General features: G+C 42.2%; 5 protein-coding genes and 1 non-coding gene across 11 annotated transcripts; 3 read left to right on the top strand and 3 right to left on the bottom strand.

Annotated features, from left to right (window-relative positions):
- Positions 1 to 13,627: 13,627 nt before the first annotated feature.
- On the bottom strand, positions 13,628 to 53,516 carry COPB1 (coatomer protein complex subunit beta 1). Of its 3 annotated transcripts, none has more exons than XM_030560449.1 (22): positions 52,993 to 53,516; positions 44,504 to 44,654; positions 41,428 to 41,657; positions 34,908 to 35,077; positions 34,068 to 34,182; positions 32,811 to 32,903; positions 32,098 to 32,235; positions 30,951 to 31,070; positions 30,021 to 30,128; positions 29,785 to 29,931; positions 28,925 to 29,070; positions 27,592 to 27,688; positions 26,768 to 26,928; positions 25,458 to 25,578; positions 24,774 to 25,001; positions 24,439 to 24,618; positions 23,088 to 23,232; positions 21,382 to 21,501; positions 20,754 to 20,899; positions 17,337 to 17,426; positions 16,166 to 16,321; positions 13,628 to 13,962 (listed from the first exon to the last, which is right to left on the bottom strand). In XM_030560449.1, the coding sequence occupies exons 2-22, from the start codon at positions 44,592 to 44,594 to the stop codon at positions 13,903 to 13,905; spliced, it is 2,862 nt and encodes a 953-aa protein (XP_030416309.1). In that variant the 5' UTR covers positions 44,595 to 44,654; positions 52,993 to 53,516; the 3' UTR covers positions 13,628 to 13,902. The 3 variants fall into 3 exon arrangements, with proteins under 3 accessions (XP_030416309.1, XP_030416308.1, XP_030416310.1); XM_030560448.1 differs by having other exon boundaries at positions 52,989 to 53,516; XM_030560450.1 differs by lacking the exon at positions 52,993 to 53,516 and adding an exon at positions 52,656 to 52,783.
- An 8,887-nt stretch (positions 53,517 to 62,403) lies between these two features.
- Positions 62,404 to 79,634, bottom strand: PSMA1 (proteasome subunit alpha 1). The gene is given in 15 exon segments (XM_030560451.1): positions 62,404 to 62,729; positions 63,250 to 63,354; positions 65,975 to 65,995; positions 65,997 to 66,055; positions 66,810 to 66,939; positions 67,824 to 67,873; positions 67,876 to 67,893; positions 68,636 to 68,661; positions 68,663 to 68,722; positions 68,859 to 68,860; positions 69,510 to 69,574; positions 69,577 to 69,608; positions 70,213 to 70,313; positions 76,427 to 76,471; positions 79,476 to 79,634. Coding segments are annotated over 15 exon segments (774 nt in total). The 5' UTR covers positions 79,479 to 79,634; the 3' UTR covers positions 62,404 to 62,672.
- Positions 79,635 to 122,534: 42,900 nt separating this feature from the next.
- On the top strand, positions 122,535 to 411,538 carry PDE3B (phosphodiesterase 3B). 2 transcript variants are annotated; one of them, XM_030560452.1, is made up of 16 exons: positions 122,535 to 125,815; positions 262,848 to 262,898; positions 290,978 to 291,226; positions 298,071 to 298,213; positions 336,662 to 336,768; positions 346,906 to 347,116; positions 347,634 to 347,710; positions 351,215 to 351,366; positions 351,744 to 351,881; positions 353,598 to 353,709; positions 375,544 to 375,657; positions 391,290 to 391,489; positions 398,137 to 398,340; positions 399,230 to 399,391; positions 408,710 to 408,959; positions 409,357 to 411,538. In XM_030560452.1, exons 1-16 carry the CDS (start codon positions 124,805 to 124,807, stop codon positions 409,584 to 409,586), a joined length of 3,411 nt encoding a protein of 1,136 aa, XP_030416312.1. In that variant the 5' UTR covers positions 122,535 to 124,804; the 3' UTR covers positions 409,587 to 411,538. The 2 variants fall into 2 exon arrangements, with proteins under 2 accessions (XP_030416312.1, XP_030416313.1); XM_030560453.1 differs by lacking the exon at positions 375,544 to 375,657.
- A 26,207-nt stretch (positions 411,539 to 437,745) lies between these two features.
- LOC115650454 (vitamin D 25-hydroxylase) lies at positions 437,746 to 474,340 on the bottom strand. Its single transcript, XM_030560455.1, has 5 exons — positions 474,128 to 474,340; positions 453,710 to 453,851; positions 443,485 to 444,117; positions 439,488 to 439,817; positions 437,746 to 438,105 (listed from the first exon to the last, which is right to left on the bottom strand). The coding sequence occupies exons 1-5, from the start codon at positions 474,338 to 474,340 to the stop codon at positions 437,930 to 437,932; spliced, it is 1,494 nt and encodes a 497-aa protein (XP_030416315.1). The 3' UTR covers positions 437,746 to 437,929.
- Positions 474,341 to 488,411: 14,071 nt separating this feature from the next.
- On the top strand, positions 488,412 to 494,424 carry CALCB (calcitonin related polypeptide beta). 3 transcript variants are annotated; one of them, XM_030560457.1, is made up of 5 exons: positions 488,412 to 488,482; positions 489,791 to 489,886; positions 490,255 to 490,386; positions 493,382 to 493,569; positions 493,944 to 494,424. In XM_030560457.1, exons 2-4 carry the CDS (start codon positions 489,801 to 489,803, stop codon positions 493,542 to 493,544), a joined length of 381 nt encoding a protein of 126 aa, XP_030416317.1. In that variant the 5' UTR covers positions 488,412 to 488,482; positions 489,791 to 489,800; the 3' UTR covers positions 493,545 to 493,569; positions 493,944 to 494,424. The 3 variants fall into 3 exon arrangements, with proteins under 3 accessions (XP_030416317.1, XP_030416318.1, XP_030416316.1); XM_030560458.1 differs by having other exon boundaries at positions 493,385 to 493,569; XM_030560456.1 differs by lacking the exons at positions 493,382 to 493,569; positions 493,944 to 494,424 and adding an exon at positions 491,217 to 491,768.
- Positions 494,425 to 511,134: 16,710 nt separating this feature from the next.
- Positions 511,135 to 511,250, top strand: LOC115651762. The gene has a single exon (XR_004000432.1). It is a non-coding gene; the product is annotated as a U5 spliceosomal RNA (small nuclear RNA).
- Positions 511,251 to 571,635: the final 60,385 nt, after the last annotated feature.

Raw genomic sequence — 571,635 nt, forward strand, 5'->3', positions numbered from 1 at the left:
CCCCGTGCGGAACCGTGTCGAACGCCTTACTGAAATCTAGGTAAATTATATCTACCGCATTTCCTTTATCTAAGTAATCCGTCATCTTCTCAAAGAAGGAGATCAGATTGGTTTGACACGATCTACCTTTACTAAATCCGTGTTGCAATTCGTCCCAATTACCATTGACCTCTATGTCCTTAACTACTTTCTCCCTTAAAATTTTTTCCAAGACCTTGCATACTACAGACGTCAAGCTAACAGGCCTATAATTACCCGGATCACTTTTATTCCCTTTCTTAAAAATAGGAACTACATTAGCAATCCTCCAGTCATATGGCACAACCCCCGAGTTTATCAATTGCTTAAAAATTCTCGCTAACGGGCTCGCAATTTCACGTGCCAGTTCCTTTAATATCCTCGGATGGAGATTGTCCGGGCCCTCCGACTTCGTCCCATCGAGCTGTTCAGGTACGGCCTCTACCTCAGTTGCGGTAATATCCACTTCCATATCCACATTCCCGTTTATCATCCCTCCATCATTGCAAGGTACCTCACTAGTCTTATTAAAAACTGAAGCAAAGTACTTGTTTAGATGTTGGGCCATGCCTAGGTTATCCTTTACCTCCATTCCATCCTCAGTGTATAGCGGCCCCACTTCTTCTTTCTTTGTTTTCTTCTTATTTATGTGGCTGTAGAACCTTTTACTATTGGTTTTGATTCCCTTTGCAAGGTCCAGTTCAATGCGGCTTTTAGCCTTCCTCACTTTATCCCTACATGTTCTGACCTCACCAAGGTAGCTTTCCTTACTGATCCTGCCTTTCTTCCACTCCCTGTAAGCTTTCTGCTTTTGTCTAATCCCCTCTCTGAGTTGCTTGCTCATCCAGTTTGGCCTACAACTCCTGCCCATGGTTTTTTTCCCATTTCTTGGGATGCAGGCTTCCGACAGTCTCCGCAGCTGCGACTTAAAGTAATTCCAGGCCTCCTCCGCATTTAAATCCACTAATTCCTCCGTCCAATCCACTTCCCTAACTAATTTCCTTAACTCTTTAAAATTAGCCCTCGAGAAGTCAAAAACCCTAATCCCAGATCTACATTTGTTTATCCTTCCATCTAGTTTGAACTGAATCAGCTCATGATCACTCGAACCAAGGTTGTCCCCTACCACCATTTCTTCTACGAGGTCCTCACTGCTCACCAACACCAAATCTAAAATGGCATCTCCTCTCGTAGGTACTTCAACTACTTGATGAAGAAATCCATCCGCTATCACATCCAGAAAAATCTGACCCCTATTATTCTTGCAAGTACTCGTCCTCCAGTCTATATCTGGGAAGTTGAAGTCCCCCATAATCACACATTTCCCCTTTGTGTTTACTTCATTAAAGACATTAAAGAGGTCTCTATCCATATCCCAATCAGATCCTGGCAGTCTGTAGCACACGCCAAGCACTATCTCAGGGGAAGCTCTAGTTGCTTTTTTACCCAGTGTGATTTTTGCCCAGACAAACTCTGTCTTATCCATTCCATCGCTTCTTATTTCGATACCGTTAATTTCATCATTGATGTACAAGGCTACTCCACCACCTTTGCCTTTCTTCCTGTCTTTTCTAAACAGCACATAGCCTTCAATAACCGTGCTCCAGTCATGAGCCCTATTCCACCAGGTTTCAGTTATCCCTATAATATCCGGTTTCACTTCCTGCACCAGTAACTCCAGTTCCTCCATCTTGTTACCTAGGCTCCTCGCATTAGTGTACAGACCTTTTAATTTTCGGCGTTTGGCACACAGGCACAAGGATTACCCCAGGAACTGTGTACAATAGAAACCTCTCAGAGATAGCACTACGCAGTGGGAACTGTTTGACCCAGCTCATAGCAAAACAGCTTTCCAGCAAGTGGAAAGAAGATATAAAAGGAGGAAATGACATCATGATGGTACTGCACTCTCCCTACAACACCACACTTGGAAACACCTAAAGGGCAAGGACTGAACTGTGGGAAGTGATGGTCCCAAGTTAAAAGGGATCTCTAGCCTGTGTATAAAAACCTGGAAAACCCAAGCTGCACAGCCAAGTAGCTTGTGCATTAAGAATCTGCCATCCTGTTTATCAGTCAGGGTGAGAATTTGCTAATTCATATTCTACGCATCTAGTTTTATTAAGCTCAGTTTGCGGCTTTGTTTATTTACTAGGTAATCTGTTTTGAACAGTTTGCTATCACTTATAATGACTTAAAATCTATTCTTTTGTAGTTAATAAACTTATTTTATGTTTTAATTTAAATCAGTGAGCTTTTACTGGAGTACTTGGGGAAAATCTCTGCTTGGTCCCCACAAGCATGCATTGTTCTCTTCACGTTGAGGGAAAGACAGACCAGGTATTAAACCTATATAGTGGCCAGATTTAACCAGAGCAGGACAGTAGTGCTCTGGGGTCCTAGGCTGGGAAGCTGGTGGTTAGAGAGCCTGCGTGTAACTGCACCTGGGTGTATCCCTACCTGTACGAATGCTGGCAAAAGTGCAGGCTGGAAGGCTTTGCAGCTTGTCACAGCAGTACAGTGTGAGAGGGAGCAAGGCTGTGGGTCAGGAGGGCTCAGTGGTACTCCAATTCCAGGTGGCACCCCAGGAGGAACCCATCACAATAGGATATTGTATTATAGCACAGTGAGCCAAATTGTACAACTAATTGAAATAGTCCCTGTGCAGGCAATCAGTAGGAGGTTTATAGTGGCCAGAAAACAAAACCAAAATGGTTTTGATATTTGTTTTCATTTTGCATTGGAACAAAACTGAAACCTTTGGAAATTTTTTATGTCATAACACAAGAGCCAGAGCCAACCCAGAAGAGCCAATAGATCAGCAGGCAGGGCAATCAACAAGGATGGAGAAGAGTCACCTTCAAGTCCCTGTTCTGAATCAGGCAGAGCTTGGACCTGAACTTAGGTATTCCACACTGCCAGTGAATGCTTCAATGTAAAGCTATTGCTATTGTGACATGGGCAATATGCCCCTTACTGATATCGTGTATTGAAACGGACACATTTCCACAAAACCTTTCAGTTTGACAGAGAAATGTTTTTTAGAAAAGTTTTTGTCCAGCTCTAGGCCTATACACCACCAATATCTTATTTAAGCTCTCAACATATGACTTAATTTGGACTTAAATGGTGCATGGGCCTTTTGCACAGGGGCAATTTTCAAAGGGAGCATTTCAGTGGCTGTAACTCAAAAGAATTTGGACCAGTAACGTCATTATATGCAAATGTTTATGGAAAATAATGATAGACTTCATATGAAAAACAAGCAGAAAGACTAGTCAAGTGAGTTTCTATTCAGCATGCTGTGTTATGCTGGGACATTGCATGAAATGACGTATCAGGTAATTCTTGTCACTGCCATAAAATATTCAAACAAAAGAAAGGAAAAATCAGAGCTCAGACAATGCAAAGGCCATAGGGAATCCTGTCAAAAAAGTAAAGATGCTGCATATGGTTAAACGCTTATAGAATCACAGAACCATAGGGTTAGAATGGACCACAAGGGTCGTTTAGTCTAACCCCCTGCCAAGATGCAGGATTTGTAGTGTCCAAACATCCACAACAGACAGCTATCCAGCCTCTTTTTGAAAATCTCCAGCGAAGGAGCTTCCAAAACTTCTCTAGGCAGTGCGTTCCATCGTCCTACTGTTCTTACGGTTAGGAAGTTTTTCCTGAGATTTAATCTAAAACTGCTATGCGGCAGTTTGAACCCATTGCCTCTTGTCCTGCCCTCTGTGGCAAGAGAGAACAATTTTTCTCCATCTTTTCTATGGCAGCCTTCCAAGTATTTGAAGACTGCTATCATATCCACCCTTAATCTCATCTTTTCCAAACTAAACATACCCAGTTCCTTCTGCCTTTGCTTATGTGGCTTGCATTCTATCCCTTTGATCATCTTCATCATTCTCCTGTGGATCCTTTCCAGTTTCTCTACCTCCCTTCTATACATTGGTGACCAAAATTGGACACAGTACTCCAGCTGAGGCCTATCCAGTGCAGAGTAGAGCGGTACTATCACCTGCCGTAACTTGCATGCTATGCCTCCATTAATGCAATAGAAAATTGCATTTGCTTTGTTTGCAACAGTATTGCATTCTTGACTCGTGTTGAGATTGTGATCCACCACAACTCCCAGATCCTTCTCAGCAGTGGTGCTACCAAGCCAGTTATTGCCCATTCTGTATTTGTGCATTTGTTTTTCTTCCCTAAGTGTAGCACCTTACATTTGTCTTTGTTGTCTCTAGCCCAGTTTTCCAATTTATCAGGATCCCTTTGAAATTTATCTCTATCCTCCAAAGTGCTGGCAACCCCCCTAACTTTGTGCCATCTGCAAATTTGATCAATATGCACTCTGTTCCTACATCCAGGTAATTAACAAAGATGTTAAACATCACCAGACCCAGAACAGATTCCTGTGGAACCCTACCTGAGACCTCCTTCCAATTAATAGTTTCTCTTTGTTTGCAGTTGTTTAACCAATTATCTGTCCACCTAATGGTAGCCACCAAGCCTATATTTCTCCAGCTTACTTATGAAAATGTCATGTGGGACTGTGTCAAAAGCCTTGCTAAAATCCAGGTATACTAAGTTCATTGCATTCCCCCTATCCATCAAACCAGTTACCTTGTCAAAGGAAATGAAGCTGGTTTGGCATGATTTGGTCTTAGTAAATCCATGCTGGCTGCAAGTGACCACCCCTTCATCCTCCAGATATTTTCAAATTGAATATTTTACACATTGCTGTAGTACAGTGGTTCTGATCCCACGGCCTGCGGGCCGCTTGCAGCCCAATCAGCACACAGCTGCAGCCCATGTGACATCCTCAGGACCATACAGTTAGTATAAATATTGTGTGGATGTGGGTCACCTAAAGATGGGCACTACGTTAGGTCCCGGAAGACTGAAGAAGGGCTAACTTATCATCCATGAGTTTGCAAATATTATTGCCAATGGTGCAAAGATTTCTTCTGCACCCTGGGTGAACAGCTTCAAGCTCTGCTGACTCAAATTCATTCAGATTAGTCAGAAGATCTGTGATGTGTTTTTTACTTATCCTGATCTGCATCCCTTCCCCTTTATTGTCTATAATAACTTTGCTAGTCATCTGGCCGCATTATTTTTTGTGTGCAGACTGAAGCAAAGTAGGCATTGAGCAGCTCTGCCTCTTATCTTCCTTTGCCAGTTCATCTTCTCCATTGAGCAGAAGACCCACATCATCCCTGATCTTTCTTTTTTGTCTGACAAATTTGTAGAACCCTTTCTTGTTGTCTCTAACATTTCTTGACCATTGTAACTCATTCCTTGCCTTGGCTTGCCTGATTTTTGTCCCTACATTCTTGCGCTATTCCCATGGATACTTCCTTGGTGACAAGCCCCTCCTTCCATTTCCTGCATGTATCCCATTTGGTTTTTAGATAGCTGAAAAGCTCCTTGGTCTCCTGTGACTGTTCCTATCTTTCCTCTGTGTTGGAATAATTTGATATTGAGCCTCTATTATTGCATCTTTTAGGAACTGCCAGCCCCCTTCATCTCCTTTTCTTCCTAATTGGTCTTTCCATGGGACCTTGCCTCCTGTTTCTATGCATTGATTGAAATCTTCCTTTATGAAGTCCAGTGTCCTTGTTTTGCTGTTCTCATGTTCTCCTTTCCTTAGGATCTTGAATTCTATTGATTGTGATCACTTCCTCCCAAGTTCCTGACTATTTTGCTGTAATAGTCTTCCAACAGATATCAGGGAAATTAAAATCCCCATTAATACTAGCTCATAGAATCATAGACCTGGAAAGGACCTCGAGTCTCATCTACTCCAGGCCCCTGTGTGTTAGCTAATCTTGTTACCTGCTTGAAGAATGTCTGATCCACTTCCTTTTCTTGATTTGGTGGTCTGTAATAGACCCCCACCATAACATCACTACCATTCTTTTTCCTTTTTATCTTTACCCAGATACTCTCAGTAGGGCTTCTGTTCACTTCCTCTTGGACCTCGGAGCAAGGTGTATATATTCTTGACATATAGTGAACAGTGCAATGCCTCCTCCTTTTCTCCCATACGTATCCTTCCAGAACAAGCTATATCCCTCAATGCTAGTATTCCAGTCATGGGAGTAGTCCCACCAAGTCTCTGTAAAGCCAATTAAGTCATACATTTCTTCATATACCATGATTTCTAGTTCATCCTGCTTGTTCCCTATACTCCTTGCATTGGTATACAGTCATCGAAGATATTTAGCAGACTACCTTGTTGTTTTTCTTCTCGCTTCTTTAATGCAGTTTCTAGTCCCTTCCCCAGAATTTAGCTCCTTCTCCTTGTCTTTGTTACTTGAGCCTAGATGCGCATAGCTGGATTTTTGTCACCATCCCCCATAAGACTAAGTTTAAAGCTATCCTTATAGAGTTAGCCAGACTGTGTCCAAAGATTCTCTTCCCACAGATGGAGCCCATCCCAACAGAGTAACCTTCTTTCCTGGAACATCAGCTCATTGTCGAAGAAGCTAAAGTCCACTCACCGACACTACCTGCGTAGCCACACATTTACTTCCACGATTCAATGGTCCCTGCTTCGGCCTTTTCCTTCAACAGGTAGGATGGATGAGAACACCCCTTGAGCCCCAAACTCTTTTATTCTTCTTCCCAGAGCCATGCAGTCTACAGTGATCTGCTTAAGATCATTTTTGGAGGTATCATTATGTATTCTCAAGAAATAAATCTGCAGTTTAAGGACAACCTAGTGTGTGCAGATCCTGTCTTTTAATACATGTATTAATAACTGCTAAAATGAATTCCAGGAAGTTATTTGGAACCATGGGAGATCAAAGGGGAAAACACTATTTTTTGAGATTCAAGAATAAATCTCATATATGAAGTTTTGATGTTCAAACATTTCTAAATATAAATCTTTCACAAAAATGAAAATGCATTTCCAAGAATCCTGTCAGTGAGCATGAACAAGAATTAGAAATGCAGAAAAAAATCCAACACAATTCTACCACACAGAACCTCAATTAGAAAGAGGGAGAAAAAAGCAGTTTTTTTTTATCAAATGGTATTACTATCACAACCCATCAAAAAAGTAGATGTATTTGTTCATGTGGGTTACTTGGTTATGTAATGCTTTCATAAAAACGCCTACAATTTAAAGCCTCTGGGTTATTTCTAAGTTTAGAGATACTGGCCCAGTCCTTAGATGTGCAAAAGCTCTGTCTGCACACTTGGGATCAGGATCCTCAGCTCACACATGGGATCCCACACCCAGTCTTGGGATAACTAGTGGCACGTTAAAAATATTACTTATCTAACAAAATCAAGATGCCATTCTATTGCTAACTCTGTATACTTGGTGGTTCTGGATTGGAGCTGGTCTGGAAATTTTTGACAAAACTATTTTCATCAGAAAATACCAGTTTATTAAACAAAATTTATTAGTTTCTATTAAACCTTTGTTGGGAAGGTTTCTTGGGGCCAGGACAGAATTTCTGGTCAGACAGATAGAGAACCCCCTTCCCCAACCCAGATTAGTTTATAGTCTGGCAGTTAGGGCACACATCAGGGATGTAGGAAACAAAGCAATTTGAGCAAATATCACCCACATCCCAAGTGAGTGCCCAAACCACCAGACTCTTGGCTGTTCTAAAGAGGGGTGTCTGCATGCGTTCTCTCTTTCTAAATTTTGAAAGGTCTTTGTTTCACGCTAATGCAAAACAGGAAAAACATCTGAAATCTCAATTTTTCTCGTGATGGAAAAAAAACCCCATTTCCTGCACAGCTCTATTCTGGATCATTCTAGGTAATACATTCAAGTTGCAAACAATACACTAGAATCTGAGAGAGGCTAAAATACACTATGCAAAATGGTCATAAAAGGGGATTCTCAGGGGACTGGGAGAAAGGTCCAGTCCAGTGAGATAAGTTGTATATTTGCAGCTTTAATCAAAAACAAAAATTTGCCTAAAATTTATGTGCAAAATATGGTTAGGACTACGTAAATTTAATCTACATCCCTCCCACAATGAAATCATTGTCATGTCCTTCATATATGAGAGACTCCCTAATCCATATGTACACAAACAAACTATCTCACTGTGCTTCTAAAAATTACAATCTCTAGAGGAAAAAGTCAACCCTGACACAGATGCATTATACTAGTATGCTGAGCTGTCAGTACCATCATGCACTGATTATGCAGGTAGGCAACCTGTAAATATACCTAAAACAGTGAAAACGTTCCAAACTATAGGGAAGATTCATTCTATATCTGTTTCGTGTCAAAAACCAAACCAAACAAAAACCCACAAACATCCTAGATTTTAAGGGTATTTCCTTGATTTCTCTCCTCCTCATTAATGCTTTAAAATACTAAATCACCAAATTTCAGACGAGTTGTAAGATAGCACCCTCTTATGCAACCTTTATAAATTTGGGGCTTGTATTTGGGCTTTTTGTCATATGTATACACACATTGTTGCTTTTTTCCATACATCTGTATAGCAAAACAGAATCATCATCTGTCACCAGATATTGTTTCTAAAATATGCCACTGGCTTATAGCTGCTCCAGCTTCTTTCCTGAGTTTCATAAGCCAAGGCTTTAAAAGGCATTTACCTTCTGTAGGTATTTACTGTGTGGGTGTTACATAGTGTACATAATTTTATGACCACCAGAACAGGTTGCTATGCTCCAATGCTGGAGTTTTATAAAACGTTGAGTATCCATGTTCCAATACCTGCTTTGCATAAATTTTATTTCAATTTAAAAAGTTGTATGTTGGGTGACTGGATCCTAAAGCAAAGCGGTCTTCTTGATTTAGTAATTTCTCTATTGACAAGCAACAAATGCTCTTGTAGGACACACCTAATTGAGATCTGGGAACCTATGACAAGGTTTGCATGCCCATTAAAGCCCATCTTATTTTTCCATACCAATTACTCAGATTCACAGTCTCTTGCACCCCTTAGAACAGGGGTGGGTAGGTGGGCAAACTACAGTCCAGAGGCCGCATCCAGCCCTTCAGACATTTTAATCTGGCCCTCAAGCTCCCACCAGAGAGCAGGGTTGGGGCTTGCCCTGCACCACATGAGCCTTGGCTCCTGGAAGCAGCAGCATGTCCCTTCTCCAGCTCCTACGTGTAGGGGCAGTCAGGGGGCTCCACAGACTGCCCCCGCCCTAACTGCCACCCCCCCCCCCAGCTTTCATTGCCTGGGAACCATGGCCAATGGGAGCTGCAGGGGTGGCGCCTGCAGACAGGGCAGCGCTCAGAGCCACCTAGCCAGAGCCTGCACCTCTGATCCCCTCCCATGCCCCAACCCCCTGCCCCAGCCCTAATCCCTCCCTACTGCCCTCCAAACCCCAGTCCCAGACCAGAGCACTCTCCTGCACCCCAAGCCCCTCATCCCCATCCCAAAGTCTGCATCCCCAGCCAGAGACCACCCCCCCCAACACCCCAGTCCCCTGCCCCAGCCTGGAGCCCCCTCGCACACTCTGAATTCATTTCTGGCCCCACCCCCGAGCCCACACCCCCTCCCACACCCCAACCCCTAATTTTGTGAGTATTCATGACCCTCCATAGAGTTTCCATACCCAGATGTGGCCCTCAGGCCAAAAATTTTGCCCACCCCTGCCTTAGAACAGCAGTTTTCAAACTGGTCTACAAGATCTTTGTTGGTCACATGCTTCTGGCTCTCTTCATTTCCAGCTAACTCTGGAAATATAAACTCTTGTGTCTGAGGCCCAGTCTGAAGCCTGAACCAAAGTACTTCCAGGCATTGCTAAGCAAAAGCTGGGCCGTGAGCCAGAGGCAGGCCTCACTCACAGAATGGCGAGAAGAGGGCTGCTAGAAGCAGGTGCATCTTAAAGACAGGGTCAAAAGGACAGCATGATGGATAGATCAGTCTGAAACAACATGATCAAAGGAGAAGACAGGCCCCAATGAGTCAAGGGGCTGTACTTCAATACATCAGGAGGGATGAGTAATCTGTCCTGTAACTGTATAAAAGGAGGTCCCAGAGTGCACATCTTTGTCCAGCCTAGGGGGCAGTGGAGTGTCCCACCACTGACTGAGCTGTGTCCATCGCTAGGGAACACATATTAGTAGTATGTCCTGTAGAGTCTATAGGAAACTATTACTGTGCTTCATATGACAATCAACCTGGCTCGGGTTCCTTCATACCTTACTAGAGTCTGTAGTCTGCGGGGGTTCTCTTGGGGTCTGCTCTGTCAGCTATCTGAGCAGAACTGGGGCAGCACACAAAGGGAACTCACACGCAGCCGATGTTATCATCATCGAACAAGAGCAGAGCACCACATTGGTAACTACTGACGACAGTTTTGTTTAAAAGCAAAATAATGTTTTTAGTTCTCCTTTTTTAAAAAAAAAAGCAGCTTGATAACTTGACAATAAATTTTGCAAACAGCCTAAAACAACAGCTGAGAGATACAGGCTGTTTCAACCATTTTACTGGGGTGTTGACTCTGAAGCCCACTGGAGCAGGTGGTCTGCTCCATCCCAGGAGAGAAATTGGGGTTCAGGAGGGGTGGTGGGTGGATGAAAGGGATTCTCCCAGCCACTGCAGTTCATGCAGAGTTCTCCCTCTAGGTGAGTGGGAGCTAAAGATAGAACGAAAGTTTGGGAAGCAGGGAGGCCCCCGTTTTCTCAAAGAGGAGCGGTGGGCTCCTCACCCCCTCAGCAGATGGCCAATAGCACTGCTGCCCAAGCAGGGGGCAAGGCCATGAGGGGGGTGTACTTAGGCTCTTAAGTTATTTTAATATAGCTCTGCCATCTACAATATTATTGTATGCAAACATTAGCAGAATGATATGCTTATACCACCATTTAGATTCCCTCCTAAACCTTTTCCATAATTTGTGTACCACACAAATGCAGTGCAATTTATTGTTTTTCAACTCAAGATCACACACAATCTGAATCCTTTCTTGCTGAGCTAATGAAGGTGGCTATGTGCACTGCATCTAGTTAAAACATTGCTCACATTTCTACAGCTTAGTGCTAACACACCACTTTCCCTTTCTGGTATTCTGAGATGAGCAAAATATGCTACTAAAAACAGACTCATAACAGATAAAAAGAAACACCAAGATTTTCCTAATTCATTATTCCAATTTCTCTCAAACAGAATCAGTTTAAAGAACATGATTTAGTTTAAATTTCACCCATTGCTGGCAAGAGCTGGGATTTGCATTAGCTTTTAGCATTGAAGTTTTGCCAGTGACAGGTGATTAAAGTACCAAAACCAACTGCATAAAAGATAGTCTTTGATTTAATTCTGAAGTTTAAGTTCCTTTGGGCACATCACAAGGTATGTCTACGCTATGGGATTATTCCAATTTTACATAACCGGTTTTGTACAACAGATTGTATAAAGTCAAGTGCACGCGGCCACATTAAGCACATTAATTTGGTGGCGTGCGTCCGTGGTCCGAGGCTAGCGTCGATTTCTGGAGCGTTGCACTGTGGATAGCTATCCTATAGTTCCCCCAGTCTCCCCCTCCATTGGAATTCTGGGTTGAGACCCCAATGCATGATGGTGCAAAAACAGTGTCGTGGGTGATTCTGGGTAAATGTCATCACTCATTCCTTCCTCCGTGAAAGCAACGGCAGACAATCATTTCGCACCCTTTTTCCCTGGATTGCCCTGGCAGACGTCATAGCACGGCAACCATGGAGCCCGTTCAGCTTTTTTTTTTTTACTGTCACCATATGTCTGCTGGATGTTGCTAACAGACGTGGTACTGCAGCGCTACACAGCAGCATTCATTTGCCTTTGCAAGATAGCAGAGACGGTTATCAGTTGTTCTGTACCGTCTGCCATGCTATTGTAAATTGGCGATGAGATGACGGTTATCAAGTCATTCTGTATCGTCTGCTGCTGTCATGGGTGCCCCTGGCTGAGGTCGGCCAGGGGCGCAAAGACAAAAATGGGAATGACTCCCTGAGTCAATCCCTCCTTTATGGTATCTATCTAAAAATAGAGTCAGTCCTGCCTAGAATATGGAGCAAGTGTACTAGAGAACCAGTGTACCAGAGAACCAGAGAGCACAGCTGTTCTGTTTCAGATCCTGCAGAAATGATGAGCTACGTGCCATTCTAGGGGATGCCCCTGCAACCCCACCCGCTGCTTCCCTGCTCCCCCAACCCTCCTGGGCTACTGTTGCAGTGTCCCCCCATTTGTGTGATGAAGTAATAAAGAATGCAGGAATAAGAAACACTGACTTGTTAGTGAGATAAAATGAGGGAGAGGCAGCCTCCAGCTGCTATGATAGTCCAGGCAGGACATTAAACGGTGCGGGGGAGAGGAGTCCAGCATCCCGCTCCTATGATAGTCCAAGCAGTACAGAATCTTTTCTTTACACATGAAAGGGAGGGGGCTGATGGAGCTCAGCCCCTAGTTGCTATGATGAAGACAGTTACCAGCCGTTCTGTACCATCTACTGGGAATGACCAGGAGTCATTCCTATTTTTACCCAGGCACCTCCGGCCAACCTCACCTGAGGCCAGCCAGGAGCACTCATGGGCTGATGATGACAATGGATAGCAGTCATATTGTACCATCTGCCACCGGGGAGGGAAGAGGAGGGGAGAGGATACTGCTGTTCACTGCCGCAGCATTGCATCTACCAGCAGCATGCAGTAGACATAGGGTGACACTGAAAAAAGTCAAGAAACGATTTTTTTCCCTTTTCTTCCGCGGGGGTGTGTGTGTGTGTAAATTGATGAGATATACTCTGAACCACCTCGGACAATGTGTTTGATCCTACAGGCATTGGGAGCTCAGCCAAGAATGCAAATGATTTTCGGAGACTGCTGGGGACTGTGGGATAGCTGGAGTCCTCAGTACCCCCTCCCTCCCTCCCTCCATCCATGAGCATCCATTTGATTCTTTGGCTTTCCGTTACACTTGTTACGCAGCACTGTGCTGTGGACTCTGTATCATAGCCTGGAGATTTTCTTCAAATGCTTTGGCATTTCGTCTTCTGTAACGGAGCTCTGATAGAACAGATTTGTCTCCCCATACAGCAATCAGATCCAGTATCTCCTGTACGGTCCATGCTGGAGCTCTTTCTGGATTTGGGACTGCATCGCCACCCGTGCTGATCAGAGCTCCACGCTGGGCAAACAGGAAATGAAATTCAAAAGTTCGCGGGGCTTTTCCTGTCTACCTGGCCACTGCATCTGAGTTCAGATTGCTGTCCAGAGCGGTCACAATGGTGCACTGTGGGATACCGCCCGGAGGCCAATACCGTCGATTTGCGGCCACACTAACCCTAATCCGATATGGTAATACTGATTTCAGCGCTACTCCTCTCGTTGGGGAGGAGTACAGAAACCGGTTTAAAGAGCCCTTTATATCAATATAAAGGGCCTCGTTGTATGGACGGTGGCAGCATTAAATCGGTTTAACGCTGCTAAAATCGGTTTAAACGCGTAGTGTACACCAGGCCCCAGTATTAATTTAAGAGTCACATAGCTGCATATTTACAAACTTCAGAGTTATTCATTCACAATAAACACTGCAAGCAATGTAACTTTACTTTCTTGATATATAAAAAATAGTAATCAAATAATACTGAGTTTATTTGTAAATCAGAAAAAAACAGCCTGGCTTAGATTTGTTTATTGTACTATGAAATAGTCAGTATATATTAGAGACAAAGTATACATGACTTCTAAGACAAAGAGAAAAAAAATTGATGTTTTAAAGTTTTACTCAATATTGATCAGAAGAATCTATAAATTATCCGCTGGAAGGCATTCAGCGCAAAAGCTCTGCTTCTACAATTACAGAACATGGAAAAATACAAGATGTTCTGAATTCAACAAGCCACATACCTAAAATTTAATTGTAAAAGCTCTGAAAAGACTATCTGGAAAGTTTATAAACTCGTTTTCTTCTGAGACAGATTGATTTTATCTCCAAGACTTAGGGCCATTCCCTGTAAGGAAATAAAAAAGGAAAGGTATTCACACCTGGGATATTTCATAAAATTACTGTCATGTCAACGTCTCACCCCAAAAAAACCCAAAACACCACCATCCCTTTGTTACCAGTATTAACCTACAAGTTCAGTATATAAAATTCATGGAACTAATTACATGGAAAAGAAAATATTTCTAATTCAGCAATGACAACATTTTATTTATTTGTAGCTACAGTTGAGCATATAGTTTCCAAAAAGCCTGAATAAACTAGATTTGCGTACAATATCTTGCTGAAATAATGAACCATAAATAAACTATATCTTTTGCTACTAGAAAGTTGTAGCATCACCCCAAAAAAGCAAGAGTCAAGAATTTTAACCCCTTGAGGTTGCACCATTTTAAAAAGTAGTCAGTCCAGCTGTTACAAAGGTCAGTCCAAATGGCTGAAATTGAAATTAGAGTGTTGGAAAAGCTCAGCATATCATAATACACACAAAATAATAATTATAAATAGACACACCAGCTCTCAATATGCTGAGCCCCCAAAAATCTTTTCCGCCTCCACAACAAATGATACTAGCCCATAAACAGAAGAGAGTATGTGTGTGTGTGTTTGTTTGTTTGTTTTAGGGTCTCAGTAAAACTAACATCAGTAAGGAAATTCAAAGTTCCAGCTGCTACTCAATCAATAGTGAATTACTCTCTAGGTTAGACCAAGTCGCAGATTTAACTGAACTTAGCATCTTATGTAAGAGTTTCATTGACATTATCGGTTCCACTGTAAACATACTACCCACTTCTATCAAAACCATTTCAAAATTCTTCCAATAGCATCATGTAAAGTAAATGGTTCTTTTGAATCAGAAAGTCCTAAAGGAACCCTTATGATAAGCTATATAATATACTTTTAGTTATACATTAGTTTCTTCTTTATTCAAGGTTACATTTTCTAAGGACTAAAAAACTCCCACAAAATCTCTTTTTTTTTTTTTTTTTTTTTGCAAGTGAGAATATTTTATATAAGTAGACTTCTTTTATATACACAGAAAATACATAGAAGACCATAAGAATGATCATTCTGGACCAGATCAACGGTCCATCTAGCCCAGTATCCTGTCTTCTGACACCAGCCAGTGCCAGATACTTCTAATGAAATGGACAAGGTCAATTACTGAGTAATGCAACTGTCATTGAGTCCCAGCTTCTGCCAATCAGAGGTTTAGGGACACCCAGAACATGAACTGCATCTTTGACCATGTTGGATAATAGTCACTGATGGACCTGTCCTCCAGGAAATTATCTAATTCATACTTTTAGCCTTCACAACATCCCCGGCAGGTTGACAGTGCATTGTGTGAAGAAGTACTACCTTATGTTAGTTTTAAACCCACTGTTTACTAATTTCATTGGGTGATGCTTAATTTGTGTGTTATGTGAAGGGGTAAATATCCCTTCCTATTCACTTTCTCCGTCCATTCATGATTTTATAGACCTCTATCATATCCTTCCTTAGTTGTCTCTTTTCTAAGCTGAACAGTCTCAGCCTTTTTAATCTCTCCTCAGATGGAAGCTGTTCCATACCTCTAATAGCTTTTTTGAGATGGGGTGGCCAGAACAGCATGCCATGGCATACTATGAATTTATATAGCGGCATTATGATACTGTCTGTCTTATTATCTATCCCTTTCTTATTGGTTCCTAACAATGTTGGCTTTTTTTTTTAATAGAATCCTTTATTCCAACATGAGTTGAAAATTACAATGGTTGTTTCAACACTTTGAGAAACAGTATGAGGGGCATATTGGTGGTACATTATGTTTTTTAATAACAAAAGAACTTAGGTTTGCAAATGGAATGTGTTAATAATACAGCAAAATCTTGGACTATAATAATGCACTGCTGTATGAGGCACGTTAATTTGGTTTAAGGTACCCTGTTCCACCTAACTGTTGAACTGGTCTCCCCTCCAAATAATATATATATATAAAAAGTCAACAATTGTGCTGTCTAAGGGGAGTGGAGATGAAAACTTTTCATTCAGAAAATCTAGTTTTAAAATTGAGACAGGGATTTCCTTCTTCACTTTTCCTGAAAGTTGGGAATCTAATTAATAATACTAAAAATTAACCATAAACTACAGTGCAAGCTCTGCAAATGTTTATAGAACTCATAATAAAAATTATGGATACAAAGCTTTAAAAAACTATCATTCATTACCTGACTCTTTGCACGAATTCGTATGTGGCCAGTGACGGGAGCATCTGGTCCAAGATGAATTGGCTTTTCAATGCTGACATTTGCAAGTGCATCTTCTCCAAATATGGAACGCGCATACAGATTGGCAGCCATAAAGCCACAATAACCAGAAAGCGCCTAGAGAAAGAACACTTAAATTTAACTCTTTGCAAAAGGCTAATTGTCCTTTAACAGAAACATTTTGTTCCATATTAAGCACAACTCAATAGGTTTTTATATTTAAAACCTATCCTTCTAAATACAGCTTTTTGTAAGATAACTGAACTCTGGTTCTGAAGGAAACATTAATAGAGCTTTCTAAAATGAAAGCTGACATTTAATCAAGTCATTTAAACGAGATATAAGTGGCATTTTCAGGCTCTGAAGTAATGCATAGCAAAAAGGTTTTAAGAAAGATTAATTCCTACTGAAAGGAAGGAAGTCTTGACCTATTGAAAAAAATTGTGCAGACCATTCTGAAGCAGATATATTAGCTGACATTTTATTAACTGCTTCTTGCTCAGCTAAAGCAAGAAAGTGGTTGAAAATTACTCAGTTACCAAGAATTTCCTTTTAGTTTTCTTAGAGCATACATTTCTAACGTGTATTAAATACTAAAGAATACTAAAATCTTCCAGACTAAACAAAGATCTATATAATTGGCAGAGGTATACATTTAGAAACTAGACCAGGTAAATAGTCTAAAGAACACAAACTCCAAAAAGGGTACTGGAAAATACTATTCTACATAGGTTCCTATACTACGTTTATCATCATTAGTATCTTAGTGCCTTCTAGTAGTGAATTAATCAACCGGACTACACATCTGTGATTTATTGTTTGTTTTCTCATCCTCTCTCTAGAGGGAGAAGTCTGTGCAGGAGTGTCTGTATGATAATGTGTGTTTTTGTTTTGAATTTTTAAAATATATAAATATATCTGATGTGAGTTCTAAGAAACTTATCCTATGCAACACGTGGCTTCCGAAGTTAGAATAACTCAACATTATTCAAAGAGTGAAATCAATGCCCAAGAAGAATTCAAGAGGTGGGGAAAAATATGCTATATTTTGGCATCCAAATCTATTTATACTCGCACAGTAATTTTACTCCAGTTTAAAAAGTGCTTGAAGAATTTTCAGCAAGTATCTTACCTTCTCTGGGGTAAGGCATTTCATGTTGGTTGATTTTAGTATGTGCTGTAAGTATTCATTTAGATCAAGGATGTTTGTATTAACTGTAACCTTCAAGAAAGAAAGAATAAGGTGTGACCATTTTCATCAGCTTCTCTGACACGTTTTAAATCATTTTTGTTCTAAGACCATGGAAAAGAAAGTGTCACTGTCAATTATCCTGTAGTACCATACTGTACTTGTTGATGACTGTAAGTCCTTTTGTATTGGAGAATCTTACAAAAAGGTTTCATCTTCCACCATCCAGCGCTGAAGTAGGGATGGCCTCTTACTTAAATATATGGTACAAAGTATCAGTCAAAATAAGTGTACATCATACGTTGCTAAACATGTGGAAAGAGTCTTTATCATGAATGGTTGCTTCAAGTCTAGTTACAGCCTAAATGTGTACATTTGAATTACCATACCAGAATAAGTCAAAGATACATGTAGTCCAGTAGCTTTTCTCTGACTGACCAATGCTAGTGTTTTACTTCACTCTCCAATGAAATATAGCCACCTCTTGAAAAAAACAGCCATTCAATAGCGTACTATGATACTGTTCAACACTGTACAATGATACTGTGACGGTTTAGGACAGAAAGTGAAGAAAAGTATTGTATCCAGCTGAAACTGCCAGAGAAATTTAGGTAGGATGATCATAATTAGGGTGACCAGATGTCCCGATTTTGTAGAGATAGTCCTGATATTTGGGGCTTTTTCTTATATAGGCACCTATTACCCCCATACACTGTCCCGATTTTTCATACTTGCTATCTGGTCACCCTAATCATAATTAGAGCAGGAACTTGGAAAAGACACAAAAAGCTTATACTCTTAAGTGGCATTGGAACTTTAATGACTACAAGTGTTCAGGACCTGTTTTATATGTCTTAGCGGCAAGTGGGCTTTAGATGTTTGCTTTAAACTCCATGGGAGAAGGGATTTATTCTGCTAATTGGCCAACAAAAGCCTGAGTCAGGTAGAACTGCATGGAGGACAGGTTACTGCAAGAAAGGTTGTGTGGAGCAGTGAGAGCGAGTGTGCATCCATTTTTCCGTTTTTCATTGCTAGAAACTTTCCTGTGCCAGAATCAAACTGCCTCTGCTTTATCTCATATTGTGAAGATCCAGGATTACTCGAGGCTCAAGACCCAGGGAAGGAACTCTCAGACAAACTGGATGATGAAGTCAAGGGGCGTGAGGAAGAGAAAAGACACAGGTACGGAGGGCTTTAACTGCCTCACTATTCCAGGAAGCGCACCACACAGCCTCTTCTCAAAGATCTTTTCATGATGGCTGCCCTAGCACATCAAAGCTTACACAAAACATTATGATTTTAGCTCAAACCTTGCCAAAAAATCCAGGTAACTGCTGAAAAGCAGTGCTCAAGGAGAAGGGTGCAGCTACCACAAACAGCCAACCATAGGAACCAGTCCCTTTGAAATTGCTCTTGGGCTAGCTCAACACTGCCTATGCTAACAGAAGAGGACTAAAGATATATCATTTGGACGCAGGGAGCTCCAAGCCCCGATGTTTAGACTCTTATTACCAGACAGAAGAAATCTAGAGTGAATAGGGAGAAAAGAAAAAAAATGAGGGGAAAAAATCTGCCTGAAAAGTATGTTAGCATTCCTTTTAGTTGAGTACAATTGTAATTTGTTGTATTACAGACTGGGATTGTACACTTTTTTTCTATTTAATGACCCTAATGAGCTGCCCAATTTGATGTGCGTATCACATGCAAATTGCTTCAACATTTTGACAGGGTTACTAACCTGTTGGATATCCAGGAAGCAGTAAACAAGATATATTTTGATTTAAGCAAGGTTTTTGATTATAGTCCCACATGACATTCCCACAAGAAAACTATGGAAATGCATTCAAGATTAAAGTTATAAAGTGGTTGGAAGATGATTCTCAAAAAGTAGTTATTGGGAGGGCAAGTCTAGGCAGTCCTGCAGGGACCAGTACTATTCAATATTTTCATTAATAACTTGGATAATGGAGTGGAGAATAGCCTTATAAAATAGGCAGAGAGGGGTTGAAAACACTGTGGAGGACAGCATTAGAATTCAAAACTGCCTCAAAAAAATGTGAAAATTGGTCTGAAACCAACACGATGAAATTCAATAAAGACAAGTGCAAAGTTCTTCACTTAGGAAGGAAAAAACAAATGCACAACTACAAAATGTGGAATAACTGACCAGGCAGTAATACTGTGAAAAAGGATCTGGGGGCTACAGCAGATTACAAATTGAATATGAGTCAACAATGTGATGCCCCCGCAAAAAAGGCTAATATTCTTGGGCGCATTAACAGGAGTGTCATATGTAAGACAAAGGAGGTAACTGTCCCACTTTATTTGGCAGCAGTGAGGCGTTACTTAGAGTACAGCACCCAATTCTGGGTGCCACACTTTAGGAAAGATGTGATCAAACAGAGGACAGCAGCAAAAATGATAAAAGGTTTAGAAAACCTGACCTATAAGGAAAAGTTAAACTAACTGGGCATGTTTAATCTTGAGAAAAGACGACTGTGGGGAGACCTGATAGTCTTCAAATATGTTAAGGGCTGCTATAAAAAGGATTGTAATCTATTGTTCTCTGTGTCCACAGAAGGTAGAACAAGTAGTTATGAGCTTAATCTACAACAAGGGAGATTTAAGTTAGATATTAAGAAAACTTTCTTACTATAACTGTAGTTAAGCTCTGAAATACGGTTCCAGGTGAGGTTGTGGAAACCACATCACTGGAGGCTTTTAAGAATTGGTTGGACACCTATCATGGATGGTCACCTTGTTCCTGCCTCAGCGTAGATGCCTGGACTTGATGACTTCTTGAGGTCCCTTCCAGCCCTATATTTCTACGATTCTCTGAACCCTGAAAGACGCTGAGCTTGTAAAGATTTCTGCAAAGTCCACAAGAATAAGTGACAGGCTTCATACACTGTACTGCACCGCCCTCTAAGCCAATTTGTGCAGCTGCAACTGAGCCTCCCTTGGATTGGAGGTAAAGCTCTACATGCACCTCAGACATAAAGCAAGGCCCAGCTTCAGTAAACAAGTGACAGGAAACCAACAGAAGAATCAGACTTTTAAAATGAATGAGCTACATATTTTACAGCTAGGAGACTTCCTTTCATCTCCTGGAGCTGCTTTTCAAATGAGGAGTTTGGCAGAAGACAACAGTACACTAACTTATATAGGGCAAGCTATCTACAGAATGGAAACAGCTGCAACCTTCTAGTTTTAAAATGAAGCTTGGGTTATGTAAAATAACCAATGTGTTACTGAAATCATTTTTCAGTGATGGTTTTAGTTGAAAACTGTTGAGATAAGGTACTAGTGTAAAGCTAGTAACAATGGCAAATAGAATAGATCATAACCAAAAAAACTAACTTTGTTTTCCCATTCAAATTCTGCCCACATCTGGCGGAACTCTGCATCAGTACAAGAAGCAGGCTGGATGTAATCCATGATGTCAATGTGAATATCACTGAGGACAACACAGTTTCGGTCACTGGCTGCTCCAGATACATCATACACTGCAAACAAGAAAAACAAAACCACAGGTTTGCAAATTGAAAGTGGCTACAGAATCGTCAACACAAAATGAGTGTTCAATTGAGATTTGTCGGTATAACCAACACATGCAGAGTGTTGGTCTCCTCTGTCCTTCTAGTGGCTGGCTCCCAGAGATTTAAAAGTTTCCTACAGCCTTTGAATTAACAGATGTGGGTCTTTTAGCTCAGGCAGAAGAGGCTCATGCTTTTAGATCCAAAGAGTCTTAGGTTCAATCCCCACTGTAACCGCTCACAGGCATTGCGTTACACCAGCATGCTTTTTAAAAAATATTAAAAGTTATGTTCACAATGAATTTTTTTAAAATTCAGCAATAAAACATTCTCATATTGTAGAATATTTCACTTATCTTCCAGCATTAAATGTTTTTAAAATAATTCTGCTTCTCCACAGAAAGTTAAGTATTCTAATTTTTTTAAGGTTGCACACAGAATTTTCTACTTACCAATATTACCAAAAATGATTCCATTTTCTGTTGATGCTACTTTGACATTAGCCTTAATGTTTGCAAAATCATGAGGAGCAAGAGTCAAAGGAGATGGTTTTTCCACTAATTTCAAGTCACCTGTTAAAATTTTTTTTTAAAGAACAGTTTACGAACAGACAAGAGATAACGTCCAATTAAAATCAGTTTCAGGACACAGCAGATTACCATTTCTGATCTGAATTCTAAAATCTTACCAAAATTGCAATGAAGTCAATAAATTGTAAAACACTGAACTAACATATTTGAAAGCTGAAGCACTAATGAAATGTACACATTAATTAAAACATTAATGGCCTGATTCAAAGCCCACTGAAGTCAAATGGTGCTGGGCTTTGGCCACTGGGCAGGAAGGCGGGCCCCTGGGCATAGGCACAGTTTAACTTCTATTTTGGGGAGTAGGCAGGGCCCACCAGAGCTCGGCCCAGCTCTGCATGGTGGGGCCTGGGAAGGGAAAACCACTTCCACCTGACTAATCTCAGCAGGCTACCCTGGGTCTAGATGGGTGGGTGTGCAACCACATATTATAACTCAAAGAGGGGAAGCTCAGCTCAAAAAGTTTGAAAACCACTCAGGGTGCAGGGAGGGGCTAACTAGGGACTGTTAGGGAAGAGGTAGATAGGGGCTGTGTGCAGGCGGGGGGGCGGGGGTAGCTCAGTGTGCATGAAAAGGGGCAGATAGGGGCTGTTTGCTGGGAGGGCCTTCCCCTTCAGTCACTGCTCCCCTAGGGCTCTGTCAGCCATGGAGCCGGGTCAACTGCCCAGGTGGCTCTTACTGGCTGCATGAGCAGTAAAAGGGGGCTGGGAGCTGAGGAGCAGCTGCAGCCTCTGTAACCAGCAGGAGAAGGAGATGGGGGAGTGCTGTGGCTGCCTGCTCCATGGCACAAACCAGAGCAGCAGCTGTCCTGCACTGCTGCTTCTTGACTCTGACATGGCCAGGTAGTGGGAGAGGAGCAGGAAGCAGGGAAGTGTGGAGCTGGCTCCTGGAACTGCCCTGCTCTGGCACTGCAGTTGGAGGTGGGGGCAAGGCCCCCTAGGCACCCTCCAACACTGCCCATGGGTTTGGAGCTTCTGCCCTACAAGGTATCAGGGCTTGGGGCGCCCCAGCTGGGAACCACTGGTCTATAATATCAACATATTAAATATATAAAACTGATGTGAAGGAAAATAAAGACAGAAAAAAGCTTATTTGACACATACCCTGCAGCCTCCATGTGAAATTCAAGTCATGTGCCCATTCTGACCCCCTCCCCCCCCCCCAGATTTTAGTCTGAATTTAGTGCTTATGAAAGGTGATGGAAATGCCTAGGTCCCTTATTCATCCATAGAGTAGATAAAACATGTGCAACAGCAGTCCAAGTTTCCCCACACTGCCTTGCCAACTTGCCTCAACCCTGACTGTGAAGCAAGTACAGGAAGAAAACTGCCCAGAACACACTTGATCACATTATCAGTACCAGCAGAAGAAAGTTTACTTGCTCCATGAAAAATCAATTCTTTAAAAAGCATTTTAAAATACCTTTTAAGATAAGTAGTTGGTTTTATTAAACAATTCTTTAGGCATTTATAATATGAGATGCAATTTCTTGTACTTCAACAATATCCACTGCTTAATTTCAGACCTAATTATATCAACAAATATTCTTGTTGCACTAGATTATTCCTTACCCAGTGTAGCTAGTTCTAATGTGCAGTTCTGCAAAGTATCACTGGTCTGGTTTACTACAAGCACATCCAATACAATATCATACTGGTTGACATGAACATATGCTTCTGCATAGACAGGATCTGAGAAACCTGTCAACTGAGTAACCTGCCAAGGAAAGAAGATTAATATACATTGTTGAAGTATCTTTCCCCATTGCCAGTTTAAAAAGTTGAACATGGTCACACAAGTGCAGAGACAGAACAAAAACAATAGAAAAAGAGAAAAATATTTGCTAAGACAGATGAGACTGGTAGTCTAAGACAAAATTGCTAATTAAACAAGAGATCTGTAACAAAGACCACCTTTAGTTTTGTACTATTAGCTTATTGTTTTTGTATTTAAACTCCTGCCTCTGAAAAAACTAACTCTTCACCTTATCAATAGAAGTTTTGTCAACAAACTGATTAATGATTTTTTAAAAGTAATCAATTTAAGAACCATTAAAAGTTCATAAATTTCACTGTTAAGAGAGAGTCTTCAAGTATGAAAAGATTAACTGAATAGGCAATAGACCCCCCCCCCCCATATGCACATACTTTTTTTTTGTAAAATGTGAGTTAAAGTTCAGAATACATATCAGAACCTTAAGGATTAAAAAAATCCCCTTTAAACCACAGAATCTCTGCCACTCCAACTTACAATAATATTACAGTTATTGTTTAAAAATGCAAACATTAGAACCCCAGCAAATGCTGAGTTATGATTAAACTGAATGAAAACCAAATATTGGAAAGTCTTCTCCGGGAAGTTTCTTAGGTTTGTTTTTGATTTTTTAAGATATTTCTGCTTCCTGGTCCCCAGAGTGGGTAGCGAAGTAGGGGTTCTTTCCCTTGGACCCTCCTGAATGGCTTCTGGGGAATAGAAGGCAGGAAAGTGGAGCAAAAAAAATACTGCATGGGACCAAAAAAGCCTCAGGATACGGGGAGGAAGGAACAGGATCTTCACTCCATGGCACTCCCTGTCGTCGTCCTCTCACCACCCTAATAAACCATACCTGGCTTTTGAGCCATCCACCAAACTCAAGGTCTCCACATCGCACCACCTCACCACTTCCTGGTTTCTCCTCTCCAATTCCCACCTTCCCCAACCTACAGCATGGGGCCAAGAGAGCATCATGAAGCACAGGGACAAAAGGATTCTTCACTTCTCAGGGCCCCCCACCTTCCCGTCCAACAACGAAACCTAAGAGAACTTTTCAGATACCTGATGAGCTTAATTAGGTTCCTTAGCCCTCATAAACCCAATCGTCAACATTTGACGCTAGGTGTGAGCAATACACTTACAAAAATAAGATACTGAACTATACATTACCTTGTTGAGTTTGGATGCCAAAGGATCAGCAGCTTCTTTTCTTTGTGTGGTCCCCATTGCTGCCAGAAGGCTCAGCTGAAATTGGTCTTCCTTTGAGTTCATTTCATTTTTAGCAGTAAGCTGCATGAAGGAAATGGGGTCATCTGGCTGAACTGTCACATTCCTCTTCTCTGACTCTTTCTGTGGTAAGAAAGCAAAGTATTAATTCTATCTTCTAACGTACACTGAAGTAGTGAACTTCATGCAGCTCCTGGAGTATCCCTGGATGCGAGCTTACTTCAAAATTCAAGCATCCAAAAGTTTATGATTACACAATGGAATTTACAATATCTCACCTTCTGAGAAAGTTTCTCCTCTTCTAGTTTAGCTGACAGCATATGAGAAAGGGACTGTCTGCACTCCTTGTTGAAAATATCATTCATTAGAGGAGAACATTCTGACAAAACCTTCAGACATAGAGAGATACGATCCACGTCGTCATCTGTAATTGGCTTCTTGGGAAGAGAGGACTTACCCAAATGGAGAATAGTGGCCATTAGCAACATAGCCTCGGCAATAAAAGACTAAAGGTAGAAAGGAGAGAGGAAAGGGGTTATTAAATCTTACATATTCTTAAAATTGTAGAAATATTTACATTTGTCTTAACATTCAAGTTTAAAATATAGTTAAAAATTAAAACTATATCCCAGCAGGTAAGATGATTTGTGTCAGTGACTTGTTGCTTAGAACCCAAGAGACCTGCCAGTCACACCAGTCGGAAAGTAGTAAGAAATATTTAGTTGAAGTTGGTCCTGCTTTGGTCCCCAACTGATTTAGCTGGGGTTGGCCCTGCTTTGAGCAGGAGGTTGGACTAGATGACCTCCTGAGGTCTCTTCCAACCGTATGATTCTTCTATGATTCTATCTGGGACTAGATTAATTATCATCAAACACTTAAGAAATGTAGGCATTTCATTTTTGGGCCTCTCTCAAAAGCTTATGATCAGACCTGTAAGACCTGCAAGAGGAAGTATGACTTACATTTTGTTTCTTCTTTTCTTGAACAAGAGCCACATAGCGTAGAGCAATCTTAGTTAAAGTTGTGGCAAGGGAGGCAGCAACAAAGAAATCCCCATCCAGCAAGAATCCTCGTAATGGAGGTCTGCAAAGAAAGTCAATCATGGGGTGTTCGTGTTCTCTCCTCCTTTTTTCCACATTTTACTTTAGCTCTCATATTGTGAGACCAGTGTTGTACAGACAGTTTGGAAGGTCTCAGAGACTAAGTGAAGTTTTACATACACTGGTAGTGAGATGGGAAGTGGAAAGAACAAAGGATAACTTTCACTTTTATCATCAAAGGATCTCACAGCTTTGTACCAGTATGAGCTAACTAAGCCACAAAATAACTCATTGTGAAGTATATAAGAATATAGTAATCATTTCACCCAATAGTGAGATAGAACATGCAACTGTTTAGCAGAGCACAGGAACATTAAGCAATAATTTAGGTAACAAGTGACGAACACCATACCCAATTAAAATTGCAGGGGGAATTTAGGTAGACAGAATGTAATTTACCCAAATTGGAATTTGGCCAGTACATTAGAGTTAACAAATGTACTTTTACAAGAAGTGCCATGTGTTGACTAAAGATCACAAGTGGTCAAAGTATCATCTGGAAGACAATAGCCTTCAATAGGGCAACGGTCTTTGCCATAAAGCTCTGGTATTAACTCAGCACTGAACAGAGAGGGAGAGACTAAAACAGAAAAGGAAACAATAGTAAGACTTATGGATAAAATTATGGAGAAAAATGGAGGAAAAGAAAGAATGACAGATGAGAAGACAGAAAGTGGAGAATGTAATAGAGGAAAAAACTCATTTTCACTGCCAGTCCACCTCATAAAGCTACAGACCAACCCAGGATTAATAGAAAATATGAAACTAGATCAGTCTGTATCACAGAAAAATGGATTTCAGCCTAAATGAACTATTTTCTGGAAAAGCGGAAACAACTAGAAAATGTGGCAATTTCCATATTTTATTGCAGCTACAGTGCCACACTTTGGCCAAGTATCAATCCACTCTGTTTTGTTTGCACATCTAAGAACTAAAGGGGTGATAGACACGAGTTTTGCTATTAGAGATTGATGTAAGTAAGGAGGATATGGAGGGGCAGCAGAGCAATGAATGTTTCAAACACAACCAAAACCCTCTCCTAGGAAGAAATGTTTAGCTGAAGAATACGTGCAGAAGTTCCTTTTCAGATAGAGAAGAATTCTGGAAAGGCTTTAGTATTTTAACCATTTTTAATGTAGCTACCACTAATAAAATATAAAATGCCTAGTTACCTATCTTCTTCCTTTTTGGCAGGTCGGGAACTACTGAGGGCACTCTGCGTAGCATAGGTGCCCATCTCTGTCACCAATTTTTGGGTTGGACTCACAGTCACCTCCTCTTCAGGTTTCAGATCACCAGCTTCTTTCTTTATTTCAGATTCCACTATTGGGATCTGACAATGAACAACAGAAGACATTAAATATATGTTAAATTAACAAAGAATTCAGTAAAGAATCTGAATATAAAGACAATCTTTTTGTTTTAAGGAAAGCAGCCTTTTTTTCATAGAAGTGTTGTCACTTCTCCATCTCTTAAACAGGGATAGGTCAATTACAGCATAATAATTTGGAGAGTTTTAAAAAATTTCTTTTAGAAGGGGGCGTTAATGTACCCAGGAGCTCATTCCAAAACAGGAATAAGCCTTGCCCCCACTAAACTGTCTTGGATGCCTTTTACAATTAAAACCTCATGTACTCGCCATTTGTAAGCAGACACACACTAGTCAATGTGTACCCTATAATTTCAAATTCGCTGTATTCTTTCCGAATAAGGATTCTTGTTTCCCCTTCTGACAATGAGATTATCAGATAATCAAATATCGCTTCCTCAGAGTATGATGATGATGGTTTACTAGTTTATCAGAAGTAAATGATGCATGAAGTCATGAATAATTATTGTTCCAGAGTAAGACTACACATGACAGAGCCTGCAAAGTCTTGAAGTTCAAAATACTATTGCATCTTATATCAGTTGTTAAATCTTCTCTTGAAAAATACATTACACATAAAAATATAGAAATGAAAGCAGAAAGTGTTTTTAGACAATACACACATACCTCTCCCAGTGATCTGCGGACTTCTGTCATTACACTTTGTATATCTTCCTTTGTGCTACAATATTCTCCAAGGATCCACAAAGCTCCCCTGTAAATCCTGAGATAAGAAACATAATTAAGACACGTTTTCAAGCACTACTGGTAATTATTCTTCCACTGTACTCTAATGCACAATGAGGAAGTGCTACACTGAACAGCTTCACGGGGCTATAAGTTAAAGCATGAGGAAAAAAAATACATTGTGCTTACAGTATGCATCAAGCTAAAAAATATATAACGTGACTGGTCAAGACAATCAGCTTTTTGGCACTACTATCCTATCCCACTGAATAATTATAAACTCAATATTCAAATTAAAATAACTATACAAGGAGAGTTTTCTGCTAAGGATTTAGTCTTAGCTACATTAATCTTAATACATGTAAATTCAATTCCAACACTTTACAATGTTTAGCTGAACCGCTATTTTATTATGAGATCAGTTGTAATGTTTCTAATAAACCATACACATTGAAATTGGGTCGGATTTTAAATCCGCTATCAGGTCAATAAGGAAAAATATATTCTAGGAATATTTCAATCAAAACAGGTATTGAGGATGAACACTCCCCAATTGTTCAATTTAGACCATTTTCTGCCCAATAGGAGGTTACAATTTTATCTGGATTGTAATGAAGTTATGATTCTGATGTGCGCTAGGTATCACCATAATAAAAGTGGTATAATGTCATAGAAAAACGTGATTACTTCTGCTATGATTGAAGCTCTCTTGTTCCATCAGAATACTAAACTTTTAGTGCCTGGCAAAGGAAGTGTGGACTCCTTGCAGCCACCACTTATTTCATATTCTGCTATGTGGATTGGAATTCTTTTACAGTGAGTTCTCTGATAACATACAATAAGCAATTTCTAGTTTCCTTCAAATCAAATGCATTTAAAATCATGTTGTGGTCATCCGTTGGCAACACTAGGTTATTTTAACGATTACAACATTTTAGATTTAGCCTTCATCATCAATGTTGCTGTCTAGTAAACGTAAAGCAAACAACTAACAATTGCATCATAAAAATGAGATTTATTAAGTCAATGTTCCTCAGTCAATGCGATATTAATTTATTATGTTTTTCATACAAATTTGGAGGGAAAGAAATTCCCCAGAAATAATTTCCTGGCAAATATAAATTCAATTTAAGTAGGGAATGTCTGTAGTCTGAAGTTTGCTCAAAATAAAATTCTCTCATCTAATTTCCCCTTTCAAACAGTTTCAAAGTGCATGAGAATTCTTGAATTTAGTTGATGTGCAGTGTATTCTTTAAAAATATTTTAAACCTACTTGACACTTTTAATGGCATGAAAGACTTCCAGCATCTTTTCAACAATAAGTAGTCTGAGATTATCAAATCGCTGAATTGCTTCACGCACAAATTCCAAGACATCAGCAGCTGCAGCTTCATTATTATCACTTAGGAACTCCATCAACTAGGACAAACAAGAGTGAATACGAGCTCAAACAGCAGAGTTATATAACTTTAAACGGTCACAACCTTTACAAGAACTATTACAGCACCAAGTGCTGAACAGCAACAGAAGGAACAAGGACAAGAAACAAAAGTAATGTAGTATTTTGCCCGTCATTTGCAAACTGATGCCAAACCAATTTAAGCTGAGCTACTCCAAAGCTCTCTCTACTAATTCAGAAGAAAAAAGAGAACAAACTATGTATCTTTTATATTCGTTCCCTATAGATCAAAGAATTCATGCCTTCATACTTTATTCAGCCAAAACTTGCTCATTCCAATAAATAAGCACCTTGGAACATTTTTTCTATTTGCATGGGTTAGTGTGTACTGATTAAAAAAAAACAACAAAAAAACCCCAATTTTCCAGTTTGTGTTCATCAAGAACAGTAAAATAAAATTATATAATTTATTTTACTGTTCTTTATATACTCTCTCTCTCTCTCTAGTAATTTATATATAAAAATAAAACTTACAGAAGATGGATAACTGGCAAATGACAAAGAAGCCCTAAACTTTTTAGGGGAATAGTAGTATAATTTACAATAACACCTTTACAAAGAAGATATTAAAAGGTAAGATCTAAGCGTCAGTTATTTTCTTGGAGAAAGTAGCAAGGATCTTGGAGATCAGTTAAAACACATTTACTGTAAATATAATTAAATATTTTGCATACCACAGGAATAACATTTGCAGCCATATCTGGAAACCGAACGCTACAGGAATGCAGTGTCCGAACAAGCAACTGCCTGTATTTGTCAGTATCTTCATGCTCTGTCACATTGTTTGTTTTAATCACTTCTTTCTTCAAAACAATCACCAGCTATAAAACACATCAAATAAGTTTCAGCTGAACCACATGCTTTACTGAAGAACAAACTAGAATTAAAGCATAAAAAAATACATATTTACCTCTTCCACATTTCTGGAAGACACAAGATCGAGAGCTAACTGAAGGGTTTTCTTGCGCACTTCTAAATCTGGAGTACTCAGCACTCTCAGTATGTCCATAACCAGATCCTGAAATCAATAAACGCACTTAAATTAAAGTTTCAAAACCAATAATCAGACAAAAAATAATTTTCTTGCTTTAATTAAGTCTTCTTTCTTTTTTGTGCAAATATACAATTTCCAAGCTATAGTACAGAATTACTAAAGAGATCATTCAAAAAATGTGTAAGTTGTGTATAGCATATTGACAGAAAAGTATAATGATAAAATGATTCTTAGTCTCAATTAAGATTTTTTATCTTTTTTTTCCTGTTCTGAGATTAGTATCTGAACCCTGGCTGTGCATTAAGGAAATTCAAAATATTTGTTTAACATACTGTAATTTTATGTAGTATTTTTCCAACAAACTGAATCATTGAAGTTTTCCAAAAAAAGGTCACCCTTTATCGCCAGGGCCGGCTCCAGTTTTTTTGCAGTCCCACGTGGCAAAGAAGGGGGGGGAAAAAAAAAAAAAAAAAAGGATTAAGCCGTGATAGGCAGCACTTCGGCAGCAGCTCTACTTCGCCATTTCATTCTTCAGCGGCAATTCGGCGGCCAGTCCTTCCCTCCGAGAGGAACTTTCTATTGGCCGCCCCAAGCATTTGCTTCCTGCGCTGGTGCCTGGAGCCGGTCCTGTTTATCGCTGCTAGTTCTCATGCTATCAAATAAAACTAGACCTAAACATAAAATACTGTCCAGCAGCATTTTATAAACAGGCCGATTATTTTAAATATTGAAAGTACATTATTTTTTCTTACCATAGTGACAGAATTTTATTTTTATTTTAGTTAAAGTAAAATCTAAAATAGATTTTCCCAGGGCAAACAAAAAAAACAACAGTAGAGCACTTACTTGTAATACTCGTTCATGAGCAGGATGGTCTTTCAGTTCAATCAAGCGATCCAACACAATCAGTTTCACATTGTTATCACTCTCTTTAATAATTAAGTCAATGTAACACTGAGCCGCTGCCTAAATAATAATAAAAAAGAGTGAAAGCATTTTTTCAAAATATTTTAGAAACTGTGGGAAAAGATAAGAACAACTATTCGTAGGAAACACCAATTCCTGGGGGAAATCCAATGAAGGAACACACTCTAGAAACGTATGAAGGGTTATTTTAATAATAAGTAAGAGAAACTAGGCCGCTGAACAGTTTTCTAGGAATTCATTGCTGGAACCGTTTTCCAATTTAGGGCTTACCTGATGATGCACTATTGGTAGCCTTTTCTATGCTACAAGGCAGTTTTGCCTATTGAGGAGACACGCTGGCCAGAAATACCCAGAATTTTTATTTAGTTATTTATTTATTTATTTTTACTAGCACCCCACTCCAGAAAGTTGCAAGGGCAATGGTGAGATTGAAGCTCATCTAAATTAGCTTTGTTCTTACAGCTCACAAAGGTAATCTCACCAGCCCATATAACATGATTTATACTCAAACTACAAATTTTACAGGCTGAAGATAGGGTCTGTTTTTATGGTTCCCTCTTCCAAAAAGATCAAATAAACAAAATATAAGCCCAGCTGCACATTAAGGGGCCAATCTTGCAAGCTTTACTCAAATGGGTAACCCATACTTAAGACACTGCGGTAAGTAGACCTAAGTATGTCGACTTCAGCATTGTAGAACAGGGCTTAGTCCGTAACTATTCAGTATTTGGCTTCATTGCTCAGAGCGCCAAGATGACTTCATGTTAGTATCAACTGTGGAGGTGGTTTGTGTAATGTTTACATCTGTCCAATGGCAATTGGATAGAGACCACAAACTCATTTCCTACTGGCCAGTGACAAACATCCAGAGGCTCACGTTAGCCAACCACTGAAAAGGGTGATATTCACAAGATGGTTGAGTCATTTGTCTAGTGTCAAAACAGTCATGCGACAAAGAATGTCAATCTTTCAGACATTACACATGTTAAATTGTAATATATGCTAACCCAGTGTAATGCAGACAAGTTATTAAAGCATTCTTAAACATCATAAATCACTGCAATACCTTGATTGCTGTTGGTGCACTGGAGAGTGTAACTAGTGTTCCTGCTGCTTCATATTTTACTGCAGGACTAGATGACTGCAATAAGTTGTAAATACAGCGTATAAATCGAGCTCTTTCTGATGGATTAGCATGGCAGACCTAGATGAAAAAGACAACAATAGATGGAAAGCATACTGAAGAAAAATAAAAAGCTATTGTAAAAATACAAGAACTCTAGTTTATCTCCTTAATTACCTCGCTGCAGGAGGCAGTGAAAAGCAGGAATGCCTTTGTCTGAGGATAAGAGCCCCTCAGTCTAGATTGATAGGAACCAGGCAATATGAAGCGAGAGAGTATTATACACCTCTTAAGATCTCAACTTGTAAAGAATGTCCTGCACTAGCTAGTATTATGGAGTACTCCATAAGAGGGAAAAACACAGAAAACAAAAAAATACTTATTCCCAGACCAGGTTAAAGCAAATCAGATGTGTGCCAATTTCATTGCATTAGCTTGCACCTTCTAAGCTTGACCAGTCCATTGCTTTCAAGAGAAATTATATCCAGTTCAGCTAAACAGTGAGTCATCATTTCCAAATGGACTAGCTGCTCACTTAAGACTAGATTTCTAGTTATGAAACATCTCACTATCCAGCCAACCTTTCTGAACTGTATTTTTTCAATATAGAGTAAAAATGCACATTTATTTAAATGACTGCAGTCATTTCCCCATACCTTGTAAATTAGTTCAACAATAACCAGTTGAAGAATGTCACCAAATGTCTGGACTTGGTCAATGCAGGTACTCAGATAATCCAAAGCTCGATCCTATGGAAATAAAATACAAGTAATCTGGTTTGTTTTAAGTGTTATATTTGAATACAAATTTTAAAGTGATCACAATATAAAAATTAAAAGCACAGGATTATTCCTTCTGCTACATTCAACTTAACACTTGTAGAACAGTGCATAAAACAATATACAAAATTACAAAATAATGAATTCATTTAGGCCCTAAAGAGCATTATCATCACACAATTAGTTTCTTATTTGTTGCCACCAACCAGGCAAATAGGTCAAAACCATCAAAAAATTGCTGCATAACAAATATTTCAATTTTTGAGCCAATGAGGGAAAAGGTTTCTGAGTCAAGTCTGGAGATGTCATTTGAGAAATAAATAGCTAATATAAGTTACAAAATGGTAAGTAATGTGGCAAATCTTCACACGGCTAAAGATGATTATGCCTCTCAGTGCCAGTGTATCTCCCTTCCACATAAGGGGACGGCACTGTTTGAAAACAGAGAGGTGTAAAGGTCTCATGTAGCTTTATTCTTCTTCTTCAACATTTCCAAATACTTCACAAATCTATGAATAGTCTCTACATGAGGGAGGATGGGAGGCATATTTGTTGTATTAAAAGATCTGCCATATCCAATTGTTTACAAATATCTCCATTAGTTCTACGTTTAGAGTTTTCACATGCTTAAAAATCCTGAAAATCCCCAGCAACAGAGATGGACAGAACTGCAGAAGCCAGGGAAACTTTAATATTTTATTTATTAAGCTGTTCCTCCAAAAATAATGTTGGAAGCCCGTGTAAACTCATATTCTGATATACAGGAACCCATCTTCGGTCAAAATAAAACATTCAGCTACCTCTGCCCCCAAGTTAAACAGCCAAGGTATAACCAGGGAAACTAAGCATATTGTACCTCTCAAAAATTTATTCTTTTGCATGATCTGAGAGCTTTCCCACTTTAAATTTCTGTACCATGTATTTTTTATTACCAAATTAAACCTTTAAAAATATTTCAGTTCTAGTTTATAATTTTCATAGAACTAACTAAATTGCACTTATTTTATGCAAAAGTACCTTGATAATTTACACCACCAACAAATCAAACAGGCTAGTCAGTCATTAACTAGGTGTTCAAAAATAATTTTAAGGAAAATATCAAAACCATAAGAGAATTAGGACAATCAATTTTACCTGATCTGCATGAATTAGCATCATAAATGCATTTCTTTTGCAGCTTGCATCTTTCTCATTCACCAGGAAATCATGGATCAATTCGGGAGCATCAGGTATAAGATGTTCAAAGTTTCTTTTAAAAAAATATTTTGGAAAAAAAATGTAAGAAAGGTAAACAGAATGATATAGCTAAATACTTAACTGCATGTGTTCTATACAAATGTTTAAAATGAAGTGTTAATAGATAAGATCTTCATTTTTTTGTCCAAAAATCTTTGTGCACTTATGTTAAAAAGTGAATGGATGTAAGATATATACACATTCATATTTAGTGAATTATTGCTTGTTACTCTGGTAACTAAGACCCCCCTCCCCAACTGGTTTTGGTTTAATTTTAGTTTATTTGTATTATTCAATCACGCAAATACAGTTTTCCTTTGAGAACAACTTTCACATTACTGCTTCTGCATATATAACTAAATCATAATGTTGTACTACTTAATTAAAAAATTAAATTAAATTAGCTGAAAGTTGTCCCACTTTCTATGTATTCATAGCAGCTGTACAATCTTCATTCCCAACAACCTTAACTAAGCTGATTTCAGTGGCGCTCTGGGCAGGTGCAAAGGTTTGCCCACTCAAAGTGGCTTGCAGGATCAAGCCTTAGTTATATTTGAGAAAGCTGTAATGGTAAAAGGTACTATGTATACTAAGTCTACTGAACTGAGCAGGATCTAAAATAAAATTCAAATGAATCTCATATTAGACTTCTTTTTTATCGGGACTTCCCAGGTGAAATCCATTGACATTAGCCTGGACCTCTGAGGTCCAAAGGTTTAAATAATTCACAATTTTTACCTGTAAATTGTGTAGATTGCCAGGACTGCATTTCTGCGCACATAGCTGTGACGATGTTCCAAACACGCACGAATAGCTGGCATCAAAGGTTCCAGTAATTCTGCTTCTTTCAGCTTGCAGAGAAAACGAAGAGTAGAGCCCCGGATAAATTCATTGGGGTGCTGAAGATCCTAAAATAAGAAAAGTAAAGTATTAGTGTTTGCTGAAATACCAAGTATTACCATTTTACAATTTTCCCTGCTGTTAAACATTTGCCCTCTGAACAAGAGCTAAAATGACTGATAATTTTATAATTAAACTGCATTGAGATACAGGAAAGATTATTTTATTTTACTCCCTATATATAGATTTTAATTCTTCATGACCATAGAAACATTGGGGGGGGTTTAAAACCATTACCACATGTGGGATAACAGATCTCTCTCTCTTCAGTGGAGAAAGAGGAATAAGGGAAATCAGAATGTCTGTAACCAGAACATAAAGGGCATGTCTACATTGGCAAAATTACAGCGCTGCTCAGACAGCGCAGAAGGAAAACCGCTGTTGTGTGTTCACACTGACAGTTGCCTGTGCAACAGCATGTTCACACTTGCAGCACTATTTGGAGCGGTGCACTCTGGGCAGCTATCCCACAGAGTACCTCTTTCTCTTTTGCTGCTAAGACTTGTGGGAAGGCAGAGGGGGTCAGGGGCATGCTGGGTCCAGTCCCAATACCCCGTGATGCATTGCTTTGCGTCCCAGCAATTCCTGTGCTTCCGTCCCCATTTGGCAACATCCTTCAACTGTTTGTGTACTGCGCGCCCTGCCTCTTTCAGGTTGCAGGAATGGATCCCGAACTGCTGACCAGTATACTGCTCGCACTGACTAACATGTTATGAGTGGCAGTGGAATTATTCCTTAAACTACAAAGGCAAGAGGAGTGCGACACTGATCTTGCCACACAACGTAGCTACAACACGATATTGCTTGTGGCATTCACAGAGGTGCTGATCACAGTGGAAAGCCACTTCTGAGATTGGGAAACAAGCACTGAGTGGTGGGATCACATCATGATGCACGTCTGGGAGGACGAGCAATGGTTTCAGAACTTTAGCATAAGGAAAGCCACATTTATGGGACTGTGTGATGAGCTTGCCCCAGCCCTGCGGCACAAGGACACGAAACTGAGAGCTACCCTGTCGCTGGAGAAGCGCGTGGCGATTGCACTGTGGAAGCTGGCTACTCCAGACTTCTACTGATCAGTCGCTAACCAGTTCAGAGTAGGAAAGTCAAATGTTTGTGTTGTGTTGATGGAAGTGTTCAGGGCCATTAATTGCATCCTGCTCCGAAAGACCGTGACTCTGGGCAACGTGCGTGACATTGTGGATGGCTTTGCACAAATGGGCGTCCCTAACTGCAGAGGGGAAACAGATGGCGCACACATTCCAATTCTGGCACCAAACCACCTAGCCAGCGAGTATATTAATCAGAAGTGGTATTTCTCAAATGGTTCTCCAGGCGTTTGTGGATCACCGTGGGCATTTCAGACATTAACACAGGCTGGTCCGGAAAGGTGCACGACGTACGCATCTTTCGGAACACTGGCCTGTACAGGAAGCTGCAAGCAGAGTCTTTCTTCCCGGACCAGAAGATCACTGTAGGGGAAGTCGAAATGCCCATTGTGATCCTTAGAGATCCTGCCTATCTCTTAATGCCATGGCTTCTGAAGCCATACACCGGAAACCCTGACAGCAGCAAGGAGCAGTTCAACAACAGGCTGAGCAAGTGCAGAATGACTGTTGAGTGTGCATTTGGTCATTTAAAAGCCCACTGGCGATGCCCGTATGGGAAGCTGGACGTGGCCGATGACAATTTTCCTATGCTTACAGCCACGTGCTGTACGCTCCATAATATGTGTAAAGGGAAGGGTGAAAGCTTCACTCAGGGCTGGACCACAGAGGTTCAGCGCCTGGAGGCTGAGTTTGAGCAGCCAGAGACAGGGCTATTAGAGCTGCACAGTGCAGGGTCATAAGGTTCTGGGATGCCTTGAGGCAGCAATTTGAAGCTGAAAGCCACTAATATTTGCTGCTATGCTCAGGATGTAATGCTAGGTGATGACTGGTGCACATGATGCAATAAGGGGGTTTAACATAACTGCAAGTTGCTTTGCAGTGCTCTTTTTGCTTTCATTTAATAGAATAAAGATTGCTTTCAAACCAACACAATTATTTTATTAAAAAGACAACAACCGGAGGAGAGAGTCAAACAACAAAAACAGATCAACAGGGAGCGGGATGAGGGAAGGGAAGGTCTCTGGAGGAGGGGTCCCAGGACAGCTACAGATTTGTGTATATCCAGGGATCGTAGCCAACCTTCTCCTTTGGAGTACAATGCAGTGGGTGCTGTACTTCAGCAGGGCCAAACTGCAGAGGGATGGGTGTTAAGTGCAGTGGATAGTGGGAGTCCACACTGCTGGACTGTGAGGAGGGAGGAGCAGAATGCTGTGGGTAGAGTGTGGAGCCAGGAGGTTCCTAACAGTGTGTTGGCAGGGCAGCGGTGCATAGGAAAGAGTATTGTGACAGCGGCTGCAGGGGAGGGCGGGCACGGAGCCGCTCGGTTTGAAGAGCTAGTACCTCCTGGAATGTGTCCACTTGGCTCTTCATATAGTTTAAGAGCCGCTCTGTGGCTTCCTTCTAGTGCAGTACCTCTGAAACTTTTTTACTGGTGATCCCTTTCACTTCAAAGCCTTTGAGTATGACCCCCCTCCTTATAAACCATTATAAATGCTGGAGGCAAATCAGGATTTGAGATGGAGGTTGACAGCTCACAGCCGCCATGTAATAGCCTCGTGATCCCCTGAGGGGTCCCGACCCCCAGTTTAAGAAAACCTGTTCTAGTGTGCCGCATTCTCCTTTCAGTCCCTCTTCTCGCTGTCCTGCCACTCCAATTTCTGTTTTTCAGCGACAGCATGCATCATAACCACACGGAGAAAGTCCTTCTTAGTTCTTCGTGGCCACTTTCTAATTCTGCACAACTGTTCTGCTGCCAGTAAGGGAGGCTGGCCTCCCAAGGTCATCTCTGTGAAATTTAAAATGCAACATTTTGCAGAAGCAGTATTGTTTGCAACACAGACAACACTGATTCAGTGTTTTAAAACACAGCCAGTACTCACACACCTGTCACTAACTGGCTGTCCCCAGGCAAGCACACATGAGCCAGAAGACTCCCAAAGTGGTGAGCAGCCACAGGGGCAGGGAAAATCACTCTTCCCAGACCCTGCTGTACACTGGGCACCTGGCTCTTGGAGAGAGCCAGCACTGTAGGGGAGGCTTGATAATCATTCCTGTCCCCACACTTTCCACAGGATGTGATCATTATGGAAGATCTCGCTGGTGAGGGTGAGCAGGGAATCAAGTGAAGGTCTTCTCCAAGCCTGCAGCTTCCACCCTGGCCTCTATGTGGCTTGCCTCTGTGCAGCGATGTTGTCCCCTCCCGCTGTGATGGCACAGTGCCTCGGGAAAGTTACCATTAATGGGGCAAGCAAGAGAGTTTCCTGGACATCTCTGAGGGAGAGTCTCGTGAAGTGACGGAGTCTATCAACAGCCTGTTCCGCATCTCAGAATAGGCATGTGGTGGGAGACAAGCCTGCTTTCTGCAACCTTCCTGCTCCCAGCAAATTGCTTGAGCAATTCCCAAAATCAGATCCATTTATCCTGTTTGCGCTTTGCCAAGATCTGACTGCTGTGACTGGCTAGGCCCCTCTGGAGTAGAAAAGAGCTGACTGCATGCATACTCTGCCTCTGGGTCCCCCCTCCCCCTCTTCATCCAAGATTTCCTCCTCCTGGCTCAGTCCACTCTTGACTGGCACGTGAGCCAATGAAGTATCCACAGAGGCCTTAGCGGTGGAGATGGGGTTGCCACCAAGTATCGCATCCAGCTCTTTGTAGAACCGGCAGCTTGTAGGTGCAGCACCAGAGTGGCAGTCGTTCCGCAGCTCCTTCACTTTTACCCTACACTGCAGTGTGTCCCAGTCATGGCCCTTTTCTATCATGCATTGTGAAATCTGTCCATAGGCATCATAATTCTTATGGTTGGAGCGCAGCTGGGACTGCACAGTCTCCTCTCCCCAAATGCCGACATGGTCCAGCAGCTCGGCATTGCTCCAAGCGGGGGATCACTTGGTGCGTGGAGCAGGCATGGCCACCTGGAGAGAATCACTGAGACCATTGCATGCATCACCAAGCAAACAGGAAGGGTACTTTCAAATTTGCAAAGGAATATACTTGTTATAAATGGAAAACATCCAGACACTTGTGTGGCATTGCTACACTCCTTGGGCTCAAGTTTTTAAGCTTTTACTGCTATTTGTGGGATTCCAATGTAGTTATTTTTCCAGATCAACAAAAACAAGCAAATTCCTAGTGTTTCAGACCCAGTGGCAACCATGCTGAATGATTCATTACATTACTACATTATTCTGACTGAAAATGGCAATTTAAAAAAACCTAGGAAAAATGACTCTCTGTATTTTCATAATTTGAAGATTTCATTGGAAAGCGTATGGTCTAGCAATGCCATTGTATTACTCCAGACAGTCAACCAGATCTCAAAGTCAAATGTTTCTGATAGCGAAGTTTTCTCACCATATTTCAAGGATAATGTTAATCAGATTCAGGACAGTCTCAGTTGCACCAAAGTAGTAGCATCAGTGCAGAAAAGAATGAATGTACTCTCTCTTCCAACAGTTTCAGAACAGTAAGTTTCAAACGCATTGGAAGAGAAATGCTCATTCAACAAGCTGACGTTATGACCCTCCTAGTGTAAAATGTTTGTGCTCTTTACTGATAGAGATAATTAATGCCTCCTTGAGGAAAGGCAATTGTGACCACCCTTAAACACTATAAAGTCTGGTCCCTGCTCAAACAAACTTGCCAATTTCTGCCCTATTTCTAAACTCTTTCTGAGGGATAGGTGACAGAATGCCAAAATCTAGCAGCACCCAATATCCTCCTTTCTTGGACCATATTCAGTTGGGTCTCAAACCTGGACACAGCACAGAATCTATTAATCTCAGCAGTCAATCTCCCCAAAAAGATAAAGGTCAGAAATACAGGATGATTCTATTAGACCTATGCCACTGATCTTGAGATGGCATCCCATTTCTGCTCTGCCAATGATGCCAGCCTTCACTGCCCACTTGTTAAATTTCTGAACAAGTACTTTCATGCTTTCTCTCATGCTCCCACTTTGTATGGGAGGAGTCCCCCATAAAGCCTTGCTTTCTTTCTTATCCCTTCTTAAAACTTCTTTTTTGCAATGTCTATAAAATATTTTTTGACAACAGTTGGGCAATGAATGTGCTGAGACCACTGTCTATCATAATAACCAGTATTGTCTCATTGTTTCTCACCAATGGAATCCCAAAGGGTTGCAAAATTGAGGCCTCTTTTATTCAGTGTTTGTGAATCCACAGAGGGAAACAGAAAAATCACTATGACGACACTCAGGTGTATGCCTCTCTCTTTTATCTGGACAGTGCTATTTCCTGGAACTTCCAGCAAGTGGATGAAAACTAGCTCATTGGCTAAATCTGATTAATACAAAGGATATTAGAGACACAAGATGAGTGAGGTAACATCTTTCATTGGACCAACTTCTGTTGGTGAGAGAGTGAAGCTTTTGAGCTTACATAGAGTTCTTCAGGTCTCTGTAAGCTCGAAAGCTTCGCTCTCTCACCAACAGAAGTTGGTCCAATAAAAGATATTACCTCACTTACCTTGTCTCTCTAAAACCCTGGGACCAACATGGCTTCAACAACATTGCATAAGACAAAAGATATTAGCAACAGCCAGAATCATCGACTTTTATCTGCAACTGGCCAAGACATTACCACCTTTCCTCTCAAATGCAGAGTACGCCACAACAGTCCATGCCATTAGCACTTAACTACACAAATACAACGAACTCTATCCAGGGCTACTCTTGAAGGTTACCTGAATGTTCCAGCTAGACCAGACACATATGCCATCTTTTAGAAGGCAAGAGAAACTGGTAAGTGCATATTACAAATGGACATGTGTGCTGCAATTTCATGTACAGGTATAACTGAAGGTGCTGGTTACCATCTGAAAAGTCCTAAATAGCATAGGATACAGTTATTTCAAAGATAACTTCTTCCTTTTATACTCCCTCATAACAATTGCATCAACGTTGTTAATCCCTAGAGAAGATATCACAGGAAAAGGTAATAAGGTTGATCCTCACCACTCAGCTCCACTTCTGCTGGAAAGCAGACAGTGCACATCTTTGTTTAGGCATAACTGAAAATATTTGTATTTTCTTGGCAACAGATCTTCCAGATGGCAATTCCTCAGCTCTGACCCACGCAGGCAGAGTGGTTAGGTCACTGAGGAAAGGAATGCGGTGCATCTACTCATTTGGATCAAAATATTACATTACCTGGTTATGCTTTATGTAGAGATTGGTCAGATACAAGGGTGATGGGGCATAAAAACACAGACTAAATAACAAACATGTTTACCTTTCTATAGGCATCACAGACAAGGATCATTTCTTGCAATAGTTTGCCATCTGGAGTGGTCTTCGGAACTATCTCCCAAAAGACTAACAGCAGTTTCTTGATGGTATGATCTTGAAGAGGCAGTACAAAACGAATAATAGTCATCAGAAGTCCAGGTAGTTTTTCACCATTCAGGATCATGATAATTACTTTCTTCAGGGCCTCTGTCTTAGACTTTACATCTCCTTTTTCTGGTAGAGGGAAGCAGGAGTTCAAAAGTAAGCACAGCAATTACAGAAAGTGACAAATAACAGGTGCCCCCAGAATTACTTAAATAATCAAGGCTTGTTAAAACAATCTAACAGAAATATTGACACTTGATGCCAGCAAATATAAACCTTGCCCTCAGGACACCACCACATTATTATTTTTTTTCTATTACCGTAGCACGTGGCTCTTGGTCTGTGACTAGGGCTCCTGACTGTGCTAGAGATTACGCTAATGAATTCATACTCCTAAATTTAAGAGAATAATAAAGAGCATGGGAGGTTTAATAAATACAGCTGTAATTTAGCTTCCACTGAAGCTCAGTTAATTCCACTACACAGTTCTAATGAAGGGAATTTCATTACTGACACAGACCATATTCACACCAGGAAATCACAATGCATTATGGTGTTGCAGTCATTCTTGCATATGCACTTCTTACTGGGGGGGAATTCTGCACCGCTGTGTATGCACAGAATTTATGTCCCCTGCAAACGACTTTGTTTGCTCACAGAAAAGTGACTTTACAGGGAAGCAAAGGGAAGCCACAAGAGTGGTCATGCAACCCTTCCTAGCAGTATGTTTTGGGTGCTAAGGGAAGGGGGCAGGACTGGGGAAGACCAGGCTCAGCTGCTAGTCCCGGCTGGGCTGGGGAGGACAGAACTTCCTCTTCACCTGCACAGCATCTGGGGTTGGGTCAGATCCACTCTCAGTTTTCTTCTCTAGCTGCAGGAAGTTCTGCAAACTTCTCCTGCCCCCACTTCCTGCACCCATTGCTCCTCAACTGCAGGGTGAGGGATCCCTCTACAGGGAGCTGCTCCTCCATCCCCCCCAAACCTCTGTGCAGCCAGACTCCCTCATACCTAGACACTCCTGCCAAGCCACACACCCTGCACTCAGAAGCCCCCCAATGAGTTCCACTCCCCCTGCACCTGGACCACCTCGACAAGCCACCAGCACGCAGACCCCCATGCCACTGAGCCCCAACCAGGTGCACCTGGATCCCCACCCCACTTCTGCAGCATCTGGACCCCCCCCAACCCCCATGCCTAGACACCCCCCTTCTGAGCTCTATTGCCCTACACCCAGACACCCCCACCGAGACCCCACCACTTTCACCTGGAGTTCCACTTCCATGCAGTCTCATTACCATTGCACACAGAACCCCCTAACAAGCCCCTGTGCATCTAGATCCCCGACTGAGCTGCCCACACCCAAACTGCCCCATACAGAACCCTCTCAACCCACACCTGGATCCCCCCACAATAAGCCCCTCCACATTTGGATATTGCCTTTCTGAGCCTGCCTGCCCACACCTAGTGTGCCCAGCACAGAGGGGCAGGGCCCTGGGGCGTTTCTGGGGCGGGCCCGGTCCTTGCACTGTGTCAGGATTGGGTGCAGCCTCGTCGCTGAGTCCAAGTCCGGGGGGAGGGAGGGAAGCGCTGCACAGTGATTTCCCACCTCTGTGCAGCCAGTGGCGCGTGCTCCTCAATGTCATGCTGGAGCCTCCACATTTAACAAATAAAATTTGCAGAATTTTAAACTATTGGTGCAGAATGCCCTCAGGAGTAACCTCTGAGTTAGTAAGAATGCAATAGTGTTGGCAATATGTACTGAACTACAAAGCAGCAAAAACTTCAAGACTCCAGTATGTCAGTGCATTCCTTATTAAATCTAACTGAGCATAAACACATAAATAGGAAAAGAGAGAGAGAAAGAGAGTGTTAACAGACATAAAAAGAGAGACTTGCTCAGATACAATAAAGATAGGAGCTATATGAATGACAGGTCATCAGTGGACAGTTACTACCAAAACACTGTAAACAGAGGAAATTTTCCCTCAGATTTCAAAATCCAACATTAATCCAGCAAACCTAAATTCACAGATTGCTGTATATATCAGTATTTAATTAGAAGAGATTGCTAGGGCCATCAGACATTTATTTTGCAATGGACGGACTTCCAATCCAACACATACAAATGTAGGTACTCTTGAATTATTGGGAGGAAATGGTTGCTAGAGTACCACTGGCTTTGGAAATGTTAATTATTTCCAATGGTTTTTGGAGGTATTCTCCTCTTTCCTTTCTCTGCTTTCAGAATGGTTGAAGTATTCCAACATGTGATGTGGTAGAACAGAACTTGGAACCAGGAACTCTCCTTGAAATCTGCATAGTAGGAATACTTCGACTCTCACTGAACTCAATAGGAAGTGCTATCTTTCTACATACACAATACAGAAAGGTATTAAATTTTACCTTTTTAAGCATGGGAGAAAGTTTACTTAGTGGTTTGAATTTGTATTTGAGGTGCCAAAAAGAAGGCTTTACCATGAAGTATCCTCTCTCTATTTCCCATCCTCAAAAAGGTCTTAGGACACTTGAAAAGTATTCAAGTCATAAAACAGAATGATAACTTTGCCCCAAGTTTTCTTGCTTTTACATTATAAGGCATATTCTGACAGGTGCTTTAGATCCTATATTAACCAACTAGGGCCTCAATTCAGCAAGGTATTTAAGTGAGTGAGTAGCCCCATTGGACTCCCATGCTTAAGTACAGGTCTGTATCCTGACTACCTTTTTATTGGATTTAGAATAGCAATGTTATGGATAAAGGTTCTGTTTTTCAATTACCAAATTAGGTTTATTTAAATATAATATTACAGTTGTGTACTTTTTAAAATAACTATAAAAGCAATTAGTTTAAGAGATAATGGTTTTATAATTTAAAGTAAGTATTATGTTCAAGGTTATCATATAATGAGAAAGAAAAACCAGAGTTAATTCAAGTAAAACTGAATCGCTTGCTAGCCATAAAGTATATTACTTGCCTAGGTCATTTTTTAAGCTGATTTCAGATGGTGGTTCTGAATCCATTGGAACATTAATCAGTGTATAACATACATTCTCTGCGGCTGTCATTGTTCTTGGTTACAAATACTTTCTTAATAGAAGAACTACTTCCGACAAATATCAGGCACTCTAGAAAAAACAAAATGAAATTAATGGAATGTGATAATAACTGCATAACAAACAGCACAAAAGTATGCTATTGCAATTTCCACAAAAATATTAAATAATATTTCTCTAAAAATTTGGATTTAAAGAACTTTTAAACTACATTATTCAAAACCTCTCCCCAAAGAGTGAGATCCCCTTTCACTTTATAAATGTTCTTATTAATACTGTGTATTAAAATGTTAAAACAAGTATGCAAAATCCTCAAATAAAAAGTAACATGCAAAATTCTAATGAACAAGTGTACTACTTGTTCATATGAGTCAACAGTGTGATACTGTTGCAAAAAAAGCAAACGTGATTCTGGGATGCATTAACAGGTGTGTTGTAAACAAGACACGAGAAGTCATTCTTCCGCTTTACTCTGCGCTGGTTAGGCCTCAACTGGAGTATTGTGTCCAGTTCTGGGCACCGCATTTCAAGAAAGATGTGGAGAAATTGGAGAGGGTCCAGAGAAGAGCAACAAGAATGATTAAAGGTCTTGAGAACATGACCTATGAAGGAAGGCTGAAGGATTGGGTTTATTTAGTTTGGAAAAGAGAAGACTGAGAGGGGACCTGATATCAGTTTTCAGGTATCTAAAAGGGTGTCATCAGGAGGAGGGAGAAAACTTGTTCACCTTAGCCTCCAATGATAGAATAAGAAGCAATTGACTTAAACTGCAGCAAGGGAGATTTAGGTTGGACATTAGGAAAAAGTTCCTAACTGTCAGGGTAGTTAAACACTGGAATAGATTGCCTAGGGAAGTTGTGGAATCTCCATCGCTGGAGATATTTAAGAGTAGGTTAGATAAATGTCTATTAGGGATGGTCTAGACAGTATTTGGTCCTGCCATGAGGGCAGGGGACTGGACTCGATGACCTCTCGAGGTCCCTTCCAGTCCTAGAGTCTATGAGTCTATGAGTCTACTTAGATACTAATGAACAAGTTTTATAGGGACAGCTAGGGTTTAGTGAATTGAGTATAAGGCAGATCTAAGAATGAAGAGTGCTGTAAGAGTAAAGTATTATAGTAAATAAAATAGTAACAAATACTATAACCAAGATTATAAAATTTCCTTTAACCCTTTAAAGATTAATTTAAACTGGAACAAGTGTAAAGAAGAACTACTGAAACAAGTTAATTTAGTTTAAACCAGAACAAATTGCTTAGGGTGGTTATGGAATCTCTGTCATTGGAGGTTTTTAAGAACAGGTTAAACAAACAGCTGTCAAGAATTGTCTAGTTATTATGTACTCCTGCCATGAGTGCAGGGGACTGGAGTAAATGATCTGTTGAGGTATCTTTCAGTCCCCCACTTCTGTGATCAATGGAATGAAGAGCCTGTCTTACAGACTGGAAGAGCCTGGCTTGTTTACTTTAGCAAAAAGGCGTCTGAAAGGTGTATGATTGCTCGCTATAAATACATTAGAGGGGGTAAGTACCAGGGAGAGTAAAGAGCTATTTAAGCTAAAGGAATAAGACTATTCGTATAAACTGGCCATGAACAAATCCAGGCTGGAAATTAGAAGGTTTCTAACCATCAGACGGATGAAGTTCTGGAACAGCCTCCAAATACGAATTGTTTTGCAATATGTAAGCTCTCACTTGGGCTAAGCTAACTTGAGAGAAGCTAACTATGCCATGAAGCTAAACCCTTAACTTAGGAGAGTAAAACTTGTAATGTTTGTTAGGCCTTTCACAAAAATCAGAACACATATTGGAGATCCCCCTGTAATAACTGAGCATTTTTGGTGTAAGAAAAGTCATTTTCACTAGTTCTTATTAAGACCTCATATATAAAAAAAAAGTTTGAAAGCAATGTTTTAATTAGGAGAAGATTTTTTTTTAAATGAAAAACTGTCACTTTTCCAATATTTTGTAACCATCTGTTCAATTAATTTCAAATTTAAGAATTCTCTGGGCAGAGATTACCCATGATAAATTTATGCAGAAAGTAGCTTTTTATTCTGGAAGTTATATGTAAGTAGTTCAGAATTGGTCTCAAAATGGAAATTGATATATACACTTTACTACGGAGTTTGTGACTCTCTATTTTAATATTTATTAAGCATTGCCATAGAGCATGAAATTTTTAGCCACTAAAAGTAGTAATCTTGATCATTTGAGCCCCAAAGCAATATATATCAGAAGTTATAAACTGTGTGAAAACAGGTGCAATCGAGTTAGAGTTTAAGGGCAGAAGGATCATTTAGTCTGACTTTCTATATTACAGGCCACCAATACTAACTAGCACTCACACACTAATCCAGCAACTGAAATGAGATCAAAGAATTACAGCCCACAGGAGACTAGACTATATTATGTGCCACAGTCAGAAAATAGGAGGGACCAAGGAGCACTCAAGGAAAATAAGGCCACTGCGAGAAACGTAATGAATTCTTTGCACAGGTCTTCATGACTGAGTAGGTGAGGGAGATTCCCAACCCGAGCCATTCTTTTTAGGTGACAAATCTCAGGAACTGTCCCAGATTAAGGTGTCATTAGAGGTGGTTTTGGAACAAATTGATAAATTAAACAGGAATAAATCACCAGGACCAGATGGTATTCACCCAAGAGTTCTAACTTCGGTACCAGGCAAATTGGTTGAAACTATAGTAAAGAACAGAATTATCAGACACAGATGAACACAGTTTGTTGGGAAAGAGTCAAAACGGTTCTTGTAAAGGCAAATCATGTCTCACCAATCTATTAGGATTCTCTAATGTGGTCAACAAGTACGTGGACAAGAGTGATCCAGGGGATATAGTTTACTTAGATATTCAGAAAGCCTTTCACAAAGTCCCATCACCAAAGGCTCTTAAACAAAGTAAGCTGTCATGGGATAAGAGGAAAGGTCCTCTCATGGATCCATAACTGATTTAAGATAGGAAACAAACGGTAGGAATAGTCAGTTTTCAGAACGGAGAGACGTAAATAGTGGAGTCCCCCAGAGATCTGTCCTCAGATCAGTACTAATTCAACATATGCATAAATGATCTGGAAAAAAGGGGTAACAATGAGGTGGCAAAAATTTGCAGATGATACTGCTAAAGATAGTTACAAAGAAGTTACAAAGGGATCTCTCAAAACTGGGTGACAACAACAAAATGGCACATGAAATTCAATGTCGATAAATGTAAAGTAATGCACATTAGAAAACATAATCCTAACTATATATATAAAATGATGGGGGTCTAAATTAGCTGTTACCACTCAAGAGAGAGATCTTGGAGTCATTGTGGATAGTTTTCTGAAAACATCCACTCAATGTGCAGCGGCAGTCCAAAAAGCTAACAGAATGTTGGGAATCATTAAGAAAGGGATATACAGTAAGACAGAAAATATCATATTGTCTCTATATAAATCCATAGTACACCCATATCTTGAATACTGAATGCAGATCTAGTCACTCCATCTCAAAAAAGATATTTTGGAATTGGAAAAGGTACAGAAAAGGGCAACAAAAATTGTTGGGGGTGTGGAACAGCTTCTGTATGAGGAAAGATAAATAAGATTGGGACTTTTCAACTTAGTGTTATTCGCTCCTCATCATAACACAAGAACAAGGATTCACCAAATGAAATTAATAGGCAGTAGGTTAACAAACAAACAAAAGGGAAGTATTTCTTCACACAACGCACAATCAACCTTTGGAACTCTTTGACAGAGGACGTTGTGAAGGCCAAGACTACACCAGGGTTCAAAAAAGAACTAGATAAGTTCACGGAGGATAGGTCCACCAATGGCTATTAGCCAGGATGGGCAGGGATACAAAACTATGCTCTGAAGTGTCCCTAGCCTCTGCTTGCCAGAAGCTGCGAATGAGCGACAGGGGATGAATCACTTGATGATTACCTGTTCTGTTCATCCCCTCTGAAGCACCTCGCATTGGCCACTGTCAGAAGACAGACTACTGGGCTGGATGGACAATTGGTCTGACCCAGTATGGCCATTCTTATGTCCTAATGGCAAGGAAATGGTTGAGATACACCCAGATAGTCCTAGCAAGTGATCTGCACCCATATGCTGCAGAGGAAGGCAAAAACCTGCCAATCTGACTTGGGGGGGAAATTCCCTCCTGCTCCCACATCTGGTGATCAGTTAGCTCTTGAGCATGTGAGCACGAACCAGCCAGCCAAGCACCTGAGAAAATGCTCGATGTTATGCAGAATCCTGGACGACCCGCACCCCACAACATCCCGTCTCCACCCATGGCCACCTCCTGATGCTTAAGAATATTAAAAAATAAAAACAAAAAAAACCCTTCTTCCATAATACATGGGGTGGAGAAGAATCCCTTCTTGACCCTGGTGACAAGTTGAAACCCTTTAGGATACGCTGTAGGAACATCTGTGTAGGTGACGGCAAGGGCTGCCTGATTTTTCGGCCCTTGACTAGGTCTTCGCTATCACACAAACAAAAGGATGAAGCTATACCGTATATACTCGTTCATAAACCAATTTTTTTTTAGTAAAAAAGGGAAGCACCAGAGATGGAGGTCAGCTTATGAACAGGTATAAAGAGGGAGAAGTGGGACACAGCCCCTGCCCCCAACAGAGGGAGCCAAGAGAGGCAGCACAGCCAGCAGAGACAGAGGGGAAGAGGCAGGGCCAGAGTCTCTCCACTTCTGGCCACATTGCTCTACCCCCAGCCTCCAAAGCAGCTGCAGCTCCAGGGCTGACAGGCTGCAGCTATGCTGCTTGGTCCCAAGCCCCAGAGCAGGCTGTGGCCACACCGTTTGGGCGTCAGAGCACACTGCCGCCATGCCGCCTGGCCCAGCCTGCGGCCGCACTGCCCAACCTGTCGGAGCTGCTCCAGCCAGGTCAGAGACATCCTTCCCTGGCCCTCCCCAGATAAGTTGGGAAGGGATGGGATGGAGAGAGTGTGGGGGTCCCGGTTTAGGGGTGAGGTTATGTGGGGGTTGATCACAGGGATTACTCCCTTGACTCCCAGCTTCTCCCCCCCAAAAAAATTTCCCCACCAGTTGCTGTCCTGACCCATTGGAGTAAGCAGCTGGTGTGCCGGGACACTTTGTTTACTTAGCTTTTCCTCCATGCCTGCAGATGCTTGAGGTAAACAAACCATCTCAGACCACCATCCGCTTATCCTGATGGCCCGGAAGCCAAAGTTTGCTGACCCCTGAATTATAGGGTCAGCTTATGAACAGGTTATAAAAAATTTCCATTTTTTACTTATCCATCTTGAAGGGGATCGGCTTATGATTGAGTATATACGGTAGATTTAAACTTGTTTAACTGACAAATTCAACTACTCATAAAAAACCCTATTATATGAGCATTCCTCCAGAACTTCTGGGATATCAAATTTGCTAAGCACTGTCAGAGCTCCGACTGTTACATAAGCATTTCGTAATAGAGAGAGGGACCGCCTTTGGTAGTTCCTGTTTGGAGCACTAGGTTCCATGCTGTATTAAGTCTGAAGGTCTGTTAAAAGCTGTAGCTGCATCAGAACTATGATAATGGATTACATTAATGCCAACTGTCCCTGTAACCCTGTACATCCCAATGAGCTCACCTGCTGGAACTTACTAATTTTGAGAAATTTGAAACATGGTGCTCATGGTCATAAGCTCCAAAAATATGCAGCTTATAACTTCTACATGGTCTCTACAATGGCTCTCCTACACCAATTACAAGCCTGTAAATGTCGAGATCATGAGGCTTCAAGAAGGTATACTCAGGTTTTGTTGATCAGTGTATGTAAAACACTGCCAATATACAACATTTCATAAATGCTGAAAATTCTCAAGAGTTGAGCTGTAAGACTCAATTGTTGTATTTCTTGGTTTTACACATTTTAGGTTTTCAGTGTTAACTTTGCATGGACACAGATTTTTGCATTTAACTCCTTTATTTTTAAAATAATATCCCTCTGCAAATTTGCGTACAGAGTCAATCCCTTACCCCTCTCTAAACGTGCAAAGTATCAAAAAGTTCAATGAATAGAAGATTGTTGGGGGCAAAATAGATCTGGACAAGGAGAAGTCTGGAGATAAAGGAAGAAGGGAGGGACAGGCAGTAAACAAAAGTTAAACTATTTGAGCAACATATTCCAGAAGTCTTGGGGTCTTTCTGAGTGCAGCCTTCATTGATTGAGATCTACCATACCATTCTCTCACTAGAAGGGAAAATCTATAATGGCAGCAGGCTGTAAAAGAGACTCAGTTTGGGAATAAGAACCATTCAAGAAATATATGTTTGCTGATGTTTTAAAGAAAGTCACCCCAGTGAACTGGAGGAAGTCTGATTTGTCTTGCGTACCCCAAGCTTCATCTCACTTAAAAACCACTTGCTCACAAAATCAGACATAAAAATACGAAATTGTCACAGCATACCATTACTAAAAAATTGCTCACTTTTTCATTTTTACCAATTATAAATAAATCTATTTGAATATAAATATTGTACTTATATTTTAGCGTATAATATATAGATCAGTATAAACAAGTCATTGTCTGTATGAAATTTTAGTATGTACAGATTTCATTAGTGCTTTTTATGTAGCCTGTTGTAAAACTACGCAAATATCTAGATTGGGGTCAGCAACCTTTCAGAAGTGGTGTGCCAAGTCTTCATTTATTCACTTTAAGGTTTTGCGTGCCGGTAATATATTTTAATGTTTTTTAGAAAGTAAGTCTATATTATATAACTAAACTAGTGTTGTATTGTAAAATAAACAAGGTAATCAAAATGTTTAAGAAGCCTCAGAGGGCTGTGGGCATGTGATGAGTTGATGAACCCTCCCTGGAAGACCTCTGCATATCCCCAGTGATACACGCACCCCTGGTTGAGAACCATTGCCCTAAAACAGGGGTTCCCAAACTTGGTTCGCAGCTTGTTCAGGGTAAGCCTCTGGTGGGCCGCAAGACGCTTTGCTTACCTGAGTGTCTGCAGCTATAGCCACACACAGCTCCCAGTGGCAGCGGTTCGCCGTTCACGGCCAACGGGAGCTGTGGGAAGAGGCGCAGGCCACAAAAGGTGGCTCCGCTGCGCTCACGCCCTGGCAGGGAACAGCAAACCACAGACACTGGGAGCTGCAAGCTGACGTACCTACAGATGCTCAAGTAAACAAAGCATCTTGTGGTCTGCCAGGGGCTTACCCTGAACAAGCTGCGAACCAAGTTTGGGAACCCCTGCCCTAAATCATTAGCCCTAGAACTACAGAGGTGCATAACTGTGTTTTTCACCAACTTCACTTGTTTTAAAACTCACTGCTCTGAAGATACAGGATAAAAACATCAACAATGCGAGGCAAAGTTACAATTGCTTATAACATCAGTACACAAAAAGTTCTCTTTTCATTTTTCCAAGTGACTATTCCTTGATGAAAACTAGCCACATAATTAGTTCAAAGTTTTCAAGTTCAGTCATTTTTATTTCACATTTTTCCTAATCTTTATGAAAAAGATGAATGGCTATTAAAAAAAATTACCATGTCCTCAAATCTGCAAACTCATATGGACTCAATTTTAATCATGTGCCACTGACTTCAATGGCAATGCTCCAGCACAAAGCTATTTAAATATATGTCTGCAAAATGAGACACTTAAATAGTAAATAGAAATAAAGGCTTATTTCATAACCTCTATTATAAATATCGATAGCTATAACTTTTAATTTTGTTTGTATTCATACTGACTCCATAGATTTAACAATATTGCTAAATAACCATACAAAACACATATGTTTAAGAACCGAGAAAGAAAACAAAACAAACATCGGTTGACTGGATCTTTGTTGAAACTTTCCGCAAACAATTTTGGCACAAAGTTTCAGGACAAAGAGAATGAGAATTTTTAGAAAAGATGAAAAGAAATTGTAACAAAGTAAAGCTGCAAACTCACGCCCTGACCCTGCGCTGAGTTTTGGGCAGGCGGCCTCAGGTCCAGAGGAGCAAAGCCAATCGCAGGGACAGGGGAGCTCAAGTTTAAACCTCTCTACATCACCTCCCCGAGAGCCTCACCAGCGCTGTACAGACCCGGCCCGATGGTTCCGCGGCTGCCCCCACAGCTCACGAAACAAATCGGTGCAGACTGGGAACAGGACCCGGCGGCTGCACGGCGACCGTAACCCCCCGGACCGCCGAGAGCAGGGACCGGACTGGACCGGCTGCCCGCCCAGGGGACTCGCTCTCATCCTCGAGACTGCGGCTCAGCCCAGACCGAGGCCGCTGGCTGCGAGGGACCCGGGGCCGCGGGCTCCGGAAGGGGGGCGGGGGCCTCGGCCCTCACAGCGACACGGGCCCAGCAGAGGCGTTCGCGCCCTCCACGCTCCGCAGCCGCCCCAGGCGCTGTACCTGCCTCCCGTGCTGCCCACGGCAGGGCCCCTCCAGCCCCGGCTCTACCCGCTGCTTCGCTCCGGCTGACGTGGAACCGCTCCCCGCGACAGTGACGGACCACATCGGTAGTACGGCGGCCGCAGCGGGACACGCCTCCTCCGTACGCAGCAATGCACAAAGGGGGCTTCGCCGCGCGAAAGGAGGGGCCGGGGCGGCTCGGTCCTGTGCGTTTGAATGGGCCAGTCTCAGCCCCGCGCGCAATCCTCACTCGCTGCGTGACCCCTGACCGTCCGATCCGCCGTCTTAGGCACGAAGCAGCCACGTCACTGCCCCCGGGTGTCCTTGGTAGGGCTGGGCAGGGCGCGTTGCACGGGCAGGCGGCTGTTCGCGTGGTGGGGCCCGGCCCATGCCGTGTAGGAATGTGCTACTGGTAGCAGCTACTGATATATTAGCTTGTAAGAAACTGCTGCGGTAAAAAACTGCTGCCTGATGCAGCAGTTCTCGATTCTCCCCCTTTGAACCCCTGTAAATAGCGGTCAGCAGAATGTTACGGCTAATGCGGGCAGGGTGAAGGGCAACGGCTTCACCAGATGTTACTGAGCATGCTCAGTTCGTCTGACCATACAAAAAAGCCACTCTGATCAAATTAATAAAGGCTCCTTTGCCCTCACCCCCTAACTATTTTACCAAGCATTGGTGTCTCAGTCCCACTGGGGTAATTGCTAGCCCCTGTGCCCCTGCCAGCACCTCACTCCTGGGCTTCACTTTACTTCCTCCCCCTATCGCTGAATTTGCCATTTAACCCCTCTCCTAATGCTGCCTCCAGCTGCTTGACCCCCGTGACGAGTAAATTTCCACCCTCTGCTCAGACCCTGGCCACCCCCCTGCTCCTAGTCGCCCCCTTTGCCAATTTTTAACCCATCAAAAGCGGTCTGCAGAGTCTTACGGCTAATTAGGGCAGTGGCTTCAACAGATGAACTGAGCATGCTCAGTACACGGTGGTAGCATATTCCTCTGCAGAACAATTTACTACACTACATCAGCTGCTAATGAAACTTGGGTCTGGGCCTGAGTTTCTCTGCTGCAAATAGAGTGACCAAACATCCCAATTTTATAAGGCCAGTCCTGATTTTTGGGTCTTTTCTTATATAGGCTCCTATTATCCCCCCCCCCCCCGTCCTGATTTTTCACACTTGCTGTCTGGTCACCCTAGCTGCCAAACAGAGAACAAGCCCCACTAAAAACAATGTGCGCACCACACAGACAGCTCACCAAAAAAAAAAAATGGTCAGAGCTGGTCCAGTTGCCCTGCAAGCTAGCTGGCACGCTGTCCCAATGACTGAGCCTCCTTGGGTCACATCGCACACAGCCTGACTAGTCAGTCTCTGTTAGCGATCAGCTCTCCCCTCGGCTAAATAGGTAAAAGAAATATTTCTGGGAAAGAAGACTAGCAAGTTGTACTGATTACTTAAAACAGGAAAAAGAAAATGCAGGAAAAAAACTACATATGCTTAGAAAACAAACAATGTGACGAATCCATTGCTGATTGCACAAAGCAGGACTGTACAAAGTTAATGCCACAGTCAGAAACTGAACGTCCAGCTATAGACACAAACCTGAAGATTTCAAAGAAAATGTGAAACCTTTAAAAATCAACAAGACTATTACTCATACTATTAACACAAACATCCTTCAGGCATCTTACCTGTTCCCTCAGTATATCACACCAGACTATAAGGTGCAATATCACTTCAGAAAATCTTATCCTGTTTCAAAACTTTCAAAAGTTACAGTGCCTGAAGCAGCTACCAAATTAAAAACTCTATTTTCCCCATATCACTGCAGGTAATAGAGCAACTGCTTTTAAACCCCCAGGAAGAGTGTCTAGCATGTAATTCCAGATAACCGATAAACCTGTTCCTGTACAACTTTTAATGTTCATGAGGCATACACGTCTGATGGTTCTCTCTTGGGGGAAAACAAAAAAAACACACTTGCTGTTTGGCATAGATGTTCCAGAAAAAAAGAAAAGACTTATTTAAGATATTTGTGGAAGCAAAGATTTCTCATGTTCAGTGAGGAGAGGGAATTCCCTGTGAATAGAGGCGGCCAGCAATATCAGAATAGCAGATGAGTCATATGGATCCAATCATAGTAGTTAATACAGTGTGCATTCACTGTCTCTTACACCATCATACTATACTCCCCACACTGAGCCCTAACTACCGTCACCTGGACTTCCCTGCAGAGTCTCATTCCCCCTGCACTCAGAACCCCACACCAAGCCCCTGTGCATCTAGATTCTCCCCTGCACCCAAATCCCCCAACCCACGGTGGATAAAAATCAATGATTTAAAAAAAATCTGATTTTTGTTATTTGTTATTTGGATTTTTTTGATAAAATGCTTTTTGAAGCAAAAACCTATCTAAAGATAAAGAAATTATGGCTAAAAGATATCTTATCATGTAATAGGGATTATAAATTCTACCGTATGAGACAATACATTCAAATAATGTTTAAGAAAAGTTTTGTAAATGAGTTCCAATAGTTCATGGATTAGGGACACAATTTTATGAGGTTCCAGGGGCATCTGTATAGATTATATAGGTTAATCTAGCTACCCAATGTAGGGTGACCAGCTATCCCAATAAAATCGGGACAGTCACGATATTTGGGTGGTTGTCCCAGGTCCCAACCGATGTTTCGTCAGGACGCTATTCGTCCTGATCGATATTTTGCACCGCTGGCAACACTGGCTTTATTTTTTTTCCTCCACCAGCAGCACTCGGCTTTTTTTTTTTTTTTTGTTGCTCCACCGGCAGACTCCCCCATGTGCCCCAATATTTTCTTCATCTCATCTCACCCTAACCCAATGGCACTCAGTGCTCATTCTAGAAGATACTATGAGAGATGCTTAGTTTTGCAGTTTTCAGACTGGATTTGTGTCTCCAGAAATAACATGCTTGTTAACAGCAAAAATGTTTTTAAATTAATAATATTTAGAGGTGAGAAACAACAGACCTATTATCCCTCTGCAAATTTGTGTACAGTCCCTTACCCCTCTCTAAATGTGCAAAGTATCAAAATGTTCAATGAACAGAAGATAGTTGGGGGCAAAATAGATCTGGACAAGGAGAAGAAGTCTGGAGATAAAGGCGAGAAGGGAGGGACAGGCCGTAGAAACAAAAGTTAAACTATTTGAGCAACATATTCTAGAAGTCTTGAGGTCTTTCTGAGTGCAGCCTTCATTGATTGAGATCTACCATACCATTCTCTCACTAGAAGGGAAAATCTATAATGGCAGCAGGCCGTAAGAGAGACTGGGAATAAGAACCATTCAAGAAATATATGTTTGCTGATGATGTTTTAAAGAAAGTCACCCCAGTGAACTGAAGGAAGTCATTTAAGCACTTGGATTCAGAGACTGTTGAAGTGATAATCTCACTTTTGACAGCAGTAGCTTCTTCTGTTGATAGAAGAAGAATATTTTCTTCATTTGGACTAATTCATTTCAAATTGAGAAGACATTTGGGACCTGAAAAAGCAGGAAAGCTCGTTTTTCTTTTCCAGATTATGAACAAACAGGAAAATGATGGTGAAGATGACTGAGTTAGCTCCAGAAGCCAATATTTTAGTTTCTCAGGTTGACCTGGCTGATGTAGTCAATTTAATTTTTGTATTTTTAAAAGAACAACACTATTTTAGTTAAAAACCATTAACAAAACAAATCTGATTTTAAAAAACTTAATGTTTAATTAAATTAAAAAATTCATGCACGTGTTTTGTTAAAATATTATGTTTGCTGTTGAATACATAATGTTGTTGTTTTACTTAAATAAAAAAATTTAAATGTCTGTCTGTCGGGTGATGTTCTCCTCCTAATACCGCATGGCAAGCAAATCCTCCAAATATTAATGATTAATCTGTTGAACTGGAGATAGATCACCTCCCAATGACTCCATAAATATCTGCTTCAATTACCTTTGGTATATGAAATAACCAATCATTCATTTTCTGATATAGCTGTAAAACTAATCTGAAGTTTTCAAAATAAATCACTTTAAAAATGTATAGTGTGTACCCTTCTAAAATGAAACCTACATGTTTATCTCTGAGTTGTGAAGAATATGTATTAAGGTTATAACAACCAACAAGAATGCACTTTTACGTAGAAATCCATGATTAAATTGAGTCTTCCTGACTAGTGATTTAAATCAATTTGATTTAAATCAAATCCATCCTGTCCCACCGAGCTGTCCACACCCAGATTGCACTTCACAGAACCCTGGTACTCTTGAGGGAATTCTGTACAAAAAAAAATTAAAAAATAAAATTCTGTAAGTTTCTGCATATTTTAATTTTCAAAACACCACCATATAATCACACCATTTTCAATTATTTTGGTAATTTATTTCAAAATACTTGTCAGCAAATTAAAAATGATGTGATTATATTGTGTTATTTTGATAAATAACATTTGCAGAATTTTAAAATTTTGTGCACAGAGAATTTAATTTTTTTGGCACAGCATTCCCTCAGTAGTAATACTATTATTGTTGAGGAAATGCCTGAAAAAAAATCACCATGAGGTCCTGCAAGAAGTTGACAAAATAGAAAACTTAATTCATGAGAGACAAAGTAATGTTTTTTACTGGACCATCTTCTGTTGGGTGGAAGGTACAACCTAGCTTGGTGCTGCTTGAAAGTTCACCAGCAGTTTGTCCAATATTCTCTTACCTACCTTGTCCCTGATATCCTGGGACCAACAAAGCCACAACACTGCAAACAACTTAATTCATAGCTATCTAATGAATTCTTGTTCTGTATTGCTTCTTGATGGCATAGGTTTCTTTAACCAGTAACTCTTCTCTCATACTTAAAAGATGTGCGTCTCCCATAGTAAAGTACTAACTGAACCCAAAGAGTGCGTAAGTGCAGGTTTTCTCAAAGAAGCAGCATTTTCTACTTACTGATTCTTTCAATTCATCTTGAGTAGAATGCTTAGCCTACCTTGCTGACATCTCTGGACATCTAGACAGGTTGAACTCCTCTCTTCTGGGATGGAATATGAATGTACTGTCCATGTTTAACAAAGTAGAAGCATTCAATAGATATTTTGGAAATTAGAGTTCTGAATATGAAGAGGAGACTTCTAGTAATTTCCCGTTGTTTCAGGTTTTGAGGAAACAGAGAAGCCAACTTGAAAGCACTCATAAAGCCTGCAACTGACTTCCACTATCCAGGAACTCAGATTTTGGCTGTCTCTGAATTGGCACCATTTAGCTTTCTTTAGTTGCTGAAGTTCAAAAGTTCACATTTCTTTTACATCTTTCTATTTTCATAAGTCTTAGATAGCCAAAGTAAAAACAGAATACTTACCTTGTGCATGGCATCTTACATCACCAAAAAGGCAAATATAGTGCCTATATTTGAAAGTGTGTGGGGGAGCGAGGGGAAGAGAAGAGAAGAGAACAAGGAACTACAGACCAGTCAGCCTCACTTCAGTCCCTGGCAAAATCATGGAGCAGGGCCTCAAGGAATCCATTTTGAAGCACTTGGAGAGGAAGGTGATCAGGAACAGTCAACATGGATTCGCCAAGGGCAAATCATGCGTGACCAAACTGATTGCCTTCTATGATGAGATAACTGGCTCTGTGGATTTGGGGAGAGCAGTGGATGTGATACATCTTGACTTTAGCAAAGCTTTTGATAGGGTCTCCCACAGTATTCTTGCCAGCAAGTTAAAAAAGCATGGATTAGATAAATGGACTATAAGGTGGATAGAAAGCTGGTTAGATTGTCGGGTTCAACGGGTAGCGATCAACAGCTCGATGTCTAGTTGGCAGCCAGTATCAAGCGGAGTGCCCCAGGGGTCTGTCCTGGGACCCATTTTATTCCACATCTTTATTAATGATCTGGATGATGGGATGAATTGCACCCTAAGCAAGTTTGCAGATGGTGGAGAAGTAGATACGCTGGAGTGACCTAGACAAATTGGGCCAAAAGAAATCTGATGAGGTTCAACAAGGACAAGTGCAGAGTCCTGAATTTAGGAAGGAAGAATCGCAAGCACTGCTACAGGTTGGGGACTGACTGGCTAAGCAGCAGTTCTGAAGAAAAGGACCAGGAGATTACAGTGGACGAGAAACTGGATATGAGTCAGCAGTGTGCCCTTGCTGCCAAGAAGGCCAATGCCATATTAGGCTGCATTAGTAGGAGCATTGCCAGCAGATCAAGGGAAGTGATTATTCCCCTCTATTCAGCACTGGTGAGGCCAAACCTGGAGTATTGTGTCCAGTTTTGGTCCCCGCACTACAGAAGGGATGTGGACAAATTGGAGAGAGTCCAGTGGAGGGCAATAAGAATGACTGGGGGCTGGGACACATGGCTTATGAGGAAAAGCTGAGGGAACTCGGGTTATTTAGTCTGCAGAAGAGAAGAGTGAGGAGGGATTTGATAGCAGCCTTCATTACCTGAGGGAACAAGGGAGAAGGAGTGCAAGCCAAAATAGGGAAAAAAATATTTAGATACATGAGATGTATTCAAGTCAGCAGAGCCAGATGAAATTCATCCTCACCTATTAAGGGAATTAGCTGAAGCAATCTTGGAACCCTTAGCAACTATTTTTGAAAACTCGTGGAAGACAGGTGAGGTCTCAGAAGGCTAGAGAAGAGCAAATATGTACCTGTCTTTAAAAAGGAAAACAAAAAGGACCCAGGTAATTATACACCAGTCAGCTTAACTTAGATACCTGGAAGGATACTGGAACAAATTATTAAATAATCAAGTTATAAGCACGTAGTAGAAAATAGAATTACAAGGAATAGTCAGCATGGATTTGTCAAGAATAAATCATGCCAAACAACCTAATTTCTTTCTCTAACAGGACTATTGACCTAGTGAATACGGGGGAAGGAGCAAACATGATGTACCTTGATTTAAGTAAGGCATTTGATGCAGTCCCATATGACATTCTTATAAGCAAACTAGGGAAATGCAGTCTAGATGAATTTTCTAGAAGGCGGGTGCCCAACTGGTGCAAAAACCTTATTCAAAAAGAGTAGTTATCAATAGTTTGCTGTCAAAATGGGAAGGCATATGTAGTGGGGTCCCTCAAGGGTCAGTCCTGAGTCCAGTACTGTTCAATATTTTCATTCACGATTTGGATAATGGAGTAGAAAGTATGCTTATAAAATATGCAGATAACATCAAGCTGGGAGGGGTTGCAAACATTTTGAAGAACAAGATTAGAAGTCAAAACTACCTCAACAAATGGGAGAATTGGTCTGAAATCAACAAGATGAAATTCAGTAAAGATAAGTGCAAAGTACTTCACTTATGAATTGAAAAAAAAAAAATCAAATGCACAACTACAAAATGGGGAATGACTTGCTAGGTTAGAATGAGAGTCAACTGTGTGGTGCAGTTGCCAAAAAGGCTAATATTGTTCTGGGTTTTATTAAAAGGAGTGTTGTATGTAGGACACGGAATGTAATTGTCCAACTCTTCTTGGCACTGGTGAAGCCTCCGCTGGAGTAGTGCATCCAGTGCTGGGTGCCACACTTAAGGAAAGAGATGGATAAACTGTAGAGTGTTCAGAGGAGAGCAACAAAAACAATAAAAGGTTTAGAAACCTCACCTATGAGGAAAGGTTAAAAGAACTGGGCATGTTTAGTTTTGGGGGTGGTGGGGGCAGAGGGAGAGAGACTGAGGGAGGGACCTGATAATTCTTCAGGTATGTTAAGGGCCGTTTTCAGAATGACTGATCAAGTTGTTCCCCATGTCCACTGAAGGCAGGACAAGCAGTAATGGGCTTAAATCAGGAGCAAGGTTAGATATTAGGGAAAAAACTAACTATAAAGGGAGGTAAGCTCTGGAATAGGCTTCCAAGGGAGGTTGCGGAATCCCCATCACTGCAGGTTTTTAAGAACAGGTTGGACAAATACCAGTCAGGAGTGTCTTGGCTTACTTGATCTTGCCTCAGTGCAGGGGGGCTGTACTTGATGACTTCGAGGTGCCTTCCAGCCCTACATTTTTATGATTTTATGAAAATACAAATCCCACTAAAATTTTTGAAATAAAAATGTTTAAATACTTCTTAAGAAAACACTCCCATATAGTTTCTGCAACCCAACATGACAGCATTGTGCGTTACTGCACAAGAAGCAGAAAGTGCAAATAATCAATGTGGAGTTAGTAACTTACACAAGAAAATATGTTGAAGAACTTAATTTTAACCTGACATTTAAGACAAAGAATGAATCCACGACCCCACCCAGTTATATCTTACAAATACCTTTCTTACAACACTAAAATCTAATACAAAGGATATGAGTGTGAAACACCGTGGAAATGAAAAATAATGCTGAGTTCATTTGCTTATCACATTTATAGAGCTCCATTGTGTTGAGTGCAAAATGTATTTGAAACTCACTAACTTCAGTTGGCATATCAGAATGTATAGCTAGTGGCAGCAGTCTCATTGAAAAGCAGCTTCATTAGAGATGTCCCATATAGCAGCACAATATAAGAAACTGCAAACTGTTTTAATGTTACTTTATCAAATTAATATTAATCAAATAAAATGCCTAATGTTGATATGATTTATGGAACCTCAATGAGAAACCTGAGATAAGCTGATCTGTAGAACAGTGGCATGGAAAGTCTTGTTATTTAAAGATAATTTAGATTCTACGGCATTCAATTTAAACCCAAACTGTGGCTAAACACTGACTGTGTCATGTGCTGCAGACTGAGATCCATAAAATGCACATGCTTAGTAAGGCGCAACACAGTCAGGATGGCTTTGGGGGCTGGTAATGTCTCTCGTCCCAATCTCGCAACTCACCATTTATTTGGTATAAGAAATGGCCTGTTTCCTCATGACTGTTCGTCATCAGTTCATTTTAGCCGAGTTAGTGCTCTGAAAGTCCCTACCCACCTGATGATTGTTTAGTGGCTCTTGTGAAATGAATTTATTGACTCAGTTCATTTCTAAATGAGCAGGTATCCAACATCATTAAAACTGACATCAGTAAAAACTGAGAGATTATCGAATGGAGGCCTCACCGGAAATGCCAAGAACTGACAGCACAGAGTGGCGAACAACCCTTATTATTAGACTTTCAGGTCAAGGTTGAGACATTGATAAGATGCAGAGACACTTGTGCTTCTGGATCTATTTTCAAGATAAATAGACCTTCATTTCCATTTGTCAATTCAGCACCTTTTAAGAGCACTAAATTCATTTTTAAGAAAGTGATGAAGTCCACTGATCAGCTACTATTTTTGTAGCTAACATAACAAATGGTCAAATATCTATTGGTACCTAGACACCAGTCTGATGTGTGTCGTAAAATATATATGAAGAGAGAATGCGCGTAATTTGACCAATTATTCTTTTGTGTAACAGATTAAAAACAAATCAATGTAGCAAGTTTCAAGAAAGAAAAATTTATTCCAGATGCCCTTACAAGACAATCTGCTCTTCATACAAAACAGATAGCATTCGGGTACTTTAAAAAAGAAAAGGTGCCCAAGTATGACTTCTCTGATGTCAGTTTAGGGATATCTGAAAATACTCTAGGACTAATTCCCCATAATGTATTATTATAATATGCATTTGGTTCAGGGTAAAGATTAATGGATGAACATTTCTATATTGTTAAATATAGGTTAACACATGGGCTTATCCACAAACATTAGTGCTCCATTGGTTCTTCTGCCTTTTCTGCAGGTTCCTCAGCAGGTGGAGCAAGCTTAAGGAGGGGGGGGGAAAAGAAAAAAAAAAGATTTTACTACATAAGGGCAGAAGTCAAACAGGAAAGAGACAGCTTTGCACAGGAATTAACTGTGTGAGAAAGTTGGCAAAAATAAGCCCACAGATGTACGAGGCTCCCATAACCCCCTCATGAATATGGAAACAAGCCAAGCAGAGGTCAACAGGCCCCAACATGTAATACTCCACTTTCATCAGAGGAATGGCAGAACTGCGTGTTGGGACTTACAGAATCTGCAAGCTGCATCTTTGAGTTAAAAGGTCAGGATAAAAATATTTTATACTTGTATAGAGCTTGACGTGTTCAAAGCACATGTAGCCAGGCACAGTCAAGGTGAGAAGATGGAAACAACTTGAGAGGGCTTTCTGCTAATTCAGACTAGTCTGGTTAAATAGACTTCTTGTCCCTCATCTTCAGTCTTATTGCAGAGGATTAGATATGCCATCTCAAACAGGAAGCAACTCAAACTATTTTTAAGATCATTAACTAAGTCACATACCTTCCTCTGCGGTCTCTCTTCAAGTCCCTCCAGGAATGGAGACACATCATCATCATCATAGATAGTAAACTCCATTTCTTTGCCAACAATTCCAATGGAAACATTCTGTTAAGTACAATGTTGAAAGAACTGAGAAACTGTCTCTTGTGAATCTCTAACATTATGCAGCTTTTACTTGGGAAATGTATCAATTACAGCTTCCTCCTTAGATACATTTGGCACAGTGAATCAAATTAAGAAAAGAAATTCTCTATCAGGTCTACTTTATGACAGGCTTCCTTAGAAAAAACAAAGTGAGAGAGGCTTACTCTCTACAAGGATGCTATTATGTTCCAAAATGGTATCAGCCAAAAATGCAGTTTGATGATTTCAGACACAACAGGTTCAACTCCCTTTGTTTTTTAGTTGCGTTTCAGCATTTATAAACAAACGTAGCATATGATTTTTCAATATTGCTGGTTTCAGCATATATTTAGTATAAATATTTTAACAAACAACACTGTCTAAGATGAAAAGCTTTTATTAACCCTGATTCAAAACCCACTAACGTGCATGACTCTTCCTTTTGGAATTCAATGGATCAATCCTGAAGAGTACCTCAGGAAAACATTACTGTTTTAAGTTTCCTGACACCAAAAAAAAAAAAAGCAAGACTTATCTTAACCTACCCTTTAAGATAATCAAACAGACCTAGGGCCAGATTCTGATTTTAGCTATGCCAGTGTAAATCCAGAGTAATCCCAATGCATTCAACAATCTAGATTTCATTTCAATTAAAATTAATGGAATTTCAAGTAATTTATCTGATTACCCAGAGTATGAGTCATCTTCCATAAAGCTTTAAATATAAAATATGCAGCCTTCTCTCATTGTCTCTTATCCTATGTGTGCACTTGAGTTTCTCAAAGGATATGGGAATGTGATCTAAACATATACTTTAAGAAAAAAATAGTAAAAACCTATTGGACTATATTATCAGATTGCTAGTAAGGCTAAAATTAGTAACAATTTTAAATTCTGCATAGAATTTACTGGACTTCTGCACATCTAATTCAATAAATGATGTCAGTGTGGGATTAAGTATGATTATTTCACATTTTATTTGGCATTGTTCTAATATTAGATATTTCCCAGGTGTTAAGTTATGATTCCACAGTATTTTTATATTACCTGCTGAGTAAGAATTATATCAATTTTTATCAATACATGGAACTACAAAGCCTTTTAAGGAATGGGCTAAAATTGTCCTAAGTTGTTCAAAGAGATGGATCCTTCGAAAGTGGCATGACACTTTGGTAAATTAACATGACAGAACCTGGGTAAAATTAATGATCGAACTGAAGAACTTGACGTGACATGGAAAAAAATTCTGAAAGCAGAGTTACAAATTATCTAAGGATATGGCTTTTTGGTAGAGGTAACAGCTGTGGAAATTGGCTGAGAAGTTCAAGACTTTATAAAAATGTCTGTTGTGTGTTCGTGGTTTGTTATTCACAGGTGTAGGTTTAGTTATTTAAAAATCCATGAAAACTTTTCTTTAAGTTCTCCATATGATGCACGATGACAACAAATGGGAATCGTGCCAAATCTCTGCGCATCCCACCAGACATATGCCTTTTATCAATAACCTTGTACTATACCTGAATAATATTACTAGACAAGTAAAATATTTAATGACTGCTTGGACATAGGCATGAATGAATGAACAAATTTCACTACTACTTTAGAAATCTTAAGATTAACTCTAGGAATTAAGTATGTGAAATTCAAAGTATAAATAAGAAAAAGCACATCAAAAACAAAGAAAGATGACCAACATAACCATTTGGGATTTGCTTCATATTATGACCAACATACTGCTTCATATTATGCTCCAGGAGCTCTGCAGCAGCTCCAGAATGTGCAAGACTAGGGTAGGCCAAACAAATTAGGTTTTGGAATGGGGCTAGTAGCCAGAAAGGGGACAAAAGAAATTACACAATAAAAATTTTGTTAAAGTTTACCTTATATAAGGATGTTTAAAAAAACTGGTATCAGATGAAAATTCCTCATTGACAGTATTTTATGAGCCCCCTAGAAAAAATGTTAGATACTAAATTTTCCCTTACCTGGAACAAATATATAAAACCTATCTATAAACTAAGACAAGGTACTCATGGCCAAATCCCAAGATAAAAATCACTCATGCTCAGCCCCCTTAAATGTTTTGTAGGTGAACAGTACAGTCATTTAAAAAACCCCACAAACATTCGGTAAATACTTTATCTTGAGAAAGCACACAGCAGATTCCGTTAAATAATGAACAGTTTAAGCACGAAGCTGAGTCACTCTATGCTGTAACTAATTTTTTATTTTCAACAAATCTTAATTCATCAATAATTACTACGTAAAGAAGGGCTATCTTACACAACCGAAATTTATGAGACTAACAAGGGAAAACTTCACTAAAAGTGAAATAGTCTTCTGTTTTCGCAATAGCAATATATTTGTTAAGGTCCAAACATCAAAGTTCGAAATTGTTCGAAAGATTCACTGTATCTTCATAAGTTAAGACTCAAACTGATAGTACCCTGATAGTATATGACATTAGACTCTCACTTGAATATATTTTACCTAAATACTAATGTTGGACTCCCATACTTAAAATGATAGGATACAGTACCACCCATATATTTAACACCAACTCTGTCCATTGTAATTTCTAGTAAGAGATCCTGGTGTTTACCCTGTTGGTCAGATCCTGTTCCTGCAGGAAGAGTCTCTCTGAGAGCCCGCAGACCATGTTAACTAGTCCTCATTCAGTTACCTACAACATACACTGTCATCAGAAAAACAGTTAAACAACAGTATGATTTCCCGAGACCCTTCCCCTCCCCTCACCTTCCATTCCTAGCTGGAAAATAGTCTGGCTAGCTCTGCTCCCAAACTGCTTTACACATGTTGCTTCTTTGATAGGTAACTGGAAATCCAATATAAGTATGCCATAAGGAAACATCCTCCCTTTCATTCAAGACAATTAATTAAATCACAAAGTAAATTAGACTCTAGCTAAAGCAGATAAATCCATCTAGGTACTTATGGTGTCTGGGCCATGATATCTGAGCTGCTTTACTCCCCCACCCTCTTCAGTGCCTCTGATAATTATATAAAAACAAATTAATTTGAGATTTAAAATCCACTTCTTATTTACAGATTAAATATTAAGCAGACAAAACATGTATATCTTGAAATACTATCCTCTCTCTGAAATGGAAGGAACATCACTTTCTCCAAAAACCAAATTCATTCTTCCTATTTAACTCTTTCTCAGGTTCTCCAGGCAGATACTTCCCTCCATTTGGCCTGCTAAACAACTGAAATAAGTTAGATATGAAACCTTCATGTTTTGAATCTAGTTTTCTTTCTTCTCCTGATTTATATTGGATATTTCTATTCAACTCTTATATCTTCCCCTTCTGCACAGCAGTAAATAAATATTACCAGATAAGATGCAATATAAACAAGCAAGCATATATTTTAAAGATTATTAGAAAATCTAACAGAAGAGTCTCATCACTCACAGTCAGCAAACTCAGTCATGTGCCTCTCCAAATAAGTTCGAGCTGATTGTGAACGAGCACCAATGGACATAGCTTTGCAGTCAAAATAGTTTGCAGAAGGACAAGTTTGAAAGATGTGAGGACCCATATCCTGGCAAAAAAAGGTGTGAATTTTTCAACTGTTCATAGGAGGGCATGCAGTTTTCTAAAATATTTTTAGCACTAACTCTGTCACATGATGTATGTGTCATATATGCATGAAGATATGTTTTATACTGTGCTTCACATCGCAGTTCTTACATAGTTGCTTCAAGCCTAAATTTTCTAAATTGCCCCTTTTCACTACGTCCTTTAATCAGAAGTTTTTATGTAAGTTCAATGGAGGCCACTGAAAACCCTGTTTCTCTATAAAATCCTATAAATTGTATTGATCTTATATTATGAATAGATCCCATTTTATGACCTGGAATAAATATTAAACACATTTCCCAGTGCTTCCCACATGTACAAATGTCCAAACCTGTTCAGGGCTGAACCTTGGCATGCAAGATTTAATCAGGCTGCCCACTACCTTCACTTGCTTAGTTTGTAAGATCATCAGGGCAATGACTTATCTGTGCTATACAGAACAAACGGATAACCACTGGAGACACCTTAAAGGAGCCCTGATTTTCAGAAGTGGTGAACACTCACCCTCTGAAGTCAAGCCCCTTAAAGTGTCTCACCTTGGGCCCCAAAATCATTAGCCATTTTTTTAAATTCTACGCCACATGGGTAAAGCCACGTATACATATATACATCATCCGCTCCAGGGACCTGCAGAAAAATTACCTTCATTTAACATTTATGAGAATTAAGTTTCAAGGTCAAAAAAGAGTTTCCTCTAGCCATATGAATATTGATAAGTACTGCTATAGTCCGCCTCCTTCCCTCTCAACAAAAGGTTAGTTGCTACAAAAGTGAAATATTTTCTGGCTGCATTTTTCGTTTGGATAAACTGAAATGGAAACACACACACACACAGAGTGTACTTACATCATAACCTGCAATGAGCAGTCCTACACCATATGGTCTTCTGCCATACGCTGTGTTGGTATCTGGGTTTCTTAAACAAGCTAAGGTTCTTTGTGAAGATTCAAGTTAATACTTTTAAATTTTTATTCTTAATCCAAGTAAAACTCCATCAGAACTGCTATAGGTTTGTTAGCCATTTCCTGTGGTGAAAAAATTTGTTCCAGAGAAACAGATCTCATCATCTGTCTTGAGCACCAATGGTAAGGTCTTCTTCATCTCCAGTCAGACCTATAGCAATTAGCTTCCCCAAACAAAGTGACTGGTATATTCAGGCAAGTAATATAGTGACTGATTTTATGCTAGTCTGGCCTATTTCATCCCCTTTTCATTTGACACACTTGCTTTTATCAAGTACAATCGACGTACAAAATGCTTAGTGTGTTCCAGAGATGGGCAATTAAGGTGAATGAGGCAGTAACATTAAATGTTCTTTTTCCATCAGAAAGTGACATTATCTGGGGTTTTTTAAGTGTTCCAGAAAACAAGTTAAAAAAATTGTTTCCAGTTCTACAATAGGACTCCTGCATGGCACATCATTGCCTTGTCTACTAATTCCATGGATGAAGAAAGGATGTCCTCCCAAAAAACAAACAAGATCTTTGCATCTATTTCCTGTAACTTTCAAAGCATCTTTGCTTGAAATAAAACAAATATTTTGATATAAAAGAGTTCTAAACACATCAACAAAGTGAAAACTGAACTGAATTTTAAGAAAAGCATGGAGTCATTACATATCAAATATATACACACATCTCTAAAACATAAAAGGATACTGCTTCCAATTAGAGACACTAGACGGACACGGAAGAGGTCTGTCAAACACAAATCTAGAATCCAGACACTCCTGACGCATGAAATTACTATAAGAAGAGCAAATAAAAATATATGGATCACAAACAGAAGGAAGCTTCTCCAACTTGATATTTTCCTTTTTAAGCTTGTGTGCATGTATTATATTTATTACTGTTTCAGCATTGCTACGAAGACCAAAAATGCCACTATAAAATTTTATGACTCATCATTGTTGATTAGAAGACCATATGCCTGAAAGAATATTGACAGAGGAAACACTATGAATGAAGGAAAAATGGATGTTTATAGAATATGCAGTGAAGAGGGGTTATTTGGAGCAAAATGAAAAATTAATAGGAAATATTCCTTTGGAATGTTATTGCAATTAGTATGTAAGTGGTCCTCAGTATGCCTTTTCTGTCCCTTTCTACGCAACCGAGGAATCCTTCTTGCTCATTTTATATTTATCTCATTTGCCAGAACCACACCAGCCAGCTGAGAGTTCAAAAGTATACCTCTCTAGAATTTATGATCTACATCACTAGCTGAAGGAATTGTTTAGTAGCCAATGTGTGATGTTACACTTCTGAGACTGCTCAGTCTCGACCAGCTTGGGGAAGCAAGACATTGGACAGAGAATAAATCCTAGCAGTTAAACCCTGGTCCATGGGAATTTTGACATTTACTTTAATAAGACAAGGCATTCACCCCTGGTCTCTTGCATATTAGTGCAGGACCAGTAACCATAGGCAAGTTCTTTTAGCATTGCCTCATTAAATGACAGTATGAGAAGTCTGTTTTTTTACTTCATTACTACTAGAGTATTGTACACATTAGTCATTAGAAACTCACCACAACAGTCCTTGCATCAGCAGTAAGCCCAGCAATTGAGATGCCAATATGGTTGTCAACATACAGGATTTTTTCTGATGAGCTGCCAGTTCAGACTGTGCTCTCTATACATAAAAAAAGCCATATTAGTCATGAAAATTATTGCAGCAGACTTTAAAACAATGTGTTAATCAATAGGGACAATGCTTTTAAAAAAAAAATTGTGAGCAACTATCAAAAAGGACTGAACTTATAGCCCAAAATCTGTAACATGTAATAGACATAAGACATAAAGGGCTGATCCCATCCCAATAAGAAATGTACTGAAGAAAAAAAAGTGGGCTTTTCAAGTAAAAGAGATAGGAAATAAATACAGATAAAATATTTACACTTTTTTTGGGGAGGGTCAGTTGAACCACATATATTTGGCTTTTTAACTAGACAATGTCATCAATTTCTTCCATTTCCACCACAGGATTAAGACCCATTTTATCACAGATTAATCGAAATATTAGTAGTTCTACACCAGTGCTAAAACATATGAAAATATGTAAATCTTACTTTCTAATGTACAAAAGAAAAAAGTTATAAAATTTGTCTCCCCCAGACCAGAAATTTACCTCTCCTTATCTGACATTTTAATTTAACAACAATAAAGGCCTTGAATTGACCATGTTTGCGCTTGCAAGAAGAAAAAAGTAATTCCAATGTTTTTTTCTTAAATTACCTTTAGAGCACCAGAACAGCATGGGTTTTTGATTCCAGCCCCACAGTAGCTGAGCCTTGCTTCACAGCTTCCATAGCATATTCTATTTGATGAATTCGGCCCTACAGAATGAAATAAGTTAACAACTCTAAAATTGACTCTCCATATAAGAAAGGTAGAGACTCTGCAAAAACTACACACAAAGGGTAAAAGCCTGGCCCTATTCAAGTAAATGAGAATTTTGCCATTGACTTAAGTGGGCTAAGATTTCACTCAAGATTAATTAAGAACAGAGTTTTCAGTCTCAACTGAAATCAGACCTTTAACTGATTGGTGCGTTTGCTGGTTTTACGTTTATCACAACAGTGAAAGATCTACCAGAAGTATCTGAAACACTCCTTTATTTTCCACTGAGATAAGGAATTTCAGTAACAGGGGATAAGACATTTTCTGTCACAGAGTACTTTGAAACCATTATGGGCTGTCCCATACACATCTATTTATTGACTAAGAACTGCATGGTTGACACAGAAGATCACAACTCATGTCAAAATCCTTTCCAGTCATTGAAGTGTATATTCTTGACTCTAATACAAGATTGACAGCATGCACCATTAAGGCCTGATTACTCCTTTATGCCACCATAAACAGTAACAGATCCAAAAAAATTATTGTGGTGTTTCACCACTGCATCTGCTGCACCACTGCCTTAAGTCCACCTACTAATTTTATGTATTTTATTTAAAAAAAAAACAAAACACAAGAGTCTGTGGAGAAGTAATTTCAACGTGTAGAGACTAGCTAGTTTTCCCTTTTAAAACACATCTTGTCCATAGTATCAAGGTACTTACAACAAAGTGTAAATAATATCAGATAAAAAATAAAACTGAGCAGGAGTTAAGGCAAGTAATTAGGCAATCAGTAACAAATATCTTAAGGAATGTTAGTTTTAAAAATAAAACAGGAAATTCAAAATTAAAAGTCACACAGATGAAAAAGCTGGAAAGAACTAAAATGCAGAATTCAGGAACATAGAACGTGAACTCTACACTTAGTTCTCACCCCATATAATGTCTGTATATCACTAACAAGTACCAAATCTGATTAACAGCAATTACTTGGCAGTTCATCCTAAAACACTGGTGCCTGGGGGCATATTAAATCCCATACACTTCTGCATTTCACATGCAGCTTCAAACCATATTTGCTGCAGTTTTTATATGGCTCAGTATATGTGGCATAAACACAAAGGCATATCAAGTTTAAGATTTCTTCTGTGGATAGTTAAGTTGCAACACAGCACTAGCGTTTTATATCAGACAAGCAAGATAGGAATTGGGTAGGTCTTTGGCAAACAGTAGTAGTATAGCACATACTATGGTGATGGGCAACTTTACAGAAGACACAGTGTAGTAACAAAACACCTTTAATTCAAGGATGTGACGAAGTGGGAAATGTTTTTGATGTGTTATTTGCATGCTGAGTGGGAGTATTAACATGAGAAGGTCGCAGGGGAGTTTTGCTCCGATTGCCTGCACTGGGGAAGGGAGCATACCTGAGCACGTAATGAGAACCCAGGAGGTGGGCTGGAGGCCAGGTAACCAGGAAACTGGACAAAGGACACAAAGGCTGAGGGAGGAGCTGGGGGGAGGCTGATGGCTAGAGGGAGTTTCAGTTTGGAACTGGCTGGGAAATGGAGAGGGCCACCCCGACCAACAGGGCTGTGGCTCCCTGGGGCCCCCAGATGGACTGAACTAAGCGGGTCCTGTTGTCTGTACTGGCAAGACCTCTTTTGGACTGTGTTCCGTCGTCTAAATAAACCTTCTGTTTACTGGCTGCCTGAGAGTCATGATGAATCGCAGGAAGCTGGGGGAGCAGGGCCTTGTCTTCCCCCACACTCCATGACAAAGGATCTCAACACCATAGCTTGAAAATTTTACCAGACACGTACCAGTCTGCAGTCAACACTCCAGAATAGGGAAGGCTCAAGGGCAAACTTGTAAGATTGTACTGTGGCAGTCTGGCTTCTTGACACTACCAATTTCACTTGCCTCAAGAAAACACCCTGCCCAACTGGTTAGCTGCTTTGAAATGAGATCTGTCACTCATACAGGGCATATGATCTCACAGTAAAGATCTGTGAAGGTAAATCTAGGCCTCACAATTTTGAAATAAACTTGAAAACTCAATAAAAAGTAAACAGACAACCCTGCATTGCTTTATGCTCAGTTCAAGTTTCAAGATTATTTTCACAAGAGGCTAGAAACCATTATTAGTTGAAATTTACTTACCAAATTTGTATTTGATGACAATTTTCACTAATAATAATTGCCGTGCAGAAACAGTAATTTTAAACACTTTATACTAACATTAATAAACTTTTAAAAATAGTGTACATCTCTGGTTTTGCTAAAATCTAGAAGTGAGTCGGTTTTCAGATCTCAAAATTTCTGTAATTTGCTACAAGTATCTGAAAAAGATTGGACTCCCAAAACTTGCAAAGGAACCTCTTTAAAAATCTTAAAGTAATTAAGAGGTTTGATTGTTAGTTTCAGAAGATTCATTCTCCACTCAACACTAACCTCTAAGTTTTGAAAAGGTACAATACATTATTCATATCAAAAGGTTTTAATTCCTGCTACATGTAAATCTCAATGCAACCTTACTTAGAGCCACTATAGGCCTCCATAATTACACATTGTATATTACAAGCAGATACCAGGTAAATAAAAAATTAATAAGACACTGTAACTACTGCATCACAGAGACAACTTGTCCTTTTATAATTCAATTCTTCACATTTTCCCACTCTCCATTTTATGTTTGTAAATATCTCATTAAATACATTAATTTGGGTGGACAGAATCAATGATTTTTTTTCAAAATCTGTTTTTAATTAAATCAGATTTTTTGATAGAATGCTTTTTGAGGAAAAACCTATTAAAGATAGTTTTAATTAAGATACATTATAGCTCAAAGATATCTCATAGAATAGGGATTATAAATTCTAATTCTATAGTATGAGACAATATAAGAAAAGTTTTATAATAAGTTCCAATAAATTCATGGATTAAGGACATAATCTTATGGGGATCCAGGGGTTTCTGTATAGAAAGATTAACCTAAATAATCTATCTACCCAATGGGACTCAGTACACAGCCTAGAAGATACTATCAGAGATGCCTAATTACACTTCTCAAACTATGGATTTGTGTCTCCAGGGATAACATGCTTATGAACAGCAAAAATGTTTTAAAATAAATAAATAATATATAGAGGTGAGAAATAACAGACCTCAACCCTATTGTCCCTCTGCAGATTTGTGTACACAGCGTCAATCCCTTACCTCTCTATAAATGTGCAAAGTTTCAAAAAGTTCAGTGAATAGAAGATTGTTGGGGGCAGAATAGATCTGGACAAGGAGAAGAAGTCTGGAGATAAATGTGAGAAGGGAGGCGACAGGCAACAGAAACAAAGGTGAAACTGAGCCGCATATTCCGGAATGCACTTTTATGTAGATATCTGTGATTAAATCGAGCCTTCCTGACTAGTGATTTAAATTAGTTTGATTTAAAACAAATCCATCCTGATATTAGTCCATAAAGTTGCTTGTGTACACCTATTATGTAACTGAATGTTTCTGCATTTCACATTACAAAAGCAAATCTGAAGTGTTGGATGACTGCCCCCCAGCAATACTCCAACACTGGAGTTTGAAAAGAACTAAATATACTCCTACAGAACATATCTAGTATATAGTTAGAGAGAGAGAGAGCAAAACACTGGTTAATAAAATTATTGTAAAGTCCAACTATAAAAACAAAAATCACAAAATTCATCCTCAAAACTGTGTATTTAACAGTTTCTTGGTGTGTTAGGCACATAGCATTATTCATACTACGCTTTAAAACATTCGAAGGCTGCTTTATGGAACAGCCACTAGCAGCATCATAGGCCTGATCTACACTACGTGTTAAAATGAATTTAGCAGCATTAAACCGAATTAACCCTGCATTCGTCCACACAACGAAGCCCTTTATATCGATATAAAGGGCTCTTTAAACCGATTTTTGTACTCCTCCCCGACGAGGGGAGTAGCGCTGAAATCGGTATTGCTATGTCGGATTAGGGTTAGTGTGGCCATAATTGGACGGTATTGGCGTCCGGGCGGTATCCCACAGTGCACCATTGTGACCGCTCTGGAAACCGATCTGAACTCAGCTGCACTGGTCAGGCTGACAGGAAAAGACCAGCAAACTTTTGAATTTCATTTCCTGTTTGCCCAGCGTGGAGCTCTGATCAGCACGGGTGGCGATACAGTCCCAAATCCAAAAAGAGCTCCAGCATGGACCGTATGGGAGATAATGAATCTGATCGCTGTACGGGGAGACAAATCTGTTCTATCAGAGCTCCATTACAGAAGATGAAATGACAAAGCATTGAAAAAATCACCAGGCTATGATAGACAGAGGCCACAGCAGGGACTCAGCACAGTGCTGCATGACAAGCGTAATGGAAAACCAAAGAATCAAATGGACGCTCATGGAAGGAGTGAGGGGGACTGAGGATTCCAGCTGTCCCCGCAGTCTCTGAAAAGCATTTGTGTTCGTGGCTGAGCTCCCAACGCCTGAAGGGTCAAAAATATTGTCCATGGTTGTTCAGGGTATATCTCATCAATTTACACTCGGGTGAAAGAAAAGGGGAAAAAATCGTTTCTCGTCTTTTTTCAATGTCACCGTATGTCTACTGCATGCTGCTGGTAGACGCAGTGCTGTGGCACTGAACAGCTGCATCCGCTCCCCTTCCTTTCCTGATGGCAGACGGTGCAAAATGGTGGAAAACCATCCTCATCATCCCGTGAGTGCTCCTGGCTGGCCTCGGTGAGGTCAGCCAAGGGCGCCTGGGTAAAAATGGGAATGACTCCTTGTCATTCCCGGCAGACAGTACAAAATGCTTGGTAACCGTTCTCATAGCAGCTGGAGGCTGAGCTCCGTCAGCCGCCCCCCACACTCCCTTCATGTCTAAAGAAAAGATTCTGTACTCCCTGGACTATCACAGCCGTGGGAGGCTGCGCTGCTCTCCCCCACACCCTTAATGTCCTGCCTGGACTATCATAGCAGCTGGAGGCTGCCTCCTCCTCATTTTATCTCACTAAAAAGTCAGTGTTTCTTATTCCTGCATTCTTTATTACTTCATCACACAAATGGGGGGACACTGCCATGGTAGTTCAAGAGGGCTGGGGCAGGAGGGAAGCAACAGGTGGGGTTGTTGCAGGGGCACCCCCTAGAATGGCATGCAGCTCATCATTTCTGCGGGATCTCTGGGTCTCTGACACAGAGCGGCTGTGCTCTCTGGTTCTCTAGTACACTTGCCCCATATTCTAGGCAGGACTGACTATTTTTGACAAAACAAAGAAGGGAATGACCTGGGGAGTCATTCCCATTTTTGTCCATGCGCCCCCCGGCCGACCTCAGCGAGGCCAGCCAGGAGCACCCATGACAGCAGCAGATGGTACAAAAGGACTGATAATCGTCATCACCAATTTCCAATTGCCAACCTTGCAAAATGACTGATAACCATCATCTCATCGCCAATTTACAATGGCAGACGGTGCAATAGGGATGGTAACCATCTCTGCTACCTTGCAAAGGCAAACGAATGCTGCTGTGTAGCACTGCAGTACCGCCTCTGTCAGCAGCATCCAGTACACATACTGTGACAGTGACAAAAGCCAAAATGGGCTCCATGGTTGCCATGCTATGGAGTCTGCCAGGGCAATCCAGGGGAAAAAGGGCGCAAAATGTTTGTCTGACGTTGCTTTCCCAGAGGAAGGAAGGAAAACGACATTTACCCAGAACCACCCGCGACACTGTTTTTGCACCATCATGCACTGGGATCTCAACCCAGAATTCCAATGGGCGAGGGAGACTGCGGGAACTATGGGTTAGCTACAGGATAACTACCCACAGTGCAATGCTTCAGAAATCGACGCTAGCCTCAGTACATGAACGCACACCGCCGAATTAATGTGCTTAGTATGGTCGCATGCACTCGACTTCATACAATCTTTTAAAAAAACGGTTTTGGTAAAATCGGAATAATCCCGTAGTGTAGACATACCCATACTCCTTGAGCTACCAGAACAGGTCATCCACTGCCTTCATGCCACTACCATAATAGTGAAAAAAGAGAAAAGGAAAAATGGAAAGCAAGTAACACAATTATATTCTTTACCTGAGGGCTCCAGACAGTGACATCATTGTCATACTGGTTGCGAAACTGTGAACAAAACCAATTCATTAGTATGAAAGAATATGCAGCTGGGAAAAGATAACCTTTGAGCTTTCAATGATATTAATTTTCTTTGCTTAATACAACATACACAATTTCTCTAATCTAAAACAAGAGCTCGACCACAATATATTTTTCTGCACATTTATCATTATTTAGTAAACACAACATTACTGAATCAGCACAATACTTACTGTGATCTGAATTACTTTAACACAAAATGACACCTCAAAATATTTCAGCATTAAACACAAAGCACACATTTAACTTGCATTGTGACTCTATATCCTCTCTACAGTACCCTGGCAACAAGAAATTAAGAGAAAAATGCTTTTTAAAGATATTTAACCCAAAAGGCATCACCAGCCTCTTAACATATTGATGTGTCTGCATCTGAGCAGCAAACAGCAGCAATTGTAACTGGGCATCTTGATATAGCTAGTTTGGGGGCAGTGGAAAACTTCGCTGCACTATAATCCCCAGAGAAACATGCAGAAATTCCTATTAATTTCCTGCATGGGTTAATGATAATCGTGTCTGCATTAACTAACACCAATTCCAGATTGTCTACAGATTTCTTGGGTGGGAAGCCAGAGTGTTCTGCCAATCAATTACAACAAAGCTCTCTTAGGAGCCTCTTAGGAGGAATGCCAAGCTGCAGCAAAAAGAAAATTGTGTAGTCTTCACTGCTAGTATTCATTACACAGACAACTGTAAACCTGACAAGAATCAGGTCAATTTCATTCCGCTGTTGCTTGAAAAAGTAGTACCCAGGATAATAGTTCTAGGGTCTAACTGTGGTGACGGAGAAATATTTACACAAAGCCTGGGGGAAAGTTGAGTAGAATACGTGTCCCCCTTCACCTCTCACCCACCAGAAAGTTGCAGAGGTTGATGTAGCAGACACAACCTCAGGGCAGCAACAGGAGGCTGGGGAAGGTAAGCAGAGTCCTCACTCACCCTAGCTACAGACAGGTGGCAAGGAACAGGGAGATGTGGGGGTACAGAAAATACTCTTTTCTACAATCTAAAGGAGGAAGTGCTTCACATTTATCTTGACACCAGGTCTTATCTGTACTCCATAATTTATTGTGCTATAAACTTTGTAGGTCCTCTGTAGACTTATAAAACAGTCAATTCACTCACAAACATGTTACAAATGATTTGCAATTTGACATACATTTTGGATTAGACTTGCTTTTTCCAGGGGGTAAATACTGATTTATACTTCAGCCTGCATTGGTTTAGTGCAAGAATGAACAGTACTAAAACATCGAAACTAGAGCAATTCAGACCAGTCCTCCCACTACTGTTCCACATATGGCCTTTCAAAATCCCCCAGCTCAGTTGTTCTGTTCCAGTTCTGTCTACACATTACTTTTGGTGAATAGAGATGCTGTAGACCCAAAAATAGACTATACACTGACTGAACTATAGCTATTCCTGTGATCTCTGCTATAAGAGATTCTAGTGTTGGATCTCATTGCAACACAATATGATCTGTAAAATACAAATGTGTCTTACACTGCTGCAGTTTTCTACTACATTCTTGATGGGTCAATTAGAAAAAAATATTGCCTAATGAATTGTAAGTTTCTAAAGCCAACTGTGATTAAGCTGATAGGCAATGCTAGCTTGCAATGTAAACATTAAAACTTTAGGCCCCTTTCCTGCAACAAGTACCCTACACACAGAACCCTGCGCACAGTCAAAATCAAAGGATTACTGTGCAATGCAGGCACACAGACCATTAACCCAACAGTTCATTGTTCCTAAACTAAAGTCCCAGTTCAGCAAGGTATTTAAGCATTTGTAACTTTAAGTAAGTAAGTAATGGAGCTACTCACATGCTTAGTTAAGCACATGCTTAGGTACCTTGCTGAATCATTCATGGCTCAAAACTCCAGTCCTGCAATTGTTTCATTTTCTGCTCTCTGATTTTTGTTCTACTGAAAAATAAGTGTTTGTTTTTCCTCAAAGGAAGTTAGTTAACTAATGATTTCAAAATGCACTGAAATAAAGAGTTGTTTGCATTTGAAACAACTGTAAGAAATTATACAACAGCTACAGGTATGTAATTTCCTTATAATGGCATTTTGTACATAGCTACCATGAGGATTGACCTGAAAGGACAGCAAAAAGCTACTACTGACACGGCATAAAGCATAATAAACTCCTGGATTTACATGATAACTCACACCACTAGTCAGGTACATTAACGTTACTCACAAGTGCAAGTATCTGGGCCTATTTTTTATGTTTATATACACTGACTTGTAAATATTCTCTATTGCATATTAAAGCATATCTAAAGTATACAGGGTTTGATTTTATGCTCCCTGTTATTTCCACTCCTCTTTCGGAATTAAGACATTAAAAAAAGCTACTATAATTAAATTTGGCTCACGTGGAATGGAATCAGATGGGGAAACCTATATACAGTTTGGCTTGGTGGGCTTAGAACATGGAGGTTATATATGGGACGGGGTAGGCCTGTGTGTGGAGAGAGAAGGGGGTTACGCTGGGCGCGGGGATGGGGGGGGGTGCTGTGGAGAGGAGAAGATCTATGTGAAGCAGGGAGGCTGAGACTCTGTGGGGAAGAGAGTCAGTTGCTCTGGGGGAGGTCTCCGACGGGAGGAGGATGCCTCTATGGTGGGGCAGGTGGCCTCTGAGCGGAGGGAGATCGCTCTGTGTATGTGTGTGGGTCGGGGTCCGCTGTGAAGAGCGGGGGCGGGTTTCGCTGGGCTGGCGGCCGGGAAAGGGAGGAAGCCCAGGACCCGCTAAGGGCCAAGCCGGGCCAGGCTCTCCCCGCCGGTTGCCGGAGCTGCGCCGCGGAGATCCCCCGGCCTGGCCTGGCCTGGCGCACAATGAGAAGCGCTGACTCACGGCCCCTCCCACATCCGCATCGGTTCGGGCCGGGCTTGGCAGCGGCCCACGGCTCGACGGGGGCCCGCTCCCTGGGCCCAGCCCGCCCCAGCGACCCCTTCCTCACCATCTTCCTTCCCCCAACTCCGGCGCGTGCTGCTGACCGGCGAGCAGTTCAGCGAGCGATGTCTCGGCTACGAGACTAGAACTTCCGCCCTCTCCCCAGGGAAGAGCAGCCGCTCCCAGATTGATCGATCGAAGGGCGGATGCGGCTGTGACTCCACCTCCGGCCGCCCCTAGCCCAGAGAGAGGCTCCAGCAGGGGCCCTGTGGAGGTGGAACTCGCTACTGCTTACGCGAACCCGCGCGTGCGCAGTGCTTAGCTGGAGCCTCTGCCTCGCCTGGGGAGAGACGCCAGCAAAGCGCGGCTGAGCTGCGGGTCGTCTTCTGGAAGGAGGCGCGGGCAGGAATCCGCCGCTCTCTCCACTGAGAGCAAACCCGTGACTGGGCCCCCAGCCTGCACAGACACAGTCACTGCCCCTGCCCCTGCCCCTGCCCCGCGCGTTTGTGAAGGGGCAGTGAGAGGCCGCGTCACCCTCTATCCCTTTTCAGTGCAAACTCGCCAGTGACCTCGCTGCCATCCTTTGTCTTGCCAGGTCCTGCACAAACCAGCCAGGGGACGTAAGCGTCCTGGGCCGCAGCAGCGAGCCACACTCTGATGCGGGCCAGCTTCCTGCAACTCCTTTTAAGCTTCTCACCCAGACACCGGCAATGGGTGAAAACGTTCCTAGAGCTGTGTGTGCGGCACTGACAGTGAGGTGCAGTCTTGTTCTAAATGGCAGTTCATGTTCTTTGCCAGAAGCAGAGTTGAAAATTTTTTTTCAGATGCACCATTTCCGATGGAAAGTTCTATCTGAGATCCATAGGAGAAGTAGACATTGCATGCTGCTTTCAGTTCTTCAGGCTCCACTGTGACATACCTTAGAAACAAAGGGAACGTAAAATGAATGTCATTAGTTGCTTTGTAGCAGCGCTTCAACTGACTGATAACATTGGCCAGAACTGCATAAAACACATTCCTTCTGAATAAAGGCTCAGAGTCATCTTCTGGGGTGACAGAACATTATTCCTCAGGTGTCTCATAATGAAATTGTTTCAGTTCCTACCTTTCTTCTGCAGTAATGGTGGCAAATTCTCATACCTTTTGTCACAAGGCATGCTTCCAATAGAAGTTTGGGACACTGATCTTGAAGTTGCATTAATTCTTCAATACATCAGCAGTTAGAGATTACTCAGGCTTGTAAAAATCTTTTTTCCTCATCATACTTAGAAGACTTCATGTTGATGGGCTTGTGCCTTCTGGCTGATCCCTACCTTGAACTATGGTAGGGGTGGGCAATCTTTTGGCCTGAGGGCCATATCTGGGTATAGAAATTGTATCGTGGGCCATGAATGCTCATGAATTGGGGGTTGGGGTGCAGGGGAGGTTGAGGGCTCTAGGTGGGGCTAGGGATGCAGTGTGTGGGGTGCAGGAGGCTGCCCCGACCAGGGATCAAGGGGTTTGGAGGGCGGGAGGGAAATCAAGGCTGAGGTGCGGGGGGGTTGAGGGCTCTGGCTGGGGGTGCAGGCTCGGGTGGGGAGGAGCAGTTTGGGGTGCAGGAGGGTGCTCTGGGCTGGGACCGAGGGGTTTGGAGGCAGGAGGAGGATCAGGGTTGGGGCGTGGGTGGGGGCTCAGGTGGGCAGGCTCCTGGCAGTGCTTACCTCAAGCAGCTCCCGGAAGCAGCAGCATGTCTTCCTCTCCAGCTCCTATGCTGCGGCAAGCCCCTGACCCTGCTCCCCAGTAGGATCTTCACGACCAGATTAAAAATTCTGATGGGCCGAACATGGCCCATGGGCCATAGTTTGCCCACCCCTGGACTAGGGCCTGGGAGAGTGTATCCATTTTCCCCACTTTACTTGGGGCCTGTGTGAGACTTTAGTAAAAGCCACTGGCAGCTGTGAAATTCATAGATATTTTGTAATAACCGAACAATTTGTGAAGAGTACATATTATGCAAACAATCCTGCTGCTGCTATGTATTGTGTGCATACAAGAATGACACAGTTCTACAGCACTATTCATATCTACTGAAACAGAAGAGAGTGATACAGGCTTTTACAATAACAGTCTCTGGACTGAATTTATTCTTATTTCCCATGGCGAGTGCTTACTTTCCATACTCATATTTAACAGGTTCCCATTGCAGAATTCCACCCCCGCTCCCAAACATTTAAAATCATTAAGACCTAGTAAAGTTTTTTTTTAATTGCCTTATGGTTTCAGAGCCATTAGAGTACACTCAAGTCATGTTTTCAGATTTTTCTCTGTCACCAGCAGAGGTAAAAATCTACTTTTTAAAAAATGGAAGCTGAGATTCTCACATAATCACTTTACTCCAGGAGCTGGACCTTTAATTTAAAAAAAACAACAAATGATATGATACATGACAAAATTACAAGAGTTGGCAACACTCGTTGTACAACAGCACTATTGTTGATCTTGCACAGTATTGTAGGTAGCAAGGAATATCTTAGCACCTATGCCTTTACACTGCAAATCTAGGGCCTGGGGTGAGTTTCAGAGGAACAGTATGGATCTTTGAACTCATCACCTCCCTCTCAAAAGCCTCTGTACCCTCAGCATTATGATCCTTTAGAGATGCTAGTTCAGGTCTCTGTTTGCTCATAGACTCATAGACTCATAGGTCAGAAGGGACCAATCTGATCATCTAGTCTGACCTCCTGCACAAGGCAGGCCACAGAACCCCACCCATCCAATTTTATAACAACTCCTATCCCAGGACCGAGTTATTGAAATCCTCAAAATTGGTTTGAAGACCTCAAGCTGCAGAGAAACCACCAGCAAGCGACCCGTGCCCCACGCTGCAGGGGAAGGCGAAAAACCTCCAGGGCCCCTGCCAATCCGCCCTGGAGGAAAATTCCTTCCCGACCCCAAATATGGCGATCAGCTAAACCCTGAGCATGTGGGCAAGAGTCACCAGCCAGCACCCAAGAAGGAATTCTCTGCAGTAACTCAGTTCCCATTCCATCCAACATCTCCCCGCAGACCATTGAGCAGACCTATCTGGTGGTAATCCAAGATCAATTGCCCAAAGTAACAATCCTATCATAACATCCCCTCCATATACTTATCAAGCTTTGTCTTAAAGCCAGGAAAGTCTTTTGCCCCCACTACTTCCCTCGGAAGGCTGTTCCAGAACTTCACTCCCCTAATGGTTAGAAACCTTCGTCTAATTTCAAGTCTAAACTTCCTAATATCCAGTTTATACCCATTCGTCCTCGTGCCTACATTGGTACTAAACTTAAATAATTCCTCTCCCTCCCTAACGTTAACCCCCCTGATATATTTATATAGAGCAAGCATATCCCCCCGCAGCCTTCTTTTGGCCAGGCTAAACAAGCCAAGCTCTTTGAGTCTCCTTTCATAAGGCAATTTTTCCATTCCTCGGATCATTCTTGTAGCCCGTCTCTGAACCTGTTCCAGTTTGAATTCATCCTTCTTGAACATGGGACACCAGAACTGCACACAGTATTCCAGATGGGGTCTCACCAACGCCTTGTATAACGGTACTAACACCTCCTTATCCTTGCAGGAAATACCCCGCCTGATGCATCCCAAAATCGCATTTGCTTTTTTAACAGCCGTATCACATTGGCGACTCATAGTCATCCTGCTATCAACCAGTACCCCAAGGTCCTTCTCCTCCTCCGTCGCTTCCAACTGATGCGCCCCCAACGTATATCCAAAATTCTTATTATTAATTCCTAAATGCATAACCTTGCACTTTCCACTATTGTATTTCATCCTATTTCTATTACTCCAGTTTACAAGGTGGTTCAGATCTTCCTGAATAGTATCCCTGTCCTTCTCCGTGTTAGCAATACCCCCCAGCTTCGTGTCATCCGCAAACTTTATTAGCACATTCCCACTCTTTGTGCCAAGGTCAGTAATAAAAAGGTTAAATAAGATCGGTCCCAAAACCGATCCTTGAGGGACTCCACTAGTGACCTCCTTCCAGCCTGACAATTCACCTTTCAATACGACCCTCTGGAGTCTCCCCTTTAACCAGTTCCTTATCCACCTTACAACTTTCATATTCATTCCCATCTTTTCCAATTTGACTAACAGTTCCCCGTGCAGAACCGTGTCGAACGCCTTACTGAAATCTAGGTAAATTATATCTACCGCATTTCCTTTATCTAAGTAATCCGTCATCTTCTCAAAGAAGGAGATCAGATTGGTTTGACACGATCTACCTTTACTAAATCCGTGTTGCAATTCGTCCCAATTACCATTGACCTCTATGTCCTTAACTACTCTCTCCCTTAAAATTTTTTCCAAGACCTTGCATACTACAGACGTCAAACTAACAGGCCTATAATTACCCGGATCTCTTTTATTCCCTTTCTTAAAAATAGGAACTACATTAGCAATCCTCCAGTCATACGGCACAACCCCCGAGTTTATCGATTGCTTAAAAATTCTCGCTAACGGGCTCGCAATTTCACGCGCCAGTTCCTTTAATATCCTCGGATGGAGATTGTCCGGGCCCTCCGACTTCGTCCCATCGAGCTGTTCAAGTACGGCCTCTACCTCAGTTGCGGTAATATCCACTTCCATATCCACATTCCCATTTATCATCCCTCCATCATTGCAAGGTTCCTCACTAGTCTTATTAAAAACTGAAGCAAAGTACTTGTTTAGATGTTGGGCCATGCCTAGGTTATCCTTAACCTCCATTCCATCCTCAGTGTATAGCGGCCCCACTTCTTCTTTCTTTGTTTTCTTCTTATTGTAAGCAGAGTCAGGATAAGCTCTACCCTGACATCTGGTGGAAAGAATGTCAGAGAGTGTATTTGCATAGGCACGCCCACCCTATCCCAGACTCCCAAGCTGTGGGATTGCTTGGTGACAAATTGCTCACCCTCAGTTGGGTGGTACTGGCTAGACATGGGACATGGGTTCCAAAACCCAGAGAATTGAGAGAGGCTGGGAACAGGTATTTGTGCCTGGTGGTGTAGTCTCCTTGTGGAGCTAGAAGCACCAGTTGCACTCCCTACTCTCTCCACTGTGGAATGTCAGAGTTGATTTTTTTATTCCCTTAAGAATCCAGATCCAGCTTACTGAGCTGAAATCACTTTGGGCTAATGGTGCACTAGCACTGGGGCTCCCCTACTATGAGCTGGAATCACTAAGAGCTGAAAATCACTAAAAAGCTAAAATCACTGAGCTGAGAGCACTGAGTACAGTGCTAACTAGTGGGGAGCCCAAAGCTATACTGTGGAACAGAGCTGTTGGCGGAGTGGAGCAATTTGTGGGGACGGCTGGAGCGGATCACGGGACAGCTGGTGGCAGCGGAGCGGCTGGCAGAGTGGAGTAGCTGTGAGATGGGTGGAGTGCCCACAGAGCGAGCAGAGCTGAGCAGTCTGCAGGGACAACTGGAGCAGCTCACAGGGTAGCTGGTGGAGCAGAGCAGCTGGCGGAGCGGAGCAGTTTCTGAGGATGGCTGGAGGAGCAGAGTGGAGCGGCTGGTAAAGCGCAGCAGTTCGTGGAGAAGGCGGGAGCAGAACCCACGGAGAGGCAGGGCAGTTGGCACTGGACCACGTAAGGTGCCCCTTTCTACCAGGCTGGGGCGGGGGAGACCTCTGCAGATAGACTCTCGAACTTTGGGGCTGCACTGACCCAGGACAGAGACTTTTGGGACTGTGGGTGATTTGGGGGTTGCTGGACTCAAAAGCCCAGGAAAGAGGACACAGCTCAATTTCCTGGGGTGGGTCTTGGCTCACGGTTTGGTCTATGAACTCTAGTAGAGGTGTTTTTCCCAATTTAGTGTTTGTTGTTTATCTCATGTATTAAATCTTTTCTGCTACACCAAGACTCTGTGCTTGCGAGAGGGGAAGCATTGCCTCTTTGAGGCGCCTAGGGGTGTGTGTAAGATTTTCCCAGGTCACTGGGTGGGGGCTCGAGCTGGTTTGGAATTGGGTTATTGAAACGGAACCCCTGGATACTGAACCCGGCCCTTGTTGCTGCCAACTCAGAGGGGCAGAAGGGTTACATTATTTATGTGGCTGTAGAACCTTTTACTATTGGTTTTGATTCCCTTTGCAAGGTCCAGTTCAATGCGGCTTTTAGCCTTCCTCACTTTATCCCTACATGTTCTGACCTCACCAAGGTAGCTTTCCTTACTGATCCTGCCTTTCTTCCACTCCCTGTAAGCTTTCTGCTTTTGTCTAATCCCCTCTCTGAGTTGCTTGCTCATCCAGTTTGGCCTACAACTCCTGCCCATAGTTTTTTTCCCATTTCTCGGGATGCAGGCTTCTGACAGTCTCCGCAGCTGCAACTTAAAGTAATTCCAGGCCTCCTCCGTATTTAAATCCACTAATTCCTCCGTCCAATCCACTTCCCTAACTAATTTCCTTAACTCTTTAAAATTAGCCCTCGAGAAGTCAAAAACCCTAATCCCAGATCTACATTTGTTTATCCTTCCATCTAGTTTGAACTGAATCAGCTCATGATCGCTCCCCTGCAGCTGCACCAAGCCCTCTACTGGTAAGCTAAAAATGTGCTCTATTATACCTCTCCATGGATGGATGCACAGTGTCCATCTTTACTATAAAAAAGTATCTTGGATGTTTTTTATGAGAAATTATTGATGAATTGAAATATTAAGGCTTTCTTATGGCCTTCTTTCCATGCAGGCTTTTAACATGATGGACAGGGCTTAAATTCAGTCAGTGCTGTCCAGAGCAGACCTGCGGTAAATATTTTCAGGCACCTCCTGCAGAGTAGAAGCTCCAAACCCCAGTGTGCCCTGTAGGACTGAAGCCTCCACGCTGGATATTTTCAGGCACACCCTGCTGGGCAGAAGCACTGACCTCCAGCATGCCTTACGGGGCTAAAACCCTGAGACCCATCTGCCCTGTAGCTGAAGTCCAGAGCCCCGAATGGGGAGGAGGGTGTGTGGTGGGCTCCAGGAAATTCTGTGTGAGAATTTAAGTTCCAATGATAGGTGTATCTCATAAGAGTTGTGGATTAGGACTAGTATATCTACTTTATATGTTCAATATTTTCTGTGCTAAAAGTATGACCTATTCCTTCATATCATGTTTCCTGAGACCAGTGCTGTCTGCTGGCTTCGCAGTGAGTTTCTCTCTCCAAAGCAGGGACTCTCCCTAGGAGAGAACTACACAAACGTGGTTCTATGGTGATGAAAGATTGGAACTTTTAACCAGGAATGCTGCTAGTGTTTCCTTTTATAATCACCCCCTTTTTCCCACACTATTGTCTGATGGGGCATTCTTCGTTATCACAAAGGTGATTTATAGGGCCTTCATTGCTGTACCTCCAAAATTTGCAGGCTTGTCCCAGATGCAATTCCTCTGGTTGCTGCTAGGTGGCAATTATTACCTAGAAAAGCAGATTTATTTAAACTATGATATTTGTTATGCCTTTGTTTAAGGTATGTGGGCACCTAGAATCAGTGTCCTCTCTCAACAAATAATTTTTCCATCTTTCCTATCTTGTTTCCTGGTTATATTTACTAAACCATTTTTTTTTCTTTAGTTGTCAAGCAACAGCCATCCAATCTACATCCTTTACGCCAGCAGCCGCCTAAGGAAGAAGAGCAGATGGTCTAGTTTCAGAAACAAAGAGTGCTTTCATTGTTTATGAAACCCTTTTACTTATATAACATTGTAATGCAGTGTTTGACCTTTGCAAAAGATTAGAGGCAATAATGTTTGTGTTGTTCTTTAACTTTTAAAAATACTTGCTGATGTCCTGGTTACTTTTTAAAAATTTTGGCTCCACTATTATGGTACATATGTGTTCCCCGTGAGGTACTCCCACCATTTATTACAGTGTGTTACAGGTTGTCAGGATTTAGGTCTCTGAAGAAAGAGATCAGCAGAACTATTCTATTGACTCATATTGGAAGCCATACCAGGCAGGACACATTAGCTGCTGTCCCAGGTATGAGAGGGATTGTATCTCCTTTAAGGAGGAAGAAGGAAAAAGCCGGGGATGCAGGGAAAAAGCCTAGGAACACACCATGCTTAGAAAGAAGTTTTGTCATTCAAGTTAACTATAAAAAAACCTCAGGCAAGAGGTAAGTTCTCTACACTATGACAGCGTGTGTCTGTAGTGTGAGGGACTCTTCCCAGCCACATAAGGTTTTACAAAATAGTGAATATCTGTCACAAAATTACACATGCATGTACTTCATTTCAAACTATTTTACAGCTTGAATATTTTGCTTTTCATGAAATGGTATCAAACTGACATTCCCAAATTTCTGAGTTCAATATGAAAAATGATCTGTTTGGAGAAGAAAATAGTTTAGAATTCAAAAATATTGATGTTTGTGTGGAAAACATAGCAATTTTTGAAATTTTATCAATTTGTAAAAGCTGAAAGAATTAAAAACAATGAAGGTATCCAGATTTTGTAATAAAAATATTGCACATCTACTACAGTACACACTCGCTATATTGCCCTTCATAATCATGAATCTTTGGATATAATGAACCTGGTCCCTGGATTCCATCTCCAGCCCTTCAGCTGCAGCGGGGGCTGGCAAAGCTCTCCCCCCCAACAGCTACGGAGCTGGATGAGCTGTCCCCCATGGTAGCTCTCTTGATATAATAAACCCCTGGCTATAACGATCAAATGGCTTGGATCCTGAGGGGTTTGTTATAGCAAGTGTGTACTGTAGTTGCTTTGTTCTTCATTGTCACATATGTATTATACTCTGAGAAAATTCACTGGGGTTCTTTTCACTTTCTATCCCCAGTGCATAAGGAAAGTGTGAGAACAAACCAAAGCATTTTTCATCCTAAAGGCATTGTCTAGCTTATAAAAAAATGTTTCTAGTACTGGTGCTAACATACATGCATCAGATAATTCAGGTCTTAGTTAGTCTTTTCACTGAACACTACATATTAAATACTGACAAACACAAATCCTTAAAACAGGTATCAGCTTTTGCACATGAAAGTCTTAGATTTCTGTGCACACAAATCAGATAGCCATTAACTATCCGATGGGCATTCACAGATTAGAGTGTGTACATTTTGGAATAGCAATTTTTGTGGGCAAAACATATTGCAGATTATGAATAAAACGTTCAGGGCAAAACCACATAGAATCAGAGAAGTTAAAGTTGGAAAAGATCAGTTAGGTTATCCATTCCATCCCTTCGCTGAATACAGGATTGCTACCTCCACTGATGTTTTGCCCAAACTAGTTTCAACATCTCACGTGAAGATGCTTTCACCACTTTCTCATCTATTAAAAGAATATCTATTTAATGTATCAGATGTTTATAAAATTTATTTTTTTTTAAAACCTTTGCTTTCTTCACTGAAGAGTTTTTTCAGTCTGCAAACTAATAACTGACTCCAGATGTTTCACAATGCAGAGAGCTCAAAACTGTAAACAAGTGTTGAGGAAGGATGGTCTTGTGGGTAAGGCACTAGATGTTGATTCAATTGCTACCTCTTCCACAGATTTCCTGTGTGACTTCAGGCAAGTCATTTTTTCTTTGTGTCTCAGTTCCCTGGTTGTAAAATTGGGATAATAATGCTTTCTTTCTCTCATCCTGTGTCTTAGTCTGTAAATTCTCAAGGCCTGGTGTATCTCTTACCTACCTGCAGCACCTTACACAATGGGGCCTTGATTTCAGTTTGGACTTCTCGGTACTACTGCAATACAAATAGTAAACAATGGAGTTATACCTAAAATGGATTTTGTTCTTTCATTGTACCTTTCTCCTGGGACATTTCATGTTTCTGTCTTTACTTTTATTTCCTTCTAGTATGAACATAGCAGGTAACCATACTTTCCCCCAGAACTGAGTAGTGACTTTGTGTATTGTTTGTCAGTGGAATGGCGTCTAGATTTGCTATCAGTAAAAAATAGACCACACTGGAGAAGAAACCCATTACTTTTTTTAAAATATAGAGATAAGAGAGGTCAATAGAGGAGTCAACAAAAGAGGACAGGGATAAGGAGAAGGGGTAGAGAGGGAAGAGGAGCAAGGGGGTGGAAAAGGAGAAGAATGGAAGAGTAACACATTGCAGAAATAAGGCCAGTCTCTATCAAGATTCCATTTTGAAAGTTACATATTTGGACTTAGGGCAGTTGAAAGAGACATGATGTCAACTTCCAATTCAGACTATCCACACACAAGTTGAAATCCACTTTTGTGCAGATAGCCAATGTAAAACCTATGTATCACTTAAGTCCTCTTGAGAGGACTTGTTATAAGAGCTCAATCCTGATCAGCAGGCTGTAAAGTTAAAGGGTTCTAGCTATAGCTGCATGCCAGAGTGGAAATATCTTCTTTTATTGTACTCTGCTAATTATTGTATCAGCCAAATTGTAGTTCAGCTTGAGTTTTTATACAGTATGCTGCTCAGCAAAGAATACTAAATGTACAGGAAGTCAAGGACAAAATGGGAAAACCATGGCATTGTGGTAAAATTTGTTAACCAAATGTAACAAATTGAGAATCACACAGTTTTTCTGTTTTGAAAAATGGAAAAACTCCAGTTTATAAATCCCAGGAATTATATTAAATATTAGTGAGAATTGGTGTTAGCAATGGTGTTAGAATAATATTTCAATTTTGTCTTCATTTCTGTTGAGGAAAAATTTGTTTCATTTATGGATGGGTTATTAATTTGATGCCAAATTAATGATTGACTGAAAACTAACGCTGCTGTTAGTGTATTAGTTACCACATCTTAAAATATAGATTAGTTTGTCTATGAAGAGTTTAATACCATTTACATCCACAGCAGAGAAATAACTGCTAGGATGAATGTATTTGGCTCAATGGTGTAATCACTCTGTATATGGGATTCTCATTCAGTGGGAGCGTTGCATCTGGAATTGCCTCAGCCATTCCTGATTATGGGCATCTTTTTGATATTCCAAATTCTGGACCTGATCCTTCTGGGTGCTGGCAGAAATTAACCAAAGCAATCTCATAGTGATGGAAATGACATAATTATTGCATCAGTGTTATGTAATAATCACATACATTCTTTTATTTTTAGCAGGTTTTTCAAATGTTTTTGTATGCAGTGTTTTCACAAGGTGCCTCACTGAAGACCTTAAAGGCACAGCACAAATAGAGCACCGGCACAAGATCCTTTACACTGCCTCATCAATATGCCTTAAACCTATCCAAGAGGGAACCTCCTGAGGTATGTTTTTATGCCCATTCAGTCCTTTGTCTCTCTGCTGAGACTGTGAAGTAGAGCTAATAATGGAGGTGGTTTGAGATTTGCATCTCTGTCCACTGAGAACTGGATTAAGACCAGCAACTCTGCCAACTGTTGTGATCCTTTAAATGAATACAAGTATTTGATCCTCTCTCTGTATATCTCAAAAGTGGTTCAGAGAAGGCTTATATAGTATTTGTAAATCAAGCATGGCAAGAGAGACAAATAAAAATAATGTATTTAAAAAAAAAGATTAAACAAGCATATGGCTGCTACAGTGTCAATCATTCAAATCAATAATAATATGATATTGGCTCTAGATTATTGTAATCTAGATGGCAATTTATTTATTTTAACATTTGAAGTTTTTTATCTACTACATAACTTGAGACTATACTTACAGATTCATCCGCAAAAAGTTTAACACAGATATGATTACAATAGACCTAAGCTGTTTGGGGTTTTTTAAGATTTGTGATTAATGAAATTGTATGTGATATGGAATTATTTCCTGTATTCAAAATTGTTTCATCTGCATTGAAATGGAAGCTGTGAACATTTTGATAAGTGGGCTGAGAAGTTTTCAAGTTTTACTTGTTGCAGTAAGTACTCCTGTAGTCTTTGCTGTAATGCTGTTTTGTAATAACTTCCTACAGCAATAAATGACTCCCAACAGATCTCCCTACACCTCCTACAGTAATAGAACAATAGACAGATACTTCCTCTCTTTTGACAAAAGCACATTAGTTCTACAAAATGCTATACTATGCCAAGATTCTCCTCTATTCATCTCCGTATTGATAGCATTATTTCCTGTGCTTAGGAAGCACATGAATGGCAGTAAAAAAAGCATTATTAAACCTTTAAAGTCTAAACTTAGAAAATGATAAATTAAAGGTAAAGTTATATAAATAAAGATCTTTTGGATTTTTTTTAACATAACATAGGTTTATTAGACTATGACTTTAGAATTACACGAGTTTGTTTGTTATACATGCATGAAAAAAGGACAAAGATAACGTAGCAATAAGTCCACCTATTAAAATGCTCATTTCCAGGCAACCTGTGACCCAGCTAGTGTGGGGACATGCCCCCACTTATGCTCCTGTGCAAGCTACTCACAGAACAGATAGCAGCACAGGAGGAAAGCAGACTTCATGGAGCCACTATGTCCTCCACTTTCACTAGTAGGCTAGAAGAGTGGAGACTTTGTGGAGTTTGATACAGTTGCCAACCCTTCAGGATTGTCCTGGTGTCTCCAGGAATTAAAGATTAATCTTCAATTAAAGATTATGTCATATGATGAAATCTCCAGGAATCCATCCAACCAGAGTTGGCAACCCAAAGCTTTGACTAATTCCCCCAACAATTCAGCTAGCATAGCTGTTTCAGGTATAGACCCAGCAGCAGGGGAAGAGAGACCTAGAGGAGGAGACAAACTTTAGGAGCAAAACACAGAGTCACAATCTTCCTTCTAGATTTCTCCTGAGACAGCAGATATACATTGCCCCTCACTCTGGGTTCCTGACAACATAACAGCCGTAGGTAGGCCTATGCAAACATGGATGAAGCCAATGTATAGGTATTGTATTTCTACACTGTATCCTAATACATTGATTAAAAAAATTCAACATCGTTATTACTGATGCACTCAAATAAACCTGACATTCAGCTTTTAAATACAAAATAATAAAGAGGCAAAGCAAAGAACAAAGAAAAAACAAGACTTGGGGCCAGCTGTATGCAGGCAGACCCTCTGGAAATGTTTGTGTTGATCTTCTCTTGAGACACAAGGATCATGCTGCTGCTGCCAGATGTCTCCAAGAATCAATGAATTGTAGTGCCTCCCAATGATCCTGAAATACGACCTCTAGGGCTACTGTTCCCTGCATCACTATCCCCAAGGACAGGTGCAACACGTCTATTGTCTCAACGAGAACTAATGTAGGCATTAAGTGGAGGGGGATTTGTAGGGCTTGAGCGACTTCAGCATCTATGAAATTATCGGCAGCCCCAGGAATTGATCAGGGCCCACTAAGGGGAAAATGAGCTTGGTCCCATCCATGGTACATAACTATAGCTGTACTTGGAAGTGTGAAGAGGACCCACATGCCCTGGATCAGGTTTCCCTCAATGGCTGGAGGATAGTTCTGGAATATAGTGTTCCAGTGGTGCCCAGGCTGTCCCCTGGGCTTGCTTATTTCCTGATTCCTTGCTGGTTGAGGTCTGTGATGGGCAAGGGGTGAGGTCATGTCCTGGGGTTCTGCAATAAAAGCATAAGTTTTTGCACCATTGGCATTCCTTTTCTTCCAGGGTCAAACATCGGCAGACCAGATCAACCTGCATCAGTTCATGGGTGGGCCCTATGGTTTTTGGCATGGGGTATGGGTGAGGCTGCAGCAAGATTCCCATCCTCTCCTTGTTTTGCACACCCAGCTGGTTGTCGATGTGGAGTGAGAGGTCAATAAAAGCATCGAAGTTTGTCTGAGTCTCAATGTGGGCTAGCTCATCCTTTACTGCCTCACTAAATCCATATCAAAACTGGTACAATTGGACTGTTGTTCCACTCAGCATCCACCATAAGTTGTATGAGGGCAGTGTATAAGGTAGCTGTCCCTTGCCCTTGCTGGAGACTTTATAGTGTGACTTCTGCTGAGAGAGTGTGATGAGAGTCATAGATAATTGCGGAAATACCTGCAGGAGGCCCGGGAGGGCATTTCAATTGGTTAACACTGGGGTGCCCTGCTCCAGCATAGGGGAGGCCCAATTCCAGTGCTTCTCTGGCTAGCAAAATGATCACTAGTCCCACCCTGGCCTGGTCAGGGGGATATATTCAAGGGCGGAGCAGGAAAAAAAAAAGACAGCATTGGTTCAGGAACGGCAGTTACCATCGAAAGATTTGGGTAGCAGTACTGCAGGACCCTATAGGGAGGACAGTGGTTCAGCCCAAGCCTGGAACATGGACTTCTCTTCCTGGGACCATGCTAGCTGCTCGCAGAGTGTCTTATTCTCAGCTCGGAGCTGCACCACTTGGCACCTCAATACATGGTTCTTGATTTGGAGTTGAGCAATCCACTCCTGTGGATCTGAGATACCCCATGCTGTCCAAGGGATGGTGGCAGACTCACTCTTTCCATATCCCTGCTAAGGGAGTTCTGTGGAGGGGATCAAAAGTGGTCTGGGCTAGCAGTCAGGGATCAGGCTGTAAGTGGTCTGGTCTAGTGGTCATGGCTGGACTGGTGTTCACAAGTCAAGACTGGCCATGAAAAGTAGGCAGCAAGCAAGAATCAGAGCAATCACTACAGTAATCAATAGGCAAGTCGGGGTCAGGCCAGAGTCAGAAATTAGAGATCAGAGGCAGTTACCAGGCTAGAATCAGGAGGCAAAAGTCAGAGTCAGGGTCAGTCTGGGATCAGAGGCTGTAGATAGGAGATAGTCACAGGGTTCAGTGGCCTGTGTGAAATGATCTGATGGTCTGAGACAGTGAGACAAGCATCCACATCACAAAAGTCACTACTGCTAGCAGTAGTAGTATGAACTACTAACAGTTTTAAGTAAGAGTTAAAAGGGATTGTTGTATTTAACAACATCTGCATAGCAGTAAGTATACTTCAAAACAGAGTTAATAAAAAAAAAACTAATTAATATATTTACCTGCAGAAATTCAGTGAAAAAATCAAATGATTTTTCAGCAGACAGGAAGCTGTGCAATAATCACCATGACTCAGATTATGGATTACAGAAATCACAAAATACAAGAATAATAGTAAAGGTCCAGGACTGCAAAGCTCTGTACCTCTATTTTAATAGTATAGAACACTTTAGGTGAAGTATAGTAATATTTTCGTATATATATCTTTGCACATGGCACCTTGCTAATCAGGATAATTTCAGAACATGAATACGTATGTTTTCTAGACACTAGAAAGGCTCTGCTTTTGGGGAAGAAAGAACACAGGTGAAGTCCACCACCCTAACAATGTCACTGTCCTTTCCAAAGAAAAGTCCCACAGACAGGTGTCTGTGATGGCATGGAAAAAAACCTATTACATCAGTAATATGGCAAGAAGATACTATGTATCATAAGACACTATGACGTGTGTGTGTGTATATATATCTATAAAAATCATGTGTTCTTCTGTTATAACTAATATGTCATATAAGGCATTGAGCGTTGACAGACCCTGTTATCTATTATGTTTTGTTTTCCGGTCTTTAGTGCACCCTTCGTTGCATTACATCATATTAGATAAACAGGGATACAAAAACAAGCTATAAAAATGTAACTTTAAAATACTTTAATAAAATTAAACTTTTGAAGGGAATAAAGTTGCTGTGGTAAGGTCCATGGCTGTATGCCGTGTTATTTGCTGTGCATACTTAAGAATTAAGTGTGTGACAATCTAGGAACCTAATGATGGTACAAGTCTGAGATGTGAAGGATTTAGTTCACTCAAAGTTTGGCTCCTTGCTTCTTAGTCCTGTAGAGAAAGAACCCTCAGATTCTGAGCAATGAAGCACCTTCTAGGTCAATACTAGGAGTGATAATAGCATTCTCCTTGGCTGAAGGGTAATAGGGCCTTTTTTTTGCAATGAAGAAAGGGAGTGAATAAAAAAGAAGAAATCTTAAAACAGTAGTTCGCAATCTTTTTATAAATAGTCCGTTATCCATCATAGTCCACAATCCTTTGTGGACAGAAATATCAGTCACAATTGTAAGGAAAGAGCCTTCGGTTTGGTTTGACCATTCTAGTTGGATTAGATTCAGGCCTAATTTAATCTTAATGAACCATTGTTTCTGACCACCGAGGTATTCTAGTACCACCTAACATTAAGAGCTTGATACTCTTCAGGTCTGTGGTAAGACTCTTTTTTACTTCAGTGGTGCAGGATCAGGGCCTTTATGCCTAGAACAGGTTTGGGTTTTTAAGGAACAAAGTGTCCTCATCCCTGCCTGAAAGAAAACATTCTAATTTTTTCCCAGGGGGTGGGGTGGGCTTTGTCAAAATAAACCAGCTGGGTGTTGGGCTTTGTCAAAATAAGATTAAGGTAACTGAAGCATTGAAGACTTAAATCAATAGGATGTTGTTATAATATATTCAGGGTTAGTTATTCAGATCAAACAGGTTTTATAAGAGGCCAATTTTATTTTTTTGACCATGTGAACAATCTGTATTTTGATAAAAGAAGTTGATGAATTCCCTCTCCATTAATAGTTGTTTTCTGTTGATGTTGTTGTTGGGTTTTTTCTTTGTTTATTTGTTTGAATGTTGTTTTTGTAAATGTAGAAAGAGCATTTCATTCTAAGCATCTGTATAGGACATTGGTCATATCTGATAACACTTGCATTAACTGGATTAAGGTCTAAGGCAAAATTTACAACAGCTCCAATAACAAATAATAGTCTGCCTTTAAGATTGTTTAAAGGTAACCTGCAAAAGGTCTTAAAAGAAAGAAAACACTACAATTTTGTATTAAACATTCCAAACAGCAAGAGAAACATTGACTCCATAAATGACCCTAAACTTTTCCCCCTCTTCTGCAAGCCCCCATAGTGACAACAGCCAGTATGTGTTCCACTGTGACACTCAGCATACACCTTGCTATAGTTTTAAATTTTTTTTAAATTACTTACTTACCTTTATAAAATACTTTGAGAATCTAAGATTAAAGATGATAGATAAATGTAGTTTTAAAGAGTATACTTTATTTTGAAAGAAGCTATTTGTAGCATGCAATGTGTACATTTCTGGGTGTAACAATAATCATAACATGTTTATACATATTGCTTGAGGAAGGACCTTTGCATTTGCTGTACCAGTTATAGCAGAAAAATACTTGAAGACACAAATATAAAAAGTTTGGCTTGGATATTCATAATGCCATAAAAAAAATTCCTGTAAGGAAATATTTGGAGGCTTTTTGCACATGAATGAATCATGAACAGCTACCTTCAACCTGTGTGCTATAGACTATCTTTTTAATATTTGATGAGAACCTGTGAAGCTCCAAAGAAAAGGAATGACAATCTTTATTTTAAAGTCTTGTGCACACTGGTATAAATGGTCATAAACTCTTAACAGGCACAGTCTTGGTAAATTAATTTTTTTATTATGAATGTGATAGGATCACTTTTGACATGTGTGTTGAATGATTTTTCTCCTATAATTGGTACCAGTTTATTAAAACCATGTCTCATCACACACTCAGCAAACACAGGATGTAACGTATCTTGAGACTGGTGATTCAGACATTAGTTCATGGTTCAGTGATGCAATTCTTAGAAGAGACAGTTGTACTCAGCCATGAAACTGAAATTATTTGTCATACTAGTCAGCAAGGTTGAAGCTGTAATGAGGTAATAGTCTTTGTAATCCATGAGACTGCTGATGGAGCCCATTTCCTTACCACATAGACATTCTTACCATTCTGAGCTAAAGAGTAGACAAGTAGCAAAGTATTGCCTTCTTAACTGCCCATAACTATCTTATAAATATCCTACCAGTATGCACATATGCATAGCTCAGACAATCAGTGGTTCACAGTGTTTTTCTATTCTGACAGAAGTCCTGGCTTCAAAAGGAGGGAATACATTCACAACACTGAATAATCAGCTTTGCCGTATTCTATGAAACCTGCACCAAGTCATTGCACATTTTTAAAGAGAGAAAACTTCCAGGAATGATGTAACAGTCAAGAAGGCACTTCATGTTGGTTCCAAAGGTAGTAGTTTATATTTGTATAGCATCTCTCAACCAAATATCTAGAAGTGCTATAGATGTAGTATAGTTGTGGACAGCCAACGGTTGTTTCATATCTAGATGCAGGTTCTCTGGTATTTGGAGATACCAAAACTTTTCAAAAAGTGATTTGGTCCATTTCTTACCACATATTCAGTTTTTAATTAGGAACAACTCTAAAGTACAATTATTATACAGGAAAAAAATATTAATCTGAATGAACTTTAGTCTTGGAAAGTCTAATTGTCATCATTCAGCTGTTCATGGTGTTTGCCAAGTTCCTGAAAGATTTTGCTACTTTGACTTTAACAGCTTTCTTCTCAAGCAATTCAGTATTTTTACAGGACATGTTTTATTTGGCACTGCCATCCACTTCACAAATGCTCCAAGACTCTCAGCACTGGGAGCAGAAATCTGAACCTGTTTTAAGAACAGCAAGACAGCTTCTGCCAATATAATATTCTTCTCCTTCAATTGTTTTGACAGATCACTAAGATCAGACAGTGCATCGTACATGATGCCTAAATTATGAACAAATTCCACTGATGTAAAGATATTTTTAAATCCAGCATATGTGGCTCAATCCTTGTCTTCTCAAAGTCCTGCCAATGGAAGATCCAGAGACGTGCCTGCAGGGTTTTAAATGAATTCCAGACAGCATTCATAGATCCCATACTTGAAACTACCCAGTGAATATCCAGAATATTTGCTACAGCTTTTATGTTCATCAACATATTTGCGCAGCTGTTATTGATTCTTGGAAGAAGTACTAAATAGAATACAGCTTTTACAGGAAATGTGCAAATTATTAATCTAGTTCTCAACAGCTACTCTGTCACCAAACAACAATACCGCCAAATGAAGAAGGACCAGGATATTTTCAGGAAATAGGCTTCATCATCAGATGCTTTGCACAGCATGGTAAAGACATCATGTGAACAAAATTTTTAGGAAGATTCCACAGTGGAAAATGTAATTCATAAAAAATTAATACTTTTCATGTGTATAACACCTTTCATTTGACTATCTCAAAATAATTTATAAAGGCATGTAGCCATTATTATCTCCATTTTACAGATTGGAAAATAGGCACATATAGGTTAGGACTAAAAGTTTCAAAAGTGATTAGTGATTTTGGGAAGCCTCAAGTTTTGATTGTGCAACCTGAGACACCTTAAAGGGCTTGGTTTTCAGAAAGTGCTGAGTACTTGTGTCAAATTGGACACCCAAAATGAACAGTCATTTAAAAAAAAATTGGGCAAATTACTTAGGCAATACACAGCAAGTCAGTGTAATATATGCAGTTCTTGTGGCTCCAATTTCTCTGCTCTAATTATTAGTCTTCATTGTCTGTCAGCTTTATATAATCCTCAGCAGATATCTGTTAGTTAAATTAGTTTCAGGAAAAAAGCGGTCCTAAAGACTCTCCTGTCAGCACTAATGCAAATAGTGAAGATTACTTGTTTACACAGGGCCTTATGCAAAGCCCATGGAAATTAATGGGAGTATGACCTCAATACTGCTTATTTATCAATGATTATTAATAGTTTTGCCACAACTTCTCTTTTTTCCCTTAATGTGGCTTTTTACTGAAGTTATATCCATACATCTTTCTTAGGCAAATCAGGCTAATAATATACTTTTGCAAGATATATATTCAACTTGTGTATCAAACTTGAACTTCTTGGGAGTTTTGCCATTGACTTCACTGAAGCCAGGATTTCACCTATAGTTTTTCCTTTGTCATAACGTCTCTGGTCTGTATTTATCAAGGAATTTAAATGAAAGCTCAGAATAACAAAGACATTTTTCAAATGAAAATGTGTTTTATCTACAGAGGCTTATTACACTACAGTGTCCACTTCATGCATTCCGTTGATCCATTTAGGTGCAGTCTGTCAGCAGCCAATGACAAATCTACACAGTATTTTGGACCGAGTAGAAGCGAGCCTCCCAGATTGGGTCCGCAGACTTGGTTTGTAGGGCTCATACTAGTACTCTAGGAACAATTGTATAGACAGCACTTTGAAATTGTAGCTTGGGCTGGCGCTCAGGCTCTGAAGCCGAGGGATCAGGTAGGCTTCTGAGCCGCAACTTCAAATTGCTGTTTATACAGCTATTTTGAGAACACTAGCATGAGCCCCACTAGCCTGAGTCTGTTGAACTGGGCTGAAAGGCTTGCTCCCAGTTAGTCCAAAATGCTGTATAGACATATGAATAGTCTTTTGTTTCCTGGCCCCCATCTGTTCAGCTACAGAAAAGATCAGCAACTCAACTGTTTAAAAAAAATCAGACAAAATATCATCAGTGGGTGTATGCATCGATATTTGTAAAAAAAAATATCATACCATTGTATTCTGTGCCTGCAGTATGCAAGCATTTGTGCTAGCTTGATAGCAGTAATTTTCATTTCTCAGATTCAGGAGTGATTTCACTCTCTAATAAACGTGTTGGTTTGTGTTTTTAGGGGCAGGATTTTTACAGCAAAACTAGATGATAGTTTGCCCATGTTTCTTCCATTTCTGATTAGAAATAAGCTCACAGCAATATCAACTTTCTAATAGCATGAGGCAGATGGGAGATGTTCATATAATGCTCCTGGGCATGAGAAAGGTCACAGTTTAAGTGCCATCACTTTCTAAGCATCACTGTTTTGCTGTTTTTTAAAATCAGCCAGTATCAGTTCCAATATACAACTATGCTTGCCTGTGAGCTTTTTCTAATTCTGGCCTACACTATGGGTTAGGTTGAATTTAGCTGCATTAGGTCGATTTAAAAGTGACCTCGTACACACAACCAACCCCATTCCATCAACCTAAAGGGCTCTTAAAATCTACTTCTGTACTCCTCCCCAGCGAGGGGAGTAGTGCTAAAATTGACTTTGCTGGGTCCAATTTGGGATAGTGCGGATGCAAATCGATGGCATTGGCCTCCGGGAGCTATCCCAGAGTGCTCCATTGTGACCACTCTGGACAGCACTTTGAACTCTGATGCACTAGCCAGGTACACAGGAAAAGCCCCAGGAACTTTTGAATTTCATTTCCTGTTTGGTCAGCATGGCGAAGTCAGCAGCACACGTGACCATGCAGTCCCCCCCAGAATCGTCGAGCGTAGAATGTTTCTATGCTCCCCTTATCATCTCCGTCTCTGAGGTTATCGCAGATTAGAAGGTAAAAAAAGCCTCACTCGTAATGACATGTTTTCTGAGCTCATGCAGTCCTCCCGCACTGATAGGGCACAGCTTAATGCATGGAGGCATTCAGTGGCAGAGGCCAGGAAAGAATTAAGTGAGCGTGAAGAGCGGAGGCAGGACGCGATGCTGAGGCTAATGGGGGAGCAAACGGACATGCTGAAGCATCTGTTGGGGGAGCAAACGGACATGCTGAAGAAAAGCCAACAAGAGCACAGATCCTCACTGCATTCACTGTATAACTGCCTACCCTGTTCCCCATGTTCTATAAACTCTTCATCCAGATGCCCAAGAATGCGGGAGGGGGCCAAGGGGGAGGCTCCGGGCACCTAGCCACTCCACTCCAGAGGATGGCCCAGGCAACAGAAGGCTGTCATTCAAAATTTGATTTTTAGTGTGGCAACAATAAGCAATGTGGCTTGTTCTTCCCTTTTACCCCACCCCACCCAGGCTACCTTGTCCATTATCTCATTTTTTTAATCATTAAAGAATGCATGGTTTCAAAACAATAGTTACTTTATTTCAAACGGGGGAGGTTTGATTGGCTTACAGGGAATTAAAATCAACAAAGGGAGCAAGTTTGCATCAAGGAGAAACACACACAACTGTCACACCAAAGCCTGGCCAGTCATGAAACTTGTTTTCAAATCCTCTCTAATGCGCAGCACACCTTGCTGTGCTTTTCTAATCGCCCTGGTGTCTGGCGCAAAACCATTGTCTGCTGTTGCTTTCACGAAGGGAGGGGCGACTGACAACATGTACCCAAAACCACCCAGGATAATGTTTTTGCCCCATCAGGAATTTGGAGCTTAACCCAATGGGCTGTGGAGACTGCGGGAACTGTGGGATAGCTACCCACAGTGCACCACTCCATAAGTCAATGCTAGCCATTGTAGTGAGGACACACTCCGCTGACTTAATGCACTTAATGTCGCCATATGCAATCGACTGTATAAAATCAATTTTTCAATATCGACTTCTATAAAATAGACCTAATTTCATAGTGTAGCCAGTTATTCCTCATTTTGTATTTGTGCATTTGATTTTTCCTATGTGTAATACTTTGCACTTGTCTTTACTGAATTTCAGCTTGTTAATTTCAGATCAATTCTCCAATTTATCAAGATTGTTTTGAATTCTAATTCTGTCCTCCAAAGTGCTTACAACCCTTTGCAATTTGTATCATCCACAAATGTTATTAGCATACTCTCCACTGCATCTACCCCTTTAAAGTGTTTCTATTCAGAAATGTGTTATTTGTTTGGACCCTGATTATGTATGATGATTTGTTGGATGCTATTGAATAGGAAGAATTTCTGGATGAATGCTGATAAAAATCATAATTGTTAAAAATGCATATCAGTTATTCCAGCAAAGCAGAGCATAAAGTATTCAGTACATAAATTAGGGTGATTCTCAGAGAGTAACAATTTATTCTTTTGTTATATTTTCTAAGCTTCCTTGAATTGTCAGATTTCTTTTAACACCGGAATGCTGCTTTTCTCTTCTCTCCACTCTTTCCAAGATTTGCATGCATAAAAGAGATGTGTCCATTCATATGGGGAAGGGATATGTTAATAAGTCAAATAAAAACATACTTTATATGCAGAAAATGGAGTCCACATATTCAGTGTTAAAGAAAGCAAACATACCAATATATACATATTTTTTATGAATAGGGCCATTTATTTAGAACTCCACAGTGGGTAAACTATGCAAAATTAAAAAACATAAAGCCTAGATTAAGTCCAGCCTTTACCAATATTACCTGATATTTGACAGCCTATTTTAAATGAAAAGTACTGTAGAATTTACAGCACCAATTTGAATACACACTGTAAGCAGCCCACAGTCAAAGTATGTCACTCAGTTCCTTTGGTATTTGGCTAATCCCCAGATACATGGCTGCTTCTAGAGTTTTTATATATCAAATAATGAAGGTAGTGTGTGGTGATTTTAAATCCCAGCGGCTATCTGCATCTATGTAACTACATTTGGAAAACAGCTAAATTTTAGTAAGCCTCACAACAATAATGGTGTATAACAAAATGGCTACAAACAGCAAAATTGTTGGACAACATTATCCTCTACGAGCTGTAACCTAACCAATAATTTATATGAAAGTCTATTTTAATTACTATAGGACCTTAATATATCACTAGTGACAGGGAAATGATTATAAATTACTGAATTTTATAAATTAACAAGTGAATAAAGTATAATAAAGAAAGGTTAAATATGACCACATCATTAAATGTGCTTTGTTCACTACTATTGCCAGTCATAGCTCAGAATTAATTATAATAAATCATAATGTTCTAGGAATAGTTTGTAGTAGGTTCTATAAACAAAATGAAGTTTTAGTGATATAGCAACTCACTCTAGCTTCTGCTATTAAAGCTTCTGGGACATGGGGAGATGCACCCAGTTTGTTGTGTAGATCAATGTTTGAAATAGTGAATGTGTATTAGGTTCTACTGCATACCTAATACACAATCCACTTAAAAACAACTATTTGACATACTAAATAGATAATAAAGTAAACAAGCATATCCCAGATGATGGTAAATGTTATGTTAATACATATGATAAAATATGTGATAAAAATAGGTCTACAGATCTATCTTACGTTACATGAAATCATGACAACTCAATAACATTTTCTTTTTTTGTTAGTAGTTTTCCCCCACATGAATCAAGCCAGGTATGAGGGCATTTACGGACCTGATACTAAGCCAGAGGAAGTCATGGGGCAGTATCTGCTGGGGAGGCCCCACCATTCAGCAACTACAGGGCATGCTCCAGGTGGAGGGGCAATTTAAAAGGGCACTGAGAGCCCAGAGGAAGAGGAAGGGGGTTTGGGGGGAGCTATAGGCTGCACCAGGAGTGGAGGCTGTTCACTGAAGGTGTAGGAAGAGTGACCAAGGCACAGGTGAGGTCGCTCCAGAAGCAGGAGTCCAGATCACCCTTTTGGAGTTGGAAGAAGTCAAGGGAGGCAACGAAGAATGGGATGCCATCTCCCTGACAGACTAAACTGCCACTAATAAGACTGTGACCATGCCCCAGATGGAGGAGCTCCAGCCAAGTAGGAAAGTGACCCAGGGGACAACGTGACTTTGGGTGGGCTGACAAGTGGTCTGGACACTATAACCTCTCTTTTTAGGGTCTTGGGTTGGGACCCAGTGGAGTGGGAGGGCTCCACATCCCCCTCCCGTTGCTCCTCCTCACCACTGCTGTGACAGAATCCCCAGGGAAGAAGAGGGACAGACGGGAGGGACTAAGACCTGCTGTATATGACCAAGCAGAACACTTCCAGAGCAGAGAGACTGAAAGAAACTGAGGCCACAGCTTGACCACTAGGCCAGCTGACCTCAGAACTGACCTGCTACACCAGGTCAAGGCAAAACTAGACAGATTTCCAGTTCTCATTACGCCACCCCTTATCCATGTATAAGCATATATACATTTAAGCTACATTATAAGTACTCTAATTTTGGAAACTGTTAGTCTCACTCCTTGATCAATCAGTGCAGAAGGGTATAAATTATAGAGCAAGTGCACAAAGCAGTATGAAAGTGGTTATGAGAAAACTTATTTTTTGAGTTAATGCTTGAATTAGGCGTATTAGGCACTTCAGAGCATCAGTCACTGCCACCTATTTCATGCTAGTCAAGTACCACTGCCCTGATGTCATAACTGTTCATAGCTGTTACTTTGTGTTCCTCACATCTATTGTCTCTCATCTTAGATGCAAGCTCTGTCACAGTTTCAGAGCTAGCTGCACCTCTGTCCGCTTGCTGGCCTCTGTGAGTTTCAGGTCTCATGCCTTTACCTCACCTGGGCTGAAATCACACGATTCTCCCACGCTAAGGCTACATCTACACTTAAATAACAGTGTAGCAGTGGTGGCATGGCTAATGGCTGTGGAGGCATGGCTACATTGCTATTCACACTCATGCTAGCTTGATGACAGCTAGAATGAGTATGTGTATATGAGCAGGAGAATCACAGCCCTAGTTTGTAGTTGTAGTTGTAGCCTTACATTGAGTCCTGGGCTGCATCCTGCATATCCACCGTGTTTACCCCACAACTATAATGGTTTGGCACATGCCATTTTTCCCTTCAAGAGTGTATGACCTATAGTGAATAGAGTGACCAGACAGCCTTCTTAAACCAGAGACTTATTTAATTGTAACAATAGGAATAAAGCAGAACATAAGGGAAACTTATTGAACTTGAAATGCTACCATACTGTAATGGTGGGCCAGGCAGGCCTAAGGTCTTCAGACACACTAGTGGGTCCTGAGTATCAGATTGAACAGATTCTCAGAAACAACTGCCTCTCCATTAGAGAGAATCTCTTGTTATTAAGTCCCTTTGTCTTCTAAGTTCCTGGGCTTTTTGGCCCTGCTGTCCAAAACCAGTCTGGTGGGCTCAGTGGGAGGTTGAACCCGTCTCCTCAGAGCCAATGGTTATCCCATTGTCCCATAACAACTCTCAGCTGCTCACTGACAGATGTCTTTTCTCTAGTCAGCTTCCCCTTTCTGCCTCTTTCCCAACATTGTGGATTTAACCCAATATAGTCATTGAGTAAACATCCCAATAAGTAGGTCAACCTACAATATTAATAAATTATTACACAGCAGCTCCATGTCCATCACAAGGTCTTTTGGGCCGACATGTAAAACCAATATAACCTGTCATTGTTATATGATTATACAGTGTCTAGACCAATGGAGCCCTGACATTCTAGTTTCTAATACAATACAAATAATAACATATGGCAAAGTTATTGTACTATAAATTGGTATATAACAGTGAAAGAACATGTAGAACTTGATACATTCTATGCTGTTCATCTAGGTTCCAAACCAACTCCCATTTGATATTCTGGACTTCACTGGGAACTGGATCAGTCTTCTTGTTTCAGCTAGTTGTAATGAATGTTGAAAAAAATCTATAGCAACTCAAAGACATGGAGAAATGAAAAAAGTAGAATGAAGGAGAAGATGGGAGTGTAACTGGTATAACAACTTGGCTATGGGCCAGATTGTGAAATACAAGATATTGAGGCTTGTAACAGGGTGTAACAACCCCACATTGGGCCAACTGGGCCTGACCAATCACTGTGGGCCTAGGAGATCATGCTTCCTTGCCCCTGCTGTGCATGCTCCAGGTGGAAGGGACAGATTAAAGGAGGCAGTCCAGCTCAGTCTGGGCTGGCTGAGGAGAAGGAAGGATGTGTGTTGCAAGCTCCTGCTGAGGCACCTGCAATTCTCCAAGCTGTAGAAACGATGGACCCGGACTACACAGGGCCCTCTGTGACAAACCCCACTAAAAACAAGTGATAGACAAGGGAAAAAATGAGATCTCAATCTTAAAAAAGCAAGTACACTTCTGGGGCCAAATGTGTTGCTGAAGTCAATGGGATTGCATGGGGTGAGAGCAGCCACAGTGTTTGGGCCAATGTATATGGTTTGTATATGCATGGTTCAGTAGATATGTCCAACATATTCAAAGATATTTCAATAAGGGCCCTTATCTCAGAATGGTTATGGTTTGCTTTACTACTATAAAAATGTTTTCCACATTTAGTCACTATGTTCACAGTAGTGACATCAATACTGTAGACAGGAAAAATCCACATCTGAAAGAGAAGACTAATATTTTTGCTGTCAAGGCACAAGCAATGAAGATATTGAGCACCAGCAACTTCACTTGACTTCAACTGGAGTTGCATGTACTCTGCACTCTGAAAATCAGGCTGCAAGTTTATTCTCCTGAGTAAAGTAAAAATAGAAGATGAGTAAAAATGTGACCTTTCCACTTTCATCTTATGTGTTATGTTCAAGGCCTTGCTGTGAACTTTTAAATTCACCTTGGTGCCCTGTCAACAGTGAACATTTGAATGTGTTTAGAAGTGAGGTTCAATCTTTAAACCATTTTTAACACAGTTTGGCTGACCAGTGTGAATGAAATTGAACAACTCTAAAAAATAATGTTTAAAAAACTGTTTTCTAGTTTAGCATACTGCCAAATTCTATGGAGGTTTTATTCCCAGGTAAAATAGGATTTCCTAATTTTATGGTTCTCCCTCAACTAGATCTTCCCTGGCTTAAAGCAAAATACTTTTAATGCTGCTTTAAAGTGGTTTGGCACTTTTCACTGGACAGAAAAAGTATATAAGAAGCTATTTTAATGGAAACATCTTCTTACACAATGTTTTAAAATGTTTCAGCTATTAAAGACCTGCATAAGAATCTAGGGTATCCCTACTGAATCACCCTAAACTTAGGTGCTAAAACCTTGCATTGAGAAGAAAGTTGGCTCTTTCTGGCATATAGATCTTGTTGGCTCCAACCAGGATGTAAGATGATTTGAAGGGAACCGGCCAATGGGAGTGCAGAGCCGGTGCTCGGGGTGCGGGCAATGTGCGGAGGCCCATGGCCCCTCTGCCTCAGAGCCAGATCTGCTGTTGACCACTTCTGGGGCATTGCATGCAGTGTCAGAACAGGTAGGAACTAGCCTACCTTATCTGGGCAGCACTGCTGATGTGACTTTTAATGGCCCGGTCGACTGTGTTGACCAGAGCCATCATGCCCAGTCATGACCTGTAGTTTGAAAACCACTGTTGTAAACTATGCTTTAAATAGAACATAGGAATTGCCATACTAGCTTAGATCAAGTATCTGATTAATTCAACATCCTCTCTCTGACAGTTGCCAGTACCAAATGCTTCAGAAAAAGGTTAAATACAAGTTGTATAAAAATATTTCTTTGTTTTAAATTTGTTGCCTTTTATATTTGTTGGATGAAAACTTGTTCTTTCACTGGGAGAGAGCAAACAGGAGCACCTGACTGATCTTTTCTATGCCATAATTTTATCTGGTAAATTAGCATTTAAGATTTTGATTATTTATAGTTGATAATCTTTCATTACTTATAGATTTGTAATTTCCAAATTTTACATAACATTCCCTCATTTCTGCCTACATAACCAGCAATGATAGTGTTTTAAAGAACAGGTATTAATGTGAATAGTTCAATGCAATTTAGGAAAATCTCCATGTGATTTAGCAAAATTTTCTATAGGTTTATGTACCCATAGGATAAAGAACTTCAGATAAGGAAAATGAATTTTTTTGAAATAAAGTTTTCATCCTCAACCCTGATTCTTCTGTCAAAAATAAAAATGTCTGTTAAATACATTCCCCAACAGCAACAGGTCACAAATTTTATGCACAAAATAAATAGTTAAAGTTATTTTATCAGTGCCTCTCATTGTGCTACTTGATCTTTACTATGCACTGTCAAACAGCCAGGTATGCTTCATCTCCCTTTGTATGAATCTGATAATCATATACATTCTCTCGCTATTTGAAAATGATCATGTTGTGTCTGATTATGAAGCACAGAGGAGACAGAACAGGCAAAGCTGTTGAAAGCACACATCCTGGTTCAAGTATCAGAGGGGTAGCCGTGTTAGTCTGGATTTCTAAAAAGCGACAAAGAATCCTGTGGCTCCTTATAGATCAACAGAAGTATTGGAGCGTAAGCTTTCGTGGGTGAATACCCACTTTGTCGGACGCATGTAGATCCTGGATCAAGTAGCACAGCTAGTGCCGTAACTAGGCATTTTAGTGCCCAAGGTGAGAAAGCATATTTTCACGCCCTCCTGGTTTTTTTGTTCATTTTTCCACCCCTGCAGCTTTGTGCTCTGGCCAGCTACCCCACTCACCCGGCCGTGGTTACAGCCCTTAGCACAGCAAGTGAATGACAAAGGCATCTGAAGTCTTCATTTAGTGTATGTGATGGGGCACTGACTCACCTGAAAGAGTTAAGATAGCTGAGAAGGGGGTAGTTAACCTGATATGCTACTGGGAGGGTGGCTGCAAGGGGGAGGGAATTAGACTGTATAGGCAAGCCCTAGCAGAGGATGGAGCCCCGTTGAGCAGGAACAGACTGCGGCTGGTCTAAAACTAGGAAGATGAGAATATAAGGGGCTGCAGTATGGCGGCCTGCAGTCACTCTCTAGCATTAGAAGGGAAGGGAGGAAACCAGGAAGAGAATAGAAGCCCTGGGATCGTAGCTCTGAAGAAAGGGTGTACCCACAGGAGGGTGGAGAAAGAGCCTGATAAAGATGAAGTAGGAAGCAGCCCAGGGACACAGTAGCAAGGTTTGGGATAGTGCAGATCTTAGCTGCTGGTTACAGGTAGGGTCCCTGGGCTAGAACCTGGAGTAGTGGGCAGGCCCTGGTTCCCCTACCAGTAACTGGAAAAGTAGCACAGACCTGGCAGTGGAGCAGAAGACTGCCTAGGAAAGCCATCCAGTAGGACTTTGGTAGCTGGGAAGGGGAGAACTACAGTGATCAGCCTGGAGGGCCAAGGCACTTAAAGAGAGCTCCCTGAGTCTCAGAGACAGAGGCAGCAGGACATACAAACAAGTGACAGGAGGAGATGTCAGACCTGGAACGATCAAATCCCCAGAGCATCCAGGAGGAGGCACCCTAGTGGTGAGTGTATCCTGTGACAGTGTACAATTTGCTTGTGTACTGAATTCACATTCTCACTTGCCATAATGAGCAATAGATACTGCTCCTGATAAATTGTGTAAGAGAGTGGAAGCTTCAGATAGTTAAAACAGAGGAGCGCTAATATTCACTGATAAACATTAGCAACAGAAGAATTAAAAGGTAAACAGAATACCGATTAAGAAGCTTAAATAAAATATATGTTCTGCAGCCTGTAAAGGGGAGAAGTTACTTTTAGCTCAGTCCATAGATTAAAAAAAAAATTAATTGGTAGGTCACTGAGTCAAATTAATTTAGTTTCATATACCGGTTTGTAATGGATTTTTGAATTAGAACAATGGCTGATCAGAGGATCAGCATGCCAAACTGCATAAAATTATTTCCTGGATCTAGGACATGGGTGGTGAGCAGCTGGGTCATAACTAATGTTTAAAATTAGACTGATCTAAAAAAAATGCAGGTGGGTGTACACGTGTGGTGCCGGGGCTCGACCCTCTCTGGGAAGGAGAGGAGCCACGCCGGCCTACTCTACTCCAGTTGGTCCGGGAAACTGGCTTGGTGGTCCTGGCAGTACTTGTCCGCCCGGCAGGCGAGGGGCTCAGGCCCTCCGGCAGGGCGGAGCTGTAACAACTGCGAGGCGCCTACGTCAGGGTGGACAGCAAACACAGAGTCAGTAAGCTCAGGCCTGCGTCAGGGCTGAGCAACAATAATGGTTCAAGGCCCAGCCCCAGGTTAGGGCAGGCAGCAAACTCTGAGTTAGTAAGCTCTGGCCTTCTGTCAGCGCTGAGCAACAGTAGCAGTCTTAAAGGCCCAGCACTAGGGCAGGGTGAGGCAGCAAACACGGGGTCAGTAAGCTCAGGCCTTGAGTCAGGACTGGGCAATAGTAGCAGTTTTAAAGGCCCGGCCCTAGGTCAGGGCGGGGCAGCAAACACTGAGTCAGTATGCTCAGGCCTTAAGTCAGGACTGAGCAACAGTAACAGTTATCGGCCTCCTCAGGCCAGGGAGAGGGGGAGTCTGCCACCCCGGACTGGGGGTGGCAGGGGGAACGCAGGCCCTCCCACTCCACTGCGTCCCAGCCCGGGGCCCTAACAGTGGCTGTCACTCCGCTTGTCAGTCAGTGGGGATCCCGGCCGCAACACACTGACATAGGCTCCAGCAAATCCGCAGCCTGAATAGGGTTGGCTGCCCCCAGGCTGCTTCCGCACTCCCCCTCGGGACCTACCTGGGTCCTAACGTCGGCCTCTGAAGGGTCCACGAGCTTAGGCTCATCACGACTGGGGCTGGGTGGTAGGTCCGGGAGTTCCTTGGGATAGTCGGGCCAGGGTAGCGCCGGTGGCACCTCCGGGTAGCTGCAGGCGCGGGGGAGCCCCGTTGGCTCCTCCAGGTAGCAGGGGCAGGGAAGCTCCAGCGGCTCCTCTGGGTAGCAGGCACGGGGAAGCTCCAGCAGCTCCTCCTGGTAGCGAGCGCGGGGAAGCTCAGACAACTCCTCCCGGTAGCAAGCGCGGGGGAGCTCCGTCCAGTCGGAACGGCTCCCCTGGGTTGCCGGAGTCTCGCAGTTTCGGGCTCCCTGAGGGACGTCTGATCTCTCCGGCTGCTGGGGCCTGACTGAGCTCTGAGGGCCGGCTTTTATAGTTCCGGGTCGCTGCCTGACCCTTTGGGGGCGGGCTCAGAGCTCCATAGCTCCGCCTACTCTGGCCTCCGGCGGGGCTCAACACTCTCCGGGGAAGAGGGAAGCCACGCTGGCCCACTACAGTGTGATTTCTAGGTTTCAGAGCATTGACATCTAGCACATATACCTGTTATTCTGAGGCCTGTTGATTTTTTTCCCCTATTCACTATTTATTTCCATTCATACCCTGAGTTCCTCCCTTGGCTGGAAGGATGGAATGACAAATACCTCCCCATTAATGAGCTAACTTGCCTTAAAAATGGTTTCCCACCTGTACTGTAACTGTTGCTCTTCGAGATGTGGATGCCAATGTGTATTCCACTCAGGTGTGCATGTGACTAGTGCACCAAAGCTAGAGAACTTTGTCAAGCAATACCTGTGGAGGTGGGGCTCACACCCTCTGGCCCTCAGGCTCTCTCATGGCTATATAAGTGTGGTGGCACCCTGACTTCCTTCAGTTCCTTTGCACTGAATGTCAAGAGTAGAGAGTCTGATGCAGGGGGATGTAGGGTGGGTCATGGAATACATGTCTGTACCAATCTCTTAAAAAACAGTTACAGTACACATAGACAACAGTTTTTAGTTCTTCAAGTGGTTCCAGATGCGTAGTCCACTCAGGTGACTTACAAGCAAAACTCGTAGGAGGTAGGCTTGTAGTCTAGTTTAATAACAACTGGAGAACTCTCCTCCTCAAGTTTGCATGTGACTGGATGTCAGAGCAATAGCATAATGCTTGGTAAATCTGTGTATGGAGTACCATGTAGAAGCTCTGCAAATGTCCAAAATTAAAACATTGTTCAGAAATGCCACTGAAGTCACTTGAGCCCTTGCTGAATGAGCCCATATAGTTTGTTACAGTTGAGTTACTCTGTAAGCTGTATTAATGCAGGAGGTTATCCATTTGGAAACTGACTGTGCTGACATCGGCTGACCCTTCATCCAATCTACAAAAGAAACTAAAAGCTGAAGTGATGATTGAAAAGGCTTAGACCTTTCCAAATAATGGTCAGATGTTGTCTGATGTTTAAGGTACGTAGGCATTGTTTGTCAGGATTGGAATATGATTTGGGAAATAATATGGGTAAGCAAATAACTTGGTATAGGTGAAATTGCAATGCTACTTTTGATAAAACTTTGGATGTGGTCTCAAGGATACTTTATCCCTGAAGAACTGTGTCTACAGAGGCCCTGCCATAAAGGCATGCCTTTCACTGATTCTTCTTGTGGAAGTTATTGCCACAAGAAAGGCAGTCATCTGGGAAAGAAGGGAAAAGAGTGGGTTGCTATCAGCTCAAATGGAGGACCCATGAGGGCTGCCAGAACAGTATTAAGATCCCACAATGGACCATTTCCTTCATTGATGGGAACAAGTGGATGATATCCTTCAGAAATCTCCCTACCATAGGATTTGAGAAAGGTGACTTTCCTTGGCTAGAATGGAAAAACTGAGATCACCCCCAAGTGAATACTTAACAAGCTAAGAGCTAGCCCTGAAGACTTCAAATGTAGTCGGTAATCTAAAGTGTCCTGAATAGGAGCTGACCTGGACTGGAGTCCTTTTGACATCACCCAGATCAAAAAAAGGTTCCACTTGGCCAAAGAAGTAGACCTAGTAGATAGTTTTCTGCTATTAAGCAGAATTTTTCAAATTCCTTGCAAGCATCACCCTTCTTCTTCATCTAGACATGCACCAACCATTCCATGAAGTGTAGACTGCTCAGCGCCAGATGGGTAACTTGACTATGGTATTGAGTCAGTAAATTGGGTAATGGTGGAGCTATCCCTGCTTGGTACCACACACTCCATCTATTAGCAGTCCAGCTGGTACCAAAGATTGCGCCATCACAGATCAGCTACTTGAAGTCATAACATTCAACCCCGGGAAAGACATCGGCACCAGAGTCACCACTGGTACTTTTGAAGATTTAATTTATTTTTAGTATTCGAGATAGTGAAGGTCTGATGGCACAGTACACATGTCCACAACCTCCCTTTCAATACACTTTAGTCCTGAGAGATCTGGACCCTGATCTTCAAGGAGAAAAATTAGCCTATAACACCACTTCATATTATGAATTAAACAAGTAGCATGAATATATTAACATTATTGTCCCTTAAAGGACATTCTTCTGCATAGTGCTTTTTTGTGCCAGTTGTAGCATATTATGAGGCAATGAAAACATCAAGGCATTTAAGTTTTTTACAGGCATAACTGAATGAAAGTAAATCAGCCATATATAATAGCTGAATTAGAGGTAAGAACGTACTGAAACATGGGACAGATCCTCAACTGGTATAGATCAGCTCAACTGCATAAATATACCAATTTACAACAGCTGAGGATATGGCCTATGATGCTGTCAAACACATGATTTTTTAGTGGAGAATTATTTTGACAGACTTCAAGACAATGTGGATTACCAGGAACCCATCTTAACAATTTGGGTTTAAAAGAGTGCCAGAAAGATATGGAGGCAGGGGTGGCTCTATGTTTTTTGCTGCCCCAAGCATGGCAGTCAGAGTGCCTTTGGCGGCGTTTCTGCGGGAGGTCCGCTGGTAATGCAGATTTGGCAGCGGTTCTGTGGGTGATCTGCCGGTCCCGTGCCTTCCACATATCTGCTGCCGAATTGCTGCCAAAGCTGTGGGACTGGCGGACCTCCTGCAGAAATGCCGCTGAAGGCTCCCTGTCTGCTGCCCTCATGGTGACCAGCACACTGCCCTCTCTGGCTTGCTGCCCTAGGCATGTGCTTGCTGTGCTTGTGCCTGGAGCTGCCCCTGTATAGAGGAGTAAGGGAGAGTGATTGAATATCTCACCACAACACTTATTTTTCCCCCTCAAATAAATGATCTCTTAAATTGGATTGCTCATTTGTGCTTTTATGGAATATAATAATGAATCTGGTACTTCTGTGGCAAGAAAGACCTCCGTGGCAAACAGATATGAGAGAAAGCTGATCCAGGTATTCCAGCAAGATTTAATCTTCAGTATTACTGGATTCCATGAAAAGTTTCCATTACAATTTGAAACTGTAACTTCAATGAATCACAAAAGTATTATTACTATGGTTTCTCATATCTACAAGTGTAGACTTCATAATTAAACATGATTCAAAATACAGAAAACTTTTAAGACTATTTGCTTGCATGTTACATAGCATTAAATACAGTAATCTATTCTATATTTTATTGGTAATCTTTAATTCCATGCATGCATTGGTTTATTAAGTCTACTTAAATGGTCAGTTTTCAAAAAGTGGTAGCCTAGCAAACATTTCACTGCTACAGCACCAATTACTTTTCAGTGTGTTTTTTGCTGTCAAGTAATTATACTACATCTTTATCCTACAAGTGAGCTCCAGTGCAGAAGATGAATCAGACATAATTAAATGATTGAATGTTAACTCTTCAGATGGGATTTAGAGAGCTAACTATGAAATTTGGATGCCCCATTCACCTTAGTTTTACGTAAGTTAGAGATCCAACTCCGTCAGTTTTGAACAAAATCTTAGCCTAAGAATTTTTATTAAGAAGTGTCTTCTGAACAGCATTGAAAAAAAGTCATTTATGGATAGTTTATACAGTTCTCAAGATAATCAAAGTGTGTTATGGTTAAAAAGAAACTTTCATTAAGCCAAATTAAAGTATTAGAGAGGTTTAAGGGAACACAGAGGCCATCTGCAACCTAGCTGTATTGCTGTGACAATAGGACTGGCGGTTTCTGTTTACCTAAAGGAAGAGGACTGAAAAATCAGCTATTTGCCCAGGTCTATTAAGGAGAACCTGGGTTTTTTCCCTGCTGAACAGGAAAACTGAAAGACCAACAATGTCCTGGGTAGTTGGTTCATAGAAATGTAGGGCTGGAAAGGACCTCGAGAGGTCCTCTAGTTCATTCCCCCATGCAGAGGCAGGATTAAGTATACCATTTTTGTCTTCTTTTATTTTGTTCTGAGTTACAGACTAACACAGTTGCCACTCTGAAACCAGGTTTAATTAGGTTAATTATAACCTTTCTATTCCAGGCTCCAGTGTTCCTGGAGTAAATCCTTGCTGATCTACAGTTTAGAGATTGCCAGCTCAATGATGTTGCCTCCACTAGTCTCTGCCAACAAAAGAAAAGGGAATCTTCATCCACTAATTGGATTTCATACCTGCTCTAGCCTTCCAGCCTCATCTTAGTCACACCATAGTGCTCTAGTCACTCAAGAGAGACACCACATCCAGGGCTGGCTCCAGGCAGCAGCGAAGGAAGCAGGTGCTTGAGGCGGCCAATAAAAAAGTGCCTAGGGTGGCACGTCTGGGTCCTAGGCGGCAATTCTGTGGCTGCTCCAGCGGTCTGATTTACTCTTTGGCAGCAATTCGGCAGCAGGTCCTTCACTTCATCTCTTCCTCTTCAGCGGCACTTCGGCGAGAGCTCAATCGTGTTCCTCCCACCTCCACCCCCCCGCTGCTTGGGGCGGCAAAAATGCTAGAACCGGCCCTGACCACACCCTAGTTGTAGGATCATTCTTCTCTCCTTTCCCTTCTTTTTCCTGTCTCAGTTTTCTTCACACTGTGCTTGTTTTGGGAAAATCAGTTAACAAAACTGAAAGCATGAGTAAGCCTCTGGTTTGTTATAATATAGTGTTTTCATATAACAGGGATTACGTTTTGATTTTGTAACTTGCAATCTTTCCTGCACAAAGGTCAATGAAGACAGAGGTTTTTTACTATTTATTTAGGAAGTTAACAGGTTTATATAAACTTTGTGATGTAAATATCAGAGACAAAACAATCATTACAGTGCACTTTTGTTTAGAGATATATTATACAGTAATATAATCAGATCTCTCTTTTACAGGGTACTACCATATTATAGAGTGAGCATCTTTACTCACAACATGTTGTTTTTGGTGATTTTTATTAAAGTGAGGGAAATCTGTGATTACACATTTAACAAAATTAGGACTGTCTCTCAAAATGTTAATATTTAAAAATTAGCCAGGGGTGAAAGGTTTTTTTTTTGTTTGTTTGTTTTGCAGGTGAATATACTTTGAGTATTAAATAAATCTCTTCTGCCTCTCTCTTCTGTGTGGAACATAGAACCTTCACTACTGCCTTCCATCTTTGCCAGTCTCCTGCTGCTGTCTGGGCTTTTTCTCATGTCATTTTGATAGCTTCTATCAAATTCTGCTTCTGCTGTGTGTTTCCATGTTATCCTTAGTCCACCTTGTTGCCTCTTGCCCTGGGGGCTCCAGTCCAATGCTTGTCTCGTTATGCTATTTGGATCCTTCCTTCACGTTTTGCTGGAGCAGAACACTGAGTAATAGACATTTCTGGAAGTTTGATACTATCAGACCCATGCTTTTCTGTGTACATAACTGGCATTTGGTAGTCCAAAATACAGTAGGATGGGTCCAGTTGACAAAATTATTTGGCTTGTTACCCATCTCCTTCCACTTAGGCCAAATATAATCTAGTTTATATCCATCCATTTCTTTTATTACTTTTGACCATTTTGCCAGGCTCATATAGTGTCCACACATTCCACCTACCAGGTCTGGTAATGGATTTAGGTCAAAGTAAATTCATCAAACTTCCTTGTGGGTTTGGCCATTTCACGTCATCATCTCTCTTCTAGGTTTATTTGAGTTGAGCTGGATTGCATTTATTGAATTGAGCAGTAATTTAGGTTTCCATAATGACTGCCTTTAAAAAAATACAAAACAAAAAAACAAAAAAACAGGAGCAGGCTGTTAGTGCACTCCCAACCCCTGCTATTAGGGCCTGTGAACTGGCATTAGTCTGGCTCATACTCTTTGACCTGTCTGGCACAAGTGATCCTACCAGCAATGATGGTCTTGCCAGCATAGCTCTTAGGGGCACCCAAGCCTTTCCGCCACATGGAAGTGCCCTCCATGGGGAAAGATTGAATAAATGGTAACCAAATATCAAAGTATCTATGTATCCTCTGTATATTTTAGTAAGTAAGTACATGGTACATCATTTTTCCATAACAACCTCTGTTATTTTTTTGAACCATTCTTCTATAGTTGGAATATTTTTCATTTTTCCACTGAGAGGCTACATATAGCCTAGCAGCTGCTAGAAGATGAGAGATTAATTCTTCATTTCCTTGTGTGTGACTATTTCCATTAAGAAGCCACAGGAAGATTACCAAAGGATCACTTGCAAAGGCTGCAGAGCAACATTTAAAGTGTGAATGTGGGAGGCCACCTGGGGAAAGGTCAACTCCTGCCTTGACGATGAGCACATGATGCAGAGTGGTTGGGACTTGTCCCCAGGGAGTGGAAGGCCCCCATGGGTTGGAGAGTGACCCCACTCCCCACTCACCCTGCAGTAGGGGTGGCCCAGCTCCATATACTGGCCCATGGATCTCACCACAATGTGCAGGCAGGGGTTTTCTCCAGCAATATCCAGCACTGATCCCTTTCTAACCGTCGTTGCCAGATTGCCTGCTGGTCCCAAACTGGGCTGTAGTGTCCCAAAAAGTGATTGGGCCATGGCCAAGCAGTCCCCAACCACCTCACCAGACTTCTGATTTGGTAATAAATAGCAAACAATTTGTAATATTTGATTACTAATTCACATCTGATATTCTCTAGCAGTTGGACACATCCACCATATATGCATAAAATCTTCTTCTACCAAACTTTCTCCAACAGTCATCTCCCTTCAAGCTCTTTCTCTCTCTCTAAACCTGACAGGAGCCAGGTACCACTGGAACAGTATGTTCAAGAAATTTTCTTTTGTCATGCTATAGACAGGTTGGTAGCCTTCTTTTCCAGATCAGATCTCATTCCTCTGGGGTAATTTGTCCATCCAGCTTCTTTACCCAGAATGTCCTATATGGACTTTTTCAGTTACGAAAGTTGTCTGTAATGAGTGATTAGTTATAATTTTTGTTTCTTACTTGACAAGATGCCATCACTTCTATTAAAGTTAGCATTCTGTAGAAGAACTTTTCTTATTTTGTGTTATTAAGGAGTGTAATAAGGTTTGTCCCCCAACTCCCCATTCTTTGCGTGCCAAAACACCTGTTCCACTCCTTTCAGATCTGGCAAAAAGCAATAACAAAACCCACACACACTGTAACTGTATTTCCAACAAGAAGTTTACCCTCTCATGATCTGCTTTATTATTGTACCAAACACATATCTCAGTATTCTTACAGGACAATGCTCCCATCCATATCTTGACATCCACAGGCTTCTGGAGCTCTCTCTCTAGTCCTTCACAATCGGGGCGGCAGGTTTGTATAATTTTGGTGGTGCCCAGAATGGGTCCAAGTCTTGCCCCTCCCACACCTGCATATTGGTGCACATAACAAAATTAATGGGGTGCGGCCAAGGGATTTGGAGAGTGGGAGGGAGCTCAGGGCTATGGCAGAGGCTTGTGGTGTGTGTGGGAGGGATGAGGGCTCTGGCTGGAGTTGGGGATGAGGGGTTTGGGGTGTGAGAGGAGCTCAGGGATGGGGCAGAATGTTGAGGTGCAGGGGGGTGAGGGCTCTGGCTGGGGATGAGGGGTTTGGGGTGTGGGAGGGGCTCAGGGCTAGGGCAGAGGGTTGAGGTGTGGGGTGAGGGCTGTGGGGTGGGGCCAGAGATGAGGAGTTTGGGGTGTGGGAGGGACTCAGGATTAGGGCAGAGGGTTGGGGTGAGGGCCGCGGGTTGGATCCAGGAACGAGGGGTTCACGGTGCAGGAGGGGGCTCAGGGCTAAGGGAAAAGGTTAGGGTGCGGGAGGGCTGAGAGCTCTGGCTGGGGGTGTGGGCTCTGGGGTTGGGCAGGGCTGGTGATGAGGAGTCTAGGTTGCAGGCAGGCTGCCCTTGGGCTGGGGCCAGAGAGGAGGGCTCCACAGTCCCCCCAGCCCTCCCCTGGCAGCACATTCACCTGGCACCGTCACTGAATATGCTCCTAGGGGCCACACCCGCTCAGGTCCAGGAAGTCCCCTCGCCTCCCCTGTGGTTGGTGCCGGGGGATGAGGAATGGCATCATGTGTGCACCTCCTCCCCCCCTGCAGGTGGTGCTGCTCCCTTTTCTAGTTGGCAGTGGCTGATGAGGGAGCGCAGCGTGGAGTGGCAGGGCCTCCACCTGCTGTCCAGGGCGCAGGCAGGGATGCTCTAGGGGAGGCAGGTGGGGCTGGGGGATGCTGTGGGGGAGGCACGCCGACTGCAGGAGGGGCCCAGGGAGAGACCCGGCCCTGAACATTGGTGGAACCAGGCCCTTGTGCCCTGAATTTGCTGAAGCATGGGCACCACAGGCCCATATAACTTGCCATCCCATTCACAACTCAAGTCTTGCAAGTAGTCTGACAGCTGCTGCCCCTTCCTAGAGTATTACCTGATAAAGCTTACCACATAGTTGGTGAGCCCTGATAGAGGGAGAAAAAGAGAACCCTGTGAAATATCACTGGAGAAGGCCACAGGCAGTAATGCCTAGTGGTTGCAGTCTGGTTGACAGAGCCAAGGGATGAGACAGGGCCAGAACCAGGGCCAAAGGTCTGGACCACTGAGTCCAAATGCCAGAGCCCAAACTGGATTACCCAGAATCAGGGAAAGCAGGTACAGGGCTGGTTCTGAGGCAGGAGCAAGGCTAGTACAGGACTGGATGGGAACAAGGCTAGGTGTAGAGCAAGATCTGGGCTAAAGCCATGGAGGAACAAAGCAGGAGAAGGGCTTGGAGAGAAAAGGACAGAAGATGGGAGTGGGGCAGGGACAGAGAAGACATAGACACTGAACAGCCAGTGAACTACTGCTGCTGGGCTTAAGAACTGGTCTGCTCAGACAATCCAGAAAGACAATCCATCAGGCAGCCTAGCTGATTTATTAGGGTGTCAGCAGTCGGAGCAGGTGCAACTATAGTGCCTGACTCCTGAGACCAACACAATTTTCTTCTCCCTTTTGCTCAGAAGAGTTTAAAGCTTTTCCTCCCTAGAAATAGCACACCTCTCCGTGTCAAGCCCTTCCCTTCCTAGAACCTTCTGGGGAGTTTTCTATATAGCCCTCTCTACGGGGAACAATTTACCCTAGGAGATCTCAGTTAGCTGACCTCACTCCAAACACTGACAACTCCTGTAGCCTGTTTCACAATCCCCAGCCAATCTTGCTTACTCCTAGTTACATAAGCCCTCACAATCAGGTGCTCCCTCAGGAGACTACATCCAGCCAGGGTGTGTGGCCTTTAGGGAGCCAAGGCCCCAGCGTAGGTATGCTGGGTTATACCTGTCTTTAAAGGAACAGAACGTGCTGTTGTATGGAGTTAAGTTTGAGATAATCAAAAGAGCCTGTCTAGAATTTTCTGCGGGGTGAAATAAGTTTCATCTGGCTATTCAATAAGTAATGACAGTGTGTGTTACCAGATAGTGTAGGCCTGTAAACATATTTAGGTGTTCTTGAGTTTTTGCCTGCAGGTGATCTACATTTTGGGGCAGATGGCTCCACAGCTAACCCAACAGACTAACCACAAAGTCTGTTTCTGTACATACTCTGAAAAATTATGCTGAATAAGCAAGAATTGGTACTTTTGGAATGACTTAAGAAGTGCAAAACCTGATACTCGTAAGTATAACAAACTTGCTTTTTTTCCTGAAGTTTGGAGGTGTAATATTTTTTAATCTCACTGCTAAATGATTGTTATAATAATTCAGTTTATCTTTATCTATTTTTATACAACTGAAAATGTCAGTTACACAAGAGAGATAAGGTGGGTGAGGTAATATCTTTTATTGGACCAACTCCTGTTGGTGAGACAGACAAGCTTTTGAACTTAGTAAACTTTAGCAGACATTTACTAAACTCAAAAGCTTGTCTCTCTCACCAACAGAAGTTGGTCCAATAAAAGATATTGCCTCTAAATCTTGGGACCAACATGGCGACAACAACACTGCATACAAGTTACACTAGAATTAGTACTACCAGTTATAATATCTTAGTGTACATCTGGAACAGGTGTTAATATTAGCATCTAAACTGAACAGAAAAGTTTAAAAACAAAGGCCCAGATCCACAAAGGGATTTAGGCATTGTGATGCTGAGTCATTTGCGCCTTTCAGGAGTCTAGAAAAATCACAGGAACAACAAAGCCTGAGTTAGGTGCCTAGGCTCCTGTATAAGGAATAGGGAGAGACAGACATCCTAGACTTTGATCCACAAAACCAGAATGCTAGGCAGGGATCATCTAAGCTAGCCACTTGGAAACGCTGATGAGACATGTATGTGGTAGGCCCCACCTCTCTCACAAAGATATGTACCTAAATCTGGGTTGCAGGGAGGTGCCTTGCTTTGCTTGTAATCCACAAACTAGTGGAAGATAGGTAGCAGAACTCCTAAATCACATATGGGGCCTGAAACAAAACAGCTAGAGGAGGATGACCACCTTCCTTATAATCTTTAACCTAGTGCATAGGGTACTCATGCAGGATATGGGAGACCCCCACTGTCTGACAAAGAGAAGGGATTTGAAGAGGGATCAGCCACCCCTAAAGTGAGTGCCCTGACCACTACTCTATGGAATATTCTGACTGAGGGCTACCTCAATCTCTCCTATTGAAGTTGTTCCACTTCAGTTAAGTAATGGAATCATAAACTATGAATTGAGCAAGTGAACATGTTAGAATGATTCTGTAGCTTTGGGGTTAGGACATCTTATTTATGAAGTAATTATAAATTACCTGTTCAAATTCATTCAGATGTGTATGTAATAGTTACAAAATAAGCCCATGCAGACAAACGTGCAAGTAAAATAAATATTTTATATTGATCATACCATCTAACATTTTATTTCAGTAAGAGTGCACTTCCATGAGTGTATACTTAAAGCTGAATTAAACAGAACCTAATATTGAAGGATACTTATATAGTAAGAATACGGTTCACTTTATAATATTAGCCCCTGGTCATCCCAACATTTATGCAGATGCTTAACTTTACTCATGAAGTCTTACTGATGTTAATAGGACTACTCATGTGGGTAAAGCTAAATGCAAAAATATAACATTGACTAGATATGTGTTGGGGGAAAGTATTTTTTCCCTTATTTTTAAAACATGATTTCCAATATGGACTCTGAAGAATGATACTGATAACACGTATACTAACACAGGATTTAAATCCTTCTTTCAAGGAAACTTTGAGCTTTCCACAAGAAAGCTATGGTACAAGAACACTAAAGACTCCACCAATTGGATTTGCTTTCTGGAAAGCAGAGAGTTGCTTCTTCCCAATTTCTTGTGAATTCCAGTTATTCTAAAAATAAGATCTTAACAAACAGTACCGAATTTCAAATATGTTTTATTTCTGATTAAAATGGTAAATATTAGTTACTTGCCTCTGCTGTACTTTCCAAATTTGAAACTTGCATTTTGGTTACACTGAATGCTGTTGTAGAACTTTTTAATCCCTTCAGTAATCCTGCTAGCTGACTTTTATGCACATTATTGAGTCATAGGCCCTTATTCTGAAAACATTACTTCATGTGCACAGCACATATGTACAGAGCTGCCCGGGGGGTGATGGGAAGGGCAAGTGGGGCAATTTGCCCCAGGCCCCGGGCCCCACAGGGGCCCCCACGAGAATATAGTATTCTATAGTATTGCAACTTTTTTTTATGGAAGGGGCCCCCAAAATTGCTTTGCCCCAGGCCCCCTGAGTCTTCTGGGTGGCCCTGCATATATAAGCATTTGCAGGAGTGGGGCCTAAGGCCTTGTCTACACACAAACTGCACTGGTTTAATGAACTTAGTTAAATTGGAAAAACGTTAGTGTGTAGACAAGGCCTAAAGGACAAAATTTTAAAAGTATTTAGGTATCTACTATTGAGCTTTTGAAAATCCCAGTAGATGCCTGTCCGTACCTTTTAGTTGCTAAATACTTAAAATCTTGCCCTAAAAGCAATTAATTCCATTCACTTCAGAAGGACTAGTCACATAAGTAAGACTTTTGGTATTGGGCCCTAAATCTGTTTTTTCCAAGAATTTAATTTGCAAGATATCTTACGTAACTTTCAATCCTAGGTGCACATCTGTGACTTCACTACATCATCATTTTAAAAAGGCATGTAATCCATAGACCTATACTATGAACTCTTCTGACTGCACACTTTGCTGAATACATATTTAAGTTAAAAATGAGAATTTCCCCAAATTAAGAAAATATAATACCGTTAAAGACTCAGTTGAGTCATAACTGTGCTTATTTGTAAAAAATCCTTTTTTCTTTCAGTGTCACCAAGGCCCTGATTCTGCTAGCTATTGCACCTGGTCAGATATTTGTGTTTGTGCAAAGCCCATATTATAGGATCAGGGCCATAGTACAACCAATGGGAGTTAAATACGTATAAAGCTAAGCACACGTGTAAATGCTTGGAAGATGTGGTCTTCAAGGCTTACTCAAATGAGGTCCAGGATCAGGTCCTTACTGTTACAGTATTTAATTATAAAACATTATTACCACAGCTAAATTATTTGAGGTTCTAGAGAGATTTTATGGCCATCTCATCAAAAGAACTGAAAAGGAGATCAGAGACTACAATTGCCACCAGGCAGACAGCTAAGAGGGGTGTAGAGGATTAAGTGGAAAAGAGAAGAATCCTTAGCTGCTTGAAGTATGTATATTGTTTATGGCTTTTAGGTACTCCCAGTAGTGATGGGGAAGCTTTATATGAATTTTTAAAAAAGAAAATTAAGCAAACTTTGTTTTGTGGCTCTTCAAGCCTGGTTTAACAATTTAATCTCATCTGTACATATGCGTAAACATTATGCCAAAAACTGAAAAAACCAAGAGAAATTACTATAAATCAAACCTACTCCTCATGTATTTTTATAGCAATGAAAAGCCTCTAATTCTCTTTATATGCATGCCTACTATTTCCAAGAGCCAGTACATTTTAAAGCACTTGGCCACTATCTCTCCACAAATCTATTTGAATGTCCCTAGTTTTTTGCCCCCCAATGTCCCTATTTACAGCTTCAGGTAGTTGAAAGACTATAAACACCTCCAATTTGTGCTGGGAGCGAGGCAAGCAAGTAAAAAGAACAATAGAAGCGAGAGAAGGTAGTATTCAAAGGCAAGAAGAGTAAAAATTGAGTCATCTGTCCAGTTCTCTCCAAACGCTGTGTGGCCACCGTTTTTAAGAGTCAAGTATCAGGGGGTAGCCGTGTTTGTCTGTATCCACAAAAAGAACGAGTTTTTTTAATCCACCAAAGCTTATGGCCAAATACAGCTGTTAGTCTTTAAGGTGCCAGGGGACTCCTTGTCGTTTTTAAGAATGGCTGCCTAAATATGCCAGTCTAGATTTTTATATAGGTTTGCAGAATTCCCACAGCCCCGTTCGCAGGTGAAAATGCTGCTTTCTTTGCTCTGTGAGAGGGGATCCCGGATCATGGGACCAGCGCGTGTAGGCAGGGGGCCCAGTCCGAGTAAGAGCTGTGAGCCGCGAACACACCTCGGGCCGCCAGCCTGTGTAAGAGTCCGGAGGAACTGAGCCGGGGAGCCCGCGGAACTACTCTAGCTAGGGGGTGCCACGCCAGACGCTACCCGGCGGGCGCTGTAACCCACCCGCGGGGATTCGCGCTCTTGAGCGCACCCCGGCCCTGGAGCGGCCCGAACTAGGGCTGGCGGCGCGCGCGCTCCCGTTTCCTCAGCCTGGCAGGCCAACCACCGCTACTGTGCGGCGGCCGTTAGAGTCCAACCGCTCTTTAGGCGCGTGCCGCCGCCGCTTCCGCGCACGCCGTGTGCAGCTGCAGGAGGGAGCAGGGAGGGCTCCGTCCCGTTCTCCCCCTCCCCCTCCGGGGTCCTGCCAGCCGCCGCCGTTGCAGCCGGTGGGCGCGCGGAGGCGATAGCGAGTCCCCAGTGCCGAGCCGCCTCGCGCAGAGACTTTTTACCTTCTCTCGCTTTCCCCGTCGTTACCCACCATGCTCCGGACTCCGCCGCTCGGTCGGGGAGAGGAGCCCGCGGCTGACCCGAGAGCCTGTCCCCGACGGAGATGAGGGAGGCAGCGCCGAGCAGAAGGAGACGGAGCTGACTAGACCCACGCTCTCCCCACACCACCATGAGGGAAGAGAGAGAAGCCGTCGCCTCCCAGCATGGACCTAGCAAACTCCCCCAGCAGCCGCCGCAGGACGGCGGCGGGGTGGCTGCCCCCCTGGCCCGCCCCGGGAGCGGCCCGGAGAGCCTGCGGAACGGCTATGTGAAGAGCTGCGTGACCCCCCTGAGGCAGGACCCCCCCAGGGGCTTCCTCTCCCTGCTGCTGCTCCCCGCCGCCCCCCCTCGGGCTCTGCTCAGCCTGGGCGCCCTGGCCGCCTTTGTCCTCTCGCTCCTGCTCTCCTACGGCCGGAGCAGCCCCTGGGGCCAGCAGGGAGAGAGCGGCTGGCGGGGCCCTTCGGCGCTGCGCACCCTGCTGGGACTGTCCCACTGCCTCAGTCCCCTCTTCAGCATCGCCTGTGCCTTCTTCTTCCTCACCTGCTACCTGGCCCGGGGCAAGCGCGAGGAGCCCGGCGGCGGCGGCGGCACCGGCACCAGCCTCTGGTGGCTGCTGGCTCTGCCGCTCTGCTGTTACTCTGGGGACTTCGTGGCGCTGCAGTGGTTGTTACCCGCCGAAGGGCACCGAGACTCGCCGCAGGGCCCCGCCGAGCTGCAGATGGTGGCAGGCCGGCTGCTGACCGTGCTGGGCTCGGTGGCGGTGCTGACCCTGCTGCAGAGCACCCTGAAACTCCGCCGAAGCCTCCTGGTCTTAGTCTTCTCCAGCCTGGTCTGGCTGGTCTCGCTCACCAGCCTCAGCTCGCTGCCCCCAAGCCTCAGACCGCTGCTGGCCGGCTCAGTCGGCATGGCCGGCTGCCTCCTGGCATTGCTGGGTTGGCAGCGCCGCATCTTCTCCGCTCAGAGTCAGGGAGCGCAGCACCAGCATCACCACCCGCGGCTTCCCAGCGTGGAGGAGAAAGTGCCTGTGATCAGACCCAGGAGGAGGTCTAGCTGTGTGTCCTTAGGGGAAACGCCAACCAGCTACTACGGCAGCTGCAAAATGTCCAGGAGACCCTCGTTGCCTTGTATTTCCAGAGAACAGGTAAGTCCCCCCGAAACTGGGGGAGGGAGGGGGCAGCGCTGCCGGGGCCTCGGGGCAGAGGAAACCAAACTTCAAAACTTTCCGAGGAGCCAGTACAAGTGTCACAGTCTAACGTGTGTACATGCGCGCGCCCGCGCATATACTGGTATGTGTTTGCAGGGGGACGTGTCAAGATGCCCCTAAAATAATAAATAGAAAGATAAGACGTTAGGCGCGCATTAGTTCATCTCTGCGCTTGTGCGAGATCATTTTTCTGGGCATCCCTTAAGATTTAATTTGTCAATAGACGCTGTGATGTGTTCCCTGCAGGAATCAGGGACGTTGGACGTTGTGCATCGGTTGGCAGACCTTACCTCTATAAAAAGTAACTTTTTTTTTAAGCATAGCCCTCTTAGGTATCCCATACCTCTTTATTATTATTTCGATTGTGATGTTTCCACTCCCTCGGCTTCCCAGAGACTACACTGGAGGATGAAACTTTCTAGTTGCATAGCACTTTGTTTCTTCCCACCTTTTTGACCAGGTGACTGCAAGTATCCGGGGAAAACCAGGCTTTAGAAGACATTACTTTAAACTGGCTGGCACAGATGTGTACATCACGAATGTCTGCTTTTCTACCAAGTTAATGTAGTTTCTTTCCAAATAAGGCAATATCGCGTTTAGATTGATTTGGTTTAGGAACAGTCTTACAGTTAGAGAACTGTTGAGTCAAGTCTGGAAGGAAGCATGAAATATTCAGGTTTTATAAGGCAAGTCTTGCTCGTTTCTACTTTGGGCAAAACCCTTTGCGGTGCAAAGCGTGTAGTGCAAACTCCTTGTGGGGGTTGAGTCTGTTTGTATCTTGGAAATTGCACGTGAACTCTAGGAACACTGAGTTGTGCTGCTGATGGAATTGGCCCGGGGCTACTTGAAGTGGAAAATCATCCAGTCACAGAACGGAGAATACAAATGTGTATGTGTGTGTGTTTAAATAAACATATAAACAAAGCCTGGCTTGTAAGCCAAGAGGCCATTGTTACAGAAAGTCCCGTCTATTGCTGCAGCTGAGATTCGGAGGTTCTAAATAAACGAAGCTTGTCTAGTTTTGCTCTCGTGTGTATTTCCTAATGCATCTGGTGTAATTGTTTCCCAGAGCTCCCTCCCCTACTGTAATTTATTCGGTGAGTCTGAAGCGAAGCAGGGAAAGATGAGCCAAGCTGAGAGAAATCCTTGACTTGGGCATTTACATTGCAGAGGAATACAGCATTAGTCGGTTTAGAAATACATTCAAATTCTGAGGCTCTTTATCAGTATTACAGAGTCATTTAAAAGTTAAAGTAAAGGGTTTCAGAAATAGTTTTATGTAGCCAGTTTTAAGCTTGTACGTTGGTAAGATTCATCATGTGAACAAGCATTTAAACACTGTATCATGCCTTTCAAATGTCTAGGGAATATGGTATCTTAATTAGAAGTTTACTTGCCTTTCCCTCTTTTATTCTAGTTACATAGTAAATATAGTACTTTACTTCAGGTGAGTAGCTTCTGTGTCAGGAATATCTGCAGTATAGGAAAAATACAAATTGTACTAGTTTTTTTTTAAAACCTTTTTATGGATGGTAAAGGATATTAGCTTTATTTAATCAAATACTGCCTTAGGTATTTAGATGACTTTCTAAAAGTTTCTATAAACTTCAAGCCAAACTATAGGTATTTAGTGTTTGGAAAAATATGATAAATGCCAACCTTAGCAAAATACACTGAATGTTCAACAAATGCTGAAATCATGGGTGTTTGCTTGTAGAATCTAGGTTTTGATGTTTTCCATGTCCATAAAAGTGAATAAAAGTAGTATGTTGTACACTTCTAGTTTCCTACATTTTTAAACAGAAGACTATGTTTTACAATAAATATCTCTTAAGGAAAATTTAAATAGTATTAACAGATTTTTTCACAAATTTGAGGTACTTTGATTTAGGGATACATTTCCTTCTGTTCAGTATTTTATCAGTGCTGGTGCAAAGACAAAGTTTGCATCTGACTCAGAGAAGATGGTCATTGCAGAGCTAATAAAATGTCAGATGTATCCACTTAAAAAAAATCAATACCTTGAGACTTTATCTGAAAATTTAATAAACACTATGCTTATTTGAATGTTTTTTGCTATTCTACTACAGTGCAATTATTGAAACAGAGGGAACACATGGAATCAAAATGTAATACCTTTAATTCTCTCCCAAATATTTTATCTTAAAGAATTGTGGTTACATGTTAAAACATTTAATAAAGATCTGTAATATGCATTTTTTTGCAATATTAACATTTTCAAGTAGTTAATTTAAATAGAGATTAATTAGTACTGTTTAAAAAGTTCAGAGAAATACAAAGAATGCAGTATAAATCCATAATGGTATGAATGTGTTTTAGTAATCTGAGAGGGCTAAGTTACTATCGTGATATTTTGTAAGAATATTAATATATTATACTGAAATTGTAGAGTGCTAGGAAAATAAAACTGCAGAGTTGACTGAGTCTGGAAAAAATTGTGAATAGTTATGTCTGACAACCTGTGTTCTGGTTAGTTAGTAAAATCCTGTGAGAAAACCATTGTATTGGGTTCATATTCTGTTTTTTTCAGTAGTAGGCGAAAGCTAATACTAGGAAAGAGGTCTGTGTACATATGGGGAGGGGAGATAAGGGGAGGAGAAACAGCTTCTTGTGTATGTATTCTGTCTACTCCAACAGAAATCAATTTGAGCAGTCTTTGACTTCAGTGGGAGCAGGAACAGGCCCCATGAACCTGATTCTGTAAATGCTTCCTAACTTGAGTAACCCATGTAGTAAATGTCTGCAGGATCACGCTCTGTTTTGTTTGTATGGGAACTAAACTTTGAAATATGCTTAAAAATTACATATGCTTTTGCCATTTGGCAATGAATATCCATGCTGTCTTAAGATATCACATTCTACAGCATTTTGCCTCCTGCATCTGCTACAAACATCGCTAACAACATAGTTCTGGAAAACTGACAACTCGTGTACTTGTTTTCCTCATTTAAAATAGGTTATACAGTAATGGTTTATTTTTAGAAACCTCAAATAAAACTTAAACAGGTTATTAATGTGAATAAAAATGAATACAAAACTGCAAAAGGGTGATGTAATATGATTTAATTTTAAGTCTAAATTTCAAATAAGCACAATTTTTTCAGACACTCAAGCACTGAACATATTAGTGTTTTTCTACTCTTCATTGAAATAAAATAAATGTTTTAAAAATCCTGCACTTATAGTAAACAAACTCATGTAACTATTTCTGTGTTCATCTTGAACCCAATGTTACATTCATTATTTATTATTGTTTCATGTTATAAAATAAATATTTACAGAACAAGTAATCAAAACAGTTCCTACCCTAAAGATGTTAATCTGGTAGTCCAGTTCTATTCCCATTGAAGTCAAGGGGAGTTTTATCTTGTCATTACTGGGAGCAGGAGTAGGTTTTAAGGGCTTGATCCTGCAAACAATCGCAGGACCACTCCCATGGACTTCAAAGGGACTGGTTGCCTGAGTATAGTATAATATATTCCAGCTCCAGTTGGGATCTGTTGAAACATGAGAAATTCAGAGTTGGGACCCTCTGTAGTCCTGGACACTACTACAGATCTTGTAAATATCAAATATGTTTGTTTGGCTTATTGTTCTGAAAAGTACTTGTCTTTAACCTATGTATTAGGGAGAAATACATTTACCATCCAAGATATATGTATGGGATGTGATTGGGCTCACTGAGTTAACGAGATCTACTGTGTAAAAGATATTGTGTCTTGCAGGAAAGGAATTTTTTTTTCCTGATTTTTTTTTTTCCTCTCCATATCTGGGTCAGGCGTGACAGAAATAGTGAATGCTCTAAAAAAATGGAGCAAATTTTTCCTCGCTATTTGACTTGTTCAGATGTGCAGGAAGCTTAGTGTTTCACGAAGCAATTACTTTCATTTCACCCTATTCTGCTTAGATGAAGGATAGTCATGTGGTTAAAACACTGCCCTGGAAATCTGGGTTCAGTTCCATAGATGTTTGTTTGTTTGTTTGACCTTGAACAAGTCATATAGGTCCTAATGCAAGTTTAAATAGGTTAGTAATTCCATTAATTTCACGTTACCTATGTACTTGAACACCTTGTTGCACTGCGGCCTTAGTCTCTATAGTTCTGTTTCCTGTTTGTAAAATAGACATTAAAAAGTTCATATTTTCCTACTTGCTTGTTTAGATTGTAAGCCCTTTGGAGTAGGGAATATCTGTTACTATATATTTTTACAGTGCATTTTAAAAAAAAGTAGAACACTGAAATCAATTAGAACCCATAACAGTACAGTAATACATATAATAATAATAATTAATAATAAATGTCATTTAACTATTTGGTGCAAATTTTAGAGGCTGGCTTTTTAAAATGATCCCTCTTTTAAAATGGTTGCAATGACTGAGAGAACAGGTGTAATTATACAAAAATATTTGTGATATTGTCATTAACAGAAGCTCTGTATTAAATTATTATTGTTTTCTTTTGTACATAAAAACAGTATTTACTAGCTTCATTTTACATTTTAAAATATGAGATTAGCAGTTGGGTACCAATGTGCACACACTGTCTTACTCCAACCAGCAAGGGAAGTGTTCACATATTTCCCTTTGCTTAGAGACAAATTGCATTATGTCTCATTTTATCCACTTAATCTTAATATAACAAATTTGACTTCATACCAGAACAGTTAAAGAGGATAATATTTAAACAGATATACAATAAAGCAAAGTAATAAGATGAAGCCTATCTACTCTTTGCTGGTGGTGTTGCTTGGTCAAATAATGTAATGTGTATTCAGAATATAGCATTTATTTTCAGTCCTCTTCCTTACATTTATATACTTTCTCAACTTTGAGGCCCAGAGATGTCTGATCTCTACCACCTACCCCCACATTAGTACCCATTTCTCTAAACTCTGCTTGCCTGTCATGCTCTCAAAATGACTTCTCCTCTTCCTATGCTGCCTCATAAACCCTCATGGTGCCATGTGAGCTCGCTGTTTTTTTTTAAATCGTCGTCAGATCACACTACTTGTTTAAGATTCCAGTTTTAACCTCAGCCCCACCCTCACACATATGAACATTAATATATTAAAGAGAAAAGAACATGAGAGACTTGTATATAACAATGAATATTTTATGCTAATCACTACTGTAATCCTCCATTATATAGTACCTCCACCCACTTATTATCCTTTGCTTTCAATGTCTGGTTTAAACTGTAAGCTTCTTGAGGTGGGCTCCTGTCTTATTCTTATAGGTGTGCTTATATTAATATTATTAATTTGTATTATTGCAGTGCTTAGAAACCCTAGTCATGGACCAGGACCCCATTCTGCTAGGTGCACTGTACAAACACAGAACAAAAAGATGGTCCCTACCCCCAAAGGGCTTGTAATATACATATAAGACAAGAGCCAACAGATGGATATAGAAAGATCAAGGAGAGTACAAGAAACCCCACAAGACATTGATCAGTATGATAGGCACTCAGCACACCAGCAGCCTAGCCATCGTCAATTTTTTTTGTAGACTTTATGGCCGAAGAGAATTTTAAGGAGTGATTTGAAGGTGGGTTATGAAGTAGTTTGTTGTTGTTTACAGGGAACACTTCCCAAATGTGTGAGGCAGCATGGGAGAAAGCACAAGAGTGCTTGTTTGAAAATTCGATGAATGGGCTGTGGAAGCTGTAATCGTGGTTCACTCAGAAGTAAGCAATGATGGCTTGATAATGAATGAGAGATGATAGGTAGGATGAGGACTGACTGTGAAGGGCCTTGAAAGTGAATACAAGTAGCTTATGTTTGATGCAAAAGTGAAGGAGGAGCCAGTGGAAGTATTGAAAAAATGGGCTGACTTGGTCAAAGCAATGGACTAGGAAAATGACCTTTGCAACAGTGCTCCGAATAGATATGAGTAGGGCAAGATTGCATTTCTCAAGGCCAAAAGAAGAATGTTGCAGTAACTATGATGCGTATTTGGATAGGAGTTTTAGCTGTGTGGATGGATAAGAAAGGGCATATCTTACAGATGTTAAGCAGAAAGAATTGGCAAGATTTAGATATAGCCTGGATAGGAGGACCTAGAGAAGGGTCTCAGTCAAAAATAATGCCTATATTATGGACCTGACTGACAGCCAGGATGGCAGTGTTGTCCACAGTGATTGAAAAAGGAATTAGGGGGACGATTAAGAACTCTGTTTTAGCCATGCTGAGCTTGAGCCAATGGCTAGACATCTATGAGATATCAGAGAAACAGAGTGAGATTTTAGTTTAGATAGAAGGAGACAGGTCTGGAATAGAGAGGGTAGATCTGTTCATCAGCATAGAGATTATCCAGAGATAAGGAGTAGAGAAGGGGACCAAGGACAGAGCTCCGTGGAACCCACCCAGAAGGTTGGAAGGGGAATGAGGAAGATCCTTGGAAGGACATGTTGCTGCATGAGCAATTAGAGGTAGGAACAGAACCAGGAGAGGACAGAGTAATGGAAGCCAAGGGAGAACGAGATTTCAAGAAGAAGAGCATGGTCAAAGGTGGCCAGCATGTCAACGCGGATGAGGATGGAAGACTGGTTCTGAGCTTTGGCCAGGAAAAGAGAGGCCATTAGAAACTTGGGTGAGAGGGGTTTCAGTGGAATACAAGGGGCAGAAGCTGGATTGGAGAGTCTTTAGAATGGAATTGGAGGAGAGGAACCTCAGACAGCGATTATAAACAGCACAACCAATAAGTTTAGAGATGAAAGGAAGAAAGGAGATGAGTCTGTAATTGGAGAGGCAAGTAGGGTCAAGGATGGTGCTTTTTAACATTGGAGAGACTAAACTTTGCTCGTATTGTGAAGAGAAAAAGCCAAAGGAGAGTGAGAGGTTAAGAAAAAGAGTAAAGCAGATCAGAAGATAGGATGGGGTCAATGGAGTTAGAGAAGGGTTAGAGGAGGAGATCAGACAAACATCCGTGTCTTTGTCACGGGAGAAGGTGAGAGTTTTAGGAGGAAAAAGGAAGGAAGGAAAGCTGAGGGGCGGGATAGTTTGTCATATTTTATCACTTTTTGCTGGGGGGGGGGGGAAGAAATCAAGATTCTGTGTGGAGAGAGAAGAGGAGGTGGGAAGAATTTAAAGAGTGAATCAAAGGTGATGACAAAGTGGCTGTGGTTGTATAGGATTCAGTTTAGTTGGAGAAGTGGTGTTGTTTAGCTAAGAATATGGCAGAACTGAAAGAAGAGAGAATGGAGAAAGTTATCCTGGTCACGGAATTTTTGCCAGAGATGGTCCACCGCATGAGTAGAAGTAGTGGATGTTGACGGGGTTAGGGGGCAGGGCTGGGGGAGAGCGGCAAAAGAATCAAGGGTGCAGGAGAGTGAAACACAGAGAATCAACCACCATGTCGATGGAAGAAAGGAAGGAGATATCTGAGAGTAGATGAGAAGTCAACATTAGGGTATTGGCAAGGTTACTGAAAGGTCAGATGAGAGGGTCTAGGTTATGTGTGGTGGTGGAGTGATGCTGAAAGAGAGCATGTGAGGGTCAGAAGGAGTAACTCAGCAGAAGAGAGATCTGATAGAATGCAATGCTTGGTGAAGACCAAGTCAAATGAACAGCCCTGCTGGTGAGTGGGACAGTTGAACCAGGCTACAGGTTGAACAAAGAGGTTAGGGCAAGGAAAAGTTCAACTAAGGGGTTGGATGGGTCGTCAACATGGAGGTTGAAGTCATCAAAGATGTGTGGTGATTGTGAGGACAGGAAGTGAGAGAGAGCACTAGAGATTGAAATCAGAGACAGCAAGAGACAGGGAAGATGGATGGGGGAAGCAGAGGAATGGGCAGGAGGCTAGGAATGGTGGCATGAAAGGAATAAAAATGGGGGTCAGGATGAGAGATGGAGAGGGAAGGAGGGCCAGGATCGGGGTGAGGGAGACGCTGGGACAGGAGCCATTCAAGTGACCTGCCTGGCAGGGGAGATACTGAACAGCTGTAAACTTAGACAAATGATTCTATATACATGAAAATAAAATAAATAGTAGATATAATACTTACAAATGAATCCATTAAACAGTCCTTCGAGAGAGAGAACACATGAATTGGTCTCGTCTTTATAATCTGCACCTACTTTCCTCATTTCTGAGCAGAGGTTGCATCCAGAAATAGGAAAGCTTAATTTTCATGAATTCCCCATCTACAAAAGGGGATAACATTTTTTATTCTAGTTCCTTTATGTTAATACTACTTCAGAAAAAGGAAAAAAGCCTGTGTGAGCTTTGTCTTCAATACAGATTGCTGATTCAAATGGTCAGTACTAAAATCGCAGTCTGTATAGTGACCATCAATGCTGATGATCTAATATTTGGTAAAGGGGACACAGAAAATCTGAATTCCATAAAAGGTAAATATCTTAACCTTATTGCACATTTTTCATATTTTTCTTTAAAAGGGGCACTGGCAAACCATTTAGGCATGAACTTCAATGTAAAAACACTCATATTTGTTGTAAGTTTAATTCCCTTGTGATTGCTTATAGGCTGCAATAATATAACCGTTTACACAGGCCTTTCATTATAAGAAAAAACACAAACTGAAGTCCAAACTCAAGCAAAACAGTTTACATTTTCATTGATAAATTCAGCCTTACAAAGTTGTCATCAAAATCTACTGCTCCAAGTGCAAAATGTACTCAGCCCCGTCATCATTCCTTACCCCACATTGGAGTGCAAGTTGAGTTTTGCCAGTCTGGATAGAGCAGGGGTCAGCAACCTTCCAGAAGTAGTGTACTGAGTTTTCATTTATTCACTCTAATTTAAGGTTTCACGTGCCACTAATACATTTTAACATTTTTAGAAGGTCTCTTTCTATAAGTCTATAATATAGAACTAAATTATTGTTGTATGTAAAGTAAATAAGGTTTTAAAAATGTTTAAGAAGCTTCATTTAAAATTAAACTAAAATTCAGAGCCTCCCTGGACCGGTGGCCAGGGCCCAGGCAGTGTGAGTGCCACTGAAAATCAGCTCATGTGCCATCTTTGGCACATATGCCATAGCTTGCCTACCCCTGGGATAGAGCATGTTTTCTGTCACTCTTTTAAGGAGGTACCTATAGTTTTATGCAATGTTGTTGTCCTGGTTTTTAAAAAGAGAGAGTGTATTTCTAATTCAGCTATTACAATTTCGTATAGATTAATAATTTCTATTTAAATTTTGTTCATTTAATTTTGGAACGTGTAAAGGGTTGTTTTTGTTCATTTAAAGCCATGTTACCTTAGAGCAAAACAGTCTCAGAGTATCAGTAACTGCACAAGATACACCTGATGAGATTCATACACTTCATTTTTGCATTTCTGTTAAATATATATTGCTAGTGAACAAAGTTACATTTTTGATGCTATTATACTATAACAATATGATGAAATTTGTTAGGTGGTTTTGATCCTCCTGTATTTCAAAATATCAGTGTCTTGGGTTTAATTTTTGTGTTTGGAGTGTTTGTGTGAATGTTTCTCTTGCACTCTTTTTAAAATGGTGTTGATGGAAAGATTTTTAGGGTGAGTTTTATTTCAGGGTGTCATAAACAGATAGCTAAGGGTTAATGTCTCTTTCACCTGAAGCACCTGACCAGAGGACCAATCAGGAAACCGGATTTTTTCAACTTTGGGTGGAGGGAAGTTTGTGTCTGAGTCTTTGTTTTCTGTCTGCCTGCTTTCTCTGAGCTTTGGAGAAGTAGTTTCTACTTTCTAGTCTTCTGTTTCTAAGTGTATGGACAAAGAGATCAGATAGTAAGTTATATGGTTTCTTTTCTTTGGTATTTGCATGAATATAAGTGCTGGAGTGCTTTGATTTGTATTCTTTTTGAATAAGGCTGTTTATTCAATATTCTTTTAAGCAATTGACCCTGTATTTCATCACATTAATACAGAGAGACCATTTGTATGTATTTTTTCTTTCTTTTTTATATAAAGCTTTCTTTTAAGACCTGTTGGAGTTTTTCTTTACTTCAGGGAAATTGAGTCTATACTCACCAGGGAATTGGTGGGAGGAAGAAATCAGGGGGAGATCTGTGTGTGTGTTGAATTTGCTAGCCTGATTTTGCATTTCCTCTGGGTGAAGAGGAAAGTGCTTTTTGTTTCCAGGACTGGGAACGGAGAGGGGGAGTTACTCTGTTTGGATTCACAGAGCTTGTGTCTGTGTATCTCTCCAGGAGCACGTGGAGGGGGGAAGGGAAAAAGGATTATTTCCCTTTGTTGTGAGACTCAAGGGATTTGGGTCTTGGGTTCCCCAGGGAAGGTTTTTCAGGGGGACCAGAGTGCCCCAAAACACTCTAATTTTTTGGGTGGTGGCAGCAAGTACCAGATCCAAGCTGGTAAGTAAGCTTGGAGGTTTTCATGCTAACCCCCATATTTTGGATGCTAAGGTCCAAATCTGGGACTAAGGTTATGACATGAGTAGCAGCGGTTGGGATATAGACAGAATCCAGAAGCCAGTAGGAATATTATATTTTTCTTTTCTCTGCTAAGGGCTTTTTAGCAGAGAGAAACAGTTGGTTTTAAAAGGGAACCAGAGAGAATTTTTTTTTCTGCTCTCTCTGGCAGTTTGTAGCTTGCATCTTAAGCAAGAAACCATTAAGGTGCTATTAAGAGTCTTTTGTCACACAATAGCACTCCCATTGAGAGTCATACCAGCACTATATACATGCAAATAAAGTGGTTTTTCAGGTTTACTTAACATTGAAGATTAGCTAAAGGCACTGTTGCTAGGCAGACTCCAGGAGGCAACAGAGCCTGCAGTTCAGAAGAGAAACACCGGAGGGCACCCCAACACAAGAAAACAGGAACCATGTCTACCAAGACAAAAATGGAGGCCGAAGAACAAATCAAAGAAGCTGTACACAGGCGACAACTGGAAAAAAGACAAAAAGAGGTGGAGCTGAAAGAAAAGGAAGAAAGCATCAAACTGGCAGCCTACCAAAGAGAATAGGCAGCCAAAGAGGCAGCACACAAAAGAAAACTAGAAGAAGAAGAGGTGGCCCACCGAAGGAAGCAAGCAGAAGAAGAGGCAGCCCACAGAAGACAGATAGAACTCCAGAGGGAAGCCCATCAACAGGCCATGGAATTAGAAAAGGCTAAGCAACAGACTCCAGCCAATCCTAACAACCCATCACCCATTATTGCTCCACAGCACAGGAAATTTCCCACCTACAAGGCAGGTGATGACACCGAGGCCTTCTTGGAAAATTTTGAAAGAGCCTGTCTTGGGTACAACATCCCCGAAGACCAGTACATGGTAGAATTAAGGCCACAGCTCAGTGGACCTTTAGCAGAGGTGGCAGCTGAAATGCCTAAGCAGCAAATGAATGACTATAAACTTTTTCAAACCAAGGCCAGATACAGAATGGGGATAACCCCAGATCATGCCCGTCGGCGCTTCAGAACCCAAAAGTGGAAACCAGAGGTGTCATTTTCCAAACACGCCTACTACATTGCAAAAAACTATGAGGCCTGGATAACAGGAAACAACGTTCAAACCTTGGAAGAACTGCACCTCCTCATACAAATGGAGCAGTTCTTGGATGGTGTTCCTGAAGACATCACACGGTACATACAAGATGGAAAACCCAAAGATCTCGCTGAGGCGGGGGAGATTGGAGCCAAATGGATGGAACTGGCAGAAAGCAAGAAAGCTACTGTCAAGGGGAATGATTACCCCAGGGGCCACACAGACCATAAACCCTACAACCGAGGACAGCCAAAGACCCCACATACCACCCAAGTAAAGCCACAGACACCCTACCCTTCCACCTCACCAGTCTCCAGTAACTCACCTCGGCCCAGTGACCCATCAGATGGAAGATGCTTTAAGTGTAATGAACTGGGACATATCAAGGCCAACTGTCCCAAGAACACCATGCGAGTGCAATTCATTACACCTCCATCACACCAAAGATCCCCAGGCCCAGATGCCTCTCAAATACCCTTGGAGCGAAGGGAAAATTTGAGAGTGGGCGGAAAGAAGGTTACTGCGTGGAGAGACACGGGGGCACAAGTGTCAGCTATCCACCAATCCTTCGTTGACCCCAAATTCATCAACCCAAAGGCCAAAGTTACAATTTACCTTTTCATGTCACAAGCTGTAGACTTGCCTACAGCTCAATGAATAAAATATTGTAATGGTAGCTGAAAACCACAAATGTAATCTCCCATCTCTGCTGAGATGAAGCTATGAAGTTTGAATTTGTCTCTCTTTCCCTTGAATTTGCATTCTATCACTATTGCACTGTATGTTTTTTCTTTTATTCCCTTCCTCATTTACCGGTCATCTTAGTTTGTCTACAAGGAAATGTTGCATTGGGTTAACTTGGTTTACTCACATTAAAGAGCCTTGAATCCACACACATTTTTTACACTGAATTATTTGTTGTCTTAATTCACAGTAATTAATCCTTACCTTGTACAATGCAATAAGCTGGGTTTATAGAGGCTGAATCTCCCACTGAAAGGCTGACAAACCTCTGAAGGAAACAGAAAAAAGATGACAGTAGCAGTAGGAACATAGGACTGGAAGGCACCTTCTGGATCTTTGAGATGTTCAGGGAAGTAGTAATTGCGTACATGGCCCCAGAGAGAGAGGGCCATAAAGGCAGAAAGGTGGAGGGATAGATTACTCCGGGAAAGCATCAGAAGTCTCGGAAGGATGCACAATCCAGAAAAGAGGGTATGCACAACGCATAGGAAAACGGCTGTGCTGGAGCACATTTTCCTACAAATATCAAGTGCAGCACATGCGTAGCCTGGGCCTGCAAACTATTGAGAAACACTCCATACTGGAACCTTCTATTCAATCAACCAAACTGATGTGGAAAGAACTAGCAATCAACCAATGTGGAGGTGTAGAAGAACAGTTTTGAGTGCCCGACCTAGAAGCATTTGTGAATACTCCACTCTTTGCGCATGCCACACTTCAGTGATCTTAAGTTTGCACTGTGCTATTAACGAACTTTTTTCATTCAAGTAGCATTATTTATTATGTATGTTATTTAACTCAATACACTTTTTTTTTTTGTACAACTCCGATGAAAAACTTCATTGAGGAATTGCTTCCTCCATCAGTTACATATCAATCCCCTCCCCACCCCCCGTGTCAATGACCCATCAGTCATTTCCTTGGATATTTTCTTGGTTGTTGATCACAACTATATCCTGTCCTCAAAAAGAGGAGCACAATATATCTCTGACCCTGTTTCTCTGACCATTTTTAGCATTTTTCAGAAGCAACCTCTCCAGCTGTCTATGGTATTCAGAAAGTCTCTCCATCTCCTCCTCCCATCCACCTGTGAGGCTCTCGCCTGTGCTGTCATAGATATGGAAAATATACCAAGCAATTATAACACAAGACACACAATGATAAGCATCTGGCCTTGTCATAAGGCACCTCCATCTTCCCTTCATTCTTCCAAATGCGTATGCCATTGTCATTCTGCAACTACTCAAAATATAGTGAAATAGTTCCTTTCTCCTTTCCTAGTGTCCTGTAAAAGGCTTCATAAACCAGGGAAGCAGAGGGTAAAATGACAGGAGGAATCATAACTCTATTAATGTCCATAATGAGGAGCAACAATTTCCTTGTTCATTCTAGAAAACATGCCAGAGTTTCTAAAGATTCTGGCTTCCTGGACTTTTCCAGATCACACCGTATAAATGTATGTTGAACCTTCTATGGTGATCAACCAGGCCTTGCAGCACCATGGGGAAATACCTCTTCCTGTTGAGTCTCTCATGCGGGGTATTTGTAGCAAAAATAGGCATGTGTATCCCATTGGTAGCCTCTGTACAGTTCAGGAACCCTACCCATGGAAAGTTGTCAATAACCTCTTGTGTACTACCAAGCTTTATGAGCTGGCACAGCAGCACTGCCTAAATAGTTGATCTATCAATGCCAGACAAGTTACAGCAGACCAGTAGCTTTTGCGCTTCCAGATAGTAAGGGCCACATGCTTCTCCATGCTGAGTCATATGTTGGTAGTCTGCTATTGCAGCTTTAGAGTGAGTTCTGCACAGGCCTCTAGGAAAGTAACCTTCTGCAGCCACTGCTGGCCATCGTAGTTCTGCATCATTACTTTGTCCCACCAGTTGCTGCTAGTTGACTGTGACTGGAAGTGGTGCTCCTCCAACTGAAGCAGCTCCAGATAAATGCCCTGTGGAGGTAACTGCTTGATTTAATTCTTTCGTAATGCCTCCATCTGTAGCTTTACTGGGGTGGTATCCAAAGCTGTCTGAATCTGCCAGTCCAAACTCATCTGGCTGCACGACTGCCAATACATGTGCATTATCCTGCTCATAATAATGACTGTTATGATTGTGGCAGTCAGCAGTGTGTCCTCCATGCTGCCTGACAGCAGTTTGAAAAATATAGATGAGTTAATGGATGCCAGAGAGGAATTATAGGAGTTTTAGTTGGAGTCCAAGTTCCAGAATTGCTGTAGGTTTCAGTAGGCATCTCACAGTGTGCTGTTAGGAGAAAGCCCAAAATGCACGGAGGTGAACAGTGGATATTTGAACCATGGGATATCTTCCCAACATGCTGGGCAGTTAATTCAGAGATGTGCAGAGCTGGTTAACAAGGGAAAAATGTTAAACTGGCGTAACATAACAGTGGGGACACACTTCAGCTTAATATAATTAATTCTGGGCATTTGGAGCGAACAAACTAACCCAATTTAACCGTGCCCTTAGACTCCCTTTTATCCTTTTCTCCCAAAAAACATGCATTGTACTGATCCTCCCTCTGTTTGGCTGAGAAGACTGAATGTAACTCCTTAAAATTGTGCTGTTCTTCGAGTGCTTGCTCATATTGATTCCAATTAGGTGTGCATGTGCCGTGTGCATGACTGTTGGAGAATTTTTACCCTAGCTATACCCAGTGGGTCGGCTGTGGAACCCCCTGGAACGGTGCCTCAATGGTGCTGGAAATATACCCCAGCTGACCCAGCGCGGCCACAGTTCCTTCTTACCGCTCAGTCGTTGGAACTGTGGAGCGTGGCATGGCTGTCCTCCGCTCTCCCTAGCTTTTGCTTCCTGGTTTTAGATCGTTGTTCTAGTTGTTATAGTTAGTATACTGCAGTAGATGTTAAGTTCATAATTAGATTTAGTGGGTTGGAAGGGGTCCTCCCACTCCTCCCTGCCTACCGCCCGGGCTCATGCCCAAGGCTTCAGGTTTTAAACTGTGTTCAGCCTGCTCAAAGCCTGTTCCAATGGGAGACCCTCATGACTCTTGTTTGCAGTGTCTCGGGGAGTCTCACCAGGCTGACAAATGTAGGATCTGTAAGGAGTTCAGGCCTCGAACCAAAAAGGAGCACGACTTTAGGCTCAAGCATCTTCTTATGGAGGCAGCCCTTCGCCCGGATCCCCCATCGAAACTCCAGGTTCCGGCACTGAGTGCATCGGTGCACAGTGCCCCGGCGGCAGCTTCAGGTACTGCACCGCGGGTGGACTGGGATAGAGGCCCATGGCACCGGACCTCTCCAGCACCGTGTCCAGTGCAAGTGACTCAGCACCATTCCCTGTCTCCAGACTAGAAGAAACAGCGCAAGCCAGAGTGACTGTCTCTCAGCAACGGGTGCTGGAACCTCCTTTGCCAACCTCAGAGTTGCGGCCGGCACCGGAGCGACCGAGGGTACAAGCGCCGATATCGGCACCGTTGACTCTGGCACCAAGGGATGAGCCATTGAGTCTGGTGCACACTGGCTCCCCAACCCAGACAGTGGTCGACGCCAGAGACATTTGCAACAGCGAGAGACCTCATTGCCTTCACAGAGCCGGCACCACCGCAGACTATGGCACCGCCTCCGACTCGTGCGGTACAGTCTAGGGGCAAGCCAACCCTAATACGTCCATCATCTCCTAGCGTGGAAACATGGCTCTGCTCCTGATCCCAGAGCAGGCCCCGATCCCGATGTTGCTCGGAGTCCCGATGCCGTTCCCTCTCACGGCACCGGTCGTACTCGCAGCACCGATCTGCCTCACGGCACGGCTCCAGGCTGTGGTGCCATTTGGACTCCCAATGTTGCTCCTGTCACCGATCAGAGCACTGATTTCCTTCCCAGAGCTGATCCCAGTACTGCTCCTGCAGGCGGTCGTCATCACAATCCAGATCTGGATCCTGGTACTGGCTCGGTCATCGACACCGATCTCGATCCTGGTACTGCTCCCCAGCACCTTGCCGGCACCACTCTCCAGTGACTCGGTACTGGTCTGCACCATGCCCTGGAGAGTCGACACAGACACGTCCACGCCACTTTGCTCCTCGCTCTCCGCCTCATGGTCATTGCAGTCCGAGGATGCCTCACGCTCAGCCTACCCTGCTCCAAGCCAGGGTGCAGGTAATGTGGGTCAATGGCAAGATGAAGGCCAAGACCCTAATCAGGAGCCTGCACAGTGGTCTTTCTGGACCCAGTGGGCTTATCACCAAGCCCAAGGGGTTCCATCAAGGGCCTCCCGCTCAGCCCATTCAGAATCGCGGGTACCAGAAGCCACCATAGGTTGTCCTTCTCTAGGGGGTATGGAAGCGTCTACACCCACCCCAGCGCAGGCCCTAGACCCCAGTGTAGCAGATCCTGGGCAACAGGACCCCTCGCAACATGCTCTGCCACAGGATCCCCTGGCTCCTGTGGCATCAGTCTCATCCTCTCCAGACGAGGCAGTGGCGGGGACAACAACGTCGGGTCCTCTCTCGAAAGACCTTCGTGCCCACCAAGACCATTTACGTAGGGTGGCACGTAATATGGACCTCCAAGCTGAGGAAGTAGTGGAATTGGAGGACCCAATGGTGGACGTCCTTTCAGTGGAGGCCCCGTCCCGAGTAGCATTGCCCATCATCCGCACCATCTAGACCGACGCCAAGACAATCTGGCAGACCCCTGCCTCTATCCCACCAACGGCCAGAGGAGAGGAAATACTTTGTACCCTCCAAGGAGTACGAGTACCTTTATACTCACTCTCAGCTGTGTTCACTAGTGGTTTCCTCAGTGAATGAAAGGGAACGGCATGGTCAACAAGCTCCAGAGCCCAAATCAAAAGACGCCAGGCATCCAGATTTGTTTGGGCACAAGATTTAGTCAGTAGGGGTGTCTTCACTCAGGATCGCAAACCAACAAGCGCTCCTGAGCCGACTATAACTTGTGGAGCTCCATGGTGAAATTTAAGGATTTAATTCTGCGGGAGTCCAGGGACAAGTTTGGGGCCTTAGTGGAAGAGGGCAAAAAGGTGGCTAGGACCTTCTTACAGGCCTCCTTAGATGCGGCAGACTCTGCGGCTAGGACCCTGGCATCGGGCAGCCAGGAGATGCATCACATGGCTATGCAGGTATCTGGCCTACCGCCAGAGCTACAACAGATCCTGCAGGACCTGCCATTTGATGGGCAGGGCGTGTTCTCAGACAAAATTGACTCTAGACTACAGAGCCTGAAAGATTCCAGGGCTATCATGCGCTTCCTGAGAATGCACAACCCAGTTACCCAGCGGAAGCCCTTTAAGCCGCAGCTTCAATGGTTCTACATCCCCCCACGGTCCAAGACAGGACTTTTATAGAAGACATGGGTGAGGTGGTAGAAAGAAATCCACCAGCCACCAACCCAGTCAGAAACAAGGCCCTCCCAAATCATCAACGGGGCCCAGGCAAAACTTTTGAAGGTGCGCCCGAGGATGGTGTACCAGTCACCATCCAAGATCCTTCCCCTCCATTTCAAGATTGTCTCTCCCATTTCCGCCATGCGTGGTCCTGTATAACTTCAGACTGATGGGTTCTTCACACCGTGGAAAAGGGATATTCTCTCCAGTTTTCTTTCTCCCCTCCCTTCCATCCTCCCTCCCCATCCCTCTTCAGGGGCCCCTCTCACGAGCAACTCGTTATACAGGAGGTCCAAACGCTCCTGTCCCATCGGAGCGATCGAGAAGGTTCCAAGGGAGCTAAGGGGCAGGGGTTGTTACTTCCGCTACTTCCTAATTCCCAAGGGTTGGGCTTCGGCCCATCCTAGATCTGCGCGGACTCAACAAATTCATGGTAAAGTTGAAGTTCCACATGGTTTCACTGGGGACCATTATTCCTTCCCAGGATCTTGGAGACTGGTACACGTCCCTCAACATGAAGGACGCGTACTTCCGCATAGCGATTTGCCCAGCGCACAAACGCTTCCTTCATTTTGTGGTCAATCACGAACACTACCAATTTGCTGTCCTTCCCTTCGGCCTGTCCACGGCTCCCAGGGTGTTCACCAAGTCTATGGCCATCATGGCAGCCTACCTTCGTTGACAACGGATCCAAGTGTTTCCGTATCTCGACGACTGGCTCATTCGGGGCCACATCAGGGACCAAGTTCGACTCACCCTAAGCACATTCCGCCAGCTTGGCCTCCTGCTCAACAACGAAAAGTCGACTCTGGAACCAACCCAGAGAACAGAGTTTATTGGAGCAGTCTTAAATTCCAGACTTACCCGAGCCCTCCTACCAGACGCACACTTTCAGTCAATGGTGAACATCATCTGTAGCCTTCAAAACTTCCCGACTTCCACGGTAAAGACGTGCCTCAGCCTTCTGGGGCACGTGGCTTCGGGGTAACCAGACGTGCCAGACTTTGGCTTTGCCTGCTTCAGGCCTGGTTATTAACAGTATATCGAGCATAGTGGTAGCTGTCCCAGAATCAGTTTTGACCTCCCTCCATTGGTGGTTGGACCCCACGTCGGTGTGCGAAGAGGTACCATTTCACACTCTGCAGCCTTCCTTGTACCTAGTCACAGATGCATCATCTCTGGGATGGGGCGCCCACCTCAGGGAGCTCCAAACGTAGGGCCTTTGGGCCACCTCCGAACTAACTCTGCACATCAATGTACGAGAGCTGATGGCAGTACGCCTAGCGTATCAGGCATTTTGTGGGCACCTACATAGCCATTGTGTGGCAGTCCTCACAGACAACACCACAGCCATGCTCTACATCAACAAGCAAGGGGAAGTCCGGTTGTCCGCCCATGCCAGGAGGCCATTCGCCAGTGGGAGTTCTGCATAGTCCATTCGATACATCTGGTGGCGTTGCTTCTCCCGGGGGTCCAGAACACGCTGGCAGACCGCCTCAGCAGGTCCTTCCAGCCTCATGAGTGGTCAATTCGCCCAGATGTCATCCACTCTATCTTCCTGAGGTGGAGGTTTCCCCAGGTTGACCTATTCGCCTCGTGCAGCAATTGGAAGTGCCAACTGTTCTGTTCTCTCCAGGGACGTTCTTCGGGTTCCCTACTGGATGCTTTTCTACTTCCGTGGAAAGACCAGCTGTTCTATGCCTTCCCTCCATTCCCGCTAGTCCACAGAGTCCCCTCAAGTTACGCAGGGACAAGGCATGTATGATTTTGGTCGCCCCCGCATGGCCCAGGCAGCACTGGTATACCACGCTCCTTGAGTTATCGGTAGAGCCTTGGATCACACTCCCACTGTGGCCGAACCTGATCTTGCAAGGCCACGGGCGCCTCTATCGTCCCGACCTGCAATTGCTCCACCTTACAGCGTGGCTAACTCGGTCAGAGTTACTCTGCTCACAATCGGTGCAGCAGGTTCTGTTAGGCAGCAGGAAACCCTCCAATCGGGCCATGTACCTGGCTAAATGGAGGTGATTCTTGTTGGTGTGAGCAGTGTGCCACTCCCCCTTTGCAGGCATCGATACCTCTCATCCTAGACTATCTCCTACCCCTAAAGCAGCAGGGCCTGGCAATATCATCTGTCAGGGTGCACCTGGCAGCCATCTCGGCTTTCCATCCAGGAGAACATGCTTCCTCTGTCTGGGTTTAGATCGCCTCTACCCACAAGTGTGACAACCAGTTCCGTCGTGGGACCTTAACCTGGTCCTTTCCAAGCTCACAGGGCACTCATTCGAGACGATGGCCACCTGCTCACTTCTCAACCTATCTTGGAAGACAGCCTTCCTTGTAGCCATCACTTTAGCGAGATGCATATCTGAGATCAGAGCCCTCACGTCGGAGCCACCCTATACAGTTTTCCACAAAGTGCTGCTTCGCCCCCACCCTGCCTTTCTCCCCAAGGTGGTATTAGCTTTTCATGTGAACCAGGACATTTTCCTCCTGGTCTCTTATCCGAAGCTGCATGCTATGTAGCAGGATCAACATATGCACTCCCTTGACGTTCGTAGGGCTCTTGCCTTCTATATCGAGCATACAAAGCCGTTCAGGAAAACGACCCAACTTTTCGTTGCAGTGGCCAACCAGATGAAAGTCCTCCTGGTCTCCTTGCAATACTCTTCCTCATGGATCACGGCCTGTATCCATGCTTGCTACAACTTGGCCAGTGTTCTGACCTCACCGCCAACTCCACGAGGGCTCAAGCCTCACCGACCACTTTCCTGGCCCTGGTTCCAATACAGGAGATCTGTAGAGCTGCCACTTGGTCATCGGTACATACCTTTGCTGCTCACTATGCGTTAGTTCAGCAGTCTAGAGGCTATGCCGCATTTGGTTCAGCAGTTGTGCACTCAGCGATGTCTCATTCCGACCTCACTGCCTAGGTAAGGCTTGGGATTCACCTAGTTGGAATTGATATGAGCAAGCAGTCGAAGCAGAAAAGATGGTTACTCACCTTTGTAACTGTTGTTCTTCGAGATATGTTGTGCATATCCATTCCCAACCCACCCTCCTTCCCCTCTGTTGGAGTAGCCAGCAAGAAGGAACTGAGGGGGTGCTGGATCGGCTGGGGTATATATCCAGCACCATTAAGGCGAAGTGGGGCACTCCAGGGGAAGTGGGTTGGATAGAGGCTTACTCTAGGTTTAGAAAATTTAGTTAGTCTGGGACTAACGTTAGTCTGGAATTCTGGTCTACTCAGCTTGAAAAATTTGCTCCAGCCCTAAAAGACTTTAGGGTAAAAATTTCAATAGCATCTAAGGTGACATAGGTTGCTAAGTTTCATTGACTTTCAGTGGAACTTAGGGCTTGTCTGCATGGGAAAGTTTTATATGTATAACCGGTAATAGTTAAACTCGTATATTTAAACTGGTATAACTCCCTATATGGATATTCTTATTCTGGAATAAGAGTGGGTTTTTCAGTTTATCTTAAACCCATTCTAAAGCAACATGTGCTAAACCGAAAAAAAGGCATTCATACATGGGAATAAAAGTTTCCCATGTAGAGAAGTTCTGAGACTTCTAAGTAATTTAGATACTTTAAAAAAAATTCCTTACACTGCAAGCCAGAGTATCTTAGACAGAAGCCTGCTCCGGCTTTGGAAGAAATGGTCATTGTGGGAGCCTGATGTAGATAAAGACCTAAAACTGAGTTTAGCCTAGAAACCTGAGAGTTTTGCACTAGGCCAGTAAGACTTTTGGTTAACCTTAGACAAAGTTGTGTTCTAACTTGGTGGATTTTTATTTTATCTGGGACCGGTATTATAAAGTTGTTATGGGAATTTTTGTAACTGTTATTTCAGTTCCTCTGGGACAGAAAATTAAGAATATTTTTTTTACCCTATATCTTTGTAATGCTCCTGAATCTTTCCTGCTGTTTTCCCTCTCCCATGTTGCTTTTGAGTTAACAACTAGAATTTACACATTTCAGACCCCCCATGTGGCAAATCTTATTTTCAGATCAGTTTTACTTGGGAAAGCAATACTGGATAGTGGCTGCATCTGGAGTGTAATTGTGATTCCCTTCTCTGGAAGAGGCCTACAGGGCAATTTTTAAAAATGCAGGGGGAATTTAAATTGTTGTGTTGGATAGTAATGTGACTTTGAGAACTGGTACCGAACAGTTTTTTTCCCCAACAATTTTGGCTTTTCTGACCACTTTGTATCCTTTCATACAAACTCAAACCTACCTGCTTTTTCTAACATCCAATGATTGATCTACCTTAGATATAGGAGAGAAGAGACTTCCTTTTCTTAACATGCTAAATATGAATGAATGAAATGGTGGTAAGGATTCTAGTGTACTTGCTTTCCAAAGGTGTTAGACAGCCTCTTAATAATAAGGTTGTAATTGTTGCAAGGAGTAGAAATGAGAACTATTTTTATAGCTTTGTGAGTATGCTCTGGAACAGGAATTGTCTTTGTATTGTTAGTGCTTAATAAATAACTTCCACACTAAAGAATCCCTCAGTGATGTTAGAGTTAAGAAATGTACTTGAGCAGACTTTAAACTCAATGTTGCTTTATCTGAGAGACAAAGATATTTTATTGGACTAGTTTCTTTGATTAATGTCCATATCAACCTCAATTCACATGCATTACCATCCAAATTTACTCAGACTCCTCAACTCCTCCATATATGCTCTTGCAATTCCAGTATATAATCAGTCTCAGTGTACACATCCAGTTCCTCATAACTGCTCTCAAATGTGTAACATGAGTTTCAACTTCATCTAGATGAGAATACATTCCATATAGACAAACAGATAAGGTCTCTATAATGTACTTTTTGTACACGGCAGGTGCTGGGGGGAAGGAAGTATGAATTCAGGTTCAAAAGTCCTTCTTCTGACTGGAATAGTGCACCAAGCAGCCTAAAATCTGCACCGTACTGGTGTTATGGCTGAGGCATTTTATTGTTTGTCAGTCACAGATTAGATGAAACTTTTTTTAAAGACACATTAGATCTCCTTCCCCCCCCATATTTTCTCTCATGGCTAAATTAAGGTTGGGTGCCTTAGCTGTGTATTTACATATGTTTACTTAACATATAGGATTTATTTCAAGTTTAACCTTAACTCTGCATTTTATGGGTTTATAATGCTTATTTTGGGTTTAAAACATCTTATTTTGGGGATTAAAACCATTAGGGTAATGGTTTTTACCCTAAATTACGTATATGCACATTCCACCTTCAGTCCATTTTAACGTCATTTTTGCTGGGAATTTGCTTCGTATTTTTATTAATGATTAGAAATGGAGAGAGACTGTTATGTTGGGAGATCTCTAATGGTTTGAAGAAATGTAATATCAGCATAAATTATTTAGGGTCATATAACCAGTATGCTTTGTTTAGCTGCTTTTATGCTGCTCTGGAGCAGCACAAAGTAGCCAGAGTGTATACACATCCTAGTTGCCTGCTACTTTCTTTCCTTGACATTACCTTGTGTGCGCACACCACAGGTTTCCTATTTTGTCTCCAACTTTCCTATGTGCATATACACACAGACCCTATCTTTCCATTCACTTCTGCCCTCCCTGTTGAGATCTGGTACAATGGGAAGATTTTTTTTTTAAAGAAATTAATGGTTATTCTCTTGCTATTATTTTTCATAACTGAAAGCTTGTCTGTCAGCAGAGACTGAAGAATTAATTCTTCAGAGAAACTCATAAAGAATTGCCTTCTTTTGAAATGTCCAATGCTTCCTAGTGTTTGCAGTATTAGAGCAGCCAAGCTGCTGTCATGGAAGAAGGTGGCTTCCTATGTTGTCAAAAGAGAGAGAAGAGCCCTATGAACAGAGGAGTGGAGTAGTTATTTCTTCTAAGGGCCACCCATGGTGGTCTCAGCACCATGGTGAATAATAAGAGATGGCAGCTGCTTTGAAAATTCTTCATGGAATTCTCAGAAGTAGAACACAATTCTGTAGCCTCTTATCAAGAAGGAACTTCCAGTTATATAGAATAATGGCAAAAAGATTATTAATCCTTAAAAAAATCAAACATAGATAAAACATAAGATTTGAGTGGATTTTAACTACAGAGGAAGTTCTGAAATCTCTTATCCATTGGGAAGATCATTAGGACAAAAGAACCTGATACAAGGTTCTAAATTTCTTAAGAAATTTTAACAAAAATGAACATTTATTTGTAAATACTCAAAAAATTATTTTTACTCAGAGTAAGTATTGTAAGTTGGGAAGGATAAGCTTTATTTTTCATATGTAACGAAGGCCTGGATTACCTGTGTCAATTGCAAAACTCAATTCATTCTTAACAGTGGAGCTGTGACTGGCACTTCCATAATGTTATATTGGTACATGGTGGCTCTTACCTTACCTCATTTTCTCTCTTGGGCTTTTAGTTGCTTTTAACATCTCATTGTTAAAGATTTGTGGACTTTCTGTACTTACCTAAAAATTTCCTTCTAGTGGGATGGTCCACAAAGCTACCAATCTAATTGCATCATTTTAGCCTTCAGGTAGAAGAGGACATATATTCTGATATGTTTAAGAGATGAGATTATGTTCCTTGTTTTTTAAAAGTGTACAAGGTTTAATGTAACTGATAATTCTAACACCTGCTACTACAAATCTAACTTATCACAAACCAATGGGCTCCTAGAGACTGTCAGTTTCCCCTGTGCAAGTAACTGACAGAGCTAGTTGTGCCACCTAATGTTTAGACTTCTTGCTTGACTTTTAAGTATCTGTGGACCTTTCAAGTAGAGTAAAGGAAATTTTCAGGTAAGCTTGGATAAAAGTTTTTAATCTAAGAATATAGCTCATCCCTATCTCTCTCTTTGTTCTGAATGTTCCCTTGTTTTTCTGTTTTTTTTGTCTGCATAGCCTTAGCATTTCCTAATTTTAAAACTATTTAACTCTTGCTCTTATTGATGTAAACCTTGCCTCTTTCTACATGTTGTTTTATCAGTAATCTTGTTACTGCTGTTGCTTGTGGATCATTCTGTAAAACTGCTTTGTGAAGACCAAGATGTAGGCAGAGGAACAGACAGGCTAGTAAAGGGAGTGTGCGGTGTTCTAGCAGTGTTTTGGGGCTCATTGGGGGTTTGTTTTGCTGTGGGTGGTGGTGGTGTGGTTTGTTTTGTTTCCCAGATTTATAGGGTTTAGATGGGAGGCCTATAACAGATACAGAGGCAGCAGTGGTAGTGACCCAAGCAATGGAAGACGCAATGAAGATGACTGGATGTGGAAGCTGTGGCATGTACATGATCCTGGAGGGGGTACCTGAAAAGAGTCTCCTCTGCATGAAGTGCCGCCTGATAGAGCGGATGGAGGAAAAGATCTGAGGACTGGAGCTGCATGTGGAAACTCTGGTTGAGTTTAGAAGGGGGTTCGAGCAGATGATGGTGCAAAGACCTGAGGAGTCTGAAGGGAAAAGCTCAGACTTGCAGATGGAAGCAGGACCAAAGAACTATGAGGTGAGACTGCTGGGTGAGGAATGTGGAAGTATATGACTAAGGGAACCAGGCAGAGGAAAGAACCGCCTAGTGAAGGAGAAATAGAGCTCAGGAACAGATTTGCGGAGTTGGAAAATGAAGAAGGGGTACAACAGGTGGTCACTGAAGGTGAGAGGGCAATGAAGAAGAGAAGAGCAGCTAGTCCTATAGGAAGAGGGGAAGAGTCAATGGAGAGAACACCAAATATGAGCCCCAAAAGGATACGGGATGGGTTGCAGAGGACTGCAAGGGTGAATAGGAATCGAGAGGACTTGCAGCCAGAGGGAACAGGGGATAGACTGGAGAATTGCACCATCACCAGGAAAAGGTAGGTCTACGTGATTGGAGACTCCTTGCTGAGAAGAATAGACAGGCCTGTAACCAGAGCTGACCTAGACAGCAGAAGGGTCTGCTGTCTGCTGGGTGCTAAGATACGGGATGTGGACCTGAGGCTGAAGAGGATCCTAACGGGAGCGGGAAAGAATCTACTGATTGTCTTCATGTGGGAATGAATGGTATGGCTATATTCTCGCTGGAACGTATCAAGGGAGACTATGCCAGGCTGGGGAAGACGCTTAAAGAAATCGAGGCTCAGGTGATCTTCAGTGGGATTCTACCTGTTCCTAGAGAAGGGCAACAAAAGTGTGACAAGATTATGATGATCAACAAATGGCTCAGGCAGTGGTGCTATAAGGAGGGCTTTGGGATGTATGGCCACTGTGAGACATTCATGGACAGAGGACTGTTCTCTCAGGATGGACTTCACCTGAGTAGGGAGGAAAATAGACTCCTAGGATGGAGGCTGGCACAACTGATTAAGAGAGCTTTAAACTAGGAATTGGGGGGGGAGATGGTTGGGAGATGTCCAGGTAATCTCCACACTGGATTTTAACATTGAGAGAGAAGAAAACGAAGTAAGAAAGGGTACAGCCGTGGGTAGGAGAATGGACATAAGGAGGAAGGGTAGTGTAGATACTATTCCAATAGATACTGGGGGAAGAATGTCTGGGCCTAATCGGATACAGAATGTGAGTGAAGCCAAACAGCAAAAATTAAGATGTTTGTACACCAATGCAAGGGCTCTAGGTAACAAAATGGAGGAACTAGAGTTACTGGTGCAGGAAGTGAAACTGGATATTCTAGGGATGACAGAAACATGGTGGAATAGTAGTCATGACTGGAGTACAGATATTGAAAGGTATATGCTGTTTAGGAAAGACAAATAAAGGCAAAGGTGGTGGAGTAGCATTTGTATATCAATGATGAGGTAGACTGTAAAGAAATAAGAAGAGATGGAATGGATAAGGCAGTTTATCTGGGCAAAAATCACATTGGGGAAGAAAGCTACTAGAGCCTCGCCTGAGATAGTGCTTGGGGTGTGCTTTAGACCACTGGGATCTGATTTGGATATGGATAGAGACCTCTTTAATGTTTTTAATGAAGTAAATACTAATGGGAATTGTATGATCATAGGAGACATTAACTTCCCAGATACAGACTGGAGGACAAGTGCTAGTAATAATCATAGGGCTCAGATTTTCCTAGATGTGATAGCTGATGGATTCCTTCACCAAGTAGTTGCTGAACCAACAAGAGGGGATGCAATTTAAGCCCATTGCTTGTTGTCCTATCCTCAGAGGTTAAGGAGAACAATTTTTCTCCCTCTTCCTTGTAACTACTTTTTATGTACTTGAAAACTGTTATGTCCACCCTCAGTCTTCTCTTCTGCATAAATAAACAAACCCCTCTCCCCCAACTTTTTCAATCTTCCCTCATAGATCATGTTTTCTAGGCTTGTAATAATTTTTTGTTGTTGTTCTCTGGACTTTCTCCAATTTGTCCACATATTTCCTGAAATGTGGCACCCAGAACTGGACACGTTACTTCAGTTGAGGCCTAATCAGCGCAGAGTAGAGTGTAAGAATTACTTCTTGTGTCTTGCTTATAACACTCTTGCTAATACATCCCAGAATGATGTTTGCTTGTTTTGCAGCAGTGTTTTGCAGTTGACTCATATTTAGCTTGTGATCCACAATGACTCCCAAATCCCTTTCTGCGGTACTCCTTCCTAGGCCAATTTGTTCCCATATTGGTTCCCTGATTGTTCCTTCCTGAGTTCCTTATTTGTGTGTCCTATGCTTATTCCCATTTGGGTTGTGCCAGCTGGCAAAGGCTAGGCAGTGGAACTTTCTCTCAGCAGTGCGCATTAATGTGTTCACATGCCCCATCTACCCTTTCCTGAATGGTCTTGAACATTCTGAGGTCAAGGCTATAAAAGATGACATGACACCCTTCACTGCCTCAGTTCCTTCCAACTGCAACATCAGACAGATCTGAACTTCTTCAGATCCTTTGGATCAGGATACTTTTCTCTAAGATATTAGCTCCTGAAGGCATGTAAGTATCATCAGAATAGACTGTTCTCCTACTTCAGAAAGCTTTAGCAGCAAAACTTCTGATCCAGTGTTTCTAAAGGTTCCAAATATAAGATAAAAAGACCTGTGTCAGCTTTTTCAGAACACTGCTTCTCTGAAGGCTTCAGATTCAGTGCCAGGGTCAATTTCCATGCCTGCCTCACACTTAGCACACAGGACACTGAATCTGTCACAGTGGAAAGCCACTAAGGTTCTGAAACAAAACCGAAGCCATGGGAGAAGCCATGAATTCTGAGACATATGGCAAAAGTTAAGAGCCCCTCTTATCAGGGCCATGTTTCATGTGGGAGATTCTTTAAATCCATCAGACCTGGATGTAACTACATTGGTTACAAAACTGAAAGTTAAGATCTTGAGTCCATCAGGAAGAATCTTGCAATAGATTGAAATTGGTGGATTCATTAATAGCTTTGGATCGTGAGATAATACCAGAGTTGTTGTCAGTTCTGGCAGCAGGTCCTTCAACACTGTTGCGTACAGGAACCACAGTTGTGTTCTTCAACTACAACCATCACACAGATCCAGAGGACATACAGTCTAAGGAAGGGAAGGATACTACTCAGATCTCCACCTCCTGAAAAATAAATTTTTTCTTTAGAGTTTTATCTACCTCCTTTTAAAACTCCTTCAGGCTCACAGGAAATTATCTTACCATTCACAGTTACACACTTTCTGGATCCTGTGTTTCCTCTCATTGTATCAGCATTGGATCAGAGGTTGGATCTGCAATCAGAAGAGCAACAAGATTGGGCTAAGTTACAGGAACCAGTTTCTGATTTCAGTCTCAAAGTTGACGTATGCTTCTAGACCTGATGTTTTCAGAGTTTCTCACCCTCTGGGCTGTGAATCGCTAACAGACAGCAGATGCTGCAAGACTGGCCACTATGAGCTGTGACACCATTGGCCATTGTCTAGATACTGTACGGAGACGTCTCAGTATTTTTTTTTTTTTTTAGAAACATGAATCATCTTTTGAGTAAAAAACAAAAGACTCATCCATTGGCTTTCCAGACATGACTATTTCTGTTTTTCTAAAGCACTCTTCTGCTATTGTGCCTGATACTGTTTTAGTGGAGATGGAGGAACTAGTTCCTCAGGTGGAGTACTAATCACTAGAAACAGAACTGGAAACAGATTAATAACACTGGTCTACAATTTTTGAGAAGTCGTCTGCTTCAGAGATAAAATGTGTTATTTATTATGTATTTTGATGTGCTGAATTCAAATATGACAATTAAAACAACTGGCTACTATTTCTAAGATATTTAAGTTTTTACATTTTATGTCTATGTATATTGTGTAGATAGTAGAGTTTTAATCATAAATTGTAAACCTAGGTCTTTTCATGTGTTTATGGTTGTTTTACATGATAATATTTCACCTGTCCTGTTTATGTAACACTTTAAAAATCAGCAAAAGGGTTATATAAATAAAATTTATTATGAAACAAAAGGCAAAACACTATTATGTACCTAGTTTAGTCCTATTCAGTGTCTACTCAGCGCTTCTTGGCTTGTCTCTTGTATTCATTAAATGGAGCTGTCATAACCTATTCCCAGATTTGGACCTTAGCGTCCAAAATATGGGGGTTAGCATGAAAACCTCCAAGCTTAGTTACCAGCTTGGACCTGGTAAAGCTGCCACCACCCAAAAAATTAGAGTGTTTTGGGGCACTCTGGTCCCCTCCAAAAACATTCCCTGGGGACCCCAAGACCCAAATTCCTTGAGTCTCACAACAAAGGGGAATAAACCATTTCCCTTCCCCCCTCCAGGCGTTCCCTCCCTGGGTTCCTGGAGAGATACACAGAAGCAAGCTCAGTGAATCTAAACAGAGGGACTCCACCCTCTCCTATTTCCAGTCCTGGAAACACAAGCACTTCCCTCTTCACCCAGAGGGTATGCAAAGTCAGGCTAGTAAATCTAACACACACAGATTTCCCCCTGACTTCTTCCTCCCACCAATTCCCTGGTGAGCCACAGACTCAATTCCCTGGAGTTCCCCACTAAAGAAAAACTCCAACAGGTCTTAAAAAGAAAGCTTTGTGTAAAAAGAAAGAAAAATACATAAAAATGGTCTCTCTGTATTAAGGTGGCAAATACAGGGTCAATTGCTTAAAAGAAATATGAATAAACAGCCTTATTCAAAAGAACACAATTCAAAACACTCCAGCAACTACACACACGTAAATACAAAATAAAAAAAACCATATAAATCACTATCTTATCTTTTGTACTTACAACTGGGAAACAGAAGATTAGAAAGCAGGAGACAGAAATCCTCTCATAGCCGAGAGAGAGTACAGGCAGAAGACAAAAACAAAGAACTCAGACACAAACTTCCCTCCACCCAGATTTGAAAAAGTCTTGTTTCCTGATTGGTCCTCTGGTCAGGTGTTTCAGGTTGCTCCTTTCCAGGTGTAAGAGACATTAACCCTTAGCTATCTGTTTATGACAGGAGCATCTCTTGTCACTGTCCAGCAATAGTCTGCAAGCATTGATGGGCTCCATTTGCCCTGATAGTCTGCCAGGAGATTCCACTACTGTAGTCTGGAGCCCAACAGCTCTGCCTTACTCTTGGGTAGTTCCAAATCCCTGACAAGGTCATTCAGTTCACCTTGTGTTAGGAGGTGTGGTTCAGAGGAGGAGGATGGGAGAAAATGTGGGTCCTGTGACATTGATGGTTCAGGACCAGAAGTTTCATCCTCTTCCTCTTCCTTGTCTGACTCAAGTAAGAATGATTCTGGTGCATCAGGAACCGGCAGTCCTTCTCCGTGGGGTACTGGGCGTATAGCTGATAGAATATTTGGATAATGCACAGTCCACTTTTTTTCTTCTTTGACACACCTTTCCCAACTGGAGGCACCATGCAGAAGTAACAATTACTGGTATGATGTGTTGGCTCTCTCCAAATCATTGGCACTGCAAAAGGCATAGATTTCCTTTTCCTCTTCAACCACTGGCGAAGATTTGTTGCACAAGTTTTGCAGCATACGTGTGGGGCCCACCTCTTGTCCTGATCTCCAGTTTTGCAGCCAAAAGAAAGGTGATAGGCTTTCTTAACCATAGTGGTTATACTGCGCTTTTGTGATGCAAAAGTCTCTTCACCACAAACATAGCAGAAGTTATCTGCACTGTTCACACAAGTACGAGGCATCTCTGCTCACTTTGGCTAAATAGAAATGTGTCCCTTTGCAAAATCAAACACTGACAAATAAGAGAGCACGACACTGTATGATTTCTAGAGCTGATATAGGGCAATTTGTTCAGCAGAGTGATGTAAGCTTCGTTATGATTGCATCATCCATGACTTCTAGGAATAACATAATGCAATTCATATCATGTATGACACAATACCAGCTTCAGATTGCATCATTCATTGTTTTGCCTAAAAAGCAAGTACTGTCCAAACCCAGTCATAGATTTATTCGTAGATCCAGTCAAAGGTGTATTTTAGTCATTTCTGGTTTAAATTGAGATCCCTTCCCGTTAGAACTCACTTATCCTCCGCCATTCCCAAGTCAAGGGTCGTATATAGTGACCCAATAGCATATCTTGAAAACTAGAGCCAATCAACAATTTTAAGCATCATTTTCGTTCTCAGTGACCCAGAATTAGTAAAGTTGGACTACATTTATTTCAGAAGCATTTTGGCTGTAGAGCAGTGTAATCCCTCTGTGAGAATGTGGGAATGACATCTGCTTCCTTTCATTCTGAGGATGTACTGAAATTTCATTCATTTGTAGAAAGGATGGCTATAAATTTAAAATTTCCATTTCTGGCATCAGAAGAAACCTTCCATGCAGTTTTCAGCATTATTAGTGTCTCATCAAAGAATAAAGTCTGTCTGTCCTGTCCTGTCCCTGTCTTGGACAGATTGTTGCAACGTGCTATGATTATTTGGTCCACGCTGGCATTCTCAACCAATTTCTAAAAAGGCAGACAAATTATCAGTTACATATGGAGGATTCTCCTTTTTTCACATGCACCACAACTCAAATTATCTTGTTGTTGCAGCAGCAATTAACAGATGCAGTGGAGGACAAGCGCATTCTATGTCTCATGATAAAAACAAGAAATTGGAAGCATTAGGAAGAAAAGTGTTTTCTGCTGCTGCATCCTTTGGAATGGACTGGCAAACTACCAGGCAGTAATGTTGCTATCAATTCTATTTATGGGAACAGATTACTAATTTTGGTAAAATATTGGCAGGAGCCAACACACTGGCTAATGCTATAATAACAAGGATCAAAATATAGCAAAACATGCCTTCAGAGAATCTTCAAACACTTCAGATTTTGCAGTTAGAGCAGTACTATTTGTATTCACATTAAGAAGGCATGCATGGTTGAGATGGCCTACTTGTCTTCCTGAAACAATGTTTAGGATAGGGGACCTCCCATTTGAAGGAGATAGATTAGTCAGTAATAAGACCAATGAGATACTGGAAAAAATGAGGTACTGTATTTACTGCCCAATCGTTGAGTACGTTTCCCTCTATGAGGAAGACCACCTGAGGTCCTACATTAAGATATCACAGACAATTTATCCACTGTTGTTGTCTTTATATTATTTCTCTGAGGCAGTTCCACCAGTAGCAGCCTGTTTCTTCACAAACACAGCAGAGAAGGAAGTCTTTTTCAGCCATGAATGAAAGGAAGTAGCTTTCAGCCTCGACTTCTGCTTGAAATTCCAGACCATGACATATGAATTGAGAGCTCCAAACCAATCAATGCAGACCCTCTTTATCAATTATTCAGGAACAGACTATCTCCATTTTTACCAAAAAATAGAAGTCAACAATATGAGACAAGTGGATGGATACTGGAAGTAATAGAAGTGTAAACAGTTCAAGGGTATGCAATTCAATTTGAAACCCTACCTCTACCCAACTCCCCCAACTGTCCCTAGACAGTGTGTGATTAATATCAGAGTTCTGATCTCTGCTATTAGCAGGAGCAATAGAGGAGGTTCTGAGAGAAGTTAGGGATTTTACTCAAGATATTTCCTCATATTGAAGAAAGATTAGGGCTCATCTGATTCTAGACTTAAGGAAGGCCAGTGCCTTCATCAGGAAATTTTGCACGTTGACAGTAGCATCCAGAACAGTAACTCCTCGCTTAACGTTCTAGTTTGGTTCCTGAAAAATGCTACTTTAAGCGAAACAATGTTAAGTGAATCCAATTTCCGCATAAGAATTAATGTAAATGGGGGGAGGGGTTAGGTTCCAGGGACATTTTTTTGTCAAACAAAAGACATTTACATACATATACAGTATAAGTCATAGGTGCCGACTCCATGGGTGCTCCAGGGCTGGAGCACTCACGGGGAAAAATTGGTGGGTGCAGAGCACCCAGTGACAGCTCCCCATCCGCCCCAGCTTACCTCTGCCTCTGCTCTGCCTCCTCTTGTGAGCAGACCGCGGCATCCTGCTTCTCCCCCCTCCCTCCCAGCGCTTGCTCTGTGAAACAACTGTTTCGTGTGGCAAGCCTGGGCGGGAGGGAGGAGGAGGAGGAACACAGTGTGCTTGGGGAAGAGGCAGGGCCAGGGCAGGGATTTGGGGAGGGAACCAATAGGGGCAGGGAGGGGGTGGAGTCGGGGTGGGGTTGGGGCTGGGGCGGGGTGCGAGCATCCACCAGCGCCAACAAAAGTTGGTGCTTGTGGTATAAGTTTTAAATAATTTTAAACAATTTAATATTGGACTCCCCAATGATGAATGTGAAGTTTGGTTGAGGCAGGGGTGTAGAGGGGTCAGGGTGCGGGGGCTTACCCTTCTCTGCTCGCCCGGTATTGGGGCACGGGAGCTTGCTCTGTTTCACCTGCCTGGTGCTCTGGCGGGGGGGTGGGGTTGGGGGCTTGCACATTCCCTGGCTGGAATGACAGATGGTGGAGTGGGGTAAGCCCCCGCACCCTGACCCCGCCTCCTGACAGGAGCGCCAGGCAGGTGGAGTGGGGCAAGCCAAACAACCTTATAAGGGAACGTTGCGCGACTTTAAACAAGTATGTTCTCTAATAGATCAGCAACCTAATAACAAAACAATATTAACTGGGATGACTTTAAGTGAGGAGTTACTGTATAACCTCACTTTCCAGTCTAAGTTGGTTTGCTGCTATTGTTCTAAAGGATGCCTATGTTCATATTTCCATAAGGTCAAGTCATTGCAAGTACCTCTGCTTCCTGATGGGTCAGGGACATTTTGAATACAAGGTCCTTCCTTTTGGCTTTCCTTCTGACCTCACAGTTTTTACAAAGTGTCCTTCTAATGTAGCAGCTTACCTACGGAGATGGGACATTTTTGTTTACCCATATTTAGATAGTTGACTGCTCAAACTGACATCACATGAGAGCCTTCTCAATGACATTCAGTATGTGTGTCCCCTCTTCAAGGACCTGGAGCATTCAATAAATGTAAAGAGGCAGGTCTGTGCCCCAGACAGAAAATCTTATTTATACGGGTAATTCTAGATGCTGTGAAAGGCAGCAAATAAGAGATCTGGGAAACTTCAGGTAATTATAGGTATGCTTCATCGGTGTATTAGAAAGCTATTCTTTCCCGCCCCCAGCACATATGGGCCTAATGGTATTAGCAACTTATGTCACACCTTTTGTTCATCTCAGAATGGGAGCTCTACAGCACTTGTTGGCAGTAATTTACAGACCAAGTATGGACTGTGTGCAGACAAGTTCTAACCATACCAGGAAATGTGCTGATTTGCTTAACATGGTGGACTCGGAGTGCAAATAGTTTAAGAAGGAAGTTATTTAGCCATACAGCTCGATCACTGATGAGTTCCCCCACCCCCATCCACTGCTGGATGCCTCCAATGGGATCATTTCATTCACATTCACATTTCTCTATCATTCTGAGGGCATTAGAACTCTCAGGAAAAGAGGGTACATGCAAGCATAGTAGGGGTTACAGGGATTCATCTGGCTCTCAAGTCTTTGCTGCTTCACATCAAAGGGAAAGTAGCTCAAGTTGCTTTGGACAACATGACTGCCATGTGTTACATTAACAAGCAACACATAGCCCATTCATTCATCCCAGTTGCATGCTGATGCAGTCAGATTAGGGGCTGGTGTATTCAGCATGATATTTATCTTATAGCCTTTTATCTGTCAGGAAAGGACAACAACCTAGCAGATCAGTTAAGAATGGTTGATAAAGAGAGAAATAAGATATCTTCAAGATCTGGGGATTTCCAGATATAAATCTGTTCTCCAGTAAGCACAACACAAAGTGTTGCTGATTCTGTTCTGTCCATATCAAACATTTTTCTACTAAATTGGGCAAAAGGCCTGTTGTATGCTGCCCCCCCCCCCGCGCAACTGATGCAGAAGAAGGTGAGAAAGATAAAACAGGGTGGAGCCAGAATGATATTAATTGCTCCTGCATGGCAAAGATATCAATGTATAGGAATATTCAGAGGACATGTGAAGAAATTAGGGTTGCTTATCTATAACTGGAATTCTTTGGACTCTGCATATACATACTCCTCGCCCACCTTCCCCTCTTCTTGAAGTCCTAATAAATCTGTCTTCTGAGGCAGTAGTGGAAGGAACTGAGACAGCAGAGGGCACACCACACCCACTCAGAACATTCAGGAATGCTGAAAGGAGACTTAGGGGTGTGTGAGTGCTCTAACAGGCACTACTGGGAGGATGTTCCACTGTCTAGGCTGGGCCGGTTGGTGCATCCCATTGAGCGTGAATATGCAGCATCCACCTTAAAAAAATAATCTCCAGTTACAGGTAAGTAACCTGTATTTCTTTTTAGATGAGCTCTAGTTGGATCTGAGTACAAATTTCATGAAGGCACAAGTCTGAGTTAGGAGCTGTATGACTTATTCCCAGTACTTTTAGCGCTTTGTTTTGTTTTTGTTGGATCATCATATTTCTTGGTTCCATAGATCTGCCTGTCTGCAGGGACCTTCAGTCAGGAGACTAGCATAATGCTTCTGTGCTACAAGCTCTCACCAGACCTACTTCAGAATGTCTGGGGGAGGCGTCCCCATACTTTTTCTGTTAAAGTGGTTTTCCCATTAGTAATTACATCAATCAGAGCAATTAGTGAATGGGATTGGTGTGTGTGTGTGTGTCTGTCTGTCTTTATCAGTAAACTTTACATGCTTTTTTCCTAGATAAAATGGTTCCGAGGCCTGCACCAGAGCTTGTCCCCTCAAAATATGGTTTTTCATTTGAATCAATCAATTTGCATTCTCTGTTCTGTTAAAGCCTTCCATAATATGGAGAAACAGCTAAAATTTCAAATGGGATTGAAACAAATATTGTTTATAAAGTAGGCAAGGTGGAAGTTGGGTGTATTATATTTTTAAATTTAGAGGCCTAAAATATCCAAATCCATGTTAAATTTTAGAATAAACCCCCTCAGTAACCTTCACAATGGTCATGTAAAATTATTTCAGACAAAGAAAGAAGTATATAAATGTTGGTTACTTTGTTTGCTACTTTAACATGGCCTTAGAACTCAGCAAGCATTTATCTTAGAGTGTAGCTCATCAGTGGTTTGGACCATGCTCTCAAGAGTTTTCCGGGCCAAATATCAAAATATCCAAATTATTCAGGTTTAGAAAAGTGTATTGAGCATGCTCAATAACTTTTGAGGATTTTTTAAAAATATATATTTGTTTTATAAATCCTTGTGGATAAAATGTGGATAATATTCTAGTTTAATAAAAATATATTAAAACTTTTTTGCAGGTTTCTCTATAAGGTTTGGCAGGCCTTCTTACAATATATATTGTGAGTGCGTAGTAGGAATAATATGTAAATGTGAGAAATCAAGGAATTGCACAATTAAAACTGAAGCGCTATTGCTCACTTCTTTTTTTCCATCTGGATATTACACGGTATTCTGAACGTTAGGAATGTTGTGTATGTTACATATTCTGCAGTACATACACAGAAAAACCCATATTGTTCTGTTAAATTTGTTAGAAGTTTGCTATAGTTTGCTGTTTTTGTGGTTTAAGTGCATGTGTTGAGAGTTATACTTAGTTTACAACTTTACAGATGTTTTCTTATCTCATTTTTCTTGTGGGTACAGTATTTTGTTTTAAAATATTTATTATCTGTGCATGCATTTTACCTCTTGCATATGCCTGTGAGAAAATAAGAATATACATAAAATATTGCTATGAAAGATGACCTACAGCAGCAACTGTATCTTTAGAGTAAGTGTAAAGATGTTTGTAAAGGGTTAAGCTGTGTTCTTGATATATTTCAGTGGCTGCTGAGTGAAACAGGATGCAGTGACTACATTGTCAGACTGCTGGTGTGAGTGCAAACAGATGAGGAAATGCTGGAACAGACACTCCAGAACTTGGGCTGTTGCCTAGGAAACAGTTTGCGTCATACTTGCCAGCAATTAGCCTACAGTTCTTTTATTTTTGATAGCTGTGCAAGCTGAACTTGACTGTAGTAAAGAAAAAGACTGGCCTCAGCTCAGACTGCTAGTGCATGACTCTGTAGCTATGGTGCTTGTGAGACTTGGATGTTAGCAAAATACAACTTTAAAAAAGATTGTAACCCTACCATCTCAAATAATCCGGTAAATGTGTGTCATCCTGAGAAGATACATAGAACTTCACTAATCTACACAAAACAGGTGGTCTCTTCCCAAGTCTCAGAAATATTAGCAGAACGCTGTAGTAAGGTCTGTCACTGGTGTTGAATTTCAAATTTTACCCATACTTATTGTGGTGATCATTCTCTGCTTGGCCTGGGACTTTTCCACAGGACACTTGCCTCATTTATTTCACAGAGTAGACTGTGCATAGAAAATGAATGGGTTTTGTGTAGTGAATGAACCTGTTGACTATATGCCCCCTGTCTCATTTGTTGCAGAAGTTGAAAAGCATGTATTGAATGAGGCAGTGAATGGCCAGAAAAGATTAGATTTTTTTTTTTTTGGTTAAAACAACTGAATGCCACCCCAGAGAATTGGATTTTATTCCTGTCAGTCCCACAAAGTTCCTATGTGATGTTCGGCAAATTACTTAAAGTAGTTTTTTTTCAAATATGATTACAAATCATGTGCTCCTCACTTTATGGGCACCCAACTTCAGATGCCTCAGTTCTTTTGCAAGTAAGTAGTGCAAGTTCTTCTGCATGACAACTTCAGCTGAAGTCAATGGGGACTAGGCTTTCAACCTATAAAGTGCTGATAAACTACTATATATTCTGAAAAAGCAGGACTTAGACATTGCAAGGTGAGCACCCAAAATTAATGGGTACATCTGCATATTTTTCTTAATCTCTCTCTGCCTCAGTGTTCCCCATCTGTAAAATGGAGATAGTGCCATCTTTCCTTACAGGTATATTATAAAAATTAATTCAGTAATGTTTGTGTAGCACTTCAGCACTCTATAATGAATGCTATATGAAGAAATTAATGCTGTATTCAGAATGACCTACAGGATATGCACTAAATAAAGATGGGGGCCACAAACTGAATGAGGAGGGAAAAAAACTGAATAGTTGCACATTCAGTGAGCACTGTCCATCCTATGCATTGAATAAGGCAGGGGTAGTGTGGGAAAAAAAGTATGAGATCATGTAATTAATTACAGTATCCTAATGCATGCAGAGCAGAGCCACATTTAGATTGCCTAGCCAACCTTAATTTCTGGCCCTTTAAAAAAAATTAGTAGATTCAATAAATTGTTATAGAAACATTTTTAGAACTAATTCTAAAAATTCTGCGAAGGTTTATGTATAAGTTACAATACATAAAGTGGCCTTCTGAAGTCCATAACACTAGGTGGCGGTGGCTGACTAGGAAGGTAGCAGTTTAACAATTTCTCCCATCTTCAGTATTCAAAAATATCCTCAGTCTCTCAGCTATCCTGGTGGGAGATGATTCTTTTTCAGTGAATTTCAGGAAATCCCACCAGGTTTCTAGGTAAATATAGTTTTCTTTCTTCCCCGCAGAACTCTGACCTGGTGGGCCAATTTTTCTAATGTTAGTATTTTCTGTACTTTTTTTTAACCAGTCAGTTGATCCAGGAGAGTCACATCTCTTCAGCTACCTTGTGATTGTGATTCTTTATGCAACAAATGAGTATCCTATTCTTTGTAGTTCTTATACACCATATAATTTTCAGAAAAATTCAACGCATACGAGTGGTGTATCTGACAGCTGGCAAACCATCATCTCCTTATCTTGTGTATATAGGGTGGAAATTGCTAACTGTTGGATTACTTTATTGGTACAAAGTTCTGGGTCAGTTAGTTTTGGTTCTAGTGTTTTCAATATTTACTATGTATATATATTTTTCTGTTTACACGGTTGTTCCCCTAAGGAACCTTAATATTTTTTTAGATCGCGAACATCATTTGGATTGTACATAACTTTCCCATTCTCTAAGATTAGTACTGTTTGCTTGGATCTGTATTTTTAAAAAACTTTTTATTCCCCCAATCTGCTGCCCTGCAAATTTATTTTTGTTTCTCTAGTTCCCTCGCAACAAAATCATTGTAAGTAATAGAAAAAACAATGCAGTGTTCTGTTTTTGTTTTGTTTATCTAGACTTCCCCCCTCTCCCTCCAAATCCCCGAACAATCCATGATATAAAATTCACCCCTCACACCTTTTCCTACAATGTGGAGTTTCTGTATAGACCTGGAAAGAGCTAGGTGGTTAGTTCGCACTCTGCCAGTGTGGTGAACTTCTTCAAGAGAATCATGACTTCCTGGTGATGTTATGGTACTCTTTTCTTTAGAGAACAATACAAATGGCTTGGATGAGTTGTTCAGAGCCATATTTCAAGCCCCCCTCCGACCTGGCTTAAATCATATATATATGTGGGAGTTGTTGCTCAGAGCCATATTTCAGCCCCCATCTCTCCCCTTTATATCCTGACTTAAATCACATCTCTGGAACCACCCCTTCTTCACCCTTGTTCATTGTTATCAACACAGATTAATATTCTTTCCTCTCCTTCCTCCTTATGCTTCAATTCCAGTCCATAATACCATTTCCTTGAGCTTCAAGGGGTCTTTTAAATTTAAAGAGCCACTCACTGATTGTAACGTTTCCTCATGACTTCTATTATCCATTCTTGAATAGCATTTGGAAGTGTAAATTGAAAAGGATACTCCTTGATATTTTTCTCAATTGGTAGAGGTGGCTGAAAACGTTTTTGCTCTGTTTCTTCAGATTCATCGTTAGTGTCAACGTCCTTATGGTTCTGTTTCTTAGCATTTCTGTTTCTCTCTCTTAGGCCTGGTCTACACTACGCGTTTAAACCGATATTAGCAGCGTTAAACCGATTTAACGCTGTACCCGTCCACAGTACGAGGCCCTTTATATTGATATAAAGGGCTCTTTAAATTGGTTTCTGTACTCCTCCCCGACGAGAGGAGTAGCGCTAAAATCAATATTACCATATCGGATTAGGGTTATTGTGGCCGCAAATCGACGGTATTGGCCTCCGGGCGATATCCTACAGTGCGCCACTGTAACCTCTCTGGACAGCAATCTGAACTCGGATGCAGTGGCCTGGTATACAGGAAAAGCCCTGCGAACTTTTGAATTTCATTTTGTGTTTGGCCAGCGTGGAGCTCTGATCAGCATAGGTGACCACACAGAGCTCATCAGCACAGGTAGCAACGCAGTCTCCTGAGTATCAAAAAAGAGCTCCAGCATGGACCACACGGGAGGTACTGGATCTGATCGCTATATGGGGAGAGGATTCAGTGCTAACAGAACTCTGTTCCAAAGACGAAATGAAAAAATATTTGAAAAAATTTCCAAGGCTATGATGGAAAAAGGCCACACCAAGGACTCAGTGCAGTGCAGAGTGAAAGTTAAGGAGCTCAGACAAGCCTACCAGAAAACCAAAGCAGCAAACGGAAGGTCTGGGTCAGGGCCGAAAACATGCCGCTTCTACGCTGAGCTGCATGCAATTTTAGGGGGCTGCACCACCACTACCCCACCCCTGTCCGTGGATTCCGAGGTGGGGGTTGTAATCTCAATCATGGCTGAGGATTCTGCGGAGGGGGAAGATGAGGAGGAGGAGGAGGAGGAGGAAGAGGAGGACAACCTTGCAGCGAGCACACAGCACTCCGTTAGCCCCAACAGCCAGGAGCTTTTTGTGACCCAGACGGAATTACCCTCCCAAGCCACTAGCCCAGACAGTGAAGCCTGGAAGTGACCTCTGGTGAGTGTACCTTTGTAAATATAAAACATGGTTTAAAAGCAAGCATTTTTTAATGATTGATTTGCCTTGAGGGATTGGGATGCATTCGCGGCCAGTAAAGTTACTGGGAAAGTTTAACATGTTTGGGGATGCAGCGGAAATCCTCCAGGGACATGTCCATGAAGCACTCCTGGAAGTACTCCAAAAGCCTTTGCAGAAGGTTTCTGGGCAAGGCAGCCTTGTTCCGTCCACCATGGTAGGACACTTTACCACGCCATGCATGTAGCAAGTAATCGGGTATCATTGCATGACAAAGCATAGCTGCGTATGGTCCCAGTGATTGCTGGCATTCAAGAAACATCCGTTCTTTATCTTGCTCTGTTATCCTCAGCAGAGTGATATCGTTCATGGTAACCTGGCTGAAATTCAGGAATTTAATTAAGGGGACAGAGATGGCCATTTTCCTACTGTGCTGTTGCTTAAAAGAAATCCTTCGTTGCACGTAGCTAAGTGGGGGCAGGGAAGGAAGGATAGCGCTGAGCTTTTTTGCATTTGGCTAGCAGGAATCTTCACAGCTACCAGCCACGCGGTGGGGGGCTGAATGGGGGGTGATTAGCAGTGATCTTCCATGATACCAGCCATGCGGTGGGGGGGAGGGGTAAAGCAATCATCCTAGAGAATTGGATGGGGGGATTGGCTTTTTCTGCTGCATGTTAACAGGAAAGAAGCATCAGAGGGCACTGTGTATGTGAAGGCTGGAGAAGCCGAAAGACAATGGCTTACCATGTCCGCATGCAAGCTGAATTCTGACACCCGGACCTGCGTCTGTGAGATATGTAACACCAGAGCTGCAGGAACTCAATATTAAGATGCAAAATGCAACCTTGTAGTGAAATCACATGTGCTATGTAAGGTGAATAGTGTTGTTCACTGTGAAAGAGTATGACCATTGTTTTGTAAAATGTATCTTTTTAAAATACTTCTCTCTCTTTTTTCCCTCCCTCATGCAGCTGCACATTTTTAAAGCCTCCCTACTCCATCCCGAAGGCTCTCTCAGATAAGGCGGAGGAAAAAGAAGACGTGAAACGAAATGTTCTCGGAAATCATGGAAGTAACCCGCAATGAAAGAGCTCATCTGAGTGAGTGGAAGGATGTGGTAGCAAAGTACAGGAAAGATGCCAGTGAACGTGAGGATAAGAGGGACCAACGTGAGGATAGGAGGGACGAACATGAGGATAGGAGGGACGCTCGAGATGAGAGGTGGCGGCAGGAAGATCAGTAGTGCAGGCAGGAAGATCAGCGGTGGTGGGATGCAACGCTGGAGCTGCTGCGTGATCAAACTGATATCCTCTGACGTCTGGTGGATCTTCAGGAAGAGCAGCGGGGTCACAGAGTGCTGCTGCAGCCTCTGTGTAACCACCCTCACCACTCACCATGTTCCATATCTTCCTCACCCAGACGTATAAGAACGCATGGGGGAAAGCTTCGTGCACCCGTCCACTCCACCCCCGTGGACAGTCCAACCAAAAGGCTGTCATTACATTGAAATGTGTTTAATGGCCTTTTCCTTCCCTCCTATCCTCCTCCCAAACCACACCCAGGATACCTTGTCAGTTCTCTGCCTCTTTTTATAATTGCTTTTTAATAATGAATACATGATTTTTAAATGATAGAGATTTTATTTCCTTAAGCAAGCTGTAATGAAGGGGGAGGGTGGGTTGCTTACAGGGAAGGAGTCAATAAACGGGGGGGGATTCATGAAGGGGGAACAAACACAGCAGTCACACCGTACCCTGGCCCGTGATGAAACTTGTTTTCAAAGCTTCTCTGATGCGCACCGCTTCGTGATGTGCTCTTCTAATTGCCCTGGTGTCTGGCTGCGCGTAATCAGCAGCCAGGTGATTTGCCTTAGCCTCCAACCCTGCCATAAAGGTCTCCCCCTTACTCTCAAAGAGATTGTGGAGCACAGAGCAAGCAGCAATAACAAAGGGGACATTGGTTTGGCTGAGGTCTGAGCGAGTCAGTAATGTGCGCCAGCGTGCCTTTAAACAGCCAAATGCACATTCTACCACCATCCTGCCCTTGCTCAGCCTGTAGTTGAACAGCTCCTGACCACTGTCCAGACTGCCTGTGTATGGCTTCATGAGCCATGGCATGAAAGGGGTAGGCTGGGTCACCCAGGATAGCTAAAGGCATTTCAACATCCCCAACTGTTATTTTCTGGTCTGGGAAGTAATTCCCTTGCTGCAGCAGTTTAAACAGAGCAGTGCTTCTGAAGATGTGAGCGTCATGAACCCTTCCTGGCCATCCCACGTGGATGTTGGTGAAACGTCCCTTGTGATCCACCAGTGCTTGTAGCACAATTGAAACGTACCCCTTGCGGTTTATGTACTGGGTGCCCTGGTGCTCCGGTGCCAAGATAGGGATATGGGTTCCATCTATCACCCCCCCACAGTTAGGGAATCCTATTGCAGCAAAGCCATCCACTATGACCTGCACGTTTCGCAGAGTCACAACCTTTCGTAGCAGCAGTTTAATGATTGTTTTGGCTACTTGCATCACAGCAGCCCCGACAGTAGATTTTCCCACTCCAAATTTGATTCCTGACTGACCGGTAGCTGTCTGGCGTTGCAAGCTTCCAGAGGGCTATTGCCACTCGCTTCTCCACTGTGAGGGCTGCTCTCATCTTGGTATTATGGCATTTCAGGGCAGGGGAAAGCAAGTCACAAAGTTCCATGAAAGTGCCCTTACGCATGCGAAAGTTACGCATTCACTGGGAATCGTCCCACGCCTGCAAAACTATGTGGTCCCACCAGTCTGTGCTTGTTTCCTGGGCCCCAAATCGGCGTTCGATGGCTAGAACCTGCCCCATTACCAGCAGGATCTCCAAAGCGCAGGAGCCCGCGGTTTGAGATAATTCTGTGTCCATGTCCTCATCACTCTCGTCGCCGTGCTGCCGTAGCTGCCGCCTCCTCCTCGCTTATCACTCCTTAGCATACTCTTTTTGTGCCTGTATGGCTTTTTAATTGTTGTTAACTTTACGTAAGGACTTAAGTAATACCCTCTGCTGGTTGTTGGTATTTTTAAAACTCTCTCTCTTAAAGGAATTTTGAAATGTTCTAGAAATTCATTCCAGATTAAAACAAAGTCTGTTATCCAGTAGACAGAATTATCCAGATAGAATTTCTAGTTTTCCCAAGTTGTACTCAGGTCTATGGATTGAATCACTGATTTATTCTGATATATGTTGAATATTGTTAAATGCTTTCTTTATTTGAGTGTAAATTTTAATAATCTGGAATCATTTTAAAAATATACTTTCTTCTTAAAAAAATGGATATTTGCATACATGGGTAGCATTGATAGAAACTTTGAAGAGGACAGTCAGAAGGTTAAACTTGCAACTTTTATCTTTGACATTTAGAACACGTTGCTTAATATTCTGTCTAGTTTTATAATCTGTGTAAAGTGTATACACTGCTTTCACTTAAATGTTTACATAAATTACATGTTGAAAATGATTACAGGTGAAAATACTACATACTCTAGTTTTTTGTGTACTGAGATAAAGTACTTTTCCTTTTCTTACTATAAAGTAAAACTGGTTACATGTACAGTAACTCCCCACTTAAAGTCCTCTCGCTTAACGTTGTTTCGATCTTACATCTCTGCTCCATTACAGAACATTCTCATTTAAAGTTGTGCAATGCTCCGCTATAACGTCGTTTGGTTGCCTGCTTTGTCCGCAGCTGGCAGCCCCACTAGCAGCTCCCCTATGCGCTGCTCCCACCCTAGTGCCTCCCGCCTGCTGTGGACCCCGCAGATCAGTGCCTTCACCCTCCTCTCCTGCCTTCTACCTGCAGCAATCAGCTGGTTTGCAGTGTTCAGGAGGCAGGGGAGGGAGGGGGGGCCTGCTTGCTGAGTCCTCGCTCCTCCCTCCTGAACGCTGCAAACCAGCTGATTGCTGTGGGCAGGGGAGGGATGGGGGAGGAGCGAGGATGCAGCATGTGGAGTAAAGGGGGAGGAGGTGGAGGGGGGGAGAAGAGGCGGGTTAATTGTGGGGGCTTGGGAGAAGGGGTGGAGTGGGCAGGCCGAGGGTTGAACCCCTTGCCCCTGGTGCTTGCACACTAGGGGAAGCTGCAGCTGCTGCTGTGCAATGTGCTTCTTGTAGCCTTCGGCACCTTTAGCCTCCCCTGCTTCATTGTCTGCAGTGCCAGTGGGCTGTGCCTGTGTGGGGTAAAGTGGGGGCACCTCCTATTGCTTCATACTCAGCAGTGATGTTCCCATTGCTTCATACTCAGCAATGATAAATGTTCCCATTGCTTCATACTCAGCAATGATAATTGTAGTATTAAAATTGTTTTGTTTAAAACTTAAACCTGTATTAAATTGCGTGTTTAAAATTGTTTAAAATGTATATAATGCCTTTTGTCTGGCAAAAAAAAGTTTCCCTGGAACCTAACCCCCCATTACATTAATTCTTATCAGGAAATTGGATTATCTTAACATCGTTAGTCGCATTTTTCAGGAACATAACTACAACGTTAAGTGAGGAGTTACTGTAATACACCAATGTGCTACAGTAAAACACTTTAATTTGATTCATCGTTTTTGCGAGGAACTGATGTGATTTACTGGTGATGGGCAGAATCAAAAATGTTATCAAAAAACGTCTGTTTAAATCTCTCCAATATGCACACTTAAATTGTCTTTAAGATGGTTTTTCTGTGAATGATCAGCTCAGCTTTGCAACATTCCAAGGTGGTGTCTTTAGACTTGTTTTCTATCCCTGAAGTTTTAGATGGAATCTTGAAATGCTTTCAGGAAGCAGTCTTCCTATCCTATTGTTCTAATACTGTTCATACACAGGAAAAGGTATAGCATATTTTAGCTGTGTAACAAGTTCTCCAAACTTACCTGACAAGGCAAATCTTTGAAGAAATCAGCTTCTCTTTGTCTCCTATTGTTACCTTTTTACTGCAGTAAGGTACAAAGGGTCAGTGCCCTATGTTGCCATGTATCTGCAATTGTTTTTCTCCAGGTATTGCAAGCTAGTTATACAGGCTCCTACAGATAAATTTCAGCAGAGAATCCTTCTTTTTAAAAAAAAAAAAATAAAAAAATATAGCTTAACGTTTGTACATATTTATTTAACTTTCAAAGTCTCTCCACTGGATTTTTGCTGCTGCAAAAATTCTACACCAGGAATCATGAATCTGCCTACATAAATGAGAGAGTGTGTGTGTGTGTGTGCATATAAACCTGATATTTTCTTTTCTCTGAATCTCTGGGTTTGCTATTCTGCATATTCCTGGATGGGCTCTTTCAATGCAGTTTTGACAAGATGGTCTTTTAAGCTCAGTAGAAAGTGTATGGTTTTTCCCCCCCTTCACGGGAGAAGATTTAACATCTGTATTTAAAGTTAGTAAGTACTTCAGTATGTAACAATTCCAGAAGCATGCTAACTGAGGGTGGGAATTCCAAGAGGAACCAAGTCCTCTTTCTTACTGATGGTTCTGATCATGCCTCTAGGCCTTCATAGTGTAAATTGTAATAGGAGAAAAAACTATGAGAAGAAAGTGACTACTTCTGTCTGGGGATTGGTCCTGCTTTGAGCAGGGGGTTGGACTAGATGATCTCCTGAGGTCCCTTCCAACCCAGATATTCTATGATTCTACTTGCTGTCATGATCAGGAGGCATTTGATTGAAGAATTGTTGACTTAGTGCAAAGTAGAGACGATACTGTTTCTCCACAGTTGATGGTGGGTTGTAAAAGAAAGCTGCATAGGTTCCACATTAGGTCAAAGAGTAGAAGAATATCCCATTAGTCCGATTTGGGGATACCTGAGTAGAAAGAGAGGGACTGCAGGAAAAAGGAGAGGATAGGCTGGTGGTGTTTCCCATGCAGTGGAAGGGAGTGAAATTCTTACTTGATGTTCTCTTCTATGAAAGGCTAGAAAGTATGAGGTTTAAGTAGTAGGTGAGATTCCTGTGCATTTTTTCCCTATATTTTTTTCTTCTATTGCTATGAAAAGGAATTTATGAAAAAGTCAATTATCATCCATTGTACAAGGACATGTACTGCCAGCTGGTAACGTGGTTAATTGGTTCAGACTTTCAGCTTGGGATAGCCTAACTCAAAAGTTGTGGTTATTTAAAAATTTCTTACGATTTATTTTTTTGGGGGAGGGAGAGAAGAGTGCACCCATCCAAAGCTTGAAGTGTCCCCAAACTAGAACAGAACAAACAAAAAGGCAGCTTATCCCTAACAGCCAACACCTCCCCTGACAAAAGATGAAATTCTTCTTTGAGTAGTTTTCCTATGGGTGCTCCATTTCAGCTGTGCATGCGCCCCCTGTGCATTTGATCAGAGATTTTCAATAGTATTGTAGTGTCTGTTCAGCCTGTGCATGTGCCCTACATGTTCTCATACACCATAGCAAGGATATATAGGTCTGTGTTGGCAAACTACCCTCAGTTCCTTCTCAGCCTCCTTCAGCCTGAGATGCAGCATTTAGTAGGCCCTCTTGGCTTTATTTAGTATACTTAGTTTAGTTTAGATGTCCTCCTCCTCCTCCTCCTTGGGATCCCTAGTCTTTAAGTGTTGTCTTCTATGCCTAGAAAGTTATCCTAATTTGCAATGGACACTCTCTGTGCCTTTGGTGTTTGGGAAACTCCTGTATACCATTGAAGTGTAAGATCTGCTCTTTATTCAAAAGCAAATCTTGAAAAATCTGGGAGATGAAGTTCCAGTTCCTCCATGATGGAACAAGCCCTATGATCAGCTTCTGACCTGGATTCTGAGAAGCACCCTGTCCATAGTGCCCTATCAACCTCCGGATCCCAATCACAGAAACCAGAGAGTAAGGCTGCTGCTACTCTGTCTACCTTTGGGTCTCAGTCACTGAGAGCCTCAAGGTAGAAGTCTACTGCTACCCTGTCCACGTCTGGGTCCTGGTCACAGATCCAGTATTGACACCATGATAGTGGTACAAGAGTCCCATGGCTGCTCTAGATCTCCTTCCAAGAAGTCTGTCCTTGGGATCTCAAGCCCCAAAAGGAGTCCTACTGAGGCTCCAGAGAAAGATGGAGGTAATTGTAGTCCTCTGTTAAGAGGGGATTGGAGAGCTAATAATGGACAGCACCAAAAAGGCTGAGGTATTTTATACCTATCTTGCTTCAGTTTTCACTAAAAAGGTTAGTTGTGACCAGTTGCTTAACACAGTGAATAGTAACAACAAGGGAGAAGGAAAAGAAGCCAGAACAGGGAAAGAACATGTAGAAGAATATTTAGATAGATATATTCAGTTAGGCAGGACCTGATGAAATTTATCCCAGGGCATTTAATGAACTAGCTAAAGCAATCTTAAACCTTTAGTAATTTTCTTTGAGATCTGATGGACAGGTGAGGTCCCAGAGGACTGGAGAAGGGCAAGCACAGCACTTACCTTTGAAAACAGAAACAAAGAGGACCTGGGGAATTGTAGACCAGTCAACCTAACTTGGTTACCTGGAAAGATACAAATTTATTATACAATCAACTTATAAGCACCTAGGCTATAATAGGATGATATACAATAGTGAACTTGCATTTGTCCCGAATAGATCATGCCATACTAACTTAATTCCCTTTTTGGACAGGACTATTAGCCTAGTGAATGTGGGGAAAGCCATAGACATGATGTATCTTGATGAATCCACATGACAGTCTCAAAAATAAATTAGAGAAATGTGATCTAAATGAAATTATTGCAAGGTGGCTACACAACTGCTTTAAAGACTGTACTCAGTAGTTATCAAGATTTGCTGTCAAACTGAGAGGGCATATCTACTGCGATCCCACAGGAGTCTCTCTTGGGTCCGTTACTATTCAAGATTTTCATTAACAACTTGAATAATGGGATAGAGAGCATGCTTATAAAATTTACATATGACACCAAGCTTGAAGGGATTGCAGACACTTTGGAGGACAGGACTAGAATTCAAAGTGACCCTGATGAATTGGAGTATTGGTCTGAAAGCAGCAGAAGAAATTCAATAAAGACAAGTGCAAAGTAATATACTGAGGAAGGAAAAAAATCAAATGCAACAATACAAAATTAGAGAATAAAAGGCCAGGCAATAGTACTGCAAAAAAGATTCTTGGAGGTTATAGTGGATAACAAATTTGAGTATGAGCAACAATGTGATACAATTGCTTAAAAGGCTAATATAATTCTGGAGTGTAGTAATAAGAGTGTTGTATCTAAGATATGGGCGATAATTGTTCCTCTCTACTCAGCATTTTTGAGGCCTCATCTAGAATACTGTGTTCAGTTTTGGGCTCCACATTTTAGGTAAGATGTGGACAAACTGGAGAGATTCCAGAGAAGAGCAACAAAAATTATAAAAGGTTTAGGGAACCTGACCTATGAGGAAAAGCTAAAAATACTGGGTCTGGATCACCAAGGAAGGTTGTGGAATTCCCACTGTTGGAGGTTTTTAAGTACAGGTTAGACAAATATCTGTCACATATGGTTTAGATTAATTGGTCTTGCCTTAATGTGTGGGGACTAGATGCCTCTCAAGGTTCCTTCCAGCATTAAAGTTCTGTGATTCTACAATTCTTTTATCTCCTCCCTACCGATCCAAGATTGGTTTAGAGTTCTTGATTTCCAAGATGCATATTTCCACATTGCTGTCAGACCTTCACACTACAAAGAGAGAGAGAACACTAGGCTAAAAAAAGCCAGATGCAAAAGAAAGAGTCTGGGTTTGTCATCTGACATCCTAAATGCCTCCACATGATTTCAGAAGCAATGCTAACATGGGTGGACAGTATGAAAAATATGGTCTTTGTCAGAGTAAAAGTGCATGGCCTGAGAAAAGAGAGTGAGATACAAATCCATTTCTTGCAAAATTATGGATCTTTGGTCTTTGAAAGCAGATGCTTAGGCAAATGAGTTCCCAGTTCTCTTTGACTAGGTCTGTACTACAAAGTTTTGTTGGCGTAGGTATGTTGCTCAGTTTTGTGTTTAAAAATAAATAAATACACAACACCACACATGCCTTTGCTGACATAGCTATGCCAACAAATTCCCCTGGTGTAGATGGTAAAACAGTGCTTTTGTCAGCATAGCTAATGTCATTTGGGCAGATGGTATTACTCTACTGGCGGGAAAAAACTCCTTTTAGAATAAGCTGCATTTGCACAAGGGAATTCTGCAAACATAACTATGCTGACAAATTTCAGAGTAGCAGTCGATTACAGACCTAAAAGTCACAATATTACAACAAAAAAACTTCAAAAACAGACTTCGAGAGATCGCTGAATTGGAATTAATTTGCAAATTGGACACCATTAAATTAGGCTTGAATAAAAACTGGGAGTGGATGGGCCATTACATAAAGTAAAACTATTTCCCCATGCTTATTCCACTCCTCCCCCGCCACAGTTCTTCACATCTCCTTGTCAATTACCACTACAAATAGTTCTTTTTCTCTCATGCTGATAATAGCTCACCTTAACTGATCACTGTCCTTATAGTGTGTATGGTAACACCCATTGTTTTGTGTTGTTTGTGTGTGTGTGTGTGTGTGTGTGTGTGTGTGTCTTCCTAAAAAGAACAGGAGTACTTGGGCACCTTAGAGACTAAGGGTATGGCTACATTTGGAATTTCAAAGCGCTGCCCAGGCAGCGCTGCGGGAGCGCTGCCGCAGCAGCGCTTTGAAGTGTGAGTGTAGTCAGAGCGGCAGCGCTGGGAGAGAGCTCTCCCAGTGCTGCATGTAAACCACATCCCTTACGGGTGTAGCTTGCAGCGCTGGGAGCCGCGCTCCCAGCGCTGCTGCCCTGATTACAGTGACGCTTTACAGCGCTGTATCTTGCAGCGCTCAGGGGGGTGTTTTTTCACACCCCAGTTGCAGCGCTGTAAAGTGTGAGTGTAGCCAAGGCCTAACAAATTTCCAAAAGTACTCCTGTTCTTTTTGTGGATACAGACTAACATGGCTGCTACTCTGAAATATATCTTCCTACTGTATTTTCCACTGCATGCATCCGATGAAGTGGGCTGTAGCCCACAAAAGCTTATGCTCAAATAAATTTGTTAGTCTCTAAGGTGCCACAAGTACTCCTGTTCTTTATACTGACAAAATATTTGTAGTGTATACAAGTAGAGCCCTGTGTGGATACAAAATTTGTATCTGAATCCAAGCCACAAAAATGGTCCGTGACTAGCTGCATATGTGGATGTAGATATCTGTGGATATCCGCAGATTTGCAGGGCTCTATATACAAGGACATATTTATAAAAGGAAACTTTATGGAAAGTTGAGGCAATTCAGAGTCCCTGGAAAAGTTAACTCACAATGCTAGATCCTATGCAGTATGATATTAGAGAAACAAGATGGGTGAAGTAATATCTTTTGCTGGACCAACTTCTGTTGGTGAGAGAGACAAAATGAGGTAACTGAACATTGTTCAGAGGAGGTGCATTATAGAGCTGTGCAAGAATCACAAGAACAGCTTTGTCCCAGTCTCTCACTCTCAAGCCAGGAAATGCCACTACATAAATGAGATCAACTCATCATTTACTTCAGATGAGAGCAATACAACCTGCTATCCATCCTGTTTCTAGCCTCAGAATAAGGATTAAACAGAGGACTCCATCTGAAAAATCTAAATACGTTCCTAATGGAGGTTTATCCTCACATTTGCATTTTACTATCCCACAGATATTTCTTCCATTTTGCATATGGATGGCAGCCTTTTCCCCCCAATTTTGATCATTGGGCTTTGATCTGGCAAGTGTCCCCATGTCTTTTTGAGGATCATGGTTTAAAGGAAGAAGGTTAGCTTACAGGAAAAGGAAACTGATGTTTATCTCTTTCTGGACAATTTTTCTGATCAGGCCTTGTACAGTGAGAAAGCTGAAACAAACACAAGTGATATGTGTGATGGGTTGGATCACAGAAACCCCCTTGGGAGCTGCCACCCGATGTGCCAAGACTACTTCTATCCCTGCCAGCTTGGGACCCCAGCACCCTGTCTTGCTGAGCCAGACTCTCCCGTCTGCTCCAACAAAGACCCAGGGACTGAATTACTTGTCCCAAAGCTGCAGGTTTACCTGAAAGCAGCTAACAGAAGTGTTCCTGTCTTTAACACTCAGATGCCCAACTCCCAATGGGGTCTAAACCCAAATAAATCCATTTTACCCTGTATAAAGCTTATATAGGGTAAACTCATAAATTGTTTGCTCTCTATAACACTGATAGAGAGAGATGCACAGTTGTTTGCACCCCAGGTATTAATACATGCTCTGAGTTAATTAATAAGTAAAAAGTGATTTTATTAAATACAGAAGGTAGGATTTAAGCGGTTTCAAGTAGTAACAGACAGAACAAAGTAAGTCATCAAGCAAAATAAAATAAAATGTGTAAATCTATGTCTAATCAAACTGAATACAGATAATCTCACCCTCAGCGATGCTTCAGTAAGTTTTTTCATCAGACTAGACACCTTCCAGACCTGGGCACAATTCCTTCCCCTGGTACAGTTCTTGTTCCAGCTCAGGTTGTAGCTAGGGGATTCTTCATGATGGCTCCTCCCTCTTTGTTCTGTTCCACCCCTTTATGTATCTTTTGCGTAAGGCGGGAATCCTTTGTCCCTCTCTGGGTTCCCATTCCCTCCTTCTCAATGGCAAGACACCAGGTTAAAGATGGATTTCAGTTCAGGTGACATAATCACATGTCACTGCAAGATTTATTGCCCACTTGCTAGCATACACATATACAGGAGGACTTACAGGTAAAACACAGCCATCTGCAGACAATTGTCCTGGTTAATGGGAGTCAACAAGATTCCAAACCACCATTAATGGCCCACACTTTGCATAATTACAATAGGCCCTCAGAGTTATATTTCATATTTTTAGTTTCAGATACACGAGTGGTGCATTTATACAAATAGGATGGTCACACTCAGTAGATTATAAACTTTGTAATGATACTTTACAAGAGACCTATTGCATGAAGCATGTTCCAGTTGTATTATATTCACTTATTAGCATATTTGTATAAAATCATATAGACTGCAATGTCACAATATGTTTTCTGGAGTATCTTGGAATCATAATAAATACAGACACATGGTGCTAGGGAAGTGAATCATAGGCCAGGACTGAGGGTAAAAATACTATCAAGCACAAGTTTTCACCTCAGAAGAAATATTTTCTGTGAACATTGTTATAACTTTTGCCAAACACTCTGCAGCCCATATCTGTCATTCTAGCTGGTTCCTCCAACTCCTCCTCCTTTATGCTGCTTGGGTGCCATCAGGCTGCCCCTAGATCCTTGGAAGAACAACTTCAGAAAATTTTTTTGGCTCAGCTCCTGTAGCCCTGGGCCAGAGAATATCTGGTACATATGGAGTTTTTGAGAAACTGCAAGCCTCTAACCAACCTTTGCTGAGCATGTGCAAACTATGCTTTTTTTCCCCCAGGTAAATTTGGGTTTTCCCCAAGTCTCAACTAAAATGGTTCAGCTGTTTGAGAATGAGATAAGGGGAAAATGCTGTTTTTCTCCACATTAAAATTTCTTACAACAATTTCATTGAAACACACCAGTGCCTCTAAGCCAGGCCTGCACAACATATGGCCGCGGAGGCTCACTGTGCGGCCCGCGGCTGGGACTCAAAAGGCTCTGAGCTGCCCGCAGCGGCAAGGAGCCAGAGCTCTTTAAATCTCAGCCGCGGCCGGGTTCAAAGGGCTCTGGGCTGCCCACAGAGATTCTCGGCACGGCTGAGATTTAAAGGGCTCAGGGCTTCCCGCTGCCACGGGCGGCCCAGAGCCCTTTGAATCCCGGCAACAGCTGAAATTTAAAGGGCTCTGGGCTCCCCACTGCTGCGGGCAGCTCAGAGCCCTATGAATTCCGGTGGCAGCTCTAGCGGTTGGGCTGGGGCTGAGATTTAAAGGGCTCCCCTCAGCGGCAGGAGCTCTGGGCCCTTTAAATCCTTGCCCCAGCCCCGCAAAGTTTCGGGTTCCCCCAGCCGCCGGAGCCCTGTGCCTTTAATTTGCCCCTGAGGGCTCCCAACCACCTCTTCAGCTGGGAGCCCCTGGTTGATTTAAAATCAAGTATCACCTCCCCACCCGCAACCTGCCTTTTTGGCCCACAGCTGTTTTGGTGGGGCAGTGCTGGGGAAGGAGGGTTTGTTTCTGCAGGTCTGGGCAGTGCTGGGTCGGGGTGTTTCCGCAGGCCGAGAGGTCCTGGGGGGGGAGGGTGTTTCCAACGGGGCCAAGGAGTTTCGGCCCTCAGCTGTTTTCTTTGGAGTAATGTGGCCCTCGCTGCTTTACGAGTTGTGCAGGCCTGCTCTAAGCTTTGGTGCAGGTCCTTGAAATTTGGTGAGAGCAGAGGCATCACCTTGTTGTCAGGGATGATTCTTTTGCCACCTTCATGAAAATCCACCTAAATTTACCTGAGCTACAGATCTGTAGTAAACACCCAGCCTGAAAAGTTTCATTTTAAATGCTTTAAAGTCTGGCAAAGTTATAAGCAATTGAGTACAGGGTCTTTATAATGGAAAGTGTTAGGTAATCTTAATCTCAGGTTTTGCTACCAGTTCCACCTACAAAACTATGTGTATGTCTGTGTCTCTTGCATGTGTGCATCCTTACTAGCTTGACACTATGTAACTTTAAAAATGTTAATTTTAATTTACATTACAAATTTCTTTTAGTACTTGATGTATTTGACAAATCTTCCAGTAAGTTAACCTGTGTAATGGTGTAGCAACATCAAATAATTCAAATATTTTATCATGATTGAAGTTTTTGAAAATAAATTTTGTGCTATATTACCTAAATTAGTACAATAATACCATTTTCATGAAATACTTGGCATTTTGAATATTTTACTGTCTAAAAAATAGTGACAGGAACAGAATTATGATTTCTACAGCTGCAGGTTGTTTTGTAAGCTCTTTTGTTTCTTGTTTCCTGCAGTGGGAAAACAGGGCTCTGTGCCTGTAAATAGTTACTCAATGAAGTTGTTGCTGGATTTGCATTTTTCTTTACATATAAAACAAGAGTGACAGAAGCTGAAAGTTCACATTCCAAAACTGATGGCTTTTCCTTTAGAAAAATAATTCTGTTATAAAAAAGTCTATTACGTTACTCATGGTAGAGCAATCACTGCAAGCTATTTAGGCAGAACAACATTCTTTGAAAATGTAATGAACCTTTTAAAAAGGAGCTTTTGTAGTTTTTGTTTGTAATTTTGTAATTCTTACCCTGAAGCTATGGTCAAGCCTGCATACTGTCATTCTTTTTCAATTGTAATTACAGTTTCAGCTTTACCACTCTTGCACCAAATGCTGTTCCTTAGCCACCGCTGACGTCAGTGAGTGCTGCACAAGAAGGTTTGTGTGTTTATCTGCTGAGGGCAGATTCTCGGAAAAGGCGGAAGTATGAAGTTCAATTAGTCCAAAGAGATTTATTCATTTAATAATCATACATACTATTTGCAATACAGAGTTTATTAATTTTTGCTAAATTTTATTTTGGAAGTAAATTTTGCATCTTCCTTTATTTGCACCCTCTCTTTTAGTTAGCAGACGAACATAATAAAAATAATTCTGTTTTTCTGTTGTTTTAACAAGATTGGTTGTCTTTTTTTTATTTTTTCTTGTGTAGAATGATGAGTCGAGTTTAAATGTCTTAGTAGAGAGTTTTTACAGACTTTCCAAGATCTGAAGATTATAAAGGGAACATTTTTGGGAAAAAATGGGGATGCACCTTTTAACTTCAGTAGAATATGTTCTAACAGGAGAGATTTTTGGTGAGATAGTATAAAAACATCTTGGAAAAATTAGGAATAGTACCTCTAAAATATGATTTAATTGATGCGTGCTTTTGTATTGAATAGAATTGGAGTAATTTTTTGTCTCTGATAATGTTTGTATTAAAACTACATGCACCCTTTTGCCTCCCATCACAGTAAAGAAACAGCTAATAGGTAAGCACATGCTGAAGTATTTGCAAAATAGGGGCGTTAATGTTGCCAAAGAAAAGACTACTTCCATATGGATAACTCTTGCTGAATGAACAGTTTACATTAAACAATTGTTTGTGCTAGGAATATGGTGGGCGAAAATTAATGATTAAAAAAGGCTTCTGCCCTGCACTCTGAAATATTTCTACCCAGATTTTGTGGCCACTTAGTATGTGGGCCCTTTTGTTTGTTTAAAAAAATAAAAAAAGGCACTTGCACAAAAAGAACCTAAAGCTTTAGAGAATAAGACCAGTTTCCACCTTAAATATGATAGCCACTATTTATTATTGCAGTAGTCTGAAAAGGGAGTACATTTTCCCATGTTGACTTTTTTTTCCTGATTATTTCCTGTAGTTTGTCTGTCTGTCTGCTCTAGAAGGAGGATAATGTCCCATTCTTCTGTTTATCAGGCAGATGGTATCCATTCAGGGTACAGGAAATTTCACTCCTGTCTTTGAACCTTCTGAGTTCTATGCAGGCAAATTCCTAGTTGTTTCCTGGTTAGCAGTGGAAAAGCAGCTGGTGTTCTAGGCTGAGGTACTCTCTTGGGTTCTTTTTGACTTACCTCGGTCTTCAGGATGAAAAAGTAGGAAAAGGAGCTAGGAAAAATGCAACTTCATTCTCCAGCTTTCAATTGTGGGCCCTGCATACACACAACGACTGGGGGTATCCACTACTGAAGGCTGCCACTAAGGCAAGCAGAAGCAGGACACCAAACAGGCTGCAGTCATCCTGGGTTTCTTTCAGGCTGGTTTTCATAGGGGTTTAACAGCTAGTTTTTTTGGGTCTAGGCATCAGGTTTTAGGTCCCCTTGGGATTAGGTAGATTGGTTTCCTGTATCATCTGTAGAATCTATAGCTGTATCTTATCAATGTCTTCTATTAAGAAATTAGCTCATCCCTGGAATCTGTGTCAGGCTAAAAAAGTATGTTTGCATCCTTTTGTATCTGTGTGGCCTGTCCTTATCTCTGTTCTCTCCTAGAAAGTCTGTTTTGGTGCTCACCACCTTTGTCTGCAGAGTTGATGAACAAGGTGCCTTCACTTGTGGGTTACCTACTTGTGAAGGTTTTTTTTGTTTGTTTTTCACCCCCGAAAAACCTTCATGACATCCAGGAGACTTCTCTCCCTTGTCTTTGTCCCCAGCTTACTTGAGTATTCCACAGATGAAGACACAATGTCTAGATTCATACTCCCTAGATGGATTAGATTCTGTATCCAGCATGCTTATTCAGCGCTGGAATCTCATGTCCTCTCGAGCTCTAGGCCCACTTTACTAGGGCAGTTGTTGAGGGTATGTTTCATTATGAAATTAGGTCGATTTTATAGAAGCCGATTTGTAGAAATCGATTTTATACAGTTGATTGCGTATGGCCACACTAAGCGCATTAAGTCGGTGGAGTGTGTCCTCGTTTCTGTGGCTAGCATCGACTTACGGAGTGGTGCACTGTGTTATCCCACAGTTCCCGCAGGCTCCGCTGCCCATTGGAATTCTGGGTTAACCTCCCAATGCCTGATGGGGCAGAAACATTGTCTCAGGTGGTTTTGGATACATGTCCTCAGTTGCCCCTCCCTCCGTGAAAGCAACATCAGACAATTGTTTCGCGCTTTTTTCCGTGCAGATGCCATACCACAGTAAGCTTGGAGCCCGCTCAGCTCAGCTCAGCTCACTGTCACCGCTGCTGTTGTGTCCTGGGTGCTGCTGTCAGCAGACAGTGCAGTAGGATTGTTAACCGTTCTCATCCGCCATTTCCGCTGCAACTCTGCTCTCCTGCTCTTGTAAATGAGCTCAGTATCAATAGCAAATTACTCCATGTTGTCTGAAATGTGTCCGGTGCTAACGGTCATCATCCACCGCTTCTGCTGGAACTCTGCTCTCCTGCAAATGCCATACCATGGCAAGCATGGAGCCCACTCAGCTCACCGTCACCACTGCTGTTGTGAGCATTGTTGTCATAAACAGATAAGTAAGAGTTAATAGAACAGAAGTACTTCCTCTCTCTTTTTCCTGTAAAGGGGTTAACAAGATCAGTGAGTCGGCTGTCACCTGACCAGAGGACCAGTCAGGGGACAGGATACTTTCAAATCTTGAAGGAGGGAAGTTTGTGTGTGTGCTGTTAGATTTTGGTGGTTGTTCACTCTGGGGGCTCAGAGGGACCAGACGTGCAACCAGGTTTCTCTCCAATCTCTCTGATACAGGCTCTTATAAGTTCAGAATAGTGAGTACTAGGTAGATAAAGCGAGTTAGGCTTATGTTTGTTTTCTTTATTTGCAAATGTGTATTTGGCTGGGAGGAGTTCAAATTTGCATTTTTGCTGAAAGGATTTTAATTTGTACTTGTATACTTAGGCTGGGAGGGTATTCCCAGTGTCTATAGCTGAAAGACCCTGTAACATATTCTATCTTAAATTTACAAAGATAATTTTTACTGTTTTTTTCTTTCTTTTTAATTAAAAGCTTTTCTTGTTTAAGAACCTGATTGTTTTTTTATTCTGGTGAGACCCCAGGGGACTGGGTCTGGATTTACCAGGGAATTGGTGGGGAGAAAGGAGGGAAGGGGGAGAGAGAGCTTAATTTTCTCTCTGTGTTAGGAGTACTTTCTCTCTCAGGGAGAGTCTGGGAGGGGGAGAGAGAAAGAGGGAGGAAAGTGGATTTTCCTTTCTGTTTTAAGATTCAAGGAGTTTGAATCACAGTGATCTTCTAGGGTAACCCAGTGAGGGGAAGCCTGGGAGAGGCAACGGTGAGGGAAAGGGTTTACTTTCTTTGTGTTAAGATCCAGGGGGGACTGGGTCTTGGGGGTCCCCGGGCAAGGTTTTGGGGGGACCAGAGTGTACCAGGCAGTGGAATTCCTGGTTGGTGGCAGCACTACAAGTACTAAGCTGGTAATTGAGCTTAGAGGAATTCATGCTGGTACCCCATCTTTTGGATGCTAAGGTTAAGAGTGGGGATTATACCATGACAATTGTAAACACCTCGCGCATTATTCTGGAGTATATGCAGAACCGGGCTAAGAGATGCCAGCATGAGGAGAATTTTGATGAGGACATGAACACAGAAGTTCCTGAAACACGGGCTGTGGCAATTGGGACATCATGGCGGCAGTGGGGCTGGTTGATACAGTGGAACACCAATTCTGTGGAAGAACAGACTGGTGGGACCTCATAGTATTGCAGGTATGGGATGATTCACAGTGGCTGTGAAACTTTCGCATGCGTAAAGCCAGTTTCCTGGAACCATGGGAGTTACTTTTCCCCCACTCTGAAGCGCAGGAGTACCAGGGTGAGAGCTGCCCTATAATAATAATAATAATAATTGGAGATATACCAATTTCCTAGAACTGGAAGGGACCTCGAAAGGTCATCGAGACCAGCCCTCTGCCTTCACTAGCAGGACCAAGTACTGATTTTTGCTACAGATCCCTAAGTGGGCCCCCTCAAGGGTTGTGCTCACAACCCTGGGTTTAGCAGGCCAGTGCTCAAACCACTGAGCTATCCCTCGCCCTGACAGTTGAGAAGCGAGTGGCGATAGCCCTGTGGAAGCTTGCAATGCCTCACTGCTACCGGTCAGTTGGGAATCAATTTGGAGTGGGCAAGTCTACGGTGGGGGCTGCTGTGATCCAAGTAGCCAATGCAATCATTGACGTTCTGTTATCAAGGGTAGTGAGTCTGGGAAATGTGCAGGTCATAGTGGATGGCTTTGCTACAATGGGGTTCCCTAACTGTGGTGGTGCGATAGACGGAACACATACCCTCATCTGGGCACCGGATCACCTTGCTAACCAGTACATAAACCACTAGGGGTACTTCTCATTTGTGCTGCAAGTACTGGTGGATCACAAGGGACGTTTCACCAACATAAACGTGGGATGGCCGTCGAAGGTGCATAATGCTCGGATATTTAGGAACTCCAGGCTATTCGAGCAGCTGCAAGAAGGGACTTACTTCCCAGACCACAAAATTACCATTGGAGATGTTGAAATGCCAATAGTTATCCTTGGGGACCCAGCCTACCCCTTGCTCCCATGGCTCATGAAGCCTTACACAGGCAGCCTGGACGGTAGTCAGGAGCTGTTAAACTATAGGCTGAGCAAGTGCAGAATAGTGGTAGAATGTGCCTTTGGATGTTTAAAAGCTCGCTGGTGCTGTTTGCTGACTAGGTCAGACCTCAGCGCAACCAACATTCCCATTGTTATTGCTGCTTGCTGTGTGCTCCATAATATCTGTGAGAGTAAGAAGGAGATGTTTATGGCGGGGTGGGAGGTTGAGGCAAATCGCCTGGTGTCTGATTATGAGGAGCCAGACACCAGGGTGATTAGAAGAGCACAGCTAGGTGCACTTCACATCAGAGAGGCTTTGAAAGCTAGTTTCATGACTGGCTGGGCTTTGGTGTGACAGTTGTGTGCTTTTCTTTGATGCAAACCCGCCCTCTTCATTGATTTTAATTCCCTGTAAGCCAACCACCCTCCTCCTTCAAAATAAAGTAGCTATTGTTTTGAAACCATGCATTCTTTCTTTAATATATATATATATATATTTTAAAATAAGATAACGGATGGGGTAAGAGAGGAGGGAAGGACAAGGCCACATTGTTTGTTGTAGTCACACTAAAAATCAAACTGCTTGAGTGCCAGCCGTCTGTTGCTTGGGCAATCCTCTGGAGTGGAGTGGCTGGGTGCCCGGAGTCCTTCCCCCACCCTATTCTTGGGCATCTGGGTGAGGAGGCTATGAAACATGGGGAGGAAGGTAGACAGTTATACAATGGATACAGCGGGGATCTGTGCTCTTGTTGGCTTTCCTGCAGTTCCAACAGACGCTTCAGCATGTCCGTTTGCTCCCTCATTAGCCTCAGCATCGCGTCCTGCCTCCACTCTTCGCGCTCACTCAATTCTTTCCTGTCCTCTGCCACTGAATGCCTCCATGCATTAAGCTGTGCCCCATTAGTGCGGGAGGACTGCATGAGCTCGGAAAACATGTAATCGCGAGTTTTTTTTTTTCGCCTTCTAATCTGCGATAACCGCAGAGACACAGATGATGGGGGAGCGTAGAAACATTTGCACCTGGGGGGAGATAAAAAGGGAGAGTAAAATTGGGTTGGCTTCTTACACCTTCATAAAATGTGGGAATGTTTTCAAACTGCAGCACCCTCGCCCCCTTTCCCAGAGCAAGCAATGGGTTGGGTTTCACATTTAAGAGGAGGGGCTGCGGTATTTGGGTAGATGTGCAGCACACACCTACCCCCACCCCAGTGCATGGCTGGGATGATCCCTTTTCCCCTCCCCCCGCTGCGTGGCTATTCTCTGGGATGATTCCTTTTAGCTAAGTACAAACAGCCCAGCGTGAATGGGGTCCTTTTACTGTTTCTTTACAAAAATTCCTCTATTTCAACCAGGTGACCATGGACAGTATTGATTTTAAACCCTGTATTGTAGTTACAAACGTGCACTCACCATAGGTGCCCTCTTCGGCCTCAGGGTCGGGCATCCCGCCTTGGGAGGGTATTGGCTCCAGGATGATGAAAAGGTCCTAGCTGCTGGGGAGAACGGATTCACCGCTTGCCTGCTCATTCACAAAATCCTCCTCCGTGTTCTATGAGACTCCCCCCTTGCAGGTGTCCACAGACAGTGGTGGGATAGTGGTAGGATCCCCCTCTAAAATGGCGTGCAGCTGTTCATAGTAGTGGTATGTATGGGGCTCTGACTCGGAGTGACCGTTTGCCTCCTTTGTTTTTTGGTAGGCTTGCCTCAGCTCCTTTTCATGCGGAGCTGTGGCCGTCCTTGCTGTAGCCTCTATCCAACTTCCCCTGTGAGATTTTGGCAAATATATTTGCATTTCTTCTTTTGGATCGGAGTTCTGCCTGCACAGATTCTTCTCCCCATACAGCAGTCAGATCCAGCGTCTCCCTTTTCATCCATGCTGGAGCTTGTTTGTGATTGTGGGACTGCACGGCCACCTGTGCTGCTAAGCTCACAACGCTGACCAAACAGGAAATTAAATTCAGATGTTCACGGGGCTTTTCCTATTGTCCGTCCCTAATGCGGGTTCGGGTTAATTTTAATTGAGAGAGAGAAATTAAAACCAGACAAATTGAAACTTCAAAACATCACGTGGCTGTTCATTAACAGGGAGAAAATCACAACTTGGGCTGGGGAGGAGCACTTTTACCAACTAACAGTACTATCAGGACAAAAACATTCACACAACTTGAAACAAGCTATTTACATTCATTAACAAGGAACCATATAATTCAAAATTATCTGCTCTTTTAAAAAATAAAATTAATACACCAAATTAAACGAACTGTGCGCAATTAACCAAATATCATAAAATACACCAACAATAGCTATTAATACAATTCAACTTTTCATATGCTGTATACACACACTTTATACCGAATAACAACAATATACAGTTCTGCAGAAGAGACTAAGCAAAGCACAGAGTATTCACAGAAAATTAGAAAGCAAGTACCGTGTTCCAGGCGCAGCTGACCAGCAGTACAGACACCAGAAGCATACCGAATCCGTAGAAAATAACTTAGAAAAATAAATGTCATGTCCCAAGCCAGCTATATCTGGAGGAGACTCCTGGCTGAAGGGTTGATCAGGTCCTTCAGTCAGTATGTGGATACTCCTGCAGATTCTGGCACGAGGCATGGTTTTATTCAAAGGCTCTTTTACACTTGTCAAAATCTGATTGGTCCCTAGCTCCTTCACCTTCCAGGTTCCGAGTTGGCGCCCTCTACGTAGATAGAATCTGCACACGGCACACTAGAAGCTACTAGTAGCTGCACCCAGCACACTAGCATGGTTTTGCACACGACCCTAATCTGACCGTTTGAACTGAACTATGATTGGTCAGATTGGATCCCTTTGCTCACGGCACGCCGGTATTATGCACACAGCACTAGCCTGACCCTTAGATGATCAGGCAAAAAGAGCGGGAAAATGCTCACGGCACTATAATGTTGCACACTGCACCTTAAGGTAACACACAGCACCACAGTGTTGCACATGGTACCAGTGTGACCCCTAGATGACCGACAATTGGCCATACAGACACCATGTTAGAATAGAGGCCTTAGGGCTGCGACACCTATGTACCTGGCTAGTGCATCGGAGTTCAAAATGCTGTCCAGAGCTTTCACAATGAAGCACTCTGGGATAGCTCTTGGAGGCCAGTACTGTTGATTTGCGTCTGCACTACCCCAAATTCAACCCAGCAAGGTCGATTTTAGCCCTACTCCCTTTGTCGGTGAGGAGTACAGAAGTCAATTTTAAGAGCTCTTTAGGTCGATGGAACAGGGTTGGTTGTGTGGAAGCGGTCATTTTTAAATCGACCTGATGCGGCTAAATTCGACCTAACTCCATAATGTAGACAAGCCTGAGAAATCCTCAGTGGCTGTGTTCTGTTAGCATGTTACTTGGAAATAATATGCTCAAGCACTAAGCATTGCCAGGTGGATTTCACTGTATTGGCTGATGCAGTATTTGGACAGCGAGAACTTAAAAGAAAGAGACATAGTACTGAATCACTAGTTCATCTGTCCCTTTTCCCTCTGGTCCTGATCCCCATCTCAGCTCAACAGCTACATTACCCTCCCTACCTTTAGGATACCTCTGGTCAGACCTATTTTCTTATAATAATGGAAGCTATGCCGCCAGAAAAAAAAATTCCTTACCTGTTTTTGTTTTTGTTTTTTCTGTGCCACAACCACACAGATATATACAGATGTAGAGCCTGGGTTAAGTGACTAGAGGTAGGAGAGAGAGGATAGACTAATAAATATTTTACAGCCATGAAACTGCAGAGTTCAGAGTGGTGTGGAGGAGGGACAAGATTCTGATTTCATGTTATCTGCATTGTGACTGAAAGAGACTGAGCACACCCACTTGTTTTTCAATTGGTCTTATTTTTCTTCGAGTGCTTGCTCATATCCATTCCAGTTAGGTGTGCGCGCGCTGCGTGCACGTTCGTCGGAAGACTTTTACCCTAGCAACACTCGGTGGGTCGGCTGGGCACCCCCTGGAGTGGTGCCGCTATGGCGCCGGATATATACCCCTGCCGACCCAACCGCCCCTCAGTTCCTTCTTACCGCCCGTGTCGGTCGTTGGAACAGTGGAGTGCGGTTTTACTGACCTCCGCCTCCCTAGCTACTCGTAGTTCTCTAGTTATTTTGTTGTGTACATACTTCAAAGTTATATAGTTATAGTTAATTTTTATTGTTAATGGTTAGTGTATAGTTAAGAGGGTTTCGCGGATTAGCCCCTTCCCCGCACCCGGTGCTGGGGCCCATGCCTGGTTCACCGGGTTTCAAACCATGCTTGGCCTGTCATAAGCCGATGCTGACAGGAGATCCACACTACTCCTGCCTTAAGTGCGTTGGGGAATCTCACCTGACAGATAAGTGTCGCATTTGCAAGGCTTTTAAGCCGAGAACAAAAAAGGAATGAGATTTTCGGCTGAGGCAGCTCTTACCTCTCCACCTTCGGCACCGAGCGCTGGACAATCGGCGGGCAGAAGCGCCTCCTTGGCACTGGACCGCACCGGTACTGCCAAGGCCTCTCGGCTCCGGCCGTTGCCGGCACTGAAGTCGACTTGGCACCGCTCCCTCTCCCTGAGGTCGAGAAAGCCTAAGACTCCTGCTTCTGTGTCACCTGCACCACAGCCAGAGAGCTTGTCTAAGTCGGATTGCCCAGCACCGACACCTGCCACGGCACTGACGACGTCGGCACCGTTGATTCCAGTCCCACAAGGGTCGTCAAGTCCGATGCCTGTCAGCTCCCTGGTGCGAGTGGTTGAGCTTACTATTCCATCTACGCCGGAGACATTCTCAACGGCGAGGGATATGATTGCCATGACAGAGTCGACGCTGCCTCAACCTCCGGCACTGCTGGTGCCGGTAACACAGTCTTATCAGCAAGCCTGCCTTGATAAGACCATCCTCTCTCGGCACAGCTGAGCGGCACCGTTCATGATCACGGTCCTGCAGACGTTCCAGGTCCCATCAGCACTCCCGCTCCTGACGCCACTCGCAGTCCCGGTACCGTTCTCCTCCTCGGTACTGGTCGCACTCGCAGCACCGTTCAGTATCCTGTTCGCCGGCCCACTACTCTTGGCACCGTTCCAGCTCCCAGCACCTCTCCAGGCACCGTGACTCCCGTAGCCTCTCCCAACATCGAGCCTTGAGATCTCGGTCGACCTCCCGGCACCACTTCACTTGCAGGTCCTGATCTCGTTCCCGGTACTGGTATGCCTACCGGTACCGGTCCCTGGTGCTGAGTAGAGCAAGGTCCGCTAGGGACAGAGACTCTGTCCAGGGCTTTTCAGCCCCTACATGGCCATCCAGACATGCATCAGTGTCATCCCATGCGGACAGCTCTTATGCTCAGGACCGCGATTCTGATGTGCCCACCAGAGTCTTCCAAGAGACCCAGGCCCAGGACCAAGGACCCTATCGGTGGTCTTTCTGGACACCTTGGGCATACCACCAGGCCCAAGGCGTACCAGTAGTTCCGCTCTGTCCCATCAGAGAACCGAGTGGCAGAGGTGACGGTTAGCCGTCCCCCTCCGACTGCTGTGGAGGAAGCCCTAGTTCACCCACCGGACTCCCAGGTTCCACTGGAGCAGGAGGTTGCCCAAGAGCAACAGGCCACCCAGGACCCGCTCGTTGCCGGCATCTCCTCTTCCTCTTCTCCAGATGAGGCGGTGGCAGGAACATTCTCCTTGGGCCCTCTTCCAATCGACCTGAGAGCCCATCAGGACCCCCTAAGGAGGGTAGCACTCAATTTGAACCTCCAGGTGGAGGAGTCCTGGAGGTAGAGGACCCGGTAGTGGACATTCTATTGGCAGATGCCCCCACTAGAGTGGCTCTACCGTTTATTCAGACCATCCAGGCCAATGCCGATACTATATGGCAGTCTCCAGCCTCTATTCCTCCTGCGGCCAGGGGAGTCGAGCATAAATATATGGTGCCCTCTAAAGAGTATGAGTACTTGTATGTCCATCCTCCTCCCTGCTCACTAGTCGTCCAGTCCGTTAATGAGAGGGAATGCCATGGCTAGCAGGCACCAGCCCCAAAATTGAAGGAGGCTAGGCGAATGGACCTACCCGGCCGCAAGGTGTACTTCGCAGATGCCCTGTAGCTCCGGGTGGCAAATCAACAAGCCTTGCTTAGCCGCTATAATTATAACACCTGGGTGGCAGTGGGTAAGTTTACGGAGCTTCTCCCTCAAGACTCCCGCCAAGAGTTTGCTGCCCTCTTAGAGGAAGGGAAAAAGGTGGTCAGAACTTCCCTCCAGGCCTCGTTGGATGCAGCAGACTCCGCAGCCAGGACTCTGGCCTTGGGTGTTGCCCTGAGGCGCATCTCATGGCTTCAGGTTTCAAACCTCCCACCGAAGCTTCAGTATACCATTCAGGACTTGCCATTTGATGGTAAAGGCCTCTTCTCGGAAAAGACTGACCCCATGCTGCAAACCCTGAAGGACAACAGGGTCATAATGCGCTCTCTCGGCATGCATACACCGGTGACCCAATGCAGGCCTTTCTGTCCCCAGCGTCACCGCCCATACTTTGTGCCTAGACAAAGACAGGACTTTGGCAGGTGGTGCGGCCGAGTGGTCGCAGACGACCACCAGGACCCCAAGAGGGCCAAAATCGAGGTCCCTTGAAACCACTACCAGGACCAAAGACGAACTTTTGAAGGTGCGGCCGAGGGCAGTGTACCAGTTACTGGCCAGAATCCCTCTCCTCCCTTCTCCAACCATCTCTCCTACTTCCTCCTGGCGTGGTCCTAGTTAACTTCAGATTGCTGGGTCCTACGCACGGTGGAGTATGGGTACCACTTCCAATTTATTTCAACCCCGCCCTCCAACCCTGTCCCTCTTCAGGGACCCCTCTCATGAGCAATTCCTCTTACAAGAGCTGCAGACACTCCTCGCCATAGGAGCTATAGAGGAGGTACCGATGGACGAAAGGGGCAAGGGGTTTTACTCCCGTTATTTCCTAATCCACAAGTCAAAGGGAGGTCTCAGACCTTATCCTAGACCTGCGAGGACTCAACCAGTTTAAGATAAAGTTGAAGTTCTGCATGGTATCCCTGGGACTATTATCCCATCCTTGGATCCTGGAGACTGGTATGCCGCCCTCGATATGAAGGACGCATACTTTCATATCGCCATCTTTCCTCCGCACAGGAGGTACCTCCGCTTTGTAGCCAACCATCAGCACTTCCAGTTTACGGTCCTGCCGTTTAGCCTTTCTGCAGCCCCAAGGGTATTTACAAAGTGTATGGCCGTAGTTGCCGCCTACCTCCGCCGACGTCGGATACACGTTTTTCCGTATCTGGACGATTGGCTCATCCGAGGGGCCTCCAAGACACAAGTCACTCAGTATGTGGGCATCGTCAGGGACCTATTCACACACCTAGGCCTGATGATCAATATAGAAAAATCCACTCTGGTTCCCACGCAGAGGTTAGACTTCATAGGAGCTATCTTGGACTCCAATCTAGCCAGAGCCTGCTTACCAAAGCTGCGGTTTCAGGCAATAGCAGCAATCATCCGAGGTCTACAGAATTTCCCAACGACCTCGGCTCGCACTTGTCTCGGTCTCCTGGGTCACATGGCTGCCTGCACATTTGTAACCAAACACGCCAGGCTCCGTCTCCGTCCTCTCCAAGTTTGGCTCAACTCGGTATACCGCCCGGGCAGGGACCCAATAGACACGATAGTCACCATTCCCCCTAGCACCCTAGGCTCCCTATAATGGTGGCTAACTCCCTCCCTGGTGTGTGCACGGATGCTGTTCCATCCGCCCCAACCCTCAGTGTCTCTGACGACGGACGCGTCATCTCTCGGCTGGGGTGCTCACCTCGGTCACTTTCGTACTCAAGGCCTCTGGTCATCTCAGGAGCTGGCATTACACACAAATGTCCGAGAACTGAGAGCAGTCCGCCTGGTGTGCCAGGCGTTCCAGCAACACTTGTGAGGCCGTTGTGTCTCAATGTTTAGAGACAACACAACGGCTATGTACTGCATAAACAAACAGGGAGGGACGCAGTCCTCCCCCCTTTGTCAGGAGGCTATCCAACTCTGGGATTTTTGCATAGCCCACTCGATAGACCTGGTAGCGTCCTTTCTCCCAGGGGGTTGGAACACTCTGGCGGATCAACTCAGCAGGTCTTTCCTGTCTCACGAGTGGTCAATCCGCCCGGACGTTATGCATTCTATTTTCCAGAAGTGCGGATTTCCCCACATAGACCTGTTCGCTTCCCGCGCGAACAGGAAATGCCAGATGTTCTGCTCCTTCCAAGGCCTCTCCCCGGGATCGATCTTGGACGCTTTCCTGCTGCCGTGGAAGAGCCAGCTCCTTTATGCCTTCCCACCATTCCCGCTAGTTCACAAGGTCCTGCTGCAACTCCGCAGGGACAGAGCGCGCATCATCATGATCGCTCCAGCAAGGCCCAGTCAGCACTGGTACACCACGTTGCTCAACCCATCGATAGCTAACCCAATTATCCTGCCACTCCACCCAGACCTCATAACTCAGGACCACGGCAGGCTTCGCCATCCAGACCTGCAGTCTCTTCACCTCACGGTGTGGTTGCTGTGTGGCTAAACCAGTCAGAGTTGCGTTGCTCTGAATCAGTACGACAAGTTCTCCTGGGTAGCAGGAAGCCTTCCACCTGGTCAATGTGTCTGGCCAAGTGGAAGCGTTTCTTCTGCTTGTGCAAAACGCTTAATCTTAGTCCCATTGAGGTCTCGATCCCCTCTATTTTGGACTACCTCTGGTCTCTCAAACAGCAGGGCCTAGCAGTATCATCACTGAGGGTACACTTGGCAGCCATCTCTACCTTCCACCCAGGCGAAGGCGGTCGTTCCATGTTCTCACACTCTATTGTTTCGAGGTTTCTCAAGGGCTTGGAGCACTTATACCCTCAAGTACGCTGCCCAGCCCCAACCTGGGACCTCAACCTGGTTTTAAACAGACTTATGTCTCCCCCATCCGAGCGGTTAACAACCTGCTCACTACTATACCTGTCTTGGATGACAGCTTTCCTCGTAGCCATTACATCGGCCAGACGTGTCTCCAAGCTTAGGGCTCTTACGGTGGATCCGCCGTACACTATGTTCCACGAGGACAAGGTGCAGTTGCGACCACACCCGGCATTTCTCCCTACGGTGGTTTTGGCCTTTCATGTTAACCAGGACATCTTTCTCCCGGTCTTCTTCCCGAAGCCACACTCAGTGCGACAGGAGCAACAGTTGCACTCCCTGGATGTCCACAGAGCGCTCGCATTTTATATTGGGCGGAGAAAACCCTTTAGTAAAACGCCCCAACTGTTTGTCGCGGTAGCAGACCGAATGAAAGGCCCACCTGTTTCCTTTCAGAGTATCTCATCTTGGGTGACGATGTGCATCCACACTTGTTATGATTTGGCTCATATTTCCCCATGCCACTTCACCGCGTATTCTACCAGAGCTCAGGCTTCATCTGCCGCCTTCCTGGCTCATGTACCTACCCAGGAGATATGTCACGCAGCTACCTGGTCCTCCGTCCACACCTTTGCTTTGCATTATGCTCTGGTTCAACGGTCCAGAGATGATGCAGCCTTTGGCTCAGCAGTTTTGCATTCTGCCACATCTCACTCCAACCCCACCGCCTAGGTAAGGCTTGGGAATCACCTAACTGGAATGGATATGAGCAAGCACTCGAAGAAGAAAAGACGGTTACTCACCTTTGTAACTGTTATTCTTCGAGATGTGTTGCTTATATCCATTCCAAACCTGCCCTCCTTCCTCACTGTTGGAGTAGCCGGCAAGAAGGAACTGAGGGGTGGTTGGGTCGGCAGGGGTATATATCCGGCGCCATGGCGGCGCCACTCCAGGGGGCGCCCATCCGACCCACCGAGTGTTGCTAGGGCAAAAATCTTCCAACGAACGTGCACACGGCGCGCGCACACCTAACTGGAATGGATATGAGCAACACATCTCGAAGAACAACAGTTACAAAGGTGAGTAACCGTCTTTTCTGTGGGTTTTAAGGTATTAACCATTATTTTGCATTTTATAAGTAGTGTCTTTTGTCCTCCTTTCTACAGTTAGCCCTCTGTAGTAGCTGTTCCTAGATTTCAAGTTTTGTTTTTTTGTTATTGTCTAGTGCAGTTTCCTATTATACTTTATTTTAGACTTACCCTTCAAATTTGCTAGTTTTCCAGAGTGGGAATCCACTGCTGTGGTTATCTTTGGATAAATGAAAAGTATGTACCAGTAACTGCTACACAATTCAGTCATCCATCCCTCAATTTGAGAGGGTAACTTTTTCTGCTGTTAGATTTTTCTAATCCTGTGGGAACACAGTGTTAATTGTTATTAGGGGAAGAAAACAATTAGATGTTTGAAAGTTTAGCTAGTACAGTAATTTAGAAGAAACATGGCTATCTTTTCTAAATTTTACTATAGTCTATAGCATTAAGTGTTTTTTCTCCATGGTCATTCCCATCCTTTACTATCTAATTTGACAAACACAACTATGAATAGTACTATAATATCTACTAGAATTAGGCAAATAAAATAAGAAAGCAAAAATTTTAAATCATTTAGTTTCACCACAGCTACTATAATCTCTAAGACAAAGGAACAGACTTTCATTATATAATGTATATTTCCTAACTGCAGTACAACCTTCAGGAATGACTCTGAACTCTTAGGTTTTTTAGTAACCAACCTATATGCTTTATCAGTTTGTAAAGCTGTAGTTGGGCTCAAATTCAAAATCTCTCCAAGTAAATTTCTCTCAAGACTAGCGAGGAGTCCCAGTGCCAGTCCTTTTTCACTTTTCATTGTTATCCACTGGATTATAACTGGCAATTTAATATTAACGTTTTTTTAAAAAGGTATATATTCAGTACTCTAATCTTTTTTTTTTAATACTTTATTGTTCTAAAATTTTTTTTCATGATTTTCAATTATTTTGTCCTAGAAAATTGGTAAACATAATTTTTAAAGTCCATTAACTCCATGTTTCTTCTCAATATTTACCTCGGAATTGTGGTTAGCCCATTAATTTTTTTTTTAATCTTTCATTGGGAGAGTTAGTTGTACTAACATAAGAAATAGAACAGTCCAGTACTGACCCTGGTTTAATACAAGGCTTTTTATCCTTTTGCCTATTTATAACAAAGATGATTCAGTATAATTTTTATCTCATCCTTTTGGTTGTAAATTCCATCATCACCAGGTTGGATTGATTTTTAAATCAAAGTGACTTAAATCAACAAGAAGGAAACTCGATTTAAATCACTGAATTTTAAACTTGTTTTGCAGTTGTACTTTTAAGTTATTATCCTACATTCATAGGGTTTAAGGCCAGAAGGGGGTACCAGACCATCTACTCTGACCTCCTGTACATCACAGGCTACCAGTACTACCTAGTACCCATACACTAAACCCAACAACTGAAATTAGACCAAAGTGTTACAGTCCATTGGAGGCTAAACTATTGTGGGCCACAGGGAGAGAATAGAAGGATCTGAGGTGCACCAATACCTGAGCCCCTTGCAATGGCAGGGAATTGATTAAGTGAACTATACCCGGACAATCCTGGCAACCGCGCACTGTAGAGGAAGACAGTTAACCCCCCAAGGTCACTGCCAATCTGATCTGGGGGAAAATTTCTTTCTGACCCCTTGTATGGCAATCAGTTAGACCCTGAGCAAAACCTGAGGGTTTTGAATTTGAGCAAGAACCAGTCAGCCAAGCACCTGTGAATGCTTGGTGCCACATGACAACCATCACCTGGTCCAGTGTCCTGTCTCCAGCTGTGGCCATCTTTGATGCTTTAGAGGAAGGAGACCTATCCCAAGAATATGCTGAGGTGGGGGCAGGGGAGAGGGAATTCCTTCCTGGCACCTGCATGTGGCTAGCTGAAACCCTTAAAGCATGAGCTTTTAGGTACACAAGACATAAACTGCAAGTGAGCTCCAGGGTTATTGAGCTCTGCCCCCAATATCACAAGCAGCCCCATCGTACAGTCCCACTAATAAGTGTGTCCAGCTTTTTCTTAAAACTAATTATGTTGTTTACTCCCACAACTCCTACTGGGAGGCTGTTCTTAACCATTCCCTCCTGTGGTAGTCAGAAACCATTTTCTAATTTCCAGTCTGATTTTGTTCATAATCAGTTTATACCCATTTGTTCTTGTTCCAGCATTGTTCTTTAGCTTGAAGAGCTCTGCACTGTCCCTGGTAGAGAGCAATCATATCCCCATTCAGCCTTTTTGAGAGACCAAACAAGCTAAGCTCCTCTGATAAGATAAAAGCAGCAAAGAATCTTGTGGCACCTTATAGACTAACAGACGTTTTGGAGCATGAGCTTTCGTGGGTGAATACCCACTTCCTCAGATGCATGTAATGGAAATATCCAGGGGCAGGTATATATATGTGTGCTAGCAAGCAAGCTAGAGATAACGAGGTCAGTTCAATCAGGGAGGATGAGGCCCTGTTCTAGCAGTTGAGGTGTGAAAACCAAGAGAGGAGAAACTGGTTCTGTAATTGGCAAGCCATTCACAGTCTTTGTTCAATCCTGAGCTGATGGTGTCAAATTTGCAGATGAACTGAAGCTCAGCAGTTTCTCTTTGAAGTCTGGTCCTGAAGTTTTTTTGTTGCAGGATGGCCACCTTAAGGTCTGCTATAGTGTGGCCAGGGAGGTTGAAGTGCTCTCCTACAGGTTTTTGTATATTGCCATTCCTAATGTCTGATTTGTGTCCATTTATCCTTTTCCGTAGAGACTGTCCAGTTTGGCCGATGTACATAGCAGAGGGGCATTGCTGGCATATGATGGCGTATATTACATTGGTGGATGTGCAGGTGAATGAACCAGTGATGGTGTGGCTGATCTGGTTAGGTCCTGTGATGGTGTCGCTGGTGTAGATATGTGGGCAGAGTTGGCATCGAGGTTTGTTGCATGGATTGGTTCCTGAGCAAGAGTTATTATGGTGTGGTGTGCAGTTACTGGTGAGAATATGTTTCAGGTTGGCAGGTTGTCTGTGGGCAAGGATTGGCCTGCCACCCAAGGCCTGTGAAAGTGTGGGATCATTGTCCAGGATGGGTTGTAGATCCTTGATGATGCGTTGGAGGGGTTTTAGCTGGGGGCTGTATGTGATGGCCAGTGGAGTCCTGTTGGTTTCTCTCTTGGGTTTGTCTTGCAGTAGGAGGCTTCTGGGTACACGTCTGGCTCTGTTGATCTGTTTCCTTATTTCCTCGTGCGGGTATTGTAGTTTTGAGAATGCTTGGTGGAGATTTTGTAGGTGTTGGTCTCTGTCTGAGGGGTTAGAGCAGATGCGGTTGTACCTCAATGCTTGGCTGTAGACAATGGATCGTGTGATGTGCCCGGGATGGAAGCTGGAGGCATGAAGGTAGGCATAGCGGTCGGTGGGTTTTCGATATAGAGTGGTGTTAATGTGACCATCACTGATTTGCACCGTGGTGTCAAGAAAGTGGACCTCCCGTGTAGATTGGTCCAGGCTGAGGTTGATGGTGGGGTGGAAGCTGTTGAAATCATGGTGGAATTTTTCCAGAGTCTCCTTCCCATGGGTCCAGATGATGAAGATGTCATCAATGTAGCGTAGATAGAGAAGGGGTGTGAGTGGACGAGAGCTGAGGAAGCGTTGTTCCAGGTCGGCCATGAAGATATTGGCATATTGTGGTGCCATGCGGGTGCCCATAGCAGTGCCACTGATCTGGAGATATATATTGTCATCAAATTTGAAATAGTTGTGTGTAAGTATAAAGGCACAGAGCTCAGCAGCCAGTTGTGCTGTGGCATCATCAGGGATAGTGTTCCTGACAGCTTGTATTCCATCTGTGTGTGGGATGTTTGTGTAGAGAGCCTCTACATCCATGGTGGCTAGGATGGTGTTTTCTGGGAGGTCACCAATGCATTGTAGTTTCCTCAGGAAATCAGTGGTGTCGCGGAGATAGCTGGGAGTGCTGGTGGCATAGGGTCTGAGTAGAGAGTCCATATATCCAGATAGTCCTTCAGTGAGAGTGCCAATGCCCGAGATGATGGGGCGTCCAGGATTTCCGGGTTTGTGGATCTTGGGTAGTAGATAGAATAACCCTGGTCGGGGCTCTAGGGGTATGTTGATTTCTTCTGGTGTTAGTGTAGGGAGTGTCCTGAGTAGATGCTGTAGTTTCTTAGTGTATTCCTCAGTGGGATCTGAGGGAAGTGGCCTGTAGAATTTGGTATTGGAGAGTTGTCTGGCTGCCTCCTTTTGATAGTCAGACCTGTTCATGATGACAACGGCACCTCCTTTATCAGCCTCTTTGATGATAATGTCAGGGTGGTTTCTGAGGCTGTGGATGGCATTGCGTTCTGCACGACTTAGGTTGTGAGGCAAGCGATGTTGTTGTTCCAGGATTTCTGCCTGTGCACGCCGGCGGAAGCATTCAATGTATAGGTCCAGGTTGTCATTTCGACCCTCAGGAGGAGTCCATGTGGAGTTCTTTTTCTTGTGCTGTTGGTGGGAGGGCACCCGCGTATCAGTGCACTGTTCAGTGTTGTCCTGGAAGTATTCTTTGAGCCGGAGACGGCGAAAGTAGGCTTCCAGATCGCCACAGAACTGTATCATGTTGGTGGGGCACCATCAGCTCAGGATTGAACAAAGACTGTGAATGGCTTGCCAATTACAGAACCAGTTTCTCCTCTCTTGGTTTTCACACCTCAACTGCTAGAACAGGGCCTCATCCTCCCTGATTGAACTGACCTCGTTATCTCTAGCTTGCTTGCTAGCACACATATATATACCTGCCCCTGGATATTTCCATTACATGCATCTGAGGAAGTGGGTATTCACCCACGAAAGCTCATGCTCCAAAACGTCTGTTAGTCTATAAGGTGCCACAGGATTCTTTGCTGCTTTTACAGATCCAGACTAACACGGCTACCCTCTGATATCTGATAAGATAAGATCTCTATTCCCCTGATCATCCTAGTAGTTCTTCTCTGCAACTGTTGAAGAAAGTTAAATTCAAACTGGAACATGGATGACCAGAATTTTACACAGTAGTCCAGATGAAGTCTTAAATCTATGGAAAATGCCTTGCCTGATATATCCTAGTATATGTAGTATTCTAGCTATGTTGGTTCCAGATATTAGAGACAAGGTGGGTGAGGTAATATCTTTTATTGGACCAACTTCTGTTTGTGAGAGACAAGGTTTGAAGCTTACAGGAGAAAGAAGAGCTCTGTGTAACTGATCATACCCCAGCTTGCATTAGAAGTTGTAATTATTACACCCTAAGTGCATGACCTTCCACTTTGTACTATTGAATTTCACCTCATTTATACACATTTATTTACGTGGTTATATAAATTAACACACACTTAGTGAAATTCTTAATTTTTACTATTTTATTATGTTAGAAAATGGTGAATGACTCCTTATTTAATAGAGGATTTTTCTTTACTTGTGATTTGTGTCAAGCTATATTTGGATGGAAATTGGAATTTAATTAAAGTGCACAAAAACATTTTAAAGTAGCTTTTGTTAGTTAAATGAGACTATGTTAAGTGTTCTGGATACATAAGAAAAAATAAGTTTATCAAAACATATTTTGTGTTTAAAAGTGAAATATGAAACAAAGAAAGGAACATCTGTAGTTAGTGAACTGCACTGATTCTGGTCACCGTGTCCTTCAAGATTTTAGAACGTAGATCTCATCCTTTTACATGTTGTTTTTGTTCATAGATTAAAAGATGCAAAAAAGCTTTCCTGTTTTTTTAAAACTTCCATGAGCTAGTCATTGAACTGAACTAGTTTAATAAACTGAAATGAAGAAATAGTTTGTACCTTCAGAAGAAGATACTGCTGTCAAAAGCTGGCTTACCAATTCAACAAATTGGTTCTATGTGCTTAGCCAGTGATTGTCACTAGTTCAGTGGTTTGACTTCCCTTAAAACTTTGCAGCAAACAGGTACTGCTTAAATGTCATTTATTTTAAATGTAATATTAATACATTATGGTAAATTCAGGCCTTATATAGGTTGTCATAATTTCAATTCTAATTTTGAATAAATTTGTTTTTAAAAATAAAAGGTATTTAAATAAAATAAATCTGTTTGAAATTAAAAACTTGTTTTTAATATCAATTTTTATCTACCCTACCTTTCACAGTTTCTCTGCAACTTTCATGTTTTTTGTAGAAATAGTGCTAGCAGCTTCAAATGTATATATTTGGAATAGTCAGACTTCTTCCTCAATTGGAAGGGAGTGAAAGATTTTTCACTAAACTTCCAATTTTGTCCAGATTCATGCACATGGCACTATAATTAATAGAGGGCTATGGTACACCAAATGTCTTAATGCTACCTAGTAGCACACCAGATGTACATAAAGACACTTCTCAGAGGCAAGCACTGCAGGCACTTTACCAGGTATGTCCAATGGACTCTAGTCCTAGTGGGTCTCAATAAGCATTCTTTCAGACAGATGGCTAACAGGTTTGCTAGGACTGGCAGAAAAGAAAATATCTTAAGTACAATGGTTTAAGCAGTTACACTTTAAAGTAAACCTAGCCATATGTAGGCTTGTCTCTGGAGCACTCCAGTAGAAGATTAGGGGTTCTTGATACTTAATACCTTTCCTCTAAGGCAATAAGGTAACCTGTAGTTTTCCTGGGCAGGATCATTTCCTGATGTTTGATAGTGCTGTTCCACTGTTGCCTTCCAGAGTTCCCTTCTCCTTTTGAGTAACTGTGTACATGTACACTATTTTAGTTCTTAGAATTCAGAATGATGACACTTAAGAACCCAAAACAGAGAGAGCAGGCTATGCCATAAAGCAGAGAGGCACATCTCACCCCACTCTAATCTAAACTGCTGTCTGCTGGCTGACTCTGATCACCAGCTTTCTCACAAAGCCTCCTGCCTGCAACCAGCACCAGGAAAGATCTTGAGAATTTAAAGTGATCACAATTTTAACACAGTTTTAAATATACCACAGAAGTTCCATCCTTACTGGCTAGGAGAGGGAACTTTGTTTTTTTACACTAGAGGGTATTCAGCAAGGGTGTGGGAGGAGAAGAGTAAGCTTGCTTCTCAGCAGACCCATCACAGCACAATAATCTTTATCAGTAGCTCTTCCTTATTAGTTGAATTTGTCCACAACTTTATACTTCATATGTTTCTTTTCCTTGATTTAAACTTATGAAATACTTTAGATTTCCTGATTGACTGAGTTTACATACCCAGTACTTCAAATAACCCCTTCATTTTCTACATTAGCATAGACCTATCAGTATGCACTTAAACCATAAAAGAGAAAAAAAAAGGTTGAAGGTTTAGTGCTTTGAACCATTTATTTTAGATGGCCCACAAAGTGATCTGATTTCAAAGCAAATTTCCATGTCATGACAGGAGTAGGAAGCAATAAATCATATACATGTGCAAACTGCACTGCACTTAAGATAGAAGTAGGACAACCTTGCATCTATCTAATCAAGGGGTGTCATACTGTAGAGGGCCAAATTACTATTTTTGATAGAATCTATGGATCAGCAGTAAAATGTTACCAGTCTTGTCTGACTGCAGAATGAGCCTGTGACATTATCTAATTAAAATATGACCATGTAGATCATCGTTGCTATCACTGTTGAATAATTGCAACAAATCTTGTACAAGGTATGTCAAGTAAGGTGTCTAGAGAAATGTTATGATTTGCTGAATATGATTATGCTACTTGTATGCATTTATCATCTTTATATCTGACATTATGAATATTAACTATGCACCTGTATTTCAAATGTTTGCTCATGTGGTAACTCCACAGGGTATTTAGCCTACACATCTTGAATGGCCCATCAAAGAACACTTAATTCACAGTGGAAGATGCCTATCTATACTTAATCGACTTTCCTGTGAGTGTTCTAACTAGAATATGGGTAATGGCCTCTGATATGACTAAGCAAAGCAGGCATGGACATGTGACTTGCCCATGTGACTCCAAACGCCATCTTGTTACTTACAATTTCCCACAAACTAGAACAATGGGTTTCCCTTCAATTGAAGCTATAAAAGGCCCTGGAAACATCTCCATTTTGCCTCTTTCCTGCTCAAACCTCTGGACTATGGATTTATGCTAATGAGAGCATTCTAACCAAAGGACTGCAGACCTTCCAATGATCTGGAAGCAACCAGAGACTTGACTTAAGCCAGCTCTTAATCCCAGTGCTGCTACAATCCTGATCCAATAACTTTGCAATTATTGTATGTATTTGAACCTTTTAACCAATTTTACTGTCACCTTTCTTTCCTCCTTTTTATAAACAAACCTTTAGGGGTTAGATACTAAAGGATTGGCAACAGCATGACTATTTCGTAAGGTCTGAGTTATATATTGGTCTGGGTATTTGGCTGGTCCTTTGGAATCAGAAGAACCCTTTTGTCTGATTAAATTGGTTTTAAAAGTCTAATGCCTGAGTGTTAAATCCAGGAGTGGAATACCTAAGGAGGTATGCATTTTTGACTTGTTGTTAGCCAGTGTGGTGAGACAGAAGTTTACTTTTGCTGCTGGTTTAGTATATCTTGTGGAAGAATAACCACCAGTTTTGGGTTGTGTCTGTCCTTTTTCACAGCAGCTTGTCCTGAACTTAGTATTCTCAGTTGTGATCCACAGAGGCACCGTGACAGAGCCTCTTTGGGTAAGCATTGTATTTAAAGATAATCTTTTTAAAAGAATGAATATATGAAACCCTCCTCTCTCTGTCCGTAAACTTATCCCTCTGTTTGGTCCCTTCTATGGCTATCTCCCCCTGCATGTCACCATTTTGTGGTGTTTCTTTATCCCCTTTTCTCTGCCATCACTTGGAATTTCTCCCCAACACTCTCCTTTGAGATTTCTCTATCTGTGTCCTGTTTTCTAATAAAAAATTAGGTATATCTCCAATTATTATCATCTCCTAGAACTGGAAGGGACCTCAAAAGGTCATCAAGTCCAGTCCCCTGCCTTCACTAGCAGGACTGAGTACTAATTTTTTGTCCAAGATCCCTAAGTGACCCCCTCAAGGATTGAACTCGCAACCCTGGGTTTAGAAGGCCAATGCTCAACCCACTGAGCTATCCCTCCTCCCTGTAGACCTGTAGGAAGGGGAAATGCTGCTTCCCTGGACCTGGGGCCACTTTTTAGTGGCTGTAAATGAAGAAAGGCGAGGAGAAACAGTCTCTTCCCTGAGGACTTGGCTACACTCGAAACTCCAAAGCGCTGCCGCAGGAGCGCTCCCGCGTCAGCGCTTTGAAGTGCGAGTGTGGTTGCGGCGCCAGCTCTGGGAGAGAGCTCTCCCAGTGCTGCAGGTACTCCACCACCCCGTAGGGATTAGCTTACAGCACTGGGAGCCGCGCTCCCAGCACTGGGGCACTGTTTACACTGGCGCTTTACAACGCTGTAACTTGCTGCGTTCAGGGGGTTGTTTTTTCACACCCCTGAGTGAGAAAGTTGCAGCCCTGTAAAGCGCCAATGTAGCCAAGGCCCAAGTCTTTTTTGGTATTGCCAACATCAAGCATTAAAATTAATGAGTCAGGCCCCTCAGAATGATTACTTAATAAATGCTTAGGTCTTTCCATTTGCTTTCTGGTTTCTGAGCTTTTAGGGTACACTCAGTTCATGTTTTTGAGCTTTTCTCGTTAACCATGAGGACTAAAAATATTTAAAAAAAAAGAAAATCAGATTCTAATGTAATTAGTTACCTCCTGGAGCTGGTACTTGAATCTCACAATATTTGGTGTTCTTTATGATAAAGTGGGAGAGAAGGAATGGGAGAGAAGGAAGCGGTTTCTCCTCAGAGCTCTGGAAATAATGGTAACAGCAAACTGTTCAAAGACCTACTGTTTGGCTGTAGGAAAGGAGTCCAAGGATTCCATACTATTGGCATTGTCTTTCTAGATATCTTAGTCTCATCTTGTGGTTTTATGAATTATAGGTTGTGTCAGGATTTAGACACAGGCAGGCAGGGGACCAAGAGTCAGAGCAGGTGCAACCTGAGGCTCGGAGTAACAGAGGAATTCATAGTTAGGTTACAGGCCTGGGTTGATAACAAGGGTCAGGTCCAAGTCAGAAAACAAAGTCCAAATCAAGTTGAGGTTGAAGCCAGGAACAAAGAGCAGGAATGGTTGTGGCAGCTATAGGAAATCTAAATTATTGCCTGGATACTTCCTGGAACTCACTTTTAGTTGTATATAGATAGGACCCTATGAAATTTACAGTCCATTTTGGTCAATTTCATAGTCATAGGAATTTTAAAATAATAAATTTCATTATTTCAACTATTTAAATCTGAAATTTCATGGTGGTGTAATTATAGGGGTCCTGACCCAAAAAGCAGTTATTGGGGGAGGGTCACAAGGTTATTGTAGGGGTGCTGCAATACTGCTACTCTTGCTTTTGCACTGCTCCTGGCGGCAGCGTTGCCTTCAGATCTGGGCAGCTGGAGAGCGGTGGCTGCTGGCTGGGAGCTCAGCTCTGAAGGCAAAGCTGCCTCCAGGAGCAGTACAGAAATAAGGATGGCATGGTATTGCCACCCTTTTGCGCTCTGCTTGCAGAGCAGGGCCCTCAGTAAGCAGCTGCCATTTTCTTGTTGCCCAGATCTGAAGGTAGCAGCACAGAAATAAGGGTGGCATGGTATGGTATTGCATATGGTATTGCTGGTGGGGCACTGCCTTCAGAGCTGGGCACCCAGCCAACAGCCACCCCAGCCACCCAGCTGTGAAGGCAGTGCAGAAGTAAGGGTGGCAATAGCATGATCGCCCCTAAAATAACCTTGTGACCCTCCTTGCAACTCCCTTTTTGGTCAAGACCCCCAATTTGAGAAATGTTGGTCTCCCCAGTAAAATCTGCGTAGTATAGCATAAAAGCATAGAAAAAAACAGATTTCATGGGCGTGTGGAGGAGGAAGAAGACACCAGTTTTCATGGTGTGTGATGCGTTTTTCATGGCGATGAATTCGGTAGAGCCCTATCTATAGGGCAGGAGCCATGCAATTACAGCCTGTTAGACCCCATGAAGTGGTACTTTTTCCATGGTATGTGTAAGGTGGCCAGGTGCCCGGTTTTCGACCAGCAAATATGCTCCAAAAGGGGACCTGGCAGTGTCTGGTCAGCTTTATTGACTGGATACCCAAAGTCCAGTTACTGCAGGTGGAAGAGGCAGGGAGGTGCTGGGTCATCACCACCAGCCCCTGTTCAGCCGGGACCTTCTCCTACCTGCATGGGGCAGTTGCAGCTCCCAATCCTGGCTCTGCAGGTGAGTCCCTCCTGATCCGGGCAGGCAGGGTGGGAGGGGAAAAGCAGCGAGTGAAGGGGTGGGGAAGAGGAGTAGATGCAGGGAGAGCATGTGCCTTTGGGAAAGAAGTGGGACCTTGGGGGAAAGAGGCGGGGTAGGAAAGGTTCTGGCACACTTGCTGGGTGTCTGTTTTTTAAATATTACTAAGTTGGAAACCCAAAGTATGTGTCCACTGTGGGTTGTGGGCAGTGGAGCACAGGCTGGTTGCAGTGCGTACTTCGTGGTGGCATGAAGATGTCAGCTACCTGTCAGCTCTGCAGGCCTGGGTTCTAGAGCTATGGGCTTTACAGATTTGTAGCAGTGCCTGTTGTTGAGGATGCCTAATGCTTTCCCTTATAACATGCTATGTTCAGTTGCCCTAACTGCCCATCATGATCTTCTGCAACTGGGCTGAGAGAAATGATCTGAGTCATATCAATGTTATGTTGTTCAATGCTGCCAGGTCTCTAAAAAAATTAGAACCATCCCATGCCTGGGTGGCACGTGACTCCTGCATTTGGGGAGGCTGGGTGCGAGCACTGGAAGCTCCCTAGAAGTGTGGGTGAGTGGGGAACTGGTGCCTGGACTATGGCTCCATTCGAAGGCCCACCACCGCTCGGCCTCCTCCCCCTGAGGCCCTGCCCACACTCCACCTCCACTTTACACAGGCCGTGCTCCAGCTCAGCCGCCTCCCGCGAGGTCCCCCTGCCCATGCCTCTCTGCCCCCTTCCTCGAGGATCCCCTGCCTTCTGCTTGCACTTCTTCACTCCCTCCCCTGAGGCCCCCCTGCCTGCCGCTCGTGCCTCTTCACCCCCTCCCCTCCTTGCCACAGCCTGGGCATACTTTTGGTGGTAGTGCACCAAAGGTGGCAGGCCAGCACTCCTTCAGAGGTGTTGCCTGCCCTGGTCTCTTATATCCGCTGCCCATGATCTCACAAATGGTTATGCTGAATGCTGTTAAGAAAATCAGTATTGTTAATACTTGATTATGAGATGTAAGATATTGGCTTGGTCCAGGTTAGTTGGAGAAAGCTCTTAATTCTTGGAGGTGGCTTTTCACCAATATTTTCATTATTGTGCTCAGGAAAAGAAGATTGTCCAGTAATTAGCAAGGATAGCCATATGAAATTCCTTAAGTGCTTGCCAGAGCATTGCCTAGTTTATGATTGGATGCAAGACTTCCTGAAAGGACATTATCCATTAGCAGCGAGTCTAGGCACTTAAAAATTTCTGTCAACTAGCACAGCTGGAATGTGCAAGTTGTATGTTGTTGCTTGGATTTCCTTCAGTACTTCTAGGACTTCCTGTTATGTGAGGGGGCCAAATCTGAGAAAGCAGCTGTTAAAATTTTAATACGGCTATTTAGATATGTGTATGACTCCTATTAGTGGTCTATTTGTTGAAAATGAGCTTTAAATATTGTTCTGCATATATTAAGAGACAATGGGGAAACAACAAGCTATTCATCTTGCACTGGCAAATTTTTAGGCCATCCATGGGGTTCACCAGTATGAAACTTAGAATTGACAACAGTGTATGATTGGGTGAACCAATTAGCCAAGTGATGATGTAAGTTCCCCTCTTTTATATTTTCTTCTTGCTTGCTGAAAAGATCTTTGCTGTGACGTGGGGATCAGGCAGTCCCCATTGGTCAAGCAGTCCCCATTGCATACATGCTATCTCTGAGAAATTTCTAGGATGGCCATTGGGAGAGTGGATTCTCTTTAATGCGCCTTGAGCACATAATCTGGCTAGTGCTTTGCTGGAATTGAAAGCTTGGTTGTGGGCGTCTCCCCCCCGACAACATATTTTACTCCTGCGGGCATTCTGCACCAAAACATTTAAAATTCTGCGCACAATACTTTTTATGGTATAGCTTATCATGGTGTAATTTTTTTGTTTTTGTTTTATTTTTGAAGTCTTTTTTTATTTTAATGGTTTTTATTTAAATTATAAAAAATTGGTACAAAATTGAAGTGTGAGACACAAAATAGGCTAATTAAAATAATTTGGAGGTTTATACTAGAAGTGTTCAGGGTTTTTTTGCTACTATACAATACTTACTACTAGCATAGGTAGTTTTTACTTTACTAATGGTTCGGCGTTTTAACTGTACTGTGCAATTTGAAGGTTTTTTTTTAGGAGTGAACTTACATGCCAACAATTTTGTCTATAAGACATTACACCTGCATGTGCAATTGTTCGCCAAGTGCAAATAGTGATGTAAGTCTGGGGCTTTTTAGACCTTGCATTGTCTTGAGACAGTACTGGAGGAGGGAAAGCAAACTTTATTATACTGTAGGGGTAGCAGTGGTTTTACATTTAATTTAATGGTATTGGACTTTTGCCTTTTTTTTTTTTTTTTGGCATTAACTGATGGGGTTTTTTTGTACTAAATTTTCAATTTTTTTGTGGTGAAAAAGGGCAAGTTTTTGTTTTTTTTGCTTTGTATTTCTTAAGGGTACTTTTCCTTTGTATAGCATGTATTTTTTACATATTATACATGATATTATTGGAATATATTGACTTAATGCCATACATTTGAAAAAGCAGTTACAACATTACAGTTGTACAGTTAACAAAGCCTGGTTTTGCTCATTCAATGGATGCAGTATTTTTGCTGCTATTTTTTTGTTGGCTTCCTGTCACATTGCCTGTATGTGTCCTTGTTTCGTATCTGCTAGATACTTTTTATACTGTTTATTTTTTGATGCTTTTCCAGATTATGTCTTACGAAGTATTAAAAGTAGTGCACTCTTTTGCGCTGGTAAGGTAGTGTTAAAGCTTCATAGCAGAAGACCTAGACTGCTGACTTCAAGGGGTTAACCTGAGGTCTCAGTAAACAGTGTATCAATGACCTGTTATTTTAATTCTGGTGTTAAACGTGCTTTATCTGCCATTGCATAATGTGCTAGATGTTACTTTCCTAAAGTTGTATTAAATTCTTAAATTGTATTATATTTTGTCACAAAATTATTTTATTTGTTCTAAATGGGCTGTTACGGTATTAACCTTACTCTGAGTACATCTTGCTTCATTATATAACGGGTCGTCACCAAAGGTGGCACGTGAGCTGATTTTTGATAGCACACGGCGGCGGGCTGAGCAGCTCAGCCCGCTGCTGCTTTGGGGTTTCCGCCGCCAGCTCCTGCCAGCTGGGGTCCCACAGCCGGTCCCACTCAGCGCCTGCTGCCAGCCTGGGTGAAGGAACCCCAGGCTGGCAGCGGCTGAGATCTCAGCTGGCAGGAGCCAGCAGTCAAAACCCCCAGGGCAGGGGCGGGCTGAGCTGCTCAGCCCACTGCCGCTCTGGGGTTCCCGCTGCTTGCCCCTTGCCAGCCGGGGTCCTGCCGCTGGTCCCACTCAGCACCCTCTGCCGGCCTGGGTGCAGGAACCCCAGGCTGGCAGCGAGCTGAGACCCTGGCTGGCAGGAGCCAGTGGTCAAAACCCCAGAGCGGCAGCGGGTTGAGCCACTCAGTTGCTGCTCTGGGGTTCCTGCTTCTGGCCCCTTGACAGCTGGGGTCCCCGCCGCAGCCCCACTCACCTTGCTTCTAGTTGGAGTTCCAGCAGAACCCCGCTGCCAGACAAGGTCCAGGCCTCCGGCCCTGCTCAGCCCTACTAGCCGCCAGCTCCACTCACCTCAGTTGCTGATTTGGGGTTCCAGCCGCTGACCTCCTGCCAGCCGTTTAACAACTGATCACTCAGAATTCTGTGTGCAGCTTAAAGTATCCAAATCCGTGCCAGATATTGGAAAACTCAGCAAGGAAAAGCAAGGGCAAGGATCACACTAAACTGATAGGATCTGCATTTTAATTTAATTTGAATAAAGCTCCTGAAACATTTTGAAAACCTTGTTTAGTTTACATATAACAGTAGTTTGGTTATATAATATATAGACTTACAGAGAGACCTTCTAAAAAACGTTAAAATGTATTACTGGCACGTGAAGCCTTAAATTAGAGTGTATAAATGAAGAGACGGCACAATACTTCTGAAAGGTTTCTGACCCCGTTATATAATGAAATGTATGGTTTTCAGAGGAACCAGAATTACTCATAATCCAGCATGTGGGTCATTAGCTGTTAACAGACATAGCTGAAAGAACTATAAAATATTTCCCTTCAAAGAGAGAGTGCCAAGAGATAAGCGTACTTTTAGGGGACCTTAGTGAGCTAATGATAGTTCATGAAGCATGGTACTAAAGAATCAAAAATACAAAACCTTGAGTGGATTCAAATTTGAATATAATGAAAACTACTTGCTGTGAAAATGTATAATTTTTTCCTCCTGAAATGTAAAGCAGTTTTATCTTGCATTGGATATAGTGTTCTGAACAGAAATTATAATTCGGGCTGTCGATTAATCACAGTTAACTCATGTGATTAACTCAAAAAAATTAATCATGATTAAAAAAATTCATCGTGATCAATTGCAGTTTTAATCACACTGTTAAAATACCAATTGGAATTTATTAAGTATTTTTGGATGTTTTTTACATTTTCAAATATATTGATTTCAGTTACAACACAGAATATAAACGGTACAGTGCTTATGCTATATTATTTTTTATTACAAATATTTGCACTGTAAAAATGATAAAAGAAATATTATTTTTCAATTCACCTCATACAAGTACTGTAGTGCAATCTCTTTATCATGAAAGTGCAACTTACAAACGTAGATTTTTTTTGTTACATAACTGCACTCAACCCCCCCCCCCAACTGTGTAAAACTTTAGAGCCTACAGGTTCACTCAGTCCTAGTACTTGTTCCGCCAATCACTGAATTATGATTGAGAGAGAATGCTGGTTGCTTCCAATTTACAATGTCACCAGGAAGTAAGAGCAGTCATTTGCATGGCACTTTTGTAGCTGGCATTTCAAGGTATTTATGTGCCAGATATGCTAAACATTCATATGCCCCTTCATGCTTTGACCACCATTCTAGAAGACATGCTTCCATGCTGATGATGCTTATTAAAAAAACAGTGCATTAATTAAATTTGTGACTGAACTCCTTGGGGGAGAATTATGTCTCCTGCTCTGTTTTACTCACATTCTGCCATATATTTCATGTTATAGCAGTCTCAGATGATGCTCCAGTACATGTTGTTCATTTTAAGAACACTTTTACTGCTCATTTGAAAAAATACAAAGAAAGTACCAATGTGAGATTTCTAAAGTTAGCTACAGCACTTGCCTCAAGGTTTAAGAATCTGAAGTGCCTGCCAAAATCTGAGACGGATGAGGTATGGAACATGCTTTGAGAAGTCTTAAAGGGTCTTGAAAGAGGAACACTTCAATGTGGAAACTACAGAACCTGAACCACCAAAAAGTAGCTCTAGCCCCAGAGTCATACAAGGAGCTGCATATGAACTTCTGAAGAGCCGCATGTGGCTCTGGAGCTGCAGGTTGGCCACTCCTGATCTACATGATCATATTTTAATCAAACCACGTCACGGGGGAAGCATGCTCCCAGATTTTGGTTGAAAAACTGCTTTAATGCTGTCCTGAAGGTGTTTCCAGATGGTATAAACTGGAAGGTTGGCTCTCTGTAAAAGCTTGAGTGCTTCTGAAGTGGAGACAGGTCCATGGTGAGGTGCTAATTTTGACTTGAACTCCCTAGCCTGGGGTATCGCAGTGGGGATTCAGGGATACATGGAGACGCGGTAGGTGCAGAGACACATGGGGACGGGGTAGATATGCCTGACTGACTGGGAGAGGCTAAGGGTCAGCCAGGGTCTGCATGGGGGAGGCTCCCCAACTTCCTAACAATCCCTTTGCTCCTCCCAAAAACTGTTCTGTACTTCTCCACTCACACTGAACAACCATCCAGTTTAACTCCCAAGCTCTTTCCCAGGAATTACTTTCCTCTCCCTCAGCTCTTCTGCTATCCCTGACTCCCCCAAGTCTTTGCACTGCTTCTCAGAGGTGTGGGAAATATGTTTCTGTACTGTAGTTTAAATGAATTTGTACTCAAAGTTCTGTATTAATATGCCTAGTAAGGAATCTATTTGTCAAAAAACATTTAGGAAATGTTTTTGTTGTCTATATTGTAACAGACATAGTTGTTGACAGATATTTTGAAATAAATTACCAAAATAATTAGAGCTGCCTGTCAAACAATTAAAAAAATTAATCACAATCACAGTATTATAAAAAAGTCACAATTAATTGCAGTTTTAATTTCACTGTTAAATAATAATAGAATGCCATTTATTCAAATATTTTGGATGTTTTTTACATTTTCAAATACGGTATATTGATTTCAGTTACAACACAGAATACAAAGAGTACAATGCTCATTTTATATTTTTTTATTACAAATATTTGTGTGCGTGTATGTGTGTTGGGAGTGTGTGTGCATGTGTGTGTGAGCATAGGCACCACGTTTCTAATCTGGGGGGTGCTCCCCCCCCGGTTCACCCATGCCCTGCCCCCCCTTTCTCTCTTCCCCCAATGCCCCACCCCTCCCTGCTTCTTCTGACCCCTGCTCTGCCCCTGCCTTGCCTGTTCCCCGCCTAGTTCCACTCCCTTTCCTGAGCGTGTTGTGCCCTTGCTCCTTCCCCCTCCCCCTAGTGCCTCCATCCTGATGCCGTAAAACAGTGGATCCGTGGCAGGCAGTAGGCGCTTGGAGCGAAGGGGAGGTGCTGATGTGTGGGCAGGAGGTGCTGGGGGGGAGGGAGAGGTATTGATGGGGGGTGCTAAGCACCCACCATTTTATTCCCGTGGATGCTCCAGCCGTGGTGCAAACATGGAGTCAGTGCCTATTTGTGGGAGTGCTGTCTGTTTCAGCAGAGCACTCAGGAGCCTGACTGTTTTTTCAGCCAGCAGCAACAGCTGTCAGCAGCACTCACTCTTGAGCCAGCAGCAGCAGACCGGCTTCCCCAGTTCTCCGACCCTAGCTCAGTGGTGACCTGGTTATATGGGTAGGGAGAGGGGAACAGTCCGACATCAGCCTGCCCGCTCCATCCTGCGCCTATTCTGTGCAGAAGATAAGAGGCAGGTTCTCAGTCTGGAGCAGCTTGTCCATGGGTTGAGAGGGGAGGAGGCAGAAGCAACAGTGAAGCAGGGTGATGGGAGTAGGGGTACTCTGCCCCTGAAGCACACAGCAGCATCCCCCTGAACATGGCGCCCTGGATGGTGGCCCCCATCGCTCCCCTTAAGACTAGCCCTGTCCAGGAGGAAGGGGATGGTGCAGGTGGCAGGGGGCTAGGCTCCTCTCACTCCCCAGTAGGTGTTTAACTGGCTCTCCCGGATTGCCCACAGTCTCTTGTCTCTGGGCACTCACTGCTGCAGCTGATGCCTCCCTCCCCACCTGGCCGCTGCCAAGTCCCATCTCCCAAAATATGCGCTTAATGCTTATTTTAAAAAAAAGCTTCAGTTTGTTTTCAGTTAATCAAATGAGTTAACTGTGATTGACAGCCCTCAAAATAGTGCAAAGAATTTTTAATTTTTTGGCGCAGAATTTTCCCAAGAGTAGAGATTCTTTGGGGTGTCCCCACTATGCAACAAAGCAGGAAGCAAGTACACAGATGGCTGCAGGATATGGAGCTGGTGAACACCACTGGAGGAGATAAACATTGAGAAAAACAAGTGATGTTAAGGTACAAATGCTTCCCAGTCTGTGAATAAATGGATGCATAAAGTGCAGGATACTAGCTGCATGAGCTGTGAAAGGCGTGTGTCCTAACAGTACATGGATGCTTCTCTGGAAATGGCCTATGTGGGTGAGATGGTGATAGACTTAGTATGAGAAATAATTATTTTCCAGAGCATTGTCACCCTGCTAACCCCACTTTACCAACTGGTGCAAGTAAACACCAATTGTGTCAGTATAAACTGGTATAAATTCCTACCCTACTCAGATATTCTGTTCCCGTTGGACAATGGTGGGATTAGCCACTGGCCCTGGCCAATTGGGGGCCACTGGAAAAATGAGTGTCCCTGCATCCTGACCTGCCGCACATGCTTGGAGCAGGGCAAGTCACTTAAATCTAGCCTATTGCTCATCTATAAAAAAGTTAGATAATTTCCTACTTTTTGTTATAAGGACAAATCCTTTGGTGTTTGTGTGGTACTAAGATACTATGATGATTAGGGCTGGGTGATTAGAGATGGTAGAGTTTGTACTCAACCAATTCAGTCATCAAAACCCCATGGAATTTTGGAAGTCTGTGGGAAGCCAAGCTGTCCAAGAGGAGTCGCTGTGCCTCCATGTTGGCTCTTGGTCTCTTCTAGCCCCCATAGCAGTAAGTTTCTCCTAGAAACTGTGCTGTCATGCATGCCTTTCCCAAGTGCTATTCCAACAATGGTAGTGTTCTCTTCGACTTGGCAAACATATCAATTTCCCATATGTCGTCTTCTTTTTTTTTTTTTTTTAATTAAACTAAACTGATATCCGGTAATGGTAGTTATTTTTGAAAAACCAGAAGGCTTTAAAATTTGCTAGGGAGGGTGGCCTTTTTCACCTTTATAAAAATCTGTGCAAATTTGGCCAAGTCACAAGCCTTTGTTCTCTACAGACTTTCTAGATTTTTACAGCTAAAATTTCTGTAGAGTGGAGATTGGGACTGACTAGGTGAGGAAACTGGGATTGGGTTGAGGAGCCACAGGTGAGGGAGAGACAGGACTTGGGGCAGTGACAGGTTCCAGTGACAGGTTGGAGAGGAAATGGTTTGAGGGAAATGTTGGAGAGGAAAGGTTTGAGGGAAATGTTGTTTCTACTGCCTTGGTGAAGTCCACATCGTTGCCCGCTGCTTTGTCTGCTGCTTGTTCCCGCCTTGGATTCGGGAAGCTAGAGAGCTTCATCTCCACAGGCATCTGATGGAGGAAGCTATGTGTTCACATGCGTAATTAGACCCTGGACTGGCAGATCTGCAGGAGCAGTGCCTGTCTCTGACAGTGAAAGCCCCCCTGTTTTTCTCCTGTGCACTGGTGCCCCTGGTATCACCGCAACCACAGGAGCCCCACTGTGAACATAAGAAGCACGGCCATGGGCATAAGCGCAGTTCCCCGATGGGGACTGACCCTATACACAGTGTTGACTTCCCGAGCCTGGTCTGGTGAGAAGTTGGTTTGTGCATGTAACGGGAGAAATAGTCTGAAGTAAACAGGATGAAATTCAGTAAGGACAAATACAAAGTACTCCACTTAGGAAGGAACAAACAGTTGCACACATACAAAATGGGAAATGACTGCATAGGAAGGAGTACTGCAGAATCACAAGCTGGGGGTCATAGTGGATCAAAAGCTAAAAATTAGTCAACAATGTAACACTGTTGCCAAAAAAAAGAAAAGAAAAGAAAAAAGATAAACATAACTCTAGGATGTATTAGCAGAAATGTTTTAACCAAAACACAAGAAATAATTCTTCTACTCTACTCTGCACTGATATGGCCTCAGCTGAAGTATTGTGTCCAATTCTGGGTGCCACATTTCAGGAGAAAAGGTGGAAAAGTAGGAGAAAGTCTGAGAAGGGCAACAAAAATTATTAAAGGTCTAGAAAGCAGAGAGAAAATTGAAAAATATTGAGTTTGTTTAGTCTGGAGAAGAGATGATGGAGAGAGAACATAACAGTTTTCAAGTACATAAATGATTGTTACAAGGAGGAGGGAGAAAAATTGTTCTCCTTAACCTCTGAGGATAGGACAAGAAGCAGTGGACTTAACCTGCAGTAAGGGTAGTTTAGGTTGGACATTAGGAAAACCTTCCTAACTGTAAGAGTAGTTAAGCAGTGGAATAAATTGCCTAGGAAGGTTGTGGAATCTCCATCACTGGAGATTTTAAAGAACAGGTTGGACATACACCTGTCAGAGATGGTCTAGATAATACTCAGTCCTGCCATGAGTGCAGGGGACTGGACTAGATTACTTGTCGCGGTCCCTTCCAGTCCCATGATTCTATGATTCTGTTCCAGACACTGGTGTTCAAGATAAATGTGAAGAAATCACATACAATTTCCATCACAGTCATATATTTTATTGGAACAGTTCTGGATTTTAAAAAAGGCAGAACTTTTCTTCCTAAAAGTTCTTAAAGCAATAGAAGTACTAAAGGAGAACTCGTAGCAAGCAGTGATGTTCCTCCTCTGGCTGATGGTCCTTACAGCTTTGGCAATATACATAACTCCATATGCATGCCTAAAGATGAGATGTCTATAAACACTGCCTAGCATGGCACTTTATATTAAATACAGACAGCATGTTTGTGAAATTGGCACTACTCGAGGATGTTTCTTTCCCTCCTCTGATGGAATCAACATAACAGCGTCCTCAGAAGAGTTGCATTTAATCCTCCAGCTCCACCAGCTATACTTGCTTCCAATCTGGGATGGAAGTCAGTCACTGGAGTTTTTGGGACAAAAAATATCTATATCAGAGTTCTAAAATTAAGAATAATATGTTGACCTCAAGTCTTTCTCCCTTAGCGACATGGCAGAGTGATCCAAGTAGTTGCCAGCAGTACTATGGTGATGTTTTATATGAACAAATGGGAGAGGAGCATATTCGAGCCTGTAGTGCAAAAGGTCCGTAGATCTATGGGAGCGGTTTATGGTACACCAAAATTATCCAGTAACTCTCCGCCTTGCAGGCAAGGTCAATATACTGGCACACTAACTGAGCATGAGTGATCACTATGCTGTAGTGACTGGCATCTTCCTGTGGGGTTATCTGGAGATAGACATATTTGCAGGAAGACTCAACTCCATATGTCAGATGTTTGCCTGCTCCTGCTCTGAAGAACAGTCAGTCCCTCTCAGATGTGTATCTTCCCTTCCCACCCACTCCCACTAAACTGAAGGGTAGGTCTTGTCTGTGTGTTCTCCTTAGCTGTCCCATCCCAAAATCCTCTAATTCAGAGAGTTCTTAGAAAAATCAAACAAGACAAAGCCAAAGTTATTCTGACTGCTCTGACCTAGGTGAGACAACAATGGTTTTTGGATCTATTGCGTTTATTGCAAGGAGTTTCTGTCCCACTCCAGAATTACAGACCTGTTGATCCAGCGAAGAGGTCATATTTGTTATCTGGATCAATTTGAGAGCAAGGGTGGTAGTACTTTGACAAAATTGGAACTGTCCTGTTCAGAAGAAGTACAACAGATTGTATTCAATTTCAGGGAGCAGTCATTTTGCCTTTGTTACGATTGTAAGTGGAAAAACCTTGTCTTTGTGGGCAACCAACAATAATATAACCCAGTATCATCTTTTATTTAATCCATATTAGAGCACCTTAATTTATTTGAAATATTTGGGACTCTTCCTATTGTCAAAAATAAATCTCACAGTCAGATCTACTTATCACTGCTTCATGAAGCAAAAGACTGTATTTAGCCATGATACTGTAAAAAGATCCTTGATAAAGTTAATGAATGTCTACTCTTCGGTTAGCAAACCCACACCTACTTTTAACCTCACTCTAGCACTTATTCATCACATGAAATCTCCCTTTGAACCCATGATGAGAGAATGTTCTCTGTTTATCTCTTAATAAAGATAGGGTTTACTGTAGCTATTACATCCTCTAGAATTGTTGAGCATACTCCAGATTGTTGTGGACTTCACTTTTATGGTCTTTCACTAAGATTTTCTGTACTTATAGGTCCTTTTTCCATATTGGGAATTTCCCACCAAGGTGAGAACATAATTCCATCTTAACTAGTTCATAAGTATGCCAGTATTTTTTCCTAGGCTGCATTCTCACACCCTGAATGCAAAGAGAACATTAGCCTTCTATTTGAACAGATGTGAGGAATACATAAAATCATTTGAACTGTTAGGCTCTTATGAGGAACAGAGCAGAGATTAGACAATCACATCCCAATGCCCTTCTAAGTGGTTAAACTCTGCAGAGAAGATTATTATAAACACACTGCTGTTTCTCTTTCAGAAGTGCTTAGAGCACACTTGACTAGAGTGAAGCCCATTTCTATTGCCTGTCTTAGACATAAGCCATGGCTACACTGGAGAGTTGCAGCGCTAGTGGTGGGTTTACAGTGCTGCAACTTACTCACCGTCCACACTTGTAAGGCACATACAGCGCTGCATCTCCCTGGCTGCAGTGCTGGCTGTACTCTTGGTCTGCCTGCGGTATAAGGATTGCAGCGCTGGTGATGCAGCCCTACTCCGCAAGTGTGGCCACCAAAAGTGCTGTCATTGGCCTCCGAATTATTTGGAAGTATCCCAGAATGCCTGTACAGCCACTCTGCTGTTTTGTTGTGAACTCTGGGCTCCCGGAGCTGTTTATCTAAAAAACAAACAGAGCTCCTGTTTGCTCGAGCAGAGGCAGGCAGGGGGATTCCTTTGGAATGTTCACAGCTAGTGTTTGCTTGAGGAGAGAAGCAACACGGCGGGGAGGGGAGGGGGGAGTCCGTTTTCGAGCAGCTGCTTATTTGGTCTGAAGGCTATTTGCATTTAGTGAAAAAGAGAGGGGTGGGGGAAGGGGTCAAAACTTTTAAAATGATTGAAGGTTGGTGCTGTGTATCTTCCCGTCCTTAGAACTTGCAAGGCAGGGAGCTGACACAGTGTCAGCTCCAAAAATCCACTCACTCTGTCTCCCCCACGCTCCCTGTCACACTCCACCCCACCCCCCTCTTTTGAAAAGCACGTTGCAGCCACTTGAACGCTGGGATAGCTGCCCATAATGCACCACTCCCAACAGTGCTGCAAATGCTGCAAATGTGGCCACACTGCAGCACTGGTAGCTGTCAGTGTGGCCACACTGCAGCGCTTTCCCTACACAGCTGTACGAAGACAGCTGTAACTCCCAGTACTGTACAGCTGTAAATGTATCCATACCCATAGTCCCATATAAGAACTTTGTAGAGCTGCTACTTGGAGCTCATTTAATAGTTGCCTTAGATCTGGCAAATAGATTTGATATACAATTCGGAAAAGTAGTATTAGAGTCTCTGTTTAACTAGGCCTCGTTGTCCTACCATCTGGCAAGAGTAGTACTGGTTGCCAGACTCCTAAGTGTGGGAATTTACAGAGGCCACCCGAAGAAGAAATGAAGGTTACTTCCCTGTAAACTGGAGTTCGTCAAGATGACTTTTGTACACTCACACTCCCTGCCTACTCTCTCCTCTTACTAAGTGTATTTATTTCAATTTTTGGACTTAGAGAATCAGTGAAAGGAACAGAGCCCTGTCCTTTGAGCCTTAGGAGGCATGAGAGTGCTCCAGTGGATGCTGCTACTACAAGATTTCACCAGTCCAACCTGTACTGTTGATGCATTCCAAGATTGTGAATGTGCAGTGGTCATCTTAAAGAACTTTGCATACAGTGGGTGATGTTCAAGAAATGAAGATTTTCTGTCAAATCATGGTTGTGTCAGCTAGTTATGTCATTGGAGAGGGGAATTACTTTGACTTGATGGCAATAGCAGATCCCAACCTCACATTAATGATCTTTGAGACCCAGGATATAATCAGTATTTCTCCAATTATATGAGGCTTAGCAGTTTTTACTATTCATATTGACATCAGTTATGATGCTTCGAGGACTTTCATGTTTACAGTATTGTCAGGCACAGCTCCTCTTAGCAATGTTTGCCACTGCAACATTGGAAAAATGGAAGGCAGTGACCATTTTGAAGGGGGAATGTTAACTATGAAGGCATCTGTGGCCTCAATCCAATTAAGAATGGTGGGAGGTGGCAGACATTTTGAAAAAGAACACTTCATTGTGAAATTGTATGTAAAAGGGAATTATTCATTGGCCCCTGCCTAAGAAGAAACTTTTTGTTATGAAAATAATGGCAAAAATTTACCATGAATCCTAAAGTAATTTTTTGAATCAGGTGTACTCAACAGGGAGAACAATAAGAGAAAGTTCAGGTGTGGAAGAGACACTAGGAATTGAGGGAATCAAGAGGGAGGTGAAAATTGGCTCTTGCCACTTTGTGCAATTCGAGAGTTGGGTAATGCAGCTAAGAGCACACTGGTGAATCTGATGCTAAAAGTTTTTTGTTTGTTTTTTAAGTCTGTACTACATATCTCAAAATCGTTAGAAATCTTATGGCAACATTTTGCTTAGGTTTGATGTTTAGTATTTATGTAATTTTTAACTCAAAAAAGGAAATTCCCAAACAAAAACAGCATAAAATTGGAGCTAAGTTTGAGTGCCTATCAATAATGTAATGTTTTTAGCCTTAAAGGGATGTTGTAATTATCCCCCGAACAAGCATTACAAGCTCAAACAATTCAGACTTTAATTTTAACTTAAAAGAAATTCAAACATATTTACTATGAAAATGCAAAGTTTTGGCATCCAAACCATTGTAACTTTGCCATGAAGTACCATAATGAGTAAAAAATGGAAAGGAAAGTTTGTCTTTAAAAAGCAGTTTAATCCAGTCTGAGACTGCAGTCACTGTTATGTACTAATTATAACTCCATGGTTAATTCAAGTTTTTGGTTTTTTTATCTGGGAATTGTAAGAGTAGGAAGGCTTTCTTTTGTAACTGGCAATTGATTTTTCACAAATTCTTGGAAGAAATTCCTAGTGACAGACTGAAATTTTTGTTCTATTCAGTCATGACTTCTCTTGACGGAAAAGAGAAATCATGCTGTATGTAGAATGTTAACTTTAATAGGGTATCTTGCAGTCCCGCTAAATATTTGGAACCTTATTTGAACAATGTTTAAAATAAATTATTTAGTAACTTGTGTAATTCCTTACTGCATTTTAGGGAAAATTGTGCCAGTCACAAAGTGCAAAAAAGCTATGGCTGATGTATGAAAAAAATGTCATCAAGTTTTTTTTCCTGTTACACTGAAAAACTGGTTGATAAAAATTTGCTAAACTGCTTTCAGTTGAAATGTGGTGTTCATGCTTGAAATGTGCTATTATGGGACAAAGTTCATCTTTGACGTAATACTTATGACCTTCCTCAGCTAGTGGCATTTTTTTCCCTGCAAACATGTGTTTGTCATTATGTTGACTATATTTTTTTAAACATGGAAGCACAAGCCAGAAAAGCAAACTCCTAGCTCAAAAGTAGCCTGATGTTGTTACAGTAAATGAGAAATATTGGTTAGGTTTATTTTACTCTAGTAAGAAATTTTAAAAAATCTTGTATTTTGTTTCAGCAACAGCCATGAAAATAAAAATTGCTATCTCCTGTAAATCTTATAACGGAATTCTATTTCCTTCAGTGAAAGTTAGTTTAATTAAAGACTTCATTGTTGGAATGGAATTTACTATATTAAAACTGAAGGATGCTACTGTTCCCTAGAACTTGGTCATATACCATATAAAATATGTATACCATACTCATTACAGTAGTAGCTGAGCTCCTACCAAAAGAAAATATTATTAAAATGAAGATTTGTGGCTCCATACTGTCCTACATTGTGACCATTTTGTGCACCAGAGCATTGTAAAGTGTACCAGAACAATGCAAGGTAACCTTAGGGATGTGCTTGGCTGGAGTAAGACTAGTGTAGCTGGTTCCATGCTTTTTCCTGTGGCCCTCCAGCATCTGGGTTCTCTTGGAGGCTGACAGTAATGGCTTCTTGCGTTAGGAACACTGGCTTCAAACGAACATGTAATTAAGCAACAATACCACAACGTAGGAGGTTTTTTTGACCTCACACAGTTATTCATTGGCTTATGTCTTACAGCATGAAGGTTTATATCCCTTGTACATATGTATCCTGTCTAATTCTGACTGTTCTTAATATCCATCTAAATATCTGATCCTTTTTTTGACAGATTTGTTATTTTGTCTTCATCAGCTTAAATGTGTGCAAGTAGATTTTTGTGCCTCCGTTGTCAAAAATTGACAATTTTGCAAGGCTAAGTTTATTATAGGTGGTATAGGTAACAATGGCAATAATTACGATCACCTTACTTTTGTCATTATTTAGCATAGATTCAGGAAACTGTAATTTTCACTGTTTTCATGTTCAAGAACTCACAGAACAGAAAGAGGTTGATTTTGTTTTGTTGGGGGTTTTTTGGTACAGGAGGAGGTGTGCTCATACAGAAAATAGCATCTGATGCTATTTTTTAAATTTTATTTGAGTAGCTTGAACTATAAATATTTATACTTCCTGTTGCTACCAGTCTGTACCAGTGAGACAGGATTTTTTTGTTTCCTTATCAGTTTTGGAATTCAGTACATTAAACTGAGTGAGGTGTGGTATATGTTTACTCAAAATCCAGACAGTGTTAAGCTATTTATTAGGATTTGTATACATGTGGAACTCTTCCAGAATAGCTGTTCATGAATAACTTCATATATGAACACTTTTATTATGGAATAAGAGTAAACTAAACTGGAACTAGTTATTAATGTGGATTAAGACAAATTTAAACTGGAACAAAGCATTCTTAGTGCCACACATGGAGTTATTCTGCAATAGGTATTGTGCTTTAAATTCACAGCCTACCTTAATCTGAGTTAATTTACAAGTATAGACAAACCTTCACATTTTACTGCCATCACCCATTCTTTAAAATGGCTCGACAACCACATGCTTCTGCACATATTTTAATAGTGGAGATTCCCAATGATAGACCTTTTTGAAACCCCATGCAATACCAAATGTCCCCAGTTTTGCTCTAGAGCAGGTCTCAACATGCACTCTACAGGTGATGCCTTTCTTCTGGAGTGGAACACCCCCCCCCCCATATGCTATTCCTCTCCTGACCTGAGTGATCCACAAGATCAGAAAGGTCAGAGCCACAGTGATCCTAGTAGCCCCCACATGGTCCCGACAAACCTGGTACCTGAACCTTCTCAGGATGACAGTATGTCCACCATGCACTCTCCCACTCCTGCCACACCTACTGTTGCAAGACGCAGGTCACGTCCTGCATCTGGACCCACAAAGGCTCCATCTCAGTGCCTGGCTCCTCCATGACTCAAGGAACCTGAGATGACCTGCTCAGAAGATGTTCAAAACATATTACTTAACAGTTGGAGAGCAATGATCCGCTGCACGTACTTACACAAGTGGCAGCGATTTGATATCTGGTGCCAACAAAAACAGCTGACATCCATTTCAGCCTCCTTATCTTTAATACTGGACTACCTCTTAGAACTTAAAGGTCAGGCCTCTCCATGAGTACAGTAAGAGTGCAGCTCTCCATTATCACAGCCCTTCACATAAAGTAGATCAGTTTTCTGTCTTTGCACACCCACTCACCAAGCGTTTCCTCAGAGGTCTCACTAACATTTACCCTGACCTAAGCGCCCCTACCACACCATGGGATCTCAACCTAGTTCTCCGGTCCCTCACCTGTTCCCTGTATGAACCTATGGCCATATGCTCCTTACTACACCTTTCTATGAAAGTAGTGTTTCTTGTGGTCTTTACATCTGCCAGACAACTAGGAGAGTTGGGTGTTCTCATGGCAGACTCCCAATACACTATCTTCTTTAAAGATAAAGTATCCAGGAGACCGCATGCTAAATTTCTACCGAAAGTCGTCTCCACCTTAACCAACCCATTTGCCTGCCGATGTTCTACTCAAACCCCTATGAGGATAGAAGACAATCCACACTCCATACTCTCGACATATGGAGGGCATTAGCCTTTTATATAGACAGAACAAGATCCTTTCATAAATCACCCAGACTGTTCGTCTCCATCACTGAATGCTCCAAGGGGAGCGCCATATCCAACCAGAGGTTCTCCAGGTGGATCTCCAATTGCATAAAACTATGCTACCACCAGTGCGACCAGCAACTCCCTGAGGAGATTTGCACGCATTCCACCAGAGCCCTATCAACCTCTGTTACTTCTTAACAATGTACCCATCATGGACATCTGTTGAGCTGCAACCTGGGCCTCAGTCCATAACTTTATGCAGCACTATGCCTCACAACAACAGGCCACTTCCAATGTCTCCTTTGGGCTCACTGTATTGTCTTCTCTTACTACTTCAGCACTGAAACCCCTTCCTTCCACTGGAGGGTACTGCTCTGATGTCACCTAAAGTGGAGCACCCACAGGGAGAGCACTCAAAAAAGAAAAGCTTACTCACTTTGTGCAGTAACTGAGATTCTTCCAGATGTGTGTCCCTCTGGGTGCTCCCTACCCTCCCTCCTCCCCTCTACTTCAGATTTTATTGTTTAGGCTCTGCGGTAGAGAGGAATGGTATGGGAGGGGAAGTTGTTTGCACAGTGCCAGTTAACCGCCTGAAGTGGCATGAGACGGGGACCGCACATGTGTGACCCCACTGGGCACTGCTTCCAAAAATCTCTGATTACGAGCACGTGAACACCTAAACTGGAGCACACATCTCAAGGAACCTCAGTTACTGCACAAGGTGAATAAACTTCTCTTTCTTCATGTTGTCCTCAATCTAGTCTTGACTTAAATGCAAATTTTAATCTGGAGTGGATATTAACTACATTTCTATTCTTTGTCTTTTCTGCAAGAAATGTTTGTCAAAACATATAATTTTGAAAGCCAGGTTTCTGACACTTACTACTTTTATAAGGCTAGGTTCACAGATAAGTTATATATGTCATGTTCTGGTAATGCAGTTTAAGTCCTTCATATCCAAGTCCTATGGCATTGATTGCTAATGTAACTTCAATGAATACTGAATTTGTTAACATAATTTACTGAACTCCAACTAATAAACTCTTGAACACTGTGTGGTTGAGAATATATTTTTAAGAAAATTTTAAAACTTTTAAGATGTTGGGAATGCAATATCCTAATACTAATTCACCATCTAAACCACAGAAAACTGATCATTAGAGAAATGCTCAGAAGATATAAACGGTGACTTATAAAAGGGAAAACAAAATTATCATTGTGATGCCTTTGCTTCTTTTTGACGTATTAAAGAAGATTTTTTTTCCTCTGCTTGTCTTTACATTAGAAATTAAGGTCTTTTCTAGCTTGGAATGTTCATCCTATGATAGATAAAAAGCTAGTGAAATGATATCCCAAGGGCCAAGAAAATGAAAGTCGAGTGGTTTGAGAGAAGTAGTTTTTAGTGAGACTTTACAAACATTACTTTTATTGTTTGCCATCTATTTAACTTCAATGCCTAATGAATATTTTGGAGAAAAGAAGCCTTTGTTAAAGGTTCAGTACACCCACTACTTCCATTAAAGATGTGAGAACTAACAATATACGTTCTTTGAGATCCCCAAAGTCCTCCAGTAAAGTCGGGGAAAACCAGATTTTTCACTTAAGAAATACAAAGAATCTCAAAAAAGGACAGGAAAGGTTTTAAAACGGGATGAGCAGAACACAAGCCTAATTCTTAAAAACTCCTTTTATGGTCACTTTTAGCAGAAGATGGCTGCTCAGTGAAAGTGTTAATTTTTAGCTTTAATATCAACTTCTTCAATGATAAACTTTTTTGAGGAAAGATTGTGTCCTCAGATATGTCTCATAGTACTTTACATAGTGAGGTCTCGCTCCTTTTTGGGTCATCCAGGCTCTACTATAATGTAATTATTAAAATAATGACATAGAAAAACAAAGTTGACATGGTTTATTAAATCCCTATAATGTCTACTACTCTTCGATTAAATGTGTATATTTGTATTAGTTAATTGATGGCTTGTTGTTTATGCATTGTCTCACTGGTTTCTTTATAAGATGCTATATTTTGTTTATTCCATAAATTGGTCAGTCCTAGGACCAGTTCTATTCAATTTATTCATAAATGATCTGGAGAAAGGGGTAAACAGTGAGGTGGCAAAATTTGCAGATGATACTAAACTACTCAAGATAGTTAAGACCAAAGCAGATTGTGAAGAACTTCAAAAAGATCTCACAAAACTAAGTGATTGGGCAACAAAATGGCAAATGAAATTTAATGTGGATAAATGTAAAGTAATGCACATTGGAAAAAATAACCCCAACTATACATACAATATGATGGGGGCTTATTTAGCTACAACAAGTCAGGAAAAAGATCTTGGCGTCATCATGGATAGTTCTCTGAAGATGTCCACGCATTGCACAGAGGCGGTCAAAAAAGCAAACAGGATGTTAGGAATCATTAAAAAGAGGATAGAGAATAAGACTGAGAATATATTATTGCCCTTATATAAATCCATGGTACTCGAATACTGTGTACAGATGAGGTCTCCTCCCCTCAAAAAAGATATTCTAGCACTAGAAAAGGTTCAGAAAAGGGCAACTAAAATGATTAGGGATTTGGAGAGGGTCCCATATGAGGAAAGATTAAAGAGGCTAGGCCTCTTCAACTTGGAAAAGAGGAGACTAAGGGGGAATATGATAGAGGTATATAAAATCATGAGTGATGTGGAGAAAGTGGATAAGGAAACGTTATTTACTTATTCCCATAATACAAGAACTAAGGGTCACCAAATGAAATAAATAGGTAGCAGGTTTAAAACAAATAAAAGGAAGTTCTTCTTCACACAGCGCACAGTCAACTTGTGGAACTCCTTACCTGAGGAGGTTGTGAAGGCTGGGACTATAACAGTGTTTAAAAGGGACATGGATAAATTCATGGTGGCTAAGTCCATAAATGGCTGTTAGCCAGGAATGGTAAAGAATGGTGTCCCTAGCCTCTGTTCATCAGAGGATGGAGATTGATAGCAGGAGAGAGATCACTTGATCATTGCCTGTTAGCTTCACTCCCTCTGGGGCTCCTGGCATTGGCCACTGTCGGTAGACAGATACTGGGCTAGATGGACCTTTGGTCTGACTCAGTACAGCCGTTCTTATGTTTTTATGTTCTTATGTTCCATAAGTGATGTCTGATAGTGCAGGAAGGGTTCAAATTCAGATATCTAACATAGATTAATTGGTGAAGTTTTTACCACAAAGATCCTCTTGTTAGCTGATGGCTATTTAGGACACCAGAGAGTGCTTCAGGTGCTACAGTTGTATGGATTTTTGCTCAAACAAGAGTGAGGGGTTTTGGTTTTTACACTAAGACCGACATATCTGCGAGCTAACATTTTCATATACCTTAACAAGGTCCTCCTTCCCCAGGAATGAATAGTACAGCTGCTACTATAGCATTATATCAATTTTATCTGCATTTGCTGATGATTGTTCAGTATAATAGAATGCCGTTCCCAATACCAAGTATGAGTTCTGGCTTTTGTTGTGTCTTTTGGGGGCATGGATGAGGTTCTAGTGGTTATTTGAGTGTGCCTCTGTGTCTTGTTCCCGAAGTACATAAACTAAATCTGAATTTCCTGGGGATTGAACATTAGTTATTTGGTTTTTTTTTTTAACTTTAACGGTCTTGAAAGGTAATTAACATTATGCACCCTGAAACATTAACATTATGAATTCTTTGGTGTGGGAATTTCCAGTTTTTATGTTTAAGTCTTATAGTCTATTGGAGAAGAACCTTATTCCTGCAAGTGGAAGCATACAAGAGAGAAGCCAGGCTCACCTTCACAGATCTCATAAGATTAGGAGGAGCAGGATTCCTTACTGCAGATCTCAGGGGATCTTACTGCATAAGGGAGGACAGCATGCCAAGCAGGAATGTCTCCCCTTCTCTTGTTCACCTGATCATTCAGGAGATGTAAAATTCTTTACAATTCCATCCCAACCCCATGTGCCTTCTGCTGCTCTCTTAGCTAGCTTGTGGAGCTGTGACAAACAGCTTGCGTAACTAAATATGCTATAGAAACATTCATATTTTAAAAGTTGTTAACTTTTGAAATAAGACTTCAGTCTGCTCAACTTTGGTCCTATAATCTCTGCTTGGGTAGTCTCATAAACTAAGTTTTAACTATCCTCTTTCTGTTAGCTACAATATGGAAAAATAGAAACTAGAGGACTTTTTGAACTTTTACATTAAAATCTCTATTTTAATGTCATAATTCAGAAACCCCGTTAGCCATTTCACTTCAAATCTTGTAGAAATATTCATCTTTGGCCCCAGACCTACTGTATCAATTTTGATACCAATCTGATTTTTTGTAAATTTTGTGTAGGGCTTATAATGGAAACTTAGTTTTGTCTTTAACTATGTAGTATTAGTCACCACTCATTAATATTGTATGTAAAACATTTTTTGCAGAAAGCTGTTAGTGCCTTTTTGAACAATACTATTCGTGTGCGTTTTAATACCATGCTTCTGTTTTATTTTTTTTCCTGTTTTGTAAGTAGAATAGAGTTGTTCTTATTCTTCTGAGGCCATGTCTACACTAGCAAGTTTCTGTGCAGTAAAGCAGCTTTCTGTGGTATAACTTCCAAGGTATACACACTGCCAAGCCACTTAGTTGCACACTTAGTTTAAAGCATAGTTGCAGTGCTGTAAAAAATGACCCCGACAAGGTATACAGCTTTCTGTGCTGGGGTTACAGTGCTGCAGTGCCAGTGTAGACACCCTGGTTGATTACAGCATTTGTTACCAGATTTGCCCATTACTTTGAGATAGGCTCATTTATTTGGGTTACTTTTCTGGGGAAGGGGATTCTGTAATTCTATCAGTGTACTGCTTGTGTCACTTGTGTGTTCATATGGAGCTCTACTTCTCCCTTTCTGCAAGTCCCCTCCCAATGGAGCTATCCTGCAGGACCTAGGTTCCCTAGGGCTGGGTTTCTCCAGCTCCAAAACCAGATGAGCACACACCCACGCACACATACATTAACAGAGCAAGTCTGAGCGGACCGGGTCAATCAGCACTGTCAAGCTGACCCCTTATATGTCCCTGGACTCACTGGGCTGGACGAAGCAGCACTTTCAAGCTGACTCTCCTTATGTGCCCCTGGGCTCCATGGACTGGGTCAAGCAGCACTTTCAAGCTGTTATCCTTGTGTCCCAGATTCAGCATGTCCCTATCCCCACCTTCACAGCACAATTGTACTGGCAGTAACCTACTTGATGAGCAAACCCCACAGTATTTTGGGCGCTGCAGGGATCTTTAGCTTAGGTAAAAGAAGCGTTGCTGCAGAGTAAATGGGGGAAGCTAAAAACACAAAAGAGTAAAGTTCAGCCAGAGAGAGAGAAGCAACCAACTTAACCATACAAGTTATTTATTGAATACAGGTGATAACTACGCAAGGAGGGCTAAACCAGCATAACATACATTATTAAAGTTTAATACCTAAGGTAGAAAGGAAAAATGAAGAGAGAGAGAGAAGGGGATCTCACCACTCCCTGAAGCTTGGACTGATTGGGGTTCCCAGATGATGCTGATAGCAGAGAGTCCTGAGGGCAGGAGGCAGGCAGAGTCCCCAGCATGATCAGTCAGGAGAGTAGGGAGTCCCAATGGAACTGATGCAGAGTTTGGATCTGAGCATCAGAACCTTGACTGGAGGGTGAGCAGGGATTTTTGTAGAGAAAATACAATTGTTCAAGGGAGAACAATAGATTTGTTTATAGGTGAGGCTGATAACTTAAGAGTTTTCTTTACACTAGACAAAAGGAGCTGATCATTCTTGGCTATGGGTGGTGTTTTCTTCCGGGGAGCTCACAATGCAACTAGGCGGCTTTACTATTTGGATATCAATTAAGTATTCATGACTAGAATTGGTCTGATAATTGCTGAGCTGGGTGTGTGCAGGCCTAGGTTCATTAGCATCTGGAGCAGAGATTCCCATGATGCAGTACTTCCCTGCTTTTTCTAGTCCCAGAATTCAGTGTGGTTCTTGGTTCTCCATTCTGTATGCAAATTGAGATGTCTTCCTGTCCCATCGTTCATGCAGATGAGGCTAGGGGAGTCTCTGCTCTCCATTCTGTATGCTAATGGAGATGTCTTAATCTTGTCACCCTTGTCAGGAGGGGTCTAGGTGTGTCTCCCAACGCCCTTCACTGCTCTCTGCAAGTTCTTTTCTCTGATGGGTTTTGGTTTAAGCAGAGGCTGAGGGGTGGGGGGGAGGAGTCTTTCATGAGTCAGGCTGGATGCTGCACCCTGGTTACCCAAGAACACAGAGGTGTCTGGTATCACATTGCGATTGGCCTCTGGGAGATGTCCCACAATGCGTGTTCTCGTCTCTCTGGTCATCGGTTTGAACTTTACTGCTTTGACCTCAGGTTACCAGCCGTGAGCCCCAGCCCTTAAATTCCTTGAGAATTTTGAAAGTAACCTTCCTGTTTGCTCGGTGACGCATGCAGTGGTCTCAGAATGTCTTTCCAGGTGCCCTTGCCTGCTCCACGCACAAGGCAGTTCTCCGCTTGGAGCAATGACAAGCTTCTGGACCTCATCAGCATTTGGGGAGAGGAGGCTGTCCAGTCCCAGCTGCATTCCAGCTGCAGGAATTATGATACCTATGGACAGATTTCACAGTGCATGACAGAAAGGAGTTATTACTGGGACACACTGCAGTGCAAGGTCAAAGTGAAGGAGCAGCAGAATGCCTACCACAAGGCACAGGAGGCAAACCGCTGCTCTAGTGCTGCGCCCACAAGCTGCCGACTCTGCAAAGAGCTGGAAACGATACTCGGTGGTGACCCTACCTCCACTGCAAAGGCCACTGTGGATACTTCAGTGGCTTGCATGCCAGTCGAGAGCAGACTGAGCCAGGAGGAGGAAATCTTGGACGAGGATGTGGAGGGGGACTCGGAGGCAGAGGATGACTTGGAGGTCAAAGATACATGCAGCCAGGAGCAAGATCTTCTCTACCCTGGATGAAGCTAGCCAGTCACAGCTGTCGGAGCTTGGCAAAGCGCAAACAGGAGAGAAGGCCACTGATGAGTGGCTTTGATTTTGGGAATCGCTGAAGTGAATTGCTGAGGGCAGGAAGGTTGCAGAAAGCAGGCTTGTGTCTATATGATGCGTGTACCACCACATGCCTAGTGTGAGTGGCGGAACAGGGTGTTGACTGACTCCCTCACTTCATGGGAATCTGCCTCAGAGATCTCCAACAGACTCTCATGGAAATACTGGGCAATCTGCTGCTGCTGCAGATTCTTTGGCAGAGCTGCTTTGTTTCTTGCCCCATTAAGGGTAACTTTCCCGCACCACTCTGCCGTCACTGTGGGGGGAGGGGGAGGGGGACTATTGCTGTACACAGGTGATCCACATAAGGGCCAGGGTGGAAGCCACAGTCTTGGAGAAGATCCTCCCTTGATTCCCTGCTCACCCTCAGCAGCGAGATATCTTCCCTAATGAACACAGCCTGTGGAAAATGTGGGGATAAGAATGATTATAAGGCCCCTCTACAGTTGCTGGCTCTCCCCAATAGCCACATGCCCAGTGTACAATATGGTCCTGGAACACTGATTTCCCCTGCCCTTGCGGTTACTCACCATTTTGGGGGTCTTGTGGCTCATGTGTGCTTTCCTGGGGTCAACCAGTTAGTGACAGGTATGTGAATAGTGGTTGTGTTTTAAATCAGTGAATCAGTGGTCTCTGTGTTGCAAACAATACTGCTTCTGTAAAATGTTGCATTTTGGCTTCATATATATGACCTTGGGAGCTCAGCCTCCCTCTTTACCGCCGGCTGAATGGTTGCACAGAATTAGAAAGTGACCATGAAGAACTAAAGGGGACTTTTTGCGTGAGGTCACAATACACTCCGCGGCTGAAAAACAAGAATTGAAGGCGTGGCGGGCCAGTGAAAAGAGGAACTGAAAGGAGAATGCGGCGCGCCAGAACGAAGTCACAGAGCGGCTCTTAAATGTTATGGAGCGCTAAATGGACACGCTCCAGGCACCACTATCACTGCAAAGGGAGCAGCTCTGTGCCCGCCCTCCCCCGCAGCCACTGTTGCAAAACTCTTTCTCGTGTCCCTCCTCAGACACTGCCAACACGCTCTTATCAACCTTCTGTGTCCAGTCTGTATCTGCTGCATTCCACTCCTGCCTTGTGACAGTCCTGTCCTGCAGACTCCCAGTACCCACTGCACTCACACCCGTCCCTCTGCAGTTTAGCCCTGCTGAAGTACAGTATCTGCTTTGCTGTACTCTAGAGGACAAGGTTGCATATGATACCTGGACATACACAAATCTTTAACCTGTCCTGGGACCCCACCTCCTCCTGGGACCCTCCCTTCCCCCCTCCTCCACAGTGCTGATGTGATTTTTTTTTGTCTGTCTCTCTCCTTTGGTGGTTGTTTTTTAAGAAAAGAATTATTTTGATTTGAAAGCAATTTTTATTCCATTAATTGAAAGCAAACAGAGCACTGCTAAGCAACAGGTAATTTTCTGAAACCTTCATAGTGCATTGTCTGCACCAATCACAATCACCTCCTAGCATTACAAGCACTGTAATGTTAGTGGTTTTCAGCTTCAAATGCTGCCTCAAGGCATCCCTGATCCTTATGGCCCCATGCTGCGTCCCTCCAATAGCCCTGGTCTCTGGCTGTTCAAATTCAGCCTCCAGGTGCTGAGCCTCAACAGTCCAGCCCTGAGTGAAGCTTTCACTCTTCCATTCACAAATATTATGTAGCATACAGTGCGCGGCTATAAGCATAGAAATATTGTCATCGGCCAGCTCCAGCCTCCCATATAGGCAGCACCAGCAGGCCTTTAAATGGCCAAATGCACACTCAACAGTCATTCTGCACTTGCTCAGCCTGTTGTTGAACTGCTCCTTGCTGCTGTCAAGGTTTCCTGTGTATGGCTTCAGAAGCCATGGCATTAAATGGTAGGCAGGGTCTCTAAGGATCACAATGGGCATTTCGACTTCCCCTATGGTGATCTTCTTGTCCAGGAAGAAAATTGCTGCTTGCCGCTTTCTGAACAGGCCAGTATTCCAAAAGATGCATGTGTCATGCACCTTTCCAGACCAGCCTGTGTTAATGTCTGTGAAACGGCCCTGGTGATCCACAAGCGCCTGCTGAACCATAAATACCCCTTCTGATTAATGTACTTGGGGAGGCTAGGTAGTGTGGTGCCAGAATTGGATTATGCGTGCCATCTATCGCCCTTCCACACTTAGGGAAGCACATTTGTGCAGAGTCATCCACAGTTTCAAGCACATTACCCAGAGTCACGGTCTTTCGGAGCAGGATGCGATTAATGGCCCTGCATGCTTCCATCAACATGCATCCAATCGCTGTCTTTCCCACTCCTAACTGGTTACGACCGATTGATAGCAGTTTGGAGTTGCCAGCTACCACAGTGCAATTGCCACGTGCTTCTCCAACGACAGGGCATCTCTCATTCTTGTGTCCTTGTGCTGCAGGGATGAGGCAAGCTCATCACACAGTACCATGAACGTGGCTTTCCTCATCCGAAAGGTCTGCAGCCATTGCTCGTCATCTCAGACGTGCATGACAGTGTGATCTCACCGCTGAGTGCTTGTTTCCCAGAGGCATTCCACTGTGGTCAGCATGTCCATGAATGCCACAAGCAATCTCTTGTCATTGCTACTATGCGTGGCGAGATCAATGTCAAACTCCTCTTGCCTTTGTAATTTAAGGAATAACTCCACTGCCTCTCGTGACATGTTAGTGAGAGCGAGCAGCATACTGGTCAGCAGTTCAGGATCCATTCCTGCAGCCTGAAAGAGGCAGGGTGTGAAGTACACAAACAGTTGAAAGATGGTGCCAAATGGGGACGGAAGCACAGGGATTGCTGGGATGCGAAGCATTGCATCACTGGGTATTGGGACAGGACCCAGGATGCCCTGCGACCCCCTCCGCCTTCCCACAACTGTTAACGGAAGAAGAGGAAGAGATGCTCTGTGGGATAGCTGCCCAGAGTGCACTGCTCTGAATACTGTGCCACAAGTATGAAAATGCTATTGCACAGGCAGCTCACAGTGTGGACAACAACAGCTGTTTCCTTTCGGCACTCTCTGAGCAGTGATGTAACTCTGCCAATGTAGACATACTCTAAGTCTAGCAACACAACCCCTTGGGGTTGAACTCTGCCAGCTAAAATGTTAAAGTGCAAATTGACCTGTCTATACTGGTCTTTTTCCTAGAGAATACAAGGCCCCAGAACTGAAGCAAGTCCAATCCTCCTTTAATTCTAAGAGAGGTAAATAAAAGTAGGGAACAATTCCTGATTCTTTACTGGTTGAGAATTAGGGAACATAAATTTTACTAATTTCCAAAGCAGTACCATTAATCGGTTAACATTATCAAAGATGGATTTTGGCAACCAGTGAGAGAAGCTTCCTGTATGCAAAAGAGAAAGTTAACAATACAGTTGATATAATACAATTGTCACATCCACTGAGACACCCTCAGCATGAACTTTACTTGCTGGCTGCCAAAAAATAACTGGTCGTCTTCCAGTTTGCAGTTGGAAGGGATTTCTGATCTCTATAGCATTTTATTTTTTTAAAAGAACAACAAATTAAACAATTTAACATTTTAAAATAAATCATGAATCAATATATTATTTTCTTTGAGTATAGACATTTATGACAAAATAGCATCAGATGCCTAAAACAGTATTTGATTGGCTGATAATTTGCTGAATGATTAACTTGATTAAATTTTTAGTTCATTTTTTATTTTATATAAAATTAAGTATCATGTAAGATTGTGTTTTGTTTGCTCTAAAAAGAATTTATAAAGGTACTGGGTTTTAGTTTATATGCAGCGATTTAAGTAATTTATTATTAAAATTTTCCCTAGTAGCTGTAATACTGTCACTGCAGTGATTGTGTGTATAAGTAGTAATAATGTTTTGTAAGTAAAATGCATATTATTGCAACTTTATTCTTGAATAAAAGCTGCTAAGGAGGAAAGATTATATAGTATAAGAGCATACTTTGTACTTGTGTACTGACAGTTTCTTCAGACTGTGTCATACTGTCTAAACCCTGTTTGGAGCCCCAGGATTCAAAAATGCTTGCATAATTGGGTACTGTTTTGTGACTTATTAATTGCTCTCTAGGGTATACAGCTGTATGTGAGCCAGACTGGCTACTTTCCCAGCTTGTGTCAGTGGCAGCTGTTTTGCTTTGAGGCAGATGGCCTACCGGAGAAGCAACCATAAATTAGGGCTACTTTTCTGTGATGTTCTTTTATAGCATTTTGTGACACCGAGAACTAGCAATGATGCAGTTTTTAAGTCTCAGTGTTTCATGTAGAAACCAGCAAATTTCACATTAATATTTAATATTAAACTTTTTTCTTTTTCGTGTTTACACATTTAAAGTAGCAATCAAGTCAGCAAGGAAAATGTTAAATTACATTAAGCAATCATTGATGTGTATCTTGTAGGAATGAGAAAGAAGGAGGCAGGTCTAGAAGAGAAATTAGTGCAAGAAAGATGAGACTTTAGAGACTTTAGGACAGAAACCAGAGTATTAGGGTGGAAAAAGGAACAGAGATGCAGAGGATAGAAAAATACAATGACTTAATAGGTTCATGGGCCATGCCTGTATGTAAAATTCTTCTTTATGACATTGTCTCCCCATTATCAAGAGTCACATTCCTGGCCACACGTCCACAGAATTATGTAAGTTCCTTTTATGCTTCAGGGAGAACCTGTTAGTCAAGGGCTCTGATGTTTACAAGTCCTTCTCAAGAAGAGTTTGTAAGGGTTGAGAGACTAGTCCAGAATCTGCACCTGGCAAGAGTCTCTTTGTATTATAATACAAGAGTCTGGGATACATTTTAATTTAAAGGTCTACCTAAGCTGACCTAGGTCTACCCATGTTGATGTATGCCTGATACATAAGTAACTGTCTCAACTAATTTCAAAGGGCTCAGTATGTGTTCTCTGGAAGTAGCTGGTTAAGACATTTCCTGTGGTTTTGATGCTCTTAGAGGCCACAGTGCAGGGGGAAATGGCTCTGTTAGAGATCCTGCTGTAGGATCTGATTGACTGCAATGCAGACAGGTTCTTTGGTTTGCAGAGGCTCTTAGGAAGAATAGGGTCAATTTGGAGTATGATTGGATTAGTCATTTGCATTTGGATACCTGCCACAATAATATGCTTAAATCCTTAGGAGACAGTCTTTGGTTGGGATGAAGGGTTGTTTGAAACTCTGAATAACCAATTGTATTTTGTTCTAGTTACTCCCCTATAGTTTCTGTTTGACTATCTGGTTATTGGGTCATCCGAGATTCTCCCTAGAACGAACATCCTTAAAGCTGTGGGAGCTCTTTGGCTTCTCAGTCTTCTGGAGCCTCTAGCAGAAATCCTTCCCTAAGATCAGCACACATTTCATCTGCTTGCTTTAACGATAGGAGTCATCCTGGAAGATAGGCACCCTGCCATCTCCTCTTCAGAGATCATGCACCAGAAACTCCCTGTGCTCCTTGGATCCCAACTCCTTGGTTCAATATGCCATATACTTACACATTCTGGAGCTTGCTATGTTGGCCATAATGGAGTCCACAGACTCAGTATTCTGGACATTTTCAACTTCATTCATTCATTTAGAGTCACAGAGTTAGGCCACCAGGGACCATTAAATGATTTAATCTGATCTCCTATGTATCACAGGCCACCCACCACACCTCACACTCTAAACCCAACAATTGCAATTAGACCAAATTGTATAGTCCACAGGAGAGAAGACTTTTATGTGCCACAAACAGAGAATAAGAGGATATTCCTTCCTGACCCCCACATATGGTGATCAGTGAAACGTTGAGCATATGAACAAGATAGAGCCAGCCGAGCATGAGAGAGAGAAATGCTTAGTTCTGCCTCAGAGCCCTAGCCATTCCCATCCAATGGCTCATTTCCAGTTATGACCATCCCTGATGTTCCAGAGGAAGGAGATGAAAAAACCCAAACAGAATACATTGAAGTGAGAGGGGGAGCTAAGGTCGTTTTCTGACCCCTGCAGATGGCCAGCTGTAACTCTGAAGCATGAGCCTTTAGAAACTTAAGACATAAACTAGAAGTGAGTCTGATTGCTGCTGAGCCCTGCCCCCTACCATTACAAGCAGTGCCGTCATACAATCACACTCATAAGTTTGTCTAGTTTTCTTTCAAAACTAATTAAGTTGTTTGTCCCCACAACTCCTATTAGGAGGCTATTCCAGAACCTCACTCCTCTGATGGTTTGAAACCTTGTTCTAATTTACAGACTGAATTTGTTCATGGCCAGTTCATATCTGTTTGTTTGTTCTTGTGCCAATCTTGTCCTTTAGCTTAAATAACTCTTTACCCTTCCTGGTATTTACCCCTCTAATGTATTTCTATAGAGTAACCATATCCCCCCCTCAGCCTTCTTTTTTTTTTTTGGCTAGGCTAAACAAGCTAATCTCTTCCAGTTTCCTTTCATAAGTTCATCCTCCTGTTCATCCTAGTATCTATTCTCTGACCTGCTCCAGTTTAAATTAATCTTTTTTGAATGATGGATCGCCATCAGCTTAACCTCAAAGAATCTTCACTTCTCCTCCTGAGGAGAATGCTTTTCCAGAGGAGCAGCAACTGCTAAGTGAACGCGACAATGCAGGAGTTGAAGACAACCCTCCAATGCCTTTAGCATATTCATCATCTTCTCCAGGTGAAGCGCTAGTAGTTTCAGTTGATTCAGTAATACAAGTGATTCTTTACATGTGAACAATTTACAGTTGTGCAACAAAAGCCTTGCAGACATATGAAAGTAGAAGTAGAATTGATGACTTCAAGACCTTTTAAGAACTCATGAGATTGGCAGGAACCCTTGAAATTCCTCTTGAAATGGTTCAGAAGACGTGATGTGAACTGATATCCTGCATCGAGTCTCACAGGATTGTTTGCTGTGCTCACATATAAGGAAATTTTGGATCCAGCAAGGGAATTACAGGCTACTCCAGCTTCTATCTCAGTTACATTGAAATGAGCTGATTGGAGATATCATGTCCCATCAAAGGGTTGTGAGTATTTTTATATACATCCAGCACTGCCCTTCTTAACAGTAACAGTAGCTAATGAAAGGGTATGATAGTCTGTTCTGCCAAATCCATGCTGAAAGACAAAGAACCACAAGGAAGAAGATGCCTCCTTCTGGCTACAGAAAGCCAAATTGCAGACTTTTTTGGCTGTTTGTGCAGTACAGGAGAGGGAGAATGGTGTCTTCTCTTTGGCTCCCTTCAACACAAAGTGGAGCAGTGTCTGGGGCCTCTTCTTCCTTGAGAGCTATGTTCCCTCCAAACTGTCACAAGAGGACCGGTACAAAGATTAGAGGTAAGCCAGCTTCTGCCAAGCACTTTCTGGTACCATATTCTAGAATACCAATGTAGAGTCATTATCTTGGCACCTCATGAAGTACCATTGAGACTGACTCTAGTGCTGGAATGTAGAATGGCATCGATTTTTTTTTTTTTTTTTCCCTGTGTGGTGCACACTGCTACATTGGTACTGACTATGTCTGAGGCATATGCGGCAGCCAGGGATCTTTTGTGCCTATGCATGCCAACTCACCTCTGATGCAGGACGAGGTCCAGGGACTGACTGTTCCTTCCACATAAGCACTGGGATGAGAACCTTCCTTGGCATCAGTACATTTGTTACATTTGGAAACTGAGCATTCTTCTTCGAGTGCTTGCTCATGTCCATTCCATATTTAGATGTATGTACTTGCCAGATACACCGGTGCCAGAAGTTTTTCCCTTAGCAGTATTCATAGAGGACTGGCCTCTGGAATGGCACCCACATGGCCACAGGGGTGTGATTGGCATCCTCCATCCTCAGTTCCTTCTTGCCGCCAGTGATAGTGCTGGAACTTCTGCTACTTCGGCTAGCTTTTGCTTAGTTCAGTATGTCTCTTAAATGTTTCTTTGTAAAATAGTTGTTTATAGTTTACTATTTACCCTTAGTGCTAGTTCTAGTCAGCTTATCCCAGACGGGACTCAGCCTAGGGATGGGGCATGCCCTGGTCCCCAGGCTTTAAACCATGCCATCATTGTAAGTGACCCATGCCCATCAGTGACCTGCACGTTAGCTGTTTACGGTGTCTAGGAGAAGGACACATAAGCGACAAGTGTAGCATCTGTGTCATGAAAACTCAGAACAAAAGAGGAGAGAGACATCTGCCTCAGGGCACTCCTGATGGAGTCAGCACTGACTCCTGCACCAGAGCAGAGGTCTGACTCGGCCCTGAGCACTGCAGTATAGGTATGGAGTGCCCCGCTGGTGCTGTCTATGAGCCGTCACCGATCCCCCTCCCCGGCCAAGAAGCCCAAGAAGTCAGCAAGAGGAAGATCTCCCACTTCCCATAAGGGAAAGGAGAGGGCCGGAAGAGAACCAAGACCCGTGCTGGGCAGCTCAACACTTCCATGAGGTAGTTGGGCCCCAGCTCACATTGAGTGGCCAAGCTCCTCTCCTACTGTGCTTGCCACACCAGACAGTGATGAGGGCCCCCGTCAACTGGAAGGCCCATCGACGCCTGAGGCTGTGCAGACAGCACAGGACATCTTGAGACTACTGGTGCCACCCACACCAGCTCTGGTGGTACCCAAGCTCGGGGTAAACCCACCTTGGGACCATTCTGAGTGTCCCTACCTCAGTAGTGCTGTTCCCCATCACGGGGGACATCCCACCAGTGCTCGCCCACACAGAGCCATCATGCTTCAGACTTTGGGAGGCAGGCTCAGAGAAGTCCTCTTCAGTCTCCAGACCCTAGGCACCAACAGCGGGATTCGAGGCATGGCTCGCTGGTAACCTGGCACAGACCTGCAGAGGCATGCACCCCCCCCAGCATGAGCGTTGAGACCGATCCACCGTGTCTCCAACACGTTGGCATCAGTCCTGCGACCGATTGACGGATTGGGGTCACCAGTCACTCACCTGCCAGCACCTGTTGCTGGGATGCAAATCCCCTCGATCGGGGAGATTCTACCAACAACTAGGCCACTCTGATTCCCGCTCTAGATCCCGGTACAGGTCAAGCAGTGTGAAGTGTAGATTGCCAGTCTACCGACGCAGTTACGCCGAAGATCCCAGAGGTCCCATGGGAGGAACTTGTCCCAGTCGGACAGGTCAACATCAAGGCACAGTGGCTGGCACCATGGTGAGGAGGGCCGCCAAGCCAGCCAGTCATTGTCACTCCGCAGCATCTGCTCCGCTTAAGACTCTAGTGCTGATCAGGAGTCTTTGGTAGGAGGACAAACTCTGGCACCAGTAGTACTGTCAACTTCATCAGCACCACAACGGTCTTCAGGCCAATGGCTGGCAGTGTGGTACCCCTGGAATCCATGGGGGTTAACCGAGGTTTCCCAGGCCACCCAATCAGTAGCGGGGGTCTCAATAGGCCATTAGCCACACCATCCCGCCCTCCTCCAGAGGTGGAGGCCCCACAGGGAAAGACCCTCCAGTCCCATGAGGATATAGGGGAACAGCCAGTTGGATCACCAGGGGATGTGGTGGATCCCTTGGTGCTGGCTTCATCCTTATCATCGCCGGACAAAGCAATTATGGGTCCTCCTCATCCAGTTCTGCTAGATGACATCATGGCTCATCAAGAGCTTTTGAAGAGGTTCGCTTCTAATCTGGGGCTCCAGGCAGAGGAAATTGAGGAGCCATTGGACTTAATGTTTGATGTTGTTTGCTCCACAGCATCTGCTAGAGTGGCTTTACCCCTACAAAATAATTAACGCCCTATGACAAACCCCCTCCTCCCTGCCACCCATCTCAAAAAGGGCTGAGTGCAAATATTTTGTGCCAGCTAAAGGCTATGAGTATTTCTATACTTACCCAGTCCCAAACTCCCTCATAGTTGAGGCTGTTAACCAGAGGGACAGGCAGGGTCAACCTGGGGCTATGCCCAAGAATAAAGACTCAACGAGACTGGATCTGTTTGGGCAAAATATTTATTCATCTTCCAGCCTTCAGTAGAGTTGCCAACCATCAAGCCCTCCTTGGCCTCTCTGACTACAATATGTGGCAATCTATGGCCAAATGGAGGGGATGGTATAACGGGATAGCCTAATTTTGGCAATTAATTCGTCTTTGACTACTAGCGGTAAATATGCCCAATGGCTTGTGATGTGATGTTAGATGGGGTGGGATCTGAGTTACTACAGATAATTCTTTCCTGGGTGTCTGGCTGGTGAGTCTTGCCCACATGCTCAGGGTTTAGCTGATCACCATATTTGGGGTCGGGAAGGAATTTTCCTCGAGGGCAGATTGGCAGAAGCCCTGGGGGGGTTTTGCCTTCTTCTGCAGCGTGGGGCAAGGGTCACTTGCTGGAAGATTCTCTGCACCTTGAAGTCTTTAAACCATGATTTGAGGACTTCAGTGGGTCAGACACAGGTTTGATACAGGAGTGGCTGGGTGAGATTCTGTGGCCTGCGTTGTTCAGGAGGTCAGACTAGAAGATCATAATGGTCCCTTCTGACCTTAAAGTCTAAGGTTCTATATACCTGGGTTTGTGACATTGCCTGTTTGACTTCTGGACTACTTTGTCCAGCTTAGTTTACTTCTTTACTGTAAATCTGGGAGATCTTCCTTGTTGGCTCATCACTTTGTCAGACAGGTCATTAGCCAAAGAAAGCAGTTACTGACCCAAGTGAAGCTTCTACCTTGGAGGCAACTGTGGAGATGCCTAAAAAGAAAATTGATACAAGCAGAAATAGAAGGGGAGGAGGTCTTCAGCACTAGGGAGACCTCTTCCTCCATATATCTCCATATTGTTCGGTGAAACTGACCAGGATATCCCACAGAGTTTAATGGAAAGGAATCTAACAAAACATCTTAATCCAAGAATTATCTTGTGCCAAAAGACAATTGGATAACTACTGGAACTGATATTGCAAAAACTTGAATATGTGTAGTAGTTTTCAAAGCCTTTGGTTTAGACAGAGAGGAGACGTGTAGTCAGATTGTTCAAAGCTATTTATTGTTTTCATCAAAATTTGTTTAGATCTGACTCCAGAGAAACTGCAGGGATAAAAAAACTTTGTGAAAAATTGAACATCCTCTCCTCTTCAGCTGAGGGCAGAAAATGTTAGAGCTCAGGTTTCAGCCTCTTATGAGATTGCTTCTCCCACGTTCACTAGTCTTCCAAAGTCTTCCCAGCAAAAAACAGGGAAGCTGAGATTTATATTTCTGATCATTCAGAAAAAAACAGATTTTTAAAAAAAAACAACATACCTTTTATGTATTACATAAGAGCAGTAAATGGTGCAGTTCACTTTTAATAAGAGATGCCAGAAATATTCTTATGCTGCTTTTATGTTTTACTACACTAATATTGAATTTTAATATTCTTTAAAATGCACATATCTGAGGGCAAAAATTTGCTAGAGTGCTTTAACAATAAACTTTTTTACTAAATTACTGTTACAGTAGGATAGAGCCTAGGTTACCACCTCTGAAATTGCATTCCTACATAATCTATATCACAAATTAGGTAATTTATTAATAGTGTCAAGGCACAAATATGGGATTTAGATTTTACCGCAAGCTAATTTCAAATACTTTTTAAAGGTAGTTCTGAAGAGTTCCTTATTATGAAAAATGTCTGGATTTTGCCCTTTACAGTATAAATGCCGCCTTTTTAACATTCAGATTTCAGATTGAAGTAAAATTACTACAAAATATAGTAACAGCTATACAGGATCAGAGCAGTGATCCATCTAGTCCAGTTTCCTGTCTTTGACAGGGATCAGAGCCAAATGCTTCATGGAAACTCCATTATGGACCAACTTAGGGATAACATGTGCATAATTTTTTTTTCCTAACTGCTATAAGTTAGTGAGTAGCTTTTCCTTGAATCAGGAGCTGAAGAAACCTAGAGAGGAGAAATGGCCTATTGTGTTTGTAGCCAGTTCTTCTTCCTTACCTTCCTTAAAGGTAATAAGACCATTAGGAAATATCAAATGTAGGAAGCTATATTTTTCCTATTGGGTGCTCCAAATTAGAACTCAAGAAGGAGCAATACTGGTAAAAGATATTCCATTTTCTTTTCAGCCCCATAACATTTGTCAGGAATCAGGGCAATTGTGGATCTGAATAATCTACAAGTGTCTGGAAGCTAAAATTCAAAATGGAAACATTAAAATCAATATTAACAGCTATTTCTCTGGTGGAATTTTTATCTTCAGTCGGTCTTCACAAAGCTTATCTGCATATTCCAAGACAGCTATCTCAAAGACAGGAACACTGTCAATACAAAGCTCAATCCTTTGGACGTGCCATCTCTTCAAGGATATTTTCTTCAGTCTTAATATTTCTGGTCCTAGCCCTTTGTCAAAAATGAATCCACATTTACTCTTGTTTAGATAGCATCCTTTTAAACAACTTTCAGTGGAGCAAGCAATTCAAGGCATCCAAAAGTACTATGCTTTTCCTAGAAGCCTCAGTTTTTTGCTAAACTTCCAGAAAAGCCACCTGTTGCCATATCAGACTGTCCTACATCTATGCATTGAGATAGATACAAAGTACCACGCTTCATTCTATTCTAAGGAAATATATGCCAGATACCTGGCTGTCATTTGTCAATTTCAGTCACTTTTTGTTTGAATATCATTCTACGCCAGGTTGAGTCAATTGGGCACAATAGTCTTATGTATGGAACTTCTCATGACATTTCAAAAGTATCTCTACATGCGCACTCCTAAAGCTTTCAGAATGTCCCATCCTCACTAAACTTAGAAGCAGCACTGATTTAGGTTCAGTCCCCGGAAAATTTCAGTTATAGATGCCAGCTTCTTTAGGTGGGGAGTACAGTCTTTCAGCCACATGATCTAGGGGCTGATTGTCTCCCAGAAATCGTCTCAAAGAATATATTGAGTGGAGAACATCATTGCATTTTGAACATGATATGGTATATGTTACCCAATGGGGAATCAAGTCTTTTACCGCTTGCCAAGGAGGAGTTGTGCCAAAAGAAAATTAGTGTCTATGCAGGCACTGTATGTCAAAAAAAAGCTTAATTTGACTGCAGACTGAGCATATGGACCAATCTAATTGGAGCCCTAGGTAGCTGGTGTTCCTACTGTTTACATATGTTTTTGGTGCACCAATGATTGCTATATTGTCCAGGCAAAATTGCAAGGTAGATTAATCTATCTCTAGCCACCAGAATCATGCCCTCTTTTTATTCTGACCAAATGGGCTCATGTAAATGTTCCTCCACTCTCTCTGTAATCCAGAATGATGCAGAAGGTCAGACAAGAAAAATCATCAGTAATCTTAGGGTCTCATGTTAATATTACAGACTCTGGTTTATAGACATAACTGCTATGTCCATGCAGTCTTATTTTGTCTTTCCTCTATTAGAAGATCTGTTGGCCTATGAAAATATAAAACATCCAGACCCAGTATATTTCCATTTAGAGGCTTGCACTTAGAAAGGAAATAAAGAAAAAATATAGAAACAACTCTCAAAGAACAGTACCAGTAAGTAATTTTCTTCCTTCTGGAATGGGTCCGCGAATTCAGGCTACCCCAGTATTTAGCATAATTTCTCGCTTTGAACTACCAAATACATCAAAGCCAAAATTACTACAGTTCAACAAATTCTGGATTTTTTTATGGGAATCGAAAGTAAGCATTATTATACTATCTTCTATATCACACTGGAGAATAAAACAAGAATGATCATTTCACATTCTCATGTAAAATGCTGCTTTCATTGCTTTCATAGAGCTCCAGTTAAACCAGAGGAGATGCACAGAGTGGCACCATTGAAGATCTTGGTTCCAAATGCCTTAACCCAATATCCTTGTTGAACCACTTCTTTCGAATCCTTGTATTTCCTTTCTATTAAGATAGCATACTTACTGGCATGTTATCCTGGTCCACAGGATTTTGTACTGGAGGCATTGTCCATAGAATCAAAATCCGTGCCTTCCACTTTGACAAAGGATTCTTTGTCAAGATATATCCTTTAACCTCAAACTAAATATATTTTTTAATAATTCATCAGTACTACATTCTGTCTGTTCAAAATCTGTATGTTCTAAAAAGACAAAATGACACTTCCTTTAGATACATAGTGAGCAATTAAAAAAAAAATCTGGAAGACCAGAGCATTTTTGAAGTTATTTGTCCTTGTATCATTCAACTATAGACGGTGAAAAGTCTAGAGGACATTGACAATCATAACAATAGAATAAATCTTGTGTAAAAATAAAAGCAATAAATGAAATTTAGCATCAATCTTAGTGAAAAGTATTTTTGCAATTAAGAGCAATGCACATGTAAAGCAGGATTTTTATGATTTCAGAAGAAATTTAGATTACTAATTTATCTTTCCTCTGGTTACAGAATTTTTCTTTTGAACAAGAGGATTTCTGCAGTGTTGATTTCGGAATGAAGTTGCTATGGTGTTAGTATCATTGTTTAGTTAATTCTAGGCTGGGTTGCTATGGGAATGCTTATTTACTGAGTTAATGCCTAACAATGTCAAACAGATGCTGCTAGCAACTAGGAATCATTTTCATTTGTTCAATAAAAGACTCCAACTGAAGTAAAGACTAATTTTAAAATAAAAAGTGATATTGAATAGGCACACTTTTTTGGATCATGCAATTATATTGGATGATGTCTGTCTTAGAATTTTCTATAGGTTTCCTTTCCTTAAAGAATCAAAATAAAAACAAATCATCCTGGGACTCCTGAATAGTGTTATGAGTCAAGTTTTTTGATTACAGGTGTATTTCTTAGCTCTGTCTGAAAAAACCTATCATTTTTGAAATTCACATCCTCATTATTTACCTATCTTTTAATTGTGTGTGTGTGTGTGTGTGTGTTTTTACTGCCTGGGGATTATACATTTTACTTTAAAATAGGACTGTTGAATCTCTCTATTCCACACCTGTTCAATTTTAAATTTAGTATCAAAGTAATACTGCTATGTAATATTATGTACCCCGAATACATATACCTTAAAATACATTTTTGAAATTAAATATTTTGAAATACTTGGCTACAACCAATCTGCTTTATTATTTGCATAATTTCAGAGACTTTAAGGCTCTGAAATGAACAAAAATGACTAATTCATAAGTACTGAAGATATTTAGTTTTTGTCTGAATTTTTTTGTCATTTGGAAAATATTAAATATTACACCCACATTTAGCTTGATTATGGCTGAAAAAAGTCTTCTCAGAAAATGAGTGGATTTTAGAAATGTTAACATCCCTTTTGTACTATCCTTAGTGCTATACTGGAGAAAAAATATGTTTAGGCTTTGTACATGGTAACACTTCCAGCAGTAACAATGAGGAGTCCTTCTGGCACCTTAGAGACTAACACATTTATTTGGGCATAAACTTTCGTGGGCTAAAATCCATTTCATCAGATGCATGGAGTAAAAAATACAGTAAGCAGTATATATATATTTTACAGCATATGAAAAGATGGGAGTTGCCTTACTGAGTGTGTGTGTTTGGGGGGGGGGGGGGTCAGTGCTAATGAGGCCAATTCAATTAACGTGGACGTCGCCCATTCCCAACAGTTGACAAGAAGGTGTGGGTATCAGCAGAGGGAAAATTACTTTTTATAGTGACCCATACTACTAGCATACTGCAAATAATTCTAGCAGTATTTGTAAACATTTTCACGCCTGATCAGCCAAGTGGAATAACACCCTTTGTGACATGGTTCAAAACTTCTCCACCTTATCCCTTGTCAAGCATCTCCTTTATAAATACATTTCTTCCCAAAGACCTGCAACCCCTCTAGCTCTATCTTAATAAAAATGCTAGCAAAATTTGTTACAAAATCCTAAAAAAAATCTAAAAAGGCTAGTGAAACTGACAAGACGCATGCTAAGCTTTGCAACTTACCCATTCTGTCTTTTGTTGCATATCTTTCCCCACCTTTCATCTGTATATTGTCTGTGCAGACTTCAGATTTCTCAGGGAAAGGCCTTTCTTCTTGTTTCTCTAGTGTGAATAATAACATGGTTGAGGTTATAAACTCTTGCAGGATTCTGGCCTGTGTTACGACACCACAGTTTCAGTTTGGTAAAGAGGTAGGTTTGGAGTTTTTAACACATGCTATCTTAGGGTACCTTTTTAAAATACAATAATTCTCAAACTGTTCTAATAACGTTAGAACCACCTCACTACCTCTTTTTTCATTTAAAAACAAGGGAAATGTTGCCCATGCTAGACACTTAAAATTATTCATATTTGCATGCTCCTGTAGCTGTACATGCTTTATAAACAGAGTATCCTGCCCTGAGATGAGGAGCTTCCATTCTAAATTAATGATAGGGTGATGTAGAGAGAGTTTCTAGCATTTTCCTGTGATAGAACAGATAATTCAAATTGCAGATTAAAAGGTGGTTCAGAGAAGAGTTATGAGAAATGAGTTAGGAGCATGAGAAAGCTCTCATATGAAGAGAGTTTGAGAATAGAAAGGAGAAGAATAAAGGGTATGTCTACACTGTCAGTTTTTTTGCCAAAAGTTTTATGATGATCCAAAAGTGCTAAAAGAAAATCGTTGTCACATGTTCACACTGTCTTTCCCTGTTGTAATAATGCATCCACACTGTGGGTCAGTAGCATCGCCAGTGAGAGCTATCCCACAGTTCAGCTCTCCGCCTTCTGCCACTAGGTCTTGTGGAAAGGCAGAGTGGATTGCAGTACATCATGGGTTTGGGCTCAGTGTCCCATGATGCATTGTTTTCTGTCCCAGCATTCTATGTACTTCTGTCTTCGCTTCTCAGCATTTTTCAGTGTCCCTTGTTTTCTGCTCACTCCACCATGGATCTTGCGCTGCTGTCCCATGCTCTGCTAGCATGTTGCAAATGGCAGTGCTCTTAATTTTGAAGTTTGGAAGTCAACGGGAATCACAGTTGCCTGATGTGCTGTCAGACAGCAATAGGATCAACATTAGATTGCTTTTGGCATTCATGGAGCAGCTGCACATGGTGGACTGTTGCTTTTGGGCTCATGACACGAGCACTGAGTAGTGGGATCAAATTGTAATGCCGGTCTGGGATGACAAGCAGTGGCTGCAGAACTTTTGGATGAGGAAAGCCACTTTCCTGGAACTGTATCAGAGGGGTAGCCATGTTAGTCTGGATCTGTAAAAGCAGCAAAGGAACTGTGTGCTGAGCTTGCCCCAGCCCTGCAGCGCAGGGACACCCAAATGAGAGCTGCCTTCGGTGGAGAAGTGTGTGGTGATCACAGTGTGGAAGCTGACGACTCCAGACTGCAGCTGCTCAGCTGCAAATCAGTTTGGAGTCAGGAAGTCAACTGTTGGGGCTGCATTAACACAAATGTGCAGGGCCATTAATTGCATCCTGCTTCAAAGGACCGTGAGTCTTGGCAATGTGCATGAAATAGTGGATGGCTTTGCAGCAATCGGTTTCCCTAACTGTGGAAGGGTGATTGGTGGCATGCATATACCAATTTTGGCACCCAACCATCTTGCGACAGAGTACATTAGTAGAAAGGAGTACTTCTCCATGTTGTTGCAGGTTCTTGTGGATCACCACGGGCATTTCACTGACATCAGCACAGAGTGGTCAGGAAAGGTGCTCGTATCTTTAGGAACATCGGCCTGTACAGAAACATGTAAGCGGGGACTTTCTTTCCAGACTAGAAGATTACATTAGGGGATGTTGAAATGCCCATAGTGATCATGGGAGACCTGGTGAACCCCTTAATGGCACGGCTGATGAAGCTTAACACGGGAAACGTAGATAGCAATAAGGAGCAGTTCAACAATAGGCTGAGTATGTGCAGGATGACCGTGTAATATGCATTTGGCAGATTAAAGGCACGCTGGCGATGCCTTAATGGCAGGTTAGACCTAAATGAGGATAATATTCCCATAATCATAGACGTATGTTACATGTTGTACAATATTTGAGAAGGCAAGGGTGAAAAGTTTGGTCAAGGTGGGCTGCTGAGGCAGAACCCATGGCAGCTGCTTTTGAGCAGCCAGATAGCAAGGCTATTAGGGATCACAACAAGGGCCTATTCAAATCAGGGATGCTTTGAGGCAATACTTTGAAGATGAGAACGTATAATGAATGTTGCTATGCTATGGTCTGAAATTGATGTTTTCAAGGCAGCACGTGTGATTTTTGTGGTCTAGGATTCAATGGAAGCAAATGATTTCACTGCTTGTTTTTTTGTTGCTGGTATCTGCTGTCATTTGCTGGAAAAAATAGAATTCTTATTAAAAAAATTGTTTATTGCACAAAAAAATACTTCACTTCACACCACACACACAATTGCTGTGGGGAGAAGAGGTACCAGGGGAGGGCCAACTTTCACAGCTGTGCATAAATCTAGCTCTCATTTACAAAGGTTTCCGTGGGTGTGGAGTGAGTGGAATAGTGAGAAACGCCAGACAGTGGAAAGGAATTCGCAGATGGAGTTGCAGAGGGCATGAAAGAGGTTTTGAATGTACTAAAGGGGAGGGCAGACACACATCTGCTCAGTCTGTAGTGTTACGAGGGCCTGTAGCATGTCTCTTTGCTTTTCCATGACTTTAATAATCTTTTTGGCTGAAGCCATAGAATAGGCCCATTGTGTGTTCTTGCCCGACTTTCTCTTTCCCTCCACTGCCTGTGTTCCCTGTTTTCAGCATCTGAGCATTGCATCACTGCTAGGAGTATGTTTTCTTTGATCCGTCTGGGGCACTTTCTTAGCCAGTGAAGGTGCTCTTGCCAGTGTGTAGGGGGTGCCTGTCAAGGCCACATCTGCAGAAGCACAAAGAACAATGCACAGAGGCATGATTAAGTACACACAAAGCATTGAAACAGGACAGTAAAGTACACCTCTACTAACATACCAATCACTTTCACATTGAACCGTACAAGCCCACGTGCTGGCGAACACCCCAGGCATGGTGAGTTTTCCCCATGATCGGAGGCATTGTACAGGGACAGAAAATCAATATGAAAGGGTCATGGTGAAGTGGTCTATGGACAATATTCTAAATTTTCCCCCTTCTCAACAGGCGGCATTCATTGTGCCAGATATTTCTCTCCTGAGAGTAAGCAGGGAAGAAAGGGAGCATCTACAATGCGCTTGTGGCTTCCACCCTGACCCTTATGCTGCTCGCCTTTGTGCTGATTTGTTCCCTGTGCAAATGATTGCAGAATGGCATGTGAAAGTTTCCTTCAGTGGGGAAGGAACCAGAGCAGCTCTGTCAAGGAATCTTCAACAGAGGATTGCTGAGTACCTCCCAGAAAGTTTCCTAGAGATCTCTTTGGAGGATTCCCCTGAAATCTTGGTGCGCGTAGACATCTTGTTCTGCCATACTGCCTAGCTGTGCAGGGGAATGTCCAGCACAGAGAAACACAGCCAGCCTTGTACATTTCAGTGTGCTTGACCCACCTCCTCACTTCACAAAGATAAACCACTTACCAGGGATCCCCTCTCCTGCTTTTGGATTGCCAGATTGCGACTGCTGAGACTGGCTAGACACCTCCAGACTGGAGAACAGCTCCTGACAGGATGCACCACCGGGTGACTCCGCTGTGGGCTCCACACTGTCTTCTGCCTCCACATCTTCCACATCTGCTCCAGACCTACTGAAATATCCATGAGACTCTGGGCTGTGGAGGTGGGGTCGCCACACCCAAATCCTTATAAAAATGGCAGGTCTGGGTCACAGCACCAGAGTGATGGTTTACCTCCCTTACATTCTGGTATGTATGTTTCAGGTGTTTGATCTTTGCTCTGCACTGCAGTGTGTCCTGATCATAGCCCTTTTTATGTAAGCCACAATAAATCTGCTGGTAGGTGTTGAAATTCCTATGGCTGGAGCGCAGCTAGGTCTTCACAGCCTCCTCTCCCAGCAGCTCTGCATTGGTCCAAGTGAGAGAGCGTTTGCTGCCTTGAGCCACCATTATCACCTGGGAAGATGAGACGTGAGCTCTCCACGCCGAATAAACAGGAAATGGAATTCAAAAGTTTCTGGGGCTTTAAAGGGGGCTGGGCAGACGGATGCTTACCTGGCCGCAGGGCAATAGATTTGGAACTGCTGATCAGAGTGGTCAAGATGGGCATTGTGGGATGCCTTCGGGGGGCAATTAAAGTGCTAAATTGAAGTGCGGTGTTTACACTGGCAATCTGTTAACAAAACTTTTACATAAAAAGCCCTGTCTCTCTCATCAAGGTGGTTTTATTTTGTTGGTGAAATTGAGTTTTGTCTCTGAAAATGGCATTGCAATGTGTACACCTCCACTGTTTCATCTACTAAAGTTGCCTTTCACCGAAACAACTTAGTAGTGTAGACAAGGCCTAAGAGGTGACATAAAAGTATATAAAATAATGGATGGTAGAGTATTGCAAGAGATAGAAAACCTTATGCTTCAGGGCTCAAAAGAATCTTTATTAACTAGTATGGATTGGGATGAGACCTTCAAGGGGTGCAGATTATCCTGCATCTGCCTACTTTGGGATTCTTTGGACATTCCTCTGAAGATCTGGTGCTGGCAGAGACAGGACCATATGGACTACAGGCCTGATCTAGTATGTTGGTTCCTAAGTTCCTATGTTCAAACTGCACACGTTACACTAGAGATCATTGAAATCTTTGAACATTTTCCTCATTATTTGAAAAATTCCTAAATCAGGCTTAAAAAATCCTGCTTGACACCTCTTTTATCTCAGTGTCTAAGCTTGTTTACCAAGATGAAAAGTACTGGTGCTCTTCACACGCTGACCCTCAAAGCCATGCCTCCTTTCTGCAATTTAAAGAAATGAAACAGTTTTAAACAGCTGATGAGTTGACTTTAAAATTGATTCTATAGTGTAGGTCTAAAGAGCTTCTTTTCCTTTTCCAAAGTCTTAATAAAACAAACAGAATTACAGTACGCAAACTGTAAAAAATACATAATCAGCAATGTATGAATTTGAAATACAATTTAAAAAAGAAAGGATGTCACAGGAAAACAAAGATTGGCAAAAATGCGTAACATACATCCCCAAAGAAAGAATGAAATGGATGAGAAATGACTGAATGAGGGGGAAAAAAAAGACAGGATGGAGAAAATGAGAATCATGGGGAGAGGGAATGAAGGAAAGAATAGAACCTACTGGAAACCGTTCTTTTTCTCATTTTCCATAACTTCCCCATACAGTTTTTGTTTGTTTGTTTGTTTTTTTAAATCAGCCTGTACCTGAATCAGAAAGTTTATGAAACATTTTAAAAGTCTAAAACTTTTTTTGGAAATTTTTAAATGTATTAAAAGCATTAAACTATGATTCCATTCTGAAAAGAAGCTATTTAAAAATGACATCTTTACAACATGGCCCTGTGTTACGCTCTGATGCCACTGAATATAAATTCTGCAGTAGCTTCACCTAAATTTAATGCTTTTATTCATTAAATGTGAAATTGAGTAATACAATAAATATTATAGTCCCTATGTTTATGTTGAAATTAAATTGTTTTATATTCTCTTTACATTTTCAGTTTTTAAAGTGTCAATTTTTTTTTGTATTACAATGCATAATTACATCTTAGAAGTCTTTGAAGGCAAAACTGGAGATTTTAGCAGTTGAATATAGGGGTAGTTTTGGGCTTTTAGCACTCATGGCAGCAATTTGTCATTGAGGGATATGCACATTAGGTGAATGTTTCTGTTAAAATGAACAGTGGTGACACAGCCCATTTGGATCTTTAAATTGTCATCTTTAGGTAGGCTTCACTCTTAACAGTCTATTAAGCCATTCCTCAGAGCTATTGTTTCAGCTTTTATGTCCATGGGGAAAGTTTCACTGGTTTAAATTAAATTGTTTTTTAAACCATCTTTGTTAAACTGAGACAAATGCATGTGGATACTGTTATTTGTGTTTAAGTGGCTTGACTTAAGCTAAATCAAAAAAGCCACTCTTATACCAAACTAAGTGTGATCACATTGTGGTTTGCACTGTTTTAACTGTATTGGTTTAAATTCACTCCTTAGGTTAAACTTGCAACTGTCTCAGGTAGACAAGACCTCATGCTGTCTGCAGACCATATAGACAAAAATGTACTAATCTATGTGTGGTTCACATTTTTAAGTTTTTCCTTTGTTGTAACAGTTTGAAACAGAATTTTTTAAAGAAGTGATGGCTTGGATTCTGGAGTACAGTAATACTAGAAAGGATGGTTTTTGCAGCAAATTTCATGGCTACAAATCCATTTTGAGTCCTATTTGCTAACTTAGCAGACTGAAGTTTTGCTCCTGTTAGTGCTTCAAAGTCAGTGCAACTCTCAGAGAGTGCACTGGATTTTACTATGGCCATCTTCAACAGAATTGTTAACTAAGCTCTGATTGTGGAATCCGTATTGATGATGGAGGAACCAGAAGGAACATTTGATTTTCATCTTCCAGGTTGAGTTTGTATGGCTTGCATTTAAACTAAGTAGATTTGGCCTGGATTGGGAGTTATTGAGAAACAAAATACAGGCCCCCCAAGATGCCTTCTTTACAGCCTCTTCTCCAAGAAGAACCACCTTAAGGGCTAAAATGGGTCGTAAACTGAACAGATGCTCCAATGAGCAAATCTTGTCAATCATATTTAAAACCAGCGATCCACTTTTGTCCCCGGAGAGATCCTGCCATGGAGTTATTGCAGTTGTATCTTTATATTTCTAAGTAAAGGATATATTCTGTGGTATTCTGATTTTTCTCTCAAAAAGGCAAGTGCAAGATACTAGCACGAGCAAACAATTGTTTTTTTGCAGTTCTAGATTTAAGTGCCACCTTGTGGACTGTTAGAAGCATTGGAGAAAATGAAATAATCCCCCACAACTCTCATGCTGAAAAATCAAGTAAGGGCCTGATGGAGAAGAGATTTATATAATAGTCATATTTTTCATAGAATTGACTTAAATAGAAGTAACACATACACAGAAAGATATGTAGTATGTGGTGACCTTTATTTTTCATTGCTGGCTGGCAAGAAGATTGTAACTTTCTTTTTCACATGATCTCACCATAACATTTCAGGCCTTTGTTACCTCACTTTGATTATTGCAATGTGTGCTACATGGAGTTAGCCCAGAAGATTATTGAGCTACTGTAGATTGTGGCAACCTACATGTTAATTTTACTTCTCCTGGGAAAATGTTGCATGTGTTCCTCTAATCAGCACTTTTTAGTTAATTTTTAATGTACGATTTGAGTTGTTGGTTTTTGACCTTATGGAGCCATACAGTTTTAAGGTCTTGGTCAGTTTAGAAAGTCGTTGGCTTTTAGTTTTGTTACCGTGGCAGTTGAAATCAGCTGGGGAGCTTAAGTTTATATCCAACAGGTTAAATGACAGCAGAATGTTTTCTTTTATGGTTCCTGGGCTGTGGAATATGTTTATTGAAATAATTTGTTCATTAAAATAATAATACTATAAATGAAAATGTACACTGCCGCCTTACAAATATCTAAGTCAACAAATGGATTTCATATTGTGCTCTGGAGGTCAACTTGCTTTGTCTTTATCAGATCAACATAGGAAATGTTTAGCCCTAAGGCCTTTCCATTCAAAATGCCTCTTCTGCAGTTGGAGGAGTGCACAATTGTATCTCTCCTGCTACATCAGTGCACAAGAAAAGAGGCACTGACTCAAGTACCTAGGACCAAACCATATTGGCTTCATAGATCAACAACTTGAATTATAACTGGAAGCAAAGAGCACTGGTACAATACACTTCCTATGGCAAAAATCGACTAATTGTAATTTCTGACTGATGATGAGGGGAATTCTCAACTGGAGGTATTGTGATCATATGCCCTGGAAGTTACAAAGGCATAGATATCCCACAAGGAGCTTTCCAGAGAGAGACCATTTCATTTGCCATACCAAACATAGCTTAAAAAGATAAAGTATTGAAGTACAATCCTGTCCGCCCCTTGGAGGATTTGCAAGCAAGTCAACAAAACCTTATGGCCAGCAGTATCAATGATCACTGATTTATCTAACTAAATATGGACATTTGATCTTTGTGAATTGCTAGTTGGGTCATCAATCAGCCAAACAAACCAAGGGAGTCTCCATATCATGCTAACTACCCATGTTCTGGAAGGGAGGAGAAGAAACCTGTGATTGCAGCAAATCAGTGTAAATCTGGTTTTTGCCCTCCATCCCTCCCCCTCCTCCCCACCTCCCACCCAAAAAGACTTCTCACAGTCAGAGGGAGAAACTTGCTACTCGCTAAAAACAGAAGCCTAGATTCACCAAGCTGTCCACAACTCAGAACAGTTCAGCAGGACTGCTTATATGGTGGCTATTGTGGAGAAGAAAACCTTCACTTTTACAATAGCCATGACATAAGATTGAAAACATTCTATACCACAATCTTTAGACCACATAGCTGAGGTAATGACTACCAATGGCATGCCAACCTTCATTTCATACTTTTAATCTGTTATAGGTCAACTCTGTAGCAACGTAATCTTTGAGGAGAATATAGTTAAATGATCAAGAAACATCTTTGCGTAAAACTTGAACATTAGGCCCATTACCTTAAATATTATGGGCTCCAGTTCAGCAAATCACGTAAATATGTGCTTAATTTTAAGAAAACAAGTAAGTCCACTGAAGTCCAGTTAGATTAGAATTAGAAGTTAACGTTGAAGCATATGCTTTGTTTTCCTGGACTGGGGCTTATGTGGATGTTTCAGGAGGGAAACAAACAGAACATGAATAGTTTGTATGATATGGAGAGTCCCTGTTTGGTTGGTTGATGTCTCAACTAGCAATTCAAATGCTATCTTTGCTTGGGATGTTTACAGCTGCATTTTTTTTTTAAGGCTACAGAGTGGGGCAGACTCTTTTCTACTGAAAAATACAGTGAATTTTACAAGAACTATGACTTTGTTCTTGGGCAGATGGGAAAGGTCATGTTGGGAAAATTGCAAGATGGAAGGCTAATTGTCATCATGCTATTTCACCAGTTATTTAAAAATTGATTATGGATGTATCCTTTGGAAGCAGAGTGAACAACATAGTGATTTCCGTGCAACACCTCCCATTTTCTTCATTTAATTAATTGCTGACTCTGACCCATAACTCTGTATTGGTACATCTAAAAGTATAATGTTATTTTATTAGTGTTTCTTTGTATGACACATCCATGTAGGATAGTCCCTCCTTCTGTGCTCTTTCTTTTCAATTTAAATGTTGTGAGTGTCAGGCCCAGAAAAGTTTGTTTCCATCCACACAGTGGATCTAGTTTATAAGGTTACAAAATCCAAATAAAATATTTATGTGATTATTGATCTCATCCTTCTTTTGTTGTTAAACATGAGCATTACATTTGATCATTAGATAGTATTTTTTATTGTGTGGCATGTTGGGGGAGCATGTTGATTGAACAGTCATTGTTAAATTGCAGGCTGCTGCTCAATGACTGATCTAATCCTCTCTACTACTGGACTTCTTCCCCTAGTCAACCCTTGATCCAACCTCATTTCACATAGGCACTGAATCATCTGTTTCACTGCATTGATTGGGTCAGATGTCAGGGAGACAGACCTGGGCATTGTTAGCATACTGAAGACACATCAGCCTGTGTCCTTTTATTGCTCTTTCTTGCAGTCTCCGATACACGCTGAACAGAAGGGGAAGCCAGGTTTGAACCCTGTGCACTCTTCAAGAGAGAGCCTTCAAGGTACAGGAGCAGCCACAAAAAATAACTCAGATCTTTCACGGACAGAAAGGAGTAGAGTAATTCTAGAATTGCAGGTGTCTGAACAATCATGGCAGTATCAACATCTTATTTTTGGACTGAAAATAGAGAAGAAGAAAAAAGAGCAGTGGATTATTCTTTTCTGTAATTTGTAGATAAATTCATTTGCATAGCCTACATTTATCAGGGAGAAAAACACAGTTAGAAATATAACCGTAACTTCTCAGTTACAGTGATATTATTGGGTTTGTAAGGTTTGAACATCACTAAAATGTAACAGTGATTCTCTACATTTTATTTTCTGTATGTAGTTTTTATTTTTGGTCTGCAGAAAGAACAATGAATTGACGTATTTGTGCCTGATAGCATCTTCTGATTGCATTGCTGACGTATCAGTGTGGCTTTGGTGGTTTTATAAAGCTGTTCGTGACATGTAGGCTTGCAATCATATTCACAAAGCAACTTCTAACAAAACTTTTGAAGAAGAAAATGTTTTCCACAGACATTTTAGCAGATTTTATTTTTTCACCTTTAGCATTTATTTTGGCTTCTTGAGTTAGTGCTCTTAATTGAAATCCTTACTATAAAGTATTTACAGAAAAAAATGTTGTTGGTTGGTTTGGGGACAGAATTTGACTACTTTTGGGCAGAAAAAATCATATTAATGAGATGTATCGTATTTTAAAGAGCAGGGAATATTAATATTCTTTTACTATGAGAGAATAGCACAAATTGGAAAATAAAAGACCCAAGCATTTTACAGTGATTTACAAATAATCTGTCGTAATTTTTCAGAAGCATTTTATGGACTATGTGATTTAATATATCAAAGAATATGTCATAATATTTTGTTAATACTTACAGCCCTAATACAGTGGAGGCATGTTCTTTTGAATACGGAATATCGAAAACATATAGGGGCAGATCTTCAGCTGGTGTAAAGTGCCACAGCTGCTTTTAAATCAACGTAGCTATGATAGTTTACATCATCTGGGGATTTGCCCTGTGGCCCATCTTCTTATTTATTTTCAGACTTCCTATTTTAAAAAAAAAGGACCATTTACTTGTTTCTCATTTAACGAGCTGGAAGAATAGATGTCATACTCCACTAGGTTATGGGGGCAGGGAGAAAGAAGTAAGATATAAAGCCATCTGTTTTGTGCTTAAACATAGATAACTCTTTAGCTGTTGTAATTTTGAGTAGCTAATTGTATAGAATAGGGTTTTTTTGGTAGAATTATAAAATTTCTGAATGAAGGGAAAGAGTAGATGCAACACAGTAGAATTTTATTAAAGAATTGGCAACTGTTGGATAAGGACATTGTCATGTGGAATGCTAACTTGTTAGAATTTCTAAAAAAACTGTCATTTATCACTGAGCTTTTATCAAGATATGCACATGTGTAAGAAGTGGATGCCACTGCTATCTGAGTTTCTAGCACAAGGAAACTAACCTATAGAGATGCTACCAAGTATAGTGTTTACTACTGAAATTTCAGTGGAAATATATATATATTTTCAACCCCAATTAAACATCTTTAGTAGTGTTTGGGAAAAGGCAAAGGGTATGGATGAGAGCAAATTGCTGAGATTCAGTCCAGACAAACAAATAGGAGTGATGTTGGTGAGTTGAGGAGAGCAATTGGACAATATGATACAGATTGTATCTGCCCCACATCCCAACTGAAAGTGTATGTCTTCCACTTGTTACAGTTTATGAGTCTGGTTAGATTTGCAATTACTGTTGAATGGCAAATCAATTTTTTTATGTTTCCATCTGGTTTGGAGGTTCTGATCTTTTCTTACCAAAAAGGACCTCATTGTAATTCATACTTTTATCAATTTGTGACTCTGTTACTGTACAGGAATATACTCCACTTGAAGCTATATCTTGAATCCACTTGAAAATGAACTGGTATAGAATGTGGCCTACCACTTGTTAAATTAAAGATGAAGCATAGAGTAGGTCTCATATTTACCAGGGAAGAAGAGCTAATAACTGATGTCATTAAGAAAGCTGAGGTATTTAATGTCTATTTTGCTTCAGTCTTTGCTAAAATGGTTGCTAGAGACCAAATACTCAATACAATTCATATTAACAAGAGGGACTGAGCACAAGCCAAAATAAGGAAAGATTAGATTAAATAATATTTGGATAAGTTAGAGGTACACCTTTACCCCGATATAATGCGATCCGATATACCATGAATTCGGCTATAACGTGGTAAAGCAGTGCTCTGGGCGGGAGGGGCTGCGCACTCCGGCGGATCAAAGCAAGTTGAATATAACGCAGTTTCACCTATAATTCGGTAAGATTTTTTGACTCCCAAGGATAGCATTATATTGGGGTAGAGGTGTATTCAAGTTGGCAGGGCCTGCTTAAATTCATCTTAGGGTACTTAAGGAACAAACTGAAGCAATATCAGAACTGTTAGCAATTATCTTTGAGAACTTATGGAGGACAGGTGAAGTCCTAGAGGACTGGCAAAGGTCAAATATATTGTCTATCTTTAGAAGGAGAACAAAGAGGAATTGGGAGTTATATACCAGTCAGCCTAAATATGATACCTGGAAACATACTGTAACAAATTGTTTACAAATTAATTGTTTAATACCTAGAGGATAATAGGGTTATAAGGAAAAGACAGCATGGATTTATCAAAAACAAATCATGCCAAACAAATCTAGTTTCCTTTTTTGAAGGTTACTGACCTAGTGGATAAGGAGAAAGTAGTAGATATGATATACCTTGATTTTTAGTAAGGCTTTTAACACAGTCACACATGACATTCTCATAAGAAAACTAGGAAAATGTGATCTAAATGAAAATACTGTAAGGTGCATGCTTAATTGGATAAAAAAAAAAAACAGGCCCTCAAACTAATCTGTGCATATCTAGTGGGGTTCTGAAAGGGCCAGTCCTGGGGTCTGGTGCTATTCAGTCTGTTTATTAATGACTTGGATTATGGAGTGTGGAGTATGCTTTTAAAATCTGTGGATGACTCCAGGCTGGAAGGGGTTACAGGTTCTTTGAAGGACAGGATTAGAGTTCAAAGAGACTTTGATAATTAGAGAATTGCTCTGAAATCAACAAGATGAGGTTCGATTTAAGACAAGGTCGAAGTATTTCACTTCAGAAGGAAAAATCAAATGCACAACTACAAAACAGGGATTAACTGGTGAGGTGGTAGTACTGATGAAAAGGATCTGGGGGTTATAGTTGAGGCTACGATTTTGTCATGGCTATTTTTAGTAAAAGTCATGGACAGATCACGGCCATGAAACAAAAAATCACAGAAGCCATGATATGTCCCTGACTTTTTTACTAAAAACATTCCTGAGAAAATGGAGAGGGAGGAGGGTCCAGCACACTGCCCAACCCCTCTGCAGTATCCGGGAGCTACAAGGTCCCCATTGCCCTGCAGAGCCAGTTGGGGAGATGTGGGGGGCCCCTTTCAGTAGCTGCTGAGCAGCTCTGGGGTCCCTCTGCCATGGCCAGAGGCAGCTGTGAGCTGCAGGGGGTGGGGGTGGTGGCTGCTCGTAGTGCAGTCTGGGGAGATGTGGGGGTCCTTTGTGGCTGCTGAGCAGCTCCGGCGTCCCTCTGCTGCCGCCAGTAACTGGGCAGCTCGGGTCCCCACTGATGGCCAGTCAGCTGTGGGGGGAAGGACGGTCCCACTGCTACCAATGATGGCGGCTGGGGAGCTGTAGGGGGGCCCCTTCCACCAGCCGCTGAGCAGCTCCAGGATCTCTTTGCCTGTGGCGGGGAGTGGGGGTAGAATGGGGATGGGCTGCTCACAGCAGCTTAGCAGCTGCGGGGTGGGCCCTGACAGTGGTGGCAGCTGGAGAGCAATGGGGTCCATGCCAGCACCAGTGGCAGGTCAGTTGCAGGGGTCGCCCATGAAGGCTGGGCTGCTGCAGGGGTCCCTCGCTGCTGGCTTCAGCAGATGTTACTGAGCATGCTCAGTACACCCTAAGTAGCATATTCAGTCAGATTAGCAGTTTTTCACAGTACAGGACGGCTGGTTAGCTTTGGGGGCCTCCAGTGTCACGGAGGTTGCTGGAAGTCACGGATTCCATGACTTCTGTGACATAATCATAGCCTTAGTTATAGTGGATCCCAAATTGAATATGATTCAACAATATGATGCAGCTGCGTACAAGGCGAATATCATTTTGGGGTGCATTAACAGGAGGGTAGTATGTTAGACATGGGAGGTAATTGTCCTGTTCTATTCGGTACTGTGGAGGCCGAAGCTGTAGTGCTGTATCCAGTTCTGGGTGCCATACTTTAGGAAAGGTGTGGACAAATTGTAGAGAGTCCAGAAGAGAGCCACAAAAATGATAAAAGGTTTAGAAAATCTGATTTTTGAGGAAAGAATAAAAAACCTGAACATGTTTAGTTTTAAGAAGAGAAGATTAAGGGGGGACCTGATAACAGTCTTCAGTCTCTTTAGAATAGCCCTTAACATAGCTGATCATTTACTCTTCATGTCCACTGAAGGTATGACAAGAAGTAATGGGTGTAATCCGCAGCAAGGGAGATTTATGTTAGATATTAGGAAAAACTTTCTCACTATAAAGGTAATTAAGCTCTGAAAGATGCTTCCAAGGGGGAGGGTATGGAATTCTGACCAATAAGGTTTTTAAGAACATGTGGCCAAACACCTGTCAGGAATGGTCTAAGTTTACTTGAACTTGCATCAGTGTAGGTGGGTGGACTTAATTACTTGAGGTCCCTTCCGGTCCTATATTTTTATGATTCTATGAAGTGGACTGTCTTGTGGTGAATACATTAGACCAGTGCATCTCACTAGTTGACAGGGATATTTAAAGGTGTTCGTTTTTACATATAAATCACTGTAATGGATCTGCTTACTTGAGAGTCCTCCTCTCTGCTTGTGCTACAGTTCTGCAGTTCAGGTTTACAGAAGATGAAGATGGAACTTCTTGGATATATAAGAGGAGTTCCTGACAGGGCATTTTCCATGGCTTTCAAATCCCCCTGCCCCCATCCTCACCCTGGGTCCAAAATAGACAATATTTGTTCACCGCAAGACTTTTCTTTTGTGAGCATTTTGGGGAGTGGGATGTCGCTTAAGGGAGTGATTTTAGGGGGAAGTGAAACTGTTTTCTCATTGTTTTTCCTTTTGCTGTAAATGTATATGGCGACCATTGTTTTTATCGATGTTTAACTATGTTTATGAATTATTTCCAAGAGTGCTTAGAGCTTAGCGTAGGTGCCATTTTGTTTGCCTTTATAACTAGATAAATAAAAACAGAAAAGCGGCATTACCACCCACTGCTGTGACCTGTCTGATGGATGACTTTTTTACTGTCTCCAATCCTGTAAGATTAAAAAAAAGACCATATAGTTACTTTATCAATAAGTAAATTGTATTGCTCTTAAAATAGAAATCTTTTACTGACAGTTATTGCTATATTTGGTTTTCATATTTTATCATGACTTTTGTTTTAATGTTAGCAATTGAGACAGTGAAATGATCAGTTGAAAATTAACCTTTCTCACCCACCAAAATTTGGAGGGAATTATTGTGAATAGCATGAAATGATCAAGATGTATTCTACTAATACACACTTTTTTACTATGAGCATATAACTCATTACTATTTATTTTATCTCTTTTACAGATGATTCTTTGGGACTGGGATTTGAAACAGTGGTATAAACCCCATTATCAGGTCAGTCTGTTTTATCTGCATTGGGAAAGCTAATATTAATCTACTGAAAATGCACTTTGAGATTAAAGGATTCCCTCTAGAATGGCAGATTTCAATTTTTCCACTGGAGTTTTATAGCTGTCTAACTTGCCAGTATTTCTTCGGTATAGTGATTACTCCATCTTGCAGCTTCTCCTCACTTTCAGGTTCAATTCTCTCTAATTCTTGACTGCAGTTGCAGGTTTGTGAGTGCAGGTATTGCTGAGTCAGTACAATGACAATATCCTGATTTTGGTTCATACTCAAGGTGACTTGCTGGGCTTGTTGAGACCTCTATTTTGGTATTTCTCTGTGAAAGTAAATTCTTGCCAATTAGGCACATCCCTGGGATGATAGTTTAAAAATACATAAAATTAAGAAAGTGTACTTACAATTTTATGCAGAGCTGGTAGCGATACATGTAGTTAAGATTACCTAGCATTTTCTATTATAAGATCTTATTTTCAGCTGCTTATAACTTTGTCAAACTTTAATCATTTGGACTGAAATTTTCCATGCTGGGTGTCTCCCTCGACCATTTATTTATGTACTTATTTAAGATTTCAGCTAAAATGGTTCAGTCATTTCTTAAAACAAGGTTAGGAAAAAATGTTGTTTTTCCCATATTAAAAACTTACTTACACACATACTTCATTGATACATTCTAGTGCTTCCATGTGTTGGAGCAGAGACTTGAAATTTGGCAGGGGAGTTGACCTGGTATTAGGGATATGCCTTTTGCCATCCCCATGAAAATCATCCCAAATGTTAGGCTAGTTAGAAGCCTCTCTAAAAACATAGTTAGCATGTGCTCAGTAAATGCCTTCTTGAGTTTGGCAGCCAAATTATCTGGACTTCCTTTCTATACCAGTGCTTCATGTCACTGCTGCAGGGGCTGAGCAGAAATTTCCTGTATTTGTTCCTCCAAGCCTCAGTGGCTCTGGGCATAAGAACTAAGAGCATAGAGACTTCCTCTCTGGTGCTCTCAGTGCAGCTTGTGTTGCTGCCCAGGCTGCATGGAGGCAAAGGAGGAAGCAGCCTATCTGGATTGCAAAGGAGTGAGGAATGAGGGAGGCAAAGACAAGCTGTGGAAGGTGATAGGAACAGGGAGGGCAGATGGAGAATATATGTCAGATGTGGGGCAGAGAGAGGCTGAGGTGATACATGCTAAGGGAAGAGGGGACAGACATGGTGGACAAGCATAGAAGGATCTGTAACCAAGAGCCCATGCTCCCTTTTAGGACCTGGACTGGAACCCAAGATTCCTGAGTTTCTGTCCTCTGCTATCTGATAAATAGCTGTGAAACCTACTTGCAAATTGTGTGTCTCATCCCCCTTTAGAGACTGGTACATATAGCAATAATAGGCTATTATTCTCTGTCAGTTATTCCATTAGCTCAAATGATAGAGATGTGTTTTATATCTATAGTTCTGATAGTGCTGATGAGACATAGGATGGTCAATATCACTTCCCAGCCAGGAGCACCCTCCTGCACCCCTAAGCCCTCATCCCCAGCCCCACTCCAGAGCTAGGGGGCTAGGAAAATATATAAACCAAATTTAAGTTTAAAGACTGTTCATATTGCAAAGTCAGGCACTCAAAGATTAGGAAATGCTAGAATTAAGGTTGTCTGTACAACCTTAATACTCTCCCCTTTGCTATAGTCATTATAATAGTCTTTAGTTACATAATCATATACTATTTTTCCATAGAACTTCTGTCTTATTCAGTGCACAGGATGGACCATGTGCTGGGGATAACTAGGGTTGTCTAGTAAAGGAGGCTGTTGTCTTTTGCACCTCAGTCTCATTTGCTCAAGACACTGAAAGGTGTGGAATGAATGAAGCAGTAGATTGCACGTAGAGAAAGGATAGCCTCATGGTTTAAGCAGTTGAATTCTAATTGTAGCCTCCAAAGTACTTGCAAACCCTCCCAGATGGTGTCAACCACAAATATTATAAGCATACTCTGCACTCTGTATTCCACGTCATTAATGAACATATTGAATAGTAGCAGACCCAGGACTGTCCCTTGCAGGATTCCGCTGGATACACCCTCCCAGTTTGACAGCAAACTGTTGATAACTACTTTCGGAATGTAGTCTTTCAACCAGCTAAACACCTAACTTATAGTAATTTCATCTAGACCATATTTCCGTAGTTTTCATACGAGAATGTCATGTGGGACTGTGTCAAAAGCCTCACTAAAATCAAGATAGATCATGTTTTCCCTCCTATCCGCTAGGTCACTAACTCTGTCCAAAAAAACCAAAACAAAACAGGGAAATTAGATTGGTTTGACATGATTTCTTTTTGACAAACCCATGTTGGCTATTCCTGATAACCCTATTATCCTCTATTTGCTTACAAATTAATTGTTAAAAATTTGTTACAGTATGTTTCCAGGTATCATACTTAGGCTGTCTGGTGTATAATTATACTTGGTTCTCCTCTTGGTTCTCCTTTTTAAAGATAGGTATTATATTTGCCATTCTCCAGTCCTCTGGGACCTTATCTGTCCTCCATGAGTTCTCAAAGGTAATTGAGAAGAGTTCCAAAATTGCTTCAGTTAGTTCCTTTAGTACTCTACAAGGAATTTCATCAGGCCCTGCTGACTTGAGTACATCTAACTAGGTGTAACTCATTTTGTGCCTTAGCCTTTCTACATTCTTGTCCCTACATGCTTGTGCTTTGTTTTTGCACTCCTCCTTAGCAGTTTGTCTATGTTTCCACATTTTGTAGGATTTCTTTGTGGTTATTGGGTCATTAAAGAACTCTTGATGAAGTCATATTAATATTTTTCTTGTCTTTCCTTCCCATCGGAATATTAGGCAGTTGTGCCTTTAATATTGTCTCTTGAAAAATGCCAGCTGTCCTGAACTTCTCTATCCCTTAGGTTTTCTTCCCATGGGACCTTACCTACTAGTTCTAAGTTTGTTAAACTCTGCTTTTTTTAAGTCTGATGTCCTTAAGAACTGCCGTTCTGGGTCAGACCAATGTTCCATCTAGCCCAGTATCATTTCTTCAAGAATGTCCAGTACCAGAGTTTCAGGGAAGTGTACAAAATAGGACAGTTGGAGTGATCCACCCATGCATTCCCCTCCCAGTATCAGTGATCTGAGGTTTAAGGACATCCTGAGCATGGGGTTGTGTTCCTGATTACCTTGGCCATTAGTTACTGATAAACCTATCCTCCATGAACTTATCTACTTCACTTTCAACCCAGTTATACTTTTGGCCATCCCAACATCGCGTGGCAATGAATTCTATAGGTTAATTTTGTGTTGTGTGAAAAAGTACTTCCTCTTCTTTGTCCTAAACCTTGTTCCTATTAATTTCATTGTGTGATCCCTGGTTTTTGTGTTGTGAGGAAAGTTAAAGACCACTTCTTTATTTACTTTTTCCACACCATTCTTAATTTTACAGACCTCTTGCATGTTGCCCCTTAGTTGTCTCTTTTCTAAGCTAAAGAGCCCTGATCTTTTTAAGTATCAGAGGGGTAGCCATGTTAGTCTGGATCTGTAAAAAGCAACAAAGAGTACTGTGGCACCTTATAGACTAACATATCTATTGGAGCATAAGCTTTCGTGGGTGATCTTTTTAGTCTGTCCTCGTATGGAAGCTGTTCAATACACTTGATCATCTTTTTTGCCCTTCTCTGAACCTATCCTTTTTGAGATGGGGTGACCAGAATTTAGCATTGTATTCAAAGTGTGGGCACACTATGGATTTATATAGTGGCTTTATGATATTTTCCTATCTTGTATTGCATCCCTTTCCTAATAGTTCCTAATGTGCCGTTAGTCTGTTTGAATACGGCTGCCCACTGAACTGAAGTTTTCAGAGAACTGTTCATGGTGACTCCAAGGTTAGACTCATCTATCTTTAATTGCTAGGATTGCCTTTGGAGCCCTTTTTAAAAATTGGTGTTACATTAGCTACCTTGTAATAATCTGGTAGAGAGGCTTGTTTCAGCAACAGAACTAATTCTGAAATTTCATATTTGGGTTCCTTCAGAACGCTTCTGGTGACTGATTATTGTTCAGTTTATCAATTTGTTCTAAATCCAATTCTATTGTCACATCAGTGTGGGACAGTACACCCAGATTGGTCACCCGAAAAGGATAATTCTGATGTGGCTGTCTCCCCCAAATCTTCTGCAGTGAAGATTGATGCAAATAGTTTGTTTAGCCCAGGGGTCGGCAGCCTTTCAGAAGTGGTGTGCCGTATCTTCATTTATTCACTCTAATTTAAGGTTTTGTATGCCGGTAATACATTTGAATGTTTTTTAGAAGATCTCTCTCTACAAGCCTATATATTATATAATTAAACTAGTGTTGTATTGTAAAATAAACAAGGTTTTCAAAATGTTTAAGAAGCTTCATTTAAAATTAAATTAAAATGTTGATCTTACGCTGCCGGCCCGCTCAGCCCGCTGCTGGTCTGGGGTTCTGTTCACCTACGCTGGCAGTGGGCTGAGCAGGGCCTGCGGCTGGGACCCCAGCTGGGAAGGGTCCAGCAGCCAGAACCCCAGACCGGCAGCGGGCTGTGCAGGGCCAGTGGCCAGGACCCCAGACCAGCAGTGGGCTGAGCGGCTCAGCCCACTGCTGCTCAGGGGTTCCATCCGCCAGTTCCTGCCAGCTGGGATCCCGGCTGCCGGACCCGCTCACCCTGCTGCTGGTCTGGGGTCCTGGCCTTGTCCACATATAGTGAGTACCTACCTTCTCCCTGGTTCTGGCCCATTCTCTTCCTCTGTTTGCACAGAGCTGAGGGTGGGAGTGCACTGAGCACAGGGCTGGAGGTGAAGGGTCTGGCCAGGAGCTAGAAGGAGGGAGGGAGCTCAGGGTTGGGGCAGGAGATTTGGGTGTGGGGGCACTCTACCAGGGCAGCTCCCATTTGGTCTGAGGGGTGCAGATGGGAATGTGAGGGGGGTGTGCAGGAGCTCCCGTTTGGTGCTCAGGGTGGGGGTGGGGATGTGTGGGGTGCATGGGATGTTGGGGGGCCGGGGATGTGGGGGGATGCAAGAGTCAGGGCAGAGGGCTGGGAGCATGTGCAGGGGGTGCAGGTGTCAGGGCTGGCGGGGCTGGGTATGTGTGGAGATGCCAGAGTCAGTGCTGGGGTTGTGGGGGGTGAGGTGAAGGAGTCAACAGATGGCTGGGTGCATATGAGAGAGGTGCAGGGGTCTGGAGGTGTGTGGGGGTGCAGGGCTCAGAGCTGGGTGGGGGGGGGTCAGGGCTCAGGTCAGAGGGCTGGGTGACTGTCCCCCTCAGAACCCCAATCTCCCCTGCTCCTTGTCCCCTGACTGCCCCCCTAGGACCCTACCTGTCCCCTGACTTCCTCGACTCTTATCCACATCCCCACCCCCAGACAGACCTCCCGGACTCCCATCCACCTGCTCCATCCAACCGCTCCCAGCCACCTGACAGGCCTCCCAGAACTCTGGACCCATACAACCCCCACCCGCTACCTGCCTGCCCCAACCCCTCTCCACACCCCTGCCTCCTGACGGCCCCCCCCCGAACTCCTGACTCATCCAACCCCCCAGCTCCTGTCCCCTGACCAGAGACCCCCCCAACCCTAACTGCTCCCCAGGACCCTCCTTTCTCCTTGTGCCCTGACCCCTAACAGACCCCGGGACTACCATGCCTGATCCACACCCCCTGCTCCCTGACTGCCTCCTCCATATATCCCCACACCTAGCCACCCACCCCTTTCGGGATCCCACCCCCTATCCAACCGATCCTGCTCCCTGTCCCCTGACTGCCCCCACCCCTTATCCAACCCCCCTGGCCCCGGACCCCTTACCATGAGGCTCCAAGCAGAGCCAGATACGCTGCCCCGCGGGAGCACACAGCCCCACCCCTCAGAGCACTGCTCGCACAGCGGAAGGGCTCTGGATGAGTGGGGAGTGTCTTTCCCTCCCCACAGAGCCAAACTCTGCCCCCCGGGAGCGCGCAGCGCTTGGCAGGATTTTTAATGGCACACTGGAGTCCCAGCAGGCCACAGTGTGCCATTAAAAATTGGCTTGAGTGCCGTCTTTGGCACGCGTGCCATAGGTTGCTGACCCCTGGTTTAGCCTCTCTGAAATGGCCTGGTCTTCTTTGACTGCTCCTTTAACACCTTGGTTGTGTAGTGGACCTACTTCCTGTTTGGCAGTCTTCCTGCTTCTTATGTACTAAAAAAAAATTCTTACTGTTAGTTTTGAGTCATTAGCCAGCTGCTTCTCACAGTCTTTCTTGGCCTACTTTATTATATTTTTACAGTTAATCTGCCATAGTTTGTGTATCTTTGTATTTTCCCCATTAGGATTTGACTTCCAAATTTTAAAGGATGCCTTTTTGCCTCTAGCAGCCTCCATTACTCTGCTCTTTAGCCATGGTGGCATTCTTTAAGTCCTCATTTTAGTCTTTTCTGATTTGGGGTATATGTTTAGTCTGAGCTAAAGTTACTATTTTATGGAGTTTTTAAATTGTCTCCATGCTCTCTGCAGGCATTTATGACAGTTGCTTTTAATTCCAATCTGACAAGTGTCATCATTTTTATGTAGTTTCCCTTTTTAAAGTTAAATGTTACTGTGGTGATTTTTTTGGTATTATCCCTTGTAGCAGAGTGGATCTCTGCTCCTGCCCTGAACGGGTTAAAAACAGCCCGGGGAAGGGGCTGGGGCTGGAGAAAGCAGCCTTTAAGCTGGGCTGATTGGGGAAGTGGCTGAAGCTGGGGCCACGCCCCAAACTGAGCCACAAGGCCTAATAAGAAGGCCAGGGAGCCAGAAGCAAAAGGAGTCTCCCTCTGGCTGTAGAGGGAGAAGGGCCTGGCTGCAGGGAGCAATCCAGGGACAGTCTCCCTCTGGCTGTAGAGGGAGAAGGGTCTGGCTGCTGGGAGCTAGACAAGGTACCTTGAGTGGAGCAGGGCTGGGGAAAGGCAGAGGAGCTGGGGAGCTGCTGCCTGGAAAGCCCCAGGTTGCTGCCTAGAGGTAGGCCAAGAGGTACTGGGGGTTGCAGGGAGCAACCCAGTGGTAGGTAAAGGTAGCCAGGCCAACCCCCCTTTGCCTTTGATGAGTGGCTGATACTGCAGTCTGCTCCAGGGCATGGGGCTAGACAATGACTGGCCAGTAGCCAATACTGAGGCAAAGTGGGGATAGTGGGGTGGGGTTCCCCTGGGAGGGGGGAGACCCAGTTAAAGGGGCACTGAGGTCCAGGGAGGGGCCCGGGGCCAGCAGAGGATAGGTGGATCACTGGCCTGCAGTGGGCACTCCGTGGCTGGAAGCAAGCTAATTCCCCAAAGCAACCAGTAGGAGGTGCTGTGGGGGTGAGTCAACTCATTCACATCCCTCCTGAAAGGATATTATGTTATTACCCTATGGTCACTATTGCTGAGTGAGTCATCTATAGTTACCTCTTGGACCAGATCCTGTGTTCTACTTAGGACTAAATTAAGAACTGTCCCTACCCTTGTGGGTTCCAGAACTAGCTGCTCCAAGAAGCAGTCATTTATGGTGTCTAGAAATTTTATCTCTGCTTTATGCCCTCAGGTGACATTTTCTCAGTCAGCCTGAGACTGGCTGAAACTCACCAGTTTTATTGCACTTTCTGGTTTTGTAGCATCTTTAACCTGCCTTAGCATTTCACAATCACTGTCACCATCTTTAAGTGGTCAGTAGTATATTCCTACTGCTAGACTCTTTTTAGTCAAACATGAAATTTCTATCCATAGAGTGTATGGACAGCTTGTTTTACATAATATTTTTACCTTATTTGACTCTATGCTTTCATATAATGTCACTCCCACACCAGTGTGACCTACTGTATACTTTTATACCCTGATATTACTGTGTCCCATTGATTATATCCTCATCTTCCATGTTTCTGTGATGCCTTTATATCAATATCCTCATTAATGACAGGCACTGTAGTTTACCCATCTTGGTATTTAGACTTCTAGCATTTGTATAGAAGTACTTGTATATTTTGTCAATATTCAGGTACTTGTCGTCATGTGTTATATTTAAATGGGGCTCTATTTCGTCTGATTGTTTCTCACCAACTTCTACTTATACTTCATCAACTTCTTTCCTATCCTCTTTAGTAGAGTATAGAATTCCCCATTTGATAAATTCTTCCCTACAAAACCAGGGGTGTTGGAACAATTTGTATAATGGGAGTGCTGAGGGCTATTGAACCAAACTGTAAAACCTGTATATAATGGAAACCACCTCAAGTCTAGGGATGTGGCAGCACCCCCAGCATCCCTAGTTCCAGCACTTATGTACAGAATGTCTTTGCCAGAACTGTGTGCTCCTCTGCACCTATTGACTTTCCCCCAGCCCTTAATTAAAATTCAAAAGGTTGGAGAAGATTTTTTTAATGTGCCAGCATTTTAGTTTAGCTGGAGCCCATCTCTTCTGTATAGGCCATTCCTTTCCTAAAAGGTTCCCAGTTCCTAATAAACTTAAATCCCTCCTCTCAACACCATATGCACACTGAGACCTACAGTGACCTTATTCTGCTTCTCTCGCTTCTTCCTTTCCTTAGAATCATGAAATGATAGATTCACCCAAGATTACTTTCACTCAGATTACCTTTTGGGGGTGGGGGAGCTCTAATCTGAACCCCACAGCCCAGGGCTGAAGCCCTTGGACTTTGGCTTCAGCCTTGGGTGGTGGGCTCGGACTTCGGCTTCAGCCTCAGGCCCTAGTAAGTCTAACGCCAGCCCCGGTGAAGCCATTAAAGTGGGGTAATGACCCACTTTGAGTTCCCGACCCACAGTTTGAGACTTTAAACTGATCTACCTATCGCCCCCTTTTGGACCTCAGAATAAGTGAATGTATTCTTGTCATAATATTTGATACTGTGTTAGATATTTGCAGTATATTGCACAAACTGTCACTTTCTGTTTAAGGAAAAGATACATTTTCAGTGGATGATTGTGTGTTTTAGTGAACAAAATATATGTATGCATAGCTTAATAGTCTTAACTTTTTTCTTAAGCACCATCTTCCACAATTATTCCTTTAACTCTTCCCTGCCCCACATCAGTTCCCCACTTCCCACATGTGTATCTCAGGTTCTGAATCCTCATATACCATAACTAGAGCCTTCTCAGTCACTTAGCAAAAATAGTAGGAAGAATGGTGCCTGCCAGGAGAATCTAAAGCAGCCCTTTCTTTCTGCAGTTATGTGTAGTAGAAGTAGGTGTTGGATTCACCCAGAGACTGATTCAGTGAAGGTGGCTTTTTATTCACTGTATAAACATGCATAGCCTTGTTGGGGAAACAAGTAAACTTAAAAGCAGTTAGACAGCTGCTGAAGACAAGTGGGTTTTTTTAATACATTTTTATTTGCATTTTCTTCTTGTGACCCCACAGTTGAGAAATGAAGGCTTGCAGAATAAAATCTGGATACAGTTCATCATGCAACTGAGTGGCCAGCATAAGTAGGCACCATTTAGATGCAGGAGCACCTGCTTATACATGAAACCTCTACGCCAATATAACGCTGTCCTGGGGAGCCAAAAAATCTTACCGTGTTATAGGTGAAACTGCATTATATCGAACTTGCTTTGATCTGCCGGAGTGCATAGCCCCGCCCTCCCCGAGCACTGCTTTACCGCGTTATACTCTAATTCGTGTTATATCAGGTTGTATTATATTGGAGTAGAGATGTATTTTGGAATTGTTGTGGAAATAATTTATTTTTCCCAGAACTTGGAGTTATAAAACAAAGAGCCTGGAGAATTTTTGTCTCACTGTGCATGAAGCTGGTAAGAACACGAAACAAAAACCTTAATAAAGAGAGAAAGAATTAACAAAAGAGGATAATGCAGGAAAAGCAACACACACTTTTATTAGCCAATCACAAAAAGGAAACAAGAAAAAAGAGAATGCAGATGAAGGTAGAAATTGTTTATAATAGAATGTATAATAACATTTTAAGGATGGATGCAAGAAAAAAAACACAAGAAATTGGTGCAAAATACAGAGAACTACAAAGCCACACTTACAAAACAAACAAGTTCACAATTATCATACATAAATGGTGGCTGAAAATTCAATATTGATGTTATACAGGTAAATCAAGATTTTATTAATACTGTTACTTACTGAGTTGCCTTTCTTCTGCAAAGGTTTTGTATCCCCAAATCTAATAGTAGACTACTTTTTTTTCTCCAGATTTCAAAAGAATTTGGGGTTTCCTCCAACACTTTTTTGAAAAAACAAGATTTACCTGTTTTGTCTGTCTTTGTTTGCCTTCATTACAGTATTCCCATTCTGCAGTTTCTGCTCCGAATGTGAGACTACTGGGAACTCTCCTAATAAGATTTTTTTTTAAATCTCTTTTTAACATTTGAGCACCCATAGAGTTGTTGCTTTCTAAGGTCAGTTTCTAAATCATCTGCAATCTCACCACTGCTATTACAAATTATGAGGAAGGACTAGACCGGTCAGACAGGATAGGATCTGGTCTCTATCCACTCCGAATACTTCCCTGAATTCACAGGCATTTCCCAGATTGCCTAAAGTTTGATCTCTGCAGTGTAATGTTCATGATGTGAAGTCTGGCATCTAACACAGAGAAATAACCCAGATGGTTCCAACAAACTATCTCTTGCTGCAGTCTCTCCACCTTGTTCAGTCACACCCACATCCAACCAAGTGTTGGGAATTTCTAGATCTCTAAAGGCTACTCCTGAGGGCATCCTGCTCCAAAATATTAAAAATTCTGCACACAGTATTTTAAAATTCTGCAAATTTTATTTGTCAAATACATGTGAAGGCTCCAGCATGGCATTGGGAAGAACAGGCTACTGGCTGCACTGAAGTGGGAGATCACTGTGCAGCTCCTTCCCTGCCATTCCCTGGGGACACGAACTCAGAAGTGAGGCTGCACCCAACCCTGACACAGCACAAGGACCGGACCTGCTCCAGAAACACACCAGGGCCCTGCCCCTCTGTGCCAGGTGCACCAGGTGTGGGGAGACATGCTCAGCAAGGCAGTATCCAAGTGTGGAGGGGATTAGTGTGGCAGGATCCAGTTGTGGGTTGAGAGGGTTCTGTATGGGGCAATCTGAGTTTTGGTGGCTCAGTGGGGGATCTGGATGCTCAGGGGCTTGTTGAGGAGTTCTGGGTGTAATGGTAATGGGTCTCTGCAGGGGCTCCTGATGAAGGTGGTTGTGGCTTGGTTTGGGGGGGGGGATAAAGCTGAGCGGGGGCAGAGATCTGGATGCGGGACGCTCAGTGGGGGGTCCAGATGCTGGGTGAGTGGGGTGGGGACCAAGGTGCAGCTGGTTGGGGCTTGGTGTGGGGATTCAGGTGTGGGTGGCTTGTCAGCCTGGTCCAGGTGCAGGGGGAGTGTGGCTCATTGGGGTGGGGGGTTCTGAGTGCAGGGGGAGTGAGGCTCGGCAGGAGGGTTTGAATATGAGGTGATCTGGATGCAACAGGGTTGGGCAGATGGGGAGCAGCCCCCTATACAGGGATCCCTCCCCATGCAGCTGAGGAGCGGTGGGTGCAGGAAGTGGGAATGTGTGAGTTTGAAGAGCTTCCTGCAGCCAGCGGAGGAATCTTGGAGTGGGTCTGACCTGGCACCGGTTGCTGTGCAGAGGAAGAGGAAGCTCAGTCCTTCCCACTCAGCCAGGACTAGCAGCTGAGCCCAGTGCAGGGTAGGAGCCGCCAGCCAGGTCTTCCCCAGTCCTGTCTCCTGCCCCTCAGTGATTTCTCTCTCTGCCAGCTGCCATGAGCACCCGAAACATACTGCAGTGGTTGTATGACCATTCCTGTGTCTTCCGTTTGTTTCCCTGTTAGAAAGTTACATTTCTGCAGGAAAGCAAAGAAGTCTGCCTGGACATAAATTCTGCGCATGCGCAGATTCCCCCAGGAGTAATAGGCACAGTCCATTACATCCTCCTCTTGTAAATCAATTAATTATGTGACTATAATACAAAACTATAAACCAATTAAAAATTTAACTAACATATAACTCAGCAAATAATGCTGATATCATCAGAAGTCACCAGTACCTGACCCTCCATAAAATCATTTTAAAGATACTATTCTTTAAAAGCATGTAGTCCCATAGCCTTTTCTCACATGAATAATTCCACCATTGGATGTTTTGGTCATGGGAGTCTCTCTTTTTTCAAATGGTTTATTTTGCTAGAGACTGCTCTTTGGGGCCCTTGGTGTTCGTTAGGCAGTTCTTGATCCTACGTGATACTGAACTGATTTTACACAAGCTGCAACCTTCCAGAGTCTGCCCTTGTAGGTCTTCAAGCATCTCTTTTTCCAGTGGTCTCTGTAGTGCACAGGAATAATGTCTTTGTCTGACATGTTCAAAAGAGCAGGCAGTCATCTGGTACTTACTTCCATCCTGACATGGACTTCCTACTTCAACTGTAAGAAATCTTTCTTTAGATTAGATAACTGCCTTTGTGTGTCCTGAGCTTCTTCCAGATGATTTTTTACTTTACTCAGGTTCTGAGATCTCTATAAGGCTGCTGCCACTGGGTTTCTGCTTCTGTCCTCTGAACAATTTTCCCATTAACAATTGGGTTGACGAATATGATTAATGATGTGCCAGTCACTAGCACATTGCGGCATTCCATAATGACCAAGTGTGCATTTGTCCCTGATTCTCCTTTATTTTTGAGCAATGGTTGTATGTCTGCAACACTTGTTCCCCAAATTCCTCTCCTTTGCAGACATTTGGAACTAAAAACTTACAAATGGGACACAGTTGCGTATAAGTGGTTGCAGTGTCTTGCCAGATAAATAGTGCTTTTAGTTTAGCAATAATCGAATTTGCAGTTTTATCTGGGATCTTTATCACTCCTGAATACTTTGAATATAGATCTTTCCATTTTTACATGCGGTTTAGTATTTTTCAAACAAATATTTCCCATTGTCTGAGACCTCATAAACTCATGACAGCTCTTTTGAATTGCTGGGACTGCTGTGTGCACACCTTGAACATCCTTTTATTATCTTCTCAGTATCTCTAGATATACCTGTCCAATATGTTGTTGTTTGGTTCTCTGCATGCCCTGGTAAATTTCATATGGCTGTATCTAACATAGTACTGTTTCAGCTACCTTTTTTCCTCTACAAATAGGGTTCTGTCCTAACACAAAAGCAGATCCTTCATACGCAAGAAGGATTTAGTAGCAGGAACAACATCTTTCGTGTCTTGACCATCCTTTTTGCATCCATGTCATTACTACATGGAGCTGCAAGTTTCTTTTCCTGTACAGCCTTTTTTCTTCCAAAGGTCTAACTCCTTGACTGTCACTGTCTATCTCATAGTTTTTATAAAAATAGTTTAAAAACAGCTGTATTATCCTGCAGTATATGCAGAACCAGAACGTGCAAAAGCAGAACCAGGTGAGGAGGCAATGGCAGCGCGGTGACAAGAGTGATGAGGACATGGACACAGACTTCTCTCATAAGAATGGCCGTACCGGGTCAGACCAAAGGTCCATCTAGCCCAGTATCCTGTCTACCGACAGTGGCCAATGCCAGCTGCCCCAGAGGAAGTTAACTTAACAGGCAACAATCAAGTGATCTCTCTCCTGCCATCCATCTCCATCCTCTGACAAACAGAGGCTAGGGACACCATTCCTTACCCATCCTGGCTAATAACCATTAATAGACTTAACCTCTAAGAATTTATCCAGTTCTCTGTTAAACACTCTTATAGTCCTAGCCTTCACAACCTCCTCAGGTAGGGAGCTCCACAAGTTGACTGTGTGCTCTGTGAAGAAGAACTTCCTTTTATTTGTTCTAAACCTGATGCCTATTAAATTTCATTTGGTGGCCCCTAGTTCTTGTATTATGGGAATAAGTAAATAACTTTTCCTTATCTACTTTCTCCACATCATTCATGATTTTATATATCTCTATCATATCCCCCCTTAGTCTCCTCTTTTCCAAGCTGAAAAGTCCTAGCTTCTTTAAACTCTCCTCATATGGGACCCGTTCTAAACCCCTAATCATTTTAGTTGCCCTTTTCTGAAACTTTTCAAGTACCCCAGTATATCTTTTTTGAGATGAGGAGACCACATCTGTACACAGTATTCAAGATGTGGGCATACCATCGATTTATATAAGGATGGTAATATACGTCCTGTTTGCTTTTTTGACTGCCTCTGCACACCGTGTGGATGTTTTCAGAGAACTACCCATGATGACTCCAAGATCTTTTTCCCGATTCTTTGTAGCTAAATTAGACCCATCATATTGTATGTATAGTTGGGATTGTTTTTTCCAATGTGCATTACTTTACATTTATCCACATTAAATTTCATTTGCCCTTTTGTTGCCCAGTCACTTAGTTTTATGAGATCTTTTTGAAGTTCTTCACAGTCTGCTTTGGTCTTAACTATCTTGAGCAGTTTAGTATCGTCTGCAAACTTTACCACCTCACTCTTTACCCCTTTCTCCAGATCATTTATGAATAAGTTGAATAGGAGTGGGTCCTAGGACTGACCTTTGGGGAACACCACTAGGTACCGCTCTCCATTCTGAGAATTTACCATTTATTCCTACTTTGTTCAAACATGTGGAGAAGGGGATCCAGTGGACACAGTATACTTAGATTTCCAGAAAGCCTTTGACAAGGTCCCTCACCAAAGGCTCTTATGTAAATGAAGTTGTCATGGGATAAAAGGGACGGTCCTTTCAAGGACTGAGAACTGGTTAAAAGACAGGGAACAAAGAACTCTAATAGATTAGTAAGACACAATTTCCCTTTACAGAAACCATGATGACTTTTTCCCAACAATTTATGTTCTATGTGTCTGACAATTTTATTCTTTACTATTGTTTCAACTAATTTTCCCCGTGCTGATATTAGACTTAGCAGTCTGTAATTGCTGGGATCACCTCTAGAGCCCTTTTTTAAATATTAGCATTATATTAGCTATCTTCCAGTCATTGGGTACAGAAGCCGATTTAAAGGACAGGTTACAAACCATAGTTAATAGTTCTGCAACTTCACATTGAGTTCTTTCAGAACTCTTGGGTGAATGCCATCTGGTCCCAGTGACTTGTTACTGTTAAGTTTATCAATTAATTCCAAAATCTCCTCTAGTGACGCTTCAGTCTGTGACAGTTTCTCAGATTTGTCACCTACAAAAGCTGGCTCAGGTTTGGGAATCTCCCTAACATCCTCAGCTGTGAAGACTGAAGCAAAGAATCCATTTAGTTTCTCTGCAGTGACTTTATCGTCTTTAAGCTCTCCTTTTGTATCTTAATCATCAAGGGGCCCCACTGGTTGTTTAGCAGTCTTCCTGCTTCTGTTGTACTTAAAAAAACATTTTGTTGTTACCTTTGGAGTTTTTGGCTATTCGTTCTTGAAACTTCTCTTTGGCTTTTCTTATTACATTTTTACACTTTATTTTGGCAGTATTTATACTCCTTTCTATTTACCTCACCAGGATTTGACTTCTTTTTAAAAGATGCCTTTTTATTTCTCACTGCTTCTTTTACATGGTTGTTATGCCACTGTGGCTTTTTTTTGTTCTTTTACTGTTTCTTAATTTGGGGTATACATTGAAGTTGGGCCTCTCCTTATGGTGTCTTTAAAAAGCGCCCATGCAGCTTGCAGGGATTTCACTTTAGTCACTGTACCTTTTAATTTCTGTTTAACTAGCCTCCTCATTTTTGCATAGTTCCCCTTTCTGAAATTAAATACCACAATGTTGCGCTGTTGAGAAGTTCTTCCTACCTCAGGGATGTTGAATGCTATTGTATTAGGGTCACTATTTCCAAGTGGTCCTGTTATAGTTGCCTCTTGGACCAACTCCTGCACTCAACTCAGGACTAAATCGAGAGTTGCCTCTCCCCTTGTGGGTTCCCGTAGCAGCTGCTCCAAGAAGCAGTCATTTAAAGTATCGAGAAATTTTGTCTCTGCATTTTATTCTGAGGTGATGTTCCCAGTCAGTATGGGGATAATTGAAATCCCCCACTATTGTTGAGTTCTTAATTTTGATAGCCTCTCTAATTTCCCTTAGCATTTAATCATCGCTATCACTGTCCTGGTCGGGTGGTCAATAATAGATCCCATATGTTATATTCTTATTAGAGCATGAAATTACTATCTATTCTATGATGGTAGGTTCTATGAAACATGTGGATTCATTTAAGATTTTTACTTCATTTGATTCTACATTTTCGTTCATATAGTGCCACTCCCCCACCCCCGCACGACCTGTTCTATCCTCCTGATATATTTTGTACCCCGGAATGATTGCGTCCCATTGATTGTCCTCAGTCCCCCAGGTTTCTGTGATGCCTATTATATCAATATCCTCCTTCATCATGAGGCACTCATGTTCACGCATCTTATTATTTAGACTTCTAGCATTTGTGTACAAGCACTTAAAAAACTTGTCACTACTTATTTGTCTGCCCTTTTCTGATGTGTCCGATTCTTTATGTGAATGTTTCTCATCTGATCTGGCCCTTACATTATCCTCTTCCATCCTCTGCTCCTGACTGTACCCTGGAGAATCTCTATCAATAGACTCACCTCTAAGAGAAGTCTCTGTCCGATCCATGTGCTCCTCTGCAGCACTTGGCTTTCCCCCATGTCCTAGTTTTAAAAACTGCTCTGCAACCTTTTTAATGTTTAGTGGCAGAAGTCGGGCTCCACCTAAACCAAAGTGGAACCAATCTCTCCTGTATAGGCTCTCCCCATCCTAAAAGTTTTCCCAGTTCCTAATGAATCTAAACCCTTCCTCTCTACATCATTGGCTCATCCATTCAGTGAGATTCTTAAGCTCTGCCTGCCTACCTGGCCCTGCACATGGAACTGGGAGCGTTTCTGAGAATGCCACCATAGAGGTCCTGGATTTCGGTCTCTTCCCTAAATTTGGCCTCCAGGACATCTCTCCTCCCCTTCCCTATGTCATTGGTACCTACATGTACCACAGCCACCAGCTCCTCCCCAGCACTACACATAAGTCTATCCAGATGCCTCAAGAGATCCACAACCTTCGCACCAGGCAGGCAAGTCAACATATGGTTCTCCCGGTCATCACAAACCCAACTATCTATGTTTCTAATAATCAAATCTCCCATTACTAACACTTGCCTTTTCCTAATGACTGGAGTTCCCTCCCCCGGAGAGGTAACCTCAGTGCGAGAGAATATCCTAACACCATCTGGAAGAAGGGTCCTAATTATGGGAAGGATTCCCTCTGCTCCTGTTGACTGCTCTGCTTCCCTGGGCCTTTCATCTTCCTCAATAGTGCAGGGGCTGTCTGCCCGGAGGTGGGACAATTTTACAGGGTCCCAGAAAACCTCATCAATATACCTCTCTGCCTCTTTTAGCTCCTCCAGTTCTGCCACCCTGGCCTCCAAAGCCCGTATGTAGTCTCTGAAGGCCAGGAGCTCCTTGCACCGAATGCACACATATGCCAACCACCCACAGGGCAGGTAATCATACATGCTGCACACAGCGCAATATACTGGATAGCCCCCACTCTGGTGCTGGGCTTCTGCCTGCATTGTCTCCTGTAGCTACCTAGTTAATGAAATGGTTTTATTTAAATCAAGAAGTTGTGAATGTAGTTTAGTTTATAGGTTTTAAAGAACAGCAAGTGAACCTTGCCCCCTTCCCACTCCCCTTCCAAACTCCTTGTGAAACTCCCTGATAGCAGCCCCTGTTCACAAAGTTTAGAATTGAATTGTTTCTTTCTTGAATTTAACATTTTTTGGTATATGCCATTCCTATCAGCTGGGTGCAAGAATTGGTTATGCTGTTCTGTTGTCTCTTCCATAATGATAATATTGCTGCTATAATTCCTTGAATATGGCCAAAGATCTCCTGATGTTTCTGCTGGAATACCTGGTTGCAGACTTGATTCCATATGGCAGTTGGCAAAAATGGTATGTTCCTCATAGGGTTATTGAGTGTGCAGATACGCAAAGATAACTTATCCAACCTTATCTGCCAAATTCCATCCTGTTAATCAAGAATAGTATCAGGTGGAGACTATTGTCTTTCCTGACACACAGCTCAAAGTACTGTGTGATGACTATGATGTGCTGTTGTCTGTGTGTACTGACTTTCAGGTCCATGAGTTCAGACATATCCACAATGTGCCATTCTTCTATGTAATCACAAGGCTGTTAAACCAGTTCATGAGTCCCTGAATTCTGCTTACAAATCTATTTTCTAAATTTTGTTCAGAGTACCTTTCATTGTGCTAGATAGGCTTAAGGATATCTTCCAACATCTGCAGATAGCAAGTAAGCTGTATGTTTATGATGCTGTTACTGAAGCTCCCCAAGGTCTGCAATACATCTTTGTATCTGACAATCAGGCTTTCCTTAGTGATAAGGCTCAGTTATTGCTAGCCTTATGTCAGTTGAGCAGGTCAGGTTCCGCACCTCATAGGCCTCTCTGACTCTTACCAGGACTGGTGAAATCTGAGGGTTTTTTTTTTCCAAGCGTTTGTGTGTTCCAATTATGTCGTACTTGCACCCCACGCACTTGATGTCAGAATGCTTTAGCCAGCAGTGTCTATTGGTTGCACCTACTCCCTTGACGACCTTGAATCCCTGTCTTCCTTCAAAGGTATAAAGGGGGCAGAGTGACAAGCCAACCCTCAGTTCCTTTCCGCTGCTCTTTGCTGGAACTGAGATCCAGCTATATTGTCCACTTTTTTCCCCAGTCACATCTGATTGGTTTTTTTAATAAATAGTTTATTGGTTATTTAGATTTAGTAGGTTTTAGCCTTATTTAGTTTATTTTCTGTCCTGTTCAGGGGCATCTGGCATTATGTTGGGACTGAGACCCTTGGGCCTTAACTTTCATGAGTCTTGTTGGGTAGTTATGACCATTAGTGATACACATGTACACTGTCTTGACCATTTAGGGAAGGGCCATGTAAAAGACATGTAAGGATTGTAAAGCCCTTACTGAAAGGACAACTAAATCTAGGAATAATAGGAAGAAGTTATTCCTTTTAAAGAAAGGCATGAGGCTAGTCTCTGAACTAGATGGGAGACAGGACCCCACTAGTCGGGCACAATCCACAGTGAAAAGTGCCCCATCAACTGCCGTAACCTCTGGGACTCTGGTCACTCCTGCCATTGCAGCTGTGAGCAGGGACAAGCGTCGCTCCTCAGGAGTGCAGAGGAAGATTTCCTGGCAAGACTTCCCTCAAAAGAAAGAGCTGGGTTTTTGTGTGTGTGTGTATGTGTGTTTGCTTATGCCTTTCGCTGGGGAACAGGAACAGGGCGGAGGGATGCACAAAAATAATTTTCTATCTGGGGCGGTAAAACATGTAGACCAGCTCTGATCATGTGCCTCAGATGCTGGCACACTTACAATCTTCTGCAGTGTTGATTTGCTCAGTGCAGACAGTCTCAGCACAGCAGCTGTCAGGCCCTGTGCATTTGATGCCAGTTGCTGCTGCTTCAATAATCCCAGTTCTGATGCCTATGGCAGGAGTGCTACTGCTGCTGGTATTAGTATCCCCAGTGTAGGCTTTGTAATTACCAGGCCAGCCTATGCCACAGCACCACCTGGTGCTGAAGCATATGGCACACAATGATTTGACTATTTCCATGCAGCCTAACTCCCACTTATTAGAGGTTTCTGTCAATCAGGCAATGCTTTTTAAGACACATGGGAGGTATGGTGGTAAGCCCCTTTCAGGGGGTAATTCTCAGACTGCCTTGCAAGCAGGTCCCTTAGAAGAAGATGGATATTATTCTTCATCTTCTATTAGTGGAGATGTTTCAAGCTCTTAGGCTTTGGGATACCTCTCATGACTATTTATTTGAGAGTCAGGTCTGGCGTATGGGTAAATATAGGCATGTTAGTTCAACTGCTCCCAATGGATATGCCCGTTTTGGCATACCCTAAGGACAAACTGCTTGGCCTGACTGCCATCCATGGGGCTAATATCCTACATTTAAGCATTCTTCAGCTTCTGGTTCCAGAACTAGATTTCCTTCTTCCTGGCAAGAACAGAAAAGTACTCATTTTGCTGACTGAAATCTTCTCCATCAGATTCTGTGAATATATACTTCAACAAGTTCCTGAAGCTGTCTCAGGACACAGACACCAGATGAGGGTGTGGGTCCCCGCAGATGTCCTTGGCAGATGATTGTGGAATGAGTGGCAGAAGTTGTGGAAATGCAGTTCAGCCTGTCCAATAGGGCATACATTGTTGAACTTATTACATACATCCACTACGGAAGGGCTTGTGTGATATAAATGAAGACTTAGTTATGTCAGACTCCAGTCTGTACCACCAACCTCTACAAAATTTGAAAAAAAAGCTATCAGGTTCCTTTATCAGGCTTTGACTATTTTCTACATTCATCTTCCTCTGTGGTCCTTAGTTGTGACCCATGGTACAACAGAAGTCAAAATGTCAGTGTTTTAGGACTACTCCAAAGGAAAAGGAATAAAAAAGATTGGACCTTCTGAGGAAAAAGTTATTCGTAAGTTAGCCTTCAGTTTTGCATAGTGAATTATCAGACCCTTCTTTCACATTATGATTTCCTTGTGCAGAGCAAGGTTGCTGAGTTTCTCAAAAAACTTTCTTCTGACTCCAGGGAAGAATTTAAATCTTGGAGGGTTCATTTAATACTGGAGACCTCACTATAGGCCTCAGTTGATTCTGCAGATATAACTTTGCGATTGATAGCAATCATCATGCAACATATGGCTCTAGTCATTTGGATTGCTAAAGAAGGTTCAAATTACACTAGGAGACCTTTCTTTTGAAGGAAATCGTCTGTTCAGTTCCAAAACTGTGGAGTCGTTACATTTCTTGAAGGATTCTTGAGTCACATTATGGGCACTATGTATTTCAACTTCCCAGCACAAGAATAAACAGTCTGAGTGTAATACTCATCATAGCAGCATTGGTGCAAGTAGGGCAGTATGGTATGCCATACTAGTAAGATATTTATAGCTGGTACTCCATACTGGAAAGACACCGGAGGAGCAGAAAGTGGGGCCATGGGGTGGCCCCATGCCAGCAGCTTCGCTGGCATGGCTTTACCACCCTCAGTCCTTCCATGTAGCTGTATCTGCTGTCAGGGATCTATACAGCAGTCCTGCTGGAGGACAGGGGTGGGGGGCAGTACACCCGTGCTGGAGGAGCCCACATTCTGCTCTTTTTGCTGCTGCAGTTCCGGAGAGCCCTACCGTTCAGAAGCATCTGGTGCAGGAGGAGGACAGAGCCTCCTCCGCCCCACTCTCACCAGGTAATATGAGATGGATCATGGTGGAGGGATGGGGAGAGCCTGGGGGCCCAGGCTGGGTACAGGGCAGGTAGGAGTCACATGGAGAGGCCACATGCCCCCCCTACAACTGGTACCCCCTCTTTGTGTCCCTCTCATGCGTATTGGTAAGAAATAAATTCTACTTGCACCACTGCATAGCAGTCTGCCACTACTCCATTATCAGAGAACATCAGATTTCCCTAAGAACAAAGGGTGATTCTGTAAGAGGAGATCTTTGTCAGCATTTACTAAGATGAATTCTAAGGTGTTGTATGCTCCAAGTGCAGTAATTTTGACATGTATAGCGAGTGTTGCCAACCAATCCTGGAAGATCTTTTCACTTTTCCTACCCCTTTTTGGGACCATTCCAGGAGGAATGGAGAAATAATACCACAATAATATGTACTGGAAATATTTCAGCAAGGTCACTCTATGCAATTCCAAGAAATTCCTACCCCTAATCCATCTCTTTAGGGACCCTTCTCAGAAAAGTCTCCTTCAGCAGGAGGTTCAACCTTTGCTGGCTCTCAGTGCTATAGAGGAGGTTCCCCTTCAGTATTGGAGGAAAGGTTCTATTCCAATATTTTCTAGTTCCTAAGAAATCAGAAGCCTCGTGTTCAATTTTAGACCTGAGAAATTATTTTGTTTGCCTGTTGAAATTTCAAATGGTAATCCTGTTCTCCATACTTCTTCCCTAGATCCTGTAAATTGGTTTGCAGCTTTCAATCTACAAGACACATATGCCAGCCAGCCAGCAAACAGGAAATATTTTCATTTTGCAGTGGGATAAAATGCATGTCATCAATAGAATCCTTACTTTTGGGTTGTCCGATGACACTGAGAACCTTCATGAAATTTCTGGCAGGGGTAGCAGCACATGTTGGGAAAAAGAGTGTGTTGGTTTACTTGTATCTAGACCAGTATTTTTCAGCCTTATCTGAAATCGAAGATTTGTATGACACCCTTACTTTTTTTTTTACTCTTATAGTAAATGTGTCCATTAAAATAGCAATAAGCCTATAGAATTGGTTTGTGTGTTTGTTTGGAGAGATTGACGGATAACACTTGACCTTGAAGAGTCAGGGTGTGTAGGTAGCAGAGGAGTGACATTTGCATTGCTTTGGCTATAATAAAATTTAACACCATGTGACCTACCACTTGCCTTTTGGGACCTGCAGGGGACATGATCCACAAGTTGAAAAGCAGTGATCAAGATTATTTGTTGGTGAATGGGTCTTTTCCCAAATGGGTAATAAACAGTGTTCAGTACATCATTCATCCATTCTGCAGACTAGGGCTATGTCTTTGCTACCCGCCGTATCGGCGGGTAGCAATCGATTGCTTGGGGATCGATATATCGCTTCTCATCTAGACGCGATATATCGATCCCCGAATGCGCTTATATCGATTCCGGAACTCCACCAACCCGAACAGAGTTGCGGAGTTGCCTTGGGGAGCCACAGACATCGATCCCGCGCCGTGAGGATAGTGAGTAATTCGATCTTAGATACTTTGACTTCAGCAGCGTTATTCACGTAGCTGAAGTTGCGTATCTGAGATCAATTTTCCCCTGTAGTGTAGACCAGCCCTGGGACTGAATAAACAAGGAGACATCTCAGTTAATCCCAGCTCAAAAGGTAGAATTTATTGGGGCTGTAACGAACTGCACGGTGGCTTAAGAATAACTGCCATAGACTAGATTCAACAACATGCTAGACTTGATTAATCAGTTTCAGAATAGAAGACTTGTCTTTGGATTTTAGGTCACATGGCTTCATGTTCTGTGGTCTTCGAAAATGACTGTGGATGGTCTGCCATTCTGCTGTGTGATTTTTTTTTTCATAGAGATAAGCTTACACTCTGACCACACTAAATTTCTCCCCAAAGTGAACTCTGATTTCCACTTAAATCAGACTATACATTTGTCTGTCTTTTCACAAAGCCACATTCATCCAAGGATGAGGCTGTTAAATACTCTAAATCAGTGATTCTAACTAAATCTTTTTGAGCTCAGGACTCATTTGTAAGCCCTGATGGCCTGTCAGAATCCAGTAAATAGCTTTAATGCAAAACAATTCTGGCTTACTAAATATTTCCTACCCACAATATATACTATACGTATTAACATAATAAGTACACCGTGCATACAATAGAGGTGGCTGCTGTCCCACATGGCTGGCTGGGCTTGGCTCCCCACTCCAGCCATTGTGACCTCTGAGGTTGCAGTGCTGCTCAGGTTTGGTCCAGCCCCACTGTTGGGAGCCAGCCATGCCTTGCAACCTGACGCATGGGGTCATAGCACACTCACTCACATTAGCCCATGAAGCTCCTTGTCATCATGACAGAACGGCAGTTGGACCAAACCTGAGTGAAGCTGTAACCCTGAGCACTAGGTCACAATGCCAGGAGTCAGGGCTGAGCCCAGCTAGCTCTGTGGGACCAGGGCTGCCTCTGCAGGCTGTGTGTGTGTTTGCGGAATACAATCTGCAACACCCACTCCAAAGGGCCTCCCATGTCCCTGAGGGGCAGGATCCCCTCCCCCCCGACTCTTTGATAGATTCTGGGACCCCAATTTTGGGTCGTGACCTCAGGTTGCAAAACTGTGCTCTAGATGTTCCCTGAGCTCTGTTTTTTAACTTAACTAGAACAAAACCATTCAGGAATTTTCCTAGGCTATTTGTTTCTATTGCTGAGAAATCCAAAGACAGTTTTTACCCAGAGACTCTCTAACTTGGTGGTGTCAAATTGTATAAAACCATGTTATGAGGTGACCAGTTTAGAACTCCCAAATAACCTTTCTTCTGACTTGATGTTCAAAGTCAGCTAATTCTTGTAGTTTTATATATTTTTGTATATATATCATGGGTGGCCAAACTTACTGACCCTCTAAGCCGGATACAATAATCTTCGGAAGTTCAAGAGCCGGGTGTGTTTGCTAGGGCTTGGGCTTCTGCCCTGCAAGTGCCTCTTGTGGGGCAGAAGCTCCTAGTCCTGCCTCCCTGCTAGGCAGAAGCCCCTAGCCCCTCTCTCCCCCTAGCTCACAACAGGGCACCCCTCCTGCCCAGTGTGATAGATGAAGAATGGTGGTGGTGCGGGGGGGTTTCCACGAGTGCACTTTAATTGTAAAAGAGATGCTTGTGTCTCTCAAGCCATGGTTTGGCCACCCCTGATATGTAAGAAGAATGACCATAGTCTCATAGGCAAACATTGGTCTCTAGTCCTGTTTCTACTTTGAACTTTACAGAAAGTCCCCCTATCCTTAGTTCCAGCACCCAGACTTTATCCTGGGATTTGTTCTGCTTGAGCAGGCCTAAATCACCATTTCTAGGAATAAACTGGTCATATCCTACTCATGTACAGGCAGTTTTCTTTTCCCTTTTTACTAGTTAATTGGTGTCTCCCCTTTTATATTTTAGCCAAATGTTTTTTAACTACTGTTCATTTGATAAGATTTCCATACACTGTGCAGTCACACAGGTCCACATTGCCAGCATATTTTACTCAAGCCTGTTTGTGTCGCTCTTAGGCTTCGTTTAGATAATTTCTAACTTTCTCATGTTCATTTCTTGTGGAACACACATTCAGCTACTTTAGCTACTACCAGTATTCATTCAACTGCCATAGCTGCTGTCCTATCCAAGAGATTCCTCTCTTTAGATTAGAGCCATTGGCAATATACTAGCCCCAAGGTCTGCAATACTCCATTCCCCTCTCCTTCTCCTCAATCTCAATTTATTCCTCCTCTTTCTGCAACACCTGTGTTTCTGCCAGAGTATTATCAAAGCCCTCCTAGAAAGAGGGCCCATAAAACTGCCCGATTTGTTGCCAGCAGCTCTGAGGATAGGGAAATTTCTCAAGGGACATCACTTTAAATTCTGTCCCTGATCACTTTCCCTCAAGAGAAAAGCACCTAGCAGATATAGGCTCTCCACTGTTTCATTTAGGACCAATGAAATCCTCTCTGTCCTGTGCTAGGAAGATGAGACCCACGAGTGATAATCTTGTCAAATATGTCTTAGAAAACAGAATTACAGGTAAGTATATCCTTTTTGGCACAGTATATCTAATTCACTGGACTATATTTAGGAACTACCTCTTATTCCAAGTTCATGTGTTGCTAGGCAAAGTTTTTCCACCACATGGTTATCTGTTTTCCTCTGCTCAATTCTTCTGCTCTCAAGGCCTTAATTTAAAACCATCATGCCTTCACCTCAGGAGTGACTAATACTAGGTACATACCAATACAACTTCTTAGGGCTTGTCTATAGGAACACTTAGTCTGCTGCAAGCTGGGGCATAAATTTACTCCCCACCCCCGCTAGTGTGCCACTCGCAAAGTGGACTGCTAATTTTTGTTCCTAACTATTAGTTATTTTATAGGTTTTACTGAATAAGCTATACAAAAGTGCACAAAGTGATTTATGCGTAAAGTATATTTTTTAGAAAATCTCACCTTAACTAAATACTAGGGCAGACTAACTTTCCCTCACAAGTCCAAAGTCAAAACACACAAATATTTACAATGATAATTATGAGTTTTTTTTAATTTGATTTTGATTTTTTTAAGCAGAGGGAATTGAAAAGGCTATTCTTTTTTGGAAGAGGAAAAATAAGAAAAGATATTAAATGTCACCTCAGAATTTCTTGTCGTCTGAATTTTTGCAAATACTTTCTCACTACTGATTTTTCTTTCCTTTGTTCTTCTGTTCTGTTACTCAGTTCAGGTATTTCCAGGAATCATCAACTCCAGTTCTAAATGTCTTGTTGCTTGTAGCGTCATTTGCTTTCTTTGACTTCTGATTCCATACCCTAAATTATTTTTAAAGAGAGAGCATTCTAATATGAAGTTAAAGCTTCTCATTTCTGAATGTTAGTTCATGTCCATCCACTTACTAATTACTATTATCCTGTAATAAAATCAAATTAATTATGAAAGCATTTTGTGGCCTTCATATGAAATTTGAGTCACCTTACAAGTACATTCTTTCCAGAGTAAACAAATTCAATTCTTTACTGGTTTCCTAACAGGACAATCCGCCAATGCTGGAAATAAATCTTGCACCCCTTTCTGTCTTCTTTTTTATGTTTCGAATATTTTTTTTAAATAGTAGATGAATAGTATCTTTTAATAATGTCACAGTTAAGTCTATGTATTCACTTGTTGGTTTTACACATGAATTACTTCATATTTTAAGACACCGAATTTCATTAGCCATTGTTCACTCACTTCTTAGTTCTACATAGACTTTCTTTAAATTCCTTACTTTGCTGATTCTTCATCTCTGAGTCTGCATACTCAGAGTTTCATTGTGGATGTTGAGTGCTTCTGAAATACAAATAGTACCAGTAATTATAGTTTATGTCCTAGGCTGATGGAGGCTAAGTGTGCAGAAAGTAGAACTTACTGGAGAGTGATATGTTTTGTGATTAAGGTCCACCAGTTGAGAACATCCCAGCTGACTTTTTTTTAAAAGAAAATTTGCTTTTGATGCCATGTATGATGGTTCATACTGTTTGTACATCTCTGGTGTAAACTTTGAAAACTGATAATAGAGAGGTTAGAAGGCACAAAAGCGTACACTGCTATTGGTTATTGTTACTTCAAAATTAATTTGAGAAGCCTGAATCATTTTTGGGCTTCTGAACCTTAAATGCAGAAACATACCTCTTTGGGGCACAGACTTTCGTTTACCTGCATGTTTCTGCCGTGCCTACCACAATCTGGCCTTGACCTAGTTGAGGCCTTTAGACAATACTACAATGCACATAATAAAAAAGTGTACTTTTTAGCATGATTTGTAGGAGACAAACAATTAAAATATCATGTATAAGTATTACTATGAATGTTTATAATGTTTAACGTTTGTAGATAAGATGCAACATCAAAACCTTTTTTGTTTTATGCCTTGAAATGAAACTGAAATACAATTTTGAGAGATTGGGCAGACTAGCCATCAAATAAAAGTACTGAAAAATTAAGGAAATGTATACATGACCCATCTATTGGCCCAAAACCTGAATTAAAGGTGGAATATAATTTTATTTTATTCTGGTCTTGCGAGGGTCTCCATTTTTTTCCCATCACACAAAAATGAATTGAATGTTATTAACTTTATCAACTTTATTATTGAAATAAACTTACAATTGTAAAAATATCATATGATCTTAAGCTCCTTTTTGGCAGCTTGCTATTCACTGGAAAATGTGCTGCTATAAAAATTAAATTGTGCCAACTGAAAAAAAAATTAAAAGTCTAATTGAAAATTCTTAGGATATACTCTTTCCAACAATATTGGACATTATGGACATGCTTAATTAAGGGAAGAAATGATGCCCGATCTTTATTGTTAAAAAGAGAATGAAAGCAATACTGACAGCTCTTGCACAGTTCCAAAGAATGCCCTGATGGTATGACTGAAGTTGGCGAGGTAGCCCCCATTCATCTTTCCTTGACCAAGGAAGGGACTAAATGTTTAAAAATCCTGAAATCTAAATTGCTTTCTAATGATGTAAAGTGATTTTTCACATAAGAATATGTTGATATAATTAGTTCCTGGAAGAGTTGTTTGTATTGACTCAGGTAAGTTTTGAGAACACTATGCAATATTTATAAAGGCCTGATTTTGACTGATTCACAGTTAATTTGTTTCTCTGAAAATATACTGTTATGAAAGCTATGATGTTGTATGGTTGCTTTTTTTTATACATTGATTCCCTCCTGTTTTAATGTGAATTATGAGAGTTATAGATATTTTGTTAATATTTTATATACCAAGAATATAATTAAATTAGTGATTTACAATGTTTCCCTCTGTTTTAGAATGCTGGCAGTGGAAGTGGAGTTGATCTTTCAGTACTAAATGAGGCTCGCAACATGTTATCAGACCTCTTGATCGATCCAGCCCTTCCCCCACATGTGATTTCTTCCCTTCGAAGCATAAATAGTTTGATGGGTGCTTTCTCTGGCTCATGCAGGCCAAAGGCTAACCCGTTCACACCGTTTCCTGGCTTTTACCCATGCCCTGAAATGGAGGACACAGCTGAAAAAGGAGATCGAAAGCTGCACAAGGTCAAAAGATTGTATAATTGTATTTAAAGTGTGTGACATTTTGAGCAATGTATCAAAGAGAATACTTTTGCAAAGAATACTTTTGTTTGAATGGTAGCTTCTTCCATCTTGGGTTTAGGCCAAGATTTTGAAAGATAAGAGCCTAAAGGTAATCTTTTATCCCCTATTTAGACAGCTGTTTGATTACTGAAAGTGCTGAACAGCCACAAACTACAACTGAGCTCAGTAGAAGGAGTTGCATGCTTAGCACTTTGAAACTCAGACAGGTGTCTAAATATGGAACTAGGAGACTAACTTTAGGATCCTGTTTTTTAAAAACCTTAGCCTTTTGTGTTTTTTGTAGGTATTTTGCAAAATCCCACATTTACTTGTAGAATGCAACAGTGACATCTTTCATCTTCCTAGCTGTCAAAGGTTTATGTGCTCACTGTGTTGTAGCAACTATCAATTCTAGATAGAATTATGTTGAATCACTGCCTGGTAGCATAGTAAAATGTTCAATACACCAAATCATAGGGTGACCAGATGTCCCGATTTTATAGGGACAGTACCGATATTTGAGACTTTTTCTTATAGGCCCCTATTCCACCCCCCCACCTCGGTCTTCCACCCCCTGTCCCAATTTTTCACATTTGCTATCTGGTCACCCTACCAAATCATGATCACTATGAAAGAAATGCTCTTTACTTCTGTACTCTGTGTGTATTGTATCTTCAAAAAACAAAACTAGTAATAAGCTCTTTGAGGCAGAGACTGTCTTTTTTATATGCTTGTACAGTACCTAGCACAAGGGAGCACCTGCCATTATATTATTTGCTGTAATGCAAATAAATAATATAATTTTTCTTTTCAAACTGGAACATGTATAGGAAATTATCTTTTTTGCTGATGAAGATACCAAGACATACAAGTTTAGCAGTTCCCATTTCTTTTCCTGGATTAACTATTCTTTCAGCATAGTACTCTATTTAGGTTGCTATTGCATATATTGAGGATGTGATTTTATCCAGCAGGGCTGCAGAAACAGAGGTGCAGTTAGCAAATGTTTCTCTGCTCATTCCAAGATGTCCCTGGTCTACAAATATTTTAATAGTATTAAGGCACCAAGGAGGGAGAGGAATTTAATGTGATCCCCCCTTCCCCGCCTCTGTTCAGTTAGGTTTAATGGGGTAAAACTAAGAAAAAGAAAATGTAGATGGAATATTTGGAAAGTTTAATGAGGTCTGTAGGCTGATCAGTGGTCTCCTAAGGGAAATGGTAGAAGCCTCATTGCCAGCATTGGGGAGGGATAGCTCAGTGGTTTGAGCATTGGCCTGCTAAACCCAGGGTTGTGAGTTCAATCCTTGAGGGGGCCATGTGGGGAACTGGGGTAAAAATCTGGGGATTGGTCCTGCTTTGAGCAGAGGGTTGGACTAGATGACCTCCTGAGGTCCCTTCCAACCCTATGATTCTATGTTATTGTTAAACTAGACAGGAGGTAAAAATTTCAGGAGAGGACACTAAGTAACTTAAGCCAAGTCCCATTTTGTAAACCAACTTAGGCACTTGAGGTATGTTTACACTGCAATATAAGATTGGGCTTGAATCCAAATCCCCCCTTCCATCTACACACACATCTCTCAGACTTGGGCTCGGACCCAGGGTCCTAGGACTGTGAGGGTACGGAGGGTCTGAGCCAAGCTGGAACCCAGGCTTCGAACCCTATTACTTTGCAGTGTAGAGACAGCCCTCCACCCCCGACTCAGATTCTGAAGGTCCACCAAAAAGTATCCAGCAATCCCATGGGCCACTTCCTTTGTTCTCTCTATCCCAAGAATCTCCAGTTGACTCCAGTGAAAGTAAAAGCAATCCCCATTGCTGTAATGCACAAGTTCAGTGAGTCAGCATTAACCCTTGCATTGCCTTCTGACCACTGAGCTACAAATACGCCATCAGAGAACCTTCAGTGTTTGCAATGGAGACTGATCAGAATAAGCTTTCTGCAAAGTGCACTGCTTCGTTATGCGAGCACATCCAGATTTTGGTAAATCTCTGGTGCGAGGCAAGCAAAACAATGGATTTTAGTAAGAGTATCAGGAATGATTGTGCATACCAGCAAATAGGGAAGAAACTGTCAGCACTGCAAATATACCGGACTGGTGACAAGTTTAGGGAGCAGATGAAGCATCTCAAGAGTGAGTGCAGGAAAACCAGGAACCAGAGCTTCACCTGAGGCAACTCACTGACATAGTACACATTTTGTGAGGAGTTTGACAGGGTGCCAAGCGCAGAGCCATCAATGATGCATGATGACCTGGTCAGCCAGGGTGGCACCCCGATGGTCCCAGAATGCAGCATGGGGAGTGATGGGAGCCAGCAACAGATGCAGAGTGATGCCTGAAATTACTCTTACTGAAACCAATCCCACAGGAGTCTCTGCAGCACATCCTGGACTTGTACTTACAGGAGCTGTTTGATACCCTCTTGAGAAACAGGCTACTGCAGAGCCTGCAGGAGACACAGATGGGACAGAAACCGCCCTGGAGCCTGGTAAGTTTGTGGCTCCGTTATAAAGTTTATTAATATGGGAATAGGAGGGATTTCCATTCTATGAACCAATGCAAAATTTATTAGAAGTCCCAGCTAGCAGCATTTACCCACTAATGGTAAAATGTATCCCAGTGGCATGACTCTCCCTACCCCCAACCAAATGGCAACCAGGAAATGCAAACAATAAAAATCCTTAAAAGTGAATTTTTACTGGAAAGGCATAGATTTTTGCTAGGGCATTTCCATTTATTAAAAATAACTACTTTACACTGCCATACCGGTAAATACACTGTTCCGTAGCTACTTGGTGATATAATGAGCCATGTGGTAATGGTAACCTGTGGTGGAGAGGAGCTGGAAATGTGTTCCATTCGCAAATCTAGTCCGTTTGAGGTAAAGGTAGTTCATGCAGTCTGTAGGTGACAAAAGCATTTGTCCCAGATTCGCCTGGGGTTTGAATGTGCACCCAGATATGTGCTGGGGGAAGAGGGTTTAAAGGGGGGTGACCGTGGAATTAGATGTTTTTGCATGCAGTCATAATCGGCCAAGCCACGTGGAAGTTAATGCAGCATTCTGCTGAATCCCTCAAGAATTCTGACCCAATCGCAGGTGTTGATAGATGCAAACTTTTCCTGAAGCACAAACTCCAGGTAGGTAGTGACATTTCAGGAAAAGGTGTATTTTCCAGGGCCACCTTGGTAGCTGACCAGGCCAGTCCACTCATAGTTGTGCTGGTCAGTCACTATATGTTTGAATACTTCTGAGGAAAACCCTGCAGTTTTCCCACCAGCAGGTCAGAATAACATCTCCCTTTGCCAGTCAGCGACCACAAGAACTGTACATCCTCTAAAATGTGGAAGGCCTGAAATGACAGAAAAAGCTTTTGTCACAAGGCCACTGACAGCCCTCCCTCCCCTAACCCAAGTAGTTCTGCAATTTTAAAAACAAAACCAAAAATCCTTTGAATTTTTACCTTTCATCGTGATTATCCAGCTTTGTCCAGGGAGCTTCTGTGGACAGAAGCATCCCTCTCACCATATATTGGAGTTTAGTTTGGAAAAGTAACATTTTATGTCCTTGAAATTCCACAAAGATTTTTTTCTCTGCTCCTGCACTGAGCTATTTGAAACAATATCCCTCTGTCTTGTTCTGTTCCAGGCCTCTCAACCTCTATTGGCTGCAGTACCTGCACAGCTCACCCACAGTGTAGTACAAGCCTGGCCCAATGTACCTTTACAGACTGTTCCAAGAGGAAGAGTTTCTGTGGTGAACTTATGGTTGAACTTCTGGACAGAGCCGATACCAAAAAGAAAGAGACTTACAGCTAGAGAAAAGGCATGCTGAGAGGCAAAAGAAAAGACTGAAGCTGGCTACATATCTTTAGGATAGAGTTTTAGCACTGGAGCAGGCTATGGGAGAAGGACAGAGTTCAGCAGAGAAAACTCTTCGAGCAGCTGCTATCAAGAATGGCTGCAAGAATATTGGCTTCTGTCACATCATCCACACTGTGGCCTGCATCCCTGTGCAGTACCTGGGGATGCAGTCCAAAAACAACTTGTAAAACTCCGTGGCCAGTGGTCCATGCAATTGGGCCCCATGAGTGGCTGGACAGGGCAACTTTGCCTCATAGAATCTTCTTTCTTGACCCTCTCCCCTTTGGATGCCTGCAGCCCCTTCTCCTGGCACCAAGCATGGAATAAATGGGATAAGAAGAGAAAGGAGAATAGGATGCTGGAGACATGCAGTGGTAGGGGGTTTCTGTCTTGTTCATGGTTTTACTTTTTGCACTTGTTCTTGCACTACTTGTTGTTGTTGAAAGGTTCTGTTGTTACTGGTGTTTTGGTGTGGTAATGGCAACTGGCCTGCCTGGCAATGGGTGAATGTTATACTTTTATAATACATGTTTATGAATAAAGCTTTTTATGTCAAGAACGTTTATCATCACTATATCACATCATACAATGTGTATTTAAAATAATTAAGATAAACACATGATCAGGGACTATTAGGAATTAGTACGCAAACAGTATTCCTCTATAAAGTTAGATGCATCAGTCCACACTTCAATCACTTTCTTATATGAATCCATACTGTGAATCATCCCCTACCCAGCGTTTCATAAGTGGTCATGGCATTCATAAGTGCAGTGCCTGGCAGTCAAGCCTCACCCCTCCCCAAGCACTGAACCCCATCCCCATAAGCAAATTCATAAAGATACTATTTCCTCTTCCACTGGGACCGTAATGTGAGAGCACAAAGCATCTCTGATTTCTGTTGCCCACGTACATCCAGCTCCAGCTTTGGCAGGTGAACTTTCTGGCTTAGTGAACTCATTCAGCAGCCCTTTGCTGTCGTGGATCCATTCAGAGGGAAGTGGCTCACCTCTGATATCACAAAGATTGTGAAGAGTACAGCAAGCCACACTAACACAGCCTTGATTTCACTGGCTTCCAAATGTGTCTGTAGACATCTCCAGCAGAATTTCAATCTGTCAAAAGCGCATTCAACACTTTCGGAGAGTGTAATTAAGCCATCTTTTGCCAGCGCCTCTTACATCAGGTATGATTTCATAAGCCATGGCAAAAAGGGGTATGCAGGATCTCTCAGTATAACAGTGGGGACAGTAACTGTATATTATGACATTATTTGGTGGGAAAGTTCTGCCCTGTCTGTGAATATCGACTCCTGATCAACCAAAAAAATTTGGCATCATGAACTTTCCCAGTGCAGCCTGCATTGACATTCATAAATCAAGCTCTGAGGTCCTGCATAATAATCCTTTCTGATTTATGTACTCATGCGCTCCTGAAGAGGGCAAACTATGGGCACAAGTCCCATCAGTGTCCCCGACACAGTTTGGAAATCCTGAAGTAACTGCTGGCTTTGAGAGAAAGGGAATATCTTTTTTACCCTCCACCATGGGGTAAACCCACATGCCTGATTGTCTGAGAAGCCTCCGCTACCACTTTACCACAGTGGACTTCCTAACACCAAACTGGTTGGTAACGGACCTGTAACGATCTGGGGTAGCCAGCTTCCAGATGGCTAAGGCAACCCACTTATTGACTGGCAAGGGTTCCCTCATGCATGTGTCTTGATGCTGGAGGGTTGGGGCAAGCTGCTCACAAAGCTCCAGAAATGTAGCTTTCTTCATGCGAAAGTTCTGGACCCACTGCTGGTCATCCCAGGTCTGCATGACAATATGATCCCACCATTCTGTGCTTGTGGCACTGCACCGGAAGCACCTACATTGAGAGCATCAGCGGCTATACACAGTGCCATGAGCAGCATCTGTCGGTTTAAGTCTGCCATGGTAGGGTCCTCCTTCTCCTGCTCCATCATAAGCTCTGTGAGGTTCTTTTGGTGTGTCAGAAAACACTGCTGAAATGTGCACCAGCATCTTACAGAAGCTCTCCCCATTTCCTGACACAGAAATGACAATGCAAGCAAGAGAAGTTATTGAAAAGACATTTGCTCTATGTTGCTGGTTCCAGTAGCTGGGAATGTACAGACCAAAATGACTACTCAGCAAGATGGGTTGGCAGGCTGTTCCAATTTCCTGTAACATGCAGCGTGGATAGTAACATTTTCCCACAGTGCACCGTTATCAAAGGGCTAGAGTGGACACATTTTGGAAGTGCACTATAGAGTCTGGGATATGGCTGGTTTGATTCAGGTCTGTATGCTGCAATGTGGATGCTAGAGACCCAAGTCCTAACTCAGGTTAGAAAATTCTTAACATACAGTTAACAATCAGTGGAGATGCTCAGGCTCTGGGTTCTGTAACACAGGGTCAGCTGACTTGAGTCCCACTAACTCTGGATTTACATTGCAATATAGACATATCCTTAGAAGCCTATGTTACTTTTGAAAATGGGACTTAGGTTCAGAAGTCACATAGGTGCTTTACCTAGGAAGAATATTAGAAAATGTACTGTAAGGTGCAATCCTATATTTGCAAAAAGATAGTCTAGATAATAGAGCTCTTTCAGCTCTAAATTATTTGACTTCATGTGTTGAATAATAGCTGGAACAGATGAATTCCCAAGGACAAATATCTTAGATTTTATTTTTATTATGGGGTGAGGAGAAGATATGAAATAAAATAGATATCTTTCTCTCGAATAGACTGTTCCTAAATAAGCCTTTTTCAAATTTTTGAGATCAATATGTTTCTAACACAGGATACCATACTTCCTACTTCTTTGAACATGATTAGCTATAAAAATAACTTTATACACTACTTGCAGAAATAATAAATCATAAAACTGCTTTCAATAAGAGAAATTTTAACTCTTGTTAAATTATTCAACAGGGATTAAATAGCAGGAATAGTTTACCAACACCACAGTTGAGACGAAGTTCAGGAGCTTCTGGTCTGCCACCTATTGAACAGTCATCTTCTAGGTGGGAACGCAATAATGGCAAGAGACCTCATCAAGAATACAATACTTCAAGGTAAACCTCCGATTGGTACATTTACATTTATTTTACAACTGTAAAATAACCTGTATTTACATATCTAATGTTTGAATTGGATAGGTAAAGGAGTTTATGTACAATGTCATAATTGAATGAATTCTGGACATTTTGCAAGAGGTACTCCAGCATAAACTGCAATATATTAATATATTTCAAGTTAATAATATTTTGTTCTCATGTAGATTCATTTATCCATATGACCCAGATATTAAGTTATTCTGGCATGGAGTGAAGCGCCCAGTCCTAGTCGGTATTATGACATACCAGTTTTTGTAGAAAATGAAGAATAATTTATCTAACAAACTAGTTTGTTTTGTCACTACGCAGTTTCTAAATAGTTACCTGAGATAGAGCTCACAAGGGGAACTTAGGAACTGCAGCCACTAAATTAGTCAGTAGGTAATGCTGAGGAGACGGGTGTGGCCAAAGCCATGTTGCTCCAGGGGATTTAGGTGCCTGAGTCTGAGTTGGAGGGAGGAGCTTCTCTCATACAGGATTCACAGTCATGAACCACTCATGGAGTTAGGCGCCTAAGCCAGGTCAGCCCTTTTTCAAGAAAAACAGAAGAAAATCAATCTTTAGTGAAGTAATTAGAAAAATAAATATTCATTGGGCCAGTAACAGAGTGAATGACTTTGTAGTCCAGTGGCTAGGGCACCTATCTGTGAAGTAGCAGACCTAGGTTCTAGTCCCCTTATGCCAATATTTATAAGAAAGTGGAACAGCTTCAACAGAAAAGATTGGGAGATGGGAGACCCCTTCCACATCAGATAGAGCAAGGGACTGAACCCAGCTCTATTTCATCTTGGGTGGCAGCTCTAACCACTGGGTTAAAGGTTACAAGGGGGGCAGTAGTAGCAACTCCATCACCAGTGGGAAGTTTGAAGTCTGGAGAGGGGGATTCAGCTCCCCCGTGATCAGAGGAAACAGACTCTTCATCAGACTCAGAAGTTGGCTTCTTTGTAGCCCGAGTGCAGTTGCCTGCCCATCATGGTACCAGCTTCAGCATTCTAAGAGCCAGTGGCCTACACAGAGCTGGGTCTCACCTTCATACCAGTCGCCCTTCTAGACCCATTGGGGCTTCCCACCATTACCAGAACCTCTCTGCTCCCTTCTTACACTTCTACATCAACAAAGTACTGGGAACATCTGAAGGAAGGTCACCATCTTCCTTCTCCCGGTACTGGGATCAGTACTGTGTAGGCGGAGCTGCTTGCCCAGGAATCCCCTATAGAAGAATTGGAGGAGGGACGTACTCAGCAACCTTCAGCCTCTCTTTCTTAGTCAAGTCCTTTAGTCAACCCTTAGCCTCTTTTTCTATTCTTTCTGATGAGGCAACAATGGCCTAATCTATCCCTCCCCCTCCTGATGATTTTAGCGCTCATCAAGACTTGTTGAAAACATGGCTGTAGCTCTAGATATTCAGTCAGAATAAGTACAAGAAAGATCATACAGGCTTGTAGACATTTTAGCCTTGGTAGGACCATCTAGGGTAGCTCTCTCTATTAATGAGGCTATCCTGAAGCCTGTCAAGATGTTATAGCAGACCCCTTCTTCTCTGCCCCCCATTGCTGAAGGGATGGAGAAGAAAGAGATTATGTCCATTCACAGGGATTTCAAACACTTTTACAACAACCCTCCTCCAGGCTCTCTGGTAGCTGCAGTCACCAACAAAAGGAGAGGCAAGGACACCAGGCCTCTGCTCCAAAGGGAAAGGAAGGCGGAAAAACTAGATCTGTTCGGTAGGAAACTTTATTCCACAGGGGGTTTACAGCTCAGGATTGTGAACTAGCAACCTCTGCTGGGTCATTACAATTTCAGCCTGTGGGATAACATCCTGAAGTTCAAAGACAAACTTCCTGATGATGCAAAGCAGGAGTAACCTGCTTTTATGGAGAAAGGCAAACTAGTTGCCAGAATGACATTGCAGGCAAGCCGGGATGTGGTAGACTCTGCGGATTGAGCTATAGTCTTTACCATCACAATGCAGCATTCATCTTAGCTGCAAGCATCAGGCCTCCCCCCAGAGGCTCAACAAACAATTCAGGGCTTCCCATTTGAGGGCACCTTGCTATTTCCTGGGAAAAAGTGATGACAGACTCCACAGCTGTAAGGATTCAAGGGTGACCCTTAAGTCTTGGGGATCTATACACCCGCATCAAGAAGAAAGCAGTTCCACCCACTGCATTCCCAGTAATTTCCGCCCTTCTTGCCACGTTCCAAGGACCTGTCCAAAAGGAGGAGTAGGGGTTACAAAAGACATCCTCTGCCTCCACCCTCCTCTGCTGCTGCCAGCTCTTCTAGGGATCCTTGATCATCTAAGCAATCATTTTGACCTGTTGGATGAGAGCAGTATACCACTCCCCACAGTGCCATCTTTCCAGACCCTTATTTTTGACAACCATCTATTCCACTTCTTAAGTGCATGGACCTGCATCACCCCAGATCAGTGGGTCTTAAGCATGGTGGAACTGAGATACACCCTACAATTTATTTCTGACCCTCTTCTTCCCACCACTATTCCCCGTTCATCTTGAGGATCTGCTTTCATAAGAGCATGTTACTTCAGGAGGCCCAGTCTCTTCTCCTTACGGGAGCCATACAGGACGTTCTTCAAAGGGAAAGTTTTATTTACAGTACTTCCTAATCCGAAAAGAAAAGGGAGTATCAAGCCTATTTTTATAGATCTATGACTGTTAAACAAGTACTTGAAGAAAATGAAATTCCAGATGGTCACTCTAGCATCTATTATCCCTTCCTTAGATCCAAGAGACTGGTATGATTACTCCTGAGGGCATTTTGCGCCAAAAAATTTAGAATTCTGCACACAATATTTTAAAATCCTTCAAAATTCTGCAAATTTTATTTGTCAAATAAATGTGGAGGCTCCAGCATGGCATTGGGGAACACAGGCCACTGGCTGCACAGAGCTGAGAGATCACTGTGCAACTCCTGCTCCATGAGACATGGATTCAGCGATGAGGCTGCACCCAACCCTGACACAGTCCAAGGACCAGGCCTGCCCCAGAAACACCCCAGGGCCCTGCCCCTCTATGCCAGGTGCACCAGGTGTGGGCAGGCAGGTTCAGCAAGGTAGTATACAAATATGGAGGGACTTAGTGTGGGGAGATCCAGGTGTGGGTTGAGAGGGTTCTCTGTGGGGCAGTCTGGCTGTGGGCGGCTCAGTAGAGGATCTGAATGCACAGGGGCTTGTTGGGTTATTTTGGGTGCAATGGTAATGGGATTCTGCAGGGGGTGAAGGTGCTTGGGTCTCAGTGGGGGGTGGTGGATGTGGGGGGGGTTAGTGGTCTGCATGGGGGTCTGGATGTGGGAGGCTCAAGTAGTGAGTCCAGAAGTTGGGAGAGTGGGACTCAGTGGGGTGGGGATCCAGGTGCAACTGGTTGGGGTTTGGTGGGGTGGGGATCCAGATGCAGGGGGAGTGGGGCTCATCAGAGGGGTTCTGAGAATGGGTTGGTGAGACTTAGTGGGAGGGTCTGAGTATGAGGGGGTCTGGATGAACAGGGGTTGGGTGGATGGGCGAACATTTCCCTGTACAGGGATCCTTCCCACTGCAGCTGAGGAGCAATGGGTGTAGGAAGTGGGGGGTGGGGTGGGGGAAAAGGAATTTGCAGAGTTCCTGTAGCCAGGGAGAAATCTGACCTAGCCCCAGATGCCCTGCAGGGGAAGAGGAAGTCCCGTCCTCCCAAGCCCAGGCCAGACTAGTAGCTGAGCCCGGCACAGCGCACAAGCCACCCACCAGTCTGGTCTTCCCCAGTTCTACCTCCTGTCCCACAGTGATTTCTCTCTCTACTGGTTGCCCTGTGCACCCAAAACATACTGCTGGGGAGGGTCGCATGTCCGTTCTTGTGGCTTCCCTTTGCTTCCCCATCAGGGAGTCATTTTTTTCAGGGAAGCAAAGAAATCTGTGGGGAATATAAATTCTGTGCATGTGCAGTGGCACAGAATTCCCCCAGGAGTATGTAATGCTCTTCACTTAAATGCTTATTTTCATGTGGCAATTCACCAGAGCCACTAAAAATTTCTCAGGTTCGTGGTCAATGAATTCCACTACCAATTCACAGTGCTACCTTTTGAGCTGTCAGCAGCCCCTCACATTTTCACAAAATGTACAGCTGTAATAGCAGCATTTCTGAGAAAGTCAGGAGTGCATATATTTCCTTACCTACACAACTAGCTAGTAAAAGTCCAGAGCAGGTCTCATGTACTCTCCCATGTAGCCACTGTTTGATCCACGTTTAACACACTCTGGCTGCTACTCAATAAAGTGAAAGCCATTCTCTCCCCTGTTCAAAAAATAGAATTCATTGGAGCAGTCCTGAATGCTATAAAGGCAAGGGCTTTCCTATCACTGCAGAAACAATGTGATTTTTTTGTTTGTTTTAGATTTAAAGTTGCACCCTGTCACCACAGTTCAGAACTGTCTCACACTTTTAAGACATATGACATCATGCACTTATGTGGTGCAGCATGCCAGACTACATCTCAGACATCTACAGTGTTGGATAGCCTTGGTGTATTGACTGGCCAGTCACCATATAGATGTGGTGATTCACATACCCTCTTGAGGCTTATGCTCCCTGAACTGGTGGATAGAATGTACAGATGTTTCTGAGGGAGTCCCCCCTCCCCTCCCAATAACAGACTCTCATTCTAGTCACAGATGTATCAGATCTAAGTTGGGGAGCTCACTTAAGTCACCTTTGGTCTCCCCAGGATCTGCATATAAATATCAGGGAGCTCCAGGACATCCATCTGGTTTGCATGGCATTCCTTCCACACATCGGGGGTGGAATGTGTTGGTGCTCATGGATAGCCTAGCGGTTGTTTTATGTAAACAAGCAAGGAGGGGCCCAATCCACAAAGTTATGCCAGGAAGCAATCCTCCTGTGGAATTTCTTCATTGCCAATCCTATCAACCAGAAAGCTGTTAATTTTCTGGGAGCTCAAAACACTCCAGCTGGCTGCCTAAGGAGTTTGTTTGCAGGCCACTACAAGTGGTCTCTTCAACTGAACATTTCCAGGTCCATTTTCTAGTGGTGGGAAACTCCGCAAGTGGACCTGTTTGCAACAAGAGGAAAAATGTCATTTTTTTGTTCCCAAGCAGGCTTCAGCCCAGGTTTGCTGACAGGTTTTCCTCCTGTCCTGGTTGAGAGGCCAGCTGTATGCATTCCCTCCAGTTCTTGTACTTTTTGCCCAAAGTTTTAGCCAAAGTTGAGCAAGATTTTGCTCACCTTATTCTACCAGCCCCTGCATGGCCTCATATACACTGGTTTTAGACCCTACTAGCCCTGTGAGTCAGATCTCTGCTGTTGCTCTCAAGAGGATATGCATCTTATCTCCCAGGTCCACAGCTGATGCCTTCATCCCAACCTTCAGGACCTCCATCTTACAGCATGGACCTTCATCCCAACCATCAGGACCTCCACCTTACAGCTTCATGTCTGACCATCTCAGAATGAGTTTGCTCAAAGGGTATACAGGAAGTACTACTGAATAGGAGAAAGCCTTTAACTAGATTCTCCATCTGCCCATATAAAGAAGCATTTCTCTAAATCGAGCTCCGATTAACCATATCTTGGACTCTTTTATTTCTGAAACAGCATGGACTGACTTTTAGCCACCAAAGAACTGTGATGAACTATCTCAGCTTTCCACCCACCTGTGGGTAACCATTCAGTTTTTTCAAATTGCATGTCCATGAGGTTTCTAAAGTGTTTGCTCAAATTATACCTACAGATTCATGATCCAGTTCCACAGTGGAGTATAAATTTGATGCCCACCCCCCGCCCTTTGAGCCACTAGCAACTTGTTCTGTTGCACCTGTCAATGAAAGTATCTTTCCTTGTTGCAATAACCTCAGCCAGGAGAGTAGGGGAATAGAGCTTTGGTATCAGAGTCCCTCTATACAATTTTCTTTAGGAACAAGGTTTTCCCTTGGTCTCACCCTAAATTCCTATCTAAATTGGTTTTCAAATTTCACATGAATCAAGTAATTTATTTACCAACATTCTTCCCAAAGCCCCAGTTGAGCAAAGGGGAGGAAAAGCACCATGCTTTTAGATGATAGCAGTGCTTCAGTTTTTTATCTGGAGTGGACTAGATTCACTTCTTCCTCTCAATTCTTCTTGGTGATTTCAGACAGAGTGAAAGGCCAGCTGGTCTCCACCCAGAAGATCTCTGCCTGTATTCCAAGTTGTATTCGTTTGTTACCTATTAGACAATTTTGCATCTCCCAATAAAATTTTTGCACACTCAGCCAGATTGCAGGTGGCTTCTGAGGTCATTTTTGTTACGGTTTCCATTCTGGATATTTGTAGGGCAGCAACCTGGCCATCACTCCATACATTTGCCTCTGATTATACTATCTCTCATCAATCCAGAGTCAATGCCAGATTTGGTTGAGTAGTCCTTCAATCCTTGTTCAGAAGTTTCCGAGCCCACTGCCAGTTTGGACTCCTTGTGAGTCTCTCACCGTGGAATGGATGGTGTCTTCAAGATATGTTGGACATGTCCATTCCACGACTCTTCCTCCTTCCCCTCTCTACCGGAGCTCTTTTCCAGTATGAAGAAACTGAGGCAGGTATTGGGAGCAGTACAGCCCCTTTATGCCTGGATACAGTGGCATGAAGCACCAAAGGGTGTATGTACTACCCTAGCAGGTACTGCTAAGAGAACCATCTCCAACAACTCTGCATGAAACATACTCGTACATCTACAATGGAATGGATGAGTGAAAAGAACAACAGTTACAAAAAGGTAGGTAACCATTTTTTCTTTGAGCGATTGGTGTCCATTTCCATTCCACTGCAGTAGCATTTGTACCCGGTGCACCAGAGAGAGAGATTTTTTCCCCCTAGCTGTTTCCATCAGAGAGGGGCATGCGCCCCATGCCGGTGAGTGGCCTCTGTTGCCATGTGATGGTGTAATGGGCGGAGCTATCCCAGACACAGCCCAGTCCCTTCTTATTGCCTATGGTTAGTAGTCAGAGCATGTTGGCTTGCTTCAGAGAGTGTTCTCCCTTTCAGTGAAATTTTCTCTTATATATAATTTTGGTACTCATTCATAGTTAGTTTAGAGTAAATTTCATTTCTTAGTTGTTTTGTAGTTTAGTGGACTGTTGGTTCCAGCTTTCTTCTGGGTGCTGATGTCTGGTACCAGGAAATGCCTCGGTCTGCAGACTTTAAGCCTTGCATCAGTGGCAGAAAATCCATGCCGGTGAGTGGCCTGCATTCTCAGTATTTAAAGTGCCTTACTGAGGGTCATGTCCAGGACAGGTGCCAGATCTGTAGTGACTTTAAGCCCCAAACTAAAAACAGTAGGGAGGGGATGCCCCATCACCTTCTCATGGAGGCTGCCTTCAGTCCACCATTGGAGCCTTCTTTCTGCTTCTGTCAGAAATGCCTCATCAGTGATTGTGGAGTTTCACTACCTCTCTTCTTCTCCAGTGCTGAGAAAAAAATATCGGCATGGTGCTTTGAAGGACTCATCCTCCAGGAGACCAAGATCTCTAGCACCGCCAACTAGAAGACAAGCCGAGGGACAAGATAGAGTGTCCTCTGAGAGGAGGCATTCCCCAGTGCATCTGAATCAGGATCATTGACTCCAGCATCGGTTTCTGTGATGAGACCAACGAGTGCTGGTATATCAACCCTCTCTGTGGTACTGACCACTTAAGGTACATCTCTACCGGAGTAGAAGACCTGCAGCACAGGTCAGCTCATTTGGGTTTGTGGGTCTTGGTCTGTGGGGACAAAAATTGCTGTGTAGATGTTTGGGCTCAGGCTGGAGCAACCCAAGCCTGAACCTCTATGAAGCAATTTTATAGCCTTGCAGCCTGAGCCCTGTAAGTCCAAATCAGCTAACCCAGGCCAGGAGTGGAATTTAATTGATGTAGACATATCCTAAAATGCAACAACAGTATCAGCAGAAACTCTCGGTACCAACAATGCTGGAGGCATATGCAGCTGCATATGCTGTCTTATGCCTCTTGTTACTGGCTTCTCAAGAACAGGAGACATCTTGTCCCATACTGATAAATCCTCAGACTGCATCAGACTTACCTACATCTGGAGGTAAACTTTTGGTGCCATGATCAGCTTTGGTTCCTCCTGTGCCTCCTTGCCCAGTGCAGTCAAGAGGCAAACTAACTCTGCTTCCCTTGGTACTGTTGTCTCTGGAGCCTCTACAGCACTTCTTGGCACTGAGGGGTACTGCGCACATCCCCCCCCCTTGTTGGGTGACTTGGACTCATCTTCAGAATCAGTAGTTAGCTTATATGTGACACAATCTCGAGATAGGAGAAGTCACTCTCCATGAACCAGGGGTTTTTGCTCTTAGTATCCAGTAGAGGTTCCACACTGGTTACAGGACGTGGATCCTTGGTCTGCAAGAGGTTGAAGTCCAATGCCCTACCAATGACCATATTGGAACCTCTGGGGGTTTCCTCCCACCATCAGATCCTCCCTTCGCCCTCATCCCTGTATATCGCTGAGTAAGTACTGGGGTGGTTCATATGAGGAGGTTCATTAAGTCACCCTTGGTACCAAGTTGGCTGCCAAGCAGGAGCAAACTGTCCTAGCAGTACTTCCGTCAGAGGAGTTACAGGGTGGAGGGCTCAACCTCAACCTGCTTTGTGTTCCTCCTCATCGTTTGAAGAAGTGGTGGTGTCCGGTGTGTTCTTGCCTCTACAAGATGATTACAGGGCCTATCAGGACCTGTTGAAGAGCGTGTCTTCCTCCTTGGACATGCAGATTGGAGGTAGTTCAGGAGAGCTCACATAGATTATTGTACATTTTGGTCTTCCTAAGTAGTTCTCCCTATAAATGAGGCCACGAGGGTTTTATGGCAAACACCATCTTCTCTGCCGCTAACAGATGAAAGGATTGAATGGAGGTGCTATATCCTTTATGGGGATATGAGTATTTTTACAAATATGAACTCTTGGGGACCTTTTCTCAGCGGTGAACAGAGTGTCAGGGGATCCCACTCCTGCCAAAAAGTAAAGAGACAAAGAAACCTGTTTTTTTCATGTGTGTGTGTTTGTTTGGGTAGGAGAATTTGTTTGACTGCCAACTACAAATTTGTGTCTTGAATCAGCAAGCCTTGTTGGGAAGATACAATTTCTCCCTCTGGAACAATATTCTCAAATTTGTGGACAAGTTACCAAAGAATCCCAGGCAAGAGTTTCAGGCCATATTGGATGAGGGTAAACTAGTTGCTGAGACCTCTCTTCAGGCTGCATTGGATAGGGAAGACTCTGCAGCCAGGGCCATGGCATCTGTTTTCTACAGTGTGTAGGTGCTCATGGCTTCTATCGTCTGGTATTCCACAGGACGTCCAACACACTATTCAGGATCTCCCCTTTGAGGGATCAACCCTCTTTTCCAGCAGACTGACAAGTTCTGAAGTCTCAAGAACTCCAGGGCTACATTGACGTCTTTGGGGATTTATACTCCCTTCCCTAAAAAGTAGTAATTTTACCCTCAGTTATTCCACCATTACCAGCCCTTTACACCTAGGCAACCTGACCAGTCTAGGAGGAGAGGGAAGAGTCAAAAGACGACCCGCCCCACACACACACTTTTTGTCTGCAATGAGCTCATCTAGACTGTAGGAATGTCAAGCAGTCTGTTTGACTGCCTTGTCAAGGGTGGCTTACCAGTTTGCATTACACCAGCTTCTCCTCCCCCTCTTTTTTTCCAACAGGTTATCCCACTTCCTACATATTTGGCCTCTCTCAACATTGGGAAAAATAGGTCCTGAATGTGGTTCGACATGGTTACCTCATAGAATTTTCAAAGATTCTGAAAAGTCACTTTCTCCTTTCTCCACTATCCTCAAATCCTCAAAAGAGGTGAAATATGCAGAAGGCCAAATATGGTCTTTTGTGAATTGTGACAGAGAGAGTGAGTTCTCCAGGTGGAGATGTTCTCTGGTCATTACTCAGTCTTTTTCCTGGTAAATGAGATCTGGGGAAGATGGAGCAGTGTTAGATTTATAATATCTGAAAAGTGCAGTAGGAGGACCATATTCAAAATGGAGACCTTGAAGCTGACAGTGACAGATTTGTTGATCAAGGAGGCCTACTTTCATATGCTGGTTCAACAGGTGCACGGGAGGCTTCTGTGATTTGCTCATGAGGCCTATCATTTCCAGTACAAAGTGCTGCTTTTCAGAGTGCCATCCGTGCCTCGAGTGTTCGCAAAAGTTCTTGTATTTTTGGTGGCTGTTCTCAGGCAGAAGCGGATACAAAGGTACCTTTTCCTGGAAGATGTTCTAATAGTTCAATGATAGACTGTGTCTCTCAAGGCTCAAGAGGCTCTTTGATGCATCTGGAGCACATGATATTAAAACACTGTGCGATTTAGTTATTTACAAGTCAGAATACTTTTACTATGTTGTTAGCCAATTGTAATTGATAAAATAATCATTTTACTGTGAGAATAATATATATACACACTAAACCATACTGTTAAAATATGAATATATAGTATTGTAGTAAATATAACAAATGAACTCTGGCTCTTTTGGGTAATGTTGATCGGTAATTTGGGTAATTTGGCTTCTGAACTACTGATTTCTGAGGATCAGAGGGTAGCCGTGTTAGTCTGGATCTGTAAAAGCAGCAAAGAATCCTGTGGCACCTTATAGACTAACAGACGTTTTGGAGCATGAGCTTTCGTGGGTGAATACCCACTTCCTCAGATGCATGACATCTCCTCATGCATCTGAGGAAGTGGGTATTCACCCACGAAAGCTCATGCTCCAAAACGTCTGTTAGTCTATAAGGTGCCACAGGATTCTTTGCTGATTTCTGAGGGTATGTCTACACTATGAAATTAGGTCAAATTTATAGAAGTTGATTTTTTTAGAAATCAATTTTATACAATCGATTGTGTGTCCCCCCCACTTAAGACCATTAACACAGCAGAGTGCGTCCATAGTACTGAGGCTAGCATCGACTTCCAGAGCATTGCACTGTGGTAGCTATCCCACAGTTCCTGCAGTCTCCGCCACCCATTGGAATTCTGGGTTGAGATCCCAATGCCTGATCGGTCAAAAACATTGTCGCAGGTGGTTCTGGATACATGTCATCAGGCCCTCCCTCCATGAAAGCAATGGCAGACAATCGTTTTGAGCCTTATTTCCTGGGTTACCTGTGCAGATGCCATAACACGGCAAGCATGGAGCCTGCTCAGGTCACCGTCACCATACGTCTCCTGGGTGCTGGCAGACGTGGTACTGCATTGCTACACAGCAGCAGCTCATTGCCTTTTGGCAGCAGATGATGCATTACGACTGATAGTCGTTGTCATCTCCTGGGTGCTCTTTTAGCTGACCTCGGTGAGGTTGGTCAGGGGTGCCTAGGCAGACATGGGTGCTCCTAGCAGACCTCTGTCGGGGCGCCTGGACATAAATGGGAGTGATTGCAGGTCATTCTCTTTTTAAGTTTTGTCTCATGGAGATTCAGTCCTGCCTGCACTCGTACTGCACTGTCTTCTGGCGAGCACCCAGGAGGCGACGATGGCTAGCAGTCATACTGCACCATCTGCTGCCAGCCTAAGATGTATAAGAGAGATGGAATGGATCAAAACAAGAAAGAGACCAGATTTGTTTTGTATTCATTTGTTTTGATTTGCTTCCCCCTGCCTCCCTCCATGAATAGTGAGGAGAGGGATAGCTCAGTGGTTTGAGCATTGGCCTGCTAAACCCAGGGTTTTGAGTTCAGTCCATTCTGTGTGACAGATGTGTGTATTTCTCCTTGATGCAGACCCACCCTCTTTGTTGATTTTAATTCCCTGTAAGCCAAGTCGCTTCTCCCTCTGTCAGAACAACCGCAGACAATTGTTTCCTGCCTTTTTTCTGGGCAGACGCCATAACACAGCAGGCATGGTGCCCGCTCAGATCACCAGGGCAATTATGAGCACTGTAAACACCACACGTAATATCCTGCAGTATATGCAGAACCAGAACATGCAAAAGCAAAACCAGGTGAGGAAGCAATGGCAGCGCAGTGACGAGAGTGATGAGGACATGGACACAGACTTCTCTCATAAGAACATAAGAATGGCCGTACCGGGTCAGACCAAAGGTCCATCTAGCCCAGTATCCTGTCTACTGACAGTGGCCAATGCCAGGTGCACCAGAGGAAGTTAACTTAACAGGCAACAATCAAGTGGTCTCTCTCCTGCCATCCATCTCCATCCTCTGACAAACAGAGGCTAGGGACACCATTCCTTACCCATCCTGGCTAATAGCCATTTATGGACTTAACCACCATGAATTTATCCAGTTCTCTTTTGAACCCTGTTATAGTCCTACCCTTCACTACCTCCTCAGGAGGAGGAGTTCCACAAGTTGACTGTGTGCAGAAGAACTTCCTTTTATTTGTTTTAAACCTGATGCCCATTAATTTCATTTGGTGACTCCTAGTTCTTGTATTATAGGAATTAGTAAATAACTTTTCCTTATCCACTTTCTCTACATCACTCATGATTTTATGTACCTCTATCATATCCCCCCTTAGTCTCCTTTTTTCCAAGCTGAAGAGTCCTATCCTCTTTAATCTTTCCTCATATGGGACCCTCTCCAAACCCCTAATCATTTTAGTTGCCCTTTTCTGAAACTTTTCTAGTGCCCCAGTATATCTTTTTTGAGATGAGGAGACCACATCTGTATGCAGTATTCAAGCTGGCGGCCTATCATGGATTTATATAAGGGCAATAATATATTCTCAGTCTTATTCTCTATCCCCTTGTTAATGATTCTTAACCTCCTGTTTGCTTTTTTGACCCCTCTGCACACTGTGTGGACATCTTCAGAGAACTATCCACAATGACTCCAAGTTCTTCTTCGAGTGATTGCTCACATCCATTCCAGTTAGGTGTGCGCGCCGCGCGTGCACGTTCGTCGGAAACTTTTTACCCTAGCAACTCCAGTGGGCCGGCAGGTCGCCCCCTGGAGTGGCGCCGCCATGGCGCCCAATATATATCCCTGCCGGCCCGCCCGCTCCTCAGTTCCTTCTTACCGCCGTGTCGGTCGTTGGAACTGTGGAGCGCGGCATAGCTGTCCTCCACGTCCCTAGCTCTCCTAGTTTCTATCGCTTGTTTATCGCTTATCTCTAGTTCTATATAGTTGTTAATTAGTATTGTTAAGTAGATAGTTTAGTAAATAGCTGTTAAGTAGTTTCTTGCCGGGGGCTTAGCCCTTCCCGGCACCGGGCGCCAGGCTCATGCCTGTTTCGCCAGGCTTCAAGCAGTGTGCGGCCTGCAAGAAGCCCATGCCTACCAGCGATCCCCACGAAGCGTGCCTGAAGTGCCTCGGGGAATCGCACAGATCTGACAAGTGCCGCATCTGTAAGGCTTTTAAGCCGAGGACAAAAAAGGAGAGGGATCAGAGGCTCCGAACTCTCCTAATGGAGGCGGCACTTGACCCGTCGACTTCGCAGACCGTGGTTTCGGCACCGGCACCGGATCGCTCCGGCACCGAGAAGACTCCTCGGCACCGACCTTCTCCGGCACCGGAATCAGAGCCTAGGCCGTCGAAGTCTAATACTCCGGCCAGGCAGACCCGGCTTGAACGCCCGGCCTCGACATCGGCCGCGGCGCCGCCGGCACCGTCAGCACCGTTGACTCCGGGCCCGGCGGGTCTGTTGAGTCCGGTGCCGCCGAGCTCCCCCATGAGATCTGGGGTTGAGATAATGGTCCCATCCACACCGGAGACCTTCGCCTCGGCTCGGGACCTTATTGCCCTGACGGAGCCTACTCGGCTGCCACCCCCGGTTCCTCCGGTGCGGGTCACGTCCAGAGGCAAGCCCATGATGTCGGCACCGCCCACGGACAGTCGTTCGCCATCCAGGCCCCGACGTCTTGGGCGCTCCAGATCCCGACGCCGCTCGCAGTCCCGGCACCGCTCCCCTCAGCGGTACCGGTCGCACTCGCGGCACCGGTCGGCATCGAGACGGTCGCGGTCAGGCTCCAGTCGACACCGGCACCGCGACTCCAGGAGCAGGTCCCGACGCTACTCGCCGCACCGGTCGACCTCCCGGCACCGAGCTGGTGGCAGGTCCCGGTCCCGATCTCGCTCGACCTCCCGGCACCGAGCTGGTGGCAGGTCCCGGTCCCGGTCGATCTCCCGGCACCGAGCTGGTAGTAGGTCCCGGCACCGAAGCGGCACCCGGCACCGTGACAGATCCCGGTCCCGAAGCGGCGCCCGGCACCGTGACAGATCCCGGTCCCGAAGCAGCGCCCGGCACCGTGACAGATCCCGGTCCCGAAGCAGCGCCCGGCACCGTGACAGATCCCGGTCCCGATCCCGGCACCGTTATGACTCCCGGCACCGGTCCCCGGCACCGAGACGATCCTCCGTGCCGGCCCGCGCAGACCCGTACCATCCAGGGTCGGCCCCGCCGTGGCCCTCCAGGCAGCCGTCCGTGTCCTCCCAGACGGACAGCGGCTATGCACTGGGCACCGACCGGCAGGCGGCGCTGTTTGCTGATCCGCCGCTGCAGGACCAAGGCCCCCCACAGTGGGGATTCTGGACACCCTGGGCGTACCATCAGGCCCAGGGCCCCCAGCAGCTCCCTGCTAGGCCGGCGACTGCGGAGCGTAGGGCCCCTGAAGCCTCTTTGTCTCGCCCCCCTCCCTCCCCGGAAGGGGACGAAGGGTCCAAACAGCAGGACTCCGCTGCGGCTCCGGAGACAGAGGCGAGGGCTGAGGAAGACCCTCAGTTGGACACTATTGTGCCTGGGGTCTCATCATCCTCCTCCCCGGATGAGGCGGTGGCGGGTACCTCCTCCAACAGTCCCCCCCCGCTGGATCTCAGGGCGCACCAGGACCTCCTCAGGCGATTGGCTCAAAACCTGAGTCTGCAGGCAGAGGAGGTCTCGGAGATAGAGGACCCAATTGTCACCATCCTCTCTTCCGATGCTCCCACCAGGGTCGCCCTGCCGTTTATACGGACCATTCAGGCCAATGCCAATACTATCTGGCAGTCCCCGGCCTCCATCCCTCCGACAGCGAAAGGAGTCGAGAGGAAGTACATGGCCCCTTCTAAGGGGTACGAATATTTACATGTTCACCCGACTCCCGGTTCACTGGTAGTGCAATCGGTGAACGATAGGGAGCGTCACGGCCAGGAGGCTCCGGCCCCCAAATCCAGAGAAGCCAGGCGGATGGACCTCCTTGGCCGTAAGGTGTATTCGGCTGGGGCGCTGCAGCTCAGGGTCTCTAACCAACAGGCCCTGCTGAGCAGATACGCCTTTAACTCCTGGGTGGCAGTGGACAAATTTAAGGAGCTGCTGCCACAGGATGCTCGCCAAGAGTTCACGGCCATCTTGGACGAAGGCAAGAAGGTCGCGCGCACGGCCTTGCAAGCCTCCTTGGACGCTGCGGACTCGGCTGCCCGTACCCTCGCGTCAGGAGTTACGATGCGTCGCATCTCCTGGCTGCAGGTTTCCGGCCTTCCGCCAGAGCTCCAGCACACGATACAGGACCTTCCTTTCGAAGGCCAGGGCCTGTTTTCCGATAAGACAGACCCCAGACTTAAGAGTTTAAAGGACAACCGGGTCATTGCGCGGTCCCTCGGGATGCACACCCCCGTGACACAGCGTAGACCCTTTAGGCCGCAACAACAGCAGCACCGTCGGCCGTTTTCCCAGTTCCGCCAGCGGCAGGACCCTTACAGGCGCCACGGCAGGAACGGGAGGCGCAGGCAGTCGGGGAACCAAGGGGGGCAGAACCAAGGCTCCTCAAAACCCCCGCCTGGTCCTAAGCCTTCATTTTGAAGGTGCGCTCGAGGGCGCAGTAACAGTTTCCCCTACGGATCCTTCCCCTCCGTTTTCCAACCGCCTTTCGTTTTTCCTCCCGGCGTGGTCCCAAATAACATCGGACCGCTGGGTCTTGAGCGTGGTGCAGACGGGGTACCGCCTGCAGTTTGTTTCGTTCCCTCCTTCCCGCCCTCCTTCCTCGTCCCTCTTCAGGGACCCCTCTCACGAGCAATTCCTTCGGCAGGAGGTGCAGACGCTCCTCAGCAAAGGAGCTATAGAGGCGGTTCCCGAAAACGAGAAAGGCAAGGGGTTTTATTCCCGCTATTTTCTGATCCCCAAGGCCAAGGGGGGCCTCAGGCCTATCCTCGACCTGCGAGAACTCAACAAATACCTCGTGAAGTTGAAGTTCCGCATGGTATCCCTGGGGACCATTATTCCATCCCTGGATCCGGGAGACTGGTACGCCGCCCTCGACATGCAGGACGCGTATTTCCACGTTGCCATTTGGCCACGCCACAGACGCTTCCTCCGCTTCGTTGTGGGGGCTCGTCATTATCAATTTGCGGTCCTCCCGTTTGGCCTGTCCACGGCCCCGAGGGTGTTTACAAAATGCATGGCAGTTGTCGTGGCGCATCTTCGGCGCAACCGTGTCCACGTGTTCCCTTATCTGGACGATTGGTTGATTCGGGGCACGTCGGAACAGCAGGTGTACAGCCATGTCCGCGTCATCACCGGCATGTTTGCGAGTCTGGGCCTCTTGATAAACACAGACAAGTCCACCCTGAGGCCCACTCAGAAGGTGGAATTTATCGGGGCCGTCCTGGACGCCACTGTGGGCAGGGCCTCGCTGCCTCGGCAGCGGTTCCAGACCATGGCGGCGATCGTTCAACGCTTGCGGTCAGCCCCGTTGACGTCAGTGAGGACATGTCTAACCCTGTTAGGCCACATGGCGGCGTGCACTTTTGTGACCGACTACGCTCGGCTCCGCATGAGGCCTCTCCAGCTGTGGCTTATCAGTCATTACAGACCAAGGCAACCGCTAGACATGTTAATCACAGTCCCCCAGAAGGTCTTAGATTCCCTCGGCTGGTGGGTGGACCAGTCCGTATTGTGTGCGGGTCTTCCCTTTCACCCGTCTCAGCCCTCGGTATCCCTGACAACGGATGCCTCAGATCTAGGCTGGGGGGCCCACCTAGGGACCCTGCGGACGCAGGGCCTATGGTCCCAGGAGGAGGTGGGGCTACATATCAACATGAGGGAGTTGAGAGCGGTCCGCCTTGCTTGCCAAACGTTTTGTCATCAGCTTCAGGGTCGTTGTGTAGCCGTGTTCACGGACAACACGACGACCATGTATTATATCAACAAGCAGGGCGGCACCAGGTCCTCCTCCCTGTGCCTCGAGGCGATACGACTCTGGGACTTTTGCGTAGCCCACTCCATTCACCTCAAGGCTTCCTTCCTTCCCGGAGTACGGAACACGCTGGCGGATCGATTGAGCAGATCCTTCCTGTCACACGAGTGGTCCCTTCGACCGGACGTCGCTCTCTCCATTTTCCGGAGGTGGGGTTATCCCCGGGTGGACCTCTTTGCGTCCAAGGGGAACAGGAAGTGCCAAGCGTTCTGCTCCTTTCAGGGCAGGGAGCCGGGGTCGATAGCGGATGCCTTCCTCATCCAGTGGTCGACCCACCTGTACTATGCGTTTCCTCCGTTCCCTCTGGTTCACAAGGTCCTCCTGAAGGTGCGCAGAGACAGGGCTCGTGTTATCATGGTGGCCCCCGGCATGGCCCAGACAGCACTGGTACACCATGCTGCTAGACTTGGCCGTAGCCGACCCAGTTCCCCTGCCCCTTCATCCGGACCTGATTACCCAGGACCACGGGTCCCTCTGTCACCCAGACCTGCAGTCGCTGCACCTAGCGGCGTGGCTCCTGCGTGGCTAACTGGTTCCGAGCTGCGCTGCTCCACGCCTGTGAGAGAGGTGCTCTTGAGCAGCAGGAAACCATCCACAAGAGCCACATATTCGGCAAAATGGAAACGCTTCTCCTGTTGGTGCGTAGAGAGAAATCTCCGCCCTATGGAAGTTTCGGTATCCGAAATCTTAGATTATGTTTGGTCCCTCAAAGAACATGGTCTGGCCTTATCGTCGTTGCGAGTCCATCTGGCAGCTATCTCCACCTTTCACCCGGGTGCGGACGGTCGCTCCGTTTTTTCTCACCCGACGGTGTCGAGATTCCTTAAGGGGCTGGAACGGTTATTCCCTAACGTCCGTCCCCCTGCTCCAACCTGGGATCTTAACCTGGTGTTGTCCCGGCTCATGGGGCCCCCCTTTGAGCCGTTAGCTACTTGCTCCCTGCTTTACCTCTCTTGGAAGGCTGCCTTTCTAGTAGCTATCACCTCAGCTAGACGGGTGTCGGAACTCCGAGCCCTTGTGGTGGACCCCCCATACACGGTCTTCCACAAAGACAAGGTGCAGCTTAGACCACACCCTGCCTTTCTACCCAAGGTGGTCTCAGCCTTCCACGTCAACCAAGAGATTTTCCTCCCGGTTTTTTCCCAAAACCTCACTCCTCAGGCAGGGAGCAGCAGCTCCACTCACTGGATGTCCGTAGAGCTCTCGCGTTCTACATAGAGAGGACCAAACCCTTCCGCAAATCCCCCCAGCTTTTCGTGGCGGTAGCGGACCGTATGAAAGGGCTTCCTATCTCCTCCCAGAGGTTATCCTCGTGGGTTACGTCCTGTATCAGGACCTGTTATGACTTGGCCCATGTCCCTACGGGCCGTGTGACTGCGCATTCTACCAGGGCGCAGGCGTCGTCGCTGGCTTTCCTGGCCCGTGTGCCCATCCAGGAAATCTGTCGGGCAGCGACCTGGTCATCGGTCCACACCTTTGCTTCCCACTACGCCCTGGTACAGCAGTCGAGAGAGGATGCGGCCTTCGGAACTGCAGTGCTCCATGCCGCGACTTCTCACTCCGACCCCACCGCCTAGGTATGGCTTGGGAGTCACCTAACTGGAATGGATGTGAGCAATCACTCGAAGAAGAAAAGACGGTTACTCACCTTTGTAACTGTTGTTCTTCGAGATGTGTTGCTCACATCCATTCCACACCCGCCCTCCTTCCCCACTGTCGGAGTAGCCGGCAAGAAGGAACTGAGGAGCGGGCGGGCCGGCAGGGATATATATTGGGCGCCATGGCGGCGCCACTCCAGGGGGCGACCTGCCGGCCCACTGGAGTTGCTAGGGTAAAAAGTTTCCGACGAACGTGCACGCGCGGCGCGCACACCTAACTGGAATGGATGTGAGCAACACATCTCGAAGAACAACAGTTACAAAGGTGAGTAACCGTCTTATCTTTTTCCTCATTCATTGTAGCTAAATTAGCCCCCATCATGTTGTATGTATAGTGGGTTTTTTTTTCCCAATGTGCATTACTTTACATTTATCCACATTAAATTTCATTTGCCATTTTGTTGCCCAATCAACATTTTGTTGCCCAATTAGTTTAGTGAGATCTTTTTGAAGTTCTTCACAGTCTACTTTGGTCTTAACTATCTTGAGCAGTTTAGTATCGTCTGCAAACTTTGCCGCCTCACTGTTTACACCTTTCTCTAGATCATTTATGAATAAGTTGAATAGGAATGGTCTGAGGACTGACCCTTGGGGAACACCACTAGTTACCCCTCTTCATTCTGAGAATTTACCATTAATTCCTACCCTTTGTTCCCTGTCTTTTAACCAGTTCTCAGTCCACGAAAGGACCTTTCCTTTTATCCTATGACAGCTTAATTTATGTAAGAGCCTTTGGTGAGGGACCTTGTCAAAGGCTTTCTGGAAATCTAAGTACATTGTGTCCACTGGATCCCCCCGTCCACATGTTTATTGACCCCTTCAGAGAACTCTAATAGATTAGTAAGACACGATTTCCCTTTGCAGAAACCATGTTGACTATTGCTCAACAGTTTGTTTTTCTGTGTGTCTGACAATTTTATTCTTAACTATTGTTTTGACTAATTTGCCCGGTACCAACATTAGACTTACCGGTCTGTAATTGCTGGGATCACCTCCAGAGCCCTTTTTAAATATTGGCATTACCTTAGCTAACTCACAGTCATTGGGTACAGAAGCCGATTTAAAGGACAGGTTATAAACCTTAGTTAATAGTTCCGCAACTTCACATTTGAGTTCTTTCAGAACTCTTCGATGAATGCCATCTGGTCCCGGTGACTTGTTAATGTTGAGTTTATCAATTAATTCCAAAACCTCCTCTAGTGACACTTCAATCTGTGACAGTTCCTCAGATTTGTCACCTACAAAAGCTCGCTCAGGTTTGGGAATCTCCCTAACATCCTCAGCTGTGAAGACTGAAGCAAAGAATCCATTTAGTTTCTCAGCAATGACTTTATCGTCTTTAAGTGCTCTTTTTGTATCTCTATCGTCGAGGGGCCCCACTGGTTGTTTAGCAATCTTCCTGCTTCTGATGTACTTAAAAAACATTTTGTTATTACTTTTGGAGTTTTTGGCTATTCGTTCTTGAAATTCCTCTTTGGCTTTTCTCATTACACTCTTGCACTTAATTTGGCAATGTTTATGCTCCTTTCTATTTGCCTCACTAAGATTTGACTTCCACTTTTTAAAGGAAGTCTTTTTATCTCTCACTGCTTCTTTTAGATGGTTGTTAAGCCACGGTGGCTCTTTTTTAGTTCTTTTACTGTGTTTCTTAATTTGCGGTATACATTGAAGTTGGGCCTCTCTTATGGTGTCTTTAAAAAGCACCCATGCAGCTTGCAGAGATTTTCACTTTAGTCACTGTAACTTTTAACTTCTGTTTAACCAACCCCCTCATTTTTGCATAGTTCCTCCTTTTGAAATTAAATGCCACAGTCGGTCTGTTGAGAAGTTCTTCCTACCACAGGGATGTTGAATGCTATTGTATTAGGGTCACTATTTCCAAGTGGTCCTGTTATAGTTACCTCTTGGACCAACTCCTGCACTCCACTCAGGACTAAATTGAGAGTTGCCTCTCCCCTTGTGGGTTCCCATAGCAGCTGCTCCATGAAGCAGTCATTTAAAGTATCGAGAAATTTTATCTCTGCATTTCGTCCTGAAGTGAAATGTTCCCAGTCAATATGGGGATAATTGAAATCCCCCACTATTATTGAGTTCTTAATTTTGATAGCCTCTCTAATTTCCTTTAGCATTTCATCATCACTATCACTGTCCTAATCAGGTGGTCGATAATAGATCCCATATGTTATATTCTTATTAGAGCATGAAAATTCTATCCATAGAGATTCAATGAAACATGTGGATTCACTTAAGATTTTTACTTCATTTGATTCTACATTTTCTTTCACATATAGTGCCACTCCCCACCCCCGCATGACCTGTTCTGTCCTTCCGATATATTTTGTACCCCAGAATGATTGTCTCATTGATTGTTCTCAGTTCACTAGGTTTCTGTGATGCCTATTATATCAATATCCTCCTTTATCACAAGGCACTCTAGTTCACCCATCTTATTATTTAGACTTCTAGCATTTGAGTTCAAGCACTTTAAAAACTTGTGTCTGTTTATTTTTCTGCCCTTTTCTGATGTTAGATTCTTTTTTATGTGACTGTTTATCATCTGATCTGGCCCTTACATTATCCTCTTCCATCCTCTGCTCCTGACTATAACCTGGAGATTCTCTGTCATTAGCTTCTCCTCTAAGAGAAGTCTCTGTCCGATCCACAGGCTCCTCTGCAGCAGTCGGCTTTCCCCTATCTCCTAGTTTAAAAACTGCTTTAAAACCTTTTTAATGTTTAGTGCCAGCAGTCTGGTTCCACTTTGGTTTAGGTGGAGCTCATCTCTCCTGTAGAGGCTCTCACCATCCCAAAAGTTTCCCCAGTTCCTAATGAAACTCTCCAAGTGTGGGCCCTGGCAATGTGGACATCATGGGGCAGGTTCTTGACATGGAACACCGATTCTGGCCCTGGGAAACCAGCACAGACTGGTGGGATCGTATAGTGTTGCATGTCTGGGATGATTCTCAGTGGCCGCGAAACTTTTGCATGCATAGGGGCACTTTCATGGAACTGTGTGACTTGCTTCCCCCTGCCCTGAAGCGCAAGAATACCAAGATGAGAGCAGCCCTCATAATTCACAAGCGAGTGGTGATAGCCCTGTGGAAGCTTGCAAGGCCAGACAGCTACTGGTCAGTCAGGCATCAGTTTGGAGTGGGCAGATCTACTGTGGGGGCTGCTGTGATCCAAGTAGCCAATGCAGTTCAAAGAGCTGCTGATATCAAGGGTAGTGAGTCTGGGAAATGTGCAGGTCATAGTGGATAGCTTTGATGCAGTGGAATTCCCTAACTGTTACGGGGCAATAGACGGAACCCATATCCCTATCTTGGCACCGGAACACCAAGGCAGCAAGTCCATAAACTAAAAGGGGTACTTTTCAATGCTGCTGCAAGCACTGGTGGCTCATCAGGGACGTTTCACCAACTTCATTGTGGGATGGCTGGGAAAGGTACATGACTCTTGCATCTTCAGGAACTCTGGTCTGTTTCAAAAGCTGCAGCAAGGGACTTTCTTCCCAGACCAGAAAATAACTGTTGGGGATGTTGAAATGCTGTAGTTACCCTTGGCAACCCAGCCTACCCCTTAATGCCATGACTCATGGCAGCCTGGACAGTAGTCAGGAGCTGTTCAACTATAGGCTGAGCAAGTGCAGAATGGTGGCAGAATGTACATTTGGACATTTAAAAGCATGCTAGTGCAGTGTACTGACTTGGCTAGACCTCAGCGAAATCAATATTCCCATTGTTATTACTGCTTGTGGTGCGCTCCACAATATCTGTGAGAGTAAAGGGGAGGCGTTTATGGCGGAGTGGGAGGTTGAGGCAAACTGCCTGGCCGCTGATTACACACAGCCAGACACCAGGGCAGTTAGCAGAGTACAGGAGGGCGCGGTGCACATCAGAGAAGCTTTGAAACCTGGTTTCATGACTGACCAGGCTATGGTGTGAAAGTTCTGTTTGTTTCTCCCTGATGAACTCCCCCTCCTTGGTTCACTCTGCTTCCCTGTAAGCTAACCACCCTCCCCTCCCCTCTTCGATCACCATTTGCAGAGGCAATAAAGTCATTGTTGCTTCACATTCATGCACTCTTTATTAATTCATCACACAAATAGGGGATAACTGCCAAGGTATCCCGGGAGGAGGGAAAGACAAGGCCACGCTGCACTTTAAAACTTATTGAATGCCAGCTTTCTGTTGCTTGGGTAGTCCTCTGGGGTGGAGTGGTTGGGTGCCCGGAGGCGCCCCCCCCCCCCATTTCGTTGGGCATCTGGGTGAGAAAACTATGGAACTTGGGGAGGAGGGCGGTTGGTTACACAGGGGCTGTAGCGGCAGTCTGTGCTCATGCTGCCTTTCCTGAACCTCAACCATACACTGAAGCATATCAGTTTGTTCCTCCAGTAGCCTCAGCATTGCCTCTTGCCTTCTGTCACCAAGCTGATGCCACCTATCATCTTCAGCTGCCACTTGTCCTCGCGTTCATATTGTGCTTTCCTGGACTCTGACATTGTCTGTTTCACGCATTCTGCTGGGCTCTTTCAGTGTGGGAGGACTGCATGAGCTCAGAACATTTAATTGTGAGTGCATTTTTTTTGCCTTCTGATGATCACTGGCCTCTGGGAAGGAGAAGATAATGTGAGCGTTGAAACATTTGCAGCTAGTGGAGGAAAAAAGGGAGAGTGGTAGTTAAAAAGACACATTTTAGAGAACAATGGGTAGACTCTCTTTCACAGTAAACCTTGCTGTTAACATTACATAGCACATGTGCTTTTGGTACAAGGTCTCATTTTGCCTCTTATTGAGGATATGCCGGTTTTGTGTGAGAGATCACTCGTGCAGGGGCCAGGCAACAGAATTTGGCTTGCAGGCAGCCATGGTAAGACTAAAGTCTTTTGGCTTCTTTAACCTTCATAACATGTGAGAATGGTTTCAAACAGCAGCGCCCTCATTTCCCTTACCAAGCAGCTGTTGGGTTGGCCATTTAAAATGGGCTGGCAATTTAAAAGGAGGGGCTGTAGTTTTCAGGTTAACATGCAGCGCAAACCCAACTAACCACCCCCCTACACATACATAGACACAATTCTCTGGGATGATCCCTCCCCACACCACGTGGCTAACAGCAGGGAACATTTCTTTTCAGTCACAGGCAAACAGCCCAGCAGGAAAGGGCACCTCTGAATGTCCCCTTAATAAAATCCTCCTATTTCAACCAAGTGACCATGAATGATATTACTCTCCTGAGGATAACACAGAGAGATAAAGAATGGATGTTGTTTGAATGCCAGCAAACAGTGGGACCATACGCTGTGTTATGCAATGATTCCAGACTACGTGCTACTGGCCTGGCATGGTAAAATGTCCTACCATGGAGGACGGAATAAGGCTGTTCTCTCCAGAAACCTTTTGCAAAGGCTTTGGGAGTACATCCAGGAGAGCTTTATGGAGATGTCCCTGGAGGATTTCCGCTCCATCCCCAGACACATTAACAGACTTTTCCAGTAGCTGTACTGGCCGCAAATGCCAGGGCAAATTAATCATTAAACATGCTTTCTTTTAAATCATGTATAATATTTACAAAGGTACACTCGCCAGAGGTTCCTTCTCCGCGTGGTGGGTCCAGGAGGCAGCCTTGGATGGGTTCGAGGGGTACTGACTCCAGATCCAGGGTGAGAAACAGTTCTGTGCTGTCAGGGGAAATGGTTTCTCCACTTGCTTGCTGTGAGCTATCCTCCTCGTCCCCAAAACCATTGACGGAGTCAAAGCACAGGGGTAGGGTAGTTGTAGGGGCACTTCCTAGAATGGCATGCAGCTCATCATAGAAGTGGCATGTCTGGGGCTCTGACCCGGAGCGGCCATTTGCCCCTCTGGTTTTTTGGTAGGCTTGCCTCAGCTCCTTAAGTTTCACGCGGCACTGCTGTGGGTCCCTCTTATAGCTTCTGTCCTTCATGCCCTTAGAGATTTTTGCAAATGTTTTGCCATTTTGTCTTTTGGTATGAAGTTCTGATTGCATGGATTCGTCTCCCCATACAGCAATCAGATCCCATACCTCCCGTTTGGTCCATGCTGGCGCCCTTCTGCGATTCTGGGACTCCATCATGGTCACCTTTGCTGATGAGATCTGCACTCACCTGCAGATTGCCTCGCTGGCCAAACAGGAAATGAGGTTCAAAAGTTCGCGGGCCTTTTCCTATCTACCTGGCCAGTGCATCTGAGCTGAGAACACAGTCCAGAGCGGTCACAACGGAGCACTCTGGGATAGCTCCTAGAGGCAAATACTGTCGAATTGCGACCACACTACCCCACACTACCTCAAATTCAGCCCGGCAAGGTTGATTTCAGCGCTCATCCCCTCATCAAGGGAGGAGTACAGAAATTGTTTTTAAGAGCCCTTTAACTAAAAAAACTGGCTTCATCGTGTGGACGTGTGCAGGGTTAAATCGATGTAATGCTGCTAAATTCAACTTAAACTCGTAATATAGACCTGGGCTTAGTATCACTGTTCTTGTTAGAGCCTGTCTAAGGTGGGGGTCCACTCAAGCAACTCAGACCATAATCTCAAAATTGCAACAACAGAGATTTATAGTAAATTTCTAAAAGCGTCATCTTCTGCCATCTCAGCACTTAGTTATCTTGGAATGCTGATTGACAAAAGCCACAACATTTTTCTGTCAGCCTATTGACAGGACAAGATCATATCAGTGATCACTTTCTCAGGAGATGTATGAGGATGTCAGTAAGCAATCTTTTAATGAGTATTCTAGGGATAATTGTGTCCTGGATAGAAATAGTATTCCAGGCAAGAACGCATCCGAGGATTTTGTGGAGCTTCCTGCTGTCCCTTCCCCACAATTTTCTGTGTTTTCCCTCCTCTCAGATGCTGAACATTACATCACTTTTGTTGAAATCCCTGGATTGGTTGATGAATCTGGAGAGGTTCTAGGGAAGGGTGGACATGGTGGAATCAAACAGGTCTATCATAACAATTGATGGAAGATGGGGGTATGTTCTCTGAGAATGTGACTCAAGGGACGAAAAAGAAAAGCATAACATTTCTAAAACTATGGACATAAAGTATGGTCTTCAATCACTGGCCCCAGCCTTTCTGAACATCAAATCCTTACATTGACAGACAATATATTGGCAATGGTGTACATAAATCATTAAGGGATCTACAGAAGATGAGCAGAGGCCCATCTACTATCTGTCATATTGCATATTAAGGGTACCAGTAGCACAAAGGCTGAGCAGAAGGAAAATTGATCAGGCAGAATTGAGTCTTCACAATGAATCCTTCTGATTGATCACCAAAATTTTTGGAACTCCAACACTGGATTTTTTCATCTATGGAACCGAAAGGCTCACCAGTACTTTGCAAGGAGAGAGCCAGAAGCCCTAGGCATAGATGCCCTGTCACTCAAGTGGCCAAGGGCTTACTTTTTTTTTTCTCCAGGTCTCATCATCTCCAGGGTAATACAGAAGAAGGCAGCAACAGAAGTGATTGTAATGGCTCCCCATTGGCTATGAGATAAGTGTATCTCCAAAACACTCCGTTGACCTCTAGGATAAACTCCACAGGCAAGTTTCACTCAAGGATCTGATCTAAATCTAAAGCTTAGAGAGGGAGTTGTATTCAGCATCCTGTAGACAAAGTGTCTCATGTTCTGGAATTTTTACAAGACTGCTTTGATCTTGAGTTCCAGGCTAAAACCTTGGAAGTACACATTTCTGTGCTGTTAGTTATTCAGAGTGCACCATAACAACATATGCTGCTTCATTAGAGCTCTTCATCTGTTGTGTCCTCCTAAGGTGCATACAGCTCTGTCTTTGGATTTGAACATTGTTCTCAATGCCTTTAATGAAGGTGCCTTTGAACTTATGAATCAGTTTAATTGCACTACATTACTATCAAATCAACCTTTTTTATTGCTGTTATATCACCAAGAACAGTGTCAGAGCTGGAAGCTTAGTCAACTGATCCATCCTGCTGCCTCTTCCACAAGGATAGGGTGTTTTTGTGAACAGATCCCAAAAGTAAATTTGATTTTTTTTCTCAAGCACAAGAGATCAGATTGTTCTTTTTGTCCACATCCTTCTCACCCAAAGGAGAAACTATTGCTTTTGTTAGATGTAAGATGATGTTTAAAGATCTGAAAAGAGCTAAAAGCCTAAGAAAAACAGTCTTGCTGATCTTGTTTCATTCATGGAAAAGTGGTGCCAAGGCATTTAAACAATCAGTCTCACGCTAGATACACTGGTGCTTCACTGAGGCATATAAAGCAAAGAGACTCAGTTCTCCACTGGGCATAAAAGCGCTCAGCACGAGCACTGGCAGCATCATGTGCTGAGAAAGGGTAGACTTTTTATAAGGAAACCTGTAAAGCTGCAACTTTACTACCCCATCCCCTCTCACTCCCACATTCCTCTCCCTCTTCCATATCCAATCTCCAAATGTATCCCTGCATACAAGATAGATCTCAGTCTTCAGCTGATACAGCCTTTGGCAGGCAGGTCCTGCATGTTGTGGTGATTCCTTAAAGGAATCCTTTTTCTCAGTGATGTTAATTTGTTCCCTTTCCAGAAATAATATCACTGCTGAGAAAATCCCACAGTGAGGATCTGTGGACATAGCCCAAAGAGAGAATGGGAGAATTAATGGTGGCTTACCTGAAAATTTTTCCGTCTTTGAAGGAATAGGTTCACAGATCTGATGTGTCTTGAGCATCCATTAAAGGAGATCTGTTTTACTTATGGTTAAAGTTTTCTAAAACAGGTAGAAATCTTTCTTGTTGTTTATAATGTTTCCTGTCAAGTATTATTTTTTGCAAGGTGCTGATGCAGGACAAGGGGTTTGTTTTTTGTTTCACAGTCCAGAGGTGCTTGATATGGAAGCATCTGAAAACTGGAGGGTATATGGAAGGTGGGAGCTAGTCACTTGTCACCTGTCCAATCAGCTTTGATTCTGCTCCTACAGCTATAGACAGGTGATGACACACACAATCAATACTGAGGATCTGTGGACCTAGTTCTTTGAACAAGAAAAAATTCAGATAAGTAACCACAAATTCTGCCAGTCTTTCCTCTTAACTTTTTATTTTAATGATTTTAAGGTTTTGATTCAAAGGGTGTGTCTTGCCTCAACTTTATTTGTCACTAATTATAGTTTTTGTTTGCTAATTTCATTGGGTTTTTTACAACTATAGTGTATCTTAGTGGATAGTTCCCACACAGGAAGAAGAGGAGCTGCATCTGCTACTTCTGGGGGAATTCTGTGCAACTGCGCATTTGCAGAATTCATATTCCACTTTGTTCCCCATAGAAAATGATGGGGAAGGAAGGGAAGCTGCAAGAGCAGTCACGCACCCTTCCTTGGCAGTGCAGGCGCCTTATTTCCGACACCCAGAGCAGCTAGGGGACAGCTAAATCACCACAGGGAGTGTGTGGGGCTGGGGATGCCCCTAGGCATAATTGGAGGGGCATTGCTCCCCCCCAACAGAGGCAGGGCATTGGGGGCAGGCAGGATCATCTGCCACTGCCCTCTCCCCCATTTCTGCAAGCACAGAGCTGCCTGGCAGCTCTGGCTCACTGACTCTGCAGCTGGACGCAACCTCCTGGGTCCCAGTGCTGGTCGTCTTCCCCATCTATGTGTGCTGGATGCCCTGTTTTCTGTACAACGGTGAGTGCTCACAGTGGGGCAGAACAAGAGGAGCGGGGGGAAAGGGATGAGGTAGGAAGGAAGAGACTGGGGAAGGAAGGGAGACTGGATATGGAAGAGGGAGAGGAATGTGGGAGTGAGGGGGGATGGGGTAGGGGACAGTGGGAAAAGACGGGGAGAGAAAGGAGAGGGGGTGGGATAGGGTGAGAAGATGATGGGGGAGAAACAGGAGCCCAGCATGCCGTGTCTTCTGGCGGCAGCTGGGGCTCTTCCTGTTAAGCAGGCCCATCGAACCCTCGCCCTAAGAAGCCCCACCACCCCATGCACCTTGACTACCCCAATGAGGCCCCACCTGGACTCCAATTCCACTGAACTTCAAAAGCTACACCTGACCCCCACTCCTCCAGTACCTGTATCTCCCCTGCCCCCACTGAGCATCATACTGTCACACCCAGACCCCACTCGCTGAGCCCCAACCACCTTTACCTGGATCCCCATTCAGAGTCCCATTGCCCCTGCACCCAAAACCCCAAAACAATGCCCTGCTCATTCAGATGCCTCACTGAGCTGCCAGCACCCAGTTTGCCCCATACAGAACCCTCTCAGCCCATACCTGCATTCCCCCACACTAAGCCCCTCCACACTTGGATCCTGCCTGCCCACACTTGGTGCACCTGTCATGGAGGGGCAGGGCCCCACGATGTTTCTGCAGCAAGCCTGGCCCTTGCACTGTGTCAGGGTTAGGTGCAGCCTCACTGCTGAGTCCCTGTCCTGAGGTGATTGGGGACTGCAGGGTGAATTCCCACCTTCTTGCATCCAGGGGCCTGTGCTCCCTACTGCCAGGCTGAAGCCTCCACATTTATTTATTGACAAATACAATTTGCGGAATTTTAAAATACCGTGTGTAAACTTTTTAATTTTTTAGCACAGAATGCTCAGAAGTAACCTGCCCTGGGAATCAGAGGGATAAACTTTGCAGCTGAAACTGCTCTTGGTTATTTCGGCCCTTCTGATGAACCTGAGAGGCTGTGATGCAGCTCACTGAAAGCTTCATGCCTAACATTTTATCACCAGTTAAAAATTGCTATAAGTACAGCAAGAGCAACCCTACTTAGCAGTGGCAACATAACTTGATAGTTGAACAAAACTTCCATGCAGGAGTCTAAATAATCACCCACTTCCCAAAATACTCCTAGTCTCTCATCAGTGTCTAGAATTTGGATACTGGCTAGGAGAAGCTGCAAAAGCAGGCTGCACTTGCCTGTATTCCACCAGCAGGTTTCGCTATTGCTCTCTCCCTTCACTGGCAGTATTAAGCATACCTCTCAGCCTTCAAACATACAAATGTGGGTAGCCTGTAAGTATGATGGCATCCATGTTGACCAGTACTCACGATTGACCCAGTAATCTCCAAAGCTGAATGCATGTGTCATGGTATAATTCCCCACTCTGAACCTTAGCATCCAAAAGATGGGGTACCAGCATGAATTCCTCTAAGCTCAATTACCAGCTTAGTACTTGTAGTGCTGCCACCAACCAGGAATTCCACTGCCTGGTACACTCTGGTCCCCTCAAAACCTTGCCCGGGGACCCCCAAGACCCAGTCCCTCTGGATCTTAACACAAGGAAAGTAAACCCTTTCCCTCACCGTTGCCTTTCCCAGGCTTCCCCTCCCTGGGTTACCCTGGAAGATCACTGTGATTCAAACTCCTTGAATCTTAAAACAGAGAGGAAAATCCACCTTCCCTCCTTCTTTTTCCCCCTCCCAGACTCTCCCTGAGAGAGAAAGTAATCCTAACACAGAGAGAAAATTAACCTCTCTCTCCCCCTTCCCTCCTTTCTCCCCACCAACTCCCTGGTGGATCCAGACCCAGTCCCCTGGGGTCTCACCAGAATAAAGAAAATCAGGTTCTTAAACAAGAAAAGCTTTTAATTAAAGAAAGGAAAAAACAGTAAAAATTATCTTTGTAAATTTAAGATGGAATATGTTACAGGGTCTTTCAGCTATAGACACTGGGAATACCCTCCCAGCCTAAGTATACAAGTACAAATTAAAATCCTTTCAGCAAAATACAAATTTGAACTTTGCAATTAAATTGCAAATGAAATTTGCAAATAAAGAAAACAAACATAAGCCTAACTCGCCTTATCACCTAGTACTTACTATTTTGAATCTATAAGAACCTGTATCAGGGAGATTGGAGAGAAACCTGGTTGCACGTCTGGTCACTCTCAGAACCCAGAGAGAACAACCACCAAAAACTAACAGCACACACAAAAACTTCCCTCCCTCAAGATTTGAAAGTATCCTGTCCCCTGATTGGTCCTCTGGTCAGGTGATAGCCAGGCTCACTGATCTTGTTAACCCTTTACAGGCAAAAGAGATATAAAGTACTTCTGTTCTATTAACTCCTACTATCTGTTTATGACAGCATGAGCCTTTATAGCTTATACTAAAGAACTTGGTTCTCAAACTGGGAGTTATCACAAACATCTTCTAGTTTGGGTACAGAGGGGAACACAACACATACACTGACCATAGGGTTGCACAACAAAATATATAAAGTGTGAATCACACAAATCTCAAATAATTTACAAATTCTTAATTTATTAATATTAAATCATTTTAAAATAGATTTCTTTACTGTGTGAGTCACATGCAACTGTACCATCCCCCAGCATAGATCAGCTGAAGGGTTTAAACCCCCTTGGCCTTCAAATCCCTAACAGAATTTATCAGAATTAATACACGTACAGAATTATTTATATTAATATATGCAGAAGTAATTGCTAACCCTTTGTAGACCACTTTGTAGACCACTGGAGAACAACTTGAGACATGTTCCCAGTGGGTTACACAACTACTATTTACCCATCAGCAGTCTCTTGTCTTTCTGAAAGTGAATAACTGTGTTTATGGCTCACTGTGATGGGCCACTAGTGAAGTGAAGAGTTATTTTTCAGTTATACAGCATATCAAATATATTTTCACAAAAGAAAAGTATATCTTATAATAAATGCATGATTTGAAATTTTGCTATGCAATTTCACATTTATAACAGTAGATGGCACAGTTTAACAACATAGTTACTCATTTATAGTCAATTTTCTAAAGGGCAGTATAGGTACATGAAACTTCAAAACCAGGTTTTGGATTAAAATATAATAACTGCAATAAATATAAAATCTTGGTGATTTGAGAAGAAGGCCAGAGTCACGTAAGGCTCAAACATCGTTTCCAACTTAAAAGACCTATAAAAAGTTTTCAGATCTGATCTGTAAGAAAATAGTCTGCTTCATTAAAACATATAATTTAGTATTTTATATTTACCACTAAAGAAGCTTTCTCTGATCCAAAGTTGAGATCATTCCATATTTACCACTAAAGAAGCTTTCTCTGATCCAAAGTTGAGATCATTCCAATTCAAATCTATGGAAGCTTAAAAATACAGGAATTTGGGCATACCTGCTTTTGTTTTTAAGGTATAAAACAGTATCTATTATAAGCCTCTCTTTTCAGATGTATCTAACTTTGTGAAACATTGACTCTTTGGGACTGAAATATTCCAAGCTTGGTCTCTGCTCAAACATGATTGTTTTGGAAAGTTTCAGCAAACTCCCTATGGTTATGTTTGAGTTATGAATCTGTGGTAGAAAGTATGTCTTTCTGTCATAAAAAGGTGCAATATTTTCCTCTTCAGTATAACTAAAAAATGGTTAACATTTGAGACATTAAATTTGGAATGTATATAGTCTCTGACAAGTAGTACACGGTTTAACAATTTCTTTAATGTTGTGTTGTGAAAATAACAATTATGAACATTTGAAAATGTATCCTGTATCATGATTATGAAATTTTATTAGTGTTTATGCTGCACTTTAATCATCCTGTGCACCTGTGTTGTGGTCTGTGGAATGAAATACATTGCGCCCATTGAGATGATCTCAACATGCTGGGAATTCTGCTACAAGAAATGTTATTCTGGATTACCCAAAACAGAAACACCTGCTGCTAATGCTCTCATTAAAGATCCCGTAGCCTAGTGGTTTAAGCACAAGATTGAAAACCATGCATTCTTGAGTTCTAGTCCCTGGTTTGATTTAATAGTAGTTTGCACTTACGTAACATTCTATAAATATTATTTAGTTAGGCCTCAAAACATTCTGTAAGGTAGCAGATCTGTATTTTACAGAGAGGGTAACTGAGTCACACAGAGATTATGTGTCTTTTCTAAGGTCATACAGCAAGTCAATATAAAGATCAGAACCAGTCTCCTAATTACTAAGTCTTTACTTTATCCACTACACTACAGTTTTGTTCAAGGGAAATTGCTTCACCCATCTTTGTTTTAGTTATTGCATTTGTAAATGCCAACTAAGAATTTTGCAAAGACAGATGAGCATTGTATGAGTTCTGCAGATGAAAAAGAACTATGAATACTGTCACATATCTGGTTGATCTCCACCTGTTGGAAACTCAGACTGCTGTGAGGAGATCCAAATGTTGAATATCACATGCTCTTAGCTTTCTGGAGCTGGGCAGAGTCCCTTGCTTTGAGCCTTTAGGCATGCATCTTATGTCTGATACCCTTCTGGACAGTGGGGACTCCACAGTCAAATTGCTTAGGCCCTGAAACTAGTGCCATCTCCCCTACGCCTATTGAACAACTGTTGGACATTTCCTGTTTTTTCTCACCTGTCTCTGTTCTATGTGGGGATTCTTCTTCAAGTGTATGCATGCCCAGTGCATTGTCATCAGAGATTTTCCCACAGCCATATCCCATTGGGGCTGTGCATGTGCCTTCTGCTGCCTCATACTATTGCATGATGATATAAATGACAGAGCCACCCCCAACACCCATTAGTTCCTTTCTACTGCTCATGATGGTTATTAGTTCTATCCTGCTAATTCAAGCTCTCTTGTTTGGGTATTGTATATAGTTTGGTACTCATTAATAGTTTTAGTGTTAAGATATTTTTAATAGGAAATTTTCTCTATTGGGGTACTTTTTTTACTCTGGTTTCTGCCATTTGGATACTGGATGCTGGGACATGCTTCAGTTCTCTGGCTTCAATACCTTCAAGAAGCCAGTTAGTGACCTGCAGTCCAGGTGCCTGAAGTGACTAGGAGAGGCTCATGTCAGAGATAGGTGCCAAATCTGCAGGCACTTTAAGCCCAGAATTAAAAAGGATAGGGAGATCAGACTAAAACACCTTCTGATGGAGGCAGCCCAGCTTCCCCCCTCAGAGACTGCCTCTTCGGAGAGCTCCTCCCGTATTGGCAGAGTCTCGATGCCAGTCTATTCCATTACCAAGTAAGAGGCACCAGAAGACAACATTGAAGGACTCAGTATCCTGGAGATCAAGATCCATGGCACCAAAGTCCATCAAACCTGCTGGAAGGGAGGGTAGCGTGAACTCAATCCAAGGCACTCTCCGATACAAATAACTTCTCAGACAGGGTCATTGACTCTAGCATTGGTACCAGCCCCATTATGATCTTCCCCTAAGGCAGTACCAACTGGTTCTGGGATCCTATCTTTGTTGGCTTAGTGACAGCAAGAGGCTACCCTGATGCCATCAACCCTTGAAGCATATGCTGTGGCATGTGACCAGCTGAATCTTTCTATACTGGTTATGCCATGGTTCAAAAATCATCTCACCTGGTACCAACAGTTATTCATCAGGATTTGTCAATTTCTTTAGTTCAGTGTCTGGTACTGTGGACACCTCCGGGCACTCTACTACCTCTCTGTATGGTACTATATGTAGTTAACCAGAATTTTTGACTAACTGACACCCTCCCACACTCTCCTAACATGCTGGTCTCATAAACAGATAGCTAAGGGTTAATGTCTCTTTCACCTGTAAAGGGTTAACAAACAGTGACCTGAAACACCTGACCAGAGGACCAATCAGGAGACAAGATACTTTCAAATCTGGGTGGAGGGAAGTTTGGGTGTGAGTCCTTTGTTCTTGATCTGTTCTCTTTCTGGGCTCTGAGAGTGACCACACGAATCTCCAGGCTCTTTAATCTTCTGTTTCCAATTGTAAGTACAGAGGTAGAAAGACAATATAGGCTTTTACATTGTTTTTCTATATTTGCAAATGTGTAGTTTGCTGGAAATAGTTTAAATTGTATTTTTTCTGGATAAGGCTCTTTATCCATTTTCTATAAGCTAAAAGACCCTGTAACTGTTTACCATCTAAATTGCAGAGATAAACCTTTTACTTTTTTCTTTTTTATTAAAAGCTTTGCTATAAGACCTGTTTGATTTTTTTCTCCTAGTTAAGGCTCAAAGGAACTGAGTCTGTGTACACCAGGGAATTGGTGGGGAGAAGGGAAAGAGAGCAGAGGGGAGGGAAGGATAAGTTTCCTCTTTGTGTCACATTCAAGGAGCTTGAATCTGTATTGCCCTGAGGGAGGGAAAGGTAAATTTCCTCTTTGTGTTAGATTCACGGAGTTGAATCACGGTGATCTTCTAGAGTACCCAGAGCGGGAAAGATCTGGGAGGAGGTAAAGAGGGGGGAGGGAATGGTTTATTTCCCTTTGTTGTGAGACTCAAGGAATCTGGGTCTTGGGGGTCCCCAGGGAAGGGTTTGGGGAGACCAGAGTCTATCAGGCGCTTGACCTAAGTCCTGATTGGTGGCAGCCTATCAGATCTAAGCTGGTAATTAAGCTTAGGGGAATTCATGCTAGTACCCATATTTTGGATGCTAAGGTCCAGATTTGGGAATTATACTATGACAGCTGGATAACAAAGCTTTTACTGTACTACTATCCATTACTCAGCTTAAGTTGCAAAGGGATGTGTTGTGGAACTAAAGGCTTAACTCTGCTGGTGAACCATATGGGGTCAATATGGTTTCACTTCATGGAATTTGTATTTTCAATTTGCTTTTTAAAAACTGTCATTAAAATATGTTAGAAGATTAAGGTCGCAAACTAAAGCATTGAGAAGTTAGGAAATTATACAATTAAGGTTGCCTGTGGGACCCTTAATTTAGCCTCTTTGTGTTTGTGGATTATTACACAGTCTTTAATTACATATGTTCCCATGTTTTTTTCATAGAAATTCTTCCTCATTCAGTGCACAGAGAGGTCAGTTCTCAAGGAATGAAACAGGGTTGTATAATGAATGAGTCTTGCTCTGTCTCATTCATTCCAGAGTTGAAAGTTGTGTAGCAAATGAGACAGAACTGGAGGACGAGAAATGGTGGCCTTGTGTTTAAATTATCCAACATACTAAACAGCTGCTCATTCAGTGAACTGCATACATCCTGTGCACTGAATGAGGCAGAGGATCTGTGAAAAACTGAATATGTGATCAAGTGAGTATAGGTTATGTCATAGACCATATGCACCTTAATTTACAAGGACAACTCAGATTGGTCTATAGATTGCAAGCTGGATTTCAACCTTTGCACTTTCATGACAAAATTCTGTGTCCCTAGTATCACAAATATTGTAGTGGTTCAGCATGCCCACCCTTACCTAATAGCATGCCAGAGTGTATAGCTGAATTTGAGGCAGCAATGTGCATAATCTTTCCCCTTCCTTCTCCTCTCCTTCACCAGCCCAAAGTATTCTAGCATTTTTCTGCTCTCCAGATGGGACCATGAATTAACCTACTTCCTTCTGTTGTTGTTGACACTCTCCCCACAGTTGCAATAGAGAGAGCAAACAGATACTTCATCTTTGAGGTGATGCTTTCAGGAGACAGAAGTTGTGTGTGTGTCTGTATATAAATTTAAATTTGTAGTTTATCCTTAAGTGTCCCCCTGCACAAAGGTGAATGTCATCCTTGGATTCTAAGCTTGCTTGGGTGGTCTTCAGACCTTTCTGTAAGGTGTCGAGTGTGTTTAAGTCCAGTAGACTACTTGTGGAAGTAGCTGTTCACCAATTGCATGAGCAGTTCATCATCTGGTCCTGAGTGGGTGGGATATACTGTACATTTCTATCGATTTTGTATTTTTATTGCCTCCATTACCAGAGCATCTGAAAGACCCTCACGATATTTAATGTATTTATCTTATCCAGCATTATTATGATGGGGAATAAAAGTCTATAAGTACTATTGTCTCCATTTTATAGATGTACAACGGAGGCCCAGAGAAACTAAGTGACTTGCCTAAGGTCATAGAAGAAGTCTGTGCCAGAGCAAGGAGTTGAACCTAGGTCTCCTGAGTCCTAGATTGGCACCTTAAGTGCTTGATACTCTTCCTTTTTTATATGAAATTTCTACCTTTTCAGGGCCAGTCTTTTTTCTGATGCTGAGAAGTTAAATGGAAGAGGTTATGTCTTTGCTATATAAGTTAAAATTTCTAATTTGGAAATACAGCTGTCTTTTACCTTTCCCCACCTCTCTTCCTGCAACATAGCCACTGTAATAGTGAAATTTTATAAAACCAAGCATACAAATGGCTGTCAGCTAATTTCTGCCCCCCCCCACTGATGATGAACACACTAGTTCCTGTAGCTAAGATGACTTGTATTTCTACTCTGCTGTCCAAAGTCAGGTGTTTTCCCTCTGATGTTTTGACTATATTAAGCTCAGTGTCTCTGAAGAAAACTGAAGCATTCTGTCTCAGTGCTAAAAGATCTACCACGCCTATGCCAGAACTGTTACCAAGTAACTTAGAATTATGCATCACTTAGTTGCTTCAGGAGAAATATGCCTATTGATGATAATTAGTAAACGCATCATCAGGTTTTTCTTATGTCAGCAACAGTTTTTTGGAGCCATTTGTAGGTGTGCCCTTTGCTCATGTGACAGTGAACACAGAAGCCATTCCAGACTGATGTATAGAAAATTCAAGGCCATTTTACAGAGGATAATTCTAATTGTTTATTTTCAGGTTTAAATAAATATGATGTGGATTTATTTACTTAGAATTGGTGTATATGTAGTGCTCTGGAAAATAGCCTCTAGTGTCTAATTAGTGGTTAGTGAACAAAGATTTTGCAGTTCAGATAAGCAAACAAATAGCTTGCTAGAACTTTGTTATAGCAGCATCTCTCCTTCCTGCTATAGCATCAACTGTCTTTACCAGGATTTAGTTGTTTGTCCATAGTGTGCCATAGCAGTCACAGCTGTATTGGTGCATATAAAAACATTTGAGCAACCGCTCTAAAGAAATTCACTTTTTATTGTAGATGAAATTTCATACCATTCAGGGACCTCCCTGTCACACAGTGCATTCTGGGGCACCACTAACTGGCTGCCAAAAATTCAGATTAAAAGAAAGAAAAATACTAGGGTGACTTTACTAATAGCAAACCTCAAAATTGACTGAAAAGATTTGCCCGTCTCTTATTAGTCCAAAGTTGAATTAAGATTTTGGTATTGATTTATTACCAATACTCATTAAATTAATGTATGGGCAGCATAGATTTTATGCTGTCCCACTAAGCAAAACCAAACCAAACCCAGTAATGATAATATTGCTTTCTAGTTTATTCATAATTAGATAGCTTGAAGAAATTTGTCAGGCCATAACATTCCTTTAAAAACTTGACTATGTGGCATTTGGGAGCAGGGCTCGAAACAACTGTTGGAGAAGGTAAGGTACATTTTCTAAACAATACTAAGGAACGTTAAGATGCTGTGCTAGGTGAGTATATGTCTTCAGCCTACTTACCACAGCTTTGATGTCTTTCTAGAATTACTTCGGTGTTCTCCATCAGAGTCTCATGTCATACTCAAAGATTTATGTTTTATATAATAGATGGAAACTAGTTCATTTTACTTGAAGGGTAATGGTACTGTATAAGTCATTATAGCCTACCCATTTTGCTACAGTGTGTCTAGATTTGTGTTACTAAACTAAAATGAGCTGATTTACGTATGCATTTGCCCTTATAACTGAATAGAAAGCAAAAAAGCAAAACAGATTAAAAGAATGCTTGATATTTTTCATTTTAGCCAAGGATCCCATCCAAACGGGCCTTTCAGTACAAATCTACTGACAATACCAAAACAAAGGTCATCTTCGGTGACATTGACTCATCATATAGGTCCCAGACGAACTGGTAAGTTAGCAGTCTTATTCTACACATCTTGCAGCATGTTGCTATGATTATGAGAAATTTAGTTTAAATTAAACCCTCTTGTACGTCACACATTACAATAATTTGACCTATTATTTTGTACATTATAACAGTGTAAGTTAGCATCAGTATGTAGCACATGCTTGAAAATAATTGTAATCTAATTTACTTTTAAGAATATTCAGAGGACATATTGAATATTATCTCAATACAAATCTAAAATATTAATACAATGCTGTATAACTGGACAAAGTCTCTCTGCTACTGTATTAGCACACACACCTGCAGGCTTTTCCAGAGATATATAATGGTTGTCACTAAATTTTTTTGCAAAGTTACTGTAATAACTTATGTCATAATTTTTATTTCTTAGAATTATATTACTATTGTTTGTATTACAGCAGTGCCTTGAGGCTTCAGTTCAGAAATGGTCCCCATAGTACTGTGATGTGTACAAACACACATTAAGAAACTGTCCCTACCTAGTAATGAAGCTTACAGTCCAAGGTCCTGATTGTGCTATAAGCACCATATAGACAGACTCCTGCATCTGTGGGAAGCCCCAGTGAAGTCATGGAATTCGTTGCATTATCAAGCCTGATGAAAAGAGATTTTTAGCCTAAGAAAGGAGTTTACATTTTAATAATCTTTGTGGAATACGAGAAAAATAGAAATATCAGATGCTGCTATGTAGTAGCTTAGTAAGTGTTGAATTTCGTAATGACCAGTGTATATATAATGTGTATACCGTGTACTAGCAATTAGAATTGGTCTCTTTGCCCATATGAAATTAGAGCCTTAGTATGCAATTCTTCTGCCAATTCCACCCATGCATCTCTGATTTTACCATAATTTCAATAAGCTATTAAACTGTGTAATGTAATTTTTAAAAAAGAGACTTGATTGCCTGTTTAAAAATAAGTATACAAGTTTCATTGGGGATGCATAACTATTTTTTTAATTAAAGATATCATTATTCTTCAAACTGTACCGTATATTTTTAAATCCGTTCTTTTCACTGGGTTTGTCTAGTTTATTCACTGATTTTAGGCTCATTTCATTTTCCTAAACCCTAAGCAGCCTACAAACTCAGGCCCTGCTCCTGCAACTTGTTGCATGTGGCTAGACTCCTGTGCCTCTTATGGATTAATTGCAGGATTAGCATCTTGGTGACATTATATACAGCATAAAATACTGTGTGTAATCCAATATTTTAAAAATATAAATATAAATTGAAAATACACTGAAACTGAAGAACCACTCAAAGGATCATCAAAAGTTGATTACTTTGCAAAGATGGCCTTCTAATAAGGGTGGTGCAATCCAGGGATACTTTTTCAATCTGTTAAAACAGATTATTTGAGAAGGGTGTTCTTTTGCACAGATTGAACATTTACCTATTCAAACATTGTGGTTTTAACATATTAGATCAGAGAAAAGAAAATTGTAGTTTAATATATAAATTGAAAAAATATTCAAATATGGCTGAATATTTACTAATTAAGTATCTCAGTGAAAAAATAGAACATTAAATGCATGCTTAATTAAGGGAAAACAGAATGCAGTATTATCCAATGTGGAAAATATGACATGTTTAAATATATGCAGTGATGTCTTTGGTCATATATTGTAGTCTATTTTATACGTATAATTACACTAAAAAGCAGTTAAGAGAACATTACTAAGGTTGCAAAAATCAACCACTCAAACATTAGGAAATGCCGAGATTAAGGTTGTCTGTGCACTGAAAGAGGCAAGGGTCCTCTGGAACAAACAGTATATAATTATGTAATTAAAGTCTGATATATAAGGCATGTGCACAAGGTAGGGGGAAATTAAGGTCACGCATGGCATTTCCTAACTGTTGAGAGCTTGACTTGCAGTCTGAGTAGTGTTTTAATATTGTGTGTACATGTGTGTAATTTCCTTGATCTTTAAAAAAGCAAACTGAAAAATCAAAAATTCTATCTTGTCATATCATATTGACATTCACATAGGTCATTAACAGGGCTATAACCTTTAGATCCACCAGAGCTCTGCCACTTGACCTAATGGAGTAAGTGATAGAAGTGGTAGGTTCTTCTTTGAGTGCTTGCTCATATCAGTTCCAATTAGGTGTGCGTGCACTGCGTGCACGTTCGTCAGAAGATTTTTACCCTAGCAACACTCGGTGGGTTGGCTGGGCAACTCCTGGAGTGGCGCCGCTATGGCGCCGTATATATACTCCTGCTGACCCAACCACCCCTCAGTTCCTTCTTACCGCCCATGTCAGTCGTTGGAACTGTGGAGTGCGGTTTTACTGACCTCCATCTCCCTAGCTACTCGTAGTTCTCTAGTTACATTTTGTGTATATAGTTCAAAGTTACATAGTTATAGTTAATTCTTATCGTTCATAGTTAGTGTTATAGTTAAGAGAGGTTCGGGGATTAGCCCCTTCCCCACACCCGGTGCCGGGGCCCATGCCCGGTTCACCGGGTTTCAAACCATGCTCGACCTGTCACAAGCTGATGCCGACAGGAGATCCACATGACTCCTGTCTTAAGTGCCTCGGGGAATCTCACCTGGCAGACAAGTGTTGCATTTGCAAGGCCTTTAAGCCAAAAACAAAAGAGGAGCGGGACTTTCAGCTAAAACAACTCCTTATGGAGGCAGTTCTTATCCCTCCGCCTTCAGCACCAAGCGCTGGACAATCGGTGGGCAGAAGCGCCTCCTCAGCACTGGACCGCACCAGTACTGCCAAGGCCTCTCGTCACCGGCCGTCGCCGGCACTGAAGTCGACTCGGCACTGCTCCTTCTCCCTGAGGTCGAGAAAGCCTAAGACTTCTGCTGCTTCCGTGCCACCTGCACAGCAGCCAGAGAGCTCGTCTAAGTCAGATTGCCCAGCACTGACACCTGCCCCGGCACCGACGACATTGGCACCGTCGATTCCGGTCCCACAATGGCCATCGAGTCCGGTGCCTGTCAGCTCCCCGGCGCAAGCCGTGGTTGAGCTTACTATTCTATCCACGCCTGAGACATTTTCAACGGCGAGGGATCTGATTGCCATGACAGAGTCGACACTGCCTCAACCCCCGGCACCGCTGGTGCTGTTAATTCGGTCTATCGGCAAGCCTGCCTTGATAAGAGCATCCTCTGTCGGCACAGCAGAGCGGCACCATATACGATCATGGTCCCGCAGACATTCTAGGTCCCGTCGGCACTCCTGCTCCCAGTGCCGCTCGCAGTCCCAGCACTGTTCTCCTCCTTGGTACCGGTTGCACTCGCGGCACCGTTCAGTATCCCGTTCACTGGCCCGCTACTCTCGGCACCACTCCAGCTCCCAGCACTGCTCCAGGCACCATGACTCCCATAGCCGCTCCCGACATCAAGCCTCGAGATCTCGGTCAACCTCCTGGCACCGCTCCGGTTACAGGTCCCGATCTCGTTCCCAGTATGCCTCCCGGTACTGGTCCCCGGTGCCGAGTAGGGCAAGGTCTGCTAGAGACAGAGACTCTGCCCAGGGCTTTTCAGCCCCTCCATAGCCATCCAGACACGCATCAGTGTCGTCCCACATGCACAACTCTTATGCACAGGACCACAATTCCAATGTGCCCACCAGAGTCTTCCAAGAGACCCAAGCCCAGGACCAAGGACCCCATCAGTGGTCATTCTGGACACCTTGGGCATACCACCAGGCCCAAGGCGTACCAGTAGTTCCATCCCGCTCTGTCCCATCAGAGCACCGAGTGCCAGTGGCGACAGTTAGCTGTCCCCCTCTGACTGCTACAGAGGAAGCCCCAGTTCACCCACCGGACTCCCAGGTTCCACTGGAGCAGGAGGTCACCCAAGAGCAAGAGGCCACACAGGACCCGCTCATTGCCGGCATCTCCTCTTCCTCTTCTCCAGATGAGGCAGTGGCAGGAACATCCTCCTCAGGCCCTCCTCCAATCGACCTGAGAGCCCATCAGGACCTCCTGAGGAGGGTAGCACTCAATATGAACCTCCAGGTGGAGAAGGTCCCGGAGGTAGAGGACCCGGTCATGGACATTCTGTCGGCGGATGCCCCCACCAGAGTGGCCCTACTGTTTATTCGGACCATCCAGGCCAATGCCAATACTATATGGCAGTCTCCAGCCTCTATCCCTCCTGCGGCCAGGGGAGTCGAGGGTAAATACATGGTGCCCTCTAAAGGGTACGAGTACTTTTATGTCCATCCTCCTCCCTGCTCACTAGTCGTCCAGTCTGTTAATGAGAGGGAATGCTGTGGCCAGCAGGCGCCAGCCCTGAAATCAAAGGAGGCTAGGCGAATGGACTTACTCGGCTGCAAAGTGTACTCGGCAGGGGCCCTATAGCTCCGGGTGGCAAATCAACAAGCCCTGCTTAGCCGCTATTATTATAAGACCTGGGCAGCAATGGGTAAGTTTACGGAGCTACTCCCTCAAGACTCCTGCCAAGAATTTGCTGCTCTCTTGGAGGAAGGGAAAAAGGTGGCCAGAACTTCCCTCCAGGCTTCGTTTGATGCAGCCGATTCAGCAGCCAGGACTCTGGCCTCAGGTGTTACCATGAGGCGCATCTCATGGCTTCAGGTTTCAAGCCTCCCATCGGAGCTCCAGTATACCATCCAGGACTTGCCATTTGATGGTAAAGGTCTCTTCTCGGAAAAGACTGACCCCAGGCTGCAAAGCCTAAAGGACAACAGGGTCATAATGCGCTCTCTCGGCATGCATACCCTGGTGACCCAATGCAGGTCTTTCTGTCCCCAGCCTCACTGCCTGTACTCTGCACCTAGACAAAGACAGGACTTTGGCAGGCGGCGTGACCGAGGTGGTCGTATACAATAGTCAGGACCCCAAGGGGGTCAAAATCAAGGTCCCTCAAAACCACCACTGGGACCAAAGACGAACTTTTGAAGATGCGCCCGAGGGCGGCGTACCAGTTACAGGCCAGGATCCTTCTCCTCCCTTCTCCAACCGTCTCTCCTACTTCCTCCCAGCATGGTCCCAGTTAACTTCAGATCGCTGGGTCCTACGCACGGTGGAGTATGGGTACCACCCCCAATTTATTTCAGCCCCGCCTTCCCACTCTCTAATCCCTTCCCTCTTCAGGGACCCCCCTCACAAACAATTCCTCTTGCAAGAGGTGCGGACGCTCCTCGCTATGGGAGCTATAGAGGAGGTACCAAAGGACAAAAGTGGCAAGTGGTTTTACTCCTGTTATTTCCTAATCCCCAAGTCGAAGGGAGGTCTCAGACTATCCTAGACCTGCGAGGACTCAACCAGTTTATGATAAAGTTGAAGTTCCGCATGGTATCCCTGGGGACCATTATCCCGTCCTTGGATCCTGGAGATTGGTATGCCGCCCTTGACATGAAGGATGCGTATTTTCACATCGCCATTTTTCCTCCTCACAGGAGGTACCTCCGCTTCGTAGCCAACCGTCAGCACTTCCAATTTACGGTCCTGCCGTTTGGCCTTTCTACAGCCCAAGGGTATGGCCGTAGTTGCCGCCTATCTCCGCCGACGTCGGATACACGTTTTTCCATATCTGGACGATTGGCTCATCCGAGGGGCCTCCGAGACACAAGTCATCCAGCATGTGGGCATTGTCAAGGACCTATTCACACATCTAGGCCTGATGATCAATATAGAAAAATCCACTCTGGTTCCCACACAGAAGTTAGACTTCATAGGAGCTATCCTGGTTTCCAATCTAGCCAGGGCCTGCTTACCACAGCTGCGGTTTCAGGCAATGGCAACAATCATCCGAGGTCTACAGAATTTCCCGACGACCTCGGCTTGCATTTTTCTCGGTCTCCTGGGTCACATGGCTGCCTGCACGTTCGTGACCAAATACACCAGGCTCCACCTCTGTCCTCTCCAAACTTGGCTCAACTCAGTATTCTGCCCCGGCAGGGACCCAATAGACACGATAGTCACCATTCCCCCAAGCACCCTAGGCTCCCTAGAATGGTGACTAACTCCCTCCCTGGTGTGTACAGGGCTGCCGTTCCATCCGCCCCAACCCTCAGTGTCCCTGACGATGGATGGGTCATCTCTCAGCTGGGGTGCTCACCTCGGACACCTTGGTACTCAAGGCCTCTGGTCATCTCAGGAGCTGGCATTACACATAAATGTCGGAGAACTGAGAGCAGTCCGCCTGGCGTGCCAGGCATTCCAGCAACATTTACAAGGCTGTTGTGTCTCAGTGTTTACAGACAACACAACGGCCATGTACTACATAAACAAACGATCCTCCCCCCTGTGTCAGGAGGCCATCCAACTCTGGGACTTTTGTATAGCCCACTCGATAGACCTGGTAGCGTCCTTTCTCCCAGGGGTTAGGAACACTCTGGCGGATTGACTCAGCAGGTCCTTCCTGTCTCACGAGTGGTTGATCCACCCAGACGTTATGCATTCTGTTTTCCAGAAGTGGGGATTTCCCCACATAGACCTGTTCGCTTCCTGCGCAAACAGGAAATGCCAGATGTTCTGCTCCTTCCTAGGTCTCTCCCCGGGATCGATCTTGGACGCTTTCTTGATACCGTGGAAGAGCCAGCTGCTTTATACCTTCCCACCATTCCCGCTGATTCACAAGGTCCTAATAAAACACCACAGGGACAGAGCGCTTCCAATCATGATCGCTCCAGCGTGGCCCAGGCAGCACTGGTACACCACGTTGCTCGACATGTCGATAGCCAACCCAATTACCCTGCCACTCCACCCAGACCTCATAACTCGGGACCACGGCAATCTTCGCCACCCAGATCTGCAGGCCCTTCACCTCACGGCATGGCTGCTGCGTTGCTAAACCAGTCAGAGTTACATTGCTGTGCATCAGTACGACAAGTTCTCCTGGGTAGCAGGAAACCTTCCACCCAGTCCACGTATCTGGCCAAGTGGAATCGTTTCTTCTGCTGGTGCAAAATGCATAATCTTACTCCCACTGAGGTCCCTGTTCCCTCTATTTTGGACTACCTCTGGTCTCTCAAACAGCAGGGCCTAGCAGTATCATCACTGAGGGTACACTTGGCAGCCATCTCTACCTTCCACCCGGGGAAGGTGGCCATTCCATGTACTCACACCCTATTGTTTCGCGGTTCCTCAAGGGCTTGGAGCACTTATACCCTCAAGTACGCCGCCCAGCCCCCACCTGGGACCCTCAACCTGGTTTTAACCAGACTTATGTCTCCCCCCATTCGAGCCATTGGCAACCTGCTCACTACTCTACCTGTCTTGGAAGACAGCTTTCCTCGTAACCATTACATCGGCCAGATGTGTCTCCAAGCTTAGGGCTCTTACGGTGGATCCGCCATACATTGTGTTCCACAGGGACAAGATGCAGTTGCGACCACACCCAGCATTCCTCCCTAAGGTGGTTTCAGCCTGTCATGTTAACCAGGACATCTTTCTACCAGTCTTCTTCCCGAAGCCACACTCAACGTGACGGGAGCAACAACTGCACTCCCTGGACGTCCGTAGAGTGCTCGCATTTTATATTGAGCGGACAAAACCCTTTCGTAAAACGCCTCAACTCTTTGTCGCGGTAGCAGACCGAATGAAAGGCCTACCTGTTTCCTCTCAGAGAATCTCATCTTGGGTGACGGCGTGCATCCGCACTTGTTATGATTTGGCTCATATTTCCCCAAGCCACATTACCGCGCATTCTAACAGGGCTCAGGCTTCATCTGCCATCTTCCTGGCTCGTGTACCTATCCAGGAGATATGTCGCGCAGCTACCTGGTCTTCGGTCCACACCTTTGCTTCACATTATGCTCTGGTTCAATGGTCCAGAGATGATGCAGCCTTTGGCTCAGCAGTTTTGCATTCTGCAACATCTCGCTCCGACCCCACCGCCTAGGTAAGGCTTGGGATTCTCCTACTTGGAATGGATATGAGCAAGCACTTGAAGAAGAAAAGACAGTTACTCACCTTTGTAACTGTTGTTCTTCGAGATGTGTTGCTCATATCCATTCCAAACCTACCCTCCTTCCCCACTGTCGGAGTAGCCGGCAAGAAGGAACTGAGGGGCGGTTGGGTCGGCAGGGGTATATATCCGGTGCCATGGTGGCGCCACTCCAGGGGGCGCCCATCCGACCCACCGAGTGTTGCTAGGGTAAAAATCTTCCAACGAACGTGCATGCAGCACGTGCACACCTAATTGGAATGGATATGAGCAACACATCTCGAAGAACAACAGTTACAAAGGTGAGTAACCGTCTTTTGTCATCTTCTGTACGGACCAGCACTAGAGGATGATGGGGACACTTCGCTAGTGGATTTCACAGATATTTGCTGACAACAAAGGAAAAGTGAGATTCAGGGTCTTGGGTTCTATTCCAAGCTATGGAGGGGAGTGTCCTCTAGTGTATATGGACTCTTCTGCCATCTGACCCCTACTGCCAAATTCCCTCCAACTTGTCCTTGTCCCAGTCCTGTGTCCCTCACCTTTGGCTCCTTTTCCCAGTACCATTCTTCTCATCTCAGTTACAGTATCCTTGTATAGCAAGTCTTAGACTCACCCCTCTAGACTCCCTGTTGCAGTTCCAGTTTCCATGTCTGTACCCCTTCCTAACTCCCATTTTTCTTGTCCAGCCATTCCCAGTCCCCATCCCACTTTCTCATTTCCTTGTCCCCAGTTTCCTTATCCAGGCATTCGCAGCCCCCTCTTCCATCTGACTCTCTTCCCACTCCACTTCTAGTCATTTCTTTGATTCTTCCAGCCCACGTTCCTTGTACGTACTGGCTCCCTGCCCCAGTCTCCCAATCTGGGTTTCTTGTCCAATCTCAATGTCTCTGCTTCCTCCAGCTCCTTGTCCCAGTCTCTCTGCCTAGCCAGTCCCAGTTCTGCCCTTATACTCAACTCATTATCAGATCCGTCTGCCCTTCCCCCAGTTAATCCCATATCCCCCCGCTTGTCATCCAGTCTCAATTTCCTCCCCCCCACACCCTGACCCTCCCATGGGCCTTCCTGGTTCCCAGTCTGTCTCCCGCAAACTTCCAGTTTCCATCTCTCCTCCCTGCCAGCCTCCAGTCCCAGTTCGTTCTGCATGGCTTCTTGTCCCAATATACACCTTTTGCCCTTCCACTTAACTCCCCAGATCTGAATCTTGCCCCTTTGTATTCAAGTCAGGCAGTTTTCTCCTCCATGCTGCTTGGGTTCCAGCAGGGGGTCATTGAAAGTACAGGAAAGGCAGACTCCATGCTTTGCCCCTGCATCCCTAGGCTGGAAGGAACATGCTCAGTTACACTGTGCAAATGGTGCATGTACAGTCTGATCAGTACTAGGAGCTGTGAGAGGCTTGAGCATGCTCAGAGCACAAAGAATACAGAGATTTTAGCTGCTGAATCTAAGAAATCTACTGATCATATGGAAACTGCAGTTTTTCAAAGGCTTATAACTTGGCCAAATTTTGGTGGATTTTCACAGAAACAGTGAAGGGCATATCTGAGACACAAAGCCATCCTCCTGCCAAATTTAAAGTCTCTTCTCCAAAGCATGGAGACGCTAGAGTTTTTAAAGTAAAGGTCACCAGAATTTTTTAATGTTGCAAACAACTTTTTTTTCTAGCATCATTCTCAGAAAAAGATGAACTCTTCTGGCTGAAATTTTCCATAAAAACTCAGTCTGAGGCAGACAACTAGCGTAGAAATTTTTAGCACAAACAGTTACAGTTTAGCAAAATCACAAGCAACTGAAAACAGGGTCTTTTAAAGGGAAGTGTAAGGGAAGCTTAATGATCAATGTTAACAGCCCCTCCTAACATAAGTATTAAAAACCACATACATTAAAACCAAATTACTAAACAAAAAGTTAGGTTTTACACATACTTATATATGAGATCTCATTGAAAATCTGATATACAGTTTTTATATGGAGAAGCTTAAACACTGAACAGAGCATGCACCCAACAAATTACTCAGGTGTGCAGCCTACCCTGTATTGCTTGTGTATAAAACCAAAACAATGAATAAATCTTGATGTCTAATGCGTGTTTAATAGTTTGATCCATCTATAGTATTTTTCACCTGTCACTTTGTTCTTATTAAGCTTATAGAATTTTCTTTTATCTTTCAAAAACATTGTTCTTTTAATGTAGTCTAAAGAAATGCTCAGTAAATAATTACATGTATGTTTTTGCAGGTACTTCCTCTAGCCTGAGTCCTGTTGGTTCATCTAGTCATGGGTCTATCTCCAGTGGGTCCCTTGTCAGTCGGTCACCTGTAGAATTTCCTGATACTGCTGATTTTCTTACTAAGCCAAGTGTTAATTTACATAAACCTCTGGGATATACATTTAATTCTCCAGATTTTCAGCAACAAGTTAAAGCTTCTACAAGCTATACTTGTAACAGGTATTGTAAACCCTCAGATGTATTCAAAGGTATAAAAGCAAATTGTTATATGCTGTAAATATCAATACTTTTATATGAAAAATAAGGAAACCTGATATCTGTGAAAGATAACTTCTCATACTAACTTATATGCCTACGTATATGTAGCATCTATTATCGAGAAGGGCTGTAAATACACTTTACATATTTCATTGCTCTGTAATTGAATGTGACAACAATTCTGTACTAGGGGTGCTATACTATATGTTTTAGGAGGGGAAGGGAAACTCCATGTTTGGGAATTAATTCTATTCTGATTCAGTCACCTTTTAAATGACCAACACTGCTTCTGGTAGCACAGTGAAGGTTACTTAAAGTACTTGCCAGGCCCAATCCTTCTTGCTTTGAGATTTACCAAGGTGATGTGACTGCCAAGTATCTGAGTAATAGCATAATAACTGTAGTATTTATACAGCAATCAGAAGTGGAAAAAAGAGAAATATGCTAATATTGTTCCTTGTCTTGTTTATTCTGTAAGCTGTGGACATCAACTTCTCAAGCGTGTTTCAACATCACAGTCAGAGTCTGGGGCAGAATATCAAGGCAGAAAATCAGGTAGGATCTCAAAATATGCAAGTATTTGATAGTGCTTCACTGTGCTTTTTCAATAAATAAGCAATTTTAAAATTCTATATTAACTTTTCCTATACTTCCAAATAATTCATATGTATATCTTCTTATTAACCATTTTAATGGATCCCTATATATCTGATTTATTATCTTTCAATTTCTTGAGCCAGGATAGAAGATGGCGTAGTCTTATGTGTATCCTGTTTAAAGATATGTTTTCTAATCTACATCTGGCTTCATATTTTTGCAAGCAAATGGAGTTTTTAATGCTCTGTAGCTGGTTTTCTGAACTTTTAACATGTCACACAACAAACTGAGCTTTCCTACCTCCTGACTAGCAGTTACTGTATTGTATTCAATTTCTATGAATAAAAGGTTAACATTCTACAGTGTAGCTTTTTCCACACTCTCTCCATCAGGAAAGAGATTTTTGTCTTATGAAACTGTCCTGTCAATTCTTTCCATGAAAACAAGATAGAAAACAAACAACTAATTTTCATTCTGAAGAACCTGTTGAGGCCATCTGAAAAATTATTGGCCAGTGTGACAAAGCTCCAAGGCTGTATTGGTGGGTTCAGTGGCCTAAGAAGCTCACTAAGGCCCTCAGTGTGACCTCCCTTTCTTAGTTTAGCAGCAAAAGTCACACCTTATTGTGCTACTTTCATCACAGGCCAGTATGGGAAGTGGGAAGGTGGAATACCCACAGTCTCTGTTGCTCCTTAGAGCTCAGTAGGCACAGTTCAGCCTCCTGCCTGGACCAAAGTCTGCTTGCCCTCTCATGGGGATCTCTGTAGAACATAGGGGGAAGAAGGGAACCGGGGCCTGTCCTCTACTGTGGGTTCCAGCCCAGGGACCCTAATGGTAGCAGCTGTTGGCCAACTTCCTATTCACCGCTGACGCTGCTTTGATTCCCTGGGCCACTTCCCCATAATCCCTTTTTCCCAGCTTCACCCTTACCTCAGGCTTCAGCATCACTTCCTCTCCTCCAGCTCCTTTCACCTGGGCATCCTTGAGGGCACTGGAAGGAGAGCTTTTAAGCAGTATGAGTAGGACTTTGATTAATTCCAGCTGTCTCTATTAGCCTACCAGCCTTAACTGACCCTTTGCTGGTTAATGGGAGTCAGGTGCCTGCATTAGCCTAATGACCTTAACCGGTTTAATTGGCAGCAGGTGACTTGATTGGCCTGAAGTAGCCTTTGTTTGACTACCCAGGGAACAGGGATCTGCTCATCCTGAGGCTGATATATTTGCCTTCCACTACTCTTTTATAGCCTTCTGGTCTGAGTCCGTCACACCAGTTAAACTAGATTTACATCTTTGCACTGCTGGAGTGGCACAAAGCAGCCAAAGTGTACCAGTGATCTGGCCTGATTTTTGTGAAAATGGACTACACTTTACATTTTTTCTGCTAGCGGACTTTAACCAGCTACTGTACTTCTCAAGGGACCAAATGTCAGTTGGGGATACGAGATCACATTGCTGTCTGTCCATTCCCTGTTTCCTGCCCTTCCTGCTTCACTACACCCTTTGCCCCTGAAGAGGAGGTGAGGGAGGGGATTCGTAGGAGCCAGCTATATCAGCTGTACCCCAATGGTGGCTCATTTGTTCCCACCTCTTTCCCCAATTGAAAGTGGTTTCCACTCTCTTTGCTTGAGTGCCCTACATACAGAATTTAAGAATAACGTGAAGTGGACTTGTGCATTCTGTTCTTGATATACTAGTTTAGAAGTTTATATCAAGAGAAATCTGTTTCGTTGTCCTCTTCCCTTTCTATTATTCATTCCTCGATTTCTATTTTGTGTAGACTACTATGAAAAAGGTGGGTTTCACAACTGAATTATGAAATCAATTTGATTAGAACTCATTCTGATACATCTTTGCCTTTAGTGATAAAATAATTACAATAATTTGTGTTTCTCATAAGTGCAGTTGTCTTCATGGATCATGAATGGAGAGACAGTCTGAGGGCTTGTCTTCACTACCAGGGAGATTCACTCTGCTGCAATTGATGCAGTGGGTGTCGATTTAGCAGGTCTAGTGAAGACCTGCTAAATCTACTGCAGAGCACTCTCCGGTTGACTCCGGTACTCCACCTCTCCACGAAGAGTAAGGTAAGTCAACCAGAGAGCATCTCCTGTCAATGCAGCGCAGTGAAGACACCGCATAAGTCAATCTAAACTCCGTCTACTCCAGCTATGTCATTCACATAGCTAAAGTAGCATAACTTAGGTCATTTATCCCAGTAGTGAAGACAAGCCCTAAGATATCCTTTTCATATTTCTTTAGGACCAGTATCTTGAGTTGGATTCAGAAGTGAACTGAGAAACATAGGAATATGCAGAGCACATATATCTACGCTACTTAGAAAAGAGCTTTAGCCACTCAGTCTTTCTCCTGTCTCCAAGCACCCAGGCTGGAGAGGCTGAGCACCACACCTCTCTGCCATTCCAACTCCCTGAGTTGAGGGGGAAGCCTGAGTGTCTGTGCCTTCTGTCTGTCTGACCTCACAGCAATTTTTTTGGTTTCATTTCAGATTGAACCAATTTTTTTGAACTGCAAATGAAACAAAAAAACGGTTATTCATGAACTCTTTCAGACTAGGGCCATATCTTCCTCTGTTGACAGTAAAATACCTAGCACCCAAAAGCATGCTAAATAGTGAACCATATCTCTGATTCTGTAATCTGTTTTCATTTAGTTTTAGAGACGAGAGCATTACCTGCTTGTAATATTTTAATTCTTTTAAGATTACTGCTTTTTTAAAATAATCACCCAGTCTTCTCCACTAAGTCTGTGGAGAATTTAGTGTCACATTCATTTAACCTCTTAAATTTGGTCAAAAAGGAAGTGCAAAAAGTGAAGCAATTAGCTGCTCATATTTCACCAAAAGGGACATACATTTTATCACTGTAGATACTTATAACAGTTAAGAAGTTTGATGCTGGAATATTACAGACTTATTTACGCACATTTAATAAACAAATGTACATCCAATAAACAGGATGATGCAATAAGCACAATGAGGTACAGTACAATGATTCTCCATCCCCTCTTTTGCAATGTGTCTAATGCATAGAAATGGATGGAAAGGTTGGTTTGAGATTTTAATGAATGTGGAATTGTAAAACAATAAATGCTGTATTGTAAAGGATACAATTTGATACTTAAATGACAAATACTTATTTGAGGGAATATTTTATATAAAATATTAAAATTGACTATCTAAAATACATCTTGTAAGCATCCATGCTGTCCTCTAAGTTAAAACACAAGCTGATGAATGTAACAATCCCCATCTTCAGGGCACTCTCTACTTAATAGCTTGAGAAGAGAAAAGAAAAGATGGACTTTGCAGAAGTCACAGGGTCAATAAATCTAACTTCTAGTGGGCCAAGGATAGGAGCAAATAACAACTGATTAAAAATCTTAATTCCTGAATTGATTTGTGAATAAGTTGTTGGTAGTAATTGTGCACTTGTTATATTTAAGGTGAAGATGGAACCACTGGTATTTCAAAAGAGTCAGTCCACCATACAGAAGGACGGAAAGATGAAAGAAAAGAAAGTAGAGACTGCAGAAAAATGTTGATAGAAAGTGACAATCAGCAAATGGCTCAAACACAGAATAACCAGCAATCTGATGTAAGCATATAATTGCAGTAATACCCGCAATGTTGTATATTAATGTATTTCTTTGTGGATTTTAATATTATATGCTAAGGAGGTCCTTACTTTACATTATTGTATAAGAGCCTTTGGAAAACAGTGCATCATTGGAATCCAGGATTCCAAATACTGGTTAAGTTTAGGAGTAAAATTTCAAGGTATACAACGATATTGTGGCACCATTTCAAGGCAAAAAGGGTTGATGGGATAAAATAAGTGTGCAGAATAACTACAGCAGCACAGTGGAATGTAAAACGTTCTACAATACTTTATCATTTTAACATCTATTTAAATACAAGTGACAATTTGGTTTTCAATCTCATTGTGGAAATGGTTCATTCTCTCTTATACAGGTGGAACAAGATCCTTCTTTAGAACTGATGATAACAGAAGATCATGAATCATTAATGGAGAAGATGAACAACTGGAATTTCCAAATTTTTGATGTAGTGCAAAAAATGGGAGACAAGTCTGGAAGGATCCTTAGCCAGGTTTGTTGCTGTTTTTGGTGTATGAGCCACAACTGAGGTGCAGTTTTGCCAGTCTGTGTCTAAATTAAGAATAGCTTGAAAAGTAGCAATTTTATTTTCTTCTCTTCTACTCTTAAATGTGTGTAGACCGTAAGAATTGCTTATTTTGTGGGAAACTTACATCAAACCGTGGGTTTTTTGCATTTTATTCTGACTACTGTGAGGATATTGATAATTCTTATTTTATATGGGAGTGAGTTCTGTAGTCTTAACTCCAGCTGCAATGAAGGGCTCCATCTCCTGTCTACTGTTGCATGTTTTTTGGTGGAATGTAGCTGTCATTGGAAGTCAAACCTGAGACGGGAGAGGCAATCTTTCTAGGAACCTTTTCTATTTCTCCCATAAACAACACTATTCTTTCTTCCATGATGCCTCTTACATAGAATGCACTCCCTGACCTAATTAATAAGGCTACTACTCTTACTTCAAGACTCCACTTCCACTGTGAAGTCTACAGGAAGTCTGCCAGGCACTAATGGCTAGGCTGAAGGACAGTCGGTGATAGCTGATAGCAGATTTTATTTATTCTCTTATTGATGTATTTATAAAAGAAAAAATCTTTCAAATGATTTAGTACTGTCAAGTTGTGCATTGGTTAAACTGTGGAACCGTGTGATCTTTTCATAGTTATACTTCTCCCCTCTCCCCTCCCATTTATTGTATCTTCCTTGCATTTGTTTCAAAGATAAGCTCTTTAAGTTAGAGACTTGTGCTATACTGTGCATTTGTATAGCACCTAGCATATTAATATTAGTAATAATAATAAAATATATAATAATGCCACAGTAATGGCACTGTCACTCTGTTCTAAACCTCTGAGAGAGTCATAACTTTTAGATATTTTCCTTTTAGATTGAAATTGGCAGTCCAGATCTTTTGATGCGTCAAAAATTGTTCTCACAGTTCTGATTTACCTTCATCCCAGTTTCCTTAACGAAGGAAGTTGGTATCAGCCTAGGTATAGAGACAGGAGTGCCCTTGGAGAAGCTAGAACTCGGGGGGAATTTCTTGCATAGCTTCTTGGGTTAGGATGAGGACGCTGGAACCTGTTGAATATGATCCTATAAAGATATATGTACTGCATTCTTAAAAGAGAGGTCCAGGGAACAGTTTATAGGGGGGAGGAAGACTGCCAGAGGAAACTTTATCTATTTTCTTCTAGGAAGCCTGAGAATTCTACTTTGACAGATCTCTTAATCAAGTCTATGCTTGAAAGATTATCTAAACCATTAATGAGCAACCTTTGGCCTGTGGGCCGCAGGTTTTCACCACTGGTCTAAAGCTTTGGGATGGGGACTTTTTGGTAACTCTGCTCCTCAGTAATAGAAAACAGTATAATTTTTCTAGCATAGCATGCATAAAAGATTAAAGATAGGAAAAGAAAGTAAGAAGGTGCATTAGGGTCATTTCAGTAAAGAGATATGCAGATATTTTTTTCCTTTTGATTTCAAGAGAGTGGTAAGATAGGTGTCTGTTTTGATGGAAAGAATTCCAACAAACTGTATTAATAGCACATTAGTGCCTAATGACTCATTTTTAATGAAGCATCAACAAAATTTAACAATTTTAATAATATACTTAATAAAAAATATAGCAGAATATTCTTAAAGTAGAATGAAGCTAAAATGATTAAACTTTGACACTTTCAAACCAAAGTTAATTTTAATATGTGTTTAGGTGACATACACCTTGTTCCAAGACACTGGCTTGTTTGAAATTTTCAAAATTCCAACACAAGAATTCTTGAATTACTTTTGTGCACTAGAAAATGGCTACCGAGATATTCCCTGTAAGTAATGTCCAACTACACTATATACTTTTATTCCTTTATAACAAAACATGTAAGTATGTTTACTTATTATTTTATCCATAATATTACAGATAGACAGTGTCTAATCTTAATGTTGCAGGTATGGTAATTGGATTGTTTTTAATAAATCTCTTGTCTCATAATTTATAAAAAATAAACCTACAGCAAAAGATTTGGTGGACTCCCAAATTGAGTCTGCTCACATTTAAGTGAATATAATCTGGTAAAATGTGCATGCATAGTTCAGGAAGTTTTCAGATTGAGCCTGATCCAAAGTCTTTTGAAGTCAGTAGGAGTCTATTCATTGACTTCAGTGAGTTTAGATCAGGTCTGACAGGAATATAAATGCTTATTTATTATGCTAACCCTTAATTAACACTGCTATTCTTTTGTGGTAAAAGGAACATTCCTCCGTACAATCTAAACTTTTACTCTATTTTGTGTTTTGTTCAAGACAATTTAAACTTTTTTTCCTGTGCTATATACATGTCACGGCTGGCGTATCAGTAAGTGGTGACAGCAGCTGGAATTTCAAAATTGATTAATAGTCATTTAATGTGTTTTAAAGATATTAGCACAAGTTTTCTGGTCTTTTGGTTTATAGATGTCATTTACTTCAAAGTCATGTTATTCTTTGAATCTGTGTGCATGTGGATCCCAGTGGCAGTGTGCATTCAGAAGTTTTATCAGCGGTATCCACTAGGGGTCAAACATGCACCTTCATGCCCTCCTCCTCCTCTCCTAAGGCATAAAGGGAAAGCAACACTGCCCACCATTCAGTTCCTTCTAACCACTCCTTGGCAGAGAGGTGAAACAACATAGTGTCCTTCCTTAGTATAGCTAGTTTGTTGTTACTGTAAACTTTTGATTTCGTTTTATCCATTGTATTTGATATTGTAGTGTTTACTCTATAGCCTGTTGGCAATAATAATAATAATAATAATAATAATAATAATAATAATAATAATAATAATAATAATAATAATAATAATAAATAAATAAATTTTAACTAAAATAAGCTGATACCACTGACATTTGTTTTGAGAACATTCCAAATGTAGTTGAAAGGCCAACAGAAACACTCTAAACTAATCATGATTGTTTGATATCACGAAGCAAAGAAACTTCCTATGCAATGGATGTATCAACCAGAAAGTATGTATCCTGCAAGCTGAGGGTACTGAAACAGTCTTGAAGAAGGTATGATAGATGTGAGAGCCACCATGTGAAATTTGGCATGGACAATATAAACATTGAAAAACCTGAGCTATGGTACAGGCCATCAACTCCCTTTCTTTTTCTGAATAAGGAAAATAAAATCCTTTTCCCCTGAAGCCAGAGGCACTGGCTCTGTTGTGCTCAGCTGTAGTAGAGATTCTGTTTCTTTCTGCATGGGCCTCCCAGGCGAGTAGTCCCTGAAAAGGGGAATGGGTGGGTGGGTGTGGGGAGACATTTTATGGAATTGGATGGTATACCCCTATCATAACCTTAGTCCCAGATTTGGACCTTAGCGTCCAAAATATGGGGGTTAGCATGAAAACCTCCAAGCTTAGTTACCAGCTTGGACCTGGTACCTGCTGCCACCACCCAAAAAATTAGAGTGTTTTGGGGCACTCTGGTCCCTCTGAAAAACCTTCCCTGGGGACCCCAAGACCCAAATCCCTTGAGTCTCACAACAAAGGGAAATAATCCTTTTTCCCTTCCCCCCTCCAGGTGCTCCTGGAGAGATACACAGACACAAGCTCTGTGAAACTACACAGAGAGACTCCCCCTCTCTGTTCCCAATCCTGAAAACAGAAATGCAAAGTCAGGCTAGCAATCCAACACACAGATCCCCCCTTGATTTCTTCCTCCCACCAATTCCCTGGTGAGTACAGACTCAATTTCCCTGAAGTAAAGAAAAAACTCCAACAGGTCTTAAAAGAAAGCTTTATATAAAAAGAAAGAAAAATACATATAAATGTTCTCTCTGTATTAAGATGATACAACACAGGGTCAATTGCTTAAAAGAATATTGAATAAACAGCCTTATTCAAAAAGAATACAAATCAAAGCACTCCAGCACTTATATTCATGCAAATACCAAAGAAAAGAAACCATAGAACTTACTATCTGATCTCTTTGTCCTTACACTTAGAAACAGAAGACTAGAAAACAGAACTACTTCTCCAAAGCTCAGAGGAAGCAGGCAGACAGACAAAAGACTCAGAGACACAATTCCCTCCACCCAAAGTTGAAAAAATCCAGTTTCCTGATTGGTTCTCTGGTCAGGTGTTTCAGGTGAAAGAGACATTAACCCTTAGCTATCTGTTTATGACACGCCCCCCAAATTGCAGACAGTGGGGAAGCTCACTGGCGGCAATTTCCTTCTAGAACTTGAAAATAAACAGATTAATACAACACATGCACCTTTACATATACTACTAAGTATATAACTAACAGACTTTTACATTTTAAGAACACTTTTTAACTACTGGATTTTGGGAAACTCTCACGGGAGAGTGCATCAGCAACTTTGTTAGAAGCTCCTGTGATGTGTTGAATTTCAAAATCAAAATCTTGGAGAGCTAAACTCCAACGAAGAAGTTTCTTGTTGTTCCCCTTGGCAGTATGAAGCCACTTTAGTGCAGCATGGTCAGTTTGTAGTTTGAACCGCCGTCCCCAAACATATGGGCGTAGCTTTTCCAGGGCGTACACAATGGCATAGCATTCCTTTTCACTGACTGACCAGTGACTTTCCCTCTCAGACAGTTTCTTGCTGAGAAACACGACAGGATGGAAGTTGTGATCTGTTGCTTCCTGCATGAGCACTGCTCCTATACCACGCTCAGATGCATCCGTGGTTACTAGGAATGGCTTGTCAAAGTCCGGGGCCCTGAGCACAGGGTCAGACATGAGCGTTGCCTTAAGCTGGGTAAAGGCTTTTTGACACTCATCAGTCCACTTAACGGCATTTGGTTGGGTCTTTTTGGTTAGGTCGGTCAATGGGGCAGCGATTTGGCTGTAGTGTGGTACAAATCGCCTGTAGTATCCGGCCAAGCCTAAGAAGGATTGGACCTGTTTCTTTGACCTTGGGACAGGCCACTTTTGGATAGCATCCACCTTGGCCTGTAGGGGGTTTATGGTTCCTCGACCCACCTGGTGCCCCAGGTAAGTCACTCTGTTTTGGCCTATTTGACACTTTTTGGCCTTAACAGTTAGTCCTGCCTGCCTGATGCGCTCAAAGACCTTTTCCAGGTGTAGTAGGTGTTCGGGCCAGGAGTCTGAAAAAATGGCCACATCATCGAGGTAGGCAACTGCAAATTCTCCCAGTCCAGCTAGTAGACCGTCTACCAGCCTCTGGAAGGTGGCGGGTGCATTTCGAAGGCCGAAAGGAAGGACATTGAATTCATACACCCCCGCATGGGTGACGAATGCTGACCTCTCCTTGGCAGGTTCATCTAGCGGTACTTGCCAGTACCCCTTGGTTAAGTCTATTGTAGAGATGAACTGGGCACGTCCCAACTTTTCCAATAGCTCATCAGTGCGTGGCATTGGATAGTTGTCCGGACGAGTTACCGCATTTAGCTTACGGTAGTCCACGCAAAAGCGTATTTCCCCATCTGGTTTGGGTACCAGAACCACTGGAGATGCCCATGCACTGGTAGATGGGCGGATTATACCCATCTGTAGCATGTTCTGGATCTCCCGTTCTATAGCAGCTTGGGCATGAGGAGACACCCGGTAGGGTGGGGTTCTGATTGGGTGAGCATTACCTGTATCAATGGAGTGGTATGCCCGTTCAGTCCGTCCTGGGGTGGCTGAGAACAATGCGGCGAAGCTAGTGCACAGCTCCTTGATTTGTTGCCGCTGCAGACGTTCCAGGGTGGTTGAGAGGTTCACCTCTTCCACGCCACCGTCTTTTTTCCCGTCGTAGTAGACACCGTCAGGCCACTCAGCATCATCTCCCTGGACTGTAAACTGACAAACCTGTAAGTCTCTGGAATAGAAAGGCTTGAGAGAATTAACATGGTAGACTTTAGGCTTTAGTGAGGAATTGGGAAATGCTATGAGGTAGTTCACAGCTCCCAGGCGCTCTTGGACCGTGAATGGTCCTTCCCATGATGCTTCCATCTTATGGGCCTGTTGCGCCTTCACGATCATAACCTGGTCTCCTACCTTGAAGGAACGTTCTCTGGCATGTCTGTCATACCAGGCCTTTTGCTCTTCTTGAGCATCCTTTAGGTTCTCTCTAGCAAGGGCTAAAGAGCGTTGGAGGGTGCTTTGTAGGTTGCTTACAAAGTCCAGAATGTTAGTTCCTGGAGAAGGCGTAAACCCCTCCCATTGCTGCTTCACCAACTGTAATGGCCCCTTAACCTCGTGACCATACACAAGTTCAAATGGTGAAAACCCTAAACTGGGATGTGGTACAGCCCTGTAGGCAAACAGCAACTGCTGCAACACTAGGTCCCAATTATTGGAGAATTCGTTGATGAATTTTCGTATCATGGCCCCCAAAGTTCCATTGAACCTTTCCACCAGGCCATTGGTTTGATGGTGGTACGGGGTGGCAACCAAGTGATTCACCCCATGAGTTTCCCACAGTTTTTCCATGGTCCCTGCCAGGAAATTAGACCCTGAATCTGTAAGGATGTCGGAGGGCCAACCTACCCTGGCAAAGATGTCTGTTAGGGCCAGGCACACAGTGTTAGTCCTGGTGTTGCCTAGAGCTACTGCTTCTGGCCATCGGGTAGCAAAGTCCACTAAAGTCAGTACGTACTGCTTTCCTCTGGGCGTCTTTTTTTGGGAAAGGGCCCAGAATATCCACAGCTACTCGCTGAAATGGGACCTCAATTATGGGGAGTGGCTGGAGCGGGGCCTTGACCTGGTCTTGAGGCTTACCCACTCTTTGGCATACCTCACAAGACCGGACATACTTGGCAACATCCTTGCCCATCCCCTCCCAGTGGAAGGACTTCCCCAACCGGTCCTTGGTTCGGTTCACCCCAGCATGGCCACTGGGATGATCATGGGCTAAGCTTAAGAGCTTCCCCCAGTACTTAGTTGGAACCACCAACTGTTTTTGCGGCTGCCATTCTTCCCGGTGTCCACCAGAAAGAATTTCCTTGTATAAAAGTCCTTGGTCTATAACAAACCGGGATCAATTAGAAGAGCTGAGAGGCGGTGGGGTGCTCCGTGCCGCCGCCCACGCTTTCTGAAGGCTGTCATCTGCTTCCTGCTCAGCCTGGAACTGTTCCCTTGAGGCTGGGGTCACCAGTTCTTCCTCAGACTGTGGACTTGGGCTTGGTCCCTCTGGAAGCGATGTAGGTGATGGCGTTGTTTCCGTTGCTGGTGAACCGCTCTCCGCTGGTGCACCTGAGGGTATTTCAGGCTCTGGCTGAGCCTTTTGGGTATGGCTGTCTGTTGCTTCTGCCAGTCCTGGCTCGCTGGCGCCCTCTGGCGTTGAGTTTGAAGATGTGGTTGCACTTGCTGGTGCTGGTTGCTGTTCCAGTTCCGGGCCTGGGACTGGAGATGCTGTGGCTGTTTCAGTGGTAGGCATGGAATCCGGGTCCACTACCTCTGTCTGGGTCTCTGGTAACACAGACGGGGCCTCTGTGGACGGCTCAGGAACAGGAATGGGTCGGGAAGCTTGCCTGGTTTGGCTACGGGTAACCATTCCCACTCTCTTGGCCCGCCTCACCTGGTTGGCCAAGTCTTCCCCCAGTAGCATGGGGATAGGATAATTGTCATAGACTGCAAAAGTCCACATTCCTGACCAGCCTTTGTACTGGACAGGCAGTTCAGCTGTAGGCAAGTCTACAGCTTGTGACATGAAGGGGTAAATTGTAACTTTGGCCTTTGGGTTGATGAATTTGGGGTCAACGAAGGATTGGTGGATAGCTGACACTTGTGCCCCCGTGTCTCTCCACGCAGTAACCTTCTTTCCGCCCACTCTCAAATTTTCCCTTCGCTCCAAGGGTATTTGAGAGGCATCTGGGCCTGGGGATCTTTGGTGTGATGGAGGTGTAATGAATTGCACTCGCATGGTGTTCTTGGGACAGTTGGCCTTGATATGTCCCAGTTCATTACACTTAAAGCATCTTCCATCTGATGGGTCACTGGGCCGAGGTGAGTTACTGGAGACTGGTGAGGTTGAAGGGTAGGGTATCTGTGGCTTTACTTGGGTGGTATGTGGGGTCTTTGGCTGTCCTCGGTTGTAGGGTTTATGGTCTGTGTGCCCCCTGGGGTAATCGTTCCCCTTGACAGTAGCTTTCTTGCTTTCTGCCAGTTCCATCCATTTGGCTCCAATCTCCCCCGCCTCAGCGATATTTTTGGGATTTCTATCTTGTATGTACCGTGTGATGTCTTCAGGAACACCATCCAAGAACTGCTCCATTTGTATGAGGAGGTTCAGTTCTTCCAAGGTTTGAATGTTGTTTCCTGTTAACCAGGCCTCATAGTTTTTTGCAATGTAGTAGGCGTGTTTGGGAAATGACACCTCTGGTTTCCACTTTTGGGTTCTGAAGCGCCGACGGGCATGATCTGGGGTTATCCCCATCCTGTATCTGGCCTTGGTTTGAAAAAGTTTATAGTCATTCATTTGCGGCTTAGGCATTTCAGCTGCCACCTCTGCTAAAGGTCCACTGAGCTGTGGCCTTAATTCTACCATGTACTGGTCTTCGGGGATGCTGTACCCAAGACAGGCTCTTTCAAAATTTTCCAAGAAGGCCTCGGTGTCATCACCTGCCTTGTAGGTGGGAAATTTCCTGTGCTGTGGAGCAATACTTGGCGCCGGGTTGTTAGGGTTGGCTGGCACATGCAGCCCAGCTTTTGCCATCTCCAGTTCATGTTTTCTCTGTTTTTCCTTCTCTTCATTCTCTTTTTGTTGTTTTTCCATTTCTTTTTGTTGTTTTTCCATTTCTTTTTGGTGCTTTTCCATTTCTCGGCGGTGGGCCACCTCTTCTTCTTCTAGTTTTCTTTTGTGTGCTGCCTCTTGGGCTGCCTGTTCTCTTTGGAAGGCTGCCAGTTTGATGCTTTCTTCCTTTTCTTTCATCTCCATCTGTCGCCTGTGTTCAGCTTCTTTGATTTGTTCTTCGGCGTCAATCTTTGCCTTAGAAGTCATGGTTCCTGTTTTCTTGTGTTGGGGTGCCCTCCGGTGTTTATCTTCTGAACTGCAGGCTCTCTGTTGCCTCCTGAAGTCTGCCTAGCAACAGTGCTTTTTTCCTTTTCTCTCTCTAGCTAATGTTCAATGAAGGGAAACCAGAAAAACCACTTTATTTGCATGCATATAAGTGCTGGTACTTGCCTCCTAATGGGAGGGCTATTGCATGACAAAAGACCCTTAACAGTTTGGTAATGGCTTCTTGCTTATTATGCAAGCCACAACCTGCCAGATAGAGCAGAAAAAAAAATTCTCTCTGGTTCCCTTTTAAAACCAACTGTTTCTCTCTGCTAAAAAGCCCTTAGCAGAAAAAGAAAAATATAATATTCCTACTGGCTTCTGGATTCTGTCTATCTCCCAACCGCTGCTACACCATATCATAACCTTAGTCCCAGATTTGGACCTTAGCGTCCAAAATATGGGGGTTAGCATGAAAACCTCCAAGCTTAGTTACCAGCTTGGACCTGGTACCTGCTGCCACCACCCAAAAAATTAGAGTGTTTTGGGGCACTCTGGTCCCTCTGAAAAACCTTCCCTGGGGACCCCAAGACCCAAATCCCTTGAGTCTCACAACAAAGGGAAATAATCCTTTTTCCCTTCCCCCCTCCAGGTGCTCCTGGAGAGATACACAGACACAAGCTCTGTGAAACTACACAGAGAGACTCCCCCTCTCTGTTCCCAATCCTGAAAACAGAAATGCAAAGTCAGGCTAGCAATCCAACACACAGATCCCCCCTTGATTTCTTCCTCCCACCAATTCCCTGGTGAGTACAGACTCAATTTCCCTGAAGTAAAGAAAAACTCCAACAGGTCTTAAAAGAAAGCTTTATATAAAAAGAAAGAAAAATACATATAAATGTTCTCTCTGTATTAAGATGATACAACACAGGGTCAATTGCTTAAAAGAATATTGAATAAACAGCCTTATTCAAAAAGAATACAAATCAAAGCACTCCAGCACTTATATTCATGCAAATACCAAAGAAAAGAAACCATAGAACTTACTATCTGATCTCTTTGTCCTTACACTTAGAAACAGAAGACTAGAAAACAGAACTACTTCTCCAAAGCTCAGAGGAAGCAGGCAGACAGACAAAAGACTCAGAGACACAATTCCCTCCACCCAAAGTTGAAAAAATCCAGTTTCCTGATTGGTTCTCTGGTCAGGTGTTTCAGGTGAAAGAGACATTAACCCTTAGCTATCTGTTTATGACATACCCCTCTTGGATCACCTGCAAAATCTCGTGTCTAAGGTAAGTGCAGCCCAAGCCTCCTTGAAGAAAGAGAGATGGGACCCAAAAGAAAGGTAAGAAAGGTATCAATCCACAAAGTCTAGAGCAGTATCCTCAACTGAAGCATTAAATTGTTGTTTCTGAAATTGAAATGGCTGGGTAGAGAGGTCCAGGGAACAGAAATGGCTTTCTCTTTTGATACCTTGACCTCTTTCTCATCTTATCTGGTGCTAAAAATAATTAGAAGAGGTGCTAAAAATAATTAGAAGAGGTGTAAAAATAAGAAGAGGTAGCTGGCTGATATCTCTCTCTAGAAGAAAGTTGACATTTATATAATGCTTCCTTCTAAAATTGGGAGTATATAGTCCCAAAAATCTAACTGTATTTCGAGAGTCCTTCAAGGAGTGCACAATGTGTCATCTAGTTTTTAATTAAACAGCTCTTTCCCATCAAATGGTAAGTCTTGCACTGTTCTTTGCACCTCCTTATGGGTACTCAAAGTATATAACCATGAGTCTCTCCTCATGGTAACACGTGTAACCATCAGTCTTGGTCATGTGTCAGCTGAGTCCAAACCTGCCAGAAAGGTTGTCCCTCTAAACAAATTAATTTAAATTCCTCTTTGATATCTGATGGTAGTTTGTCCATGAAATCTGCTGTTCTGTACCACTAGATATAATTATACTTGGTCAGCCTAGCTTTATAATTTGCAATTCTGACCCAAAGACAAGCGGAAGAATAACCTTTTGGTCAAATAAATCTTATTTTTTTGGCTCGTTTTCTGCTCAAATAGACTTTTATCTGTTTGGTCTTTTCATTAACCACAGTATCTACTAAGGATTTTGGTGCCAGGTGCATACGGAAATACCCAAATTCCTTTTGTGGGGGGACTTAGTATTTATGTTCAGCCCTCTCTGAGGTCACTGTGATAGATGCCAAAGTACCCACAAGTCCTTTGTGGGTTCCGAGATTCTTTCATTAATAGGATGAGCTATCCTGTTTTATGAAACTGATTGAAGAATATCAAACAATTTGTGTGTTTTCTAATGGACCAACTCCAAAGACATTCTGCCATTCTCCGTAAAAGCTTTAAAATAATTTGCAGCCATGGGAATGGAGGAGACAACAACTTCATCCAGGGAAGATGAGAAGCCCTCAGAGATGGATTTTCTTGTGGTGTTGTAGTCATGTTGGTCCCAAGATATATGAGAGACAAGGTAGGAAAGGTAATATCTTTATTGGATGAACTTTGGTTGGTGGAAGGTGCAAGCTTGCAAACTACACAACATTTTTCTTTAGGTCTGGGAAAAGAAATCAGAGTGTCTGAGCTAAATAAAATTTGGGACAGATAGTTAAGCATAAAACTTAAATTTTATAAGGGGTCACTTGAGATGGAATGGGCAGTAAGGGTTAGATTGTTATGCAAAAGGGGTTGGACATGAACTATTTAGGGTTAGCATGCAGGTGCATATGTTACAGATTGTTGTAATGAGCCACGAAACCAGTATCCCTGTTGTATCCATTGTTTTTAGTGTCTAGGAGTGTTATGAATTTAAGTCCTCAGGCTTGCCATTTGAAGATGTTATGTACGTTTCCTTTGAGAACAAGTATTGAAAAATCAGATATGGAGTGAACACTTTGTGAAAAGTGTTTGGACATGGGTGATATGGTATTTTTGTCTTTTATCATTTTTCTGTGTGAGTTAATTTGAGAGCATAGCGATTATCTGGTTTCTTCCAGAGAGGAGTTGTTGGGGCATATGATGCACAAGATATGGTATTCCACATGTTGTGATAGGCATGTGTAGGTCCCAGGAATCTTAATAGGTGTTTCTAGGAGGTATTTATCATTGCAGCAGTGGAAGTATGTCTGCAGATTTTGCATCTGTTGTTCTGGCAGGGTCTCGTACCGCTTAGAGTTGGTGTGGCCTGGTCTGTGGGGAGCTTGCTTCTAATGATGAGGTTGGCGGAGTTGGGGAGTTGTTTGAAGAGGGGTTCAGAAAAGATTTATTTCAGAATTGTGGGTGACAACTAAGAATCTGTGGTCAGTGGGGTTTTCTTTTCTTTATTGAAGCAGGTTCTCACAGATTATGGGCGGCCCATTCCATGATGCAATCTACTTCTCTGGTGAAATGTTTGCATTGCTCCTTCGCTCTCTGCAGAAAGTGGTTACTGAGTCTCAGAAACAGCCTGCTCTGTGGGAGAAGGGACAGACCTCTGATGCAATTTAAATTCAGGTCTTGGGTGTGAAGCCGAATGATGACTTGGTGTTGAGGACAAAGAGGCCAGTATGGCCAGTGTTGAAAAACATACGGGTAAAGCATATTAAACCAAGATGATGGACCCCAAAGAATGAAAGATGGCTCTTGTGGCAGAGCCCAAAATGCAGTGATTCTAGAGGCACCTCCTCTGTTACATTCACTGTTACATTCACTGTATGGAGCTGCTGAAGATGGTTGACGCTTTGGGGCCTAGTCTCTACTGGAGGCCTCTGATGACGAGGAGGAAAAAGAACCTGGACCTGGAGGTTCTATAACATGCTGAGGTGTGGAAGGATTTCTCTGATCCTCAATGTGAGGTCTCAATGAAATCTTCATGAAAGGCATTGGGTTTTCATGCTATGGTGGACATTTTTGACTTGCCCAATATAGGAGAGAAGTACAGTAAAGGAGACTCTGGTATCAGCTGTGCCTATAAGGAGTTTCTAGCAGATGATCCCTGTACTGAGTGTAGGTAGCGGATATCTGATTTCCTTTTGCCCATAACCATCTACCTCTGTACTGTTTGAGTCCGCGCCATGCTCTTTGATGCCTTTTGAGTTCGTGCCAAAGAGTCAGACTCTGTTCACATTTGTGCCAGGTGTTTTGCTGGTGCCAATATATAATGCCGCTTTGACTGCAACACTATGCAGAACAGTACTGAAAAATCCTTTGACTGTGTTGACGAACTCGGGTACTAGAAAAAGCTGAAGTTGCACATGGTTCTGACTTGCTTTAAATGAGTTCCTCAGTACCTGTACCTCAGATTTCTTGTGCGGTTCTGGAGATAGGGACTATTGCCAAGAGGATGGTTTGGCAGTATACTCTTACTCCCACAGGCAGCCAGGGTGTCTGACTGCTCTAGTGGTTTTGTAATCTGAGATTTAGGGTTCTTATTAAATGAATGAGTTCCCTTTGAGCCTTTGGAGCCAGGAATCACTTCCCTTTTTGTTAGGCACTAGAAGTCTGGCTCTTTGACAAAGCAACCAATGGCATCTTCAGCGAGTCAGTGAATAAATAAAATGCACTATTGGTCTTCAGCTTCACACACCTCAGATCACCTCTGAGTCTGATGCAACTCTCATGGATTTCTCTGTGAGAAAGGTTTTTTAATCTTGATTCCCTGGATTTTTGAGTGCACTTTTTAAATACTCTACAGATTGTGCACTTAGCTGTGACTCTCCCCTAAATAATATAGACATTTGTCATGTCCATCCTTGAGGGGAATTACCACTCTACATGATAGGTATGGCTTAAAGCCAGGTGTTTAAGGATCAGGCATAAAGACTAGACTTGGTACCACAAAAAGCCTAAAGCCTACTAAAACTAAAACTTATTAAAAAAAAAGTGTTGTTATTTGCTAACAGGCTACACTATAAAATACAGTGGATAAAATTAAATGAAAATTTGACAGTAACAATATACTGTACTAAGGAAGGACACCATGTTGTTCCAACTCTCTGCCAAAGGGTGGTTAGAAAGAACTGAGAGGTGGGCAGGGTTACCTAGCCCTTTATGCCCTCGGAAATGGAGCGTGAGGGCATAAAGACTGCTGATAAAAACTTCTGAACATCTGTGCAGAAGGCATATGCACACCATGAATGGGATCCACATGCATGGAACATCTCATGGAACAACGGTTACAGTAAAGTGTAAGTAAGCTTTTTCGGGGGGCTGGGGAAGGAAGGGATTTTCTTCTGTCTCGATAAATAGGAAATTAAGCATATTATGATGAGCCTAACAGTGGCATATTGATTCTGCAAACATCTCTCTTCCATAGTTATCCTTTTTATTAGGCTAAGATGAAAAGATCCATAATGCCTAAAAACAATTGAACTTGTGTATATGTTTGAGACAGGTAGCTCTCAATAAGAAATGCATCATTTGATTTTAGCAAAAGGTAATTTAGTAGCTATTTTTGTATTGTTATTGTCTTTATAAATACATTTCTAGTCCCAGCACTGGGCAATGAAAACACAAAACACAGTTAACATTCGTTTTATAGTTCATTTCACTGTTCCTCATGTGTAGTCAATCAGTTTATCCTATTGTATGCGTGTTTCACACAACAGAGGAGATGACATTTTTAATAGAAAATTATAATTCTAAAACCACAGATTTTACACACACATGCAAAACAAGATAATTCTGAGGTGAAAGTTTTTGTTCTTCTTTGAGTGATTGCACGTCCATTCCACTGTTGATACATGCACGCCTTGTGCATAATTGTTGAAGGTTTTTCCATCAGCAGTACCCATCGGGGCAGCATGAGTGCCCTCTGGTGCCTTGCACCAGTGAACACAGGTGTAAAGGGCCATGCTGCCCCCCAATACCTCTCAGTTCCTTCCTATCACTGGTGATGGTTGTTGGATCTGTGATCTTTGCATTTGCAAGTCTTCCTTCTCTTCGTGTGTGTGTGTGTGTGTGTGTGTGTGTGTGTGTGTGTGTGTGTGTGTGTGTGTGTGTGTGTATAGAGAGAGAGTAGTTGTTGTTGTGTTAGTTAAGTCTAGAGTAGTGTATTTGGTACACAGTTAGTGACTAGAGTAAGTTTAGCTTACTTCTTAGTGAAGCTCTGTCTCCAGTGCTCATTTAGGTACTGGGTCTGGTATTGGACTCACGCCATGTTCTGCCAGCTGCAAGGCCTGTCACTATTGTGGCAAACCTATGCCAGTAAGTGATCCTCTTCCCAAGTGCCTTAAATGGCTGGGGTAAGTGTATGTTGGTTACAAATGTCACATTTGTAGAGGGTTCAAATCTCATTTGATAAAGGACAAGGCTGCTAGATTTATGTACTTACCCATGGAGTCTGCACTTCATGCTCCATTGGAACCTTCCTGCTGAGAACGGGTACCGAGCATGTCCGAATCTGCCAGGAGTACTCTGCCCGTTTGATCTGAATCTATAGGCAGACATTCCTCACTGGTACCAAAGAAAAGACTTAGTAAGTCCTTGAAGGACTCAGTACCAGGGCCTTCAAAATCTTCAGGCCAGGCACCAAGTGGAGGTAAGGACACTGATGGGCACTCAAATAAGAGACACCCCCAGATAGAGCACCCCCTGTGTGAAAAGAGTGATGATTGACTCTGGAGCCCAGGAAGGGCCAATTGAGACCGATTCCAAGACCAGCACAGCTAGAGTACTTCAGTGTCAGGAGTCTTTGGCAGTGCCTTGTGCGCCCGAGACATTTGAGGCAACATAGGAACTACTGAACTTCTCGATACCGGTTTCACCCACAGTGCAAGACTCCTGCCCGATACTAAGATTGGATGTGTTAGATCCTTCAGTGCCAGTTCCAGCCCCAGTGCACCATTTGGCACTGGTGACTGCCACTGTTGGTGCATCTCAGTGGCTTCCATAGAACAGGAATCCTGCAATGATCTTGCTGGTGCCTCCATCACCAGCCTTGCAGCTGGTCTCCCCATTACCAAGGGAAGCAGCTCCCCCGTGGTCAGAGGAAGTGGACTTTTCTTCCTCATGATACTGAGGTCTGCTCCTATGCTTCCAGACCTGAGCAACCCCAGCAGCCCTAGTGAGGTGCCTACCCTCCATGGTTCAGAACTCAGTCTAAAGACCAATGGCCAGCATATAGGTAAGTCCTGCTTCAGTATCAGTGGCCTTTTGGAGCTCTTGGAGCTTCCCACGATGTTCTGTGACATCCCTGCTCCCTTCCCACTCTCCCACATCAAGTAAGCACTGGGAACATATGCACCAGGGTCACCACTCCCATTCTTCCAGTACCAGGACTGGTACTATGCCAGGGAAGTTGCTTACTCGGGACTCTCCTGTGCAGATGTTGGACTAAGGACCTCCTCAACAGCCATTAGCCTCTTCATCTTTGTTTCTGGATGTGGAAGTTGCAGAGTCTGCCTCGCCCCTATCAGATGACTTCAAGGCCCATCAAGACTTGCTAAAAAAGGGTGGATGTGTCTGAAGGAGGTCACACAGATTGGTGGACATTTTAATCGCTACGGGTCCCTCTAGGGTAGTTCTCCCTATTAATAAATCTATCCTACAGCCCATTAAGTGTTTATGGCAGGACTTCATCCTCCCTTCTTCCCACTGCTAAAAGGGTGGACAGGAGATGATATGTCCCTTTCCAGGGATATGAAAATATTTACAACCACCTACATCCTGGTTCCCTGGTAATGTCTGCTGCAAACATAAAGGAGAGACAGGGACATCAAGCCTCAACCCTGAAAGGCAAAGAAACAAGGAAGCTGAATCTCTTAGGAAGATTTATTCCACAGCAGGTTTACAACTGAGAATTGTGAAACAGCAGCCTCTTCTCGGTTAATATGATTTTAGCCTGTGGGATAACATCCTGAAGTTTAAAGACAAACTTCTGGATGATGATAAGCAGGAGTTCTCTCCTCTGGTAGATGAGGGCAAATTAGTTCTCAGGCCAGCTTTACAGGCGAGCCCAGATGTGGCGGACTCTGTGGTTTGAGCTATGGCTTCTCTTGGCTGCAGTCACCAGGTCTTGGCGCCAGAGGTGAAGTATACTGTACAAGACCTCCCATTCTAAGGTCCCTTGTTCTTCTCTGAAAAGATGGACGAGAGACTTCATAGCCTTAAGTATTCAAGGGTGACCCTTAAGTCACTGGGAATTTGTACACCAGCAATGACGAGAGAACCATTCTATCCACAGCAGTCCAAGTGCTTCCACCCTCTCATAGCTCAGAGAACAAGACCTGTCAAGAAAGACGCATAGAAGTTATAAGAGAAATCCTCCACCTCCCTCCTCCTCTACAGCTGCTGTTTCTAGGCAAATCATATCTTCAAAGCAAACATTTTGACCTGTTGGTCGACAGCAGCCTACCACTTTCCAGAGTACCATCTTTCCCTTACCCTATTTTTGCCAACTGCCTATCCCTCCTTTATTACCATGAATCAGTATGTCCTAAGCATGGTGGAACTGATATACACCCTTTAATTTATTTCTATCCCCGTTGCCAGTCCCTCTTCAGGGACCACTTTCATGAGAACCTGCTGCTACAGGAGGTCCAGTCTGTACTCCTCATGGGAACCATAGAGGATGTTCTCATACCTTCCCAAGGAAGGAGATTCTATTCCCAATACTTTCTAATCCCAGGGTCAAAGGGGGGAGAGGTTCAGGCCTAGTTTAGCTCTAAGGCAATTTAATAAGTTTCTGAAGAAAACGAAATTCTGGATGGCTACTCTGGCTTCTGTTATCCCCTCCTCGGAGACAGGTACTGGTACAGTGCTCTCAATTTAAGGGACGTTTACTTTCATATGTCAATTCATCAAAGACACAGAAAATTCCTCAGAGTTATGTTCCCACTACCAATTCTGCCTTTTGGTCTGTCAGCAACACCTCGCATGTTCACAAAATGCATGTCAATAGCAGCAGCGTTCCTGGGAATGTCGGTAATCCATGTGTTCCCTTACCTAGACGACTGGCCAGTGAGAGGCCTATCCAGGTATCAAGTACTCTCCAGAATAGCTGCTATCCAGTCAATTTTTCAAATACAAGGGCTTTAATCAATACAGAGAAATCTATCCTGACTCCAGTTCAAAAAATAGAATTCATTGCGGCAGTCCTGGACTCTACTCTGTACAGGCCAGGGTGTTCCTGCCGTTGCGGAGTTTGCAAGTAATGTAGCTCATTGCACTAGATCTAAAGACACATGCTTTGACTACAATTCAGTATTGCCTCAGACATCTAGGGCACATGGTGGTGTGCTCTTACATGGTCCAACATCCCTGAATGCACTTCAGAGAGCTACAGAGTTTGCTCACCTCATTGTATTCTCCAGCACACCATCATATGGACAGCATGGTTCAGGTGCCTGATCGAATCTTGTCCTCCCCAGACCAGTGGCTAGACCTATCAAATGTTTGTGGAGAAGGCCCATTTGCTCCTGCTTAACAGACATTCACCTTAGTCACAAATGCATTGGATCCAGGGGCTCACTTAGGCCCCCTTCAGACTCAGGGGCTTTGGTCTTCACAAGATCTAGATCTCCATATAAATATTAGGAAGCTGTAGGCCAGCTGTTCAGCTTGCATGACATTCCTCCTGCATATCACAGGGTGGAATTTGTTAGTGCTTGCAGATAACACAGCAGCTATGTTTTATGTAAACAAACAGTGGGGAGCCCAGTTGATGAAGTTATACCTAGAGGCGATCTTGTTTTGGAACTTCTGCATAGCCAGGTCAGAGACTCAGACTTTAAGGTCAGAAAGGACCATCATGGTCAACTGCTGACCTCCTGCACATTGCAGGCCACAGAACCTCAGCCACCCACTCCTGTAATAACCTCTAGCTGAGTTCCTGAAGTCTTCAAATCATGACAATACCCCTGGGGGAATTGTGTGCCACTGCGTGTGCATAGAATTCATGTCCCCTACAGATTTCTTTGCTTCCTTGCAGAAAAATGACTTTCTGATGGGTCATATGCCCCTCCCCAGCAACATGGGTGCATTGTTTCATGTGCCTCGAGCATCTGATGGAGAGGTAAATCACTTCTGGGGGATGTGGGAGGCAGGGCTGGGAACACCCTGGCCATCAGCTCCTACCCTGCACCGGGTTCAGCTGCTAGTCCTGGCTGGGCTGTGGTCAGGGGAGCACGGGACACCCTCTTCCCCTGCAAGGAACAGCCGGAGTCACTCCCAGAAAACTACCCTGGCTGCAAGAAGCTCCACCCCCTCTTCCTATCGCTGAGCTGTAGGGGAAGGGGTCGCTATACTGGGAGCTGCTCCCCTGCCCATCCAACTCCCATACATCTGGACACCCCCATACCTAGACCCCCCGCCACTGAACCTCACCCTCCCTGCATCCAGACACCCCTCCAACTGAGTACCCTACACCCGAACGCCCATCCCCTGCATCCAGAGCTCTCCTGCACCCGGAACCCGCCTCTGAGCCCACCCTCTGCATGCTGAATCCCTCTTCGCCAGACCCCCTCGCCAAGCCCCACCCCACCCTGCACCTGGACTGCCACCCCACACTCAAACCCCCACCCTGATGAGCCCCACTCCCCTGCACCTGAACCACCCCAGTGAGCGCCTCAAATCCAGATCTCCACCCTACTGACTACTGGCCAGCTCCATCCAGACTCCCACCCCATCAAGTCTATTCTCCTATCTGAGTCCCTCACACCCAGGCCCCCTCCCCATGCTGAGCCCATCCCCCCACTGCTGAGCTGCAACAACCTTCACCTTCCTTTAGAATCCTGTCGTCCTGCATCTGTGCATCCAGATCCTCCCCACACCTGGAACCCCCACTGAGCCACCCACACCCAGATTGTCCCACACAGAACCATCTCACATCACACCTGGATCCCCCCACACTAAGTCCCTCCACACTTGGAACCTGTTGGGCTGAGCCTACCTGCCCATGCCTAGTGAGCCTGGTGCAGTGGCCCAGGGGTGTTTCTGAGGCAGGCTCAGCCCTTGCACTGTCAGGATTGGGTGCAGCCTCACAGCCAATTCTGTGTTCCGAGGGAGGGGGTGGGCTGCACGGTGATCTCCCACCTTGATAAAGATAGTGGCAGGTGCTTTCCACTGCCATGCTGGAGCCTGAATTTTAAAATGTTGTTGTGTGCAGAATTTTACATTTTTGGTGCATTATCTCCTCAGGAGTAAAGATAATCCACCATTTACACTAGTTTAAACCTGCAAGTGAACTGTGCCCCATGCTGCAGAGGAAGGTGAAAAAAACCCAGGGTCTCTGCCAATTTGACCTGGCAGAAAATTCCTTCCCAACCCCAAATATGGCAATCAGTTAGACTCTGAGCATGTTGGCAAGACCCACCAGCCAGACAGCTGGGAAAGAATTCTCTGTAGTATCTCTGTATTATTCTCTGTAGCCCTCTCCATCTGGTGTCCCATCCCCAGCCATTTGCTGCTATTCCATCCCCAGATATTTGCTGCTATCAGTCGCAGATTGGCTACATGCCATTGTAGACAGTCTCCTCATACCATCTGTTCCATAAACTTATCAAGGTCAGTCTTAAAGCCAGTTAGGTTTTTTTGCCCCCATTGCTCTCCTTGGAAGGCTGTTCGAGAACTTTACTCCTCTAATGATTAGAAACTTTTGTCTAATTTCAAGCCTAAAGTTGTTGCTGGCCAGTTTGTATCCATCAACCTGAAAGTGGCTTACCTTCTAGAGGTCCAAAACACTCTGGCAGACCACCTGACCACATCGTTTGCAGGTCACCACAAGTGGACCCTTTGTCCAGATGTGCCTAAGGCCATTTTCCAGTGGCAGGGAACTCTCCAAGTGGACCTGTTTGTAACAAAAAGGAAAAAATCATCTTTTTTGTTTCCACGTGGGGGACAGCCTGTGGTCTCTGACAGATACTTTCCTTTTGACCTTTTTAAAAAGGCATGCTATATGCCTTTTCTCCAGGTCTTCTCTTGCCAAGGTCTTGTCCAAACTCAAGCAAGACTGTGCTTACATTATACTAATAGCCCCAGCGTGGCCTCATCAACATTGGTTTTCAACTCTATTGGACAGCTCCCCTCTGTCGCTTCTGAGAGATGCGGACATGATCTCTCAGAACAAGGGCCGCCTCCTCCATCCCAGTTTACTGGCCCTCCACCTGACAGAGTGAATGCTTCATAGTTGACATCCTCAGAATGAGATTACACTAAAGGAGTACAGGAAATTCTCCTAAACAGTAGGAAGCCTTCTACTTGGTCTACTTAACTTGCTAAATGGAAGAGATTCTCCATTTGGTCTATGCAAATAAGTGTCCACAGAGCCCAAGCTTCAATTCCCCATATCCTGGACTATCTCCTGCTCCTGAAACAAGGACTAGCCTATAGTTCCATCAGAGTCAACCTGGCAGCTATCTTAGCTTTCCATTATCCAGTGTTATAACTGATCAAACCCCTAAATCCATCAGATTTCTAAAAGGTTTGGACAGATTATACCCACAGATCAACAGCCTGATTCCACAATGGAACTTGAATTTGGTTCAAACGGAGTTGATGGTTTCCCCCCTTTGAGCCACTAGCAACTTGTTCCCTATTACACCTATCTATGAAAGTGGTATTCTTCGTCGCTATTACCTCAGCCAGGAGAGTAAGAGAATTGCGAGCCTTAGTGTTGGATCCTCCTTATACAACATTCTTCAAGGACAGGGTTTTCCTTCAACCTCATCCAAAGTTCCTGACTAAGGTAGTTTCTGAATTTCACATTAATCAAAACATTTACGTACCAGCTTTCTTTCCAAAGCCTCATTCAAGTAGGTGGGAAGAGAGACTCCATTCTCTAGATGTTAGAAGATCTTTGGTTTTTTAAATCTGGATTGGACTAGGCCTTTCAGGTCATCCTCACTGCTATTTGTCATGATTTCAGACAGAGTAAAGGGCCACTCAGAGAATATTCTCCTGGATTTCTGGCTATATTCATTTATGCTACTGTTTGGCTGATATGGAACCTCCAACTAAAGTGGTGGCTCCCTCGATTAGATCACATGTAGTTTCTGTGGCCTTTCTAGCTTGTGTGTCCATCCTGGACATTTGTAAGATGGCAACCTGGTTTTCGATCCACACGTTTACCTCCTGCTATGCCATTGCTCATCTGTCTAGAGATAATGTCTGATTTTGACAGGTAGTCTCTACAATCCCTATTCAAGTAGAGTCTAAACCCACCTCTATCTCAAACTGCCTGTGAGTCTCCTACAATGGAATGGACATGAGCAATCACTTGAAGAAAAAACAGTTACCTACCTTTCCATAACTTTTGTTCTTTGAGATGTGCTACACTTGTCCATTCCACAACCCGCTTTTCTTCCCCTCTCTATTGGAGTCTTTCTGGTAGGAAGGGACTAAAGAGGGTTGAGGCCAACATGGCCCTTTATTACCTATGTGCAGTGACGTGAGACATCAGAGGACAATCATGCTGAGTGGTGGGTACTGTTGAAGGAAAAATCTCCAACAATTGTACACGAGGTACACACATCTACAGTTAAGGCAAGTAGGTAACTGGTTTGGGGAGAGAGTTGGTTTTTGTTCTGTTTTTTTGTTTGTTTTTACAACTGACTAGATTTTTATTTTGACAGTGTCAAAATAAATCAGAGGCTGGAATTCTTACTGGTTTCAAAATAGTTTATTACATGTTCTATAACATCTTTGATCCTTTACAGAAAATAAAATAGAAACCAAAAGCAGTTAGGTAAGTGCTAAACAAAATAAGGACAAAGGCAACAAGTTTGAAATGGATAAAAGTTTATAATAAGCACAATTAGCCTGTGGAACTCATTGCCACAAGATTACACAATGGAGTCTTGGTCCATGACTAGGACTCTTAAGTGCTATAGTAATAATAATAATAATAATAATAATAGTAATAACAATAATAACATTTAGACCAAAACTTAGAAGGATGCAAATCAAGGAGATAGAGATTGTGAGAACATTAACTATTATATTTGGTAGACTTAGAAAAAGTTTGGAAGAGATATAAACACTCAAGCTTCAGGGCATAAGCCAACTCTGTCTAAAAAGATTAGAAAGAAACTTTCCCTGTGAGTTAGCCATTTAATAATTTCCCATTTTGGAGCTTCTTGCATTTGTGTGTATCAGACAGAGTACTTGGCTAAGTGGACCATTAGTCTACTGTTGGTATGACAATTCCACTGTTTCTATTTTTCAACCTTTTTATATTTCCTGCTTTTGGTAATATTTGTCCATAGCTTTAAAGTTGTTTAAATATAAATCATTGTGCTGGTGAATTTTATTTAATATTGTGATGTTCATGGATTAATTTATTTTTAAATTCAAAGGGTAGTTTTAAAAAATATAAAAATTGTAAACGTCAAGCATGGCCTCTTATTTTCCTTTATGTGGGCCTGGATCCTTAGAATATTAATGTTCAATTATTATTTTGACATGCTGCCAAAATTGTCCTTAGGAATGCAAGTAAGAGAAGAGAAATGACAATCTGACAGTTTATAGCTCAGCCAGATCTGAATGGAAGTTAATGGAAGAAGCAAAAGGAATTTCTGTAGAGCTTTGTGCTTACCAAATTTCAAAGGCCTGCTACAAACAATGGAGATGTTAGTTTCTCAACCAAAAAAAAAAAAGTCACAAGAATCTTTTATAATGGAAACTATTAGGCAACCTAAATATGGGAGTTCAGCTCCTCCCATAATACTTAGAGAAAACAGTAGAAAGAACTTGTAGTTTCTGAATACTTTGTTGATTTTTAGATCACAATCGTGTACATGCCACAGATGTTCTTCATGCAGTATGGTATCTCACAACACGGCCCATTCCTGGGTTTCAGCAAATTCACAGTGATCATATAATGGAAAGTGACATGGGTATGTATCAATATTATTTTTTTATTTTTCTATCTTCAGTAAATTTTTCAGAATATTTTAATCAAACTAGAATAATTACCATGGATAAATTGAACAGTAATCTGAAAAAAAAATCATAGTTCTTAAATATTTTAAAGTTGAAAGATAAGACAGTAGCAATATATGCCATCTGCAAGCAGTATGTACCTGACTGTACGATAATTAATTGATTTGAATAGGTGCTGATATGCTTGGCTCGTGAGCCAAGAATACTGTTTCACTGAGATAAGTTTCTCTTTTTGAATGAGACCTATATCCTCTGCTGCAGTCAGCGTGTTTCTAGTAACTGAAATACATTAGGATAATATTTCTTTATTTAATTAGTAAATTAAACATCTCAAACTAAAAATACCTAAGATTAAACTATTTAACATAAATGTAGCTCTGCTTAATGGTTCCAATGTAAAAATGAGATTGTCCTGAACAACTGAGGGACTTGTTTTACTTCGTATATACAGATATTTATCTTTTCAATGAAGCTCAGTTGAATAAGATTTGTTGTTGTTATGCTAAGCAGTTTCATAGAACAACAAAAATAGCATTCTTAAAGGGAAGAATCAGGGATGGTAAATCCAGACTTTGAAGTACCTTTGTTTTTCTAAATATGTTTGGCAAGTCCAAATAATCCTTTGTACTATGTGTTACATTCTGAAGCCAATTTTTTATTGTACTTGTTTAAGGAAAAAAACCTCAGTGGCAACACTCCTGGAGAAGTCCTACATCATCATAATGAAAATAATAATGGCTGGTTCTTCATCAGAGATCTCAAGGGTCTTTACTATCTTTTAATGTATTTTTCCCTTACAACATCTCTATAAGGTAGAGAAGCACTGTTCCCATTAGAGATGCTAAGTGACTTACCTAGAATCACATAGGCAGAACAGAGAATTGAACCTAGGTTTCCCATTTCCTAAGCAAGGGCCCTAACCTTTGGACCATCCATCCTGCAAGTACAGTGGAGTAAAATGCATTTGTAATCATAGATTTATAGTATCCAAGTTATAAACAAGTGTGTGAAAAAGTCAGATTAATAAAAATACTATTATATTCTCTTAGGATTGTGTGATCACATTCAAACACTGAATATTTATCAAATCCAGCAGATCTTTGAAAAACTTCTTGAATGTGCCATTGCAATACTGTCTGCATAAGCCAACCAGTGTAAATGTCTATAGAATGGGAAACTGGTGATTTTTTTTGTATGTAATGTATATTGAATGGAATAAACGTATAGAGAGATCTAATATTTAAATATAGTGCAACTTTGCTTCTAAGTATCTAAATCCATAGACTGTGTTTGGTAAGGTGTCAAATATGTGTGTTTTACAAACTGCTGAAATATAAAGTTGCTTTTGTGGAACTTGAGAAAAGGATATTGCCCACAGATTTTTATAGTTGCGCTCATACCTAGTGCGGAGATAAAGGAAGGAGGAGGCATGCGTCAGGACCCTAACTGGGCCCTGGGTGATTGCTGCTTCCCACCACCCAACACAGATGTAATGAGGTTGAGTAGTACCCGTATAAGAAAAACTAAAACTACTGATTATTCCTCAAAAAAGGTTTTTAATGACTTTCGACTATAAAGGCAACACAGACAAAATAAGAAAAGCAAGAATAAAGACTAGCACTGAATAAGGATTAATATAAATGGCAAGTTATACTGAAGACAAGCACAAGTACATGTAAAGTCATTATTCAGCAGCTACTTACCACTATTCTTAACACTATAGTATCGATACAAACTTGAGATCAATTCAGCTCGAGCAACCAGACTTCTTTACTCCATAAACTTATACTGCATGCAGCTAGACTTCTTTGCTCCATAAACGTACCCTGCATTCGTCTGAAAATATGTTACCCTTCAGTCAGCCATTTTCTGCATGGGCCAGGTACAGACAGTTGAGAAGTGCATGTCCCTTCGGCTCACAGGATGTGGATCAGGTTTCCTTTATGACCGAAACACACACACAGTCCTGTGCCTTCATACTTTTTATCTGATCTGTTGGCTGTGTCTTAAAACAGACCAACCAATTAGAGTCAGCCAAATCTTTAATGTGGTTAGCGTTGTCGCTTTGGCTGTATAATTTATGATTACTTATCTCCTTGTGTTGCTTTGCCATATAATTTATGCTTACTTATTTCCTTGTAGCCAGTTGTTTTAAATGTGGTTTAGACAAGCTGTGCCCCGGGGCACAACTTATCTCGCTCTATAGGAGTCAGCATACTGTGTTATCTGGTTGCAGCCATTTTGACTACAAGTCGTAGCTTACTTCTGCAAAGCTTGCCCTTTTTACCTTTGCAAAGCAGAGGCCTAATATTGGCAATACCTTTGTTCATTTTAAGCTTGGCAATACTTTTGTTCACAGATTAATCAGACCTAGATGTACAGAGTAGTATCCTGGCCTATTTGAAGTCAGTAGGTGTTTTGCCATTGACTTCAACAGGACCAGAATTTCATCCAGAAACATGAAGACCAGAAGGGGCCTTGTGATGATCTAATCTAACTCCCTTTGAAACTGCCAACCCCTACTTACTGGCAAACATCTGGCTCCTATGTCATGGAATTGTAGCCAGGACTTTCTGGAGAAAGATAGAAAATGGCAAAAATATCTTCCCTCCCCCAAAGTAAAAAGGATAAAATTATTGTTTTACTGCCCTTGAGCACCCCAAATTTGAAAAGTATTATTATTATTATTTGAAAGGATTAAAAATAAACTAATCACACTTCAAGACTTTCCTATTAATGGTCAGATGTGTAATAAAGATATTAAAGCAGTAAGATCCACCTTTTATTATGAGATGTTGAAAAGACACACATTATAGCATCCTATGTGAAAAGATAGCAACTTAAGACAGGAAAAAATGGTGTGGAGAGTTCCATATCCTACAGATTTCCCTCTTCTGGCTGAAAGGGAGGGATGGAATCCTCCTCTGCAGTATCTCTCACTTCCCACAGAGGCCTCTCCATGCGTTTGGGGAGGCTAGGGAAGAGTGGAAAGGCTGGGGGAGGGGAGAATGTGGAAGTTGCATATTGTTCTCTTTTTGCGCTTGTTGAGTTTAGGGAGGAAAAATAATACCCCCTCCCCCCGACCTGTGGTGATTCATGTTTTAAGAGGGAAAAAAGTCCCAGGACTGCCCATGGCAGCAAGGGAGTAGGATGGGGTGTGGGGAAAGAGGGATGCAGGAGACCCATGCTGGGTGACTCAGTGCCAGTGGGGGAAATAGCCTCCTTGTGGATCCTTGGGATCTGTGGAGTTTGGTCCAGACCTGCACTTGTTCACCATGCTGGCAAACTCCCCCTCACAACGAAACAGGTTTTGAAGTGTTAAGTTAGTGGGTATGCCTACATAGAAAAAGCTGTACATAGGCTAGCCTACCAGAGCCATCTTGAATCCAGCTGGTACAGTAACAAAGCATTGAAAACACAGCACAGCATGGACTTCAGCGTGGGCTAGTAAGCAGAATACATACATAGGGTCTACGCTGGGCTGGTACTACCATCATTGAATTCTGGATGATTAAAGGTGCCCTGGTAAATAACATCCCAGAAGTCTGGCAAATGAACATCTGAAGAAGTCTGTGGAACCGTAGGTATGTAGATCAATATAAGATGATCAGTATTACTGTTGCTTGATACTCTCTTGTCTTCATGGCTACCATGGCAATCAGATTTAAAGAGGAAGGGCATAAGCCAGAAGATCAGTCAGAGGGCTATCAGTGTATCTGCTCTCCAAGCACTAGTGTGCTAGTGCCAGGAGCAAAACTTTGATAACTTTTTTCTTGAATCAGTTAATGAAGATGTTCTCGGAAGGGAGTAACCACTAGAGCTGGTCAGGAATTTTTGAATCATTTGTCATTGAAAAATCTAATTCATGTAAACTGAAAACTGTTTGTGAATCGGTGTCAGCTTCAACAAATCTCCCAACTTGAATTTTTTTCATAATTGTCAAAATGTCAAAACAAAAAAAATCTGGTTTTCAAATTTGAAATGACTTTTCATATAAAAAGTTAAGCTACCAAGAAAACAAAACATTTGTAAATTATTGAAACAAAATGTTTCAATTGATCCAAACTGAAAAGCTTTTCCCTTTTTAAAATTTAAAATGTTCAAGATTTTAACTTTTTGTCCCAATTAAGCACAGAAAGTTTTTGAACTCTCAAAAATATTCTAGAGACCGGAAAACAGTTTCCAGCCCAGTTTTATTAACCAAATCTTTGGTAACTTAATGAAAATCATTTTATTTTTAGTTCTCATGCATCTGCTTAGCCAAGTGAGCCTCCTTGTTTTTACCTTGGATACATGTGACCTTGACAGATCCTGACATTCCAGGAGTAGCAGATCACAATCTCTTACTTCATTATTTTAGGCCTTTATGCTGTGGCCACCTTGCCACCTGGGTTATGTTGTCATTTTCTGTGTGTGAAAGTGGCTTTTATCGTGTACTAATTTGAATCACCATTGAGATAAGACTTGGGTGCTCAGGAAGTTCTCAATTAAATTCTGCATCTTCTGGAATCTTTTTTTGAGCAACAGACCAAAAACAGTTCTTTGTCAAAACAGAGGTCCCAGACAAATGAGTTGTTACAGTTGGATGGTGCAACATTTCTGATAACTGATCATGAAACAGTGGTTCTCCAAGTCTTGCATAATCCTGTGGGTCTGAAGAGCATATGTTTCAGCAGAAGGTTGTCTTAGTAAAATGCTTTTCCTACCCTTGTTTGACAAGCCTCACTCTCTGTTTGAGTGCCACACTTCCAAGTTTCTACTTCAAGAGATAGCATTCCACGTGTAATAAAAGAGCACGAAATTCAATCTAACTAAAATGACTGAACTGAACTTTATAAGTGGTTGTTAATGTTACAGTCATGGCTGTACAGTGGAAATAGTGCTGCAATACTTGCTTTTAGGGTCACAGGCATTTAGTGAAACACTGCAAGTACCAATTCCAGCATACACAGGCAGGACAGAACTTCTACTCGACCCTTCCCCAAGATAAAGATAGAGAACCATCTACTAGGGGAGGTGCTGTCTGCACTAATCTGCCTGTACTATAACTTTCCCCGTCTAGTTGAAACTGAGAGCATACGTAACCACATTTTGCTTTCCAGGTTTATGGTGAACTGTGAATGTGTATTCTGACAGGTTGTAAATCCTTCTCCACAAACATTGAGTTGTTCTTTGTAAGGAGTCACTATAGGGCACTGTGGTCTGTGTACACCATGAATTGCATACCTCATAAATAGGGATGATAGGCCTTGACACTCCAGTTCTGACACAGTAACCCAAAACTCCAGTTCTGTAGTGGAATACTACATTTTCCTCTTGTTTAATTTGCAACCTCCAAAAATCACTGGTCTGGGCCTACCAAGCTCATCAGTTTGTTAAAGTGCAAATCTGACGACAATCTCGGAGGCGTCACAGGTTACTACAAATGCAGGGAATGGATCTGAGAATTTAAGCACAACGTGATTTAGATGTCCATCCTTCAGTGATTCAAACGCTCTAGGGCAGTGGTGCTCAAACTTTTGTACTGGTGACCCCTTTCACATAACAAGCCTCTGAGTACAAACCCCTGCCTTTATAAATTAAGAACACTTTTTAATATATTTAATACTATTATAAATGCTGGAGGCAAAGTGGGGTTTGGGGTAGAAGCTGACAACTCGCAATCCCCCATGTAATAACCTCATGACCCCCTGAGGGGTCCCAACCCCCAGTTTGAGAACTCCTGCTTTAGGATATTACTTTGTCCAGACAAAGTTGCTCTTAGTCAGATGATATAATGGCACTGCCTGTTCTGTGGTATTTTTTTACAGTATTATATTGTCTTCTGGCACTACCAGCTTTCCTGTCCTTATTTTGGTAGCTGTTATAAATGTTGGATTTGTTATGTCTTCTGGATTGTGTCTTGGCCACTGGTTTTTCACTTTAACTGCTGGATCTTATTCTCCTTGCTGCTAGCTATCCCATCTCCTGACTATGGCCTGGGGGTTTTCCAGTGTTGTGAAGTTTCAGCCATTGGGAGAGTAGATTTGGAACTTACATTTGCAAGTACATTTGGAACTTACATCTGACCAATGGCAATGCACAATGGATAATACAGTAATCAAAATATTAACAGCAGCAGTGATTTGATGTCAGTATGCTAAATGTTGCTAGTTGGAAAATAAAATAATGCCATTTTAGCAAGTTTGTAAAAGCACAGAATATCAATCTGTATGTCTGAAAGTATTCTACAGAGACTACTGCATTCTGATTAAAATAATTGTTTTCATATACTCCTATGCATACATACCATGTGTGTGTGTGTGTGTATATATATATATATATGATCGATATGCAGCTAAATATGTATACTAAATTCAAAAGCAGAGTTGTACTCACAAGGTCTCATGAGTTTCATTTAGGTTCTTGAAAAAATAGCTAAATAATAATATTAATACATTCTTAAAAGATTATAGATAATGAACTATCCATTTTAGCTTTCTAGGGCAGGGGTGGGCAAACTTTTTGACCTGAGAGCCACATTGGGTTTCTGAAATTGTATGGAGGGCGGGTTATGGGAGGCTGCGCCTCCCCAAACAGCTAGGCGTGGCCTGGCCCCCACCCCTTTCCAACCCCCCCTGCATTTCACCTTCTGATGCCCCCCCCCGGGATCCCTGCCACATCCAACCCTCCCTGTCCTTGACTGCCCCTAGAACATCTGCCCCTGACTGCCCCCCACCGCCTCATTTACCCCCCCCATTCCTGAAAGCTCCCCTGGGACCTCTGCCCCCATTCAACCCCCTGTTCCCTGTCCTCTGACTGCCCCACCCCCTGACCTCCACCCCAAACTCCCCTGCCCTCTATCCAACCCCTCCCCCCCAGCTCCCTGCCCCTTTACCATGCTGCCTGGAGCACCGATGGCTGACGGCGCTACAGCCATGCCACCCAGAGCGCCAGGACAGGCCGCGGCTCTGCAAGAGCTCACCGCCCAGAACATTGCACCAGTGGTGCAGCGAGTTGAGGCTGGGGGGGAGGGGGTGGAGCCAGCCTCCTGGGCCAGGAGCTCGGGGGCCGGGCAGGAGGGTCCTGTGGGCCAGATGTGACCTGCGGGCCATAGTTTGCCCACCTCTGTTCTAGGGGGTGTATAGTAGAGCTGATCAAAACGGGGGAGCCCTTCCTGTGAAAATTTTTGAAGTTTTGCAAAATGTTAAAGCAGAGAAAATGTTTGCAGAAATAAGAAAAATTCCATTTTGGGGAGCCTAAATGGATTTTTTTTGGCTTCTGGCCACCCTAAGGGAATGTTCTTATTGATTTCACTGACATTGAGAAGAGCCTTCCAGACCCACTGCCAAAGAGGCAGAGGGCCTGGCTGTTCTGTCTTCCCACTAGCCATCCACCCTCTGGGAGCCAAAGAAAAAGTGATGTTCCCTGGAGCTTTAGAGGCAGGGAGTCCGAACACCCTTCTCTGTCCCTGGAGCTAGGTGGGATAGTGGTGTTTGACAAAAACTTCATTGAATCTATACTAGATTTAGCAAATCATTTTGTTCTATGAATCAGTATTTTCTAATGAAACATAGTTTGGAAAATTTTCAGTCACTTCTAGTATATAGTCTAAATTGTGTAAATCTGATAGGCTTTTTTTAGTAGCTGTGAATTCTAGCGTCTGTTCACCCTTCTAGCTCTTTCTACACCTTTAACAACAGTGAATACTGATTCCCATACTTTTAAAGTATGTAGCAGTCATATCTGATACTTGGATTCTGCATCTTACTTACCATTTTTATGAGCTTTTCTAATCTGAGATAATGAGAAAAAACATTGTTTTCTTTCATATCAATATATTTCACTCAGTCTATTTATAAAGAATGTTTTTTAAAACTACAATATAGTTGTATGTCTTCTCTGTAGGACTAAACAAACACAAAGTTAAGAGAACATTCCTGCCCCCAAGATCTTACAATCTAGTGTAAAGCCTGATGGTAAATTAGTGATGTGGGAGCTGAAACTGGGACTGGCTCAACTCCTCTAATATATGGGAGGCTTTCAAATATCCGTTTAATGGGAACAACTTTTAATCCCTGCTGAGCTGAACAAGATTGAGACTGGTGATCTACAGTTGAAAGGATCTGTACCTCATTAACAGTTCCCCAACGCATCCATTCTTCATAATCACTAACATTACATCACTTGAGAATGAAGCTTGCTTTCTGGAAAGATGTATTTATTGTTCTAACTTGTTTGTTTGAATTTACACAGGCAAAGTCTTCCACTCAGCATGTGGGCAAAATCTCCCACATGTTGCTCTTAGTCTCAAAAAAACCTGTCTGCTGCACCCTTTTCTTAAGAGGGGGCTCCCATTAACCAAAATATAAACACTAAAAATGCAACATCCAAATTCACTTGTAAATATCCTTTGCAATATAATTCTACTGTACAATAAAACAATTGTAATTCTCTATAATTACTCCAGTGTCCTTTACACTAACTTTTATACATATATGTATCTTTTTTTCACCTCCTCCTGGGTCATTAGAAGGATTTAAACCCACAAGCCTCAGATCCCCCGCACAGACCATCAGCTATAGGAGAGGTGGTATAACTGGTGAGAGGCAAAGCATGCTACTGTCCTTTATGTGGATCAGCTCATACAGGTTGATGCAACCAACACATTGCCATTGGGTCTCACAAATATTTGGGATAGAGGTTGCACACTTGGTGTCAGTTCTGTTGGTTTACTACTGTCTCAGAGTATTCTTGCTGCTCAGAGCCATGGTTCTTCTTCGAGTGCTTGCTCATATCCATTCCAAGTAGGGGTGTGCACGCCGTGTGCACGTTCGTAGGAAGATTTTTACCCTAGCAATACTCGGTGGGTCGGCTGGGCGCCCCCTGGTGTGGCACCGCTATGGCACCGAATATATACCCCTGCTGACCCGTCCGCTCCTCAGTTCCTTCTTACCGCCTGTGTCGGTTGTTGGAACAGTGGACCACAGCTTAGCTGATCTCCACCTCCCTAGCTTTTCGCTTGTTCTAATACTTACTGTGTATATAGTTTATTTTCTGTAGTTCTAGTTAATATATTTTTGTAAACGTAGTTAGTGTATATCGTTCAGAGGGTCGAGGATTAGCCCTTTCCCTCTCCCTGTGCCCAGGTCCATGCCTGGCTCACCAGGTTTCAAACCGTGCTCTGCCTGCTGCTGGCCGATGCCCACGGGAGACCCCCACGACTCTTGCCTCAAGTGCTTGGGGGACTCCCACCTTGCAGATAAGTGCCGGATCTGCAAATCGTTCAAGCTGCGGATGAAAAAGGACCGGGACTTTTGCCTTAAGCCGCTCCTAATGGAGGCAGCCCTCACTCCTCCACCTTCGGCACCACCTGCCTGACAGTCCGCGCCGGGGAGAAGTGCCTCATCAACACTGGAGAGCACCGGCACCGCGAAGACAGCTCAGCACCAACCATCACCGGCACAGAAACCGGCCCGGCACCACTCCCTCTCCCCATGTGCCAAGAAGCTTAAAGCTCCTGCGGCCTCACTATCTGCACCACAGTCTGAGCAACAATCTAAGTCGAGCTGCCTGGCACCACCAACTGCCGCAGCGCCAACAACCTCCGCACCGTTGATTCCGGCAGTGCAAGAGCCGATGAGTCCGGTGTGTGACAGCTCCCCGGCACATGCCTCGGTAGAGCTTTTCGTTCCCACTACGCCAGAGACATTTGCTACGATGAGGGAACTTATTGCCTTAACGGAGCATGCTCTGCCTCAACCCCCGATACTGCCGGTGCGGGTTATTCAATCGACAGGCAAGCCGGCCATGGTAAGACCACCTTCCATTGGCACCTCAGGCAGACAGCACTCAAGATCGAGATCCCGTCAGTGCTCTCGATCTCGCCATCGCTCCAGATCCAGGCGCCGCTCGCAGTCCCGGTACTGATCTCCTGCCCGGTACCGGTCACACTCGCGGCACCACTCGAGGTCCCGCTCTCTGGACCGATATTCCAGGCACTGGTCCAGCTCCCAGCACCGTTCACACCGGAGCCGCTCTCATCACAGAGCGTCCAGATCCCGGTCGACCTCCTGGCACCGCGCCGGTCGCAGGTCCCGATCACGCTTTTGGTACTGATACGGATCCCGGTACTGCTCCCCAGTGCGGCACGACATACGGTACCCTAGAGACAGGGCTTACCCTCAAACAGCCTCCGCTCTGCCATGGCCATCAAGGCACGCGTCTGAGTCATCGCACGCGGATAGTGCTGCCTATCCTGATTCAGAGGCGCACAACCAGGTTCTCCATGAGGCTCAAGGTCCAGACCAAGATCTTCATCAGTGGTCCTTTTGGATGCCTTGGGCTTATCACCAGGCCCAAGGGGAGCCCACGATACCATCATTTTCCGCCACGTCGGAACATCACGCACCAGAGGCCACTGTTAGCTGCCCCCCTCCAGCGGGTGCAGATCACTCCCCTCAGGTACCGGACCTTCAGGCCCTCCCGGACCCTGACGTACCTCCGGACCAAGAGTCCCTCCAGGAACCACTGGTACCGAGTCTGTCATCCTCCTCTTCACCCGACAAGGCAGTGGCCGGTACATCCTCCTCGGGCCCACCCCCTATCGACCTCCGAGCTCACCAGGATCTTTTGCGGCAAGTCAGTCTCCAGGTGGAGGAGGACCCGGTGGTAGACATACTGTCGGTGGATGCCCCAACCCGCGTAGCTTTGCCGTTTATACGCTCTATCCAAGCCAAAGTGGACACAATCTGGCAATCCCCAGCGTCTGTCCCTCCTACGGCCAGAGGAGTGGAAAGGAAGTATATGGTATCCTCCAAAGGGTATGAATACCTATATACCCATCCTCCTCCATGCTCCCTGGTGGTTCAATCCGTCAATGAGCGAGAACACCATGGCCAGCAAGCCCTCGCCCCAAAATCACGGGAGGCTAGGCGGATGGACCTATTGGGACGTAAAGTCTACTCTGCAGGGGGCCTCCAACTCAGGGTGGCGAACCAACAGGCCCTGCTCAGCAGATATAACTATAACACCTGGCAGTCGGTGGGTAAGTTCACTGAGCTGGTCCCACCAGACTCCCACCAGGAATTCCAAGCCCTTCTCGAGGAAGGAAAGAAGGTGGCGCGAACGTCCGTGCAGGCCTCCCTCGACGCTGCGGATTTGGCAGCCAGAACCATGGCCTCAGGAATTACTATGAGGAGGATCTCGTGGCTGCAAGTGTCAGGTCTACCTCCTGAACTGCAACACACCATCCAGGATCTGCCGTTTGAGGGCCAGGGCCTTTTCTCCCAGAAGACGGACCCCAGGCTACAGAGTCTTAAAGACAATCAGGTGATCATGCGTTCCCTCGGGATGCAAACCCCACAGACCCAGCGCAGGTCCTTCCGTAGCCAACCCCAGTGCCCTTACCCCCCGGCCCAGACCACGTCAAGACTTTGGCAGGAGGTGCAGTCGCGGGAACCGCAGGCGACAATCTGGGTCCCAAGGTGGACACAATACCGGTCCCGCCAAACCAGCGCTGGGCCCGAAAGTGAACTTTTGAAGGTGCACCCGAGAGCAGAGCACCAGTCCTTTCCCAGGATCCCCTTCAGTTTTCCAACCGCCTTTCCTCCTTCCTCCCTGCGTGGTCCCAGTTAACCTCAGATCGCTGGGTCCTACGCATGGTGGAATTTGGATACCACCTCCAATTTATTTCGCCCCCTCCCTCTCACCCCCCCGTCCCTCTTCAGGGACCCCTCTCACGAGCAATTCCTCTGGCAGGAGGTTCGCACGCTCCTCTCAATCGGAGCTATAGAGGAGGTACCGGAGGAATTAAGGGGCAGGGGATTTTACTCCCGATATTTCATAATCCCCAAAGCAAAGGGAGGTCTTTGACCCATCCTGGACCTGAGAGGACTCAACATGTTTCTGAAGAAGTTGAAGTTCCGCATGGCATCCCTGGGGACCATTATCCCTTCCTTGGATCCCGGAGACTGGTACGCTGCTCTCAACAGGAAGGATGCATATTTCCATATCGCTATTTACCCCCCGCACAGACGGTACCTACGGTTTATGGTGCACTGCAAACATTTCCAGTTTGCGGTCCTTCTGTTTGGCCTCTCCACGGCCCCTCGTGTCTTTACAAAGTGCATGGCGGTAGTGGCCGCCTTCCTCCGTCATCGGCGAATACATGTGTTTCCTTACCTAGACGACTGGCTTATTCGAGGGACCTCCGAGGCACAGGTCACCCGGCACATAGCCATCATCACGGACCTCTTCGAGAGACTGGGCCTGATGATCAATCGAGAGAAGTCCACTCTCGTACCCTCTCAAAGAATAGAATTCATAGGGGCCATTCTGGACTCTAAACTCGCAAGAGCCTGCCTGCCTCCGCCCCGGTTTCAGGCACTAGTCTCCGTTATAAAAAGCCTCCAAACCTTTCCGACGACCTCGGCTCGCACCTGTCTGAGCCTCCTTGGTCACATGGCCGCATGTACCTTTGTAACCAAGCACGCAAAACTACGCATGTGTCCCCTTGAAACCTGGCTCGCCTCAGTGTACCGTCCAGCCAGAGATACCATAGATATGGTGGTCACCATTCCTCAGAGCATCTTAAACTCCCTCAATTGGTGGCTAACACCCTCTCTGGTTTGTGCGGGACTGCTGTTCCATCTGAGGCAGCCCTCGGTGTCCCTAACGACGGACGCGTCGTCTCTCGGCTGGGGGGCTCATCTAGACCATTGTCGCACGCAAGGCCTCTGGTCACCTCAAGAGCTAGCATTGCACACAAACATCCGGGAGCTGAGAGCAGTCCGCCTGGCGTGCCAGACATTCCTACAACACCTGCAAGGTCGTTGTGTTTCAGTGCTTACCGACAACACAACGGCCATGCACTACATCAACAAGCAGGGCGGGACTCGATCCTCCCCCCTTTGTCAGGAGGCGATCCAATTGTGGGAATTTTGCATAGCCTACTCAATAGACCTTGTAGCATCGTTCCTTCTGGGAGTTTGGAACACCCTGGCAGACCATCTCAGCAGATCCTTTCGGTCTCACGAGTGGTCGCTTCACCCAGACGTCCTATATTCCATCTTCCAGAAGTGGGGCTTTCCCCATATAGACCTCTTCGCTTCCCGCGACAACAGGAAGTGCCAGAAGTTCTGCTCCTTCCAAGGTCTAGCCCCCGGCTCGATATCGGATGCCTTCCTAATCTCATGGAAGGACCAGCTGCTGTACGCCTTTCCACCCTTCCCATGGGTGCACAAGGTTCTTTTAAAGCTCCGCAGGGACAGGGCTCGCCTGATCCTGATCGCCCCTGCGTGGCCCCAACAGCACTGGTACACCACGTTGCTGGACCACTCGATAGCCAAACCGATCCCTCTGCCCCCGCATCAGGATCTTATAACGCAGGACCACGGCAGGCTTCACCACCCGGACCTGCAATCCCTCCATCTCACAGTGTGGCTTCTGCATGGTTAACCCAGTCGGAGTTATGTTGCTCTGCCCCAGTGCAAGAAGTACTCCTGGGCAGCAGAAAACCTTCCACCCGATCTACGTACTTGGCCAAGTGGAAGCATTTTTTTTGCTGGTGTCAAGCACAAAATACATCACCCACGAAGGTTCCCATTCCCACTATATTGGACTACCTCTGGTACCTTAAACAACAAGGTCTCACTATCTCATCATTGCGAGTGCACTTGGCGGCTATCTCTACTTTTCCATCCTGGAGAAGGTACTTACTCTGCCTTCTCCCACCCTATGGTCTCGAGGTTCCTCAAAGGTTTGGAGCGTCTATACCCCCTAGTGCGATGCCCCGCCCCTTCCTGGGACCTCAGCTTGGTCCTGATGAGACTTATGACTCCTCCATTCAAGCCACTGGTGACCTGCTCGCGCCTGTATTTATCGTGGAAAACAGCCTTCCTTGTAGCCATCACATCGGCTAGGAGAGTCTCTGAGCTTCGGGCTCTGATGGTGGACCCACCATACACGGTGTTCCACAAAGACACAGTGCAATTACGTCCGCATCTGGTGTTCCTCCCTAAAGTAGTCTCGGCCTTCCATCTCAACCAGGACATATTCCTCTCGATCTTCTTTCCCAAACCGCATATATCTCATAGAGAACAGCAATTGCATTCCCTCGACGTCCGTAGGGCGCTCGCCTTCTACATTGAGCGGACGAGACCCTTCCGCAAAACGCCCAACTTTTTGTGGCAGTGGCAGATCGGATGAAAGGCCTACCCATCTCTTCTCAGAGAATTTCATCATGGATAACGGCGTGCATACGTACTTGCTATGACCTAGCTCATGCCTCTCCGGGGCATATTACCGCCCATTCCACAAGGGCTCAGGCCTCTTCGGCCGCCTTCCTAGCTCAAGTTCCCATCCAGGAGATATGTCGAGCAGCTGCGTGGTCTTCAGTACATACCTTCACTTCCCACTATGCCCTGGTGCAACAATCCAGAGAGGACGCAGCCTTCGGCTCTGCAGTTCTACACACTGCAGTATCTCACTCCGACCCCACCACCTAGGTAAGGCTTGGGATTCACCTACTTGGAATGGATATGAGCAAGCACTCGAAGAAAAAAAGACTGTTACTCACCTTTGTAACTGTTGTTCTTCGAGATGTGTTGCTCATATCCATTCCAAAACCCGCCCTCCTTCCCCACTGTCGGAGTAGCCGGCAAGAAGGAACTGAGGAGCGGACAGGTCGGCAGGGGTATATATTCGGTGCCGTAGCGGCACCACGCCGGGGGCGCCCAGCCGACCCACCAAGTGTTGCTAGGGTAAAAATCTTCCGATGGACGTGCACGCGGCACGCGCACACCTACTTGGAATGGATATGAGCCACACCTACTTGGAATGGATATGAGCAACACATCTCAAAGAACAACAGTTACAAAGGTGAGTAACCGTCTTTTTGTTCATGTTGGTTACAGAAGTATCTAATTTGATTTCAAAAGATTGTGTGGCAAAGTAGATCAGCCTTGGTTCTTTTATATTAGAGAACTAGATTCTGTTCCAAGCTCTGGCTGAAGTGATCTTGTGCAAGCTCTGATTTACCTTACTTGTGAAATAGGTAAATGATAGTTACTTCCCACCATTGCAGTATGAGACCTTGGCTCATAATAAGGGTAGTGAAGAACACAGAAATATGAGCACCAGTCTAGAAGAGTTGGGGATTCTAGGCTTCCAGTTTAGCACAGCTGCTTGTAAGCTACAGAGCATTATGTTGAGGAATCTCCCCCCCCAACATCTTGTGACAGCCAGAATTTTTGCATCCTTGCAAAAGTTGGAAATGCTGAATCTTCCCTTCTTGAGAAGCTATATTATGATGATTATATCACTTTACTACATGCTAGCAACATCAAAATCTCTTCTGATTTACCTGTTTATGTAGAAACACACAACTGATTGACCGCAATGCATCCAAATATTTACACATTAATAACCAATTAATTTTAACTATAAAATATTTTTAAACAACAGCATTTACTCCAAAAAACACAAGGATGGTTGTGAATCTTAATATAGAATGTGTTGTATAATGAATATTAATATAATTTTGAAAATACTAATGAAAAAGTTATTCCTGAATAACATTGTATTTTGATGCTTTCATTTTTCCTAGATGCAGAGAGTGATATTGCCCCTGGTCGAGTCAGTTATATTTCTTCAAAGAGCTGCTCTATTGTTGATGACAACTATGGATGCATGGCATCAAACATTCCTGCCCTGGAGTTGATGGCTCTGTATGTAGCAGCTGCCATGCATGATTATGATCATCCAGGTCGTACAAATGCTTTTCTAGTTGCTACAAATGCACCTCAGGTAGGAAATATTTTACTGGAAAGCTAAAATTAAAATTCCAGATTTCTGATGCATAAGAAAAATAACGAACATAGATTTTACTCTATAAATCTGCTACTTTTTGTGAAGGCACACATTTCGTAAGACCATTCTTTTCACTTAATAGGTGAGTAAGGAAACTGCTTTGGGATTACCTTTATAACACCTTTTAACCTGAGACATCCCAAAGTGGTGTGTGTGGGTGTGTATAAAATCATTTTCAAGTAACAAATTTGTAAATAATAAAATAAATAAATGCAACTAAGCAAACAACCTGTTACATATAGGGTTGGCCTTTGGGACTTCTCAAGCCTATGATTATGGATATTCCAATTTTTTGAAACTTTCTAATGACAATGGTGCTCTTTGCCATTATTTCAAAACAGAATAGCCTAGTCTAGCGTTTTGTGTTGCATAGATCGTCTTTCAAACATAAACTGATCAGTGAATTTGATGTACAAACTGGGGAGATGCTAAAAGGAGAACATAACATGAGAGAGAACAAAGATGCCTTGACATCTGAGAATGGAGATGAATATGAGAAACTAAGGAAAGGAGATGCTGCTTTTTAAAGAAACTGAAATGTACAATAAAAGGAAAGATATGAGAGAGAAAGAGAGAGAAAACACATAGGAGACAGGAATAATAAAAGGAAAAATAGTATTGTGAAAGAAAAAAGAGATGAAAAAATGGAAGAAGGGAAAAAGCAAGAAACTTTTAAATTAGTTCATTATATTTATTTGTACCTCCTAAATTTTACTTTATTACTTTAACAGATGTCCTATAGATCTGTTAAGGAGGTGGGATCAGATTGTTCGAGTACTTACTTTGTCCAACAAGAAATTGGAGAAGAACATTTTGTTTTAGAAAGTAGTTTATGTTCTAAATGTTTGGTTTTTGGAAGGTGAATGCATCCAAAAAATTATTCCCTTAATAACAATCAAATATCTCCTTATTTTTAACTGTGTTTCGTGGAGATGAAAAAAACATGTTATACTACTTAGTTTGCTTTTGAACTATAAACAATACATTATGTTTTGTTTTATATATGAAGTGATTGCACTCTATGCCAATTTTGATTAAGTAACAAATTCTGTTTTCTGTTGTCTGTGTCAGTCCAAATGCCGGGGCATAGTTTTTCTTTGCCAGCACAGAGAGACAATACACCATGTCTTTTTGCTGATGTCATTGCCTCTTATATTAAGAAACTTGATGTCTCCCCGCCTCAATTGTTTAAGTCTTGAACAGATCAAGAAAACGCTATTGCAGTATTTGCCATTTAATTGGACAGACAATGAAAGCACATCAAATTTCATAGTCTCACTTTTGGGATCAGGAGCATATTAGCGTTTAGTGGTAGCCACAGTTCACATGCAAATATCCTAATACTTTATGGCATATAGGTATATATATGGCATATATACTAGGCCACGCATATGTCAGATCGAGCATAGCTGATTCCCCCATGGAAAGAGAATGGGACAACTTCTTGTGGGTGTTGATAGATATTTCTACAGTGGGATCTTCCATCTTAGAAAATGTAGACATCCTTCAAGTCAGTTTAAGCAAAAAGAGAGTCTCCCAAGTACACTGTAGCAGTAGGGAATTTGGGATCCTGGCAAGCTAGAGTAGCCTCTCTTCCTCCAGAAGCTCCGTAAAGTTATCTCAAGGCTGTATTTACCTCAGCTTCAGACTTTTCAGACACTCCCCCATGTCTTCATCCTGCAGCCTGAACATAGTATGACTCAGTTTGTATCCAGGAGCTAGATTCTTGGAACAGATCATATTGTAAACTTTGGATAGGGATTTTAGGATGTTATAAATTTTGAATTCTTCTTTGAGTGATTGTCTATATGTATTCCACTCTTGGTGTGCAGATGTAACCCACACACCTTCTGGGTGTGGTGTTCTGTCCCATATAGTGGCACTGAGATTACTTAGAGAGGTAAAATGCTGTTCTACAGCCTTAGCTAACAGCCAGCTGGCTTTTAGCTCATGTGGTAGAGGCTCATGCACTAAGCTCCAGAAGTCCCAGGTCCCGCCCGCTAGCAACCGGGGTCTGTCGGCGTTACACAGGCACCCTCTGAACCAGAGATCAGACCGTTTCAGCCAACAGTCCCCATTGGCCCACATCTTTGCCATAGCTTCCCTCACACACAGCCCTCTGCCTGAGTGCATAAAAGGATTGAGCGGGGCCAGCCACCTCTCAGTTCCTTCCAACTGCCCTACGCTGAGAGCTGGAACAATTAGCAGCGTCCCTATCTGCTTTTCATAGTGTAAATTTGTATATAGCTAAATTTTATATTAGGTTAGAATTTGGATTAGGTTTCAGTTGGGTAATTTTTTATATTGCTTTTGGTTACCTGGCATACAGACTTCAATCTTCATGACTGATCAAAACCCCCCTGATTTCGAATACTGTCCCTCATATGACATTGTCATTCCTCTAAATGATGGCCATACTAAAAATGTTTGTTTTGTGTAGGATAGGGTATATTAAAAGCAAATCCTCTATTTGTTGCTCATTTTCAAAATGAACACAAAAAGTGAGAAAGGAACACTCTCTTCCTCCTCCAAAATTGCACCAGCAGCTACTATGCCTCAGGTGTCTACCACTTATACTCTTTCAGCAAAGGCTCTTCTCCAAAATAATCATCAGGCAAGGGTAGGATTCACTATCACTCCTTAAGGGAACATAAGGAGTGGTCATCTTCTCAGGAACCCTTCGAAGAAAAGGAGAGAAAAATCTCCTTATCTGGTCTCTGCTAAGGGTAGTTCAAGGCATAAATATAGTTCCGTAAGGACCTGGGACCTAGAACCTGGGTCTGCAGAGTCTGCGGTGGCCAGTATCCCACAATGCCCCCCGAACACCCTGCAGAAGCACAGTCAGGGAGCACTGTGGAGAATAGGCACCATAGGAAGTATCATGCATAATACCCAGAATGACAGTACCCTGCAGCCCTCTGATTGTCCAAGTGCCCCTACTTAACCCCAGGAGTTGTCCCAGGAAGTGTCTGGAAAACCACGCAGACCTTGGTCTGTTACTAAACTGGACTTTACCTCATGTCCTGATCTCTGGTCTCTGACTCCTGCCTGACTTCGACCCTGATTCCTGCCTCTCGATTCTAACCTGGTACTACCTCTGATATCCAGTCTCTGACACCAGCCTGACTCTGACCCTGACTCTTGTTTACGGAATCTGGCCTTGCGATTCCTCTAACTCTGGCCTGGTGATTTCCATCCCTGGTGGGCAGAGTTCAGCTCATCTGCGACCACTAAGCAAGACTGTCTACGCCCCAATCCCTTACAGGTCCTTCAGCTGAGAACCTAAAGCAGATAGGTTTGCACCCTTTGGTAATGTAATCCATACTGAGTCTGCAGTATTGCCCGTAAGCATCTCAGCATCATATTTAGTGCAGTTCGTCTTGGCACACTGACTTTGTTGGTACCACAAAGCTCTCTGAATTGGTGTCTTTTGTACTGACCATGTCAGCACCCAACTTTATGGCACCAGGGAATTTAATGGTGTCAGATTTCCCAGAGTCCCACACTAGCACAATCAGTCGTCATATTGCTGTCAATACTGGGTCCACTAACAAGTCAGTACAAGGCATTTCTTCTACTCTACTGCTGAGGGATTCAGGAACAGACCACCTCGGGACTTCTGTTAAAATGTCTCCTATGAAGAGGGGATTATTTTTCTTCATCACCCTCAGGTGAACGTAAAGAGAGTTCTTCTTTGTACTCCCCAGCCTTTTTCACAGCTGGTGGAGTTTTTAGGGCTCAGGCAGGAATAGAGAAGCCATATGGAATCACTAAGAGTACAATACATATAGATAATCACTCAGAGAAAAAACTGTTTACTTTGCAGTAGCTGGTGCTCTTCGAAGTGTGTCTGTGTGGATGTGCATTCCAGTTAGCAACGGAGCTTGAGTGATAATTGGTATTATTCCACCCTTTTATGCCCTTGAAGGAGTGGCATGTGCGGGGCAGTTGGGAAGCAGTCATGGGCCAGTGGGTTCAAATATCTGGCATAGAGGATGCATGCACACCAAGAGTTGGGACCCATTGTGCTAGGCACTATGCAAACAAAGACGGACAGATAGTCCCTGCCCTGAAGAGATTACAGCCCAAATTCAGTTTTTATGAACATGAGAGTATCGTCTGAACAAGCCGCACTGGATGCAGCAAAGCTGCTGAAAGACATATGTAAAAAGCATTAAATAATCTAAGATTCACAAAAGAATGAATCAAAACTTGGCTTCTGTTTCATTAAGCATGGACATCAGCTTGGGGTCATTTCCTAGGTAAAAGATAAGACACTATTATTTATTTAAGCTCTAAATCAGTGTCCATATACTCCTCCAAAATGTGAGATAATAGAAATGATGGTAAACTCAAGATTGTCTAAGTTGTGTGAAAGAAATGGAAATCAACTGGAGAGATTATTAGTAATTCAGTTTTGCTGTGATTGATGTCTTTTGATGGCTTTGTTTGAATATCACCAAGGGAAAAGTTGAGGAAAAAATGTCAGAAAACAGAGAAATCAGTGCAGCACAGTGCACATGACAAAGCCTACGTTACATAAAATTTCAGCTAGAGACAACATATACAAATATAATTGAACCTAGAATAGAATCTACAGACTAAAGAGAAGATATTTGAAGCTAATAAAAGACATTCATTTGTTTTCAAGATATTAATTTAATTCAGAATATTTTCATTCAAAATCTTAACATACATCTACATTGCACACCATTGGTGATGACATAGAGGATATGTGTAGTTTCACGTCACAGCAAAAAGCGAGCTGCATCCAGGTTGCGGTGCACAGCTTCACATGGCAGTAAAAGGTTCTAACAGGGAAGAGGCAGTGGGGAAAAAGGTTTGGAAGTTCCCCATTGCCAGAGCCCTTCCCTGCTGCATCCCCCACAAAAGCCTATTTCTGCTGCCAGAGTCTTTCACTTCAGTGGGGAAAGGCAGCAGGACACTACACTGCTAAAAATAACCATCTAGATGGCAGTGCACTGTTTGGACATATAGAGCACCATGCAGAGTGCAATATATGTATCCTTAAAGTACCAGGTTTTCACAAGATCTACAACTGACTGCATGTCACAAGACGTAGAGCACTGTGCTGCCATTTACAAATTAAGCTACTGCCTTTCTAATAGTTGATATGCTACTGGCCAACAGACTGTTTAAAACTTTGTTTTTCCTTAACCCATTTAACTCCATTGACTGAACATGTTGAGGTAACAAACTTTTTGTTGAAAACTCAGCATCCCACCACTTCAGTTAAGTTGTTAGAACTCAGTGCACGTGTTTGTGGGAACCTTTAGAGACCTTTAGCAAAACTGAGGAAACCTGACTTTATATGTTTGATATTTCCAAGATAAAAAACTTTTCAAGTCTTCTTTGTACATAAAGAAAGTTCAAGAAAAAGCCAAAGCCCTCTATGGAAAAGCAGCTAGACATATTAATTCATTTTAACAATGTGAAAAGTCTGCTGTATGTACCAAAGAATCATCCTCTCAAAACCACGCAGAATAAAAGTTTCTATAATTGAATCACTTTTATATGAACTAAATTAGCAAAGGATCTAAGGTAATATGCAATGGAATTCTTTAAAAATTATGGGGCAAGCCCAATTTTTAAAGAATTCCATTGCATATTACCTTAGATCCTTTGCTAATTTAGTTCATATAAAAGTGATTCAATTATAGAAACTTTTATTCTGCGTGGTTTTGAGAGGATGATTCTTTGGTACATACAGCAGACTTTTCACATTGTTAAAATGAATTAATATGTCTAGTTGCTTTTCCATAGAGAGCTTTGGCTTTTTCTTGAACTTTCTTTATGTACATGTTATTAATTTAATTAGTTTGTGGATTGCTTACAGTTATGCTAGCTCCTGCATTCAAAATTGTAATATTGCCTGTTCAGAATTCGAGCACTACAAATAAAGCTTGTCTTGCCAGACTATTGATTTTTTTTCCCTTCTGCTAAGCTTCAATTTTAATAATTGCTGGCAAGGGATTAAGCTAGAACATAAGCAGACTGTCTCATCATTTTTTGCAAATGGTAGTCATTCTATAAGGAGGCACTGGAGAGGACTATTGTAAACTGGCCAATAATCCATTCAAAAAAGCCAATTAATCAAACTTTTCACATGAGTACACTTTTAAAGGTAAAATTTTAAAATATATATTAGTTAAAATGTAAAATCTAAATGAAAATATATTTTAAAAAACCACTTTGCCTTGACGTATTAAATTTTTGTTCTGCATCTTCTTTCCCACCCTCCTCCACATCAGGCAGACATATTAGTTCATATTCACTGCAGCAACAAGTGGAGTGACATGAAGCATATTTTATATTTATCTGTTTTTCTTAGTGATATTTTTAATCCTGTAGATATTACTGTAAAATGAAGACTGGTCTGATTATTTTTCCCTGTGCATGACTGCCTACAAAGAAGACTTTTGTTCGGTTCAGCCTTCAGAAATAGAATGCAACTTAGTGTTTTAGTTACCGGCTGTGTTAAACGAAAATGTCATTATTTAGCCTTTACACTTTTCCTCTTTTTTGAATCTTAAATCACCTGTTTGTTTTTCATTTATTTGTAGGCTGTGCTCTACAATGACAAATCAGTCCTAGAAAACCATCATGCTGCTTCTGCATGGAATCTCTTTTTATCTCGACCAGAATACAACTTTCTACCTAATCTTGATCATGTGGAATTCAAACGGTTTCGTTTCTTAGTGATAGAAGCAATCCTTGCAACAGATCTCAAGAAACATTTTGATTTCCTTGCTGAATTTAATGCCAAGGTTTGTTACACAAGTTAATGCCTGCACTTAACTGCTTATGAGATCATACTGCTATCAGCATTGTTGCTCAATGTTTATTGCTTTTAAAAGGTTAAATTTAAAGAACTTTGAACTGCAGATGTCAGCACACCAGTAGGAAGACCTAGCTAAAGCATGTGCTACACGGAGGGTACTTACAACCTTTTAAAAAAAATCAAACTGTTGAACATACCTTAAAGTACTAGTATAGAATTCCACTCTGACACTTAATACTTCCCATTTTTATATTTCCTTTTTCAGTAGAAACCTTCAAAACTGTTATGCATTAATGTTTTAGTTTCTAAGAATCAGAATATCCTCTGCATACATTTAATACCCATTACAATCTCTCTGTTTTGCACATAAACATCCTAAATTAGCATTCACACATGAAATAAAGTGTCCATTTTCTAGATTTCAACTATAGATTGCCATTAGATTAAGAAAAGAATGAAACCAGTTCAGTGGATATATATGAACATCATGATCTTAAGTGGAAAATATCTTTTAAAGATTGAAAAATGGGGAATAAAAATAATATACTAATTACTGTTGGTAATACAATGCAATACTGCAGTACAAACCTATAAAAAAGGGAAACTTGATAGCACATAATTACGTTTTTCAATTCATTGAAGTTTCTTTAAATCTCAAAACATTTATCTCTCATCTAGTTATCTGCTGCTGGTAACATCTGTTATCTTCATTTAAAAAAAAAAAAAAGCTCTTTGTAATTACACAAGACAAAATTTTACAGAAAAATTAACACAAAAGGGCAATATTCTGCAAAGACTTAAAAATATAATAAAATGATATATAGCTTTCTTTATAAGAATATCCAACATAGTTAAAAATTATGTTGTTTAAACAGGTCAATGATATAAACAGTCACGGTATAGAATGGAACAATGAGAATGACCGCCTGCTCGTTTGTCAAATATGCATCAAATTGGCAGATATTAACGGCCCAGCAAAAGTTAGAGGTCTGCACCTGAAATGGACAGAAGGCATTGTTAATGAATTTTATGAGCAGGTAGGTATGGAAAGAATTATTATTTTTTTTAAATATAACTGGTTGATGATAAATTATAAATTTGGGGGGGTACAAAGCATTTGCTATTTGGGGGTTATTCCTTTTGTTACTGCTTTAAATTATTTCTGTTTCTAAAGAATGAATTATGTCGAGTAACTTTATATTAAGCATATTTTTTAATTTCTATTGATTGTGTAAAGAGCTTGAAAAAAATTTGCTACCAGTTTTATCTATTTCGTAAGCATTAATTTATTTTCCTCTTTTGTTTAGAATGATGCTGTTTTAACAAAAATATCAGCTTCTACCTTAGGAAGTTGCCTCCACTTTTACACCTGTCTTACAAATACTTATGCATATGTCTATCTTCACTCATGTGAATAGTAATAGATCTATATTTGTGAGTGAAGTTAAGCATTTGCATTAGTGTTTACAGGATCAGATTAGAAAGTCTAATGTCCCTGTCATGAGAGCTTCAAAATCATAGTAGTCCCCTACAAGAGAGAGCAATATACAGAGTCGCATATGCACAGTGGAAGTATATGCCTGCCAAATACACACAAAGAAAAAAGCTTGTAAAAAGGCTCCTCCTCCTCTTCCCAGAAACAGATATCTGAAATGGTCTCCGACCAGAGATTGTTCTTTTTAATGGGGCATGGAAAGTGTATAATCTGCTCAAACACACAACAATGTTGCGGGCAATTTCAGTTTATTTTTCAAGTGATGGTCCGAATTGTATTCCACTGAGGGTTACACATGTACAGCATGCATCTGGAGTTGGAGAATGTTGAAAATAGTATCTGTTGATGCATGCATGCACCCTGACTTACCTAATGCTGCTGTCTGATGTGATAAAGGGTGGGGCGGACTGACCAGGTTGCCAGTTCCTTCTTACTGCCACATGATCCAGGTTGTCAAGTATCAGAGGGGTAGCCATGTTAGTCTGGATCTGTAAAAGCAGCAAAGAATCCTGTGGCACCTTATAGACTAACAGACGTTTTGGAGCATGAGCTTTCGTGGGTGAATACCCACTTCACATGCATCTGAGGAAGTGGGTATTCACCCATGAAAGCTCATGCTCCAAAACGTCTGTTAGTCTATAAGGCACCACAGGATTCTTTGCTGCTTTTACATGATCCAGGTTGGAGCCTTCAGTGTTCTTGTCTTTGATGCACTTTTAAAAAGCATAGTTTTATCCATTTTTAACTGTAGTTTTACTACAGTAGAACCTCAGAGTTACAAACACCAGAGTTATAAACTAACCAGTTAACCACACATCTCGTTTGGAACCGGAAGTATGCAATCGGGGAGCAGTAGAGACCAAAAAAAAAAAAGAGCAAAACAATACAGTACTGTGTTAATTGTAAGCTACTAAAAAAAAAAATAGGGAAAGCAGCATTTTTCTTCTGCATAAAGTTTCAAAGCTGTATTAACTCAGTGTTCATTTGTAAACTTTTGAAAGAACAACCATAATGTTTTGTTCAGTTATGAACAAACTCCATTCCCGAGGTGTTTGTAACTCTGAGTTTCTACTGTAGTTTTTTTCCCCTAGTTTTTATAGTTACTAGTTTTAACAGTTAGTTTTAGAGCAGACTTTGGGAATATTTCCCTGTCCCTCCTCCCACATATCCTCCATAGCAGACTATGCCCAGAACTCCGGGCTTCAAATTCTGTGCCTCTTGCCTGCAAACCTTCTTGATCAGCAACAACCATCAGTGCTGCCTCTACTGCCTGGGAGAAGCTTACATCGCAGCTAGAAGCAATATGTGCCAGTCCTTCCCCCCTGTACCTGAGAAGGCAGAGCACTTTGTCTCCAGAAGTATCTCATGGAGATGGCCATGAGACCACATTCAGATCCAGGCTTGGGAATACCCCTCCCTCCATATATCAGCTTGGTTCACTGAGGAGTGTCTTTTGCTTGAGCCCCACAGTCCCCATGGTGGGGCCTAGTCTGGAGATTAGGAAGCACTTTGATGAGCATGGAACTAAGTCTTCTTCCAAGTCCAAGAAATTGGATATTCCCTTTTCCAGGTTGGCCCAAGGGGACAGAGCACATTCCAAGTCCCACAGGCATGAGAAGACCCATAAACAATGGGATCCAGTGGTTCCAGGCGATGAACCATCAGTATCGCCCTCTCTGGCACTTCACAAGACATGAGAATCTCCCATACCAGGAAAACCTCAGCGCCAGTACCAATGACCAGGAATGAGAGACTGCCCCTCACATCAGGGAGTTCTGGATCCATGGCTTCACCCCAAGATGTCTACACCTGGGTAGATCCAGACTCTCCTCCTCCATCAGGCCCCTCCACTTCCAAAGAAATCCTATCCCCACCACAGGTATCTTGCTCTTCTTGCATGTGCTATATGGTGTTCCATTGGCTCTGACAGTACTGCCATTAGAACAGGAGTCTGCCTTTTCCTCTTCCAGCGAATTGTAACTGGAAGAAGAACCACCTCTATCATACTGCTCCTATGCGCTATCATGAAGATCGACATATCCATGGGATCAACTACCTCCTCATCCTTTCCAGAACCACTGGTACCCCATGCCATGGAGACCCTGCAATCTCCTGTGCATCCAACCTCTTTTCCATATTGGGAGCCCTGATCCACAAGAGAGTCGTCATCTGCTCTCTAGAGATCCATCAAGCAGGTGCATGTATCTGATAGCAGAGGAACAATTTTATACTCCAGTCCTGGCAGTTCTGCTGGAGCTGGCTAGATTACTATCAGCCTGTTGGGTAAGGCTGTGACTGCATCATCCCCTTCCCTACCAGATGACTTCAGGCAATTCCAAGAGATTTTGTGGAGAGTTGCTGGGGACTCCAAATCCCATTGGAAGAGATCCAGAACTTCCAGAATAAGCTTCCAGACATTCTTCACACCTCGGGACTGGCAAGAATAGCAATACCAATCAACAAAGCCATCTTAGAGCCAGTCATGATAGTGTGGCACACCTCTGCCGCATGTACAGCCATCCCTAAAGGAGCAGAGATGTGCCACTACGTCCCATCCAAAGGATCAGAATTCCTCTTCTCTCATCCAGCTCCAGACTCATTGGTAGTTCAGGCTGCTGCACAGATTACTAAAGAGAAACACCTCAATCTACACCTGCAGACGAGAAAGGAAAGTGTCTAGATCTTCTGTGAAGAAAAGTCTTCTCTTTCTCCAGTTTACAATTCTGAATAGCCAATTACAAGCATTATTGGCCTAGTATGACTTCCTGAATTACACTAAATTTGAGGAATTCGCTAAAACCCTCCCACGACAAGATCATGCCTGAAGGGAAACTCATAGCTAGAGCTGCCCTCCAGTCTGCAGTAGATGCAGCTGATAACTTCTCCAGGGCCATGACTATGGCTATCATGATGTGTGGGGAGTCCTGGCTTCATGCTTCTGGGTTTTCTAGAGAGATCCAGAACACCATTGAGGACCTCTGTTTTGACAAATTCCATTGCTTTAACCAGAAGACAGATGAGTCTTTGCATACACTGAAAGACTCCAGGGCTACCCTTTGCTTGTTTAGCATCTACACTCCTGCCTTGAAACAAAAGTTCTACCACCCGTCATCCACCCAGTGATACAGGTCTCCTCAATTTTATCAACAGAGACCTTATGAACCGCCACATAAACAAGAAAAGATTCAGAGGTCTTGCTCCCTTGGGCCTCCCATGCTGGCTTGCAGGTCTCAAACCCAACCACAAATAAAGTGGTATTTTTGACATGAGCTTTAGAGCCATCAACCACCAATCCTAACGTCTCATGACCCTTCCACTCTCTTTGAGGATCATTTAGCACTCTTTTTTCCACACTCGGAGTCTATAACAACAGACAAATGGGTGCTGAATGTCATCTATATGATCGAGTTTGTAATACTACCTCCTCCAAAACCCTTGCTTCCTTTCAGAGACCACTCTCACAACAGTATTCTTGACCAAGCAGTGAACTCTTTATTACAACGGGGAGCAATAGAACATGTTCCTCTACAATATCAAGGAACAGGGTTCTATGCAACTTACTTCCTGATACCCAAGAAAAAAGGTGGTTCAAACCAATCCTCAATCTCTGCCACCTCCATCGCTTTATCCATAAACTCAAGTTTTGTATGGTCACTTTAGCAGCAATAATACCACCCTTACAGAAAGGCATGTGGTTTTTGACTCTCAATATGAAAGATGCTTACTTCCACGTAGATATTCACTCTGCCCACAGATGTTTTCTCAGATTTATGGTGGGCAACAACCATTTCCAAAACAGGCTACTTGTCTTTGGATTAGCTGCCGCTCCCAGAGTCTTCACCAAAGTATTTTCTGTACTAGCAGCTCACATCAGGTGTTAGTGTTTCCTGGTTTTTCCATACCTCGACAACTGACTCTTGGCTGCCCAGTCCCAACAGGCAACCCATGCATCAACCTCTCTGTTACTAAGCCACCTTTCTTCATTGGGAGTCAGCATCAACATCAAGAAGTGATCCTCAACCCATGCAATCACTGGACTTCTTTGGGGTACCATAAACCATGGCACGAGCATACCTGCCCACTGACAGTTTTCATGCACTGAATATCATAGAATCATAGGGCTGGAAGGGACCTCGAGAGGTCTTCTAGTCCAATCCCCTGCAGTCAAGGCAGGACTAAGTATTATCTAGACCATCCCTGACAGATGTTTGGCTAACCTGCTCTTAAAAATTTCCAGTGACAGATTCCAAAACCTCCCTAGGGAGTTTATTCCAGTTTTTAACTATCCTGACAGGAAGTTTTTCCTAATGTCCAATCTAGACCGTCCTAGCTGCAATTTAAGCCCATTGCTTCTTGTCTTACCCTCAGAGGTTAAGAACATTTTTTCTCTCTCCCTCCTTGTAACAACCTTTATGAACTTGAAAACTGTTATCTTGTCTCTTCTCAGTTTTCTCTTCCCCAAATTAAACAAACCTAATGTTTTCAATCTTCCCTCATAGATCATGTTTTCTAGACCTTTTCTCTTTTCTGGACTTTCTCCAATTGTCCACATGTTTCCTCAAATGTGGCACCCAGAATTGGACACAATACTCCAGTTGAGGCCTAATCAACGCGGAGTAGAACAGAAAAATTAATACTTGTGTGTTGTTTACAACACTCCTGATAATACATCCCAGAATTATGTTTGCTTTTTTTGCAACAGTGTTGTACTGTTGACTCATATTTAGCTTGTGGTCCACTATGACCCCCCAGATCCCTTTACACAGTACTCCTTCCTAGGCAGTCATTTCCCGTTTTGTATATGTGCAACTGATTGTTCCTTCCTAAGTGGAGTACTTTGCAATTGTCTGTATTGAATTTCATTCTGTTTACTTCAGACCATTTCTCCAAATCATTTGGAATTTTAATCCTATCTGCCAAAGCACTTGCAACCCCTCCCAGTTTGGTATTGCCCTTAAACTTTATAAATGTACTCTCTATGCCATTATCTAAATCACTGGTGAAAATATTGAATACAACCTAGAACTGATCTCTGCAGGACCCCACTCATTATGCCCTTCCAGCATGACTGTGAACCACTGATAACTACTCTTTGGGAATGGGTTTCCAACCAGTTATGCACCCTCCTTATAGTAGCTCCATCTAGGTTGCATTTCCCTAGTTTGTTTATGAGAAGGTCATGCGAGACAGTATCAAAAGCTTTACTAAAGTAAGATATACCAAGTCTACCATTTCTTCCCTAACCACACGGCTTGTTATCCTGTCAAATAAAGCTATTAGGTTGGTTTGACATCATTTGTTCTTGATAAATCCATGCTGACTGTTACTTATCACCTTATTATCTTCTAGGTGTCTGCAAATTGATTGCTTAATTATTTGCTCCATTATTTTTCTGGGTACTGAAGTCAAGCTGACAGGTCTGTAATTCCCTGGGTTGTCCTTATTTCCCTTTTTATAGATTGTCACTATTTTTCCCCTTTTCCAGTCTTCTGGAATCTCTCCTGTCTTCCATGACTTTTCAAAGATAATCACTAATGGCTCAACTATCTTCTCAGTCAGTTCCTTGAGTATTCTAGGATGCATTTCATCAAGCCCTGGTGAGTTGAAGACATCTAACTTGTCTAAGTCATTTTTAACTAGTTTTTTCCCTATTTTAGCCTCTGTTTCTACCTCATTTTCACTGGCATTCACTATGTTAGACGTCCAATCACCACCAACCTTCTTGGTGAAAACCGAAATATAGAAGTTATTAAGCACCTCTGCCATTTCCACATTTTCTGTTATTGTTTCCCCCACTCACTGAGTAATGGGCCTACCCTGCCCTTTGGTCTTCCTCTTGCTTCTAATATATTTGTAGAATGTTTTCTTGTTACCCTTTATGTCTCTAGCTAGTTTGATCTCGTTTTGTGCCTTGGCCTTTCTAATTTTGTCCCTACATGCGTGTGGTGTTTGTTTATATTCATCCTTTGTAATTTGACCTAGTTTCCACATTTTGTAAGACCCTTTTTGATTTTTAGATTATTGAAGATCTCCTGGTTGAGCCAGGGTGGTCTCCCACCATACTTCCTATCTTTCTTATGCATTGGGATAGTTTGCTTTTGTGCCCTTAATGTCTCTTTGAAAAACTACCAACTGTCTTCAATTGTTTTTCTCCTTAGACTTGCTTCCTGTGGGATCTTACTTACCAACTCCCTGAGTTTGCTAAAGTTTGCCTTCTTGAAATCCATTTTCTTTATTTTGCTGTTCTCCCTCCTACCAGTCGTTAGAGTCATGAACTCTTAACATTTCATGATCACTTTCACCCAAGCAGCCTTCCACTTTAAAATTCTCAACCAGTTCCTCCCTATTTGTCAAAATCAAATCTAAAACAACCTCTCCCCTCATCTTCACATCCTCCTCCAAGTTAGGTTCTGCTTGTCAGTCACTCTCTGTGGAGTACAATGGGGATCATCTCTCGAAGAAAAGGAGGTTACTTACCAGTAACTGGAGATTATTTGGGGTGTGTGGCCCCTATCTGTATTCCACTTTCCACCTCCTTCCCCATCTGCTTTGGTCGGATCTGTCAAATTCACAGTGGAAAGGAACTGGAGACTTAGTTGGATTGCTCTTCACTTATCACCTTGGATAGAAGCACAAGATGAGCCAGGGCACATACATGGACCAACGGACACTTCTTTCAAAATTCTCCGACTCCAGGCACATGGTGCGCATATGTAACCCTCAGTGGAATACAGAGAAGGAACATGCATCTCAAAGAACCTCCAGTTACAGGAAAGTAACCTCCTCTTCTCTGATTTCACTCTGAAGTGCACCATTTACCTGTGCATCATCAACACCTCTTCAGGACCTGAGCTCTCATCATCAAATGGAAAGCAAGTATGCTCTGTGTTCAGCACTTCATCTGAGTTAGATGGTAACTCTGCATCATCTTTGCATCAGACTGCACTTCTTCCCTTTCAGATTTTAATCACATATTCGGAGATGTTTTCTTGAACAGCTCTAGTGAAGCTATCTGGTACTTGAACCATTTCCTTTGCACTAAAGTCTATAATTTTCACCTGGTGCTCTGCTATATCAAAGCAATGAGCTCAAAGGGCTTCTTCAGCACCTGTTCTCCAGTGGTTCCTGATATTCTCTAGGTAATTGTCTGGTTTGGGGCAAATGTTCAGCTAATCCACTCCTACAAAGCAAGTAGTAGGACCTGGGGCTGCTTTTTAATTTTTTCTTTTTCTTTTGAATTCTTATTCTTGCTTACAAAGAGTGAAGGAAGGACATCAGCATTCAACTGATGAATGATGAGTCTCAAGCTTCGGTTCACCTGTAGATCTGCCTTACTGATAAAAGTTTTTAGAAGAGCAGATGATGTGGGATTCAATTCATTTATTATCTATTAAGTCATTCAGAGTTTTATCATTGGCTTTGGTGGGAGTAGCATTGAGACCTTAAGGAGCCAATTCAATGCCTGGCATGGAATCTGAATATTTTGTTGTCTTTCATCCAGGAAAAATTCTATCAGCTGTTAAATATCATGCAGTTGCAACACAAAGGAAGAGTGGCCTTTCTTATAACCTAGCACTTGAGGAATCCCTCTATGAATTTGTGGGCTCAACCAGCTTGAGCTTGGAGCTTTGGCTGCCTTTATTAAGTAACCAGAAATCAGATGGTAATCCCTTGAATCCTATGATGAATATGGGTGGAAAGCCCTTCAGTTTTACCTCATCATAATAAGTATGAGCAGAAGCTGGATGAAAAGGACATGAAATCTTAATTAGCAGAAGTTCTAAACATGAACATAGAGAACTACTACAAAGTTGTAGCCAGCTGTATTTATAATCTCTGGAGTAACATACTTTCTGCTGTTGACCAATTTCTAGAGGCCAACAAGTAGACCTTTTAATCCATAGTCCAAAAAGAAATGGAGTTGGTGAAACACGTACTTACAGCCACATATATTATATTTCAAACTTCAATTCAACAGGTGTTTCATTAACATCAGTGATAGTATTGCAGAAGCTGCACACCTGGGACCCCTCCCAAAAATACAGAGAAAATTGCTGGATTTTGTCTCTGAGTTCTGCTTGTTTAGCAACAACATAGATTGACACATAGGTTATAATGGAAACCAGTACCCTACAAAACATTCACTTGGACTCACCAAACTCTTTTTACTGCAACTCGGAATCAGTCTGCCTCAGTAGTCATTTTTTCAGTTCCAGCAGGAAACTTGAAAACTGTGATTGCAAAACTGCAAAAATCACCAGGGTTTTTGGACAGGAATAGCATTGACTAGAAGTTAAAGACCTTGTTGGCTAGTTTGTGCCATTAGGCACAGTCCTGTGTACAAAAACAATGCTGCTTCAAAAAAGAGCCAAGGGAAGAAACTGTGCCTTAGAGTTACCCGTTTGCCTCTTTGTGGATTGTTCTTTTCTTCAAATTGCAAAATTACAAGAATCTTTTCTTATGCAGAGTCACAATTATTTTCCTTCTCTCCCTTCTCTCCTGGGAGGAAGTAATTTAGTATTATGTTGTATCAGTAGCAGATTATCTTCCCCTTTCCTACAGACATGAGCTAAGCAATTGGAGTCAAAGATGTGCTCACCTGTACAGGGGGAGAAATAATGACCTCACAGAGCCACACAGGAAAGTGAGGGGAGAATTTACCCCCCCTTATTCTCAGGCATGATAGTGCCCAAATGGACCAGTATCTGTCCCTATTTATTAAATCCTCTTAGATAAAGAGCACAAAAAGTAGCTTTTCAAATAAATAATTTCTCTTTTTAAGAAAAAGAGACACCATCAATTCAATGTCTAGTCAATTTTTAAAACTTTAAAAGTAATTTTGAATTTCTAAAATTTTCAGGGTGATGAAGAAGCAAGCCTTGGATTACCTATCAGCCCCTTCATGGACCGTTCTTCTCCTCAACTTGCAAAATTACAAGAATCTTTTATTACTCACATAGTTGGCCCCCTTTGTAATTCCTGTGATGCAGCTGGCTTGCTTCCAGGCCGATGGCTTGATGCAGAGGAGGATGATATAGAAAGTGCTGAAGATGAAAATGGAGAAGAAATAGAGAGTGAAGATGAAGAAATGGAAGATGATTTTGGTCAAAGTAAGATAAGATGCACTTAGGGCTTTTTAATGGATTTGGATTTGGCATACTTGGTTGAACGTATACATCATAATAATTATGTATTTTTGCCCTTTCACTTTGGCTGCTTGTATGTAAGCAGGAATAATTATCTCCTGCAATTAATTTTGAATTAAAATTAGAGTTTTACAACCTGAGATAGAAGTTAGTCAATTCTTCCAATGTCCTTAGAGACTTGATATTAAAGATAGAATGTCAATATTTGCTGTGATGAAGCATCCATTTCTTACTTGCTATGTTGAGTTCAAACCGACACCTGATTTACAGAGTAGCATGTGGGTTTAATAAACAGAGAATATAATTACCCTATATTTGATTGTGGCTAGCATGTGAAAAAAGTATGTTTGTAATTTTACAGAACTACAAAGAAAAAAAGGCAGAAGGCGAATATTTTGCCAGCTAATGCACCATCTGAGTGAAAATCACAAAATATGGAAGAATGTGATCGAAGAAGAAGAAAAAAATAAAGCTGAAGGGAGTAAACTGCAGCCAGATAACTCATCCTTACCTCAAACAGATGAAATTCAGGTTATTGAGGAAGCAGATGAAGAAGAGGAACGACAGCTAGGAGAGGAGAAATCATGTTGAGAAGATTTCAAACTGATGTATAATACAATAGCAGAAAGCATATATTCAGTTTTCACTGTGCTGACTATGGACTAACACAGTTAACATGCAGTTGAAAGGCCTTAATACTGTGAGAGGATTCTTGCTGCTCTAGCAGAATCCCACTCCTATGCACTTTCACCACATGGAATATAAAACTTTATGCAAAGATTGACTATCGTATACCATCATGCAAAGTTCTCCTTGCCCTTCTTGGTGTACAAATACCTTAATATAATGCTGCCTTGCTGAATTCAGAGCTCTTATTTTCCATGAGGTACCTCCAGTTTTAAAGAAAATTCAGTGACTTCATTTACCAAAGTGGCCAGAACTTTTTACTTATGTGGAAACGTTGGGTAGATCCTAATAATATTTTGAGATTTGTACTTCATGTTATTTTTGAACATGAATATAAAAAGGAAGTCTGTGCCTGTATGAAAACCAATATTAATGTTGCAGTACAAACCTGATTGGGGGTCTTTACTCAGTGCAATGGTTTACCTAATGCAGTTATCTCAGATTGGTTTAACCATTTGATGACTGTGAAACAAAAGCTAAATTCTAATTTTTGTGGTTTAAAAAAATCCCAGGTGCATCTGTTTCTGATGCTTTTTACTGTTGTGCATAATATGCCGTTTTTATTTTTGCTGAAAATATTCAGGTTTGCAATGGGTATTCATGACAGTTGTTGAATACAAGGCTCTCATTATATATTGCCTTGCTGTTCTGTGGTAGAACATTTTAAAAACTGTTCAATTATTTTAATTATGAAGGGATTTTATTTTTAGTCAATAATGCTATATGTTCCACTCTTACTCAGGATTCATGTTAAAAAAATGTTAATTTACCACACAGCAGATTTTATATAATTTAAAATCCTGCACCAATGTTAGATGTTAATTTTTTGAGGAAAATAAGATCATAATTCATTTATTCTTTGTACGTAGAACTTCAGGAGAATTAAAGTTTCGGGTTTTGTTTTTTGTTTTTTTTAAAAGCTATTGTTTCAAAATGGCAAGTGTTCCCAGCCCCTATAAAATCATGCATAGATACGTACCACAAAACATAGTGTAAACCACTCATGCTAGAGATAAACAACTTAAAAACTTTTTACTACTGTTTTGAAAGAACATGCATACATTGAATAAAGAATGTATTACAGTGTTGTCATTGGAATGTCACCATCTCTATATGTCCCATATTTTAGTGCACTTTAATCTTTCATTTTCCATAATACACACATCATATATTTCCTTGAATCAGATGTACATCCTGGCCAGTACATATAGAATGCAGAACATGACTACTATGTATTTGTAATACCCCACAGCAGTGTAAATACAGTTACTGTATTACAGAATACATAGGGGTTTAGGTGTTTAAGTGAGAAGTCTAAACATTTCACAGAAGTTATCAGGACAAGTATCATTGTGAGGATAATTGCAAAGAAACTGCATAAACTAGTTAGGCTGCAAATATGTAATTTTCTTATGCAAACAGTAAACTACACTAATTTTAAATGAGTACCTTTTAATATCAAACAAGTCTTTACATTCTGCACAGTGAATAAATTCAGACATTTGTTTTTGTTAATCTTGCAGACTGTATCTAAATTTATCTCTGTGTATACCTTCATCTCAATTGAGTAAAAAAATGTAATCTTCTTAAGATAAACTTAGTGTAAACCATTATGTTATACATCACATTTTGTTATGATTTTTAATCTAATTTTGTACAATTGGCCAATCTAAATTACTAGAAATGGGAGCTCTGAGTTGTTTTTGTCTCAGACACTTGTGTTATTTATTATAGAGAGCCAGTGCCAAATTCCCCTGCTACTGCTATCATTGCTACCACCACATCTTTTGTAACACCTAAGCAGTGTTCCCACCAAATATTTCTGCCGGTAATAAAATTTAGAAAATGTAAGTTGACTGTGCATTTACATTGTACATTCTGTTCATAGATTTCCCCCCAAAAAAATTTCTGTAGCAATTATGCTTCACTTGCATTATGCTTTATTAATTACTCAGTATCTGGTGTATTCAGCATATACATGTGCATTTAAGAATGCACACTGTCTGCCTCACATAATATTTAATTTCAGTTTTGTTTTACCTGATAAAGTGGTGAGAAATGCTTTAGCATGAATGTAATATTTTAATTTGCAACTTTCCTTTTAACTTCTCTAAATTAAAATCTTTATTAACAGAATATTGGAAAGATATTATAATAGGGTAAGAAAAAGTTGTGTTTACCTGATACTGAGCATTGGCAACAATTTTCACTGGCAGATTTCTATATAGTTAGAAATGCAGAAGCATCCTTTAGAGTTAAACATGGAGAAACTTCAGTGCTTGGTAAATTGCACCCCTTTGGTACATGCTCAGATCAAGTCTTTCCAAGCTATACAGACAAGATTAATCATAAAACAAAATAAAACCAACTTGGAATGTGCATGTGTATAATATATGACTAATCCCAGTCTGAGATCAGGAAACAAATGGAGGTAATGACATCATTACTAAAGGCCAGATCAAGTCATATTTGTAAACATGGCTATAATAAAAAGTGAAGGACGTGGTTTTACTCACCCAACAAAAGGAGGAGTCAGAATACTGGCTATGCTGCCATCAGTAGTAATAAATGATCAGGTAAGGCGGCCAGGCTAGTATGAGTATAGCATTCTCACAGTTCATTCCATCCCTCAGCTCCCAGTCCACTTCTGGTGTCAGTTCAAGGCCATCAATTTATTAAAACCCGGTTACATTTTCATTCATGACCACCAAGAAAGCTGTGCTGCTCTGATACAGTGCAGCTCACAAAACCCAGTACAAAGCACATAATAGCTAGATTCTCATTTGAGGGAATCCTAATTATGAAGTCAGTCCCCACAGGAACTTGGACCAAGGTGGAAGTTAACCACCTTTAGGGAACTATGCAGATTCTTTTTATCTGAGAAAGCTTTCCCGTCATAATTGCATAGATGTAAAACAAACAATCAAACCTTTAAAAATACCAAAAAGACATCAAAATAACTCTCCTTAAATATTTGTTTAATCAAACCAGAGTCTCCTCCAACCAGGTAAGAGGAAAGTGCAGATATTTCCATGAAGCGCACTAGGATCCTCCTATGTAAATCTTATTTACCTGGGAATCACTTAGCCACTATAGTGCTGGATGTTGTACAAAACATAAGATAGATAACACTATAAAATGTTCTTCCTGTTTAGCAAAGCCTTCATTTTGGACAAATGGGTTACTCTCGGTTTGAAAACAGGTATTCTAACCAAACAAATTAACAAGACTCTTTCCTGCCAAGTGGTTTCCCATAGTCGTTCTCTTCACTGGGTTCTCTCTTTTCCTCATTGCCTGCCTTGCATTATGGATGGAACCAGTCTGTAAATTCTGCTCCCTCTATGTAGCCATTTCTTCCTTTGACATCAGGGTAATATGTTGGGGTATCAGACCTAGTCAAAAACAACTAGTGCCACCCTCCTTCACGCTCCCTTTCCACAGCAAAGCTAGACAGATGAGTCCAGGACTTACGATGGCAAGAGCAATGCCGCACTCCTTGAGGTAAGTGCTCACTCAACATAGCTGCTCCCAGAAATAATTGTTTGCCTGGGTAAAACCCTATCTGAGAAGTTTTATTTATGTTCCTTGCATTCAACCTTCCTTCTTTAAGAAAATGGATATAAAGGAGATCTTACTCTGTCACTTCATCTGAGAAATTGGCAGCCAGTCCACCAAAAGCAAATAAAAAATTGAGGAAAAATCTCGAGAGAATTGAAACATTTTTTAATTCCTCCTCCAAAGAAGGAGCAATTTCTATTTCCTCCCCTTTGGAAGATGAGAAACAGGATGTGCCTTCTTGCAGGCATTGCAATCCATAAGGACAAGTTTAGACATATTACTTTAGCCCTTTCCAAAAGAAACATAAAAGGATTAGGTGGTGGTGGAGATTGATTAGCTGATTCTTCCCTCAATACCACTATTACTACTGTTGGCATGTTGTCTGGGCCCTGCATATTGGCTCTGCTACTGAAGTGATTTCAGGAACAGTGCAAGTGTGTGTGGAGGGAAAGGGTGGTTCATTATCTGCATCCCTCACCAATGCAGGTGGTGTCAATTACTGTTTTAATGTCCTTTACTCCGGAATAAGTTCTTATTCTTGGTGAATAATAATTTAGTGTTTGCCTTTGGTATTTCTGTATAATATATTTTTAAAGCATATAATATCCCATAGCTATGGCAGTGAGCTAAAATAAATCTGGTATACTTCAGTCTTTTGATACTTCGCATAAACTGTTGCCTGTTTTTCAAGTAACTCTTTTTCCTTCTTTGTGGGCATTTAAAGCTATTAGCCTTTTTCAGCCTTGAGGAAATACATCTTCATCCCGCCCTTCACCCCCCTCTTTGCTATCATACTACTACTATGTAAACAAAAAATACAGGGGATAGCATGGTAAAAAAAGAGAGGACATTTCATTGATATTGAGTAGACAACCTTGGGGAGAAGTCTTGAGCTGAACATTGTTGGATAAGAAGTGGATGAGTTTTTGACTCTACATAGCATTTTAGAGCACATTGGGAAAGGAAACTTCTTACAGCTGCATTTCACCAAAGATCAAAAGAATTACTTTGAGGCAAATTTTCTTTTTTTAAATCTAACATGACAACAGATATAGACAGCACATTGTTGTACATGTAATTTGAAAACCTGGACCTTTCCTTATAATATCTAACACATTCCTGAAGACCTAGGAAAATAAGGGAAAACATTTCAGTATGCGACAAAAGCAGCTGCCTAATCTGTGGCATAGATAAGAATCTAGTTTACAGATAATCTAATGACCACAATTAATACCATTATCTGTGTGGCTTTTCTCCTTGATAGGAGACTCTCCCTCAAAACTAAGGCTCTTGGGCCCTCTCTTTTGCAGGCTATTTTTGGAGCTTATTGTAAATGAGGTAGCTGGCCCTAAATCTAAAGCAGTATCACCTTTCAACATTTGTGAGAGAGAAAAAAAAAGTAGAAAAGTTGGTCCATATAACAGAAAAGTACAAAAGTATTCTTTTCCTACCCTTTAAAGCTTCAAGTCCAGAGGGTGCTTTTTCTGCAGGACACAACAGAAGCCATGGTTCAGATCAACTTTCCAAGAGCAATATGTGATGCTTTTCCACAAACTCTTTGCTACCTTCCAGGGGGAAGAATGTCTTCATTTAGGAAGGAGTAGGAGGATGCAACATCAGACTACTAGATCTTTCAAATTATAGTGAAAAGGCACAAGGTATAACAATTTCTCAAATTACCCCAGCCCTCATCTTGTGATTTCCTCATGTTCTAGATATCCTGCCAAAAAACAGTGACTCAGACCCTTGACTCATCTCTCCAGATCAGCACTATCCTCAGAATCCCTTGCCACCTTTGATGAGCTCGGACAGAAAATCTATTCATTCTACTTTGTTATCACAAAAGAGGGGTTTGAAATGCATGTGTTTATATAAAAAAAATCAAACTGGAATAACTGAGATCAACAATAGCAGATGTGGAATCAGGATGCTTTCTAGCTTTCATGGATCTGAAAGACAAGTGTTTGTGAAAACCAATTCAGATAAAATATCAGAAATTCCTCCAGTTTGTGATTGATCAAGCAAAGAATTGCATTACTCCTCCTTATACAATGGCATTGTCTGTACTGACACTTACTAAAGTTTTAGTTATGGAACAGCCTCACTGGCAAGATCTAGGTACTACCCCACCTGGATGACTGACTCATAAATTTACTAAACCTCTTCACAATCAAGATGTGGGCAGAGAAACAACCTAGTTATTTTTAAGAGGGGGAATCTTGGAGAGAAAACTTGGATGAGAGTGTAAGTACACTTTATCTTTAAAGAATATGGTATATTGTGGATCAGATGTGAGGGAGTACAGCTTGAAGACCCTTCTGGCAGAAGTGATGGAAGTTAGAAAAATCAAGTTCCATGAAAGGTGTAATAAGGTGCACATTGCTGAACGCTCAAATGGTGGTTCCATAAGATTGGACAAAACCAAGTTCAAATCCCAAAGAGGAATGGGCTCTCTTAATTCAGAGTACAATCTTTCCCGGCCTTTACAAAATCAAATTATGTTGTTAGAAAAAACAGACCGGTTATCTGCACAAGGGTGGAAAGCTGTTATTGCTGCCCAGTGACCCTTGATAGAAGAAATTGCTAAATCTTCCTGTTTCAGGTTTAGCAGATAGTTGCGTATTTGTTGGATGGACGAATGCATCAGCGAGACTCTGGTTTGACAAGCCCAGATGGACAACTGCTTCCATTTTGACAGATAGGTGGCCCTAGTGGACAGCTTTCTGCTGCTTAGTAGGATCTGGTGAACTTTCTCCAAGCAAGTGTGCTCTTTGGGTTTTAACCATGGAGCTTCCAAGCCATTAAATGAGGGATTGCAGGTTCAGGGAGGGCAGCCGAACATGGTCCTGAGAGAGCAAATCTGGGTGCAATGGCAGTGAGATTGGAGTTGCCACTTATGTCCAGTAGAGTGGAAAACCACTGTTGGCAGGGCCATGCTGGGGCTATTAACATAACCTGGGTGTGGTCCTGCTTGATCTTTAGCAGCACTCTTTAAGAGTGGGATTGGGGGGAAAGCATAGTAAAGCTTTATTGTCCACGGTTGCAGGAAGGCATCTGTGGTGGAGCTCAGATTGTGGCGTTACAGGGAGTAGAACTGGTGACATTTCTGTTGTACTTGTTCACAAATAGGTCTATCTGGGGAGTCCCCCACTGCTGGAAAATGCATATGGCTACATCTGGGTGAAAGGAGCACTCATGGTGACTGGAAAAAGACCTGGTCAGGCAGTCAGCCCATTCTGCACTCTTGGAAGGTAAGAGGCCTTGAGGTTGATTGAATGGATTATGCAAAATTCCCACAGATGAATTGCTTCTTGACACAGGAGGGAAGAGCGAGCTCCTCCCTGCCTGTTGAGGTAAAACACTGCTGCAGTGTTGTCTGTAAGAGCAAACAGTTTTCTTCCCCTGATATGAGGTAGGAAAGTTTGACAGGCAAGATGAATCTCCCTGAAATCTCTGACATTGATATGAAGAGAGAGTTCTATCAAGGACCAAAGGCCCTGAGTTTGGAGAGGCCCCAGGCGAGCTCCACACCCTAGAGCCGACATGTCTGAGTCATCAGTGGTTGAGGGCAGAGGAAGGGAACAGTTGGACAAATATTGAGAGGATCCAACCACCAATTCAGTTAAATTAGAACCCAAAAAGGTACCATGAGCAGTGTCCAGATGAAGATGGTTTGGCAAGTACATTGAGGCCAGCCTCACTTGGAGGGGTTTGAGGTGCAGCCTTGCATGTTGTATTACATATGAGCACATTGCCATGTGCCCTAGGAGCCTCATACAGTTTTGGGCTGTGAGTGGATGAATCTTGAGGTCTGTCGCAAGAGATCAAATAGATTGAAATCTTGACTTTGAGAGAAATGTTCTCACCTGGGTAAGTCCAACACAGCCCCTATCAACTCTATCCTCTGTACTGGGCAAAGGATAGATTCGTCTGCATTGATCAGGCCTAAGGCCTTGAAGGCGACTGAATGAGTTGAACCCTGAATATAACCTGAGCTCTGGACTAGCCTTTGACCAGGCAATCATCCAGATAAGGGTAAACATGCACTCCTACTCTCCTGAGGAATGCTGCTACCATGGTCATACATATTGTGAACACCCAAAGAACTGCAAGCAGGCCAAATGGAAGCACCATGAACTGGCAATGCGAGTGCTTCAGTAGGAATCTGAGTAACTTTCTGTGCTGTTGGTATATCAACACATGAAAGTAGACATCTCTTAAATTGAGGGTCTCCTGGATCCTTGTAGGGAATAATGGATGCCAGGGTGACCATGCTAAACTTTATTTTTTGAGGTAGCTGTTGAGCTGATGCATGTCTAAAATAGGTCTGAGACCTCCCTTGGCTTTTAAAATTAGGAAATAACCAGAGTAAAAAACCCTTCCATCTTAAATTCTGCAGATCACCACCTATGGCTCTCATCTGAAGGAGAGATTGAACCTCCAGGACCAAAGTTCTTTGTAAGAGGGGTTCCTGATGAGGGATGGGGAGGGAGGGTGGGAAGAAAGGGTACAAATAAACTGGATAGTGTATCCTCTTTCTACAGTGCTCAACCCCATTGGTCCATGGAGATATGGGACCAAGCACTATAGACATGGGAAAGGTAGTCTGCAAACAAAGGAGAGTCTGAACTGAGCCCAGGCACTGTCCCTGTTTTGGGGTCTTAAGTACATTCTTGGGATGCAGACCCTATATCTAGCACCTTCTCTAGAGTTGCAACTAAATTATCCAATTGCCCAGCCCCTAGAACAAGTGCTGAGCTCTCCCATACTTCAGACACAACCTCTTTTAGAACTTCACCCTAAGATGTGAGCCTTGTGGTTCACCTCCTCAAGGGGCCATGTGGTTGGCACAATTTATAAAACACAGATTCTTTGTACAGGGTTCTTACCCATTAATTTTTCTTTACTAGTGCAATAAATACACAGCTATATACAAAAATGATAAACCCTATGTGCATTTCCCTACCTCAGTTTCCTCACCACTCCAGAGCATTCTTTGAGCTAGGGTCAAGGTCATCTGTGTCCTTTTGTTGCAGAGCATGTTTTGGTTCTGAAACATGGAGACTTCTCCCCCCACCTCACCTCGCTGATTCATCCTCCTCCTCTCTCCTGCCCAAACTTCCTATGTGTTACCCTAAGCTGTCCCTCCTGCTTTGTCATTTCTGTCTCTTTGCCTTTCTTGGGGAACTTCCACTGTCTCCACTTCCTCCACCCTCTTTAGGCAGGTAAAGGAAATATCTTCTCTCGGGCTCCAGCAAATCCATTGTCCCAAGGTACTTCACCCTGAATTGAGTTGTAGTAACCCACCAATATACCTATCTGGGAGATGCTTAAAACTTGTCAGCATTGGTGGATACACATAGATAGAGGGGCATTCATGATACAGCAATTTTCATAGTAACAACTTCATAATAACTTCATGATATCAACCAGAATTCATAAGTTGTACATATGTTCCCCAAATCATCACACAGAAACAGTAGGTGTACCTGGAGCCCTTATATTTGAAGGCTTCTGAGGTACCAATGACTTTAACAGTCTAAGACCAGCCCCAAGGCCATCATCAAGAGTATTGATGTCACTGTTATTAGCACCAGGCGTGAAGATGTCAATAGAATTGATGCCAAGGTCAAGATATTGAAGGAATGGCAATGTGTACCAGCTTCATTGGTACCAAAGTTGGTTCTTGAAGAGCCTTTCTAATTTTGAGCTACTTATGAACATTACAGAGTCTTAGGGTCCTTTAACTGGCCTCGATATGGAGAACTGATCCTCTTTTTCCCTGGGAGTCATATGAGGTTTTCTGCCCTCTATTACAGGTTGAGGATCTCAGTGAGAGCAGCTGAAATTCTAGCTGCCTAAGTACTTCTTACAGAGGTGTATTCTGCTTAATCAGCCCTGGGCTGGCTTGGATCAGAGGCTGGACACAGACTGTCTCAGAGGTAATCTCTCAAAAGGGCTTCTCTGGATTTTTGCATCGTCTTAGAGAAGAACTTGCAAACAGTGCGTTTGTCCCTAACATGGCCTTCACCTAAACAAATTTGGCATCCAGTAATGCCCACTGTTAACAGGCATGAGGGCCTCACAGTTTTTAAAACCCGGGGACTTAAGTTTTGCTTCCTCTTCCCCTGCAAGGAGTGGCTGGGGCTTTGTCAGACCCATCCCCATAAACTCCCTCAGCTGCAGGAAACTCAGTATCCTCCCCTGCTTCCTGCCCTCATCACTCCTCAGCTGTGGGGGGAGGGGTCACTGGACGGGGAGCTGCTCTCCCATCCACTCAACCCCCATGCATCTGGACCTCCCATACCCAGATACCCCCGCCACACCTCACCCCATACACCCAGAACCCCCCTAGCCTTCCATACCTGAGCCCCACCCCACTGAACCTCAACCCCTGCATCTGGAGCCCCCTGCACCTGGACACCCTGCCTCCAGGCCCCCACCCCTGCACCCAGACCACCCCCCACTGAGCCCCCTGCATTCAAACCCCCACCCTGATGAGCCCTACCCCACTGCACCACCCTGAGCCCCCACATCTAGACCCCCACACCACTGACCCCTAACTAGCTGCACCCAGACCCCCAACCCACTAAGCTCCACTCCTTCAGCACCCAGACCCCCCTGCTGAGACCCCCACACCCAGACTTCTCTGCTGAGCCCCAACCATTTTCACCTGGAAACCCCTGCAGAGTCCCCATTACCCCTGCACCTGGACCTCCCCCCACCCCCAAGAGCCTCTGTGCATCCAAATCCCCCCACACCTAGATCCCCCTACTGAGCTGCTTGCACCCAGATTGTCCCACACAGAATCCTCTCACCCCACATCCAGATCTCCCCACACACACACACTGAGCCTCTCCCCACTTGGATTCTGCCTGGTAGAACCTGCCTGCCCCACACCTTGTGCACGTGGCGCAGAGGGGCAGGGCCTCAGGGTGTTTCTGGGGCAGGCCCAGGCCTTGTGCTTTGTCAGGGTCAGGTGCAGCCTCACCACTGAGTCCGTGTTCGGGGCTGTAGGGAGATCTCCCACCTTCATGCAGCCAGTGGCCTGTGCTCCCTACTGCCATGCTGGAGCCTCTGCATTTATTTATTGACAAATAAAACTTGCAGAATTTTTAAATATTCTGCTCAGAATTTTTAATTTGTTGGCGTAGAATGCCCTGTAATAAGTACGTAAGTTTAAGACAGAAATGTGATCTGACCATCTCAGATTAAGGAACATCCTCTTTTCTGTGGTAGCCTGTGATGCTTAAAAGGTGATATCTTGTCCCCACTTAAGTTGATGGCAAAAACTCTCATTGACTTCAGTGATGCGAGGATTTTACCCAGAGTCTCCATTGAGGAGGCTTTCTGATGAATGAGGACCTTAAATAGCAGTACATTTTCATTATCTGTACAAAAGATTTAACATCTCATTCCAAAAACTGCAAACCAAAGTGTCTTACATTTTAAGTATATGGTTTGAAATGCAGTAATCTAATATAACCCCCCGCAAAAAGGCATGTAGCCTTTTTAATTTAAAAAAAAATTAAACTTTGGACAATTTTAGAGTGAAACTGGCAGGCTCTTCAGAAATTGCACTCTGGCTAATGTTATCTGTTTTTACTGCAGATTCAACAGTTTTTATCTATGGCTCAGTCAGCACTTAGTCAGTTTTAGAAATTCCACATGGACTCTTCAGTGAGTAAACTGTAACAAACCAATTTTTAATGTGATCATTTCCCCATATATTTTAACCCTATTCAGCAAAGATAAAAATAAAATAAATTGCACATAGGCAGGCTGCTTGCCTTACTCTTGGGGCTTCTCTGTACTAGAGAACTTGACCGTTTATAACGGAACCAGTTGTATTACATAAATTTAAGCACAAAATGTTCAGTGTTTCTGCACTAGCAATGTTCAAAATGATTATGGTTGCGATGTTTTCTGGGTACCTATCCCTCAGTTCCCAGCACAGCTCCCAGAAGCAACAGACCACTATCCTGGGAAGGACGGGCAGTTGGAATGTTTCAAGGGAATGCTTCACAGAGACCGGTAAAGACTTTTGAATCTGAGATGAGTGTCCGCTGGGATGAAAATTAACTCTCCAGAGGACAGCCTGCAGAAGGTAAGGGCAAATAGCTACAAACCTTTATGCCCCTGCTTGGGAGCTGAGAGAAAAGATTTGTGTTTCATGTCAGGATTATTTGTGGGTAGGTAGTCGGGGGAGTATCCCAGTTCTCTGTGCTTTGAACTCTGGAGCAGATTTACTAAAGATTTTATGAAGAAGTGACTTTTCCCTGAGGAAGAGAACTTAAGTCTCCTTCTCTGAGAGGAGGGAACAGGGAAAGGCTTTGGTATGTGACAAATCACATCCGAGTGACATCTTGCATTTCCCTACAAAACCTATCCCTTTTGAAGGCAAAGGCTATCTTCTAAATTATGACAAGATATCCTCCACTCCATCTATGAAGTAATGCATATGCTCCGTGTGCCCCTGAGTTAACTGGAAGTTAACTTCAGGGAACCCTGGGCAATTGCACGAATCCAAGAGGATTCTGGGTAGGTTTTTCCTTAACTTTTAGAGACAGAATAAATGAGAAACCTCATCCTGCTATAACTAACAGCATCTGACAAACCTGGACATACAGGAAAGAGTGCTGCAGAAAATTGTGTGGTATGCAGGTCAAAAGAGAGAAAAAAACCAGTGACTGCCTCCACTTTCCTATCCATGCGGTCCATTTAGGCTGACATTGGATCCATAAAGATATCTCTCTCTCTTTCTCTCTCTCTCTGTATGACACAAGATTTTTAAAAAAAAAAGTCCACTCCATTTATGGTCTGATGCATATCTTTTTTTAAAAAGGTCAGCCAAAAAAATAAAAAATGGCTTGGTACATTCCTTCTGAGGATCTTTGAATTTCATGGCTGCAGAACCCTGCCTCAACAAATGTGAGACATGCCTAGTGAAGTCTGGGGCCCAGTCCTTGAATTTCAAGTCATAAGAAACCTCTCTTTTCTCTGTTTTTAAGCCCTTGGCTGAAAAGATGGTTATCAAAACTGTGAGGAGCAGAGGGCCAGGGTCCGGAGAAGTATTGCCAGTGCTTGTCTGTCAAAGCAAGTAAGAAAAACCCACATATGGTCTCTGGTGGAGCAAACAGAATCATTGAATTAATTGTTCACAGTAATATAGAGAGAGATAAACTGGTTTCCTTTCTTTTTGTTATGCTGAATTTGCAAATCTTATTGAATTTTTTGGCCCAGTCTTGCTGCAATGAAGTCAGCGGCAAAACTGATTTAAATAAAAAGTGGTTTAGTGCCCAGATAGTATGCACCACTTATAGTAGCTGCATTTATCTTACATACTAGTAAGTAATCCTACATGCTGCTCTAGAAAAAACCTGCAGCACTCCCTCCACACTCAAACTACATTTAATAGTCACTGCCACAAACAATTCTCAGATATCAACTTTCAACTTTTTAAACTTTACAAAATGTATTTTAGTTGTAAAGATCAGATATTGTGGGGAAAAAACCAAATTTGATTAAAAGCTGAGGAAAACTGTCAGCTTTTCAAAGTAATACGTACTTTTCATGAATAGTGTGTTAAAAGTCTGACATAAAATCATGCATTTTATGTCAGTTTGTGTTCTGTCTCAAGTACAGAATTAAGTAAATTTGATATAAACAGCACAGCTATAGTTGTACAAACTTGTCCAGATGAAATATTTGTACTATAGAACGTTTAGTGGTTAGTAACATATGAAAATTAAAGCAATTTTGATTAGCTTTATTTCCATTTACTGTATTTCTTCACCTTTTCAATGTTTCCTATTTTAATTATCTTTGCTTTACATTGAAGATGATGTTTGATCCTTTGAATAATTATCTCCCCTATAAGGCTGGAGGAGATAACTGAAGGATTATCTGTAAAACAACACCATACCATTTGAAGTTAGAATAAGCAATATTTTCAAAATAAAAGACAGTAGTTTTCACTCCATCTTAGCCCTATTTTATCCTTATTAATAAAATTTGATTACACTCATTTTCTCTGTACATTGTTCAATGAAAGATGGCTTAACTGTGGTATCTGGCAGGAGTTTAATCACTATAGTGTATATTACAAATTACAGAAATAGCATATTTATGATTATACATTTGTAACATTTTGGGGTGCAATCCAGACCACTTCCAGTCCTGAATTTCCCCAAAGCCATCTGTCCTGAAGTGCCCAGCCCTCTCCTGGAACACTCAAAGAAGTAATAAGATTTGTGGCGCCTTTTAAAGAGAACAAAAGCAAAGTTTATTCATTTAACTGGAATTAACAATCACTTCGATTCACACACAGAGCATTGGGGTGGTTTAGATTAAAAGTAAAACAAGCTCATTAACAAAGAAAGAGAGGTTTTAAGTGAGTTCAGGGCTGTAACTAGGGTGGGATAAGAGGGGCAGTCACTTAGGGTGCAGAGCTGGAGGGAGTGCAAAAATTGGACAGTGCAGGAACATTTCTGAATATAGCTCTGTAGGGGGATCAACATGTTCCCTCAGTGCCTTCAGACAGTGTCTTGTCCTAAGATGGAATAAAAAGACCAAAGATGTTAATATTACCCAGTCACTGTCCAATGTTACACAAAAGTTTGGAGTTTCATATACAAACACCCCATAAAAAATTATTTTAACCTTTTATTAAAGATAAAGAAGAGTAGGACAAACAGTTTACATTTAAAATGCTGTAAGTATTAAATAATGCTTTTATTGATCATCATTCGTTGCCCAATCTCCTTTTAGCTGAAGATAATTTTTACAAGGAAAATCCCTTTTGTTTGGCAGTCTCTTAGCTGGTATCAAGGTGATGATAACTTGTGGCAGAGCTCCAAAATTGTCCCCATGGGTCCCACACTTCCAGGCAGTTTATGCTAGCTTCAGAGGCTCACTGCAACCTTCCACATAGCCCTTTTCTCTCTAAGGCCAGGGATACAGTCTACTGAACTCTTTTCATCATAAGCCAGCAAGGAGGTTGGTGGGAGAACTCCCAGTCTCTGTTGCTCCTACAGCCTTATACCAAAACAGTTTAGCCTCTTATCCTGACCGGGGCCCGTCTTCCCCTCCCAGGAGGTGTTTCTATAGTGGTGGGTTGGGGGGAACCCAGGCCTACCCTCTACTCCAGGTTCCGGCCCAGGGACCCTAATGGTAGCAGCTGTTGGCAGCCAACCTTTCACCGCCAGAGTTGCTACATTTCCCTGGGCCACTTCCCCACAGCAGCTCTCCTGCTTCTCCCTTCTTCACCCTTACCAGTGACTTGAGGCTGTCTTCATTAACTAGCCCTTCAGCCGCACTTCCTCTCCTCTGGCTCCCTAGCTCTCTTCTGCCTGACTGGAGTGAGTCCTTTTATAGTATCTGAGGGGCCTTAATTAGAGTCAGGTGGTCACGTTAGCTTAATGGCCTCACCTGACTCTTTGCAGGTTAATTGCAATCAGGTGTTCTCATTAGCCTGGAGCAGCCCCAGCTCTGATCAGTCAGGGAACAGAAAACTGTTAATCCAGTGGCCAGTATATCTGCCTTCTGCTACTCTGCTGTACCCAACTGACCTGGGTCTATCACACTGTCTTTTTGGGAAAAGAGAAGTTGAGATGGGCTGGAACTATTGTTGCTGCTAAATTTCAATCCCATTTCATCCCAGGTGGTGGTTGGTATTCAGTTGGTCCCAGTAGAGGTGGTGATGTCACCTGGGTCCCTCTCTCTGGCCGTCTACTCAGGACATCCCTCAGGATCAGGACGACAAAGGCTCAGTCCCAGGAGACAGTAGGGGTGGCAGCTATAATGGTGAAGCTTGCTCCAGCAGCCAATTTTTCTCCCAGAGTCTCTTTCTTTGAAGACTCCAAAAGGGAGTGGTGAGCAGCCCATGGCCTCATTCTGCCCACCTATTAGGCCTTGTTTCCAACACACCAGTTTTGGTTCATGGATTTCTGGCTCCACACTGTCCTTGTTTACCATAGTCCTTACTTAACGCAGTCCTTGAGTTATACGAACAGGCCTTTTTTGTTTGGACTAATTCAGTCTAGGTTATTGTGACATCTTATAAACTTACATTCACTTTTTACAGATGAACTTGCAATTAGAGTAAATTTATAGGCCCAATTATCACAACTTGAGCTTTCTTATCAATCAGTTCTGCCAAGATCGGATATTTATTCACAAAACCACAATTTAAAAAAAACTGTTATAATTTTAAGCATATAGAAGAAGGAAAAGAAAAAGGTACTTGGTTATATTTTACAATTTGCAAATTTCTTAACCCAAAATTGGGATTTAATCAAATATTACAAAAATGATTGTTAAACCTTTCAGATGTTAATGGAGCTTAAGAACTTACAACTCACTTCAACTATAGCTAAAACAAAATTTAAAACTGCTGCTGTGTTGTCCAGCTATACTGAAAGACAGGCAACACTTGGTATGGTTTTAATCAGGCCACAACTTTATTATTAGGTGTCTGGGTGTACTCAGAAGATACAAATGTACCATGCAGGTAACCCTGTGTTCATTCAATAATTACCTGGGGGCTTCCATCAGCTCCTCCTCTTTTTTCATCCAGGTTCCCCAGTCAACACATTGATGGGAACTTACCACCTCCCTCTGTAGGAGGGTTAAGGCCAGAGGCGCCCAGAGGGGGGAGCAAGTGGGGCAATTTGCCCCAGGCCCCGGGCTCTGCAGGGGCTCCCAAGAGAATGGCTGAGGCTCCTGCCCCAGCCCCGGCCCGACCCTGCCTCTGCCCCTCTCTCGGAGCCCCAGCTCATCCAGGAGCGTCCCTGAACAGCGCTGCAGCGTGGCTCGGGCGGGGCCTGAGCTCTGCACCACTTAGAGCCGGGGTGGGGTGTCTGTGAGCTCCAGGCTGAGCGGAGGGAACTGAGCTCAGCCTGGAGCTTGCAGCCCCACCCCCTTACCACACGGCTCTGAGTGGGGCGGAGCTCAGGAACCCTGCCGGAGCCACACTGCAGCTGCGGAAGGACGCTCTTGGATGTGCTGAGGCTCCAGGTGAGGGGGGAGCTGGGGATAAGGGGCCAGGGCTGGAACTGCAGGGGTTGGCTAAGGGGCAGAAAGTCCTGGGAACAGTCAGGGCACAGGGAGGAGGCAGAGGTTGGGGGAGTGGTCAGGGGACAGGGAATGGGGGGGTTGGACTGTGGGTGTTCTGGGGGTCTGTCAGGACTCAGCTGGGGAATGTAGATAGTGGTGTGAGTAGTCGGGACAGGGAGTAGGGGTGGGGTCCTGGGGTGGTGGTGGTGGTGGTGAGTCTCGGGGGGATGGTGAGGGGGCAAGGAGCAGGATGAGTCAGGGATTCTGAGGGGGGCAGTCAGTTGGGGGACAGGAAGTGGGTGGGGGTCAGATAGGGGGCAGGGCCAGGCTGTTTGGGAGGCACAGCATCCCTACCCTAAAGTTCATTCAGCAGTTTGAGGCTTGCAGAAGAGCCAAGCTGTTAGCTTTTCCATTATGGCTACTGTCAAGGTATTTTTTCCCCCAGTTTGAACTTTAGCGTCCAAAAGTGGGGACCTGCATGGACACTTCTAAGCTTAATTCCTAGCTTAGATCTGATAACACTGCCACCAGCCAAAATATAGTGTTTGGCACACTTTCTGTTCCCCCAAAACCTTCCCTGGGGAACCCAAGACCCAAACCCCTTGGGTCTTAAAACCAGGAGAAATAAACCATCCCCCCTCCCTTCCCCCTTCCAGACTTTCCCTTTCCTGGGCTACCATGAGAGGCTCCACTGATCCAAACTCCTTGGATCTTAAAACAGAGAGGAATTAACCTTCCTCCCCGCCTTTTCCCCCCATCAATCCCTGGTTAGTTCAGACCAATCCCCTTGGGTCTTAAACAAGGGGGAAAAAATCAATCAGGTTCTTAAAAAAGAAAGCTTTTAATTAAAGAAAGAAAAAGTAAAAATTATCTCTGTAAAATTAGGATGGGAAATGTTTACAGGGTAGTCAGATTTATATAGCCTAGAGGGATTTTCTCCCCCCTAGCCTGATATTCCAAGTTACAGCAAACAGAGGTAAAACTCCTTCCAGCAAAATACTCATTTGAAAGTTAAGAAAACAAACCGAAGACTAGTCCGCCTTTTCTAGCTAGTACTTACTATTTTGAACATGAGACTGTTTCAGAAAGATTGGAGAAACCTGGGTTGCACGTCTGATCCCTCTTAGCCCCAAGAGCGAACAACGAACAAAACAAACAGCACAAACAAAGACTTCCCTCCACCAAGATTTGAAAGTATCTTGTCCCCCCATTGGTCCTCTGGTCAGGTGTCAGCCAGGTTTACTGAGCTTCCTAATTCTTTACAGGTAAGAGAGACATTAACCCTTAACCATCTGTTTATGACAGCTACCATCCCTTTCACTTCTCAAATGCCAAATTATAGTCTATATTTAATTTCAGTGCCATAGGGAGATTCATGTCAGGGGAGAGTAGCTTCATTTAAAATTAGCCACTGGCGGAGGGATCACATGAGAAGAGCAATATCCTTCCCAACCCTACCAAGGGAGAACCCCGTCCACTGCATTCTCTGAGGCTTCAGAAGGGTTAATTCAGTGGTTCTCAAACTTTTGTCCTGGTGACCCCTTTCACATAGCAAACCTCTGAGTGCGACCCCTCCCCCCCTTATAAAGTGAAAACACTTTTTTATATATTTAACACTATTATAAATGCTGGAGGCAAAACAGGGTTTGAGGTGGAGGCTGACAGCTCGCGACCCCCAGTAATAATCTCGTGACACCATGAGGGGTCTCGAGCCCCAGTTTGAGAACCCCTGGGTTAATTTAATTTTAGCACCCTGTGTCCATTCACATGCATATGCTATTTTGAGCATTTCAGTTTTCACAACATAGGCTCATCCCAGATTCTGGAACAAGCTCAAATGCTCAGTTTGTGGAGTATGTACATAAGCTATAGTAAAGACAAACCCACAGTAACCGTCTCCAGTTTGTGAGGGACCCCATGGAGCCAGTCTCTAGGAAACAGATAAATGCATGGAGGTTAAGTCCATTAATGGCTGTTAGCCAGAATGGGTAAGGAATGGCGTCCCTAGCCTGTTTGTCAGAGGATGGAGATGGATGGCAGGAGAGAGATCACTTGATCATTACCTGTTAGGTTCACTCCCTCTGGGGCACTTGGCATTGGCCATTGTTGGTAGACAGGATACTGGGCTGGATGGACCTTTGGTATGACCCCATATGGCCATTCTTATGTTCTAACCTAAATGAACCCAAAGTTATGGAGACAGATACGAGTCAAGAAAGCCAGGAGAGTATCAGAAACCTGGAAAAATCTCTGACTGGATGGGCTCAGGCGTTTGGTCACAAGCTGAGGTGGTTCAAAAGTTTTTTTTGGATTATTTTTTTAGCAGAATTTTTTTATCGTTTCTTTAAACAATCAAACACAGCAAGCAACAAATATTTGGTCACACACTTCTGAAACCCCAAACCATATTCAGGTTTTGGCAGACTAATTTCACTTTTCTATTAAAAAAAAACACAACAAATTTTGAAGGAAAGCAGACATTGTCCGTGATTTTTTTCTGCTTTTTAAAAACCCCTAGTTTTTGATCCAAAAAAAATTTTGACGGAAAATATTTGTCCAACCCTTTTAATGAGCTTTAGTGCCTTTTAGCACTAGTTGATGCTGAGAACCAGTGATACCTTGTAAAGAAGTTTTTTCAAAACTGGGTTTGTGCCGAGATGCGGAAGGTTTATTTTTCCCAGGGCCTCCCGTCGGGTCAGGGGAGGGAGCAAGTGGGGCATTTGCTCCCTCCTCGAAATTGCTTTGCCCCAGGCCCTCTGAATTCTCTGGGTGGCCCTGGTTAAGGCATGCTATAAAAAGGGGGATTGTCTCCCTGCTGTACCATTTGTAGGAGCCCCAACCACTCCCACCATCCCTAATCCGCTCCTTTAATCAACACCTCCTTTTAAGTCCTTTTCCAAGGCATTATCTGCTCACTGTATCCCTTCGTATGGAGTACCTGCACTGGACATCCACCCCACACTTACATAATGAGTTGTGACATATAGCCTAACCCCTTCATGCCGTACATTAACAAAGCCCTCCCTGAACCTGCTGTGGGGAAGGTGTGGGGAAAAAAAAAACCACTCCACCAGGACAATCAGGTGGTGAGAGAAAAATTCCTTCCTAGCCCCCCTGAAAAGGGCGGCTAGTGCAGTGCCCACACAGGTCTTGACCAAACTGGATATTTTATCAGCTAAGGGGGAGGGAGGGTGGGTGGGTGGGTGGGAGCAGCCTTAGCCTGCTCCGTGTAAAAGGGGCTTCACTGCTCAAGGCTCCCCTTTTAATCCCTTCTGCCCTTCCAGCTCCCAGGAGATGAGTCAGTGACCATGCTGACCCTTTTTTGCAGGAGTTTCTGACCTCTTCCCACCCCCCCAGGAGTAAAGCATTATTCCCTTCATTTGACGAGCCAGACAAAATCCACCCCACTTGAAGGAGCAATGTGGTCATTTGTAAGATGTTTAAAAACAAACTAGTTCTTATCACTTATCAGAAGACTATTTCTGCCTCTGCTTTCCCTGCCAGTTTGGGACTCCAGCACCCTGTCTTGCTAAACCAGACACGCCCGTCTGTTCCAGGGTCTGAACCACGTGACCCAAAGCTGCAGACTTAACTGAAAGCAACTTACAGAAGCGTTCCTGTCTTTAACACTCAGGTGCCCAACTCCCAATGGGGTCCAAACCACAAATATATCATTTTACCCTGTATAAAGCTTATATAGGGTAAACTCATAAATTATTTGCTCTCTATAACATTGATAGAGAGAGATGCACAGCTGTTTGCACACACACACACACACCCGGTATTAATACAAACTCTGGGTTAATTAACAAATAAAAAGTGATTTTATTAAATGCAGAAAGTAGGATTTAAGTGGTTCCAAGTAGTAACAGACAGAACAAAGTGAATTACCAAGTAAAATAAAATAAAACATGCAAATCTAAGTCTAATACAGTAATAAAACTGAATATAGATAAAATCTCACCCTCAGAGATGTTTTCAATAAGTTTCTTCCACAGACTGGACACCTACCTAGTCTGGGCACAATCCTTTCCCCTGGTACAGCCCTTGTTCCAGCTCAGGTGGTAGCTAAGGGATTTCTCATGATGGCCATCCCATTCTCTGGTTCCACCCACTTATATATATTTTGCATAAGGCACGAATCCTTTGTACCTCTGGGTTCCCACCCCCCACTTCTCAATGGAAAAGCTCCAGGTTAAAGATGGATTCCAGTTCAGTGGACATGATCACATGTCACTGTAAGACTTCATTACCCACTTGCCAGCACACACTTATACAGGAAGACTCACAAGTAAAACAGAGCCATCTACAGACAATTGTCCTGGTTAATGGGAGCTAACAAGATTCCAAGCCACCATTAATGGCCCACACTTTGCATAATTACAATAGGACCTCAGAGTTATATTTCATATTTCTAGTTTCAGATACAAGAGTGATACATTTATACAAATAGGATGACCACACTCAGTAGACTATAAGCTTTGTAATGATACCTTACAAGAGACCTTTTGCATGAAGCATATTCCAGTTACATTATATTCATATTTGTCAGCATACGTTCATAAAATCATATAGAGTGCCACGTCACAGTATACATTAGTGGTTAAGATTGCGCTGTTTGAGAAAAACTTTAGTCCTGATGGCATTCTTACCCAACTGTGTTGCCTTATTTAAAAAGAAGCAACAAAATGATGTTTTTTTGGAATCACTTTTGCATTCATGAGCAATTTGCAACACCCAAAGGCAGTAAAAATTCACAGGCATTTGTAGTTCATGACAGACTTAGCCCACCTGTTTTGCCATCAACATTTGTGATGACAGTATGACCATTGTGGCAACATAGTCAATCACAAGGATCTAACCTGCAGTACTAGCACTAACCAGTCTCTCATGCACAGAACAGCAAACAAACAAAAAAATAAAAAAACATGAACTGGAATGAAAAAAAAGAACAAGAAAAAACACATTGTAAAATCAAAAAGGAAAAAATTGCAAAAAAAAACCAATCATCAAAAAAAATCACAAAAATGTTGGTGGTGCAAAAGCTATTAGTTCTGGGTTTTTGAGATTTAATTCATATTTAATGCAATAACAGCCCTGAATTAAGATGGCATTTTCTTAACAAGAGGGTTACCCAAAATGTTATTTTGATAAAGTCTGCATTAGTAACTTAACCTTCCACTATTTAAATTACTTCATTTTTACCACTTTTTCTTAAAATATCTTTTCAATAAACCTTCAAAATTATTACCAATCACAGAAACTATAAACCTCAAAAAAGCATTTAAGATTTTTTTTAAAAGTAATTTTCAAACAATTGTCAAACCTCTTTTTTTAAGAAAGCAAAATTAACAATTTACTTTGCATGCTTATCTCAAACAAGTTCAACACATTTAAGAATTTTAAAACAAACTTTTGTTTTAAACTAACTTTGTAACTAACTGCTTGTTTACCAAGGTGCCAGCTTCTCAGTATGTATTTAGGCCCCATGTTGGGATGCCAAAAATGTTGTTTGGACTAATTAAGTCTCTCTCACTTTTGCACCTTTTTCCTGTCAACATTTGTTGCTATAACATTACTGTGACATCCTATGAACTTGCACTAAGGTTTTACAGTTGAGCTTACAATTAGGGTAAATTTGTACCCAATTAGCATAACTGTGCACAAAAAGAGGAATGGCAGCTGGCCCCTACAAGTGGATGTTGTGGCACTGGCAGCAGCTTGAGCTAGCTACCTGAGCTCGGACCCAGGGAATCAGAGGGGCTTAGATTAGGGTAGCTAGCCTGAGCAGCTGTCCTTACTACAGTGTCCACACTTCTGCTTTTAGCACACTAGGTCTGCTAGAGCTAGCATGAGTCTGTCTACCCACTCTGAGAACATCACCTCCCAGCTGTAGGGTAGAGACATTCTTGGAAGAAAGAAGGACTTTGGGGAGGGAACATCGAGATAGTAGCCAGAAGAAGTTCACAACTTTAAAGAGGACAGGAATGAGTAGGGCTGCTAGATGAGTATTCTTAATGCACAACCTTGCATTTCAAAGCTGGAGGGGATAAGGGCTGGTTGTGTGCACCAAAGCTGGGAGGCTACCAGTAGAGTTCAGATTCTCTGTACCGAGTAGGGGAAGAGTTCATATTGCCAGGAAAAATCACAGAGAAGGAAGAAAAAAAACAAAAAGAGAAACCCCCCACTGCACTTGCAGCCCTAGATAAACAGTGGTGGGAGGGGGAAAGGGAAGTCAGGATTAAGGACATTCCCCAAGTGCTCTCTTTCTGAGAAAGAGATGGAGGTAACAGTGAATGAGTCAAGGTGAAAAAGTAGAAGAGGACAGTGGTGTAGTAGACAAAAGAAAGCTGTTATATCAAGGCAACAGGGACGGCTTGCCCACTGGAAAGGACCTGCCCTTTAGGGTTCAGTTGAGAAGTTATTGCCCACAACAAGGAAGGACCTGTCATTTGTCACCCATGGTGGTGGTGGTGATGAATTGGGGCTGGTAAACTGTCAACCATCAGAAAGAGAACCTGCCATGAGTGAGACGGAAGAGGAAGAGCCCAGAAATCTGAAAGACTGTACTAAAACCTCTTCCTCTGAGAGGCTGCATTTGAAACAAAGTGTTTTTCTTTGTTTTCAGGTGTCCTACTTCTACAACTCATTTTCCTAGTTGTCATTGTTCTCTTTCTTGGCTTCTTTTTTCTTGGGCCAGAGAACTGGAATGAAAGAAGGAACATTGCTAACAAGGGACTGCAGGGTTTCCATGCGTCCAGTGAAGAGGAAAAGAAGACTGCCTGGGTAAGGTAAAACTTGGGTTTATATACCCCCTACGAGATATAACTTTGCTTCTTTACTTCCTTGCTTTCAGAGATGCAGTGATAATCCTTCTTACAGAAAGGAAAAGGGACCATACACTGTAGTGGTATTCTTTGGTACAAATACATCTACCAGAGGAGATTAAGCACAATAATGTATCTTTCCACAATGATAAGATGGCACAGAAAAAGGCACAATCATAATCAAATAATATACTCATGTTCACAGATCACAAAGCATAATCTTCCCATCCATCTGTCCAATCTCCAGGTATGCCAAGGAAAGGGAGTGGCAGAAGGTTGTATCTCTACAGTTTACTAAGAAATTACTTCAAAAAAACAGAAAACTTTAGAAAAAACAAACTCATGGTCCACCTTTTATCTTTCAAAGATACAAAAAGCAAGTCAGTTATCTTTAATAGCAGCATAAACCAAGATATGTATGATGGGAGCATGCAAAACCAGTCTTCCTCCCTGAGATATTACAGCATACTAGACTAAATTTGTGAATACAATGTAAGAAATCCTATGTATCACGAAAAGACAGATCTCCTTGTCCATGAATGAAGAATTCAGGAGAATAGCATTGTAATCTGTAGTGTCTTAGTAATGCAAATTTCTTCTAAAATATTTTTCAGTCAAAATGGCTCCCATCTCTGTGATATTTCCAAAGTTTGTATCATACAGTAAGGACTAATACATGTGGAAACAAAGAGCAATGGTCTAATTTCTGTTCTCCTGATTTCTGTATTTTCTAATTCCATATTCAAGACATAATACTGATTTGGTGTGTCATAAGCTATTTCTCCCTTGTACTGCAAGGTTAATAATTTAAAGAAAATTGCCAAATTTTAGTTAGTAGGATTAATATTTACTAATTTTTCATGATACTGTTACAGCTTTGAGAATATAACCGCTTGGTGGTTTAAGTGGAAGGGTCCATCTCAAATATAGGAATGACAGATTGGGTTGTGCCCCCTAGTTTAAAGGAGATGGATAACCCACAAAAACAGACTGCTAAGCACAGAAATGAGGAAAAACAGAAATGTTCAAGAACACATATTTGCAGCATCAGCTTCTGTTTTCGCACACACAATTTAGGGTAATACCCACAGAAAATTTGGCCCCAGCACTCATCTATAAATTAGAACTAAAATAAGAATTTAACTGTGCATGTATTTAATTACACATTCTTATTTATGTTTTAATAATTGTGTAGATTTTCTGTCTTCCAACCCAATACAGTTATTTCATTCGAAAAATAAAGTAAAACGTTATATGTTTTCTAAGCACAAAACATCCATCCAAACACACACAGATACTGTGGATATAGAGACATTTATATATACAATATCAAATTTATAATTGCATATGAGAACAGATAATGTGGGGAGAGAGACCTAGTGGTGATAATGGACTGCAATTTATTTATACTACAGTAGTATTTGGAGGCCCTAATCGAGGACATGGAACCCAGTATGTTAGGCACCGTAACAACACAGGAAAGATAGTCCCAGCCCTAAAAAAACTGAAATTTAGGTTAATGACAAGATCCGAGGAGTGGCTGAACAAACAAAGAGATAGGGAAGGGGAGAAGGAGGATGAGGTAACTATACTATGAGCACATTTTCATGTAGACTAGCTGTGTCCACAAAGTAGCGCGCTTTTGTCCACTGGTAGTGCCCCACAGGCATCTGTAGATATGGCAGGACCAAACTAATGGAATATTGGGCTGAATATGAAGCAGCATTAAGTCAATGTGGCTCCTGATAAAACTACACCCACAATACTGATTTCAGTTCTGGGCATCTCAGTAGTAGAAAGAAAGAGAAATAGTAGATGGAATTCAGATAAAAGCCTACATTAACGGAACTACTTGCATGAAGAGGAGTAGCAGGATCTGACCCTTATTTACAAATGCTAATCAAAACAGAGAAATGATACAAGGTACACAGAGAGTTTAAAATAATCCATAATCTGGGGGGAATAATTTTTAACAAATACTCAATAGGAAAGAGAAACCTGAAAAGATGTCATACTAAAAGTGTACTAGAGATGATAATAGATAACCAATTACACAAGAATTTGCAATTTAGTTTTCCCAAGGCTATTTTTAATTGCATATGCAGGGGCAGCATGTTACAAGTGAAAAAGGTAATAGTTCTCTTCTCTCTTGATTCTAATGCAACTGTATCTGGAAACACTGCCTTCATTTCTGGAGACCTCATGACCAGAAAGATATTAATACATTGGAGAGAGTTCAGAAAAGAGCAATAAGCGATGTGGGTATTGGAGGGATGGATGGATTTTGAGGACAGATTAAAAAAGCTAACTATATATAAATTTAGCACAAGGATGGGGAGCATAAATTTACAAATATTTGAAGAGAGACAACATCAAAGGGGAATAGGAATTGTTTATTGTGGTCTGACGGAGGCATAGCTAAAGGGAGCTTAGCTAAAATTATTGCGCTGAAATTAAGGAAGGTAAAATTTAGGATTAATCTAAAAAAGCTTCCCTACAGTGACATCTAAGGCTCCATAATAGTCTCCCCTGGGACACTTAAAACTAGTCTGGACAAATATTAGCAAATTCACCATAGGAAACAATTTTACATTTACAGAGCAATTAAAAAAAATTTATTGTTACATTCTGTGAAGAGAAGAAAAGGCTATCTTGGCTTAAAGGGGAAGTAATACATTTTATTAGTGGAAAAATGGGGAAGCTGACAGCAATGAATGTATTTTAGGAGCTAGGAATTGCAGAAAACTAATAAGGGAAGCGAAAGGACACAGGAAGAAATCTATGGCCAGCAGGGTTAAGGACAACCAGGAATTTAAGTATATTAAGAATACAAAGAATCCCAGAGCTGGTCCATTACAGGATGAAAATGATAAAACTGTCAATAATATAATGCAGAAGCTGTCAAATATTTCTGTTTTGTATTTGGGAAAAAAACAGATGATGTATTCCTATCACATGATGATGACATAAATACTTTCCATTCTAAAAGTAACTCAGGAGGACAGCAACTATTGAAGTTACACATTTTGATATCTGCAGGTCTGACTAAAATGCATCCAAGGGTTTTAAAAGTGCTGGCCCAGGAGCAATCTGGATCAGTAATGTTCAGTACATGATTTTCAGTAACTCGGAACACTGGTGAATTTCCAGAGGATTGGAAGAAAGATAACGTTGTAACAGTATGTTAAAATGGTAAATTGGATGACCCAGGTAATTACAAGACTTTACAGAGTGACAATGATCTTGGCCAAAATTTTGGAACAGCTGATACAGGACTCAGCTAAGAATTAGAGGAGGGTAATATAATTAATGCTGATCAAAATGGCATCTGCCATGCTGTCTGGGGTCCCAGAAGGAAATAATTTATTAAAATGGGGTTGTGCTGGCAAAAGTCTAAGAACTGCTGGGCTAATGTGATTCTTGGATGTATAAACAGAATATGGAGTTAGGAGTGGAGATTTTATATTAACTCTGTATTTGGCACTGATCGATCACTATTGGAATACTGCATCCAGTTCTGATGTTCACAATTCAAGAAAGATGTTGAAAAGCTGGAAGGGGTTCAGAGAAGAACCCCAAGAATGATTAAAATAATGAAAAAAACATACTTTCCAGTGAAAGACTCAAGGAGCTCAATCTTACCAAAGTGACAATTTAGGGGTGACTTGATCACAGTCTATAAGTACTTACTTACATGGGGACCAGAAGGTGATAATACAGGGCTCTTCAGTCTTACAGAAAAATGTATAACAAATCCAATAGCTGGAAGTTAACGGTACGCCAGGTTAAACTAGAAATAAGTAACACATTTTTAACAGTAGATAGGATTGCATGGGGAGCAATAAGGTGCTTGTTTGAAAATGTAACAAATGGATAATGACGGCTGCCATAATTGTCAGAGCAGAGACATGATTCAACATCCTGACAGCATATAAGGCACGCTAGATAGGGTGGGTATAGGCCATGAAGTGCCTTAAAAGTGAAGACATATAGTTATTATTTGATGCTGTAGCGAATGTGGAATAACCAGAAGGATGTAGAAAGAGAGGTGATATACCTGAAATGTCATGCCAGAAAAATGATCTTTGAAGCAGCATTGTGAATGGATACAAGTGGGCAAGAGGGGATTTGTGAAGGAAGAATATACAGATAGATATATGATTTATTACAACATATTTCAAAAAGGGGTTTTAATGAAAAATGGGGTTTATGTATTTTTAATGAAGTACTCTAAAAATAAGTTTGGGCAGTTTTTTATTATCTGAGATTTCATGAGAGGACTCTGACTGCAACAGGTTTCATCGAAGCTCTCCAAATTTATCAGAACATTCTCCCAAACTAAAAACAGTTTTCTGCTTATGTTAAAAATTTTAGAAACTATTTTTCTCAACTTTATTTAAATATCATGTATATAGAAAATATTGTGTGTCAGTAGCTGAATTTTTTATTAATCTTTAAATAGGGTAATTCAATGAAATTTTTAAAGTTGAAATGAGAAATGGAACCTGATCTAGATTTTTGAAGTGAGAACAGAATCTATAAACACATGAAAAGTATTAATGTCTTTTTTGTGAAAATTACATACAAGTAAATGAAATACCTAAAAGCCTATGTATAAGACAAAATTTGTGTGTAAGTCCTTTAACAGAGAGTGTTTACAATTCTTGTTCTTTTGGCAAGACTATGAACAAGATAATTGTAAATAAAAGATGGGGCCAGATACTCAGCTGCTGTAAATTGGTGCAGCTCCATTTATTCAGTGGAGCTATTCCAAGTTACCCCAGCTGAGAGTTTGGCCCATATGCTTTAACGTCTTTCAGCACAGATGAGATATGGCTGTGGTTGTAATGTCATGCCTAATTTTGGCTTCAGATTTGGAATCAAAGCATGTGGAAAATGCAGGTGAAATCGCTGAAGTAATGAAGTAAAAAACAAAAACATTTCCATCCTGGCCAGTTGTTCTCCAAGACAATGTCTTCTTCCTGAATAGAAAAAAAATATTTTTTAAATTACAGTAATCATGTTTGCACTTAAATTTAAAAAAAGAATAGTTATTTCTGCTTCTACTCTAAGTGCAGCTGTTTGGACATAATACTGGGTCTGATTCATAGGAAAGTATATATGCAAATTATATTAAGTGTCATATTTTAAAAACATTTGTAGTTTTGACAACACAAATACCACCGGATCGAATCCTGCAGTCTTAATTTAGGCAAAAACTGCTAATGATATCAATGGGATTTTTGCAAAAGACAACAAAATTGTGCCTATTGTCTATTGCCAATCATCAGTTGGTAATTACCCATGGATATCACAGTAAAATTGGGACTTTTGTACAGATCTAAAGTAGGATAGTGTAGTGGCTTTATACACTAATTCTCATTCCATGCATAATACACAGCCTGGAAGCATAAAGGTGTTTGTGGGAGAAGCAGATAAATAAGCAGTCAAGGCTAGCAGAGTTGATGAAGTACAAGAGGCAAGAAGCAATGTGATAAGATACAAGAGCAGATAAATAGGAGCAGGTTAAATTGTTAGTAAGACATTTAATTTATTTTGTTCTAAAGCTTGAAAACACTTTCCAGATTCTGTAAGATGAAAGCTTTAGTCTGAAGGGTTTGGGGGTTTTGGTATTTGCTCAATTGATTTAATAAAGAAACCACATGCTATATGATTGCTTGAATAATTAGGACGCTGTATTCTGTAAATGCATCTGCAGCATCAATCAAGTAGTTCTGGATACTCCAAATTTCTGCTCCAAATCAATTGAATTTATTTTCCCAAAAAGTGATCAATAGGAAAAACAAAATTAGCTGACATCCTAAATCCAAATTTAAAATAAGGTATTCATTCATATTTTGCAATTTCAAGTGCTCAAAGATGGAAACTGGATTATGAAAATTGATCAGACACAAAAATCTGCTGCATCAATTTCCAAACAAACAAAACTCAGTTAGAAACCACAATGACAGAGGCTGTGTAAAATCCTCAGATAAAACAAACTTATAAAACATTAAATGACATGATCACTTTTTGTATCAAAATGTCCTTTAATTTATATAGGAGACACCATTACACGACATTGCCAGGGTTGCTGGAACAATTTATATAGTGGGAGTGCTGACAGCCATTGAACCAAACCGTAAACCCTGTATATAATGGAAACCACTTCAAGCCAGGGAGTGCGACAGCTCCCTTAGTTCCGGCACCTATGGACTTTACCAAGCCTCTGATGCACTGCATTAAATATAACTTTACAAACAGTTGTTTTATCATAAGTGTAGCTTTTTTACATCATGCTGTCTATTGTGGATAGTTAACACTATTGTATATAGATGCATGAATAGGCATGAGCTCTTCTTACCTAGTGAAAAAGGAACAAATGCATCTTTCTTGATGAACTGCCCACTGCTGTCCAAAAACCGTTCAGGATAAAACACTTCTGGGTTACTCCAGTACTTTTCATCAAAGTGTACAGAATAGAGGTTTGTAATTATTGTAGTGCCTTCAGGGATAGAATAACCGCGCACAACTGTATCCTTAGAAGTTGCATGGAAAATACCTAACGGAGCTATATTACAGAACCTTAAAATTTCATGTAGAACTGCTTCAGTGTAAGGCATTTTGCTTTTCTCTTCTAAAGAAGGTATTTTGTTTGGGCCCACGACTAAATCAATTTCTTTATGAACTTGCCCTGTTAGAGAAAAAACCTTTAGTTGCAAAATACATTAATATTTTGTGTTAAGACTAGAAATGCCTTAGTACTTAGTGCAGCACCTAACAGGCTAGTATGGTAGATATTTTCAATGTTTAATTTCCTCTCGTACTCTCATTCCACTGCTGACAGTTTTTTCAAGCCTCAAAGAAATAGTAATTTCACAACAAACTGGAGCCGTAATCTTGATTCCAATGTTTTTCTTTACTCAATAAATTTCTCCTTTCAAGGAGCTCATGAGAATTGGAATAAGTAACATCACATTCTAGATAGCTAAGATGAAGTATATTAAATGCAAAAAGAAAAAATCAAACACAAGAGAAGACCATGTATAGAAAATTCAGAATTAAGAGCTACTTAATTTTTTATCTAATTATCCCAATATAGTACATCACATATGTTGTGTAAAATCACCCACCATTTTAAGAATCTTGAAATAGTTAGGCACCTTATGGTAAAAGTCAAAGGAACAACTTTAGCTGGATTCTGGATTTTTTAAACTTTTTGGGATGTAAATTTAAATTATTTCTCTTTCAAGCTCTTTTTTAAAAATGAGAAAATATAATTGGATCCTTTAAATCAACTCCACACTGAAAAATCACATAATAGTTTGCTCAACAGGGCAACAGCTCATTTACTCTTTTTTTTTCTGATGTACTTTATCAATGTGTTTGCTAATGCCATTAGACAGCCCCTAAATCACATAAAATAGCAGTGATACAGCTTGACCGGCATCGATACAATACATCTAGACAATGAAGATCTATTACCAAGTTCTTAAAATGAAACTAACCTCTTCAATCCCAAAGAAAGTGCATGAGATAGATCAGACCAGAACTTTAGTGCATTTTGTAGTTAGCTATTATTTTTGATACATGTTGAGATTCTCGTGGAAATTGTGTACATAAATGCAGGATATTAATATTACTTACTGCTATGTAAAGAATCTGAACTTGAATCCTGAGCTTATTTTTCTCCCAAGGGCTAGCAGAAGTTGAGATCACAGGAGAATTTTAGAGGAGAGGGATTGCTTCGTGTTTTAACAATACAGTGCCTCTTAAATGATCTGGCTGAGACACAAAACTCCACACAGTGCCTAGTTTCTGTCCCCTGTTGGAAGATGATGTTTTGGGGAAGACCTAATGCAGAAGGGAAGAAGGCCGTATGCTGCCAGCATTGCCAACTTAGCAACTTTGTCACTAGATATAGTGACTTTTGGGTTTCCCTAGTGAGAAAATAAGTGTAAAAGTGACCAGTGACAAATCTAGCGACTTTCACTGCCAATTACAGTGACATTCAGAGAAAGAAGTCATCAATATCTAGTCACAAAATCATTCACAAGCAGCTCAACAGTGTTAATAAAATCCATTCCATGATCTTTTTACTACATTCTGTTGCACACCAAGTCAATGTCATTACATCTCAATTGAGCATGTCCTCAGAAGGAATCACATTCCAGGATTTCTTGGGCTGAGATCACTATAATCTGCAGATGAGGAAAATAAGTTTGTGGAAACTAATTAAATACTTTACTAAAGTCAAGTGCACTTTGGAGAGAGCAGCACATTAGCCAGGGTTTGTTTTTACCCAAATGTGTTCTTTCTTGCCACTCAACAGTAGGTATCAAACCCTGTGATGAAGGAAAAAATGGCTAATGAAGTGGGTAGAGTGGGGGAGGCAGGTTAGCCAGTGAGGAGAGACGCACGGAGGGAAGATGGGGTGGAATGACACAGGGGTACCGTGCCTCCAGGAATGAAGCCCTTACTACAGGATCAAAGGTGGAGCTAGCTTGATTTCAGTTCCACTTTACTGCTTCCCCTGGCCTGGCCTGGCATTAGCTGCCCAGCTGTTTTCAGAAATGAAACCCTGGAAGTGGGGGAAAAAGGGGTCCAGCTAACAGATTTTTGTTTTTAAAACTACTTTCTTGGCTCCCTGCAACACCAAGTCAGGTCAGGTGAATGCCTCTTCCCCCTGGTTCTGGACCCTCCCTTTCACTAACCTGTTAGCTCAAATGCAGGCTGACAAGAAAGGAAGGCTCAGCTGAAATTAACCAACCTCAGCCAACCTGGGCTGCAGTGTACAGAGTGCCCTTCCCAATGAGCAGAGGGCTGCAGTTTCCTTCCCAATGAGCAGAGGGCACCCTCCTTATGAGTGTACTGTTATAGTTGCTTCCAGTATGCAACAGAATGTAACAGCACGGGATGGACTATATTAACACTATTGAGCTGCTTGTGAATGATTGTGACTGTACTTGGTTGTGTGTGTGTGTGTGTGTGTGTGTATAAATATAAAATTCTCTGTTGAATTCTCTGGAAATTTTGTTCGGTGACATTTTGGACTCCTTTTGAGTGTTTAAACAGCTACATCTAGTGACTTTTCAGGGTTTGTCTGGTGACTTCCTGCTATGTGCAGTTGGCAACGCTGTATGCTGCTTTTAAGGTAACAATGATCCTGTATTATGAGGAAATTAAAAGAGAGTAAATATAGCTAGTTATGAAGGTAATTATTAGCCTTCAATTTTTTCACTTCCATCTCATGCCACATACATACAAACATATATTGCTATCCCCTAGATCTTAGCTGCTGACAAGGTGTAGACATATAAATGTGGAGTTTTAGGAAATCCTTCTGATGAAATAGAGGCCATCCAAAATGTATAAGATATTTTAAGTGATGGTCCCTATGCAATTACAATCACAATTTCTGTGGAATCGCCAAGATGTACAGGAGAGCACGGTTAAACCAGTTAAACAAATGTATGAAAATTAAACACTGAGTAGAATTCTCTGCTGGTGTTTGTTAATGAGTACAGCTTCACTGAGGTCAGGGCAGCAGCATCCATTTACATGAACAGAAAATTTGGCCTATCATATATAAAATAGCAGCTTTTCACACAATAATATTTAAGCCACTTAACTGGCCTCTTCCCCAAAGTATTAAAAAGTCTTAGTTCAACCTGAGCACTTACAAGTTGTGATATGAAAAAACAACTTTTCTCAGAAGGTGTGTGAACTCAGAAAGGAAGCTAACTAATGACATTTAATGTTCAAGTTCCTGCACTAAAACTTCAATATGATCATCTTCAAAAACACGTTAGCGTAATACTTCAGAACTGTGCTAACACTAGTTATGTTTTAAAATGCTCATATTGTCTTTTCCCCCCCTAATAATCAATGTAAATACATATAAGTGCATAGTACATAAACCTGTTATGGATTGATGCACTTAAGGATTAAAAAATGGTTCAAAGAGTTACCCAAAATCTGATTTACATTTTTTTGCTGATTCTTGCATTCTTTTGCCAGCCAGTATTCTGAGTCATCATATTGTTCAACCTACACACAATAAAAGTAAATCTCTCCTTATTTAAAAAAAAGTTCACTGAAGTGTTTACAAAAAAAAAAAAAAAACCTTAAAATATTATCCTAATGGTAACTAGATACCCATTTTATCTGCACATAAAATAGCATTGGCATGTCTGTCTGCAATACATTAAGAAAGGGAGATAATGGAGTAATGCACACACATTTTTATTTTTACTAAGGATTAGTATTGGCAACGCCAACACACCACGTTGAAAATGCACTCTAAATTCTCACCATAAAGGCTACAATATCAGTTCCTCAGAAATGACAAAAATTCTTACCTTGAATGTTCGGATAAAGAGCCATAAACAATACTGCCCATCTTAAAACATTTGTTGTGGTTTCCGTTCCAGCGATGATAAGTTCTCCAACAGAGAAAATTAAATTTTTGGTTGAATATGTAGACTCTGGATCATTTCCACTTCGATCCATTTCATCTAAATATGCATCAATGAAATGCTGAGGAGACTGAGGCCTCCTCTTTTTAGAGACACGCTCAATAAGTTTAAGCAAAAAATTATAGACTTCAGCTGCATTCTTAAACAGTTGTTGATGTTTTCCAAAGGGTAATATGCCAATCCAGGGAAAAGAATTATACAAGAACACTGAAGCACTAGCAACTAATTCAATGTTTTCACTAAAAATATCTATCATGTGCTGAAATTCAGTGTCTTCATATGTAAAACGTTCTCCAAAGATAATCAAATTAGTAATGTTTGAGACTGCATTTGTTATCAAGTGTTTAAGATCAAAAGGTTTGCCTTTGTACGTATCAATGGCATCAAGAAAAAACATGGATTCTTCTGAAATTTTGTGTTCAAAGGACTTTTGACCATATCCAAAACAACGAAAGCTGTTTACAGCTAACTTGCGATGCTCTGTCCATCCTCTACCGTATCTAGAGTTCAGTAAACCTGAAAATACATTTTCAACAGTATTTTATGCATAGCTCTATATCCTTATTCAACAGAAAACAAAACTATGAAAAACAGCAGTCCATTCTAAAAGTAAATTCACAAATAGAGATGTCCCAGTGTGGTAATGTTCACTCCAGTGGAGGAAAGATTCAGACATCTCTTTCCTCATTAACATATATAAGTATTGTGACCCAAAGCACTCGTGTATTCACAGCCTACACAGTATTGTAATAATATGCCTCATGGGGTATCATATGAAAAAACATCCTACACGTTATTGTAATAATATGCCTTTTGACGTATCATTTGAAAACAAGTAACTTGCTTATCAGTAATATCATGGTGAAATTTATATAGCAAAATTATATGTAAAGGTATTAATTCTTCTATATGATGTTATTAGGAAATGTTCAAAACCAGACAGCTCTGCCTAGGAAAAAGTTGTTAAACAGGTCTGTCCTTAAACAAAGGAATGTGTGTTTACCCCAGTTTACATGTAAGTAGTAAACAGGATCACCAAGACAACTCGGGGAGGAGATGGCAGGAAACAGAACAATTTGCATTTCAGCAAACAAAGGTGGGGGAAGAAAGAGCATGGAGCTTCCCTCACCACCAGACTCCATGTGCCTTCCTCACAGCCTGAATAAACTTTACTTTGAGGGGTATTGTTCAGGAGAATCCACGTCAGAGATTCAATGGATATAAAAGAAAGGGTCAGAGAACCCCAAGTTATCACTTTCACCTAAGATGACAAAGGCACGAGAACCTCTGGAAGAGATCCTGACCAAGGAGAGAGTAGGTCACCCTCTTGCTAGAAGACTGAGAGTGAGAAAGGCCATCTTGAACAAAGCCTTCAATCAAAACTTGCTTTAGATGTGTGTTTTAACTTTTATTTGCTTGTGGCCATATCTAACTTTATCTCTTATTCTTGAACTCACTTTAAATCTATTAAAAACTATTGATCTAAACCAATAGTGCTGTGTTTGTACTGAAGTGAATATCAACTCCAGTTAATGTAGCAAACTGGTGTGTTTTGTCTCCTTAAAGAAGCAAATTAACTATATTATTTCTTTTAACTGTCCAGGAGAGAGCTGAACATTATAGTGAACATGATTTTGGGAAGTTTCAGGACTGGAAGTGTGTTTGGATCACCCTGCAAGTAGTAACCCAGACTGGTGAAAACCAGTGTGGGGCTGTACACAGACTTTGATGGTCAGAGCTCCTAAACCACAGGTGTATAACACAACAGATACTCAGGGTGTGACCTGCATGATGGTAGGTTAGTTGTGAGCTACAACAGCATATATTGCAAAGCACCCAAGGTTGCAGGGCAGGCAGTGATAACCCCTCATTGGTCTGGACTGCACTCCAGAACATGACATGTATTTATTAGCAACTCCCTCAAATCCTAATGAGAGTTATGTACATCTCTGTGCAAAGATGGGATAATAGACACTTTGTCTCTAAAAAACACCAGCAAAAGAAAACACCAGCAAAACAAGAAAAAGGTTAATTGTTTTCGTTTCAGAGTGATAAATTGCATGGTGTCTATGTCAATGAATACAGGATGGTTCTGGATACAGATAGGTATCACCTTTAGTTCCCCACCCTTACCTACAAGCTCAGAGTGTCAGGCACTTAGCTTATTAATTATGCTATAGCAATTCATTTTTATCTAATATAATGGCCTTCCTGTGTAATACAGAATGGGATTGGGGTTATGCTCTTATTTTTTTATATACTGACACACTTTTAGCTATGGGAGAATATTTAGAAGAGAAGGTTATTCACCTTGTGCAGTAACTGAGGTTCTTCAAGATGTGTCCCCCTATGGGTGGCTCCAAGTCAGGTGTCAGTGCTTCCTGGCACCATCAATAGGAAATTTTCTTTAGCAGTGTCTATCAGGGCCACATGTGAGCAGTAGTCATCTTGCGGTGAAGTTGGCAACTTGACTAGCATGTGCACGACCCAACACCCTCAGTTTCTTCTCTACCATAGAGTCCTCACTGTGAACTCTGAAGTAGAGGGGAGGAGGGGCGGGTAGATAGTGTTCTTGCTGAATAGGCCCTGATGGGGGTTCTATTATGAGTTGTTCGTAACACATCTAGATGCAGTTGGAAATCCATTTCAGTAGTCTCTGAATGGATACTGTAGAGCCTTTGGAATACTCTGTCTTTGAAACAAAAATCCTTGGGGATTTTTGGAAGGGCTTTGTTCTGTCCAAGTAAAATGCTAACGCACGGCGGATACCCAACATATATAGGACAGTCTCCTGTGTATTCGCATGAGACTAGGGATAAAATGTAGGCAGGTGAATCAGTTGATTGATGTGGAAAGAGGATGATATTTGGGGTATAAATTTTGGATGTGGTCTCAGTGTGACTGTCCTTGAAGAATATAGTGTATGGGAAATGAGCCGCAAGAGCCTCTATTTCGCTTTTGTGGATGTAATTACAACCAGGAACACCATCTTCATTGATAAGTGGAGAAGGGAGCATGTGGCTAGTAGCATGAAACGGGCTCTGGGTAAGGCTTTTAAGCACCAAGTTTAAATCCCATAATAGCATGGGTTCGCCTATTTCTGGGTACACATTTCATATGTCTGTGAGAAAACGTTTTGTCATCGAGTGTGCAAATACTGATACGCCATCAACCTTATGGTGAAAGGTGGTAAGTGGTGGTAGGTGTACCCTAGCTAAGCCTGTGTAAAGCCTTGAGTTCTTTAGTTGTAGTATGTATTCCAAGCCTAACGGGAGTGATGCCTTAAGTGCAGATACGTTCTTGTTCTGGCAACATAAGGAGAATCTTTTCCATTTTTGGAGGTAAGTGGTGCGTGTGGTTGGTTTTCTGCTATTTCCTAACACCTGCTTTACTTGTTCCAAACAGATTAGCTAATCATGGAGGAGCCATGCCCTCACGTGAAGTTTCTCCAGGCTCGGGTGGAGGACTTGACCTTCGTCTTGTGAGACAAGATCCCGTCACAGAGGGAGATTGTGTGGCGCACAGATTGCCATGTACTTCAGGTCTGGGTACCAGATCTGCTTGGGCCATGTCAGAACTATAAGTTGGCTTTGTCAGTCTGTATCTAGTGTCTTACTCTTGAGATTAGTGGTATCGGTGCGAATGCGTACAGGAGATGAGCAAGACGTTCCCCTAGGTCGTGGTCCCAGGCCTGCTCATGAGCAAATTTGTGGACATTTGTTGTTTCGTGATGTCACAAATAGGTTGATGAGTAACACCCCCATTTGGAATATGTGTTGTATGATACTGTCATTCGGTTCCCATTCATGGTCTTTGGCTTTGTGTTCTGGCAGCCTGGAAGGTATGAAGTGGTAATAGTGACATTGTGATTTATGCATCAATTCCATAATTTTATGTATCTATGCACAGGGAATGAGAACAGGGTTCTCCCTCTTGATTTATGTAGAACATACATACAGTGTTGTCTGTCATGACTTCTCCCTCTTGATTTATGTAGAACATACATACAGTGTTGTCTGTCATGACTCTTACTATTTTGTTTTTTATCATTGGAAGGAAGTGACTGCACACATTGTGAACCACGTGCAGTTCGAGCAGGTTGATGTGTAAGTTTGTCTCTGGGATTGTATGCTGATTCAAGTTTATGTCCCAGTCGATCAGCAAAGCATCTGTTGTGATCAGTATGAATGGTGGATCCTGTTGGAATGGGATCCCTGACGGGGCTAGCAAAACCCGATCATATTATTTCCAAGACCCATTGATCCATGGTGATAGATGCCCAAGTATGAATAGAATGAGCGCAGTCGGTGACCAAAGATCTGGGTATGTGTAGATGGCACCGGTTGTTGGGAGAGATCGTTCAAACCCTTGACCAATGTTTCAAAATTGTGTCTTGCCCGATGGTGTCTGGGACGCAGTAGGCTGAGACTGTGGGGTTCAGAGTCTCTGCGAGCACTGTCTCTGTCTCTGGAAGTCGTAAGGTCATTGTCTTTGGAAAGTACTCTCCTGGCCATGCTGGTATGGTTGATATCTTCTCCGCCTGTTTGAAAGTGTGTATATGCCTAAGATATGGGCAGTTGTCCAGAAGTCCTTCACGGAGTGAAGGACCTTGCCTGTTTTGGCCAAGAACAACTTGTCTCTGTTGAAGGGGAGGTCTTCTACTTTGTCTGTAAGTCCTTCAGATTCTGGATGAGTGTAGCCATGATGCTCTATGCATGACTGTCGCTGTGGCTGTTGTTTGTACAGCCATGTCCACCATGTCGAGGGATGCCTGTAGTGCTGTTCTTGCCACAATCTGTCCCTCGTTAAGGACTGCCTTCAATTGTTCCTTCCTCTCCTTGGGGATGTCGTTAAAGACCTCTCTGAGTTTCGTGTAAGTGTTGTGGTCATATTTTGTGAGGAGTGCAACATAATTAGCTGTGTGGAATTGTAGAGTTGCAGATGAGTATACTTTGTGACTGAATAGATCTAGCCTCTTCCAGTCTTTTTGTCTTGTGGAGTGGACCTGTACTGGGGTTGTCTTCCTCTTTGATTGACCACAGCTACCACTAATGAATTAGGTTGAGGGCGTGAAAAGAGGAAGTCCATTCCTTTAGTCAGGGACATAATATTTCCTGTCAGCTCTTTTACATACCAGGGGAATGGTGACTGGTGTTTGCCATGCTGTTTCTGCTGGCTCCATTATCGCATCACTAATTAGCAGTGCTATTTTGGACGTAGATGAAGTGTGTTGGATCTTTAGAAGCTGATGCTGGGTCTTGGTCACTTCCTCAAATGGGACGTTTTAGCTGTGTGCTTCATGCTGGAACAATTCTTGGAATTTAAAGTCATCTGCAGCCACAGGAAGCGGTGGCATGTCAGCCTCATCCAGCGATGATGATGAGTTATGGGCAGGTGATGTGTCTTGTTCCGTGTCCACTTCTCTGTCATCCTCCATTTCCTGAGGGGTCACTGACGGCTCCTGTACTGAGGTTGTAAAGGAACATGGTGTCTCTTTTGAGGTCTGTTGTACTGATTCATGTAGGCTGCCCCTGTGTCCTATTACGGCCATTGCATCGGGAATGACATAGGTGGACATATCCATGGGTGTCTGAACCATGGCTGTATATTTCGGCCTCAGTGGTCTCTAGATCTCATATGTCCCAGCATTGGCCCGGTACCGGACAGCGAGGAGTGGCACGATGAAAAGGTGTCCTTCTCTAGACTGTCCTCCTCATTGCTGGAGAATGGTGGCATGATGCTGTTAATACCGGTGAATCTTGGTACCATATAGTGGTGAGCGTGGGGTGGAAGATACTGCCATGTCCTCCTGTTGTATAAATTGGTACAGTAGCATGGACTTCAAAAATGTCAACACCAAAGGACATGGCCCTGAAGGCGCTGTGGTCAGAGACGATTATTTATTGGTTATCTTGGTCTGTGCTGGTGCTGCCAATGTGTTGTAGGCATCGGAGGTGAAGGCATTGGCATTAAAGGCTGTGGTACTGTTGTCTTCACTGGTGTTGATGGTACCATGGAGGAGGAGTTTGGCTTGTGTTTGCCTCTCGACTCCTTAACCCTGCTAGTAGGGCCCCGGTGTGGGTGGTGCCGGAGGTTCCTGGTGCATCAAAGGTGTTCACTCTTGGTGTAGTTGGCACTAAGGATAGCAAACTTGCAGGAGACTGTTTTCTTTTCAACAGTTCTCTCTGCTGAGACGATGTCTCTCTTCTCCTTGCTTTCTTGGAGTAGTGAGTATTTGATGTTTCTGCCAATGACTTGCCGGAGAGTCCCTGACTGGGGAGTTCTGCTGTCCAGATTCAGAAGCTGATTGAAGGGATTTCTTCATGAGAATGAGTTTAAGTTGGAGATCTCGATCTCTTTTGGCTCTGGTTTTAAGGTTGCTTCAGTGAGCACACTTTTGTGGTATGTGCGACTCACCTAAGCAACAGACATACAGTGAGTGGCCATCAGAAATCGGCATTGCAGCCTTACACAAGGAACATCTTTTGAAACCTGGTGAGCCAGACATATTTTAATGTCCCTTGTTGAGGTTGTTTTTAAATGGAATAACTAAAGATTTTTTTTTAAGGGAAACAGAAAAGGGGATGAGAAATATCTAGACTAGTAACTAACTAAACCTAACTAACACTAATAACTGCTAACTAATTCTAATTATTTTCTTTAGGTTGTCTTTCAACACCTCTACAGGGCTCTGTCTCAGGCCGAGGATGGTTGAGAAGGAACGAAGGGGGGGATCGGGTCACATGTGCTAGTCAAGGCGTCAACAGCACCGCGAGACAAATACTGCACACGTGCAGCGCTGACAGACACTGCTACTGAAAATCTCCAACTGACGATATCTGAAGTGGAGCACCCAGAGGGACAGCGCTTGAAGAAGAATTCTTTCTTATGGACCCAATGACTGACAGTGATTTCCTCCCCTCCTTTTTTCACCAACCGATTTCTTCTGATATGGCATTTTGTCTTCCACACTGCTTATCTCAGAGTACATGTTATACCACTACTCCATAATCTGCACAACCTAATAAATTTGTTAAAGTGTTAGTTTTTAGAGTCCTGCATAATTTGAAACCCAGTTACTTGTGAGACTACTTCTCTCTGTGTGTGATTCTGCTACAATAGCTATCAGAGAAGACACACAAGTCAGAGATCCCTCAGTATAAAAGAGAAACTGATGATGGCAGGGCATCCTCCAAGAAGAGACCTTACTTGTATTGCTTGGTCCACCAGTGTGCATTGTTAACGCTTTGTGTTCACTACAAAGCCCATCTTTTCTCTTGGGTATCTAGCAGGTAGTGAGTTGATGGGACAAGAAATACTGCTTTGATGGTAAGGTTATTATGTGAATACTAAATTTTTTTATACTTCTAGGCAGTTCAATACATTAAACCAGTGGTTCCCAAAGTGTGAGACATGCCCCCCAAAGAAGGTGCGGAGGAACATATAGGGGGGAGGGGTACGTGCTGGGGCCCGGGTCAGCCCCCAAGGGTGGGGAGGAAGCAACACCCAGCCCCACTCTGCCCCCAGCCGCAACTCTACCTTGGCCCCTGCTCTGCCCCTAGTCCAGCTCCGGCCCCAGCTGCAGCTCTGTTCCAGTCCCAATTCCACTTCACCTCCAGCCAATCTCCGGTTCCAGCCACAGCTCCACTCTGCCTCCTACTCAGTTCTGCCCTCATTCCCTAAGCCAGTTCTGCCTCTAGCCCCAGCTTCTCCCTCATCTCCAGTTCTGCCCCCAGCTCCACCATCAGCCCAAGCTCCTCTGCTGAGCCAACTGTGCAGTAATGGAGGGGGGATGAGGATAGATTCCATTACTGGTAAGGGGGGAGAGGAGGTGAAACAGGAAATGCTTGGGCACTACTGGGTTAGACATTTTAAAAATGTACTACTGTTTTTAAACTGAATTTCAGACTGACGAATAATATAAAATAATAAGTTAAGTGAACTCAGATGACAAAATGCTGAAGCCACAGTACTATAGTGGTAGTCAGTAGAGATTTCTATAGTTAAGATTGAATTCCAACTTCTGTATAGGCCCCTATTTTTCAGATGTTCACGTTTATGTCCACAATTTAGCTGTGCAATACTTTAAAAAACAAAAACACATTGTTCCATGGGGTGGATTCTGTTCTATACCGATTATTTTATGTCTCTCATCAATATAGTAATCACTGAAGTGCTCTGAGCAACCTGACTAGTGTTTGTTCCATGTAGTCCCTTCTTCCTCTCTCGGAGAAATTGTGTGGGGTTTTTAATAAATAATTTTAACATATTATATGTGCACTCTGTGTTTATATTAGCAAAATGAAGTCAAAGACGCATGGTTTGCACTTGGAACCAAAGGTGATATCTGTATGATGCCTCATATTTGACAACTGCTCCCTTAACTCCTGTTTTATCTATGTCAGTTGCAGAATATGTACACAGCCATGCTTACAGGGCCAGCTGTTACAAAGCATATTTACCTTGTGGGAATTCCCTCAGGGAAGAACAACTTTAAATTCCGGCTGAGCACCAGTGAAGGCTGCCCCAGGACAGCTGCTAAATCAGCACATGCCATGGCTAGTCTAGGCCAGTTTTGCCAACTTGGAACTCATAACCTCTCGGTGGAGTGAGATTCAAGGGTGGTTTGCACCACTACATTCCTGCTTCTGGTGGATTTTCTGTTGCTGGATCCCAGATCTAGATCCTACATCCAGAGATTAATCTAGACTATTACTTCTTCACAATTACACAGAGAGGGTCCACAGTCAAAACACTTCAATTGTGGACAACTCAAGGAGCATAAGGGTTTAAAAGACCCTATTTGTCCTTACCTCAGTTGTTATATTGGGAAATTGATTCTACATAAATTTAAAAGGTGAATTAAGAGATTCAAAATTCTGCCTTTGTCTTTCTCCAAAAGATCAGTTCATTTCTTTAATTCTTCTAGGTTTGTCACAGGCACAGGAAAAAATAATGAGCAAATTATATTTTGAATGACAAAGCATACAAAGGTTTTTTGATTCCACTTGAGTTGGGAAGGATAGCAAGAGAGCTCTGAATGAGAGTGAAAATAGTCTACAGCCATGAAGATTTTAATGCAACATCCAACTATATCTGAAATGAAAAGTAAAATTCATTGGCATCATACTGCCTTCTTCACAGCTAAAATGGAACAAAAGCCCATGCATCCAAAGAGAAGCAAAGCTTCTGCATTCTAAGAATTTTAGTCTTTATTTTGCAAGAATGAATATATATGATGTGTGTGCACAAAATCTGTTTTAGTTTCTTTTCTTGCTACTTAACTATGTTAGTTAATGTTGCCCCAGTTCACTTGGAAGGGAGAAGGAAGGAATGGCAAAATTACCCAGTCCAGCGACCAGAAATTAATATAAAAGAGAAAATGGGTAAGAGAGAAGCAATCTATGTTAGGAGAGCTATCAGGACCTGAGTAATTAAAGCCTGAGGGAAAATAATCCTGAGTCCAAGACGCTGGCAATCAGCATTACAACTCAATTCAGTGAAATGCTTTTTCTTGTAAAATATAGAATAATTCACTCTCCTGGACTGTGAATTCTAATAATTTTTTTTGGTTATGACAGTGTGAGACCAGCTTCCTACTGATCATCCTGAATCCACATTGAAGAAAAACTCATAGAAAACAAATTAACACACAAAAAGGGCCAGACCTGCACGGGAGGCAGGAATGGACACAATAGAAAAAAATATTCAAACAAGATCAACACTGAACAATTGGAAGACTTGAAGTGGCAGATGAAGAAGTGTAGCTTCTGCATAAACTTCTTTCCCTGACCACTGTCAAAAAAAGTGACTGAAAAGTTCCAAAGTCAACAGTGTCCTGGGTTGTGTGTGATCACTAGTGAGGAGGGAGGGGACTCATGTTGCAACCTGCTACCACAGACCATAAGAACATTAACTTTAGGGCTTAAAGAATTCCACTTCCCTTGCTCAGGCGCACAGCCCAAGTATGGGACTCTCCCAGACACTATCTTTAGAAAAGTGTCAAATATTCTGGAATAGGAGATTAAAAGATTGGGAAAGTAATCTAAAGCAAGTATCCAATGTAATAAGAAAATATTATCTTCCCTTTCATGACAGCAATACATACCTCCCATATTTGTCAGCTTCTTGAACAAAGGAAGAGATGGTCTGTCTGCAAAAACTTCACTTTGATGAACCAGGCATTCTTTTACAGCATCATAACCATTCAGTACAATAGCAGATATACCTCCAAGATCAAGACTGAAAATCTTTGAAAAGAACAAATGAACAAAAGTGCACTTGTAAAATTAAACTGCAAGTCATTTTCAAGAATAAGTAATGGAGACAATACTGGAAAAATTACAACTAACCATGACTACAATAAATAATTCTTAAACTGTTTCCAGATTGCAAGTATAAACATTGTTCAGAATAATCTTTTCTCCCTAAACTTTAGATTATAAGTTCTTGAAGGCTGGAACCATGTCTCTCTACGTGTTTTTTTGAACAGTGCCAACTACAATTCAGGCCAAATTCTATCTGGACTTTTGAACACTCCTGCAATATAAATATTAAATAATATTAATAGAAAGATATTGAATTGACAGTTCTATGAAACCCTCTGTTTATTATGAGTATTATTTATCCACAAAATAGGTGTGCCATGCAAGTTTCCCAAAACTATCCCCTACTCTGATTTGCAGGAACCATCTCTACAAGTGAGAAGAAAGGCATGGTGATGAAACTATGTAACCCTGGGTCTCCATACCATGCCACCCTTCTGCACTTCTGCCTGCAGAGCTGAACCCTCAGTAAGCAGCTGCCATACTATAGAATACTATATTTTCATAGGGCCCCTGTGGGGCCAGAGCAAATTGCCCCACTTGTCCCCCCCTACCCCAGGCAGCCCTGGGAAAACTAAACATTTAAAACCCTTCAGCATCTCGGCACAAACCCAGTTTTGAGAAAATTTCTTTTCAAGTGATACCTTTTCAAGGTATCACTGGTCTCAGCATCAGCTACTGCTAAAAGGCACTAAAGCTCATTAAAAGCATTGGACAAATATTTTCCATCAAAACTTTTTTTGGATCAAAAACTAGGGGTTTTTGAAAAGCAGAAAAAATCACGGACAATGTCTGCTTTCCTTCAAAATTTGTTGTGGTTTTTTTAATTTAAAACCTGAAATTAGTCTGCCAAAACCTGAACATGGTCTGGAGTTTCAGAAGTTTGTGGACAAATATTTGCTGCTTGCTGTGTTTGATTGTTTAAAGAAACAATAAAAAAAATTCTGCTTAAAAAAAATACAAAACTTTTGAACCACCTCAATTTGTGATCAAATGCCTGAACCCATCCAGTGAGAGATTTTTCCAGGTTTCTGATACTCTGCTGGCTTCCTTGACTCATATCTGTCTCCATAACTTTGGCTTCATTTAGGTTAGAACATAAGAATGGCCATACTGGGTCAGACTAAAGATCCATCCAGCCCAGTATCCTGTCTACCGACAGTGACCAATGCCAGGTGCCCCAGAGGGAGTGAACCTAACAGGTAATGATCAAATGATCTCTCTCCTGCCATCCATCTCCACCTTCTGACAAACAGAGGCTAGGGACACCATTCCTTACCCATCCTAGCTAATAGCCATTAATGGACTTAACCTCCATGAATTTATCTAGTTCTCTCTTAAACCCTGTTATAGCCCTAGCCTTCACAACCTCCTCAGGCAAGGAGTTCCACAGGTTGACTCTGCGCTGTGTGATGAAGAACTTCCTTTTATTTGTTTTAAACCTGCTGCCTATTAATTTCATTGGTGCCCCCTAGTTCTTATATTATGGGAACAAGTAAATAACTTTTCTTTATTCACTTTCTCCACACCATTCATGATTTTATATACCTCTGTCATGTCCCCCATTAGCCTCCTCTTTTCCAACCTGAAAAGTCCTAGCCTCTTTAATCTCTCCTCATATAGGACCTGTTCCAAACCCCTAATCATTTTAGTTGCTCTTCTCTGAACCTTTTCTAATGCCAATATATCTTTTTTGAGATGAGGAGACCACATCTGTACGCAGCATTCCAGCTGATGGCCTACCATAGGTTTATATAAGGGCAATAAGATATTCTCTGTCTTACTGTCTATCCCTTTTTGAATGATTCCTAACATCCTGTTTGCTTTTTTGACTGCCACTGCACACTGCATGGACGTCTCCAGAGAACCATGCATGATGACTCCAAGATCTCTTTCCTGATTAGTTGTAGCTAAATTAGCCCCCATCATATTATATGTATAGTTGGGGTTAGTTTTTTCCAATGTGTTACATTTATCCACATTAAATTTCATTTGCCATTTTGTTGCCCAATCACTTAGTTTTGTGAGATCTTTTTGAAGTTCTTCACAGTCTTCTTTGGTCTTAACTATCTTGAGCAGTTTAGTATCATCTGCAAACTTAGCCACCTCACTTTTTACCCCTTTCTCCAGATCACTTATGAATAAGTTGAATAGGATCAATCCTAGGACTGACCCTTGGAGAACACCACTTGTTACCCCTCTCCATTCTGAGAATTTACCATTTATTCCTACCCTTTGTTCCCTGTCTTTAACCAGTTCTCAATCCATGAAATGATCTTCCCTCTTATCCCATAACAACTTCATTTACATAAGAGCCTTTGGTGAGGGACCTTGTCAAAGGCTTTCTGGAAATCTAAGTACACTGTGTCCACAGGATCCCCCTTCTCCACATGTTTGTTGACCCCTTCAAAGAACTCTAATAGATAAGTAAGACATGATTTCCCTTAACAGAAACCATGTTGACTTTTGCCAACAATTTATGTTCTTGTATGTGTCCAACAATTTTATTCTTTATAATTGTTTCAACTAATGTGCCCAGTACTGACATTAGACTTACCAGTCTGTAATTGCCAGATCGGCTCTAGAGCCCTTTTTAAATATTGGCGTTACATTAGCTATCTTCCAGTCACTGGGTACAGAAGCCAATTTAAAGGACAGGTTACAAACCAAAGTTAATAGTTCCACAATTTCACATCTGAGTTCATTCAGAACTCTTGGGTGAATGCCATCTGGCCCCGGTGACTAGTTAATGTTGAGTTTATCAATTAATTCCAAAACCTCCTCTAGTGACACTTTAATCTGTGACAATTCCTCAGATTTGTCACCTACAAAGGATGGCTCTGGTTTGGGAATCTCCCTAATATCATCAGCCACGAAGACTGAAGCAAAAAATTCATTTAGTTTCTCCGCAATGACTTTATCATCTTTAAGTGTTTCTTTTGTATCTTGATCATCCAGGGGCCCCACTGATTGTGTAGCAAGCTTCCTGCTTCTGATGTACTTAAAAAAACACTTTATTACCTTTTGAGTTTTTGGCTAGCCATTCTTCAAACTCCTTTTTGGCTTTTTCTTATTACATTTTTACACTTAATTTGGCAGTGTTTATGCTCCTTTCTATTTATCTCACTAGGATTTGACTTCCACTTTTTAAAAGATACCTTTTATCTCTCACTGCTTCTTTTACACGGTGGCTCTTTTTTAGTTCTTTTACTGTGTTTTTTAATTGGGGTATACATTTAAGTTGGGCCTCTATTATGGTGTCTTTGAAAAGTGTTCATGCAGCTTGCAAGGATTTCACTCTAGTCACTGTACCTCGTAATTTCTGTTTAACTAACCTCCTCATTTTTGCATAGTTCCCCTTTCTGAAATTAAATACCACTGTGTCGGGCTATTGAGGTGTTTTTCCTACCACAGGAATGTTATATGTTGTTATATTATGGTCACTATTTCCAAGTGGTCCTGTTATATTTACCTCTTGGACCAGATCCTGCACTCCATTCAGGACTAAATCGAGAACTGTCTCTCCCCTTGTGGGTTTCTGTACCAGCTGCTCCAAGAACCAGTCATTTAAACAAACCCAATTTTTTTCAATCTTTCCTCATAGATCATGTTTTCTAGACCTTTAATCATTGTTGTTGCTTTCCTCTAGACATATCCAATTTGTCTGCCTCTTTCCTGAAATGTGCACAGAACTGGACACAATATTCCAGCTGAGGCCTTATCAGTGCAGAGTAGAGCAGAACAATTATTTCTCATGTCTTTCTTAACAACACTCCTGCTAATACATCCCAGAATTAGGTTAGCTTTTTTTTTGGAAAGTGTTTCACAGCTGACTCATATTTAGCTTGTGATCCCTTTCCGCCGTACTCCTCCCTAGGAACTAATTTCCTATTTTGTATGTGTGCAATTGATTATTCCTTCTTAAGTGGAGTACTTTGCATTTGTCCTTATTGAATTTCATCCTATTTATGTCAGACCATTTCTCCAGTTCGTTCAGATCATTTTTAATTTTAATCCTATCCTCAAACGCACTTGTAACAATTTTCAGCTTGGTATTGTCCTCATACTTTGTAAGTGTATTTCTATGCCATTATCTAAATCACTTATGAAGATATTGGACAGAACCAGACCCAGGACCAATCACCGCGGGACCCCACTCAGTATGCCTTTCCAGCTTAACTGTGAACCACTGATAACTATACTCTGGGAATGGTTTTCCAATCGATTATGCACCCACCTTCTGGAAGCTCCATCTAGGTTTAATTTCCCTAGTTTGTTTATGAGAAGGTCATGCGACACAGTATCAAAAGTCTTACTAAAGTCAAGATATACCACATCTACTACTTCCCCTCATCCACAAGGCTTGTTACGGTGTCAAAAAAAGCTATTGGGATGGTTTGGCGTGATTTGTTCTTGACAAATCCATATTGACTGTTCCTTATCACTTTGTTATCTTCTAGGTGTTTGCAAATTGATTGCTTGATTATGTGCTCCATTCTCGTTCCGGGTACTGAAGTTAAACTGACTGGAATGTTATTCCCTGGGTTGTCCTTATTCCTCTTTTTATAGACTGGCACTATATTTTCCCTCTTGTGTCTTCTGAAATGTCTCCAGTCTTCCATAAGTTTTTGAAGATAATCACTAACAGCTCAGATATATCCTCACTTCAGCTCCTTGAGTATTCTAGGATGTATTTCATCAGGACCTGCCAACTAGAAGACATGTAACTTGTCTAAGTAATTTTTAACTTGTTCTTTCTCTATTTTAGCCTCAGATACTACTTCCTCTTTTCACTGGCGTTCACTAGATATCAAATCGCTACTAATCTTTTTGGTGAAAACTGAAACAAAACAGTCATTTAGCACTTTTATCATTTCCACATTTTCTGCTGTTGTCTTTCCCCCTCATTGAATAATGGGCCTGCCCTGTCCTTGGTCTTCCTCTTGCTTCTAATGTATTTGTAGAATGTTTTCTTTTTACCCTTTATGTCTCTGGCTAGTTTAATCTCATTTTGTGCCCTGGCCTTTCTAATTTTGTCCCTACATGCTTGTGTTGTTTGTTTATATTCATTCTTTATAAGTGGACCTAGTTTCCACTTTTTGTAGGTCTCTTTTTTTGAGTTTCAGATCATTGAAGATCTCCTGGTTAAGCCAGACAGACTCGTGCCATACTTCCGACCTTTTCCTGTGCCTTGAGATAGTTTGCTCTTATGGTCTTAATAATGTCTTTCAAAAACTGCCAACTTTCTCAAACTGTTTTTCCTCTTAGAGTTGCATCCCATGGGATCGTACTTACCAATTCCCTGAGTTTCCTAAATACCTATCTCATAGCTCTCATTCACTATTGAGCAGTCTATGCTTGACTCCATTCAACCAACAATGCCAGCCTCTAATACCCACTTCCTAAATTAAAAAAAAATAATAAAAAAAATTCATGTTTTTTCATGTTACCCCACATGCTTGGGAGGTGCTCCCCATACATATCCACAAAACAACCTCATTATCCACCTTCAAATCCCTCCTCAGTCTCTCCTCTGCTGTAATGCCTACAAAATACATGACAATGCTGTCAGTGCCTATTATGCTGACATTGTTTACTTGTACTCCCCTCTGTCTATATTTCCATTTGTTTTCTCTTGTGTTATACGTAGATAGTAAGCTCCTTGGGGCAGGAGATTGTCTTTTTGTTCTGTGTTTGTACAGTGCCTAGCATGATGGGGTCCTGGTCCATGACTAGGGATTCTAGGCACTATGGCAACACAAATAATAAATAATAATTTTGTCAGGAAATTAGGAATGTTATAGTGTGCCCTCACCACCAGAACACTTCCCTCACCAGGCAAGACACTGCATTGCAGGGACTCTTCCTCTCCAGTGCCTCCCTAAGTTGTTGTTCTTCCAGCCTGCCCAGCTCTCAGTCCAAACCTCTTCCAGGGATAACAGAAAATCTTAACTCAAAATAGACACCTAGGCATTTAAATCTTTAATATAAACACTAGCCCTTCATAGATACCTAAGGCCAGTGCTGTTAATGTTAGGTTACTTGGGTTATAGCAGGGAGAGTCCTTCCCTATCCTGATTCCACCCAGAAATGGCCCCTAGTAGAAGAAGCCCACCCTTTTCAGCTAGCCCACTCAGCCCCTTCTAGATGCCAGAAGACCAACTCTCACTGGTTCTGCTGCAGCTCATCATGAGAGACTTCTTTAGTCATCTCCTGGTGGGATGAACTCAGTGCTCTTCCCTTCCAGTGGGATATTTTCTCATGGTGGGGTGTGTCAAGACTCTGAGGGCCCCAACAAGGGGCAACGAATGTTTGGTACACCTCATCACACACCTCATCCCACATGGATCCATGGGTCTTATCTCCTGTTCCTTCCTATGAAAAGACATCTGTATTTCCATGTTGTATTCCTGACCGGTGACATATATGGAATGCACAGGGCTGTATCACCAGGTACCGTCTTGTGATATGTGGACTGGCGTCTTTCATCACTTGCATCCACTTTAAGTAGGCACAGACACCATACCTATTCCCCGGGCCTGGGTTCCCCTACCAGCCACTGGGGACATGGCACTGAACATGCAGACGACAGTGGACTGCCTGTGATGATTTGGTCTGGAAAGACTTTGTTACACCTCCCAGAAAGGGGAACCATGGACTGACCTGGCTGGAGGGCTGAGTCACAGAAATGAGGCTGCAGTTTCTGGAGCGAGAAGGATAAGAGGACGATGGGAAAGACACCAGCAGAGGAGAGTGCAATGCCAGGTGAGAGCTAATTCCCAGAGAGACCACGGGGAGGTGACACTAGTGATGAGTGTATCCCGCAACACACTTCTTGGGAGTTGTATACTAATACAACTCCTACGTCAACTTCCGATGCATCTGTTTGAAGAATAAACGGTAGCCAGAAGTCTAGGTACCGGAGCATGGGTTGCCTCCATAAAATGTCCCTTAATCTTTTCAAAGACTCCCTCACACTCCCTGGTACACAATATCACTGGTGTGGATGACTTTCTAAGTTTAGTCAAAGATGTTGCCAGGGTGGCAAATTGTGGAATGAAGCAATGAGAATAACTTGTCAGTCCTAGAAAACCCCACACTTGCTCCTTGGTCTTGGGGACCAGGGTTTTCTTCAAGGCTTCTCTCTTGTTCTCAAGAGAATAAGTTCAGCCATTTCCCATAAGCAATCCAAGATATTTAGTCTCTTGCATGCCAAATTTGCACTTTTGGGGGTTTGCTGTGAATCCGGCCTCCCCCAGCAACTAGTACAGAAGCCACAAGGACCAAGTGTGACCATCAGTCTGTGCTGAAAATAACCACATTGCCAAGGTATACTGCTGCAAACTGGTGGCAACCCACATGGTCCATGAGCAGCTGGGGCCCCATGCCAACCAAAGGACATGGGATGAACTGAAAAAGCCTCACGGGCATGGCAAATGCTACTTTTTCCCTCAAATCTAGTGTAAGGGGTATTTGCCAGTACCCTTTTGTCAAGTATGGTGTTATAATATATCTTACCTTCCCTAAATGATCAAGCAGCTCATCTACCTGGGGCACTGGATAAGTTTCAAACTAGGATAGAATCCAGAAATCTATGCAGCACCAGATGGTGTTGTCTGGTTTAGGTAATAGCACAACAGGACTGCACCAGGGACTTCTGGACTCCTCAGTGACTATAAGTTCCAGCATTAACTGTACCTCCCACTACACAACTCCATGAAGCTTCTTAGAGATTTGATGGGTTTTATGTTCAGGCTTTGTCCTTGGGTTTGTCAGAATTTGGTGTGCCAGGACGTGCCTGGCAGGGAGGAGAACAATGAATAGTGCTCCAAGAGGTTCTTGGTTATCCAGAATAAATGTGAGGCAAGATCTGCTACTACTGATACATCGGGGGCACTGGAGGCTCTACCTGTGGTACAGGAGAACAGGGAGATCTCGGGGATCTATACAAAGGTTTTCTTGGCTCACCATGGTTTTAACAGATAAACATGATAAATCTGATCTCACAGTCCCCCTTGCCAAATGACCTGGTATGGACAATGCCATTTGGCCAAATGTTTAATTTCCATATTGGGGACTAGTACTAGATCCCTGGGCTAATAAACCCTCTCTTGAGCACCTTTATCATAGTGTCAGACCTGTATTTGCTGGGCTTGCAGTACATTTTCTTGAGCAAATTGTCTCATGAGACCCAGCCATTCCCACATCCACATGACATAATGTAGTACATTTTGGAAGTGGTATGGTTATTCTTCCCAGGCTTCTCTAAGGATAACTAGAATTCCCCAGGACTGTCAGCCATACAATAATTCAAAGGACAAAAACCCCCTCAATGTAGTGTATGAAGTGCCACAAGCAAAGAGCAGGTTGACAGAGGCTTATCCCCACAGGAGCAAATGTCCTCATGTATGCAGATAACCTGTGCTGAATCATCATATCAGAGAACTCTGGGTCACAAAAGGTTTCCCAGACTAAAGATATGGAAAACCCTGGGCCTAATAAGCCCAAGGCTGTATGCCTGCCAAGATGTATTGGGACTATATATGCTTGTCAATTGCTTGATCAGAGCTCTAAGTTCTATGATTCTACAGTCCATGAGGTCACATTCCATCGGGGAAAATGAATGAGTGATAGGTCCTGGCTTCCCGTAACAAACATAATCAATGTGATTGCTAGGAAAGCCTGCATTAGCAGCTTTTGATTGCAACTCTCAGTAGTCCTCTCCTGGAGATGTGATCAACATCCCGTGTTGCAACAATTTGGTTTGCGTTATGGAGTCCATTAGCTGGCCTCCACTTGCTCCTGAAATCTGCTGGGGGCTCGACAGTGCCTTTCTCATCTTAGGGCTGTGTCTGTGAGCCATCTGGCTTGAAGTGATTAGTTTTACTGGGCCAACCTTTAGCCAGATAATCTGCAATGATCTGAATGGGAACTGCTATTGAGTTGGCATTTTGCAAGAGAACTCAGTTCTGACTCAATGATCGCTGAGTCTATAATGTCTAATGCAACGCAGGTCTCTGGACAAAGCCAATGGATAGCTCAGTCCTTCAGGCATTGGACCATGATGTGGGATCGTGATGCAGAAGAAAAAGGTTCTGTCCAGAATCAGTGTTGATATGTCTCTGGGGACACACCCATCTGATGATAGTCATTTAGGGATCTGGAGCAAAAATCTGTCTGGGGATTGGTCTTGCTGTGAGCAGGGGGTTGGACTAGATGACCTCCTGAGGTCCCTTCCAACCCTAATATTCTATGATTCATTATGGTGTCATATTCTTTAGCGGCCTCATTATCAAGGGCCTGGCAGGAGGCCTGATCTTCCCCAGATAGCAAAGGCAAAGGCAAAAGCCAAGCAGCTCAGATACTCTTAGCCCATTGGGCTATCCACTCAAATATGACCAGGTATGCCTTTGGGTCGTCATCTGGCCCCAACTTGGCAAGGTCAGGCCTGGCCTTAGTGGTACTGTTCCAGACAGGGATAGGCTAGCTATTCACAGAAGCACTGATTCCTGAAACTCTCTGTTGCTGTTGTTGCTATAGTTGATGTCGCTCAAGGCTGTCCATTGGGCTTCTTGTTGTCCCTTTTGGAACAGTCACTGAGCCTCAGCATGGGCTTGCTGTTGTCAAGCAAAAAGCCTTAACAAATCTTCCATTGTCTCCTTTGAGGACCATCACCACTTCTGGTTCCATGTATTATAATGTGCACTCACCATAAAAATGCCCCTCCATGTCAGGGCGCAGCATTTCAGGGACTCTTCCTCTCTAGTGTACACCTGAGTCCTGGTTCCACATTGGTCTGCTGCATCTGCGTCCTAGCCCTCTGGTCAGGCCAGCTCTCAGTCCAGACCCCTTCCAGGGTTAACAGAAAGGAATAAAATCTCAACTCAGAATAGCCACCTGGGCATTAAAGTTCGTAACATAAACACTAATCTTTCATAGAAATCCAAGGTCAGTGTCGTAAAGGTCCCCTGACTGAGGCAGTTACTGGGTTTACAGCAGGGAAAACCTTCCTTCCCTGTCCTGACTTCACTCTGAACAGGCTCCTAGTAGAAAAAAACAGCCCTTTTTATCTGGCCACAGAGCTCCGATTGGCCTCCGCCTGCCCCTGGCCTTTCTAAGTGCCAGAAGACCAACTTCCGCTGGTTCTGCCTGTAGCTGATGATGTGATGCCTCTCTAGGTATCCCTATAGATCTGAACTTGCTGCTTTTCCCCTCCAGTAGGAGACCTTCTTAGGGCAGATTGTGCAAAGATGGTGGGCCTCCAGCAGTGGCTGGCAAATTATTGGTATACCCTGTCACAAGGAAGCTACTGATGACACAGATGATTGGCAGAGCATGAGAGTGAGACTTCCCTCTGACAGAACAATTCAGGAGAGATCTTTAGGTTTCACCCTCTTTAATCCCCTCCTACTAGTTTTCCACTGGAAATGTGCAATAAAGTCCAATGTATGTAATATATGTAACTTGTTTTTTGCTTAACAAGATTACTTGTGTCTCAATCATAGGTACTGGAATTAAGGGTGCTGTTGCACCCCCTGGCTTAAAGTGGTTTCCATTATATACAGGGTTTACAATTTGGTTTAATGGCTCTCAGAACCCTCACTATAAAAACTGTCTCAGCACCTCTGGTCTCAGTGGCAAATGGTGACCTTCATTTTAGTTATTATTTACCTGTAATTTCAATAGTCTTTATGATATTATTAAATGTCTCAAAGCTGCAGAGTAAGGCAGATATAATATTTTTAGCAAACGATAACATGATCCACAGAAAAATACATGGAAGGGTTAAGTACAGCCAGCGAATACATTACATATCTAAAAACAAGAGTCCCGTGGTTACAGGGCAAGGTAAGAGTGGGGTAGTGAGGGAAAGTCATTGCTAACACCCACTAATATCCTTACTTAAATAATTATATATAAATATATGTATGAATGTATGGACTTTATCTGCTCTGTAATTTTTCATCTTAATTTTTAAAATACAAATGGACTTGATTCTTCTAAGTAAGCAAATAAATTGTCTCTTTCAGTAACATGATAGTCAATGATTTCAGGAATTCCTAGATTAGGGGAGGAGCAACCATACAAAGTTCTCAAAGTTGCAGAGTGAGAGAGATGGTGCCATATATTACTGGCAAACGTTTCAAAGTTACAGGTGAGAGATATATGGTACTTCACTGGAATACATATTTTGAAACTATCTTGATACTGTGTCAAAAAATTTAACAAAGGTCTTAAAGCTATGTGGTGAGCTATGTACAATGTCACCTTATGCTTATTCTTTGCCAAGGTCTTCACACTTGCATCAGTGCATGCTATGTCCTGTGTAAAGCTGTGCTGCACCATCCTGTGAATAATGGATGTCTCCACAGGCTGCACTTAGTTATTCTATTGCATTTATCAAAACATCATGTACTATATTACATGTAACTAAGGTCTCAATGCCCTATACTGTGGTGCACGCATCATGTTTAGCAGTGGTTTCAGTGCCCAGCCATGAGCCAGGCTGCACCATGTTTGGTGTTGAACTGGATGGCTCCCAGCAAAGCGTGCTGCCCTGTGTTTGATTACAGTATTAATGCCAGAGATAGAAAAACTTTGCTGTGCCATAAGTAACAGTAGTACCTACATACACCAAGGTTGATTACTGTGCTATGAATAGTGCGATCCTCAACACTCCCTACCCCAGGGATAGACATGTTGTGCTGTAAAGAGTGGGATTTGACACATCCTGCCCTCCCAGAGGGGTGTCCTATATCATAAATAGCAGTGCTTGTGACTCTCCCCAGGGGAATTCTGCACCATGAATGGTGGTGCTCTCGACAACCTGGGGAGAGACATCCTATGTGATAAATAGCAGTGCTCTTGACGCAACTTGGATAGGCTTCCTGTGCCATGAATAGGGACATTGTGCATTAACATAAGAATGGCCATAGTGCATCAGACCAATGGTCCATCTAGCCAAAAACCCTGTCTTCTGACAGTAGCCAATGTCAGATGCTTCAGAGGGAATGAACAGAACAGGCAATCATCAAGTGATCCCTGTCATCCACTCCCAGCTTCTGGCAATCAAAGACTAGGGCAGGGATTGGCAACCTTTGGCACACAGCCTGCGCCACTTCCTGCAGCCTCCATTGGCCTGGGACAGCGAACCGCGGCCAGTGGAAGCTGTGATCGGCCGAACCTGCAGATATGGCAGGTAAACAAACCAGCCCGGCCCACCAGGGTGTTTACCCTAGCAGGCCGCGTGACAAAGGTTGCTGATCCCTGGGCTACGGACACCCCTGACCATCTTGCCTAACATCCATCGAGGGACCTATCCTCCATGAACTTATCTAGTTCTTTTTTGAACCCCTATATAGGCCTTCCCACGATCCCCGGGCAACAAGTTCCATAGGTTGACTGTGCGTTATGTGAAGAAGTACTTTCTGTTTGTTTGTTTGTTTGTTTTAAATCTGCTGTTAATTTCATTGGGTGACCTCTGGTTTTGTGTTATGTGAAGGAGTAAATAACAATTCCTTATTCACTTTCTCACATCAGTCATGATTTTATAAACCTCTGTCATATCCCCTTTAGTCATCTCTTTTTCCAAGCTGAAAAGTCCCAGTCTTTTTAATCTCTCCTCACACAAAAGCTGTTCCATACCCTTAGTCATTTTTTTTGCCTTTCTCTGTACCTTTTCCAATGCTAATATCTTTTATGAGATAGGGTCACCAGAACTGTAGACAGTATTCAAGGTATGGGCATACCATCGATTTATATAGTGGCATTCTGATATTTTCTATCTTATTATCTATCCCTTTCCTAATGGTTCGTAACATTGTTAGCTTTTTTGACTGCTTTTGCACATTGAGCAGATGTTTTCGGAGAACTATCCACAATGACTCCCAGATCTTTCTTGAATGGTAACAGATAAATTAGATCCCATCATTTTGTATTAACAGTTGGGATTATGTTTTCTAGTGTGCATGATTTTGCATTTATCACCACTGAATTTCATCTGCCCTTTTTTTTGCCCAGTCACTCAGTTTTGTGACCCTTTGTAACTCTTTGCAGTCTGCTTTGGACTTAACTATCTTGAGTAATTTTGTATCTTCTGCAAACTTTGTCACTTCACTGTTTACCCGTTTTTCCAGGACATTTATGAATACACTGTGATAAGGGAAGGCCAGGGAGCAGTGGGAGAGGGAAAATTAAGGCATGGTTCCCTGTAGACTAGGGAGAGTTGCTTAAGGATATTTGGAGCACCTGTAGTAAATTAAGGCCCTGTCAGGAACCTAATAAACCCCCCTGCTTCAGGCAGTCAGGGTGTGTGAGGAAGGAGAGAGGACTGGAGCTTGGAGGTGCACTGCTCAGACTTGAAAGATCAGAGAACTGAAGTAGGGGAGACCCCGTCGCAGCGTCTATGGACCAAGGGTAACCCTACCCAAGGGAGGAAAAGGGTAAGAAACCCGCAGGGGTTGAGAGAAGCTGGAGTGTGGAGTAAACCCTGGGCCACTAGCAAGGCCCTTGGCACCCCAAGAGCAGGGGCAAGTGCTGGCGTCTTAGTCCCCTCGCCAAGAAAAGCACGAGACCCACCGTACCAACACTGGCTATTTTGCCACACGTGGTTTCAGTGATGGGATTTCCATGCCGTGAACATAATCCATGGTGGATCATGACCACCCTGCCCCAAGATGGGGGACATGGTCAAATCACTGGCGCAAGCCGCCACCACCCAGCAGGAGGCTACCTGGGCGGCTGCAACAACAGACCAATTGCCTGCTGATGACCCAGGACACCGAAGATTGGGCCATGCTGCAGGAACAAGAGAACCAGGTGAAGGCCCTTACAGAGCTGAGCTGCAGGTATGATGGGATGCAAACCATACGGGCCAGCTACTGTCTGCAGAAAATGACCCACGAGGATGATGTGGAGATATACCTCCTGGCCTTCCAAGAGGACAGCCCTGCGGAAGGCCTGGCCCCAAGACCAGTGGTCAGGCATCCTTGCCCCATTTTTGTGCAGGGAGACTCAGAAGGCCTACTATGATATGACCACAGAGGAGGTGGCAGATTACTCCTGGCTGAAGGCACAGATCCCATCCAGGGCAGGGGTATGAACGGCCTTACAAGCCCAGAGGTTCCATGAATGGTAGTATTGCAAAGATAAGACACCGCGGTCACAACTGTTTGACCTAATCCACCTGGCCCGGAAGTTGTTTCTCCCAGAGGCTCTCAGTTCTGAAAAAATGATGGAGCTCCTGGTGGTGGACCAGTATACAAGTGGACTACCCTTGGGCCTCTGAGCCTGGGTAGGTCAGAATGACCCCTCCACCTATGATGAACTGGTCACCCTCGTGCAGAGACAACTGGCAACCCGTGAACTGTTCAAAACCCCGGGAGGTGAAACATGGCATTCCAGGAAACCAGTCCCAATCCCGAGGCCCCGGATCGTCGAGAACTACAGGAAAGTCATAGCTGGAAGAACAGGCACCAAGGAGCGGCCTGAGGCCCCAAAGGGACCTGGGAATCCAGAGGGGGAGGACTGGGGGAGCGGGTCAGAGAGCCGAAGACAGAGGGCAACCTCCAGGATGAGATATCGCTGTTATGAGTGTGGGGAGTTGGGGTACATAGCAGCCAGGTGCCCCAACAGGGAGGAGTCCATGCAATGCAATCTGGGGGATCCCAGGGACCATTGTGGCCTAATCAGCCTGGTGGGGGTTGCAACGGCCCCACATGAGTACATCAGGCCAGTAAAGATGAATGGTATCCAGACCATAGCTTTGGTAGATTCTGGGAGTGCTGTCACATTGTTCTCAGGGAAGTTAGTGGGGCAAGACCAACTGAGCCGGGCCAAGAGCACTGGAGTGACGTGTTTCCATGGCACAGTAAATTTCTACCCCACAATCCCAATACAAATTGAGATCCACTACCAAGGTGACTGCAGGGGTGGTCCCCAAGCTCCTCTACCTGGTCTTAATTGGCAGGGACTTTTCTGGGTTCGAGACCTACTCCCCCACATCGAGTTAGAGGAGGGCAGTAAACCCAGAACAGAGATCAAGGCGCCCGTGGATGGCCCTACTACAATTTTTGCTGGGTTTTCCCCAAAGATATTTTCACCCCCTGGAAAGTCTTGGAAATCTAGATGGCAAAGGAGGGCAGATAAAAGATTAGGAACCAGGATTTTGGCAGCAAACCAGAGAGCTGCCCTGGTTGGGAGAAGGCCCTGTCAGGGAAACTTTAAGGTAGCACAGACCAGTGGAGACCCAGAGAAGGCCCCCAGCACAAGCAGTAGCACCCCAAGAGAAGGAGGGGAGCCCCATCCAATAGAATCAAGCCAGATTGGTCCTGCATGCGAGTGTTTTGGGCAGGACCAAGCCTATGATCCACTGCATGCGAATGTGAGGGAGTAGGTAGTAGAGGTAAATGGTGTGCCAGAAGAAGGGAAAACCAAAGGCCCAGGGCCATACTATATAATCAAACAGGATCTGTTGTACCAGGTAGTGCCAATAGAGGGGGGAAGTAGCATACTCATCATCCTGGACTAGCTACATGGTACCCCGAAGCCATTCCTTTAAGAAACCCCACATTCAAGGTGATCACAAAAGAACTGGTCTAGGTTTTCACTATGGTAGGCATTCCTAAGAAGATCCTAACAGACCAAGGGACTTCCTTCATGTCAAGAGTAATGAATGATTTTTGTACTCTTGTCAGAAACAGATAAGTAAGAGTTAATAGAACAAAAGTACTTCATATCTCTTTTGCCTGTAAAGGGTTAACAAGATCAGTGAGCCTGGCTGTCACCTGACCAGAGGACTAATCAGAGGACAGGATACTTTCAAATCTTGAGGGAGGGAAGTTTTTGTGTTTGCTGTTAGTTTTTGGTTGTTGTCCTCTCTGGGTTCTGAGAGTGACCAGACGTGCAACCAGATTTCTCTCCAATCTCCCTGATTACAGGTTCTTATAGATTCAAAATAGTAAGTACTAGATGATAAGGCGAGTTAGGCTTATGTTTGTTTTCTTTATTTGCAAATGTGTATTTGGCTGGGAGGAGTTCAAATGTGTATTTGGCTGGAAGGAGTTCAAATTTGTATTTTGCTGAAAGGATTTTACTTTGTACTTGTATACTTAGGCTGGGAGGGTATTCCCAGTGTCTATAGCTGAAAGACCCTGTAATATATTCCATCTTAAATTTACAAGGATAATTTTTACTGTTTTTTCTTTCTTTAATTAAAAGCTTTTCTTGTTTAAGAACCTGATTATTTTTTTTATTCTAGTGAGACCCCAGGGGACTGGGTCTGGATTCACCAGGGAATTGGTGGGGGGGAGAGGTTAATTTCTCTATGTGTTAGGATTACTTTCTCCCTCAGGGAGAGTCTGGGAGGGGGAGAGAGAAGGAGGGGGGAAGGTGAATTTTCCTCTCTGTTTTAAGATTCAAGGAGTTTGAATCACAGTGATCTTCCAGGGTAACCCAAGGAGGGGAAGCCTGGGAGAGGCAACGGTGAGGGAAAGGGTTTACTTTCCTTGTGTTAAGATCCAGAGGGATAGGGTCTTGGAGGTCCCCGGGCAAGGTTTTTTGGGAGGACCAGAGTGTACCAGGCACTGGAATTCCTGGTTGGTAGCAGCGCTACAAGTACTGAGCTGGTAATTGAGCTTAGAGAAATTCATGCTGGTACCCCATCTTTTGAACGCTAAGGTTCAGAGTGGGGAATTATACCATGACAACTCTGCTCTGCAATCAAGCCTTGCGGACCTCTGTCTATCATCCCCAAGCAGATGGTTTGGTCAAGCAATTTAACTGCACTCTCAAGAGCATGATCTGCACTCTCAAGAGCATGGCCCAAGATGGAAAATACGGGGATACCCTCCTACCATATCTGATGAGAAGTTCCCCAGGCATCTTCTGGATTCTCTCCCTTCAAACAAATTGCCCAAGTGACCCCCACAGTATGAGAGCATTTGGAGAAAGCACAAGGGGCCCAATGAACCTACTACAACCATTGTGCAAAAACACAGAACATTCAACCAGAAGAACGGGTGCTGGTGCTGTTACCAACAACAGAAAGAGAGCTCCTGGCCAGTTGGCATGGATCCTAGGAGATCGTGGAAGCCATTGGATAAGTGAATTATTAGGTGAAGCAGCCAAACCGCCAAAGGACAGAGCAGATCTACCACATCAACTGACTGAAACCCTGGCTCGATCGGGAAACGTGCCTGGCTGTCCTGCCAGCTCCACCCCAGGCAGATGGCCGACAAGGGCAGGTAAGGATATCCCCTGAATTAGCCCCAGAACAATGAACAGAGGTTGTCAAATGATCCAGCAGAACCAAGATGTGTTCTCCACACAACCAGGCAGTAGAACACTGATCCAACACCACATCGTCCTGGAGCAAGGGTGACAACAAAACCATATTGCATACCAGAGGCAAAAAGAGAAGAAATTAGGGCAGAAGTAAGGAAGATGCTAGAACTTGGGGTGACTGAGGAATCCCACAGCCAGTGGTCCAGCCCTACTGTCTTGGTCCCCAAGCCTGATGGCACCCTGAGGCTTTGTAATGATTTCCGGAAGTTAAATGAGGTATCCCAATTTGATGCCTACCCGATACCAAGTATTGATGAGCTGGTGGATCAGTTAGGCAAGGCCCAATACTTGACCACCTTGGACTTGACAAAAAGCTATTGGCAGATCCCACTGGCTGAGGATGCCAAGTCAAAAAACGCTCTCTATACCCGACAGCCTCTTCCAATATACCATCCTCCCTTTTGGGCTCCATGGGACCCCTGCAACTTTCCAACGATTGATGGACAGATTACTTCGACTCCATGCCAAGTATGCTGCCGCCTATTTAGATGATGTGGTAATCCATAGTCCTGACTGTGATACGCACCTGAGGAAAGTGGAAGTGGTACTAGATGCTCTTAGACAGGCCTGCCTCACCGCTAACTCATCCAAATGTGCAACAGGTTAGCCAAGGCCAGATACCTTGGGTATGTAGTCGGAAGGGGCCTGGTGAAGCCCCAGTGGAACAAAGTGGAGACAATACAGGAATGGCCCCACCCGATCTTCAAGAAGCAAGTCAGAGCATTCTTAGGGATGGTGGGGTATTAGTGCCAGTTCATCTCTCACTTCATCACAAAAGCAGCGCCTCTGATGGACCTGATAAGAGCTTGTGACCTGGAGATAAGTCTGTGAAAGTTCTTTTGCTGCCTTGATCCACTTAACTAACGACGATCCTTTGCAGTATTCAAGTGCTCACAGCCCCCGATTTCAAAAAGAAATTCATCCTACAAATAGATGCCTTGGAGGTAAGACTTGGGGCCATCCTTTCACAGATGGTGGAGGATGAGGAGCACCTGATCCTTTACCTCAGCTGAAAGCTCCTGTCCAGGGAGCAACTGTATGCCATAGTAGAAAAGGAATGCCTAGCAGTTAAATGGGCCATGGAGATTCTATGGTACTATCTACTTGGACGGCAATTAATCCTTGTGATGGACCACACCCCATTCCAATGGATGCACACAAACAAGGAGAGGAATGCACAACCTTTCCACTTCCGGATATAACACAGGGCCAGAAGACAACACAGCAACACGGATGGACTGTCACGACAACACTGTCTCTCGTCCCAAGTAGCCCAGCCCCATGGTGTTGAGCGGAGGGGAGGGATAGGGGGATATGTGATACAGGAGGGCCAGGGAGCAGTGGGAAAGTGGAAATATTGAATAGTACTGGACCCAGGACAGACTCTGGGGGCCATCACTATTTACCTCTCTGCATTCTGAAAACTGACCAATTATTCCTACTCTTTATTTTCTTTTAATCAGTTACAGATCTATAAGAGAACCTTTCCTCTTATCTCATGACTGCTTACTTGTTTAAGAGCCTTTGATGAGGGACCTAGTCAAAAAGGCTTTCTGAAAGTCCAAGTACACTATATCCCCTGGGTCACACTTGTCCACATTTGTTGATCCCCTCAGAGAATCCTAATAGATTGTTGAGGCATGATTTCCCTTTACAAAAGCTGTGTTGATTCCTCCCCAACAAATTGTGTTTGTCTGTGTCTGATAATGCTATTCTATACTATAGTTTCAACCAGGTTGGCTGGTATTAACATTAGGTTTACAGGCTTGTAATTGCCAGGATCATTTCTGGAGCCTTTTTGAAAAATTGGTGTCACATTAGCTATCCTCCAGTTATTGGGTACAGAAGCTGATTTAAAAGATAGGTTACATACCACAGTTAGTAGTTCTACAATTTCGTATTTGAGTTCCTTCAGAACTCTTGGGTGAACACTATCTGGTCCTGGTGATTTATTGTTTAATTTATTGTGAATTGTGAATAGTGGCATTTTTGATAGCCCCAGTGTGTGTTCTGCATTGTGAATAGTGGTGCTGTCACCACTAGAAGAGATTCCAGACACAGGAATGGTGGCATTCTTGGGAGGCAGGGGAGGAGGGCATTCTGCAACCAGAATAGTGGCACTGTTGCGACCCAGTCCCCTCAGTGGGGCATCGTATGCCAAGAATAGTGGTGCTCTCAACATCTCCAGGAGGGGTCTGCACAGGTTCTAGGAATGGGTCACTCTGGGTGCCAACTTCAAGGTGACAGTGTACTGCTCACATTTTTTTTTTATTAATTGGCTTGCCTTTCCCCCGTCCTCTGCTGATTGGTTGGCGGTGAGTTGTTTCTTTTGTGACTTGGCCACTACCATTTTCCACCCTAGCTGGCAAAAAAGCTAGGGCCACTCCAGGTCCTGCACTCTGAACAGTGGTGCTCTTGACACCTTCCAGAGTGCCACTGTGCGTCACAAAAAGTGCCTGTCTTGACACCTGCCGGAGGAGTGTCCTGCACTGCGAATAGTGGCACAATGGGAGCACCCCAGAATGGTACGTCCTGCATGATGATTAGCAGTGCCACGGACCTGCCCCTGGGATGAGGCATCCTGCATGGTGACTAGCAGTGCCATGGACCTGCCCCGGGACAGGGCATCGTGCATGGTGACTAGTGGTCCCAGGGATGTGCCCCTGGGAAGCGGCATCCTGCAGTGAATGGTGGTGCAATGGACGTGCCCCGGGATGGCACGTCCTGCATGGTGAATGGTGGCGTCTGGTGCACCGTTCAATGCACCTAGCTCTTGGCCGGGGTGTGGGGGATCGTCCCTACTGCCCCTCTCCCAAACACTCCCCAGGCTGGTAGTCGGCGAGGATGTGCTGAAATACCTGGCCATGGACTTGGCTCTGCTTCTTCATATAGATATGCGGCTGCTCCGCGGCCAGCGAGTAGATGTTGCCGATGAGGGGCAGCCCCCGGGGCCCCGGCGGGAAACCGGGCGGCCGCCTCTGCTTGAGCAGCTGCCTCACCATCAGCGAGAGAAGGAGGAGCAGGAGCGCGCCAGTGCCCACCGCCGCGAGCAGCTGGCCCTGGGACCACATTCCCGCGCTCCGCCGCTGCCCCCCGCCAGCGCCCGACTGCCCTTTTCCCCGCCCCTTCACATCGCCACGTGAGCTCGGCCTTCCCTCGACCGCCCTGATTGGCCGGCGGACGGGCTAGTCAAGAGACTCCAAATATGATTGGCGGAGTCAGTCCGGCGGCCGCTCTTTGCCGGCTCCTCCTCCCCCTTCTCAAGTTCTCAAAAGGGGCCGTTGGGATTTCGGGCGTGGGAGGGGTTGATACTCCCCTTTGTGACCAGTGCGCGTGTAACCCCTTTGTGTGCTGCTTCACCCAGGCAGGAACGAGCCGAGGCGGGCTGGTTACATAACTGACCCTCGTGTAGCTGGCAGCAAAAATATTTGCTCGGGGAGTTGCCCCCCCCCTCCGGCCAACTGTGAACAGTCCAGGACCCCGACTTCACCCTAGCGCCCCAACCACCAGTCTCGCAGTAACGTGACTGGGGAGATTAGTGGGCAAGATCCTTATGGGTTGTTTCAACGAGGGCTGTCACCTGCGCTTGCCTGGCAATAAAGGTCGCTGCCGGTTACAAATAGCCCTGTGGTGCAGCCCATGCAGCTTCCTCAGAGAAAGCCCCAGACGAACGAATTAATAATCAGTCACCCTGTGCCTTGCAAACAGTAGTGAGGAGCAGACACGTATAAAGCACCTCACTAGGAAGAGAGGGTGGGAGGGAGGCAGCTTGAAAGCTGGCTAGTAACTGCTTTGGGGGGCTTTTTCTGCCATCTGTGCCTTACAAAGTTGTTTGAGCAGGCTAAGATGCAATGCTTTAGCAATATGCTTCCCCTAGACTGAAATAATCTTCTGCTGAGGTCAAATGACACGCCAGCCTTCAGGCCAGACTGTAAATCCATAAATGAGGCCCTGGAAAGACCTTCTGAGCAGAAGTTTTAAAACCAAGCTATGGGGAAACATTTCAAAAGTAATTACGTGATTTAAGAGCTTAAATCCCAGGCTCCTAAATCACATAGGCGCTTTATAATAGTCTACCATATGTGATTGTTTTATTGGTTTGGAGGGATGTGTATGCCAAGTGATTGACTTTTCCATCTAAAAATCAAAAAGATTACTATTGTGAGTAAAATGTTATGAACATGTTTGAGGCAGGAAGCCATTTGTTATTTAAGTCATTAATTAAGAAAGGGGTCTTTAACTTTGGAAAGTTTTTCAATTTTATTTTGCTAGCGTCCAAGTGTGCTACTTTAAGAGACAAAATGCAAACTAGGTGTTTGAATTCCTGTCCTGTGGCATCATACTATACCTGCCCATGATTGAGGGGTTTAAATATATTTCCAGAGAAAGGTGATTAAATTGGGAGGGGAAAGTGAGAGAAAAGGAGGAAAAAAACAAGTCTATTCCAAAGAGGAGGTTGACTGACAATAAACTCAAGATTTTAGTTTTTTGCACTATCTTTTTATTTTATTTAGGTATGGGAGCTTATAAAAAAATCATACACAGAAAGGCCAAAGCACTGTACCAGTTCTACTCTACTTTCCCCTCCATACCTATTCTCTCTCTCTTCTGGCTGTAGGGTGACCAGACAGCAAATGTGAAAAATTGGGACAGGGTGGGGAATAATAGGAGCCTATATAAGAAAAAGACCCAAAAATCGGGACTGTCTCTATAAAATCAGGACATCTGGTCACCCTATCTAGCTGCTACACTATTGTATCTTTGAAGTGTGAATTGCAAATCAAAATTTAATAAAAGCACTGTTGCACTCCATTTTACATTCTTTAGCAAGAAATTACAGTAACTGAAGTATTTGGAAGAAACTAAGATTGTCTCAAACACTGGGTAGATTGTATTCAGCAGCACTTTCTTAGAGAGAGCTAAGTAGATTTTTGCTTAGGGTTGTGCCATTTATTCCCAACATTGCCCAATAATTTCAGTTTGTCAGTTTTGATCCTCTGTGCTGATGATAGCTTTTGCAGGATACAAAAAGTGAGAAAGGTATTAAAAAGATGTAATCATACAGTGATATGATATGGTCATATGATCATCTTGAAAATTTATAATCAGTAGAGCACATGTAGGGCCGGCTGCCACCCCAAGCTCCGAGAGTGCAACTCTCCTAAACAAAAGAAAATGGCCGGAATGCCGCCCCTGGAATTGTGCTGCTCCAAGCACATGCTTGTTTTGCTGGTGCCTAGAGCTGGTCCTGAGCATATGTACAAATGTGAAGAGCATTACCGGTATGCTGCTGTAAGGCCAAGGTTGTTCGTAACTCTAGGTAGCTGATTTGCATTAACTAACGAGCAAAAATCCTGGTGAAAACAAGTCAGTCTGTAGTTTTCCTATCAATTAGCAGGACAATGTAAACCCTAGGATCGCCCATAATCTTTACTTTGTCGTACTAACTCATGTGAAAACTACAAACTGCTTTTTCTTTCATTGCTTAAATATCTTCTGCAGCTATCACAAAATTGAATTGAATTCCCTACATGGAAATTCCACAGTAGTTTGTACTGAACCTCCATGCACAAAGATGGAATATCTTTTATTAAATTGAATCTTTGGGTGGAACAAAAATGAACATAAAGTACAGAGTGCCAGTGCTCACAAGTACTTCCCTGAATTTTCTCTACAATATTTGGTGATTCTTATTGACAGATTGCTAATTATGGATTTATAATTTGCTCCAATTTTGAGGTCTTAAATGAGTTGCTTAATTCTCTCTCTTCCCTCATATCAATACCTCACTACTTCTACTTTAATCTTTACTAAGGAATCCACACATTTCTTCCTGTCTGTAAGAAATTGTCTTAAAGCCATCCCAAACTTTCCAGCATATCAACTAAATTTCTTCTTTAAACTATCAAGTTGCAGATTATGTTCTCCCCTCAACCAGTCAAGCTGTCTGAGTTCCAGCATATGTTCAACTTTTTACTGTAGATTTGCCTTTCATTCAGAGACTCATGAAGGATTTTTTTTTCACACACTATTGTAGAATTAATTAGGTGCATTGTTACTTTACAATCATTGTGAAGCATTAGGTTTTGGCCACTATAGTAGTCAGGATACGAGGATGCCAGACTTGAAGGACCAGTGATTCTTATGATGGTTCCTGTGACTCAGTCACCTCCACACAATTAGATTCTATGATTTCACCACCACCACCCTTCTCCTTGGTCATTTCAGAACTGTGACCCATTTCTGCTCCCTATCTGTATTAGTCCAGTACTGAGGTAATTTAATGTAGCCATCACACATCCATCCTTAAATTTCACAAAGATTAAATTAATATGGATTCTTCTTCCCAAACTACAATCCAGATCACTCTTCTCAGTGACAATCACTTTCATGGCCTTTACTGGCCATAAGTTAGCCACTGAGAGATCTCAGGTAGTGCCTCAATCTCACTCTCGTCTTTGCCAACTGTTTCCAGGGTTCTTCTGTTATTTAAATATATCTGGATGGGCACCATTTGTATTGAGCTTGTATAGGATAAGAAAGAAAAGAAAAAATAGATCACTTTGGCAGCATTATTTTGAATGGGATAGATGGGAATGAATCTAGTATAAAAATATTCAAGAGGAGGAGGTTAGGGCATGGAAGAGCAATTTGGCCATTTTGATAGAAAGAAAGGAGTAAGATTTATATAATGTGGAAGAAAAAGTAACCGGATTCAGGCCTGATTTGGATGAAGAAGAGAAATAAAGAGAGGAATTGAACTTGACCCTCACCCAGCTAATGTGCTTGGGTGGCAAGGAAGACTGTAGTATTATCATTTCTGATAGAAAATGGATGTATTAAAGAACATTCAGGAGGAACAATGAGCTCAGTTTTGGCCATTTTGATCTTAAGAAGATGTGGAGCCATCTAAGATTAAATATCTAAGAGGTACTGAGAAATCCATGATTGAATACAGAAGAAAGGTTGAGAGGGGATAAGCATATTTGAAAGTTGCCAGCACAGAAAGGATAGTTAAACGCATATGAGATGATCAGGGTACTCCAGGATAAGATGATGAGGGAACATACAAAGGGGCCAAGAGCTGAGCCATGAGAAATTCTATCAGACGAGTTACGCTCTCTCTATCTAGTCACTGTTCTTTTTGTATCTTTTGGGGGATCTTGTGATATCTCTGTTATACTCTTAAGACAATAGGAACAATTTCTAATTTCCCTCTGTATCTCACAAGCTTGCATTCACCCCTGTTACTTATTCTCTTAACTCAGTAACCCCCTATTTATAGAACACTAGCTACTGCTTTCACACTTCTCACAACACAAATATGTTGGAAAAGTTATAACCAGGTTGGAGTTTTCTCCCTGAAACTCCAGGATTGTTTCATACATGATATATACTAGTATTCTTGTCCACATAATTTATAAATAGCATACTCTACTAGAAAACATGTTTTATATCCTAGACAAATAATGTTAGAAAAACTTTTCCTCTTTCCTTTTCCTTTGAAAGAGAGAGATCTGTAGAAACTGTGCATGAAACACACATGCTAATTACTCAACAAAATGACATATGAGAAACTCATTTAATAAATCTGCTGGCAAACACAAGATTTTATCTATGGGAGTTAAATAACACTTTCGTAACACACCCATAAAAACACAATTACCAGTTTCTAAATTACAGTCTCTGGCTAGCTAAACCTGCATGAGCTATAGATTCATAGATTCATAGACTCTAGGACTGGAAGGGACCTTGAGAGGTTATCGAGTCCAGTCCCCTGCCCTCATGGCAGGACCAAATACTGTCTATGGTACTTTGTAGCTGTGTATTTCTCTTGCCAGCTTGTTATTCAAAAGCTGAAAATTTGCACTTTCTCAGACACAGTATTGCCAGCCCTAAATGTTAAAAAATTATGCATCAGGTCCCCAAAATTAAGAGATTGGCTTAAAAATTAATTGAGATTTTTTTTAAATAGTCAATTCTGGGATATTTTTGTTTGCTTTTGAGCCTTCAGGTGCACTTTAGTTACATTTAAAGTTGCAATTAAATCATGAGAGCTTGCACCACTCCAGTCAAGTGAGTACAATACTTACTAATGTACTTTTATTCCAGATGTGTAGCCCTTACCTTGATCTACTCTCTATCAGAAATACAGAAAGAGATCTTCTACAGAAGCCTGACGTAAAAGACTAGCCTAGATTTTTGGCCCTGCATTGTCTGCTTTGCAACACTCTGGCAACACAATTTGGAATGATGAAAAATAATCTTAAAAAGCTAATTGCTCCCAGTCCACCCACTGTAGAAGGCATATCAGAGAATGTAAGGATGTAAGTGGGTATGGTCTGAGGATCTTGTGCTCTAGTGATCCTGGGTCAATTGAATGGCTCCTATTGAGCTATCAGTACTAAAGCTGTACTAAGTTGAACCGGAACCAAATCAGCTCCTTCTGACTGCTGGGAGTGGGAAGGCAGAAGGGTGGTGTAGCCTCTTCCTTCTTCATTATGTCCTGTGCTGAGTATACCTGGGCTGAAACTGAAGACCTAGTCTGTAGTTTCTCCACCTAACTTTTGCTGACATCCCATTAATGTATAGGGCACAATCATGAGACTCCCACTCGTGCAAGCAATCAAGTGTGTGTGTGTGTGGGTGGGTGTGTGGGTGTGAGCACATATACATATATATATATGCATATGCATAACAAGATTAATTGTCCATTCTGATCTAACTTTTCAAATAGAAATGGAGAACGATATCCACCCTCTATCTCAAATGCAAAATGTGTAAAATTAAACAGATCTACTGAATTTAAATTAAGGTAAAGTTTCTGGACCAGATTTTCTCCCCTCAATCTGTCCCCTTTATGCTGCTCCAGAGGTGTAAAGGAGCCATATACTAGCCATATTTGGTAAACTAAGCATTCCTCTTGTTGGGTGAGCCCTCAGCTGGTATAAGGCCAGTATAACCACCTCCTACCTCACTCTCCCCCTCTATCTCAGAGGAGGGCATGTATGGAACACTGTTGTGCTTTGGTAATTTACAGCTGGCAGGAGATCCTGATGGGGCCCATTGCCAGCTGGCATGAATTAGGGCCTAGGACTTGCTCAAACGAACAGTGGGTCTGGGACTGGAACTGTGTAGGACTGAGAATCAGGGAACCATAAATGGCTCCCTGACAATTTGTTCCTGTCTCCTTTGCTAAGTAGATCTCGGTGCAGACTAGAATCTGACCCCGAAGTTTTAAATATTGTGTCTTACTTAAAAGAATATGTTAAGTTAAATTTGTTCTCAAATTTAGATTTTATAAAAACAAGCTTTTACAAAATCCAAGACCAAAGGCAATGTTTCCATTAAGTTAAAAATAATCCAATGTAAACAGTCTTTTAAACAAAAAAAAATTAAAAAAATATTACTCTAATGCTTGGACTTCTTCCAATAAATGATTTACTAGGGTCAGTTTAAAAAACGTATGGTGAAGATAATAACCTAGACAAGTTTTTTTTTTGTTGGCTTTTTTTTAAAGTGTCCCATTCATTTACATTGTTTTAATATCAGAATGATTTTTATTTAGGTTTGAAGAATAAAAGTTATTCAACCTTATAATTTGTTTTGTAATAATATTTACTAAGGTCTATCTGATTATCACATTACAACACCTGATGGTGTGTGTCCTCCTGGAATATAATCACTTACTGTGATTATTTTAACATGACTCATACACATATAAATATATACACACCTTATTTCTTAAATTTAGATTACCATTTAATAATCTGCAGGTGTATTTTCTTTGGAGAGAAGGAGTTGTATTAAGGGAGAGATGAACCAATTACCTGACAACTCTAAACAAATACAGACCCAATTTCAGTTCACGATGTCACAGTCTTTCGAGACATACAAGCCATAGAAAGTCCATAGATTGTGTCATAAAAAAAACAGTACCAAACATTCATTGTACATTATACTATCCTCCTGCCACAACTATATAACTCATTTGAGTTACTTGAGTGCTATTAGTCACCAGACCTGCCCTGTTAGTCACTGTGGTATGCAAAGTCCCATTTTATTAATGGAAAGCCCTATGAGAGCCTCCCTTTTCTTCCTGATCTCTATCTCTGTATTTTTCCCCCAGGAGGAAGAGGTTTGCAAGCCCCTTGTGCCCCTTTGCTTCCTTTCTCTGCGTGACAAAAATAGCTAGGAAGAATATTATAGACTAGATAGAGAGGCCACACTCCAAATATATCTCTTTAATCTGTCTAACCTATCTGGCCATTCCCCTTATCCCTGTAGTATCTGTTAATTTTATAAAATCTATAAATTTGTATGAGTTAACTACACATAAAGCTGGATTCTCCCTCAATCAGGGAGATCTTCACTCTTCTTACCCTTATCTGACGAAGTGGGTATTCACCCACGAAAGCTCATGCTCCAAAACGTCTGTTAGTCTATAAGGTGCCACAGGATTCTCTGCTGCTTTTGCAGATCCAGACTAACACGGCTACCCCTCTGATACTTACCCTTATTATTTTCTGCACCATTTCAAGAACAAGGCAGAATGCAGTATATATTTAAAAAATATAATTCTCAACAGTGTTACTATATTAGCCTAGAAAAAATGTAAACATCTGGGAAGAATCCAACCTGCTCATATGCTCATTGAGTCATTTATGCATTCTCAAGGGACCAACCAGTTAGTGAACTTGTTGGACTCACAGATTGGGCTTTTGAGCAAGCACTGGCTGAAGAATGCCTGATGCAGCTTCCCATGGTAGTTACAGAGAAAATACTTCCATGATGGGGTCAACCTTAGTGATTATGTAGTTCAGGAAACTTCAAGAAATTTTGCAGGGCAGATGTTCATTTAATGGCCAAATTGAGATCTGGCTGAAACTCTATTTACTTTTATAGAATTGAGGCCCACTTACACCTGTTCTGAATTTGGCCCTTCAACTGGATTGGACGAGCAGTACTCAAAAAGAGATTTGGAGAAGAACATCCAGATTTCTAGTTAATGCTAACAAAAACAAATTGGAAAATATATAAAACCTCATTTTCAGAGTTTAAACCACTCTCCATTAGGTTGTTAGGGTGAGACCTACTTGGAAGGCTACTTATCCCACATCTGCCTATTGCAAGGTTTTTTGCACTTTTTTTGAAGCATCTGGTGCTGGCTGGCCACCATTGAAGGCAGGATACTGGACCAGATAGACCATGATTCTGATCCAGTAGCAATTCCTATGTTCCGTAGGTTTCCCTTTATAGAAAGGGACTGTTTAACTCTATAGACAGACTCTCATGCTGTAATTTATTCTACCTGCCTAAGGCTCAGTTAGACTCTGTGCACCCCTGTATTATGTGCATGGAGAGAGTGGGGCATGAATTTAATTCCTCACAGTTCACTGGCTCTGTATGATAAATGTGGATCTATGGCACCATCTCAGCACATGCCCATTGTGTATGTCTGTGGTGTTCAATGTGGAGCCACTGTGGAGAGTGGCTGTTCTCCCTGTTTCCTTCATGCGCAGCTCCTTTGTGCAGTATATAGGCTTGTGTTAGAACACATTAACTAACACCATACTAAACACACAGTGTAAACACTATTATTTTAACACCATTTCAGCTGGTGGTGCTTAGCAGGGCTAACCAGGCTCAGAAGACACAATGGGAAGGTCTAGAGTTGGGGAAATGGTTAAGTTTTAAAATGTGTCAGCTAAAACTTTTTAAAATTAACAATTTTAAACAAGACTTTGCCCCTACTGTAGACAGGACAAGTCCTGTTATTGAGAAACCTAGGCTTCTCCTATTAACATAAATAAATAAATTAAATAGAAAATCGGTTCATTGAAGAGAAAATAGCTTTACAGATTTGCATCTCTAACAAAAACAATCAGAATGTAGCTTTTTAAATTATTTTACAGTGAACCCATCTCTATCTATATGTTTGAGAGAAAATATTTATGTGGATGTGGAAAGCTGGATTCCTTTAAGCAAATGTATTTTGTTGTGTATATACACACACACACACACACACACACACACACACACACACACACACACACACACACACACACACACACACACACACACAACTGTACAGGCCATGTTGAAAAGACTAATGTAATGCCTGTGAAGCAAAGAATTAACTGTAAACAATGACAAACTGCTTTAAAAACAAGTTGGTCCAGTGAAAGATATTACCTCATCCTGCCTGTCTGCTTCAAAGACAAATATTTCTAATGTCCAGAAATAAGGATACCAAAGAGGCAAAACACATTAATTCATTCTTCCAATAGAGTATTAGAAATTGTCTTGGTGAAAATAAGCATTCTGAATGGGTTATTTAAAATCAAACTTCCATTAATCTGTTAGAAGGAAAAAGCATAATAATAATAAATAAATAAAAACTTCAAAAACTGTTCCCAAGGGATTCCAGTTAAATGCATGTCACATTTCTGCATTTCAGGTTAAGATACTCTCATTTCTGCAGATTGATCTTTAAATTCGTTATGGCTTTTAGCAAAGTGATCTTGGCTGTTGGCACAAATTCAGATGAGTTTGGTGAGTGTCCTACATTTTCTGTTAGAACGTTATTTCAATTGCAAATAAGTTGTTCTGTTTTTCTGTCTATGAAATCCATATGAACGCATTGTCAATAGTTCCCGGGAGGATGGTGAACCTTCTTGTAAAAAAACACAAGAATTTCACCCTTGTGGCAGCCCTAAAAATCCTTAGCAAAGTTTTGAAGTAGTCCTAGTGGTAGTCAGGAGTCCACTAATTTCTGTATAGTGAAATTATGATAATTCTTTTAGATTAGTTTTCGTATATGAAATTAATTCGGTGCGCACGTAGATTGCAAGTACAGGCGTGGTAAAATGTTAATATACCTCGTGTAAGCAAGAGGAATAAAACTTAAATATATTTGGACACTTTCATCAAAAGCTGAAAAGTCGAAATTCTATATATAACTATGGAGAAATCTCGGGAAAACTGTAAACCCAAGGTAATTTACAGTTAACAATAACATCTTCAGCATAGTTGTGCACTTGTATAAAGCCATTTACTGCGTACTGCAGTTGAAGTCGGAAGCCTGAAAATAAAATAAAACATCGAAGCCCCCTCTGGACCTGTAACTGTTATTACATTCTGAACCCAGGGAAAATGTTAGAGAGTTTAGAAAGACATGAATTCCTAGTCATCTGAGGAAACCTGATGCTGATTTACGATCAGCCAAAGTGTGCGGCTTAAAAATGGATGTATTACGCAATCATTATTATTAAAATGAACGGGAGAAGTTTGGTAATGGAAAACCAAAAATGATGACAGAAAAAAATAATCAGCAATACCTTTTTTAGGTGGCCAGTGAAGTGTGCGCGTCTTTTAACGTGTTTTCACTGTGATCAAGTATATTTATGCTTTAGAACTAAAAACAACATTAACAAAAAACAGCACATATTTTGCATTCATCTTCTTATCAATCGGCACCTAATTTTTTACTACAACAGGAGCTATTCCTGTAATTATATTTTTTGTACGGGTCATATTATAGAAAGTTAGACTCCTAAATCCAAATTTAAAAAAGTGCTCCGCGCAGCTGCTCCCCTCTTGAAATACAATTTAATGTCTTAAATGTGGATTTGGGAGCCGGATTACCCATTTTAAAGTGTTGTTAGCCATATTCTGTAAAAACGATTAGGTAATTTCACCAGTTTTTCAGATATGGAAGGTCGTAGTAGAGTGTTAATGTAAAGTTTCATTATCAAATATCAGCTAAACCTAAAATAAAAACGTCACACATTTGATGTTCAAGCACATGTAGACGGTAGTTTCCAACAATGAGAAACAATGAAATAGGAATTGGTATATCTATATATGATTCATTTAAGTAACTGAAGAAATCATGATTATAGATGGGTGTGTATATCGAATATGTATTGGATAATATTTCCGTGCAGGAATAGTCTTTCAGTTTTTCAGATCATTCTTGAAAGTGTTAATATTGTGGTCACATGGTATGATGGCTTTGTGTAGAAGTAGGACTCAGCAACCCTTCTGTAGATTTTTCTCAAATCCCATCCATCTACTTGATGTCAGAGGCAGGGGGTCTCTTTCGGAATTTCGCAGGGTCCAAAGCTGTCTGGGTTAGGAGAGAAATAGTTTGGCTTCTACCTTAGCAATTATGTCCAGGGGTGATCAGTTCATATTATATGTCTACTGAGTATCATCTCTACAAAGTGAAATGCTTATGAAAGGCTGAAAAGGTTTTCTGTGCAAGTCTCCGGGGTGCAATAAAAAGGCTTTTTCTGCTTTAAAGCACTGAGAAGCAATCAGCCTGATGCAATTCTTTTCTCCCTCCCCAGCTCTCCCAGAGCGGGATTTCTCGGTAACCACCCTTCTGACTCTCCCTCCAGACTCCTCGTATCAACGTTACACGGGAACCAACTCCCGGATCCCTGCCAAACGCACACAGCCAGAAAAGCAGCCAAATGGACCTCATAGCTTGTGCAAAGGCTCCCCTTCAGCAAATGAACGAGAGGGGAACAATTTGCTTGCATGATATTAGGGTTTACGCTTGAACCCCGGGTCCGAGACGAGCTAAAGATTGGTATGATCTGAGTAACTCGATTCCCTCTTCTATGACTCAATGTTATTAACAGAATGTATTTGAAATCCTGTACTTGGATGGGATACTCACGAACCCACTTTGGAAAGCAGAGTAAAAGAAAAGCATTATACTAACCACCGGGAATATTCTCAATAGCATAAAGGAAACTTAACTCAAGTGAGAAGAAAATGCAATGTTTATTATGATGATGCAAACAGAAAGTGGTTTATCCCCATTTGTTGTTCTTGGCAGAACTTACTACGGCCCTTTATAAAGAGCTTTTCCAACATGAAGAAAAGACTCACCGAGAAAGTACACACCATATTGATATTTTCCACAGGAAAAACTACTTGCTCTCCGGTCTTTTCCTTTGGATGTTTTTGTGTCAATGTGTGTGTGCAAAACAGCTTTACAAACATACAGTAAATCCAACCATCCTGTAACGGAGCAGGTGTACAAACTCGAGACACGTCTACAACGCCTCTAGACAATGACTAAGAGACCCTTTAAGAGTGATTCATTTGACCCTATAGCTTGAGCCGGGTTGGCTCGCGCAGAGCCTTCTCCACTGCGGATGTAGCTCTTGCAGCTCTAAGTGCCCAGGAAAGGGAAGCAGCTGGGTAGCTGCCGGAACGTGGCCACTTCAACTCTGGACTAGGAAGGGGGGGGGGAGCCGCGGAGGCGAGATACAGTCCAAACACCTCCAGCTGCTCCAAGCAGCCTGTAAAAAGGACGCTGCCAATATAATAGTATTTATGGCAATCAATAAAGACAGGGCTCGCAGCACGAAATGATTGAATCGCCCCGGCTACAACATCTGCTAGCAATCCTCCCCTCTGGGAGACGATGGCCGAGCCAGTCCCGCTGTTTGTACACTTTCTCTGCGGACAATTAGCTGGGGAATACAGAGGGTTTCTTACATTACTTCTCAATATCAGGATGTTACCGGTGGTAACATAGTAGTTCAGTATGCAATTTCCCCTGGGTTTATGTTAAACAAACTACGAGTCTTAACTGTGTGTCACAGAAGACAGTGCAATTATTATTTTTTCCTGTAGGGAACAATAATTGCGTTCGAATCAGTGACTGTAAAATCTGTCCTCCAAAGAATGCACACCAAAGACCAGTTTAAATCAGTCCTGTTCAAAGGAGAAACAGAGAAGAGTAAATGGTCATAATTTAAGCATTTACTCTGAATAGAAGTCCCTGTAAGGAAGGAGAGTAGATTCCTATCCCTTCAGTCTTAACCAGACTTAACTCTCTCTCTTCAGAACTGCTTTCCATACAACTGCCTACCCCACTAGGTTGCACTAATCTTCAGGTGACTCAAGAGACTAACGTAATTCTTGTTCTCAAACCCTATGAAAAGTGAAAATGATAGCCAGAGAGAAAGAATTATTTTGCAAGCTGCTTGAGCTTTAACTCGGAATTTAGTTTACATTAACAATAAGAAAGCGAGGTGTGCTATGTGGAAAGCCTTCAGCGTGGTCGATACTTGTAGAAGAGTGGGAAAATGGAAATTGTTTTTCTTGGTTGATAGAGGAAGGGGAGTCATTTTCATTCATTATAGACAAAAGGCCTCATCTAAAGCACATTGAAATCAGAGTGAAGATTCACATTAATTTCAGTGGGCTTTGGGGCTTTCCATGAATATTTTGGCTTTTATTTTTAGTTATTTTAAATTCCCCGTTCCCCCGATTTGCAAATCCACACTAGAAACCGGGAACTACGGGAAAACGCGTAACATGGCAATCCCCAGGCAGGAACCTGAAAATTTAGTCCCGTTGAAGTCAGGGGAACTATCCACGCGAGTAAAGGTTTGCAGGATCGGGCTTCAAGGTACCAAAGGAAAAACTTTGCTAATATGCTGCCCATAACGGATTTATTTGCTCTAGATACTATTCTCTTCACGTGATATAATTAAACTTATTTAGTAATATAAGTGAAATAACTTCTGCACTCATGTTTTAATTTGTTACGAAACAAAAAACTAATATTTGTAATAAATACTAAATACAGTTTCCTATGTATGCAATTACATTACTATAGCTACGCATTTGCAGACTAAATTAATAATCATAATCCGCCGTTGCCAAGGTCCTTTTTTCTGTCTGCAATGCGGTATTTTTTGCAGTAGATGTCGCTTCTAATAAGTAAATAACCTGTCCTTTGAATTTTTCATTAAAAAGATATGGTACTTTTTGTGGGGGTAAGGAGGTGGACTGTACATTATTAATGACTCGAGACGATTTCCCTTACTTGCCATTAATTGTCTGATGTGATCCGTCTTTTTTTCGTTCAGTGACCTCAGTGCAAATAAAACTATCAGATGTAGCCAACTGACTAGCAATTTTTGTGAATGGAATACTCAGTGACTGGAAGATGACGTAATTGGAGAGTAGTGGGTTTCGTGCCCGGTTGTGGATTGGCTACATTTTGCCAACAGAACTTGTGATTGGCTGGCCAGTGCCGGTCAAACGCCTACACACTTCCACTCTGGCGGTAGATATAAAAGGGGGATACTTAGGCAGTGAACAGCATCACGATTTAGAAACATATATTGAGGAAACCTCCACCACGTTTTACTGTTTCTTACGAAGCTTTGTCTTTCAAGGTAAGCATACTCTTTCTTTCTTTTTCTTTTCTTAAATCTAGTGTTTGGTAAGCTTATTTCAGTGCAGCAGAATTTGCAATGCTTGAAGCTGTACGTGTGCGCAGGCTGGTCTTTAACTGGTGCCAAGTTACAGCTTGTATTGTCTTTCTCTATTTTGATTTTTCTCTGTGCATTCAGAGAACGCATAATTTGTAATTAGCTAGATTTCGTATGGTCTTCTAAATTACACGTTACTGGATTCCTCAAAATAAAATATACCAAGATAAGAGAAGGAATACACAGTCCCGTTAGAATAATTGAAAGCAACCGATACTGCGTAGTATATTACATTTTCGTCGTAAAACCCCTAATCTCTTTACACTAGTGGGCTGCATAGCTTGATTTATTTCTTTTTGTAATCATTTTGAGGTTTTTTACAAAATCTGTTATAAAATGGTAAAAGTTTAGAAAGTGACAACCTTCATTGTATGTTAACTAGCAATATATGCTGCAGGTAGTAATAGGTGTTTTAATCTATGGGAGAAAAGGTGACGTTAAACTAAAAATATTTAAATAAAGCTGTGAGTCATAGAGAGGAGTTCTTCAAGATATGATATTTTTAGTCTTTCTGCTCTCTTGACTTGAGTTCATCTGATTTATTTATCTTTGGTCATAATTTGGGGATTTTTTTATTAAAATTACTTTAATGGACCTGTTTTTATAATTTTATCTAATTTGTATTTGAGTTGGAAGTTTAGCATGTAAACTGTACCAGAAAGTGAGCACTCTTTGATATAATGTGCTGATTTCTAAGCAAACGTAATTATTTTTAATTTTTAAATTAAACATTAGAGCGATTAACATATATTAATAATCTGCAAAAATGAGAATACAGAAAACTATTGGTCATATTTTAAAAATAACAATAGCTTTAGCTTTCATGCTTTTTCATACGATTTACTCTACCTGAAGTGCCATTTTGTCCAGTTCAGATCAGACACATTAAATGAAATCACGCGTAGTGCTTCAAATACAGGGGAGAAGAGACACGTTTCCCATCAGTTTATAGACAGATCTGCATTAACTTAAATCCTATTTTAGTTACATATTGATAGTAATCCTAACTCTGAAAAAACGCCAGATATTTCAGTTTGGTCATATACAAAAATCCTGAAAATTATTTGAGAAAACTAAAGCAAAACACCAAAGCAAATTAACAACAACAACCTATTACCAAATGTATCTAGAGAAAGATTGCATCTTTAGTAGATCTGTTAAGATTGAAGAGGCTGGAAAATGGCCATTGTTTGATGTGACTCTTTGTTGTAGAGAGGACATTATGGTTATGCTGAAGATTTCACCTTTCCTTGCTGTTTATGCCTTGGTTATGTGCCAGATGGATAGCTCCCAGGCAACCCCACTCAGGTAAGAAGCTGAGAACTGTGGAAACTCATGCGTTTCGGAGCACTGCATCTGAACAGAATAGAGACATTTAGTTTTCCTCGTGGCTGCAGATAGAAAGTGGGTTATAGTAAAGGAGACAACGTAGATCTTCCAATATTACTTTTTTGTAACGCTCATATTTTAACATGCAATAGATTACTTATCTAGTGTGTGAGGGAATGAATAGTCTTTGTCTTGAGTTCGGTATACATATGGACACTTGTGACAAAGACACGCTCAGCAGTGTGGAATAGTGTGTACAAGAACTCATCCACCTAAGGGCACACATGCAAGAGACTCTTTGCAGCAGTTATCCTTGTATTCATGCTGTCTCGCTTGTCTCCACCTAGACCTGGCTTAGACTCTATAACGGATCGAGTGACACTCAGTGATTACGAAGCTCGGCGGTTATTAAATGCGTTGGTGAAAGAATTTGTTCAGATGAGAGCGGAAGACGTGGAACAAGAGACTGAGGGGAATAGGTAAGGGACACAGCCCCGGGGATATGCACAGATGCTGGGGAAGCAGGACCACTCTGTGTGTCCATTTGATTTCCCAGCAAGAGCCACCTCACCAAACACTCGGGCAGGCTAAGATTTTCCTCTCCCTTGGGACTGCGGATGACCTTGTACAATACTTTGGAAAGGACGGTACTGCATAGATGTTTTCCCGTGTCAGTATCAGGTGGATGGTTTCCACCTAGTTAACCTGCTTTTATCTTTTTTTACAACCGAGAGCAAATAAAAAAACCCTTGGAGGGTGAGTTGAACTTCAAGGAGGGGGTTGTATTAAAATATGGCAGCAAGAGGTACGTTTTCCCGGTGGTAGTACTGAGGGCTGTTCGATCGCTCCTGGATTCTCTGTTGCGATAGTGCATGATGCTGTCGTGAGGCATGGAAGGCCATTGGCTGAAGCGGGGCATCCTATTAGTGCACGCAGCGCCACCTTCTCCCTCAGGGCCAAGGCATGCAAGTACATTTCCACTAACCCTAATGAATTCCTATTGCAAAGCATGTTGATGAATGAGAGACTGAACAGCATGTCTAGTACAGTGGAAGACAAACCTCCTATCCTTTGACTACTAGCATCCCAAAATCTAATCTGCTTGATAAAATAAACAATATTCATTTTGTTCATGATAAAACTCTGTTCTCCCTCTGATTTCAAGTGTGCTCCCCCTTGCATGAAATAAGTATGAGGGGATTTTATCCTTTTCTTTTTGTCTCCTAATTATTCTTATTTATCTAGGAATGTAATGCATGGATGTGCATGATTTATATTACTTTTTTGGCATGTTTTTTTCCCCCTGCAGCCTGGATAAACCTATTTCCAAACGCTGTGCCAGTCTGAGTACTTGTGTGCTGGGCAAACTGTCTCAAGAATTGCACAAATTGCAAACTTACCCTCGTACTGACGTCGGGGCTGGAACTCCTGGCAAGAAAAGGAATGTGCTGAATGACCTGGAAAATGAACGCTATGCAAACTATGGGGAATCCCTGGGAAACAACTAGACATGCTTATTTGCACCCTTCTCCCTTTTTTTTAACTTGATGCATGTGGATCTAATCTTGATTGCTAACTTTGCTATGTTATTTTGATTCTGTTTTCGACAGAGAATGTTTGAGATGGACTTAAAGTTAGGACGATAAAGAACACAATACACACACCAAGTTAGAAAAAAAAATATACCAAATAAAATAAAAAAGAATGAACAGCACTGCCTTGAGACGTCAACTGATTTTCTTAGACATTTATTTTAAAAAAATCTAAACAAAGCTTTACATTTCTAGCTATTACATGTACAGATAAACTCTTCTTTCATGCCTGCTCATGCACTTGTTCAATAAACCTATTTTTCTATGAGGATTAGGCCTGTTTGTTTTAATTAATTGTGTTGGAATGCGAGATTTCTAGACAAAGCCAGAAAAGTTTTTTACAAATCTTTCCAGAACTGGAGAAGAGCAGAACAATACAAAAGTTGTATAATAATTTAATTCTAGAATAGCTGAACAATTTGACTATGTTCATATACACTGGGAGAACTCCTAGACCCTTTTAATGCTTTCTATATGTATGTGTGCATACATAATCAGTCACACACAATCTTAGTTAGTAAAACAATTTCTATGAACTTTTGAAATGGATAAGCATCAAGAAATGCACATATTAACTAGTGTGAAAACACTAGAAATGTAATCCAGGTTTAAAACTGTTCTCATTGAACTCATCCAGGTAAGAACTTTAATATTCATTTTTCTTAATATTATTTACATGAAGCTTCTTTCCAATGATGTATTACCATGAATAACTGGATTTTTTACATGTATATCAGTTTTAGAAATAGCCTGTGAGATAGACTTGTATATTAAAAGAATGAAAATGGGGAGCTTTCATATCTGGGTAATTCATTTAAAATCTTGTTTTCTGTTAATTCTTTTACTTTAATAACAGATTTAGTGCTACTTTTGTACCTCTTTAACTTTTTTTTCTCTGTACAACATGTATCTCATAATATGGGAACTGTTCAGAACACAATTGTCATGTTACCAGGGATGCTTTCTATGGTACTGTCTCTGGGCCTGCCTATAGTCCTAACTCAGGCAACATTCTCATTGATTTCAGTAGGAGATTGGCTTGAACACAGACTTTAGAAGCGTGTACTCTTAAGGCCCCAGTCCAGCAATACACATAAGCATGTGCTTAATTCTAAGCAAGTGAGTAGTCCCACTGAAGTCAGTGGGATTACTAAAATGCTTAATGCTTTGCTCAGTGAAGGCCTAAATAATGAAGAAAGCTGTTTAAATAGTGCAATCAGATATATGGAAGAAGGAAAATGACTATGTGCTGTTCAACTCTGAAAAATTACTCAGAAATCCCTGGCAACTTCTTACTCTGTAGATTTAGTTCCAGGTTGAAATCCTTGCCCCGTTGAAGTCAATGGCAACATTCCCATTGTCTTCAATGGGGCCAGAACTTCAGCCCTTTTGTGTGTTCTGACATAGCTGCTGATCTAGGTACCTAAAATAGGTATTTTGCTACTATACTCCATCAGCACTACAGAACTAACTCAGCTGAGGCTTAGCTAGATTCTTTTACTACTTATGCATTATCAACAGTTGTCTGTTAGATTTCAATTATTTGCTGGTGGGAATGGAGTTGATCAAGTGTTATTGAGGGGATAATTTTGTTTAGGCAACCTTAACTATTGGTGATGATGTGCAAGAAAGAAAGAGCCTAGTTTGACTTTCACAACCTGAGTTAAGTCTGTAGCACCTGGTACCTAGAAAAAGAAAACTATTTTTTAAACTCATAAACTGAGTGAACAATATGTAAATCCTTGAAACACAATAAATATGGAACTTCACAATCCCATTTGTATAGAGATATTTTTCCAGGTAGAACCACACCTTATTGATATAAGCAAAGTATTTTTTACATTCTGTCCATGTAAAATATATATTTTTTTATTTTGAAAAGCAGTGTAACAGCACAGAAAAGGGCATGTAACACAGCAACCTGTGTGACCCATCGTCTGGCAGACTTCCTGAGCAGGTCAGGAGGAGTGGGCAAGAACAACTTTGTACCTACCAATGTGGGATCTAAAGCTTTTGGGAGGCGAAGAAGAAATGCTCAAATATAAACATCTGAATGACACCTGGAATATGGTAAACACACTGCAATATATGTAGAATCTATACTTCCCTTAGTAATGTTACCATTGCTAATATCTTACTTAGAATTCTTGTTTGGATGGAAAATAGATTTATGGTGTTTAGATCCTAGAAAGAAACAGTAATAGTTAATCCAAATGTGTTACAAATCCAGTTTTACATTTAAATTGAGCATCTACTGCAAGGTCTTTTTTTTTCAAAGTAAAGTGAAAAGTTTAAATAATCAGTTCTAATGAATGTTAGATCACCTTGTAAAACAAAGCTGGTTGGTTCAAGTAAAAGTTTCAATCAGTGGATATTCTTGCATTATGCCACAAGTAATATTTCTGTATGAATATTTTGGTAATTTTTGGATTTCTTTCTTTCAGATTCCCATGAAACTGAAATGTTAACTCCCTTTAGTTTCTAATGAAAGCAACTCTTCTCCATAAATCAAGAAGGCCAAACAGAAGTCTCATTTTTTGCATCCTAATATTTAAAAATGTTTTGTTAAAATCAAATGAAAGCACTTCTGTTATGTATATTACAAACCAATCTAATTATTCAAGTTAAATGATTGTTTATTCTTTTTATATGCAATTCTATTTCAAATAAAATGTGATAGCATCTATTATTTATTTATCTTCTAGCATATATGTGAAATGTGATCCATGCTATTTATCTGGGCAATACTGCCAAATCTCGGGGATTACTCTAAATTGCTGCCTGTCAAGGCATATCTGTAAAATATGGAGTGCTGTGCCTTGATGTAAAACATTTAAGTAACATGATTGTACAGTATGTTTAAAAACACATCAATATTGTATCATTTGTGAATTTAAGCAAGATTAAAAAAGTATTTTAGATACATTTGGATTGAGAAACTGATTTTTCATTTAAACCATTGTTAGTTTATTGCATAGTTTTTTTAAAAAGCATCTGGCATTAGCCAAATGTGGATATCAGATTAGAAGGATCATTGGCTTGCTCCCATATGGTACTTCCTATTTCTTATCTAACTACAGACCCTAGAGTGGTTCTTGAGAACTAAAGTTTGAATGTTCAGAATAGAGAAAACATTTTCCCTTTTACAAACTCATGAACCAGTAGCTAAAAAATAATTACAAAATGATTAAACTGAATAACACCCCACAGTTCCTGGTAGTAACAAACGTCATAATGTATAGAGCAAGACAACAGTTTTGTATAGCCTCTTTCATACAATCTATATCCCAAAATGGTTTACATAGTTAAATAGTAGGGGGATAGACAAAGGAGAAAAGACATGTATTTAGCTGAGATTGAAATGAGAGACAGAATAAATGAGAGAAAGGGATTCAGGATGACAATTACAGGCTGAAGAAACTGCAAAGAAGCAGTTTCTTTGATTAACCAGTGTCTGAGACTGTGGCCTGGTCTACACTACGAGTTTGTATAGAATTTAGCAGCGTTAAATCACATTAACCCTGCACCCATCCACACAACAAAGCCCTTTATATCGATATAAAGGGCTCTTAATATCGATATCTGTTCTCCTCCCCGATGAGGGGAGTAGCGCTGAAATTTGTATTGCTATTTCGGATTAGGGTTAATGTGGCCACAATTAGATGGGATTGGCCTCCGGGCGCTATCCCACAGTGCACCATTGTGATTGCTCTGGACAGCAATCTAACGCGAATGCACTGGCCAGGTAGACAGGAAAAGCCCTGCGAACTTTTGAATTTCATTCCTGTTTGCCCAGCGTGGAGCTTTGATCAGCACAGGTGACCATGCAGTCCCAGAATCAAAAAAGAGCTCCAGCATGGACCGTACGGGAGATACTGAAGCTGATCACTGTATGGGGAGATGAATCTGTTCTATCAGAACTCTGTTCCAAAAGACAAAATGCCAAAGCATTTGAAAAAATCTCCAAGGCTATGATAGACAGAGGCCACAATAAGGACTCAACACAGTGCTGCATGAAACGTAAGGAGCTGAGACAAGTGTAACGGAAAGCCAAAGAATCAAATGGACGCTCACAGAGGGAGTGGGGACAGAGGACTCTAGCTATCCCACAGTTCCCACACTCTCTGAAAACCATTTGCATTCTTGGCTGAGCTCCCAAAACCTGAAGGGTCAAAAACATTGTCAGGGGTGGTTCAGGGTATATGTCGTCACCCCCCACCCCATGAAAGAAAAGGGAAAAAAATCCTTTCTCGCCTTTTTTCAGTGTCACCATATGTCTACTGGATGCTGTTGCAGATGTGGTGCTGCAGCACTGCACAGCAGCATTCCCTTCCCTTTCCTTCCTGATGGCGGATGGTACAATATGACTGATATCCGGCATCATCATCCCATGAGTGCTCCTGACTGGCCTCAGTGAGGTCGGCTGGGGGCACCCTGGGCAAAAATGGGAATGACTCCTGGTCATTCCCTTCTTTAAGCTTTGTCTAATGGAGATTCAGTCCTGCCTGGAATATCACAGCAGCTGGGGGCTGCCTTCCTTTCCCCCTTTTATCTCTGCTTGCGGAGGCAATAAAGTCAGTGTTGTTTCTTATTTCTGCATTCTTTATTACTTCATCACACAAATGGGGGGATAACTGCCATGGTAGCCTAGGAGGGGTGAGGGAGGAGGGAAGCAACAGGTGGGGTTGTTGCAGGGGGACCCCCTAGAATGCCATGCAGCTCATCATTTCTGTCGGATGTCTGGGGCTCTGACCCGGAGTGACTGTTTGCCTCTCTGGTTCTTTAGTAGGCTTGTCTGATATTCTAGGCAGGACTGACTCTTCATTAGACAAAACTTAAAGAAGGGAATGACCACCGAGGCCAGCCAGGAGCACCCATGACAACAGCAGATGATACAATATGACTGGTAACTGTCATTATCAACTTGCAAGGCAGCAGACGGTACAGTAGGGCTGGTAACCGTCTCTGCTAACTTGCAAAGGCAAGGGGATGCTGCTGTGTAGCACTGCAGTACTACGTCTGTCAGCAGCAACCAGTAGACTGTCATATGGTGACAGTGAAAAAAGGCTGAACGGGCTCCATGGTTGCCTTGCTATGGCGTCTGCCAGGGCAATCCAGGGAAAAGGGCACGAAATGATAGTCTGTCGTTGCTTTCACGGAGGGAGGATTGACTGATGACATTTACCCAGAATCACTCGCTACACTGTTTTTGCCCCATCATGCATTGTGATCTCAACCCAGAATTCTAATGGGTGGGGGAGACTGTGGGAACTATGGAATAGCTATAGGATAACTACCCACAGTGCAATGCTCTGGAAATCAACGCTAGCCTCAGTACATGGGCACACACCCCCAAATTAATATGCTTAGTGTGGCCATGTGCACTCGACTTTATGCAATCTGTTTCTAAAAACCAGTTTCTGTAAAATCAGAATAATCCTGTAGTGTAGACATACTCTGTGTCTATTCAGGGGCCAGGGTTAGAGAAGCTGAAGAACAGAGAGTGGAGTAAAGGGAAATTGGAGAAAATCCATGGAGGACACCTTCCAACCAACATGGGTCCTGTCTCCTACAGAAGAAAACTGCTGACTTTTCAATATACTGGCTGGGCTAGATACTCTGGGTATATCTACACTGAACACCTGTTATAGAGGTGTGTACAGCAGATATATGGCTAGCCCTCCTAGGATCAGTATAAATAGCTGTGTAGGTGGTGAGGCACTGCTTAGGCAAGTAATGAGACATCTGAAGCTTGTGGCTATGTGTCCTACACAGCATTTCACTTGTCCAAGCAGTGCCCCCATATATACACTGCTGTTTTTAGCAGTGTAATGTCCCACTGTCTCCCTGCTGCTTAAGCCTTTCCCCACTGCAGGAAAAAACTCTGACAATGGGGAAAGGCTCTGCCAGTTTTCTGCAGCTGGAGCCTTTCCCTGCTTCAGGGAAAGACTTCAGCAGCAGTGAAAGGCTTTCACAGATGGGAGGCAGCAGGGAGAGCCTTTCCCCACTGTCTTTCCCCTACAAGAGTCTTTCCTTGCTGCAGTGAAAGGCTTTGGCAGCAGGGAGTTACTGAGCCCTTTCTCCTCTGCCATTGCTTTTCACTGATGTGTGGACAGCTTTTTCACTCTGGCACACAGCCACACATACCCTATACATTGCAACCACCACTGGTGTGCAGTGTAGACATAGTCTTTGAGTCTATTTTGTTCTGCACTGCACTGCAAGTGCTATCTGACCCTAAAGTCAGCTTCACGAATCCAGGGAGGATCATTCCACTGAAGTGATGATCATCTCATGGTGAGGAGCAATCATTAAGGCTCCTGCACCACTGTGGCAAGTGTAGGGAAAAGGGGCATGATTGGTGGAAAGGCTATGTGGTGGGAGACACTCCTATATCCAATCCTTGGCTATGTTTATGGCTCTTTGGGTTAAATTACAGAAGCCTTATGATTGCATGATTCCCAAACTACCCTCTCCAGTGGGATTTAAGTGGGATGGAGGGCTGTGGCGAATTTCATACTACATATTATGTTTGAAATTAACTTGAATATAAATTTTTTTTCTCTACATGCAGTGCTTGATACTTTTTTCTTAACTAAACACAAACTGCATTTATTACCACAATAATCTAGAGTTCTGCTATGTCTAGAATTCAGATGTATATAGTTTCTAAGAAGATTAACCTATATTACTCTACAGTGATATCTTTGGTCCTGTTACTTCAACAACACAGAGGAGCACATCTGTCATTATGTACTCAGTAATAGCTCCGACATAGCTTTGAACATTAGAATACATTTTATTGAGATATAACATTGTCTAAAAACATGAAGATAGTATCCTACTGTTTTTAGAAAAGTGATGTGCATTAAACTTGGACAACTCCGGGAGTTTAGGTGTAAAGGTGAAGTTTGTTAATAAGACATTAATGTGAAAACACTAATCTCTTAAAGAGATGCAGGCTCAGATTAGTGGTAAGAAAAGTCATTTTAGTGTGTACTTTAATTTTTTCCATAAGTTTACCAAAGAAACTAGAATAGAAAAGAAATTAGTCTTGTTTTTGTTTTCTTTTTTAGATTCAAATGAACAATATTTATTTCACAGCAACAGATAGTTGAGCTGCTCAAGATAAATGAAAATACTTTGCATATGTACAGTCTTGTTTCAAGAAAGAATGTACTTATTTAAAAGACCAGTGGAGAAATGTCACTAACAGCAAATTCAGTGTTTATTTTTCTCATGGGAACCTGTTGCTTGAGCTTTTCCACTGTTTCAAATTCTCAGAGGCAGGCAAGACGTTGTGCTCCTTTTTTTTCTAGTACAGTATTCCTGCCAGTGCCCTTTACAGTCAGGACTGGTTAACTGCACTTACATCGATCTGCAGTCTTCTGCTTCTATATGGTGAGGCAGGAGTTTCCTCAGTAGCTATCTGAGAGCTCTTTTCCTCAGATACTTTTGACAAATTCTTCATCTCCTTCCCAGTTTAGCCTTTTCCTGGATCATAAACAGATGGTTATGGGTTAATGCCTCTTTTACCTGTAAAGGGTTAAAAAGTTCACCTAGCCTAGCTAATACCTGACCAGAGGAACCAATGGGGGATAAGATGTTTCAAAAGGAAGGAGGGAAATTTTTCCTTTGTTTAGCGTTTCAGTTTCAGCCGGAGTGAAAAAGATCAAGGAACCAGCCTCTTATCAGAGTAGTAAGTTTTAGAAAGGAATAAATAGGTTTATGTTTATTTTCTTTGTAACTTGTCTTGGTATCATTAGGGAATTATCAAAATTGGGTATTTGGGTATTTTCTTTGTGTAACTAAATTTGTGCCCAGGGGAACATCCTCTGTGTTTTGAATCTGTTGTCTGTGAGAGTAGTTGGTATGCTAATCCCTCCCAAAGGGTTTTCTTTTACCTTTCTTTTCTTTAATTAAAAGCCTTTTTCTTAGTACCTGATTGATTTTTACTTGTTTTTAGATCCAAGGGGATTGAATCTGGACTCACCAGGGACTGGTGGGAGAAAGGAGGGGGGATGGTTAATTTCTCCTTGTTTTAAGATCCAAGGGATTGGATCTGGACTCACCAGCGAATTGGTGAAGGAGTCTCCCAAAGCTACCCAGGGAGGGGAAGGTTTTGGGGGGGAAAGGGAGTGATCCAGACACTGAAAATTCTGGATGGTGGCAGCGATACCAGATCTAAGCTAGTAATTAAGCTTAGAAGTGTCCTTGCAGGTCCCCACATCTGTACCCTAAAGTTCAGAGTGGGGAAGGAACCTTGACACCCTGGAAGAGACAGAGTGTTCAGCAGAAGACTTTTATGAAGTCTGTGGACTCCTCTAGCCCAGCAGTAAATCCTCATCCACTTCAGTGCTTCAGCTGTTGATCAGGGCCCAACCATTAACGTCAAAAGGCACAAGTTCTTGCATTCAGCTCCCCATGCTGGCAGTGCCCCTTCCTCAGTCATTTTTTTCCACCCTTGGTTCTGTTCTTTCGAGTCCTCCTGCTGCAACACCAAACCAGCAAGCCTCAAATTAGTCAGTGTGGGAAGAAGCGTGGGTTGTGTGGGATTGATTCTTCAAGCTACTGCACTGAATGGTTCTTACTGTCCACAATGTTCCAAGGAAGGGTTTAAAACCAGTCTCCTTTTCCTACCTCAGTCCCTGCAAGATTTCTTTTCCAGGGCTCCCCTACGGACTCCCTTTCCAGAGATAGATCCTTCCAAGCTGCAAGTGATCCACTACTTGAATAGCTTGTTTGACTCAGAAGATGATCATCTCAAGCACCCCTTTCCTCCTTCCTAAATGCTTTAAGATTCCTGCTCCATTCAGTCAATCTCTATTCACTTCACATTGTTTTCAGCCAATTGTCCACAAATCTAAACCATGCTCTTAATCATGGTTTCTCCTTGCCTCCTTAGATAGCTTCTATTTCCCCTTTCATCCTAGTCTAAGCATCAAGGATAGGACACTACTTTTCTCTTTCAGGACTCTCAATGCCAGCGCCATAAACCCCTCCCCAAAGAACCAAACTGAGGATTCTCTTTGCTGTAACAGGCATCTGCTCCAGTCCTCAGCTAATAAAAGGGAATTTGCTTCCTGTTCTGAGCACTCTGAATCACAGAATGCATTGAAATTTAGTTTGAATTGATCTATTCCAATATGAAGATAGTTAAACCAACCAATCAATATCTCACCACCCAGAATGCCCTCAAGATGAGGTGTAGTTAAATGTAGAACTGTTTTCACATGTCAGAATCTCATAAGCCTACTTGTGATTCTGAGTGATCCAACCATGTCAAGTAGAGTTCCATCAATAAACATCTCTACGAAACTGTACCAAGTCACATCTAATATTGCCACCAGGTTTTTTTTTCTGTCTTGACCATTGACTTGTCTCAGTCAGGATCATTCTCAAGCAAAAAGATTTTTCTCTCAGCTAATGGGTAGGTTCTCCAAAGAACTTTGTGGACCACAGGATTAAAGTTTTTTTGAAAGAGGCTTTGAATCTTCTTCCATTCCTTCATATGCTGCATATGCTTCATATAGCACATATATGGCATCAGCTGAAACGGCACTGTCCATTCACTGCTCCTTTTTGTGGTCTCAGAAAAAAGTTCCCAAAGAAATAATAAAAGGCTGACTAAAGGAAGTTGTATTCTATTTAGATTATGTTAGGGTTTCTCTGTGCTTTCTCCCTTCTGTCACAGCACCAGATTGTCCACTATATCTGTTCTCTGCAATACCCTGGCTCAAACACATGGCTCCAGGCTCTCCATACACACAATATTTCCAGAGGCAGTCTGGCTCAGGCACATTTTGACAGGGTGAAACTCTTGTGACAAGTTCTCAGTAAAAGCCTTTAAGGATTAACAGATCTAAATAAAGATATGCCCAGCCATCCATTACTGAGAGGCATTCAAGGGAGCTTCATGTAATTTTACTGCAGCCATAAATTCTAGCCATACTAAAACTACCAATTGTTCTGCCCATTTCAATCCACAAGGGTTAGAAAATTCTTCCTCATTATCAGCCAGAGGCTGCCAGAGCCAGACAGGAATTTTACACAAGAAAGTGGAAGTCCTGCTAGCTTAGTCCCACCTGCTTCTAGAAGAAAGTGTCAAGAATTTCTTCTCAGCCTGTGGTGGTACCTTTTCTAATAGATAAGCTGTCAAGGTTCCTTCCCCACTCTGAACTTTAGAGTACAGATGTGGGGACCTACATGGACACTTCTAAGTTTAATTACTAGCTTAGATCTGGTATTGCTGCCACTACCCCCAAGTACCACCTTTTTCCCTGGATAGTCTTGAGGTACTTCATCAATTCCCTGGTGAACACAGATCCAAATCCCTTGGATCTTAAAACAAAGAGAAATTAACCATCTCCCTCCCTTTCTCCCACCAACTCCGGGTGGATCCAGAACCAACCCCCTTGGATCTAAAAAACAAGGAAAAATCAATCAGGTATTAAGAAAAAGGCTTTTAATTAAAGAACAGAAAGGTAAAAGAAAACCCTCCGGGAGAGATTAGCATACCAGCCACTCTCACAGACAACAGATTTAAAACACAGAGGATGTTCCCCTGGGCACAAATTTAGTTACACAAAAAAAAAAACCCAAATACCCAATTTTGATAATTCCCTAATGGTACCAAGACAAGTTACAAAGAAAATAAACATAAACCTATTTATTCCTTTCTAAAACTTACTACTCTGATAAGAGGCTGGTTCCTTGATCTTTTTCACTCCGGCTGAAACTGAAACTCTAAACAAAGGAAAAACTTCCCTCCTTCCTTTTGAAACATCTTGTTCCCCCATTGGTTCCTTTGGTCAGGTATTAGCTAGGCGAGGTGAACTTTTTAACCCTTTACAGGTAAAAGAGGCATTAACCCTTAACCATCTGTTAATGACATAAGCTCTCAAATTTCTCAGGCCTGGCTTACCCACAGACTTTCAAAAGACTTTACCCACAGACTTTCAAAAGACTTTTCCTGTCCTTTAGGATTGGATGAAAAGACAAGGCTATGTAGTAAATCTCTTCCTAGGAATAATAGCTTCAGTCATATGAAAAGAGAAGTTCAGGTTTCTACTCCAGGTTCTTCATGATGAAAAAAGGTTTAGGCAAACTTCATCCAGTTCCCATGCTTAACCTTTCCATGTGCAGAGCTAATTTCAGGTTGGAGACTTTAGGTATCTTCTTCAATTCAGTAACTTTAGGGTATTTCTATTTGCGTGTTCCGGTTGGAAAGAAAAGAGATGGTATATTTTTATTTCTCACTTCTTTTTCTAAGGGAGCAATATTTAGTCTCATATCTCATTTCAAATCTGCTTCTTCTTCCTTTTTCTCTTTCTTATGGTAACTCAGGGAGCAATGTCAGTATAATGCATTAGAGGGCCATGGCACCAAAAAGCATTGCTGGGGTCAGGGCAGGAGGAAGAAAATATTTTTTTGACTTGCAAGAGATGAACAATACCTATTCCTTTTGAAGCCTGATGGAACAGCAGGTTCCCATTCCAGGGAGACAAAACTACATGTCAGGAAACTAATGTTTTTTTTTAAACTTACGGTTGTTACCGAAATATCCCTCTCCTAATGGTTGCCAGCTATTATAAGGCTACTAGCTGTTAGGGGGTTGCTGTTGACAGTCACACAGTCTTACCCTGCTCCTTTTGCACCCAAATGTTCAGTGTATTCGATCCATTTTTGGGTGCACAAGGAATACAGGATTGATCAAGAGTTTATGGATAATTTTGATAATTTGACTTCATGAGCAACTGGGGAAAACATCTTGTTTCATTTTTCATGACTGTCTGTGTTGATGAAATTGCCAAAAAAAAGTCCTTAGCTTTCTTTTAAAAAATAAATCCCAGGGCTTGGTCTTTCACAGCACAGGTGCAGATTGTATACTATACAAAATATATTTAGAAATTAGCATTTAATAAGGGAATGTACAGTTTCCATTGTACTACCTTTTCATTTTTTAATTACACTGCCATTTTAAGCAGTGCTGAAAGTGGACAGAAAATAAAATGCTAGTGCAGTATAAATGGCTTACACTTTATGGGCAGCATCCTATCTAAGTTATTTAGTGTTCAGTCAGGCAGCATAATACAGATTAGTCATATACAAGTGTTTGTATTAATGTTGAAGAGGATATACAAACCATTTTGGTTCTAATGTTTTAATAAACTGTCAAAACTGTTTTTCTTTAACAAATGGTTATTTTAAATGTGCATAACCAAAGCCTTTGTGAGGTGACGTGTATAGTTGCTCACGACCCATCTCACTGTTATTGCAGACTTCTTGGGCCTTCATTTTGTATGTCATTGTGTGGTGGTATTGATCTCCAGTGCAAATGTGAATCAAAGCAACATGTGGGCATGAGAAAAGTTATGCTATGCACTAGGCACAGTCCTCTGCACTGACTCAGAATAAATCTCAGACTGCTTCCACAAGCCAGAGTAAATCTCTGGCTCTCCAGAGTACAAAATGAAAAAGCACCAGGGTGAAGACAGAGAATGAGTATATCAGAGGAGACATGGTGATCCTCAGCATGCAAATATGGTGCTTAATTATGTGCTGCTTCTTTGGCTTGACCTCTACCGATAGGATAATGGTGGCTGTAAAACAGTACTTTCATTATTACAGGGTATGTTTCCCTTCTGTCTCTGGTTATGCTTATCACTTTTTACCTTGTTCTTATACATGGGACAGTCGGCACCTGTGTTGTGAAAGACCAAGCCCTGGGCTTCAACTTCACTGAAAATGTAGTAACTAGATATAATTTTAAAATAATGCAGGTAGATTTACACAGTAACTCTGTCCAGTTATTTAAATCTCTTTTCTTCTCTTTTGTGGGTAGACTTGAATTAATCTTCCTGAAAGCTTCCATAGTCTGCTGTGTAAGAAATGAGCAGAGCTAATGCTATTGCTTCTGTCACAGAGCCTTGCCAAAAAGCAGCCTTTAACCGACAGTAGTAAATTTTGGTATTGGTTATTTAATTCAACATTGTCGTGTATAATTAGCTGATTGAATATCTGCATGAAGTGGGTAATTTTTAAAACATGCTGGGTAATTTGGATCTGAGAATATTTTTGTTCCTCTCCAGATGGATATATCATCATAGGATTTCTAGACAAGTTGAGGATGCATTATGTGCCTCATTTTCAAAGTAGCTGACCACTCACAGCTTCCCATGGTTTCAATCTGAGTTCTGGTGCTCATAGCTTTGAAAAATAAGGCCCATTTTGTCTTTAGTGACAAGGTTTGGGCAGAAGCAGCGGCAGGGTTTTTGGTGCCCTAGGCGAGGGTCCTTCTGCATTCCTGGTCATTGGCGCGGCTGGGGAGTCCTTCCGCGGCTCCCCGTCTTCTGGGCACTTTAGCGGCGGGTCCCAGAGTGAGTGAAGGACCCGCCGCAGAATTGCCGCCGAAGACCTGGAGCATGGAAGGACCCCCCGCCGCCAAATTGCCGCCGAGGGTGGCAAAATGCCATCCCCTCAAATCCTAGTGCCCTAGGCGACCGCCTAGGTCGCCTAAATGGAAGCACCGGCCCTGGGTTTGGGTATTTATTTATATATTTTTCTACATATTTACCCTTTTATTATTGTTATAAAATACAGTTCATTCTTTCCTAGTTCAGCAAAAAAAAATTGTCCTTTATTTTTAATTAGCCTATATGTTTCCCTTGCACCTTTTAAAGTCCACCAGGGAGGATGTTCCTGCATTGTAATATTCTGTTTCAGAAAGTATATAGCTTTTATTTCCAAATTATGTATTACATGATTATTTCCTTACCTGGGAAGAACTCTGAACCTTGGTTGGCTGTAAGGGATCACAGGTCTTGAATATTGGTTTTCAGCTCCTCAGGCAGTTCTCAGACCACAGCCACAATCCAGCAGCTTGCTGGTACCAGTAGGGACTTTTGCAGGCTGATGGGCCCTTGCTCATAGGTACCGCCTATGAAACTCCCAATTGGAGGAGACATCTTGCCCTCTCCAATTGGCTCAGACTCACTATTTAAGTCAGAAGGAGGCACAGGAAGTTGTCTGAGAAAATAGATGAATCCCTGGTTGGCTGACACATCAGACCCTGCCTACTTACCTAGCTCCTGAGCCTTGCCTTGTTCCTAATTCCTCCCCTCTTTCATTGATCCAGATCCCTGCTTTTATGCCCTACCTCTGGCTACTGTCTTCGGCTCTGACCCTTGGCTTGATTTCTGGCTCTGGCTCTGACCTTTGGCTTGATTCCCAGCTCTGTCTCTGAGCTCTAGTTCCTGGTGCCTAACCCCTGCTCTGACCACGAGGCATGACCACCACGGTTCTGACCACTAGTAATGACTGCCTATATCCAGATCTACAACAGTTGCGGTCCAGTGGGGTATGGACAAAGCAGAGCTTCCCCTACCTCAAGGAGGGCTGGTGTGTCATGAACAAGTGACCTGCCTCCAGATAGACAATCAAGCCATGAAGGCATGGATTGCACAGCCAGTCACTGAGAATCAGGCACTGCAGGGGCAAGTCCATCAGCTCTGTGCAGAAAACATTGCGCTTTGGACCCTACCGGCCACATCACCCCTTGAGCCCAGACCTGTTTGTCTCCAGAGCACTTCAGTGAGTATTATTCAAATATTGAGGCCCCATGAGGTCTCATGAACTAATTTCTTGTTCTTGTTCTTGCTTCGCCTTCAGACATACTTGTCCGAACAAGTCAAGGTAGGCCTGGTAGTCAGCCTGATGACTGAAGAGGCATTGTTTACATTGACTGTTCACAGGCATGGCTGCCCACAGCTCCCAGTGGCTGTGGTTTGCCATTCCCGGCCAATGGGAGCTGCAAGAAGCAGCGTGGGCTGGGACTGGGTAGGGGTGTGGGGTGCAGGCTCAGGGAGGGAGTTTGGGTGCAGGAAGGGGCTCAGGGCTGGAGCAGGGGGTTGGGGTGCAGGAGGAGGTGAGGAGTGCAGGCTCTAGGCAGCACTTATCCAAGGCAGTTCCCGGAAGTGGAAATAGCTCCCTCTGGCTCCCAGGTGCAGGGGTGGCCCGGTGGCTACACACACTGCCCTTGCCTGCAGGCACCACCCCTTCAGCTCCTATTGGCTGTGGTTCCTGGCCAAATGGGAGCTGCGGAGCTGGGGTTCAGAGTTGGGGGCAGTGTGTGGAATCCCAGTGACCGCCCCTGTGCTTAGGAGCAAAACGGATATGCTGGAAGCTTCCTGGGAACCACGTTAAGCCAGGCAGTCACCCTGCCTGCCATGCTGTGGGCAGCCAACTGGACTTTTAACGGCCCCGAGCCTCCAGGGTCTCTTTTCAACCAGGCATTCTTGTAGAAAACCAGATGCCTGGCAACCCTAGCCTAACCCTGAATATCTCCACAGGCCAAGCTCCACAAACCCAAGTCAGCTGACCTGGACTAGCCACATCCATGCCATGGGTCTTTTATCCCAGTGTAGATGTACCCTCAAAGGTTTTCACTCATTAGTTCTCCCCCAGAGACCTGAAAGGAACAGGGGCGGCTCTAGATATTTCGCAGCCCCAAGCATGGTGGCTTGCCGTGGGGGGGCGCTCTGCCAGTCGCCGGTCCCGCAGCTCCAGCGGACCTCCCGCAGGCATGCCTGCGGAGGGTCCACTGGTCCCATGGCTCCACTGAAGCCACGGGACCAGCGGACCCTCCGCAGGCACGCCTGCAGGAGGTCCACCAGAGCCGTGGGACCAGCGGACCCTCCATAGGCATGCTGCCAAAGGCAGCCTGCCTACGGCCCTCCCTGCGACCGGCAGAGCGCCCCCCCATGGCATGCCACCCCAAGCACGCGCTTAGCGTGCTGGGGCCTGGAGCCACCCCTGGAGAGGAGCATTCCAGCTTTGAAATATTTTTTGGCGGAGAATATGTCTCATGCAAAATTTGTACCATTAGTTAGCTAAGGGTTGTTTTTCCTTAGGCTATACATTCTTTCTTTAACATTCATGTGGATTTATGGGTGTCAAAGTAGAAGCCTTAAGATATATTTTCTTAAGGCAAAAGAAATAGATTGAGAATTAAAATAAAATGTTTTTTAAAAAAATCAAATGTCAGGGCAATGGACTTAAACAAAAAGCATCTCTGGTTCATATGAAGGTCTACAAACAGGCATTTAAAATAGTCATTCTATATGCACTGTGTAGTCAAATCATTTTCATAAACTTTAAGCACTGACTATTTCTGCACGAATGTCATAGTTAATAAATATACACATTTTAATTTTCTACAGCTTGGGAGGTATTTTGTGAAGATACCTCTTTGCTTATCTTTAATGAGGTTTACAAAACAGACAAAATGTCTGTATTGTCTATATTTTTTTCCAGTCTGAGCTAAAAGTATTACCTTGTTCTGCAAATGCCAAAATTGTTGGGATGCCACCACCTTATAATAATGATAATTAATAATTTTAAAAGGTAAATATTACTACTCATATTGTACAGATAGAGAAATAGGCCACAGTGAATCAGAGGCAGTCAGGAATAGATCCAAGTTCTCCTGACTCTTTGCCATTTACTGTAACCATTAGGTTGAATCACCTCTGAACAAAGAATTTTTAGGTTATTTATTTTCTCTCCCTTTTTAAGTACATATTTTCAAAAGCTATCTTTTAGATGTTACAACATACAAAGATCTTATTACACATCAGAAAACATTTTACATAAACTTGCTTAGGAATTCTTCAGGACAAATACGTCCATAGCTGGGGCACTCCCCAAGATGGTCAGGACAAAGGGTAACCTACCATGCACCCACGGCAAGACATCCTGATCCAGTTATAGTCTGGTGGAGTTCTTTAAGGCTTCAGAAAGGAGCCGTTCTCCTGTGTGCAATAGGACATAGGGTCTTTCTTGAAGAGCTTCTAAGTTCCATCAGAGGCATGATTTGCTCTGATAAGGCTTCACAGGGCAAGTGCTACCTCAAAAGAACTCATGTTATTGCCTAGGAAGGTGTGATTTATAAAGACACACCTTGGTTTTTGCCATCTGTATCTGTCTTATCTGTGTTATCTCTTGAGATGGAAATAACCCACTCCTGGAATTCACAGGCCTGATTCTCAGTAATCAGGCCCCTTTACAGAACTCTGGCAGTGTAAAGGGGTCTTAAAGTGGATGTAAATGTAATTTATGCCCATTTTTAGATGCATTTACTTTTTCAGAGTGGTGTAGGGTGGCCTTAGTGTAAATGAGACTCCAACCCCAAAGTTTCATGGCTGTGTGGAAGCTATGCCAACACTCTACTTCAGTCTTGGGACAGTTTTATACTTGAGAAGCCTGGGGATGTTGTTTTACTTTATTTCACTGTAGGTTATGGTTAACTGGAAATTAAAACTATGTAGCTGTATACAGGTATGTTAAATTTAAGAAATGGAGCAGTTGGAAAATACAACTTCTAGAAGCTAGAGGGCATAGGAGACATAGAATATCTGTACGTAGAATTTAGTTATCAAGATATTTGAGGCAGCCATTTGGAGTAATTTTCTATTGTTTTTATACAGTATGCCACTCACCACTTAACATAATACAGTTCAGACTGATTTTGTCCTCTTTCCAAAGAGCAGCTACTGAAATATGGAAATATCTTTTTGAATTTTGATTAGTTTTGTGCAGTTAGTCAAGATTAAAAACAGCAATCTGTAGAGATTTCAATCTAAATGGAGACCATAATATATATCTAACTCAAAATACTATATAAATAAAAAAGTTTGTGGTTTGTGTTAACTAGTACTACTGTAGAGAGCTATTTTATTAATGACAAAATCTACACAAGAATTTTCATAGGTTTTAATGTAATTCAAGTTAAAAAAAATATACCTTAAGAGTATAATAATTTAAAAATGAAAACGATAGCATCTATCTGCTCTGTGAAAGGTAAACACAATTATGCTTCTACAAACCCTACTACCAACTAGAATAACCATTTATATATACTGTCTATGTTTCTAAAACAAAGTTCTTGGAGCTCGCCATAAATATTACAAACAGAGCGGTGTGAAACTTTCATTATAAAACTGCACAAAAATCACCAGGCCTTCGGTTCCAATTCAGTATTAATCAACTGAAGATTTATCAAAAGGTTTACTAAAGATCACAAACCTTTCAAATGAACTGGGATTGATGCAAAACAATTTCACGTTGAGTTTTTTAGTTTGTTTGAACCTGTGTGGCAAAGTGAAATCTATGGATTGAGCTCATTGGAACTGAAATCAAATAAAAGATTTCCACCAGTGCTTACCAACTGGAACTGACAAATTTCTCACAACTTTAGTTATAATTACATGGTTGGGTCTGATTTATGCTGAGCCAGTACTCAGGACACCCTCAATTTCCATTTCAGACAATAGAAATTAATGGTGCTCTGTGTATCTCAAGGTCAAGTCAGAATGCAATGTAGTCAAGATACGTATCTCCCATATGTTATAGAAAAATAGTTAAAAAAATTGTTCCATATCAGAATAACTACATATACAGTCACACTCAGCTCTACAATATCGGGGCCCTGATCCTGCAGCCTTTACTCAAGTAAAATATCCAAGGACATGACATAGATATTTTCACTGAGAAAGGGCTTCAGAACAGCCCCTAATGCTGGGGTGTGTTCCTACAAACCATTAGTCATGTAAGTAACCTACAGCCCTATAAGTAGTCCCATTGCAGTCAACTGGAATACTCGTGAAGGAGGGTTTGCTGGATTGGAGCCTTCATGTAGTGCCATATATTGTGTGAAATGTGTAAGGATGACATTCAAGTAAACAAAACAAGAAACTGGTAAAGTAATAAATCTCTAGTGAATAATTCATCAGGTTCTGAATTATGCAGTAATGATTATGACTAAACATGTTTTAGGGAATACACCTGAAGACAGCAACGATGAAACAAATAATGTGTTGTATACTCTGAACTTCCCCCCCAGTAAGTACTTGTACAAATGAATAAATAAATAGAATGTACAGGAACACTGTTTGGTGAGTAACAATTATGTCGTTAGAAACTATGGACCAGATTCAGAAAAGCACTCAAACATGTTTAAATCCTTTTGGAGTCGAATGAAGGGTATGTTTAAGTGCTTTGCTGAATAGGGATGGATTTAAGCAAGTGCTTAAAGTGAAGAACATGTGTATGGGCTTTCCTGAATCAGCACCTATGCTGTAAGATGGAGCTTCCTGATATATGTCACAGATACAGATAGAAAAATAAAAGGATTTGTCCCTTAAAGCAACTGCCTACTATTACATAATTTTACCTACAAAGTCCTTTCCCCCATTGGCTTGTGAATTTGCTCAAGGACATGTATGACATAACAAAGAGTTAATGTAGGCACTACTGCAGTATAAGAATAATAAATAATAAATGACATTCTTACATTTCAAACAAATTGAAAATGAAGGAAGGAGGCCAATAGAAAAAAGAAGGGGAGAAGGGTTAGGGAATGTGAAAGTTCTAAACATCAGTCAACAGTGGCCATAAAACAAAACATTTTTTAAATAAAAAATCTGAAGGATTTTGTTAGAAATGGGGAATGATGGACTGAAATGGATGTTGGGGACAGGTATAGTGTTCCAAGTCCTATGGCCTGCCTTGACAATGATGTCTGAGCACAGATTTAGGTCTGTATTTTCCAAGGAAGCATTACAGTGAGAAAGACGGCTTCTCTGGTTTCTGTTCAGCTTGTGTAAATCTTTCACCTTTTACTAAAGATTTCCATGGAGAGGAGTGTTTAGGAGTTTCTATCCAATCTTTTGAGGCTTCTCTTCAGTGAGGCTGTTATTCTGATGGGTAGGGATAGCTCAGTAGTTTGAGCATTGGCCTGCTAAACCCAGGGTTGCAGGTTCAATCCTTGAGGGGGCCACTCAAGGATCTGGGGTGAATATCTATCTGGGGATTGGTCCTGCTTTGATTTAAGCACGGGGTTGGACTCAATGACCTCCTGAGGTCCCTTTCAACCCTGATATTCTATGAATGAAGGTAAAGATGAATCTTTCTACCTTGACAAACCCAAGTCCAAGTTTCAGTGGGGGCAATAGGTCCTGCCAAAAGACAAACCTTAGATTATCAAAACCCCATCCCAAAGCTGATGCCCACTCATGTCAGAGATAACTTTAGCAGGGACAGCCATGTGTTTTCAGTCCCAGTGGGCTGTCATTATTGCAAACATGCCACTGATCCCGTGAGCAGAAGGCAAATCCCATAGACAAAGTCAGTTCAACAGGTCCTAGAAATAGAAAGACTAAGGAATAACATTTGATTTTATTAGTATCCAACAGCTGATAATGCTGGACCAAAGTGAGAAGCTGGGACATGGAAGGATGTTTTCTTTTCAGAGTGTAGAACAGAGGTCATTGCTGAAGAGGTGAGAACTCTTTTATCTCTGTAAAAGAAAGTTGCCGTTTTAAAGAGCAGGAGGGAGAGCTTTTGTTCTTCATTGTTCTGTGTTTTTCCAGATCATCCCTCATTTTGAGCTGCAACAGACAGGGAGAAGAAAAAACAAAAACAAACAAAAAAACCCTGAACCCCAACACAACGGTAGCTGCTTCAAAGCTGCTGGGATCTATGTAAATGCACACTCCAAGACGCAGGTATATTTCCCACCAAAGGAAAAAAATCAAATATTCAGTTCAGTCCAGTTCTGCTGGTATCATTCATTTTTAATGCCTGGCTTCATTCTGGTGATGGTTGTTGGTGTGAGTTGTAGCAAAGCTCTACTTCTGTCCATGACTCATTGGAAGCAAGTTGCAGATGTGCCTTTATTGTTAAGCTATTCAGGTTATTAATACCTTTTTTCCCTTTTGTTTAATAGATTATCATTTTGAAAAGGAAAATAAACCATTTTAGGATGCTTAAGTGCCCTTGAGTACAATAATACTTTACAACAGAATTAGAAACAAGGCTTAAGGAGCCAGAAACCTACCCAGTACATGATATAGTTCTAAACATATGCCCATCTTATTATTCCACTCCTTTGTAGATGTTTTCCTTTCCAATTTTCATTTGCATATCACTGGTAGTTCCCAAAAATATAGGTTTTAATAGCCATGAGTTTTGTGGGGGTATAAGACTGCTGTTTCTGCATTTTCCTAGCGAATGTGCATTTCACATTTGTTAATTTCTTTCTCTGGAATTGTGTTGCTGGGCTGAGGTCTGGAAAATTTCATATGTTGTTTCTTTGAAATGAGAGATGTCTTTTTCTGGCTGCAGTTTGGATTCTCCATAGCTCTGGAATTGGAGATAGTTGTAATGATTGTGTTTCACACTTTATTTTCTTCAGTTCACCCCTAACAGGGATCATTCCATAGCTCTCCTCTACATAAAAGGGATCACAGTGAGATTCAGTGGGGGAATGGGGTAGACAACATTTGGTCTAGAAAAACTCTGAGGTCAAGATCTTTCCTATACAGAGGATTTCCCAAAATCTTGATGTTTGTGGACCATAGTTGATTTTCTGCAATCCCAGGCTTTTGGACTGAAATAGTTCAATGTCTGTTCTGAACTTTTGCCACTCACTGGCTGCTTCCTCTTGCTTCTGTGTGCTATGCTCTATTTGATCCAGATGTTTCTCCACACGAGCTACCCAGCCATCTAGATTATTTATTTTGGAGGTCAGTCTCAATTTTGTTTTCTGATGAAGATGTTCTAGTTTAGAGGCTCTCAATTTATATGTGGAGGGATTCCAGGGGCTTTGGCATTCTTGCATGATTAGATTCAGTTAGTGGGTTCCACTGCATCCTTTTGCTGTATTAAAACTGACCTCAGCAGGGGTAATTTCAGTTTTGTAACATTTTTCAGTTCTGGCTTGGATGTATCCAAGATCTGTTCTCAGGAGATTTTAGCCCAAAATAGTGGAAATCCCATAAAAACAGCTTATGATTTTTTTTGGCTCTCAGATATTACAGTACTGGAGATATTCTGAACCCAAAGCCATGATTTTAGTTGGCCTTGAAATTGATCTCTGAGCTCTACATAAGATCAGAACAATTCCATGTAGCTTATATCTCAAACATATTTTTGACTATTCCAAATCTGCTTTAAGATGTTTCAAAACACATTGGGACAGATTTTCAAATACGATTGGTGTCCACAGCTGAGGCCAGATTTCCAAGATGCTTAGCACTCACCAGCCCTCATTGAGAACAATGCTGCAAAGTTTTTGAACTCTGATGCCTTATTGAGGTTCCTAAATGGGAACACTCTTTTGAAAACCTGGCTTCTGTTGGGGTTCTGAGCCCTTCTGAATATATTGGAAAAATTGTGCTTTGTGTAAGACAAAGGCTCAGAAATGGTTATTAAAACCATTAAAATCCCAACTAAAATCCCTTTAGTACCTGTATTCATGTATAAAATTGCATGCTTCTAAGTTATAGATCAATTATATCAAAAGAGGAGTAAAAATATGTCAGTGCATATTTCATTAAAGACCCCAAATGGTTTTGCTGAAGTATCTCTACAGGTTTCATTCATCCTGGCTCCTACTAAACCAAATTCAGGTCTACCCAGTTCTGAGGCCAGTGCAGTCTATATTGAGTTTCTGATTATTTGAAGGTGACTCAGAGATTTCCCACATAATCAGCATTCCCTCATCCTATAGCAGTCAGTTGAAATCTGTGTCAAGTTGTGCTAGACAGCTTGAAAGAAGAAATATGCGATTTCAATGCTGTACTTAAATAATTATGTAGATCAGGGCTCAAAATGAGGATCAGGCTGTGAGCCATTGCAGCTAGGAAGAAGGTAGGGCTTGATTATGAACCCCTTCAAATCAATGCTAAAACTCCTATTGACTTCAGTGATGCAAGATTAAGCTCAGAGGACCAGATCCTTATATGTATGTAATTGCTTAATTCCCAATGATTTCAATGGGAGTTAGGATCCTAAATACCTTTGAGAAACAGGGCCAGAGTGCTTCTAAAGTCTGCTTGAGCATTCCCTTGAGGGAAATCTGGCTTTCTGTCCAATGGCATTAGAAAGGATAGGCTCTGTGGAAAGCAATAAAAATGAAAGGAAAGACATGGTGAATGTGAACCAGCACATGGTTTACAACAAACCTCTTGGTTGCTTATCCAGACAATTTAAAAAATGTTAGAAAGAGCAAATAAGAGGGCAATCACAGGAAAGGAATTAGTTTGAAGAGATAGGAAGCTAGTGGCTACCAGGGCTGAAATGAAGAGCAAATCAAAATAATAGGAGTTGGAAACTGACTAAAGGTGCATCTACACTGTGTTTTAAAATCCACAGCAGCGAGTCTTAGAGCCCGGGTTGATAAATTCAGATTCGCAAGGCTCAAGTTATAGCGCTAAAATCAGCAGTGTAGACACTGCAGCTCAAGCTGTAACTCAGACTCTGAAGCTCACCCTCCTCCTTGGGCTTCAGAGTTCAAGTTCCAGTTCAAACTGCAACATCTACATAGCTGTTTGTAGTGCCATAGTGGGAACCTGAGTGTGTTGACACAGACCCTGAGACTTGCTGCTGCAGGTTTTAAAACACAGTGTAGACATACTCTAAGGGCCCAGTCCTGCAAGGATTTACTCATGTGCTTAGCTTTATGCACTCTGAGTAGTCCCATTGACTTCCATGGACATTAGGGTAGCAACCTTTTTGTAATGGAAATGATTAGTTTAGTTGAGGGTTTGGAATAAGACAGGGTTAAACAGGAGATTAAAAAATGAGAATATGTTAAATAAAATAAATGAGGGCATATTAAAAATAAAAGTGCTAAAAGTAAACTCGGAAAGGGCTAAAGCCCAAAAATATAAATATATAAGAGGAAAGAATTTAAAAAAGAAACGTTCATTTTCCCCCTTCCTTTACACTTGTTTATTTTGATTGTAAGCTCTTTGGGGCATGCTACTTATCTTATTTTATACTACCTAGAATGTTTGAGATGCTATTTAAATAAATAATTAATTACTAATGCAATGATGGCAATAGACAATCATCATCCAAGCAACTACTTGACCAAATTGAGGTCCTGAGTATTTGTTAATGATATGCTAGACCTCTAAGGGCCTAAAGCTGCAGTGAATTTGTCTCTTAGCAGAAATTCTCTGAGTGGTCTCATTCACATAAGGACATAATTATGCCTCTCCTCACAAATCACACATTTCTAATATCCTCAGAGTAATTGCAGAATTGCAGTGTTTGAGGAGTGAAGCATTCCTTTATTTTTAAAGCAGGAAGGACCTTGGAACCTTTAAAACCTTAGAACACTTACAGTGTGGCAAAAGTTTTTAGATTAATGGGAAAGGCTCAGAGGCATCAACAGTGTCTGAAAGAAGCTTAAGTAAATCTGAGTCACACTGTCAGCTACAATGCACTCTTTTCACTAGAATGAATTCTAAACAGAGGGAGAGAGAAAGCCTCCGAGGAAATCTTATCTATAGAGAGCTACTTTGTATTTTGATTTTATTTCCATTTTTATTTTTATTTTTTAACTTGTTCCAACTATTGCCTTATAATTCTTATTCAGGCTGATTCTAATTCAGCAAAATGTATGTTTTAAAAAATTGTTGCCACCAATGTTGAAAATGTTTAGCTGGCAGAGTAGATCTCATTCTTGTAAGAAGGGTTGAGCAAATCAGATAAAATAAAATAAGAATCAATCAAGCATTTGTCTAGAAGCTTTCAACCAAAGTTTCTCTGAGGTGTCGGTAAATCTAGATAATATTTTTTTCTTAGTTGTTTTTCATTTCTAGGTGCCTCTACATTTTCAGTTTCCAGCCTAGGTCAGAAGGAGAGGAGCCAAAATATCAGGAAATGTATGGGACTTATTCCAACTCTCTTCCCAGCAATTGTGTGCTTTTTCTTTTTAAGACGGAGTTTTATTTAATTAAACAGCTATATTAGTCTTATCTAATCATTACATAACAATGAGACCCTGCTGTAAGCTTAAGCTAGTCATAGCTTCACGCAGAAGTTCAGAACTCCACCTTCCAAAATGGAGAATGACCTTTTGTCTTTGCAGCCACATCTCACAGCCTTAGGCAATGACCAAAGCTGTGAGCAGGGTCATTCCAACATCCATGTACCCAGAAACCTCAGCAAGTGCAAAGGTCAAACTCAGGAGTGATAACTGGGAAAATGCAAACCATTAGAGGAAAAATAACTTAATATTAATATGCTTTATTAATGTTTAAAAGTGTAACTTTCTTAATACCATAGCGTTTACACTGCTGGCTTCAATGAATTTGGCCCTGAGTAACTGAGCATAGTTTGTTCCTCCAGGGAGGTTACTTTTTTTTAAAATGAATTACCGTTTGTAAGCTGTACTTTGATCCAGGAAGAGGAAGATAGAGCGCAGAGCTGGTAGTTCAGAGAGAGGATGAAGAGAGTGAAGTGAAAGCCATGTGGCTGTAAAAGGCATTGCACTGGTCTGCCTAGCATAGTTGAAGAAAGAGGACAGGATAATTCATTGTTACAATGTGCAAAGAACTGTGAATAAAGAAAGCTAAAACTGGGGAAACTTTAGGAACTGAAATGCTATGCAACTTTTACTGCAAGAAATCTTTGTAGGGAACTGTATACAGAGTCTGAAGACCTTAAATTTCTGAGAAACAAAATGAGTCAGTTTTAACCAAAACCTGAAATTTACTAGATTAATGGTCTGCAAAGATATGGTTTAGTACTGAGGGAAGATTGCTAATTTAAAAAGAAGAATGTTATTCAACGTATGTTGACATGTCTAATTATATGTGGGATTTATTTTCTTGAGACTAAACTGCTTTAAAAAATAACATTGGGTGTGTCTCTCTAAATGCATTTAATGTTGGAAACATGTAATTTCCACATGTGGTATCATTTAGTTGTTTTAAAAGGAACAAAACCAAATGTATCTTTTTAATACAGTTACACCGCCCCCCTCCCCACTTGATAAACATGTAGACTTGCACTTTTACAGATGATTTCAGATTATATCTATAGTGGTATCGAACTAACATTTGGCATTCAAGGTAACCATTGTCTGTCATTTGGTTGTTTATAGGTGTGAGGGGAATAAAAGAGACATGGGGCCAGATCCTGAGGGCTACACATGGCTTTATTAGCTTTCTTAACATTTCTGAACTCACTGCCTTATTAAAATTGGGAAGCAGGCATGGTACTTTCCAAATTAGGTCCTAGATGGGGAATTTTTTTGAGCACCACACTCGATCAGTCATTGCTTTCAGGATGTAACCTGATTTATGTGTTCCCAATTAATAGTGTAAAGATAAGGAACAGAACCAAGTGGAAATCTTTAAGGTTTGAATCTCTGGGGCGGTTCCAGATAATTTAAGTTAGTGGAGGACTGTGAATGACACAAGTGATAGAATTAAAGACTCTATTTAAAATAAAATAATTAGTTTAAAGCAAACAGACATTACAATATAACCATACACAGCATTCTGAGATGAAATGGTGCATCCAGGGTTGATCAGTGCATGGACAAGAAGAATGAGTATACAATCCTTTTTCTAATGGCACCTCTACGGAGGAGGAGCACGCAAATCTAAAATTACTGTACTATCCTTTTTGTAGTCAATTATAATAATACTCCTAATTAGTTAAGCCTACCTTTTACCATATCTATATTTCCGCTCTCATATTTGATCTTCCGTATCTCAAAACCCAAATATGTTCTTCTTCTTCTTCTTTATTGGCTATGAATATCCAACTTAATTTTAGCTATAATTTGTGTCAATGCAAATTTTGTGGTTATCAGTGTTCTAAAACATCCACTTAGAACCAAAACATGTTTACAACATAAGTTGGATTTATGTCCTAACTTATCTCTAGCTTGCCACTCACTTCACTTCACCTAATTCACTAGGCCTTATTATTATCAAGCCAAAATGTAGGCCCTACTTACATTTCAGCGTCTTTCTATTTAACAAAAGCAAGCACCATCCCTATAGGCTACATGGGCTTTTCACAACAAGGCATTTTTATATATTATTGTCTATATTGGATTGTCTAATACAGAGAGAGGGCATGCATGGGTTCCAGTTAAGGTACATGGAATTTCAGTCAAGTAGTAACAGCAGTTGGATGACTAGGTAGTCTGTGCACTTCTGTTCAAACTTTGTTCTCCTTGCTCTAGCTATTTCTTTGGATACTTTGAGAGTAGCATTGACCGTCCCTTCAGCTGACTAAGGCCTAATGCATATCCTTCCAGAGTCAGTCAGTATAATGGGTGTGAGTGAAGTAAAAATGTTATTTTTTAAATTGTTACAATAGTGTCAGTCACAGTATTCCATATTGTGCTGTTCATCCTTCATCACCTTTGAAAACTGGCATCAGAATCTGGCAAGCATGAAGAAAATAAAATTACTCCTGATGCAGGTGTACACATAGGTGTTCTATAACAGGGAGTACTGCCCTGTAAGGAAGTGTCCAAGGCCTCACACTGCTGTTACTGTCTGTGCCTGAGGACTGACCCATTCTCTGGGTTGTAATTCCCAGAGGGACTGATGGGAATTGTAGCAATGAGTGGTAAGGCCTACTGGGAAGTGGGATACAAGGTACAGCCATATCCTAGTGTGGGTGAGAACAGCAGCTTGGTGACAGGGCTCTCCAGTGGCTGAGGTATAGGAAGGCCCAGTGGTGATACTCCCAACTGAGAGGGAATGGGAGGAGGAGGTTGGAGAGAAGGCCTAAGAGGGCAACAGGCAAGCAAGTATAGGAAACAGCAATGGATGGTGAAGGGAAGAGTGAAACAGGCAACTCTGAAGCTGGAGTTGATGGACAAAGATGATCAAAGGGATGCAAGCCATATAAACAAAGACTGAAGGAGCTGTGTATGTTTAGTTTGGAAAAGAGGAGATTAAGGAGGGACATGATACTTGAAAGGCTGCCATAAAAAGACTGAGAAAAGTTGTTCTCTCTTGCCACAGAGGGCAGGACAAGAGGCAGTGAGTTCAAATTACAGCACAGCAGATTTAGATTAAATCTCAGGAAAAACTTCCCAACTGTGAGAACAGTAGGACAATGGAGCAGACTGCCTAGGGAGGTTGTGGAAACTCCTTCACTGGAGGTTTTCAAAAGGAGGCTGGAGAGCCATGTGTCTTGAATGGTTTAGACACCACCAAGCCTTCATCTTGGCAGGGAGTTAGACTAGATGACCCTTGTGGTCCCTTCTAACCCTATGGTTCTCTGATTCTATCACTACTAAATGTTTAGGGACTCAGAGCTAGAATTGTGGTAGAGGGTGGGCTCACATATGCCTCACTAGTGCCACCCTGAGGTAGTGTGCTGATACACATGTTTTGAGTGGTTAATCTCCCACCACCAATGGGGAAAGGACTATCTGTGGACCTTGCAACCAAGGCATAAAAGTCTAAATTAAACTGCCTAGTCACCAAGAGGAAAACCATTGCCCAATGAGAAAACTGAGGCATAGCTGCATCCTGACAGCAAGGGTTAAGGGGCCCTACTACACACCCATTCTTCGGTAATGAGCAGTGTGATAAACTCAGAACAGACAGCTACAAGAGAGGGGTAGGAATCAGTCCCAGAGGGTTAAAAGGCCCTCTTCCTTATCAACTGGGAGGCAACTACAGGTCAATCAGGTTCAGCTGAGAAAGGGTTACCAAGGTAGCAATTAGAATCAGCTGAGGGGGAGCTTCTTGAGGTTAATTAGGATCAGCTGATTCCAGCTTAGGGCTGCCTGAGACCTTTTTAAACCCTTCCCTGGGAGGAAGGAGGGGGCAGAGCAGAGAGAGAAGGAGCCCTGCTGCCAGCTGTGTTGGAGCAGCAAGACAGCGAGCCTCACTAGGAGGAAAGGCAGTACTCTCTCCCACAAGGGAGTAAAAATACTCTAAACAGGACTGGTGGAGATACAGGGAGCAGACTTCCCTTGTGTCCCAAGAGGGACCACATTACTCAAGCCTGTCTCACCAGGGCTAAAAGCAGCAGAGGCTGGGGAGACTGAGAAGGTGCCTTGCCACAGCAGTTCCATGGAAATGGGAAATATCTGAATGGGAGCTGTGTGTAACTTTCATTTCTGGGGCAGGGGAAATACACATGGGAACATGCAAAATCACACCCTAGCCAGGAGAGCCTGCAGATCGGTATTCCTAATATGTTTCAAAAGGGGCAAAATCTGAATGTTCAGTAATTATTCCCACTGCCGTTGCTTTGATAACATTGTGTTGAGGACAGTATAAATGATGACATCTTTTCAAGTTGTGTGTATGAATGCACCGCCTGTCATAATTCCTCTCTCTGATCCCGCAGTATTAAAATATGTGTCTCTTCACTCATCATGGTCATTAAATGACATCCCACATCATATGATAATTGTAATTGAAAGAAGAAAAAGAGATCTTAAAGAAATATATCTGTTATTTCTTATTGGTAATGCAGTAGTATGCAAAAGTTCCAAACTGATTGGAGACCCCTTGTACTGGGCACTGTGCAAACATCTAATGAGAAACAGCTGCTGTCCCAAAGTATTCAATATATGAGGGTCTGAATCAGGTGAGGAGAGAGAGAGCAAGCTATAACATACAAGGGGGATGATAGGCACTCATCTTTTTAGTGCCAATAAAGAATATAAATAAATACTCATCAACTATGCCTGAGATGTCTTTAACCTATTTGTTATCAGTTGGCTAATTTCTTGTATATATCTCTAGAAGGGTTATGAAAGAGAAGGTGGTGGCCTAATTTAGGAATGGCCTTCTATGCCTGAGAGGTAGAATGGAAGACAGCACAGAGATGGTTGTGGGAGAAAAGGCCATGTGGGAAGATAAAACTAGCCATATTAGTGAAGGAGAGTAATGACTCAATAAGAAACCAGCATAGCTAGGGAGGGGCAGAGCTGTGAAGGTGAAGGTAAGAAGCTTGACCTCTATATGATGGAAAGAGAGAGTCAATGGAAGAATTCAAAGAGGGGTTGACATAACCAGAATAATGGGAAAGAAGAAATTAACAGATGAGGATGTCAGAGAGAGCAGAGAGGAGGAAATGATAAAGACCTGGATAGTATTTCAAACTGGTAGATTCTGCTGTAGGATCGGGGTACTGGGATGGATTTAAAATGGCTGCCTAGAGGGGAAAGTCATATATCTTTACTAATTTGGTGAGCCCTCCAGATACTATGTATAAATGTATAGTAGTAGCTTCTGGAGAGTATGTACAGAGGAAACTACTGTACTTTCATATCAGTATAATAAAAACTAAAATAAATGCAATAGAACAAAGTATATCATAACCAAGATGTATTTTCATATATATAATTTTACAAAGTCAGAGATTTAGAAGGTTTATTTTATAAGTTACCAGTAGGTGAAATGTGAAGCACTTATAAAGGAAACACCTGTGTTGAATAAAAACAGTAACATACCAGGCATAGCATGGGTGGTAATAAAAATATTTAAGTTTCTCTGTAAAAACATACAAAAATGTTTTTTATCAAAATTATTTCATTTTTAAAATTTAGGTCCACATTCACTGAAAATATATCATAGTCACATTACTCATGACAACCTTGCTGTTATTAAAAAGTGTTTACAGTTTTCTTTTGGTAAACTGCATATGGATTCTTAGCTTGGGTGAAAGTTTTTACTGTACTTCTGTGTCAGACTTTAATGTAGTAAGGTTATTATTTATCTTCAAGTTTATTCAGCTCCTCCTCTCTGAGCAGACTTAAGTTTAATAGGGTCTTTAATTACATTTCCTCCACTAGCTGACCACTATAAAAATTAAGTCCTCACCACAAATCTGTAAAAATCTTTCCACTGCAATGGGAGACAAAAATAGAATAATTCCACGTCTGTTTGGATTGATGCCTAGCTGAAACTATGCAGCATTTGACTGACAAGAGGATGTAGTCTTTGCTGAAAGCAATTTTTTTAACGTTCTCTTAGTCTTTAGCAATATTCAAGTAGATGAATGGAGTGAGTGAGAGAGAGAAGATTTACACTAGTTTGCAGTAATTTGGTTATTTTTGCCTGTTTCTTCTGCAACTTTTGTTTTCTGCAAAAAAAAACCCTCTGCCATTCATCTGATTTACTGAATATATATCTCAATTGGTGAGTATTAACTTTTTTGGCTTTGATTTGAAGTATTGAAGTAGCACTTTCTTCTCCTTTATGTACAGTTTTAGTAGGGAAATAAAACTTCACTGTTTGCCTAGGCAGTCTTAGAATTGTTTTAGTGTTTGCCCTATAACTTTAATGTGTAGTCTTTCACTGTTTAGAGAAATAAAGTTAATATATAGCTGAGTTTAAATATACAGTACATAAACGTCTTCTGAAAACTTCAGTTACAGTACATCAGATTCCTCCTTTCAGTGGATTATCAGCTTCCCACTAAGTTCTGTGGGACCATAAGAAGCAAAACAGATAAATGTCAATTTAAATGAAACAAGCAGAAAATTGTATTAGTTTGTATGGACTTGATGAAAACTAAAGTAAACCATTATTGTGCCATGACAGTATTTGTTGATAGCCTTCTGAGTTGTCTGGACTGCATTAATTGTTGTTGGGGATTTAATAGCATTACGTTTAACATACTGATTGCTATTTAAAAATAGAATTTAGTTAATTTAACTGTTTCTTTCTATCGGAGAAACTTGCACTACATTAAGCACCAGAATTTTAATAAGCTCTGAGTATAAATTAGAAAAAACGTAGATATTTACTAGTGAAATACTCCATAAGACTTCTTCTTTCTCCTTTACACAAGATTTGTATTCCTACATTTGTATCTTATTCATCATATGTGTATAGATCATCAGTTTGTAAAATATTGAGAGTCACATCCTCAACTTGTGTAAAGTGTCATGTCTCTGAAGTCAATACTAGCTGAGGATCTGGTTCTTATGTTTATACTTATAAAATTTGCATACATGGATGAAAATATTTCCTATTGGAAAGGGAAAGCTATTACTAGGATGAATACTTTTCCTTAGTTGTATATGTGGCAGTTTCCACAGACTTACTGAATGAAAAAACAGTAATGCAGTATCTATCTTTATATTTTTTTGTTTAATGTGGTTCAAATCCAGACGGGGTTGGGAAATGCTTTAGTACTGAGAGCCTCCTGAGCTGGAGACATTCTTATGAAAACAGCCTGATTATTTACGTTTCTTTCTTTCTTTTTTTTTTTTAAGCTAACTGAGGCACACAGATCATTAGGCACTAGAATAATAAGAGAATTTTTTTTGCAATAAATATTCTAAGTACATTTATAGTTTTTAAATTCAGTTTTGGGGCCTGATCTTTAAAAGACTTATGGATATGGGTAAGCATGCAGAATCAATGGACTAGTTACTCACTTGTAAAGTCTTTTCAGGATCAGGCTGTGTGCCTGTTCCTTTGATAGCTAATTTTATTTTTCATACTGAAAGTCTAACTGAAAGTTTTACACATCTTGTTGGGTGAATGGAATTGTGTTGCACCTGTAAAAAGAAACTACATTTTTTATGATGCTCAGTAGGACTGAATGAATAGTACATGACATGATGTTCCATTTCAGTTTTATAGATTTTATATATTTTTAATCTGTTCTCATTACTTTGAATTCAAAGTTTTATTTTACTCTTTTATATATCTTTCTTGCTGTATGGCTTTTCACATGTGGCAGCATTGTATAAGGTAAAGTCGTATGAGAATATTATCCCAAGGAAAAGCTGGATGATGAGGTGCTATGTTCAGAAGACAATATTAAGTAACATGATGCAGAACTTCCACTGGTACATTTTATTTCAATGAAAAATCAAATGGTCAGCTTGCTCAGTCTTTGGTTTTTTTGTTGTTTTTTTGTTTTTTTTTAAACAGCCATTGCCATGAATTTTTACTCTTCATTCACCCATGTGAATGCTAAAAATGACAAGCTTGGTATGTAGTAGAGAACTCTGGTGGAGAAACAGGGTATAAAATGGGCTTGATGAATATTGCATAGAAAGCACATACAAGATAATATATTGACAGAAAATTTTTTTCCCATAAATTTGCCTGTATAGGAATCATCTAAAGCCTAAGTATTTACTAGGCAAGTAAAGTGAAAACATGCATTCCTCGGGACTGAGAATAAACGGGGTCTAGGAGGCAGGGCATTCTAAATTTGCCACCTGGCATAACTAATTATAATAGCGTGAATGCCCCCTGCCTCAAATTTCTTCAGCTTTCTCTTTGCAAAGGAAGCATGGCTAGAAACTTACTGTTCTCTGGCTATTCTGGCTGCTGGAACAGCCATAGGTACCAGATGCAAGTTAGAGTGGCTCCCAGGAAGCATAAAGGTGGTGTAAAATACCTTTGCCTTGCTTCTCTGTTCTGCTTTTCCAAATAGCTCTTGGACAGGAATGAAGAATAACTTTTGATTGGCAAAAGACTTCCAGAAATATTCTGCAAAGTGTAACCCTTCAAGCTTACACCTCTTTGGTTATTTTCTAGGATAGTTAAGGTGCTAATATTCTTATAGAGTCAAACTGTGGCATTTCGTCACTGTCCTGCAGTGGGCTGTGTGTCGGGGGAGGGGAGCAGAACTGCACTGCCTTTGGGGAAGTTTGAGAATGGATTATACCTAAGGAGGTAAAATCTCTCCCAGAGCTCCCCAAGGCAGAAGGATGGCGCACCTTTTTCTACTATCCATGCCCAGCCAGCAATACTGGTGTGTATGGTGATGGTAGGGAGGGCATGGCCCATCCTGCCACTTTACCAATACATCCTGAGCAGGCATTCATGAAGGGACAAGGTCTGTTTCCCCTGAGGTTGAATAACGTGATTATCCCTAGCCCTTGTACAGGGAATGGCAGGTGCCTTTTTACCTTTTCTCCACCACTGAATACCCATGTCAAGGCTAGAGATAATCAGGCATTCAGTATACATTTTTGGGGTAACGGCATGGATAAACTTGAAAGTACTTTGTAATCACTTGTATGATAGAATAATGTTCTATTTACAGCATTGTAAACACTTGTCTGATCTATTTTATGGCATATATATTATCTGTTTTGTGTTAATGATGTGGGTCCAGCTCCTGAGGTAAACCCCCTGATGACTTCATAATAATTTTTACTCCATATTCATTCATACCCAGTGAAGGTCTATTGTAAGGACTTGTAATGGAGAGTGAACTATTGTAATTTTTTGGGCCCAGTCATAACCTTTGGAGTGAAGGCAGAGGGTCTCCTCTAAGTGGATTTCACCCTTCTGCATAGAAGGGGCAGCCCAGATGTCTCCACAGCAACATCCCTGGTTACTTGAGCCCCATAGCGAGTGCTCCATGGGTCTGGGCAATCCATGGAGCCAGAGAGGGCAGTCAGTGGACAGTCTGGGGAAGTTCACTGGCTCTGCACTTAGCAGGTTGGACAGATAATAGTGGTCCCAATGTTGGAAATGTCTTACTTCTTTATTCTGTGTTCAATGACCTCTGGAAGAAAAGGCATTTCTAGCCTATAGTTGTGAGTAGCCTCAGCAGGTAAACAAAGTCTGTGGAGCTTGGGTTGGACACTAGCTGGATTATGCCCTTAAAAAGAGAGACTTGTATTAGTTCTTATCTTATTCAAACTAACTCATTTATATGTGGATAGAACTGAGTGGAACTGCTCGGCTTTAGACTTATGTCTCAGCTGTTTGCAAGCCTCTCTCTACTGCAGCACTACTTCATAAGCATATAAAGCCAGACAGTGTCATTGGTGAAACATGCATGTTTCTCACTGTCTTCAACATGGATATATCCAAACCCAGAATATTGCTCAAAAGATAATCAATGGGGGTTTAAATTAGCATAAATGAATCTGGAAAATTGACACCTTCATCTTTTTGCTCACAAAGTTTTGCAAATTCAGCCTTTCTTATATGCTTTGGGGATGGGGTTTTGAAATGCAGGGCCCTTCTTGGCTGAGCTTGTTTGCATCACAGCATCATGATGAAAAAAAGTGTCTGGTGAACTAGCTGAAAAAGTTGGTTTTGGGTTCTGAATGTGGCTGGTTCGGATGTGGTCTGGGAGTGAGGAATTCTGGTTCCTGTCCTCTGCCCTGCTGGTGACTGTTATACATGAGGTAAATAACTTTGGCATTAAAAGGAGAGTGATAATTATGTGACATGGAAGTTGTGAGGCTTAATTTAGTAATGTTTGTAAAGAACTCTGAGATCTTTGAGTGAGCTATAGAAATGCAAAATGTTGGTGTCTTATTTCAGCCTTATCAAATCATGGGTCTGTTTTTCAGATGATTATACAAAGCTATACTAACCCACCTATCTTATCCTAAAATGCCTGGACCTTATTGACATCTTTATTGATGAGTATACCATAAATGATATGATTCATAAATCTTAGTTTTGTAATTGAACACTTCAAACTTTCATGAAATGATTTACTACTTTACTCTTGAGTATCTGGAATGAGGTAATTGTGGTTGGAAATAGATGATTTTAAGGAAAGGAAATATTGCCATCATTCAGAAAAGTTCTAATGTAGATGTAATGCTCTAATGAGGGAAAAATATCCCAAACAAATGCTTATTCCTTCGTATCCTGTGTGGGTTTTTTTGTTAGCAGAAGTGGAACTGAGATTCTAGCGTATTTGAAATGATTAACAGTACATTCTTTGACTGTTTGAAGACATTCCTTTGTAGGTTTCCATGGTTACATGTGGCAGTCGGTACTGTATCTAGTTATGTGCCTTAGTGTAACTTCTCTGCTCCTGTAAAAGCCAGGTAGTAAAACTAAGGAGAAGAAACTGAAACACGTGTAAGAGGCACATATTTCTGTGCTTATCTTTTAGAAATGACAGAGGTATGCCATGAGACAAATTGCTTAACTGATGATTTTCAGGGTTTTTAAAATGTACTATGAACATGCTTAATTCCAGATCCTCATCCCCATTGTGTTTGAGAAGATGGAGCTCTAAATGGGACATGATTTGGCTCAAAAAAGGCATTCCTAGCATAACATGTCACTCACTCTAGCACCTACTGAACACTGAACTGAAATCCATGTCACTAGCTCAAATTGTGCCATACTTAATAAGTTCTTCCCTGCCAAAGCATTCAGGATGCTACACAGACAGTGAAATTATAATAATCAGTCATCAAAACATCACAATTGGTAAATTCCACTAAGAGAAGAAATTGATTGGAAATAGGAGAAATATATGGAGGCTTTTATAGAGCAAAATCCTCAGGCAGTGTAAATTGGTACAGTGCTAGTGAAGTCAGTGGAGTTGTACTGATGTACACGTGCTCAGGACCTGGAACATATTGTTTAAATAAGGCAATAAAATAAAAATATAAGCTTAGGAAAAATGCCTGATGGCTAGATTATCCTTGGCCTTTACATGTGTGTCTGGAGGGAGGTGAGGTTAAAGATGGAGATATTGGTACCCCTTGGGTTTAATGTGTAAATAGACTGTAGTGGATCAGAAGTCTCTAAACAAGCCTATAACAGATTGTTAAAATTAACTCTGGGCCTTCAGGTCCAGGGTCAGAATTAGTCAGGGGAGTAGCTTTTCCCCTTCCCTCTGGCATAGAACAGCGGTGAGAGCGAAACTCTGTATGGGGATGGATGGCTGTTGGGGCTGGGAAGAACCAATTAGTAAAACCTTATCTGATTAAACCACAGAAGCTCCTAGTAGAACCAGAGAGTTGCAGAAAACTTTAAGAAAAACCTCATTCTGCATCTTGGGCATTGAGGACTTGGCCCAAAGACTATTAAAGTCAATGGGTATTGGATCAGGCCTTAAGAGTGTGGACACTAAGAAACATTTCTGTTAACTTCCTTTTATGTATTTTATCTAGTCCAGCAATTGAGTTAGAAATTTGCAAGGTCCAGGCCCTGGAACAGATCTTCCTTCACTCTTCTACCTAACCTTAATATGTGTTTTACCGCTGGTCATCAGCTTCTTATGGTGAAATTAGCTTCTTATTATGTGTTTTGGATTATTATCTGCAAGGAGACATTGTTAGAACAATATACATACAGGCAGGCACAGAACATAACCATGATCTTTATGTTGGGAAAGCTTCTGAGCCCTAAACTTTCTCAAAAATGGTAGCACTTCTTCTAGGATTAAGCTTTTTCCAAAATATAATCAAGACACAGTATCTGAGCTTCTGAGGTCTGTATTGGTAAAGGTATGTTTTACAGACCTCAGAGCAAATATAATGTGATGCTTACAGTTGTTCCTCATACAATGCACTGTATCTTAAAATAACTACCACGGTTTCCCTGTTCTTGGAATGGCATCTGTACAATGGTCTGTGGCTTCAAGGTCTGCTGGTTGCATCATTAGAGGGATTTGATGTGGAAGTGGTATTTCTATTGTTTTTCTGTAGATATTAAATGTGGCTTGTCTTTACTATCTAGCCATTGGTTAGCTCACTGGTTCATTTTCTCAGATTGTGCATTCAATATTCCATACCTTGGCTTTCCCCATAGGGAACATGAGGGAGAACATGAACATCATGGAGTCCAAAATGGTATCTAGATTTTCCAGCCTGAATGCTGAAATAGCTGTGGGCACTTGGCTAGATGGATAACCAAATAGAGAAGCTATTGGGTAGTGTACAGTCAATCATGCACTTCAGAATGCTTAGGGCAGTGGCTCTTAACCTTTCCAGACTACTGTATCCAGGGCCAGCTCCAAGTTTTTTGCCACCCAAAGTAAAAAAAATTTTCCCGTGCCCCCTGAGCCCTGCCCCAACTTCACCCCTTCCCCGCCCCATTCCAATCCCTTCCTCAAATCCCTGGCCCTTCCTCCTCCCCTGGGTGCACTGCATTTCCCCTCCTACCTCTTCCTCCCAGGCTTGCCTGAGAAGAAGGTGGGAGAAGTGGAGCTGAGGTGTGCTCGGGGGAGCAGGCGGAGGTGAGCTTTGGGGGGAGTGGTTCCTCTGCCCCCCCGGGTTACTTCCTGTAGGTTACTTCCAGGAGTGGAGCCAGGGTTTTTGGTGCCCTAGACAGGGGTCCTTTCATGCTCCCGGTCATTGGCGGCAATTCTGCGGTGGGGGGATCCTTCCGCGCTCCTGATCTTCGGGGCACTTCTGTGGCAGGTCCCGGAGCAAGTGAAGGACCTGCTGCAGAATTGCCGCAGAAGACTGGAGCGTGGAAGGACCCCCCACAGCTGAATTGCCGCCCCCCCAAATCCTGGTGCCCTAGGCGACCGCCTACGTCGCCTAAATGGAAGCGCCGGCCCTGCCCCCTTCCTCCCAGGCTTGCCGCAAAACAGCTGATTTGCGTGGCAAGCCTGGGAGGGAGCGGGGAGAAGCGGAGTGGCGGCGTGCTTGGGGGAGCAGGCAGCAGTGGAGCGGAGCTGAGCTGGGAGGGGAGCGGTTCCTCTGCCCCCACCCCCCAGGTTATTTCCTGCGGCCCTCCCTATGCTTCCCCACTGCCGCAGCTCACCTCTGCTCAGGGGCGGTTCCCAGCTTTTTGCGTCCCAAGCGCAAAAAAAAAAAAAAAAAAAAGGAGCTGGAGTGCTGCCCCTTGGAAAGTGCTGCCCCAAGCACATGCTTGGAGTGCTGGTGCCTAGAGCCGGCGCTGACTGTACCCCTTACAGAAGTCTGATTTGTCTTGCATACCTGAAATTTCATCTCTCTTAAAAACTACTTGCTTACAAAATCGGATATAAAAATTCAAAAGTGTCATAGCACACTATTACTGAGAAATTGCTTATTTTCTCATTTTTACAATATAATTTTAAGATAAATTGATTAGAATATAAATACTGTACTTACATTTCAGTGTATAATATATAGAGCAGTATAAACATGTCATTGTCTGTATGAAATTTTAGTTTGTACTGACTTCACTAGTGCTTTTTCCCTAGCCTCTTGTAAAACTAGGCAAATATCTAGATGAGTTGATGTACCCCCCAGAAGACCTCTGCATACCCCTTGGGGTACGCGTACCCTTGGTTGAGAACCACTGGCTTAGGGAACTTACTTGAACAGATAGCTGCCAGTCTTGCCTGGCTCATGCAATATAAGAAAGTCAGTGACACAAGGAGATAAATATGATGCTGTCAGTATCCTCTATCATTACTTCTCACACACAATAACTACATCATTCACCTCCAAACCTCTGCCAACCTTCATGTGATGTAGCTTCAGTGTGACCACTGCACTGAATTCATTGTCCAATCCATGTATCTCTTGCATTCTATCCTTGTAGTACATGACCACCCTCCTACCTCCCTTGCAGTGTTTCACTTGGTAGCTCTCTTAGGCTTGTCCTGCCAGTCTCCCATAGGACAAACAGAAATCTGGCATCTTAGGCTTTGAAGGTTTTCAAGTATACATGCCAGAGGCCTGCCACAGACATTGGTGAAAAGAAATGAAGGTGAGTGGCAATCAGACTAAAGCTGCTGTCTCTGAGAATCTTGTGTTAGCTGCAGTGGGGAGACGTCTTTGTCTTAATACAGGAAGATTATTAAAAAAAAAAAAGTGAAAATCAGTATGAATGATTTAATATGTAGCAACCTTCACAAAACTGGTCATCACAGTTCACAGTGACAGAAAATATTGTTTTGAAAATACCTAATAAACATATTGTGTCTTTGTATCCAACTATTGGCTTCATGATTGCTTGTAGATCATGGAACGTCAGCTTAACTTTGTATAATGGACTTCTGGATATATTAGTTGTCTGGGAAATTTACTGTGAATCCCACCCTGTGAGTTCTGCAAAGATACTCTATTCATTTAGCTACTGTTGGCTTTTCAGCTAGGATGACAGTGAATGGGTGAGAAGGGGGAATTCTATATCCAAATTTTCATTAGAGAACAGAAATGACATTCAAATTTTCCTCATTATTTGGCTTTGTGTTGGTTCTCGTAGTCATAGTAACAGGTCAGCATTAATTTAACAGGCCCATTAGTGCTAATAATCACTGAAGTGAGTTGCTCTGGTGCTTTATAGGTCCTTGGCCATAAGAGGGTTGGAATGGGACTCATATATTCAGAGAATAACAGATTGTCAAAAGGCTCCTGAGCTTGATGCAAATTCTGGCATGGCTGTTTCAGTTACTATTCAGCTCTTTTGAAATGCAAATAATAGACTACTTATCACAGACTCTTCCTACAGATGCCTTGGTACCATGTCCATTTGTTTTTTGACCATCTGCTACAACCCGAAGCTGTCAAGGATTGTTAAGGTTGAATTTGTCTTGTCTTGGAATGAAACAATGGTGTAATATCTGCTTGGGATGACTTTTATACACATACCTGTCTGCCTAACTCATGGGGTCAAGCAGATCTACCAACAATAAATACATTCTCTTCTTGATAACATATCTGTAAGAGACACAAATATTCAACCTCTTAAATAAAATGCATTCAGAGTTCATACATATAAATATATTTATGCTGCTTTTTAAAAGTAAAAGTTAACTCTAAAAATACCACGAATTAGACGATATGAGTACGTAGGCTATTCCATAGGCAGGCTGATTTTGCCACATGGATGAAATGTTCTGTGATGCTCACCTTATGTGCATCATGATAGCTTTATGCTCCCGAAATCTGGTTTCTATCTGTGGTCATTAGGATTTTCCCATGGGTTCAGAGGGACAAGGTCCTGAAAATGACCTTCTTATAAGCAAACTAGGAAAATATAGCCTAGGCAAAACTACTATAAGATGGGTGAACAACTAGTTGGAAAGCTATACTCAGAGTAGTTATTAATGGTTCATTGTCAAGCTGGAAGGGCATATTGAATGAGGTCCCACAGAGTTCTGTCTTGGGTCTGGTTCTTTTCAATATCTTCATAAATGATTTGGATAATGAGAGAAAGAATACACTTATAAAATATGTGGATGATAGCAAGCTGGGAGGGATTGTAAGTGATTTGGAGGACAGGATTAGAATTTGAAATGACCTTGACAAACTGAAGGGTCTGAAATAAATAGGAAGAAATTCAATAAGGACAAATGCAATGTACTACACGTAAGAAGGAACAAACAATTGCACAAATAGAAAATGAGAAATGACTGCCTAGGAGGGAGTATTGCACAAAAGGATCTAGGGTTATGGTTGGATCACAAACCAAATACTAGTCAACAACGTAATGCTGTTGGGGGGGGGGAAGCAAACATTATTCCAGGATGGTTAGTAGAAGTGTTGTAAGCAAGACACAAGAAGTCTTCACTTTGCTCAACCCTGATCAGGCTTCAGCTGGAATACTGTGCCCAGTTCTGGCCACTTCAGGAAAGATGTGGGCAAAATGGAGAAAGTCCAGAGGAGAGCAACAAAAATGATTAAAGGTTTAGGAAATGGGTAAATTGAAAAAACTGAGTTTAGTATTGGGAAGAAATGTCTGGGGTGGGGGACATAACAATCATCAAGTATGTAAAAAGCTGTTCTGAAGAGGAGGGTGACAAGTTGTTTTCCGTATCCACTGAGGACAGAACAAGAAGTAATGGCCTTAAATTGCAGATGTAGGTTAGACATTAGGAAACACCTCCCAACTGTGAGGGCAGTTAAGCACTGGAGCAAATTACCTAGGGAGGTTGTGGAATATCTGTCATGGAGATTTTTAAGAACAGGTTAGATAAACACCTGTCAGTGATGATCTAGATAATACTTAGTCCTGCCTCGGTGCAGGAGACTGCACTAGATGACCTATTGAGTTCCCTCACAGTCATACATTTCTATGATCTTCTGGGACAGGACTCATTAGTTTCGGCCTTTTGACCAATAATCCTACATGGGGAAGTATCGCTGCTCAGTTTAGGATAAACTGCAAATGTCTGTTGAATCTCTAGACCTAACATTTACAGCTGAGTTTCTTCACTCAAGTTAATTGACACATACAAACAGGACTTCAAGCTCTAGTCTCGACAAAACCTGGGAAAATTGATCCTCTCATACCTCCAATGCTGTGTTCTTCCTGAGACCTTTAAAGGCACTAAGGTTATTTAAGACAGTATAAGCAAGCTGAGAAACTGTCTCCAACCAGCAACATGTGGCTTCTGGGGAGTGTCAATTAAAATTCTCCCCATCTTAGCTTAGCATGCAACTGTGTCAATCTTTTTAGTTTTGATTTTGTAAAAAATAAGAGAATATCACATTGCAGTACGAGCATATTGATTTCTCTATTGTACAAAAGTCATTGGCTTATTTCACCTTTAAATATACAGCAAATACAAACATAATATGTTTATCTAATAGCAAGTCAAGCGGTAACATAGCACAAGTTGAGCATTTATAGGAGTTATACAGTATGCAATATTTATGGCATGTTGTGCTTGTGAAGAGAGGCCAACTTTGAAGGGTTCAGATTCAAATCTGCACACACTTGAACCCCAAAAATCTTTAAACAATTTCAGAGCAGTTTAATATTTTATTAAATGTTATATTTCCCAGACAAGGTTTCATTGGGAATACTTTTACCATTTGTGTTTTGTTGTTTTTAATTAATTTCTGTTTCTAATTTCTGTCTGTTTCCAGCCTCTCTTCATTTAATTCATTTGCTATACTGACCTCAACCTGTGTGACTTGTTCACTGAAATCCTCTAGGGAGGATCGGTATCAGGTCTAATAAGACTGCTGTCACTTTACACCAAGCAGAAAGTAAATGTTTCATTTGTTAAATGGACTGGTAGAAAACGTTGTCTATTTCTACCATCCTCATTATTCTTCTAGGCAAAATGTTTTACTTTTATGTGACTGAGAGTGGATAAAATGGATTTGGAGCTGCAGATTTTAGTGTCTTGAATGAAGACTTATGTAAGACTTTTCTCTTTTTTTATGTATCAGTTGTACTGAAATATGATCAGAATAACAGAATAGGTTCTAGTTGTAATGAAGTTTCTTGTGTTTCCACTAATAAGATAAGTGATACAGTATATAAGAGACAAACTGTGAATTTCTGTTCCAAAAGAAACTGCAGAGGAAGTTATAAAGAATGCAAGATTATTAAATCAAACTGTAGACTGTTAATGTAGGGCCCAATCGTGCTACCACTGGTCAATGGGAATTTTGCCATGGACTTCGTGGTCAGCAGGATCGGCCTTTGTATTTTTCTTTGTAGTCTGTTACATATATTTACTACTTCACTTGTATTTTGTGATCTCAGACAAATGGCTGCATTTAATTGGTGGATTCCATTTATAAATACGTTTGTAAAGTGCTTTGTGGTTCTTCTGAGTGAAAGATGCTTTGTGTACAGAAATTATCATCATTCATGGTTTTAATACAGCATCTTACATTGTATTTTATTTATGATTTTATATATGAAAACAAAACCTGGAAACATCACAAACTTTGTAATAGAGTGTCATATTTGAGTATTTTAAGTTTTTTTTTCTAGAAAAAGATAAGACTTAATGTTTAATATGAATGAGGCTAAATGATGTTTTACTTTTATATTAACTCTACTTGGTAATCAGTTTGGGCCAACTTTTCAGCTGCACCAAAGCAGCACTCCTCACAGGGTGAGGTGCCATGCAAAGGTGGTTTTAAGTCACTCTTCTCAGTGCTTAATTTGTAATGAAAGAGGTGCTCATAGTTCAAGCAATTTGGTTGCCATGGCTCATGCAATTTTTTTACTTTCATAACTGATGCGGCAAACCCAGAGGTGCCAGGGCTATGAACTGCCACACCTAGAGGTGCCTGGGCTCAGCCCTGGTAAACCCTGGCACAAAATTAATCACTGGATCTTCCTCTGATTCTGTGGCTAATTTGAGCTGGCATCAGACAAGCCCCGATGTGAAGTAGAGCAGCCTCAGGGCTATTTTATGTTGCACTGTCTGCCTGTCTGCTGTGGCAGCTGGGGACCACTAGAACCCCAGGACACTTTGGTCACATCCCCTGTGCAAAGATTGGAGGAAGAGAAAGCTTCTATAGTGCTCTATACCACTGAGGATTTCAAAAACCTTCCCCCCACCACCTCCCAGCATGCAGAATTCTCCCTTCAGAATCCTTCCCTACAGGATCTTCAGCTCCCAGATCAATCCTTCAGAGCAATAAGCAGTTGGGTGTGAATTAGGGGAGTCATGATGCTACTCTAATTTACATCAGAGATCAGCCCAGTACTTTGCTGGCCCCAGAATCAGGAGTGTATATCTCCTTACCCCAGCCTACTCCTTTTTTTCCAGTTGTGAGCTTGGAGGATCAGAGGCAAATCTTTATTCTTGGTAGTGTTTCAGTGTATGCTCCTAATGTAGTTTCTGCTATAACTAAAGTACATTTCTAGTTAACAAATGTAATATGGATATGTTGATTCTAAAAGTTGTTTTTTAAAAGAACAGTGTCCAGTACAGTATACTATAAATGTTACTGACTTTTAAAGGGACACTTAAGTTAAAATGTATATTACACATTAAACTATTCTTACCGGTGGTCAAATTTATCTAGATGGGTCATGGAAGGCCTTGAAGGTATTGGAACCCAGAACATTTCCATGCTCAGCCTTGCTCTGCAGGGACTACCTCTTGGAGTGAGGATGCTAAAGTTCATTCAGCACTTTAGTCTGTGCTGAAACTCTCACCAAATATGTTAATTAGGGCCAGACACACTGGTAAGTCTATGATTTGGACATCCTTTTCCCTGGAAATGGGACTGGAACCACCAACTCCTTTCATGGTCACCAAATAGTTATCGGATAGTAACTAACTTGGTTACTATTGACCTGCATTGTAAATAAACCTGTCACTTACAGAAAGCTTCACATCCTGTTACCACTGAGCCATGTAGCTTCCAATGGGTACCACTAATAAGTTGCAGCACAAAATTACAGGACAGTTATATATTCAACCTGCTGAAGCAGAAATGTGGGCTACGACTGAGATAAAGAGCCAAAATTTGTTACATAAGAAAAAACAATAATAAAAGCTTAACATGATATGGGATTAATTTCTAATATAGAAATAATAGTTTCCATAAACTCAGCTTCATGAATTAGTATTTAACAAACACTATCATAAATAAATAAATGATCAACACAATAATTTGAGAGAACACTGGATATTATGGGATACAGGTAAATCTGGGTCTAACTCCCTTGTAATCGTGTATTTGGGAGGCATGCTAGGAAATAAGTAAAACAATTAATTGGCAAATTTGATGCAATTCTTTGCTTTGTTTGGCAATACACTGTATCTCAGAGAGATCAAAAGCTGTTCCCGTTTACCTGTTAAAAAAAAAACTGAGTCTGCCCCACTACTCATGGACTTGGAGGTAGTTGCCAGATAGGAAAATAAAACATTTTTTCTGTTTTTCAATAATGCGTGCATTTCAGCCTCTGCAAGTAATTCATACAATATGCTGCATAATACTGTAATTTGCCAAGAGACTATTTGCTTTTTTTACCTTAATAGTGGAGTGCTAATAGTTACTCTTCTTTATTTAAGTAATTCATTTATTTATAGACCTTTCTCTGACACATCTATTTACATTGTTTTATATATAGTAAAAGTACATGAAATATCCCTTAAACCAGGGGTTCTCAAACTTTTTTTTTCTGAGGCCCCCTCAACATGCTATTAAAACTCCATTGCCCACCTATGCCACAATGACTGGTTTTCTGCATATAAAAGCCAGGGCTGGTGTTAAGGGGTAGCAAGCCAAGCAATTGCCCAGGACCCCATGCCACAAACACTGTGAAGTTAAGTTGCCCCGGGCCCCGGACTTCAGCCCCATGCAGTGGGACTTCGGCTTTCTGCCCTGGGCCCCAGCAAATCTAACACTGGTCCTGCTTGGCGGACCCCCCTGAAATCTGCTAGTGACCCACCCTAGTTGAGAACCACTGCCTTAAACCAAAGTGAACTTTTTAAATGCATTCACTCTATTATATGTGTCTCATTATGGTTGGAGTACCTCTTAATCTATATGGCACTTTTTACTATATATAGAATAATGTAACTACAATGAGTGCATTTAAAAAGTTCATTCTGGTGTAAGGGATATTACATCTGCTAGCAATAATCTTTCTAGTTAAAATTATAAATATGGGAAATACCATTTATTATTTCTATTGTGGTAGCATTTAGAGTCCTTGATTGGGGATCAGGGCCTCATTGTGTTAGCTATTATACATACATTACAGAGGGAGCTGGCAGCAACACTCATATTCAGGTTGCCTAACATTTCCCATTACAAAAGATTCTGACAACCTTTTTGTTTTGAGAAGCTCTCACATCTCCATTGTTTGAAGCTGGCTTTTGAAATTTAGCTGAAGAGAAGCCTGCAGTGTAAAAAATGCCTTTTTTTTTGTCCCATTAAATTCTGTTCAGTTTTAGCTGAGTTGTACACTGTTAGAAATTACATTTCCCTTCTCTTGTGCCTGCCATTAGATTTCCATGCACAAAAATCCACATTTGCACATACAAATTGCAAGTGTATGTTCCCATTTGGGGTTATGTATGCAAATAATTAGGCAAGGAAAATTGTAGGGTCTGGTGCACATCTAGAGACCAGTTGAATTGTCTTTGGAATTTGTACAGTGGTCAAATAGCATTTTAGTTTATTAGTGTATTTTAACAAAACACAGAATAGATGGATTGTAAAAAATTCAGACAGAAACCTGGAATCTATTTTATGTGAGCAGGAAACTCTAGTCAAGAATTTTCTTGGGATTGTTACAGGTGAAAGGTGTTAGCTAAGGGATCTTGCATTGTCAGTCAAGCAGAAGACTGTAAATTCACTTGGCCACTTCTATGAATATTTAATTACTTATACAAAGTGGAACAGTTTCAGCAGGAGATATTTAGAGCAAGTCACCCAGAGTGCCATGTAGGTCTGTAGTTTGGGCACTCACCTACAATGTGAAAGATCCCAAATTAAAGTCCCTGCACTGAATTAGGTGGACTAATGACATGAGCCTTTGTTGTCCATATCTCAGATGAGTGGTCTAATACTAGGGTCTAGATTTTAAGGGGAGCTCCTCCTCCTCTGACTCTTGTTTTGTGAATGGTGTTATCAGATTTCCTTATAATAAAAAAGCTGTTAAAATGCCTGATATCAGAACACATTTTGTTTGACCCAAAACAATTTTTTTGTTTTGATGAGAAAGCAAAAATATTTTCTGATTGATCTGAATCAAATTTTTGTTTTCAGTTCAGCCAGTGACCCTAAAAGTTGATTATTTGCAAAGCTCCACTTCCAGTGCTCCTCAGCTAAGGAGCAATGAGGACAATCATGCTATTCTCTTCCTTCAGTTTGGTCAGTAAACTCAAACACAATGACAGGTGTCTTGATTCACCACAGTCTTTTCAATGTGACATGCAGAACTATGAGGAGGACCTGGAATGGACAGAGAATGAAACGTTTTTGTGAGAGTCCCAGTTATTTTGTATAAATCAAACAATGTAATATCTCAGATTTTGCTTCTGGAGGCGCCAGTTCAGGAAAGCACTTAACTGTGTACTCCAATCCATGCTCAGTAAGATCCAAGAGTGGGTGTTTAAGTCTCATTTATTTCAAAAGCTGTTAATCATGTTCTTAATGTTCAAGCATAAGTGTTAGAACTGTCTTGACTATGAAGGTTTTCTGAATTGTGGCCAAAGTTGTAAGTAGGTTTAAAACAAGCAACACTTTGTAATATATATTTTTTCTTTTTTTAAATAACACCATCAAGACAGGTAGGCCTAAAATTTAACCTGCCATGCATATTTTGACTCATGGAGCAAGTATGACGCAAGATTGGAAGGAAGTCTCAAGTGCAGTTCCACAGGGATCGATTCTGAGTCCAGTGTTATTTAGCATCTTTATTAATGATCTGGATGTAAAATAGAGAGCACAGTGATCAAATTTGCAGATGACACAAAGCTAGCAAGGGGTTGCAAATAGTTTGGAGGTTAGAGCTAAAATTCAAAGGGATCTTGATAAATCGTCAATAGAGAACAAAATGAAATTCAACAAAGACAAATGTAAGGTGCTACACTTAGAGAAGAAAAAACAAATGCAAAAATACAGAATGGGGATAACTGGTTTGGCAACAGCACCGCTAAAAAGAACCTGGGAGTTGTGGTGGATCACAACCTCAACATAAGTCAACAATGCAATGCTGTTGCATAAAAAGCAAATGCAATTTTGGGTTGCATTAACAGAGGCATAGCATGCAAGTCATGGGAAGTGATAGACTTCTCTACTTGGAGCTGATAAGACCTCAGCTGGAGTACTGTGTCCAATTTTGGTCACCAGTGTATAGAAAGGAGGTAGAGAAATTGGAAACGGTCCACAGGAGAGTGACAAAGATGATCAAAGGGATGGAATGCAAGTCATATGAGCGAAGGCTAAAGAAACAGTGTATGTTTAAGGAGATTAAGGCAGGACATGACAGTAGTCTCCAAATACTTGAAAGGCTGACAAAAAAGATGGAGAATAGTTGTTCTCTCTTGTGACAGAGGGCAGGACAAGAGCAATTGGTTCAAACTACAGCATAGGAGATTTAGAATAAATTTCAGGGAAAACTTCCAAACTGTAAGAACAGTAGGACAATGGAACAGGGTGCTTAGGGAGATTGTGGAAGCTCCTTCACTGGAGGTTTTCAAAAGAAGGCTGAATAGCCATCTCTTTTGGATGGTTTAGACACAAAAAATCCTCCATCTTGGCAGGGGGTTAGACTAGATCAGTGGTTCTCAACCTTTTCAGACTACTGTAAACCTTTCAGGTGTCTGATTTGTCTTGCGTACCCCAAGTTTCACCTCACTTTAAAACTCTCTGGCCCCCCAGCTCTGAAGGCAGAGCCACTGTGAGCAGCACCACAGAAGTAAGGGTGGCAATACCATACCACTCCACCCTTACTTCTGCACTGCTGCTGGCAGTGACGCTGCCTTCAGAACTAGGCAGCCGGAGAGCAGTGGGGTGTTCATGCTGTTTGCGGCTCAGGAGGACTATTTTTTAAATCTCACTCCTGTCCCGTCCCACAGTACCCACTCCTGCTTTGTACATTGAATTTTCATCCTGCTCCTGCCGTTATGGCAGTGGGTCCTGCAGGACCTGCAGGACCCCAATCCTGCTGCAGGGCTCTAGAGCTTGTTGTAAAACTAGGCAAATAAGATAAGTTGACGTATCTCCTGGAAGACCTCTGCATATTCCTGGTTGAGAACCACTGGATTAGATGACCCTTGTGGTCCCTTCTAACCCTATGGTTCTATGATTCTAAGTGTCCTCCCTCTCTTAGCCTGCTATGCTGTTGTTAACCAGTAGGACATTGAAAACAAAGTTGGTGCATGAATCACCTGAAGCATATACTTTTCCATGGCTTCTCTGCTTGGCAAACCTCATTCTTGTGCTAAATTAGCCCCCAATCCAGCATACACACACACTTAATTTTACACATGTAAGTAGTCCCATTGGCTTCAACATTTGAAAAGTAGGATTCGTAGACATTAAAATCCTGCCTGTCTGCAGTAATGAAACTTATTAGGCGGAACCAATGAATACTGAGATCCTCAGTATTTTGGTTGCTAGGTGGTTTTAGTAGCCTGTGATAGATAGGCAGTCAGACTAGATGATCTAGTGGTTCCTTCAGGCCTTAAACTCTATGACTCTAGCCACAAACATTCAGCAATTGTGAGTCAGGCCCCTGAAATGATCAGGAGATAGACTTAAAACTCATGTGACTAAAACCAAACAATCATTGGCTCCGTTCTTTCTGTTTGCCTTGGGTTTTTTTTCCTAGCTTTTCTTCACTACCACAATGGTTAGAACCCTATTTTTTAAAGATGAAAGCTGTAATGCTCAGATAATTGCATGATTTCAGGAGCTAAGGCTTTAAAGGCAAATATTGTGAGACTTGCAATGTAAAGAGCTGGCAATGCTTCCTAAAGCTGTCACATATGCATGTTTTGCATCAAACAGAAACCCATCACTTTGGGTTTATTGTTAGTTGGCAATGTGTCACAAAGGCCCTAATTTTCAGGAAGTAGAGGTCCACTTACTTTGCTCATGCAATAACTATGATATATAGTACTGAAGTTTCAAAAGGGTTGAAGACTGGTCTCCCTTTTGGAAGGCTCCTATTGCCCTTGCAAAAAACAACAACAAAAAAACAAACAAACAAAAAAACCCCACACAATGCCCCACCCCCCACAAAACCAGGCACAATTATTGTATGCACTTAGGCTTGTCTACACAGGGAAGTCAGTGCACAGCAAGCTAGAGTGTGAATTTACAGCACACTGGATACTCTGCACTAACTCATAAGAATGGCCACACTGGGTCAGACCAATGGTCCATCTAGTCCAGTATCCTGTCTACCGATAGTGGCCAATGCCAGGTGCCCTAGAGGGAATGAACAGAACAGGTACTCATCAAGTGATCCATCCCCTGTTGCCCACTCCCAGCTTCTGGCAAACAGAAGCTAGGGACACTGTCCCTGCCCATCCTGGCTAATAGCCATTGATGGATCTTTCCTCCATGAATTTATCAAGTTCCTTTTTGAACCCTGTTATAGTTTTGGCCTTCACAAAAACATCACTCACCATATGGACACTTACTGCACAGTAAAAGTGCCCGTGGGCAGTTTAGCTTAATATGATTTAAAGTGTATTACTGACGATTGCCTGAGTCAGCCTGAGCTTCAGCGTCTTCCACCAGCTGGACTCCTGTGGAGCCCCACTGGAATTTTCAGTTCACTCCTGGAGAGGGCAGGTTATGTTTCTATTCCTGCCTTTAAGATGGAAAAGGAATTCCCCTGGGACACAGCAGCCATGGCTGATGCAGTAAAGTGCAAATTACAGGGCTTGATCTTGCTCAGAAATAGAAATTTTCTTTTAAATCAGAATCCTCCCCCTCACCACCACTATTTTATTATATCTTGGCACCACGAGGGCAGAAATTCAGTACTTGGCAGATCTGTATAGTGGAGCATAAAGTTTTACTCTAGAATGATGGATTGCATCCCTTTATGGCAGTATGTGTCTTTTGTGTTTGGTTGCTTTCTGTGAATGGAGAACAGCAGTAATGTGTTGGGGGAGAATGGCATCCATGTCTCCAAATCCATTTATACATGTAGGATCACACTTTGAAATAAGGAGGCCTGAGATCCAGGTGCGAAAACATGTACCCAGCTGTATATGTAACCAGGTGTTTAAACTTCTACCGGTACACAAATGCAGAAACTGCAACAGAATGCACATTTTTGCAATTACAAATGGGCATCTGCCATTAAAACTTTGCTGCATCGTGTCCTTTGCTGACATAGAACAGATTTGGTAACAAATGCAAGCTGCACCCAACCTATCTGTGTGCTGCCAGCTACTGAACTTTCACACACAAACCAATGCAGACTACTTCTGAAATATGAAAGCAAGCTGCATAAGATAAGAAATATTCTCTTTTGATTGTAGTCCTGCTAATGGAATGTCATGACCCCCTCTCCCCACTGTGATATCCAAAAGAGAACAATCACAGTTTCTAGTGGGTTCTGGCCACATTTTAAAGCATTTTTTACCCACAAAACTCCTCAAAATTATTTGCTTTTTCTACAGGACACAGTCCAGATATCATTCTTGTAAACTTAAGAATATTATCCTGCTTCTGTTGGTTTTGTGGGATAAGTATGTTGTCTACATACTTGGAAAAGGCTCCCCCTCAGAGCTAGGTTAGTTCATGAATGCCTGGTAAATGACTGGCAAACTAGTTCCATAGAAAGGATGACAATCCTGCCCAGAGGAGAAACAGAATAATGGTTCAGGGCTAGATTGTGACTCAAATTTGGCATCAGTGAGAAGGAATCAGAAACCTTATTGACTCCTTTATGCAGGCTCCCTGTAACTGTGGGGTCATCCTTCTCCAGGTAGATATCTCTTGCAGCCATCAGGGACAGTTTTGAAAATTTGAAATGATCGTCTCTTTAATACCATTGTTAGTGTTAGAAGATGTGAAACAATTTACATTGTTGCTTTTGTATCTGTTTTCATTATAATTTTATTTGCCATTTTAAAGACCTGATTGCATGAAATTGGGTAACAAAATAATAGTAAATAAACAGTATTTAAAACAAAACAAAAATTACTTAGCACAATGAAATTACCTACCATTCCCCAAAGGCCAGCCACAATCTAATCTGCTTGAAAATAGAAACATTAAATTAATCAGATCTATTTCTATGGAAAATAAATGAGGCAATTATTATCACATGAATAGATTGTTCTTTTAGAAAATTGTTTTGCATCATTGTTGAGTCAAGCACCCATTTATGTAATCTCGTAATGAAAGGGCTCTATGAGCAGCCAACACACTGATTTTAGAAAAGGCTGAAAACTTCTAGTTCTTTTTATTAAAGCAAATGCAGTGAGTCGGAAGGAGTGGAGAAGGAAGGGATTATATTAGGAAAATAGTTAAGGGCTAGACATTTTTTTTGGTCATTTTTAATGAATAATAAGAATAGTGAATAGGCTGGTGAAAAATCTGATAAAAGGCCTGTACATGAGGAATTTTCACACTGCCTCAAGTTTTCTTTGTTAGAAATATAATCAGGTAGTCTAGAAAGTTCTTTCCAATTTTGACTGTGTTACATTAACTTCCCTCACCCCCCACCCAGTCTAACTAAAACTGAGGAAATGAGCACATAGATAATTGGCCTGAAGAAAATGAGGTGAGGCCACGAAGGGGGACGGTGTGTGTGTGCGGGGAATAATACACTGTACATACAGCACTATATTAGTTTAAAGGTTTTACCAGCTATTATATTTTATCAACTATTAAATACACTGTGTAAATATAAAAATGTTAAACTACAAAACGTACTCAAGTGCGGTGGGGTGCACCTAATTTTCTTCAAGAAGATTACTGGCCTACTGGATGAAGGGGGGTGGGTGGGAATGTAGACACGATATATCTTGATTTTAGTAAGGCTTTTGACACAGTCCCACATGAAATTCTCCTAAGCAATCTAGGGAAATATAGTCTAGATTAAATTACTATCCAGTGGGTGTACAACTGGGTGAAAGACCGTATTCAAAGAGTAGTTATCAATAATAGTGTTTTTAAGTAAATTACTTATTACAGACCATATACTGCCACCCTAACTCACAAGCATTGTACCTGATTCTGGGTTGAGGTGACAGAACTGGTCCTATGGTTGTGACAAAGTATATGTATTGTAGCATCGGAGGAATATGAGCATAAGAACAGCCATACTGGGTCAGACCAAAGGTCCATCTAGCCCAGTATGCTGTCTTCCAACAGTGGCCAATGCCAGGTGCCCCAGAGGGAATGAACAGAACAGGTAATCATCAAGAGATCCATCCCTGTCACTCATTCCCATGAGGTGAGAGCACATTGTCTTAAAAAACACCACCACCCCAAAACACTTCCGTGCAGCCAGACCCTTCACAAGCAGTGCCTGCCTCCCTAATAGCTGCTACAGGCAACCTCCCCACAACAGAACAGTTTGTTTCAGTGTCCATTCCCCTTGCCTCTCTCTCAAATCACACCACCTGCAACCCAACTAATGGGGAAAGGGGCTATTTAGAAGGAGGAACAGGTGAAGTTCTCTGTATCTTGGTTTTACAGGTTTTATAACATGGAGGCCATAGTATTTAATGCCTAGTAATAGAAACAAAAGCATAGTGATATTTCAAAGGAAGTTAACACGATTTTTTAACTCTTTGATTACTGTGGGTTTTAATTAGCATTCTTGAATAACCCAGGTATTGATGATACTTTGCAATTGTAGTGGCATCCATTAAAAAAAATCCACTTTTCCCAACACTTGCTACACACAGCATCCGACCTACCAGTTATATCCATATACTTAGAATGGGGAAATAACTGTGGTATGTCAGGTACTGTAGCACAGGGCGTGTTAGGAAATATATTGGCATTTTTATGGTGGCTGTTGCCCTGGGCTAAATTCTCCTGTGTCTGAGTGGAGGATTTGACCCTCTGAAGTGCCTTCAATTTGGAGATCTCAGAATGTGGCAAAATTTAATTAAAACTTAACATACTTCCGTGAGGAAGGTTATGTACCAACTGAAGCAAAAACAGGTTCAGTGATGTGCCCAAAGTCACTAACACAGATGGGGATAAAAGTCAGGACTCCTGATGCCCAGTTCTCTGCTCTAATTAAACAGCATTCTTGAATGCTGAACTTAGAGTAAGTAAATTTGTAGTTGGACCAACTGCTTGCTGGATCTATTACTGCAGCATGCTGCTCCTTTGTGAGTTCTCAAATAGGAAAGAACATGCTGCAATATTTTTTTCTGATCTGCACTTCGACTTCATGGAATTTGCAGAGAATAAAAATTAAAACCTGTATATGTGACCTCTGAAAGCAAAACAACAGTAATCCCTGCATTTCTCTGATGTCATGAGTTTATTGTTTAATTTTTCAGGCAATGTAAAATCTGTACATGGCACATCGAAAGCAGAGAGAAGTGTTTCATTAGTGTCTGCTTTCTAATGTACTGTGATCTTGATTGTTTGAGAGTAATGGGAAATTCAGGGCATTTACAAATGGATTTGGATGTGGAAGAAGTGGAGCAAAAATAGATGTAATATAAAATACACAAGAGGATTATAAATCCCTATGCCTTTTACCAGCAGACTTAACTAGGGATGTGCAAAAGTCATGACAATCTTCACTTTGCTTGAAGCCATACAAGAGAACCACTTGTGTTTAAACCTTTAACGTATACAGCTTTCTACTCTTGTGGATGGGTTAGGTCATACTAGCTTTTTTATTTTTATTTTTAAATAAGAGATGATCTTTAATTGTGGATGTTGATTTTACAGGTCAGTGTACAAATGTAACAAGATCACTATGCCCTAGCACCCCAAATGTCTGAGGGTTCATGTTATAGAATCATAGAAATGTAGGCAGGGACCGCAAGAAACCATCAACTCCAGCCTCCTGTGCTGAGGCAGGACAAAATAAACCTAGACCTGTCCTGACTAGTGTTTGTCCAATCTGTTCTTAAAAACCTCCAGTGATGGGGATTTCACAACCTCCTTTTGAAGCCTACTCCAGAACTTACCCACCCTTAGAGTTAGAAAGTTTTTCCTAATATCTAACCTAAATCTCCCTTGCTGCAGAGTAAGCCCATTACTGCTTGTCTTGCCTTAAGTGTTTGTAAAGAACAAGTGATCACCATCCTTTTTTAGAACAACCCTTAGCAGTATTCTTTTCTCAAGACCAAACGTGCCCAGTTTTTTAACCATTCCACATAGGTCATGTTTTCTAAACCTTTTATCATACTCTCTCCAATTTATCCACATCTTTCCTAAGGTGAGTGGCCAGAACTGGACACAGTATTCTAGCTGAGACCTCCCCAGTGCTGAGTCGAGTGGGACAATTACCTCCCTTGTCTTACATATGACCCTTCTGTTAACTCAGAACAATAATAGCCTTTTTTTGCAGCTATTGACTCACATTCAGTTTGTGATCCACTATAACCTCCAGATCTCTTTCAGTACTAACCAATTATTCTCCATTTTGTAGTTGTGCATTTGATTTTCCTTCTCAACTGAAGTACTTTGCACTTGTCTTTACTGAATTTTTTTCTTGTTGAATTCAGACCAGTTCTGCAAATCGTCAAGGTTGTTGTAAATTCTAATCCTAACCTTCAAAGTCCTTGGTGCCATCTTCACCTTTTATAATCATATTCTCCACTCCATTATCCAAGACACTAATGAAAATATTGAATAGTACTGGACCTAGGACTGAGCCCTGCAGGACCCCACTAGATACAGCTTCACAGGTTGATAGCTAAACATTGATAACTAGTCTCTGAATAAAGTCTTTTAACCAGTTGTGAACCCACTTTATAGTAATTTCATCTAGACTACATTTCCTTAGTTTAATACAGTCAAGTGAGACTGTATCAAAAGCCTTCCTTAAATCAAGATATATCATGTTTACTGCTTCCCCCCATCCACGAGGCCAGTAAGCCTGTCAAAGGCTGGTTTGGGACAATTTGCATGGATTTATCAAGCCATGCTGGCTATTCCTTATAATTCTGTTATCCTCTATGTGCTTACAAACTGATTGTTTTAATAATTTGGTTCAGTATCTTTCCAGGTATTGAAGTTAGGCTGACTAGTCTATAATTCCCCAAATCCTCTTTGTTCTCCTTTTTAAATATTTGCCTTTCTCCAGTCGTCTGGGACCATACCTGTCCTCCCTGAGTTCTCAGAGATAATTGCTGACAGTTCTGAAGTTGCTTCAGGTAGTTCATTAGGTATTTTAGGATGGATTTCATCAGGCCCCGCTTACTTGAATACATCTAACTCATCTAACTATTATTTAAGCCTATTTTGGCTTCCATTCCATTCTTCCTTGTTATTAATATTATTTTTGTTGACTATGTGGTCACAATTAAACCTTTTACTGAAGACTGAAGCAAAATAGGCATTAAGCACCTCAGCCTTCCTGATGTCATCTGTTATTAGCTCTCCTTTCCTGTTAAATAGAGAACCTATAATTTCCTTTGTCTTTATCTTGCTCCTATTGTATTTAAAGAACCTATTATTGTCTTTTATGTTCCTTGGTAGATGTAACTTATTTTGAGACTTCGCCTTTCTGATTTTGTCCCTACATGCTTGTACTATTCTTTTGTACTCCTTCTTAGTAATTCATCCATGGTTTCCACTTTTTTAGGATTCCTTTTTGATTCTCAGGTAATTAAGGTGCTCCTGATGGACCATACTGGTCTCTTATTATTGTTCCTATCTTTCCTTTGCATCTGAGTAGTTTTCAAGTGTGCCTTTAATGTTGTCTCCTTGAGAAACTGCCAGCTCTCCTTAACTCCTTAGTCCTTTCATTTTCTTTCCCTGGGACTTTACCTACCAGTTCTCTGAGTTTGTTAAAGTCTGTTTTTTGAAGTCCATTGTCCTTATTCTGTAGCTGTCACACCTTCCTTTCTTTATATCATTTCATGATGACTTTCATCCAAATTGCCTTCCACTATCTGATTTGCTACCTATTGGTCCCAGTTGGTCAGAATCAAGTCTAAAATGGCTATCCATCTGGTTACTGCTGCCACTTTCAAAAAAAAAAAAGTTGTCTCCAATAGTTTCTAAGAACTTACTGAAAATTTTGTGTTTTGCCATTTTACTTTTCCAACAGATGCCTTGGTAGTTAAAGTTCCCCAATATTACCAGGCCTAGTGGTTTTTGTTTATGTCACAAAAGATGCATGGACATATCCACAGACATGCTCAAACATTGTAATGTCTTCTCAAGTGGCCAAAGACTTTTACTGTTTTCCTTTCCCTCTTTTGAAGGTAGAAACTTTCTCCTGTATAGTCAATGAGCTCTTAATCTTCTTCAGATTAAGAATCAGACCCAAATCATAGTTGTATTTCAACAATATGCTGTTAATTTAAGGAAGGATTTTATTTTATTTATTTCCCTATGTGTAGCCTGCACAAAGCCTGGCTGTGAACCCTAATTAACATAATCAGAGACAGGTAGGTAGCAAATAGTCCTTAAGAAAATCCTCTTTCTTCTTTTCCAGGGTTGCACTTTGGAGCTCACATCTGTCTTATTTCTCCAACCCCCTATATGATAGGCCCTCCTCCCCCTTAAAGTAGCTGGGACTTTCATAATGAAGTTATCTGATATTTACAAATTCTTTTTCACTTCTCCAGTGTCCAGCATCATTATACCCCCCAAATAGATTTGTCTTGCCATACTTTTGGGCTGTGCTAGATGCTTGCATGTTCCCAGGTAGAAGAGAGCTTGCAGATGCCTTGCAGTGCTGCAGTCCCACATGTAGGGATCACACATAATGTTTTACACTTTGATGGAAGCCATGTAAAACTGGGTTAAATTTAGGCACCCCTCTAGAACTAGTAAAAACTAACAAATTATTTTGATTGAATGGGAGCCTTGTTGGCAGTGTTTACCATGTGCTAGTATTCTATATAGCTTTCTAACTTTTATGGCAAGAAAAACAGGACAAAGAATTTAAGATCTCTGTTCTGTAGTTGCTTTAGTGCTGTGACTCCAGGGCAGCTATGTGGTACTCCTCACTCAGAGCCAATAGCATTATTATAATCTCACCCTTAAATGCTGTGCAAATAGGTCAAAAAGCATCACATGCATGAACTGAAGATAGAAAACATGTTAAAAGGATATTTGACAAATATGAATTCTTACAATAAATCATACTCTTCTGAAATATAATAAAAGTGTAACAGCTTTTGGAAGAGAAAAGGATGTAGGAGAAAGTCAGAAGAGTTTGAAGACTGAGTAGCTGATCAAATTTAGCACAAATCATCTTCATCAAAAGAAGGCCTTCCTAATTTTGTGATGGATTTCAAGTCAATATGTTCAGTTTATCTTCTGCAATAAGTACAGATCCAGGGATTTTCAGGCTTGAAACAGATGATTAATATTGGCATGCTGGAGCTGGTGTTTACAGCACAGAAATAAATATTTCAAAAGTAAGTTCAAGATACTGCTTTAAAAATTCCTGGATGTAAGCTTAAATAGGTTTAGTTGATCACAGCTCTATTGTGGAACAATACAATCCAAATTTTAAAGTGATTAAAGGTGCTGTCAGAAATTATTCATAATACTGTGTGACTAGATCAGACACTTTCCAAAAAATGTTGCTGTTATGCCATTTGACCTTGTGTAAGTAGTGCCATGGAAACTGTACCACGGTGGCTTGCCCATGGGCTGGAGAGTTTGGGGCTAAACCAGCTCTAATTACAGGATGAGCCTCACCTGGACTGAATCAGCTGCTCCCAGGATAAAGAGAGTAGGCAGTTGCTGGGAAGTTCAGGAAATTGTCTTTAGGGTGGTAGAGAGTCAGTAGGGGAAAAAGAACAAGAAAGTAGAAGACATTTCTCCAGGTAGGGAGTCCTAGGAGAGACCCTGCCCAAGAAGCAGTGGAGCGATGCTGTTAGGGAGGACTCTGGGGTGAGGGTTACATGAATTTGTATTTTGTTTTGAAAGCCTTTGTGTTGGACTACTGGAAAAGGGGCTGGGGCTTCTGTGTACCTGGGATCCTAGTTAGTCAGCCCTCTCCTGGGGACTGTTTAAATTATTTTGTGAATTCTTAAGGGTCCCCTGAAGAAATGGGATGGCCAGAGGGGTAGTGTTCAGTAGAGTGATCTCTGCCCATGACGGGGTGCTCGAGAGGTAATCAGTGGCCAGACATAAAGAAATGTTTGCAAGTCTGTGACCTTTGTACTTGTTCTGCTTGGCTTCTTGTGCTTTGTTTTGTTTTTGCTAGCACTATAATCCCAGTGACTAGTGCCATGGTCTGCTGATCACTAGTGTAATATTAAATAATATGTCCCTGTTGGGTGGGTAGGTAGGTAACATTATCCCTACTTTACGCTGGAGAAACTGCTGCATAGATGGCTGTGACTGCTTTTAGCATCAAGGGGAGTCAGTGCTAAAACTTGGAGCTTTCTAGCAGCTTCCTTGTCTTGTGCTCTGATCACTAGATATTTTTTTGAGTAAATATGTAGGCAAACAAGGCTTTTGGCTGTTACAAAACTGGGAAAAACTTGAGGAGAGGGTGAACTTTGATATTATTTTTTCATTTTATCTTAGTTTTCCACAGCAGTATCAATTGCCATTGATGTATTGTCCAAACACCACTTTTGTCCAGATAACTTGTACAGATGCAAATTTTCAGGGTTCAAACACTGAATAACCAGCTTGCCAGCTATAGTGTTACTTTCATTCCTCCACACAGAGGCTTGGCATTGCCTACATGTCTTCACACACTGTTCTCTCTTCTCTCCTCCCCAGATGTTTCACTGCTTGTCATCTGGCCCTATTAGTAAGAGGGCCAAGGAACCTGTAGAGAATTTGTGTGCCAGCTGCAGAGAACAAAACACATCACCTGAAGCATTTCCGGTTTGTCCTCCTATGTTTCCTTATTTTCTCTTCATTATGAATTGATTCTGAGATGCTGAACACTTCTGTAGTGCTCAGTGCCCTCAATTCCCATTGACATCAGTGCCCTCTGCTCTCCCCCTTTATCTATTCTGCTCTTTATCTCAACTTGTTTTCCCTTCACCTTCTCTCTCCTCCTCCTCTTTTCTCTCCTCCCCTGTTAGTTACCCCACCTCCATAAGACTTGAATGTGCCATCTGTTTTTAAAACACATATTTTATTCAATTTCTGTTCTGGATCCCAGATGTGGTGTTACTATGAAATTATGGATTGTGTTTATGCCATTAAAACAGTGGAAGGGTGTGGAAAACATTTCTATATCTCCTTTTTTATAAAACAAAGTGAATTGCTGCATCTGACCTTTACATAGTTTTTGTGAAACTTGATTTCTCCATGTTTTCACATCTTGTGGTGGTCCATTTACTGTAATGGTCTTATTTGAAAATTATGTCCAGACATGGTAGAAAAGAGAAATCATACATTTGGTGTAAACTGGAGGTTATTTCTAGGGCTGTGAAATTTTTGAACTTGGTGAAATCTTGTCTGGCAAGGTCTTGTCCAGTGAGCAGCTGTATAGTTCTGAAAATATCTGGTGCATTTGCCAGTCTTGACAGTTCAGGGAATCAGATTTGTTAAAGCCATAGGAGAATGTGTGTGTGAAGGAATATTGAAAAGCAAGAAATGTTAATGAAAGGAACTTGATCAGTTGTAACCCTTTTAAGACGATAGAGCAGTCAGAGTTGCTGAATCCTGGCTGCTTTCAAGGCTAGGGCATGTCAAATTAATAATAAAAAGGGGGAAAGAAGGGTTTACGTACCCATTCACAAACAGCAAAGCAAATGGATTACAAACTTATTTTGTAATACATTAGAATTTGCATAACTAGTGCAGCCTGGTGGAAACTTGCGAAACTATTATCCTAACTCTCAACTGGTTTTCATACTTTATAACAATGCCCAGGCAAGGAATATAACATATGCACAAGACAGGATTAAGATAAATCAGTGTGCAGTTATCTGCAGTAACACCCAGAGGTCACAAATGAAATTGAAGTCCCATTGTGCTAAACACTGTACAGACCCACAGTACAAGAAAGTCCCTGTCCTGGAGAGCTTATAGTTTAAATAGACAAGACTGGCAAAGTGTCAGAGATAGGGATACTTATCTGCATTTTATAGATAGGAAGATAAGGTACAGAGTGGCTAAGTTTCTGCTTTTGCTGCATTGGAAGTCCTCTTTATTCACTGAAGAACATGCTTGAATCTCCTTGAAGTAAATAGGACTTAAGTACCTGGTTAATTGCATAAGCACTTTGATTTGGGCCTTCAGTGAGTTGCCTAAGGTCATGCAAGAAATCTGAGGCGGAACCAGGAATTGAGCTAATATCTTCTCAGTTCCAGCCCAATACTGTAACCACAACACCAGTCATCTTCTTGATTCTGGAAGATACTGAGCACTGTGGTCCAGAGGTAGATTTACAATGAAACACAGGGTGCCCTGGCAAGCCCCCCCCCCCCATGACAAGGAATGTCAGGGCTGAGCAGCTGCGGGGGCAGAAGCTTGGTCCTGCCAGCTCCTGCTGCAGGCTCTGCCCTCACCAGCAGCCAAGCTCCCCCATCCCCTGCCTCCTCTCCTGAGTGTGCTGCAGTCCCACTCCTTCCCCGACCTCCCAGTACTGCTCCTGCTGCCAAACAGTTGTTTGCTAGAGTTCAGGTGGCCCTAGGGGGTGAGGGGGTGTGGCTACAACATGCTCAGGGGAGGAGGTGGAGAACAGATGGGGGCGAGGCCTTAGGGAAGGTGGTGGAATCGGGGCAGGGCAGAGCAATTGTGCAGCCCCTGCACTCTCCCTACACATACCCGCCCCTGCCATGAGCCACTCAGGGCAGGGGGCTGGGGTGGGGCAGGAGGCTGGGAGCACCCCCTTGACCCCAGCACACACACCTTCTGTCCTGATTCCTGCACCCCCTCACTTGCCCGCTGCCCTCCCTGACTTCAGCACCCCCCACACATCCCCACCTCCACCCTGAGCACCAAACCAGAGCTACTGCACCCCCCTCACGTCCCCACCTGTACCCCTCACATCAAATGGGAGCTGCCCCAAGTAAGCGCTCCCCACCTCAACCCCCATCCCAGCCCTGAGCTCCCTCCCGCACCCTAACTCCTGGCCAAACCCTGCACCCCAACCCCCAGGCTGCTCCTGCATCATAATTTCCTGGTCAGACCCCACACCCCAATGCTTTTTTTACTTAATAAAGTGATCTTATCCAAAGCACTCCACAATAGCTAGCTAATGGTACAAACAATATTTGGAAAGATCACTAAGTGGTCTGCCAAGACCCTCAGCGATTTTTTTTTGAAGTGGTCTGTGGCAAAATAAGTTAGACTACAAAAACAATCAAGGTAACTCACTTTGTTTTCATTTACTTCTTATTAATTATAGGAGGAGGAATGAAAAATGGGGGCAGGAGGAGATGAGTGCTGTGTTTTTTTTGTTTGTTTGTTTCTTGGCTGGGTCCCAAGGAGGGGCCCCCAAAACAAAGTTGAGCACAGGGCCCCACTAACTCTAAATCCTCCACTGCTCTGGTCCCAATCCAGCAAAGCACTTATAAAAGTACCTAACTCTAACCTGAGTAGTTCTATTTGCTTTGCTAGGACTGTGCACATGTTAAAGTTAAAGGAAAGTTAAGTGCTTTCCTAGATTCAAGCTCAGCTTCTTATAGGACTGAACTCCAGGAGATCTTATAACCTGATTCAGTGACAGTTAAACCAACTCTAGATTTGTGCCATTTATTTTAATTATTCCGTCTCCTCCTCCTCCTCCTCCATAACATGAACATACCATTTTCTTTAGTTTTTTTCCCCTTCTTTTGAGCCTTAAACAATTTAATATTGTACAAGATTGCAAACAGAGTGAAGATCCCCTGTTGCCTCTCAATATTTTAGACATACAATCAACCTGATTCAAAGTCATAATAAAAAGCAGAAAAACACCACATAACTGATGAGAAATTCCATAGGGAGATAACTTTTTGTTGTTCAATAAGCCTTTATAGAGAAGGAATTGCAGTATGAACAATCTGGGAGAACAGGAACTAAGCTTGTGGACTGATTGTACTGCCTCACTTGTAATTTAATATGGAAGCAAAAGAAAAAAATAACACAAATCTACCAATCTTAGTGTCCTTTTTCTGAAACAAAAGTATTAAAATAGAAGCTTGTAGCAAACCTTCATAAATGATGCATAGTCATGCTAGAAAATAGGTGCTGTTGTACCTGATTCCTCTTACATTTCACTATTCCATTACCCAACCTCCTATGTCACAGAGTGACAATACCGTTTTTCTTTTGTGAACTTTCTCCATTGTGTGTATGTATTATTGAAGAAGGCATCTAAAGATTGGATGATAAATACTGTATGTAATTAATTTTTCAAAAGGCATTTGTTATTAGCATAAACTAGTTGGATTCAATGTCAATAATCACTGAGTGACTCTGCAACATTGAGAAACATATGTTCCCGCTGTGCTGCAAGGTTGGAAACTGGACCAAGGATGAGGCAGCTCTACAAACTAGGGAGGAGAATAACTGGGTCAAAGTTAGGCTCTGCTAGTTTGGATGGAGCTTCTGAGCCTCCCGACATTATTCATCTCCTACCCCACACCTTCACAAAGTGGTGGAGGGTCTCCTTGGGCCAGGAAGAGGGGGAGAGAGAGAGAGAGAGAGAGAGAGAGAGGGGAGATAAAGAGATGCAGTGGTTTCCCAAGTGGCAGAGGAATATTAGCCAGCTGAAGCGATTTTGTGCCAGCTTTTGGACTTTAGATTCACAATTCCCTATTCAGAGGCTGGTCCAGTGAAGAAGTCAAAAGGGGGCCTGTGACAGAGAACGTGTAATTAGATGTGTAAAAATATATCTATTAAACACTGATCTAGTAATCTGTAGCCAGTTGTACACACACCCATTTCTTCCCTCATTTGCCCAAAAAATCAGAGTCCAGAATCTGATGAGTGGCTTTAAACACATTACAGAACCGCCTGTAGTTTGCGTTGACATAAATATTCGAAAGGGATGAATTGGGCCTTGCATTTCTTTTCTAAAATTGTACTTCAGAGTGTAAGAGCAACCTTGACACTGCTTAAACTTACACTAGGGGCTAGGAATGCCCCGGGTGGCATCAGATTACAATGAGTATATTGGGGGTTTAAAGCCATTTGCGTCCCATGTGCAGGACTATTGTTACTGAGGCTAGATCTACACTGGGGGGAGAGGAGGGTAGTCGACTTAAGATACATTGACTTCAGCTATGCTATTCCCGTAGCTGAAGCTGATGTATCTTAGGTTGATTTACCTGACCGTGAGGACAGCGGCGAGTTAACTGCTGCCGCGCCCCCATTGACTCCATTTCTGCCTCTTGCGCACGGTGGAGTTCCAGAGTCGACAGCAAAGCTATTGGGGATCGATTTTATCGCGTCTACACTAGATGTGATAAATCGTCCCCAATAGATTGATCACTACCTGCCAGATCAGCAGGTATTGTAGACATATCCTGAGATTCATCACATCCCTTATTTATAAATGAGGAAAGTTCTGTTCTCTTTGTTTGCTGCTAGGTAATGCTGCTATTTGTATTTCCAAAGTATTGCCAGCCTGAGCCTCTGTAAATCTGTGCTGGAAATTAATAGTTCTAAAATTAAATAAATTAAAACCCTGCAACGTGGGGTATGTTCAACTAAGTATTAGGGGAGGGGTGCAGGTAGGCAATGAAGTTTGCTTGAATCCAAGAAATATTTGCTACTCCCTACTCTTCCTATTACCAATGGAAAGCTGTGTGTTACAGGTTTGAAACCTGTATCAAATACATAGAGGGGGAGAGAAAAGAGTCTTAATTTTTAACACAGTGCCAATGCATTCATCTGCTTCCTGGCATGTTTGTTTCTTTTGGCTATGGTGACTGTGTCTCACAGCTGCTCCTTGATATTAGCTTTATAGCTGCTCTTTCATGTTCTCCCTTTTCAGTGGCTAATGCAAAAATATTTGAACCTTGTGGGCTACATAACTGCTAAGGAGTTGAGTGGACATCATCAATGCTCAAGCACTGTGGAGAGAGGTGATGTGCCCACAGAAGGCATAATGCATCCTGGGGAGAGCATGCTGGGCAGTGGCATTTGCTATATCCACCTCTTCTTCCACAGTGCAGCCCTGTCAGCGTACAGGGAATGGGTGAGGGGAAGAGTCCACTGAAAGCCCTACTGACGGCTTCAGAAGCAGCCGTTGTGCACTCCCAACCTTAGCGTCCATTTCAATACATCTTAACTGAGATCATAGTGGCTCACAGGGTAAATGCCTGGTTGTTCAGTGGCCCAGTCTGAACCTGTTCAGAAAACAGATTGCTGGGATGATGCAGCGTCTAACCCACTAAATGACAGTAACACTTTCTGCAAAAAGTTAATTCAGTGTTGCAACTGATGTTCTAGCCTGTACATATGTCAATTTAGTTTGGAAACAGCTGTGCACGGCAGCTGCTAGTGAGAAGCATGCTAGCTTCTCTGCTGGTTTTGTTCTCTTTCTCCTAGAAACTGTTTGTTTTTTGTTTTAATATAAAATTAAACGTTTTGTTTCAGGCAATTCAAATATGACTTGTTCATCTTTAGTTAAATGAACAATCTTTTAGTCTGATTAGCCTTTAGTCCCATCTGCTGGACACGCTTGCAATCTTTGCAATGTGAGGTCAACAGCAGACTGAAATCCCAGTCTATAGCACAAGAAAAATATTACCTGCTATCACAGTTACACTTTGTATTCTGTTTCAGTTTTCTTCAATTAAGAGCAATTATTTTTACTAGGACAGAAATGAAAGTGACACTTACTAATTAAATATTAATTGGTTTTGAAGTTCAAAGTGCCTTCTGTGATCAAAAGCAGCCATCAGTGTTTTGCCAATTTATCATGTTTACTTTTGGATGAAGTGGGTTTTTTTAATGTTTTTTTTTTAATTCTATGTTGTTGATTGAAGTCACAAACATAATCCACAAGACAGACTAAAGATTAAAACAATTTAGTTATGCTGCATTTCCTCCATTTTTTAAAAAACATTTTACCAACTACATACCGGTCAAATTGTACTCCACTGTGAAAACAAACAAAACCCAACGGGCTTTGTTGCAAGGATAGGTTCCTGGGTTAGTGTTTTTGTTGTGTGGTGTGTGGTTGCTGGTGAGTATTTGCTTCATGTTTGGGGGCTGTCTGTAAGCAAGGACTGGCCTGTCTCCCAAGATCTGGGAGAGTGATGGATTGTCCTTCAGGATAGGTTGTAGATCCTTGATGATGAGCTGGAGAGATTTTAGTTGGGGGCTGAAGGTGATGGCTAATGGTGTTCTGTTACTTTCAGCCCCCCAACCTGAAGCAAATACTTACCAGTAACCACACACCACCCAACAAAAACACTAACCCAGGAACCTATCCTTGCAACAAAGCCCATTGCCAACTCTGCCCATATTATCTATTCAGGGGATATTATCATAGGACCTAATCACATCAGCCACACTATCAGAGGCTCGTTCACCTGCACATCTACCAATGTGATATATGCCATCATGTGCTAGCAATGCCCCTCTGCCATACACATTGGCCAAACTAGATAGTCTCTACATAAAAGAATAAATGGACACAAATCAGATGTCAAGAATTATAAGATTGAAAAACCAGTTGGAGAACACTTCAATCTCCCTGGCCACTCGATTACAGACCTAGAAGTCTCGATATTACAACAAAAAAACCCTTCAAAAACAGACTCCCAATTCAGCAGTCTCTCGTTGAATTAGTTTGCAAATTGGACACCATTGAATTAGGCTTGAATAAAGACTGGGAGTGGATGGGTTATTACACAAAGTAAAACTATTTCCCTATGCTTATTTCCCTCCACCCCTACAGTTCCTCACATCTTCTTGTCAATTGCTGGAAATGGACCATTTTCATTACCACTACAAACAGTTATTTTTCTCTCCTGCTGATAATAGCTCACCTTAACTGATCACTCTCCTTACAGTGTGTATGGTAACACCCATTGTTTCATGGTGTGTGTGTGTGTGTGTGTGTGTGTGTATATATATATATAATATTCCTACTGTATTTTCCACTGCATGCATCCAATGAAGTGGGCTGTAGCCCACGAAAGCTTATGTTCAAATCAATTTGTTAATCTCTGAGGTGCCACAAGTACTCCTGTTCTTTTAGCAGATACAGACTAACACGGCTGCTACTCAGAAAATGAGTTGGAAATCATCAATAAATGTTAAGAAAATGGTGAGACAATGTCATGTACTGGCATCACTTGATTTTCTGGCTACAAAGTTTGAAAAATGTCTGTCCTGAGCAATGCTTTGGGGCTGATAAGGAAGTTGAAGGGGAGCTGCTGGGAAGCTGAGCTTTCAGTGATTTGAAGTGAGCTACAGGACAGAACGTAAAAAAAACTTGAGAGAATACTCTCACTGGAACTTGGCATTTTGAAACTCAGGACATTCCATGGTATTCTTAGATTACAACCTTCCTATTCTCAGGCTAATCAGCTAGGCACTCAGATGGTATAAAGTGGCATAGGCGCTGTCAATAAATTGCATAATTTTTGGTGATTTTTAAAACTGCCCACTTCTAACATTTTTATAACACTGAAACAAACATAAAATTAATGGCAGCAAAGAATCCTGTGGCACCTTATAGACTAACAGACGTTTTGGAGCATGAGCTTTCGTGGGTGAATACCCACTTCCTCAGATGCATGTCACCCACGAAAGCTCATGCTCCAAAACGTCTGTTAGTCTATAAGGTGCCACAGGATTCTTTGCTGCTTTTACAGATCCAGACTAACACGGCTACCCTCTGATACATAAAATTAATGATCCACCCACCTCTGAAGGTGGTCCATATTGTATGGACAGCCCCATAGTTCTGACTTCTATTTTGGAATGCAAGCTGGTGGCTAACAACATAATATAATTAGAGGGAGGCTATAGACTCCTCATAGGGTTGATTCTTGCCTTCCATTAGGAATCGGACTCTTTCTTTTTTTGGCCTTCAAGGCCACTTCCACTTCAAATGTTGTATGTGTGGTCTGAGATACTTTGGTAACCATGTATTTATGATGTCTGTTTTTCCTGAGTCATAGGTGTTCAGCACACCTAAAATATACTTCTGATGCTTTTCACCATGTCTTCTCAGGGAAGGCTTGTGTTAGAAACTTCAGTTTAGATTTATATGGGTCTGTTTTGATTTGTATTTTTGCATGACCTTGTGCATGGAACCTATTCGGATTTTTGAGAAGCTTATTTGAGACATCATTAACTGGTGAATTAGGAAGAGCAGAATGATCTATTGGGTTTTTAAAGAGCCCCCAAAGAGTAGCAGAGACCTAAACTTTTGTTGCATATGTTCAAATGTTTGTTTAATGCTTAACTCTAAATTCCTTGTTTTCTAATGGTGGCTTTTTGATTAACTACAAAATTCTGATAGGATCCCACCCCCCTATTCTTGAAGAATACATGAGGCACTTCTTAAATTCCAATCTATTATTTGGAGCAATGTTGCAGTGGTGGCTACTAGATAGAGATGGAGAAGACCTAGTAAACTACCTTCTGTATGAATTACAACTGAAGCAAGAATGTGGAAACAGGAATGGTCTGAGAGAGCTAAAGTCTTTTGTTTTCAATGATCAGAATCTAATTCATGTATTCAGTGCTAAGCTTTTTCAGATCAAGGATCTATACTGTCAAGCATACACAACGTATAGGATTTCAGTTGCTGCCCCTCCTTTTTGCCTCAAAGCAAAGGAATGTGAGTGCCGATAGGGCAATCATCATCTTAGTACAAACACTCTTATTGCAGATCAGTTTAGATGAAATGTTTCTCTGCTTTTTATGGTAGTCCATGTACTGGAATAAAGAGTTTATGTGGCTGCTGGATTCTGGAATTAGTTACATCCCAGAAAGTTGCTGGACTGGCAACCCAACCTCCACACCTCCGAACACCTTTTTACAAAAATGGAACTACTTTGTTTTATTGAATAGATGTAACATCCACTTATTATTCTAAAGCTTTGTATGTTTTGGAGATTTGCCCGCATTACAGCCATCATTGGCTAGCTTTTGGTGTAGCTGTGGCAGTATATTCCCCCACCAGAATAGGGACGTGGATACTACAGTGATGGGCAGCAGCATAAACCCCCGAGATAGTGTAGGCAGGCAAAGCCGCTACTAGCATCAGGGAAGCTTACCCCTGCTTGAAAGAAGAGTAGGCAGAACCTCTGCTTGTGGCGGCTACACCAGTGATTGGTCACTGATGTCTGCGATCCAGGGCAAAACCAAATCTAAATCTTTATTTGAACCCATGGAAAATGCAAGAGTTCAGAACAGTCTGTGTACAGCTGAGATGGTCATGTTGCGAGGAAAAAGGGAAAAACCTGGAGTAATTTGAAAAATAAAAATTACCCCCTGGTCTTTGGCTTATTTGATTTACAGCATCTTGAGAAATGCATTATTTAGGGTTTTGGTCTGATTTCTTTTTTCCCCTAGCACTGTGCCAGTCCCAGAGCCCCATGCAGAATGAGATAAATTAACTTGACATGTCAGTACTAAAGAAGTGGTTTGGTTAGAAATGATAACCATATGAAAGCTATAAATGCTGAGACCCAAAAGCTGACTTGAATATATGGATGTGGGCACAGGACAAAGAGAAATAGGATGTGTTCACCCACTAAAGGAAAATCAGGCAGCTTCTAGGCAGTTGGCTGAAATACAAACTAAGAATTCCTATAGATATTCCTTATTTTTAAGAACTATGTGAAGCTCCTGGTACCTGTGAACATAAGGAATCTGGAGGAGTTTATTACAATTGCTAGTTTGATACTTAATCATCCTCATAGCTTGAAAGATTTAGGGGATGCATTTTCAAGAATAGCTTACCTTTGGTGTCGCCTGTGCCTGTAGTTTTATACCTACTGATCATTTGTGGGTGCAAATCTGAGTTGTTGGCATGGGTAGTGGCTACCATAGGCTGGGAGAGGCTGTGCATTCCCAAACAGCCAGGTGTGGCCCTGCCCATACTCTGCCACCAGATCCCCTCCTTCTGCTTCTACTCCACATGGCCACTCCAGTCTCCTTGTGGGGTGACTCCGGCTCAGGCTGCGCCACTCAACCTCCTGGCACTCCAGAGCTGGGGGTGGGGGCAGTGGTTGCACTGCCCGCCCTCCCATCACACTAGGACCATGCCACCTGTTCCAGGGCTGGGCGCGGGGGAGGTGAGGGAGGCTGGGGCACTCTGGTGCTAGGAGGGCCTAGCCTGGGGCAGTGACTGGAGGCTTCAATGTGGGAGGGCTCTGGGCCCATGCTGCCTTTGGCTTCCCATACCCCAATTGTCCCTCTTTCACACTGTTTCCTACAGCATCCCTCTTCCCTATCCTCTGAAGCCCCAGCTCCCCTTAGTATCCACTCGCTTCTGAGGCATGCAGGGAATTGAATCTTGCCGCCCCCACAGCTGCTGGGGAGTCTGAGGAGAAATTCAGTTACTTTCAGTCCATCAAGAAACTCATCAGCTCTGTTAAAATCAATAGTAACATCTGAGTTAGAATATTTGAAACAGCTTCTCAGCTGCTAGAGGGAAGATGAGTAAACACTCTTGTATAGAAAGTCCTGTATAGAAAGTTGTTAATTACAAACCACCAGGCAAGCTTTACAGTTGAAGCAGTGGCTGTTCAGTATACACGTATTAAATTCCCTTCCAGACAGCTAAAATGCTAGACACTGAACAGATGCCAGATATGGACCAAGTTCTAGATGGACTAGTTCTAGGAATGTTGGATTCTTCATGGGATAATTTATTTAGGTTGATCCTCAGCAGTTTAGAGAGCAACTGATATGGAAAATTACCCAAATTTAATAGTAATATTAATATCTATGGATGCTATAGGTGCCAGCCTTTTGAAAGCAATACATAGGGACACTTGGAAGGAAACACGGGATTGTGTGTGTATATATAGCAACTATTGAAATGCACTAGAAATGGGTATTTTTGGGAGGTGGTGGGGTAGAACAGAATGATAAAGTTAAAATGTTTGCTTAAGATATGGATTTTTCCCTAGGGAAAAAAGGACATGTGCATCTATACATGCTATAAATAATTAGGGGCTTATATTTATTTCCAGGAGTTAAGTTAGTGTTCGAAATTTGCTCCAGGCTAAAACTTTTGTAATATAACATCACATGTAAGCACTTAAAAAAACCCCAACAACTGCATGAAAAAACAAGGAAAGTTGTTTGGAATGTAAAAATCATTAAAATACTGGCTTGATGCATTTTGCCCTTCTTTAAGGCCAGTATGATTTGGGATTTTCAGTGTGGGTTTTTAAATGACATTTAGCATGCTAACTGTGGCTGACAGATGCTCACATTGTTGCTAAAATCACTACCTTGAGACAGGAGTGGACTGGCTCAGTCACTAGCTAGGATGCTACAGTAGAAGTGCAGAATACAAGAGACTTATCTCTTAATACAGATTCCACCCCCTCCTACTTCAGACCTGAACCATGTTCCTTTTCAATCTAGATATCTTCCTCTAAGCCCTCTCTCCTCCCAAGTGACCAAGAGCAGTTAGGCACCTTTTTACCTCCAGTGATCAATTTATAATGAAAGAGGCGTTGGGGCTCAAGAAATTAGGTGCTGGGACTCAAGCAATTTTTTTACTCACATAACTGCCCTGCCAAGCCCAGGGATGTCTGGACTATGATACTGACAAGCCTAGAGGTACTGGGGCTCAGCCCTGGCACAAATGAAGCACTGATTACCAACAATGCCAACAAATACTCATTGTTCCCCACTGTAAATGCTGGGTGGGTGCAGATAGGTGGTGCTAGCAAGTGGTGGCTGAGAGGACAGCCATTGGCTGGTAGTGAGGAAAATGGTTGTCTACTTGTTTTAGAGATCTACTAGATGGCTATTGACGTCCTGAGGACCCTGGATCAGTCTAGGGAGTCACTCTTTAAAACACAATTAAGCTCCAGTTTAGTGGGAACTGAGATTCTGCCCCATTCTCCATTTAGGTTTTTTCTTTTCTTTTTCCATTGACGTTCTTTCTGTAGGTTGTTGGTAACTAAATATAGCCAGACCCAGTCATTTAGTAAATTAGGGAGACAGCCTAAAATGGGACAGGCAGTATTGTATAATTAGAGACATCTTATTATACTATAGGAGCTTTGCCATTAGCCTCAACATTATGAAAGCTAGAGAACAACTTAGCTAAAAATCTCGTGAAACGAAAACTTATACTAACAAGCAGAGCTTGACAATTATATTCATCAGGGGTGTGCTAAACATCAATAAGGGAGTCTGTTTTCTATATGACATGCGTGCATCAGCCTCTCTGCCCCCACTAATGTTAATAGGAACATTCGTTACATACCCACATGGAATGGAAAAATAATTTAATCCTACTTTGTACTTGTATAGAACCTTTCAGCTGAGAATGTTAGTGTTTTACAAACATTGATTAATTATGCCTTAAGTCTCTCTTTAAAGTAGGATAGATGAGAAGTAATGTACCTATTTTAGCAATGAGAAACTGAGGCATAGCAGTGATAAGTGCTTTGCCCAGGGACACAGTGAATCATCAGCAAAGCTGGGAATAGGAATTGTGACTGCTCTGAAAAGACTGAGTTCAGCACCCCCACCCCACCCTGGCCCCTTGAGTCAGGAGAAGATGTAGACTAACCCCAATCTAAGTAATCATTTAAAAAAGCGATACCTGTGCTTTTGAAAATGTTTACATGCTGTATTATTGGTTAGATTCTCAGCTGAAATTCTGTGGCAGAAAATAGCTAGAAAGGCAGAGTAATTGGCCAATTGACGATTTGTCCGGCATAGGGAAATCTCTCTGATCTCCTTTTGGGCTACGTGTTCTGTGCTGAACCTCCATGAGTCACAACACAGAATCACTCCTCTGTGAGCACAGTCCAGTTTGAAAAAGGACTACATAGAACACCTAAACAGCTCCCTTTCAAAACTGGTATATAGTAACTGAATGTGTAGTTAGTCTTTTAAACACAGTTTGCATTTGCAAATCAGTTATTTACAATTAAATCTTAATCCCTCAGTTGTCCTGTAGATCCCTGTGGACATCTGGGGCAACTTCAAAATTAGGTAAATAATAGGTTAATCATTGGATGGAATTTTTGTGTGAAATACATAATTAAAAATGTGAAGTGAAGTCTAAGGCTGTCTCTCTCTTTTTTTTGCTATGGTGTTTTTGTTTTTCTGAACAGCTCTAAAAATGTACCAATTATGAAAAACTTGCCAGATGAAGAGTGAGTTTGCAATTTGGTTCAACTCCAATGCCTTTCAGGCAGGTAGCTTACTAAAAACAGTAACTGTAGCAAACTTCAGAGGATCGTCAAATTTAAAAAAGCTAACTCGGAAAGCCACTTCCTCATGCACTAAAGGACATGTCAGCAGATATAGGATATGTATTTAGTTTCAAAGTAGTAAAAAGAACAAGGAAGACATTGTGTGGACAGCATAATTTGGAGAAAGTCACTTCACAGATTGGAGGAACAGTGCATTTTGCTAAGGTCTAGTAAGAGTTACTTGAAAATGAGGGGCTTTTGAAATTCTGGAGATGGTAACCGAGCACGAGATCCTCAGCTAATGTAAATGTGCATAGCTCTATTGAAGTCAGTGGTGATTTACTCTAGCTGAGGATCTGGGCTAGGGCTCCAAACTGAGCTCATTGCTTCTGGTAGAGCTAGAGACTAGAATGAGAGAAATCCTTCCTAAAAGGAAAAACCAAAAGGCAAAATAATAAACTATCTACCAAAAATAAATCTTTGAGGCCCATTCAGAGCCAAAGCACTCTTAGGGACCAAGTTAGAAACTGGGAGCCCATTAGTCTTGTGAACAGTGTGACAAGCAGTTTTGGACTCCTGCTACTCAGAACAACAAAATGCTAGCACAATTCACAGTAGTCTTATTTAGCACAAGCCAGGATGAAGTTAAATATATCCATATGGATAACCAGACTGTGGAGCCCTTACTCACCTTGGTGACTGTTTGGTCACACAAATAGTCCCATTGAAATTAATAGCTCTACTTGCAGAAGTATGTGCCCACCAAAGATGTTAGGGCTCCACCATCATGGCCCAATGTAAAAATAACAATGAAGTGGATAGAGAAATTAAACAGCTCAGACTTTGTGTGGTTTTTTAACATCCACCCTTGGACTGGTGAATGAAGCCAGCTGCAATAGTAGTTTTGTGGTCTGTTGCCCTAGTCACTGGACACCTTGTCATTTTTCTGGCATGAACAGATGCAACTCCCATTGACTTAATGGGAGTTGCGCCTGCTTATGCAATTGATGAATTTAGCCAGCTACCTACAGCAAAATTAAATGCAGTAACAGTTCAGCCGAAGGCAAAGTGTTCTTCCATATGGTTGCCTGAAACCCATTCTACAACCCTTCACCCTCAGAAACATGCATGCTTGGCTTGGGCTTGTTAATGGTTTCCTCTTTGTCAGGGCCGGCTCCAGGTTTTTTCTGTCCCAAGCAAAAAAAACCAACCAACCAAAAAAATGACTGGAATGGCGCCCCTTGAAAAGTGCTGCCCCAAGCACATGCTTGGAATGCTGGTGCCTAGAGCTGGCCCTGCTCTTTATCAGTATATTAAAATCCAGAAATCGTCAAACATTTTGCTATCCTAATTTATTCTGTGTGACGGTTACATTGTGAAAAACAGATTTTCTGCACCTTCCTCCAAAGCTCCATTGGTTGGATGCTGACTTGGAATAAGTGTCTGCAAAAGGGAGTAAAAACCCTGCTTATAGCCCTAGAGGAGCTATCATGGATCCAAGTGCAGAGGAATCGGCAGGGCTACTCATCCACTTACTCTCTTCTGCAGAGCAAGTGTGTGAGGGCAGGGCAGGGAGTGGGCAGAGCCTTGGTTCTAGCACCTCTACTTGCTGGCCACAATAGTTGAATCACTGTGTGTAATGGTGGGAATTGCAGTTTACTTGAGCCACCCCTAGCCTCCCCAGGAGCAAGAAGGAAAAAGGGGAAGAACTGTGACAACATCCCTTGCTCAGTGTCTAAAGTCCTGATCCCAAAGGAGCAATCCTTCTGTGGCTTTTATTGAACACTGAATTGACCTAGAACTTGTTCAGAATGTTGTTGTATTTTTTTTCATCTGAGGGTGGTGGTTTTTTTGTTTTTTTTTTCCTGGAACTTCCTTCATTTGTGAGCCAAACGATGTTGACCTCTTCTGATATTTCACAAAGGAAGTTTATTTTGTTTTCTCTATTTCACAGAGTAGAAATTTTCAAAAGTGCCCAAATGATTGTCTCATTAGTCTCATTTTCAGGAGTGAAACAGGACATTTAAGAGTCTAATTCTCACTGAAAATCAGTAAAATGTAGGCTCCTAAGTGTCTGTCGCTTTTGAAAATAGGACTTAGTCTCCTAAGGCACTTGGGTTAAAATTTTCAGAAACATCTATGCATTTATTTTAAAATGTCTATAATAAAGCAATGATCTAAGATAATTATTAGAATCCTTTTTATATTATGGCATCTTATTTTTGGAGTGGGTAGAATTTATAATACAGAAACAGAAGTCACGACATTTCAGTGTCTTACACAATGTTTACAGTAATAATCTGATGCTGACAACTATTGTGGAGTGTATAAAACAATTGATTCTGAAATCCCCCCCTAGTTCCTTGCACACTCCTGTTTTGCCATATCAAGCAATACAAAATAAATACCACATTTCCTTTCATCTAATTGAATAATTTACTGTAAATAGCTGTGATTTATTTTGAGCAGTAGGGGATCATTAGCCAAATGGATGTGAGTAAGTCATGGCTTTAATGCGTTAGAGGGTCTAAAATGGAATCATCTAAATGGGGCCATCAATACAGCATGCTGAATTAAGTCATAAGCACTTAAAACTTCAAATCCTCTTTTTTGTAAATTACATATTTCCTCATGGAAAGAGAATTCAGAACTCACTTAAAATATGGCATCTTTGTTTCAAAGCTTTTTGATGAATAAAAGAGTACAATTTATGTGATGTGACTGGTAGGTGTAACATTTTTTTGGATTTCCCTCGTTGCCTTTGCTTTTGCCACTGAGGAAGATTCTTGCTTGTAAGCAGCTACTTGTGCTGACTAATATTGGCTGGATTCCCTAAGTAAGAAGAGATGTGCAGGTAATAAAATCTTACCTTGACTTTTATGGGCATCTAACAAGCTAATTATCGGTAAAGTTTCAGGTTGTGTTTGTATGTGTGAAAGAACCTAATACAAGACAGGTCCCAGTCGATTTACTCAACTCTTGCCATGCAAGAAGTTTTGGATCTAATTCGGCTCCTATTGAAGTCAATGGCAAGACTTGCAGTTGGTTTAATGGGAGGTCAGACTGGCTTCCCCCATCCCTCCAAACACAGGTTTCTGGTCTCCAGTGCAAATAGCGTGAGAGGCTGTTCTTGTGGTATTTTCAGCTAGAACTGGATGCAGAAATTTTAGTTATCTCTAGGAAGCCTAAGCAGGAGAAGCCGGAGTCAAACAGAATTCTGAATAATTTGGCCAGAATTCCTCTGAGGGCTCTGGACCAAAAGTATTAAAGAACTTCACTCAAATTTCAGTTTCAAATTCTGAATAATAAGCCATTAAACTATATGTAAAAGCATTGAGGAGCATAGAAACATAGGAATTACCATAATTGGTCAGACTCAAGGTCCACTTAGTCCAGTATCCAGTCTTTAACCATTGCAAGTACCAGATGCATCAGAGAAAGGTGTAAGAACACTGAGGTAGGAAGATGTACATAAGACCTCATCCTGATCTCTAATAAATAGATTGGCTTAAGCCCTGAAACATGAAGTCACTATCCTTTCCAATTTTTTATCATTTAATTGTGATAACTTGGGGTATTCTTATTCATGATCCATTTTGAATCTTGCTATGTTCCTGGCATCAATAACATCCTGTGGCAATGAGTTCCATGTCTAATTACTCACTGTGTGGAAAAGCATTTCCTTTTATCAGTTTTCAATTTCCCATCTTTTAATTTAATTGCCCCCTTGTTAATATGTTACAAGACAAGGAGAACAGAAGTTCCTGATTTAACATCTCTCTACCATTCATTATTTTAGGTACTTTTATCATCTCCCCTCTTATGTCTTTCTACAGTAAACAATCCATTTTTTTCAATCCTTTTTCATAAGTGAGTTTTCCCATGACACTGATCATTTTCATCTCCTGTTTCTTAACCCCTCCTAATTTTTTCATTAAAACTTGGACAATTTTGAATAAGTAGTAAAATATATTAAACTGATGTTTGTGGCCTTCCTGTGACCTGCGGGGGGAAAGGATGAAATTTAGGGGAAAAAAATATCATGAACTTCTCTTAGCTCTGATATGCAATACTACTAAGTCATTTGGATAATGAGAAAATAGAATTCTTTAGGAGAGACACCAGAGTACTATCACTTGGTGTAGAAGCATAGAGAGGTTAACTAACTAACTTGCTCAAGGCCACATAGTAAATAGTGTCAAAACTACGAATAGAGTTTTAGGACCCCTCATTCTCATTCCCTAGCCCTAATCATTGACTCATATTTCCTGTGGTTAATTTTTCTTTCTTTCTTGTTGATTTGCCTTTTCCAGCTGAAACTTTCCAGGTTCTGCTTTTGAGCTGCTTTCACATTTATTGGATGAGTCATGAGTCAAAAGCTCTGACTAGTAGTTGCATCATGAGTAATGCTTACCTCTTTCTTTGGCTCTCTTTTAGTGGGCTTTTTAATTAAAAGAAGAATCAGTTTTTGCTATTTTAATGGACAGTTAGATGGCTGAGTCTCTGAACTGATTTACGTTTACCACTGCAGTAACTTTAATGTTTTCTTCAGTTTAAGGATATTCTCTTTCTTGCTAGCCTTTATAGGTCATAGCTTTCTGTTTCTGATTTAAAAAAAAAATCAATAAGGACCAGAAATACCATGTGACAGCTGAAAATATTACCAGTCCCATATGCACAATGGGGCAAATCCTGAAGCCTTTAGTGAGGCAAACAACATTTAAGTCCATAGAAATTTTGCATGAGTGAGGACTGAGTAAAAATGGAATAATGACTTCTAGATTTAATCAGTTACACTTCTGATTTTTTTTTGTCTTTAAACAAGGGACCAAAAGTTGTGGGTTTTTTTTGTTGTTGTTTTAATCTAGATATGCTGGAGAGTCAACACAATAACTTACATGATCTTATTACAATTATGAGTGAGGCACATGGTAGATCTGTTACTTGAAACTATCCTATTAAATATTTCACCATAATATTGAGTGGAAGTGAAAAGAACTATGAGAGCTCTGGGCTCAAACATTTACATTCATATGTTCTCAAGCAGATTCACTAATCTTGTCAGGTGTTTCTTCCTTACTCTGCCATTGGATGGCTGTGAATTGTCAAGTTTTTCCCAACCTAAGAGAACAACTTTCTGTACAACTAATTCATTTTGCTATTTCACATTTAAATATGACATCCTGTAAGGCAAGGTTAGGGGGGTGTTTATATTGGAACTTGCTGACAAAATCAATTTCTCCGATGAATCCCTAATAAGAAAGTTGGTTTCTTTGAAAGTGTGCAGCATGAGCTCTTTATACCTGTAGAAGTGGATATGGAAATTAGGGCCATCGATTAATCGTGATTAACACAAAAAATCATAATTAAAAAAAATCTAATTTTTAGTTGCATTGTTAAACAATAGAATACCAATTGAAATTTATTAAATATGTTTGAAAATGTAGAAAAACATCCAAATATATTGATTTCAGTTACTACACAGAATATGAAGTGTACACTGCTCACTTTATATTACAAATATTTGCACTCTAAAAACGATAAACAAAAGAAATAGTATTTTTCAGTTCACTTCATACAAGTACTGTAGTGCAATCTATCATGAAAGTTGAACTTACAAATATAGAATTATATACAAAAAAAACTGCATTGAAAAACAAAACAAATGTAAAATTTTAGAGCCTACAGCTCCACTCAGTCCTTCTTATTCAGCCAATTGCTAAGACAAACTCGTTTGTTCATATTTATGGGAGATAATGCTGCCCACTTCTTATTTGCAATGTCACCAGAAAGTGAGAACAGGCATTTGCAAGGTATTTACGTGCCAGATATGCTAAACGTCTGTATGCCCCTTCATGCTTCGACCACTGTTCCAGAGGACATGCTTCCATGCTGATGACGCTTGTTAAAATAATGCATTAATTAAATTTGTGACTGAACTTCTTGGGGGAGAATTGTATGTCACCAGCTCTATTTTACCTGCTTTCATATTATAATAGTCTTGGATGATGACTCAGCACAGGTTCATTTTAAGAAAACTTTTGCTGCAGATTTGACAAAATGCAAAGAAGGTACCAATGTGAGATTTCTAAAGTTAGCAACAGCACTCGACTCAAGATTTAAGAATCTGAAGTGCCTTTCAAAATCTGAGGGACGAGGTGTGGAGCCTGCTTGCAGAAGTCTTAAAAGAGCAACACTCCAATGCAGAAACTACAGAACCTGACCCACCAAAAAAGAAAATCAACCTTCTGCTGGTGGCATCTGACTCAGATGATGAGAATGAACATGCATCGGTCTGCACTGCTTTGGATTGTTATCAAGCAGAACCTGTCGTCAGCATGGGCGTATGTCCGCTGGAATGGTGGTTGAAGCATGAAGCGTTATCTCCTGCAAATGTAGACAAACATGTTTGTCTGAGCAATTGGCTGAATGAGAAACAGGACTGAGTGGACTTGTAGGCTTTAAAATTTTACATTTGTTTTGTTTTTCAATGCAGTTATTTTTTGTATATAATTCTGTATTTGTAAGTTCAACTTTCACAATAGATTGCACTACAGTACTTATATTAGGCAAATTGAAAAATGCTATTTCTTTTGTTTTTTACAATGCATACATTTAATTAAAAATAAATATAAAGCGAGCACTATACACTTTTTGTTTGAAAATGTAGAAAACATCCAAAAATATTTAAATGGTATTCTATTGTTTAACAGTACAATTCATCGTGATTATTTTTTTTAATCACTTGACAGATCTAATGGAAATAGACATCAGATACATCTCTAGGTTCCTTTAGGATTAGGAGGAAGGATCTTAAAGGGAATGAGGAGCTGAATATCCATTCCTGCTTCATGATACATCTGCATTGCTGGCCATTTGTTGTATTAACAGAGTAAGAGTGCCTGCAGCCAAGGAAGGAATAAAGATAGAATGCACATGTTTTTCTTCCATTGTCTACTGCAGTTTTTATAAAACTGAAGTTAAAAACTTGGTGGCTTAAAAGTTCCCAAGTCCAAATGCACTGGGTTAGTGGTGGTGTGGAAAATGTACAAA

The sequence above is a fragment of the Gopherus evgoodei genome, chromosome 4 (genome assembly GCF_007399415.2).
Source record: "Gopherus evgoodei ecotype Sinaloan lineage chromosome 4, rGopEvg1_v1.p, whole genome shotgun sequence".
NCBI classification, from domain to species: domain Eukaryota; kingdom Metazoa; phylum Chordata; order Testudines; family Testudinidae; genus Gopherus; species Gopherus evgoodei.

Bases quoted from the DNA above. Each gene is read 5' to 3' on its own strand.
- CALCB (XM_030560456.1), top strand. From the start codon at position 489,801: ATGGTTATGCTGAAGATTTCACCTTTCCTTGCTGTTTATGCCTTGGTT. The intron at 489,887-490,254 runs GTAAGAAGCTGA...GTCTCCACCTAG, and splicing joins TCCCAGGCAACCCCACTCAG to ACCTGGCTTAGACTCTATAA. The intron at 490,387-491,216 runs GTAAGGGACACA...TTCCCCCTGCAG, and splicing joins CAAGAGACTGAGGGGAATAG to CCTGGATAAACCTATTTCCA.
- COPB1 (XM_030560449.1), bottom strand. From the start codon at position 44,594: ATGACAGCCGCAGAGAATGTATGTTATACACTGATTAATGTTCCAATG. The intron at 35,078-41,427 runs GTAAACATGTTT...TTCTTATTTTAG, and splicing joins TCTGTGATGCCTATAGAAAG to GATCTTCAGCACCCCAATGA. The intron at 26,929-27,591 runs GTATGTGTGTAT...GTTCATTGTCAG, and splicing joins TCCGCAGATCACTGGGAGAG to ATCCCAATAGTGGAATCTGA.
- PDE3B (XM_030560452.1), top strand. From the start codon at position 124,805: ATGAGGGAAGAGAGAGAAGCCGTCGCCTCCCAGCATGGACCTAGCAAA. The intron at 353,710-375,543 runs GTAAGTAATGTC...GTTGATTTTTAG, and splicing joins TGGCTACCGAGATATTCCCT to ATCACAATCGTGTACATGCC. The intron at 408,960-409,356 runs GTAAGATAAGAT...GTAATTTTACAG, and splicing joins GGAAGATGATTTTGGTCAAA to AACTACAAAGAAAAAAAGGC.
- LOC115650454 (XM_030560455.1), bottom strand. From the start codon at position 474,340: ATGTGGTCCCAGGGCCAGCTGCTCGCGGCGGTGGGCACTGGCGCGCTC. The intron at 444,118-453,709 runs GTATGTATTGCT...ATGTATTTTCAG, and splicing joins GAAGCTGACAAATATGGGAG to GTTTACTGAACTCTAGATAC. The intron at 438,106-439,487 runs GTAAGAAGAGCT...TTTTCTATTCAG, and splicing joins ATTTGTTCCTTTTTCACTAG to GAAGAAGACATTGTCTTGGA.